The 576,716-nt window shown below is 36.8% G+C and overlaps 6 protein-coding genes and 5 long non-coding RNA genes across 20 annotated transcripts in view; 7 read left to right on the top strand and 4 right to left on the bottom strand.

The window, feature by feature from the left end:
• bsf (bicoid stability factor) overlaps positions 1-2,789 on the top strand; it is an 8,731-nt gene extending 5,942 nt beyond the window's left edge. The window contains exons 5-7 of the mRNA XM_073969709.1: positions 277-800; positions 867-2,034; positions 2,109-2,789. Of these exons, the coding sequence (XP_073825810.1) occupies positions 277-800; positions 867-2,034; positions 2,109-2,653 (2,237 nt within the window). The 3' untranslated portion in view covers positions 2,654-2,789. The remainder of the gene's footprint in view (positions 1-276; positions 801-866; positions 2,035-2,108) is intronic.
• Positions 2,790-7,065: 4,276 nt separating this feature from the next.
• On the top strand, positions 7,066-11,295 carry ncm (pre-mRNA-splicing factor nucampholin). The gene is made up of 2 exons (XM_073969710.1): positions 7,066-9,300; positions 9,371-11,295. Exons 1-2 carry the CDS (start codon positions 7,167-7,169, stop codon positions 11,134-11,136), a joined length of 3,900 nt encoding a protein of 1,299 aa, XP_073825811.1. The 5' UTR covers positions 7,066-7,166; the 3' UTR covers positions 11,137-11,295.
• Positions 11,296-22,497: 11,202 nt separating this feature from the next.
• Positions 22,498-30,810, bottom strand: LOC141393161 (EF-hand domain-containing family member B-like). Its single transcript, XM_073966119.1, has 3 exons — positions 30,208-30,810; positions 29,972-30,148; positions 22,498-23,459 (listed from the first exon to the last, which is right to left on the bottom strand). Exons 1-3 carry the CDS (start codon positions 30,693-30,695, stop codon positions 22,679-22,681), a joined length of 1,446 nt encoding a protein of 481 aa, XP_073822220.1. The 5' UTR covers positions 30,696-30,810; the 3' UTR covers positions 22,498-22,678.
• LOC141393162 (uncharacterized) lies at positions 29,191-29,635 on the top strand. Its single transcript, XR_012410013.1, has 3 exons — positions 29,191-29,242; positions 29,303-29,375; positions 29,439-29,635. It is a non-coding gene; the product is annotated as an uncharacterized lncRNA (long non-coding RNA).
• Positions 30,811-36,303: 5,493 nt separating the features above from the next.
• On the bottom strand, positions 36,304-37,521 carry LOC141394807 (uncharacterized). The gene is made up of 2 exons (XR_012410491.1): positions 37,265-37,521; positions 36,304-37,197 (listed from the first exon to the last, which is right to left on the bottom strand). It is a non-coding gene; the product is annotated as an uncharacterized lncRNA (long non-coding RNA).
• Positions 37,522-37,661: 140 nt separating this feature from the next.
• Positions 37,662-48,272, top strand: LOC141394806 (uncharacterized). The gene is made up of 7 exons (XR_012410490.1): positions 37,662-37,970; positions 38,039-38,407; positions 38,469-38,736; positions 38,798-39,066; positions 39,431-39,601; positions 47,696-47,793; positions 47,867-48,272. It is a non-coding gene; the product is annotated as an uncharacterized lncRNA (long non-coding RNA).
• A 12,809-nt stretch (positions 48,273-61,081) lies between these two features.
• Positions 61,082-85,432, top strand: Rab5 (RAS oncogene family member Rab5). 10 transcript variants are annotated; one of them, XM_073969706.1, is made up of 7 exons: positions 66,303-66,545; positions 66,637-66,789; positions 81,343-81,736; positions 81,798-81,918; positions 84,497-84,665; positions 84,748-84,867; positions 84,946-85,432. In XM_073969706.1, the coding sequence occupies exons 3-6, from the start codon at positions 81,468-81,470 to the stop codon at positions 84,852-84,854; spliced, it is 666 nt and encodes a 221-aa protein (XP_073825807.1). In that variant the 5' UTR covers positions 66,303-66,545; positions 66,637-66,789; positions 81,343-81,467; the 3' UTR covers positions 84,855-84,867; positions 84,946-85,432. The 10 variants fall into 10 exon arrangements, with proteins under 10 accessions (XP_073825799.1, XP_073825801.1, XP_073825806.1 ...); XM_073969698.1 differs by lacking the exons at positions 66,303-66,545; positions 66,637-66,789 and adding an exon at positions 61,082-61,344 and having other exon boundaries at positions 81,131-81,736; XM_073969700.1 differs by lacking the exons at positions 66,303-66,545; positions 66,637-66,789 and adding an exon at positions 61,117-61,390 and having other exon boundaries at positions 81,131-81,736.
• Positions 61,799-63,298, bottom strand: LOC141394805 (uncharacterized). Its single transcript, XR_012410489.1, has 3 exons — positions 63,163-63,298; positions 62,598-62,700; positions 61,799-62,542 (listed from the first exon to the last, which is right to left on the bottom strand). It is a non-coding gene; the product is annotated as an uncharacterized lncRNA (long non-coding RNA).
• Positions 85,433-116,629: 31,197 nt separating the features above from the next.
• LOC141394801 (protein eyes shut-like) lies at positions 116,630-540,490 on the bottom strand. The gene is given in 17 exon segments (XM_073969695.1): positions 116,630-117,380; positions 144,267-144,785; positions 147,003-147,245; positions 147,306-148,037; positions 152,730-152,893; positions 152,989-153,649; positions 154,076-154,368; positions 207,656-207,928; positions 241,522-241,874; positions 322,458-324,865; positions 328,155-328,307; positions 406,210-406,246; positions 406,248-406,359; positions 413,399-415,280; positions 468,375-468,419; positions 539,149-539,303; positions 540,062-540,490. Coding segments are annotated over 14 exon segments (7,197 nt in total). The 5' UTR covers positions 414,460-415,280; positions 468,375-468,419; positions 539,149-539,303; positions 540,062-540,490; the 3' UTR covers positions 116,630-117,192.
• On the top strand, positions 135,130-475,333 carry LOC141394803 (uncharacterized). Its single transcript, XR_012410488.1, has 5 exons — positions 135,130-136,096; positions 214,410-214,438; positions 309,834-309,850; positions 398,962-399,050; positions 470,560-475,333. It is a non-coding gene; the product is annotated as an uncharacterized lncRNA (long non-coding RNA).
• A 25,463-nt stretch (positions 540,491-565,953) lies between the features above and the next one.
• Positions 565,954-574,643, top strand: LOC141394802 (uncharacterized). Its single transcript, XM_073969696.1, is given in 4 exon segments — positions 565,954-566,712; positions 566,987-567,170; positions 573,977-574,169; positions 574,172-574,643. Coding segments are annotated over 4 exon segments (1,338 nt in total). The 5' UTR covers positions 565,954-566,089; the 3' UTR covers positions 574,510-574,643.
• The last annotated feature ends 2,073 nt before the right edge of the window (positions 574,644-576,716 follow it).

The following is a 576,716-nucleotide window of genomic DNA, read 5'->3' as shown; positions in this document are numbered from 1 at the left end:
AATCCACTTTTTCCTGGGTAAAAGTCCATCAAAAAATATTATTAAAAAATCCACGTTTACTTGGGTAAAAGTCCCCCAAAAATATTCTTTAAAAATTCACATTTCCTTTGGTGAAAGTCGCTCAAAAAATATTCTTTAAAAATTTCTTGGAAAAAGTCTGTGTACCATGGAAGACCCCCAAAAATGTTCATAAAAAATCAAGTGTCTCTTAGTCTATAAGTCCCCTAAAATTATTCTCAGAAAATCTAATTAGTGTTTTTCGTTTCTTGTCTTCAGAGCTTGAACGTTTCATAGCCAATTTGGAAGCCAAAGGTGAAAACACCAATAACGTTAAACGTCACCTCTTGAATGCCTGTTTCCGCAGCAAGAACCTCGAAAAGACATTGGAAGTTTTTGAACGTTTAGAAAAAGAAAACTATAGCTTGGGATCTGGTGTTCATGCCCAATTGATTGATTTGTACACCTATCATGAACGAGTCTCTGATGCTATTGCCACTCTTAACAAAGTCAAAGCCAAGGAACCAGAATTCCGTTTGGACAATGTCAAATCTGTTGGCATTGTTGAGGTTTTACTCAAGGAAGAACGTTTTGATGAGGCTTTGAAATTCTTGGAAGAGAACAAGAAACCCCAAGCTGTGACCGAAAACGAAAACAACTATAATAATGCATCCAAAGTGTGGCGCATCTTAAATGGTTTGGCCGAAACCGGTAATGCCGATAAGTTGCAGAAAATGTTTGATGCCTTTGTCAAGGGTAACTTTATCTTGCCCACAAATGTTATATTGGGACCATTAATTAAGGTAAGTTGATTCAAATTCCAGAAACGTGAAGAAATTAATTAATAAAATGGCTGTCTCCCGCTTTAGGTCCATTTAGTCAATGACAACATTCCCAAAGCCATGGAGACCTTTGAGAAGATTTGTGAAGAATACAAATCTACACCATGGAAAAATGAATTGGCTCGCCGCCTAATCCAAGCAGAAGATGCCGCCAATTTACAAAAGCTCACAGATCTTAGCACAAATATCCATGGTGAAATTAACAGCCTGTATGACTTGGTGTTCTCCTTTGTGGAATGTGGTCGTGTTAGACAAGCACGTAAAATTTTGGAAACACCCGGTTTGCGTACCAGACCCCATCGCATTGATACAGCCTGTGAACGTTACAAAAATGAGGGTATGGTAGAACCATTGGAAGGTTTGATTGAGGCCACTCGTGATCTGAATCACATTGATCGCAACAAGATTTACTATAGCCTATTGCAAAGTTACTGCAAGACCGAGGACACTGACAAAGCTTTGGGTCTATGGACAAAAATGCAAGAGGAAAATATTACACCCAATGATGAATTCCTCATCAAATTGGCTGAATTGTTGGAATCCAAGAATATCGCAGTACCATTTGTTGTAGAAACTAAACAGACAATACGTAAGTCGAAAATTGCTGCCGTTGCCAAAGCTGCCGAAGAATCTGTTAAGAAAACAGCAACACCCACAAAAGCAGCATCAGCACCTACACCTAAAGCTGCCGAAACAAGAACTCCCTCCAACATTTCCCTGCTACGTAAAGCATTGAAAAATAATGATTTGGAGGCTGCCCTAGAGGCCAAAAGTAAATTGAACCCCAATGAACAACCCTCATTTTTGGATGTTTCTCATTTGATTGAACAGCTTGTAAAGGCTGGACGTCTCAGCGAAGCCACCAAATATGTCAATGAAATGTTGGCTTCTAAATCCTATCCCCTACCCAAAGTTTTCAAATTCTATTTGAATCGCATTGCCAACAGTGGTGATTTGGAGACAATGCAAATGATTGGCCAGCAACTGACAGAGGAACAAAAACGCATCATCTCATTTGATAATCGTTATTGTCATGCCAATATTGTGGCCGGCAAGGGAGATCAATACTTCAAGAAATTAAGTGATGAACTTGCTGCTACCAAAACTCCTGAAGAAGTTGCCAAATTGGCAGAGACATTCCCACGTGGTGGTGCTTTGGGTATTTTAGAGAAACATCCCGAATTGGTGGATCAATGTAAGTTAACTTTACGACCTAAACAGTAGATATTAAACAAATAAACATATTGCCTTCTTTTCCCCCTCTCTCAGTCCAAAAATTAGCCGAAGACTATGCCAAACACAAACAATTGGGTCCCATGAATGTTCTATGGATTCATCACATTTCCAATGGCAATGAAGCTGTATCGAAAACAATTTGGGACAAATATCTTTCCAGTGCACCACGTCTAATGTTCCAACGTGTTCTACAAACAGCCCGTGATCAAAATGATGATAAATTGGCGGAAAGTGTCATCAGTCAATTGCGTGAATCAAAAATTTCCGAAGGAGCCATTGGTAATGCATATTCCTGTTTAATTGATATTCAAACAGCCAAAGGCAATTCCGACAAAGCTTTAGAAACACTAAAGACTGCAATAAAGGATGTTTGCTTGGAACACATCAATCGTACTGCTCTCTTGCGTCTCAAAACTGCATTGGAAGCCGACAAAAAAGAATTCCCCTACACCATACCTGATAAGAAAGCAAATACCAAGGGTCAGTCTTCATCATCGTCTTCGTCGAGCAGTGATGATGATGTATCACCAAAACGACCCGAAACTAGACCTACAAAACCATCTCAAAAAGATGCTTAAAAAAGAATTCGTAACTCTTAAGTTTTGTTTTTAAAAAGTAGTTGTTATTATACTAATTTTCTCCCCTATAACATTTTTATTATACATTATGTATAATTTATGCATTAAACAAAAAACAAACACACACACTCTGTAATTGCTAAGTATTGTTTTTTTTTTCTTTTTCTGTTAACGAAAAAATAAAATAATGATAAATAATTCTAAATTAAACAAAAAACCGAAAATTAGCACAAAGTGGTTTGGATTTTTCGGTAGATGAGCCATTGCAGTTCCTCTTTGAATTGAAGAACCAAAGGAAGTAACAGACCCTCGAAATATGTTGCCTGTCTGTAACTATACCTTTGATTAAATAATTAATTAAGGGGAAATTCAGACTTGCCCACTGTACCACCTAAACATTTAAGAAATTTTAGTGGTCCTCTCCTTGTATGGAAATGCAATAGGTATACATACATGGTGGATTCCGTTTTGCTTTGTAAATCGTGTTACTTGATAACACGATTTACTTGGAGTGTTATTAATTTTCTACGAACATAGCCGATTAAATATAGCAGAAATACTCAGTATATGGGCATATGGGCAAAAACGACAATAATTATGGGCAAAAAAAAACAATGAACGTGTTGATGATAATGTATCGGATTGACGATTTATAGTCAAGTTCTGTGATGTTATTTTGGTAGCGACCGACGACTTATAGATGAAACATTCGGCTGATGATATAAGCGCATATGTCGGGATGATTGCTCCGGATGGTTTTGTTCTGTGCAGGAACAGTTTGAATAGGTTATCAGTAGTGGGATTCTGTTACTCATTTTTGTTGTTACCGACAAAAATCGGTAAAATTAAATTGCAAAATTATGACTAAAACATAAAGAAAAGTTGGCATCACTGTTTATGTCGGTGGAGACACTCGACTACTTTTTATTCATCGTTAGTCCGTGTTTACACACACGGGAAAGTAAATTCAGTTTTTAGGCAATAGGGGGTAGGAAAGAGTATTGAGGAGCTCTTTCCTCTCCGCTCTCTCCCAAAAACTCAAATTACTTTCCCGAGAAATTTGTGTGTCTAAACACAGACTTACTTACCGAAAAATTTCGTTAATTATCGAAATTATAAGAATTTTAATTTTACTGACAATTATCGATAACAGCAAAAATGAGTTACAGAATCCCACTACAGTCGCTACTCAACATACATATGTATGTTGATGCTAGACTGCTTCTTCAAATCGATTCAACAACAAATCGCTTGTTGCGGTTAACTTTGTTTATTCTTTCTCGTTTGTTCTTTCCTACGTATTTCGGAATATTTGCAAATTGAGAAATAATTGAATTTATTAAAAATGAATGCGGACGGGGAACCGCCGCCACCTCCTAAACCACCCATATGGGATCCGAATAAAAGACGAGCTGGAATTTTGTTAAGTCAAAACAAAGCTTTTCTTAAAATTGATGGAAATCCAGTTAAAAACAATACCAATCCTCAAGATTCGAGTGACAATGTAGATGATGTTAACAATATAGAATACAATTTCAATGCACTCACCTCAAATGTTTTGTATCCAAAAAATCATCCTGGGCCATACTTTGTACTGGTTACAGCTGAAACCCAGATAAGCACAAGAAGAAAAAACTGTGAATTGCATTTGTATGCCATGCTTAAAAACATAAAAATTGCAGATAATTACATATGCAAAAACATCGGTTACAATACCTATCGGTTCACGTTCAATAATTCTGATGAGGCAAATGCCTTTGCACAAAACAATAATGGGTCGATTCCGTATTGCGAGGCGAGTCATGTCGTGTCGTCTATCGTCTCTGTGACAAAATTTTAAAAATGCACTACGTAAAGCGATAGAAAATAATCGTCGATAACAAGTTATTGGTGATGTAGCGGAGCGTTTTTTGTTTTGATTTCAATAAATTAGAAAAAATATCGGAACAAGTTATACACAAAAGTTATAGTTTTCTAAAATAATAAGCTCAGTGGAACTATGATGATAGTGAAGAAGATATAGTTAACGTAGCATCTATCAGACGACACTTAAGAGATAAATCTAATCCTTTAGAATTACCATCAGTATTGTGAGTTTGTTTGGTTTCTAACATTCATCAAAATAATTGTTAATTTTTTAGGTTTAAAGCCTATTTGTGGCTTCCAAAAGACGCTGTTGTTTATATAGTAGAAGCATTAAAAAATGACTTTAAAAAACTTACAGATCAACAGCAATACAGCCTTTCAAAAATCCCATGGAAGCTTTCAAAAATCCCATGGCAATGACTTTAACCTCGGGATGGCTCAACCCATATTGTCAAAGGTATTAAGTGAAGTTCTGGAGTTAATAGAGGAAAAACTGTGTAAAATATGGATTGTTTCCAAGTTAACAGAAGAGGAAAAGCGTCGAAATAAAAACTATTTTTATTCAAAAACAAATTTCCCGGGTGTTGTTGGATGCATGGGACCAAAGGAAGATGTTCGCCATTTCTAGCTTTGTTCCTTTACATTTTTAATGGTAAGGGTGGTAAAAGAAAATGTGTCAAAATTGCTCTATCATGAACATTTTTACCAGAAAAGTAAAGTAACGGAAAAATGGTAGATCTGGCAGCAATGTCAAAAAGAAACATAAAAAATCAATTTTCGTCTTTTATTTCACAGTTTTTAATTTAGTTTTATCAGCGTTCGACTTTTTCTCCTTTTTTCGTCCATTTTCTTCTTTATTGTGAAATAATCGTCAAACAAAAGTCGAAAAATCAGTTCTGCCATTTTTTACCTGCAGAAATTTTGCTGGTAGCCTGTGGTAGAAGAGAAAGCCATTTTCGCTCTCTCTCCACTCTCACTCACTTAAAAATTGCTTCCAGTTTTGCCACTTTTCGAGGTTATGGAACGCTTTGCAGGTTAAAAATGGTAACAAATGGTAAAAATGGTAACCTCAGGTAAGTAAAGGAACACAGCTTATATCTGAATAGAAAAGGATATTTTAGTTTAAACGTTTTGTTGGCAAGTACGTTATCAGTTTCTACTTCATTTTGAGTTTTTTTCATTTTCTACCTCAGCGGATTGTCCAATTTCACTGTTAAGCTGAAAACAGATACAACGTTTGATAAAAGTTTTGCGTTGGGCGTCGAGAAAAAAACAACAACAGCAGGGCGACGACGATACCAAAGTCCAGCGTTTATCTGTTTGTCGGCATATAATTCAAATGAATTTGAATTTTTCGGCATCATGCCCAACAGTGTAAAAACGGCCAAAACGACACAAAACTTTACCCAAACGTTGTATCTGTTTTCAGCTTTATTATCATCCCATGTCTCTTCAATTCCGTAGATCGCACCTGCAGGATTTGAAACCATATTAATTTGCAGTAAGTCTGCTACCCATCGACGACAAAGATGTTTCTTGTGGTGGTCCACCTCCTGTAGCTGTAATGTTCTTCTTATTTTGGCCTTTTTTCTTTAGTTTGGATTTAAAATGTGTCCACACACTGTGTCATTCATCTGGTGTACGGGTTGGTGGACCACAACTATTTAATTGCTCCGCAACATCCTCCCACACCTCATCAAAAGTGGCTTTAGTTTCGCCAAAAAGTCTGACTCCACGAGCTACGTTTGGGTGGGCTTCCATTTTTTCAACCAGCATTTCAAATAGCTGTCTTGTAGTAATTTTCATTATTATAAGTACTGAAACACCAAAAACGTATATAATATTAAATAAATTGACTTAAAACAAATAAAAATGTTACTTACGTTTCAATTTTTCGTTTTTATTCGTTAGTAAAAATGTACGGCGACAGCTAATTTGTTGTCGCCGGAAAATGAACATTACGGCGACAAAATTTGACGGCGTCAGGCGAATATTGCCGTACGGAATCGAAAAATTGCATTTGGCAACGCGACACGACTCGCCTCGCAATACGGAATCGACCCAGTAATTTCACTGTATTTTTGCTGGTGCGGACGCAGAAAGTAAATGGCGTACCGAAAATCCTCAATATTGCACACATTAGCGACTGTATAACTATGGAAAATTTCAGTTCATATGACATTGATGGCTTGTGTAAACACCTCTTAAGTTGTTGTACACTGAATTCAAAAAGCCTGTTTTGTTGTTTTTGTTTGGCGATGTATCTACCGGGTTAAACGCATTTTACACTTATAATTAAAACAGGTGTTTTAGGAATTTTTTAAAACATGTTAGACGTAAAAGAATTTACTTTGACGTATACGCAATGGAATTGACAATTCAAACCCAGTGGATTTATTAAATCCGGTTAAATGTAAACGTATTATAACGACATAATAGTACGACTTACGTTTTACGTACACATAATTCTTACGCAGTATTTAGTGCATCTTCTACAACAATTATTAAATTTGCAACTTGGCAACCCTAAATTGAAATGTCAAGCTATGTATTTTTTCATTCGGCATATGTTCTGTTGGCGGAGATAGTTTTGGACAATTAAACGTTTTGTGTGTAAATCATTAAAATACAAGGTGGAATATTGGCCATGACTGGTAGTCATTCTGAGAGTAACACCTCCACATCATCAAATTCTTCAGAGGATACAAATAATGAATCTCGTGAGGATAATGAGAAAAATGGTATAACTGGTGGCGGTGCAAACGAAGAAAATGTGGTAGAGACAAAAACAACATCAGACAACAAAAGCAAGGATGTGAAAGTGTCTGACATCGCTGGTGCAGAGGATGGTGGAAGCGAGAGCAAGGAAAAGTCGAAATCATCACCTAAAAATGAAGAAAAGAATTCAAGGAAGAAAAAGAAACACGAATCTAGTTCAGAATCATCATCATCCTCAGATTCCGATACATCGGACTCCTCAAGTAGTTCTAGTGATGATGGTGAAGTTTCCTCCAGTTCAGATTCATCATCAAGCAGCGAGAAGTCTAAAAGTAAAGTTAAGAAATCAAAGAAAGAAAAGCTTGTGAGTAAGAAACAAGTGGTAGAAAAACTAGAAAAACCAGCAGAAGATGTGTCCAAGGAGGCAGAGGAAACTGTAAAAGTTACTTCAAAGGAGGATTGTGGCGAAGAAACTGACTGCAAAGAGCCAGATGGAGATGCCACAAGGGAGGAACCCAAAAATCCACTGCCAGAAGACAACACAGCAGCAAATGATGCTGAGGAAGGCGAAATCACAGAAATCAAGGAGAAAACTCCAACTGATGTTCGTCGATCTCGATCAAATGAGAAAGAGCTTAGCACAAATAAAAGCCGTTCTAGAAGTTGCTCAATGGAGCGAAGAAGCCCATCAAGAGGCAAAGAAAGCCCTGCAAGAAATAACAGACGTCCATCAAGGGATAAACGCAGTTCCTCAACGGCCAAAAGAAGTCCTGCAAGAGATAGCAGAAGTCCATCTAGAGATAAGCGGAGTTCTTCACGGGCCAAAAGATGCCCCTCCAGGGACAAACGAAGCATTTCAAGAGAAAATAAAAAACTAAAACGAAGTTCTAGATCAAGATCTAGAAGTAGAAGCCGTAGTAGGTCGCGAAGTCGTTCTCGAAGACCAGAACGTAAACAGCGATCACGGTCTCCAAGACGTTCACGCTCTAGAGAAAGACGACATGAACGTCGACGTACCCCATCTTCTGAGTATGAGTCCAGAAGGCGTTCACGGCGCTCTGAGTCATTGGAAAGAAGGAGAGAAGAACGAAAGAGGCGCCATGCAGAACGTGACGAGAGAGAAAAGGCAAAACGTACAAGGCGTGATGAAGACGACTCTTCAAAGTCTTCAGCGGACAAAACGAACAAAGTATCGGAGGAAATGGAGAAGGATAAAGAAAATGATAATGCCACAGTCACAGATCCCAAAGCCAAGATTACTGAACGTCAAAGAAAGACAGTGGATATTCTAACATCACGGACTGGTGGTGCCTATATACCACCGGCTAAATTGCGTATGATGCAAGCAGAAATAACGGACAAAGCTTCCGCAGCATACCAACGTATAGCTTGGGAAGCCCTGAAAAAATCCATACATGGTTACATTAATAAAGTCAATGTTGATAATATTGCAATTATTACGCGAGAATTGCTCAAGGAGAACATAGTACGAGGTAGAGGTTTGCTTTGCCGTTCCATTATTCAAGCTCAAGCTGCATCGCCCACATTTACCCATGTTTATGCCGCATTGGTGGCCATTATTAATTCGAAATTCCCCAATATTGGAGAATTGCTGCTAAAACGTTTGGTTATTCAATTCAAAAGAGCCTTTCGGCGTAACGATAAGACTGTCTGTTTGTCATCTTCACGTTTCATTGCTCATTTGGTAAATCAGAGGGTGGCACATGAAATCTTGGCCTTGGAGATTCTTACGCTATTGGTTGAGTCACCCACAGATGATAGTGTTGAAGTTGCCATTGCATTTCTAAAGGAATGTGGTATGAAATTGACGGAAGTATCCTCAAAGGGTATTGGAGCTATTTTTGAAATGCTTAAAAACATCCTGCATGAGGGCAAATTGGATAAACGTGTACAATATATGATTGAGGTTGTCTTTCAAGTGCGCAAAGATGGTTTTAAAGATCATCAATCCGTTATTGAATCCCTGGAATTGGTGGAAGAAGACGATCAATTTACCCATTTGTTAATGTTGGATGATGCAACCTCACCAGAGGATGTGTTGAGTAAGTTTTAATAACATGCGGATGTACGTTAGAAATTGTATTCTAAAAGTTTTTTTTCTTTCCTTTTCAGATGCTTTTAAATTTGATGAGCAGTACGAGGCCAATGAGGAGAAATACAAAGGCCTAAGTAGAGAAATTTTGGGTAGTGATGCTTCAGACTCTGATGATTCTTCGGGTTCGGGTAGTGATTCAGATTCTGAATCATCTGACTCGGATGATGATAACAATGAGGATGGAGATAAGCCCACAGCTGGCGACATTATTGATAACACCGAAACAAATCTAATAGCTTTGAGACGAACCATCTATCTTACCATTAATTCCAGTTTAGATTATGAAGAATGTGCCCATAAGCTGATGAAAATGCAATTGAAGCCGGGTCAAGAAATAGAACTGTGCCACATGTTCTTGGATTGTTGTGCTGAACAAAGAACTTATGAGAAATTCTATGGTTTGTTAGCTCAAAGATTTTGTAATATTAACAAATCCTACATAGAACCATTCGAGGAAATTTTCAAGGATACCTACCAGACAACACATCGTTTAGACACAAATCGTTTGAGGAATGTGAGCAAATTCTTTGCTCATCTGCTTTTTACCGATGCCATTAGTTGGGATGTTTTAGATTGTATAAAACTAAATGAAGACGATACCACATCATCGAGCCGTATATTTATTAAGATTCTGTTTCAAGAATTGGCCGAATACATGGGCCTTGGTCAATTGAATAAAAAACTAAAGGATGAAGTTTTAGCTGAAAGTTTGACTGGATTATTTCCCAAGGATAATCCGCGAAATACCAGATTTTCCATTAACTTCTTCACCTCGATTGGTTTGGGCGGTCTAACAGATGAATTAAGGCAATTCCTAAAGAATGCTCCCAAATCGGTGCCTGCCATAAATGCTGAAATATTGGCAAACAAGCCAGTAAATGTCTCAAATTCTTCATCGTCTTCATCATCAAGTTCTTCATCATCGCCCTCAGAGTCTTCTTCATCATCTTCAAGTTCTAATGATTCATCATCCGATTCTTCAAGTGATTCAGAAGCCGACAAGAAAAAGCGTAAAAGTAAAAAAGGAAAATCCAAAAAGAAGAAATCCTCCAGTAAGAAGAAGAAGAACGACAAGTCTAAAAACAAAAAAGCCTCTAAGAAAAATTCTACGAAAAGGAAATCTAAGAAAGCTGACTCCTCCTCCGAAGATGATTCCTCCAAAAGCGAAAGCAGCAGTAGTAGTAGCAGTGAATCGAAATCATCATCAGATAGCTCAGATACCGAACAAAGTGATCGGGATAAACGGAAAAGCAAGAAAAAGTCAAAGTCCAAAAACAAGAATAAGAAGACTGTAAAATCCAAACAATCTGACTCGGAAGACACTGAAATTGAGCGGGAAGTTAAACGAAAAAAGAGAGAAGAAGATTATGAAAATGGTTCCCGTGAATCAAAGCAAAGAGGAGAAGAGAATTATTCCAGAGATGATATTGGGAAAGATCGTAGAAAAGATTATCGTGGAGATAAACGAGAAATTCCACAACGTCGTGACAGTGAAATTGAAAGACGTCGAGAGGAGAGGGAAAAACGACATCGTGAACGTGAGAGAAAACCATCACGTTCAAGGTCAAGATCTCGTGGTCGTGGACGGCGCGATATTGAAGATCGTGATCGTCGTGAAACGAATGGTCGTAACGATAGAAAAGAACGCGAACGTGACAGAGATTCTGATCGTCGTCGATATCGTAAAGATAATGATCGCAGTCGAAGTCGTGATCGTTATGAAAAACGTGAACGTGAATATTCACGTTCAAAGTTACGAAATACTTCTAAGGAACGTGGATAGCTATAAGGACTTCACAAATAAAGTAAAGTTTTGTTCTTTTTTTTAATATTTTTTGTTGTAAAAAATTAAATATCTTTATAATATTAACTTACAATATACATTATGTGTGCAAATATTTGTACAAAATATTAGTTCATAATAAATATATGAAAAAGTGTAGCGGTTGTTTTTTTTTTTCAAAAAATTATATGCGTAACGGAATTGGACAATAAGCTTAGGAGGACCCAAAGAAGACAATGGAAATGTATTCTTTTTACGTTTTTGCTAGTAACTGTAAATAATTAAGCTAGTAACTACCTTAACCAATAAACGCCTACTTAAGTCCAATTTACATATGCACATTAAATGATTTCGTTTTACGAAATCCTAGAATCAAATGAAGTGTATTTACATCTGGTTTTTTGCGTCATTTGCTTACGCACACAATCGCACATACACACTTACCCAGCCAACAATTTTTGCCGATGGCTCTGATATCAGATTTTTTTCCGAGATTTCGTAACCTTTCCGATTATTTTCCGAGTGCTCTGTACAATCTCGGAAGGGAAATTTTGATTTGTTTTCTTTCCGATTAGTTTCCGAGTACTCTGCACATAATCTGAAAGAATTTTTGATCTGTGTATTTTTCTCGCGAGCAAAAATCCCGTACTCTGGTTGAGAGTTGATTGTATACAAACAACGCCAGCGACAAGGGAAATTTCTTTGCTTTGTTTGCATGCTGTACCTTGTTTTTTAGTTATTTCACAGCAGTTAAGTGAGTAAGACGTAGCGGAACAAATTATTGTGTGTTTTAAAACAAATTAAAATTGGAAGTTTGCATAAACATTTTCAGCCCTATTCTGAACATTCCCATGGGAACTGTTTCCCATGGGAGCGAAATTTCCCATTCCCACGTTTTCCATATTCTAAACGACGTGGGAAGAGCAAACCATGGGAGCTGAAATTTCAAAATTCGAAATTAGTTACACCAAATTATTATAGCATACTTTTGGGAGCTGTAAATTTTGTTTTGTAATACAAAATGCCTATTTGCATTGAATTCGCGGTTTTTGAATTAGATTAGAAAAAGCACAACTCACTTAATTCAACAACCGTGCATTGATTTATGGATTTTTAAGTGAATGGAGTCAGCGATGTGTGATGTTGTTCTAGTAAGCACATTTTCTTCAGAATGTGCGAATTTGTGTAAGCATTTTTTTAATTAGTAGGCAAAAATAATTTTTGTGTATAAAGTAATCGGAACTTTTAAGTGTGTAACGAATTTAAAAATTTAACGAGTATATCGCTAGTTTTACTTATTCCTAATGATCACTAGAACTCGTATTTTGCATATTTAAAAAAAATTCAAAAAGATAAATTCGGACATTTTTCTCAATTATTACATATTTTTGCGTGTTAACATATCGTCACCATAAATTTCCGAAGAGGTATCTAAAAAAAAATAAATAAATAAAACACGTTTTTGATTGAATCTAAAACTAACTAAAACACGTGCCCTTGAAACATTTCAAGCTTATACGTTCAAAAATAACGATCCTATTCAAGAAAAGGCATTTCGGAAAATGGATTAGCATTGCAATAATTTGGCATATATGTATGTACGTTTGTGTGATCGTTGTCGTGTCGTTGAGGAGACTAACACGTTTTCAATAGAACGTTAGTCGTCTGATTTAAAAAACCAGAAGGTTATATTACGAAAATGAATAAAAGTTGTAAAGATTGTATATATTATGGCTATTTTCCAATATATTTTAATAATTATTGCCAAAAATTCTTTTGAAATTGATTTGTTTTTACTTGCTGTGCTGCGTTAACAGAATCAACCATGACTCTTTTTCTCGTATTTCAATACATATGGTCTGTTCCAGAACTGCAAAAATCTACTAATTTTTACTACTTTTTCGATTGTTCGATAACATAAAGGAAAATTTTTTTATCGGTGTAAAACAGTTAGTTTCTTGCAGGTTTTTGTATCATATAAGAATATGCAAAATCCGAAGTCTACTAATGACATATTTTACAGTACATTTTGTACGCTTTTATTAAGCAAACACATGGCGATTATAAATATTTGCAATAATTTTGTCGTGTAGATGTCTTAAAATATGAAATTTCATAAAAATATGAAATTTCTAGAAATTTTTTTTCAAACTCCCACACTGTTTGCTGGGGAGATTTTTCCCACAAAAAGACACAAAATTCTCCCACAATTCAAGATAGAGAATGTATACTTTTTTCCCATGGGAACAAATTCCCAATTCGAACTTCATTCAGAATGAGGGGAGATGGGAAATGGGAAAAAAACTCCCACAAAATTTTGTTCCGAATACGAAAATGTGGGAATGGGAAAAAATTCCCAACTCCCATGCGTTCAGAATAGGGCTGTTTGTAAAAAGCTGTTTATAATAACAAATATTGTTAATTCTATTTTAGATACGCAAAATAAAGAACAACATCGTGATGACACATGGAAACTTTATTAGGAATAGTTGTGTTTTATAATTTTGCAAACACACAATATTAGCGGGCAGCAGCAATGAATACTATTAAATCCAACTTGTGAAGATGATGAAATAAAGAATAAAAAAATTCGCATTAAACATTCGAACATTTTCCGAAATATAAATCACCGGAATTTTTTCCGATTTTTGGATAAAACCTTACGAAAATATTCAGATTTTTTCCATATATCGGATAAAATATCCGATAATCTTCCGATTTTTTTTCCGAATATCGGATCAAACATCCGATAATCTTCCGATTTTTTTTTCCGAATATCGGATCAAACATCCGATTTTTTTCCGAATATCGGATCAAACATCCGATAATCTTCCGATTTTTTTTTCGAATCCGATAAAACTTTCCGAATTCGTGGGCACCTTCACACAATTTTGTTCCGATTTCTGAACGAATTCGACATCAGAATCGCATACTTGTGCAGAGTTTCGTTCCGAATTCGGAAAAAAATCGGAAAAAATTGTTAGCTGGGTATACAATAACACAAACACACGCACACAATATATTTATTCAGAGAAATAGGAATTTCACAACACAAATGTGTATCGAATAACTTAATTTAATTCTAAAAACAAAAAAAAACATAATTTTTGCAAGTTTTTTAAACATTAAGTGTGTCTGCGTACTCGATAATTTGTAATAATTATTACAAATTATTACTGAATGTTGTCTTTTTACACAAATGTTCAGTAAAAGAGAATGAATTGAGAAACTTGTTTTGAAATTTTTATTACTGAGAAGTTATAATTTTTACTGAAGGAATTTTGTTCAGTAACATTTTGTAGCTTTAGGCAGTTGTCAAAAGTTTAAAATATTTAAATATCGTAAACGTAAATATTCACCCTTATTACGGTTGGCGTAGTCGTAGACGTTCAAGTGACGTAGACGTTGTCGTAGGCGTAGACGTTGGCGTAGTCGTAAGATACATTTTTATATGATGAAAAATTATATACAACGACATTTTTTGTCTTTTATAGCATTTTATGTCCTTAAAAAATCGAAAGAAATACATTTGTAATTGCCAGAACGCATTTCTTGGTTTAAATACAACATTTATTTTTTTGATACGACAAATCGGTATTACGTATGGCGTAACACGACAAATTGGTATTACGTATGGCGTTGAAATACGAGGAAAGAGTCGTGACCGATTTTGTAAACGACAGCATATAAAAATAAAAACAAATTAATTTCAAAAGAATTGTTTGGCAATGATTGTTAAAATATATTGGAAAATAACTATAATAAATACAAATTTTACTACTTTGATTCATTTGCGTAAGATAAATTTCGTGTCTTTATCAGATGACAAACTTTCTATTGAAAATTTGTTAGAGTACTCATATAACGATTGATGCAATGTAAATTTCTTAGTTCTTGCTCAAAAGATGATTTCAAACGAATTGTTCTACAATTAAAAAATATATATTTTTTAAATTTTGTATGAGAAAAAAATTGTCGTTGTCGTAAATGTTACGTGGTACCAAAAAATATCCCTACGCCAAACACTTATTTTGATTGTAAAAACTATAGGGTTAGTTTTTCTTCTGAATTAAATGTTTAAAAATGATCTACTAATAATTCTAATTATGTTTGTTACCAAAAGAATTCTTTAAAAAATGAAATTTTTGCTTTTTTGTTCAAAAACATACATAATACCAATTAGACGTTACGACACGTCAGCTTGTAATTTTGGATACGACAACGCCAACCGTAATAAGGGTGATTAATCAAATTGAAAACCTTTACTGAATGTTGTGTTTTTACTTTTTTAATTTTTTTCTTTGAAAGAGTTTAAAATGCTTTACTCTCTAAAAAGAAGTTACTGAGTAATATTTACTGAGAAAGTACAAGGACAAACCTATTTATTTTCACTTTTGTCATCGTTTGAGTGTTTTTGTTTTTCTACAACACACACAAACAAACAAAGACATCAAAAAACAGTTGAATTTTTTGGTAGTTTATGACAAAAAAACAGGGCTGCTTATAATAGTATGGTGTTTTCGTGCGTTGTTTAGAATAAATGACGCAGCTATCGTCATTTATTTTTGTATGGTAAATGACGCAAAATGTTGCCTGTTTTAGCAAATAAATGACGAAACAGCTCCAAATGACGAAAAAGTTGCTAATGTAAATTGGACATTAAGCTAGTAACTGCCGAGAGAAGGAATATTTAGAAAAAGTGTGAATGCGAAAACAACAACTAAGGCCATTTTTTTGTTTTGCCTTATTAAGGCGAAGGTCATTTTTTTAGAGTGATATTTGAATTAATTCTCTTTCGAGTTGAGCTATTTAGACCTAATAGGTACATAGAAAAATTAGGAATCCACCGAAGTCCCACACATTCAACCACTATGCTACGTTTCACGGGTGGTTAGACCGATCATCAGGCATATTGAATGGTGTTTTTTTTTAGTGGGTGGACGAAGGCTAAGCTTGGAGACTAGCATTTATATCACAAATCATTCGAAATTTGTATATTCGAATTATTTATTTATTTTAATGTTAGTCATTTAATTCCAAACCTTTCCTATAGTCCGACTTGGCTGGTAACCCTATTTTTCAATGCTTTATTACAAATACTAAGGCAGCTTTTTTCCACCTTTTATTTTATTTGTTCTTCTTTATCAGAAGATTTTGATCATCAATATTTGTCATCGGAATCTTTGACAAGTTGATGGTGGCTTAGAACGCTAAGACGCCTGCAACCGTGTCACTTGGTTGTTGGGGTCCCAGGTTCGAATCCCAGCCTGGCTCATGCTGAAATCATTTTTTTGTTTTGCCTTATTAAGGCGAAGGTCATTTTTTTAGAGTGATATTTGAATTAATTCTCTTTCGAGTTGAGCTATTTAGACCTAATAGGTACATTGAAAAATTAGGAATCCACCGAAGTCCCACACATTCAACCACTATGCTACGTTTCACGGGTGGTTAGACCGATCATCAGGCATATTGAATGGTGTTTTTTTTTTTTTTTTAGTGGGTGGACGAAGGCTAAGCTTGGAGACTAGCATTTATATCACAAATCATTCGAAATTTGTATATTCGAATTATTTATTTATTTTAATGTTAGTCATTTAATTCCAAACCTTTCCTATAGTCCGACTTGGCTGGTAACCCTATTTTTCAATGCTTTATTACAAATACTAAGGCAGCTTTTTTCCACCTTTTCATGTTTATATTATAGCCTTTTGCAGGGTTAACCTTCTTTATAAGGATTTGTTTGACGTATATGTAATGGAATTGACATTTAAAACCCAGTGGGTTTGTTAAATCCGGTTATATATAAACGTACTATAACATTCAGGGGCCTAATTACGACATTCGATTCGATCGAGTATTTACTCGTGAATGAAAAAATCGAACTATGGAAACCTATTCGCGTCACCAACTGTACATTTACTAAGGTAGATGCATTAGCAATCTGTTACAACAATGTCAACATGTTTTAGAAAAATAAATCATTTCGTACATTTTTCCGGCATAACTTCATTCCGAAATTATTACCCAAAATATTGTTCATCGAATTCCACAAATATTTACATTTTTCATTATTAATTTTTTTTCTAGTTTTTGCTTTAAAATAAACAAATTACCTTCTTAATGTTCTTTTAAAAACACATAGGTTTTCATAGTTCGATTTTTTTTCATTCACGAGCAAATACTCGATCGAATCGAATGCCGTAATTAGGCCCCAGTACTACAATAAATGTGATGATCAATAAAAATGGTGTTAACAAATTAATAGAAATACACTTCGTTTAGTGAATACATTCAAGGGGAAACAGAGTAGTTAGCTAGCTCATCTAGCTAGCTTAATCGCTCCTTGCTTATCATGTTTACAAAAAAAGCTTCGTTCCAGTACTTTTTTAATGGTAAAATGTTCAAAAGAGAAAACAGACAAAAATGAGTTCAACGCACACATTTTTCCAAAATGTACGGGAACGGAAAAATGGCAGAAACGTAAAAAAATCTGGAACAAATGTCAAAGTCGGCATGTCAGCCAATCGGAAGGCGACAAACATGTTGAACATTTTTGCTCGCTCAAATTTGTCGTGTAAAAAGTTTCTAAAGAGAAAGCTATTCAGCGCCATTTTTGTTCAAAGAGAAGTGAACATTTTGCAACTTTTTTGGTGTACGGGAACGCATTTCGAGTAAAAATGTGTTAAATGTGTAAAAACTTGTTAGTTCTGGAACGAAGCTGAAGTCTCACGCGGATATCAAGAAGTCCACGGCAAAAATACAAGATTGCAAAAAGGATTCAGCATCACGTCTACGTCATTTGCGTACTATATTAGGTAAATATGTAAAAGTATTACTTTTTTAATGGTAAGAGTGGTAAAAGAGAAAAGTGTCAATATTGCTCAAAATTGCTCTCTCATGAACATTTTTACCAGAAAAGTAAAGGAACGGAAAAATGGTAGATCTGGCAGCAATGTCAAAAAGAAACATACAAAAATCAATTTTCGTCTTTTATTTCACAGTTTTTAATTTAGTTTTGTCAGCGTTCGACTTTTTCTGTTTTTTCGTCCATTTTCTTCTTCATTGTGAAAAAATCGTCAAACAAAAGTCGAAAAATCAGTTCTGCCATTTTTTACCTGCAGAACTTTTGCTGGTAGCCTGTGGTAGAAGAGAAAGCCATTTTCGCTAACTCTCCTCTCTCACTCTCTTAAAAATTGCTTCCAGTTTTGCCTCTTTTCGGGGTTAAGGAACGCTTTGCAGGTTAATAATGGTAACAAATGGTAACCTCAGGTAAGTAAAGGTAAAAGTTGTAAAAGTCGTAAACGATTTTCATATAAATTTTGTGTACGGGAAAAATTGGTAAAAATTGTAAAAACTTTTTAGTTCTGGAACAGAGCTAATACAAAAATGTGCCGAGGGCAAAAAAAAAATTGTTGCCTAGCCAAATCTACATTATAAAAAATTTTTGTTCCATAGATTTTGGCTAAGGAATTTATGGTGGTATGGTAACATGTCCACTTCAGAAAGTACACATTTTAAAAAGTAGTAGCTGGTTTACATTACGACGAAATCCACTCGATTTTAACTGTCAATTCCATTGCTCAAACGTCAAAAAAAATCCAATTGTATTCAGTTGTGACAGTTGAAATACACTCGATTTCGTAAAGAAGCTATAAAGACTATGCTATCCAGTGAATTTTAGTTGTCATTTTCATACAATTTATGTCAAATAAATCGAGATAATATTCTTAATTATCGTTTAAGTGTATAGTCTAAACAAAGCTTTAGCACAATCGAGACAAACCAATCCGCCAACAACTAATGTCATGTTCACACGAGCGTTTCAATTACGTTGTTCGCCTGTCGAACGACGTACACGAATTAACCCGTTTCCACGACACCATTCGTAATTAACAGAAACATAAACAAAATTTCCTTCATTTTTGTTTCCTTGTTTTCACGAAAATTTGAACCGAAAACACATAAAATTTACATTAAATGAATAGGAAAAGCAATAGACTTTCCTTCAAATGTATCTTCTATATTTAACTACACACATTTCATTCATTTTTTCCATAAATTCTGAATAATTTTGTATTTTCAATATATTTTTATATGTTTCTATTTTCAAAATTAAAGAGAGAGAAAGACATGTCAAAACAATGTTTGTGTATACAGACTTTCAGTTATTTGTTTCCTTTTTGTTTCTGATTTTTTACGCGATTTTGAACTAATGGACAAGAAATGTGTGTGGAATTAAGAAGGAAACACAACCACCTACCTTCTGCATCTATATAAAATGTTTAGTTCATTAATATTCATTCATCTTTATCATGGTAGAACAAATACAAGGTAAAGTTAATACTACAACAAATACAACTCGAACAACAACCACAAAGGAATTTGTTTTTGTTTGTAAACCTTAGTGTCAACGTAAATGTAAACAAAACAAGGAAATGTCTATAAATTATTGGAATTTAAAAAACTAATATTTTTTCACATTTGATTGAATATTTTGGAAAACATGAATGAAAACTCGTTAGATTTTCAATTTGAATGTTTCCATATCATTCCACTAAATGCATAATTTCTCGCAGAAAGTAGAATACTTGCAAAAATGTTTCGGGTCGCTGGTAATTCATTGAAAAAAGAGAAGATGTTTCAATCATTTGCTTTTGAAAACAAAAAAGCACATGTTTATTAGGGCTTTATTCTTTTCAAGTTTAACAAAATACCACACATATTATCAAATATTGTACCGCCTCTATAAGCGATGTTTTAGTGTGCGGCATGTCGTTCGGACCTGGAGGAGGTTACATGTCAATGATATGAAGCCGTCTTTATGGGAAATAGTTTTTTTCTGATGAATAAATTTGTTCTTCAAAAATATATATCCCTAATATACATCGAACATAGAAATAAATACATAAAATGTCAAATGGAATTTGACATTAACACTACAACCCAGTTCAGTCAGCTGGGTATTGCTGCTACCTTTTCTTGTTCTACCATGCATCTTTATCCTTTTTTCTAAAATTTTTTGTGTTTATAACAAATTTTACAATTTTGAATTTAGACATGTCATAATTAATTTTTTCGATAAATTCTCTCATTTGTTAGGGATGGGACATACTTATTCGTCGTTCAGAGCGTATTTCTAATCGAACAACGTATAAAAATCGTCGTTCGTTCATAGAATTTTGTGTGGGGAAATAAGTAATTTATTCGTAGTTATGGGTCGAATAACGAATAGAGCACGAACGACGTACCGTGGAAACGGGCTATAAAAGCAACAAGCCGACGAAGTGAACTTGGTATTATTTCATTTTTGCAGCTTGGCTCTGACAAAAGCAACAAGAAAAGTAAAACAAACATAAAAGAAATCAACCTACCAAATCGATCGACGTTGTTTTGTGCTGTCAACCCAGCATCAAACCTATAGTCCAATTTACATATGCACGTTAAATGATTTCGTTTTACGAAATCCTAGAAACAAATGAAGTGTATTTACATTTTCTTTGCGTCATTGCTTACGCATACAATCGCACATACACACGGATACAATAACACATACACACGCACACAATAAAAAAAAAAAATAAGAATTTCACAACACTAATGTTTACCAAATAACTTGACTTAATTCAAAACTGAAAAAAATTTAATTTTTGCAAGTTTTTTAAACATTTATTTGCACTTTTGTCATCGTTTGAGTATTTTTGTTTTTCTACAACACACACAAACAAACAAAGACATCATAAAACAAACAAAGAATAAATGACGCAGCTATCGTCATTTAATTTTGTATGGTAAATGACGCAAAATGTTGCCTGTTTTAGCAAATAAATGACGAAACAGCTTTAAATGACGAAAAAGTTGCTAATGTAAATTGGACATATGCTGCTATAACAACCACAGATGCATTATTTGGTTTATCAGTCACTCCCAAATGGAATATGTGAAGAACATGGACGAATTTTATGTCATAAATTTGAGGTTTCTGAAAAAGTATTACTACTCGGACCATAACGTGATCATTTTTAAAATTTCTATGTTTGGCTTAGAACAGGAAAAAACGTTTTTTGCAATTTCAAAGCGATGATGGCAAAGGGATTGAGCTACAACCACGATCTGCTGTTAGTTGAAGAGGTCGTTGGAGCTGTGAATCCTCTAAACAAAAGTCTCCTGAGATGTTATGAGGACTCCAGTTCAATCGCCTACCTTTCGGATTAAGTCTGATTACATGCACTTGGAAAAAAGGCGGTCCTGCCAAAGCTGTCAAGTATGCAAATGTCACGTCCACAAAAAATATTCTTTAAACAATCCACGTCCCTAAAAAATATTCTTTAAACATGTCACGTCCCCAAAAATTTTCTTTAAACAATCCACGTCCCCAAAAAATATTCTTTAAAAATCAACGAATGCTAAGTTTACATTTACGAAATCCACTCGATTTCATCGGTCAATTCCATGGCTCAAACGTCAAATGAAATCTCATCCGAAATCCATTGGATTTCATTTGACGTTTAACCTATGGATTTGACAGATGAAATCGAGTGGATTTCGTAAATGTAAACATAGCAGAACCCAAAAATATTCTTAAAAAAATCAACGACCCCAAAAAATATTCTTAGAAAAATCCACCTCCCTAAAAATATTCTTTAAAAAATCCACGTTCCCAAAAACATTCCTAAAAAATCCAAGTCTCCAAAAAATATTCATAAAGAAATCCATGTCCCCAAAAATATTTTTAAAAACTCCATGTCCCCAAAAAAATGTTCCTTAAAAAATGTTCCTTAATGTTAATACACGTCCCCCAAAGGTGTTCTTTTAAAAATCAACGTCCCCCAAAGATGTTCTTTTAAAAATCCACGTCCCCCAAAGGTATTCTTAAAAAAATCCACGTCTAAAAAATATCTTTTAAAATATCAACGTGTGAAAAATATTCTATAAAATATCCACGTTCCCAAATAATATTCTTTAAAATATTCACGTACCCAAAAAATATTCTTTAATATATACACGTACCCAGCTGATAATTTGTTCCAAAGATCCACGTCCACAAAAAATATTCTTTATTTAGTTCTGATCAAGGCACTGCTTAATTTGCTTTGAATATGATCCTGGATTTCTTTTATATCTCCTGGTTCGTTTCCAAGCATCTAGGACGGCTTTTAGGCTTCGAGAATCATGACATATTGGACTTGCACAAGTATTAAACATTTCGTTTGTTACTTTTCGGAAGTCGGCCAGAATCTACCGGGCCTCCCCCTGACTACGTCGGTGCTATAAACTTTATGATAACCGGAACGCTATAAATCTGTTCGAAAAGGTTTTTAGTAGACCTCAGCACTCAATGTCTATGGAACAAATACCTATATAAAATCGTTTACATATGATTTTATTATATTCAAAATATTTAGTTGGTAATGACAATTAATAACATCAGTTTTTGCGAATAACAAGTTTAAGTTTGTGAAATAAATATATATTTATGTATGTTTATAACAATCTAGAATATAGGTACATATAACTTACGAATGTTCCACGTTCGGTAATATTTTCAATTTTGAAAAATAGGTTTTATAACTTGGATCAAATCATTCACACTCATTTTAGGACTATCATCACCATTGCATTTACTTGTAGCATTTTCCCAAATATCTTCAAAATTATCCTTTAACAAATTGCGAAATATTTGACGAAGTTCTTCCTTGGAACGAAGTAATTCGAAGTCTTGTTTGTTAAGTCCCGAACTAACAACTACATTCGGAGATATGCAATCAGCCACGGCTGATGTTTCTTTATGTTCATGATTAGCCATATTAAAATTCTCCGAGGAACAGCTGGCCTTCTGTCGATCTTGACAAAATATTCGATATACCGTATCTTTATTATTATAATTCAAAGGAAGATCTTGTTCCGCACTCGGCATTGTTGGCAGAGGATATTGAAGATGTAACATTTTCCAAAATAAATCTAAATTAACAAGTTCATTTCTTGTGCCTTCATTCTGAATAATTTTAAAATGTATCATTACATGGCGCATTAGCGCTTCATCCGTTCGAAATTGTAAAGTGCGCAAAACTTTGAATGTTGTTGGGATATCAAGAAATCCTTTGGAATGTTTGTCATATTTCTTCAGCAAACTTTTCAAGTCATCGATATGGAAATGTCTGTGATTGAATAATCTCCGTCGAAGATTTTTAACATATCCTATGGCTTCTATTATGGCATTTTTCTGGGGCGGGGATTCCAAACTTTCCAGCAAAGCACGAACGTTGAAACTATCGTTATTAAACTTAGGTTTAATTGGCGGCAAATTATGCTGCACAATATCACATCTGAAATTAAAAAAATACATATACAGCGTGATTACGAATGTAAACTCCCCGTGAGTTTTGTCTTTCTGCCGTTTCAACTCAAAGGAAAAAGTGAGAAAACTCACGGGGAGTTGATATTCATAATTGGGCTGATATTAGAAGGAATGTAGATCGGATCATAACCTGTTAGTCGAATGTCACACTAGGGTGGTTTCGTGACACAATTTGCATTGAATTAGGCGTTCTTATGTCAACATCCACTTTATGCCCGTAAATTCAACGCCTAGATAAACTGGTAGGTAACTACCTATTAGAGGTAGTTTACACTATCTATCAATGTCATATGGCACGAAATAAAAACATTCCATATCTACCCACGCAGGCAATGTGGAGACGTAATTTTATTACATTTTTGCTGGTGTGGACGCTAAAAGTAAATGGCGTAAGTCCGTGTTTAGACACACAAATTTCTCGGGAAAGTAAATTCAGTTTTTAGGCAATAGGGGGTAGGAAAGAGTATTGCGGAGCTCTTTCCTCTCCGCTCTCACCCAAAAAACTCAATTTACTTTCCCGAGAAATTTGTGTGTCTAAACACAGACTAAGGAAAATGCCCAATATTGCACATATTAGCGTCTATATAATGATTGAAAATTTCAGCTCTGTTCCTTTACGTGCAAGAATCTTCAAGTTTTACAACTTTTTACTCGAAAAGCGTTCCTTTACTTCAGACACAATACATTTCATATGGAAGCAGATTACAACTTTTGCTACTTTTGCCGGTTTTACCACTTTCAAAAGTAAAGGAACAGACCATTCATGTCATATGACATTTACATATAGTGTAAACTAGCCCTTAGTTATCTTTACCTAGTCCCGGGCCACACTAGAATAATTTCACTGAAATTTTAACATGAATTTATGAGACTCTAGATTGAGTTCCATAGTAGAGTAAAATTATGAAATTGCTGTAATGGGGAATTCAGCCTAAGAACACCTAATTTCATGAAATTTTTTAATGAAATTTACTCTAGTGTGGACCGGGACCTACGCGTTTGGTAATTTCTACGTGCCATTTACGAGGCATGTCTGTTTTGAAAACATGTGGTTACATTTATGATTTTCATTCATGATTTCGTAAAATCATTGCATTTTGTTAAAATAAAAAAAGAAATAATGTTGAAAAGAGATTATAAGGGAGAAACATTGTTGATTATACTATTCATCGGTAGTCTATAAAATAGTCAATATATCCCAGCGAAATAAATTGGAAGTAGTGTTTTGATGCAGTTCAAACGGAGTCGTGAAAAAATCACTCCGTTTGCTACATTTTATTAGCAGTTGTTAGAGATCCCTACATGTACATAAATCAGTTTGTACCAAGATCTATTTAACAGGTCACGTAAGTAGCACAAATACAACTCTGTTTTTGCCAAAAATTCTTCAATATGTCAAAACGTTTGTTTACGTTTTCATACAATTTATTCACAATAACAAAAAATTTGACAGATTGAAACCAATCATCTGGTAATTTTACGCCACCTTATTATTTCATCATGGTTTGTACATCTCTACAGGCAGCGGCATACATTTTCCAAAAAAGATAAGCGTGTTAATATTTCCAAAAATTTGTTAATATAAAATAAAAAATATTCGAACATTTTTTCGGTAAGAAAATTTCCCAATGGAGTGCTGTTGGAGTACATGTCAAAATCTTAATTGGTGATGGGAAGACAATATCAAACCCATTTAGCAGATGAAGCAAGAACAGTTCAGTTTGGATTAAATGGAGATCGAAAGAAACACGCATGGTTGCGATTGAATATAATGCTTGGTTTATATTTACGAAATCCACTCGATTTCAACTGTCAAATCGATAGGTTAAATGTTAAATGAAATCCAGATGAGATTTTATTTGACGTTTGAGCTATGGAAGTGACAGTTGAAATCGAGTGGATTTCGTAAATGTAAACTTAGCATAATGGAGAATTTTCATAATTTGTGTTAATGTAATAAAGTTCCTAATATTTCTGTTTTACACAAATAATAAATGCATTTTATATGTTCTGGGATATTTTGTAATGGCTTTCACACATTCCCGCAGAATCTATCAAAGCACGTGGTTTGGACTGCATCCTATTCTACCCCCAAAGGGTTAGTTAAAATGCCATGCCAAAGCGTCAGTTAAAATGCAGTGCCAGAGGGTCAGTTAAAATGCAGTGCCAAAGGGTCAGTTAAAATGCAGTGCAGTAGTCACGCTCTTGTAAAAATCATGAGTGAAAATGCATAATTTGATGCACTTCCAAACCACTTGTACATATGATTTCACTGCCTCTTTGGACGCAAACTTTTTGCTGGGTATTACTTGCCGCATTACCTGTAACTAGAGAATTGACATGATAGACAGGGACGCCCTTTTCCAGTGAGAAAAGCAAGCTATAGGCTATTTTGTGTACCATTTTTGGGTGTAAAGTAACTAGGGTCAATGAGTAACTAGTTACATAACTATGTCAAAGTAGACAATAGGCCTGTTCGATAACTTCGCAAGTAAAAAGTATTTGCAAGTTCTAGCAACTACTTACAAGTACTTCTCAGTTCTCTTTTACTGAACAAGTTTGTTATCGAACAGCATTTTATAAAAGTTTATATAAATTTGTACAAACTTTTGAGTTATCGTACAGACCTAATTGCTATTTATTGAACAATTAGGTATATAACCCTGCGTTTACACATGACAGGACAGTTGAGTACATGTATTGATTGTCAAAAACCCAAAACTTGCCTGTGTGACGTAGGCGTCCAGACAACTGCAAAAACCGTTGTAAAATTATGAATGAAAATCGTCGATTTCTTTTTGTTTTCCGTTCACATATTTTGTTTTTGTTCATGTTCTTTTGTTTTCAACACATTTCAATTATTAGATGTGTCTTTTTACTTACTAAATGTTGCTGAAACATTTTTTCAGCAACTTTTCCTTTATACAACTGTCAAAATCTGCAACATTAGTAATAATTATTACTAATTATCACGTAAAAAGACACTGCTATTATCTTACTAATTTTTACAAAAATGTCAAAAATTTTTTAACCCGACTGTCTGTGAAAATGTGATGGACAGCTGGGAGACAGCCGACAAATGTATGTATGTGTTAGTAAATCAGAGTTGTATTTGCAGACAGTCTGTCTTGTGTAAACGCCTAGTAATTGGGCCATGAACTCAATACACTTATAGCCCATTTAGATATGACTTCATTAGCCGGATTTAGCACATTATCAGGTTTTATTTGCTAAATCCAGCCAAAATCTACCAGATTTTCCATACAAAAATAAATCATCCTATTGAGTGGATTTGTTTTAAATCTGGTATAAATCCTCGTATACAACTCTTGGTCTGTTCCTTTACTTTTAAAAATGGTAACAGTGGCAGAAAATGGTAAAAGTGGTAAACTGCTATCATATAAATTGTATGCTATTAAAAGTAAGGGAACACTTTACAGGTTAAGTGCCATTATTACATGTGTTCTTTTACTATCTGATGGATTTGAAAATGCAAAATAAACTAATTTGGAGGCATTAAAAATATAATTTTCACATTGAACGTTAATGACTTGAAGCTCCTCCTTGAAAGTCAATCATCACTTTTAACTTTAAGTTACCCGGGACGCTATAAATCTGTTCGGTAAATCCAAAATATAACAAAAGAAGACTTATAATAATGGGGGTAAAAATGGTAAGAAATGGTACCCTCAGGCACGTAAAGGAACAGAGCATCTGTTTTTTGCAACATGTTGCTAGAAAATACAAAAAGTTGCAAGCTGGCACAAGAAACAAGGTAGATGCATCGGTGAATTGCTACACTAAAAATAATTTAAAATGTAAAACTTTGTAAACAAGGCGGAAAAATTAAATTTGTTTTGATGTACAAAGTTGGTTTTAATCAACCAAGACTAATATTTACGATGTCTAAACGATAAAATAATTCGTTTATTTATTTTAGATGGGCAAACTGCGATAAAATAATTCTTTAGTTAGCATTAGTAGCATAATGTGCTAACATTTTCAGTATTATTACAGTATTATTACAATAAATTTGTAATTTGACGTATGTTTTTTGAGACGAATTCAATTTACAAAAAATTCTTTTGACGATCAGATGGGCTGATGCATCTACCTTGGTAATTGTGCTATGAACAAAAATCAGCTGACTGCCATTTAAATCCTCCAAAATGTATATCTAAATGCAATGAGATTTGTACTGGATTAATTAAATCCAGATGAGGATTTATGGCTAGTCTAAATGGGCTATTACACCTTTTTACAATCACAATTATATTTTTCGAACTAGCAGCTCAGCTGGCAATGAAATGCTCTTGCCAGTGAGTAATGAAAATGCCTGGACGGAGAACAAAAAGAAATCGATGATTTTCGTTCATAATTTTACAACTGGCGCCTAATTACGACATTCGCATCGATCGAGTATTTGCTCGTAAATGAAAAAATCGAACTATGAAAACCTATGTGTTCTTCAAAGAACATTAAGACGGTAGATGGTAAAAAATATTGTTTATTTTAAAGCAAAAACTAAAAAACAAAATTAATATTGAAAATATGTAAATATTTGTTGAATTCGATTAACAATATTTTGGGTAATAATTTCGGAATGAAGTTGCGCTAGAAAAATGCATACTATACATCATGACACAATTACCCAGGTAGTGGTATCACACCAGCTGATCGAATATGAAAAGCCAAGTCCCTTTATAAAAAAATTATTTTCGTTGCAATTTCCCCAACAACTTAAGTTTTGACATAACATATTCAAAATTTTACGATGCCACTACCTGGGTAATTGTGCCATGATACATATTACATTCGAAACTTAAATTTTTTCGAACTGACATTTGCATTTGTAAACGTTCGGAAAAAATTGAAGTTACATTTAAAGCGCTTATGGGTACTTTACACGATATGTTTTTTACATATGAGTTGTCACTTTGCATATACATTTTGTATGGGAGAAGTGACAACTAATATGGAAAAAACATATCGTGATTACTGACAAGGAAATTTTATCGGCAGTGAGGTTGATAGTTGGTGTGGCAGTGAATATGTGTGAGTGTATTGGAATTTTTCGAACTGTCACTTGTATGTGTAACCCAATTATTACACATGCAAGTAACTTACAGACAGTTGTGTATACATATCATGGTGGAATAAGAAGGAGTTACATCAAATCATACGAAACGTCAAATTTGCTTACAATAACGCATTACTGTGAATTGCTTGTTTACATTTTGTATGTGATTTTATTCACAATAATGCATTTTGACAACTGGTATGAAGATCAGCTGTTTTTGCCGTTGTACCTGTATTATTGTGCCATGATACATATTATAGTCGAAACTTCAATTTTTTCGAACTGACGCTTGCATGCGTAAACGTTCGGAAAAATATTGAAGTTATGTACTTTCAAAGCACTTGCATTGATTACTGACAAGGAAATTTTGTCGGCAGTGAGGTTGTTACCCAATAGAAAATCGAGTCTTCGATGACATTTTCGTCGACGATTCGTTAACGAATATTCCGAAATTGTCATGTACGACAACTTGCATGACCATGTCTTTCATTGTGTCTTGGCAACAAACCGAAAAATTCTCAAAAGTGTGCTTTGAAACAATTGTACACATATTTATCCAAATATAAAATTTTTGATTTGTAATAAATGAAAAATTATAATGTCATAAAATTTGGAAACCGCGTTACTGATTGAACAATTTTATTTATACAAACTGCATTATGTAAAAAACGGTAAGCTAGAATAAATATATTAAAATGCTTTAAAATTAATTGTAGTTATTCTTTGAATAGGTGCATGTATGTTGATGTCATGGAGAACATTGAAAATTCCAGCGACTGTAAAATACAACGTCTGTGGTATAAGGTAAGATTATATAAAATTTAGTGGATATTCACAACATTCATTTAAAATCGTTTCTTTTTACAGAATCCAAAAATAAAGAGAGGTCAGGTGGGGTAAGACGTGTATGGCGTGGTAAAGCTGGAAGAAAATATTGGATTGCGGAACATACGGGAGCTAAGTATTATTAATTAATAAACTAATTTATTTTGTAAAAATAATATATCTTATAATTAAATAAAAATTTGACACACGACAACATAAACGAAAATGTCTTTAGTTGGGTCATCGATGACCAGTAGCAAGACAGGGTCGGTGAAGCAGTCGTCGACGAAATACGGGGATTTTAGTCATCTAGATCGTCGTCGACGACAACTTCGCTTACCCTGTCACCCAAGTTGTCGTGCATGAATACTGGGACACTTGTGTAAAAATGTCGTCAACGATACCAAAGGGCTGTCGGCAAAGAGTCCTCAACGAATTGAAAGTGTCGTGCACGAGTCATCAATGTTGTCTTGAAGACACTTTCTACTGGGTAGTTGGTGTGGCAGTGAATATGTGTGAGTGTATTAGTGTTTTTCGAACTGTCACTTGCATGTGTAAATGGGGGGTTGCTTTACCTTTTTGTAGTATTTCCCAGTTGTCCAACGGTGCGATCATTGAACTTTTTCTGGACTTCGTTGATTACAATCAAACCACTCGATCGCTGTTGCATGCATTCTCTAACCATTCGTCCTGACGTATCCATTTTCTTGCAAATACCAAATGTTTTGCTTGGATCAAAGTGTTCATTGTAACTATAAAAAAAAAAGGATTACAAATAATATATCAATAAGAACTGCATCAATTCCCTTACCTTCTATGAATTCTTTCTGCAGGAAAATAATGACCATGAGATATTACATATTTATCATGCCAATTGATATATTCCCGATTTATTTCTTCTGCCGATCTCTTGGGTAATATCAAATCATATAAATTTCCCGATTTTAAACTTTGAATGCCATATGTAAAGTTTTCATTTGTCAGACTGTCAGGTTTTGTTTGCAGAGGATATACTTTTCCTAATTTGGGTTTCTTAAAAAACATATCTTCGGAAAATTGTTCACGAAATTCTATAAAATGACTTTTCTTCGATTCCGGCGTCAATAGATCATGGACTTGTCCTTCGGGTAGTACTGGTGATGGTTTAATTAGGGAAACATTTTCTCTTGCTTTTTGTATTCCTTTACGACATTTTTCTTTTAAAATGTGTTCTGCAGCTTCTTCTAGCGCATCTCCAATTCTATCCTTCGACCCGAGAAGTTGTTCTCCTGGTGGAGGATGTACTTTTTTCGTTTCCATTTGAAAATTTGTCACAAGAAAATAATGAAAAATTTTAAGTTTTCTGTTTTGAAATGTAATGCAATGGAAACCAAGGTTAACCCGACAAAACCCTATAATATAAACAGCCTATATATGCGTGAATAATGCCCTAATTTCAACGTCTAGTGCCCGTAATTTCTAGCCATAGGTAACCGGGTAGGTAGATACCTATTAGTTATCTTTACCTACGCGTTTGGTAATTTCTACATGCCATTTACCGAGGCGTGTAAATTTTGAAAACTTGTGGTAACATTGGTGACTTTCATTCATGATTTTGTAAAAACATTGCCACATATAAGTGTTTTACAATTTTTAACACATTGGCAAGGATCAACCAGGTAAAATCCTTGGTGTAAGTAACACGGCCGTTTTCGACCCGGTAACGTTACCTATGGATTGAAATTATGAAATTTTGCTTACACGGGGGATATCTATGAACGCATAGATAACTACGCGTAGAAATTACGGGCATAGGTAACCGGGTAGGTAGATACCTATTAGTTATCTTTACCTACGCGTTTGGTAATTTCTAGGTGCCATTTACCGAAGGGTGTAATTTTTGAAATCATGTGGTAACATTGGTGATTTTCATTCATGATTTCGCAAAATCATTGCCACATAAAAGTGTTTTACATCTGTTAACACATTGGCAACGATCAACCAGGTAAAATCCTTGGTGTAAGTAACACGACCTTTTTTGGCCCGGTAACGTTACTTATGAGTTGAAATTATAAAATTTTGCTTACACGGTGGATATATATGAACTCATAGATAACTACGTGTAGAAATTACGGGCATAACGCAAACATAAGGCCGCCATCAGACCATCTGCTTTTTCACATGTATGACATCAGCTGTTCTGTAGTATTAGTACACCCAAAGTGACAACATACATGTGAAAAAGCATGTGGTCTGATGGCCGCCTAATGCCCGTAATTTCTAGCCCTAGGTAACCGGGTAGGTAGCTACCTATTAGTTATCTTTACCTACGCGTTTGGCAAATTCTACGTGCCATTTACCAAGTCATGTAAATTTTGAAAACATGTGGTAACATTGGTGATTTTCATTCATGATTTCGTAAAAACATTGCCACATATAAGTGTGTTACAATTTTTAACACATTGGCAACGATCAACCAGACAAAATCCTTGGTGTAAGTAACACGACCGTTTTCGACCCGGTAGCGTTACCTATGGATTGAAATTATGAAATTTTGCTCACACGGGGGATATCTACGAACTCATAGATAACTACGCGTAGAAATTAAGGGGATAAGCTCCTAAAGGTAGAAACACAATGAAATACGCCGCTTTTTCACGCTCAGTTTCATGTAAGGGCGAAACCTATAGCTCTGCGTGTTGCGTGTGCTGCGTTCAAAAATACAAAAACAAAATACATGTATTTGTTGTTCTCAATTTGAAATACATGTATTTTGTTTTTGTATTTTTGAACGCACACGCAGAGCTATAGGTTTCGCCCTAAAAGACTAAAGGCCAAGTACTACCTAATTCAAATGAATTAGGCAGCATTTCAATTAGGTAGTACTTGACATTTAGTCTTTTACATGAAACTGAGCTTGAAAAAGCGGTATATTTCATTGTGTTTCTACCTTAAGTCCCGATTTACATTAGGCGAGTTTACTTGCGGCAATTTTTCTCGTTCCTTCTTATGCCCTAAACACATCCAACGTTTGAGTAAAGTTTGGTGTAATTTCTGGTAGATGAATAAAAGACAAAGTGCTGCCATTTTTCAATTTGTCTTTATTCTTCTACCAGGAATGACACAAAACTTTACTCAAACGTTGGATGTGTTTTCAGCTTTAAACTTGTCTCTTACGTTTATAAAAGTCAATTCTGTTCCGACAAGTTTTGTTTTCAAAACAATGAAAATAATGTCCATGGTATAAGTAAAGAGGTAGATTTAAATGGAAAAAATCTATAGAACCCTTGTTTTTCCGGAATTCCTAAAACATCAAAATTTGTAAACACAAAAGCAACAAGTGGGTTTGTTTACAATACCAATGTTGAGAATTTTATAAAAAACACGAAAAATGAATGAAGGGCCAAGGTTTCTCCACATAATTGAGTTGTGGATATGATAAAATGTTTGTTTCAATGAAAAGCTGACAAATTTCTTCCATACAAATGTTCTAAAAACTATTATAAAAACCATTGAATTCGATTGCTTTTAAAATTGTTTGGCATATTATTCAAACAGCACACACACATACAAAGATTGTGTATATTGTTTTGACGTTTTAGAAACAGTCGAAAGAAAAAAATTAAATTGACAGGAAGCTTTAGCTAACCTTTCTTATGTCATGTTCACACGAGCGTTTCAATTACGTTGTTCGTCTGACGAACGACGTACACGAATTAACCCGTTTCCACGACACTATTCGTAATTAACAGAAACATAAACAAAATTTCCTTCATTTTTGTTTCCTTGTTTTTACGAAAATTTGAACCGAAAACACATAAAATATACATTAAATGAACAGGAAAAGCAATAGACTTTCCTTCAAATGTATCTTCTATATTTAATTACACACATTTCATCCATTTTTTCCATCAATTCCGAATAATTTTGTATTTTCAATGTATTTTTATATTTTTCTATTTTCCAAATTAAAGTGAGAGAGACATGTCAAAACAATGTTTGTGTATACAGACTTTCAGTTATTTGTTTCCTTTTTGTTTCTGATTTTTTACGCGATTTTGAACTAATGGACAAGAAATGTGTGTGGAATTAAGAAGGAAACACAACCATCTTCCTTCTGCTTCTTTATAAAATGTTTAGTTCATTAATTTTCATTCATCTTTTTCCTTTTTTCTAAAAATTTTGTGTTTTCAACAAATTTTTCAATTTTGAATTTAGACATGTCATAATTAATTTATTTCGATAAATGCTCTCATTTGTTAGAGATGGGACATATTTTATCGTTGTTCGGAGAGTATTTCTACTTGAACAACGTAGAAAAATCGTCGTTCGTTCTTAGAATTTTGTATGGGGAATCAAGTAATTTATTCGTATTTGAGGGTCGAACAAGGAATAGAGAACGAACGACGTACCGTGGAAACGGGCTATTATTAAACCATGTCAAATACGAAAAATATAAAAGGAATTGCATGAAAATTGCCGGTACGAGCAATTTTTCCCCTTTCCATTCTCCTTACGTGTCTCTCCTACAAACAGGGACTTGCCGCAAGTAAACTTGTCTAATTTAAATTGGGACTAACTTGAAAAGGAGTTAAAGAAGCATGGGATTCTTAAATAACTTAAGCCATTTCTGATAAAAGAATAATGGTGTCGGCACATAGAAGACTGGCTTTCTTGTCTACGTTCTTGTGAAAGATTGAAAGGCAAATGGCATCCTACTTCCAATTTGGCTTCACCGTTTTTATACCCTCCACCATAGTATGGAGGGTATATTAAGTTTGTTTTTCCGTTTGTAACGCATTGAAATACTCATTTGCGACCCTATAAAGTATATATATTCTTGATCAGGGTAAAATTCTAAGTCGATCTGAGCACGTCCGTCCGTCCGTCCGTCTGTGGTAATCACTCTAGCATCCACAAAAATGGAGATAGGACGCTGAAATTTTGGGAAAATGCGTCTTTTGTTTGCAGGCAGGTCAAGTTCGATGATGGGCTATATCGGTCCACGTTTTGGTATAGCCCCCATATAACGGTACCCCCCGATTTACGGTATTTTGACGTTTTTAGCTACATTTTCAGACCGATTTGGCTATAATTTGACATTTAGGGTTCTTAAGTGTCAATAAACATATATAACAAAACTTGTTGACATAGGTCCACGTTTTGGTATAGCCCCCATATAACGGTACCCCCCGATTTGCGGTATTTTGACGTTTTTAGCTACATTTTTAGACCGATTTAGCTATAATTTGACATTTAGGGTTCTTAAGTATCAAAAAACTTATATAACAAAAGTGGTGGACATAGGTCCACGTTTTGGTATAGCCCCCATATAACGGTACCCCCCGATATACGGTATTTTGACGGTTTTAGCTACATTTTCAGACCGATTTATCTATAATGTGACATTTAGGGCTCTTAAGTGTCAATAAACTTATATAAAAAAAGTTGTGGACATAGGTCCACGTTTTGGTATAGCCCCTATATAACGGTACCCCCCGATTTACGGTATTTTGACGGTTTTAGCTACATTTTCAGACCGACTTAGCTATATTTTGACATTTAGGGTTCTTTAGTGTCATTAAACTTATTTAACAAAACTTGTGGACATAGGTCCACGTCTTGGTATAGCCCCCATATAACGGTACCCCCCGATTTGCGGTATTTTGACGTTTTTAGCTAAATTTTTAGTCCGATTTAGCTATAATTTGACATTTAGGGTTCTTAAGTATCAAAAAACTTATATAACAAAAGTGGTGGACATAGGTCCAGGTTTTGGTATAGCCCCCATATAACGGTACCCCCCGATTTGCGGTATTTTGACGTTTGTAGCTACATTTTCAGACCGATTTAGCTCTAATTTGACATTTAGGGTTCTTAAGTGTCAATAAACTTATATAACAAAAGTTGTGGACATAGGTCCACGTTTTGGTATAGCCCCCATATAACGGTACCCCCCGATTTACGGTATTTTGACGGTTTTATCTACATTTTCAGACCGATTTAGCTATAATTTGACATTTAGGGTTCTTAGGTGTAACTAAACTTATATAACAAAAGTTGTGGACCTAGGTCCACGCTTTGGTATAGCCCCCATATAACGGTACCCCCGATTTACGGCATTTTGACATTTTCAGACCGATTTAGCTATCAATTGACATTTAGGGTTCTTAAATGTCAATAAACTTATATAACTAGTGGACATAAGTCCACGTTTTGGAATAGCCCCTATATAACGTTACCGCCCGATTTCAGGTATTTTGAGAATTTTACCAACAAGTTTTAACCGAATTATCTGTAATTTGAACATTTGACATTTGAAATTCTTAGTGTTCACCACACCTCTACACCAAAAATTGTCAAGAAAGCCCCCATATAACAGTACCTCCCGATTTTCAGTAATTTGCTGATTTTAGCTACAATACTAAACCGAACTAGCAGTAATTTGACATTTGAAGTTCTTAGTGGTCGCAACACCTCTCCATCAAAAATTGTCAACATAGGTCCATGTTCGGATATAGCTCCCATGTAACGGTACCTCCCAATTTTCAGTAATTTGGCAATTTTAGCTACAATTTGTTATGTTCCGCCTTATACGGCACTGTGGTGGGGGGAGTCCAGCTAGCTCATGGGAGCCCAATCTCAGGTCGGTCCCAACCCTGGCACCATCAGTCCAAGGGGAAGCACAATAAAAGGGAATAGTGGAACAAACATAAATCAACAAACAAACATTAACACAAACACTAAATGCACCAGCGACAAAGGTACTTGATGATAAAGGAACCCACACAAGAGCCCGCCCAACCTTGACCCTTAGATTCCAATCTTCATAATCATATTTTAAGGGCCCCTTTTTCCACACACACTTACCTCGCAATTACACCCTACCTTCCTCTTTTACAAAAAGTTTCAACAAGACATATTCAAATTTCAAAGTTCATACATAAAAATTTATTGACATTGTCGACATTTTTTTTGGCATCCCTGGGATTACCAATACCAACTAGAGAATTTAATGTGAGTCAATGACTCGGATTACCAAAGGAATTCACACTAGATTACTTCGCCAACTGAGGCCAATTATATATTTTACTCTTCTGCCTAAACGAGCTCGGTTAGATAGGTTTGGACTTCTCACTTACGGTCCATAAAAATAATCACCAATAAAAATCTAGCTGTAAAAATGAGGCAACCCTACACTCACGTTTTGTTCAAAAGAACATTGGTATTATTAATCCTCACAAATTTTAAACTTATGCACTAAATTAAATACTATAGGACAACACAACTTATATTATAACACAATAACATGCATAAAGAACAGTTAATAAATTTTTTTTTCTGTTATACGTTTAAAAATTTCATAAAAGTTTGCGTTAAATTTAATTTACGTTATCCAATATATTTTTCTATTTTCAGTGGGGCTCAAATATTTAATGATCATCGCGCTCATGCGCCATTTTGGCAATTTTTGGTCATCAATTTAAATAAATCACGGCAAGGATAATTTTTATATGGTGAGCATTCAAATTTCTCTTTGTTACCTGGACTATCCAAAATACTTAATAAGTTTCATTTCTGTCTTTCCAGGATAACCTCGGCATTTTCATCAATATATCAAATTACAACCTCTAAATGGGTCGGATTACAAGTCATCCATCATATCATCAATCTCTTCGGCTCCCATTAAGGCAAAAGGACTTTTATACGGATTTTTGAGGCTCAGAACCAATAATGCAGGACGGATCCTTAAAATTTAATCTGACCTCCCCCACTTGATGTCGAGAAGGCCAGTGTTGTGTCTCGCTGATTGATGTACTTTCTTTAAAAAAAATTGGGCACAATTGTAGTAAAGCCGAAACATCAACCCGTCAAAAATGTGCACTTACTTATTTGTTTAATACAATCAAACATAACAAATGTTAACACAAGAACCACAACTATTTTGACTTTTCAATAAAAATTAATTTAATGTCTTTATTTTGATTAACTTGAATATTGGTATTTTTAATAAATTGGGACACTAAGGACAGCCAGTTTTAAGAGCGCACCACTTTTCTTATAATGGCGATTTTGGTCGTTTAGCCCTTTATATATGGGAAAAAAGACGCCATCAGAAGATGTTCATTAATTTTCCCACATTTTTCCAACTTTATTTATTTACCTTTTGCCACCTGTTCTACTAAACCCTACAGTCACTACATGGTTGTATTTTTGCCAGACGTCCCTCTTTAAGTACCGTCCCTCAAAACTCAACCCTAACATGGCATCACCTTATCATGCCATACTGCATTTCCGTTTACTTTTTTGGTTGATCGTCTGGTGCTTCGGCTGTGTTTAATTTTCTGCTGGCTTTCTTTTTGTACAAAAAAATTTAAGCACTAGCATACACACGCAACAAAACATCACGATTTTCAAGTGCTTCGCCGAAAATTGTGATGTGCGTGGAATTTCTTTTTTTGTTAAATATTCGGTGAGCGTTCATAAAACAGCCTGTCTGTAGTTTAATGGAACATTTGTTGCCTACCCACGCCAAGCGAATTTTGTCTTTTGGCCTTCACATTGAATGAATAATCGTTGCGGCAAATCAAACCGGTAAGCATACCCAAAACCCTAAATTAATATTAATTTTACCTAACCCCCATTCCTTTTTTTATTTTCAGAAACCTCATTGACTTTTTTGCTGTGAAAGCATTTTTTGGCGGTGTCTCAATAATACGCATGATAAATGTATGTGTGTGTGTGTGCGTAACCACGTTTTCATCTAGCGAAACTCGGCGTTACATGAATACATAATTTCTCAAGTTTTGTGTGTACGTTTGTTCTAACGGAGTAGTTCACATACAAACACACACTTCATTCACATGAACGTGCCGCTGTCATCTCATTCACACTCATGCCTACCTGCAGTCGACTGCATTATTCCTCCCAAGTTAGAATATACACACACCACACATCACCTACTCTATTCAAGTAGAATGCAAAAGCCGCACTCTCCTAATCAATGGAAGACGGACTATTTTAAGGTTATGGTAAGTATTTTTTTGCAATAATTATGAATTATTGTTATTAATGATTTATTTTTATTTCCAGAGTGGATGGTGGTTACAATACTATGCATTTATCCAATTGCTATAGGATATTGGAGAGCGCAATGTCTTTGCTAATACGGATATGTCCAACATAACCCAACGCTGGAATAACTTGTTAAAAACACCACAGGGAATTAAGCCACAAGGATCACACATTTCACTCTGTCCGGTACCTGCCGTCTGTCCGCTTAATTTTGGGATTTACCAGTGATTTTGCCTCTCTGCTATTATGTGCCCTCTCAGATTTGGATCAATGGATTTTTACACAGGTATTTGTTCTCTTTTTTATACATTCCTACTATTTCTAACGTGTACATTTTTTTCTTTCAGGTACCAACCGGCATCCTGTCTATTTTCCTCTACAGCATATGACCAATATACACGAGTGATTCCAACTAAAAATGTGGTGTTATGTACCTGCTTGGTGTATTGAAAATCTTGTTGCTGTTTATCATCATCCGCAGGCCTGTGTTTATGAGCACACATAATCAATCCACGGTGTGTGGATAACGCCATGGAGTTTCCCTAACATTTCTTGCCGTGGAGAAGTATGGAATGATACCCACTGAATGGTGTGAAAGATTATGGATGGACAGGAGGTGAGTGTTAGTGATTTTAAAGCGATTTGTGTTTTTGTGAAAGATCATTGTGCGGTTCTACGTATAGAAATGAAAACTTCATATTCATATGGTCATTTGTATATGGTTCAGTTCAATCCATTTATACCTTTGTGTGTCGTCCAATCACGTACAACGAATTATACATTTTGGAGGAAAATTTGCATAGATTTGACAACAAAAGGTGGTTCAGCGAAAATTAGTAATTTTGTTAAATTTGATAAATGATCAGCCATGGGTACATTTAGTGAAGAAATTGTGTTGCCTTTCAAAACATAATTACAAAGAAAAAACTCATCGATTCTATGACCATTTTACTAATTTTTTTGTGTGTTTTTATTTACAGGTAGTTTGACATTCGTTATTGTCGCTGTATGATATGCAGTATATGCCGGTGAACTACATCAAGAACATTGTACGCAGATATGAAAATTGGCTGTAACACAAAAATGCATGGAGCAAGTGAATTTGATAGAAGGGGATTTGAACATTTAGTGGACGTGCTGAACCAATCCAGGTATGTTTGTTTTTATTTTTTTGTGTCCAGTGGTCCTTATTAGGTTGAGTGTGTGCTATAAAAGATGTGTGTTCAGCAAAGAAATAATTTGTGTGTTTATGCTTGCGCTAGGATATCATGAGGGGGAATGTGTGCTATATGTAAAAGATCTGCGTTCAGCAAAGAACGAATTTGTGTGTTTACGTTTGTGGGTGCTATGTCATTATGCGGTTGAGTGTGTGCTGTAGGTAAAAGATTCACGTTCAGCAAAGAATTAATTTGTGTGTTTATGCTTGCGGGAGCTAGGCTATCATGAGGTTGAGTGTGTGCTATATTTAAAAGATTCGCGTTCAGCAAGGAATTAATTTGCGTGTTTATGCTTGTGGGAGCTAGGCTACGTGCAAAGGTAGACACCAGTGGTATGCGACTTTTTCTCGCATGCGATTAAAATTACAGTAACCTATTCAAGTGTCGTGATAGTATGTGACAAATAGATTTGATTGAGTGATTACTTCATATGAGGTTGGAGGCTTTCATATAATAGTATTTAATACTGATTTAAGTAAAATCTAGTGGGCAATTATTACCAGATATGTATTTAAATTATCGCTACGGCTGATATTAATTAATATGATGTTATTTGGATTAGGATAATCACTGAAGATATCGGAGCATAGTTTTCACTAAATTTTATCGCATGCTATATTATTTTGGTTACAATACCAGACACACACTGTGCAAAAAAATTCCGTTCAACAGAAGAACAAGCAGTCGAATATTTTCTTCAACATGCTCAACCTCATATTGCTTTATCGTTTCTTTATAAATAATAATTTTATTTTATATTTGTTTTTACCTTATTAAGGCTATATACTTTTTATGCTATATATTTATATTTATTTATTTATACCATTTTCTTCATTTAACCATTTAATACTGAACTTATTGGATGATTTAATAAATTTGATTTGGACGGGAAACTGAAGCCATTTTAAATGGGTGTTATGTTTTCAAGGGGTATTGTGTTTTAAATGGGTATTGTGTTCTAAATGGGTATTGTGTTTTAAATGGGTTTGTTCCAACTTATCCCGATCATCCTTATAGTTTTCATGAAAGTGTACAACATAATTTCCTTCCTATTAAATAAAAAATAAGCTTTGTCTTATCTTTTAAATTTATTTGTATGTCGGATTCCTTTTTTAATCCCAACGTGGGGAACTCCCACGCCCTGTCGTCTCACAAGCCGGGCACTCATGAACATTTCTTACTCTAAACAGGTATAGCTATATATCAAGGCAGTCAATAATTTCTAATAATCATATAAAAATATAATTGCAAAATGTAAAAGAAAAACTGGACGTTCACAAACACTAATTTTTCTTAAACTATATTGCACTTACATTTCTATATCACAGAATTATTGCTGTTGTTTCGCAAACTTGATAAACAAAGAAATTTCCTAGCCTAGCAAAGTGTATAATCAAAAATATTAATAATTTGTAATAATAATCAAAATATAAATGCAAATGGGTAAAAGAAAAACAGGACGTTCACGAACACTAATTTTTCTTAACTCATATTGCACTTACATTTCTATATCACAGAATTATTGCCTTTATTATATTTTTATATCCTTTGCATGGAAATTTCCTAGTGGTTTACCTTGAGGTGTTTCTAAACTATACATGTTGTTCCCGATCGGTTTAACTATTCGGCATTTGAGGAATTTCTTACAAAATTTGGAATTAATATTATTTTTGAAATCGGATAGCATGTGATTCCTTCTGTATACCTCCTGTCCCGGTCGGAAATTTACAACTCTTGCTTTATGGTTATAACGTTTTGCGCTGTTTTGGTATGCGCGGTGCATGTTGTCCTTTATCTTTTCTCTCATCAATTCAAATTGTTCATTTTTATTCAATTGCACAATCTGGTGGTCGGTTAGGGATTTAAGTCGTTTTGCTAGTTTGTAATCTGCCCCGCTAGTAAACATATTATAGCCGAATAAGGCAAAAAAAGGATTTACCCCCGTAGCTGCATGCACTGAGGTTCGCAGGGCCTGTTCAATTTCTGAGAGGTACAGATCCCAGTCACGGTGATCTTTCTCCACATATGACCTTATCGCCGCCAGTACCGACTGGTTTACTCGCTCGGACGCATTGGATTGAGGAGAGTAGTAGGCTGTTGTCAGGTGGTTAATCTTATAGTTTTTGACCATTTCCTCGAATGATTTTGAAACGAATTGTTTGCCGTTGTCACTGTGTATTATTTCGGGCACGCCGAATGTGTGGAATACATGATTTTCTAAAAACTTTATAACATTTTGTGACGTCGCTTCCTTCATTGCGTGTAGGAATATAAATTTTGTAAAATGATCCATCACTATAAATATATACGCATTCCCTTTTTTTGATCTTGGGTATTTCCCAAGGAAATCTATATATAATTTCTGAAATGGTCTTTCAGTCACCACTTCATTGCCAATTTCAGGTCTCATATTTTGGTTCGCTGGTTTTGTTTCTTTGCAGGTTTGACAATTCCCAATGTATTGCCTCACCTGCGACACCATTTTGGGCCAATAGTAAAATGTTTTCAATCTTTGTAGGGTTTTGTTTATACCTTCATGAACCGATTCCGCATAGTTATGAGCTTTTTCAATCATTGCGCATGTTATTTCTTGTGGTATCCACAATTTCCACTCGAATTCGGTAGTTTCAGGATCGAATTGTTTTGCTCTTATATAAACTTTGCCATCTTGGATTTTTAGGTCTGGTAAAATTTCTTGGTTTTGGCTTATGGTGTCTCTTAGTTCCAAATACTCCTCACTTTCGAACGCTGTGGTTTCAAAACCCAAAATATCTTCCTCACTGATTTCTTCGATCACGATTTCGGAGTCGCTGGGCATCCTGGATAACGTATCCGCCACTATATTTTCCGAACCCTTACGATGTTCAATGGAAAAGTCAAACGCTTGGAGCTGTAAAGACCAGCGCGCCAGTCTCCCACTCAAATCCTTCAATGACATGAGCCATTTCAGGCTAGCGTGATCGGTGATTATAGTGAATTTCATCATCTCAACGTACGGTCGGAATCTCTTCACGGCCAGTACGGCTGCCAAACATTCTTTTTCGGTCACGGAATAATTCCGTTGACAGGCGTTCAATTTTTGTGAATAAAAGGCGATTGGGTTTTCCCCTCCACAATCGTCCTTTTGAAATAATACCGCGCCAATCCCATAATCCGATGCGTCGCATTGAATAAAAAATTCACGTTGGAAATCGGGGTGACGGAGGACTGGTGCTGACGTTAGCGCTTTCTTTAAAGTGGTGAATGATTCCATGGCTGCGGGGCTGATCGTGAATTTTTGTCCTTTTTTCAGGGTGTCTGTAAGTGCGGCTGATATTGACGCAAAGTTCTTGATGAACCGTCGGTACCAGCCGGCGGTTCCCAAAAAGCTTCTCACTTCTCTCGGGGTTTTTGGCACAGGTATCTTTTGGATTGCGCTGACTTTTTCTGGATCGGTTTTCAGGCATCCGTTTCCGATTATAAAGCCAAGGTATTTTAATTCCTTGAAGCAAAATAACGATTTTTTTAAACCAATGGTTAAGTTTGCCTTTTGTAGACACTCCGCTACCTCGTTTAACAAACGCAAATGTGTATCGAAATCTTCAGATATAATCAGGAGGTCATCCAAATATATAAAAACATTGGACTTAAGTCGTCCAGGTATGACTTTATCCATTAAGCGGCACAGACGTTGTGCCGCATTACATAGACCGAATGGCATGACGCGAAATTGGTAGAGCGGTCGACCTGGTACTGTAAAGGCAGTATATGGTCTGGCATCTTCTTCTAGCTCTATTTGCCAGAACGCATATTTCAGGTCGACGCTGCTAATATAGTGTGTTTGGTCAATTCGGCTAAGTATCCCATCTATGTTCTGTAAAGGATACGCATCCTTTACAGTCAGTGCGTTTAGTTTTCGTGCATCAAGGCAAAACCTGTTTTTGCCGGGTTTTCTGACAACAGTCGTACGGTTGCTCCAAGGTGAATCACTCTCCTCAATGACATTCAATGCGAGCATGTTGTCGATTTCTTTGTACACTATGTCCTGTACGGCCGGCGATAAGGGATAGTGTTTGTCTTTAACCGGGTTTGCACCTTCGACCAATTTTATAGCGTGTTTCTCAATCTTTGTGCATCCTAAACCATTCTGTTCAAACGTAGGGAATCTTTTCACAATATCTGCCAGCTTTTTCTTTTGGACTTCAGTCAATTCATGCATTTTCGGATTTTCGTTACTAGAGTTGCCATGGATTTTTATTTGGAGATCTAAATTTACTTCTTCCACGGGGAAAATTTCTGGGGCAATTCCGAATAATCTCCAGAAATCAGCTCCCAAGTAAAGTTCTTGTTGTAGATCGGGGCATAAATATAAACTTATTTCTTTAATTTGATCTTGATATTCTATGCTTACTATGATTTTGCCCAAGATTCTGTGTCTTTGTCCTGACGCGGTGCTAATGTTCGAGATGAAAGGTAGAATTTCCAGATCTAGTTCTTCTACTATCTCTCGGCACTGCTTTCCTAAAAGACTTACGGTAGCCCCCGAGTCTAAAAGTCCCTTTAGCTCCTTACCGTTTAATTTAATTGAAACATATGGTCTGGGATCTTTTATATCCTGGAATCGAGTAATAGCTTCGCATATAATTTTTTTGCGCATTCTATTTTCTTTTTGATTTTGTCTTATTTTGATTATTCTTTGTTTAGTTTTTTCTTCTTTCTTACTTATGTTTATGATCTTTTTGGGTTTCTGTAAACATTCATTTTCATACTTGCTGTTAAAAATTTTTGCTTTTACCATATCATAATTTTGCTGCCTCATATCCAAAGGTAGATAATGTCGTATGGAAGAGTAATCATTTTGTTTGATTTCCTCATTCCTTAATTTTTTGGCGGGTTCGCTACCTTCGGTTGTTCTTTGGAACGATGGTTCCCCGCTGCAACCCCGTTCTTTCGACCGTTTCCCGAGGCACACTTATCACACTTGGGTGTTATTGTGTTTGGTTTACCACACTTGAAACAGAAATAATTACGCTGAGAAGAAGTACATTCCCTAAAAATGTGTCCGGGTTGTTGGCAATTCCAGCAAACCATTGGACTATTTATTGCCGCTATTTCGACTACTTGGTCTGAATCTTCGAATCTGTTTAAATCTGAAACATCTTCTTCTTCTTGGAGTGCATTGACACGAATCTGTCTATTCATCGGTGGAGGTTGTGGTGCCGAATTCTCACGTCGGAAAAAAGTTCTCTCTATTTCTAGGCACTCAATTCTCAACTGTTCCAATGATCCTACTGGCATTGCATAGACTATACTCGACAAGTTTTTTCGCAAATTTTTCTTTACTAACGAAATCATTTCATAGTCTGAAACAGGTTTTTCTAATTTAGAGCGCATCAGATTCACATCCTGAAAGAAAGCATCTATTGATTCTCCAGGTTGTTGCTTACGTTCCAAAAGGTCTCTCATGGCCTCGAAGCACGTCCGTCTCGTCTTAAACCTCTCGGTCAGCCCATACTTCAAAGAGTCCCAGTCGGAGATGTTATTTTTTCTTTGTTCAAGCCAGAACCAGTCGTGTGCAGGTCCGGACAGTAAGATATGAAATTCATTCAAAATTTCCTCCCAAGATAACCTGTAGTGTTTTTGGAAGTATTCCAACCGGTAGATAAAATCTTCAACCTCTAAACTATTTGGTCTCCCGGAGAAATTTAGACCGAATCTTTCGATTTTAATTGGTTGAACATATCCTGTATAGTTAGATGCGACATTGTTATTTCGATTCCTATTAGTATTGTCTACCCTCTGGGCGCTTGGTGGTGGTGGCATAGGGATAGTTGTTGGAGGGGGTTGTGGCATAGGGTTAGTAGTTGGAGGTGGTTGTGTATTTGAGTTTCGATCAGTATTAGTTCGGTCCACTGCTAATCTGGCGATGGCCACATTCAGGGATTGAATTGCCGAATGAACTTTTGCCATTTCTTGAGTAACACTCTCCTGTACCAATGATCTAATACTGTTTCGAGCATCGCTTACACTTTCTTCGACCATATCTCTAACCAGTTGTTGATCTACATCGTGATATGAATAACCTGGTATTGGTTGGTTCTGAGCATCAATGGGTAGTCGGGCACTTGCACTTGTACTGGGATTAGGACCGTTTATGGTACCTGACAAGTCCCGAAAAGTGGTGTCTCCGTTCTCCATTGTTTCTCCCCTTCTTTTCTTCTTGTTCTTGGGTTTAGGCGTTGGTGAGAAAAACCTACTATTATCGAAAGCTAATAATCTTTTTCTTTTGCTATATCTTATCCCAGCCGAATATTCACTCATCAGATTATTGGTTAAAATAACCTACCAATCAATTTGCGAAGTCAATCAGAAATAAAATAAAATCGTATAACTTAAAAAAAATTTTGGTAAAAGATATCTTAGGATTTTACAAAAAATATTTATCTAACTAATAATTAAATTAACTCATAAAACAATAATTATAACAAACTGAATTGACACAAAGACATAAACTCAAACAATACAATGTATCAAAGAATTGTTAACGGTTTCCAATAACATAAATATTTCAGAGGATGTAGGATGTATTTCATTGCTTGGTGAGAACAAGTGTGTGGTTTTATTTATTAATTTTTTTATTTTGTTTTATTATCCAGAAATTCTGTGTCCTAGTAGGTTGTCACGGTGCATCGATAGATAGGAACTACAATAGTATTAGTGAACAAATACATACATTTAGAGTAAACACTACGGCAATTTTCTACTATATAACGAAGAAAATAGATCTCATATTCGGGTATTTCGTGTAATGCATTCTGCGATATTCATCATCGCGAAAGCTACTGCACATTTTCCCTATGTTCTCTAAAAAAAACTATTGACTCTACTTAAGACAAATATACATATAAAACATACACGGCACAGGTCATTAAACAATACAACATTTGTTACTTTAGACGAACAAGAGCTATTGCACTTGACCCTATGATAATATTGCAACAAATATCCTAATTTTTAATCTTAAAGCTAAATATTGCACATTAGACACATTTTCGATCAAGAAATTGTGGTTGCAACATTTGCATGATATAAAAATGCGATATTTGTTGTTTTATCTATTTTAATTTTGGTCTATTTCAATTATAGTGCTATGGTATTATTGCACATAAAATTAGAATTTTTAATCATTTTGATTTGGGCGCCATATTGTTATGTTCCGCCTTATACGGCACTGTGGTGGGGGGAGTCCAGCTAGCTCATGGGAGCCCAATCTCAGGTCGGTCCCAACCCTGGCACCATCAGTCCAAGGGGAAGCACAATAAAAGGGAATAGTGGAACAAACATAAATCAACAAACAAACATTAACACAAACACTAAATGCACCAGCGACAAAGGTACTTGATGATAAAGGTACCCACACAAGAGCCCGCCCAACCTTGACCCTTAGATTCCAATCTTCATAATCATATTTTAAGGGCCCCTTTTTCCACACACACTTACCTCGCAATTACACCCTACCTTCCTCTTTTACAAAAAGTTTCAACAAGACATATTCAAATTTCAAAGTTCATACATAAAAATTTATTGACATTGTCGACATTTTTTTTGGCATCCCTGGGATTACCAATACCAACTAGAGAATTTAATGTGAGTCAATGACTCGGATTACCAAAGGAATTCACACTAGATTACTTCGCCAACTGAGGCCAATTATATATTTTACTCTTCTGCCTAAACGAGCTCGGTTAGATAGGTTTGGACTTCTCACTTACGGTCCATAAAAATAATCACCAATAAAAATCTAGCTGTAAAAATGAGGCAACCCTACACTCACGTTTTGTTCAAAAGAACATTGGTATTATTAATCCTCACAAATTTTAAACTTATGCACTAAATTAAATACTATAGGACAACACAACTTATATTATAACACAATAACATGCATAAAGAACAGTTAATAAATTTTTTTTTCTGTTATACGTTTAAAAATTTCATAAAAGTTTGCGTTAAATTTAATTTACGTTATCCAATATATTTTTCTATTTTCAGTGGGGCTCAAATATTTAATGATCATCGCGCTCATGCGCCATTTTGGCAATTTTTGGTCATCAATTTAAATAAATCACGGCAAGGATAATTTTTATATGGTGAGCATTCAAATTTCTCTTTGTTACCTGGACTATCCAAAATACTTAATAAGTTTCATTTCTGTCTTTCCAGGATAACCTCGGCATTTTCATCAATATATCAAATTACAACCTCTAAATGGGTCGGATTACAAGTCATCCATCATATCATCAATCTCTTCGGCTCCCATTAAGGCAAAAGGACTTTTATACGGATTTTTGAGGCTCAGAACCAATAATGCAGGACGGATCCTTAAAATTTAATCTGACCTCCCCCACTTGATGTCGAGAAGGCCAGTGTTGTGTCTCGCTGATTGATGTACTTTCTTTAAAAAAAATTGGGCACAATTGTAGTAAAGCCGAAACATCAACCCGTCAAAAATGTGCACTTACTTATTTGTTTAATACAATCAAACATAACAAATGTTAACACAAGAACCACAACTATTTTGACTTTTCAATAAAAATTAATTTAATGTCTTTATTTTGATTAACTTGAATATTGGTATTTTTAATAAATTGGGACACTAAGGACAGCCAGTTTTAAGAGCGCACCACTTTTCTTATAATGGCGATTTTGGTCGTTTAGCCCTTTATATATGGGAAAAAAGACGCCATCAGAAGATGTTCATTAATTTTCCCACATTTTTCCAACTTTATTTATTTACCTTTTGCCACCTGTTCTACTAAACCCTACAGTCACTACATGGTTGTATTTTTGCCAGACGTCCCTCTTTAAGTACCGTCCCTCAAAACTCAACCCTAACATGGCATCACCTTATCATGCCATACTGCATTTCCGTTTACTTTTTTGGTTGATCGTCTGGTGCTTCGGCTGTGTTTAATTTTCTGCTGGCTTTCTTTTTGTACAAAAAAATTTAAGCACTAGCATACACACGCAACAAATTTTTAACAGAACTAACTGTAATTTGACATTTGAAGGTTGTAGTGGTCACCACACATCTGCATCAACAATTTTTAACATAGCCCCAATATACTTAAAATGTTTAACCGAACGTAGGTCCATGTTTTTGTATAGCCCCAAAACAAACCTCCCGATTTTCCGTACCTTAGCTTTATTTTTTGGACGAACTTTCTGTAATTTGAAAGTAAGAAGTCAACAAAAATTGTTCAATTAAGTTCATATTTTCGTATAGCCCACATACCTCCGAACTAGCTGTTAATGACATTTGAAGTTCCCATGTTATGTACAAATTTTCGGTATTTTGAGTATTCTAGCTGCAATTTTTAACCGAATTAGGAGTTATTTGACATTAAAGGCTCCCTTCAAAAACTGTCAACATAGGCCCATGTTTTATTATAACCCCTATATAACAGTATCTCCCAATTTCTAGCCCACCAAAAATTGTCAACAGTTAGATATAGGCACCATAAAAAAGGGCCTCCCGAATGAAGTACATGTACATGTACATTATCTGACATTTTAACGTACTCACTTAAAGTTGGGGACAGGAATGAATATTTTATGGTGGAGGGTATGAAAAGTTCGGCCCGGCCGAACTTAATGCTTTTTTACTTGTTTATTCTTTTATTGGTAGAAAGCCTGGCACAATTACCCAGGTAGTGGTATCACACCAGCTGTTCGAATATGAAAAGTCAAATCCCTTTATAAAAAAAATTATTTTTGTTGTATTTTCCCCAACAGCATAAAGAAAATGTTGACATAACATATTGAAAATTTACGATGCCACTACCTTGGTAATTGTATCATGGTAGAAAGACATTCTTGTTTATATCATCTATATATATAAATGAGCTTGGTGATAAGTAGACATCGGATTTTGCATATTTGCATATTTTTTAATATTAAAGATACGAAGATTCTGATTGGACCAAAATTCGTTTCAAAGAAATCTAAATTCAATGGCAGGGTCATATTTCGTATTTATTTTGCATATTTGCATATTTTGCATATGCACAAAATATGCAAAAAATATGCAAAATATGCAAAAAATATGCAAAATATGCAAAAAATATGCAAAATATGCAAAAAATATGCAAAATATGCAAAAAATATGCAAAATATGCAAAAAATATGCAGAATATGCAAAAAATATGTAAAATATGCAAACAGTTTTTGGCCGAAAATCGTCATAAAAGTCGTAAAATTGTCATTTAAAGTTGGAAAAACCATCAAAAAATACATAACAGTGTTCTAAACTAAGTCTGTTGACCGTATAACATCGTTTTTTTCAGCAGATTATTATGTTATTGAGACCATTTACGACAGTGTGGTGTAGGGTATAAAAATATGGTATCGTAATACCATTTTTTTATTATTAAACTATGTAAAAATATAAAATTTGATAAAATATCAAACGTGTTATGTAAAATTCAATATTTTCTTGTTTGTAGCATCTTAATTTAATTTGTAGCATTGGGCTGGTTTTAACTCAAAGGACCAAATCGATCTCGGATATTTTAGCCGGGGAGCCGCCTAAACCTTTTAGTATTATTAGATTTTAAGATTGCCAAAGTTTGAGCACAATTCGAATATGTTAACACGAGGTACTGGGGCCTCGAAGTTATGAAAATCTATTTTTTTGCTATTTGGCGACTTCGACGGCCTATATACATATGTGGAACGGTTAAAGCTACTTGCCCGTATTACGCATCTAATTAAAATCTATTCTGTTAACATTTCTTGCTGAACAACAATGTACGTAAGTGTTACTGAATTCGAATTATTAAACCCAATCTCCCGAAAAAGGACTTAGGGCAAAAATGGAGTCTATTAAAAAAAATAACTTTTTTCTTCCTATATTATCAAATTTTAGCGAATGAAAACGAATATATTTTACTTTATTTGAAAATGTTGCTTATTAGGGCAAAGATCTTTTTTAATATTAATTTTAATTCATTTCTCGTTGGAGTCGAGCTTAATGACCGATGATGTTTGCAAGTGAAAAAGGAAAGCCGAAGATTCGAACCCACACACATGGTTCGCCTTTTGTAGAGACTCATCAGACATATCGGCCGTGGAATGGCATCGCTATCCATCAAACATTTCCTTTTTTAAATGCAATTTTGTTTTTACAAAGATGGACATTTGTACATTCATTGTATGGCTTCAATGACAAACGCTTACATTTTGTTCATACATATTTTAACTTACTTATGCCCGTAATTTCAACGTCTGGGTATACGGGTACGCAGCTACATATTAGTTATCTTTGCCTACGAGTTTGAATTAAATATTGGTGATTTTCATTCATGATTTTGCAAAATTATTGCCACATAGAAGTGTTTTACAACTTTTAACACATTGGCAACGATTAACCAGGTAAAATCCTTGGTGTAAGTAACACGGCCGTTTTTCACTCAGTAATGTTACCTATGCGTTGAAAGTTCAAACAATGCCAGACCAATAAGTTCAGGACTAAGGTACCACATATGATTTATCATTTTGCTATTTCCTTTATCTGATATTTGTTTGTGAATGCCTTTCGTATTAAGTAAATCTTCAATGCGGCTTAGGTCTTGTTTTGGACCTAAAAATATTTCTGAATATCCTTTTCACTATTTTTTGTATTAAACTCAATCTATTGTCTCTATTTCTTTTTAACCTATTGATAATGTTTACCCAATATATCCTATATTATATCTATATAAACATGAACTTGTTCATTATACGTTATGTAAAATCAATAACCCAAACTCTCACTTATAACTCTCAGTTGTAGTCGTGTGGGATACCAAATAAATAAATAAAATAGAAAATATCATTCTGGGGGCGTCCAGTCTCGAACGATTTAAACCCAAGGTGCTTCTACGGCCTCTTGTTCTTGGGAAGTGGGCTGGGCAGTAGTTTTAAAACACTCTCGCCTACTTCGATCTTGGATTTGTTAATCGCAGACTACTCTTATAGAAATCGCTTGAATATGTTTGGTTGATGTCCGGATGTGCTTCCAAACTTGCAGTCAAAAATTCCTCTTAACAATTTTCTAACAAGTTTGTACGGTGGTAAAGAAGCTCTCTAATATCTGCTCGAGCTCGTGGATCCCGTGACTCCCATGAGCTACTGTCAGTTTCAGGAACGTATAGGAGTTGTTCTTTACCCCCATGTGATACCAGAACAGCAGCCTGTTTTTTCTTCTCTGTTTTGAGAATATCTGGTAATAGTTTTCCATGCCAGGGCACACAAATAGCCTCGTTCCTTGAAGCTGTTGAGTTTATTTTTCACGGTTTATTCTCCGCTGTTCACGGAAAAAGCTTCTAGAGATCTTATATTTGTAGGGATCCTCTCCGATAGCTTCTACTGTAGCCATAATGATACTAGTGACGTTCCTATACACCTTACAGGGGTCCAGCACCAATGACAATTGCATAGTTACGATTTTCATGAAGCCACGCTTGATTGTTTTCGGGACAGATGGTTCTTCAGATTCTACGATACGTTTAGCATAAAAACAAGAGCTAGACCTCATTGAAAATCTATTGAAATACGAAAACATAGACAAACAAGTATCAGAAAAAGGAAAAAGCAAAATAATAAATCATCTGTGGATCTTAGTCCTGAACTTGTTGGCTTGGCATTGTTTGATCCAACGGTGCAAAACGCCGTAAAGAGCCAAAAGGCAACAAAAATCTTAACAAAGCAAAGATTCAAATTTCTTCAGAAATATTCGATTCAAACTTCCAAAAGAGCAACTGCCGAAAATCCTAGAAAAAGATGTGGCATAATTCTTGTTGTTGAAGCGATTAAACATTAACTCCGAATTTCCAGGAGGCGCAAAGTATGCTAAACAACTTGAAAGTTGCGAACTACATAGCAGAGCGTTCTTCAAATAGTCAGCTGTACCCAGATAGCTCCAAAACCACATGATGTCTGACTTTTGAATAAATTTAATTTAGAACAAAATGTCAAAGACATTTGTTTTCATTCCAAAAGTTGATAAAAATGAAGAAAATGTTTTTAATAGTCTCCATTTTCGCACAAAGTCGTACCTAGTCACGTTTTCGGGACATTGCCTTTATTATCTCGAATTCTGTAATATTTACGTAGTTTGTTGTTCAGCAAGAAATGTTAAGAACAGAATGGTCTTTAATTTAATGCTTAATATGGACAAAAAGCTTTAACCATTCTAGAGAAATGGGTCGCCGAAATCGCTAAATAGCCAAAAAAAACGAGATTTTCATAACGTAAGGGCCCCAGTGGCACATGTTAACATATTCCAATTGTGCTCAAACTTTGACAGTCTTAAAATGTGACCCAACTAAAAACTTTATGCGGTTGCCGCCTTAAAAATTCCGACATCGATTTGTTCCCTTTGAACAATAGCCAGCCCAACGCTACAAATTATTACAAAGAAAGTATTGAATTTTACATAGAGCGTTTGATATTCTATCAAATTTTATACTTTTGCATAGATTAATAATAAAAAAATTGTATTACAATACCATACTTTTATACCCTACACCACACTGTCGTAAATGGTCTCAATATCATAATAATCTGCTGAAAAAAACGATGTTATACGGTCAACAGTCTTAGTTTAGAACACTGTTATGTATTTTTTGATGGTTTTTTCAACTTTAATTGACAATTTTTCGACTTTTATGACGATTTTCGGCCAAAAACTGTTTGCATATTTTGCATATTTTTTGCATATTCTGCATATTTTTTGCATATTTTGCATATTTTTTGCATATTTTGCATATTTTTTGCATATTTTGCATATTTTTTGCATATCTTTTGCATATTTTGCATATTTTTTGGCATATTTTTTGCATATTTTTTGCATATATTTTGCATATTTTTTGCATATTTTTTGCATGTTTTTGATATGACCCCAAATATCGAAAAATTGAACCTTAAAACGCCTAGATCCAAAATTTGAGTCCAATCGGATGAGAAATAAAAAACATGCAAAAATCCGATGTCTAGTGATAAGTCATGGTAGAACAAATACAAGGTAAAGTTAATACTACAACAAATACAACTATAACAACAACCACAAAGGAATTTGTTTTTGTTTGTAACGTTACTGCCAGTTGTATTTGTAAACAAAACAAGGAAATGTCTATAAATTATTGGAATTTAAAAAATTAATAATTTTTCAGATTTGGTTGAATATTTTGGAAAACATGAATGAAAATTCTTTACATTTTCAATTTTTATGTTTCCACATCATTCCACTAAATGCATAAATTCTCGCAGAAAGTAGAATTCTTGCAGAAAAGTTTGGGGTCGCTGGAAATTCATAGAAAAAGGAGAAGCTGTTTCAATGTTTTGTTTAAGAAATCAAAGAAGCACATGTTTATTAGGGCTTTATTTTTTTAAATTTTAACAAAATACCTCACATATTAACAAACGTTGTATCGCCTCTACAAGCGGGGATTTTCCCGCGCGGCTTATCGTTCGAACTTGGAGGAGGTTACATATCATTGATATGAAGAAGTCTTTCTGGGAAATGGTTTTTTCGAATGATATATTTTTTTTCTCAAAAAATATAAGTCCCTAATGTACATCGAAATAGAAATAAATGTATAAAATGTCATATGAAATTTGGCACTAACGTTACAACCCAGTTCAGTCAGCTGTGTATTGCTGCTACCTTTTCTTATTCTACCATGGTGATAAGTGATTGACTGACTGACTGACTCATCATCAACGCCCAGCCAAAACGGATAAAGCTAGGAGCTTGAAATTTTACCAGTGGGTCACTGTTGATGCAAATGTGCGAGATAAGGCCGGGTTTTAGAAAATTCGTCCTGGAACCACAAAAAATAACAACAACAAAAATCCTTATTTTTCATTACTATTACGTACTTATTCACTTAGTTGGCCCTCTGCAAGACATGTGTAAAATTAACAATGCCATAACTTCTTGATATCGTAAGAGATCACACATAATTTCAAATTTTGTAGTTTACTTCTAGGCGCACTTATTTTATCGTAAACCACTAAATAATAGAAAGACAAGACATTTGTTACCTTCCATTGCAACAGATGTCGCAGTTGGTGATAATGGTGTATAAACATCAATTACGCAAATGAACAAATGAGTTGCTGTTGAAGACAACATTAGGGGAATAAATTCAGAAATCGGCCAGAAAGAACAACAACTAAAAACTGTATGGACCTGACTTTTTGGTAATAACTAAATGTTTGCAAATCAATGAAAGTGCAATAGAATTGTGCATATTACCACGATTTATTTGCAATTAAGAATTTTATCGTATATGGAGATGTACAGTCATAACTATTCAATTTTCAATTTCAAAATCTGTAATTTGAATGAAATCAATAATAGGCCCCAGGAATGTAGGAATTTGGTATGGAAATCAAGGTTGGGAAGTGGTGCTTCTAAAAGGAAATGGTTTGAAAATTACCAATCATGTGTACGAAAAGTACTAAATTTAGTACAATTTAGATTTGGGTGAACGTAAAGAGCTGGAAACCTGAAATTTGGAATTGAGATTACTGTTGGAGTCACAGTTTATACAGTTGGCCATTCAGCCCAAACTAGTTAGCCCTGACTATTTAGTTTGCTGTCAAATACATAAAATACAAAGGAAATCAAATCACAATAATGAACAATCTATTATGTTTGTTGTCAAATGTTGTTAACAGAACTCTGAATGGCCAACTGTATAAACTGTGGTTGGAGTGTAGGATTGAAGAACTTTTGGAAATTCGTACTTATGTGTATGAAAAGTACTAAATGGTACTAAATTTGATACAATGGCGATTTGGGTGAACGGATCAAGGCAAATATAGAAGGTAGCCGATTCGGCGAATTGCTACAACAAAGCAATTTTTGCCGTAACATAATACGTCAAAATTTGTAAAGAGAATCAATTCGCCTTGGCGCTTAAATTTGCAGCGATTTAGCTTCAGCCAATCAGAACAAGATGTTTGTTTACATTTCACAATTACAACAATTTTATTTGACATTTCATATTCAATCAGCTGATACGAGTCGGCTACCTTCTTTAATGTGTCTTGGAACGGATAATAGCTGGAATCTCGAAATTTGGAATTGAGATTACTGGTGGGGTGTAGGATTGAGGTAGTTTTGAAAATTCGTACTTATGGGTACGAAAAGTACTAAATGGTGCTAAATTTAGTACAATTTGGATTTGAATGAACGGATAGAGCTGGAAACCTGAAATTTGGAATTAATATTACTGTTGAAGTGTAGGATTGAGATATGAAGGTGGTTTTGGAAATTAGTACTTATGTGTACGGAAAGTACTAAATGGAACTAAATTTTGTATAATGGGGATTTGGGTGAACGGATAGCGCTGGAATCTTTAAATTTGGAACTGAGATTACTGGTGGAGTTTAATATTGTGGAAGTTTTGGAAATTCGTACATAGGGTACGAAAAATACTAAATAGCACTAAATTTGGTACAGTTTCGATTTGGGTGAACGGATAGGGCTTGATTCCTCAAATTTGGACTGAGGATCACTGATGAAGAGTAAGAAAGATGCACAAAAGGGTTTTTGGATACTTGAGTGTACGAAAAGTAATAATTGGTACTAAATTTAGTACAATTTGGATTTGAGTGAACGGATAGAGCTGGATTCCTGAAATTTGGAATTGATATTACTGTTGGAGTGTAGGACTGGGGAAGTTTTGGAAATTCTTACTTATGTGAATGAAAAGTACTAAATGGTACTAAATTTGGGACAATGGGGATTTGGGTGAACGGATATAGTTGGAATCTCGAAATTTGGAATGGAGATTACTGGTGGGGTGTAGAATTGAGGTAGTTTTGAAAATTCGTACTTATGGGTACGAAAAGTACTAAATGGTACTAAATTTAGTACAATTTGGATTTGGGTGAACGTATGTATGTAGCTGGAAACCTGAAATTTGGAATTAAGATTACTGTGAAGTGTAGGACTGAGATATGAGGGTGGTTTTGGAAATTCGTACTTATGTGTTCGAAAAGTACTAAATTTGGTACAATAGGGATTCGAGTGAACGGACAGAGCTGGAATCCTGAAATTTGAAATTGAGATTACTGTTGGATCATAGGATTGGGAAAATTTTGGAAATTCGTATTTATGTGTACGAAAAGTACTAAATGGTACTAAATTTATTACAATTTGGATTTGGGTGAACGGATAGAACTGGAATCCTGAATTTTAAGTATCAAGGTTGGGAAATGGCATTGAAATAAGGAAATGGTTTTGGAAGTTCGTATTTATGATTACGAGCAGTACTAAATTTGGATTTGGGTGAACGGATAGAGCTGGAATCCTAAAGTTTTGAATTAAGATTACTGTAGGGGTGTAGGATTGAGATAGTTTTAGAAATTCGTACCTTTGAGTACGAAAAGTACTAAATGGTACTAAATTTGGTACAATTTGGATTTGGATGAACGGATAAAGCTGGAATTCTGAAATTTGGAACTAAGATTACTGTCGGACAGTAGAATTGAGGTAGTTTTGGAAATTCGTACTTATGGGTACAGAAAGCACTAAATTCGGTACAATTTGAATTTTAGTAAACGGATAGTGTTGGAATTAGGAATTAAGATTACTGTAGGAGTGTAGTATTGAGGAAATTTTGAAAAGTCGTACGTGAGCGTACGAGAAGTACTAAATGGTACTAAATATGGTACAATGTGGATTTGGGTGAACGGGTAGAGCTGGAATCCTGACATTTTTGTTTGGGAAAGAAATGGTACTAAATTTGATACAATTTGGATTCGGGTGAATTAATAGAGCTGGAATCCTGAAATTTGGAATTACGATTACAGTCGAAGAGTAGGATTCAGGTTGTTTTGAAAAAGCAAACTTATGGTTACGAAAAGCACTAAATGGTACTAAATTTAGTACAATTTGTATGTAGGTGAACGGATAGCGGTGGAATCCTGCAATTTGAAAGTGTGATTATTGTAGCCCTGTTGCGTTGAGGAAGTTTTGAAAATTGGTACGAAAATTCTAAATTGTTCTAAATTTAGTACAATTTTAATTTGGTTTAACGGATAGAGTTTGAATCCTGAAATTTGGAAGTAAGATTACTACTAAAGTGAAGGATTGAGGTAGTTTTGGAGAATCTTACTTATGGGTACGAAGAGTTCAACTTGATACTAAGTTTGGTACAATTTGGAATTGGACGAACGGATACAGCTGGAATCTTGAGATTTGGAATTACTGTAATTATTATGGAATTTACTGTAATTATTTTGTATTAATGTCCGTGTATGGCTGAGATATGTCGTCGAAATACGTACCATAAGTATACGAAAATTACTTAATGGTACTCAATTTGTTTTTGGGTGTAGGGACAGTGCTGGAATTTTTATTTTTTGGAGTTAGGGTGTGTATTGGTGTGCAACGTTGATCTCGCTGTTAATGTGTAAGGGTGAGATACTTCTGATCTTTTTTAAAAACGAACTTAAGGGGTACGTACAGTACTAAGATAAAAATAAATATTGATTAAAATTGGTATTAGTGCGACCAAATTTTCAGTGTTTGTCATTTCCATATTATATATTGTTTATTTGTTTTTTTTTATATCCTTTCCGCATACGAAGTAGCGGGCATTTTGCTAGTTTCTGATAAAAGAATAAAGTCCAATTTACATATGCATATTAAATGATTTCGTTTTACGAAATCCTAGAATCAAATGAAGTGTATTTACATCTGTATTTTTGCGTCATTTGCTTACGCACACAATCGCACATACACACTTATTTATTCAGAAAAATAGGAATTTCACAACACAAATGTGTATCAAATAACTTAAATTAATTCCAAAAACAAAAAACATAATTTTTGTAAGTTTTTTAACCATTTATTTTCACTTTTGTCATCGACATCATAAAACAGTTGCATTTTTTGGTAGTTTATGACGAAAAAGCAGGGTTGCATATAATAGTATGGTGTTTTCGTGCGTTGTTTAGAATAAATGACGCAGCTATCGTCATTTATTTTTGTATGGCAAATGACGCAAAATGTTGCCTGTTTTAGCAAATAAATAACGAATCAGCTCTAAATGACGAAAAAGTTGCTAATGTAAATTGGACATAATACTTCTTATTACCAAATAGATAAAAAAACGTCATTCTGATACAATTTTTATATGGTGTTTATATTAGAGCTTTTTGCAGGGTTAACCTTCTTTATAAGAATTTGTTTGAAATATAAGCAATGGAATTGACATTTAAAACCCAGTCGGTTTGTTAAATCCGGTTATATATAAACGGGGTATAACAATCGCCCCATAAAGCCTCATGGCCTAGGTACATAAGAAGCCTCGCCTGCTTGCTTCTGATAAAAGGATAAAAAGGGAAACCATTTCTGACATAATAAAAATAAAGAAGAAAAGGGCAACCTAGTTCGAAATTGGCTAGGCCTTCTTTATTCTTTTATTTTTGTAATAGTACGTTTATATATAACAGGATTTAACAAACCCACTGGGGTTTAAATGTCAATTCCATTACATATACGTCAAACAAATCCTCATAAAGAAGGTTAACCCTGCAAAAGGCTATAAAATAAACATGCCCTTATATCAGAAATGAAGGCCTGCGTACATAAGCTGCTCCGCCTGATTGCCTTGCTTTCCTGCTTCATTTTTGACATAATAAATATAAAAGAATAAAGGAGGCCGAGGAAATTTCGAACTGGGTTGCCCTTTTCTTTTTTATTCTTTTATCAGAAGTAAGCAAGGTAAGCAGGCAAGGCAGCTTATGTACGCAGGCCTTGAAGCAGGCAAGCAGGCGAGGCTTAAGGCATGTTTGCTTTGTTTTCCTACTTTTTTCTGACATAACAAAAATAAAAGAATAAAGAAAGCCGATCCAATTTCGAACTAGGTTGCCCTTTCCTTCCTTATTTTTTTTATTTTTATTATGTCAGAAATGAAGCAGGAAAACAAGGCAATCAGGCGAGGCAGCTTATGTACCCAGGCCTCGACACATAAGAAGCATGGCCTTCCTGCTGAAGTCATATCTGAAAAATACTAAAGACCAACGCTTTGTTCCCGTACTTTTTAATAGTAAAACTGGAAAAAGAGAGAAAAATTGTTCTCACACAAAAGTTTTTTCAAAACGTTCGGGAACGCAAAAATGGAAAAAGCGTCAAAAAGATGGAACAAATGTCAAAGTCGGTGTACCAGCCAATCAGACGCCGGCATCCATGTTACTATTTTTTATAGTGCGGTTACACTACAGTTTTTTGCCGGGTTAACCCACTTTATGAGGATTTATTGCTTAATCTGGTCAAATCTGACCAGATTTGCCATACAAAAATTAAATCCTCTCACGACTGGGTTTATTTTAAATCCGGCACAAATCCACCAAAAATACAGTGTTGTATTCGGTATTTGTGCAAAAAAATCCAACTCTACTCAAAAAGTACCAAAAGTTGCAACTGTTTTTGCAACAGAGTTTGTCGTGTTTTACACGTTTACGATTGGTTGCATGCGATTTTATGGAGTTAATAAATCTAAAGTTATTTGAAAATCATAAAATTATTTATTTTTTTACATTAGACACATTTTTAACAAAAAGTACGCTTGATACCATGATACAAAAATGTATCCCTGTGTGTAAGATATACCAATATGAGCAAAGAGGGGACGATATCTCATACGAGAAATTGCAAAAGTGTAAAACACGACTTTATTAGTTATTTTGTATGTATACGTAAACAAACATCAGCTGACAGTTTATATCCTCGAAAAGCTAAGTGTAACCAGCTAAGATTAACCCACTGGATCTATTAAACCCAGTGGGTTAACCTTCAATAGTGTAACCGGGGTATTACACGCTCAAATTTGTCGAGTAAAAAGTTTTTAACATGATGAAATAATAAGGTGGCGTAAAACGACCAGCTGATTGGTTTCAATCTGTCAATTTTTTGTTATTGTGAATTAATTGTATGAAAACGTAAACAAACATTTTGACAGATTGAAGAATTTTCGGTCAAATCAGAGTTGTACTTTTTCTCCTTACGTGACCTTATAAATAGATCTTGAGTTTTTAAAGAGAGCGCAATTTTTGTTTAAAGAGAAGTGAACATTTTACAACTTTTTTCTGTATGGGAATGGGTTTTCGGATAAAATGTGTAAAAGTCGTAAAAACTTGGTCTTTAGTCTTTTATCAGATATGACTTCAGCAAGAATGTCATGCTTCTTATCCTGGGCGCTGGGGTAAATTTTTATTATTGTAATGAAATTATAGCGAATAAATTAAATTAAAAAAAATGATTTATGCAAATATGTAATTTGGTATCTCCGCCTTTATTAGTCAAGAAATCAACAGTGTCGTTTATTTAACAAATCTGGCAACCTTAGCACATTTTTATACGTGGCATCACTGATTACTTTGGCAAACTCTCCCTACCGACTACCAACTGCATGAGTAGTCTTTCTGGTATCGTCCGTCATACTCATACATAAAATTGCAAAGTTTTTTGTAAGAGCCAAAAAACAAGGAAAATTCCAGCGATTTTTTTACATATCTCGGTGGAATAAAATATAATTGTAATTGGCGATTGAGAAAAAATAGAAAAAAGTACCGCAAGTGATAAAGCAATAACAAATCTCTGAGCAAATTAATAAAAAATAAAACGCAAAAAGAAAAAGGTGAATAAAGAAGATAATTTTTATGCAGTATCATCACATAAGAAAGGCAAGCAAGCAAAAAATCGAGACATGAAAAAAAAACATGGAAAATCGTTGGTGGTGTTGAAAAAAAAACAGGCGTAAATCTGTGCCCCCAAAAACAATAGATGAGTAAGAACTAAAAGTGTAGAATAAATGTGAAGAAAAACATAAGGAATTGTTTAAAGAGGAAATGAAGAAAGAACTTAAAAATTCGTTTTCTTTTTTGTTAATTGCATTTAGTTGTAAATAAGCAAAAAAATCTTCAAGACGAATGAAAGTTTTTTTTTTTTGTTTTTTCTCTTTGGGTGCGTATGTGAAAGAGACAAAAGGTTGGTTGATTAATGGAAATAAAAGTGCTGCCAAATTTGTAATTTGTTTTGCAAGTGTTTGTCGTCGTCTCCTCGATTTGTTTTGTGTTGTTGGTGGGTCAGTATTGTTTTTCATTTTGCTCTTTATTGATGGATGAGACGATAGAGAAGAATTGTGATTTCGGTTTTATGTCAAATTAGAAGAAAATAAAATACCTTTCTTTAAATTTTACACTTGTTAACAAATTAATAAAAATGAAAGGTAAAAAGTGAACAGTGTTTTGAAAATTAAATGCCCATCCTTTCTGTGTGCAGCTCGGGTACAATTTTAATAGAAATCTGTATGTGTTTTCGCTTTTAATTCAATTTGTGACTTTGTACATTGGTCTAAGCTTTCGTGTAAACGACGTTGTAAATCATTAAAAAAGCAAATTGTCGTCATCGCAATATTATTTCTTTGTTCGTTTGTTTATGAGTGTAAATGACTTTTGTTTGTTATCGTCGTCGTCGTTGTGTTTCCAGTCGTCAGCCAGTTACCAGTCAGTGGATTGATGCATATAATATTTTCCTGGTCTGACTGTGTGAGCCACAGTCAGTCAGGCTGCTGGTTGGTTGATGTGTTATTGTTGCCACTGCTTATCTTGTTTTTTGCCAGTGTTCATTTTCTCTACTGAATTTTTGTGATGTTATCTTCTCGTTCGTTTTGTGCAGAAGAAAGGAAAAACGGCTATCTACAGATATATGAAAAAATGCTGCCAAATTGTTGCACTTGTTGCCGTTATACACTTTGTCATTTGTCACAACACTTGCTCTCTTTATCACTGCTCTCGTTATTTTTCTCGCAAAGGACGTTATCACGTACAAAATTTCTAAAAATGAATTTGATTAATTGAAAGTAGGTTACAAAGAAAAATGTTATGTTACTGAGGAAGATGGTGGGATGCAATTGTTATCAAACAAGCATTTTAAAAATAGAAAACATATTCCATCGAATGTCATAAGGGGCGTTTATTTTTTGAAGGTTGAACTGATAAAGAGAACGATTAAAGCAAATGTTTAATGAAATGTAATTTTATAATATTAAAAAAATAATAAAATTCAACATTTCAAAGCAGGTGAAACATTTGGAGACTAGAATAGAAAATAAGGCTTAAGATGAGTTTAAGCATTAAGCTCGGATCGGGACCAAATTTTTTCCACAGGTAGGTCTCGTTGCCCTGATCACAAATATATATAACATTTATTGTGGAAGTCCATACTTCCCGAGATATGGGCCTCCGAAGATCCAAAAATTCCCTTGTTAACTGTCGGCTACTTAGAGCAAATTTTCAATTTAAAAGATATTTTGTTCCCGTGCCAAGATTTACACCATAGCAGAAAGTTTTAAATCCATGGCCGAAGTCCGGCTATATAGAAAAAAAATTATAATTTTATCCGAGCTTAATGCTTAAACTCAAATTGCTCCGAAAATAATAATAAATGTACCTACCTAGGTATATGAAATCAATGGATCGAAATCTGCAGTCTGGTTGATGGCTTTCTACTAGTGAAACGTTGAAATATCAAGCAAAGTCACTAAATGCAACTTATTGTGTCCATTGTCAGAACAGTCTGAAATCAAGCAGCTGTCAGGGTAATATGAAGTTTAGATTAAGTTCAGAAGAAGATAATAGCTCTGTTCCAGAATTAAAAAAGTTTTCACAATTTTTACCACATGCGTTCCCTTACACCAAAACAGAGCACATTTTATCTGGTAGTCGGTTACCACTTTTACGACTTTTGTGCTAGATACCCAAAGATTTTAAGAAACATAAAAAATACGTCTGTTTTGTAAAAAAAATGTTTGAAATTTCAAATGACTACGAAGCCGATTTTTTGTGTGCTTAAAGTGGCATTTTTTCTTTTCTCTGAGCCGTCCGAAGACGAACTGGAAGCAGATCAAAGCTACAATCTACTCTCAAAATCTTATCCGAAAATAGGAGTTGTTGTAGCAACCACCAAATGATGGATGTGGTATAAATGAATAAAGGTATACAAGGATAATTGGTATAGCTTGCTACTGCTAGAGAACCCGCTGCCGTGGGATTAATTAGTCTAATGATTGCCAGCTTTTGTAAATGACTATTTTTTCCTCCTATCCTCTGTTAGGATATGTCATGGTTGACAACTACTTCGCTTGGAGACCTTGTGGTCCTTTGGGTTCATCCTGATAAAGTGCTGAAAGAAGGAAAAAGATGTGCAAAAGAGATTTGAGAGAGATGTTGAAGATTTAGCTGTGGAGAAGAGAGAGTTTGCCATTTTATGGTACAACATCTTGTTCACCTCACCCATGATTTGTAGTCTCCGTTCCAATTGTCGCATGGCAGTTAGTTGACTCCTATCCATGCTTGACAGTATGATTATCCATATTTGTCAGTCATCCACGAATATTTCGGTTTTTGGAAAGTAAAAATCGATAAAAACGCATTTAAAACAGATCGTTTGTACGCCCTTAAGGGACGCTTTTTTAATTGGGCAACATTATTATCGCCGAGTCCGAACTAACATCTTACGACACCATTTCAGAGGATATTTGCACAGGTTCATGTCTGAAATACTAGAAATTGGGAAATAATGGGATTTAACCAACAGTTTAAGGATTAAAAATCAAAAGTTTAGCGGAGGACATACTAAAAGGAATGGATCGACATTTACCATTATGGAAGTGGATCTCCAGCCACTACACATAGTGCTATAGGAGGTTTTTACACCCTTCGGACTGTTTGCTCAAGAAGCATGGACTTGCCCCTGAAAAAAACTTTTAGCATCGTAATTGAGGCAGCGAATGCAAGTTGCTTCAACAAAAATCAAAGTGATTCGATAGCAGGTCTTAAAGTGAACTTATCCGAAATTTTGTGTGGGAGGTACCGGATGGAGTGGACAAATATAGTCCATATTTGAACCTGATCTATATCTAGTAGATATAGTATGGACCAATTCGTCCACTCCCTTCAAGAGTTACCGTACGAACAATTTTTCCGAACATTTTTGAACTCTTGTGGGGGAGGTTCCTGAAGGAGTCGACCGATATGGCTTACCTTCGAACTTAAACTATATTTGGACAAAATATTACTAAATTGTGGACCGAATCGGCAGATCCGTTCTAGAGTTATCTTGCCTTCCAACCACCTCACACGGAGTCATAGGGGTTTTTTTTGCAACTTTCATTATATTTTCTCAGGAAGTATGGACTTGCCGCTAATGAAACTTGTACCGTCGTACGGGGACAGTGAATACAAGTTGCTAAAACAAAAATCAAAACGATTCGAGAGATGGCCCTAAACTGAACTTTTCCGAGATTTTGTGTGGGAGGTACCCGAAGGAGTGGACCGATTGAGTCCACATTGAAACCTTATCTAAGTCTGGTACACATTTCACGATGTACAAAGTATGGACCAAATCAGTTACTCCCTTCAAGAGTTATCGTGCGCAAAATTTTCCGAACATTTTCGAGCTTTTGTGTGGGAGGAAGGAGTGGACCGATATAGCCCATCTTCGAACTTAAACTAAGTTTGGGCAAAATATTACGAAAGCCAAAATATGAACCGAATCGGTTCATCCCTTCGAGAGTTATCGTGCGCTCAAGCCAGACAGACAGACGGACGTTCCTCAATCGACTCTAAATTGTCTGAAACACATTTCGTCCAAACATACTTGGGGTCTAAAACTATTATTTCGATTGATGCACCTTTTGCCCGTATGAAAGTGTATATACCCTCGTTAGCATAAATGCTGAGGGTCACCATATGTACTTGCTGGTGCATACATAGATAAAGGTAGAAGATGGTACATATCGGTACCACCTCCCCCACTAAAATTCATAAATGTTCTCGTAACATGGTACCCGCGATAATTTAATACCCCGGTTACACATAACTGGATTAACCCAGTGGGTTTGGATTTGAAATGTCAATTCCATAGCGCAAACGTCAAATAAATCCTCTCGAAATGGGTTAACCCGGCAAAAAACTAGTGTAACCGCACTATTAGGATGTGTTGTAAGATATGGATTTTCCCCGACCCACTAATATTGTTGAATTATTTTCTTATCAATGTGTAGAATTTTATAAATAGAAAGTTGAAAAAAAACCATCGTGATATGGAACATTTCTAATAGCTACTAGTTGTTAAGACCTTAATGTGGGGTCAGGATACCAAGCATACATTATCCTTTTTGAGTATTGCTACAATCATATGTAGATACATATCATCGAGTTAACGAGATATGTACATATATAAGTCTGCACTTTTTTCTGCTTAGTTAGTATATTTTTTATCGAACGCGCAATTAGCACAATTTTTATCGTTCATGTTCCTTATCAAAACAATTCCATTGTATGGGTATTTAATATTATCTGAATTTAACCGGTTCTCTTCCCATAGTTCTCCTTTCGTTCACAAAATGTATTTTCTCAATGCAATTACGGCATCTCTGTTACTGAATGACATTAACTTTGTTGGTATCTCTCTCTCATTGTCATCCCATTGTTAGTGGCTACTACAAATATACTCTGAGATCAAACCTCAATTGTTATTATTGGCGCTTTCAGTCTTCTCCCCTGCTTGAGCTGGTGTCAGGTGTTGTCTTGTGCAGTTAAGTTTTTTTGTGCTTCTTCTGTTTATTTTGTGAATTATCGTTATTTTGCTTCATTTCAAGCTTAATATTTATTTGTATTTATTTGTTATTTTACTGCTTCTTTCGTCGAAATTGTCGAAGTCGATTTCAAGTAGAACGAAAAATAGATGACGCATCGTTTTGACGCTCCTAATAAAAATCAAACAAAAAAATATAAAAAAGAGAGGAAAATAAAACAATAACAATCAACAGCAGCAGTCAGTCATTTATTTTTTATCAGCTGTTTCTTCGTTGTTCTTTAACATTTAACACGCATTTAAATATTTCTTTTTCTCGTTTTCAACAAAGTGACAAAAGTTGGTAGACATAGAAAAGCAAAACAAGAAAAACAAGTGGATTTTCTTTTAATACGTCACGAATGTTTGTATTTTTTAACAAAGTGAAAGTTTGATTTTTGTTTTCTTTTTGCCCTCGCGGGGCTTTATTGTGTTGACAACGAGTGTGAGTGTGGTTGGTCTCTACTCGCCAACATATTTAAATTGATTATAATAGCTCTGTTCCTTTACGTGCAAGAATCTTCAAGTTTTACAACTTTTAACTCGAAAAGCGTTCCTTTACTTCAGACACCGTACAATTCATATGGAAGCAGTTTACAACATTTGCTACTTTTGCCGGTTTTACCACTTTCAAAAGTAAAGGAACAGACCAAATGTGTTATAGTGTGTTGTGGTTATTTTTTCTACAATAAATAAAAAGCGGTATGTCCAATCCACATCTTTCTGTTATGATGTTGGAGGGGTAGGCAATTAATGTTATTATACTCCCGTTTTTTTGCTTTATAGATTGCAAGCTATGTTCCATTTTGTGTCAAGTGCATTTTAAGTGCAGTGCAGTTGCTTTTATTCCTCCATATTTTATTGCCATTTAACTTAGCTCTCTCATTGTGCAATGATGTAGTATTTTGTTATTGTTATTGTTGTGTTGGTGTTTGTTGTTTTCATTTTCCATTATTTTTTTGTTTCACCTTTTTTCTTTATTGATTTGCTAAATATGTTAAGGTATGTATTTGATTTCAAAATCCAATATGCTTGGAAAAGTGTACGTTTTGCTGATTTTTCTTCATAAGAATATTCCTGAGACTATATTAAATTTACAAAAAAAAAATGCAAAAGCGAGCAATGGAGATATTTTATTGTAAAATAATTTTTCATCTTTGTTCCGTTTCTTATTATCTAACATATTTTTTAGTTTATTCTTAAATTGAAGTTTTGTTGTTTGTTTTCATAAAGATCACATGATTTTCTGCTACCTATTTTCATTCCATAATAACTATATTCCCATTATAGTGTTAATCAGGCATGACCAAAATGTTTTTCTACAACTTAAAGGGTAACCAGATTGGTTATATAGAACTTACATATGTATGTATGTAGAATGTGATAAAAATAAACCAAATAAGCATATTAACATTATTTAAATGTCGTTGAAGACTACGTGTCTGGATTAGGATGACTTTCACGGTAACACTCGAGTAAGTACTGCAACGAGAACATGCCATTGTATCGCCCTGCAGAAGGAGAAGGATCTTCTTTTGCTCATACAGATGATCCACTGGCCGTAGATTTAGTGGCTGATATTAGTCCTTGCGTGGAAAATGGTTTTAAGATCAGCCTTTCACAAATGACATGAGGGAAGGAAGGTACCTGGTCTGTAGGTGGTGGAATACAGGAGAGGTAGAGGTTAAACACCTTCGGGAACTCAATGTTTCACATAACGGGACTTGGACTTCTTCCGGAATTCCACGTATAACTGGCGTCCACACATACAAATCATATAATTGATTACCCAACGTTTCAAACTTGGCCGGATAGTAGTAAAGCCTTAAGAGTCTTTGTTACGGGTTACAAAACGAGACTGGTCTGTACGATTCAACTTTGCTGACATTCTTGCTTGGCTTCAGAAGCCCATGTGAGTGGTTAGCGACAGGTTGAGAACTTTGGTAAGATACTCGACTCAAGGCTCACCCAGCTGTTTCAGCATTACCATGAAGATACCATCAGGGCTTAACGCTTTGGATAACTTAGCGTTCCAGATGGTATTCCCAACATTGTAAATTGTGGAACTGTAGATTAAAATGACTTGCGCACCTCTTCGGATCAGTCTGCGTATAGTCGCCAAACGAGAGAGATTAAGGTCATATCTTCGTTCTTTCCAAAGTCCGAGAGTACCTTAACCGTTGCCCACAATACACTTATTCTGGCTCCAATGTAGCAATTCTTCAGATGATTTTGCCACTTGTTCCACTTATGCTTACCAACCAACCTGTTAACTTCCATCGTCAGCTCCTTGACGCTGTGGTCAATGGGGTTGGCTCGACGAAGCTCATCACACACATTTGCTGCTCTCGTCGCTTCTGCTGAAAAAATTGGTCTCAATTCGGGTATTTGACCAGCAGGCATAAAGCAGCGGGTTCTTTGATACCGGATTGACCCAGGAGCACAAAACACCCGTGTTCAGGCCAACTGCCACCTTAGTGTAAATATATATGTTTGTACATCCTTTGATTGTTGGTTTGTTATTTCTGCGTATCCATAACAGCGGAATTACCTACTAGGCGCACCCATCAAGGCTTCATCCTGCACTATCCTAAACAACTAAATATATAAGAGTGTCTAACAATTTTGGGTAATTCGCGGGTACTTTCATTTGTATAATTGCCCAGCTAAACCCACTCACCTTTCTCCGGATTCTTTATAGACGAAGCAGAATTTTTGAATCTGTACCCAAAGGAAATGGAACCAGACAACTGAAAGATACGCGAACGATCTCACTTGCGTTGTTTCAACAACAACTTCATTGGCATCAAGGTGGTCGAAACATACAAGATTTTCATTTATTACCAGAAGCAAGAGTGGTGGTCAGAGAACACCCCTTCCCCCCTGCGGTGTACCTCTGTTAAAAGTTTTTCTCAGGGAACTCTCTCTACTATGCGCGAATTGTCAATTCTGCACTTGACCATCTTATCAATCTATTCCATTAGGATGGAGAAAATGTCTGTGTTGCTGAGATCGTTATTGATGGATTGAACCTTTACATTATTAATTTTTCCTATTCAATCCAGCCACCTTATGTAAGGTGTTTACCCTTGATGTAAGCGTACTGAGGTCCACTGATTTTTTTCGAATCTAACTATGCCTTAATTTAAAGATTCCATCGTCTTCAATAGAAAGGAAGAAATACTAATTGGTCTATAATCTTTAGGTTATGTTTTACTCGGTCTCCCAGTTATGGGGATGTAGGTTACCTTCACCTCCTTCCATTGACCAGATGTGTGCGAGAAACACAGACAGTCCTTAAAAAACTCCGTCAAGATTGTTAAACCCGGCTTCGCTACATCTGAACCATAGCTCATATTATACCATCCGGTCCCGCCTATTTCAATAACTCGTTCTTTGAGATATAACTGGGGTTTCTCTCTGAACACACATATATATACATACCCATGCCTCTGAATAATAAACACGGTTAATATCTGGCCTGAGAATATTATTATTCGTGATATTTTAAATTAATTGAACTAATATGATCTAAGGATTTGTATTGAAAGATTATTTCTAGCGTAGTTGCACACTAGTCATGATGTTTAGTCATGTTAAAAATTAAGATTGCCAAAGTTTGAGCTCAATCAGAATATGCTAACACGTGCCACTGGAGCCTCAAAGTTTGCAAGGGCCCTTTATATAGCCAAAATTAAAATCTGACCCGATTTTCAAATTTTTTTTGTAGGATTACTTGTTTAGCCACTACAAAGAACTGGTGAACTGTTTGCATCGATTGGACAATAAATGTGGCCTCTAGAGTGATTTTGTGAAAAATTTCCTTTGGCGACATACAAATTTGTGTGGGACAAATTTGTATGTCGCCTTTGGCGAACTTCAAAGAAATCGCTCTATACACCACATTTACTGTCCAATCGATGCAGATTTAAGTGACTTAAGTGACAAGGATCGACTTTTGAAAACTTCTATTTATGCCAAGATTATTTCATATTTGTATTTGCAAAGTAAATTTAAACTTTTTTCTTCCAAGTTCACCTAGGGGGTTTGTTTCATTTTTGAAATAATTTTTCAGTTGTATCTCAAAACTTTTCTAATACCACAAAACTGATGTGGTTTATATAGGTTTGCGTTGTTTTATGTATAGTTTGAAATTTCTATTCATTTTCGCACTGCGATCAGTATGTATATCAATCAGTATAGTATATCAATAGTATATCAACATAGAATTTATGCTAAGGTTTCAGTAACATTTTTTTCATTTGCTTAACAAAAGTCGGCTCATTCCTCAAAAATGCAAACATTGCAGAATTTTCGAATCCATTACAAAACAATGGCAACTTATAATTCTGATTTTATGGGTTTATTAACTTTTGCTGGAATTTAAGAAATGAAGTAAACATTTATCATGAACAATTAGTCGGTTATCTCCGCCCACTATGCCATTTAAATTTCTCTGATCACCATGGTACACATTACTCACACACAACAACTGTATTATTAAATTTATAATTTCCAAATGATATGGTCATATAAATGCCATTTACTTGAATGGTGGTGAACAAATGAAGCGGGAAACTATGAAAATATCCAATGACATATAGCAGTTGTTATAGGACTAACACAAACAAATTCAAACTTCCTTTCATCACTCCTCTCTGAGATATTTTGATTCTATTTGTGGCAAGTGTTAATTTAATTGTGAAATGACAGCAAATGGAAGAGAACCAAACAAAATACACAATACCCCTTACTTGTTCCCTCGTCGTTTTCTCTTATCGGTCTTTCTCACATATGAACTTGAATTAATAAACACGAAGAGTTGTGTTGGGGACGGACGGGCGGGCATATCAAATGGAGAAATCGCAAACAAATATTTTTTTATTGAACGGTGGGAGTGTTGAGGGAGGAAGTAATTAGTATTGTTTTCTTGTTTTTCTTTTAAGCACAATAGTTAATTTAATATTTTACATAGAAAATGTATTTTTGAGATGTTTCGAATAGAGTTACAAGGGATTTTAAATGAATTTACAAAAAATATGAAGGGAAATTAAAGAGTAATATGATTTTCAGAAAAGGCTTTAAAGTATGTTTACATTGAAGCTCATTATCATAACAATAAGTGCTAGTGTAAATGTCATTTAATGTCTATTCTGAGGCTGCAAAGAAATCATTTAAACAAAGGCAATTTTCTTTGTCATGTCTTCTCAATTGTTATACTATTGTTTTACCCTAGGTGTAAAAAATAATTCCGTTGATAACAAACAATTTAACATACATTTTTGTTTACCATTCAATTAGAGTACATTCAGTCCATTGTGTTCTGTTTGTTTTAAAGTATAAGTCGTACTAGCAGATGAAGTCATGTGGTTGTTCCTCTGTTTGGGTTATCTTAAAATTATGTGATATTGTTGTTGTTGGTCGGTCGATTGTTGCATTCTGTTGTAATGCGAACAAATAATACGAAGACTTAAATCGTATAACCGCATATATGCGGCTAATTTGGTGTACGTACTTACGGAACTGAAGTTGAATCCCAGGGTTTCAGTTCCGTTGAAGAACTTGCGGCTGAATTATTACGTAGTCTGTGACACACAACATTTGTATTATATAAAAGCATAATCTTCAGAAGGTTGTTGTTGTTGTAGCAGCGTGAAACCTACGTAGAAGCATAGGTTTAATACTGGGTTGGCAGCCGCTGGCCGAAACACAATGGGTTCGGGTCAATCCGGTACGTAAGAACCCGCTGCCGTGGGATTGCTTCAGAAGGTTGGGGTTAGCTGTATGCATGATTTTAAAGATAATATGAGGAAACTGACGTTGACGAACTTGCGGCTGAATTTGGTGCCAACGTGGTGCAATGGTATGCACACCCGCCTTGCACGCTGAAGGTCGTGGGTTCGATTCCCCGGCCAGTCAAACATCATAATTTTCAACGTTGGCAAAATACCCCTCAGTAATGTTGGCGACACTTCCTGAGTATTTCAGCCATGTAAAACTTCTCTACAAGTGGTGTCTTAGGACACGCCGTTCGGACTCGGCGATAAACTGTAGGTCCCATATCATTGAGCTAATATGAATCGGGGTGCACTCATTGATATGAGAGAAGTCTCCCTTGTCCCTTCTGGGATGTTTGTGGAACAATTATTATTATAATCTGAGACACAAATCATCGGTATGATATAACAGCATCATCACCAGAAGTTCTAGAATATCCGGATACATGATTTATATATGGTCAACAGCGTTATATATGGTCAACAGGTTACTTTATCTGCAACCCAAGTGCTGCCGGCTTGTCGCAGATAACTGTGGCATGCGCGGACGACATGAACATGCTGTCGAATGTGACCCCTAGAATTTTGGGGTAGTTAGGTGGTCGGAATTCTGCAGCCATCGACCATGACATTCAACTCAATGCTCACCTCTGCAGTTCATATGGTGAACAAAATGGCTGTAGATTTAGTGGCGGATATTTGCATATTCTTCGCATGGAAAAATATGGTAAGATCAGTTAAATAAGAGTTCAGCCTTTCATAAATGACATCAGGGGAAGTACATGATGCCTAAATCGTACAATCATCCGCATACGTTACGATCTCAATGCCGTCTGGAGGGCGTGGAATACAGTAGATGTAGATGTTAAACAGTTCCAGAGATATCACCCCACTTTGGCGAACTCGCTCTTTCACTTCACGGGAACTTATTCCTGAATTCCACGTGCGGCTGTCGTTCACACACATACATATATAATGGATTATTCAACATTTCAAACTTGGCCGAAGGGTAGTCTGCTCGATGTCATCATACAGCGTGGAGTACATGACAGTATCAAAGGCTTTTGATAAGTCAAACGCCACCATCACTGTTGTACAAGTACCAAGCCGTGGCTCTGATTGAGTCTTCGACTAATATGTGTTGAGATGTTGTCGTTGTCGTGCTGTGCTTCTTACGGAATCCATGCTGATGATCGGCAACTGGATAGCTATTTCTGACGCTGGGGAGGATTAAAGCCTCAAGGGACTTTGTTACGGGTGACAAAAGCGAAATCGGTCTGTACGATTCATCTTTGCTGGCATCATTGTCTGACTTCAGTAGCGGGACCACTCTGCCGATTTTCCATACTTCAAAAACGATGTGGGTGGCTAGCGTCAAGTAGAGAAATTTAGGGATATACTCGACTCCCGGCACATCCAGCTATTTCAGCATTACCATCATCCAAATTGGATGATTTGGATGAAGGTAATGCTGGTGATTTAGCATCCCTGATGTTATTCGCAACATCATCCATTATAAATTGTGGTGATACATCCTCGACAGGAAGAGATCTAATCCGATGTAGTATTCCCTTCGCCCTGTCACTCCCGGTGTGCTCGACAAACTGTCGATTGAAATAACTTGCACACCTTTTTGGACCAGTCAGCGTAACGTTGCCAAACGTGACTGAGGTCTTACCTTCTTTCTTTCCAGGATTCGAGAGTGACCGTTGCCCAAAATTCAGTTAATCCGGCTCCAATGTTGCAACTCTTCAGATGATGTACCCACTTGTTCCGTTTATGCTCACCGACCAACCTGTTAACTTTCAGTGTAATCTCCCTAAATCGGGGGTCAAAGGGGTTGGCACGATTTGGTTCATAACGATCATCTGCTAATCCCGACGTCTCAACTGGGAAGTTTGGTTTCACTTCGGGTATTCGACCAGCAGGTATATGGCGAGCAGCTGCTGCCGTGATGTTGTCTCGGAACGTCCTTTCTGCTACCCGAGAATCAGAAGGGTTGGGCAGATCTCTAAAGCTGTGATTAGTGAACACTTTAAAACTCGGCCAAATAGTTTTCCCATGATTGATGAAAGTGCGGCGTTCAGAGGCAATGAAATCGGCATTAAGCATTTTAATTTTACTGATTTTTGTCGGTAACTCCAAAAATGTGTTAGAGAATCGCACTACAGGTGACACGATGGTTAGTCTGACGAACTGTGACACTCTCCGCAATTCTAATAGGAGCGTCCTCTGCTCAGCCAGCGGTATACCCCTTTGGTCATTTCCGAGTGCCGAATGCGGCAACTCATGATGAGCATTAAAGTCCCCCCAAGACCAAAAGGGGGCTAATGTTGGGCCTATAACATGGAGTACGTTTGAACGTTTCATTCCTCGGCAGTTCCACACCTGACTGCTACCCCCATTTGTCAACATTTATGGAGTTTCCTTTTGTGGTTCTACTAATCATCGATTCCTCTTATTTATAGCTCTACACACTTTGCTGAAAATTCAAAACTATGTTCCAACAAATTGCTCAAAATTGTTCTTGAAAAATTCTCGATTACATCTCTGATTATTCTCATCTCATATTTTCTTAATATGAGGAAACCTGACGTTGTCCTTATAAATATAAATAAAACAAATATGGGTCGTTTGGAAACAATAAACTCGTTTTCTGTTGTTGTTAAAGCGTTGTGAGAGTTATTTTGACTTTGTATGATTTTATTTTTATTGTTATATATAAAATGAGATAAATTTAACTTTGTTAAACTCAGGAAATGATTGTTGGGAATTTTTTGTGTACATACTTCCACTCCCCTCATTCCTTTTCTGTTTAATGCGGATCATTTGCTTGTTGCTTTTACGAGAATTTTTGAAAGCACGAAAACCCAATTTATATGTATTTCCCATATACTCATTCCCAGTTTTATTATATATTTAGCAAATAAGAGTTTAATATGCACTGGTGGTCATTCGCCCCTTTTTGATAAAATTTTATTATTATTTACAACATAAACAGTTTGAAAAACGCCCAACATAAAATTTGATAAAACTGCTTTATTTTGTACAAGGCAACTAACAACAAAAACTTATCAGACCGTCAAAGATTTTAAACTGAAGGTTAGATAAGTTGCGTTATAAGCACTTCCCATGTTTGTACCGCTATCATTCATTAATGGTCAAATATCTTATTTTTGAATTGTGATTTGGCATATCATTTTCATCGTCAAGTTTTGTTTCTTTTCACTAACTACTGTAATACGCAAACACTTATGATTCACCGAAAAAAAACAGAAAAATAATAGCACACATTACGGGACAATTGTTGAAAAAAGTCCACAAAATAGATTTAGACCTAAAACGTACTACAACAACGAAAATAATCACAAACGCCACAAAAAGCTAGATAAGATTGCGGGCCGGCAGTGTCACATTCACATAAATGACAAAACCTTAAAACAAGAACGACAACAACAACTCAACTAATGACGCAGCTTAGGTATAACTGACAGACAGACACCACTTGTTCTTTCAAAGCGAAATTCCAACAAAAAGCTTTCAAACATTTTTGCAGATATTGTCGTGTTGTGCGGCGGCGGAGGAGGAGGAGAAATTTTAAGCTGTACAAAATAGAATTATAATAAGTTCTACTTTAGTCATAAAGTAAACAGAAGCTTGGAAATATAACTTTGGATGCGACCTCATTCACAACAATTATATTGACGACTTACATTGTTCCAGATCATCAAGAAAATTGATTTTGAGAGGAAAGCTTCGTGCCAAGAATTGACAAAAAAATTTTTTTATTGAACTATCACTTTGTCACTATCCACACCTTCACGTTGTGGTTGCCATATGAATAGTCGGGTTTTGCATAGTTTTGCATAAGAAAATGGGAGTTTAGCAGGGGCCTGGGATGATGCACTTTTTTCTATCCAGCCAAAGGTTATCGCATTTTAATTCTGGACTATTTTTACGGGATGCGTAAGCAATGTCGCTCCAGACACTCAGCCGTAAGCCACCTTCACAGCTAGATTCTAATAATAATCTGGATAAAGTATTCCATAAACGCCACAAGTTCACATTTAATGAATCTGGTAAGAAATTGCCACCTGAAGATGAGCGGTTCCCACCCCGGTTGACGCACTTTGCCAGTCGTTCTTCCTGACATCGACCTCACATCGTTTTTTCCATATTCGATCGCGCCATCAATTTGGTCTCAATGCTTCTTTTGATCTTGGCTGAGTTAAATTGACCAAGTTTGCTTCGGTACCTGGCGTTATTCTGCAGTGATTGTTTCCGTTTATGGCGTGTACATATATTCGGTTTGATAGGTCCGTTCATTTAGCAGTTCACATTTGTCGGAATTCTGATACCATAGACCATGACATTCAGCTCAGTGCTCACCTCCGCAGTCCATGTGGTGAACAGATTGGCCGTAGATTTAGTTGAGGATATTTGCATATTCCTCATATGGAAAAGGTGGTAAGATCAGTGAAATAGGAGTTCAGCATTTCATAAATGACATTAGGGATCGAACAATCATGCACGTACGTAACAATCTCAATGCCGTCTGGAGGGTATGGAATACTGGAGAGATAGAGGTTATACAGTTCCGTTGATATAACCCCACCTTAGGTTAGGTTAGGTTTGGGGATGTGTAGTCAATATATATGTATATTGACTACGCCACTCGGAGACCTTTCGGTCCATTGTGATCATCCTTAAAGAAAAAAGAGGTTCAGAATTACCTGAAAAGAGAAGAGAAAAGAGAGAAGAATAAAGAAAAAAGGGGTGTGGTTTGGAAAGTAGTAATAAATGAATTATTAATAAGAAAGAATGAAGATATAATAAAGACAGAGAGGGTGGTTTATTTGGCGATGGTGGAAAAAACTGTCAGAGAAGTAGTTACGCTTATGGGTCGCGCCGTCCCAGCCAATTCAGATTTTTGATGATGTTGTTTATGATTGTTGGTTCCATGTTTGAGTAGATGGTTATGCTTGGAGGAAAGCGTATTCCTGTTAATCTATACCGCTTTCGAGTTAACATCGGGCAACGACATAAAATATGCTCGATCGTCTCCGTTTCCTCCTCATCTTCACAGAGCCTGCAATAGTCCACGCCATCATCCTGCCATTTGCCGATAAAAGCTCGGATGTTGCAATGGCCGGTAATGACTCCCGTCAATACCCTGATTTCTGATATACTCAAACTTAAAAGTGAAGTTGTTCTCTTTGTTGAAAGATTCGGCCAAATGGCCCTTGACACGTTGCACCTTGGTTCATTATGCCATAGTTCCTTGGCTTGTTCTTCAAAGAACGTCTCCACCTTCCGAAAAACGTGACATATGGGTGGTTTAATAGAATCAGTGATAGCTTGACTTGTTGATTGAGATCCATGTCTTGCCAGTTCATCTGCCTTCTCGTTTCCCACAATGTCACAGTGTCCCGGTACCCAGCAGAGTCGGACAGCGTTAGTGAGGTTCGCCAAAGCAGTTCTACACTCAAGAACGGCCTCAGACTTGATATTGGGGAATTTGATGGCTTTAAGAGCGGGCTGACTATCAACGAAGATAGTCACCGGTTCAAAGATTTCAGCATCCAGACTTTTTATCAACTCTGCGGCCATTTTGATCGCGAAGATTTCTGCTTGGAAAACGCTACAGTCGCTGTTCAACCTATATGAGTATTCGAGGCAAAGCTTCTCGCAGTAGACGCCAGCTCCGGTACCTTCTTCCATCTTGGAACCGTCTGTATAGAAAGCCAGACCGCCCAGAGGAGGGTTACTACGGATCCAGTCATTTCTACTAGGGATAACGACCTAAAAAACATTAAATCTATGGATTGGTGATAAGTAGTCGCTGAATTTCCCCTGCTGATTTAAGATATGGTTTGGCCCTAGCTCCCGAAGAATGCATGCATGACCATAGGTGCTGTCACGCCCACGATTCAATTCATGTAGCCTTAGGGCACTACGTGCTGCTTGACCTTTGATGCTAAGTCTCGTGGACAAGAGGTTTAGCATCGCGTTCAGAGCTGCTTGTGGTGTACTTCTAAAAGCTCCAGTTATCAGAATCGAGACGGCCCTTTGCACCTTGTCTATGTTGCCCCAGTTGCCCACCTTGAGGAAGTCCCTGTTTTACTCTAAATGGCTTCGACTTACCTTTACTTACTTGGATGGCTTTTATACTAAACAGAACGAAGGTGGTTTTGCTTTTAGAACTCTTTACTTAGACCAAAATAGCATCTGTTGGTCAATAATATTCTTCTCTTGATTTCATAACTGATGTTGTTAGCTTTATTTATGTCGGTGCCGAGGTAGATAAAGTCATTTACTACCTCAAAATTGTAAATCTGAACATCAACAGTTGGTCCGAGTCTACTGGACATCTTGAGTGTTGATATCATAAATTTGGTCTTATCGCCGTTGACTGCCAGACCCACTTTGACAGACTCTTTTTCAATATTCGCAAAGGCGCCTGTTACGGATCGAGTTGAATGGCTTCGACTTATTTTTTTCTTAATTCCACGTACGACTATCGTTCACATACAATTGACTATACAAACTTGGCCACAGGAGGATAGTCTGCTTGATGTCCTCAAACAACGTGCAGTGGTTGACAGTATCAAAGGCTTTTAGCAAGTCGAACGCAACCAACCAAGTCTTTGACTTATATGTGTAGAGATGGCGTGCAGCGCTGTTGGTGTGCTGTGCTGCTTACGGAACCAATGCTGACGATCAGCAAATGGATAACTATTTCTGATGCTGGAGAGGCCTAAAGAAAGCCTCAAGAGTCTTTTCTACGGCGACAAAAGCGAAATCGGTCTGTACGATTCACCTTTGCTGTGGCACCCTTGCATGCATTCAGTAGCGGGAACGCCCTGCCCATTTTCCAAACTTCGGAAACGATGTTGGTGGCTAGCGACAGGTTGAGAACTTTGGTGAGATACTCAACTCACGGTTCAATGATCCTCGGAAGACCGGTTACAACAAGCAACCAGTGACTTTCGTCGATTCTCCCGTCGGGGTCAGCTCGGTCAATGATTGTCAATCGAAAGTAGTCAACGGGCATCATTGGGGACGGTCTGGCGTTGGGCTTGTTGTACCCTTGTTCATGTGCCTTGAAGATCGCTTTCCCGTGTAGGTAGTTGCCTTCTCTATACTGTACTTGTTCATCTTGGGTCTCTGGGCAATGGCAGCTGCGTAGGAGGTCGATGGGTTGGGCGAGGGTAGGAAGCCTTCTGAAGATCGAACTCGTTTCACAGTTAAAAACTGTGAAGCTATGTCCGTCTTCTCAGAAGATAGTGGTTTCTCAGTTGCTTCAGCCACCTTGACTTCCTTGCAGCCTGTGGAGGTTCTTGGACCCGTTTTGTCATCCGTTTTAACCTTGCCCTCCGGTTTGGGGCGGGATTAAGTTAAGGTCACATTAGGCAAATATTTGCTCCAGCGACCGGAAGTATGCTCGTACTGAGAGCAAGTGAGCATAAATTTCAATGCATTTTTTACGCTCATTTGCTCTCAGAAAGCGGACACTACCGGTCGGTGAAGCAAATATTTGTCTAAGGTGACCTTACCTTTAGAGGCAAGTCTCTTCGCCAAACGTTCACTTTTTTGGAAGTCATTTGGTTTAGGTTCAATCCCTTTTGGGTTGAGGTCTGCTTCGGAGTAGAGATCGACTCCACTTTCTTGCATTGGGCAGCAGGCCACGTCACTTCTACTTTTTTTGCTTTCCACCGTAGCCTCCTTAAGGGGTTTTGATTTATATAAGGGGAGGTTCTCTCGAACTTAATGATGTACCTCAGCTTGCTTTTGATGAAGAACACCTCCGGTCCGGTCCATACTCTCTTTCTACATTTTACTCTCGTCTTCCCCAGTAGACTTGGCTGGGATCACCGTAGTGCCCAGATCGTCGTCAGTTTAGATCAACATGTCCTGCGGGAACGTGCGGATTTTGAGAGAGGGAGGAGTTATACATCTATTAGAGGTTACTCTCTCTTAGATGCAACTTTTCTAACCCCATCATACTGAAGATCTAGAGAACCCCAAGGTTGAATTGTCATCTTGGACCAGGTGTGTCGGAGGTTACCCTCAGACTTCTTCTTTTTCTTGATTTCGAGTTTCGGATGAGATCTACCGATTGTAAATCATAGTCGTTCTTAGCCGGGAAAGACAGACATATTATCCTTCTCTCCTCCCCTTGCTCTCGGTGTTTCTTTAGAGGTAACCAATGTCCTCGTCTGGTATGGAAGTCGTCCGAGAGTCTATAGCCACTTATCTTGTTGGCCTAATAATTGACCCAATCATTTACTATTTCACTGTCCGTCATGTTGAATTTCATGACCCCTCAACTTCACTATATTGGGCTCTAGATCATTACCCGACCCAGTGGGTTTGAAAGAGTGAAAAATAATGTCAATTGGGAGTCACTGTCCGCTTACCATTAGCCCTTATTAAACTGGTTCAGAATGAAAGAAACGCGGAGGAAGCAACCTCCAAAGGATTGGCCCAATTATTTATATTGTACTGTCCATCATGTGACAAGTTTTAGAATCATAAATGTTTTAAAATCAATTCGTCATGTCTTAAATGTGATACTATGACATAGATCTACTCTTCCACTTGCAATAACTTCTCAATATAAGTCAAATATCCTTTGTCGCGATCAAGTACAAACTATGTTAAGCTCGAAACGTGCGGCTCCCACCCTTTTTTATTTCTTATAAACCGATGGGGTGTGTATGAAATTCTGTAGCTGTCATTATGGTCTATCAATCTTGTTAATCAAATGAATAAATAAAATAAAAATAAATTGTGAAAACTTTAAAATAGGAATTTTACAGTACACGTACGTCTTGGGGTCCAAAGCCGCCCTTTGCTATTTTCAATTTTATTAAAAAACAAATTTTTGACGACGAAACAATACGTCTGTGTCTTGATTTTATTGCTTGAATTGCGTTTTCTTCCATCTAACAGTAAATAAAATTTCAAATCTAATCTTGTTTTTTAACTCTTCTCTTGTTATTCCAGATTATTCATCCGTTATATTATAACAAAGAAAGTGTGATCAACCGTCCTCTAAGGAATACTTACCACACCAGCATTAATTCGTTACATTCGCATATTTTTTTGTTTTTATATATTTCCAATTAATTAAATTCTTTGTTCGGAACAAACTAACCGCCTACTATATTTCCTGACTTCTTCTTCTTCTATATATCATTGATTGTGCATCGACGTAGTACATAAATCTAAAAAAAAAACAAGTGGTAAAGTAAAATTTTCCCCAAACTAACGCGGACGACGTTAGAAATTTAAGCAGTAAATCTCCCAAAAACAAAAAAAAAAAAAAAACAGAAACAAAACAATGGCAACAACACCACGTTCTGGTGGCTCTGCTGGTGGTGGTACAGCTCAACGTCCAAATGGTACATCGCAAAGTAAATCATGCCAATTCAAATTGGTATTATTGGGCGAATCGGCTGTTGGTAAATCATCATTGGTGTTGCGTTTCGTTAAGGGACAATTTCATGAATATCAAGAGAGTACGATAGGAGCAGCATTCCTAACACAGACCATCTGTATAGAAGATACAGTGGTGAAATTTGAAATTTGGGATACTGCAGGACAAGAAAGGTAAGTCAAGTTAAATACCCATTTGTATTGAAATGTAATTGTTGTTTCTTTGCAATTACAGATACCACAGCTTAGCTCCCATGTATTACAGAGGTGCGCAGGCCGCTATTGTTGTATATGATATCCAAAATCAAGACAGTTTTCAACGTGCAAAGACCTGGGTTAAGGAACTACATAAACAAGTAAGTATAAGCCAGCTATATTTAGGGATAAATTGCGTCCAGTTGGCAACTGACGAGTCATCACGACCTTAGCCATACCCATTACCCCCTTAAATGGATGGGGGGAACCATCAACAAACAAAAAACGTTGTGTTTATTAGATTATCATCGTGTTTTCCGACTGATTATTGTGTTTGTTTTCCTTCCTCTTTTGTATTATTCGCCATTCGTTGCAGTTTATTAAATTTATCAGTTATTTTAACAGCATTGTTTTTAGCTGGTTGCCTGCCTGCAATCATAAAGTTCATTGCCTCCAATGTGTATTGCGCAGAATTTTGATATTTTAATTTATTTTTTTCTGTCTGAACATTGCTTTGTTTTTTGCCGGAGTTTCTTACTTTGTAAGCTATTTTAGGATTAAAGGACGCGTAATTGTCTTAATTGGATGCTACTTCACACGGAGACCTTATCCTGGAAATTGTTAAAAGGAAAAAATAGCAAAGGATATTGTGGAAAGTAATAAAATAATAAAAGAATATTAGTATTAGGAAGACAAATTGTTGGCCACATAGCGTGGTGTGATAGATACTTCTCACTGTAACCGTTTCAGACCTTTGGCAAAAAGAAGCAGACTTTTCGGCTCGGCTTCGCAGAAGGTTGTGGACCATGTGTTCACTCATGATTCCTAGTGTCTTGATCTTGAGCTTTGTTCAGCGACATAGTAAATGCTTGCTCATCTTCGCATAGCCTGCAGTAGTCAGCATTATCATTTCCCCCCATTAGTAAGACATTGATCCAATTTTGCAGTGGCCGTTGTTGTTGTTGTAGCAACGTGTGTTTGGGGTGTGGTTCTGCGTTTGAAGAGGATTGACAGCTGCGATCGCTGTAGCAAATCTGGCTAGCTTTATCCCTTTCTTTAGCTGAATATTTTTCCACTTTTATTCATGACTGACGGCGCACAGCTTACCACAGACCGACCTATCACGACATATGTTGTCAACAAGGTATTTTTATCTGCATCTCAAGTGCTACCCTCTAGGGACTTGGGGACCTTGTTTCTCCATCTCAGCTTGTGGCAGATATCGGTGGTATGCGCGCACGAAGTGAACATGCTGACGAATGTGACTCCTAGAATCGTGGGGTAGTTAGTGGCCGGAATTCTGCTACCATAGACCATGACATTTAACACAGTGCTCACCTCTGTAGTCCATGTGGTGAACAGAGTGGCTGTAGAATAAGTGGCTGATATTTGCATATTCCTCACATGGAAAAAGGTGATAAGATTAGTCAAAAAGGAGTTCAGTCTTTCACAAATGACATCAGAGAAGGTACCCTCGCTAAGATCGTACAATCATTCGCATACGTTATGAACTTATTACCGTCTGGAGGGGATGTAAAGCAGGAGATGTAGAGGTTAAACATTTCACTCTACGGGGCTTGGACTTCTTGACCCTTTATTCCGTATACGACTGGCGTTCGTTTCAAACTTGGCCGGAGGGTAGTCCCCTCAATGTTCTGAAATACGGTGGAGTGATTTGTGCTTTGAGTCCTCGACTAATATGTAGGGAGATGGATGGCCCATGCTGATAATCGGCAAATAGATAGCTGGGGAGGAGTAAAGCCTCAAGAGACTTTGCTGCTAAGCATTCCATCAATCAATTTATCAGTGTAGATAGAGGTAACACCCAGTTTTTGAGGGAATTGTGGATGGATGCAAGAATGTACTTTATATTTCAAGATATACTGTTATCGTGTAGTTTGAGCCTTCCGTATTTCTCTCGTTAAACCTGACAACATCATTCAATAATGTTTCTACCGTTTTACCTTTGCTGTAGGCATATTGAAGATTGATTGAAAGCTTGGCGTGATATCAAGTTCCAGCCACGTCTCCAAGATTTTTAGCAAAAAGGAAGATATGTTGATCAGTCTATAGTCTTTTGAAAGTGTATGACTTGACTTCCCTGCCTTGGGGATGTATGTCACCGTGACTTTCCTTCATAGAGCCGAAATGAACGATAAACAACACAGACAGGCCCTGAAAATATTTTCCAGTTGTGGAATCAATACCTCTGATGCTATAGTGCTGCTGGTACGTCCATGCAGTTAGGGAAGTGGTGTGTTAGCTAAGAGATCCAGGGTCTCTAGATCAATGTTTGATGTGTCATCTTAACGGTTGATACTCCCGATATCATTAACTCTTTCTATCGACTCGTTGAGACAGATCCGAGATTAGTCTTCTTGATTTCGCTGTTGTACTTGTTGAAGGACACTTTATAGTTCTCCTAATCCGCGTACGCTTTATGCTAACGAGGTATATACACCTTGTCCATATCTACATTAGGCAATGTCCGTCCATCTCTCTGTCTGGCTGGCTGGGATCAACCGATTCGGTCCAATTTTTGACCATCGTAATATTTTGTCCAAACTTAGTATAAGTTCGAAGATGGGTCATATCGGTCCACTCCCTCGCATCATTTTTATTTAACTGCTTTAAGGTTCGTTCGAGGATGCTGAAAATGTGATGGAAAGTCGGAAATGAACATGTCTTTACCAAAAAAACTCTCTAAAGTAATCATTTTATATATTTATTTTTTTCCAGGCCTCTCCTAACATTGTTATTGCCTTGGCTGGTAATAAAGCAGATCTTTCAAATATCCGTGTTGTAGAATATGAGGAAGCTAAACAGTATGCTGAAGAAAATGGTTTGTTATTCATGGAGACCTCAGCAAAAACCGGCATGAATGTGAATGACATTTTCATGGCTATTGGTAGGTTGAATTTCTAGAGTCGAGACTTTTTAACAACTTTGTTCACACACTAATCTTTGAATGTTTTTTTCTCGTTCCTTAGCCAAGAAATTACCTAAAAACGATGGAGCTAATAATCAAGGGGCGGGTGCCGGTAGAAGGCTAAATGAAAATGAAAATAACCGACAGACGACCAATTGCTGCAAGTGATGTCTTTTTGTAGGTAAGACAATTTTCACCCAAAAAGTTTGCAATTATTGCGGAATCTTAAATAAAAATACTTTTTCTTTTTGCCTTTTAGAAAATAAAATTTCCAACGAGAGATTTGAAAAATTTATTATTATGCTGATAATTATAAATAAACAAATATTTAAAATTTAAATTTAATTAAAAAGAATGAAAATGTAAGAAGGAAAACAAAAACAAACCCAAAATCCATTTAAAAACAAAATCATAATGATGAGGATGCTGATGAATATGGAAAAAAACATAACGTGTATGGAAACCGATTTAGAACACTACTACAACAACAACATCAACCAGAACAACATCAAGTACATAGTTATACTACTACACAAGAACAACCGACAAAAAGAAAACCCCTCTTCTTTATATAACAGAAGAACGGAAAGAACGATAATAATAATATTAAATATAATTTAAACAAAAAATAAAATCAACAACCTACAACAACACATAATGAGTAAAAACAACCAGAAACATGATAAACAATTACCATAACTCTTTAATAGAAAATAAAGTCACTTTACGAAAAACCGAAACAAAAACAGCGATGATTTTATTTTGAAATAATTTAGGGGAAATCGATGTAATAAAAACATTTAGTGCGATAGAATTTTTGCGAAAGAACTTCACTACTAGTCGTGAAGTGAGGCTGGTCAGGCGTAGCTTCTCGAAGTGGATCTTCTATGCAAACAAAAACCTGTAGCTTGCAACGTTACATGCTTTTCATGTTTTGAGGAAAGAAACTTATTGCATTACTCTTTTCGATAGCTCGTTATTGACAACTGATCTCTATGACATAAAAATTACCCGATGATCGCAGAGATGTGGCTCTCTAAATCCAAAACTGCTGTAGGGATTATAGTGTCTAGTGAAATGATAGCAAAATTGACTAATTGTCACAGCTTAATGTTTATAAACAAAAATCTGTCAAGCGGTATTTTATGCACATAGCATGCAATTAATTAGGGATAACAATCTTCAAATTTCTTCAAATTAATATCTGGAAATCTGACCGAACCAATGACTATCCAAGTAGTGATCTACTTATCAAAGATCCTCTCATGCCGGGATGCTAGCCGACGCCACCATCCTTCGCTGTCTTAGTTTTGCAGTAGGATGAATTAAAATGGAGACTTGTTGATACCAAATCGACTCAACGAATTTAGAATTTATTGTTGTTGTATATGAACGTTTTTAATTAATTGTATTAATCGAGCTAACATGACCTAATGAGTTTGAAAAAGTGAATTCTAGCGAAGTCCCACACATCCAACCATTATGCTACGTTCGTTTCGCTGGTGGTTTAATTCAGCTCATCAGGCATATAGGATATGAATGGCTAGAAGAAAAAGGCTGAGTTTGATAACATCTATTTATACAGACATCATTGCAAATTTGCAGATGTGGGTGTGTGGGACATCGCTAGAATTCACTTTTTCAATACAAACTCCTTAGAGCTATTAGCTCGGTTAATTCAATTAATTAAAAACTCATAATTAATGACCTTCGTCCTAATAAGACAACAATAAATAAAAATTCACAGCAGAGCGCGGCAGCCCCGGCTGAAGTTTCAACTTGGGTCTCTCCAACAAACGGATAAAAAATTCCACCGCGGCCGGTTCATCAATCGTAATTTTTTTCAACCTAGTGCCCCAGAGTTAGGGAGATTATACAACCGGAACGAGTGCCAAGATCATTACCGTAACCCACTCTCAAAATCCGTCAATCACCTTTGACGATGTTACGGTGACAGATTGGAGAGGTGTGCAAGTTATTTTAATCTTTCCGAGAGTGAAATTACCACAATTTACATTAGATGATGTTGCAAATGCCATCAAAGTCGCTAAATCATCCAAAGCGTTGTGCCTTGATGGAATCTCCATGGTAAAGCTAAAACAGCTGGATCCTACGAAAGTTATCAATCTGTCGCTTGCCACCCACATCGTGCTCAAAGTCTGGGACAAGGAAAGGGTCGTCCGTTACTGAAGCCAGGCAAGAATGCCAGCAATGGTGAAGCGTACAGGCCGATTTCGCTTTTGTCGCCCGTAGCAAAATCTATGGGTCGATTCCGTATTGCGAGGCGAGTCATGTCGCGTCGTCTATCGTCTCTGTGACAAAATTTAAAAAATGCACTACGTAAAGCGATAGAAAATAATCGTCGATAACAATTATCGGTGATGTTAGTTATAGTTTTCTAAAATTATAAGCTCAGTGGAACTATTTTTTGATGATAGTGAAGAAGATATAGTTAACGTAGCATCTATCAGACGACACTTAAGAGATAAATCTAATCCTTTAGAATTGCCATCAGTATTGTGAGTTTGTTTGGTTTCCAACATTCATCAAAATAATTGTTATTTTTTTAGATAAACAGCAATACAGCCACTACTTAAAGTGTGTGCTGCTTTAAGTTTTTTTGCAGAAGGAAGCTTTCAAAAATCTCATGGCAATGACTTCAACCTCGGGATGGCTCAACCCACATTGTCAAAGGTATTAAGCGAAGTTCTGAAGTTAATAGAGGAAAAACTGTGTACAATTTGGATTGTTTCCAAATTAACAAAAGAGGAAAAGCGTCAAAATAAAAACTATTTTTATTAAAAACAAATTTCCCGGGCGTTGTCGGATGCATTGGGACCAAAGGAAGATGTTCGCCATTTATGTATATCTGAATAGAAAAGTTTTTAGTTTAAACGTTTAGTTTGCAAGTACGTTGTCAATTTCTACTTCATTTTGAGGTTTTTCATTTTCTACCTCAGCAGATTGTCCAATTTCTCTGTTATTATAATCCCATGTCTCTTCAATTCCGTAGATCGCACCTGCAGGATTTGAAACCATATTAATTTGCAGTAAGTCTGCTACCGCTTGCTCCATCGACGACAAATATATTTCTTGTGATAGTCCACCTCCTGTAGCTGTAATGTTCTTATTTTAAGAAATTTTTTTCTTTTGTTTGGATTTATAATGAGTCCATACTCTGTTACATTCATCTGGTGTACGCACACAACTATTTAATTACTCCACAACATCCTTCCACACCTCATTAAAAGTGGCTATAGTTTCGCCAAAAAGTCTGACTCCACGGGCTACGTTTCGGTGGGCTTCCATTTTTTCAAGCAGAATTTCAAATTGCTGTTTTGTAGTAATTTTTACCAATATAAGTACTGAAAAACCAAAAAACGTATATAATATTAAATAAATTCACTTAAAATAAATGAAAATGTGATCTACGTTTAATTTTTTCGTTTTTATTCGTTTGCAAAAATGCCCGGCGACAGCTAATTTGTTGTCGCCGGAAAATGAACTTTATGGCGACAGAATTTGACGTCGTCGGGCGACTTTTGCCATACGTAATGGAAAAATTACAACTGGCAACGCGACACGACTCGCGTCGCAATACGGAATCGACCCACTAATTTGGCTTTACTCTTACCAGCATCAGAAAAAGCTTTCCAATTGCCGATCATTAGCTCGGGTTTCGTAAGCTGCACGGCACTACAACAGCGCTGCACGCCATCTCTAGGCATATTAGTACATGTAACATTTTTTCCGAATTCTTTGCGAATTCGATCAGAATCTCTGCACAAGTTGCCGATTCTGATGCCGAATTCGGTACAAAAGTTGTACGGAATGAATTTTCTAAGAAAATTCTAACAAAATATTAGAGTTTCGCAACGAATTCGGAAAAAAATTCTGGAAAATTTAGATTTCTTGAAGAAAATCGGTCCGAATTCGGAAAGAATTTCTGGAAAAGTTCGAAGAAAAGATTAGATTTTCTGGAAAAATTCTGATGAAATTCTTGGCCGCTGACGCCTTTGATATTGACACAAAACACAGAACAAATCCCCAACTCAGGGACAATTTTCTTTTAATGCGCTATTTATGGATGATTCTAATTTCAAACGTCCTAATGATTTTCCCTGTTGTTATCATTTTGTGATTAATAGTAGAAGAATGTACACGAATATGTTGAAGCTATCAACACTAGCCTGAATTATTATAAGTTGCATTTATATTAAAACAGTTCAAAAACTGTATATGCGAATTTTATAAAAAATCACTTTGTTTTTCGACAACAATCGAACAAAAAGATCCCTTAGAAAATCTATTAGAAATCGGAACGAATTCGGAACGAGATTCTTACGATTCTTCAGAAAATGTGCAGAGATTCTTAAAAAAAGTTTTAGAAAATCGGTACAATATCTAGAAAAATATTAGAGAAATCGACAAATATTTAAAAAATATTCAGAAAATTTCGGAAAAAATCGGAAATCAGTTAGCTGTGCATGTCTCAACAAGCCATGCTTGACATTAATACTGTCAAGCACTCACGCTGCTTGAGGACATGGAGCAAATTACCATCCGGCCAAATAATAGGTATGTTCGTTTACTCAACAATTTGTACAAATTTGTAAAAGTCCAGTAACTTCTTGCAATCGACTAAGGTCTTTTGCATTGTACTGTAGAGTAAACGAACAGCATCCAGTAAAAATTCGTACAAATTTTGAGTAAACGAACACACATAATATTTGAATAGTTCAATAATAAATTACATGAGTACAGTGATATGTACCGAACTGTTTTACATACAAAATTCCTGTATTCCACTCTCTCTATAAGGCAACGTATGCGGATGATTTTGGGGTCGATCATCGATAACAATTATCGTTGAGTGGCGTTGCCAGTTGTCAAAATTGATCCACGTATGGCAACTCTCAACTGCAGTTGCGAATCTCAGTTGACGAAGCGGCTGTTTTTCAGCAACCACCAATTTTCAGTTGCAGTGAACATTAGGGTTATGACTTTTTGATATTTTTCCTCAAAAATGATTTCCTGTAGCAGGGATGAATGAACTTTTGCCTATTAATCACTATGCTATCGTTTATTCCATTGAAGAATAAAAAAAGTTCACGCACAAATCGATTTTAAAAAAATAATTTTTTGAAAAAATATATGAAATGAATAAAATTTTTTTTTTCAAAAAATTATTTTTTGTTGCACGAATGAATCAATATAATCCTACTAATAACTATAATTACGTTTATTTCATTCAAATATAAAAAAAAGTCGCGAAAAAAGTCACTTTGAAAAAATTTTATTTTTTTTTGGTTTTTGTTAAAAAATTATATTTTTGAATAAAAGCGTTTACGACATTTTTACGATTCTCAGAATTGAAGAAAAATAGTGAGAAATAAATTTTATGTCGTTTTAATTATCTCATGTGGCTATAAAGTTTATTTTCAATTATATGTCTGTTTTCAGTGACTTCAAAAAATTGTCCTTAATCTTAATAAATTCATATTTTAAAATCATTTTGTGCGTGAGGTTTTTTCACCGAATCACCTTATAATTAAGATTTTATGTAATCTTATGGCAAAACTCATCACGCTATGATACAGGGATATGAGGTTGTAAAAAAGTCATAACCCTAGTGAACATTCTCGAAGAAACAAGAAGTAAAATAGAAGGAAAAATAAACATGTTGTTAACAATTATTGATTCTTTGCACCATTAATTAATTTTGTGTATCAATATGGTGAAAATAACGACAAAGCAGCAGTTCGAAATATTAATTGATAAACTGAGTGAAAATCCAAACTTAGCCCGAGGAGTTCGGGAGTTTTGGTGAAACCAAAGCCACAGCGGATGAAGCGTGGAGGTCCATTTCGGACAGTTTAAACAGCCATGAACCTCCAATACGAACACCTGAAGAGTGACAGAGTCTGGATTCAATTTAAAGCAAAGTTGAAAAAGAAAATGCCTCAAAATAAAATAAACTTCAACGACACTGGTGATGCACAGTGGAAAAAAGTACCGATTTAGGGCGCCAAAAGTAAAAGTCTATGTTTTATTGTATGTTTGTCCATAAATTCGATATGAACAGCTATAAATCGACAATTTTACTTCATTTATTAATATATTTGGTAAATTTGTATTTTTACCGTAGAATGGTACCTATCGATTTTCGGTATTTTAATTATTTCTACCACATTATCCAACCGAAACGGCTAGGATTTGGTATTTAGTCTCCGTGGGGGTTATGCATACACTCCTATAAACATTTTCGGTATAGGACCATGTTTTCATATAGCCCCCATAGACCGGTACCACCGATTTCGGTAATTTTGGAAGTTTTAGCCATATTATCCAACCGATATAGCTGAAAGTTGACATTTAGTCTTCGTTGGTGGTATAAAATATTCCGACGGAGAATTTTCGGCACAGGTACACGCATTGATATGGCCCCCATAGAAAGGTACCGCTCTAATTTCAGCATTTTTACATAAAAAATGATATTAATAAAAATAGTAATAAAATAAAATGTTGCAGTTTGTTGCAGCTAAAATTTTACAAATTAGTTAAGAACTATGTGTACTAAAAATAAAATAAAAAATCTGCGCGCCATCCCGCGACACTCTTTAGTAATAGCTTTAATAAAGCGCTCAATTTGGAAAAAATTGGATGTCACATGTTTTAAGTGTAAAATCCGAGTTGCAATAAATAACATCTTATATTCAACATTTTTTAAATCACCTGCTTCACGAAATGTTAAATTCAATAAAGCTTTAAAATTACTTTGTAGGAAGAGTGCATGCGACGATCACAAATTTACTACTAAACTATATTATGAAAACTAGTTAAAAAAATGTCAACCAAAAACGGACCGTTATTCCGCTTAGACTGATGCAAAACAAATTATTTTAAATGCCGTTGCATTCTGTGGTCACCTTAGATTAATACTGCAACAATAATTTTTAAATTGGCGTATGTGATTTTTTTGATTTTTGGCGCGCTAGATCGGTATTTTTTCCACTGTGTGATGGTCCATCACAATAAGTGAATTTATCGCCTTTGGAGCGGACAGCAGCAAATCTTTTGCAAATGAATTTGGTGACAAATACAGTAGGTTCAGTTTAAGTACAAATGACGAACATCCTCCATCTATATAGCCAATTACACCAGGGAATTTCGTTTTTGAATAAAAATGGTTATTATTTTGCCTTTTTTCCTCCCCTGTCAACTTCGAAACGATCCAATTTTGGCACAATTTGTCCTCTATCAAGTGGACAACTTCCTTCAATACTCTCGACAATGTAGATTGAGCCACGCAATTGTTGAAATCATTGCCATGGGACTTTTGGAAACTTCCGTCCTCCAAGAATCGCAACGCTGCGCACACTTTTAAAAGTGGGGGTATTGCTGTTGATCTGTAACTTACTTTGAAGTCATCCTTTAACGTTTCCACAACGTAAACTACGGCATCCTTTGGCAATCGAAAATACGCCTTAAACCTGAAATAATTTACTGATTATACAGATCTTTCCACATGATCATCAGCTTACAGTGCAGATGGCAATTCCAATGGATTCGACTTGTCCCTCAAATTTCTTCTAATAGATGCAATGTCCTGTACATTTTCTTCATCATCAAAAAATAAATCCACCGAAGTTATCATTTTTTGGGACAGCAAATAAAACTTGACGATCCGAAGATTCGATGGGCGGGTTATATTCCAATCTTGGGTTGTTTTCCAAATTTGCTCGAAAACTCAGCCAAAATGTTAAAATATTGTCCAGAATACACAAAAGAGTTATCCAAAGCGCAATTATTTTTAAAAAGTTTTTTTTTTTTGCAAGAGACCCTGTAAGCCATCATGAATTAGCATTATATCTTTGTTTGTTGTTTTTGTAGAGCACTTAAGCAACAGTGAACAAAGATATAATGCTAATTCCTGATGGCCCACAGGGTCTCTAACAAAAATTTCATCACGCCATAACGCGGAAGTTCGAATCACGGCGCGTCTGTCCTCCGGGGTTTATAATATACTCACCAAGGTCTTCCTTCCCCAACAGGAATTTTCCGTGCCCCAGACTTTCACCTCAATTTTGTTGCACAGTGTTATCTAATCTAATCTAAAAAAATGGGTTCAGCTAGGTGAAAGGTACCACCTACGGGGCGGAAAAATTTATAGCTGCAGGGAACTTCAAGAGTCAAATTGAGGGTAGTTTCATCAAAACAATGTAGACCCTCAAAAATGGACCCATGTTGACGAATTTTAGTGAAGAAATTTCGTGACCACTGAAAATTCCCGAAAATCGTGAGGTACAGTTATATGGGGGATATACCAAAACATGGACCTATATTGACGATTATTTTTGAATAGACAAAATTGTAGCTAAAATTCTCAAAATACCGATCATTACAGCTAGTTCGGTTAAAAATTGCAGCTAAAATTCTCAAAATACCGAAAATCGGGAGATACCGTTATATGGGGGCTATACCAAAACATGGACCTATGTTGACGATGTTTCGTTGGAGATGTTTTATGACCACTGAGAACTTCAAATGTCAATGTACAGCTATTTCGGTAAAAACTGTAGCTAAAATTCTCAAAATGCCGAAAATTGGGAGGTACCGTTATACGGGGGCTATACCAAAACATGGACCTATGTTGACGATGTTTGGTGGGGATGTTTCATGACCACTGAGAACCTCAAATGGCAAATTACAGCTAGTTCGGTTAAAAATTGTAACTAAAATGCTCAAAATACCGAAAATCGGGGGGTACCGTTATATGGACCTATGTTGACGATGCTTGGTGGAGATATTTCATGACCACTGAGAACCTCAAATGGCAAATTACAGCTAGTTCGGTTAAAAATTGTAGCTAAAATTCTCAAAATACCGAAAATCGGGAGGTACCGTTATATGGGGACTATACCAAAACAGGGACCTATGTTGACGATGTTTGGTGGAGATATTTCATGACCACTGAGAACCTCAAATGTCAAATTGCAGATAGTTCGGTTACAAATTGTGGCTAAAATTCTCAAAATACCGAAAATCGGGAGGTACCGTTATATGGGGGCTATACCAAAACATGGACCTATGTTGACGATGCTTGGTGGAGATGTTTCATGACCACTGTGAACCTCAAATGTCAAATTGCAGATAGTTCGGTTGAAAATTGTGGCTAAAATTCTCAAAATACCGAAAATCGGGAGGTACCGTTATATGGGGACTATACCAAAACATGGACCTATTCCCATATCCTTTGAGATATAAGTTTGTTGATCACTAGGAACCCTAAGTGCCAAATTATAGCTAATTCGGTCTGCAAATGTGGCGAAGAACGTCAAAATACCTCAAATCCGGAGGTAGCGTTATATGGTGGCTATACCTATGCCTATGGAAAAAAGACCCTCGGGTGCAAAATTTCAGCACTCTATCTAAATTATTGCGGACGCTATAGTGATTACAACAGACGGACAGACGGACGGACAGACGGACATGGCTAGATCGTCTTAGAATTTTATCCTGATCAAGAATATATATACTTTATAGGGTCGCAAATGATTAGTTCGATGTGTTACAAACAGAATGACAAACTTAATATACCCTCCATACTATGGTGGAGGGTATAAAAATACCCAAAAACATCTTAAAATGCTTCTTGCATAGGGTCATGCAAAAGAGGTGATAAACATCTAAAATTGATTGCATCCTTGCTGCGCCATGACCTTGTAAAAATCATGACTTCTTTCACGTAAAAAGACATAGTCACTTGCACTCATGATTCAACTACTTTTTTTGGCTACAATCAAAGATGCAGTCTGACATTTCTTGCACCCATGATTATCTTTTTGGATACAAACATTAAAATACCATAAAATAAATTATTTCTTGTGTTCTTAAGAATTTTATGTGCAAAAAGTTATTATAAATGTAAACATTGCTAAAATGTGAAAATTTTATGAAATGGATTCAAATCGGACATTGTCAAAATGTGAAGAAGGGAATGCATTTTTCATGACTCTGCGTGGACTGCTTCTAAAAAAGCTATTCAATCACTACTTCACATAGAACAACTTCAAATAAATTTTGCTGGGTGTGCTCTTGAACCAACTTTGCTCCCCCTGAAAGGAGCTTGCACCTGGGAAGTTTTTGCGGATTCTGAAACGACAATGTTCATAGATGGAGCAATGTTGGTTCAAGAGCACCGTGTATATTAAACGACCTTGGTTCACTACCAAGTTTTTAGGAGGTGTCTCATAGTATCGATCATTAAAAATTATTTATGTGGCAGCTGTGTTGGCATCAGTGTAAAAAAATGGGTAATACTATGTTTACATTTACGAAATCCACTCGATTTTAACTGTCAATTCCATTGCTCAAACGTCAAATGAAATCGAATCGATTTCAGTTGAGTTTTCATTTGACGTATACGCAAAGGAATTGTCAGTTGAAATCGAGTGGATTTCGTAAATGTTAACATAGCTTAATAATGGTTTAAAGACAAAACGTTTTATTATCGGGTATGTGATGAAAACCGAATGGACTCGATTTGCAGAATCGAAATGGTATATAATCGGAGTGCCGTTGCTGATATATATAGTTTTGCTTCGCAAACGCCCCTTATTTGAAAAATACTTTTAAAATCCATTTTCAATTTTATTAAAATATTCACCAAAATTAGAGATATACGATTTCGATTTATGGCAAACGAGTCGAATCGTTCATGGGTTAAATGATACTAGTGTGTAATTTTCCGATATATCCACTGCATCCACCTAAAATTGATGATGACATTTTGAAGCCTGAATTTCGGTTTTCTTTTCAATTTTTTATAATCTTGATGATCGGGATTCTATGTCGTTTGATGTATTTAGTTTTTTACGTGTCTTGTCTAATGAGCCCTTGGCGTTCGAATCCAACTACTAAAACCGTGGATATAGATACTTTGAAAATAAGAAATTCAGCAAAAATAAATTTTGATAAAATCGCGTTCTCAACCGTAATTTTCTTTGTTTGAATAAATAGTATTCGATTTTCACAGGCAAAGTCTTTAAAAACAGTCTGTAACTTTCGCAATTTCGTTTCAAATGACCACATATTCTCCTGCCCGATAGGTATAATAAATATAAACATAAAATTCGCGAGTTTATAAGGAAAAAACAAAAATTGCAATATTTCATAACAAATGAGCGCGATTTTATAACAAATCAGCCCTTGGCGTTCGAATCCAACTACTAAAACCGTGGATATAGATACTTTGAAAATAACAAATTCAGCAAAAATAAGTTTTGATAAAATCGCGTTCTAAACCGCTATTTTCTTTGAATATTTTTCTATAAATGGAATCCTTAAACGCGATGTTAATACTTACGAAAAGGTGTGTGTGTTTTATCAAAATATAATGTAGAGGCACATCCGCGGTTATTGACGAATCTATTTGAAGACGGGCTATATCGGCCCACGATTTGATATAGCCCCTATATAACATAATATCCTGGGGCCTAATTAAGACATTCGATTCGATCGAGTGTTTGCTCGTGAATGAAAATGTCGTAATTAGGCCCATGATTTTCGGTACTTTGAGATTTTTTTGCCTGAACTACCCGTAATGTGTCATTTGGGGAAACTTCTCCACTAAAAAATTTCCACATATGTAGGTCCATGATTTGTTAAGCCTCCATATAACGGTACCGCCCTACTTCAAGTATTTTGAGGATTTTAGCTACATTTTTAACCGAACTTGCTGTATTTTGACATTTAAGATTCTTAGTGGTCACAACACTTCTCTGTCAAAAAATGTCTATATAGGTCCCTTTTTTTGTATAGGCCCCTATAACGGTACCTACCTATTTTCGGTATTTTGAGAAATTTAATTAATTTTGGACCGAACTACCTGTAATCTGACATTTAAGATTCCCAGTGGTCACAAAATTTCTTCACTAAAAACACAGTACAACAAAGTTGAACTTTTTTAAAATTACACGAAAATTATGAAAGAGGACCGAAAAAAGAAGACACGTGTATCGGCGTTTTGAAAGTTTACGTCGGGAAGTAACCTAAATAGGTGTGGCAAGTTCCGCCAATTTTTACAGATTTTTATATATTCGACATCAGATTCCTTGGAATCCTTGCATTTTAGATATAAAGTGTCTTTGGCAATATTACTGACAACAAAATTAACCCTCATGCGAGTCACAAAACGGGGTTTTTGGTCCCTTATTTCAAAAACCTTTAAAAACTCCTTTAATTTTACTGTAGATCCGCCAATACACCAAAACTCTAAAGGCCTGCGTACATAAGATGCCTTGCCTGCTTACCTTGCTTGCTTCCAAGGCGAATTTAACAAGGTGATCCAATAGTTGACGTTAGGTTGTAGTCTTCATTTGCTGTCAATTTTTTTTGCGCGAAATATCCACAAAATTTAGGAGAAAACGTTAAAATATTATTCGCGAAGGTTAAACAAAGATGTTGTACACAGATATTTTTTATAGAAGCGAAATATTTGGTATTTATTTTTGATTTAAAATATGTTTTGACAGCAAATGAAGACATCAGTTGGTATTATTGTATCACCTTCTTTCTTACACCATGCTTGCTTCTGATAAAAGAATAAAAAAGAAAAGGGCAACCCAGTTCGAAATTTGCTTGGCCTCCTTTATTCTTTTATTTTTATTATGTCAAAACTGAAGCAGGAAAGCAAGGCAACTAGGCAAAGAAGTTTATGTACCCAGGCCTTTAAATCGTACCTAAACGCCAGGAATCTGTCAAAAGTAAAATCACGTTTTTGGGGTTAATTTTGTACATTATCTGAGTTTATTAAGTTTTGTCCCACAAAACTTCATTATATATAGAAGACGTCAAAGACAAAAATATTCTCCATCAAATTTCAATGTAAGTCGCCGAATAAATGAAATATGTATTTACAATATATATCAAGAAACAAGTGAGCCAAGGCTATAGTCGGGTCGGGGCCGACTATGTAATACCCTACACCACTACCCCCGTTCATAAGATTTTGAATAATAAAATTCAAAATATTAAAATTTAGATAGCTTAGCGCCTTTGCTCTGAATGTCTTCATTAACACAGGTAAATTTTTTGAAACGCATTTAAGTGCATCGACAGTACAACCCAAATAAAAAATGGAAAAGTGGGATGTATGCCAACCATCAATAGGCTTCTTTCTCTGTTAGACCCCCATCAACCCCCAAAACTTCGTGAGGATCCGATCAAAATTTCGTAGTGTGATTGCACAAAAATGGAAAAAGGGATGCATTACCGACTATTGCGATATCTCTGCTGTTTGACCACCTATGAAAACCTACTTCACATCGTTGTAAAGTGATATTTTCTACCTTCCTTGCCAGGTTTTGCTTTCGATATACCTCCTACAGAAGGGAGATATTAACGTTGAAATAAAACGTTGGTATTTTTTCCAAATATTTTTTTCACATTCCGACCCCTGAATAATATCCGCCCATTATCAAAAATCAAAGGTTTTTTTTCCTCTGTGGGACACCCAATAACACCCAAAATTTCGTGACGATCCAATTAAAATTGCGACCTGTAGCGTGATTTCCAAAAAAAAGTGGAAATATGGATGTATTACCGACTATTGCGATATCTCCGTTATTTGGATACCTACGCCAACTTGCTTTACATCATCCCGGCAAAATAAATTGGAAGTAGTGCAATGTAGACTAGTTCTTTAACGGCATGTTTTTATGCAGTTCAAACGTAATCGTAAAAAAGGCACTCCATTCCTCACATTTTAACCGCATTTGGATGCAATCCAAAGAATCACATCCATTTGTCACATTTTAACAACATCCGGAGGCAGTTCAACGGAGTCGTGAAAAAGGCACTCCAATTCCTCACAATTTAACAGCATCCGGATGCAGTGCAAACGGAGTCGTGAAAAAGGCACTCCGTTCACTACATTTTATTAGCAGTTGTTAGAGATCCCTACATGTACATAAATCAGTTTGTACATCTCTACAGGCAGCGGAATACATTTCCAAAAAGAGATAATCGTGTTAACATTTCCAAACATTTGTTAATACAAACTAAATAATATTTAATTTGTGAACATTTTTCGGTAACTCATAAGAAGAAAATTTCCCAATGGAGTGCTTTTGGGGTACATGTCGAAATCTTAACTGGTGATGGGAAGACAATATCAAACCCATTTAGAAGATAAAGCAAAAGCACTTAAGCTTGGATTAAATGAAGAGCGGAGGAAACATACATGTTTGCTATTGAATTCAATAGAGAATTTTCATAATTTGTGTTAATTTAATAAAGTGATTAATATTTTTGTTTTACACAAATAATAAATGCATTTTATTTTGTTATTTAAAGCACGTGCTCTGGACTGCCTCCTATTCTACCCCAAAGGGTCAGTTAAAATGCAATGCCGAAGGGTCAGTTAAAATGTAGTGCCAAAGATTCAGTTAAAATGCAATGCCAAAGGGTCAGTTAAAATGCGGTGCAATGGAGTGCCTCTTTCCGGGGTCACTCCCTTTTAAAAATCATGAGTGAAAATGCATAATTTGATGCACTTCCAAATCACTTGTACATATAATTTAACTGCCTCTTTGGAGGCAAACTTTTCGCTGGGATTGTAATGATGGGATTTTTTACTTTCATTGTCAGACTTTGCATTTGGAAGGTCCCGAACCAAAGCTGTGATATTCGTCATTATTATTAAAATCGCAAAAATAAAAAGTTGGGTTCTATTAGCGGCTATTGCGATATCTTCGTTGTTTGACCACCTACGACATCCTACGTTGCAAAGGTGATATTTTCTACTTTCATTAGCATGTTTTGCTTTTGATATACCCCTTTTAGAAGCGGAGATATTCGCTTTGAAATAAAACGTTGACTTTTTCTCCAAATAAGTTTTTTCCCATTCCGACCCCTGAATATTATCCGACCATCACCAAAATCAATAGGCTTCTTTCTCTGTAGGATCCCCATTAACCCCCATTTTGCGACGATCCGATAAAAATTGCGACCTGTAGCGTGATTACAAAAAAATTAAAAAATGGGATGTATTGCCGATTATTGTGATATCTCCGTTATGTGGCCACCTACGCCAACCTACTTTGCATCACTGTAAATATGGGATTTTCTACTTTCATAGTCGGACTTTGTTTTTGGAAGATCCCCAACCGAAGCTGTGATATTCGTCATTATTATTAAAATCGCAAAAATAAAAAGTTGGGTTCTATTAGCGGCTATTGCGATATGTTCGTTGTTTGATCACCTACGAGAACCTACTTTACGTCATTAGAAAGACGATATTTTCTACTTTCATGGCCAGGTTCTGCTTTTGGTATACCCCATATTGAAGCTGAGATATTCGCTTAGAAAAAAACGTTGTCTTTTTCTCCAATAAGTTTTTTGCCCATTCCGACCCCTAAATATTATCCGACCATAACCAAAATCAATAGGCTTCTTCCCCTCCGGGACCCCCATCAACATCCAAAATTTCTTGACGATCCGATCAAAATTGCGACCTGTAGCGTGATTACAAGGTTTAGATGGACAGACGGACGAACGGACTGACGGACGGACACACATAGCCAGATCGACTCAGCTCGTGGAGACATTCATTTTGGTATATATAAGTATGGGTCTACGACCATTATTTCGATGCGTTACAAACTTTTTGGCCAAAACCAACTTATAATACCCTCCCCACATAGTGGTGTAGGGTATAAATATATACATATTTGCCAACAAAAAACCTTATTATTATACCCTACACCACTATGTGGAGAGGGTATTATAAGTTGGTTTTGGCCAAAAAGTTTGTAACGCATCGAAATAATGGTCGTAGACCCATACTTATATATACCAAAATGAATGTCGAGCTGAGTCGATCTGGCTATGTGTGTCCGTCCGTCAGTCCGTCCGTCAGTCCGTCCGTCAGTCCGTCCGTCTGTCCATCTAAACCTTGTAATCACGCTACAGGTCGCAATTTTGATCGGATCGTCACCAAATTTTAGATGTTGATGAGGGTCCCTGAGGGGAAGAAGCCTATTGATTTTGGTGATGGTCGGATAATATTTAGGGTGCCCATACCGACCTTTTTTGGAGAAAAAGTCAACGTTTTATTTCAAAGCGAATATCTCCGCGTCTATAATGGGTATATCAAAAGCAAAACCTGCTAATGAAAGTAGAAAATATCACCTTTTAAACGATGTATAGTAGGTTGTCGTAGGTGGTCAAACAAAGAAGAAATCGCAATAGCCGCTAATACAACCCATCTTTTTATACCCTCAGCCTTTAGGCTAAAGAGGGTATTTACACTTTGATACGACCAAAAATGTGCCTCATCGAAATAATGGTTTTAGACCCCAAGTATGTTTGTACGATATCCGTTTCAGACAATTTTGAGTAGATCTAGCAATGTCCGTCCGTCTGTCTGTCTGTCCGTCTGTCTGTTTGGATGGCTGGTGCGCACGATAACTCTCGAACGGATCAATCGATTCAGTTCAAATGTTGGGTATCGAAATATTTTGTCCAGATTCGATTAAAGTTCGAAGATGGGCCATATAGGTCCACTCCCTCAGGTACCTCCCCTACAAATGTTCAAAAATTGTCGCAAAACTTGTGCGCACGATAACTATGGACTCAATGTGTCCACTCCTTCGGGTACCTCCCAGACAAAATTTCGGAAAAGTTCAGTTTAGGACCTGGTCTCCAATCGCTTTGATTTTTGTTTACGCAAGTTGTATTCGCTGTCCTCTATACAACGCTGTAAGTTTCATTAGGGTAAGTCCATACTTCCTGAGAAAATGGGCCTGAAAGTTACAAAAAAACCCTATGACACCGTGTTAGTGGTTGGAGCGCAAGATAACTCTCGAACTGATCTGCCGATTCGGTCCAAAATTTGGCTTTCGGAATATTTTGTCCAAACTTACTTTAAGTTCGAAGATGGGCTATATCGGTCCACTCCTTCCGGTACTTCCCCCACAAAAGTTCGAAAATGTTTGGAAAATTTGAGCGCACGATAACTCTTGAAGGAAGTAACCGATTTGATCCATACTTTGCACATCGTGAAATTTCTACTAAACTTAGATGAAATTCCCACACAAAATTTCAGAAAAGTTCAGATTAGGACCTGCTCTCGAATCGCTTTGATTTTTGTTGCAACAACTTGTATTCGTTGCCCACCATACGGCGGTACAAGTTTCATCAGGGGCAAGTCCATTCTTTCTGAGAAAATAGCCTGAAAGATGCAAAAAACCCCTATAACACCGTGTGTAGTGGATGGAGCGCAATATAACTCTCGAACGGATGTGCCGATTCGGTCCAAATGTTGGCCTCCGTAATATTGTGTCCAAACATAGTTTAAATTGGAAGATAAGCCATATCGGTCCACTCCTTCAGGTACCTCCCCCACAAAAGTTCAAAAATGTTCGGAAAAATTGTGCGCACGATAACTCTTAAAGGGAGTGACCGATGTAATTCATACTTTGCACATCTTAATATATCTACCAGATATAGATAAGATTCGAATATGGTCTATATTTGTCTACTCCTTCTGGTACCTCTCACACACAATTTCGGATAAGTTCACTTTAATTTTTGTTGAAGCGATTTGCATTCGCTTCCTCCATTATGACGGTAAAAGTTTTTTTCAGGGGCATGTCCATATTTTTTAGGAAAACAGCCCGAAAGGTCACAAAAATCCCTATAACTCTCGAACTTTTCAACCGATTTGGTCCAACATTTGGTCTTCGTCATATTATATCCAAATTTAGTTTCATGGAGCAATACCGGTCCACAACTTCTAGGACGATATCACTTGAATGGGGCAAACAATTTGGTCTAAAATTTGGATCTCCTAATATGTTGTCAAAATTTAATTTAACTTCTAAAATGGCCCATATCGGCCCTACCTAAAGGTACCTCCCCCACAAAGGTTCAACATTTCTGTCATAGTGCAATTAACTAATAATCCACATTTTTGTCGGCAAGTTCAAATGTCGCAAAAGGGCCACAAAATTTTGAAGATACCTTAAATACATTCGATCTTTCCGTAGGTGAAAGTTTCACTTCACATTGGCTGAGGGTATGTATCTGTCGGCAAAGCCGACTGACTCTTTTTTACTTGTTATTTTTGCGATTTGAGTTATAATGACGAATATCACAGCTTTGGTTGGGGATCTTCCAAAAGCAAAGCCTGACTATGAAAGAAGAATATCCCACCTTTCAAAGCGGGTTGGCGTAGGTGGCCAAATAACGGAGATATAGCAATAGTCGGTAATACATCCCATTTTTCAATTATTTTCAAAATCGCGCTACAGGTCGCAATTTTGGTCGGATCGTCACGAAATTTTGGGAGTTAATGGGGGTCCCACAGAGGAAGAAGCCTATTGATTTTGATGATGGTCGGATAATAATCAGGGGTTGAAATGGGCAATAATTTATTTGGAGAAAAGGTCAACGTTTTATTTCAAAGCCAATAGCTCTGTTTTTTAAGAGGTATATCAAAAGCAAAACCTGTCAAGGAAAGTAGAAAATATCACATTATCAACGATGTACAGTAGGCTGTTGTAGGTGGTCAAACAACAGAGATATCGCAATAGTCGGTAATGCATCCCATTTTCCGATTTCCTTGTAATCACGCTACAGGTCGCAATTTTGATCGGATCGTCACGAAATTTTGGGAGTTAATGGGGGTCCCACAGACGAAGAAGCCTATTAAGTTTGGTGATGGTCGGATAATATTCAGGAGTCGGAATAAGCAAAAAGCTTACGTGGAGAAAAGTCAAAGTTTTTTTCTTATGCGAATATCTCCCCTTCCGGTAGGAGCATTCCAAAAAGAAAACCCGCCAATGGTAGAAGAAAATATCTCCTTTATATTGATGCAAAGTATGTTGGCGTAAGTGAGCAAACAACCGAGATATTGCAAAAGTCAGTAATAAATCCATTTTTTTCATTTTTTGTAATCACGCTACCGGTTGGAATTTTGATCGGATAGTCACTAGATTTTGGGGGTAGATGCTGGCCCCACAGAGGAAGAATCCTATTGATTCTAGTGATAGTCGGATAATATTTAGGGGTCGGAATGGGGAAAAACTACCTTTAAATTGGTGTAAAGTAGGTTGGCGAAGGTAGCCAAACAAGGGAGATACCACAATGCATCCAATTCTTAAATTTTTTGCAATCACGCAATTTGATCGGATGGTCACGAAATTTTGGTTGCTTATGGGTGTCCCGAGAGAAATAGGCATATTATGTTTGATGGTATTCGGATTATATTCCCTAAAAGAAATGTTTACCAGTGAAAAGCTTATGCACAGGGGTAGTGGTGTAGGGCAACGCATGGTCGGCCCCGTCCCGACTATAGACTTTGCTCACTTGTTTTTTGTTAAAAATGAAAAGATAGTTAAGCTCGAGGTCAAAATGTTGTTTGTTTATTATTCATCGATATTTCGCAATTACTTTGAATTGCAAATTTTAACCGATGTAGCTGAATTTTTACGATTCACCCATTTTGATGTGGTTACAACACTTCTCAGCCAAAAATTATGGACATAGGTCCACGTTTTCTTCTTCAGGTTTTCTTCTTCAGGAGATAATTTCACGATTTGGTTATATATTCTCGATCTAAATTGGCTGTATTTTAACTCTTAGGGTTCCCAGTGATCCAAAAACATCTGAACACAAAAATTGTAGACATATCCCAACGCATAACGGTATTTCTCGATTTCAAGTATTGTGAAGTTTTCTGACCGAATTAGCTATTACTTAGTATTTGGGGTTTCCAGTGGTCAAAAAACAAACGTCTACACCTAAAATAATGAACAAAGGACCGCACCGCCTTATTTCAGATATTTTGAAGTTTTAATCTACCTTGTCGGCCCCAGAAGAGCGACGCAAATATAAAAATCAAAATTACGAATTGTATCACAACATTAATAAGGAAATAAAAGGAAAAATCCGAATTGCCAAAAATAAACAACTAAATTTGCAGTGTCAAGAAATCGAAAAGCTTCAGAGTCTACACGACGACTTCAATTTACATAAAAAACTAAAGGAAGCAGCGAGAGTGTATAGAAAAAGACATCCAAATGTCTTATGCAATAGTAACGACAAACCAATATTATCAATAGAAGAGAAGAAGAAAGTTTGGAAAGAATATGTTCAACAACTGTTCACAGATAATAGCCGATCAGACAGCAGCGAAGAGGTGCAATTGCAACATTCTGGAAACCGTATAACGAGAAGTGAAATAGAGTCCGCTGTAGCATCACTTAAGGACAAAAAATCGCCGGGACCTGATCAGATTCCATCAGAAATATTAAAACTTATAGACTCTAACAATATTGAGCTAATAACAATACTTTTTAATACGATTTATGAAACAGGAATATATCCTCAAGATTGGCTAAAATCAACATTTGTAACCATACCCAAGAAAAGCTACGCCAAATCATGCAATGACTACAGACTAATAAGTCTAATGAGTCATGCTTTAAAAATATTTCTTAGGATAATACACAAGAGAATTTATCCAAAATGCGAAAAATACATGGGCATATCACAATTTGGGTTTAAAGAAGGTATGGGTACTCGTGAAGCCTTACTTTCCCTGCAAATTATAATTCAAAAATGCCGAGAAGTACAGAAAGATGTTTTCATATGCTTTGTCGACTATGAGAAAGCATTTGATACAGTGCAACACGACAAACTAATTGATATCCTTATCTCAATTGGGATTGACAGTAAAGAAGTCCGATGTATCAAAAATCTGTACTGGTATCAATCCGCACAAGTTACTATTGACGGAGACAACACAGAACCTATCCTAATATCAAGAGGCGTCAGACAAGGGTGTATATTGTCTCCTTTGCTGTTTAATATATACTCTGAAAAAATTTTCGAAGAATCAATCAATAAAACTTCAAAAGGTATACTCATTCGTGGTAGATACATCAATAACATTCGATACGCTGATGATACTACAATACTAGCTAATAGTATATCAAATCTGCAAGAATTAATGGACAAATTGGTGACATGCAGCAACCAATATGGACTAAATATAAACACAAGAAAAACAAAATATATGGTTGTGAGCAGGAAGAATAGCCACAGCAATATTTCCCTTAAAATACAAAATTTCTCAATCGAAAGAGTCCAAAACATTAAATATCTCGGAATAACTTTAAATGACGAATGGGATTGCTCCAAGGAAATAAGAAGGCGTATTGAAATTGCTAGAGATTCGTTTTTCAAATACAAGAGAGTTCTGTCCAGTCATGATATAAATCTTGAAACTAAATGCAGATTTATAAATGCATATATATGGTCAACCTTACTATACGCGGACAATAAAATCATTAGACGGGAAGAAATTAGAATCCTTCGAAATGTGGATCTACCGCCGAATTTTAAAAATACCATGGACTGCCTTAGTTTAAAACAATGAAGTGCTTCGAAAAATGAATCGAAATAGAGAGATTATGATAAACATCAAAAGACGAAAAACTGCCTACCTTGGACATATCATGAGGAATTCAAAATACAAGCTCTTGCTGGATATCATAAAATTAAGAATAGAAGGAAAAACTCCTAAAGGCCGAAAGGAGTTGAGTTGGATTGGAAAATTCTGCAGTCCAACAATAAAAAACGCCAACAACAATAATAGGCATCAGCACGGCCTTGTTGATCAATGCGTAATGCAAAAACAACAACTTTCTCGTTGTTTTACCCCCGCTTATTGAAGCAACACTCCTATGTTCGCATTCTTTGCAAAGCAAAGACGACATAAAAACAGTGGTGGATATAAAATTCTTTAGTTCGACTCAAATTGTAGGGTAATCAGTTTTAGGGCCATATAGCAAATTTCTCATTTTGTTTAATTTGCTGGATGGGCTTATTGACCTGTTTATCGATACAGAGTCGGCGGAAAAGGGAACTGATGAAGTTGTTTGGTGACAACTGAAACTATAGTATTTCCTACCCTCCGCCCGCAACTAATCAATTTCATATCCACTGCAAAACATTTTGTTGTTATTCAAATACTTGAATACAACAAAATATGGACTAAAGCTGAAATAAACACAAAGATGTAAAATTCTGCAGTCCAACAATAAAAAACGCCAACAACAATAATAGGCATCAGCACGGCCTTGTTGATCAATGCGTAATGCAAAAACAACAACTTTCTCGTTGTTTTACCCCCGCTTATTGAAGCAACACTCCTATGTTCGCATTCTTTGCAAAGCAAAGACGACATAAAAACAGTGGTGGATATAAAATTCTTTAGTTCGACTCAAATTGTAGGGTAATCAGTTTTAGGGCCATATAGCAAATTTCTCATTTTGTTTAATTTGCTGGATGGGCTTATTGACCTGTTTATCGATACAGAGTCGGCGGAAAAGGGAACTGATGAAGTTGTTTGGTGACAACTGAAACTATAGTATTTCCTACCCTCCGCCCGCAACTAATCAATTTCATATCCACTGCAAAACATTTTGTTGTTATTCAAATACTTGAATACAACAAAATATGGACTAAAGCTGAAATAAACACAAAGATGTAAAATTCTGCAGTCCAACAATAAAAAACGCCAACAACAATAATAGGCATCAGCACGGCCTTGTTGATCAATGCGTAATGCAAAAACAACAACTTTCTCGTTGTTTTACCCCCGCTTATTGAAGCAACACTCCTATGTTCGCATTCTTTGCAAAGCAAAGACGACATAAAAACAGTGGTGGATATAAAATTCTTTAGTTCGACTCAAATTGTAGGGTAATCAGTTTTAGGGCCATATATCAAATTTCTCATTTTGTTTAATTTGCTGGATGGGCTTATTGACCTGTTTATCGATACAGAGTCGGCGGAAATGGGAACTGATGAAGTTGTTTGGTGACAACTGAAACTATAGTATTTCCTACCCTCCGCCCGCAACTAATCAATTTCATATCCACTGTAAAACATTTTGTTGTTATTCAAATACTTGAATACAACAAAATATGGACTAAAGCTGAAATAAACACAAAGATGATTTTTTTTTATTTAAAATCCATTGTTTCTTTGTAATTGTAATGGTCGCCAACATTCGTATGACGAATAGGCAAATAAAGAAGAGTCGGCCCCAATTTGTTGTATTCGTCAGCTAAGATTCCCGGCGGTCAGAAAACTTTTTAATTAATTTTTAGATCATAACATTTAATGGTGGAGAGTATAAAAAGTTCGGCCCGGTCGAACTTAATGATTTTTCATACTTTACCTTAGTCCTTTCTTTTAGAAAATAACAATCGATTTTTTATTTTTAATTAATTTTTATTTCAAATAATATAACTAAGTTGCCTTTACACAAAATCAGAAATTATTTCTTTTTCGTTATAATATATATATTTTTATTTATAAATATAATTTGTATTATTATTATGTACCAATATTGTATAATATTGTATGCATGTTGTATCTTCACATTGTTTTGTTTTATTATTAATATTATTAAATTGTTTTATATTGTTATTCAATTTATTACAATCTAATATATGTTGAGTATTTTTTACATCATTTCCAAAATCATATGCGATATTGTGAAGGAAAAATAATTCAAAAATTGAAGGGGATAAAACAAAATAAAGAAAAACGACAAAATATTGGAAAAATGAAAAAATAAAAGAGTTTGTTTTGTATTCTAAATACTAGTTTTTATATTATTTAAAATTAAAAAATAAAAATTAAATACCAAAAATTGTCTAATTTCTTTTTGTGGTTATAAAAATGCAAATTCTGTATCAATAAGAATAACACATGGGCCGAAATAATTCGCAGTTTTGTAAGTCAATTTATATTGGCATGGAAAGAAGTAGGTGATTTCACTTATTGAATATTTTCTTTATTTCAACTATAACCTTAAATCTTCCAGCCCATGTGTTAATAATTTATAGGGTTTGTAATGGGTGTATATAGGTAAATATTAAGTTTGGATATTTTTCTTTTAATTTTCAAATTCCATGTAAGACAATATATGTATGTATATTTTTTTTTGTATAAGATAGTGTTTTTAATAATTATAATAATAATATTTTATAATATTCTGGCTACTAAAAGTCTAGTTTCATCTTCATTTTGCACAAAAGTATAGTTTGCAAAGTAGAGCTAGTTTGCAATTTAGTTTTTAATTTTGAAATTATTAATTTATTTTTTAAATAGTTTTCTTTTGTTTTGTTATTTATATAGCATATTTTTTGTTGTTGTAACGACTACAAACTACAAGGCAACTAAATGGCTTAGAATTATGAAATAAATTGTTTTTAAGTAAAATTATTGTTCATATAGAATGTATGTGTAAGTGTATTTATAATTAGATATCGGCATTCTAAACAAACAAAACAAAAATGAGAGACAAATTGTAAAAAAAATATTGGAATGAAGAAAATACAATTAATAGCCCGTCTTCAAAGGCTATTCAAAAATGTAAGCATAGGGTCATTTGCATTATACTCTTACAGGATCTTATAGTACGTTTACATTTACGAAATCGATTGGATTTCAACTGTCAATTCCTTTGCGTATATGTCAAATGAAATCTCGTCTGAAATCAATTGGATTCCATTTGACGTTTAAGCAATGGAATTGATAGTTGAAATCGAAGGATTTCGTAAATGTAAACCTAGCATTAGAATTGTTAACCGTCAACGTTGGATCCGTTCCCGTACAAATTTACAAAAATTGCTTAAACATACAAATTTATTGAAAAAGTAGGGTAAAAGTGGTAGAGATGACAAAAAATCTTGCAGAAATATCAAAATCAACGCATCAGTCAACCCATAATCCAAATTGTCATGTACGAGAAGAAATGCATACATATATGGGGAAGCATACCAGAAAAACAATTTCGAAAGCAAACGCTCAAGTGGGGATACGTAAAAGTTCATTTAGACTACGCTGGATTTAGCAATTATCTGGCTTGTTTTGACAAATGTTGTATGAAAATGACAACTTAAATCCACTGGATTTGCTAAATCCAGCATAGTCTAAATCAGGCGTAAGTCAACTTTCGCTTAACAGATTAGTCGATTTGAAATATCGAAAGAAAAAGTTTAAAGTCTAAAAGGACACTTTTTGGCGCCCTTTTTCGACAGTTATAGCTCAGTCTGGTTACTCGATATTTCATATTAACAATTAATTTATACCAGTAGGAGCGTTTAATTCGACCGAATATTTATATAAAAAGTCTTTAAATTGTCGCTTTAATCGACTTTGAGTTGGGATGAGTTCACCAATCAGCGCTTCAGAGAACTGCAAGTTGTTCTGATGTTCGTGAAGTAGAAATGATGTTCCGGAACATCATCACAGTTGCAGCCCCTTGCAATATACCTATTGATCGAAAACCCGAAGTGTGACCAAATTTTCCAGCAGAGAAAGCGGAACTAACAAATGGGCGTACACTTTCAGAGAGGCTAGTTAATTTGCATTAACTATCTTAATTCAAATTCGTGCATTATACACATTCTTAATGCACAAAATCGAACTGAATTTAAACTGAAAAAGAGAGCACATATTCATGAAATACCCCGGTTACATTTAACCGGATTAACCCAGTGGGTTAGGGTTTCCAATGTTAATTCCATAGCGCAAACATCAAATAAATCCTCATGAAGATGGTTAACTCGGAAAAACTCCATTGTAACCGTACTATAGCTCTGAGACACCATTTTTATTGCAAACAACAACAAAACAGTTGTTTACCAGCAATCAGCTGTTTCGTAAATTCAGAAACTGTCGTCTGTCAGGGTTAAATTAAATACAGATCTTAATGCAAATGAACGCTGCCATCTGTCTACTGTATAATGCATAACCTTTAAGTCGGAATTAGTGAATTGTGGCAACGGTTGAGTCACTCTCCAACCCTGGACAGAAGGAAGATAGTTTGGCGACTGATCAAAAGATGGATATGTAAAATCGATTTCGGTTAATCGATTATTAGCAGTCGACTATTGACTGTGCGAAAACCGGATAGTCGATTATTCTTAATCGACTTTCGAAAGACGGAGTCAACTATTAGGTGTGTTTTTTAACGTGATAATTTCTAATAATTATTACGAAACGTTACTAAATGCTGTCTTTTTACACAAAAGTTCAGTAAAAGAGAGCGAAATGAGAGAAAATTGTTGACAGTTGTTTGCTGAGAACTTGCTAAAGGTTGCTAAAAGAATTATTCCCAGCAACATTTAGCAAGTTCGATCAGCTGTTTTTTAATCATCTGCTAATGGTCAGTTGTTGTATGTTTATCTGATTTTTGTGGAAAAATACTTCAAATATTACGATTCAGCTATATTTATCGACTACTTTATTAATATATTAATTATTTTTTTATTTATTTTGCTTAAAATTGAGCAACTTTTTCATTACTTTGGAGTTAGTTTTTCTTTCACACATTGGCGCCAATGTTTTTGTTTTGGTTATCAACTCTTATCTTGCTAAAGTTTACTAAAGCTGTCTTTTTACTTTTTTCTCTATTTTCGTATCAAAGAGTAAAATCTCTCTTACTCTCTGAAAAGAAGTTACTGAATAATTATTACCGAAAAAGTAAAAATACACAACTATTATTATTCGTAGTCTACTATTAATCGTGGTCGACTATTAGACGTAGTTGGCTATCGCGTAATCGACGGTACTTTGTTATACATATATACATCACGGATCGCATCAAAGAAAATGGTCGATTATATTCGATTATAATCGGTTTTCGGTGGTTAACGAATAATCGAAAATCGACTTTTAGAACACTCTCAAATAATCGACTAACTGAAAATCGAGTTTTAAGTTTTTCACAAAAAACGAATAACTGAAAAAACGATTATAGCATTTCAAATGAGGCGAGCAAATCATTTTAATCCACAATTTGTCGAACACCCCGGAAGTGACAATGAGTACTGAATCGCATATGATCTCTCCCCGTAGCGAAGAAACCACCACAATTTGAAATGAATCCTGTTGCTAATGATATTAGGAACGCTGCTAAATCATCCAAAGCGTTAGGCCATGATGGTATCTCCATCGTAATTCTGAAACAGCTATATAAGCCGGGAGTTGAGTTAGTTTCTCACGAAAGTTTCAAAGCTGTCTCTGGCCACCCATATCGTCCCCAAAGTCTGAAAAATGGCCAAAGTGGTCCCGCTACAGAAATCAAGCAAGGATGCCAGCAAAGGTAAATCGTACAGACCGATTTCGCTTTTGTCACCAGTAGCAAAGACTCTTGAGGCTTTACTCCTCCCCAACGTCAGAAATGTCTACCCAGTTGCCGACCATCTGCATGGGTTCCGTAAGCAGCACGGCCCAACAACAGAGCTGTATGCCATTTCTACACATATTAATCGTGGACTTAATCAGAACAAGCCTTGGTGGCGCCCGACTTGTGAAATATCTTTAATACTGTCAAGCGTTTTACGCTGTTTGAGGATATCGAGCAGACTAGACTCCGGTCAACTTTGAAAGGCTGAATAAACAATAATACATATGGGTGGAAATCGAAGCTTCGTAGAGTGTAACAGGGAGTTTCCTGTGTGTACAGATGATTGTACGATCTTGGAGTCGTTGCCTTCTCTAATGTCATTTTTGAAATGCTGAACACCCATTTGATTGTTATTAGGAATTTTTACAGCACGAGGAATATGCAAATATCCGCTACTAAGTCTAGGACAATCGTAAGAGTGATGCGAATACGAATAAAACATTTGTTCACATAACCCATCCTCTTCAAACATCAACCTCACGCACTGTCTACTTGTGACTAGGTGTCCTTTGTTTCACGCAAACGAGGCTCTGGCGACTGATCATGGGCGGTATAAACCTAATCCGTTGCATGGAAGAAATACAGGCAGCACAACCAAAATATCTGTAAGTTCCAAGTCGAAGTATTTGGGAATAGGGTTTACAGATATCTGCGTTGTTATGGCGGACAAGGAAGGCAGTTGGGATTGCAGCGAATGCGTCCACATATGCCAACGATGGCGCACTCAGGCTTCCACGAGGTTTACGCTCGTGCTTAGATGTTTTCTGAAAACCAGCCTCTCTAAGCTTTCCCTTGTGCTCACAAGCAAAAAATAAATCTTGGCGAATTTTGTCACGAAAACATGAAAGATAGAACCGAAAAATCGAATCTCTCATAAGGTCACAGACATTTGCCAAATCCTCCAGCAACTGCGACAAACTACACGTGTCTGGGATGGAGCACTTCAGGTTTAGACAGTGTTTCATAGAGAGGTCCTATGCTCCTCAATGGGCTAAGCTGAAAAGAAGATGTCTACGAGCACTCTGTTCACCACATGCGGAGAATGTCCTGGTCGATGGCAACATAATTCCGTCCACTAACTACCGCAACATTCTAGTGGTAACCTTCGACAATATATTCATATCGTCCGCACATACACAGTTATCTGTGACAAATTGAAATGTAGGAACAAGGTCCTAAAGACCCTAACCGCCAGCACTTGGATAGCAGATAAAGAAACCTTGTTGACCACAAATAACGCGATAGGCCGGTCTGTGATAAGCTATGCGGCGCCAGTGTGGTATTCGAACATAAGTTTAACGCCATAGAACAATATTCAAACGTTTCAAAACGCCAGGTATCTTCATGATCTAGAGAGAGATCTAACGATATAAGAGCTAACCCCTAGATTTGGATAACACTCATAACAACTATCATGTGAATGCGGTCCTCGGAGTACCTCTCCGATCTATCGCAGCTGAAGAATGTCAGCTACCACGACAAACCCGAGTAGTTTTAGGTCAACTACGTTCGGAATGCGGCTGCACCATTCTATAGGAAAAGTACTGACGACACTGTGCAAAATATCTGCCCTGTATGCGGTACAGGCCCTGTATGCGGTAGGGACCCTTAACGTTGGGAGTATAAACTGAGTCACTGACCACGCTTTTTAACTTTCCCGCCTAACCAACTCAACTAATTCCAGTATCTTTGTGGTAACAACCCAAGGAAGCAGCCACATTTCTAGACCAGGAGATAGAGCCAGAACCGGATTAAGCAAATGCAACAACCATAGCGTGTTTTTCCAACACGAAACCAAAGAACGGATAGGTAATGGATAGCAATAATCGGCATTGTATCAAAGTGGCGCCCAACTTTTGAAGTTACCATAGTCTGAATGACAGTAAAGGAAACTGTCTTTACAAAAAAAAAAAAGCTCGACTTTCGACTTTTTCATAGCCGAAAATTTATTATAATCGATATAATTATAATCGATGTTCTTTTGAAATTGTAAAGCCGCCAAAACTGTAAAACCGTCAAGTCAAAAATAGGTGTGTCTTTTTACTTATTAAATGTAGCTGAAACATTTTTTAGCAACTTTTCCTTTATACAACTGTCAAAATCTGCAACATTAGTACTAATTATTACTAATTATCACGTAAAAAGACACAGCTAATACATATATGGGCAAACTCGAAAATCAATCACAAGATAATCGTTTATTTGTTTTTCCCTCCAGACGATGGCACAATAATACAGGTACAACGGCAGAAACAGCTGATTATCACACTAGTTGTCAAAATGTACTATTAGGTCTGTACGATAACCCAAAAATTTGTACAAATTTGTGCACATTTTTACTGAATGCTGTTCGATAACAAAATTATCCAGCAAAAGAGAGCGAGTTCGGAGAGATTTTTGGAGAGTTTTGTGATCGAGAACTTGCAAATTTTTGCTGGAAAAATTTGTCCCGTAAGAATTTGTAAGTTCGGTCAGCTAACTTTTATTCAGCTGTTCAATGTAAACAACTTGAAATGTTAAAATTTTTGACCAAGAAAATGTCACAATTTCACTTTTTTTTTTAGATTTTATGGCGTTGTGGATACGATTACGGCTTTAAATAAGTCAAATGCAATTTTAAAATTAATGTTTTTGTTCCATTTACTTTAAAATATCAAAAGAGACAAAACAATTTTCATACATTTTCGGAATCAGCTGACTTTCTTGCAAGTTTTTGCAAAATGTTCGATAACTTTCTGCAGTTGTTCTTGCTTGAGAGAGTAAAATTCACTGAGAGAGGTTGCTGGAACTGACTGAGTAATTATTGCTGGGAAAGTTATCGTACACACCTATTGTTAATAAAATTACATACAAAAAGTAAACAATTCACAGTAATGCGTTATTGTGAACAAATTTTAACGTTTGGTGTGGTAAATGGTCCGATTATTTTGACTGCAAAATCGAAAGTCGACTTACCTATCCCTAAACCAAAGTACCAACATGATTCTGTCCTGATCTCTCCTTAGTTGGTCATACGTATTTACATCTTTAAATTCCACATCATCCTTCAACGGGACATTGATAGATTAACTGTCAGAATTCCTGCCAACAAGGTCTCCAATGGTCCAGAAATGTGTAGGATTCCGGGATATTAGAGTTGGATGGTCTAAAAAACGTTATGGCAAATTTTGTTTCGCAAACTGTAAATTTCATCATAAGAACAATGGAACTTGACAGTTCACGAGCGCTTTGTTAGATAAACTCTTCGAATCCTTGCCAACTAGCTTTCCCATGGTTCAAAAAGTTGTGGGATTCCACAATTTAAAAGTTGGGTTGTCAATTATGACGATTTCGATGGGAAGATGGTCAGAAACAATATCAAATAATGAGTAATAAGGACACGTTCAAAACGTTGACCTCTTACTTTTCTCCTAAAGGCATTGGACTGGTACCCAAATGAATGCTGTGATAGGTTTCTCCGATAATTTACTAAGGTGACAAGTTGTTTCACAAAGCGGGAAGCGGTAAACTTTGGAAAACAGTAAACGCAATTTCCAATACTTGAGGAAGATGAGTCCTGCCAGTCACGCTGACAACGTTCAATAAGAGCTTAGAAGTAATGAGTACGTCTCCTGTAAGAGAATGGCGCCCAACTTACATCAGTTGATGAACTTATGTATGTCAACAAGGTTTTTCCATAGTTCAGAAAGGTGTGGGATTCCTGGAGTTTAGAGTTGGATGGATTATTACTGAAGATGGTGATGTGGTCAAAAACAAAACAAATGATGAGTTACAAGCACACATTCAAAACATTGACCTTCTACAAGAGAATGGCGCCCAACATATATACGTTGACGAACTTTTTCATTTAAGAAAGTTTTGTAACAATTAATTTTAATATTGGGAAAATTTTAAAAATGTTGTATAATCTTGTAGATTACAAGACTTTATTCCTCATTTGTCGCAATTTTCAATTCTAAAACATCTTCATAATTCATTTCATTATCATGAAGTTTAAGTGTAAGAAATATTTGTCTCCCATTTTCTCGTGTTAAAAATTAATAAAGATCTTTATAACTTATTTTAAATTTAATGATTGTTTATCTAAAGTTGTCTTAAAATTAATACAAAAAACACATTTTTAACATTAAATAATTAATGGCAGACTAGAAAGGCAGTTGATAAAAAACCGATTGAGGTTACGGAGAGAGAGAGAGAGCTGGGGAGATCATTCGTTATTTTATAAAATAGAATCATACATGAGGGGGATTTTGTAATAACCTATAATAACTTATTAAATTATTAGAATAACAAAAACACATAATTAACATAACATTTCGTTTTTTAACAAATAACAGAAAATAATAATAATAAAAATATTGAAATGTTTTAAAAATATATATTTAATAAGATTTATTGAACACAAATATATTTGAGTAGAATATTGATAAAAATCGTTTGGTTCTAAAATCATTTTCATAACAGAAGTTATTGTTTAATTATTATTAATTTATTTTCAGTTTACTATCACTTAGTTTTTCTTGTTGATCTTTTAGTTTTTCTTTTCTCTTATTATTGGTTTTGTTATTTGTATTATTTTTCTAAAAATGTTTGGTTTTTTTGTTTGGTTTCTTTTATGAAAAAATCTGTTTCTCTAAATTGTAAAATTTTTTTCTCTTAAACATTTTCTTTTTTTTTGTTTCAATTTATATTTCAGCACTTTTGTTTGAATATTATTATTTTGTCGTATGTCTTTTTAAATTACTTTCAATTGTTTCAAAAATGTCAAAATATCCAATTTTGGATTATTTCATAATTAAGTTAAAACTTAATTTAACACAAAATTATTTTCAATTTCATTCATTTGCATAATTTTGTCTTAAATTTCGTTTTAACTTCATCTTGGCGTAGTAGTTCATTTTTTGTGTTTATAAAATTTACAAAATTAGTTTTTCTTTTCCCCTTTTTTATGTTATTTCATTATAATTATGAATTTATGTATATTTATATGTATGTCGTTCTTAGTTTTAAGTTTTTCCTTTTTTTTCTCTGTAGTTCATGTTATTCTCTTGTCTTTGTTTTTTCTTTGTAGTTCATTTAGCAAGTTATGAAAACCATCTAAGTATTTTATTATAATTTTGTTTTATTTATTTCTCTTAAAATTCATATACTTTTCGTTTTCATTTTCTATGTATGTATATTTTATTATTTTGTTTTTTTTCTTATTTCTGTTTTTGTATAAAGTTTCTACACAACTATGGGTTCGTCGCCATGCAAATCACATGAGCCAATATTTTCACCTTGATATGCTGAGAAATCTTTTATCAATGCATTTGGCTCAGCTCCAAATTGTATATCCTGGAGACAACCTTTGAAGGGTTGATCATAACGTCCTTGGGTACGTTTACTCACCGATTCCAAGTTCGGGAAACCACCTATGGAAGAAAAAAAATAGTATATAGGTTATTTGTTTTTTTCTCTTTTTAATAAATAAAATATTTATTTGTATTTCTCGTCTATTGTTAATCCAAATCCTAAACACAAATCCTCGTTGAATGTTATAAAATCGTTTAACGAATAACACAACACGATTATTAGCTGTGTTCCAGAACTAAAAAGTTTTTACAATTTTTACGACTTTTACACATTTTACTCGAAAAAGCGTTCCCGTACACAAAAAAGATGTAAAATGTTCACTTCTCTTTAAACAAAAACGGCGCTGAATGACGCTCTCTTTAAAAACTTTTTACACGACAAATTTGGGCGAGTAAAAAAATAGTAACATGGTTGCCAGCGTCTGATTGGCTGATACGCCGACTTTGACATTTGTTCCAGTTTTTTTGACGTATTTTCCATTTTTCCGTTCCCGAACTATTTCAAAAAAGTTGTGTGTGAAAACAAATTTTTTGCAGTTCTCTCTTTTACGAGTTTTACTATTAAAAAGTACCGGAACGAAGCTATTGTTTTAGTTATTCAATTTTGATTTATGTCTTTGCTAAAATAGTGTTTACATCAACCATAAGGAAACCTACCACTTGTCAATAGTTGGCAACACTTTAGCAAGTCAGAGATGGAAGTTACAAATTAATGGTAAAAATGTTAATGGGTACAAAGCTGGACATGGCACAATAGGGGTGTCCTTTTACGTACTAAATGTTGCTGAAAAAAAAATTTCAGCAACTTTTCCTTTATTCAACTGTCAAAATCTGCAACATTAGTAATAATTATTACAAATTATCACGTAAATAGACACTCCTAATAATACAGTTACAACGGCAAAAACAGCTGATTATCACATTAATTGTCAAAATGCATTATTGTGAACAAAATTACATACAAAAGGTAAGCAAGCAATTCACAGCAATGCGATATTTTGACGTTTGGTGTGGTAAATGGCCCGATTATTGTTATGGATGTAACACCTTCTTATTCCGCCATGGATGGCCATTGATAGCTCCACATTTTGCCACAGCTCGGCAGACATTACCATTGTGGCGTCTGATAAATGACGAGTCCTTGTAAACTGTTATTTCCCTTGGCTCAGACCCTCTTCCTATCATCCTCTTAGTAAACAGACCACCCGACTTCATAACGTCTGACCGCCTTGCTTTTCTGAAGCATGGAAATACTGATTAGCAAGCGTTTAAAGAATTTACCAATCACCGCTTTAAAGAGCTGCCCATTCCCTCAGATCCTCGGGTAGCTGAGAGAATCTTCCGGGACATCATAACTGCTGCAGGCGTTCGCTAGATATCTGCGAATACCCGACATCAAAGCAAATTTCCCGGCAGACGCGACGGGACTAGCAAATGAGCGAGATGAGCTTCTTCGTGCGAACCCTGAAGTCTTACTCTTGAAGTCAACAATCTAGTAGGGGAACATTAGCGGAAAAAGTAGCTAGACCACCCAAATCAAAGCAACATTCGTACATCATTAAGTATGTTGTGGGTAACGGTTAAAACACTATCGAATCTGGGAAAGAAGGGTGATAGAACGGCTGTTATTTTCAACGGCGTGGCAGTAACAGATTCAAAGAGGTGGACGTGATATTTTTACCAGCAGTTTAAAGAACAACCCAAGAGTGATAGGGTGCAGAGGAGTGTGCTACGCCGTATAAAATTTCTCCCAGCCGAGGGGTACCATCACAATTTACGATAAGCGATAATGCAACAATCGTCCCTCCATATTGTACCAGATGCCTGTAACGTTGCCAGGTTGTCCCAGGTGAGGATGCCAGATGTGAATTGTATAGGCCGATCTCCCTCTTGTCACCAATATAAAAGAGTCCAGAGGCACTACTTCTCACCATGATGAGAAGCAGTTTCCCATTTGCCCAACACCAGCATGAATTCCGGAAAACACACAGCACCACAACAGCACTAGACGCCATATCCACACATATCGAATGCTAACGAATGCCTTCGTGACACACCAAGCTGTTGGAGGATATAGAGAAGACTTTCCTCCACCAGTGTTTCAAACGTTGAAAAATCAGCTATATGTGTGTGGACGCCGGTAGTTGGCGTAATTCAAATATTTGCAGTCTAAGACTTGTATAGTGAAAAAGGGAGTTCTCAAGATAGTCCACAAGATAACATTCGACAACATGTTTATGCAGTCCGCGCAGACCACAGTTATTTGTAACAAGATCAGAAGTAGTTGACCTCTTATAAAGCTATAGACCGGTCTGTGGTAAGCTAATTAGGCCTTCTAGAGCAGACTTAGCGCCGCTAAATCCAATGCCACACTGTTCACCATCTGCACGGCTAAAACGGAGCTTCCTCTGATTCCGACCACTAACACCACAAGATAACGTTTGACAACATGTTTATGTCGTCCGCGCAGACCACAGCTATTTGTGACAAGATCAGAAGTAGGAACAAGATTCTCAGCACTTAGGGTGCTGACAATGAAACCTTGTTGACCTCTTATAAAGCTATAGACCGGTCTGTGTAAGCTAATTAGGACTTCTAGAGCAGACGGTTGCCTTGAGTCTTAGTCAGGGTAGTGATTCTGCTGGCCGAGGACAGTTTACCTGATGACGAAGACCACTGTCGTTCCAGGGATAAATCCCAGCCCAGGAAAAGTAAGGGAGGAGAAAGCTAGGAAACCTGGCCGGCACCGATCGCTACACCTAAAAAACCAACGCTTATTCGCCAAAGACCACCGTGGAGAGAGTTAAGTGAACAGAGGAATAACACCCTAAGATTCAGAGATCCAAGAACCTTATAGTTAAGAGTGCTTATCGACTGAAGGAGTTAATTTAATCGATCAGCTCTGAATACGGTCACGCTGCGATTCCACGGCGATAAGCACTACTACGAAGCTCGATGGATATCAGTGATTACATATCACCACAAATGAACTTCAACCAATTTAACCTCCCGGGGAGGCCTGGAACCACAACTCTTTACCTCTAGACGGTATATATTATATTAAGGCTCTTGTATAAGGTGAACGAAGCGAAAATCTTTGCAATTAAAAAAACTGTAGAAGTGATAAGCTGCATGCATTTAGAACTTTAGGCTAAAGAGGGTGTATGCACTTTGATACTACCAAAAATGTACTTCAGCGAAATAATGGAATCAAAAAAATGTTTGGACGAAACCTTTTTCAGACAATTTGGAGTCAATTGTCCAATGTCCGTCCTTCTGTCTGGCGGGTGCGCACGGTAACTCTCGAACAAGGCAACCAATTGGGTCAAAAAGTTGGTATTCGTAATATTTTGTCCAAACTTGGTTTAAGTTCGAAGATGGGTACAGAAGAAAACTGTTTTATGTTGATCATTTGTAGACAACCTATGATGTTATGAAAAAAAAATAAGTTAGACTTTTTTAGTCGTGGGAACTCTTTCTACGAACTTATAATAATAATTAATTTATTGTTGTAAAATAATTACAGCTTAATCTCGGGTTTTGTTGTTTTTTAATTTTTTAAACAACAAATTTTATTTAAAGTGTGATGTAGTTAAAATTGATTTAATTTCGGTTAACATATGCGGCTACGAGATTTTTTAAATGTTTCTGATGAATTCGCATTTAAACGAGTTCATCGGTTACGTTTATTCTTAAGCTCTGGTCGTCATAAAATTGGGGAAGAGTTCTTTGTTTCAATACAAAGAACTAAGAGAACTGATGAGTCCAAGTGGCGTTGGACGAAACTAGTATTCTTTGCCTTTCCCGAAATTAAATCAATTTTAACTACATCCCACTTTAAATAAAACTTGTTGTTTTAAAAAATTAAAAACAACAAAACCCGAGATTAAGCTGAAATTTTTTTTCCACAATAAAGTAATACACATTCTTTTATATCACATCTGCAGGTTCAAGGCATATTTATTGTGTCACCTGCAGGTTGTTGCAATAATACAAAGAAAACGTTAACATCACTTTCTTTGAAACAGTAATTGAATGACAGATGTGGAGCAAATATAACGATAATAATTGTTATTTAATTCCATTTTGGTTCTTTCAGCTGATGCAAAATACGCTTTTTATACCCTACACCACTATGTGGGGAGGGTATTATAAGTTGGTTTTGGCCAAAAAGTTTGTAACGCATCGAAATAATGGTCGTAGACCCATACTTATATATATCAAAATGAATGTCTCGACGAGCTGAGTCGATCTGGCTATGTGTGTCCGTCCGTCCGTCCGTCTGTCCATCTAAACCTTGTAATCACGCTACAGGCCGCAATTTTGATCGGATCGTCACGAAATTTTGGATGTTGATGGGGGTCCGGGAGGGGAAGAAGCCTATTGATTTTGGTGATGGTCGGATAATATTTAGGGGTCGGAAAGGGCAAAAAACTTAGGTGGATAAAAAGACAACGTTTTTCCCAAAGCCAATATCTCAAACATCAAACAACGAAGATATCGCAATAGTAGCAAATAAAACCCCAATTTTCATTTTTGCGATTTTAATTATATTGACAAATATCACAGCTTTGGTTGAAAATTTTCCAAATGCAAAGCCTGACTATGAAAGTAGAAGATCCCTTCTTTACAATGATGTAACTAGGTAGGCGTAGGTAACCAAATAACGGAGATATCGCAATAGTCGGTAATACATCCCATTTTTCTATTTTTTTGGAAATCACGATACAGGTCGCAATATTGATCGGATCGTCACGAAAATTTCAGGGTTAATGGGGGTCTCACAGATGAAGAAGCATATTGATTTTGGTGATGGTCGGATAATATTTAGGGGTCGGAATGGGCAAACACTTATTTGGAGAAAATGTCAACGTTTTATTTCAAAGCCAATATCTCTGTTTCTTTAAGAGGTATATCAAAAGCAAAACCTGGCAAGGAAAGTAGAAAGTATCACCTTTACAACGATGTAAAGTAGGATGTCGTAGCTGCTCAAACAACAGAGATATCGCAATAGTCGGTAATGCATCCCATTTTCCGATTTGTTTGTAATCACGCTACAGGTCGCAATTTTAATCGGATCATCACGAATTTTTTGGGAGTTGATGAGGGTCCCACATAGGAAGAAGCCTATTGATTTTGGTGATAGCCGGATAATATTTAGGGGTCGGAATGGGGAAAAACTCATTTGGAGACAAATTCAAAGTTTTATTCTTTGTGAATATATTGGCTTCTAGTAGGGGTATTCCAACGATAAAGCCTGTCAATGGAAGAAGAAAATATTACCTTTACATTTGTGTAAAGCAGGTTGGCGAAGGTGGTCAAACAAGGGAGATACCACAATAGTCGGTAATGCATCCAATTCTTCCATTTTTTTGCAATCAAGCTACAGGTCGAAATTTTGATCGGATGGTCACGAAATTTTGATTGCTTATGGGGGTCCCAGAGACAAAGAGGCATATTATTTTTGGTGGTAGTCGGTTTATATTCCCTAAAAGAAATGTTTACCAGTGAAAAGCTTATGCACAGGGGTAGTGGTGTAGGGTATCACATGGTCGGCCCCGTCCCGACTATAGCCTTTGCTCACTTGTTGATTATATGTTTTTATTTTTTTACTATTCCTCTCCAAATAGTTTTCGGATATCAAGAAATCTGAAGCTAAATACTACATGAAGAGCTAATTCTTTGGCAGGTGAACGAATCGGATAACTGCCACTTTTTGGCAGCTAAAAATATTAAAGATAAGTGCGAAATTCGCTTTGCTGCAACAAAATGCGTGCAAAACTTGTTTTGGCAGCTAAGTCAAAACTACTGTACATCAAATCATACAAGATCTATTTAACAGGTCACGTAAGTAGCACAACAACAACTCTATTTTGGCCGAAAATTCTTCAATATGTCAAAATGTTTGTTTACGTTTTCATACAATTTATTCACAATAACAAAATATTTGCAGATTGAAACCAATCAGCTGGCCGTTTTACGCCACCTTATAATTTCATCATGAAATCATACCAAACGTCAAATTTGGTCACAATAATGCATTGCTGTGAATTGCTTGTTTACATTTTGTATGAGATTTATTCACAATAATGCATTTTGACAACTACTCGTAGTATGATGATCAGCTGTTTTTGGCGCTACACCTTCTTATTGCACCATGATTTCACCAAAGATAACTAATGTCATTGACAACACTGCTACTTGTAAGGCCAGCTGTTTGCATTGCAATGGTGGATGGATTCGTTAACCTAAGCCACAAAACAGGTTTAAGAGAGGGAAAGGAAGAGAGTGAGCGATTGTGTACCAGCAACAAATGTTACCCGTTAAGATGAACTGTCAAATTAAAAGTGTTTAATTTGAAAACAGCTGTTTTGCTTGAAGACTTGTTTTTAATGTTTGTCTCAAACTCAAAACTGGTTAAAAACAATCAAAACAATTGAAACGTGACGGTGTTATTAAGTGTGCGAACAGAGAATACAAACAAAAAAAATCAAATTAAATTGAAGATTAATGAAAAATCAAGTAAAACAAATCAAAATCATTAATGAAGTGTTAAGTGAAATGTGTTAAATACGTGAAAAAGAAGAAAATACAATATTAAAACAAAAACTAATTATCAAAGAAAATTATTATTTGTGCCCAAAGAGGACGGTAAAAAAAAAACAATTACAATTGTTGTACCGGTTTGTGAATGAGTGTGGAAAGACGATAGGTACGCGATCATTGTTCGAGTGTCAGTTTTTCTAGTGTGATGAACTTTTCTGTTTGAAAAAAAATCCAAAACAAAGCAGCTGTTTGGTGTCTTGAATTGAATATAAGATACATTTTCTCAGGTAATTTAATCTTAGCCATACACATTAATGTAACACCATAGTCACATTCGAAAGAACCTTAACGGGGCCATAAGCAGATGCAAACGCTAATGTAAATGTCTACCAACCATCTTCATAATAAACCATTTTAGTCATGCAACTCTTTTCAAGTATTTTCCTTCAATTCCGATTTGTTCTACCATTCTTATTGGATTTTGTTTAACATGTTTTTACTTGAGGATCATTTTGATGGTGCGTCGGAAGAGAGAGAAGGTTTTTTGTTTTGTTTTTAGGTCTTAAACAAAACTCTCTTCTCTCGTGATTCTTAAAGATAAATTGTAATTAATACGATCAATGTTGCCAACATGAGAAATTGTTAAAAACGACGTCCGAGTGTCAAGAGTTATCTTATGGTAAAACAATGTGGAGTTTTGGAATGATTTTTTATGCAAGAAATAAATCATTCATACATTTACACATGCATTAGTTTTGTTTGTATTCCTGACAAATTACAATAACATCTTTTGGGAGAATACGGCAAATTCCTGTGTAGAAAAGATAAGAGGAGGACAAAATCAAGCAGACAACAATTTATAATTTAGATCACAGGGACACAACCCCATTGTCTCCCAAAATTAATGCTGAATATACATATAGCGTTTAAAAGAAAGGCGTGGGAAAGTACCCCACCTCCTCTGATATTCATAGAGTATAAATTGTCACTGCAAACCTTGTGCATTTGCTGCAAATTTCATGGAAATCGTTTCAGCAGTTTTGGAGATATAACATATTTACAAAAATAAGCGTGGTCGGGTCTTTAGGTCCAAAAGAAGTACCTAGATTCTAGATAAATTCGTACATTTTCAAACCGATACATTCTGTATTATTGCAAAAGTAGTCGTTTTTTAAATATCAAACAAAATATGCAGCCTATTTTCACCGGGGGCCATCCCTATACATTCCCTGAAAATTGGTTCAGTAGTTTTGTAGAGCCATCCGAAATTCAACTAAATTTGTAGTCTATTTTTACTGGGGGCCATCACTGTACATTCCCTGACAATTTCTGGAAACTGACAGTCAACGTACTTTTAGGACAATTTTCCGGCAAATGACAACTTTTATTTAGCTAAAAGCGTTTGAAATACAATATTTACGGTATTATTTAGAGATTACAAAAGAAATTTTTCAGTTATTCACGAAATCGACCTCGATGACTGTCAGTTTTGCTTGTCAATGTGTACTGTACTTAAGTCGGGTTATGGCGAAAATTTCTCAAAAAGAATTATCCAAATCGGTACCGACGTTGCCGATGTCATTACCAACGAACGACATTTGATTTTTATTTATAAAGATAATACTTCCTTTAAAAGAGCTCATGTGGGCCCGTTCTAAGTGGGCAATATGAAGACGAGGGCCTATACCGATAAATTTGGTGTAAAGTTTTATACCCCCTACGAAGACTAAATACCAAATTTCAGCCGTTTCGTTGGGATATTGAGGGCACAACCTTAAGAATACCGAACATCGGGAGGTACGCTTCTATGAGGACATTTACTGATAATTCTCTTCAGGAATATTTTATACCCCCATGGAAGTCAAAATACCTATGAGAGCTATATGAAGGCATGAACATGTACCGACAAATTGCTGGTAGAAAGTTGCATACCTCCAACGAGGTTTAACTACCAACTTTCAGGCATTTCGGTGGGATATTGAGGTCACAACGTTTAAAGAAGATGGACCGATATAGCCCGTTTTCCATACCAAACATCCTAGTAGTAATAGAAACTTCTATACCAAATTACACTGCTCTATCTTAAATATTTATTTCAACAGACAGACGGACATTGTTATATCGACATATAGGGTCTCCGACGAATATTTTGTCGTGTTACAAACGAAAGGACCAGTATAATCATATCCTCCATATTATTGTGAAGGGTATAAAAAGTCCTAATATCTATCACAAAGGGGATCTTGCACTGAAAGAAAATTACGTTGTATCAATGAAATTTATCACTGATTTTGAACCAACGTAATGCCGGGCATACACTATGGGCATGCACGACAGCATTTGTAATAGTATTAGTAAATTTTGAAGTTTTTGTCAATGTATTTGGGAGTAGTTTTGGCAGGATTGAAATCAAAATAGTTTTGATTTTGTAAATGAACCCCTTTCAATCCGATGAATTTTGTTTATTTTCCAAGTAACCAACAAATAGTTTTTGAAAACAACAAATATTATTTGTGAGGAAATTAAAAAAATTGGAAAACTTCAACCCAACATCGAGTTTTGGAGGAAAATTCATCCTTTTTGGAATATGGATTGAAGGAATGCCACACACTATTCAATCACACACGTACACAAGGGTTCATTTGGCAGTGCAGTTTGGCAGTATAGTGTATGCCCCGCATAAGACTTCATTGTATTAATGAAGAACTTTCATTGAGTTTCATAAAATAACTTTCATTATTGTTTCATATTATTAATGTGAAAGTTTCATATCAATAATATAATTGTAACTCCTAACTACTTTATTGAATTAATAAAGAAGTATCATTGCATAATTGAGTAACTTTCATTGAAATAATGAAGAAACTCATTATTGTTATTTAATGAAACTTTTCATTTTTTTTTTTTTTCAATTAAACTCTACGTTGGTTCAAAATAAATGAAACATTTTTGTTTCAGAGTGACTTTGAGTCATGGTAGAATAAGAAAAGGTAGCAGCAATACACAGCTGACTGAACTGGGTTGTAACGTTAGTGTCAAATTTCATATGACATTTTATACATTTATTTCTATTTCGATGTACATTAGGGACATATATTTTTTGAAAAAAAAATATATCATTCGGAAAAACGATTTCCCAGAAAGACTTCTTCATATCAATGATATGTAACCTCCTCCAAGTTCGAACGATAAGCCGCGCAGTAAATCACCGCTTGTAGAGGCGATACAACGTTTGTTAATATGTGAGGTATTTTGTTAAAATTTAAAAAAATAAAGCCCTAATAAAAATGTGCTTCTTTGATTTCTAAAACAAAACATTGAAACAGCTTCTCCTTTTTCTATGAATTTCCAGCGACCCCAAACTTTTCTGCAAGAATTCTACTTTCTGCGAGAATTTATGCATTTAGTGGAATGATGTGGAAACATAAAAATTGAAAATGTAACGAATTTTCATTCATGTTTTCCAAAATATTCAACCAAATGTGAAAATTTATTAGTTTTTGAAATTCCAATAATTTATAGACATTTCCTTGTTTTGTTTACAAATACAACTGGCAGTAACGTTACAAACAAAAACAAATTCCTTTGTGGTTGTTGTTCGAGTTGTATTTGTTGTAGTATTAACTTTACCTTATATTTGTTCTACCATGACTTTGAGTTGACAAAAAATGAATGTTGATATATAAGTGATTTGTCAAAACCGAAAGTTCGAGAAGTCCACCTTGTAGTTGTAAACAAAAATCGAAGTAGCTAAGTGCTGACCATGGTACAATAATACAGGTAGCATTATCATGCCAGCTGATGGTAACATAATGTGTAAATTGCATTGAATTAATGTCAAATTTTGACATCTTATGTTGCCAACAATTGCCGATGCGGCTACCTGTGTATTTGTACCATGGTGCTGACTTTTGATTTCGATAACGCATTCCCAATAGTCTCTGGTAGTAATGTGTTGACTGGTGCTGATCCCCTTTTCAATATTAATTTGACAGATTTGGTTAAAAAAAAACAAATTCCTAAGCGAGGAGTTATCATGACCCTAAAAGTTAATGAAAGGGATTGTGATTTGTTCAAAAGCATCGTTTTCAGAAACATAGCCATAATCAAATTGTACTTAAAATTGATTTCTATAAGAGCTGTAACAAAGTTAGGTGAAAGTAAAATCAGACAGGCAAGAAAATGATTCCCTGCACAGAAGGGAGAAAACATACCCAAAGTGATATATATTTCTTTTGGAAGAGCTAAATCTAATGGCACTGATAAATTCATGACAATGCGCAACCTTCTGGACGGAGACATACAATCAAAGATGGTACAAACTGTTTAGTTGTCAAGAAGGCAGCACGGCTTTAGACCAGGGGCTGGATTCTTGTTCTATGAAAATTTGAAATGAAAAAAATTTCCTTTATAATTTTTTTCATTTGACAGTTTTCTCCTTTATAAAAGTTTTCATTTCATATTTTCATAGAAACAGAATTGAGCCCCAGGGCCATGATACAATAAGAAGGTAGCATTATCAGCCCAGCTGAAGCCCAGCTGATGGTAACATAATGTGTAAATTGCATTGAATTTATGTCAAATTTTGACATCTTATGTTACCAAAAACGGCAGTTGCTGCTACCTTCTTATTGTATCATGCCCAGGGCTAAGCACGCCTGTGTGACATAAGCAAGTTGTAGGGATTTTCTCTTAAATTAAAAAAGGAATAGGAAATAAATTAAATAGTTTTTGTAAAAATTTTTATTCTTCTCACACGAATTGTCAAATTCTGTAGATCAATTTACTCGTTTTAGCGCAAATGTAGAGCGCTGATTGAGATGAGATAAATGAGGAATCCTTAACGATATATGGAACGGGTATACGAAAAATTAAATGTGTATGTCATCTGGGGGCTGAGCTATGAATGCCTAAATTATTACGAATATAGACGAACGAACAAAAATAAGTTACAAAAACTGGGGGTAATTCTCCCTAATATTCTCTTTTATTATTTTGCTCAGCATTGTTTTAGACCTACCAGGGGCTGGATTCTTGTTCTATGAAAATTTGAAATGAAAAATATTTCCTTTATAATTTTTTTTTATTTGACAGTTTTCTCCTTTTTCATTTCATATTTTCATAGAAACAGAATTGAGCCCCAGTAGTGCGATTCTCTAACACATTTTTTGAGTTACCGACAAAAATCGGTAAAATTAAAACGCAACACTATGAATAAAAATTTCAAATAAAGGTTGACAACACTCTTGCTATCGGTAGAACGATTGTCTGCTTTTTATTCATCGCTAACCCTGCGTTTACACATGACAGGACAGTTGACTTCATGTATTGATTGTCAAAATCCCACAACTTGCCTGTGTGACGTAGGCGTCCAGACAACTGCAAAAACAGTTGTAAAATTTTTAATGAAAATCGTCGATTTCTTTTTGTTTTCCGTTCAAATATTTCGTTTATGTTCATGTTCTTTTGTTTTCAACACATTTCAATTACTATCTCACTTATTTTTACAAAAATGCCAAAAATTTGTCTTCCATACTGTCTGTGAAAACATGATGAACAGCTGGGAGACAAACGACAAATGTATGTATGTGTTAGTAAATCAGAGTTGTATTTGAAGACAAACTGTCTGGTGTAAACGCCTAGTAAAGCTGAAAACACATCCAACGTTTGATTAAAGTTTTGTGTGATTTCTGGTACAAGAATAAAGAAAAAATCGAAACTTGGCATCACTTGTCACAGTCTCGTAAATACCAGTTCTTGTCTTTACATCACTATTTCAGTCCAGTCAGGACCTCTGTTGACGATATGAGAGTTGCCTTTAAGACTTTTAAAGGTGTATACGGGTAAATTAGACTGTGCTACTTCCAGCGGTTCTCGTAATGGCGGCACGGTTTCACGCCGGCAATGTGATCTGTAGGTTCTCTGAGAGATGCTGTTAAACCCCTCTAAAGCTGGCGACCTCGTTTTTGCCAATATGCCCCTTGAGCCGATGACTTACCAGGCGAGCTGTTCAAGCCTGGAAGCGACACAATGACAAGGTGTATGCATCATCTAGTTAGCACCATCTGGCAGGAAGATTGCATACCCGATGATTGGAAGGTGAATATTCGATGTCCCGTCGGCAAGAAAGGAGATAATCCTGTGTACTGAAATTATAGGGACATAAGTCTGCTCCCCATTTTGCATATAAAATAGTGTCAGGGATATCGTGTGAACGACGACCTGAAAATCCACCATTGATCAGATATTTAATTTACGGCAAAACCTGGAAAAGATCCAAGAGATGCAGTGAGACTTTACAATATTTTTGTCTTTTATTATGAAGCGACCTTCGAGAGCCCTATACGTTCAAACATATTCCAAGCGATATCTGAATTTTGTATGTTTTGCAAAGCTCATTCGACTTTGTAAGATGACACTAACTGATACCAGGTCCTCAGTTAAAATAGGATAGTACCACTCCGAACCGTTTAGTACAAAAGTGGTTTCTGACAAGGAGACAGCCTTTTGTGTGATCTCTTTAACATTCTGCTGGAAAACAATTTACACTACCCTTGGGCATACCTAAGAACTATTTGGGCGCCACTGTAGTTCAGAGTTATCATTACGTAAAAGGCACCGGTGTCAGACTTATAAGATTACTGCACTTGCTAAAGTTCTTTTGAACAAGTCAAAAATACTTCAAAAAGCGCGTAGTTAGCATCACTTTACATTGGCATATGTATCTCAAAGTATCTAACCGCGATACAATTCTTTGAGCCGAGTCGAACGTTAAAACCACAAAATAAGAAATAAAGAATCGTCAAAGTTCAAAGAAAATAGATTCGTTTGAGAAAGGGAGAGAGACAAACAGATAGTGAGAGAGAGCAAAATAAACAACTTGTTGAATCGAGTTTTGTTATTGTTTATTGTTATTGGTAAGACAGATCGTTGAGAGCGGCTTTTTACACACACGGCTTAGTTGGTCTCGCTTGGTTTGTGATTTTGGGTTATTGCTTCGTGCTTCTGTTACGATGCATAATGGGGTATTTTGGTAAAAATGGTTGATTTTTAAAGAATATTTTTGGAGGGAGACTTTACCCAAGAAAACGTGGATTTTTAAAGAATATTTTTTGGGGAAGTGGATTTTTAAAGAATATTTTTTGAGGGACGTGGATTTTTAAAGAATATTTTTTGAGGGACTTGGGTTTTTAAAGAATAATTTTTAAGGGACGTGGATTTTTAAAGAATATTTTTTGAGCGACTTGGATTTTTAAAGAATAGTTTTTAAAGGACGTGGATTTTTAAAGAATATTTTTTGAGGGACTTGGATTTTTAAAGAATAGTTTTTAAGGGACTTGGATTTTTAAAGAATAGTTTTTAAGGGACTTGGATTTTTAAATAATATTTTTTGAGGGACTTGGATTTTTAAAGAATAGTTTTTAAGGGACTTGGATTTTTAAATAATATTTTTTGAGGGACTTTGATTTTGAAAGAATAGTTTTTAAGGGACGTGGTTTTTTAAAGAATATTTTTAATAGACGTGAATTTTTATATAGGACGTGGATTTTAAAAGAATATTTTTTAAGGGACGTGGATTTTTAAAGAATATTTTTTGCGACGTGGATTTTTAAAGAATATTTTTTAAAGCATTTGGATTTTTACAGGAAGGATTTTTAAAGAAAATTTTTAAGGGACGTGGATTTTTAAAGATTAATTTTTAAGGGACGTGGATTTTTAAAGAATATTTTTAAGGGACATGGATTTTTAAAGAATGTTTTTTAAGGGACGTGGATTTTTAAATAATATTTTTTAAGGGGCGTGGATTTTTAAAGAATATTTTTTAAGGGACGTGGATTTTTAAAGAATATTTTTTAAGGGACGTGGATTTTTAAAGAATATTTTTTAAGGGACGTGGATTTTTAAAGAATATTTTTTAAGGGACGTGGATTTTTAAAGAATATTTTTTAAGGGACCTGGATTTTTTTTTGGGTGCCACCGTGGTGCAATGGTATGCACGCCCGCCTTGCACGTAGAAGGTCGGGGGTTCGATTCCCGTCCAGGCAACATCAAACATTTTTCAACGGTGGCAAAATACCCCTCAGTAATGTTGGCGACATTTCCTGAGTATTTCAGCCTTGAAAAACTTCTCTACAAGTGGTGTCTTAGGACACGCCGTTCGGACTCGGCGATAAACAGTAGGTCACATATCGTTGAGCTAATATGAATCGGGGTGCACTCATTGATATGAGAGAAGTCCCCCTTGTCCCGTATGGGATGTTGTGGAACAATGTTGTTTTGTATGGATTTTTAAAGAATATATTTTAAGGGACCTGGATTTTTAAAGAATATTTTGTAAGGGACGTGGATTTTTAAAGAATATTTTTTTAAGGGACGTGGATTTTTAAAGAATATTTTTTAAGGGACGTGGATTTTTAAAGAATATTTTTTAAGGGACCTGGATTTTTAAAGAATATTTTTTAAGGGACGTGGATTTTTAAAGAATATTTTTTAAGGGACGTGGATTTTTAAAGAATATTTTTTAAGGGACGTGGATTTTTAAAGAATATTTTTTAAGGGACCTGGATTTTTAAAGAATATTTTTTAAGGGACCTGGATTTTTAAAGAATATTTTGTAAGGGACGTGGATTTTTAAAGAATATTTTTTTAAGGGACGTGGATTTTTAAAGAATATTTTTTAAGGGACGTGGATTTTTAAAGAATATTTTTTAAGGGACCTGGATTTTTAAAGAATATTTTTTAAGGGACGTGGATTTTTAAAGAATATTTTTTTAAGGGACGTAGATTTTTAAAGAATATTTTTTAAGAGACGTGGATTTTGAAAGAATATTTTTTTAAGGGACGTGGATTTTTAAAGAATTTTTTTTAAGGGACTTGGATTTTTAAAGAATTTTTTTTAAGGGACGTGGATTTTTAAAGAATTTTTTTTTAAGGGTCGTGGATTTTTAAAGAATATTTTTTTAAGGGACGTGGATTTTTAAAGATTTTTTAAGGGTCGTGGATTTTAAAAGAATATTTTTTAAGTGACCTGGATTTTTAAAGAATATTTTTTTAAGGGACGTGGATTTTTAAAGAATATTTTTTTAAGGGACGTGGATTTTTAAAGAATATTTTTTAAGGGACGTGGATTTTTAAAGAATATTTTTTTAAGGGACGTGGATTTTTAAAGAATATTTTTTAAGGGACGTGGATTTTTAAATAATATTTTTTAAGGGGCGTGGATTTTTAAAGAATATTTTTTAAGGGACGTGGATTTTTAAAGAATATTTTTTAAGGGACGTGGATTTTTAAAGAATATTTTTTAAGGGACGTGGATTTTTAAAGAATATTTTTTAAGGGACCTGGATTTTTAAAGAATATTTTTTAAGGGACCTGGATTCTTAAAGAATATTTTTAAGGGACTTGGACTTTTGAAGAATATTTTGTAAGGGACGTGGATTTTTAAAGAATATTTTTTTGAGGGACCTGGATTTTTAAAGAATATTTGTAAGGAACGTGGATTTTTAAAGAATATTTTTTAAGTGACGTGGATTTTTAAAGAAATTTTTTTAGGGACGTGGATTTTTAAATAATATTTTTTAAGGAACGTGAATACTAAATAATATTTTTTAAGGGACGTGGATACTAAAAAATATTTTTAAGGGACGTGGATTTTTAAAGAAATTATTTTTAGGGTCGTGGATTTTTAAAGAAATTTTTGAGGGAGATTTTACCCAAGAAAACGTGGATTTTTAAAGAATATTTTTGAGGGAGATTTTACCCAAGAAAAAGTGGATTTTTAAAGAATATCTTTTGAGGGAGATTTTACCCAAGAAAACGTGGATTTTTAAGGAATATTTTTGAGGGAGATTTTACCCAAGAAAACGTGGATTTTTAAAGAATATTTTTGAGGGAGATTTTACCCAAGAAAACGTGGATTTTTAAAGAAAATTTTTGAGGGAGATTTTACCCAAGAAATTGTGAAGTTTTAAAGAATATTTTTGGGGGAGATTTTGCCCAAGAAATTGCGAAGTTTTAAAGAATATTTTTTGAGCGAGATTTTGCCCAAGAAAACGTGGATTTTTAAAGAATATTTTTTAAGGGACGTGGATTTTTAAAGAATATTTTTTAAGGGACGTGGATTTTTAAAGAATATTTTTTAAGGGACGTGGATTTTTAAAGAATATTTTTTAAGGGACGTGGATTTTTAAAGAATATTTTTTAAGGGACGTGGATTTTTAAAGAATATTTTTTAAGGGACGTGGATTTTTAAAGAATATTTTTAAGGGACGTGGATTTTTAAAGAATATTTTTTAAGGGACGTGGATTTTTAAAGAATATTTTTTAAGGGACGTGGATTTTTAAAGAATATTTTTTAAGGGACGTGGATTTTTAAAGAATATTTTTAAAGGGACGTGGATTTTTAAAGAATATTTTTTAAGGGACGTGGATTTTTAAAGAATACTTTTTAAGGGACGTGGATTTTAAAAGAATATTTTTTTAAGGGAAGTGGATTTTTAAAGAATATTTTTTAAAGGGACGTGGATTTTTAAAGAATATTTTTTTTAAGGGACGTGGATTTTTAAGGAATATTTTTTTAAGGGACGTGGATTTTTAAAGAATATTTTTTAAGGGACGTGGATTTTTAAAGAATATTTTTTAAGGGACGTGGATTTTTAACGGATTTTTTTTAAGGGACGTGGATTTTTAACGGATATTTTTTAAGGGACGTGGATTTTTAAAGAATATTTTTTTAAGGGACGTGGATTTTTAAAGAATATTTTTTAAGGGACGTGGATTTTTAAAGAATATTTTTTTAAGGGACGTGGATTTTTAAAGAATATTTTTTTAAGGGACGTGGATTTTTAAAGAATATTTTTTTAAGGGACGTGGATTTTTAACGAATATTTTTTAAGGAACGTGGATTTTTAACGAGTATTTTTTAGGGGACGTGGATTTTTAACGAATATTTTTTAAGGAACGTGGATTTTTAAAGAGCATTTTTTAGGGAACGTGGATTTTTAAAGAGTATTTTTTAGGGGACTTGGATTTTTAAAGAAAATTTTTTAAGGGACGTGGATTTTTAAAGAATATTTTTGTGAGGTACGTACGTGAGATTTTTGAGGGAATTTTAACCCAAGAAAACGTGGATTTAAATAGTTTTTTTTACCCATTGTGCAACAGTTTATTTCCAATGTTTTTATTACTGTTGTTGTTGTTATTGTGGCTGTCATTGATTTGCTTGGCTTACTGGGCTGTATTGTGGCTTGTAGCTGAAACACAGATTGGTTTCAGAGTTCGCACAAGTTGAAGTTGGTCAACAACAACAGCAGACAGTCAGTCATTCGAAGCGTTCAAATGAGAAACAATCAACAAATCTCGAAAAAAAAACAACAATAAAAATTAACTCCCGGTTATTTTAATTACAAAATTGAGTGAATGTGATTAATGTGAATTTTTCCACAAATATACAAAGCGACGTTTGAGGAAAATAAATATTTAAAGAAAATCAAGTGATAATTAAAAAAAAAAAAAAACAGAAAAATTCCAAAGAAAACGAAGAAAACAGCAACTTAAATATCATCATCCGTTGAATTAACCATTCATCCCAAACATCTAAGAAAACAGAGGTGAAAATCCCGGTGTATCGTCGTTGAAAGAAGAAAAAAACAAAATCAATTCCAAACAACCGGAATCATTTATCTCCAATATCCATACCAACGTTTACCGGTCTTTCAATCGCTGAGTAACCGTCGTGTCACACTCTGATAATTTGCTGGTCATTAAATGTTACTATCTGTCGTCGTAGTCGTCGCCGGGCAAGTCGCAAAAAAGAACTAAGACAAAAAAATATCCAATTTTACCTATCATTAGCGCCAGTTCCCTTTGTTATACACTTCGTTGCTTTTTGTGTATCGTAAACAGTAGCCAGTCGTCGGATGGTGGTGTGGAGTACTTTCTAAAGTCTATGACCTCCCACTATTTCAGTCAAGCGTAAAAAGGTTTGGGGATTTTGCAGAAAAAAAAACGTAAATAACAAACAACAACAACGGGTCGGCAGCATCATCTATGTATCAGACAGCCGTATAAACTGAGAGCAAGTCATAAACTCAGATTTTTTTTTGTGTTATTAGTGGATTACCGAATACCATCCATCTATCCATCCATCCATCCATCCATTGGCTTGATTTTCATTCTCATTGGCTTCTTTTTATTATTACGTGAAAGTATTTCATTTTGGCCAACTAAAGGTAAGTGCTGTATAACTTTTCATACCTAAAAAAGTTCACATCGAAAAATTTTATATTTATACCCTACATTTCAGTGGGAGGATATTAACCGATTTCTATTATATATGAGACTTCAATATTATAGAAGTATAGTACGACTACGAGTATCTACTGAAGACCTTTGAAATGACTGCTTAAACTAGGCTTCAATGTATAGAAGATCCTTTAAAAGCCTTCTATATAAAAAAGAGGCCGCCGCTTCGACCACAGCCCTACTGGAATTAGTTGAGTAGGTTTGTCAGTTTCGTTGAGCGGGCCTGCGCCGCATGCTGGGTTGATGTCTTGCACGATGTCATCGATCAATGTCGATTAGACCACTGCACCATTCCGAGCGTAGTTGAGCCAAAACTACTCTGGTTTATCGTGACAGCTGGCACTCCTCAGTTGCGATAGATGTGGGGATATTCTCCGAGGACCGCATCCACACGATGACATCTGCGACTGCTATTTAAACCTGAATGAAAAGCTTGTTGATTTAGGGGTTGAACCTCTTCTTCTAGATCTTGAAGATCCCTCCTGATATGCCTTGTTTGGAGGGATCCTATCCACCATATGGTGATTGGGATGGCTCTCACAGTAATACCCAAGCGAGTACTGCAACAAGAACATGCCATTGTAATGCTGTCTCCTCATATAAATGGTCACTGAAGACATGAGGTGGCACTTTTTGCAGTTCTCAGGGCGTCATTCTGACAGGTTTGAATATTTTTCCATCGCATTGGTCTTATGTTCGCGGATCAAAATGGAGCCGCATAGCTTACCACACAGCGACTTATCACATCTGCACCCTAAGTGTTGCCGGGTAGGGACTTGACGACCTTGTTGCCACACCTCAGCTTCGACGTGTAAATGACGTTTGAATATTTGTTCATCGCGTTGTACTGGCGTCATAGAATCACACTGGCGTCGTATAGCTTACCTCAGACTAGCTTGTCGCAGATAACTGTGGTATGCGCGGAAGACGTGAATATGCTGTCGAATCTGACCCCTAGAATCTTGGGGTAGGTGGTGGTCGGAGGAATTCTGCTACCATCGATCATGACATTCAACTCAGTGCTCACCTCTGCAGTCCATGTGATGAACAGAGTGACCGGAGATTTTGTTGCGGATATTTTCATATTCCTTGCGTAGAATAAGCTGGTAAGCAGGTATGGCAGGTATGATCAGACGGCAATACCGCACAATCATCCGCATACGTTACGATCTTACTGCCGCCTGAAGTGAGTGGAATGCAGTAGAGGTAGAGATAAAACAGTTCTGGAGATATCACCTCACTCTTGGGAACTCCTTATTTTCACTCTACAAGACTTGGACTTCTTGTTCCTGAATTCTAATTGGTAATTCAACGTGTCCAACTTGACCAGAGGGTAGCCTGCTCAATGTCCTCAAACAACTTGGAGTGCTTGTCAGTATCAAAGGCTTTTGATAAGCCGAGCACCACCATCACTGCTCTATCGCACGCCTTGTCCTGGTTAAGTCCTAGACTAATATGTGTGGAGATGCCGTGCATCGCTGTAGTCGTGCTGTGCTGCTTACGGCACCCATGCAGTTGATTGACAGACGAATTGTTATCTGTGACGCTGGGGAGGACTAAAGGCTCAAGAGCCTTAGCTACGGGCGACAAAAGCGAAATCGGCATATACGATTCACCTTTGCTGGCATACTTACCTGTCTTCAGTGACTTAACCAAACTGGCTATTTTCTAGACTTTGTGAAAGATGCAACAAGTTGAGAGTGGGATGTTCGACTTCCGGCCCATCCATCTGTTTCAGCATTACCATGGAGATTCCATCAGGACTTAACGCTTTGGTTGATTTAGCGTTCCTGATCACATTCACAACATCGTTCATTTTTAATTGTGTTGGTTCCTCCTCGGCAGAAAGAGATCTAATCCGACGTAGTAGTTTTCTTTTCGCCTTTCAAATGCGAGGTCCTATCTTCCTTTTTTCCACTTATTTAATTTCCAATGTTGCAACCTATCAGCTGATTTAGGCAACTGTTCCGCTTACACTAACAGACCAACCTGGTTCCTCCTCGGCAGGAAGAGATCTAATACGACGTAGTAATCTTCTTTTCACCCCGTCACTCCCACGTGTGCATGGGAAATTGTCGATCAAAATCACTTATGTATCTCTTTATACAAGTCAGCGTAACTTCGCCAAACATGACCGAGGTTTTATCTTAATTCTATCCGGGGTTCGAGAGTAAATTAATTAAATTGAATTAACTTCCTGTTTCACTCCTAACACATACATGTATATAATTGATTATCCAAAACTTGGTCGGAGGGTAGTCTGCTCAATGTCCTCAAACAGCGTGGGGTGCTTGACAGTGTCAAAGCTTTTGGAAAATCGAGCGCCACCATCACTGTTCTATCGTACTGTTTGCTCTAGTTGAGTCCTTGACTAATATGTGAGGAGATGGCGTACAGCGGTGTTGTCGTGTTGTACTGCCTACGGAAACCATGCTGATGATCGGCAACTGGATAGCTAGTTCTGACGCTGGCGAGGAATAAAGCTCCAAGAGATTTTGTTACTGTCGACAATAGCGAGATGGGTCTGTACCATTCACCTTTGCTTAAGTAGCGGGACCGCCCTGCTCATTTTCCATACTTCGAGAACGATATGGGTGCCTAGCAACAGTTGTAAAACACGACTTCCGACTCAACCAACTGTTTCAGCATTACCATGGAACATTACCATCAGGTCCCAACGCTTTAGATTATTTATCGTTCCTGATGGTATTCGCAACATAATCCATTGTAAATGACTTGCGCACGTCTACAATCAGTCAGCGTAACGTACCATAACGTGACTGATGTCTTATCTTCCTTCTTTCCAGGTTTCGAGAGTGACATGAGCGTTGCCCAAAATTCACTTATTCCGGCTCCAATGTTGCAACTCTTCAAATGATCGACCAATCTTTTAACTTCCAGTGTCAGTTTCCTGACTCTAGTGTCACTAGTTTTGCCACGACGAAGCTCATCACGCTCATTTGCTAATCCTGTCGTCTCTGCTGGGAAATTTGCTCCAACTTCGCGTATTCGACCAGCAGGTATATCGCGGCGGCAGTAATTATGATGTCTCGGAACCTCCTTTCTGCTACCCGGTAATCAGAAGGGTTTGGCAGATCTCTGAAGCGGTGATCAGTGAACTTTCTGAAACTAGGCCAATTAGCCTTCCCATGATTGATGAAAGTGCGGAGTTCAGAAGTGATGAAATCGGGCGGTCTTCTGATGGATACAGATATGCCGTGATTAACATTGAGCAGGTTACGAGCGACCTACCAACGCCCCTTGCAGGGTAATGACGTACCAATTGTGTTAAAGAGTTTCGTCCTGTTCATCACCTTGATTTGGTGCGGAATCCATCTAAAATTCCTATTTTCTGTGGCTTAGACAGCCGTTTGCAATGGAACTCCACATTCAAGTCGGAGTCTCTTCCCGCGATTTAGGTATAACCACAACCACATCGATACTCCCACAAGGGGGCGTCCAGGTAACCAAGAAGACTACTACCAGTAGGTCCCCAAAGAGAGCTGGTCTGACCCAATACTTCCAATTTTAATTCAAGTATTACCTGGTAATATCGCACAGACAACCGTCTGTCGAAAGCTAAAGTGAGAAGGCTACGCGGCCTAGAGGGTTTGTTGGCAGGACCAACAAACACTATGATTGGATCCTGTGGGCAATCAGTCGTACATCTTCGTCTCCGAGAACCGAATGATGAGCATTAAAGGCTCCCAAGACCAGACGGTTATGACCTTCTAAAAACGGGCTATAACCTGGAGTAAAGTTATTTATCGACGGCATGTATACACTTAGCAACTCTACCTCGGTAATTCCATAATTGACTGCTACCTCCATACATCCCATGTACGGGTTATTAGAGCTAGACTCAAACGAGATATGTCTGTATTGAACAGACTGATGGAAAGCTAATTCCCTATTGTAACCATCACAACGCTGTAAGCTGCAGTTGTTATTGAGCTTGGTTTCCTGCACCACGGCGACCATGATATTCTCATAGTCCATTGCAATTAAATTGCAAAAAGGATGCAGTTTCAGGAATCGGAACGACAACGTCTGGTTTTAAGTGCGACGTATGGGGTTGCTGTTGGTGGGACTGCGGGGGAATCGCGTATTCTGATGACCACGGCGACTCTCTGGGGGCTGTGTTCACGCAGCATGCTGCAACATAGTCCCAGTTGTAATCCTGAGATGCACCCACTCCCGGCATTCATTACATCTCAAAAAAGTTTTAGTGTGAAAACTCATATTGTTCCTTGGTTTTCCTTCGTCCCGGCATGTACCAAAAGAATCCGAATCAGGCATTCCGTGATATACTGTTCCCAACACAGAAAAACATTAATAATACAAATTTGAAATGGAATTGACAACTAAAATTCCGAAATTTACTAAATCATAAAAACCTATTCGAGTTGCTTCTTGACTTTCCGTGAATGCCCATTGTATATAAAATTGTGCCATATTCGACTTTGGGTTCTTTGTAATAATATAGAGCTTCTCATGTTCATTCATGCCAACCGGTTTCTTTTGTTTTTTTCTGCAGCATCATCTTCAAATGCGAAAAACTAACCTACTCCCATCAACCCACCCACAAAACAAAAATAGTTGAATGCTCTTTGTGTTGTTGGTATTCCATTATGGGCTACATATTTTTTTATTGTTATTGGCTGCTAATGTTCGTGATACGCTATTATGCGCTGTCTACCCTTTGGCTTTTTATACTTTGGCATTTTCGGCAAGTTTCGATTTAAGTTTGTAACTACCATTTGTAAAGTATGCTCGATTTAAAGTTGCAAGACTTTTCGACGCTATTCTTCTCAACCTGATGCTCCCACTTGGCTTGCTTCTTAAGAAATTGACTTGATTTGATTTTGGGAGTGGGTTGTAATAGCAATACCATCGACATCACGTGCAACTTTAAAATGTGTGGCAAATCAATGAAGCGAAATATTTTTTTTTTTGATTTTGCAAACTCTGGGAAAATTGTTTGGAAATTCAGTTTTTTTTTTTGATTCAAATGAACTTCACGTGTATGAGTTATGTGAATAGATAATTTTTGATTAATTTGATTAGAAGGGGATGATGTGTCCGAAAAATGTTTGTCTAGTATATGATGATGGCGGAAGAGGAATTTGGGATATGTAAGGCAAAAATCGTTGTCGCAGTTTTATCAAAAAGTCTCTAAAATCGACCAGGAAGTCTATTTTTACTTGAAAATAAATAACAGAAAGAGAAAAGTCCTTAACTGTGCATTATGTTTTCCTAAGAGAATTTGGCGTTATTACAGCATTCTTAAATAAAAGCGACCCCTAACTGTGATAGCCCTACCTATAGTACGTATCACTGTCGACATAAGATTTGTGTCCTGGGTTAAGTGAACAAAATTATGAACGTAAGGTTCTTGTCGAGGAGGTGATAACCCCAGCAACATCTGGAGACAACGCCAAGAACTTTTTAAATGTTTTTTTTTTATGTTCTCTCATCCTATACCTCTGTCAGAAATTTAAATCCTGATTTATGCTACTACTTTAATATTACCAACGAGTTTCCACACTGGCAATAACTGTTTAATATTCGAAAGATAAATTAGGGATATGCAAGGCGAAAATCGTAGTCGATTTTTACCAAAAAGGTTCTAAAATCGACCAGGAAGTTTATTTTTACTTGAAAATAAATATCGTAAAGTTAGAAATCATCTTTTACTGTGGGTTATGTAAATGTGTGAAAATGCGGCGTTATTACACATTCTTAAATAAAAGCGACCCCTACCAGTGAATATTCGTCCCTCAAGTGAGTATCAATGCCGACATAAGAGTCGTGTCTTGGGTAAAGTGAACACAATTATTAACAAGAGGTTCTTGTGTAGGAGGAAACATCTCATCGTCATTTGCAGGCAACGACAGAAATTTTTTAAGTGTATTTTAGCATGGATGGATAGGATGAGAGCTAGACCTACTGTCAGAAATTTAAGTCCAGATTTATGCTACTACTTTAATATCACCAACGAGTTTACACACTGGCAATAACTGTTCGATATTCGAAAGAGACATTAGGGATATACAAGGTTAAAATCGTAGTGCATATTTACCAAAAAAGTTCTAAAATCGACCAGGAAGGAAGTCTTTTTTACTTGAAAATAAATATCGAAAAGTTAGAAATCCACTTTTACTGTGGATTATGTATTCTTAAGGAAATTCGACCTTTTTACACATTTTTTGATAAAAGCGACCCCTACCTGTGAATATTTGCCCCTAAAGTGAGTATCACTGTCGACATAAGAGTGGTGTCTTGGGTAAAGTGAACACAATTATGTATTAACATGAGGTTCTTGTCTAGGAGGTGATATCTCATCGCCATTTGCAGGCAACTCCAGTAACTTTTTAGAGTATTTTGTTATGTTCTCTCATTCTATACCTACTGTCAGAAATTTAAGTCCAGATTTATGCTACTACTTCAATATCATAAACGAGTTTCCACACTGGCAATAACTGTTCGATATTCGAAAGAGACATTAGGGATATGCAAGGTTAAAATTGTAGTCGATATTTACCAAAAAGGCTCTAATATCTACCAGAAAGAAGTCCATTTTTACTTGGAAGTAAATATCGAAAAATTAAAAGACCTCTTTTACTGTAGATTATGTATTCCTAGGAGAATTCGGCGTTTTCACGTTCTTAACTATAAAAGCGACCCCTGCCTGTGAATATCTCTACCTACAGTGAGTATCACTTTCCACATAAGATTTGTGCCTTGGGTATCGTTAATGTATTCCTAAGAGAATGTGGCTTTATTAAATATTCTTAAATAAAAGCGACCCATATCTGTGAATATCCGTCCCGAGAGTGAGTATCAAGGCCGATATAAGATTGGGGTCTTAGGTGCAGTAAACACCATCATCAACATGAGGTTCTTGTCTGATGGTGGTAATCTTAGCGCCACCTGGAGGAAACACCAGGAATATTTTAAGTGTATTTTGGCATGTTCTCTCACTCTATACCTACTGTGAGAAATTTGAATCCAGGTTCATACTACTGGCAATAAATGTTCTATATTCGAAAAACACATTAGGTATATGCAAGGCTAAAGTCGTAGTCGTTTTTATCAAAAAGATTCTAAAATCGGCTAAGAAGTATATTTTTCATAAATGTCCTCTTTTACTTTCCGTTATGTATTCTTAAGGGAATTGGACGTAATTATATATTCTTAACTATAAAAGCGACCCCTATCTGTGAATATCTCACCTAAGTGAGTATCACTGTCGACATAAGATTTGTGTCGTTGGTGTAGTAAAAACCATAATCGACATGTGGTTCTTGTCTAGGAGGTTGTAATCTTAGCGCCTCCTGGAGGCAACGATAGGACGTTTTTAAGTGTATTTTGTCATGTTCTCTCACCTTAGTGCCCCCTGTAGTTAACACTAGGAACTTTTTAAGTGTCAACATATGATTCATGTCTTGGGGTAGTTAAAACCATTATCGAGGTTCTTGTCTAGGAGGTGATAACCGTAACACCTCCGACAAGAACTTTTTAAATGTATTTTGTCATGCTCTCTCTTTTTATACCTACTGTCAGATATTTAAATCTAGATTAAAGCTACTAATTTAAAATCACCATTAAATTCCACACTGGCAATGATTGTTAGATATTTGAAAGAGACATTAAGGCCTAGGTATATAAGCTGCCTTGCATGCTTTTGATAAAAGAATAAAAAAAGAAAAGGGCAACCCAGTTCGAACTTTGCTCGGCCTTTTTTATTCTTTTATTTTTATTATGTCAGAAATGAAGCAGGAAAGCAAGGCAAGCAGGCGAGGCAGCATATGTAACCAGTCTGATATAATTGAGAATTATTTCACCACTGTGCCTTAAACATTTGTTTTTGTTTTTATAAAAAAATCCTCCGGCTAACTGAAAATGGGATATGTCTGAAAATGTATTTCTTTTGAATATACATTCTTCTGACTCCCTGAGAATTGCTGTCCATGGAAAAAAAGTTCTCATTTCACCTGAGGACATATCTTATTTTCCCCATATCTGATTTAATTTGTCGAATATTTTACTTATTATTTCTTTGTTGAAATAATCATAAAAATTCTCCCAACTTACCCAAATAGAATAGATCTTCATAGGTTATCGTTGGCTCCTTTCCTCTTCGGGCTAGCAATGAATTTCGTGATCTCGTTCGATGCGGTGATGTTGTGGTGCTTGATGATAGCTGCATTAATTCCTGTGGCGCCAATTTTTCTGTAAATATTACCTCACCATCCAACTGTAATTCAAGATGTGTACGATCAACAACAATTCTGGCCATGTGCCAGCTGCCGTCTGTTATGAAGCCACTTGATGGTGTTGAAACGGTATCATTGTCGGAACCCAACAGATTGCTTGCAATTTTCAAGTGACCATTTTCCAATCCCAAACCTAAGAATTTCTGACGATTATGTTCACTCCACAGCAATAGACCATCCGGTTCTATTGTGGAGAAATTCAATGAAATTTGTATAGCTTCACGTGGCCGCACAAACATCGATGGTCCCTTGCGTTTATCTTTCATGGGAATACGAGGTGGTGGTAAGATCAAATAACTGTTGCCACGGAAGCTTGGTGTTGTTGGTTTGCTTAGAGCTGGAATGAGAAGAAACAAAATAAAATGAGACAAAATGTAAATGTGGAATAAGAAATGAGAAGAAGATGGGAATAGGGAAAGAAAGGTGATACATTAGAGATGTTGTTTTTGTAGACTTGGAAGTAAAAGTAATCATTGGCTAAATTTATTGTTAAAATGATCGTCAACTACTTTGTTAAGTCGATTTTGATATACGAAATAAATTGCAGCGACATGAATGAAACGACCAATTAAGTAAATGTCCGGCAAAAAGGGGCACACGTGCCCTTGATGAGAATAACAACAGAACAACCACCACTCAGTCTTCGTTAAGAAGTCAATGAAGAAGGTTCTGTTGTCGGTTGTTTCAATGATTTTTAATTTTAGCAATGCATTAACGCACACGCTGTTTGTGGAGAGAGCGAGAGAGAGAGTCGTATGCGTGAGGCCGCAAACAATGCAATTGTATTGGTGCCGATACCTGAATTAAGTGACAACTTGAAATAGTTTGAAGTTTTAAACGCTCTTCCAAAACCTCTATTTTAAATTTATAATAGGCTTTGGTCAACAGGATGGGCCTAAGTGAATATATAAACTATTTTGAAGTAACCTAAAACTTGTTTGAAGTCTATTGGAGTAGTTTGTGGTAAAGTCAACGGATCCATGTTCATTTAAAAGATCCTGCTTTTGGTAACAAGAGACTCAGCTTGATGAGTAAGGTAAACTTAAATAGTTTGAGGCAACTTGTACAAGTTTGAAGCAATTTGAACAAGTTTGAAGCTGCTTGAATAAGTTTGAAGCAGCTTGAACACTATAAAACACTATAGTAAAACTATACTCGGATAAATCTAAGTCGATCTAGACATCTTAAGTAGTTTGAAGTAATCTGAAATTAGTCTGAAGTCACTTGGGCTAGTTTGAAGTAAACTCAACTGATGCATGTTCCTTTAAGATACTGTTTTTGGTAACAATAGACTCAGCTTGAGTAGTATAGGCCATTTTGATATTTGTTGAGGCTAACTGAATGAGTTTGAAGCAACACCAACTAGTTTGAAGCAACATCAACTAGTTTGAGGCAACATCAACTAGTTTGAAGCAACCTCATTTCGTTTGAGCACGGTTAATCATTGTGAATGTTCTTCCGAACCCCATATTTTCATTTATAGTCACTTTATATCAATAAGACGAGCCGTTTTGAACCCCTGAGTTAGTTTGAATTAACCTGAACTAGTTTAAAGTAAAATCAACTGATTCGTTATTTATTGTTGTCTTATTAGGGCGAAGGTCATTATTTATGTTCCTTTAAAATACACTATTTGGTAATTATAGATTCAGTTTGACGAGTATAGGCGAATTTGATATTCGTCAAAGCAAACTAAAATGGTTTGAACCAACTTGAACTAGTTTGAAGCAAACTCAACTCGTTTGAAAATTTTGAATCATTTAGAATGCTCTTCATAAACCAAAATGTTCATTTATAATCGAAAGCCGATCTAGGCATCTGAACTAATTTGAAGTAACCTAAAACCAGTTTGAAGCTACCTGAAATAGTTTGAAGTGAACTCAACGGATTCACGTTTCTTTGAGTTACTATTTGCTTTATCAATGGACTCAGTTTAACAAGTGTAGGTTCTTTTATTCGATCTGAAGCAACTTGAACTAGTTTGAAGCATCCTAAACTCTTTCGAATATCGTTAACTATTTTGAATGATCTCCCTAAAGCCCACCATTCATTTATTATCGGCTCAGCTCAACAATATGAGCCGGTCTGGACATCTGAACTAGGCGGTTTTGTTATTCGTCGAGGCAAACTAAAATAGTTTGAAGCAACTTGAAGTAGTTTGAAGCAACCTAAGCTCGTTTAACCCTCGTTAACCAACTACTTTTCATCTATAATCGCCTTAGATCGACAAGATAATCCGATTTGAACATCTGAACTTGTTCGAAGGAACTTGAACTGGTTTGAAGCAACCTACAGAAGTTCGAAGTAAACCCAACTGATTATTGTTGCTTTCCAGGACTTCTTATCTAATCTTAACATTCGTTAAGACAATCTAAAATGGTTTGAAATGAACTTGAACTAGTCTACTTAAACTCATTAAAATAATTTGAACTAGTTTTAAGTAATCTAAACTCGTGTACATGCTCTATAACAGTTTAAAACAAACTGAGCTGAATCAAATTTTAAGACTATGGTTGGAAAGCAATTTTTTGGAAACATAAATTCAAAAACTTACCTATTTCACAATAGAATCCACCCCAGCCATTGGGACAGGAACATCTGCCACTTCTCAAGCAGCGGCCATTGTTTTTGCATGGAATCAGCTTGCAAGTTTCCGAATATTCACAACGATCACCCTTGGCATATTCCGGACAAATGCAGTGGGGTTGGAGTTTCTCATCTAGCCAGCAGTGGCCACCCGCCTCACAGGAATCACCGCCACAAGCTGTGCCATCACAATCACGAATATTACGGGATTCTGGAAAAAACAAAGACAAATTTAGAAGCTCATTGGGAGACTTAATCCCCCCATACTTACCAATAATATTAGTTTCATTCAATACAATTCTTGTACCGCTCACCACCAAACCTCGGACACAGCCACGGAATGGTACAGGGAAACCAGAAATGGCATTATGTGGCAATTTCGATAAATCCTTGAGACCTCCCACATACAGCAATGCATCAGGTTCCACGAGGACTTCTGCACTAGGAGCCAAAGCGGATGAGGCACTACCCTCTACCCACAGTGTCAACCATCGACCACGTTGAGCCATTTTTATTTTATGCCATTCACCTATGGCCAGCATGCGTACGCTACGCACCACTGTAACATGATTACTGGGGCCGGATATACGGAATTCCACAACACCTCCTTGTAGCGACAACGATACAAAACCAATCTTCTTATCCATATTTTTATTTAAACTACCAAAATACAGTAGAAGTCCTCTTTCGGAGAGTGGCCGTAGTTGGAATTCAATAAAGAAGAATTGTACCCGATGATGTTCTTCAAACGATTTCGAACCCATTAATGGTACGGGAGAGAAATTTCTTTGCTTTTCAACTTCATTTAGTAGCTTCATAACGAAATGTTGATTTGACGAGGCAATGGGTTTTGGTGGCATTAACTTTTTCGTAAAATTACGATACGATATGATTTGTGAACGTTTGGCACCCATTTTATCGCTGTTGTCGTAGAGGTAAGGCCATCTCACGGCCAAATATGAACGCCGTCCGGTTAAACTAACGTCGCTGAGAGAGTGGATTTCTGTAATAAAGGGGGAGAGAGGGAGATAGAAAGCATAAGAGATTTGACCAGAGACGTTCAAAATATTTCTTGCATTAGTAGTGGCAAGAGGAAAGGAAAGACTTCCTTTGCTAAGCCACCGCAGATGAAAACACAGAGAGAATACGCGTGGTTGTTGGCAGGGCATTTGAAAAGGTGCTGTATGTCGTGCGAGGACAATCGGAAGAGTTATGCGAATAATATATTTGTTCACTTGATTGCCCATGAATATTTCCCTCGAATTATTTCCCGCGCGGAAATAAATAAAGAAACAAAATCCTAGAATCCCCTAATTATAGAAAATTCTCGCCTAATTGACAAAAATATGCCCTTTTTGGACATAAATACGGAAATAAAAAATTGTGAATTGGGGAAAGAGAACAAATCCTCTTCAAACTTCAACCTCACCCACTGTCTACTTGTGGCTTCTTGTCCTCTGTTCGTGCAAACGTGGCTCTGGCGACCGATCATGGGCGGTATAACCCTAACACGCTGCATGGAAGAAATATCAGGAGCACAACCAAAATATCTGTAAGATCTAACTCGAAGTACTTGGGAAATTGGGTCTACATATATCGGCGTTGTTATGGCGAACAATGCAGTAGGGATGACAGCTTATGAGTCCTTATAGGTCAACGGTGGCGACCACAGGCTTCCATGAAGTTTACGCTCGTGCTTAGACGTTGTTGAGTGTCAGGCTCTCTAAAATCTTCCTTGTGCTCACAAGCAAAGAAGAAATCCTGACGAATTTTGTCACCGAAACATGAAAGAATGAAAGAAAGAAAGAACCGAAAGAAATTTCAAGGCAACCTGTTGCAGTTATCAGGGCGGCATTCTGACAGTTTTGAATATTTTTTCTTCGTGTTGGGCTTATATACTGGTGCTGTAAAGCGTACCACAGACCGACCTATCGCGTTATATGTGTTAAATTAGATTTCTTTTTCTGCACCACAAGTTCTGCCGGCTATGGACTGGAGGGCCTTGTTCCTAAATCTCAGCTTGTCGCGATAGCTGTGGCATGCGTGGACGACGTGAATATGATGTCGAATGTGACCCCTAGAATCTTGGGGTAGTTGGTGGTCGGAATTTTGCTACCATCGACCATGACATTCAACTCAGTGCTCCCTTCTGCAGTCCATGCGGTGAACAGAGTGACCGTAGATTTAGTAGCGGATATTTGCATATTCCTCGCGTGGAAACATTTAGCGCTTTTTTAGCCCTTCACAAATGACACCAGGGAACGTACCTGACGCCAAGATCGTACACTTATCCGCATATGTTACGATCTGAATGCCGTCTGGAGGGGGTGGTATGTAGGAGAGGTAAAGGTTTTACAGTTCCAAAGATATCACCCCACCTTGTGAAACCCCCTGTTTCACTCTACGGGGCTTGGACTTATTGTTCCTGAATTCCTCGTCCGACTGGAGTCCACACATATAATTGATTATTCAACATTTCCAACTTGGCAGGAGGGTAGCCCGTTCAATGTCCTCAAACAGCATGGAGTGCTTGACAGTATCAAAGGCTTTTGATAAGTCGAGGACCGCCATCACTGTTCTATCGGACGCCCTTTTCTGGTTAAGTCCTAAACTAATATGTGTGGAGATGGCGTGCAGCACTGCTGTGCTGTGCTGCTTACGGAATCCATGCAGATGATCGACAGATGAATAGTTATCTCTGACGCTGGGGAGGAGTAAAGGCACAAGAGCCTTTGCTACGGGTGACAAAAGCGAAATCGGCCTGTTCGATTCACCTTTCCTGGCATCCTTATCTGGCTTTAGTAGCGGGACCAACCTGTCCATTTTCCAGACTTCGAGAACGATGTGGGTGGCTAGCAACAGGTTGAGAACTTAGTTGAGGTACTCGACTAATCCAGCTGTTTCAGCATTACCATGGAGATTCTACAGCATTACCATGGAGATTCAATACAATTCACTTATACCGGCTCGAATGTTACAGCTTTTCAGATGATTTAGCCAATAGTTCCGTCCGACCAACCTCTTAAATTCCATTGTCAGCACATTGACTATGGGGTCACTGAGTTGGCTCGACGAAGCTCGTTACGCTTATTTGTTATTCCCGTCGTCTATGTTGGGAAATTTAGTGTCATTTCGGGAATTCGATTATGATGATGCCTCGGAACGTTCTTTCTTCTACCCGAATATCAGAAGGGTTGGGAAGGAATGCAATGCGACATAGTAGTCTTCTTTTCACCCTGTCACTACCGGGGTGCTTGGCAAATTGTCGATTAAAAACACTCATGCATATCTTCAGATAAGTCAGCGTATGGTCGCTAAACGTGTCGTACATTCCTTTTTCGCGGTTTCGAGAGTGACAGCCGTTGTCCACAATTCACTTATACCGGCTCCAATGTTGCAACTCTTCACATTATTTAGCCACTTGTTCCGACCAACCTGTTAACTTTCAGTGTCACCTCTCTGACACTGGGGTTGGCACGACAAAGTTCATCACACTCATTTGCCAATGCCGTACCCTCTGCTGGAAAATTTGGCCTCACTTCTGATATTCGACCACCAGGTATATGGCAAGTTGATGTATCTGTGATGATGTCTCTCAGCGTCCTATCTGCTGCCCGAACATCAGAAGAGTCGGGCAGATTTCTGAAGCGCTGATTAGTGAACTCTCTGAAACTAGGCTAATTAGCTTTCCCATGATTGATGAAATTGCGGCGTTCGGAGGTGATGAAATCGGGCGGTCTGCTAATGTAAACAATAATGCGAAGATGGCCTGACCCAAGGGAAACGACAGGTTGCTAGGTGACACGTTGGTTGTATTTGGCGAACTGTGACACACTCCACTAATTCTGGTAGGGTGTCCTCATTGACCGTGCAAAACGCAGAGCTATTAATCTAATCAGCCAGCACTATACCTTTCTGGTTATTTCCGATGACCGAATGAGCATTAAAGCCCCCAACATCGGTTATTACCTTGGGCCTATAACCTGGACTACTGCTATTTATCGGCGGGATGTATACGTTAAGCAAATCTACCTTGGCAGTTCCACACCTGACTGCTACCTCCATACATTGCATAAACGGGTTATTAGAGCCAGGTTCAAGCGAAATTGGTCTGCATTGAACAGATTGGTGCAATAGGAAAGCTAATCCGCCATCTTCACTTAGTGCGTTGTAACCATGACAACGCTGTAAGCTGCAGTTGTTGTTGAGTTTGGTTCCAACTCATGAAATCCACTATTTCCTCGATCTCACCATGGCGTCCATCGAAAATAAATCGCAAAAATAATGCATTGTCAGGGATTGGAACAGCAATGGCTGGTAATAAGTGCTGCGTTTATGGCTGCTGTTATTGGGACTGCGGGGGAGTCTCATATTCTGTTGAGGACGACTCACTGGGGGCGGTGTTTACGCACCATGCAACAACTTAGTCCCTCACATGGACGTGTCCAGAGCATCTTTGAGATGCACCCACTACAGGTATCTATTACATCTCAGCAATATTTGAATGTGGTGGATGCGGATGTGAAAAAGTGACATCATCCATATTGGTCCTGGGGTTTCCTCTGTCTACAGCGCGGACCAAATGAATCCAGTGCGGGTATTCCGGGATATGCTGTTCCCAACACGGAAAACCGATACAAATACAAACATGTATATACTGACGGCTCTGCCGCTGGCCAGAACACGAATGCTGTCTGGTTATGGTTAAATCCGGTAGTGAAGAACCCGCCGCCGTGGGATTGGATTAGATCAATGCCGCAATACAGGAGATGTATAGGCTAAACAGTAACGGAGATATTACCCCACCCTGGGTAACTCTCTGCTTCACTTTACGGGGCTTGAAACACTTGTTCCTGATTTCCGTGTACGACTGGCGTCCACACATATAATTGATTATCCAACGTTTAATACCTAGTCGGAGGATAGTCTGCTCAATGTCCTTAAATAGAGTGGAGTGCATATCAGCATTAAAGGCTTTTGGTAATTCTAACGTCACCAACACCATTGTATAGCATAGCTTGCTCTGGTTGAGATGGCGTGCAGAGCTGTTTTCGTGCTGTGCTGCTTATTCGATGAGCGGCAAGTGGATAGCTATTTCTGATGCTGGGGAAGATACAGAAATTTTATTTTGCGAAAATTTTTTTATTGTCGGGACGAAAGATTTTGTTTGCTCATTATTTTCTGTTACAGTCTTGGGCGGCTAAGTCTACATAGCTTTGGTCTTCTTACTTGTTTTAAATTCATATTTTAGTTCAATTTTACATAGTTCTTTAATTGAAAAGGCCCTGAGTTTATTTATGTTCAACCACACCTACCTCAACTCCAGCCACATTCACAAAAACCCCAAATGACATCGGACTTATTGGCATTAATTTTTCAAATGCAATATAATGGCATTTTCCATAATTAATCTCATCACTAACCTGCATAACTTCTAAAGGCAGACATAAACACACGCACACCCTTCGGTTGAAATTTGAACAAATAAACTTCGTTATCCTCTGCTAATTTAGCCATGAAATGATACATATTCCCAATTAGCACTTTACACATTTTATATTCTTACAATCACATTTCATTAACCTCTTCTTATGGAGGGGGCACTTACCGGCTGAACGTACGTTTTGATGTACGGCAGACAGCAGTGCTGTCTTGTTATGGAATTTCATTTTGAATTGGATACTCGTACACTTACCTTCTTCACAATTTTTGCCCGTTTGACCCACCGGACAGTCACATTCATATCCGTTGACCAATGGCACGCATGTCGATTCATCGGAACATTTATTGTTAAACGAGTCACAAGGATTTGTGGGTTGGGCACACAATGGGCCATACCATCCTTCCTGGCATATGCAACTGTGTGTGCGGAAGATGGAAAGGAAAGAAGAAAGCAGAAACATTGAGGCATTAATTATTTGATCGCATTTCAGTGTTGTTGCAGTATTACTTACGTAAATGTGGCTCCATGCTGAAGACATGCACCATCATGCTGACATGCATGACGATGACATTCTCGTGTACCACACTGGCCCACACCACGACCTCTTACACCGCGTGTCTCCTGCAGCGGCACTGTAACTTGGCCAGCTTTAAGATGCACATCATAGATGCAGCCTTGGAATCCTGAATGCAGCGGCAAGTCATGCGGCAGTGTATTGAAATTGGCAATCTCATGGCCACCCAAATACAGAATGGGTAAAACATCCATGCGGCTAACACTGCCCGGTGAACGTCCTGTGATATTAAATTTACCATCAACGGATAGCCATGCTTGGCGCCCAATTCGTCCCACTTTAATTTCATACGGCACACGTGGTGCATCCAAACGAAAATCGATAGGTTTTTGGGTAAATATTCTTCTTGGTCCAGCACCCAAATTCCAGGTAAGCATAATATAGCCTTGGATAAAACTAATTGCCAAATGATCGCTCTTCTCATCGTGATAGCCAGGCTGGCCCAAAAAGGCCAACAAGGCAATCTGTGACATGGTTTGTGGTAAGATCTTGAAACTCAATTCCATGGAGTACTCCAAGGGTATGGGTACAGTGTAGGCCACAAACGAAGAGAGGCCATTGACACTGCCCGAGAATGAAGGCAGCGCCACTTCCAGGTCTGAAAAATTTGCATTTGCATCAAGGAATACTGACAAAGGAGGTAGGTAGGCTAGAGCATACAGAGCAACAACATTTTTTTCGGTGCATTAAGAGAGGGGAGAGGGAGGAGTAAACATTGGATATCGTAGCATGGAAAGGAATTTGGAATAGAAAGGATTTTTTCAAAATTTTAAAAAATAAAACAAAACAAATTGATTATTTCCTTTGGTTCAGTAGCATCATCCGAGATGATCTGCAAACAAAAATTCTTACCAAAAATCATAATTTTTTCAAAATAACTTTTTATGAAAATGGCGGCATTTTTTTAAATTATAAAGTTCAAGTTTTTTTTTAAATAAAAATTTCAAAACTGGGTATGGGGGTGCATCAATCACTACAATACTCTTCTCCTTGGTTTAGATTTCCTCGGAACAAAAAAACTTACTGTGTTCACAATAGTGTCCATGTTTACCCAAAGGACACAAACAAAGGTAACCACTGCCCGGAAATTGTACACAAGTTCCGCCATATTGGCATGGATTATCCTCACACACCGATATCTCACATGTGGGACCCATATAGCCGGTGGGACATTTACACTTCCATTTTTCCACTTTGTCACCATTTTCATCGACTTCATTGGTTTCGATTTTAATACAAGCGGCACCATTGCGGCAGGGGCTGGATAGGCAGGCCAGCGAACCACATTCGGTAATACCAAAACCATCCAAGGCGTCTCTGTAATAAGGAATGGGGAAATATTAATAAAAATGTTTTTGAACGGCAAATCATTTTACAAATAAAAAAAAAACAAACAAAACCATGTTCGATACCGGATTGACCTGGAATCACACAACATCCGTGTTCCGGTTCAGCGACTCCCACCTCAGTGTACATATGTTTGTATTGGTATCATTTTTCTGTGTTAGGAGCAGCATATCCCGGAATGCCTAATCCGAACTCTTTTGGTCCGGAGGAAACCACAGGATCAATATGAAAAAAAAAAACTATTCAGCACACCCAAACGTTGGAGCGATGCAAGAGATGCCGGATGCACATCTCAGGTGTTGCTGTACACTCTGGACCATGTGAGGGAGTACGACAGGGACTATGTTGCTGCGTGAACACAAGCTCCAGTGAGTCGTCGTTGTCGCCATCAGATTGCGAGACTCCGTCGCAGTCCCTCCAACCGCACATGCAGCACTTAACAACAGCCTTTGCTGTTCCAATCCCTGAAAATGCATCCGTTCTGCAATTTAATTGCAATGAAATCCGAGTTTAGAACGAGGAAATAGTGGGTTTTATGATCCGGAAGAATATCATGGTCGCGGCTCATGAACTACTGCAGATTACAGCGTTATGATGCTTATAACGTACTAAGGAAAGAACGCACCAGAAGAGGAGCAGAGGATTTGCTTTCATATTATAGAAGTCTGGTCAATATAGACCTACATATCTCGCCTGAGCCTGTGTATAATGACCCAATGATATGGAATGTATGAGGGTATCAGTCGGATGCGGAACTGTCAAGGTACAGTTGCTTGACGCATACACCCCTTCAATAAAAAGCTGCACTCCAGGTTATAGGCCCAACAATAGCTCGCTTTTGGAAGGCCATAACCAATTGTCTTAGGGGACTTTAATGCTCATCATCAGTTGGGCATTCGGTTTTCGGCAAGGACCAGAGAAGTATAGTGCCGGCTGAGCATATTGATAGCTGTACGTTTTACATGGCAAATCAGGACCTGAATTAGCGGAGATAGATTGTATATACCTATAGTGTCACCTCGTCTGACAAAAGACACCATCTAGCAACACGTCGTTTCTCTTGGGCTAGGCCGTCTCCTCACAATTGGTGCTTTAAAAGACCCTTTCTAAAATAATGGGTGCTTCTATAGACCCGTTCTGAAAGAAATGGTGCTTCTATAGACCCTTTCTGAAAAAAGGTGCTTCTATAGACCCTTTCTGAAAGAAAGGGTGCTCCTATAGACCCATTCTGAAAGAAAGTATGCCTCTATAAAACCTTTCTGAAAGAAAGGGTGCCTCTATAGACCCTTTCTAAAAGAAAGGGTGCCTCTATAGACCATTCCCGAAAGAAAGGGTGCCTCTATAGACCATTCCTGAAAGAGAGGGTGCCTCTATAAACCCTTTCTAAAAGAAAGGGTGCCTCTATAGACCATTCCCGAAAGAAAGGGTGCCTCTATAGACCATTCCCGAAAGAAAGGGCGCCTCTATAGACCATTCCTGAAAGAAAGGGTGCTTCTATAAACCCTTTCTCATAAATCTATCTCTATGGAGCCTTCTGAAAGAAATGGTGCTTCTATAGTCCATTTCTGAAAGAAAGGGTGCTTCTATAGACCCTTTCTGAAAGAAGGGTGCTTCTATAGACCCTTTCTGAAAGAAGGGTGCTTCTATAGACCCTTTCTGAAAGAAGGGTGCTTCTATAGACCCGTTCTGAAAGAAATTGCGCTTTTATAGACCCTATCTGGAAGAAAGTAGGCTTCTATAGACCCATTTTGAAAGAAAGGGTGCTTCTATATACCCTTTCTGAAAGAAAGGGTGCCTCTATAGACCCTTCCTGAAAGAAATGGTGCCTCTATAGACCCTTTATGAAAGAAAGGGTGCCTTTATAGACCATTCCTAAAAGAGAGGGTGTCTCTATAAACCCTTTCTAAAAGAAGGGGTGCCTCTATAGACCCTATTTGAAAGAAAGGGTGCCTATAGACCTTTTTTGAAAGAAAGGGTGTCTCTATAGACCTTTTCTGAAAGAAAGGGTGCATCTATAGACCATTTCTGAGAGAAAGGATGCTTCTATAGAACCTTTCTGAAAGAAAGGGTGCCTCTACAGACCCTTCCTCAAAGAAATGGTGCCTCTATAGACCCTTTCTGAAAGAAAGGGTGCCTCTATAAGACCTTTCTGAAAGAAAGGGTGCCTCTATAGACCCTTTCTAAGAGAAAGGGTGCCTCTATAGACCATTCCCGAAAGAAAGGGTGCCTCTATAGACCATTCCCGAAAGAAAGGGTGCCTCTATAGACCATTCCCGAAAGAAAGGGTGCCTCTATAGACCATTCCCGAAAGAAAGGGTGCCTCTATAGACCATTACTGAAAGAGAGGGTGCCTCTATAAACCCTTTCTAAAAGAAGGGGTGCCTCTATAGACCCTATCTGAAAGAAAGGGTGCCTATAGACCCGTTCTGAAAGAAATGGTGCTTCTATAGACCCTTTCTGAAAAAAGGTGCTTCTATAGACCCTTTCTGAAAGAAAGGGTGCTCCTATAGACCCATTCTGAAAAAAAGCATGCCTCTATAAAACCTTTCTGAAAGAAAGGGTGCCTCTATAGACCCTTTCTAAAAGAAAGGGTGCCTCTATAGACCATTCCCGAAAGAAAGGGTGCCTCTATCGACCATTACTGAAAGAGAGGGTGCCTCTATAAACCCTTTCTAAAAGAAAGGGTGCCTCTATAGACCATTCCCGAAAGAAAGGGTGCCTCTATAGACCATTCCCGAAAGAAAGGGTGCCTCTATAGACCATTCCTGAAAGAAAGGGTGCTTCTATAGACCCTTTCTGAAAGAAGGGTGCTTCTATAGACCCTTTCTGAAAGAAGGGTGCTTCTATAGACCCTTTCTGAAAGAAAGGGTGCTTCTATAGACCCGTTCTGAAAGAAAGGGTGCTCCTATAGACCCATTCTGAAAGAAAGTATGCCTCTATAAAACCTTTCTGAAAGAAAGGGTGCCTCTATAGACCATTCCCGAAAGAAAGGGTGCCTCTATAGACCATTCCCTAAAGAAAGGGTGCCTCTATAGACCATTACTGAAAGAGAGGGTGCCTCTATAAACCCTTTCTAAAAGAAGGGGTGCCTCTATAGACCCTTTCTGAAAGAAAGGGTGCTCCTATAGACCCATTCTGAAAAAAAGTATGCCTCTATAAAACCTTTCTGAAAGAAAGGGTGCCTCTATACACCCTTTCTAAAAGAAAGGGTGCCTCTATAGACCATTCCCGAAAGAAAGGGTGCCTCTATAGACCATTCCCGAAAGAAAGGGTGCCTCTATCGACCATTACTGAAAGAGAGGGTGCCTCTATAAACCCTTTCTAAAAGAAAGGGTACCTCTAAAGACCATTCCCGAAAGAAAGGGTGCCTCTATAGACCATTCCCGAAAGAAAGGGTGCCTCTATAGACCATTCCTGAAAGAAAGGGTGCTTCTATAAACCCTTTCTCATAAATCGGTGCTTCTATGGAGCCTTCTGAAAGAAATGGTGCTTCTATAGACCATTTCTGAAAGAAAGGGTGCTTCTATAGACCCTTTCTGAAAGAAGGGTGCTTCTATAGACCCTTTCTGAAAGAAGGGTGCTTCTATAGACCCGTTCTGAAAGAAATTGCGCTTTTATAGACCCGTTCTGAAAGAAATTGCGCTTTTATAGACCCAATCTGGAAGAAAGTAGGCTTCTATAGACCCATTTTGAAAGAAAGTGTGCTTCTATATACCCTTTCTGAAAGAAAGGGTGCCTCTATAGACCCTTCCTGAAAGAAATGGTGCCTCTATAGACCCTTTCTGAAAGAAAGGGTGCCTCTATAGACCATTCCTGAAAGAGAGGGTGTCTCTATAAACCCTTTCTAAAAGAAGGGGTGCCTCTATAGACCTTTTCTGAAAGAAAGGGTGTCTCTATAGGCCTTTTCTGAAAGAAAGGGTGCATCTATAGACCATTTCTGAGAGAAAGGATGCCTCTATAGAACCTTTCTGAAAGAAAGGGTGCCTCTATAGACCCTTTCTAAAAGAAAGGGTGCCTCTATAGACCATTCCTGAAAGAGAGGGTGCCTCTATAAACCCTTTCTAAAAGAAGGGGTGCTTCTATAGACACTTTCTGAAAGAAAGGGTGCCTCTATAGGCCCTTCCTCAAAGAAATGGTGCCTCTATAGACCCTTTCTGAAAGAAAGGGTGCCTCTATAGACCCTTTCTAAAAGAAAGGGTGCCTCTATAGACCCTTTCTAAAAGAAAGGGTGCCTCTATAGACCATTCCCGAAAGAAAGGGTGCCTCTATAGACCATTCCCGAAAGAAAGGTTGCCTCTATAGACCATTCCCGAAAGAAAGGGTGCCTCTATAGACCATTCCTGAAAGAGAGGGTGCCTCTATAAACCCTTTCTAAAAGAAGGGGTGCCTCTATAGACCATTCCTGAAAGAGAGGGTGCCTCTATAAACCCTTTCTAAAAGAAGGGGTGCCTCTATAGCTTTCTTTCAGAAAGGGTCTATAGAGGCACCCTTTCTTTCGGGAATGGTCTATAGAGGCATCCTTTCTTTCGGGTGCCTCTATAAAAACTTTTTGAAGGAAAGGGTGCCTCTATAGACCCTTTCTCAAAGAAAGGTGGCCTCTATAGACCATTTCTGAAAGAAAGGGTGTCTCTATAGACCATTTTTGAATAAAAGGGTGCCTCTATAAACCATTTCTAAAAGAAAGGGTGCCACTACAGACCCTCTATGAAAGAAAGGGTGCATCTATAGACCCTCTCTGAAATGAAGGGTGCCTCTATAGACACTTTCTGATAGAAATGGCGCCTCTATAGACCCTTTCTGAAAGAAAGGGTGCCTCTATAGACCTTTTCTGAAAGAAAGGGTGCCTGTATAGACCCTTTCTGAAGGAAAGGCGCCTCTATAGACCTTTTCTGAAAGAAAAGGTGCCTGTATAGACCCTTTCTAAAAGAAAGGGTGCCTCTATAGACCATTCCTGAAAGAGAGGGTGTCTCTATAAACCCTTTCTAAAAGAAGGGGTGCCTCTATAGACCCTATCTGAAAGAAAGGGTGCCTGTAGACCTTTTCTGAAAGAAAGGGTGTCTCTATAGACCTTTTCTGAAAGCAAGGGTGTCTCTATAGACCTTTTCTGAAAGAAAGGCTGTCTCTATAGACCTTTTCTGAAAGAAAGGGTGCCTCTATAGACCATTTCTGAAAGAAAGGGTTCCTCTATAGACCATTTCTGAGAGAAAGGGTGCCTCTATAGAACCTTTCTGAAAGAAAGGGTGCCTCTATAGAACCTTTCTGAAAGAAAGGGTGCCTCTATAGACCCTGTATAAAAGAAAGGGTACATCTATAGACCATTCCTGAAAGAGAGGGTGCCTCTATAAACCCTTTCTAAAAGAAAGGGTGCCTCTATAGACCCTTTCTGAAAGAAAGGGTGCCTCTATAAAACCTTTCTGAAAGAAAGGGTGCCTCTATAGACCTTTTCTGAAAGAAAGGGTGCCTGTATAGATCCTTTCTGAAGGAAAGGGCGCCTCCATAGACCCTCTCTGAAAGAAAGGGTGCCTCTATAGACACTTTCTGAAACAAATGGCGCCTCTATAGACCCTTTCTGAAAGAAATTGTGCCTCTATAGACCTTTTCTGAAAGAAAGGGTGCCTCTGTAGACCCTTTCTGAAAGAAAGGATGCCTCTATAGAGCCTTTCTGAAAGAAAGGGTGCCTCTTTAGACCCTTTCTGAAAAAGGGTGCTTCTATAGAACTTTTCTGAAAGAAAGGGTGCTTCTGTAGACCCTTGAGGCCTTACTCCTCCCATCCTTAAAAATAGCTTTCCAGTTGCGGACCATTAGCATGAGATCCGTATGGATCACAGCACGAAAACAGAGCTGCACGCCGTCTCCACATATATTTGTCGAGGACTCAACCAGGGTAGGCCGTGTGATAGAACGGTGATGATGGCGCTTGACTTATCAAAAGCCTTTGATACTGTTAAGCACTCCACGCTGTTTGAGGACACTGAGTAGACAACCGTCCGGCCAAGTTTGAAACTAAGGACAATGAATTATATGTTTGGACGCCAGTCGTACGAGGAACTCAGGAATAAGAAGTCCAAGCCCCGTAGAGTGAAATGGGGTGGTATCTCCGGAACCGTTTTATCTCTATCTCCCCTGTATTGCACCCCCTCCCAATGACATTGAGATCGTTATGCGTATAAATTGTACGATTTTGGCTTCAGGTACCTTCCCTGACTGTCATTTGTGAATCTTACCACATTTCTTCACCATGGTCAATGGTAGCAGAATTCCTAGCACCAACTGAGATTCTAGGGATCACATTCGACAGTATGTTCAGGTCGTCCGCGCATGCCACACCTATCTGCGACAAGCTGAGATGTAGGAACAAGGTCCTCAAGTTCCTTTTTGACCACATAAAACACGATAGGGCGGTCTGCAGTAAGGTATACGGCGTCTGTGTGGCCCTGTGCAAGGCAATGGAAAAATATTCAAACCTGTTAGAATGTTTCCCCGAGAACTGCAACAGCGTGCCTCCGCATGTCTTCAGTAGGCCATTTACATGGGGAGATTTGATCGGGTGTTTCGATGAGAGGAATCATAATCATCATATGGTGAATAAGACCCAGTCTGCAGTCGCAGATATCCCCATAAATAACCATGTGATCCTCGGAGTACATACACCATCCCACCGACGAAGCCAGGTTGCTGGGTTGTCTGTCAGCGGCTGGCAAATCCCCCGCGTCCACTTCTGGTGCGATCCTTCTTCGCTATAACCATAATCATGTTATAAGCTGCAGTTAAAATCCCCTATTAGCTCGATCAAACCTCCGCGTCGATTGCAATTAAATTTCAAAAAGGATGCTTTATCAAAAATTGGAGCAGTAACGGCTTATGTTAAGTGCTGCATTTCTGACTACGTTCCTGCTGTTACAACAACAGCAACAGCAATAGTTCCACACCACAATGACATTGTCTTTGGAAAAGTTTGAAAATCATTTGCAAAGTATTTGGATTACAATCTTAAATATTTCTTACAGTCGAATTGTTGATTAAAAACTCATTTTCAACTGTTTTATATTACAATTTTGAATACCCCCACAATGGTATTGACTTTCAAAAGCGTTGGGTCAATTCATTTTCCTAATTCATTTCATTACAAACAGCAAAATGTTGTGATTTTCACAGAAGAAAAATAAAATTGGCATCCAATTACATTTAAACTTTTTTCTCTGAACTTTTTGAACAACAAAATGTCATTGTTGTTATTTGTTGGAATAAAAGGACTTATTCCGCTTTTGACGTTACAAGTTTTTGGACGAATTAATTAATTTCGTATTTTTCTGTGTTCGAGAATTCCTCTCTTGCAGCAAATAAATTGGTTGGTCTCAATTTTTAGTTTTAACGAAAAATCCAATTAAGTAAATCCTTATAGTTTTTGAAATATGCACAATCAAACCCATAGATACAGACACAGACACACAATGTTGCACGCCAGCCACACACTTATACATTGAGTACCCTGTCAGCATTTTGAAGTGAGTTTTATCTTCTCTCAGCAATGAGTGACTTTTTAGTGACTCTTTTTCTGTAAAAAGCGATAATTGTCTAATATACAATAACAATTATATTGTTATCTCATTTGCATCGTCCCCAGTTACCATTTGGGGACTTGCATTTAGATAAAAATACGATTCCTATTGTTTTATTATTAACGATAACAATAACAATTCTATGACCATGTTACGATTAACTAATTTTCATCTTGTGTGCATGGAACTTTTTGCATATTGTTGCAGGCCAGCCACACACACACACTGTTCCAGGCCAGTCGCACACTTACATTGAATACCCTGCCAGCATTTTTAAGTGAGTTTTATCTTCTCTCAGCAATGCGTGACCTTTGTTCAGATGACAACATTAACATAAGCGACAATTCCTGAGTATTTTTAAAACCTTGATCAAAATAAGCATTAAATAATAAAAAACCTTAAGACAAAATAATCCAAACAAAGAATTAACTCTACAATAGGTCAACAAAATAACAAAACAAACCAAAAAAATAAATAAATAAAAAAGAAATTAAATAAAATAGAAAAAAAAATAATTTTGTTTTTTTTTTTTAATTTATTTTTTTTTAGTTACTAATTTTTGTATTATTATAATTATTATTTTATCAACGAACATATGTCTTTTAGTCTACATTAATTTTGTCATTTGAAAAGAGATGTCGACTGGCCTGGGAATCGAACCCGGGCACTCAGCTTGCAAAGCGAACATGCTTATCCATATTATCGTTTTAATAACTTTCTGCAGTGTCCAATGAGACACTCACTAAAAGTATCTAATGTGTGGAAAAGTTCTTCCCGATTCGTTCTTCGCATTCGTTGGTGCAATCGTATTCAAGTGACTTATTGGACAAGAAACAGATAGCAAATGTTTGCAGGGGTACATATAGCTACTATATCAATACATTCATTCATTGATTCATATCCTGTAAATGTTGCAACTTTTGTCCCAACTATAGTTTAATGAACAACAAAATGAAATGAAATGGATAAAGAGAAGAGATGCAAGATGAGTGGGGAATGTGGAATGGAAAAAAATTGAAAAATAAAATATAATAACGAGTGTTTTTATATAGAATTGACATATGTATGTATGTGTGTACATACGTACGTCCTATTGAACCCATTTAATTCATGGAAAATTGTGCAAGCAAGGACGAGTCAAAATGCTTGAATGAAAGACCGGCCAAATGGACATGGCTGCACAATAAATGACAACAGTGGAAGGTCTGGTGTTTGTAAAAATATTTTTCCAAGGTTTATGAGATCTATAATGTTTGTATGTTCCGTATAGACCCAAAAACGGCTGAACCGATTTTCTTGAAAATTTCAGAGAAAGTAAAGAGAACACCTGTGGTGAAAATAGACTATATATTTTGTTGAATTTACCTCCCCCACGCCCTACTTTTTTAAAAACTCTATGTTTACACCCCACCGTTGTGCAATGGTATGCACACCCGCCTTGCACGCAGAAGGTCGTGGGTTCGATTCCCCGGCCAGCCAACATCAAAACATTTTCAACGGTGGCAAAATACCCCTCAGTAATGTTGGCGCCATTTCCTGGGTATTTCAGTCATGTAAAACTTCTCTACAAGTGGTGTATTAAGACACGCCGTTCGGACTCGGCGATAAACAGTAGGTCCCATATCATTGAGCTAATATGAATCGGTGTGCACTCATTGATATGAGAGAAGTCTCCCTTGTCCCGTATGGGATGTTTGTGGAACAATTATTATATTATGTTAACACGCCCACTTTTTATATACTGAGCCGATTTTTATAAACATTTCAGTGAATGTACAGGGAGGACCCGTGGTGAAAATAGATTATATATTTTGTTGAATTTCGGATGGGGCGGGGTACCTCGCCTATACCCTATTTGTTAAAATGTTATTTTAGCAAAATTGACGAACGTATCGGTGAGACAATTAATTTCCGAGGCAATGGTGGTTGTGTCTCCGACCCTAGGTACTATATATAAGGGCTAAAGATCCGACCACGCCCACTTTTTAAATATGTTATATATCCAAAACTGCTTAAAAATAGGTTAATGCCCATGTCCTACTTTTTTAAAAGCGCTATTTTAGGACGTCCACTTTTTAAATATTGTATACATCCAAAACTACTGAACCGATTTCCCTCCACTAGGCCCTATTTTTTAAAAACGCTGTTTTTTAAACTTAGGAAGGTATCGGTTAGAAAATAAATTTTGCGAGGCAACGGTGGTCGAATATTCGATCTTATGTACTTATTTAGGGCCTAAAGACCCGACCACGCCCACTTTTTAAAATATGCTATATATTCAAAACTGTTTAACCGATTTTCTTTCAGAGAATGTATAGGGATAACCAATGGTGAAAATAGGTTAAATGTTTGATTAGAAAATAAATTTTGCGAGGCAACGGTGATCGAATATCCGACCTTAGGTACTTATTTAGGGCCCAAAAACTCGACCACGCCCACTTTTTTTAAATATGTTATATATTTGAAACTACTGAACCGATTTTCCTGAATATTTCAGAGATGACCCCTGGTGAAAATAGGCAATATATTTTGTTGAATTTCAGAGGGCCGTAGAACCTCCACCAGGCCATCTTTTTTAAAAACGCTATTTGTAAAAAATTTACGAAGGTATCGGTTAGAAAATAAATTTGCGAGGCAAAAGTGATCGAATATCCGACCTTAGGAACTTATTTAGGGCCTAAAGATCCGACCACGCCCACTTCTTTTAAATATGTTTTATCTCTGAACCTATTAAGTTGATTTTCCTGAAAATTGCAGCGAATTTACTGGAATGTCCCCTGGTGAAAATAGGCTGCATATTTTTTGTTTAATTTCGGAGGGGCCGGGGAACCTCCCCTAGGTCCTATTTTTTAAAAACGCTATTTCTGCAAAACTTACGAACGTATCGGTTAGAAAATTAATTTGTGAGGCAACGGAGGTTGAATCTCCGACCCTAAGTAGTTATTTGGTGGCTAAAGACCCGATCACGCCCACTTTTTTAAATATGTTCTATCTCTGAAACTACTTACTTACTTAGTTGGCCCATTACAGAACATTTGTTCCATAAACCGAACTAAGAAACGATCTCCATTCCTCTCTGTTTTTCGCTTGACTTTTTGGAATACCGCGCCTTTCCATTTCTTCATCCACTTGTTTGCTCCATCGAAGCTTAGGCCTGCCGATTCTGCGTGCACCGCCATGTGGCATGTATTCATACGCCTTTTTAGCGGGTTCATCATCGCTCATTCTCATGATATGGCCTAGCCAACGCAATCGTTGCGAATGTACCGGAATGTTCCCTGGTGAAAATAGGCAGCATATCTTTTTGAATTTTGGAGGGGGCGAGGTACCTCCCCTAAACCCTATTTTTTAAAAACACTATTTTTGAAAAACTTACGAAGATATCGGTTAGAAAATAAATTTGCGAGGCAACGGTGGTCAAATCTCTGACCTTAGGTATTTATTTAGGGCCTAAAGATCCGACCACGCCCTCTTTTTATACCCTCCACCATAGGATGGGGGTATATTAAGTTTGTCACTACGTTTGTAACTACTCGAAATAATCATTGTAGACCCCACAAAGTATATATATTCTTGATCAGCGTGCAATTCTACATCGATATAGCCATGTCCGTCCGTCTGTGGAAATCACTCTAGCGTCCGAACGGATTGACGTAGGTTGATGAAATTTTGGGAAAATATGTTATATTTACGTAGGACTTTTGGTATTGAAAGCGGGCTATGTAGGTCCACGCTTTCGTATAGCCCCCATACAAAATGACGCGTGACGCGTCGTCGTTTTAAGGAATTTTTAAGATATTTGGCCCATTTTGCCACCGAATTGGTTGTAATTTGGTACTTTGTGTCTCCAGAGCCCAAAAAATATTCCTACCAAAGTTGGGTTATATAGGTCCACGTTTTGGTATAGCCCCCATATAAGGCCCCATATAAAGTACGCGTCATTTTAATATATTTTGAATGTATTAGACCCATTTGACCACAGAATTGGTGGTAATTTGGTATTTTGTGTCTTCAGAGGCCAGAAAACATTCCTACCAAAGTTGGGTTATATAGGTCCACGTTTTGGTATAGCCCCCACATAAGGCCCCTTATAAAGTACGCGTCATTTGAATATATTTTGAATGTATTAGACCCATTTGACCAAAGAATCGGTTGTAACTTTGTATTTTGTGTTTCCAGAGGCTAAGAAACATTTCTACCATAAAATGTTTATATAGGACCACGTGTCGATATAGCCCCCCATAATACAATATCTCCCGATTTTCGATATTTTGAACGTTTTAGCCTCATTATCACACCGAGATGGCTGAAATTTGATATTTAGACTTCTTTAGGCGTATAAAACTTTCCCCCAGAAATTTTTAGGTATAGGTCCACGCCATCATATAGCCCCCATAGAACGGTACCTTCCGAATTTCGGTATTTTGAAGGTTGTGGCCACATTAATCCACCGAAATGGCTGAAATTTGTGGTGGAGGGTATAAAAAGTTCGGCCCGACCGAACTTAACGCTTTTCTTACTTGTTTAAATATGTTATATCTATGAAACTACTGAACCGATTTTCCTGAACATTTCATAGAATGTACAGGGATGACCCCTAGTGAAAATAGGCTGCATATTTTGTTGAATTTCGGGGGGCCGGGGTACCTCCACAAGGCCCTATTTTTTAAAAACGCTATTTGTAAAAAAAACTTACGAAGGTATCGGTTAGAAAATAAATTTGCGAGGCAAAAGTGGTCGAATATCCGACCTTAGTAACTTATTTAGGGCCTAATGACCCGACCACGCTCACTTTTTTAAATATGTTATATATCAGAAATTTCGATTTTCCTGAACATTTCAGAGAATATACAGGGCTGAACCCCGGCGAAAATAGGCAATATATTTTGTTGAATTTCGAAGGGGGCGGGGTACCTCCCCTAGGCCCTATTTATTTAAAAACGCTATTTTTGAAATCTTGCGGACGTATCGGTTTGAAAATGAATTTGCAATGGTGGCTGTGTCCCCCACCCTAGGTCCTTTTTTGGGACCTGAAGGCCCGACCATACTTTTTTTTAACATGTTAAGTTTCCAAAAATTCTGAACCGATTTTCGTGTAATTTTCGGTATAGCGGCATACATTTTCCAAAAATAGATAAGCATGTTAACATTTTCAAAAATTTGTAAATAAAAACAAGTGAGCAAAGGCTATAGTCGGGACGGGGCCGACCATGTGATACCCTACACCACTACCCCTGTGCATAAGCTTTTCACTGGTAAACATTTCTTTTAGGGAATATAAAGCGACTACCACCAAAAATAATATGCCTCTTTGTCTCTGGGGCCCCCATAAGCAACCAAAATTTCGTGACCATCCAATTAAAATTACGACCTGTAGCTTGATTGCAAAAAATGGAAGAATTGGATGCATTACCGACTATTGTGGTATCTACCTTGTTTGAAAACCTTCGCCGACCTGCTTTACACCAATGTAAAGGTAATATTTTCTTCTTCCATTGACAGGCTTTGGCGTTGGAATAACCCTACTAGAAGCCAATATATTCACAAAGAATAAAACTTTGAATTTGTCTCCAAATGAGTTTTTCCCCATTCCGACCCCTAAATATTATCCAACTATTACCAAAATCAATAGGCTTCTTCCTATGTGGAACCCGCATCAACTCCAAAAAAAAATCGTGACGATCCGATCAACATTGCGACCTGTAGCGTGATTACAAACATATCGGGAAATGGGATGCAGTACCGACTATTGCGATATCTCTGTTGTTTGAGCAGCTACGACAACCTCCTTTACATCGTTCTAAAGGTGATATTTTCTACTTTCCTTGCCAGGTTTTGCTTTTGATATACCTCTTAAAGAAACAGAGATATTGGCTTTGAAATAAAACGTGAATATTATCCGACCATCATTAAAATCAGTAGGCTTTTTCCTCTGTGGGACCCCCATTAACCCCTAAAATTTCGTGACGATCCGATCAAAATTGCGACCTGTGGCGTGATTACAAAAAAAAAATCGGAAAATTGGATGCATTATCGACTATTGTCATATGTCTGCCATTTGACTACCTATGGCAAGCTAATTTACATCGTTGTAAAGGTGATATTTTCTACTTTCCTGGCCAGATTTTGCTTTTGATATACCTCTTAAAGAAACAGAGATATTGGCTTTGAAATAAAACGTTGACCTTTCTCGAAATAAGTGTTTGCCCATTCCGACCCCTGAATATTATCCGACCATCATCAAAATCAATAGGCTTCTTTCTTTTTGGGACCCCCATTAACCCCCAAATTTTCGTGACCATCCGATCAAAATTGCGACCTGTAGCGTGATTACAAAAAAATCGGAAAATGGGATGCATTATCGACTATTGCCATAACATTGCTATTTGACCACCTACGACAACCTACCTTACATCGTTGTAAAGGTGATATTTTCTACTTTCCTTTCCAGGTTTTGCTTTTGATATACCTTTTAAAGAAAAAGAGATATTGGATTTGAAATAAAATGTTGACATTACTCCAAATAAGTGTTTGCCCATTCCGACCCCTAAATATTATCCGACCATCACCAAATTCAATGTGCTTCTGTGAGACTCCCATTAACCCTCGAATTTTCGTGACGATCCGATCAAAATTGCGACCAGTAGCGTGATTTCCAAAAAAATAGAAAAATGGGATGTATTACCGACTATTGCGATATCTCCGTTATTTCGTTACCTACGCCGACCTAGTTTGCATCATTGTAAAGACGGGATCTTCTACTTTCATAGTCAGCTTTGCTTTTGGAAAATTTTCAACCACAGCTGTGATATTTGTCAATATAATTAAAATCACAAAAATGAATATTGAGGTTTTATTTGCTACTATTGCGATATCTTCGTTGTTTGATCACCTACGTGTACGTACTTTACATCATTGGAAAGGTGATATTTTCTGCTTTCATTGTCAGCTTTTGGTATACCCCATATAGAAGCTGAGATATTGGCTTTGGAAAAAAAAACGTTGTTTTTTTATCTACCTAAGTTTTTTGCCCTTTCCGACCCCTAAATATTATCCGACCACCACCAAAATCAATAGGCTTCTTCCCCTCCGGGACCCCCATCAACATCCAAAATTTCGTGACGATCCGATCAAAATTGCGACCTGTAGCGTGATTACAAGGTTTAGATGGACAGACGGACAGACGGACGGACGGACGGACTGACGGACGGACACACATAGCCAGATCGACTCAGCTCGTCGAGACATTCACTTTGGTATATATAAGTATGGGTCTACGACCATTATTTCGATGCGTTACAAACTTTTTGGCCAAAACCAACTTATAATACCCTCCCCACATAGTGGTGTAGGGTATAAATATTTAATTTGCGAACATTTTTTCGGTAAGAAAATTTCCCAATGGAGTGCTGTTGGAGTACATATCGAAATCTTAACTGGTGATGAGAAGACAATATCAAACCCATTTAGCAGATGAAGCAAGAACAGTTCAGCTTGGATTAAATGGAGAGCGGAGGAAAGACGCATGGTTACGATTGAATTCAATGGAGAATTTTCATAATTTGTGGTTATGTAATAACGTTCTTAATATTTTTGTTTCACATAAATAATAAATACATTTTATTTGTTCTGGGATATTTTGTAATGGCTTGCACATATTTGGAAGAATGTATCAAAACACGTGCTTTGGACTGCATTCTATTCTACCCCCAAAGGGTTATTTAAAATGCAATGCCAAAGAGCCAGTTAAAATGCAGTGCCAAAGGGTCAGTTAAAATTCAGTGCCACAGGGTCAGTTAAAATGCAGTGCAATGGAGTGCCTCTTTCAGTAGTCACGCTCTTGTAAAAATCATGAGTGAAAATGCATAATTTGATGCACTTCCAGATCACTTGTAGGTATGCAGTCGTACAAAGTGATTGAGAATTACACCGCAGATGTCATCCTGTTTGGTGAGATACTCAACTAGGTGTTTTAGCATTACCATGGAGATTCCATCAGGACCTAACGATTTGGACGATTTAGCGTTCCTAATGGTTTTCGCAACATCATCCATTGTAAATTCTGGTGGTTTCTCCTCGGCAGGAAGAAATTTAATGCGACATAGTACTGTTCTCTTCGCTATGTCACTCCCGGGGGTGCTCGATGAACTGTCTATTTTAATAACTTCTGATCAGTCGACGTAACGTCCGACTGAGGTCCTATCTTCCAACTTCCTTCCGTTACTCACAATTCCGATATTCTGGCTTCAATGTTGTAACTCTTCAGATGATTTAGCCACTTGTTCAGGTTATGCTCACCGACCAACTTGTTAACTTGCAGTGTCAGCTCTCGGACTTTTGGGTCACTGGGGTTGGCTCGACGAAGCTCATCACGCTCGTTTGCTAATCCCGCCAACTCGGCTGCGAAATTTGGTCTTACATGGGAAATTCGACCAACAAGTATATGGCGAACGGCTGTAGCAGGGATGATGTCTCGGAGCATCTTCTCGGCTACCCGGAAATCAGAAGGATTGGGCAATTCCCTGAAACGGTGATTAATTAACTCTCTGAAACTAGGTTAATTATCTTTCCCATGATTGATGAAAGTACGGTGTTCGGAGGGGATGAAATCAGGTGGTCCGTTGATGGAGACAATTATGGAGATATGGTCTGACACCAAAGAAACGACGGGCTGTCATATAACGCCATTTTTGACCAGGTGACACGATGGTTATATCGGACGAACTGTGACACACTCCGCTAATTCTGGTATTTGTGTGCTTATTGACCGCGCAAAATGCAGAGCTATCACTCTGCCCAGCCACTACTATACCTCATTGCCGTGGACCTAATGCCACAACTCATGATGAACATTAAAGTCCCAAAGACAAGACGGTTATGACCTTCCAATAGCTGGCTAATGTTGGACCTATAACCTGGAGTACAGATATTTATCGAAGGGATGTATAAGTCAACACTATACCCCTCTGGTCATTACCGTGGACCTAATGCCACAACTCATGATGAGCATTATATTCCCCTAAGACCATACCTTCTAAAAGCGGGCTAATGTTGGGTCCTGGCTGTCTCCAGATCAAAGAACAAGTAATCAAATTGATCATGTTGTAATAGATGGATGACATTCATCCAGCGTGTTGGATGTACGATCGTTCCGAGGCGCAAACATTGATTCGGACCACTACCTTGTTGCAGCAAAGGTACGTACCCGTCTCAACGTTGCAAATAAAGAACGAACAGACTCAACGCGGAAGTTGGACATCGATAGGCTGCAAACACAACAGATAGCCACAGCATATTCCACTCAACTAGCCCAATTGCTTGACGCGAGCACTTCTTGTCCCGATAACATAACAACACAATGGCAACATATTGCCCACTCCATGCAAACAGCCGCAAAAACCATGCTTGGATTCCAGAGACCTCCACAAAGGAATTCATGGTATGACCAGGAGTGTCGTGCTGCTACCGAAGAGAAAAATGCGGCATATAGAGCTACTTTGCAATCAGTAGCAACGCGTAGCGCGCGAGAGAGATATCGGGAGAAAAGGAGAGAAGAGAAACGTCTTTTCCGCAAGAAAAAGAGAGAAATGGAAAAGCGGGAGTGTGAAAAAATCGAGATGTACAGGAGCCAGAATGAAGTCCGAAAATTCTACCAAAGAGTGAAACATCAAACAGATGGCTTTGGTACAGGCACATCCTCCTGTAGAGACCAGCAAGGTAATCTGGTAACAGATACAGGTAGCGTGCTCAGGATATGGAAGGAACATTTCTCCAATCTGCTGGTATCCAATAGTAGCGAAGACGATGATACCACAGATCCAATCCCAGAAGATGGTATAGAATGTATACCGCCCGGCCAAGATGAGGTAAAGACAGCAATAAATCGGCTGAAGAATAATAAAGCAGCAGGAGCCGATGGCTTACCAGCCGAGCTGTTTAAAACCGGAGGCGACGCGCTGATAAGTTGTATGCATCAGCTAGTTCGCACCATCTGGCAGGAAGAACGCGTACCCGACGATTGGAACCTGAGCATCCTATGTCCCGTCCACAAGAAAGGAGATAAGACTGTATGCTCAAACTATAGGGGCATAAGTCTTCTCCCTATTGCCTATAAGATAGTGTCAGGGATATTGTGCGAACGACTAAAGCCAATGGTCAACGAAATAATTGGACCATACCAATGTGGCTTTAGACCTGGCAAGTCCACCATTGACCAGATATTTACCCTGCGGCAAATCCTAGAGAAGACCCAAGAGATGCAGATCGACATATTTCACCCTTTTGTCGATTATAAAGCAGCATTCGACAGTCCCCTCCGATCAAAGGTATTCCACGCAATGTCTGAATTTGGTATCCCCGCAAAGCTCATCCGGCTTTGTAAGATGACTTTAACTGATACTAGGTCCTCAGTTAAAATTGGAAAGAACCTCTCCGAAGAATTTTGTACCAAAAGAGGTTTCAGACAAGGAGACAGCCTTTCGTGTGACCTATTCAACATTTTGCTGGAAAAGGTAATACGAGATGCAAATGTCAAAAGAAATGGCACAATTTACACCAATAGCCACATGTTACTTGCCTATGCTGATGACATAGACATCATGGGACGATCAGTAAAGGAAGTAACTGATACCTTTAGGAAAGTCGAAGCAGAATCTGCGAAAGTGGGTCTGGCGGTAAACGGCGAAAATACCAAATTGATGGTGTCGACGCGCAAAGCGTCCATAGAGCTCGGACCAACTGTGGAAGTTGGTACCTACAATTTTGAGGTAGTTAAAGACTTCGTCTACCTCGGCACTGCCATAAACACAACAAACAACATCAGTTGTAAAATAAGAAGAAGAATTGTATTGGCCAACAGATGCTACTATGGTCTAAGTAAGCAATTTAAAAACAAAGCCACATCTCGTCAAACAAAAATAACACTATACAAAACGCTGATACTACCCGTGCTAATGTATGGCTCCGAAGCATGGGTACTTGCGCAAGCAGATAAGGCAGTGCTTGGTGCGTTTGAGAGGAAAATTCTTCGAAAGATTTACGGGCGTTGCGTTGACGGTGAATATCGACGTCGTATGAACCACGAGCTATATCAGCTATACAAAGACATGAATATACTGAAACGTATCGAGATGCAACGATTGCGTTGGCTAGGCCATATCATGAGAATGAGCGATGATGAACCCGCTAAAAAGGCGTATGAATACATGCCCCATGGAGGTGCACGCAGAATCGGCAGGCCTAAGCTTCGATGGAGCAAACAAGTGGATGAAGAAATGGAAAGGCGCGGTATTCCAAAAAGTCAAGCGAAAAACAGAGAGGAATGGAGATCTTTTCTTAGTTCGGTCTATGGAACAAATGTTCTGTAATGGGCCAACTAAGTAAGTAAGTAACTCTGCCTCGACAGGTCCATACCTGACTGCTAACCCCATATATTCCATGATCAGGTCATTAGAGCTAGGCTCAAAGGAGATTGATCTGTATTGAATAGACTGGTGTAATTCGAAAGCTAATCCCCTACCTCCACTTCTGGTGGGATTCTTCCTCAGTATGTTGTAAGCATCACAACGCTGTAAGCTGCAGTTGTTGTTGTGTTTGGTTTCCGCAGCCGTGACATTTATATTCTTCCGACTCATAAAATCCTCTATTTGCTCGATATAATCTCAGAGTCCATTGCAAATTATTTACAAAAAGGATGTATTTCCACGGATTGGAACAGAAGCGGCTGGTGTTAAGTGCTGCGTGCCCGGCTGCTATTGGGTTGACTACGGAGGACGACGGCGACTCACTGAATGCTTTACGCAGTATGTCGCCTTAGTCCCTCACATGGACGAGTTCAGAGCAACCTCTAAGATGCATCCAATCACGGCATCTATTGCATCTCACCAAAGTTTGAGTGAGACGGTTGCGGAAGTGATAAACCGAGCACATTCTTATTCGTCCATGCTTTATCTCGGTGCCGGCGCGGACCTATAAAATCCGGAGCAGGCATTCCGGGATGTGCGATACAAAGAAAAACATATGCACACTGAAGTGACAGCCGCTGGCTGGAACACGTGGGTTCATCGTTAAATATATTCTGTTCAAAGTCTCCCACTGTGACAATACGGTCAAAGTAACAATATAAAGGGTGCAAGAGTGCGAACAATGTGAGAACAGTTAACATACATTCCCTGCCAATAATGTTCAATATTTTGTTATAGCGGAAAAAACAGGGACACACAACATGTTGTCATTTTTGTTCAGGACAATAGAAGACAGTTTTGTGTACATTCAAAACATTCTATTCTATGTTCATAGATGAACAGGACATGCAAACAAAAATTGAAACGACATGTTGATAGATGGACATTTAGATTTGTCATAGAATTGCAATATTGATTAAATTTCAATCTAACTTACATTTCCCACTATTCGTTTTGATAACAAATGAAAAAAAATTAAACATGGGATTCAAATGGAACTACAAACAGTCACCAAAGCACAAACCTTTCAAAATGCTTAAAAAGTTCCAAACCTCAATTTGTTTTTATTTTTCGCTTTCCTTTCATAATGTCAAAGTAAAAGGACGTGGATTTTTTTCACGGAGGATTTTTGCGGCGTCCATTTGAAATGTAAAGTTAACCCCAGATTTTTTTTCTATGCTCACAAATCCTTCTATGTGAATGTGATTTTACTTTCCATTTTAGTTCGTTTTTTAATATTTTGCTGGCCTAATGAGCATTGAAATTTAGGTCGTAACTCTGAGCCAAGAAATACAATGAATACCGGACTTAGTAAAAACGAAGAATAGAAGTAAAGCAAGAGAACAAGAGAAAGTGAAATGTAATGAAAAAAGGAAACGACAAAAAAACGAATCGGATTTCTATGAAATTGGGAACATTTCATTAAAATAAAAGCATCAACCAACCCTTGCAGATTTTTTGTTTTATTTCGTGCAGTGCAAGAGATAAAAAATAGCTGGCACTGACTTGCTTTTTTGGGGTTGATGGTCAAGTGTTATATTGTACACTCGAGAAAAAAAGCAATCGTTTGGTTGTTATTAGAACACGGTCTTGTGTGGATGTCCTGTTTAGCGATTATATTCGGGCATGTTCTGCAATTCACCGTGCATCCATTTCACATCACACATGCACTTCACCTGTGAAAGCAATTGCTGTTCTGTATTTCACGTGAAAAGAGCTTTCATATTTCATAAAAGAACTTTGGAAAGCTTTATTAAAGCTTTCAAACTATATCATGAAGCAATAAGTCTGTCTGGTTACTTTCCCAGCAAGAACTTTCTCAGAGAGTAAGGGGTTTTTATTCTCTTTTGATAGAAAATTGTAAAAAGTAAACAGACACCTTCCCAGCAAAAACCAGCAAGCAATCAGCTGACTTGCCAAAACAGAACAATTTGTCCGCCAACAATGGAAGCAAACACGTTGTGTTTTATTAAAAATAAAAAAGAAAATAAAACAAAAAAGTATTTTTCCACTTTACAAATTTGTTCTCCATAAAACAATACAATTAGACTATGTTATTTCCACAATAAAATTGTTTTTAATGTTCACAAACATAAATCAACAAAAAACTAAAAACGGCTGATTGATTGTTTTCAGGAAGAAGAAGAGCTTGCAAGTGTTTACTAGAAGAAATTTGTCCAGCAAGAATTTGCAAGCTCTCAGTGAAAGAACTGTCAAAATGTCTCTCTCGAATCGCTCTCTTTTGCTGGTTTTTTGTGTTAACAGACGACTTCCAGCAACAATTGGTACAAATTGTTACAAATTTTACGGTAACCAGACACAGCTAATGAAAAAATATCAGTCTGTGTTGGCGCATCAACGAATACACATGCGTGTGTGGGTATGTACGCTTTGTTCTTTTGATTGTTTACGTCGTAAACTTTACGAAACAGACGTAAACAAAGAAACGAACTCTTACAAGAGCGCGTACATGTTGAATTTAGTACTTCAAGAAAAAATACATTTTTAAATCATATTTTGTTAAGAAAATTAAATATTTCTTTAAATGCTCATTGAAAACAAATTAACTTTTAGTTCTATGCAGTTTTTGTAGAAATTTTCAATTATTTTCTTTAAAAAATAAGGATTCACTCAGCTCTCGCCATCAAAATTTCAGTGTGAGGAATACACCTCAACTAGGTGTAAAGTGTGTTGCAGAACAGCTTTAGGTGTGTTCGATACACGTGAGGTGCAGAGGTGAATGCCAGAACATGCCCGATTGTCATTGTAGTTTCCAATAGTGTTTGGGAATCTTGTTCATTGAACGTATCGTTCTTTTTCATCCCGTCCACCAATGGGAACCAGTTCGTTGGCTCAATTTCGTTCAAAATAAAAATTCAGTCTCTCGTTTTTTGTGAATACCGTTCGGGCTTCCTGTTCTCATCATCAATAGATCGTATATCAACTTTCCAATCACTATAGGGACATTTATTTTTATTTGAAGATAACATATTCTTTTTAACTAATATAAATTTAAAAAGCACTCCGATCGATACTCGGAATATTTGTAATTATTGAATGATGTTAACAAGAAACAAGTAAGAAAGTGTCAGTCAGCTGTGCCGGCAGAGATATACCCTCAGCCGGACCTACAGGAAGTATCAATCTTGTAACTTCGTAACTAGGGCCGCATACACAACATGTGTGCAAAAATTTAAAAACGATCACATACGAGTCCTTAAGCTTCACTCTTCCCAAACTTTGCGTGGGAGGTACACCAAAGATTGGTCCAATGTAGTCAATATTCTGATATATTCCGAGTCTGTAAGAAATAATACGATGTACAACATTTGGAAAAAATCGGTTTCTCCCTTCGAGGGTTATTTAACGTATTACACAATTTAGTTGGTGCCCGCAGGCTTTTTTTTTTGAGCTTTTGGGACTTTATCTCAGGAAGTATGGATTTGCCACGGGAAAAGTTGCACCGTCGTAACAGGGACGGAAGAAAGACTTGTTGCAAAACAATTTCAAAACGATCGGAGATGAGCTGTTTTCCCAAATTTTGTCTGGGGGGTACACAAAGGACGGAATCGGTATATAGCCCATATTCCATCCTGATACATGAATGGATGAAATAATACGATGTGCAAAGTTTGGACCAATCAGAAACTCCCTGCGATAATTATCTTGCGGATTTGCCATTTGGGTTGATTCCGTCAAGGTTTCTTGGAGCTTTTATGCCAATATCTCAGGAAGTATAAACTTGTGCAAGAAAAAAATTGTACCGTCGCAAAGAGAGCCGCAAGGACAACATATCGAAAAAAATAACAAAACTATCTGAGAGGAGCTCTTAAACTTCACTTTATCCGAATTTTGTGTGGGAGGTACCCGAAGGAGTTGACCGATATAGTCCATATTCGAACCCGATCTATATCTGGAAGGAATAATACGATGTTCAAAGTTTGGAGCAAATCGATAGCTCCAGAAAAATTTTGAACTTTTGCGGGGGAGTTGTACTGATATGAACCATCTTCGAACTTAAACTAAGTTTGGACATAATAGTACGATACCCAAAATTTGGTTAGAATCGGTTGATCCGTTCGAGAGTTATCGTGCGCACTAGCCAGGCAGACAGACGGACAGACAGACTTGACATGACATGATATGACAAAATCGACTCCAATTTTTAATTCCGAAGATGGGTCCAATCGGTCCACTCCTTCGGGTACCTCCCCCCAAAAATGTTCGCAGTAACCGATTTAGTCCATGCTTTGAACATCCTGAAACTTCTACCAGACTCAGATGATGTTCCAATATGGACTAAATCGGTTCACTCCTTCGGGTACCTCCCACACAAAATTTCGGAAAAGCTCAGTTTAGGGCCAGCTCTCGAATCGCTTTGATTTTTGTTGTAACAACTTGTATTCACTGCCTTCCATACGACGGTATAAGTTTCATCAGGGGCAAGTCCATACATCCTGAGAAAATAGACTAAAGGTTGCAAAAACAAAAAAAAAAAAACGTCTATGACACCGTATGTAGTGTATGGAGCGCAAGGATTTGCCAAGGATCGGTCCAAAATTTGGCCTTCGTATTATTTTGTCCAAACTTAGTTTAAGTTCGAAGATAAGCCATATCGGTCCACTCCTCCATGTACCTTCCCCACAAAAGTTCAAAAATGGTCGGAAAAATTGTGTGCACGTTAACTCTTGAAGGGAGTGACCGTTGTAGTTCATACTTTGCACATCCTAATATATCTACCAGATTTAGGACAGGTTCGAATATGGACTATATTTGTCCACTCCTTCGGATACATACCACACAGAATTTCGGAAAAGTTCACTTTAAGACCTGCTCTCGAATCACTTTGATTTTTGTTAAAGCAACTCGCATTCGCTGCCGCAATTACGTCGCTAAAAGTTTTTTCAGGGGCAAGTCCATACTTCTTGAGAAAACAGCCCTATGTCACCATTGTACCGACCGGAGAGCACAATAACTGTTCGACCGATTTGGTCCACCATTTGGCGTTTGTCATATTTTGTCCAAATTTAGTTTCATTTCCATGGTGGGCTATACCGGTCCACAACTTCCGTTGCTTCCCTCCCAATATTTAAAATATTATGTACGATATCTCTTGAACGGGATCTGAACTTTGGATCTGTTAATATTTTGTCCAAATTTAGTTTAACTTCTAAAATGGTCAATATCGGTCCTCCCTTAGGGTACAACCCGCACAAAAGTTCAACATTTGTGTCTAAGTGAAGTTTAGGGTCTGTTCGACGATTACTTGGAAATGTATACCGATTCTGTTCATTGAGATCCTATTTACACCGATATTATGTTTTCCGTGGACAAGTCCATGCTTTGTCTATCTGTAGAAAAGATATGACTCCCAAAATAAGATTCACTTCCATAATGGACTATGTCGGTCCATTACTTCAAGTACCTCCTCTTTGATTTTTGTTCAAGCTTTGATTTTTGTTCAAGCCACCCGCATTTGCTGCCGCAATTACGTCTGTAAAAGTTTTTTTCAGGGCAAGTCCGTACTTCTTGAGAAAACAGCCCTATGTCACCATTGTACCGGCCGGAAAGCACAATAACTGTTCGACCGATTTGGTCCAAAATTTGGCATTCGTCATATTTTATCCAAATTTAGTTTCATTTCGATGGTGGGCTATAGCGGTCCACAACTTCCGGTACTCCCCCCCCCCATATTTAAAATATTATGTACGATATCTCTTGAACGGGATCTGAACTTTGGATCTGTTAATATTTTGTCCAAATTTAGTTTAACTTCTAAAATGGCCCATATCGATCCTCACTTAGGGTACCTCCCGCACAAAAGTTCAACATTTGTGTCTAAGTGAAGTTTAGGGTCTGTTCGACGATTCCTGGGAAATGTATACCGATTCTGTTCATTGTGATCCTATTTACACCGATATTATGTTTTCCGTGGACAAGTCCATGCTTTGTGGTTATACGATGATCACTGAAATGATTAGTGGGCGTGATATCTGTAGAAAAGATATGACTCCCAATATAAGATTCACTTCCGTAATGGACTATGTCGGTCCATTCCTTCAAGTACCTCCTCCGCAACACTTTTGAACTTGAAACTTGAACGGCAAGTTAAAAGGTCCAAAAAGGGTCAAAAAATTCTGAAAAGATTCTTAATACATTCGATCTGTCCGTAGATGAAAGTTTCAATTCACATTGGCTGAGGGTATATCTCTGTCGGCAAAGCCGACTGATACTTTTTTATTTGTTTCCATAGCTTTTCCCATGTGAATTCTAACTTTTTCACAAAAATGGACATTTTTTAAATATATGAGTTTTTTATAAGAGTTTTATGAAAACCCACGCAGTCTTTTGTTCAATTTTGGAAAAAAATTTAAATTTTTTGAAAAAAAATGTTTGTATTTTTTTATTTTTTGTATTTTTATGGTGTTTTTAGGTTTTGACCTTTTCCAAAATGTTAGAACATATGAAAAAAATCAAAAACACTCACATTTTGATGCAAAATATGAAAAAAACTTACTTACTTACTTAGCTGGCCCATTACAGAACATTTGTTCTATAGGCCGAACTAAGAAGAGATCTCCATTCCTCTCTATTTGTTGCTTTGCACACTGGAATACCGCGCCTTGTCATCTCATCATCCACTTGTTTGCGCCATCTATTCCTTGGCCTGCCAATTCTGCGTGCACCGCCATGTGGCATGTATTCATACGCCTTTTTAGCGGGTTCATCATCGCTCATTCTTATGATATGGCCTAGCCAACGCAATCGCTGCATCTCGATACGTTTAACAATATTGATGTCGTTGTATAGCAGATACAGCTCGTGGTTCATGCGACGTCGATATTCACCGTCAACGCAGATTGGTCCGTAGATCTTTCGAAGAATTTTTCTCTCAAACACACCAAGCACTGCCATGTCTGCTTGCGCAAGTACCCAGGCTTCGGAGCCATACATCAGCACGGGTAGTATCAGTGTTTTGTAGAGCGTTATTTTTGTTTGACGAGATGTGGCTTTGTTTTTAAACTGCTTACTTAAACCAAAGTAGCATCTGTTGGCCAATACGATTCTTCTTTTTATTTCACAACTGATGTCGTTTGTTGTGTTTACGGAGGTGCCGAGGTAGACGAAGTCTTTTACTACCTCAATATTATAGGAACCAACTTCCACAGTCGGTCCGAGCTCAATGGACGCATTGCCCGTCGACACCATCAACTTGGTCTTTTCACCGTTTACCGCCAGACCCACTTTAGCAGATTCTCCTTCGACCTTCATAAAGGTATCAGTTACTTCTTTTACTGATCGGCCTATGATGTCTATATCATCAGCATAAGCAAGTAACATGTGACTATTGGTGTAGATTGTGCCACTTCTTTTGACGTTTGCCTCTCGTATAACCTTTTCCAGCAGGATGTTAAAGAGATCACACGAAAGGCTGTCTCCTTGTCTGAAACCTCTTTTGGTACCAAACTCTTCGGAGAGGTTCTTTCCTATTTTAACTGAGGACCTCGTGTCAGTTAAAGTCATTTTACAAAGCCGGATGAGCTTTGCGGGAATACCAAATTCAGACATGGCTTGGAATACCTTTGAGCGCAGCGGACTGTCGAAGGCTGCTTTATAATCGACAAAAAGGTGGTAGGTGTCGATCTGCATCTCTTGGGTCTTCTCCAGGATTTGCCGCAGGGTAAATATCTGGTCAATGGTGGACTTGCCAGGTCTAAAGCCGCATTGGTATGGTCCAATAATCTCGTTGACCATTGGCTTTAGTCGTTCGCACAATATCCCTGACACGATCTTGTAGGCAATAGGGAGTAGACTTATGCCCCTATAGTTAGAGCATACAGTCTTATCTCCCTTCTTGTGGACGGGGCACAGGATACTCAGGTTCCAATCGTCGGGTACTCGTTCTTCCTGCCAGATGGTGCTAACTAGCTGATGAATACACCTTATCAGCGTGTCGCCTCCGGTTTTGAACAGCTCGGCTGGTAAGCCATCGGCCCCTGCTGCCTTATTATTCTTCAGCCGATTTATTGCTTGGCTGGGCGGTATACATTCAATACCATCTTCTGGGATTGGGACTGTGGTATCTTCGTCGTCTTCGCTGCTATTGGATACCAACAGATTTGAAAAATGTTCTTTCCATATCCTGAGTACACTATCTGTATCAGTTACCAAATTACCTTGCTGGTCTCTACAGGAGGATGTGCCTGTACCAAAGCCATCAGTTTGATGCTTGACTCTTTGGTAGAATTTTCGGACTTCATTCTGGCTCCTGTACATCTCGATTTTTTCACACTCCCGCTTTTCCATCTCTCTCTTTTTCCTGCGGAAAAGACGTTTCTCCTCTCTCCTTTTCTCCCTGTATCTCTCTCGTGCGCTACACGTTGCTACGGATTGTAAAGTAGCCTTATATGCCGCATTTTTCTCTTCGGTGGCAGCACGACACTCCTGGTCATACCATGAATTCCTTTGTGGAGGTCTCTGGAATCCAAGTATGGATTTTGCGGCTGTTTGCATGGAGTGGGCAATATGTTGCCATTGTGTTGTTATGTTATCGGGACAAGGAGTGCTCGCATTAAGCAATTGGGCTAGTTGAGTGGAATATGCTGTGGCTATCTGTTGTGTTTGCAGCCTATCGATGACCAACTTCCGCGTTGTGTCTGTTCGTGCTTTATTTGCAACGTTTAGACGGGTACGTACCTTTGCTGCAACAAGGTAGTGGTTTGCGCCTCGGAACGAAAGTACGTCCAACACGCTCGATGAATGTCTTCCATCTATCACAACATGATCAGTTTGATTACTTGTTAATTGATTTGGAGACAGCCAGATGCCCTTATAAATATCGAGATGATTAAATCTGGTACTGCTAACTAACTAGGTTCTTGCAGCTGCAAAGTCTATCAGCCTCATACCATTGTCAGATGTTTCACTGTGGAGACTGAATTTCCCGACTGTTGGGCCAAAGATGTTCTCCTTTCCAATTTTGGCATTAAAATCGCCTAGAATGATTTTAATGTCATGGGCAGGACAACGGTAATATGTTTCTTCTTAGCGCTCGTAAAATATATCTTTGGTCTGTTCGTCATTTTCTTCAGTGGGAGCATGAGCGCAAATAAAGCTGATGTTGAAGAATTTAGCTTTTATTCGAATTGCAGCAAGTCTTTCATTCACTGGGGTGAAGTTGGATACCAGATGTTTTAGTCTCGGACTAACTACGAATCCGCAACCAAACTCATGCTTTACGTTATGGCAGCTATAATACAGTGCGTCACCTTTAGGTTTTGTTGTGACGCCTTTCCCAAGCCATCGTATTTCCTGTATGGCAGTAATATCGGTCTTGTACTTTTCAAGTACGTCTGCCAATGCGAAGACTGCACCTTCTCTATAAAGAGTGCCAACATTCCAGGTGCAGATTCGAAGATCATGGTCCTTAAAACATTTGCGGGGTTCGTCAACTTTAGAGGGGTATGTTTTTCTTTTCTTTCGTTTTTTCATAGTAGGCTCTTTTTTCTAGGGGAGGGTTACTAACCCGACGCCCAAACCCAAGTTTTTAACGTTCTTATGGGTGAAGGTGCGGCACATGTTAGCTCACTACCTTTAATGGATGTTAAAGGCAGTTCCCCAGGTGACACCACGGGGAGGTCAATGTCCACTTGAGATGAAAGAGGGACCAAGATAAATCCTGGGCTTTGCCATGTTAAAACCGGTCAGGACCGTTCCTTGTTATCTTCCATCCCCTACGTCACACAGATGGACAGACAGACATGACAAAATCGACTCCAATTTTTAATTTCGAAGATGGGTCCTATCGGTCCACTCCTTCGGGTACCTCCCCCCAAAAATTTTCGGAAAAGTTGTGCGCACGATAACTCTTGAAGGGAGTAACCGATTTAGTCCATGCTTTGAACATCCTGAATTTTCTACCAGACTTAGATGATGTTCCAATATGGACTAAATCGGTCCACTCCTTCGGGTACCTCCCACACAAAATTTCGGAAAAGCTCAGTTTGGGGCCAGCTCTCGAATCGCTTTGATTTTTGTTGTAACAACTTGTATTCACTGCCTCCCATACGACGGTATAAGTTTCATCAGGGCAAGTGAGAAAATAGCCTGAAAGTTGCAAAAAACGCCTATGACACCGTATGTAGTGGTTGGAGCGCAAGATAACTCTCGAACGGATCTGCCAATTTGGTCCAAAACTTGGCCTTCATATTATTTTGTCCAAACTTAGATTAAGTTCGAAGATAAGCCATATCGGTCCACTCCTTCAGGGACCTTCCCCAGAAAAGTTCAAAAATGGTCGGTTGTGCGCACGATAACTCTTGAAAGGAGCGATAACTCTTGTAGTTCATACTTTGCACAACCTAATATATCTACCAGATATAGACTAGGTTTGAATATGGACTATATTTGACCACTCCTTCGGATACCTCCCACACTGAATTTCGGAAAAGTTCACTTGAAGACCCGCTCTCTAATCACTTTGATTTTTGTTCAAGCAACTCGCATTTGCTGCCGCAATTACGTCGGTAAACGTTTTTCCATGGCAAATCCATACTTTTTGAGAAAACAGCCCTAACTGAGAGCACAATAACTGTTCGACCGATTTGGTCCAAAATTTGGCATTCGTCATATTTTGTCCAAAGTTTGTTTCATTTCGATGGTATAACCGGTCCACAACTTCCGGTACTTCTCCCCCCACCCCAAATTTTTAAAATATGTCACTATAATGTTATGCACCCTATCTCTTGAACGGGATCTGAATTTGTCGCAAGTTCAAAGGTCCAAAAAGGGTCACAAAATTCTGAAAAGAATTCAAAATACATTGGCAAAGCCGACTGATACGTTTTTACTTGTTTCTATACCTTTTCCCATAGAAATTATAGTTTTATACGAGTTATATGAAAACCCAAGCAGTTTTTTTCAATTTTGGAAAAAAAATTAATTTTTTTTGAAAAAAAAATTTTGAAAATTTTTTTTTCTAATTTTTTTTCTAATTTTTTTCTATTTTTTTAAATTTTTTTTTGTTTATGATTTTTTTTATTAGGTTTTGACCTTTTCCAAAACGTTAGAACATATGAAAAACTCAAAAACACTCATATTTGCATCAAAACAACTCAAATTTTTAATTTTGGCCTTGAATTCCTCTGCAACCGCTAGACCAAATTTAGTGGCTTTGAATGTTTTGGAAGACTGAAAGTGTTATCTCTCGAAAAAAATTAATTATGAAAATATCTCTGTCCGTTAAAAAGTCTTGACCAGAAAAAACCCGATTCTTAACCACTGTGCACCGCAACTGTTGATCCAAACTCATTTTCGAAAAAGTAAACTGCACCAAACATTCATACGTTATGAATGGTGAGGCTTCTCAAGAATAACTATTGGGGTTTCCGATCTCCAGATGCTACACTTTGGCTTGTTGGACCTCAACATGTGGAAATGGGCCTTAAGTTTAGCAAACTGTGGTCAAAAAGTAAATTTGGCAAATTTTATTTTTTTTGACATTGTCTGTGATTTATTATACACAATATTTTTTCCAGAGGTTATATAAATTAAACTGAGATTTTTCCCTCTGCCTTAAAAGAAAAGGGCCAGCATTTAGTAATGACAGTAGCAATGCCACCTTCAACTACGGACTACTGCAACCACTTAAAGTGTTAGCCTTGCATATTTTTTGTTATGTCCTATTTTCATCAGTAGAAGTTTTCGTTTTTCGCTGTGCGAATGAGTAGATTATTCTTTTTGTTTTCATTCATCTGTTTTTGTTGTTCATCTTCGTTTTTTGTTTTTATTTGAGGGGCCCACATTGACCAAAAAACCCCCAAAAGTACAAAAAGAATGAATTCAAAAGCGAATAAAAAAATCGCATACAAAGTTAGCTTTTAAAGGACTTGTAGGTTCTGGGGTTTTTTGCGGCAAACGACAACAAAATAAAATTACTCGACCCTTTTACGGACATCTCATGGTTAACTCAAGAAGAGGTTGTTTTCCCTCAAAAAACAACAGCAACGGAAACACCCACTCAAACCCAAGCACACATTTTCGTTTCGTTTTTTGTTTTGTTACATCCATCTGTGGCAAGGTGCATATAACAAAGAACCCCAAAATGCGATTGATACGTGGCGTAGCAAAAAGTGATATCCTTAATTCGTACAAAGCAAATCCGACCAAACAACACAAAAAAGTAAAACGTGCGTGATGTGTCTGTCACATGGTTCTTTTTTTCTTTTGTTTTTCTTTCCACATCAACCAAATGCTATTTAAGCATTCAGTGTCCGAACTACCTGTGTGGCCTCGCATGTATTTGGTTTAATGGACTTTCACATCCATATTGAACACCAATAACAGTTATTCCATCTGTTGGTGACACAAACAATGACATTCCTGCGTTTAGTTGTTTTTTTTTCTTTCGCCTGTGGTAGTTTGTTAATGTACTTCGAATTGGAATAAAAGTGAAATGAATTTTAGTGACGCAGTTGATTAAAGGAATGTGATCCTTAAATTTATTTTTTTATAAAATTTCCATTAAATTTGTGTCAAAAACATTAGAAATTGAAGCATTGAAATATGTAATTAAGTTCGAATAGGACACAACTTTTTCCTAAACCAACACAAGATATATTGAAATTACAGGTTGTTGTTTTATGGGAGAAAACAAGAAAGAAAGTAACAGTCAGATGTGCTGACGGAGATATACCCTCAGCCTATGTGAATTGAAACTTGCATATACGGACAGTTCGAATGTAGGATTAGGATTAAAGTTCATGTATAGCGATGCTATTGGTTGTGATCCTGTTTGCAGCGATATTATGTTTTTCGTGGACAACTCCATGCTTCCTGGCATACTGGCCAAAAATCATACGATGACCCACTGAAATGACTAGTGGACGCGATATCTATCGAAGAGATATGACTCCCAAAATAAGATCCACATTCCTTTAAGTACCTCCTCCGCAACATTTTGATCTTCGAACAGACCCTAAACTGCACCTAGACACAAATTTTGAACTTTTGTGGTGGAGGTACACTAATGAGAGGGCCGATAAGGGCCATTTTAGAAGTTAAACTAAATTTAGGAAAAATATTAGGAGATTCACAGTTTGAGCCAAATTGGTTGCCCCATTCAAGAGATATCGTTCATACCATTTTAGTAACATTTTTTAAATATTGGGGGGAAGTACCGGAATTTGTGGACCGATATTGCCCATCTTCGAACTGAAACTAAATTTTGGACCGGTTGATCAGTTCGACAGTTATCGTACCATAGGTACCATAGGGGTGTTTATACACCTTTCGGGCTATTTTCTCAAGAAGTATGGACTTGCTCCTGAAAAAACTTTTATCGTCGTAATTGAAACAGCGAATGCAAGTTCCTTCAAAACATTTTTTCGAACATTTTTGAACTTTTGTAGGGGAGGTACCTGAAGGAGTGGGCCGATATGGCTTTTCTTCGAATTTAAGCTAAGTTTGGACAAAATATTGCGAACACCAAATTTTGGACCCAATCGGCAGATCCGTTCAAGAATTATCTTGCGCTCCAACCACTGCACACGGTGTCAAGAGGTTTTTGCACCTTTCAGACCATTTTCTCAGGAAGTATGGAATTGCCTCTGAATACAAGTGCCTGCAACAAAAATCCAAGCGATTCGGGAGCAGGTACTGAACTGAACATTTCCGACATTTTGTGTGGGAGGTAGCCGAAGGAGTGGACAATTAGGTCTTCTTATAGTAGACCACAAAGTCTTCTTATAAAAGACCACAAGGTCTTCTTATAATAGACCACAAAGTCTTCGTATATAAGACCACATATTCTTCTTATATAAGATTACAAAGTCTTCTTATATAAGACCACAAAGTCTTCTTATAGAGTACCACAAGGTATTCTTATAGAAGACCACAAGGTGTTCTTGTTAAAGACTACAAGGTATTCTTATTGAATACTTCAAGGTCTTTTTATTGAAGACCGCAGAGTCTTCTTATAGAAGACCAAAATGTCTTCTGATAGAAGATCCAGTACATGGAATGTATGGGGGTAGCAGTAAAGTGTGGTAGTGCCGAGGTAGAGCTGGTTAATGTGTACATACCGCCGATGAATAGTTGTGCCTAGCGTTATATGTCCCACATTAGTTCACTATTGGAGGACTATTATCGCCTGGTGCCAGAGGACTTCAATGCCCATCATGAACTTCAGCATTCAGTCCTAGGTAATGACCAGGAGGGTACAGCGCTGGCCGAACAAATCAATAGCTCCAAATTGATAGCACGCTGAATGAAGACGCTCCCACGAGTTTAAGAGAATATTGCCATAGCTCGCCAGATATCACCATTGTGGCACCAGGTCTGATAAATGACGTATCCTGGCAACCTGCCATATACCTTGACTCAGGCCACCTTCCTATCATCGTCTCCATAAATAGAACACTCGACTGAATAAGCAGCAGCCGCTCGCTACCTACCTGCTGGTCGAATACCAGAAATCAGATCGAATTTGCCAGCAGAGGGGACGGGACTAGCAAATGAGCGTGATGAGCCTCGTCGAGCCAACCCCAGTGACCACAGAGTCAGGGAGCTGACACTGGAAGTTAACAGGCTGGTCGGCGAGCATTAGCGGAACAAGTGGGTAAATCATCGGAAGTGTTGCAACATTGGAGCCGGTATAAGTGAATTGTGGGCAACGGTTAAGTCACTCTCGTACCCCGGTAGGCGACGTTACGTTGATTGACCCGAAGAGGTGCGCAAATTATTTCAATCGACAGTTTGTCGAGCACCGCGGGGTAACAGGATGAAGAGAAGAATACTACGTCGCATCAGATCTCTTCCTGCCGAAGATGAAACACCCCAGTTTACAATGGATGATGTTGCGAATGTCATCAGGAACGCTAAATCACCCAAAAGATTGGGCTCTGATGGAATCTCCATGGTAATGCTGAAATAGCTGGATGTGCCGGGAGTAGAGTATCTCACTAAATTTCTCAACCTGTCCCTAGCCAACCACATAGTTTCCGAAGCCTGGAAAATGGGCAGAGTGGTTCGCTACTAGCAAAGGTGAATCGTACAGACAGATTTCGCTTTTGCCGCCTGTAGCAAATACCCTTTAGGTTTCAGTCCTCCTCAGCGTCAGAAAAAGCTATTCAGTTGCCGATCATCAGCATGAATTTCGTAAGCAGCACAGCACGACAACGTCCACACGTCCATCTCCACATATATTTGTCGAGGACTCAACGAGGATAGGCCGTGTGATAGAACGGTGATGGTGGCGCTTGACCTATCAAAAGCCCTTGATACTGTCAGGCACTCCACGCTGTTTGAGGACATTGAGCAGACAACCCTCCGGCCTAGTCTGAAACGTTGGATAATCAATTATATGTTTGGACCCCAGGCGTACGTGGAATTCATGAACAAGAAGTCCAAACCCCGTATAGTGAAACAGGAAGTTCCCCAAGGTGGGATGATATTTCCGGAACTGTTTAACCTCTACCTCTCCTGTATTCCGCCCCTTTCATACGGTATTGAGATCGTAACATATGTGGATGATTTTACGATCCTGGCGTACCTATCCTGATGACATCTGTGAGAAATTGAAGTCCTATTGCCACTAAATCTACTGACAGTCTGTTCACCACATGGACGGCTCAGTATAGAAGAGAGTTGAATGTCGTGATTGATGATAGAAGAATTCCGACCACAAACTTCCCCCTAAATTCTAGAGGTCACATTCGACACTACGTTCACTTCGTCCGCGTATGCCGCATCTATCTGCGACAAACTGAAATGCAGAAACAAGGTTCTCAAGTCTCTAGCCGGCAGCACTTTGGGTGTAGATAAAGAAACCTTGTTGACCACATATAACGCGATAGGTCGGTCTGTGGTTAGCTATGCGGCGCCAGTTTGATCCCCGAATTTAGTTGATACGCATTGGAAGGAGATTCAAACTTGTCAGAATGCCGCACTGAGAACAGCAACAGGGTACCTCCTCATGTCTTCAGTGGACCATCTACATGAGGAGACAAAAAATTTTCCAGTACAACAACACACTGAGATGCTTTCGTTGCACTACTTGCTCGGGTGCTACCGTGAGAGCCATCCCAATCACCATCTTCTGGCTAGGCCCGACACACCCAGGCATATCAGGAAAGATATTCATGCTCTAGAGAGGGGGGTCCAATAATATTGGAGAGAACCCCCCTAGATCAACAGGCATATCAGGCAGGTCTGAATAGCATTCACACGGACGCAGTTGCTAAGGCCATAAGCAAATACAGTGTGAATAAAGTTCTCGGAGTACATCCCCCTTCTATCACAGCTGAGTAGCGCCAACTGCATCGACAAACCAAAGTAGTTTTGGCTCAACTACGCTCGGGCTATTGCAGTAGCCTAAATTCTTATTGGGCGGATATTGGTCACGCCGTGCAAAACATCTGCTTAGTATGCGGCATCGGCCCACACGACCCACTGCACTTTTTCAGCTGTACTGCCAAACCTACTCATCTAACTCTACCTTTGAGCTGTCGTAGGTCTTCAATAACGTCAACCATGCCAAGCTGTTCAAGGATATGGAGACGAGTACTCTACAGCCGAGTTTGAAACGTTGGATAATCAACTATACGTGCGGACGCCAGTTCAAAACACGTCGAGTGAAACAGGAAGTTCCCATGGTGGGGTGATATCTCCGCAACTGTTTAACCTCTACCTTTCTGAACTTCCACACAGTATAGATCGTAATGTATGCTGATCTAGTGCACTTCTTCTATCTGAGGAATATGAAAATATCGGCCGCTAAATCTACTGTTCACCACTTCGACGGCTGAAATGACGGTCCTACTGAACACAGTGGAAGCCAAAGCTTTTTGCGATAGGATTAGAAGTAGGAACAAGGTCCTCAAGTTGCTGGCCGGCAGCAGTTGGGGTGTTGACAAAGAAATTATGTTGACCACTTACAAAGCAATAGGTCGGTCTGTGGTAAGATCTGTGGCGCCAGCGCCTAATCTTGGACCTATATTGAACATTTTTTGCAAGGAGATTTGTTTTTCTCTGAGAACTCAGATTGCACAATACAGCCAAATCGGTTGGAAAATTTGGCTAAAATCCTCAAAATACCGAATATCTGGAGGTACGTTTATATGGTTTTATACCTAAACTTGCACCTACATATATTGAATATTTTTTGCAATGATGTATGTTGTTCACTCAAAACTCAAAAATTACAGCCAAATCGATTGGAAAATTCGGCTAAATTCGTCAAAATACAAGAAATCGGGCGGTACCTCTATATTTTCGGCTCGTTATAAAACTATGTTTAAAATTTCGAGGCAGTAGCTCGATTATAACAATTTTTGGCACTCCTTTCCATACAAGTGGGACCACTGTTCGGTGTTTCAACACAACATGATGTTGTCGATGCAGTACCTTTTTGGTCGTTTTCGCAGTAAGCATCCTTGTCACGATTTAATGGACAAGCTTCCTCACCCAGGCATGTAAGGAGAGATCTTCATAATCTAGAGAGAGAGAGAGAGAGAGGTCCAAAGGTATAAACGAGAACCTCCAACGAAACTATCGGACAGGCTCGAAAAGCATTCATGCTGATGCAGTCGCACAGGTAGTACGGACATACATCCATCGCAGCAAAAGAACGCCCACTGCCAAGGCAAACACGAGTGATTTTAGACCAGTTAAGATCCGGACTATTCAGCCTCCTCAATTCTATCGGGCCAGAATTGATGCCACGATACCCAACACATACCCGGCATGTAGATTGGGACCACACGACACGCTGCATTTATTTAGCTGTCCATCCCACTCACCTGTCTCCTGATTCTTTATGGACGCAATCAGTCCATGTTGCAGAGTCTGGAGTCTGGATCCAGAGGAACCAGAACCTGATAACTGAAATAATACATATTTGCGTTGCTACAACACGAACAAAAGCTCCGAAAAAGCCCTACTGCCACAAATCAAAGCTTTCAGTTTAATTAACAAATTTTCAGAAAAACAGAATTTTGTTGGTTTAACCCAAAAATATTTTCATGTGTAAAAACTTATATTTGCAATATACTATTTTTCTCGGAATCGTTTTTAATTTTAATCTCCGCATTCATCTTCCAGTAATCTATCATTTCATCGCTTACCAGTTCACATGAAATTGCGATTATTCATGGAAAACATTCTTTTGATTAACTGCTGACCTTTTTGTGTGAACCAAAATAAAAACCAAAAATAAAGCCACTTTACAAGCACACAAATTGTGGCATGCCACACACGGGCACAAAAACACAGATACTGCCCCCAACCTACAAATGTAAATGCAGAAAAGGGTGAAAACCTCATTTTAACAATTTCCAACAGCAGCATTTTGACCAACTTTTGTCCATACGGACATGCACTCGTTCGCTCTCTACGCCGCTCATATTGACCCAAGGCCATACGAAAAAAGCATCATCATCATTACTTTAACCTTTTATAGGAGCAATGAAGAGGGTGGATAAGTAGAGAATTTAATAGCAAGTGCATGCGAAAAACCAACGCTTTTTTCACTGACCTACAACCGGGTAATGCATGTTAATAAATTTGCATGCAGGTTACTGTTGCTATTGCCGTTGTTAATTGTATTTGGCTTTGACATTAACATTTGATGACACTGACAGCCGGTTGTTTTGGTCAAGTGTGTTGTGACTTTGGTTTGGATTTAGTTTAATGTTTTTGGTGTTGTTGTTATTCTACACATTTTAGTGTGACATGTTTTGTTGGGAAATTATCACAAAAAAAATCGAGGATAAATGGCTTCCATTACGAACCAATTGATATGCCATTATCTGTGATGCGAGTTGCCTTTTGTGATGTTGTCGTCATTTTTATTTATGACAATTATTTTGACGTCTTTTTTCCTCTACGTTGTAGTTAGTTTTGTTGTATTTTTTGTTCTGTCTCGATTTTATGTTTTATTTCGTTTTCACTCTCAATTGATTTTAACAACGCATCATCATTATCGCCAGAGAGACATTATTTTTTGTTGCTGCCCTTTTTTGTTTCGTGTTCGGGTATTTCAAATTGTAATCTTTTCGTTATTATCGCATTTATTGTTTATTTGCAAGTGTTTGAGTCAAAATCAATTTTCGTAATGGTTTTCATTGTCGCCATTTGTGTTTTAATGGATTTCAATCAATTTTGAAATGTTATGTCGTTTTATAATGTAATTGTTTTCCATTGATTTCTGAACCGCTTTTATGGGAAGTGGTTCTTGTAATAGAAACGATGTAATGTAGTGCATATTTTTAGGAAATGAATTGAAATTTTAGTAAAATTAAAATACACATTAAAATGTGTGATGTAATTTAAGAAGAAGGTTAGGTTGAGTTGAGAAAAGGGTGCTACAAAATGGCCACAAATGCCCGTGTGGATATACCAGACTATATATCACCAATATTTTTGAAAATTTAACATAGCTGAAGCCAAGGTTTACCCTCTTAGAATAAGCGACTTGTGGTTCTATATTATACAAATGAAATATTTTTGGATAAAATGAAATGTTGTTGGACGTGGCAAAAAATATTGGCCTTAAAAGATAATTTGTGTGGGAGCTGTGGCTATATTTATGTTAAAAAATGGGTAAAAATGGGTTGAAGCCACCATGTCTTTTTTTGTTTTCTCTCGATTTGTGAGTAAACCACACTTCTCTCGATTTTCCTGTCAAAGTAAAAGTAGAAGCAAACTAAATAAGGATCATCTCACTTATGTATTACTTTTCAAAATTTGAACTGCTTCTACCATTAAATGATGCTGACATTTTGAAGCCAGATTTACAGTGTTTTTTGAAATTTTCTTCTAATTTCATCCCGCAAACAGTTTTTTCAAAAAATCATATATAGGATTGTAGTACTTGCGATTCTGAGTTATTTGATACGACTAATGTGAATGTAGTATTCACAGCTTCATAGAAATCTACATCCAAATGCGGAAATTTTGTGCGAACATTTTTGTAAAAAGCATATTTTTCGGGCCAAATTTTTACAATTGTCATTCGATTTCCTCGTACTTGATTGCACATTTTAGTTTTTTACGTTCCGGATCTAATAAATCATTCCCCGTGAAAATACATCCACTAAAACGCGAGTTACAAGAAAGTCCAAAGTAGAAAAATCACCTAAAATTGTTTTTGGAAATATCGCGTATTTTATCGCGTTTTCTGCCGTTCGTTTCCAGTGCAATGAAACAACTAGTACAACATCTTCGTTTTAGCGAAAAGAGAGATTTGAAAACTTCATTGATAAGGGAGCTAAATTCATTGTATCCCAAAAAATAGTGTGTGATGCTACATCCACGGATCTTTATTGATCGCCTTGAAATAGATATATATCGATGTAGATTTTCATGGTGGACATTGAAATCGGATGCGGACCAAAATTGTATGCACTTTGCGCATATTAGCGATAATTTATAGGTATTTTAATGCTATGATGCAGCTGATGCTACATCTTAGCCTCCAAATTAAATTTCGAAAACTATATACAAATTAACAGATATGGTCTTGCTGTACATAAAAATCACATGCGGACAAAATGATTTTGATAATTACGCGATTTACACGTATTTTAAAATGCATATAAATAAAAATGGATTATTTGACCTCTATTTCCATTTCAGAAGCTTTGACATATATCCTCATCAACCCAATTACCTTCCCTAATGGGAAAGCTTTAATATGAATGTCAATAAAGCAAAATCCGTTTATTTTGTTGGGAGATTTAAGCAAAATGAAGGAAGTATTCCTATACATTTTTACAACATTTTCTACTATATAATGCATGTGAAAAAAATATTTTTTCAAACAAAATATTATTTTTTGACCAATATATGTGCTTATTTTGGCTGTAACATCCAAACTATAACACCAATCTGTATGACTGCAGTCTCATTTGATTCGCCATGAAGTTTGGATACACAACAATTTTTTATGTAATTATATGAAGACTTAATGGGCCTTAATTTTGAAAAAAGTAGACTTATGTTCAATAATTTATGTACATTCCGCGAATTCTGTGTAACATTTTGCAGGTATTATGCAATCTACACGTTGAAATCACTTCGAGAGATCTTTTTTGTAACAATTGTGCTCATTAAAATAATTAGCGTTTTTATAATATTTTCTTTCTTAAAAAGCGAAATAAAAGCGCCATAACTTTTGTCCGCAACAACCAAAAATTGGCTCGCGACCAGATTCGTACTGGGAATCTTTTTCTTAACCTACATATCAAAAATCGTTGATGTAGCGCGAAAAAAATTTATCCTTTTTTTCTGAAATGGAATATGAAATAATTGACAATATTCCTGATATATTGTGCGCTCTAGTTCGTAGTCTGGGGGAGGTTTTATTAACTTATATAATTAACAAGTAAAAAAGTATCAGTCAGGGATATGCCCTCAGCCTGTGACAGAAGCAACCCCCAGTACGATTTTTTTCCAAAACAGTATTGTTGTATAAGAATCGGGTCCGCGTTGCTTGCCCTTTGTTTGTGCCTTTTGTAATTTACTATTCAAAAATAGGTATTTTCTACCTCATTACTTCGGGTCCATGTTGTTGCTGTTGTAACAGTGTTTGTATGTTCATTCTTCTGTTCAATCTGGCTCTGGGTCTATCTCCAGTGCCAGGAGTTAGATGAGTATGTTTGGCGGAGCAGTTGAAAAGGTGTTTTGTGTTGTGCGGGCCCATGCCGCATACTGGGCAGATGTCTTGCACTGCGCGATCGATTTCCGCCCAATAAAAGTTTAGGCGATGCAATATCCCGAGCGTAGTTGAGCCAAAACTACTCTGGTTTGTCGTGGGTGCTGACGCTCCTCAGCTGCGATAGATGGGAAATGTACTCCGAGGACTTTATTCACTATATTTGCTTATGGCCTTAGCCACTTCATCCGTGTGAATACTATTAAAACCTGCTTGATATGCCTGTTGATCTAGGGATTCTTTCCTGTATCGTTGGACCTCTCCCTCTAGAGCGTGGAAATCCTTCCTGATGTGCCTGAGTGAGTCGGGCCAAACCACCAGATGGTGTTTGGGATGGCTCTCACGGTAACACCCAAGCTAGTACTGCCACGAAAGCATCTCATTGTGTTGCTGTACTGGAAGAATCTTTGTCTCCTCATGTAGATGGTCCACTGAAGGCTTGAGAAGGCAACTTGTTGCTGTTTTCAGGGCGCCATTCTGACAAGTTTGAACCTCTTTCCAATGCGTATTAACTGAATTCGGGGACCAAACTGGAGCCGCATAGCTCACCACAGACCAACCTATCGCGTTATATGTGGTTTTCAAGGTTTTTTTTTATCTACGCGCTAAGTGCTGCCAACTAGGGATTTGAGGTCCTTCTTCCTACTTTTCAGTTTGTCGCAGATAGCTGTGGCGTTCGCGCACGACTTGAATGTAGTGTCGAATGTAACCCCTAAAATTGTTTGTTTTGCCTTAGTAAGGCGAAGATGACCTTAGATTGATATTTGAATTAATTGTCTTTCGAGTTGAGTTCTTATGACCCAAGAGGTACATTGAAAAATTGGGAATCCACCGAAGCCTCAGACATTCAACCATATGCTACGTTTCACGGGTGGTTAGACCGATCATCAGGCATATTAGAATGCTATTTTAGTGGGTGGACGAAGGCTAAACTTTTCGGGCCTGTTTATGTATGTCGATAAGAAAACGAATGCGCAAGAAAAACTACCAAATTTGAGTGTGCTTTTCAAATTTGTTTTTTGTTTTGAAGCAAAAAAAAAATGAAATAATATTTCAAAAACTAAAGTTTGGGTGTCTTTCATGCGCACACATTTTCGTTTCGAAATACATAAACTGGGGGTATTACCACAAATCATTCGAAAATTGTATATTCGAATTTTTTATTTATTTTTGATGTTAGTTATTCAATTCCAAACCTTTCTTATGGTCCGACTTGACTGGTAACCCTACGTTTCAACGCTTTATTACAAATACTAAGGTAGCTTTTTCCATCTTTATTTATATTTTTCCTTTTTTGGGGCAGTTTGTGCTCGGAATTCTGCTACCGTCGACCAAGACATTCAACTCTCTTCCAAACTGCGCTGTCCATGTGGTGAACAGTGTGGCTGTAGATTTTGTCGCGTGGAAAAAGGTGGTAAGATCAGGGAAGGTACCTGACGCCAGGATCGTGCAATCGTCCGCATTTGTTACGATCTCGGTGTCGTCTGGAGGGGGTGGAATGCAGGAGATGTAGAGGTTAAAAAGTTCCGGAGTTTTCACCCCACCTTGGGGAACTCCCTGTTTCACTCTACGAAGTTTGGACTTCTTGCTCCTGAATTGCACGTATGACAGGCGTCCACACATATAATTGACTATCCAACGTTTCAAGCTTGGCCGGAGGGTTGCCTGCTCAATATCCTCAAACAGCGTGTATCAAAGGCTTTTGATAAGTCAAGCGCCACCATCACTGTTCTATCACACGGCGGTCTCTGGTTGAGTCCTTGACAAATATATGTGGAGATGGCGTACAGCGCTGTTGTTGATCGGAAACATGATAGCTATATCCGACAAAAGCGAAGTCGGCCTGTACGATTCACTTTTGCTGGCATCTTTGCCTGGCTTCAGTAACGGGACCACATTGGCCATTTTCCAGACTTCGGGAACAATGAGGGTGGCTAACGACAGGTTGAGAACTTTAGTAAGATACTCCACTCACGCTCATCCAGTTGTTTCAGCATTACCATGGAGATTCCATCAGGGCCCAACTCTTTGAATGATTTAGCCTTCCTGATGGTATTCGAACATCATCCATTTTAAACTGTGGTGGTTCAAGTTCGGCAGGAAGAGATCTGATGCGACGTAATACTCTTCTCTTCGCCCTGTCACTCTCGGGGTGCTCGACAAATTGTCGATTGAAATAATTTGCGCAACTCTTCGGATCAGTCAACGTAACGTCGCCAAACGTGACTGAGGTCCTTTCTTCCCTTCTTCCAGGCTTCGAATATGACTTTACCGTTGCCTACAATTCACTTATACTGGCTCCAATTTTGCAACTCTTCCGATGATTTAACCACTTGTTCGCTTATGCTCGCCGAACAACCTGTTAACTTTCAGTGTTAGCTCCCTGACTCTGCATATTCCTCGTTGGGATTGGCTCGACGAAGCTCTTCACGCTCATTTGCTAATCCCGTCGCCTCTGCTGGGAAGTTTGGTCTTACTTCGGGTATTCGACCAGCAGGGATATGGCGAGAGGCTGCAGCAGTGATGATGTCTCGGAACGTCCTTTCCGCTACCAGAACATTAGAAGGACTGGGCAGTTCTTTGAAGCGGTGACTGGTGAACTCTCTGAAACTCGACCAATCAGCGTTCTTATGATTGACGAATGTGCGGCGTTCAGATGTGATGAAATCGGGTGGTCTGCTAATGGAGGCAATTATGGGGAGATGGTCTGATCCAAGGGAAATGACGGGTTGCCAGGTAACGTCATTTGTCAGACCAGGTGACACAATGGTTATGTCTGGTGAACTGTGACACTCTCCTCTAATGCTTGTAGGGGCATCCTCATTAACCGTGCAAAACGTAGAACTATCAATCTGCTCAGCCAGCGCTGTACCCCTTTGGTCGCTTCCGAGGGTCGAATGCCACATCAGATTATACGTATTAAAGTCCCCCAGGACCAGACGATTATGACCTTCCAAAAGCGGGCTAATGTCAGGCTAGTAATCTGAGATACAGCTATTTCTCGGCGGGATGTATACGTTCAGCAAATCCATCTTGGCAGTTCCACACCTAACTGCTACCCCCATACATTCCATGTACGGGTCATTAGAGACAGGCTCAAGCGAGATAGGTCTGTATTGGACAGACTGGTGACGATAGGAAAGCCAATAAGACAATCAACAATTTCTTCGGTGGAACTAGATTCCCTCATCGAGAAAACCATAAGTACACATGGGAATCACCAGACGGTGTAACCAGAAACCAAATAAACCACATATTGATTAGCAGAAAATTTTTAGGGTGCCTGTTAGACGTAATGACCATAAGGGGCGCTGATATATACTCTGACCACCAACTACTGGTCGGTATTATAACATGTCGGCCCATGGCGAACTATAAGCCGTATAATGTAAGGAAAAGGTACAATGTACATCGCCTACAATATCCTGCAACGGCAAATGAATTCAGCGCGGTATTGAATACCAAACTGAACCAGGCAGACCACCTCAATTGGAGATATATAAAAGACGCATGTATCAAAATGGCACATGAGACATTAGATGTTAGTAAACCCCACACCACACCGTGGATCAGAGACTCCACCTGTTTAAAAATTGAAGAACGAAAAAAAGCCAAAGCAGACCTTCTTGCAGCAAAATCTGTCGACCAAATCAGACAAATAAAAAACAACTACAACAATCTCGAAACACAGATTACAAAAACTGGTTCGCTCTGACTGTCGAGTATACCTACGAGATATTGCGAGACAGGCTGAGCTCTTGGCAAAACACGTGAATCCTATGTACCAATCAAAAAACTGAACAATACAGAGCTGACAATTATGCCAAGTATCAAAGACAGCAATAGTACTTCGATAACAAATACCGACCCAAAATTGGAAAAATGGAAAGAGTTCTTCGACACTTCCTCCACACCTAGTGGGGAATTTAGTCCGCTTTTGGTTCCAACAAGAAGAAATCCCAGTCGGAAGAAAGACGACCCGACAGAATGCCGTAATTGTAGAGGCATCACCCTTCTTAAAGCCATAGACAAAGTGATCGCATTGGTTTTACTGGACAGAATATCTCCAGCCATCGAGTCATCCCTTCGCAACGAAAAAAGCGGCTTTCGACCAAACCGTTCATGCATAGACCTCATAAACACCTTAAGGATAATTATAGAACAGTCATCCGAGTTTAATTCTTCACTTTTCCTACTCTTTGTTGATGTCGAGAGAGCATTTGACACTATAAACAGGCATGCCATCTGGTCAGCGCTACATAACATCGGCATTCCGACGCAGCTCCTTTATTAGCGATATAGCCGCTTTATTAGCGAAAGGAGCTATATCGTGGTGCACCATGCAAAGTCCGCTTCAAGGGACAATAGAACAAGCTATTCACTATAAGCGCCAGCGTAAGACAGGGCTGCACCCTCTCACCAAAAGCTTACAAACGAGGAAGCGTCATCAGGCATCCAATGGTATCTTAATCAAAGACTTCACAGTTTGGACGACGCCGACGACATCTGCTTAATGTCACACTCGCTCGAAGGCCTTTAGCGCAAACTGGACTGGTTGTATGAAAATGGTCGCAGAGTCGGCCGAAAAATAAATGCCTCAATGACAAAGTCTATGTGAATCAGAACGACGAACACATCTCCGTTAATTCTAAATGGGGCTGAAATTGCTGACGCCAATAGCTTTATATACCTTGGTATCAACATTTCAACTGACGGTGGAACGGATGCAGACGTAGCAATCCGTATAAACAAAGCACGTGGCGCATATGCTTCTCTTTGTAAAGTATGGAATTCATCGCAAATTTCGAAGCGGCGCAAAATGCAAATATTCAATTCAAGCCTTAAATATGTTCTTCTATGTGGTTGCGATTCATGGAAGATAACAAAGAAACTCCAAGTATTCGTAAACCAATGTATCAGAAAAATGAACAGAATATTATGATCCCACCGCATTACCAACAGTGATTTGCTTACGATAAGTAACCAGAGGCCAATAGCACAAGAAATTCGACAGCGGAAGTCGTCATGGATCGGACACACTCTACGTAAAAGTGTAGATGACATCTCTAAAACCAGTCTGCAATGGAACCCTCAAGGAAAACGGAATATTGGTAGACAAAAAAGCACTTGGCGCAGATCAGTGGAGGCTCGACGCCGAAACCGAGGTCTATCCTGGTCCCAAATACGGCACATGGCGCAGGATAGAGTCATTTTTTTGTAGATTCCTTATAATGAAGTACTAAAAAAAAATGTTAAGTCCCGAGACACAAACCACTCTGTTGCCATCTTAGTTAGCAGAGCGTTAACAGCGCACTAACAGAATATTAACAGAGGTATTTGCAAAATTGAAAAATTTTGCTACAAAACACCGACGTAGCCCGAAATGATTTTCGTTTCCATAGGATATTAGCTTATGTTACACATTTTTTTAATTTTTGAGTGAATTTTTAAACTGTTTTAAAATTTTCAAGAAATATGTAAAGTATTTGGAGGAAGTATTACAGAGAATTATTTAACTACATTTGGTATACTTATTGTCCAAAATATTTGAAAGTATAAAAATAATGAAAACTTTAGACTTTTTGAGCAATTTTCTGCAGAGTTGTTGTTAAGTTTTAAGGTATTGTTTAAGCGTTTAATTGTAATTTTAGGCTGACTGTAAGTTTTACTGAGTTCAGAACAATACGTTTTTTTGTATTTATTGAACGTTTATAGCATATTACGTCCAATACTTTAGCTTATAAACAACATCTAGAAAAAACATTCTTGCGATCTTTTGTTTTTGACACTTTTGAATAGAGCAATGAGTATATAGTCTCTAACACCTTTTTGTAATAAACTATTTTGATCATCATAACAATTATAAATTCTTTATTATGTTTGAAATTTGCAACGAATAAAACTATATCAATCATTTTTTATGATATATTTTCTATTCCACCGTTAAGATTATTTGAAACTCGTCTCTTCCTACAAATTAGTAAATGTCTATTGTACAATAAAGGATTTTTCTGTCGTATTTTATGTTTTGTTCGATCTTTCGAATGTTAACAAAATCAAGATTATTTTATTTTCGGCAAAGGACTTTATAACGACAAACGAAATCAAACAAAAAAAATTATCGAAAACAGATTCAGATTCGTCAAAATCTCAACAAGTATCAGTCGGCTTTGCGGATAGGAATATACCCTGAGCCTGTGTGACAATATATTACTAAAACCAAAGTTTGGTACATATATTTACATAATAATTTATTTATTTCATATTTTTAGTTATAACTAAATTATTAGCATAAAGGAAGTGAAGCCATGAATACTGAGGTCTTAAGCTTACACAGGTATATCTACTAATTATCTAGAGAGGTCTTAAACTATACTTCTCCGAAAAATTTCAAATACTCTGTGGAAGGTTATCGTAAGAGTGGATCGAATCGGTTGATCTGTTCGAGAATTATCGTGTTCTCCAGGCAGCCACCCAGACGGACGAACATAGCTAAGTCTACTCCAAATTTTCTGAAACAAGTTTCTTCCAAACACACTTTGGCCCTAAAACCATTATTTCAATGAGGCACATTTTGACTAAAGGCTGAGAGTATAAAATATGTAGATTGGGAAAAATTGTGTTCATGGATTTTTGCTATAAATCTGGGCGCCAAAATTTCATTTTAAAATTATTCAATATAAGAGTTTTCTTGTTTTCTGATCAATTTATGAGAAAATCCACAATAGGAAACAAGAATTTTTATAAGAGAAGTGCGACGATTGGACGCCAAAATAGTATATTGACAGATGCACGATTAGGCGACAGAATTTGTCAATACATACCCACGATTGGGTGCTAGAATTTCATCATGGATAGACTTACTGTTGCTCAGCATTAGTTCTCTATCAAGAAAACCACTATCAGCTTCAGAATTTCTTTGTGATAAGATCTACGATTGGACACCAAAATATCTTTAGGGAATAACTTCAATGGCAGTAACAGTAACAACGAGTGGACACCTGACTTTCCGAAATTGAAAAACTGACCATATTCTGACACCGGCGCGTGATAAAAGACAAGAAAAGAAGACACGTGTCTCGGAATTTTTTTCTTTTATTTATATAAAACAAGTAAAAAGTCGTTAAGTTCGGCCGGGCCGAACTTTTTATGCCCTCCACCATAAAATATTCTTAACTAAAATGGAATAATTAGTTTGCTTTCCTGTCGAACATTTTAGGTTCAAACATTTTTCGACCATGGATAACACAGATGCCTAAATTTTCTAATCTAATCTAAAACAAGTAAGAAAAGTCTATAGTCGGACGTAGCCGACCATGGGATACCCTATACCACTATCCCTGGACTATCGCTCTCCACGGAACTTCTTTTCAATGATTGTGAACATTTAATTATCAAATATCAGAGATGTAATGTATAACACTTATGACCAAAACCAAAAAGTTATGTAGCATGCGAAAGACATTTTTGTAGCAGGAAAGGAAAATTTAGTTCGCACAAACTAAAATGTAATGAAACCCACTTATGTAGTACTACTACTTCCGTTGTTTAACCGCTACGTTATTGAAATTTTTACCAATTTCACACAAAAGTTTCAGTCCATTTAACCCGCTGAGTATTATCTGATCTCCACGTTGGGTTGTACGCTTCTTCTTCATCATAAACGCAAACTTTGTTTAACATTTTGCGGGTTATTATTTTGACCTACAGAGCCGCTACAAAATTGGTTAAAATTTTGTTTTTGGTCCATTTCATCCCCTGAACATTTCAAGATCACCAAAAACTAATCATTTCTATTCTGGCCCGAACCCAAACTCCTTAAAAAATTCGTTACAATCTGTCCATAGTTGCGGTCTTAAGCTTGTTTATAATTTTTAATGGACGGACCCACATCGCTAAATCGCTTTATCTCGTCGAGATATGAATTTTGGCATACCAAATAAGGGGTCTAGGACGAATATTTCGTGGTGTTACATAAACTTTTGGAGAGACAATATGTAGCATGGGATAAAAATGTGGTTCTCTACACAGAACCCATTATATATTAGGCAGTAGGCCCGTTATCTAGCAAACACTTTATTGCAATTTACATCAGAGGAAAGTTCAGTAGTTTTTTCCATATGTAGGCTACTTTGCGAAATATATACATATGTCCTCAAGGAATTAAAATATCGACCGAAAATAAAAATTTTATATTTTTCATACAATTTTTCATACAAAAGTAATGGTCCATTTCACCCGCTAAAGAATATCAGATCATCATTCAAAATTGTAGGCATCTTTTTCGACCTATACTCTTACCCGGTGCAAAATTTCGTGACTATTGATGTATAGTTGCGACTTCTATCGAGTTTATTATTACACTACAAACAAATAACGGAATATATTAGGCTGTAACTCTGTTATCTGATCATGCACACCAACATAATTGGCATCAATTGAAAGGTCAAGCGTTCCACTTTCAAGTATATCTCACTTGTCCGGAATGTCACTTCCAGGAATTAAGATATAAGCTGTATATTAAAAATTTTCACAATTTTCACACAAAAGTTGTGGTCCATTTAACCCTCTTAATATTATCTGATCGCCATCTCAACTTGCAAGCTTCTTCTTTGTCATATACTCTACCCTTTTTTAAAATTTCGAGGCGATCGGACTATTATTGCGACCTACAGAGCAGCTACAAAATCGGATAAAAATTATGTTTTTGGTCCATTTCACCCGCTAAATATTTCACGATCATCACCAATTAAAATAGCGATCTATTCTGATGTGAAACCGACCTCCATACCAAATTTCGTGACGATCGGTCCATAATTGCGGCCTGGAGTTTGATTACAATTTATAATGGACAGACGGACACACGGACGGACGGACGGACACACATCTCAAAATCGCTTTATCTCGCCGAGATATGAAGATTGGTATACCACATTGGGGGTCTCCGACAAATATTTCGCGGTGTTACATGAATTTTTCCCAAAACAAACTTATAATACCCTTTCCACATAGTGGTGTAGGGTATAAATATTAGAGTTGCGTCGTTGATGAACGAACCGGCTCAAAGGAACGATTCCGTGAAAAGAACGAACGGATCCGTATCCAGCCCATTCTTTTATATCGTTCATTTAGATCCCCGATGGACGAGTCATTGCTGCTTACAAAATTAGCAGCATTGGTTTTGCAGTCAAACTCTAAACAAACGCTGCGTTAGCGCAAACAGCACAAATTTCCACACAAAACAAACAATAATTCAGAGAGCTACTCTCGCTCAGTAACTCACCTCGTTCAGTAGCACATCTCGGTCATATCTTTCTTTTGCATCATTCGTTCATCTGGTTCTTTCATGTCAAAACCACCAAAACAGAAAAAAAACCACCCCCATTAGCACACAAACAAGCAAGTAACACCCCAGCAAACCAATCGTACCGACATCGTAACGAAATCGGAACAAAATTCGGACGATACATCCGAAATCTGATCCGAAATCGTAACGATATCTTAACGAAAGTTGTATGAAGTGGTTGACATAATTTCGGAACGAAATGTCGGAGCGACATCGTATCGATTTCGATCCGATTTCGTAACGAAATCTGAAGAAAATCCTTGGGAAATTCGGAAAGGAAATTTCTTTCCGACATTCGTTCCGAAATCGGAATGAAATCGGTACAAAATCTGAAATATTTCCGCTCCGAAAAATCGTTTAGAAATCGGAACGAAATCTGAACGACGTTGCTTCCGAAATTGTTCAGACTTGTCGGACATCAGACATTTGGTTTGCTGGGACAACAGTTGTGTCATTCGTGAACGAACATTTTCAAAAGAACGATTCGGTGAAAAGAACGACAGAGTCATATGCAGCAGAGAACGAACGACTTCAAAAGAAAATAATAAAGTCAAATGTATTGTTGAACGAAAAAGATCCAACGAACGAATTAAACGACCCGGATCTTTTTGGTGAACGGAATGAAAAAGATCGATCCGCTCAATGAACGAGATTGCCCAACACTAATAAATATAAAAAATACTAGTGGATAACGCCATGATATCGAACGTTCCCTTTGCATAAATCAATTCTCTACTAATCCCATTTTCCTTCCATAAATTACTCAATAAAATTTGTGTGGAAAATTGAAGCCATGATTTTGAACTTTTGTGAAGTAGGAAACAAAGGAACACGGTGCTCTTGAAAAAATTTAAATGAAAGGTGCTTACACCTCTGAAGTTTTTTCCGATTCTGAAACTACAATGTTCATAGAAAAATCAAAAAACAAAAAATTGCCGGTGCGCTTTTTAAATAAATCGCGATTCAAGTTGACATTTTTAAGGGTTTTTAGGTTTTCACGATTTTGCTTGGAAACCGCTAGTATTATCGAAAATGTTGTAGCTATGAAAATTCTCTACATGATTGACTTTTATGTTATCTTCATAGCTTTTACCGTTATTGAGATATAAAAGTTCAAATTAGGACACTGGATTGACTGTACCGCCTCCTTATAAAACAATTTTATTGCTGCATTTTCTCAACTTAAACTTATATATCTCAAAAATGGTACAACCTAGGAAAAAGTTTCGAAAGCCAATCTTGTAGAGAATTTCTTTAGTCCCATTTCGAAAAGATTTGCAGTATTCAGGCTGAATCCAGAAGACCTAAGAAAAACATCTGAATGTTTGATCTGAACCTCTATATCTCAAAAATGTAAAGCCTAGGAAAAGATCAATCAGGCAATCTTGTACAGAATTTTCACTGCTACAACATTTTCTTTAGTCCGATTTCAATAGGACTTCCGGTTTCCAACCAAAATCGTGAAAACCTAAGAAACCCCCAAAAAAATTTGAACTTTGATCGCGATTTATTAAAAATCCATGCAGTGATTTTTCTGGTTTTTAGATTTTTCGCATCTATAAACATTGCAGTTTCAGAATCCGCAAAAATTTCGCTGGTGTAAGCGGTTTTCATTTAAAGTTAGTTAAGGTGCACTCTGCATAAGGAGGCGATACCGTCAATCTATTGTCCTAAGTTGAACTTCGATATCTCCATAACGGTAAAAACAACGAAGATGTCATAAAAGACAATCTTGTAGAGAATTTTCATATCTATAACATTTTCTCTGGTCACATTTCGATAGGACTTTTGGTTTCCAAGCAAAATCGTGAACACTTAAAAAATCCCTAAAAATGTCAACTTGAATCGCGATTTATTTAAAAAGCGGTCCGGCGATTTTTTTTGTTTTTTGATTTTTCTCATCTATGAACATTGTAGTTTCAAAATATGCAAAAACTTCCCAGTGTAAGAACCTACTATTTCAATTTGTTTCAAAAGCACCATGGGAAGGATTAAGATATTTCTAAGATTTTCCGATTTTATACTCTTTCTTTTGGTCTTACCGAAGTGATATCACTGAATTATATAACATTCACTGTAGTTGTGAGTTATTTGATAAATGATACATCCAAAAGTATACGCGATTATTAATATATCTATAGTTTGAACATATATTAACTCTGATATATTGTCAAGAAAGTTCTGAAAAAAGGGAAATTGGCCAAGAAGTCTTACGTAATTTTAATTAAAAAATAGTAATGACAATTATTTCATGAGTAATATAAGTATATAATAAGGTTTACATCATTACTAAATAAGAAATTTTCTTTTTCGTTGTGAAAAACATTACTCTCTGTAATAGAGAATAATAAATGAAGTTGAGCCAATGGGGGAATAGTCCACTCACACAATCGAAAATGAGATTGAACTTCAACAATAAACAAAACAAACAAAAAACAGCCGAGGCACGGGCGAATTGGAGCTTTGTTAAAAACAAAAAAACAAAATTCCAATAAACAACCTCACAGGCAACTGTGTTGGTGTTCTTTTCAACTCACAGAATTCGAAGAATTCTTAGTTGATACGTGCTGACATGTTGCAAAATATTTTGATTTTGGTGTTTCTTTGGAAAAGCCGAAAAGTGAGTGTGATTCTCGTTCATATGAGAATACTAGACACTTAAAGAGTTCGGTTTTTCGCTAAAAAGGCATCATTTCAAAAACTGAGAAGCCAATTGATAATTCCCTTCGCCGGGATGAAATCATGATATTGGTAGCGATCAGTAAAATTTTGCAACACTGTCAGTTCGTTTTGAAAAACATTACTCTCTGTAATAGAGAATAATAAATGAAGTTGAGCCAATGGGGGAATACTCCACTCACACAATCGAAAATAAGAAATTTTCGCTAACATGAACTTTCAAAATTTTGGTCAGGTGGGCCCCCCCCCGAAATGAAATCCTGGCTACGTCCCTGCTACAAAATCGAATTTATTTACTCAATTCAGACTAAAAAGGATCAAAAAGGACACTTTTTACTACTTTATATTGTTTACCAAGTAAGGCCGGTCAATGTAAACTAAATGTATTGTAATATTTGTGTTTGCTAGAAGCTCCATCTCTGGAGTAGCAACTAAAAAAAACAAAGCTGATGTTTTTACTTGTTATTTTTTCGTTTCTTTTCTTTTAAGTGTTACTTACCCGAATATCTCACGGCTATCCTCGTTGATTTTAAGTGAATGTAAACAGCCCGTGAAACCGGTACCACTCTGAGATGGTGGCAATTCGATAATCAAACCTATAGGGGCTTGTGGAGCACCACCCAAATGTAGCCAAGTATTTAGAATAGTTTCAGGGGTATGCATACGGGGTGGTAGCATCTTCAACCATGTTGGTTGATCGCCGGACATGGCCAGGGTGTCGTTGACCAAGAGTGATGCATTGCAGTGGGTATAATTGCGACTGAAATCCAATCTGAAAAAAAAAAAAACAAAAAGAATAGATACAAATATTAACACAAATGAACAAAATAATATTTACAAAATCTTAGGAAAAGGAGAATAAATTTTTGACACAATGATTGATAATTTCCCCAAATCCTACATTCCTCTTTATGTTACAAACATGTTAGGTATAAGCTGAGGCCTTTAGGATAAAGCCTTTGAACATTGGTGTTAATATGCCAAAAAGTATGGACATGATGGCTGTGAGAAAACCACCCAAACTGACCTTAAGGTTATATTATCACATTTAAGCTGTTTACTCTTGGCAAATATTCTATTCAACACTCGCACACATACACACACACACATACGTACATTAAGACACATCTATCCATGTAGCCAAGTCATTAATGTAAAGGTCTAGAAAAAGGGTTACAAATAACCCGTTTTATTTCCGGTAAAAAGGCCTTTGCAACTATGATGCTCAATAACCCCCCTAATAAATTACCAAAACATTTAAACACTGCAAACAGACATACTGTACAAACAATACACAGACATCCATCCCACACAAGTATCCTTTAAAGCTTTTAGTAAAATACAAAATATTTCACTTGTGTCTTATCTCACTCTCACATATAATGTTTGACCACAATACTTATACATATGCCACTCACACTCTGACACATGACACATTCTCACTGGTACATATACTGACGTTGACACTTAAGAGGACTACTATCATCAGCTGTAGTGGCATATTTGTATACTGGACTCATTCAAGTCATTTGGCTATTGTGTCCAAACACAAACACACACAAATTTTTTTCCCCACACATGAACTCATTTGTGTGTGTTTAGCAAAGTTTTGACGTATGTATGTGTGTGTGTGTGAGTTTTTGTTTAGTTTTTTGTGAATGGATGTCGGGATACATTAAGTGTCAAAATCCTAAACTAAAACACAAAACATTTTTGTTACTGCCATTGCCACTACCAACCACCTCCAGCATCACCACCAACCACCTCCAGCTTTGACCACATTTGCAAAAGTTTTGTCAACAGAAAAACTGACTGAAGAACCTTTAGAACAAATCATAGTTATGACCAAAAATCCTTTAACATTTTTGTCAGTTTAAGGACCACAAAAACGAAGAGATGGTCTGTGTAGTGGGGAAGATGGAGAGTGGCATATTTAAGGTGACATATTAATATACATGTGTACATAATCCCAACTAAGTTTTGTTAGCTTTATTGATCGCAGTTTAAGTTTTGTGAGGCTTAAACTAAGAATTTTGGGGAGGAATATATAAGTTCAGTCTATGGATTAAAAAAGCATGGACGACGTACATATATGCTGCGCTCAGCGCCAAAACTGCCTAAACCACATGCCCAAAAAAATTAAACTGATTATAAAGATTTAACCGGAACCTTTAGAAATAAATACTAAGAAACTCCATATTGCATTATTTTAGCAGGTGGTATAACAAAGTGTTATACAATGTAATATGGAGTTGTTTCAATAGTTATTTCCAAAGGTTTCGGTTAGATCTTTGTAGTCAGTTAGATTTTTTGGGCACGTGGGTTAGGTCGTTTTGCGCTGAGCGCCTCATATTAGGATAAATGTTCTACAGTGTCCCGCCAATGTTAAATAAGTCAGTATACAACTTGCCACCCTAGTGGTACGGTTAGCATATCCAACTTGTACACAAAAGGTCATCACACCTGCAGCCGCTAATTATATACCTGCTGGTCGAATACATAACGTAAAAACAATTTTCCCAGCAGAGGCGACGGGACTAGCGAATGAGTGCGATGAGCTTCATCGAGACAACTCCAGTGACCCCAAAGTCAGTAAGTTGCCACAGGAAGTTAATAGGCTGATAGGTGAGCACAAGCGGAGCAAGTGGTTCAATCATCAGAGTTGCAACATTGGAGTGAATTGTGGGCAACGGTTAAGTCATTCTCGAAACATGGGAAGAAGGAAGATATGAACTCGGTCACATTTGGCGGTATTACGCTGACGAATGCAATGAGATTAATTAATTAATTTAATGGACAATTTGCACAGTGTACACCGTATTAGATCCCTTTCTGCCGAGGAGGAACCACCACAATTTACAGTGACTGATGTTGCAAATGCCTTGGGAGCTTATGGAATTTCCATGGTAAGGCTGAAACAGATGAATGAGTCGGGAGTTGAGTATCTCATCAAAGTTCTCAACCTTTTTTCCGCTGGGAACACATACATTGAACCCGAAGTCTGGAAAATGAACAGGATGGTTCCGCTACTGAAGCCAGGCAAGGATGCGATTTCATTGTGCTGTCCATTTACTCCTCCCCAATTGCCGATCATCAACATGTGTTCCGTAAGCAGCACAGCACCACAACAGTGTTGCCATCCCCAGCTCTTATAAGTCGAGTACTCAACCAGAACAAAGGCTGTTATAGCTTAGTGATGGTGGTGCTGGACTTATCGAAAGTCTTTCATAATGTCAACCACTGAAGTTTGAGAACATGAAGCAGACTACCCTACCCCGCTTCTATAGGCCCTTTCCGAAAGAAAGGGTGCTTCTATAGACCATTTCCGAAAGAAAGGGTGCTTCTATATACCCTTTCCGAAAGAAAGGGTGCTTCTATAGACCCTTTCCGAAAGAAAGGGTGCTTCTATAGACCCTTTCCGAAAGAAAGGGTGCTTCTATAGACCCTTTCCGAAAGAAAGGGTGCTTCTATAGACCCTTTCCGAAAGAAAGGGTGCTTCTATAGACACTTTCCGAAAGAAAGGGTGCTTCTATAGACCCTTTCCAAAAGAAAGGGTGCTTCTATAGACCCTTTCCGAAAGAAAGGGTGCTTCTATAGACCCTTTCCGAAAAAAAGGGTGCTTCTATAGACCCTTTCCGAAAGAAAGGGTGCTTCTATAGACCCTTTCCGAAAGAAAGGGTTCTTCTATAGACCCTTTCCGAAAAAAAGGGTGCTTCTATAGACCCTTTCCGAAAGAAAGGGTGCTTCTATAGACCCTTTCCGAATGAAAGTGTGCTTCTATAGACCCTTTCCGAAAGAAAGGATGCTTCTATAGACCCTTTCCGAAAGAAAGGGTGCTTCTATAGACCCTTTCCGAAAGAAAGGGTGCTTCTATAGACCCTTTCCGAAAGAAAGAGTGCTTCTATAGACCCTTTCCGAAAGAAAGGGTGCTTCTATAGACCCTTTCCGACAGAAAGGGTGCTTCTATAGACCCTTTCCGAAAGAAAGGGTGCTTCTATAGACCCTTTCCCAAAGAAAGTGTGCATCTATAGCCCCTTTCCGAAAGAAAGGGTGCTTCTATAGACCCTTTCCGAAAGAAAGGATGCTTCTATATACCCTTTCCGAAAGACAGGGTGTTTCTATAGACCCTTTCCGAAAGACAGGGTGCTTCTATAGACCCTTTCCGAAAGAAAGGGTGCTTCTATAGACCCTTTCCGAAAGAAAGGGTGCTTCTTTAGACACTTTCTGAAAGAAAGGGTGCTCCTATAGACCCTTTCCGAAAGAAAGGGTGCTTCTTTAGACACTTTCTGAAAGAAAGGGTGCTTCTATAGACCCTTTCCGAAAGAAAGGGTGCTTCTATAAACCATTTCCGAAAGAAAGGGTGCTTCTATAGACCCTTTCCGAAAGAAAGGGTGCTTCTATAGACCCTTTCCGAAAGAAAGGGTGCTTCTATAGACCCTTTCCGAAAGAAAGGGTGCTTCTATAGACCCTTTCCGAAAGAAAGGGTGTTTCTATAGACCCTTTCCGAAAGAAAGGGTGCTTCTATAGACCCTTTCCGAAAGAAAGGGTGCTTCTATAGACCCTTTCCGAAAGAAAGGTGCTTCTATAGACCCTTTCCGAAAGAAAGGGTGCTTCTATAGACCCTTTCCGAAAGAAAGGGTGTTTCTATAGACCCTTTCCGAAAGAAAGGGTGCTTCTATAGACCCTTTCCGAAAGAAAGGGTGTTTCTATAGACCCTTTCCGAAAGAAAGGGTGCTTCTATAGACCCTTTCCGAAAGAAAGAGTGTTTCTATAGACCCTTTCCGAAAGAAAGGGTGCTTCTATAGACCCTTTCCGAAAGAAAGGGTGCTTCTATAGACCCTTTCCGAAAGAAAGGGTGCTTCTATAGACCCTTTTCGAAAGAAAGGGTGCTTCTATAGACCCTTTCCGAAAGAAAGAGTGCTTCTATAGACCCTTTCCGAAAGAAAGGGTGCTTCTATAGACCCTTTCCGAAAGAAAGAGTGCTTCTATAGACCCTTTCCGAAAGAAAGGGTGCTTCTATAGACCCTTTCCGAAAGAAAGGGTGCTTCTATAGACCCTTTCCGAAAGAAAGGGTGTTTCTATAGACCCTTTCCGAAAGAAAGGGTGCTTCTATAGACCCTTTCCGAAAGAAAGGGTGCTTCTATAGACCCTTTCCGAAAGAAAGGGTGCTTCTATAGACCCTTTCCGAAAGAAAGGGTGTTTCTATAGACCCTTTCCGAAAGAAAGGGTGCTTCTATAGACCCTTTCCGAAAGAAAGGGTGCTTCTTTAGACCCTTTCCGAAAGAAAGGGTGCTTCTATAGACCCTTTCCGAAAGAAAGAGTGCTTCTATAGACCCTTTCCGAAAGAAAGGGTGCTTATATAGACCCTTTATGCATGAAAGGGTGCTTCTTTAGACACTTTCTGAAAGAAAGGGTGCTTCTATAGACCCTTTCCGAAAGAAAGGGTGCTTCTATAAACCATTTCCGAAAGAAAGGGTGCTTCTATAGACCCTTTCCGAAAGAAAGGGTGCTTCTATAGAACCTTTCCGAAAGAAAGGGTGTTTCTATAGACCCTTTCCGAAAGAGAGGGTGCTTCTATAGACCCTTTCCGAAAGAAAGGGTGTTTCTATAGACCCTTTCCGAAAGAAAGGGTGCTTCTATAGACCCTTTCCGAAAGAAAGGGTGCTTCTATAGACCCTTTCCGAAAGAAAGGGTGCTTCTATAGACCCTTTCCGAAAGAAAGGGTGCTTCTATAGACCCTTTCCGAAAGAAAGGGTGCTTCTATAGACCCTTTCCGAAAGAAAGGGTGCTTCTATAGACCCTTTCCGAAAGAAAGGGTGCTTCTTTAGACCCTTTCCGAAAGAAAGGGTGCTTCTATAGACCCTTTCCGAATGAAAGGGTGCTTCTATAGACCCTTTTCGAAAGAAAGGGTGCTTCTATAGACCCTTTCCGAAAGAAAGAGTGCTTCTATAGACCCTTTCCGAAAGAAAGGGTGCTTCTATAGACCCTTTCCGAAAGAAAGAGTGCTTCTATAGTCCTTTTCTGGAAACAACGGTGCTTCTATAGACGCTTTTTGAAAAAAGGGTGCTTCTATAGACGCTTTTTGAAAAAAGGGTGCTTCTATAGACGCTTTTTGAAAAAAGGGTGCTTCTATAGACGCTTTTTGAAAAAAGGGTGCTTCTATAGACCCTTCTGAAAGAAAAGGTGATTCTATAGACCCTTTCCGAAAGAAAGGGTGCTTATATAGACGCTTTTTGAAAAAAGGGTGCTTCTATAGACCCTTCTGAAAGAAAAGGTGATTCTATAGACCCTTTCCGAAAGAAAGGCTGCTTCTATAGACCCTTTCCGAAAGAAAGGGTGCTTCTATAGACCCTTTCTGAATGAAAGGGTGCTTCTTCAGACCTTTTCTGAAAGAAAGGGCGCTTCTGTAGACACTTTCTGAAAGAAAGGGTGCTTCTGTATACACTTTCTGAAAGAAAGGGTGCTTCTGTATACACTTTCTGAAAGAAAGGGTGCTTCTGTAGACACTTTCTGAAAGAAAGGGTGCTTCTGTAGACACTTTCTGAAAGAAAGGGTGCTTCTGTAGACACTTTCTGAAAGAAAGGGTGCTTCTATAGTCCCTTTCTGAAAGAAAAGATGCTTCTATAGTCCCTTTCTGAAGGAAGGGATGCTTCTATAGACCCTTTCCGAAAGAAAGGGTGCTTCTATAGACCCTTTCCGAAAGAAAGGGTGCTTCTATAGACCCTTTCCGAAAGAAAGGGTGCTTCTATAGACCCTTTCCGAAAGAAAGGGTGCTTCTATAGACCCTTTCCTAAAGAAAGGGTGCTTCTATAGACCCTTTCCGAAAGAAAGGGTGCTTCTATAGACCCTTTCCGAAAGAGTTTATTTCTTATGTGTTCACTAAACTGATGCTCGAAGGCTGAATATTATGACCAAACGAACGAATGAATCAACACAAATAAACTCGTAAAACATGAATTGTAAACATTTGTTTTGTAGTCGGACCGCCGTCCTAAGTAATGAGTAAATTTTTAAAATTGTTTAAGAAATAATATATTTGTTTTGCCTACTGGTTATGCAAAAGGTAGCTTCTTACCATTCTTTTGTAATGGGTTATTCGTCTCATGTGGCTCCCACATTTTCTGGTGGGATACTCTTAAACAAAACTCCCATTGTTTACCTATTTCAATGAATATTAGTTTCTAAAATTAGCAACTGAGAAATTCTAGTATAATTAAAATAAATTTAAAAATAAATTTTAATTTTTATTTCAGGTTCATCAGTTGGATAGTATCGCGTAAAGGTAAGATTAATGACCCATAAGTTCAAATCTAACAAATATTCTTATATATTTTTGAGTCTCCGTCCTTTAGACGTGGACTGTCTGATACGGCATCCGTAGATCGGTGTTGTGAATTGCTAAGGTCTAATACCATATACATATCGTCACCATAAATGCCGGAAGACGTAACCGACATGGAAATGGAAATTCGTTTTTTGATGGAATCTGATATATTAAGCTAAAATACATGCTCTGGCAAAATTTCAAGCTTCTACGTTTAAAAATAACGATCCTATTCAAGAAATGCCAATAGACGTAACAGCATACTGTAATTTTCATAGAACACAAAAGGCGTAACCCACATTATTTCAAAACTAAACAGCAGTACAAACAATGTATTCTTTGATATTTGCAGCAATTATAATGCCAGAGGGAGGGCTTATTGAGTTAATGTATAATTTCCACGGGGCGGATTCGGTTAACCGGTTATTTGACCCGAAAGTCCAGGATCAAAACCGGGTTAGACCCAGTTCTACTGAACCGATTACTACAAAATGTGTAAGGTATGAAAGCTTATGGAAATACCTATCACATGGTGTAGTTACTTTAACAGTTTTGTCTTTTACTCGGCTTATTTCTCCATATGTGTAATTTGACTCTTAGGTTATCATATCTCAAGAATGGTAGCTTTTTTCAAAAATCACAAAGACCATTCTTTTAGTTAATTTTTAAGGCATAACTTTGACTTTAGACGGTTTTTACTGGTCTTACAGAAAAAATCCATAATTGAAATAATTGAAGATGATGACAGAAGACCTATGCCCTGATTTAAATAAACATCTAAAACGCACGTATGGAAAACAATATGTTAACCGGACAAAAGGAAGTGGTTATTCGGAAGGCAATGCTCGTCCCGATATTGTTCATTTTTCCAAGAGAAAGAACGAACGGAAATGTTCAAAATTTGAGACGTTGATACGAAAACGTGTAAATGGTCAAAATTCACGTCGTTCTAGTACAAAGATGTATTCTTTAAATACGGATACGATTAGGCTGTAAATTTGCAAAAGATGGTCTGGTCAACTAACCCATGGTTTAATAGAGATCAACTGATTGTAATAATCGAATAGGTCCAGACAAAAACGCAAATTTTCTGTATTGGTTTGGATTATACAAAAAGGCAGGAAATCCTACAGTCACTGCGAGCATTGGCTTTTGATCATAGCAGTATAATCTTTTTTAAACTTGATATCAAAGACGAGTAGCAGATTCTACCATAGAGAAGTCCGACAAATTTTGAGGCAGTGAATCCTCCTCAGATGTACACACAAAGGCTAAAAGTTTCAAGAAAGAAATTTCAACACCTGCAAGACTTAAAACGCTTAATTCCAAGTGATTGTCATTACTTTTATGACAACATTCCTTATGACAATTAAAAGTTACATTTAAACTGTTACAGATCACTTAATTTATATGAACTATATTCTGTCAATAAATTGACTTAAATACAACAATAAATATAATATTCCAGATTTAATATCGTCTAATACAATTGAAATTATAAGTAATTATAGTGATGATTGGAATAAACAGTTCACCTAATTGTGTTCCATTGAAATATCAACGTCAAGACTGGGAATTGAACCCAACACTGTCAGATGGCTAGTTTAAAGTTCGCTTAACCGCGTAGGCCAATAAACCAGTCCTAATTTGTTTATAATTTTTCATTTTTACTAGTTTCTTCAAATGTATACTCAATAAATTGTAGGTTACGTCTTTTAGTATTTCAGAAAAATACAATACCAAAAGACGTAACCCACACAGCTTCTAACATTCTGGAAAAAAATGTAATTTTTTTTCAAAAAATATATTTCTTTTCTGTCTTAAAACACGATACTAAAATTTTTCGTTATTTTATAACACCGTTTTAATTTTATAACGTTTTTTGCTTCTCCTGTAAAGTTTTATTTTTGTGGGTTACGTCTTCCGGCATTTATGGTGACGATATACTTTGGTATCGAAATGTACTTAAATCACTCTCCTGACGATAAATATAGACACATAACTTTTTTCCACAATTTAAAGCATCATTTTCTAATTCCCTAATAATTATCATACCAACCTCCATAATTGTATGGGAAGTAAACTATTCAATATGTATGGCACTTAAACATAAGTGCTGCAAAAATCTATGATTTACATAAGATTCCCAACCATAGATAAGGACACAATTTTAGAGTGCCGGTTTTAGTGGTGGCCAACAACGTTGAAAAGGTAGAGCCCAGCCAACAAAACCAAGATCTAAAGTGTAATAATAGTGGTTGTGTGGAAATATTTTGTAATACGAAGGACACTTAAAATATTGTGGGCTTGTGTATGTGTGTCGTTTTGGATCAAATGAAAGCTATTTGGATTTTGAAGAACATTAAGATGATGTAGTCGAATGATGATGATGATGACGACATTGAGGATAATGAAGTTGATAATAACATACACTTTCATTGCTCTTCTGAATGTCTTTTGGTCACGTTGTTGTCTGTTCTCCTAATGATAATGAAGACAACTTTTGAAAGGATGTAGTTTTGTAAAGTTATCCTGTTGAGGAGGAGGATTTTATAATTTCTTTAAACTACTTTTATGCTCATCGGCCTTTCGTGTAAGGTTTTTCAGGACAGTTTTAATGGATCAAATGAAAAAAGGGATAAGAGCTTGGTTGCCATTATAACTAATGGAATTTCTATGTACCAACAACTACAAATACAAACCGGCCAGAAATTGAAATGTTAGTTTTTATGTTCGATCCAAATATTTTGTTGAAATGCTTTAGAAATAGTTTAAAGAATATTTCTGGTAAACCATTTAACGGATTAGCAAGGTTTATGCACCAATCAAAACTATTTGTAAATGGTGGTGATGTCACCACTTTATATGGTCTCTTAAGTTCGAAACACAAACATTGAGGCAAGATGTAACCCCAAATTCATCCTAGGCAGGGCTTCTTTAACAACATATTAATGCCTATGTTTTGCCTCATAAAATTTTATTTCTTGGCCATGTTATATTTTTAATTTTTTCAACATTTTCTTTACAATACTCGTCTCTTTTGATATCCGAAATTTGTTATTGCTATCCGCAAAATTATGACCACCTTAAAGGAATACTGTTCAGAGGAGGACTTGTGTAATAAAAAGTTTATTTCTTTATGTGTTCACTAAACTGATGCTCGAGGGCTGAATAATACGACCACACGAACGAATGAATCAACACAAATAAACTCATAAAACATGAATTGTAAACATTAATAGGAGGAATTGAAAAATGTAAATAAAAAGGATGGTTGATATAGGATCAGTCACAGCGAATCAAAAACACTCTTCGCAAATAAGGTTGCTTTAGAAATGTTCCACGGTCTTTTTTAAAAGGAAAGACATGTTTGAAATCATCTTAAAGAATACATTGGGGATTCTATAAGAAGAAGACCTTGAGATTTTCTATAAAAAGAAAACCTTGAGATATTCTTTAAGAAAAAATAAGAAAATCTTGAGATCTTCTATAAGAAGAAAATCTTGAGGAGTTCTATAAGAAGAAGACCTTGAAGTCTTCGAGGCCTCCTAAAAGAAGAAGACCTTGAGGTCTTCTATAAGTAGAAAACCTTGAGGTTTTTATAACAAGAATACCTTGAGGTCTTCAATAATAAGAAGAACTTGAGCTATTCTGTAAAAGAAGACCTTGCGATCTTCTTTAAGAAGTAACCCTTGAGGACAACTATAAATAGACCTTGAGGTCTGTTATAAGAAAACTTTGAGGTCTTCTGTAAGAAGAATACCTTGAGATCTTTTTTAGAATAAAACTTGAGGACTTCTATAAGAAGAACACCTTGAGGTCTTCTATATGAGGAATATCTTGAAGTCTTCTATAAGACATTGATATCTTTTATAAGAAGAAGACCTTGTGGTCTTCTACAAGAAGTCTTTGAGATATATGAGATCGTTTATAAGGAGAAGACCTCGAGGTCTTCTATAAGAAGACCTTGAGATTTTCTACAAGAAGAAAACTTTGAGGTTTTCTATAAGAAGAATATCGTGAAGTCTTCTATAAGACCTTGAGATCTTTTATAAAAAATAAATTGAGGTCTTCTACAATAAGAAGAACAACTTGTGGTCTTCTATCAGAAGACCTTGTGGTCTTCTATAAGAAGTCCTTGAGATTTTCTATAAGAAGAAGACCTTGAGGTCTTTTATAAGAAGAACAACTTGAGGTCTTCTATAAGAAGAACAACTTGAGATCTTCTTTAAGAAGACGTTGATATATTTTATAAGGATAAGACCTTGAGGTATTCTATAAAAAGAAGACCTTTAGGTCTTTTATAAGTATTCCTTGAGATCTTCTATTAGACGAAGACCTTGAGGACAACTATAAATAAACCTTGAGGTCTGTTACAAGAAGAAGACCTTGAGGTCTTTTATAAGAAGAAGACCTTGGGATCTTCCTTTAGAAGAAAACATGAGGACTTCCATAAGAAGAATACCTTAAAGTATTCTGAAAGAATAACAACTTGAGGTCTTCTTTAAGAAGACCTTGAGATCTTTTATAAGGAGAAGACCTTGAGGTCTTCTATAAGTAGACATTGAAATCTTCTATAAGACGAAGACCTTGAGGTTATTTATAAGAAGAAGACCTTGTGGTCTTCTATAAGAAGTCCTTAAGACCTTCTATAAGAAGAAGACCTTCAGGTTTTCTATAAGAAGAACAACTTGAGGTCTTCTTTAAGAACACTTTGATATCTTTTATAAGAAGACCTTGAGTTCTTCTACAAAAATAAGACCTTTTGGTCTTCTATAAGAAGAAGATCTTGAGGTCTTCTATAAGAAGAACAACATGAGGTCTTCTTTAAGAAGACCTTGAGATCTCTTATAAGGAGAAGACCTTGAGATCTTCTGTAAGAAGAAGACCTTGAGGTCTACAAAAGAAGACCTTGAGGTCTTTTATAAGAAGAACACCTTGCAGTCTTGAGGTCTTCTCTAAGTAGACCTTGTGGTCTTCTGTAACAAGACCTTGTGGTCTTCTGTAAGAAGGCCTTGTGGTCTTATATAAGAAGACCTTGTGGTCTACTATAAGAAGACCTTGTGGTCTTCTATAAGAAGACCTTGAGATCTTCTATAAGAAGAATACCTTGAGATTTTCTATAAGAAGAAGGCCTTGAGGTCTTCTACAAAAAAAGACCTTGAGCTTTTTATAAGAAGAAGACATTGTGGTCTTCTATCAGAAGACCTTGTGGTCTCCTATAAGAAGAACAACCTGAGGTCTTTTGTAGGAAGAGCAACTTGAGGTCTTCTTTAAGAAGACCTTGAGGTCTTATATAAGGAGAAGACCTTGAGTTCTTCTACAAAAAAAGACCTTGAGTTCTTCTATAAAAAGAAGACCTTTTGGTCTTCAATAAGAAGAAGACCTTGAGGTCTTCTATAAGAAGAACAACATGAGGTCTTCTTTAAGAAGACCTTGAGATCTCTTATAAGGAGAAGACCTCGAGATCTTCTATAAGAAGAAGACCTTGAGGTCTTCTATAAAAAGTCCTTGAGGTCTACTATAAGAAGACCTTGAGATCTTCAATAAGAAGAAGACCTTGAGGTTTTCTACAAGAACAAGACCTTGAGGTCTGCTATAAGAAGAAGACCTTGAGGTCTTCTATAAAAAGTCCTTGAGGTCTACTATAAGAAGACCTTGAGATCTTCAATAAGAAGAAGACCTTGAGGTTTTCTACAAGAACAGGACCTTGAGGTCTTCTACAAGGAGAAGACCTTGAGGTTTTCTTCAAGAAGAAGACCTTGAGGACTTCTACAAGAAGAAGTCCTTGAGGTATTCTATAAGAAGACCTTGGGATCTTCTATAAGAAAACATTGAGATCTTCTATAAGAATACATTGTGGTCTTCTATAAAAAGGTCTATAAAAAGAACATTTGGTCTTTCATAACAAAGCCTTAGGGCCTTGTGCTCTTCTGTAAGAAGGCCTTGTGTTCATCCATTAGAAGATCTTGTGCTCTTCTATTAGATGACTTTGTGGTTTTCTATAAGAAGAACTTGTGGTCTACTATAAGACGCCCTTGTGGTCTTCTGTCACAAGACCTAGTGGCCTTCCATAGGAAGTATTTTTTATGAGAATGCCTTATGGTCTTCTATAAGAGGTCTTTGTAGTCTGTCGTAGGAAGACCTTGTGGTGTGCTATAAGAAGGTTTAGTGGTCATCTATTAAGAAGGCCTTTTTGACTGTTATAAGGTCTTCTATAAAAAGATCATGTCATCTTCTATAAAAAATATTTAGTCTGCCATAAGAAGATATTCTGGTTTTCTATAATAACAACGTGTTATCTTCCATAGGAACCCCTTGTGGAATTTGGTAAGAAGACTTTTGAGTCTTCTATGAGAAGACCTTGTGGTATTTTTTAAGATTAAATTTCCATAGACATCCATAATAATAAGACCTGTGGTCTTCTATAAGAAGACATTGCCATATTCCATAGGAATATCTACCTTTAAGAAGAACTTTTTGTCTTCTATGCGAAGACACTTTGTTGTCCTCTATAAGAAGACCTTGTTGTCTTCTATAGAAAAGCTTGGGGGCTTCTTTAGAAATAACTTGTTGTGTTCTATAGAAGAAGGTCTTGTGTTCTTCTAGGGAAAAGCTTGTGGCCTTCTTTACAAATACATTGTTTTCCTATGTAAGTAAATCTTGAGAAGACTTTGAAGTTGTGGTCTGCTATGGAAACTCCCTGTGCTTATCTATAAGAGGATCCCATGGTCTTCAAAAAGAAAACCGTTTGGTCTTCTATAAGAAGATCTATAAGTCTTCTGTAAGCATAACTTCTGGTCATCTTTAGAAGTACATCTGGTCTTGTTGAAATTAAACATACTAAATGACAATTGTGTTACCACCAATACATGCAGTAGAGGCCATAAAAACAACAGAAGATGAACACACAAAACCAATAGCAATAAATAAAATAAATATAAGTGAATTTTTTACAGGCGAAATATCTGTATGACCGTAAATACGGTCATGGCTGAAGCAAAAACATAAAAATATCAATGGCCGGCAGCGCAACAGAAGTTCAGCACAGGAGTAAAACCTAACTGCATACCGGCATACCGCCGCCCATTTAGCTATAAATGTTGTTTTGTAAACAACCAAAAACTTTAAAAATTTCTAAGCCAATATTGATGCTGTTGTTGTTGTTACTCTGGAAGTTATGTGAGGAGGATAAACATAGCTGTACCTATTTTACGAGCGCAATATAGACAAAAAATTTGAGAAAAACATTCTATGGCGCTAACAACAACAGGCTCTTGGCAAGTAAACAAGCTGTAGTTGCCTGCTTTATTTGGAATTTTAGGATTTTTGTCGATTTTTCGAGCAAAGAATTCAAAAAGGGGAAAGGAAAGTTAACGGCCTTTGAAGATATCTCAAGAATGAAAACAAACTTTGAAATCGTAAAAAAACGCACAAAATGAAACCAAGAAGATTTATTAATTCAATTGATGACCGAAAGACGTGAAGGAGGCGGGACGCCTGTAGCTGTTAAAGGCTTTAATTTCTTAGCTTGGCCTTGGGGTGTTTTTGACTATTTGTGAAGTTGATAATGGGTGGTGTTTGGAAGTGGGTGCTGTTGTTGTTTGTTGTTGTTTTTGTTGCCCCAAAACAATATCTATGACTAGCATCGAATGGCCAAATGTCCGCTTGTGCCTTCTCAAATAGCTATTTGAGGAAAATTATTGCGGTCATTTCCGCTTTGAAATGGTTAAATAGCTCATCATATGCCCCCTTGCCACGCATATTTTAAGCATTTCAAATTAAATCGTTTACCCAGTTTAATCTCATAAATTCTTTTTAATCTTGTTTATGGTTCGAGGGGTATAGACAAATAAAAACAAAGCAAATAAATAAGGGAAAACAAAAACAAAAGTTATGTGGCTTAGAGTAAAGTGGCTACGATTTGCTTCCAATATAAATGCCACTTAACATTAAACCAACTAGGAAGCGAAGTGTGTTAAATCTGATTTTAGGTTATAAGATGATGCATATACCTTTAGATGTCGGCTAATAATCTTTGAAAAGGTATTGGGAAAAGTGACCCTTAGGACAAATGTGTAAAATGAATCATGAGGATAAGTTCCATAAATGTTGCCATCGGTTTTTAATGCATAAAATGTTAAGTTGGCTATACATAGCATTGTCGTCCCACATCAGGATGACTTGGAAATCACTATTCATCATAAGAACCTGTAGCCAATCACCTTAAATGGCTTCTAATTAGGTCTTGTTGTTTTTATAGGTCTATAGTATTAATAATATTCGAGGCAGCATAGCAGATTCTAAGCAAGATCCTAAGCAAGATCCTGAAAGCAAGATCCTGAAAAAGTAAAAATGTGAATTTTGACCGCGATTTATTTAAATATTCTTCCGGCAATTTTTCTTGTTTTTCGATTTTTCTCATCTATGAACATTGCTGTTTCAAAATCCACAAAAACTTCCCAGGTGTAAGCACCTTCCATTTAAAGTTGGTTCAAGAGCACCGTCAGTGTTGTAGGAACTATGTAAAACCAGTAGGTGAACTATGTAAAACTATTATTCCAAAAAGGATATCCAAGGCAGACAGCGGCTGCTTCGTGTTGAAGCAGCATATCCCAGAATACCTGCTTCGCATTCTTTTGGTCCCGCCCTGGACGGAGGAAAACGCAGGTCCAGTATGAATGTCCTCGGTTTGTCACATCGGCATCCCAATTCCGTGAGACGCAATAGATACAGGCAGTGGGTTCATCTCCGGGGTTTCTCTGGTCTCGTCCATGTAAGGGATTACGACTGAGACTATCTTCCTGCATGCTGCGTGAACACGGTTCCCCAGTGGCTCCCCCGCAGTTCCTCCAACAGCCGTAGCTCTGCCAATATCTCAAAATGCATCCTTTTTGCAATTTAATTGCAATGGACTCCGAGGTATGATCTACAAAATAGTGGATTTTATAAGTCGAAGAATATCGTGCTCGGGACAGAGCGGGAAACCACGCTCAACAACAACTGCAGGTCACAACGTGGCGATGGTTACAACTTACTGAGGAGGGATCATACCAGAAGTGGATGTGGGACATTAGTTTTCCTATTGCACCAAATTTTTCAATACAGACCTATCTCGCTTAAACCTGACTCTAATGACCCGTACATGGAATGTATGGAGGTAGCAGTCAGGTATGGAACTACCGATGTACTCCACGTTATAGGCCCAACATTAGACCGTGTTTGGGAAATCATAACCGAGTGGCCTGGGGGGAATTTAATGCCTATCATGAGTTTCTGTCATTCGATCCTGCGCAATGGCCCGGTGGGTAACATTGCTGGCTGAGTAGATTGATAGCTCTACGTTTTGAACGGTTAATGAGGACGCCCCTAGCAGAATTAGCGGTGAGTGTTACAGTTCGCCGGATATAACTATCGTGTCACCTATCAGCCCGTCGTTTCTCGTGGGTCAGACCATCTTCCCGCAATTGTACCCATCAGCACACCGCTCGATTTAAACACCTCTGAACACCGCACTTTCATCAATCATGAGAATGCTAATTGGCTTAGTTTAAGAAAATTCACTAGACACCGCTTGAGAAATCTGTCCAACCTTTCTGATGTTTGGGTAGCAGAGAGGACATTCCGAGACATCATTACTGTTGCAGCCGAAGTGAGACCACATCCGAAGTGAGACCAAATTTCCAAGCATAGGTTACGGGCTTAGGAAATGAGTGTGATGAGCTTCATCAAGCCAACTCCAGTGACTCCAGACTCAGGGAGCTGGCACTGGAAGTTAACAGCTTGGTCGGTGACTATAAGTGGAACAAGTGGTTAAATCATCTGAAGTGTTACAACATTGGAGCCGGAATAAGTGAATTGTGGGCAACGAACCCTGGAAAGGAGGAATATAGGACCTCGGTCGCAATTGGTGACGTTACGCTGACTGACCAGAAGAGATGCGCAAATTATTTTAATCGACAGTTTGTCGAGCCCACCGAGTGACAGGGCGAAAAGAAAAGTACTAAGTCGCATTAAATCTCTTCCTGACGATAAGGTACAACCACAATTTGCAACTTATGATGCTGCGAATGCCATCAGCAACGGGAATTCGTCCAAATCGTTGTATCCTACTGGAATCTTCATGGTAATGCTGAAACTGCTAGATGAGCCGGGAGTTGAGTATCTCACCAAAGTTCACAACCTGTCGCTAGCCACTTACATCGTTCCCGAAGTCTGGAAAATGTGCATGGTGATCCCGCCACTGAAGTAAGGCAAGGATGCCAATAAAGGCCAATCGTACCGATCCATGTCGCTTTTGTCGCCCGTAGCAAAAACTCTTGAGGCTCCACTCCTCCTCGTCAGCGTCTGAAATAGCTACATATTTGCCGATCATCTGCATGAGTTCCGTAAGCATCTTAGCATTAAATCTCTTCCTGACGAGGAGGAACCACCATAGTTTACAATGGATGATGCTGTGAATGCCATCAGCAACGCGAATTCGTCCAAATCGTTGTTCCCTAATGGAATTTTCATGGTAATGCTGAAACAACTGGATGAGCCGCGAGTTGAGTATCTCACCAAAGTTCTTAATCTGTCACTAGCCACCCACATCGTTTCCGATATCTGGAAAATGGTCAGGGAGATACCGCCACTGAAGCCAGGCAAGGATGCCGGTAAAGCCGTAGCAAAGACTCTTGAGGCTGTACTCCTCCCCGCCAGCGTCAGAAATAGCTACTCAGTTGCCGATCATCAGCATGTGTTCCGTAAGAAGTACATCACTCTAAGAGCATTGCACGGCATCTCCACACATATTAGTCGAGGACTCAACCAGAACAGGCCTTTCAAGAGTATGGTGTTAGTGGCGCTCGACTTACCAAAGCCTTTGGTACTGTCAGCACTACACGCTGTTTGAGGTCAATAGGCAGACTGTCCTCCGACCTAGTTTGAAACCTTGGATAATCAATTAGACGTGAAGTCCAAGCCCCATCGAGTGAAATAGGGAGTTAAAGTTGGGCTAATGGGGTGCGGATGATTGTACGATCTTGCCATCAGGTACATTCAATGATGTAATTTTTGCCACGCGAGGAATATGCAAATATGCGCCACTAAATGTAGGTCCACCCTGTTCAGCACATGTACTGCAGAGATTAGCACTGTGTTGAAATTCATGATGATAGCAAAATTCGGACCAAAAACTACCTCAAAACAGCATGTTTTACCATGAGAGCCATCCATATCACCAAGACCGCATTCACACGATAATTATTTATTGCTTGCTTTTTAAAGGTTTCTCTCTTGTAACGTTGGACCTATGTTTCAAAATGATGAAGATACATGCTGAAATGCCCGGGTGGGGGAGTCCTATCCCTATGTATCTTCATCATTTTGAAACATAGGTCCAACGTTACAAGAGATAAACCTTTAAAAAGCAAGCAATAAATAATTATCGTGTGAATGCGGTCTTCAGACAGCATCACCCATCTACGAGTATTGCAGCGTAGGAGCGTGAGCTGCTACGACAAACTATAGTAGTTTTGGCTCCACTACGATCGGGATAGCGCAGGCGACTTAATTTTAATTTGTGTAGGGCAAAGATTGATTACACCGTGATAAACATCTGCCCAGCATGGACATCGGCCCGCACTTTTTCAACTGCCCTGCCAGACCTACTCAACTTACTACAGTATTATTTTTTTGTTGTAACCCATCAACTAACCGATTTGGTCCATGCTTTGCACATCGTAAAACTTCTACTTGACATAGATCATGTTCGAATATGGACTATATATGTCCACTTCTTCGAGTACCTCCCACACAAATGTTCGAAAAAGTGTATTTTAAGAGCTGCTTTCGAATCGCTTTGAGTTTTGTTGCAACAACTTGTATTCGCTGCCTCCATTACGACTGCACAAGTTGTTTAAGTGACAAGTCCATACTTCCTGAGAAAATGACCAAAGTCCTGTAAAAACCCCTATGGCACCATCCCATAGCTCTCGAACAGAAAATTTGGTCTTCGTAATATTTTGTTGTTCGAAAAAGGAATACACAAAAGTTTTTTTTAATGTATAATCTTGTGTCATTCCAAGAAATAACTGGGATTAAAATAGAGTATTCCAACGGAATGCACAGATTTGAAAATTGTAGCCATTTTCCCCAAACCCAAATGTCACATTGTTATTGCTTTCAATTCCCTGTCAATTTAGTCAATTTCAATAAACTGTCTGACATAGCAGCCAGCCTGCCTATACGAAGTGCTTATCTAATATTACGACAATCCAAATCCCTCAACCCCTCCTCGCCTATTACACATAACGGCACATTGCATACTTATAGACATCTAAAAATATGACCTCTAAATTTGGTTGTTGCCTTTTTGTCATTTTATTTAGAAAAGCCAGCATAAACATGGTCAATAACATGTCCCGACTGTGTACGTTAGCCAAGCGAGGCCACATTTAACGTTATTATCGCCTAATAACAGTGGCCCTGAGCTTGGGTTTACTTGGGTCATTTTGGCCATTTCATAGTTGCTGCCAATGGCTGCCAAAACGATAGCTAGCCCACCTCCAACAACAATGCCCACTGATGGCAGTGGTAATAGTGGTTCAATGATGATGACGACGATGGTAGTAATGTTGGTATTTGTGGTACCGGCGACAATGTTAGTCCTCCCTAAAGCCACCACATTATCAGTACTATTGACCAAACAACTGGCCATAATATTTTAAGTCTGTTTCGGTTCAGTTTGGCTTGGTTTGGTTGGGTTTAGGTTCGGGTAGTGGTGTTAATAGTGTTTGTGGCTGTTTGCCTTCAATAGCTCTTCACTGTTCTTTGCCACCAAGTATTGTTGTTGCTGTTGATTTTTGTTTGCTGTTTTGGCCAGTTGTTTGCATTGCCGCTTGATTCATTGGTTTGTTGTTTGGCATTTTTTTTTCGTTCTCTCAAAAATCATCCAACCATAACTGGAAACATTTCGAATCAACATTTGTCTGCTATTTGTCTCTGGGGGTTAATTGAAGACTTTCCGAAGGATACAGACAGTCAGTCTATTTGTCAATTTGAAAATATGTGTGTATTTCTTTGGAGGAATGGTGGAATGTACTGGGAAAATACATACCGAGGAATGTTGTGGAGATAAGTTGATGTGGAATCGTTGGGATTTAAAGATTCAACTCGATTACATTATTTTTGTTTTGCTTCTGTATTCATAAAAATAACAGAAGCTACCCCTGTTCCTTCTGCGCTGTTCATGGGAAAAACTTATTTAAATAAAATTCTATTATAACAATTTCATTTTTTCCATTAGTTCTTTGAGAAATATTCCGCATTTATTTCCCATTTATAGCAAAGCGTTTTATGTTGTTTATTCTATATCCACAAAGCATTTTGCCGTCCGGCAAAGTTCCACATTATTCACTTAGCCTTTAGCTAATCGTCGTCAGTAGTTCCTCTCTGTGTCTTTATCGTTTATTTATTTTTTTTTTTTCTATGAAAAGTAGGTCTTATCGTCTGTTGCTCTTAAATAAAATGAATAGACAATTGAAAGCCAGCCTGTAAGCGGCAGTGCGTCTAGATTCATTCACTCATTTGAAGGTGTTCTAAATTCATGAACAAAGGATAAGGGCAAATCAAAAGAAAAGGAAAGAAGGAAACATCAGAAACAAATGGCATAGAAATAGGGAATGTTTAGGATTCCAAGGACATTTAAAGACACAATATAATATCATCCCACCATCGCAGGCCAATGTTGACATTTATTTTTATCGCATTGCCTTTGGTTATTAAATAAATAATATTGATGCATTGCTCGGTAAGGGCAAGATTAAAAAAAAAAACAAGTAAGAAAAGCGTTAAGTTCGGTCGGGCCGAACTTTTTATACCCTCCACCATAAATTTCAGCCATTTCGGTGGATTAATGTGGCCACTACCTTCAAAATACCGAAATTCGGAAGGTATTGTTCTATGGGGGCTATATGATGGCGTGAACGTATACCTACAAATTTCTGGGGGAAAGTTTTATACGCCTAAAGAAGACTAAATACCAAATTTCAGCCATATCGGTGTGATAATGAGGCTAAAACGTTCGAAATATTGAAAATCGGGAGATATTGTATTATGGTGGCTATATCAACACGTGGACCTATATAAACATTTTATGGTAGAAATGTTTCTTAGCCTCTGGAAACACAAAATACAAAGTTACAACCGATTCTTTGGTCAAATGGGGGTAATACATTCAAAATATATTAAAATGACGCGTACTTTATAAGGGGTCTTATGTGGGGACTATACCAAAACGTGGACCTATATAACCCAACTTTGGTAGCAATGTTTTCTGGCCTCTGAAGACACAAAATACCAAATTACAACCAATTCTGTGGTCAAATGGGTCTAATACATTCAAAATATATTAAAATGACGCGTACTTTATATGGGGCCTTATATGGGGGCTATACCAAAACGTGGACCTATATAACCCAACTTTGGTAGGAATATTTTTTGGCCTCTGGAGACACAAAGTACCAAATTACAACCAATTCGGTGGTAAAATGGGCCAAATATCTTAAAAATTCCTTAAAACGACGACGCGTCACGCGTCATTTTGTATGGGGGCTATACGAAAGCGTGGACCTACATAGCCCGCTTTCAATACCAAAAGTCCTACGTAAATATAACATATTTTCCCAAAATTTCATCAACCTACGTCAATCCGTTCAGACGCTAGAGTGATTTCCACAGACGGACAGACAGACAGACGGACAGACGGACGGACATGGCTATATCGATGTAGAATTGCACGCTGATCAAGAATATATATACTTTGTGGGGTCTACAATGATTATTTCGAGTAGTTACAAACGTAGTGACAAACTTAATATACCCCCATCCTATGGTGGAGGGTATAAAAACAAGTAAAAAGGCGTTAAGTTCGGCCAGACTTTTTATATCGTCCACCATAAGATAGTCTTTATTAAAATGGAATATTTAGTTTCCTTTCACAATTTTAGGTGGAATATTTTATCGATCATGGATACCCCAAATGCCTAAAATATCTAATCTAAAAAATGTGTTCAGCCAGGTGAAAGGTACTACCTATGGGGCTATATCAAAGTGTAGACCTATCTTCACAATTTTTGGTGGAAACGTTTTCTAACTGCATGGAACCTCAAAAGTCAAATTATGGACAGTTTCATCAAACAATGTAGCTAACACCCTCAAAATACCGAAAATTGGGAGATACGGTTATATGAGATCTATGCCAAAACATGGACCTATGTTGACGATTTTTAGTGAAGAAATTTCGTGACCACTAAAAATTCAAATGTCAAATTACCGCTAGTTCAATTTTTGCTAAAAAAGATTCTTGACCACAAAGAACCTCAAATTTCAAATTACAGCTAGTTCGGTTGAAACTTGTACCTAAAATCCCCAAAATACCAAAAATCGGGATATACCGTTATATGGGGGCTATACCAAAACCTGAACCTATATTGACGATTTTTAGTAGAGTAGTTCCATGACCACTCAGAACCTCAAATGTCAAATTACAGCTAGTTCGTTAAAAAATTGTAGCTAAAATTCTCAAAATTCTGAAAATCGGGAGGTACCGTTATATGGGGGCTATACAAAAACATAGACCTATGTTGACGATTTTTGGTGGAGATGTTTCGTGACCACTGAGAACCTCAAATGTCAAATTACAGCTAGTTCGCATAAAAATTGTGGCGAAAATCCTCAAAATAAGGAAAATCGGGAGCTACCGTTATATGGGGGCTATACCAAAACGTAGACCGATATAGACACTTATCGAACTTGACCTGCCTGCAGACAAAAGACGCATCTTCCCAAAACTTCAGTGTCCTTTCTCCATACTTGTGGATGCTAAAGTGATTACCACAGACGGACGGACGGATGGACGGAAATGCCTAGATCGACTCAGATTTTTACCCTGATCATGAATATATTCTTTATAGGGTCGCAAATGATTATTTCAATGCGTTACAAACGGAAAAACAAACTTAATATACCCTCCATACTATGGTGAAGGGTATAAACAGTACGATACCCAAATAAAAGCAAGCAATTTCTAGGAATTGAAACTAATTTTTTCCCATAACAAATTATGTATTTATGGGGTTTACAGATGTTTGGACGTAGGAACTTGCCGACAAAACCATGGGTTTGGATTAAAGCTCAAAAGTGTTGCGGAAGAGGAGTTACCTTAAGGAATAAGCCGACAGAGTCCATTTTGGAAGTGGGCTTATATTGGGAGTCTTTCCTTTCGATAATTATTGCGCCCACCACTCATTTCAGTTGATCACCATATAGTTTATAATATCGCTGTAAACAGGACGACAAGGGGTACCTTCGGTAAAATTTTTCCCAAAGAGTTCTAAAATAGACCAAAGATGTAAATATTCTAAGATGGGGAAAAGTCAATTGTAAAAAATTAACTGTAGGTGGAGGTAAACTCTGTTGGTATGATATCATAACAACATTCTGTTAAAGGAAAACTGTTATTCATGGGAATAGTGACAAGAAACAAATAAAAACTCAAAACTGACGGCATTCACTTTTGTTTTTTTATTAAATCAAAACAAATTAAAGTAAAGAAACAAATTTTAGCCACATAATTTTAGAACTTCATGTAAGTTTGGAAAAAATATTACTAGGACCAAATTTTGGAGAAAATCGGTTGATCCATACGAGAGACGAGACGGACGGACAGAACTCGGAATTCCCTGAAATGAATTTCCTCAAAAATATGTGGCTTCTTAAAACCATCGATAAAACCATTGTATCCCATCAAAGTGTATCAAAGGCTAAGGGTATAACAAGTTCTAAAATCATTTATGATCCCGATTTTAATCAACTTATATGTAGTTGGCGGGAAATGTCGAAAGTCGATTTTTAACTGATCATCAAAAATATTTTTTTTAAATAAAGACAAAAATTGAAAAAATAAATGTCGACTAGTACTTTCATTACCTATCTATAGGTCAATCTTGGCTGGCGAATTCAAAGTAACATCGAATTTCCGCTGTAACAAGTGAGCCAAGGCTATAGTCGGGTCGGGACCGACTATGTGATACCCTACACCACTTCCCCTGTGCACAAGCTTTTGACTGGTGAAATTCTTCATTAATACAGGTCAATTTTATTGAAACGCAATTAAGTGCATCGTCAGAATAACTCAAATAAAAAATGGAAAAGTGGGATGTACGCCAACCATCAACCATCACATTCCGACCCCTGAATAATAACCGACCATTACCAAAATCAATCGATCCAATCAAAATTACGACGTGTAGCGTGATTACAAAAAGTTAAAAAATATGTAGGATGTATTACCGACTATTGCGATATCTCCGTTATTTGGCCACATACGCCAACATGCTTTACATCATTGTAAATATGGGATTTTCTACTTTCATCGTCAGACTTTGTTTTTAGAAGGTCCCCAACCAAAGCTGTCATATTCGTCATTATGATTAAAATCGCAAAAATGAAAAGTTGTGTTCTATTAGCGGCGTTGTTTCACCACCTTAAACAACCTACTTTACATCGTTGCAAAGGCGATATTTTCTACTTTCATTAACAGGTTGCTTTTGGCATACCCCCTATAGAAGCTGTGATATTCGGTTTGGAAAAAAACATTGTCTTTTTCTCCAAAAAAGTTTTTTGCCCATTCCGACCCCTAAATATTATCCGACCATCACCAAAATAAATAGGCTTCTTCCCCTCCGGGACCCCCATCAACACCCAAAATTTGGTGAAGATCCGATCAAAATTACGACCTGTAGCGTGATTTCTTTAAAAGTGGAAAAATGGGATGTATTACCGACTATTGTAATATCTTCGTTATTTGGCCACCTACGCTAATCTACTTTGCATCATTGTAAAGACAGGATTTTCTACTTTCATAACCAGGCTTTGTTTTTGGAAAGTCCCCAACCAAAGCTGTCATATTCGTCATTATTATTAAAATCGCAAAAATGAAAAGTTGTGTTCTATTAGCGGCTATTGCGATATCTGCGTTGTTTCACCACCTACAACAACCTTGCCTTTGATATACCCCTTATAGATACGGAGATATTCGCTTTGAAATAAAACGTTGACTTTTTCCCCAAATAAGTTTTTTGCCCATTCCGACCCCTGAATATTATCCGGCTTCTTCCCCTCCGAGACCCTCATCAACACCCAAAATTTCGTGACGAACCGATCAAAATTGCGACCTGTAGCGTGATTACCAGGTTTAGACACACATAGCCAGATCGACTCAGCTCGTCGAGACATTCATTTTGGTATATATATGTATGGGTTTACGACCAATTTTTCGATGCGTTACAAACTTTTTGGCCAAAAACAACATATAATACCCTCTCCACATAGTGGTGTAGGGTATAAAAAATGAAGAGAAAGACGACCTAATTCATATGGGAGAAAAAAATCTCTTCTAGTATGAAACATCTGTCAATTGGTCTAGCGAAATGGAATTTGTACAACTGAATTGATTGACTATGAAAGTAACAAGGGGAGTCATTCTCCCATATCAAAGTAAAACAAACTTATCATACACTTATACATAAGAGACCAGCCAAATAAGGTATAATCTCTACTTTTCAAAATAAATCTATAGTTAATGCGATTTCCCTAGTTGTATCTGAAATCCATTAAATAATTAATACACTCAGTTGATGGCATTGAAGCAAAAATCACTTTCTTCCTAATTCCCTAATTGATAAATAATTAAATAACAACAATAATAAGTTCAGATTCTCAAAAAAAAAAAAAAAAAAGAAAACCGAGTTGCCAAAAACTTTTTTCCCTTTGAACTTCACCTTTCCATCATTGGGATTGGTGAAGGGTAGAAGAGGCCGCAAAGAATTAGCAAACTTTGCACTTAACCACAAACAAAAAAGTAAACAAAAAGAAAAAACCTTTGACTTGAACTAATCATGAACTTCAACCTTTTGATTGATTTACTCTCTCCTCCCTACCAGACAGACCCTTAAAAATAAAAAAACACGAAGAAAAACTTTAGTTAAATTGCTGAAAAAATAACTAAAGCAAATATCAAAATCCTTTCTTATCGGCAAGTAACAAATACAAACAGAAGCTGAAGAAGAAGAAAACCGAACAGATAACTGGATTTAAGTAGCCACCAAACAAATTAACCAAATTAATTCAACCAACAAAATCTCATTGTGTTTTGCAAACTGTTTAGCCAATAATGTTCCTGATTCGAATGTGAAAGTTTGTCCTTGCCATCCACGATTCTATAAAAAGAGGGATGAAGTCGAGAAATAAAAAGTAGCTTTACAAAGGCAATATGATTTCATGGAGCAGAAAGAAGTACTCGAAGTTTGGCGATTTAGTCTATCAATGGAGCTAATTTTCCATGTCATCGCGAAGAACGCAATCCAGCAGGTGATGCTGAACTTTTGTGTGGGGGTGATCTTTATTTTTCGAACATTTGCTGCAGTCGAATTACAACCCCTGTCTTTTAGCCGGTATTCACGTTTGTTGTATCTGCAACAATCATCACACCTGATCCCCACATGTTGAACTCATCGTCTAACAAATTCTGGAGTCATTCTGCGATTGTTTGAGCTTTCTAATCTTTCAATTTGAGGGCAGCCAACATGATTTCTATAGATGTATTCTTCAGGACCACGGTCTGATATTCAGGGCTCTCAAGGTGTTTGTCGTCAAAGAGCATGATCCACTGCTCCACATAAAGGGTGCTTATCACAGACTTCACCTCAGCAGCTTCTTTGTAAATAGCCTTGTGGATTCCTTACTCGCATGGGGTTGGGATTTCAATGCCCTCAGCGAAAAGCTGGTGTGCACATTGTAGAACGACAGACTATAACAAAGCGTTTTGCCATTCCTGATGCTTCCTAATCCTGCAATGTCATTCTCATAATTATGTCGTTTGAGTTTGAGCTACTTTCGCAACACTGGTATGGACACAGTAGCTTAGGTTGCCTTGGATGGTATTGCACTAACAGGTTTGCCACTAGAGTAACCAACGCGGCATTTTATGTCAGTGTACAGTTTGTAGAGGTTCTTATCCCCTTTGCACATACATTCGTATTTTATCTTGTTAAGATCAAATAGTTGATTTAATGAATCAACGTTTTGTTTTTTTCTGCACCGCTGGTACTCTTAGAGAATTTTGGTTACTTTCAACAGATATACGAGGGGAACAAAAAAAGTTTCTGGCCTAGGTAATATGCAGAGTTGGCAGACTTCATTTTACATTTCCATTGAAAATTTTGACATTTTTTTGCATAACCGTTCTCAGTACCGTTGGACGTACGACCACGTGATGAGTTGTTTACAGTGACTTTGAAAAATCATTTTGCAAAAAAATGGAATTTACTTGTGAACATTTTCGTCCGATCATTTTTCACAACTTTCGACCTAGATAATCACGGCAAGAGTGCATCGATCAAATTAAATCTTTGTATGTTGATAAGGTACCATCCTATAGCACTATGAAAAACTGGTTTAATGAATTCAGTGGTGACCGAAAGTCGCTAAAAACGAAAGTTTTGAGGTAGTGCCAGAAAAAAATTAAGCCGTGTGTGAAAGGGTAATGCAAGATCACCATGTTATATACCGTGAGATAGAGGTATCCTTGGGCATTTATTTCACCAACTAACATGTGATATTGCATGAACACATATGAAAAGTCGTTTATAAGATGGATGCAGGTGACGTATCATGGAACTATGCCTATGAACCCGAAAAATACCAGCAATCGCCAGAAGATGCTGTGCGTAAAAAACATGTTTCAAAAAAAAAAAAAAAAAAAAAAAAAAAATGTTAAATGGTCAGAAACTTTTTTAGCTCCCCTCGTATGCGTTATTTAAGCTTTAACTAGGACTTTAAATAATGACCTATACGAATGCACACCACCGATTGATGGGGATGTACTCCAGGGACCGCAATCAAACGATAGTTGTGTATGAAAACCTGTCGATTAAAATAACTGCTACGGGACTGAGGTTTTATTTTCCTTCTTTCCATGGTTCGAGAGGGACTTAACCGTTGCCCACAATTTACTCATTGCGCCTCCAATGTTGCGCCTCCGCTTGTGCCCACCGAATAACTTATTGCCAACTTAGAGCGTCAGCTTCCTGCCTTTGGGATCATTGGGGTTGGCTCGACGAACCTCATCATTCTCATTTGCTAATCCCTCTGTCTCTGCTGGGAAATTGGGTCATACTTCGGTTGTTCGACCAACAGGTAGCTGTGATGATGTTCAGGAACATTCTGTCTGAAAGTTGGGGAGTTCTCTGAAGAAAAGTTGGGGAGTTCTCTGAAGCGAGGATTGGAAAACTCTCTGAAACTAGGACACCTAGTATTCCAATGGTTGATGAAAGTGCGGTGTTCAGAGTTGATGAATTCGAGCGGTCTGCTGATGGAGACAATTATGGGGAGATGATCTGACCCAAGAGAAATGACGGGTTGCCAGTTGACCATATTTGTTAGAACAGGTGACAAGATCGTAATATCAGGCGGACTGTAACACTCTCTGCTGATTCTGGTAGGGTCGTCCTCATTGACCATGCAAAACGTAGAGCTATCAATCTACTTATCCAGCACAATAACCCTCTATCATTGTCTATGCCCGAATGATGAAAATTAAAGTCTCCTAAGACTGGTTAGGACCTTCGGGCTAAGCGGGCTAATGTTGGGCCTATTACCTGGAGTATTGGTGGGATGTATACGTTAAGCAATTATAACTCGACGGTTCCACGCCTGTCTGCTACTAAATACATTCTATGTACGGGTCATTAGAGTCAGGCTCAAGCGAAATATGTATGCCTGTATAAAACCGACTGCGGTAATAAGAAAGCTAAAGCTCCACCTTGAATTCTGGTAAGATACTTCCTCAGTACCAGTGTAGCCCTCAAAACGCTGACGGGAAATCTCATATTCTGATGACGCCAATGACTCACTGAGGACTGTTTTTTCAAAGCATGCAGCAATATAGCCCCTGTTGTAGTTTCTCACAGGTCCAGAGTCCAAAGATGCAGCCACTCCCAACATATAATTCAGAAATGTCGCCATCATTTTCTATTGCACACTTTATGGGGGTCATTGTGTCAGTGCGTGCTTTTTTATTTGGTTGAATTGTGTGTGGAGAGAGAAGCGTTCACTGAGCGCACATGTGCGCCCAATTGTGCGAAGCTGATCTAATGCATCTCACCGAAGTTTGAGTGTGGTGAATGCGGATGTGACAAACTGAGCACATCCATATTGGTCCTGAGTTGTCCTTTGTCCCGGCACAGACCCAACACAGACAAACAATACAACACCGATGTAGCTCGGTTCCGCATCAATACGGTATCGAAGAATGGTAGCTCACGATTTTCGGTATTTTTAACGTTTTTGTTATTGTTACACCGAAGTGGCTGAAGCTTTGTATTTAATCATCGTTGGGGCTACTAAACTAAACTTTTCTCCTACAAATTTGTCGCTTTCCGTTTTTCGTTATTTTAAACTTTTAGCCTCTTTATATCACAGAAATGGCAGAAATTTGGTATGTAATCTTCGTTGGAGCTGCAAAGCTTTTCTCCAGAAATTTGTTGGTGTATGTCCAAGTTTTTATATAGCCCTCATTGAACGGTACCTATCCATTTTTAGTATTTTAAAGCTTTTGAGGCAATTATTCCACCTAAAAGGCTGTAATTTAATCTTGTAGGGGCTATAAAACTTTCTCCTAGAAATTTGTCGGCGCAGTTCCACGTTGTGATGTAGCCACCATGGAACGGTACCTCCCGATTCTCAGTATTATAGAGGGTTTAGCCTCATTTTCGCACTGAAATGGCGGAAATTTTTGTATTTGCTCTACGTTGGGACTACAAAACTTTCCTCTAGAAATGTGCCCTGTTCCGACATGTTTTGATATTGCCCCCATAGAACTGTACTTTCGGTATTTTAAAGATTTTAGCCTTAGTATCTTATGATACTGTGGTATTTGATATTCAATCTTCATTGGGGCGACAAAACTTTTCCTTAGAAATTTATCGGTGCAGGTCCACGTTTTGATATAGCCTCCATATAATGGTACCTCCCCCTTTCTGTGTTTTAAGGATATAACCAATCAGAATAGCTAAGATTTTGTATTTAGTTTTCATTGTATACGCAGAAAAAATATATGTTAGAAATATGTTTGGATCCAAACAAATATTTGTTTGGGCTGGTTGCAAATAAATATATGTTTGGATCCAAACATAGTTTGTTTGGGTCCAAACAAATATATTTTTGCAACATTTTGTAACATACGTATATCAATTTTATTTGTTGGGTACCAACACATTTTTTTATGTTAGAACAGATTTGTTTTGTGGGTGGGGAGAGGATTTTTGTCAAAGAACGTAACAACAGGGCCCTCACTTGTATTATAATAAAGAGCTATTTGTATGTTGCTATAGAAGGCGCAGAAGCGACAACGAGAGGGTAAGTACCAGCCAAAGCGAAGAGAAAAAGGAAATATGTAATCGGTTATTATTAGTTGTTCTGTTTGGTCGTTTTTGCGAGAAAGCAGGTTGATTTATTTTGGCAATTTCTTCGGGACTATTTTTCAGTGTGGGCTCTTTAGTAGGTAAAGTGAATAAATAAATCAGTGTTTTGTGATTTCTTAAAGTAATAGTGCTTTTTAGTAAATTAAAACCCAATACATTTTATAATTGGAAATTTTATAATTGAATCCAAAAAGGTGAATGGAAATATGATGTAAGACAAAGAAAAATCGCATTTAATATTGTTAATTGAAATATGGATGTACCTATTTATTACATTATATAATCATTTGATTCCGGATACCGATTTCCCGCTGATGATTTTAACTTTGACAGGAGAGTGTGTTTTATTTCACAACTAACGAGAAGTGTACAACGATGCACTATAGGTAACTTGGACAGGTTTTTAGGCAACAAGGCGATTTTTGCACTTTTAATAACGCGAGTTTTATAATTCGATTTGAAGAAAGACATATGAAATTATAGGTATATACAATTTGCTTTCAAAAATATTCAAAATTCGCGGTATAATTCGAAGTCAAAATTTCGAAGGCAAAATAAAAAATATTAAAAAAGATTAAAACTTAGAGCAGAATTTTAACTCAATTTGTTAGTTAATAATTTATATTGACATTGATATTTAGTGGAATGGTGACGGTGTGTACTTTCTGTTTAAGATATAATTTTCTTCAAAATGTTTGTTACCGCGGAAAAGATCCTTATATAGGATACAAACTAAGATTTTTTGTTACAAAATTATAGTTTTATATATTAGACTTTTACAAAATTGTCCAACTTTGTCTGAAATTCTGCCACCGGGAATATCTTGGGAAAAGGGTTCAGAATCAATTACATAATTTAACAAGTTGCGATTGGTTGCGTTTGAAGGTATCCTCCTTGCAGAAGAAATATTTCTTTTTTTAATTTTTGGTTTGGTGAAGAAAATATTAAACACAAAGGCATCCGATTTAAACTAACAAGATATTTTCTTTAAAGAAATATTGACCATGTGCTGTAAAAATATACAGACGTGTCGTGGTCAACATTTTTGTTAATTATAACTGTAATACGTTCTATCTTCGGATCATGATCGCGGGGTTTATTTGGTCCTATTTAAAAGAATAATATTTAAAAAGGTCTCTTGTCGAATCAGTATTTTGAACATATCAATGTTTTTTAAAATCTTTTGGCGGATCAATATTGTAATTAATTATAACCATGTTTTGTTTTAACCGCGTCCATTGGGTTGGAATGAATAAAATGGGTAAAATAAGAATATAAACATGTTCGCCTATAAAATTCTTATTAAAGCCTACTCTTCAATATTATATAATACTATATATATTAAGAAAAATTCTTTGGGAACACAAAACTTTGTTCGTTATAAACGTAGTTTCGTATAACTGATGTTCGCTATATCGAAATTCTACTGTGTAATTCTTTGTTTTAGCTTACTTCTGCATATAAGGCACTAAAATATATAAAAGGCCCATAAGTCCACCGCTTTTATTTTTTGCCTCAAAAACAGGCCAAATTACCTATAGTGCGATGTTTCTAATATTTTTGTTTTCTTCTTTTTAAAAGTGTGACACTACATTATTATTTAATTTTTATAAATTATTATATTCCGTTTTTCTTTCATTAAAGTCTGTTATGTATTTCTTGTGCGATGTGGAATTTTGTGTATGTATTTACGCGTCTGTTGTTGCTCTCCCAATATATTTATCGCAGAACCCCTTTGCCATTTTTCATATTTGGACGAGATAAAGCGAACTAACAATGTATGTCCGTCTGTCCATTAAACATTTTAATAAAATCCAGGCCTCAATTTTATGGACCGAACGTCACGAAATTTTGTGGGGAAGTCAGGTTCCGACCAGAAGAGGCCCCATTATTTGTTGGTGAGGATCGTAATATGTGAAATGGACTAAAAACTAAATTTTTGTCTTATTTTGCAGCGACTCTGGAGGTCGCAACTGTGGTTTGATCGGTACGAAATTTTAAGTAAAGTTTGGGGTAAATAATTTAATGATTAAGTATAAATTATCAGATTTTTATGCAAAAGTTAGGTCCTTTGGCTCCGCCAAATATCATTCGATTATCGTCCAAAGTTATAGGCTGCTTGTTTGCAATGTACCATAACCATGGATGACGTTTATCATTATATATGAACTACATTAGCTGTAGTATTCATTCAAAATATAACTTCTCCTGTGGGCTTACGTCCTTTTCTTACTCATATTTCCATATTTTGTGGACTTACGACATTTACCGACAGGGGCAAAACATATAAAAAAACGCGACATAATATCAATTTTTGTCTCATACTACGTGTTTTGACTTGTACTATCATACTCTAACAAAAACGCGATTTCCAAAAAAGTAGACTTACGATCTTTTCGTGCGTAGCAGACATAGCGCATATGTTAGAGAGGCCTTTTTTCCTCCGTGTAGGTAAAACAAATTACTGTAGAATCTATTGTCTATCGGAGCCACAATTATGCATTTCTTAACGTTTAGATCACAATGTGTTGTTGTTTCTGCAACGTTACAGCCCATTTCGCATAGCAATTGACCTTAATATCTGCTACTAACATAACCCTTGGCATACATATTTGCGGTCTAATGTCCTTGGTGGCCGACAAACATTAATAACTTGATTTTTTGTTGGTTGGCCAATAAACTTTCGGACAATTTATGTTCTTCACGTAACAGTGAAATTAATTTCTCAACGATAATTACATCGTTCGTTTTGCAAGTTTGTGGGTGGTGGGTGGCAAGCAAGGGGTATTCTATATCAAATGTAGCAACTCATGCTCGTTTATGTTGGTGGTCACATTTGGTTGGTACACGGTGCATTGTGCAATAACACTTTTCAACATCATTTAGTAAACGAACGGAATCCAGCATAGACACAAACACATGCTCAGCAGCAATCAGCCTTACACAAAACATGTTTTCTGGTCCTTTAGGACCAGCCAGTTGCATGAAGTGGGGGTGTAAAAACGACTGAGGTCTAAAGGGGTCTCTTTAACACTGCTGCTTGCTAAGCTCCGGCAACAAAAACAACAAACTTTTAAGGAAAAACTAAATTTATGATAGTCATTAGAGCTGAAGAAGTAAACGTGTTAATGTTGCAAATGTTCCAGGACATGGCCAATTTCATGATTAGACAGATTATGAAAAAGCAGCCAGCGACTACAGGTTATAAATGACACAGTGTAGTGAAGGATTTTTTTCTGGTTCAAATACGCATAAAAGAAGTTCCTTAAATTAGAAATGACACAAAAACTTGAAATTTTTTTTTCTTTTGGTATGCTACAAATTGCCGAATTTGTCAAAGCATAGACGAGGACAAACTTCTAACTGGGTGTGCATTTTTTGGTGAGCTGCTTTGCTTGCATTCATTCATCTATTCATTTATCCACTCACTCATTAGTTAGTGCTAAACACTACGGTGTTAGCTAAGCTCCCAAAAAATACTGTTGCATTTGTTTTTTTTTTTTCATTTCTACTTACTCAGCTCGTATGGTTATCTCGTGACCTGTATTCACCGGTGTCTCAAGTTCACTTAACAGCATCGTTTGTAGACCACATGAAAATTGGAATTGCAATAGACCCTTTTGCAAGAACAGAGCCATATAATGACCACCCTTGGTGCCCTGTGCAGCTGCTAACATGATTAGACCATTGGTGGCACGTGTTCGTACCTTTAGCTGAACGTGCATTGGCAGTACGGTATCCAAGGAGTCATGATGCTGTATGTCTTTGTGTATGCGATGCGAGACATATGAATCGCCAGAGAAAGCGGCATTTTTAATGATGATGGGCGTTTCACAGAGGGCACCTTGACGATCGAAACGACAGACACACTAAAAAATGTAGGAAAAGAAGAAGAAAGAAAAGTTTAGTAAATAAATGTGTTTGTTTGCAGAGCGCGTTTTTGCTTAAATGGTAAAATTAATTAAATTGGAGTTGCTTTTTAGAGTTAGTTGCCGAAAAAATGTAGGTTTTTGTTGAAAGGTAGCGTTTCTTGTTCTTTTTTTAAATATATGAGAGAATAAGTTAAACGATAAATGCTGCCTGTAGTTTTTGTTGTAGAATTTAAATTTAAATAATTCAAAAAGCACATGTCAATTTTGCTACAAATATACCCTCAGCCAGAAAGCAAATTTCGAATTCAGTTTACAATCCTGTCCTGGAACTTTTTTAAATTACACATCTCACTAAAGACTTCCATGCTTTCCCATAGAAAATCTCCAAGGGTTCTCATAGAAGACCACCAAGTCATCTCACAGAAGACGTTCAAGTCGTTTCATAGGAGACCTTTAAGTCTTCCTTTAGAAGACCACAAGGTCTTCTCATAGAAGATCCTGAGGTCTTCTCATAGAAGACCACATATCCTTCAAATAGATAACCACAAGGTCATCTTATAAAAGACCACATGATCTTCTCATTGAAGACCACTAGGTCTTTTCAAAGAAGACCTTAGGCCTTCTTCTCATAGAATACCTCCTTAAGACCTTAAAATCTTCTCATAAAAAACTTTTAAGTCTTCTCGTGGAAGACCAAAGCGTCTTCTCATAAAAGAAACTAAGGTATTCTCATATACGAACACAAATCCTTCTCGTAGATCGGCACAATGTCATCTTGCAGGAAAACCTAGAGGAGTTCTTATAGAATACCTCAAATTTTTCTCATGGAAGACTTTTAAGTCTTCTCATAGACAACCACAAGGTCTGCTCATGGAACACCACGTGGTCATCTAATGGATGTCAACAAAGCCTTCTCATAGAAGAACACATAGGGTTCTAGTAGATGACCTCTAAGTCATCCGATAGTAGACCACATGATCTTCTCACTGAAGACCACATCGTCTTCGCATCGAAGATCCTCATAGAATATATCCCATCCTTCCCATGGAAGACATTAAAGTATTCTTTCTTACGTTGAGTCTTCTCATAGCAGAATGCTAGGTAATCTCATAGAAGACCACATGGTATTCTCATAGATGTCCACAAGATCTTCTCACACGCTGCTTGCTGGGCCAGAACATTTCCTAGCGTGTCTCCAACTTCGTAACCGGATTCATCTTCTTCGCGGAATACGAGACACCATCGCAGTCTACTCAATAACAACAAACGCAGCAACTAAAACTACATGTTGTTGTTCACCACCCGAAATTGCACATTCCTGCAATTAAATTACTACGGGCATCGTAACAAAGTCAGCGAAATTGTAGACTTTATGTGTCCGATAAACATCACGAGCTTTGGCATTACGTCCTAGGCAATGGTCAGACGGGTACAGAGCTGTCCGAGCAAATTGATAGCTTCCCGCTTTGCATGGCGAACGAGGACGCTCCTACGAGCATAAGAGGAGATTACCACAGCTCTCTAGACATCAACATTATGGAACCCAGTCTGATGAATGACGTGTCCTAGCAACCCGTGATTTCTCTTGGCTGAGACCATATGTCCACTATCAGCTCCGTTAACAGACAACACGACATCATAAGCTCTGAACGCCGAATTTACAAATCACCGCGGCAGGATCTGTCCATTCCTGCAAATTCTCGGAAAGTTGAAAGAATTTTCCGAAATCAGACAAAATTTCCTATGGGTTACAGTTGGTACTGAAGACGCTCCTGAGAGGATAATAGGATATTCCCACAGCTCACCAGACATCAACATTGTGGCACCCGGTCTAATAAATGATGTGTCCTGGTAAACAATAATTTCCCTTGGCTCAGAAACCCGAGTTAAGTATTCTACAAGTGTCCTCAAAACTGTACCTGAAGCCTAGAAAGTTGACAGAGTGATCCCGCTACTGATGCCAACGTGCAAGGATGCCAGCAGATGTGAATCGTACAGACCGATATCCCTCTTAGTAAAGACTCAAGAGGCACTACTCCTCCGCACAATGAGAAGCAATTTCCCAGTTGCCCAAAATCAGCATGGATTACGTCACAGCCACATACATATGTACATATGTATATCAGTCGATGACTGAACCAGCAGAACGGGCCGTTGTCGCTTCGGCGATGTTGTGGGAACATATGTGTGGACGCCAGTCGTTTGTAGCATTCAGAAATAAGATGTCCAAGACCCATAGAGTGAATCAGAGAGTTCCCTATGGCAGGGAGATATCTTTGCCTTTGCCTTTCTGAAATTCCACACCTTACAGACGCCATAGAGATCGTAATGTATGCGGAAAATTATATGATCTTGTCGTCAGGTCCTATTGACGATGACATATGTGATAGGCTAAATATCTACATTGCTGATTAATATGAAAATATCCGCCGCTAAATCCATTGCCACACCGCTCACCACCTGGACGGTATTTTTAAGTCGTTCACGCAATCACGCAAGATCAGAAGTAGCAACAAGGTTCACAAGTCGTTGGCCGGCAGCACTTGAGGTGCTGACAGAGAAATCTTGTTGACCTCTAATCAAACAATAGGCCAGTCCGTGATAAACTACTACTCAGTGGAAGAATATTCAAGCCTGCCAGAATGCCACCCTGAGGACTGCATTAGGGTGCCTCCTCATGACATCAGTTTCCTGGCCGAAACCCAAATTTTTGTCACTGATTGTTAGTTTCAATATGCAACTAAGGAAGCCAAACAATTAGTTTAAAATATTGGAAAGCCGGGGCTTGACGTGCTCCTAAAGACGACCTTTTTTCGCAATTGTGGAAAATACATAATTTTTTTTGCAAATTTCTAGAGAAAGAAATAGCTGTTTCTCGGAAACTATAACAGGCTTCAATAGCATTCATACTGATGCAGTGGCGCAGGCACTAAAAAGGTACAGTGAGAATGATGTATTCTGAGACATCCCCCATCTATCTCTGCAGAAGAACGTCAACTTCCATGGCAAAGAGTAGTGATTGTAGCCCAGTTAATATCCGGAAGATGCAGCCGTCTCAATTTATATTAAGGCCGAATTGATGCACGTTTCCCAACACATGCTCTGCATGTAGGTTGCGACCGCACGACACGCTGCATTTGTTTAGCTGCCCAGCTAACCCCACTCACCTGTCTCCTGGATCCTTATGGATGTAACCGCAGCAGGTTGCAGAAGTTTTGAATCTGCTCACAAAGGAATCATAAACAGAAAACTGAATAATTTATACCAAAGAACATATCGCTCATTTACTCAAAAAGTGGCATAACTCAAAAAATGAGTTTTCGGAGTTAGAAAATTCTATTTGCTATATACATATCAGCAAAAATGTCTAAAATCGTCTTTTCCATTTCAAAAAAATCAAAAAAAAATTTTGATACTACATCTATGATTTTTGGTACATAGATTAAGAAAAAAATCGTCATTCCAAATCTGTTTTCGTTACCAACTTTGATTGTTGCGCGCAAAATATATGACCGTTTTAATTATGCTAATTAGAAAAAATTCTAAAAAAATCGCGGCTTAGTATAGTAAGCTGTTATATCCAATTGTCGTTAACTGAATTCGCACCCTTTGAGAATATGCAAAAAAAATTCAAAAAGTTTCAATGGATTCGCGAAAAATTAAATTTATTAAATAATTTCACGTATTTACAAACATATTTTTGAAACAATAGCGCTTATACTTACAAAAAAATATATAAAAAAATTATAGCAGCATCCAGATATTGTGAGGAATAAAATGAAACCTAAGTCGTGAAGTTTGGAGCTATAGTATTCGTGTTATTTGCAAAAATGCAATGAAAATGTGACGAAAAATATAAAAATTATGTTATTCTAATTTTATTTTTTTATGGTTTTATAGGAAATGTTGAAGAAAAAATGATTGAGTTCTTCGTCATTTTCGTCCAAATTTCACGCAATAAGGAAGATATTCCGTTGCAACAACTTTTTCACTAATAGTTTTCCTATTGGCGAATATTTTTAGAACATTATATTAAATCACAAGGAATTCCAATTGTGGCATAACATTAAAATAATGTTATATTGAATATTACAACATTTGAAACGCATATAAACCGCGTAATAGTGAAAATGGCATGATGCGCATCCGATTTTCCAATACAGCGAATCAATCCCTTTTATTTGATGTACAGTTTGTCAAATTCAATTTGGCGGCCACGATGTAGCATCTGCTGCATATTAGGGTGGAAAATACAGTAAAATGGTTATAATTTCCGCGAAGTTCATTTACATTTTATGCGCATCCGATTTCAATGATCACCATTAAAAAATACATCATCCTATGTCATTTCAATGCGATCCATCAAGAACCGTGGATGTAGCATCGCACTCAGTTTTTAGAAAAAATCTATTATATCTCCGGATTCGCGAACGTTTTTCAATATCTGTTTTCGCACATTTTAAATATGCGTTTCGCTCTATTTATCTAAGTAGGAATCACACATCTAAAACGCGTCTAAATACGCGATATTTTCAAAAATATTTTTTGCATATTTTCGAAATTTGAGGGGTATCATATCCGCCGATCTAGTGGATGGATTTCGACGCGCAAAGGCTTGTTAGATTCAGAACGTAAAAAAACTAAATTCACGCGGGTTTCCACTGAAATCGAAAGGCATTTGTAAGTATTGAATCCAAAAAACTGGTTTTTTAAAAAAAAAATACGCACAAAAATTTCGACTTTAAGCTGAGATTGATGTGAACCTTTGAAGGCTACACGCCCTATTTATACATCAAAAAATGCGTAATCGCGAGTACTACAAACACATAATCAGTTTTTAAACGAGTACAGTTGCGCGTTCCGATTAGAGCAAAAATTCAAAAAACCCAATTTTTCAGTCCTCAAAATGTCAGCATCCGTTTGAGATTGATGCGGTGGTTATATTAAAAAATCATACATTAGAAACTTCATCTCTGAAGTGTATTCTTTAACTTCTTTTTTGAACATTATACTCTACATTGTATTGTACAGCCTCTAATTGAAAACTGACTTAAAAAAACTCGTTTCCTTCAACGATTTTTTTCTATTTTTTTACATTAATATGACCACAGCTTCCGCTCAAATTATAATTTTAAGAAATCCATCGGTGAATCGTGCTAAAACAGTTTATTTTACCTAAATGCGTTCAAAAGTTATGCTATATTACAACAATTCGCGAGATACAATACCCCATACCTCAGTTTCAACAGAAGTAAATTTTCTACAAAAAGGCCGATATGTATATCTCTAAAACTCAACAAGTTAACAGCTAATTTACTAAGAGTTAGACATAAATAAAAAAAAATGAGTTTATGAACTACTAAAACAGTTCAAATCATGCTTGATCTTGTACAGAACATTAGCACTGATATCAGCTAGCTTTTTACAAAGAATGGTCCAAGTAGTTAGTTTAGTATTTGTGTAATAATCGGCAACTTAAAACGCGCTTTTCCCTAAACTCTGTTTTTTGAGATGTGTCACTCTTTGAGTAAATGATATTTGCGTTGATACAACAACAACAAAACGTTTTTGCAGCTTTAGTTCGATTTTTTATTAAAATTGTAAAAACACACCTTCGAACATAAAAAATATATGAATTGCTACATTAGTTTTTTAGATGCCATATAAACTCTTCCTTCAATACACCATTTATTACGAATTTTGTGTTCCCAATGAAAGCCATAAAGATGACTTTTAAAAGGAAAATCAATAATAAAAGAAACCATGAAATCACACACACTCGCACACACACAAATTGAAATCGAATTGGACAGCAAAGAATAAAAATTAAATTTTGCAATTTTCTTTTTTCACCAATAAAACATCAATACCACACTGAAGGAGAGAAGAATTCATCCAAAAGAAAACGAAACGAAATAAAACGAACAATCAGGTCAATAAGTGCGAATAAAAGCCAACTTCAATACAAGACCATACAATTTATGGCAATTGCAATAAAGCCATATGTGACCTTTGCCTCAATTCAAAGAGCAACGAAATGCAATAAATTGTTAACAAAAGCAACAAAAAAAGAAACGAAAAAAAAACAAGTAAGCAAAGGCTATAGTCGGACGGAGCCGACCATGGGATACCCTATACCACTATCCCTGGACAATCGCTTTCCACGGAACTTCTTTTCAATGATTGTGAAAATTTAATTATCAAATATCAGAGATGTAATGTATAATACTTATGACCAAAACCAAAAAGTTATCTAGCATGACAAAGACATTTTTGTAGCAGGAAAGGAAACTTTAGTTCACACAAACTAAAATGTAATGAAATCCACATATGCAGTACTACTACTTCCGTTGTTTAACCGCTACGTTATGAAATTTTTACCAATTTCGCACAAAAGTTTCAGTCCACTTAACCCGCTAAGTATTATCTGATATTCACGTTGGTTTGTACGCTTCTTCTTCATCATACACTCAAACTTTGTTTAAAATTTTGCGGGTTATTATTTTGACCTACAGAGCAGCTACAAAATTGGTTAAAATTTTGTTTTTGGTCCATTTCATTCCCTGAACATTTCACGAACATCCGCAAAAACTAATCATTTCTATTCTGGCCGAACCCAACCTCCTTAAAAAATTCGTTACAATCGGTCCATAATTGCGGCCTTAAGCTTGTTTACAATTTTTAATGGACGGACACACATCGCTAAATCGCTTTATCTCGTCGAGAATTTTGGCATACCAAATAAGGAGTCTATGACGAATATTTCGTGATGTTACATAAACTGTTGGAGAGACAATATGTAGCATGGGATAAAAATGTGGTTCCCTACACAGAACCCAATATATATTAGGCAGTAGGCCCGTTATATAGCAAACACTTTATTGCAATTTACATCAGAGGAAATGTCAGTAGTTTTTTTCCATATGTAGGCTACTTTGCGAAATATATATGTCCTCAAGGAATTAAAATATCGACCAAAATTTGTATATTTTTCATACAAAAGTAATGGTCCATTTCACCCGCTAAAGAATATCAGATCATCATTCAAAATTGTAGGCATCTTTTTCGACCTATACTCTTACCCGATGCAAAATTTCGTGACTATTGATGTATAATTGCGACTTCTAGCGAGTTTATTATTAAACTACAAACAAATAACGGAATATATTAGGCTGTAACTCTGTTATTTGATCATGCACACCAACATAATTAGCATCAATTGAAAGGTCAAGCGTTCCACTTTCAAGTATATCTCACTTGTCCGGAATGTCACTTCCAGGAATTATGATATAAGCTGTATATTAAAAATTTTCACAATTTTCACACAAAAGTTTTGGTTCATTTAACCCTCTAAATATTATCTGATCGCCATCTCAAATTGCAAGCTTCTCCTTTGTGATATACTCTTACCTTATTTAAAATTACGCGTTGATCGGACTATTATTGAGACCTACAGAGCCGCTAGAAAATTGGATAAATATTATGTTTTTGGTCCATTTTACCCGTTTAATATTTTACGATCATCACCAATAAGAATAGGGAACTATTCTGATCTGAACCCGACCTCCATACAAAATTTCGTGACGATCGGTCCATAATTGCGGCCTGGAGCGTGTTTACAATTTATAATGGACAGACGGACGGACGGACACACATCTCAAAATCGCTTTATCTCGTCGAGATATGAAGATTGGTATACCACATTGGGGGTCTCCGACGAATATTTCGCGGTGTTACATGAATTTTTACCAAAACAAACTTATAATACCCTTTTCCACATTGTGGTATAGGGTATAACAACAACAGCAACATGAAAAGAAACAACAATAAGAAGAAATAAGCAAGTAGCAAAAATGGAAAAGAAAATAATTGTACACAATTTCCACAATTTACACACATTTGGTAATTTTCCTTGCGGAAGTTGTCTGTTTGTTTACAACAACAATTAATTTTATTGGAGGATGAAGTCGAGAGGTTTACGGCTCTAGCCATCATGTACAATTTCACCGGGGATCTCGATACGTTACGTCGGCCAGAGCCTCGTTAGAATTACCCAGAGTACTCCTAGAGAGTTGTAAACATCCACAGAACCTTTAAGTCTATGCCGCAGGTATCAATTTGAAGATCCACTGCATGTGCTTCACTTCTCTTTTGATAGGGGGTTGAGGATTACCTTACACCTCTGCTGCTCTGTGGGTCACACCACCCGATTTGGTGAATATAAGTCCACCCCGAGCCAAAAATCTATCTGCAATTTGGGTCCAAACCGCGTTGGAACCCATTAATTGCTCCTTCTTAGTCAGACCAGATGCACAGATCTACGGTCAAATTGCCAAGGAGTTAATACGATTTGCTGATTCATCATAATTGGAATGGTATAAGTGGATGCATATTAGGGCCTCAACAAGTACTAATCTCATATTTTTATACCCTACAGCATAGTATGCAGGTTATATTAAATTTGTTTTTCTGTTTGTAACGCATTGAAGTAATCATTTGCGACCCTATAAAGTATACATATTCTTGATCAGGATAAAATTCTGAGTCGATATATTCCTGTCCGACCGGCTGTGGTAATCACTCTAGAGTCCACAAAATGGAGATAGGACGCTGACTTTTTGGGAAGAGGCGTCTTGCCTGACTTGTTGGGAATATGCGCCTTACCTGCCTGCAAAGGACAAGTTCGATGATGGGCTATATCGGTCCACGTTTTGGTATAGTCCCCATATAAAAGTACCATCCGATTTTTGGTATTTTGAAGTTTTAGTCACATTTTCAAACCGAATTAGCTATAATTTGACATCTTAGGGTTCTAATATTCCAAAAATTTTAGGGATAGGTCCATGCTTTGGTATATCGCCCTTATAACGGTACCTCCCGATTTTCGGTATGTTGAGAATTTAAGCTACAAGTTCTAGCCACCATATAACAGAACCTCCCGATTTTTGGTATTTTGAGGATTTTAGATACAATTTTTAACCGAACTAGCTGTAATTTGACATTTGAGGTATTTGAGGATTTTAGCTACAATTTTTAACCGAACTGGCTATAATTTGACATTTTAGGTTCTCTGTGGTCACGAAACTTCTCCACCGAAAGTCGTCAACATAGGTCCATGTTTTGATATAGCCCCCATGTAACAGAACCTTCCGATTGTTGGTATTTTGAGGATTTTAGCTGCAATTTTTAGCCGAACTAGCTGTAATTTGACATTTGGGGTTCTCAGTGGTCACGAAACTTCTCCACCAAAAATTGTCTAAATGGGTAAATGTTTTTATATAGCCGCCATATAAAGGAACCTCCCGATTTTTGGTGTTTTGAGGATTTTAGCTACAATTTTTAACCGAACCAGCTGTAATTTGACATTTGAGATAGGACGCTGAAATTTCGGTCAAGTTCGATGATGGGCTATACCGGCCCACGTGTTAGTATAGCCTCCATATAACGGTACCGCACGATTTGAGGTATTTTGACGTTTTTAGTTACATTTTCAAACCGTATTAGCTATAATTTGACTTCGTAGGGTTCTTATATCCCAAAAAGTATAGGCATAGGTCCGTGCTTTGGTATAGTTTCCATATAACATCATCTCCCGAATTTCGGTATTTTGAGAATTTTAGCTACAATTTTTAACCGAACTAGCTGTAAATCGACATTTGAGGTTGTGTGTGGTCACGAAACTTCTCCACCAAAAATCGTTAACATAGATCCATGTTTTGGTATAGCTCCCATATAACGTCACCTCCCGAATTTCGGTATTTTGAGGATCTTAGCCACAATTTTTAACCGAACTAGCTGTAATTTGACATTTGATGTTTTCTGTGGTCACGAAACTTCTTAACTAAAAATCGTTAACAAAGGTCCATGTTTTGGTGTAGTTCCCATATAACGTTACCTCCCGATTTTCGGTATTTTGAGGATTTTAGCTACAATTTCTTACCGAATTAGCTTTAATTAGGTTCTCAGTGGTCACGAAACTTCATAGCCAAAAATCGTCAACATAGGTCCATGTTTTGGAATAGTCCCCATATAACGATACCTTCCGATTTTCTGCATTTTGAGGATATTAGCTACAATTTTGAACCGAACCAGCTATAATTTGATATTTGACGTTCTCAATGGTCACGAAACTTCTCCACCAAAAATAGTCAACATAAGTCCATGTTTTGATATAGCCCCATTTAACAGAACCTCCCAATTTTTGGTATTTTGCGGATTTTAGCTACAATTTCTTACCGAATTAGTTGTAATTTGACATTTGAGGTTCGCAGGGGTCAAGAAACATCTCCACCAAAAATTGTCTACATAGGTCTATATTTTGATATAGCCCCAATATAAAGGAACCTCCCGATTTTTGGTATTTTAAAGATTTTAGCTACAATTTCTAACCGAACTAGTTGAATTTTAACATTTGAGGTTCGCAGTGGTCACGAAAATTTTCCAGCAAAAATCTTCAACATAGGTCCATGCTTTGATATAGCCCCCATATAACAGAACCTCCCGATGTTTTATATAGCCGCCATATAAAGGAACCTCCCGATTTTTGGTGTTTTGAGGATTTTAGCTACAATTTTTAACCGAACCAGCTGTAATTTGACATTTGAGATAGGACGCTGAAATTTCGTGAATATGCGTCTCTTGTTTGCAGGCAGGTCAAATTCGATGATGGGCTATACCGGCCCACGTGTTAGTATAGCCTCCATATAACGTTACCGCCCGATTTTAGGTATTTTGACGTTTTTAGTTACATTTTCAAACCGTATTAGCTATAATTTGACATCGTAGGGTTTTTTAAAGATTTTTGTATTTGTATTTTAAAGATTTTAGCTACAATTTCTAACCGAACGAGTTGAATTTTAACATTTGAGGTTCGCAGTGGTCACGAAAATTTTCCAGCAAAAATCTTCAACATAGGTCCATGCTTTGATATAGCCCCCATATAACAGAAACTCCCGATTTTCGGTAGGAATTTGAGGATTTTAGCTACAATTTCTAACTGAACAAGGTGTAATTTGAATTTGAGGTTCTCATTAGTCACGAAACTTCTTCGCCAAAAATCGTCAACATAGGTCTATGTTTTGGTATAGCTTCCATATAAGGTTACCTCCCGATTTTCGGTATTTTGAGGAGTTTAGCTACAATTTTAACCGAACCAGCTCTAATTTGATATTTTAGATTTTCAATGGTCACGAAAATTTCTACCAAAAATCGTCAACATAGGTCTATGTTTTGATATAGCCCCCAATAAACGGTTCCTCCCGATTTTTGGTATTTCGATGATTTTAGCTACAATTTGTAACCGTCCCCTGCAGTTATAAAAGTTTTCCACCAAAAATTGTAAATATACATAGGTCCACACTTTGATATAGCCCCGTTGGTGGTACCTTTCACCTGGCTGAACACATTTTTTAGATTAGATTAGATAATTTAGGCATTTGGGGTATCCGTGGTCGGAAATGTTTCCACCTAAATGGTGAAAGGAAACTAATTATTCCATTTTAAATAAGACAATTTTATGGTAGATGGTATAAAAAGTTGGGCCCGGACGAACTTAACAATTTTTACATGTTTTTTTTTGAACATGTCTTCTTGTTGGTTTGGAAATGGTGTTGCTACCATTATGATACTCTTTTAGTGGTCAATGAAGTAGTTGAAAAAAACCTAATACTGTGAATTTGAACTATACAATGTACATATGAAACGGTAAATTGTTTGTGAATGAAGCGATAAACTTATTAAATTGACTTAATTAAGCAATTAAATTTGCAGCACTTTAATGGAAATGCGATTATTTCCGCAACCAAATGGCTATGGAAGATATATTTGACGCTAAAACCCCTTTCACATCTACCTAGAATCATCTTCATCAGCAGATCGCCCGATTTCATCACCTCTGAACGCCGGATTTTTTATGAATAATGAAAAAGATAATAGACCTAGTTACAAAAAGTTCACCAAATACCGCTTCCGAGAACTCCGCAATCCTTCTAATGTGCGGCTAGCAAAATTATCACAACTGCAGCCTTCCTCTATATACGTACATGTTGGTCGAATACCCGAAACGAGAAAAAGTTAGCGGAATTAGCAAGTAAGCTTGTTAAGCTTCGTTCCGCCAACTCTAGTTATACCAGAGTTAGGGAGTTCACACTGAAAGTTAATAGGTTGATTGCTGAGCACAATCGAAAAGGGCGATAGATCAACATTCAAACCGACGTAGCAACATTGCAGCCGAAATAAGTGAATTGTGGACATCGGTTAAGTCACTCTCGAAACCTGGTCCGATTTAGCGACATTACGCTGACAGATCCGAGTCTGCAGTTTGTCGAACACCACGGAAGTGATATAGCGAATAGATGAATACTACTTTGCATTAGATCTCTTTCCGACGAAAAGGAATCATCACAATACATAATGGATGATGTTGCAAATGCCATTGGGAACCCTAAATCATACAAAGCGTTAGGCCCTGGTGGTATGGCAATATTATGGAGAATTCTGAAACAGCTGAAGTTGTGAACCTGTCGATAACCACCCACATCACTCCCGAAGTCTGGAAAATTTGCCACGGTGATACCCCTACTGAAGCCAGAAAATGATGTCAGCAAATGTGACCGATTTCCTTTTCATCGCATAGAGCAAAGATTCCTGAGGCTTTACTCCTCCCTAGCAACAGAAATATTGATCGTTCAGCATGGGTTCCGTAAGCAGCACAATACTAAAACAACGTTACACGCCATGTTCATAGATATTAGTCCAAAACTGCCACTGGACTTATCTAAAGCCTTCAATACAGTCTACGCTTTTTGAGGACATTGAGCAGACTACCCTCCGGCTAAATTTGAAACGTTGGGAAATCAATTATATATATGTGTGTGGATGCTAGTCGTACGTGGAAATCAGGAAGAATAAGTCGAAGCCACATTGAGTGAAACAGGGTGTTCCCCAAGGTGTGGTGATATCTCCGGAACTGTTAAACCTCTTCCTTTCCTGTATCCGCTCCATCTGGACGACATTGAGATCGTTGAAGTATTTGTTCGGGTGTTACCGTCAGTGTCATCCTGATCAGTGTTTGGAGAAATCTTCACGACCTGAAGAAAACGGTCCTAAGACCTCAGTGTGAATCCCTAGATCAGCAAATCGATCAAGCAGATTTGGAGAGCATTCACACAAATATGCAATACAAATCGTGTGAATTCCGCTCCTTGGAGTAATTTTGGCTTAACTTCACGTGCGATGGTGTAGCCGTCTAAATTCCTATAGGACAAGATTGATTGATGACACCGTGCAAAACATCTACCCAGCATGTGTTACATACATGCCCGCACTACAAACTGTATCATTTCTACTAAATCCGCCCTGAGAACTACAATCATCTATCTGTACATGAGAAGACGAATATTCTTCCAGTACGGCAACACAATGACATGCTCTCGTCACAGTACATCATCGGGTGTTATCGTGAAAGCCATCCTTATCGCCGCACAGTGGTTCGGAATCGTTTTTTCCTAGTGAAAACTCTGTAACTTTTGAACGGATAGACATATTTGCATAAGTCTTTTTTTGTTCGACAGATAACAGCATTCAGCTTTTTCGACTCAATAAATGACACCAAATCGGTCTAGCGGTTACGGAGGTTCAGGGTCAAAGTTATAAAATTGAGTTTTCTCATATTTTGCATCAAAATATAAGTGTTTTTAAGTTTTTCATATGTTCTAACTATTTAAAAAATGTCAGACGTCAATAAACAAACCAAATTGCTACAACAAAATTCAAAGCGATTCGAGAGCTGGTCCTAAACTGAACTTTTCCGAAATTTTGTGTGGGAGGTACTCGAAGGAGTGAATCGATTGAGTCCATATTTGAACCTCATTAAAATGTTCCGGACTTTTTCGAAATTTTGTGGGGGAGGTACCGGAAGGAGTGGACCGCTATAACCCATCTTCGAACTTAATCTAAATTTGGACAAAATATTACGAAAGCCAAATTTTGGACCGAATCGGCTGATCCGTTTGAGGGTTATCGTGGGCTCCAGCCAGCCAGACAGACAGACGGACATGACTAAATCGACTCCAAATTGTCTGAAACGAATTTCGTCCAAATATATTTGGGATCTGAAACCGTTATTTCGATGAGGCACATTTTTGGTCCTTTCAAGTGTATATAGCCTCGTTAGCATAAATGCTGAGGTTATAATGAAATCAAAAACACATCAAATAGAAATATCGACAACATCGAATGGCGCTTCTTATATACATAGTTCACCAACTTCAACATAGAACCAGGTGAGCAGGGATTGTTAAAAGAAGTTGTAAAACTAGTACCAAACGTTCAACATTTGCAATTTAAACTCTTATTGTACCCATTCACTCATTGTCACTTTTCCTTCTGTATGGCTTAAAATACGAGCCACGCAATGCTCCTAGGGAGACAGGTTTTAGTCAAAAGTGCCAAACAACTATGGCACCGACAAGGCACGTCACATGTGTAACTTTGGTATTTGTGACTTTGGAGGATTAGAAAACCAAGCTGAATATAAAAAACTTTTGCATTTAACACTTTTTTCTAGTTTTTCCAAATTCACCTACACTAAAACACGTTTATCCATCAACATAAACCTGGAGAGCGAGAGACAGAGAGTAGAAGGATGATGGAGGATGTGAAAAGTGTTCACAAAAAAAAAACTTGAATATATTGCTGCTATTTCGCACGTTTTAATTAAACTTTGCAAAAATCATATCATGAGAACAAGGCAGACACACAAACACACTTAAGACAAATGCTACATATTCACAGATGCAGTATGCAATACTTTCTGCCCTTTCTTTGCCCCACTGCTCATACTCATACACCAATCAACACCAACCCATTTACCAGTAAAGAGTGGTACCCAGGCTATGAAATGAATTGTTTGTTTGCATGCATTGGTCCTGTGCTCGCTCTGTGGCCCTTAGGGATCTTTCGGACTAAGGTGTAAATATTTTCAATGCTCACAACCATTCTAGTTTTTGGGCGTTCGAGGCGTAAACCAACAAACTCCATTTTAAATGTTTGGTTAACCTGAATGGCCAAACAGTTAGCAAACTAAACAAACAAGAACAACAGCACTAGCAACAACAACATACATTTTCATACAAACAAAGGTGGTGGCACTGGGAAAAGTTGGCGGAAGTAGTTGAAATGTTTTTTGCTCTTGTTGCTATTGTTGTTATTGTGCCTTCCATCTCCCGACGACCGAGAGACACACATACATACATGTATGTGGAGATAAATGCACAAATAGATGAATGTTTCAAAGGGAAACGGAAGTTCACATACACAATGTTGACTTATAGCCCATATATTTGGCTGGAATATGTATAAACATCTTAAGACGATTTTGGAATTTAAAATTTCATCGAATGGCTTATAAAATAATCTCAAAAAATATTTAATCAAAATATATCTTATAAGAAAAAGCCTCAGAGAGTTTTAAGGTTCCGATTATTTATTAGCTTGAATAAATAAATGTCTATTGAAAAGTCTTATGATATTTTCCCTAGAAAAATCCAATTCCATATTTCTTCGGATTTCTTTCTAAACATGATATTGTAAGTTTTTATACCCTTAGCCTTTAGGCTAGAAATGATATTTACACTTTGATAATGTCTGTCTGGCTGCGTAATATTTTCTCCAAACTTAGTTTAATTTCGAAGATGGGCCATATCGAACCACTCCTTCGGGTACCTCCCACACAAAAGTTTAAAAATTTTCTGCTAAATGGAAGCAATCGACTTGGTCCAAACATTGTACATCGTATTATTTCTTCCAGATATAGATCGGGTTCCAATATGGACTATTTCGGTCTACTCCTTCGGATAAAGTGAAGTTTAAGAGCTCCTCTCGGATCGTTTTGAAAATTTTTAGTAGGTTCTCCAAACCTACTTGATAAGCTTGCTGATCAAGGGGTTCTCTCTTTCAACGTTAGATATCTCTCTCGAGAGCTGGAAGATCGCCATCCACTGGCGATATGAGGACGCACCCTACTGCAGTTTTCAGCCGTCATTCTGAAGGGTTTGAATGTTGTTCCATTGTGTTATACTTATGACGCCGCATAGCTTACTGACCGACCTATCGCCTTATATGTGGCCAATAAGATACCTTTGTCTCCACTCCAAGTGCTGTTGCCTAGGGATTTGAGGACCGTGTTCCTACATCTCTGCTTGTCTCAGATAGCTGTGGCATGCGTGGAAGACGTAAACATGCTGTCTAATGTGTTAGTTTGTGGTCGTTCTGTGTTCATTGCGCGGAAAAAGGGCACCCCCTTTGGGCTGTAAGTTCGATCAAATAGAAAGATCAAATCAATATACCAAGATCGTCTAATCCTCCGGAGATATCACCCCAACTTGGGGAACTCCATGTTTCAACCAACAGGGCTTTGACTTCATGATGATCCTGAATTCCTCGTACGACTGGCGGCCACACACATATAGTTGGTTATCCATCCTTTCAAACTTGGCCGGAGGGTTGTATGCTCGATGCCTTGCAGTGCTTGACCAACGGCTTTTGATAAGTTGAGCGCCGCCAACATTGTCCTATCGCAAGACTTGTTCTGGTTGAGTCCTCTACTAATATGTGTGGAAATGGCGTGCAGTCCTGTTTTAGCGATGTGGTCCTCACGGAATCTGTGTGCTGCATTATGTATAGGTATTTCTGATGCTGTGGAGGATAAAGCCTAACATCAGTAGCGGGTCTACCCTGATCATTTTCCAAACTTCGGGAACGATGTGGGCGGCAAGGGGCAGGTTAAGAACTTTGTTGAGCTTCTCAACTCTTGGCTCATCCAGTTGTTTCAGTTTTATCATGGAGATAACATCAGGGCCTGACGCATTGGATGCTTATGCACTATAGCTTGCGGTGATTCCTCCTCGGAGGAAGAGATCTAATGCGACGTAGTACTCTACTCTTTGCTTTGTCACTCCCGGTGTGCTCCTCTACGAACCGGTCAGCATAACGTCGCCAAACGTGACAGAGGTCATATCTTTCTCTTTCCAGGGTTTTTTATTACTTCAGATTCAATGCTGCAACTCTTCGGATGATCTAACTTCCAGTGTCAGCTTCCTGACTCTTTGGTCACTGGGGTGTGCTTGACGAAGCTCATAACGCTCATTTTCTAATCTCGTCGCCTCTGCTTTGATGTTTGGTCTCACTTCGGGTATTCGACGAGCTGGTAGGTATATGGCGAGCGGTATGATGTCTCGGAACGTCATTTCTGCTACACGAACTTCAGAATGGTTGGGCAGACCTCTTAAGCGGTGATTAGTGAACTCTCTGAAACAAGGCCAATTAGATTTCCCATGAGTGGTGAAAGTATGGCGTTCAAAGGTGATGAAATCGGGCGGTCTGTTGATGCGGACAATTATAAGGAGATGTTCTGACCCAAGAAAAACGACGGGTTGCCATGTGACGTCATTTGTCAGAGCAGGTGACATGATGGTTTGACCGTGCCAAACGTAGAGCTATCAATCTATTCAGCCAGCACTATACCCATTTGGTCATTTCTGAGGACCGAAAACCACAACTCATGACCATCCAAAAGCGGGCTAATTTTGGGCCTTTACATACATTCCATGTCATTAGAGGTAGGTTCAAGCGAGATAGGTCTGTATTGAACAGGCTGGTGCTATAGGGTAGCTAATCCCCCACCTCCACTTCTGGTGCAATCCTTCCTCAGTATCTTGTAACCATCACAAAGCTGTAATTTATAGTTGTTGTTGAGCTTAGTTCCCTGCACCACCGCGAAAATTCCATTCTTGCTGTTAATGACATCCGCTATTTCTTCGATCTTTCCTCAAGCATGTCGCAACATGTCATTAGAGGTAGGTTCAAGAGAGATAGGTCTGTATTGAACAGGCTGGTGCTATAGGGTAGCTAATCCCCCACCTCCACTTCTGGTGCAATCCTTCCTCAGTATGTTGTAACCATCACAAAGCTGTAATTTCTAGTTGTTGTTGAGCTTAGTTCCCTGCACCACCGCGAAAATGAAATTCTTGCTGTTAATGACATCCGCTATTTCTTCGATCTTTCCTCAAGCATGTCGCAACAATGTTCTTGTTTTAGTCCCTCACTTGGACGAGTCCACAGCAACCCCTGAGAGTCAACAGCAACCGTATGAGAAAAACGGAACACACCCATATTGGTCCTGGTTTTCCTCCGACCTGGCACAGGCCAAAAGAATCCGGAACAGGAATTCCGGCATATGCTGCTTCCAGCATACAAACGATACAACTACAAACTTATTTACACTGTGGCCGGAACACGGGTGTTGTGTGGTTTCCTGTCAATCCGGTATCGAAGAACCTGCCGCCGTCGAATACTTACGGTTCTTATGGGTGAACTCAAAACGGACTAAAGTTGATGTTTTGTGAGTAAACTATACAAAAAAATGTCTTAAAACATGACCCATGATTGGTGAAAGTATGGCGTTCAGAGGTGATGAAATCGGGCGGTCTGTTGATGCGGACAATTATAAGGAGATGGTCTGACCCAAGAGAAACGACGGTTTGCCATGTGACGTCATTTGTCAGAGCAGGTAACATGATGGTTTGACCGTGCCAAACGTAGAGCTATCAATCTATTCAGCGAGCACTATACCCATTTGGTCATTTCTGAGGACCGAAAACCACAACTCATGAGGAGCATTGAAGCCCCCCAGACGGCTATGACCATCCAAAAGCGGGCTAATTTTGGGCCTTTAACGTGGATTACAGCAATTTATCGGCGGTATGCATACGATAAACTACCCTCGGCAGTTCCACAAATTACAGCTACCCCCATACATTCCATGTCATTAGAGGTAGGTTCAAGGGAGATAGGTCTGCATTGAACAAGCTGGTGCTATAGGGTAGCTAATCCCCCACCTCCACTTCTGGTGCAATCCTTCCTCAGTATGTTGTAACCATCACAAAGCTGTAATTTCTAGTTGTTGTTGAACATGGTTCCCTGCGCCGCCGCGAGTATGATATTCTCTGTAATAAGTCCGAACTTTAACATATGCAAAAATATATACAAGGATGTGTGGTCTAAATATCCCACCGAAATGGCTGAAATTTGGTATTAAGTCTTCGTTAGGGGTATTCAACTTTTCACCTGAAATTTGTCCACGTCTTCATATAGCCCCCATAGAACGGTACCTCCCGATTTCCCATATTTTGAAGGTTGTGGCCTCAACATCACACTGAAATGGCTGACATTTTGTATTAAGTCTTCGTTGGGAATATAAAACTTTCCACCTGAAATTTGTCAGTATAGGTCCACGTCTTTTTACAGCCGTCATAGAATGGTACCTCCCGATTTTCGGTATTTTGAAAGTTGTAGCCTCAATATCCCACAGAAATTACTGAAATTTGGCATATAAGTCTTCGTGGGGTGTATAAAACGTTTCACCTGAAATTTGTCGGTATAGGTCCACGTCTTCATTTAGCCCCCATAGAACGGTACCTCCAGATTTCCGGTATTTTGAAGGTTAAGGACTCAATATCCCACCAAAATGTCTGAAATTTGGCACTTAGGGTTCGTAAGGGGTATACAACTTTCCATCTGAAATTTGTAGGTATAGGTCCACGTCTTCATATAGCCCCCATAGAACGGTACCTCCGGATTTCAGGTGGCCTCAATTTCCCTCCAAAATGGCTGAAATTTGGTATTAAGTCTTCCTTGGTGGTAAAAAGCGTTCCACCTGAAATTCGTCGGTATAGGTCCACGTTTTCATATAGCCCCCATAGAACGGTACCTCCCGATTTCCGGTATTTTGAAGGTTGTGGGGTCAATACCCTGCCGAAATGGCTGACATTTTTTACCTTGCGGTTAAAAAAATGTCCACCTAAAATTCGTCGGTTTATGTTCAGGCCTTCATATAGCCCCTATAGAACTATATTTCCCGAATTTCTGTATTTTGAAGGTTGTAGCAGTGGTTATACATTTCTCTATTTTATTGACTTATCTGAAGAGAATTTTAAACAGAAAAATTGTACACACAAACATTTTTGTACCTATTATTGAAATATATGTAAAATATGTAAAATGCATAAATTTTGCATATGTCATATGTTTCGATTGCAAATTAATCAGAAGTCAGAAGCCAAAAATATGCCCAGTCCCAAAATTTGACTTGAATTGGACCAAAAATATTGCATAAAATTCCGCTGTCTACTCATGATAGAGGGTACTGAAAGTTCGTCCCTGTCGAACTTATTGCATTCTTATTTGTTATACTTATATTTTTCCTAATTCTTCAAAAAACATAAACGGATTTACCCATTATTTGTGTGTAAAACTAAAAATGTCAGGCTAGAGGAGTAGATAATTTTTTATTCGTCCCTTCTTTATGCTCCACATGCAATTCTAATGAAATTCTCCAAGCAACTTTATGTTGACCCAAATGCGGCGCAATTCAAATGTTCCTAAAAATGTCCAGATGATGTTTATACAACGTTTTTTGTTTTGTTATTTTTTTGTTCAATTTCCATATTTAGCTAACATCTTTATGTCAATTCAACGCTACATGTCAGTCAGTCAGTGAGTGGTGTTGTTTTTGTTGATGATCCGTTTTTTTTTCTCTGTGCAATACTTCAACACTACGGAGTAATTAAACAGACCCATCAGCTTGTTCTCTAGACAGGCATCATTCTCAGTTGGCATTTGTATTTGTGTTGTAGTTGTTTTGTTTTGGGATAACTTGGGAAATATGAATAACTACTGTGAAAGAAAAAAAAGCAACACCACACTCTAACAGGATCATATAATGGTGGAAATATTAAAACTACTCTCATGTGTCCAATGGGGAACAAAAATAACACGCACAAGCTCACACACACACTCACGTCGCATTAACATGAGGCGGAAAATGGAACCTAGGAAAAGTCATAAATCTTTCGTTGAGGAGGGGAAAAACCAAACACAACAAGACGAAACAAATACCACTCCACAGTTTTACACACTCTTCACAACTTTTGAAAGCTTTTCAAGTGTCGTAATGGTTTCTATTTATGGTGTTGTTGTGTTCAGTAGTAGAATAGCAACAACAACCACATAAGCTTCAACTCAAACAGAAACACACAAACTCAAGTTCTTTTTCTGCATTCATTCATTCATTGGGTAAGTTTTTCAGACTGCTGAAGCTAATAAAGCTAAAAATACATCAAAAGATAATACCCCACTTCTTTTGATAGTTTTAACGACCGCTCGACTGATGCGAAGAGCTACATATGCATTGGAAAACAACGCATATTTTTTATATCCGGCATCATCTACTCGAACAAAACTTGAAACGACTGCTTCTTTTTTTGTACCGTAAAGGTTTTTCTCCATTGACGTTTTTTTTCAACTTTAAATTGAATTGAAAACAAAAGGCCAAAGTTCTAAAGAGTTTTCATTTTGAAAAGGGGCGATTGCCGGAAATAAAATAAATAAGTTATCTATCTACATATTGTATTATTGAGTTAGGAGGGGATTTGTGTGAAAGTGGTGTTTAATTATTCGAAAAAGGGCAGTTATGGAACAAGCTTGGGAGGATATCGATAACCACAAAGTAAGGGACCAAAATTGAAAATAGAAATGTTTGTGAAATCTCTTTTAAGTTAAGTTATTTATGAGGTACCGTTCTATTGGGGCTATATGAAGACGTGGACCTATACCGACAAATTTCAGGTGGAAAGTTGTATACCCCCAACGAAGACAAGATGTCAAATTTCAGTCATTTCTGTGGGATTTTGAGGCTACAACCTTCAAAATACCGAAAATCGGGAGGTACCGTTCTATGGGGCTATATGAAAACGTGGATCCATAGCGACACACTTCAGGTAGAAAGTTGCATACCCCCAACGAAGACAAAATGCCAAATTTCAGTCATTTCGGTGGGATATTGAGGCCACAACCTTTAAAATACCGAAAATCGGGAGTTACCGTTCTAAGTGGGCTATATGAAGACGTGGACCTATACCGACAAATTTCAGGTGGAAATCTTTATACTCCCAACGAAGACTTAATACAAAATGTCAGCCAATTAAGTGTGATGTTGAGGCCACATCCTTCAAAATATCGGAAATCGGGAGGTACAGTTCTATGGAGGATATATGAAGACGTGGACCTATGCGTCCATATATTCCATCTGCTGCATTTTTCCGAAATTTTGTGTTAGAGGTAGCTGAAGGTGTTGACATATATAGTCCATATTTAAGCCCAATCGATGTCTCGTAGAAATATTACGATGTGCAAAGTATGGACAAAATCCGTAACTGCCTTCAGGGGTTATCGTGGGCACAAATTTTCCGAATAATTTCGAACTTTTATGGAAGAGGTACGTTAAGAAATGGACCGATATGGCTCACCTTCTGACTTAAACTAAATTCAGACAAAATATAACGATGTCAAAATTTAAGACCGAATCGGCACTACGCATTGTGCCATAAGGGATTTTTACAACTTTCTGGCTGTTTTCTCAGGAAGTACGGACTTGCCCTGAAAAACATGTACCTTCGTAATAGGAGCAACAAATACCAGTTGCTAAAACAAAAATCAAAACGATCCGAGAGCAGGTCCTATGCTGAACTTCTCCAAAATTTTGTGTGGGAGGTATCCGAAGGAGTGGACCGTTAGAGTCCATATTGGAACCTCATCTATGCCTGGTAGAAATTTCACGATGTGTAAATTGTGGACCAAATCGGTTGCTCTCTTCAAGAGTTATCGTGCGCAAACATTTTCTAAAATTTCTGAACTTTTGTTGGGGAGGTACTCGAGGGAGTGGAACGATATGGCCCATCTTCGAATTTAAACTAAGTTTATACAAAATATTACGAAGGCCAAAATTTGGGTCAAATCGGCTCATCCATTCGAGAGTTATCGTGCGCACCAGCCAGCCAGACAGACAGACGGACGGACATTGCTAAATCAACTCCAAATTGTCTGAAACACATTTCGTCCAAACATACTTGGGGTCCAAAACCATTATTTCGATGAGGCACATTTTGCCTGTATAAAAGTGTATATACCCTCGTTAGCATAAATGTGTTCAATCGGGCGGTACCTTTATATGTGGACTATATCAAAGTGTGGACAATTTTTGGTGGAGAAGTTTTGTAACTGCAGGGTGATGCTCCCTTTTGGTGGAGAAGGTTTGTTACTACAGGGTACTTCAAAGTACCGAAAATTGGGAGGTACCGTTATATGGAAGGTTAGATCTTCTTTGTCGATAAAAAACCTTTTAAGGTCTTCTATTGTCGATAGAAGACACGATAATGCCTTCTATTTTCGGTAAAAGACCTGCTAAGGCATTTTATTGTCGATAAGGGACCTGCTAAAGCCTTCAGTTGCCAATAGAAACTCTGCTACTGCCTTCTATTGTCGGTAGAAACCCTGCTAAGGCCTTCTAATATAGACCATAAGACTTGTTAAAACCTTCTATTTTCGATAGAAGACCTCCTAGAAGGCTAAAGCCTTCTGTAGCCAATAGAAGACCTGTTAAGGCCTTCTATTGTTGATAGAAGACCTGATAATGCCTTCTATTTTCGATGGAAGACCTGCTAAGGCTTTTTGTTGTCGATAAAAGACCTGCTAAAGCCTTCAGTTGCTAATAGAAACTATGCAACTGCCTTCTATTGTCGATAGAAAACCTGCTAATGTAGAAAAAAAACTAGTTACGCCCTTCTTTTTTTACAGAAGACTTACTAAGGCTTTTTATCTATAGAAGACCTGCTAAGGCCTTCTATTGTCGATAAAAGACCTGCTAAAGCCTTCAGTTGCTAATAGAAACTCTGCTACTGCCTTCTATTGTGGATAGAAAATCTGTTAAGGCCTTATATTAAAGACAGAAGACTTGTTAAAACCTTCTTTTTTGATAGAAGACCTACTAAGGCTTTTTATTTATAGAAGACCAGCTAAGGCCTTCTATTTCTTGACAATAGAAGATCTTCTAAGGTCTTCTGTTGTCGACAGAAGACCTACCTGTGCCTTCTATTGTCGATAGAATACCAACTAAGGCCCTCTGTTGCTAATAAAAGATCTGCTAAGGCCCTTTGTTGCCAATAGAAGACCTGTTAAAGCCTTCAGTTGCTTATACAAGTGTTGCTTCCGCCTTCTATTATCGATTAAAGACCTGTTGAGGTCTTCTGTTGTCGATAGAGGACCTGTTAAGGGCTTCTATAGGCAGTAAAGGTCCTACTAAGGCCTTCTACTGCCAATAACAGAACTGCTAAGGCTTTCTATTGTTGATAGAAGACCTGCTAAGGCCTTCAGTTGTCGATAGAAGATCTGCTAAGGCCCCTTGTTGCCAATAGAAGACCTGCTTAGGCCTTCTGTTGCCAATAAAAGACCTGCTAAGGCCTTCTGTTGTCAATAGAAGACCTTTTAAAGCCTTCAGTTGCTTGTATAAGTGTTGCTTCCGCCTTCTATTATCGATTAAAGGCCTATTAAGGCCTTCTATTGTCGATAGAAGACCTGCTTGGGCCTTCTATTGTCGATAGAATACCAGCTAAGGCCCTCTGTTGCTAATAAAAGACCTGCTGAGGCCTTCTGTTGCTAATAGACGACCTGCCAAGGCCTTCTGTTGTCGATAGAGGACCGGCTAAGGGCTTCTATAGGCGACCTGCTAAGGCCTTCTGTTGTCGATAGAGGACCTGCTAAGGGCTTCTATAGGCAGTAAAACACCTGCTAAGTCTTTCTATTGTTGATAGAAGACCTGTTAAGGCCTTCTGCTGTCGATAGAAGACCTGCTTGGGCCTTCTATTGTTGATAAAATACCAGCTAAGGCCCTCTGTTGCTAATAAAAGGCCTGCTAAGGCCTTCTGTTGCCAATAGACGACCTGCTAAGGGCTTCTTTAGGCAGTAAAGTACCTGCTAAGGCTTTCTATTGTTGGTAGAAGACCTGCTAAGGCCTTCTGTTGTCGATAGAAGACCTGCTAAGGCCTTCTATTGTCGACAGAAGACTTGCTAATACCTTATATTTTCGATAGAAAACCTGCTATTACCGTCTTTTGTCGATAGAAAACCTATTAAGGCTTTTTGTTGCCAATACAAGACTTGCTTGGCCTTCTTTTGTCAATAGAAGTCCTTCGAAGGCCATCTGTTCCCAACAGAAGACCTGCTAAGGCCTTCTGTTGCCAATAGAAGACCTGGCAAAGCCTTCAGTTGCTTATACAAGAATTGCTTCCGCCTTCTCTTATCGAAAAAAGATCTTCTAAGGCCTTCTATTGTCGATAGAGAACATGCTAAGGTCTTCTGTAGGCAGTAAAAGACCTACTAAGGCCTTCTATTGTCGATAAAAGACCTGATAAGGCTTTCTATTGTTGATAGAAGACCTGCTAAGGCCTTCTGTTGTCGAAAGAAGACCTGATTGGACCTTCTATTGTCGATAGAAGACCTGATAAGCTCTTATGTTGTCGAGAGAAGTTCTACTAAAACCTTCTGTCACCAATGTTCTGCCAAGCTTTCTGTTACCAATGCAATACCTGCTAGGCCTTCTTTTATTAATAGAAGTCATCCGTATGCCATCTGTTGCCAATAAAAGACCTGCTACGTGCCTTTGTTGTCAATAGAAATTCTTCCAAGGCCTTATGTTACCAATAGTTGTCCTGCTAAGGCCTCATTTTGCTAATAGAAGACCTAAGAATATCTTCTATTGCTAATAGAAGTCCTGATAATACGTTCTATTTAAGACTTGAAAAGGCTTTCTACTATCAATTGAAGAGCTGATAAGGCTTTCATTGCCAACAGAAGTCATGCTAAGACCTTATATTGTCAAAAAACGTCCTGCTAAAGCTAATAAAAGATCTGCTAAGTTCTTCTATTTTCAATAGAGGGCCTGCTTAGGCCATGTTTTGGCATTCTGTTGCCAATAGAAGCCCTTATATTGTCTATATTAAACTTCTTAAGGGGTCCTATTGTGAAGAGAATACTTGCTAAGTCCATATTTACATTATACAATTTTTCTTGCGGCAATTGTCAGTTTGATGGAGAGAGGGGTGAGGCATTTGGTAACCCTCTCAACACCCTCTCTCACCTACAAACTGACAATTGCCGCAAGGAAAATCGCCTAATGTAAATTTGGACTAAGGGTTTCTTCTATCAACGGAAGACCTAATAAGGCCTTCTATTGTCGAGAGAAGTTCTGCTAAGACCTTTTATTGCCAATAGAAGACGTGCTAAGGCCCTCCATTCGCAATAGAAAACATCCTTAATATTCTATGGTCAATAGGAAACTTTCTTAGGCCTTCTGTTACCAATCAAAAAACTGCTAAGGCCTCTCTTTGCCAATAGAAGATTTTCGAAGGCCATCTGTTGCCAATAAAACATCTGCTTGGGTCTTCTGTTGCCAATAGAAATCCTGCTAAGACCTTCTGATGCTAATATAAGACCTGCTACGAACTTCCATTGTCTTTAGACGTCCTGCTGAGGCTTTCTGTTGCTATTAGACGACCTGCGAAGGCCTTCTATTGTCGTGAGAACACTTGCTAAGGCCATCTATTGGGAGACCAGCTTAGGCTTTCTGTTGCAATGGAAAACCTCCTAAGACCTTCTGTTGTCAATCGAAGAAGAAGAGAAGACCCTCTGTAACTATTGGTGGATACATTTTTTGACCACTGGGAACCTCATACATATTTCACACAACAGGTAATTCGTTCAAAAATTGTAGCTAAAATCTTCAAAATACCTAAAATCGGAATATACACTGACTAGCAAAATGCCCGCTACTTCGTATGCGGAAAGAATATAAAAAAAACAAATAAACAATATATAATATGAAAATGGCAAATACTGAAATTTTTGTTGCACTAATACCAATTTTAATCAATATTTATTTTTATTTTAGTACTGTTTTAGTTCGATTTTTAAAAATATCAGCCGTATCTCACCCTTACACATTAACAGCGAAATCAACGTTGCACAGCCATAATCAGCACTGTCCCTACACCCAAAAAAAATTGAGTACCATTAAATACTTTTCGTATACTTATGGTACGTATTTCGACGACATATCTCAACCATACACTGACATAAATACAAAATAATTACAGTTATCGTAATTCCAAATCTCAAGATTCCAGATGTATCCGTTCGTCCAATTCCAAATTGTACCAAACTTAGTATCATTTCGTACTATTCGTACCAATAAGAAAGATTTTCCTAAACTACATCATTCTGCAAATACTGTTAAATCTTAATTCCAAATTTTAGGATTCCAGCTCTATCCGTTAAACCAAATCCAAATTGTACCAAATTTAGAACAATCCAAATTGTACTAAATTTAGTACCATTTAGTACTTTTCGTATCCATAAGTATGATTTTTTAAAACTACCTGAATCCTACTCTTCGACTGTAATCGTAATTCCAAATTTCAGGATTCCAGCGCTACTATTTCACCCTAATCCAAATTGTACCAAATGTAGTACTATTTAGTACTTTTTCGTACCCATAAGTACGACTTTCCGAAACTACCTGAATCCTACACTTATTCAATAATATTAATCCAAATTTCAGGATTCCAGCTCTATCCGTTCACCCAAATCCATATTGTACCATATTTAGTAACATTTAGTAATACTCGTACCGATAGTAATACTCGTACCGATACGTATGACAAAGTCTCCTCAATCCTACAATCCAACAGTAATCTTAGTTCTTAATTCCACCTCTATCCGTTTACTAAAATCCAAATTGTACCAAATTTAGTGCTTTCCGTACCCATAAGTACGAATTTCCAAAACGACCTCAATTCTACAGTCCACCAGTAATCTTAATTCCAAATTTCAGGATTTCAGCTCTATCCGTTCACCTAAATCCAAATTGTACCAAGTTTAGTACCATTTAGTACTTTTCGGATCCATAAATACGAATTTCCAAAACTATCTCAATCTTACACTCCTACAGTTAATCCTAATTCAAAACTTCACAATCCAGCTCTATCCGTTCACCCAAATCCAAATTTAGTACTGCTCGTACTCATAAATACGAACTTCCAAAACCATTTCTTTATTTCAACGCCACTTCCCAAGAACAAATTGTAGAATTTTAGCTCTACACCCGATACCAAATTTAAAAGGATTTAGTACTTTTCGTATATTTATGGTATGCACGTATTTTTTGAACCACCTCCATATACCAACGCTAGACATCAACACTCACCTTGACACCAATAACAAATTGAGTGTCGTTCGTAATATTCGTATACATATGGAATGTATTTCGACAACCACATATATTAACCCTACACTGGCATTAATACCAAATAATAAAAGTAATATTAATTTCAAATTTTTAGGATTCCACCTCTATCCGTTCATCCAATAACAAATTTTACCAAACTTAATACCAATAAGTACTCTTCGTACCCATTAGTACGATTTTCCAAAACTACCTCAATCCTTAAGTTCAACAGTAATCGTAATTCAAAATAACAGGATTCCAGCGCTACCCGTGCACTCAAATCCAAATTTAACCATTTAGTACTATTTGGTACATTTCGTACCCATAAGTACGAATTTCAAAAACTACCTCCATCTCAATTTTAAACTCCAACAGTAGTCTGACCAAATTCCAGCTCTATCCGTTCCCCCAAATCCAAATTGTACAAAAGATAGTACCATTTAGTACTTTTCGTACCCATAACTACGAATTTCCAAAACTACCTCAGTCCTACACTCCAACAGTAATCCTAATTTCAAATTTCAGGACTCATATTTAGTACCATTTAGTACTTTTTATATCCATAAATACGAATTTCCAAAACTACCTTAGTCCTACACTCCAACAGTAATATCAATTCCAAATTTCAGGATTCCAGCTCTATCCGTTCACCCAAATCCAAATTGTACTAAATTTTGTACTTTTCATACACTGATAGTTTCCTAAAACCCCTTTGGTATATCTTTCATAGTCTTCATCAGTGACCCTCAGTCCAAATTTGAGGAATCAAGCTCTATTCGTTCACCCAAATCCAAATTGTACTAAATTTAGTACTATCAAGTACTTTTCGTACCCATAAGTACGAATTTCCAAAACTTCCACAATCCTAAGCTCCACCAGTAATCTCAATTCCAAATTTCGAGATTCCAGCTCTATCCCATCCCCATTGTACAAAATTTAGTACCATTTAGTACTTTTCATACACATAAGTACGAATTTTCAAAACTACCCCAATCATACACTCCAACAGTAATCTCAATTCAAAATTTCAGGATCCCAGCTCTGTCCGTTCACCCAAATTTGTATTGTACCAAGTCCCTATTGTATCAATCCTACACTTCAACAGTAATCTTAATTTCAAATTTCAGGTTTCCAGCTCTATACGATCACCCAATTTCAAATTGTACTAAATTTAGTACTTTTCGTACCCATAAGTACGAATTTTCAAAACTACTTCAGTCCTATACTCCACCAGTAATCTCATTTCCAAATTTCGAGGTTTCAGCTCTATCCGTTCACCTAAATCCCCATTGTACCAAATTTAGTACCATTTAGTACTTTTCATACACATAAGTACAAACTTCCAAACCTATCTCAATCCTACACTCCAACAGTATCTTAATTCCAAATTTCAGGTTTCGAACTCTATCCGTTCACCCAAAACCAAGTTGTACAAAATTTAGTACCATTTAGTACTTTTCGTACACATAAGTACGAATTTCCAAAACCACTCCCATATCTCAATCCTATGCTCCGTCAGTAATCATAGTTCCAAATATCAGGTTTCCAGCTCTTTTCTTTTCGCCCAAATCCAAATTGTACTAAACTTAGTACCATTTAGTACTTGTCGTACACGTGAGTACGAATTTCCTAAATCATTTCCTTTTATAAACACAACTTTCCAACCTTCATTTACATACCAAATTCCAAGTTTCTGTCTAAATCCGTTCAAAATATACAGCTGGTACTAAATTTTGTAACTTTTAGTGCTTTTGGTACACTTAGAGGTCGAATTTCCAAAAACAATTTGGTACATCTTTCTAACTCTCTATTAGTTACCCTCATTCCAAATTTCAGAATTCTAGCTCTTCCCGTTTGCCTAATACAAAGGGTACCATATTTAGTACCTTTTAGCACTTTTCGTACCCTTCTTGTTCGAATTTCCAAAAACCCAGCCTTATCTCACCCCTACACACCAACAGCAACCCACAGTCAAAATTTCAGCTTTCTAGCTTCAGCGGTTTCGTCTGGGCGATGATATGCCAGTCAGTCACTCACTCACTCAGTCATCACTAAGCTCTTTTATATGTATAGATATGTCAAATGTTATATAGGAGCTATACCAAAAAATGGACCTATGTTGTCAATTTTCGATGGAGAAGTTGACAGCTAGTTCGTTGTAAAAATTGTAGTTAAAATCCTCAAAATGCTGAAAATCGGGAAGTACCGTTATATGGGCGTTATAGCAAAACATGGACCAATGTTGAAAAAATTTTGTGGAGAAGTTTTGAGGAATGGGAACCTCAAATATTAGATTACTGTACTTCTTTCGAAAATGTAGCTAAAATCCTCAAAATACCGAAAATCGGGTGGTACCGTTGTTATACCGTATGCACAAAAAAAATAAGTAAAAGGGGCGTTCAAGTCGGCCAGATTTCAGCCATTTCGGTTGTTGTAGCAACGAAAGTATGTCTGTTCATATATCTTATATCTTATCTGGTCCTGATTCCTCTGTGTCAAAATTAAAAAAAAAAAAAATTAACATGGGTGGCTGCTTCTATAAAGAATCCGGAGACAGGTAAGTGAGTTTAGCTGGGCAGCTAAACAAACGCGGCGTGTCGGGCGATCCTAAGCCACATGCAGGACATGTGTTGCAATACAGATGTGTATTAATTCGGGCGCACTACGAATTGAGGCTGCTGCTGCGACGACGATGAATCCGATAACGTAATAAAAGACACGCTGGAGATGTTCAGTTTAGGAATTTTGTAACTTTTGTCGATTAAAAAGTTGTTAAAATTTCTTTTGGTTTTTCTAACAACTACAAACCAAACAAATGAAATTGTTGTAAAATAAACAATGAGTAAAGTTGTTAAAAAGTTACTGAATAGGGGGGCTGGCGCAGCAAACGGCAAAATAACTCGCAGTGGTCTAAACAAGTACTCTCTTAATAGGGGTCGAGTACAAGTATGCAGATGTAAAAGGTTTAAAATCGCACATAACTTAAACTTTTGCAAGTAAAATATACAAAATATTTCCATTTTGGCTTCGTCCGTGATTTTAAGGATCAATTGCCTTTGTAAAACTGAACAAAAGCCATACCTGTCGCCCCCCTTGCATCGACACACATGTACCCTGAACACCCTCGAATATATTTCTTATTTAGTGTCTACCTTAAGGCCATGTTTTCTCCCTACGCAATGTCTCTAATATATCATAAGTTTGGCAAAGTTGTAACATAAAGGATACAAGTTTTATTTTATGATTTTGTTGTTGTTGATGCTGTTTGTTGTCCTTGCTAAATTGAGGGTAGTATTTTACACTGACTGAAGTCATGATAGCTAATTTGCTTTTGTTTATACCCAGCAATGAAATGATTTTTTTAGTTTTTACACCCTTTTCTTTTAACTTGACAAACGATTGAAACTTTTTTGTGTAACAAAGTCATACTTTGTTTTTGTCTGTCGGAGGAGAAGGAATTTATGCTCGATTTGTTTTCTTTAATCTGCAAAACTTGATCTTTGAGTTGGGTACTCTATCATGTGGTAGGAGTTATGTGTGAACTTAAATTTGTTAGGAAAAGTTAGAAATTAATTGGCTTGGGTTAAAGTTTGGTAACTCTGTTTGTTAACAAGGCATAAAGGAGATAGAGGGAGAAGAAAGGGTAAAAAGAAATGTGAAGTTTTCATAAAAAGGATAAATGTCCTTTTACTGAAATCAAAGGAAATTTCTAGATTCTAGAACATATTTATGGCTCAGAAAGGTGGTAAACAGGCGTTAGTTCATCATCATCAAACGTTTTTTAATTTCAGATCCTTTTCGATATATTAATCCTTTTTTTGGATTTTAAAATTGTGTAGTGGCATTATTTAAGAAATATTCTTTAAATTCTATTCATATAAACATTCTATTTGTGTAGAGTAGGGCTGCTCAATGAGCGCACTTCTGCTGCCGGCGTGTGTCAATTTGCTCACTCACACAATTGAAAAAGAGAGCTTTTGTTTTTGAAATGAAAATTTGCAATACACAGGACAACCCAACAAACCAACATTACTCGAACAAAACATCATATTTGAATTATAAATTCTTGTGTAGCCACTGGAGAATAAACGAAACTTGATTCTCTTGAAAATAATGAATGTGTATGCTAGTTATCAGCTTATCCGTGTAATTGTAGAATGTGTTTATATGAATTGTTTTTCGTAAATTTTATAAAATCAGACTGAATGGTAGAGTAGGGCCGCTCATACAAATAAAAAAATATTTTGTTATTGTGTTGGTTTTGAAACACAAACATTTTGATAGTTTCCCAACATACCGTTCAGTCTGATTTTATAAAATTTACGAAAAATAATTCATATAAATACATTCTACAATTACACGGATAAGCTGATAACTAGCATACACATTCATTATTTTCAAGAGAATCAAGTTTCGTTTATTCTCCAGTGGCTACACAAGAATTTATAATTCAAATATGATGTTTGGTTCGAGTAATGTTGGTTTGTTGGGTTGTCCTGTGTATTGCAAATTTTCATTTCAAAACCAAAAGATCTCTTTTTCAATTGTGTAAGTGAGCAAATTGACACACACCGACAGTAGAAGTGCGCCCATTGAGCAGCCCTACTCTACACAAATAGAATGTTTATATGAATAGAATTTAAAGAATATTTCTTATGGGGGCCCGGCCCCCCCGAAATTATTTGGTCGACTACAATTTTTTGAGCTACTTTAACAAATTATTACGTTTTTTCTCTAAAATAATTTTTATTTTTGGAATTTTGAAAACTAAAGTTAGATTGTTCTGAAGGTTATGTACTAAAAATGTACTGTATGAACAAGTTGTCTAAGAAATATTTAAAAAAATTTTTTTTGAATACTCTTTTTGAGATAAACTTCCAGTAAAATCTGAATTACTTCTTTATCTCATGTAATTTGATTATCAAATAATAAAGGGTCGAGGAATTCTATAATGAATATAAAGGTCTTGAGGCTTTAAACTCATTCTGTATTCAAAAAATTACGAGTTTATTATTGTGCGGATTGGAAGTGCATGAAATGACATGTTTACTAGACAAAATGTACGATATATCAAGTGTTTTCCGTGGAGTATATCTCTAAAACCAATTAGAAAATTGTTTTACTACCTTAATTTTTTATTATTTATTTAATGGAGAACAATTTATTGTTGTGCGTCATAAAGTGCTAATATCTGCTATAAGTACTCGTAGCATACCCATCTGAATTTTTTTCCTACCATTAACAAAGTTGTAGCTTAAAACAACCGTAAACGAAATTAATGCTCAAACATTGGTTAAATGGTATTAAAATCTGCTGAAATTTCGGCCTTTAGGCTAACGATAAAAATGTACCTCATCGAAATAATGACCTTTGACTTCTCATATCCAAAAGCCGCTTCAAATAATTTGGCGTTGCTAAAATGGTGCGCACAATAACTCTCGAAGGTCCAAATCGATTTCTTCGAGACATAGATTAGGTTCGAATATGGTTTATATCGGTTCACTCCTCAGGTACCTCGCACACAAAATTTCAATATCCGATTTCACCGAAACTTTGAACATCCTAAAATTACTTCCGGACGTACATATCGCTCATTTACTCAAAGAGTGCCACATTTCAAAAAATCGAGTTTCGAGAAAAATGCGTTTTAAGTTGGCGATTGAAATTTGACTTCCCAACTTAAAAAGAATATTACATAAAAAACAAAATAACTACCATACCATATTTTTCAAACACCATGGACCATATTTTTCAAACACCTAGCCAGATATCAGTGTTAAATTTCTGTGCAAGATCAAGCATGATTTGAAGTGTTTTATTGCTTCATAAACTCCAAAAACTTTTGTGTTGAACTATGCGAAACTCGTAGTAAATCAGCTGTAACTCGTCTAGTTTTAGAGATATCAGCATGAAAATTTGAAATTGCTAAATCAGAAAGTGAATTTTTTGAGTTATGCCACTCTTTGAGTAATTGAGCTATATGTATATCAAGTACCAAGAGGTTCTATATGCGACAACATCTTCGGATACCTCCCTCACAAAATTTCAACATAAGTGCAATTTATGGGCTGTTCGAGAATCCTTTGGACATTTTGACCAATGCTACTTTGCGGTCTTGGTTACAGCGATATTCTATTTTTCGTGGTAAGTCCATTCTTCCTGACATAACGGTTCAAAAGCTCTAAATCTTACCATGATCAACTAAAATAACGGCTTGACACCATAAATATCAAAACGAATGACTTCCAAAATTAGATCCACTTCCAAAATGGACCATTCTTTCAGGTATCTTCTCCACAAAAGTGCAAAATTTTTGCGCTCTTATCGAAGTCAAACTTATGAGCTCAGCATAAGCATTTAGTCCCAACACCCACAATCTTGAAGTTGTATACCCAAATGTTTCGATATTTTTGTCGGAAAGTTTATACGTCCAAAAAAAGCCACGAAATTCTGAAACTCCCTGACTACACAATTTATAGGACAAAGATTTTGGTTATGAAGCCCGTATTCGATCTGCCTATAGATAAAAGTCTCAACTTATACAGGCTGTTTGCAAACCCGACTGATATTTTTTACTTGTTTTCGAGAAAACAAAAGTTATGAATTTTCATAAGTTTACCTCCACTGTGCCGACAGAAGTCATAGTCCTTGGAAGGTTTTAAATGTCATCGAGTTCATAAACATCTAATCGTACAATTAAGATAGAAATAAGGCGGAACAACAACCATTGGGATATCAGTAGAGCGATTCTCTAACTCAATTTTTGAGTTACCGACAATTGTCGGTAAAATTAAAATACTTATAATTTCGGTAATTACCGATTTTTTCGGTAAGTTAGCGACGAATAAAAAGCAGTGTAAAGTTATACCGATAGTAAGACTGTTTACAATTTTTATTGAACTTTTCATATATAATTTTGGGTTTAAATTTTACCGATTTTTATCGGTTCGGTACAAGCCCAATCTGCACTCGCGGATTCGATTTATTCCTTTTTTGGAGTTATTGATTTCAATTAATTAATGGTATACAAATAACATTAATAGGTTTTTAGATAGATCTTCTTGTCAGAATCAGTCCTAGTGGTAAAAATGTGTTCAATTGATAACTTAATAAGGCAAAAATTAAACAAAACTTTTTTAATGGGACTGAAGTTAATGTGGGATATATGGATATGTACTTTAAAGAAGAAGAAATACTGAAAATCTTTGAAATAGAATCGAAAATGCCAAATAAGAGCTACTGTTAAAAATTCTGGGATACATTAAAACGTAAACCTATATGGGTAATGTTCATTTGAAAGATTTTTTAGTTATTGCGTCAATTGCGTTGGAGAATTTGGTTAAAATCTTCAAAATACCAGGCGGAATTTGTGTATGGGGACTATACTGAACATGTTATGATATGGTTAATTTCAATTCTAAACATCCAAAGACTAATTTATTATACTGTGTTCCAAATTTAAAAGTTATATCTAAAATATTGTAAACTCTCTCAATTGAAATTATATACTTTGTATCAATATTTCATAGAAAATCAACTAAAACCCCTTTAAAATAACTTTACGTAATTTCATAATTTTTGGTCACCTTTAATCCTAATCCATCTTTTGGTCGGCAAGTTCAAATGTCCAAAAGGAACCACAAAATTCTGTAGAGGAAAGTTTCGATTCACTTGTTACTTGTTATGTATAAAATCCATTTTTCAACAGGTTTTGCTATAAAAACCCTTCCCATGAAAGGCATTCTATAGCAAGGATACCGTGTTAGTCTGTGGAAGTCTTGACCAAGGTATTGTATATCAAGAACACTTGCCAAAGGTCTTCTGTCTCAAAGGTCTTCTCTCTAGGGGACCTATCTTGTGTCCCTAGAAGTTTTTCAAAGCTCTTCTGTCACCAGAAGATCTCTCAAAGCCGCCAATCTTTGAAGACTTGCCAAAAGTCTTCTCACTCCAGAAGACCTGTGTAAGCGTTTCCAACTCTGGTGGCTTTTCAAATATCTTCTGCCCCTAGAGGATCTGTCTAATGTCTTCTGTCTCGAGAATACATTTTGAAGGTATTCTGTCTATAGAGGACTTTTCATAGGTCCCCCGTCTCTAGAGGACATTTCTAAGGTAATCTGTGTTTAGAAGTTCTGTCAAAAAAACTCTGTTAAAGATATTTTGCCTCTGCAGAACTGTCAAAGGTCTTATTGTCAATGTACATTGTTAAAATAAGTAAAGTTTTTAAAACGTTACGAAGGAAGATTGAAAACACGGTATTTATCATTGACAATAAATTATAAGGATCCACCCCCCTGAACATCCCTCTCCCAACTTCCATCCTCAGAACCATCGCGAACCACCCCATTCCGAACTTCCAACCACCGAACAACACCCTCCGAACCACCCCACAAATCACTTATGCTTAACTCTATTACATAGTTTTTTATTTTATTTTATTTTCACTTTGTTTTTATTTTCATTTAATTTTTATTTTATTTTATTTTATTTTATTTTATTTTATTTTATTTTATTTTATTTTATTTTATTTTATTTTATTTTATTTTATTTTATTTTATTTTATTTTATTTTATTTTATTTGGAAAAGCCGAAAAGTGAGTGTGATTCTCATTCATATGAGAATACTAGACACTTAAAGAGTTCGGTTTTTCGCTAAAAAGGCATCATTTCAAAAACTGAGAAGCCAATTGATAATTCCCTTCGCCGGGATGAAATCATGATATTGGTAGCGATCAGTAAAATTTTGCAACACTGTCAGTTCGTTTTGAAAAACATTACTCTCTGTAATAGAGGGTAATAAATGAAGTTGAGCCAATGGGGGAATACTCCACTCAAGCAATCGAAAATGAGATTGAACTTCAACAATAAACAAAACAAACAAAAAACAGCCGAGGCACGGGCGAATGGAGCTTTGTTAAAAATAAAAAAACAAAATTCCAAAAACAACCTCACAGGCAACTGTGTTGGTGTTCTTTTCAACTCACAGAATTCGAAGAATTCTTAGTTGATACGTGCTGACATGTTGCAAAATATTTTAATTTTGGTGTTTCTTTGGAAAAGTCGAAAAGTGAGTGTGATTCTCATTCATATGAGAATACTAGACACTTAAAGAGTTCGGTTTTTCGCTAAAAAGGCATCATTTCAAAAACTGAGAAGCCAATTGATAATTCCCTTCGCCGGGATGAAATCATGATATTGGTAGCGATCAGTAAAATTTTGCAACACTGTCAGTTCGTTTTGAAAAACATTACTCTCTGTAATAGAGGGTAATACATGAAGTTGAGCCGATGGGGGAATACTCCACTCAAGCAATCGAAAATGAGATTGAACTTCATTTTCTTTTTATTTTATTTCATTTTATTTTATTTTATTTTATTTTATTTTATTTTATTTTATTTTATTTTATAACAATCTGGTTCAGATTTTTCAGGAAAATACAAGTGAGGATTGATGTATACTGCCGGACGGACAAATTGTCTCACTGTGATCTTATCTGATAGTTACCATAACGTGTTAGAATGGAGATCACCCCTTGTGATCTTATCTGATGGTTATGTAACGCGTTAGAATGTAGATCACAAACTGAGCGATTTTATTGAATTTTGTTCTAGTCTAAGTACTAATCGTGAGAAGAAATAGTAGGGCGTTAATAGTTTACAGTTGCATAAAATGGTATATCGAAAGTAGTAATTAATGGGTTGTTTTACAAGAGTAGTAGAATAAATTATTTACATAGTTGCATTCTGTCAGTTAACTTTAAAATACAATGAATCAATCACAATGGGAAATTGGAATATTTACAAACTCACAATGACAAAGGTACAAAACTATGAAAATTGTTACTATTGAAATGTAGAGGGCATGAAAGTGTAATTATTGAAATATGGATTGCTTCAATTTTATTTTATTTTATTTTATTTTATTTTATTTTATTTTATTTTATTTTATTTTATTTTATTTTATTTTATTTTATTTTATTTTTATGTTTTCATTTCATTATTTCATTTTATTTTTCTTTTATTTTTATTTTATTTATCTAATTTTTATATTTTTATTTTACTTTTAATTTATGTTCATTTTATTCTTATTTCATACGGGCAAAATGTGCCTCATCGAAATAATGGTTTTAGACCCCAAGTATGTTTGGACGAGATGTGTTTCACACAATTTGGAGTCGATTGAGCAATGTCCGTCCGTCTGTCTGTCTGGCTGGCTGGAGCGCACGATAACTCTCGAACGGATGAACCGATTCGGTTCAAATTTTGGCTTTCGTAATGTTTTGCCCAAACTTAGTTTAAGTTCGAAGATGGGCTATATCGGTCCACTCCTTTCGGTACCTCCCCCACAAAAGTTCGAAAATGTTCCGAAAATTTGTGCGAACGATAACTCATGAAGGGAGTAACCGATTTGGTCCAAACTTTGCCCATCGTGAAATGTGTACCAGACTTAGATAAGGTTTCCATATTGACTCAATCGGCCCACTCCTTCAGGTACCTCCCACACAAATTTTCGGAAATGTTCAGTTTAGTGCCATCTCTCGAATCGCTTTGATTTTTATTTTACCAACTTGTATTCACTGCCCCCCATACAACGGTACAAGTTCCATCAGGGGCAAGTCCATACTTCCTGAGATAATAGCCTGAATGTTGCAAAAAACCCCTATGACACCGTGTGAGGTGGTTGGAGCGCAAGATAACTCTCGAACGGATCTGCCGATATTGTCCAAAGTTTGCCCTTAGTAATATTTTGTCCAAACATTGTGTAAGTTCGAAGATAAGCCATATCGGTCTACTGCTTCAGGTACCTCCCCCTCAAAAGTTCAAAAATTTTCGGATAAATTGTTCGTACGGTAAATCTTGAAGGGAGCGGCCGAATTGGTCCATAATTTACACATCCTAATATATCTACTAGATATATCAGGTTCAAATATGGACTATATTTGTCCACTCCATCCGGTTCTACCACCCAAAATTTCGGATAAGTTAACTTTAAGATCTGACATCGAATCACTTTGATTTTTGTTGAAGCAATTTGCATTCGCTGCCTTAATTACGACGGCAAAAGTTTTTTAGGGGCAAGTCCATACTTCTTGAGCAAACAGCCCGGAGGGTGTAAAAATCCCCTATGGTACCATATATAGTGGCTGGAGATCAACTTTCATAATGGTCAATGTCGATCCATTATCTCCTCCGCAAAACTTCTTATCTTTAATCCTAATCAAAATTTTTAAAACCCCCTAAATACATACGTTTTTTGTTTCAATATACACAGGCTGAGGGTATATCTCTGTCGGCGAAGCCTACTGATACTTTTTTACTTGTTTTATTTATTTTTTTCATTACTCAATTTTAATAACACCAGTTTCTTTTCATTTTTCTTGTCGCGTCCCATTTTTACATGTCTTATTTATCATTGCCAAGTAGAAAATAATACAAAGATGATATAATGTTCTGTGGATCTTTGGAACAAATAGCATCCACACTTTGCAAGAGAACGGATAGACTTATCAAGATGGCGGAAAATTAAGCAAGAGAGCACAACCATTTTACTAAACAGAACAGTGATAGTCAAATTTGCTAAGTACAAAGAGAAACTGAAAAGTAATTTTGTGGAACAAACAAAATTATCACTTTTCAAAATAGCTTTTCAAATAGTTGTTTCGTGGAATAGGGCCCAGATTTACTGGGAAAAACCTTCGACCTCAACAATTCGATGTTTAAGCCCTCTGGTGGAAATTATTACAGCTTTGTAATGAAGATCTTGTACAATAATGTGCTTCCTTATGTATATTTACAATATTCTTAACCCATTGGTTTTGCCTTACTAAAACTAAAATCTACCTTAATCATATCTATACCCTTCAATTAGAGTTAATTTTAATCAAAAATTCCCACATTATTCACAGAAATAAATACTTAAATCTTATTTAATGGTTATCCAAAAAACTCCTAGATACCTAAATGTATCACAAACACATCTGTCTAAAACACAAGTCCCTCATAAATCTGTGTGTTCGAAAAAGCACATAGAGAGCAATATTTTGCATCACCATACATAGTTTTAGCTTTAGGACTATAGACAACAACATCGTTTATATTTGGCAGTTGGCAATATCAGTAGCAGCAACAGTCAGCCAGCCAGCCATCATTGTGAAAGGAGGTGTTGTTAATATGGCATAAAGCCAAGTTTAATAAGCGACTATAGATAGCTCAGAAGAAGATGAGAAAAAGCAACTGACACTGATGATGAAGATGCTTCTCATGTCGAAGAAAGAAGAGTTGTGTGCAAAAAAAGAACGTTTGTAGCTGTTTATCTATTCGAATGTGTTTTTGTCTGCGTTGCATAGACGAAGGAAAGCAATTTGCTTTTAAAACATACAGAAAAATAGAGAGTTTTTCATGGCTCATGGTGGTGGTTAAATCTGTGGGGAATTATGTTTAGAAGTAGCTCAAGTAGGAATGATTACTTACAACTTGTGTGGATAGACAAATGTGTGGCGGAGGAGAAACATACATACATGTTTCTATACAATACGCAATAACGCTGTATAAGAGCAACATATTTTGTTCATGTGTGGATAAGTGTCTGGGAAATTGAAAACATAATAACGTCAAATAGTTGTAGTTCAACGAAAGGTTTAAGTAATGATTATCCGGATGTCGTTGTAAAATATAATATAGAGTCGAAATCGCTTTTAATAATATAGTTTATAATAACATACCATATGTTGCCTTAGGGATAGTTTACACTATATGTAAATGTCATATGACATGAAATAAAAACATTCCATATCTACCCACGCAGGCAATTTGGAGACGTAATTTTATTACATTTTTGCTGGTGTGGACGTACAAAGTAAATGGCGTAAGGAAAATCCCCAATATTGCACATATTAGCGACTATATAATGATGGAAAATTTCATGTCATATGACATTTACATATAGTGTAAACTACCCCTAAGGGTCTCTCAAAACAATGACATAAAGTCAAGGGCACTTACGGAACTTTGAAGGTTCGTCTCTAGGAAATTAGGGACTTTCGCAACAACAAAATATATATCGTTGTAATCAGGGCCCAAGTGCTATAAACGATGCATATTTCAACGGGATTCGAGAGGCAGGACTTAAGCCAATTTTTCTCAAAAGTTTTATATCGACTATCAAGCATCTTTGGACGGTCTCTGTCGTATGAACAACAGTTTTAACACAGATAAGTTTGTTGCAGTGGTTTGTGTTATTATTATCTATTGGTCAGTTTTAACTAGATTCAGTGAAGAATATAAAAAAAACTTTTCTTATGCATACTTTTTGCCCAAATATTACTTAATCCCTTGATGTATGAATACCATTAATGTATTACTTTGAGCTGCTCATTAATATAACATCCATTAGGCTTAATTTTAATTTACTTTATGTGTGTGTGTAAAAGTTTTTTTTCGGCAAATGCTTCTACTCGCTTTATAACCTACATTTTAGCTGCCGCCTCCAACTAACTTTCGTTCTATGTACTCGTACTTACGTATGTATGTGTCAAAATAATTTCCAAACATCATCATCTGGGGACGGATGAGAAAAATAACTTTTGTCTCTTCATCTCGGCTTTGTCTTTAACTTTACTTTGTAAATTATTTACTTATATTTGCTTAAGTACATCATTAGTATAATGTTGTAGTTTTTTTTCTTTCTTTCTCTTAGTCCTCTGTGAGTTTTATTCTTCTTGCTTGCACTTTGCATTATTATTTTCTTACTAGTTATCATTCACTTGGTCTTTGTAGACATAGAGCCAAGCATATTCGCTTTGCTTTCATGTTTGGCTTCTTAACCTTAAAAGCTGAAGACTAGCTCAAGGTTCTTAACTGAGTTTTACGCATTTTGTCTGGTTATTTCCGTTGTTGTTGTTGTTTGAATATAGTTTGCATGTTGTTGGGGATTAAAGTTATGTCGTTAATATTAACTCAAAAAATTAGGGATGACGATGAGGAAAATTTGCTTCATATCGGCATTCTGTCCATAGAAGACACTATAAAAGTCTTCTGTCCAAAGAATACCTTATGAACGTCTTTTGTCCGTAGAAGACGTTACGAAAGTCTTCCAAACATAGAAGAGCATATAAAAGTCTTCTGTCTATGGAAGACCGCATGAAGGTAGTTTGTCCATAGAAGACCACATGAAAGTCTTCTTTCCTCTGCCTATGAAAGACATTGTAAAAAAATCTTCTCCTGCCTAAAGAGGACCTTATAATGGTCTTCTGTCTATAGAAGACCGTATAAAGGTCTTCTGTCTAAAGAAGACCGTATAAAGATCTTATGTCTATAGAAGATCGTATAAAGGTATTCTGTCTATAGAAGACCGTATAAAGGTCTTCTGTCTATAGAAGCCCGTACAAAGATCTTCTGTCTATAGAAGGCCGTATAAAGGTCTTCTGTCTATAGAAGACCGAAGAAGGCAGTATAAAGGTCTTCTGTCTATAGAAGACCGTATAAAGGTCTTCTGTCTATAGAAGCCCGTACAAAGATCTTCTGTCTATAGAAGGCCGTATAAAGGTCTTCTGTCTATAGAAGACCGAAGAAGGCAGTGCTAAGGTCTTCTGTCTATAGAAGACCGTATAAATGTCTTCTGTCTAAAGAAGCCCGTATAAAGATCTTATGTCTATAGAAGATCGTATAAAGGTCTTCTGTTTATAGAAGAGCGCATAAAAGTCTTCTGTCTATAGAAGCCCGCATAAAGATCTTCTGTCTATAGAAGACTGTATAAAGGTCTTCTGTCTATAGAAGACCGCATAAAGGTCTTCTGTCTATAGAAGACCGCATAAAGGTCTTCTGTCTATAGAAGACCGCATAAAGGTCTTCTGTTTATAGAAGACCGTAGACAGGTCTTCTGTCTAGAGAAGACCGTATAAAGGTCTTCTGTCTATAGAAGACCGTACAAAGGTCTTCTGTGTATAGAAGACCGTATAAAGGTCTTCTGTGTATAGAAGACCGTACACGGTGCTCTTGAAACAATTTTAAATGGAAGGTGCTTACACCTCGGAAGTTTTTGCGGATTCTGAAACTACAATGTTTATAGATGAGAACAATCAAAAAACAAAAAAATCGCCGGAGCGCTTTTTAAATAAATCGCGATTTAAGTTGACATTTTTAGGGGTTGTTTAGGTTTTCGCAATTTTGCTTAGAAACCGCAATTCCTATCAAAATGGGACTAAAACAAATGTTGTAGCTATGAACATTCTCTACAAGATTGGCCTTTATGATATTCTCGTCGGTTTTACCATTTTTGAGATATAGAAATTCAAATTGGGACAATTCAAATTCCATTCAATTCTGTATCGCCCCCTTATAAAACAATGTCATGACTGCAAATTCCCAACATACACTTATATATCAAAACAAATGTTACAACTTAGGATATGTTACTTAAGCCAGTCTTGTAGAGAATTTTCACAGCTTTAAGATTGTCTCAGGTCCCATGTCGATAAGACTTACCGTATTCAAGCAAAATCGCGAAACCCTAACAAAAAAACCTAATAATGTAAACTGACCTTCTTTATCTCAAAAATGGTACATGCTGGGAACAAATGATAAACGTCAATCCTCTAGAGAATTTTTACAGCTACAACATTTTCTTTAGCTCCATTTCGACTTGCGGTTTCCAAGCAAAATCGTGAAAACCTAAAAAACACCTAAAAATGTGAATTTTGACCGCGATTTATTTAAAAATCCCTACAGCGATTTTTTCTTGTTTTTGGATTTTTCTCATCTATGAACACTGCTGTTTCAGAATTCACAAAAACTTTCCCTGTGTAAGCGGTACAAAGGTCTTCTGTCTATAGAAGACCGAAGAAGGCAGTATAAAGGTCTTCTGTCTATAGAAGACCGTATAAAGGTCTTCTGTTTATAGAAGACCGTATAAAGGTCTTCTGTTTATAGAAGAGCGCATAAAAGTCTTCTGTCTATAGAAGACCGTATAAATGTCTTCTGTCTAAAGAAGCCCGTATAAAGATCTTATGTCTATAGAAGATCGTATAAAGGTCTACTGTCTGTAGAGGACCGTATCGAGGTCTTCTGTCTATAGAAGACCGTAAAAAGGTCTACTTTCTTTAGAAGGCTGTATAAAGGTCTTCTGTCTATAGAAGACCGTATAAAGGTTTTCTGTCTATAGCAGACCGTATAAAGGTTTTCTGTCTATAGAAGACCGTATAGAGGTCTTCTGTCTATAGAAGGCCGTATAAAGGTCGTCTGTCTATAGAAGACCGTATCAAGGTCTTCTGTCTATAGAAGACCGTAAAAAGGTCTACTGTCTTTAGAAGACCGTGTAAAGGTTTTCTGTCTATAGAAGACCGTATCAAGGTCTTCTGTTTATAGAAGACCGTATAAAGGTCTTCTGTTTATAGAAGAGCGCATAAAAGTCTTCTGTCTATAGAAGACCGTATAAATGTCTTCTGTCTAAAGAAGCCCGTATAAAGATCTTATGTCTATAGAAGATCGTATAAAGGTCTACTGTCTGTAGAGGACCGTATCGAGGTCTTCTGTCTATAGAAGACCGTAAAAAGGTCTACTTTCTTTAGAAGGCTGTATAAAGGTCTTCTGTCTATAGAAGACCGTATAAAGGTTTTCTGTCTATAGCAGACCGTATAAAGGTTTTCTGTCTATAGAAGACCGTATAGAGGTCTTCTGTCTATAGAAGGCGGCCGTATAAAGGTCGTCTGTCTAAAGAAGCCCGTATAAAGATCTTATGTCTATAGAAGATCGTATAAAGGTCTACTGTCTGTAGAGGACCGTATCGAGGTCTTCTGTCTATAGAAGACCGTAAAAAGGTCTACTTTCTTTAGAAGGCTGTATAAAGGTCTTCTGTCTATAGAAGACCGTATAAAGGTTTTCTGTCTATAGCAGAACGTATAAAGGTCGTCTGTCTATAGAAGACCGTATCAAGGTCTTCTGTCTATAGAAGACCGTAAAAAGGTCTACTGTCTTTAGAAGACCGTGTAAAGGTTTTCTGTCTATAGAAGACCGTATCAAGGTCTTCTGTCTATAGAGGACCGTAAAAAGGTCTACTGTCTTTAGAAGACCGTATAAAGGTCTTCTGTCTATAGAAGACCGTATAAAGGTCTTCTGTCTATAGAAGACCGTATAAAGGTTTTCTGTCTATAGAAGACCGTATAAAGGTTTTCTGTCTATTGAAGACCGTATAAATGTCTACTGTCTGTAGAGGACCGTATCGAGGTCTTCTGTCTATAGAAGACCGTAAAAAGGTCTACTTTCTTTAGAAGGCTGTATAAAGGTCTTCTGTCTATAGAAGACCGTATAAAGGTCTTCTGTCTAGAGAAGACCGTATAAAGGTCTTCTGTCTAGAGAAGACCGTAAAAACGTCTTCTGTCTATAGAAGACCGTAAAAAGGTCTTCTGTCTATAGAAGACCGTATAAAGGTTTTCTGTATATAGAATACCGTATAAATGTCTTCTGTCTATAGAAGACCGTATAAAGGTCTTCTGTCTATAGAAGACCGTATAAAGGTTTTCTGTCTATAGAAGACCGTATAAAGGTCTTCTGTCTATAGAAGACCGTATAAAGGTTTTCTGTCCATAGAAGACCGTATAAAGGTCTTCTGTCTGGAGAAGACCGTAAAAACGTCTTCTGTCTTTAGAAGACCGAAGAAATGTTTTTTGTCTATAGAAGGCCGTATAAAGGTCTTCTGTCTATAGAAGACCGTATAAAGGTCTTCTGTGTATAGAGGCCCGTATAAAGATCTTCTGTCTATAGAAGACCGTAGAAATGTCTTCTTTCTATAGAATATCGTACAAAGGTCATCTGTGTTTAGAAGACTGTATAAACGTTGTCTGTCTATAGAAGACTGTATAGAGGTCTTCTGTCGATAGAAGACCGTATAAAGGTCTTCTGTCTATAGAAGATCGTACAAAGGTCTTCTGTGTATAGAAGACCGTAAAAAGGTCTTCTGTCTATAGAAGACCGTAAAAAGGTCTTCTGTCTATAGAAGACCGTAAGAAGGTCTTCTGTCTATAGAAGACCGTATAAAGTTCTTCTGTCTATAGAAGACCGTATAAAGGCCTTCTGTCTATAGAAGAGCGTATAGAGGTCTTCTGTCTATATAAGGCCGTATAATGGTCTTCCGTATATAGAAGACTGCATAAAAGTCCTCTGCCGATAGAAGACCGTATAAAGGTCTTCTGTCTATAGAAGACCGTAGAAATGTCTTCACTCTATAGAAGACCGTAGAAGGCAGTATTAAGGTCTTCTGCCTATAGAAGTCCGTACAAATTTCTTCTGTATATAGAAGCCCGTATAAAGATCTTCTGTCTATAGAAGACCGTATAAAGGTCTACTGTCTGTAGAAGACCGTATCAAGGTCTTCTCTCTATAGAAGACCGTAAAAAGGTCTACTTTCTTTAGAAGAAGGTCTTCTGTCTATAGAAGACCGTATAAAGGTTTTCTGTCTATAGCAGACCGTATAAAGGTTTTCTTTCTATAGAAGACCGTAAAAAGGTCTACTGTCTTCAGAAGACCGTGTAAAGGTTTTCTGTCTATAGAAGACCGTAAAAAGGTCTACTGTCTTTAGAAGACCGTATAAAGGTCTTCTGTCTACAGAAGACCGTATAAAGGTCTTCTGTCTACAGAAGACCGTATAAAGGTCTTCTGTCTTTAGAAGACCGTATAAAGGTCTTCTTTCTATAGGAGACCGTATAAAGGTCTTCTGTCTATAGAAGACCGTATGGAGGTCTTCTGTCTATAGAAGACCGTATGAACGTCTTCTGTCTATAGAAGACCGTATCAAGGTCTTCTGTCTATAGAGGACCGCATAAAGGTCTTCTGTCTATAGAAGACCGTATGAAGGTCTTCTGTCTATAGAAGACCGTATAAAGGTCTTCTGTCTATAGAAGACCGTATAAAGGTCTTCTGTCTATAGAAGATCATATAAAGGCCTTCTGTCTATAGCAGACCGTATAAAGGTCTTTTGTCTATAGAATACCACATAAAAGTATTCTGTCTAGAGAAGACCGTAAAAACGTCTTCTGTCTATAGAAGACGGTAAAAAGGTCTTCTGTCTATAGAATACCGTATAAAGGTTTTCTGTATATAGAATACCGTATAAATGTCTTCTGTCTATAGAAGACCGTATGAAGGTCTTCTGTCTATAGCAGACCGTATAAAGGTCTTTTGTCTATAGAATACCACATAAAAGTATTCTGTCTATAGAAGACCGTATAAAGGTCTTCTGTCTATAGAAGACCGTATAAAGGTTTTCTGTCTATAGAAGACCTTATAAAGGTCTTCTGTCTATAGAAGACCGTATAAAGGTTTTCTGTCTATAGAAGACCGTATAAAGGTCTTCTGTCTAGAGAAGACCGTAAAAACGTCTTCTGTCTTTAGAAGACCGAAGAAATGTTTTTTGTCTATAGAAGGCCGTATAAAGGTCTTCTGTCTATAGAAGACCGTATAAAGGTCTTCTGTGTATAGAAGACCGTATAAAGATCTTCTGTGTATAGAGGCCCGTATAAAGATCTTCTGTCTATAGAAGACCGTAGGAATGTCTTCTTTCTTTAGAATATCGTACAAAGGTCATCTGTGTTTAGAAGACCGTATAAACGTTGTCTGTCTATAGAAGACTGTATAGAGGTCTTCTGTCGATAGAAGACCGTATAAAGGTCTTCTGTCTATAGAAGATCGTACAAAGGTCTTCTGTGTATAGAAGACCGTAAAAAGGTCTTCTGTCTATAGAAGACCGTAAGAAGGTCTTCTGTCTATAGAATACCGTATAAAGTTCTTCTGTCTATAGAAGACCGTATAAAGGCCTTCTGTCTATAGAAGAGCGTATAGAATTCTTCTGTCTATAGAAGCCCGTATAAAGATCTTCTGTCTATAGAAGCTCGTATAAAGACCTTCTGTCTATAGAAGAGCGTATAGAGGTCTTCTGTCTATATAAGGCCGTATCAGGGTCTTCCGTCTATAGAAGACCGTATAAAGGTCTTCCGTCTATAGAAGACCGTATAAAGGTCTTCTGTCTATAGAAGAACGTATAAAGGTCTTTCGTCTATAGAAGACCGTATAAAGGTCTTCCGTCTATAGAAGATCGTAAAAAGGTCTTCTGTCTATAGAATACCACATAAAGGTATTCTGTCTAGAGAAGACCGTATAAAGGTCTTCTGCCTATCGATGACCTTACTTTTGCCTGTAAAAGAACTTACGAGTTACTTCTGCCTGTAGAAGGCCTTATGAAGGTCTTCTTCCTATAGAAGGCTTTTTTAAAGTCTCCTGTTTATACAAGACTTTACAAAGGTCTGCTGTGAAGAGTAGATGTATAGAAGTCAGAAGATCTTATAAAGGTCTGCTGCTTATAGAAGTTCTTATAATGGGTTCTATAGAAATAGAATGTCTATTCTGCGGTTTTTAAAATGTCCCTGTACTTTGTTGTGTTAATTGATATTTTCTTTTAGGTATTCTATATATTAATCTCGTTTTTAATGCCTTTTTGTTCTGACAACCCTATCTTTCAACATCCCTACCCCAAACGCAATGATAGTCACATAAAGAGGACCAAGATTAACAATTTTTGCTGCAATGCATCCTCCAGCAAAGTAGATGTTTTCTACTTAGTTTTTTCAGCTCAACTCCAACACTAGGGACAACTGCAGAGAGGGGGTGGTGCAAAGCAATTGACATAAAAGAAGCAAGCAACTTTGAACTTGGCTGTTATGCTGCGACAGTAACAACTAACAAGGAACGAAAAAAAAATCTTTCATAATTTATGATTTTAATTTTTAGCTTCAACCTATTTGCCTTAACGCCTCTAAAGTTATTATTTTTATTATGAAATTACCAAAAAGTTTATGTTCAGATTTTCTTAATGCCATAAAATGTTCTTTTGAAGTAACAACTACAAGCGCAATGAGGGCTTTTCTATTTGCTGTGGCGTTTTTGCTTTGGGCGCCAAAAAATTGAGTTGCTTCTTCTAGCTGCAGATGATGAGGATGATGGTGATGGCTTTGGTTTAATGCGTTCGCTACTCATCTTATTTTTGGGTTTTTGTCTTTTTCTTTTAGAAAAATAACTACAACAACAAGTTGATCTTAATATTAATAAATGTTGTTTCTGTTTTGGAAAGTTAATGAACTGTGTTACATAATGTGTACACACAAAAGTTATTATTTCGTCGAAATTTATTTTGCATTTACAAGGATCAGAAGGAAATGACGTTGCTAATGTCATTCTTGGTTAGCTTGGTAATTTGTTTCGCTAAGTGAAACTTTCTCATACAAAGGAGGATTTGGAATGATGATAAAAAATGACTTGGTCACTAGGTTCGAGTTGGAGATGATGATGCTGCGCTGCTATGCACTTTACGAGTTGTTGGCTCATTTGTTTATGTCACTGTGTAAATTGCTTGGTATGCAAGTGCATTGGCACAGACATTTTTTTACTTGAAGAGGAAAGAATTATGTCATGAATGAAAATAAAGTGGAGTTACCCAAAAAGACATTAGAAAGGTCTTCTGTCGCTAGAAACCCTAATAACGATTTTTTGCATATATAAGAACTTTAGAGGTCTTCTGCATATATAAGACCTTACAAAGAGCTTACCAAAGTTACTAAAACCATTTTTTCGTGGATAGCATTTTAATGTGCCAAACTTAAGAATCCTATCTGTACGCTTTCTGCGTCGGCACTTTAACATGACTTTGACAGATTCTTTCTCAAATGTATATGTTACGGCTCACTATGTTTTACATCCCAGGAAAATTTTCGATGCCAAGGATGCTATTGAATCATGGGTGCAAGTGATCTGGCATGTCATCTTTTTAGCATTTTCACTCATGAATTTTATATGAGCGTGACCACCATAAGATGACATTCATTTTCGGATCTTAAGATGACATTCATTTTCGGATCCTAAGTATGTCATTTTGACCAATGCTTTGACATGTCATTTTCACCAACCCTTTGGCATGACATTTTCATGTCTTGTTTGGAAAATGGAAAATTCAGTATTGAAATATGATTTTCATGACAAACCAAAGTCTTTATTAATTCAAACTAATTCATGAAATAACTAGAACTAATTTATCAGCATAATGTTTACACCGAAAATTTCAATTTAATCACCGCCGCTGCACCGCAACATAGTTTACTTCGTCCACTCTCAGCCACTGATTTTGTTTCATCTTACAAAAGCTTTTCTATTATCTTCTCATCACCAATTCAGATTTCGTCATGGACTCCAACAGCACTCCTTTAAGAATTTCTAGTTCGTGAACCTACATTTAATTTGTAATTTTGTAATTTTATAAAAAAATATTTTGGAAATGTATACTCTTTTGTTTTGATGTCGCTACTTGTAGGGATGTACAAATCGACTTGTTTGTTTGTATAGTGATCTGTACAAATCAGGGACGTACGCAGGGGGGGGGGACAGGGGGCCCGGGCCCCCCCCGAAATGGTTCGGTCGAATAAAATTTGTTAAGCTACTGTAACTAGTTATTATATTTTTTCTCATAATGTTAAAAATGTTATTATGTTTGCAAATTTCAAATTAAAACTTATATTTTTTTAAGTTTCTGAACAGAAAATGTACATCATTAACAAGTTTTGTAAGAAAATATTTTACAATTTTTTGTTTGTATGCTGTTTTTGAGAGAAACGTCCAATGAAATCTGAATCACTTCTTCATGTTATATCATTCCACTATCAAATGCGAATTACTTAATGGATATACGCCAAGTTTATGTCATATATAGAGCTCTCGGGGCTTAAAACTCATCGTGTAACAACAAAAAAACGAGTTCAGTATTGTGGGAATGGAAGTATATGAAAAAATGTCTATTGGATAAAATGTATTGCATCGCCAAAATTTTGTTATTCTATTTTAGACAAATTTGCTGCTAAACAGTATGAGAAAATAATGAAGACAAATGTGCGTCACTTTGTTTTCCCTATCATCACCGAAGTATAATTGTAGCCCCAGACTTTAAGGTTACGAGATTATATACCCTAGGATACGATACAAATAGGTCTCATCAAAATAATAATTTTTGACTGCACATACATACATATGTTTGGACGATATTCGTTTCAGACAAGATGGAAGTACTTACCACCGTCCGTCCGTCTCTATCTCTGTTTGTCTGGCAGGTTGGAACTCATGAAAACTCTCGAACGGATCAACCGATTTTGTCCAAGTTATGGATCTTGTAATATTTTGTCCAAATTAAATTTAAGTCATATCGGTACCTCCGCCATAAAAGTTCAAAAATTTTCACTAAAATGGTCTAAGGGACTAACCGATTCGGTCTAAAATCGGACTTAATATGGACTATCTTCGTCCACTCGCAAAATTACTTCCAAAAGTACATCAGGTTCCAAGAGAATATGTTTGGACAACATCTTCAGGCCCCTCATAGAAGTCTAACATAATTGCAGTTTAAATACTGTTCGAGGATCCTTTGGACATTTTGTAGTCTTGTTTACAGCGATATCCTATTTTTCGTGGACAAGTTCATGCTTCCTGACAAAGCTCTTAATACGACGGTGACCAACTAAAATAACTTATGGGCGCGATAAATATCGAGAGGAGTGTCTCTCAAAATAAGATCCATTTCAAAAATTAATTAGCTTATTACACTATGCATTTTTGGGGGTTTAAAATTTCATTTGGACATGAAAGCCCTTAATGAGTATACTAAGAACCGAAAAGGAAATTTTCGCCATAGGTCAAGTTTCTGATATATTGCGCGATGAAGTTTTTGATTTTTAACATATAATACTTGGGAAAATAGCTCCATATCTCTGTTTGGCGTAGCTTCGTTTTGAGGTGAGATGCCTTCAGTCAAATCGATTGGCGAATCTTTTTGTAGAACATTTCATTCTTCTAACTCAATGCCTTTAATGTCCTTTTCGTCCTTTATTTCTGAACCGTAGTGAAAATACCACAAGGTGAGATTTTTCAGCACCAAATATTCTACAAAAATGTTCCTCAGAATATTTTAGGTACGGTTTTCTTTGGCAACTAATCGATTTTGTCCCGTTTTCATTGCCATTTTTGGCATTTATTCGGACTAGGTTCAGAATTAAACTATGTTTTGTTTTTCTGTATATTCGTTATTGGTTATGTATAGATACATATGTAGACATAACAATTGGTTATTGCTTATGTTGACATCTGGGGTGCTTTTAAAATATTTACCACAAATAGCTCTTGTAATGATGAACACGTTAATAAAAAATTTTCTTGTAGGATAGATCCGGTTATCTCAGTTTTTGAACCGGATATTCCGACATTAAATCCAGGACAGTTTTGTCATAGGTCAAACTTCTGAGTTATGGCGTGATAAAATTTCGCTAGGTTTTTTGTCATGTAGGTATGTATAGTTTGTCAAGAAAGTATTCATTGGTCTATAACTCAGAAGTTTGACCTATGACAAAACTGTCCTTCCGGGTTCATCATATTATCTTAATCGACATTCATCGCCAAAAAAGAATTTTTCACCCCCATCCTGTTGAACATTTTTAAGGTAATCTTGTGCAAACAATTTGAAGTGAGGATTTTGTGAAAGTACAGACCCAAAATATAACAGCCCTAGTTGCGTTTTGTTGAGTCAGATCCAGTTTGGATTTTATGGCCTCATCTAAACATTGTTAAATATTGACTTTTTAAGCAACTCGGGGCTATATCTCTGGAGAAATAATGAACTGGAAAAATTACATTTATTGCCTCAAATGTTATAATATATCTAAAAATTCCATAATTTGTATACATTTCGCACCATATCTCCAACTCTGTTAAATTTTTCTTAATGTGTTCATTTGGAAACATATCAACGACAATGACAGACGATATTCTTAAAAATTAAGCTAAGATCATCGAAATAATGAAAATCTTGCTATAGTAACGACAACGGCAATTCTTTGTGGTTGTAAAATTCTGCGAGAAACCATAACGTGGACCTGTATGATTAAAAACTTTACCAACGTGGCTCGATATTGCCTATTTTCAATTCTAAATATCCTACTCTGCAAATATTTGAAATTGTATCCTAAATATTATGAATTCATCCTATTGAATTTATATACTATGTATCAATATTTCATATAAAATTCGAAAAATCTAAATTTTGTTGGCTCATTTTAAAGTACATGTAGACTAGAATATGTGCCAAAATCTCCAGTCCATCGGACTGCATAGAACCTAAAAACGTATTTTCCTCGAAGATACACTTTTGAAAGCGGTGCTCGAAAACAGATGCTCCGGTCTTTATATGTTTTTGTGGGACTATTATACACATAAAGCATGTGATTAACCGAGAGAGTCCTTAAATAACTGCTGATGGAGTCCGACAACAATATCATTTTTTTACAGTTTTTTTTTTTTTTTTTTTTGTTAAAATCGAAATTTTGATTTTAACTGTTCAAAATGTTTAAAAATTTATTTTTTTAATTCCGTTTCGATAATGGACAAGATTATTAAGTTCGTAATGATCCCACAAAAAAATATGCTGATCGGTTTACTCTTTTTCAAACTACAGTGGGTACCGCAAACTGCTTAAGTAAAAACAGTGCTTTATACGTGGGTATTTGTCAGAAAGATTTTTCAAAAAAAAAAAAACAAAAAAAAAATAAAAATAGGAGGTAACTCAAGGTTTTATAGATTTCTTATAAAAACTGCATGAAAATTGCTTTTCTGATTCTTATAAGTGGCCATAACCCATTAAAATAGCTTTACGTAACGCTATACAACATTTGAATTTTTCATGATTTTTGGGCCCCCCCCGAAATGAAATCCTGCGTACGTCCCTGGTACAAATGATTCAAATGCTGATGAAAAGATCGGATCTTTCACGACTTCCTTTGCATGGGTTGAAATGCTAATGAAATGATCGGATCTTTCACGACTTGCTTTGAACCAATGCAAAATGTGCCATGAAATCACTTCATCGCATAGAACCCCTTCCTTCAAATTTTGCTGGGATATTATAGCGACATCATTTCCCTAGTCCATCAATAAAAATTTCATTGGTGTAAATTATATTATTTCTATCATTATCTGTACATACCTTAGTATCTCATTACTATTATGATGTTAAGTACCTTATCTCAATCCTTGTTGGGTATTAAACGACTCGGAAACGTTCTTTTTTATTTTAAATGTTCATCTGTATTAGTAGGAATTATCAATTTGCATTAGTGCCAAAATCAAGTCATGTGTGACGGGTCATCGTTGATCCAGAATTTGTTGCAAGTAAAGATCTATGCCCTATTCCACGAAATAACTTATCGCTTTTCACTTTGCACTTATCAAAAAGTAATTATTTTAAAAAGTGATATTTTATTTTGTTCCACAAAATTACATTTCAGTTTCTCTTTGTACTTAGCAAATTTTACTTTCGCAAAGTTGATGTGGTCTCTTTCTTCATTTTTCCGCCATCTTGATAAGCCTCTCCGTTCTCTTGCAAAGTGTGGATGCTATTTGTTCCACAGATATCATCTTTGCATCATTTTTTACTTGGCAATGATAAATAAGACACGTAAAAAGGGACGCGAAAACAAAATGAAAAAAAAAAAATAAAAGGAAAGGAAATAAAATAAAATAAAAAATTAAAATAAATATAAAATAAAAATAAAATAAAAGTAAAATAAAATAAAAGTAAAATAAAATGAAATAAAAATAAAATAAAACAAAACAAAAACAAAATAAAATATAAATAAAAATAAAAACGAAATAAAAATAAAATGAAAAACTCTGAAAGATAGTTTAGTCTAAGCGTAGAACCGAGAAACATCGATTTGTGGGGTGGTTCGGAGGGTAGAAGTTCGGAGGGGGTTGTTCGGTGGCTGGAAATGTGGAATGGGGTGGTTTGGAGGTTGAAAGTTCAGAATGGAGCTGTTCGTAGGCTGGAAGTTCTGAGGGCGATGGTTCTTAGGGCTGAAGTTCGGAGAGAGGAAGTTCAGAGGGGGTGGTTCGGAGGGTGGAAGTTCGGAAAAATTAATTCGATCCTTACAATTTTCTACTATCATTTCTTTCAATTATTCCTTACAAAATCTCCCGTCTAAAACCGTATTAATTTGACCCAATTATTATTTAGTTTGCACTAGGCTTTAGTCGTTCACCCAGTATTAAAAAGCCCTTAACAATAGTATAAGTGAATCCACAACATATAACTAGAAAAACTGCTTGAAAAGGTTCAACGTGTATGCGCACTAAGATAAATGGTTGATACCGAAATGTCTCAACGAAGCTATACCATGAAGCTAAAAAATCTATAGCCCGAAGTTCTTTTTAAAGTCTTTCATAGACAAAATACGTCTTCTTCTAAAGATTCTATATAGACTTAAACGCGATGGGGAAGAGACTTCGTAATTCGAGCACACAACCTTATAATCTTGACATTGAATTGAATGCTAAATTTTTACTCGTTGGGTACGTTTTCTCGGGTCCTGCAGTGGTGTTCCTGTGTAGGGCCAATTACCTTGGTAGTCGTTATTTCTACTTTCTTGTGGTGCTTTTCATTCCTCCTTTTCAAAGGATACCCCACTTATTTTCTACTTTTTGCTAGAGACGGCACGACACTTGTAGCACAAAAAGACATCCGATATGATTGATGAGCTGAATGAAATTACCAGCAAAACCGTCGTAGCATATTGGGTGGGTGTGTGGGACTTCTCTAGAATTCACTTTTTAATACAAAAGTCGTTAAGTCAGTTTTGCTCGATTAATTCAATTAATTAAAAACTGTTTTTTTTATAATTTGCTTTAGGCGAGTTTTACCGAACACGGTGACCCTAATCTAACTTTAAATTAAAAACGCGTTCACCTGAGAAGTCTTTGCGGATTCTAAAACAATTTCCATTAAAATAATTTGTGGTCAAAGTTCACATTTTTTTGGCTTTCAGGTTCTTGCTTGGAAACGGCAAGCCACTATCGAAATGAGAGTAAAGAAAATGTTGTAGATTATTTTCACAGCTATAATAGTTTCTTTAGTCCCCATAGTACCTGCGGTTTCCAAGCAAAATCGTGTAAACCTAAAAACCCCAAAATCGGATTAACATTTTGTTGTTGGTCCATTTCATCCCCTAAATATTTCACGATCTTTACCAATAACAATAGGTGTCTATTGTGGTCAGAACCCGACAACCGTACAAAACTTCGTAGCGATTGGTACATAATTGAGGCCTGCAGTTTGAATAATGATTATAATGGACAGACGGGCACACGGCGGGCGGACACGCATATCAAAATCGCTATATCTCATCAAAATATGAATTTTGGTATACCACGACGAATATTTTGCGGTGTTACCTGATTTTTTTTTTTTTTTAGAAACAAACTTGTAATACGCTTTCCACCTTGTGGTGTAGGGTATATTTAGAACTCTAACGAATACGTAAATTTACCTTTTAGATCATAATAGCTCCACCATTTTTGTTGGAGAAGTCAATGCCAATATAGACCGAAATGTAGTTAAGAACTTCAAAATACCTGAAGTTGGGGGTACCTTTATAGGACTATTTTTGGTTGAAAAATATTTCGATCGGCATAAACCCAAAATGTAAAATTTTAGCTAATTTGATCAGCAATTGTAGGTAAAAGCTTTAAAATACCAGAAAAAATGTGGTGTGATAAGTTGGAACACAAAATGTCAGTTTACATCTAATTTGGGCCGAAACGTCGATAACAATTTCTATTCGTACAGGTACTATATACCAATCCGAATACATCTTTTGGATCATCACAATGGACCAGAAGTCACACCAGTGGGTGGGTACTCATCCCCTAACCAAAGTAACTTTGGTACCCATATATCGGTAAATTTAACGATGTTTTGTTTAATTCAGCGTGGCTATTAAAAAATAAAACTTGCCATCCCAAATAAATATGCCAATCCTCAATTTTCCATTTTGGTCTATATTATGCGTTTATTTATATTTATTCTGAGAAATCTAGAATAAATGTGTACATGCTTTTGGTGTCGTTTTCAAGTGTCAACGTTCACATTTCAGTAGTAGAAGATTGATAGATGTCAATAACTTTTGACTTTTGGCCAACGAATTCGCAATAGGAACCATATTGTGCTGATGGCACGTGTGTTTATTTTTATACCCTCCACCATAACATGGTGGAGATACCGCAAGGGTATCTTCAGGAGAGGATAACGGGAGTAACGACCCCGCGGACCCTAGTTTTGGCAGGTGTGGAGAGCGTACTAAAATAGTGCAAGTGCTTTATGAAACCCTGTGTCGGGGCGAATGAATACCGCCCAAAATTATGTATTCCACCATAGGGGTACACCTCAAGAGAGGTTTGAAAAGGAGGTGACGACTCCGTGGTTTTCCCCAGTCAAACACCTATACAAGGAGAAACATGAAACCCTGCTGAAAAGCATCAAGATCAAGCCAGCACGATCTTGATTATGGCATTACTGGACTACGATTTGGAATTGATGAACCCTGGGCTGACGGCTGTGGTATTCTGGAACCTGAGTATGTCGGGGTGGAACCTTACAGAAATGGCTTTCAGGCTAATGCCACAGCTGCCTCCGTCCCGTTAAAACCTGGCAAGTCTCAAAGTACGTTCAATGCTCGTCCCATTAAGTTGGCAGTGTAGGTTCGGATGCACATTCCCGATTAACACGGATCTGGCTCTGAACGGGAGACCTCATAAGGGTCTCTCGTCAACCCTCGCATGGACCTAGAAATAGGGACCCATGGGATCATGACGTGACTACACTTTTTACGAGCGGAGATAGCGGCTTTGAGTTGGGACCAAGAAACATAAACATGACAGATATTCAAGAAACAAACAGAATAAACATTGGAGTTGATGAAACCCCATTGGGAAGCTGCTCGGAGTTAAGAGTGGAAAATCAACTACATGCAGGAGGTTTAGACTCCCCATTCAGAAGGAGTATCAGTACGATGAAATCATCGGGTGGTAATAAGCAAATTGGGCAGGAGCTAAATAGTAAGTCTCCCTTAGACGAAAGCATAAGAAAACTTGGATTGAAAATATCGCAGTTGGCTGATTTTGTAAAATCTAAGTCAAACATACATAAAGATATCACCTCAATGACGCGTGAGTTACAGGCTTTATTTGTCAAAGTAGCAGATGACTCAAATAAAGTACCTGCGAACTGCCAGAATGCACAGGTGGATAACAAGGAGACCCAAACGGAGGCCTGGATAAAACCTCAAAAAACTGGGAACACCTAGCACTCCAGCACTAAAAAGAGGCCCAAAAACTCAAAGCCCGAAGGAGAGTAAAACCAAGAAGAAGAAGGAAGCTACCCAAAAGAAAACAGAGGATAAGCCAGCAGAAGCATTCTCTGAAGATATACTCAAAAACACAGGGGATCAGGTTCACGAAGCAACGAAATATGACTGGAAGAAAGTACATCCGAAAGCTAAGCGGAGAATGAAACCAAGCAAACCGGATGCGCTGATAATAAAAACCTGTGGGGACTCGTCGTATACGGACATTCTTAAGCAGGTGAAGAGAGAACCAAAATTGGCAGTTGTTGGAGAAAATGTCAAAAACGTTCGAAAAACAGAAAAGGGTGAGTTGATACTGGAGCTCAATAAGCCGTCGCATCAGCATACAAACGAATTCCGCGATGCAATTAAGGAGGTGCTTGGAAGTACAGCAGAAGTTCGATCGCTGACACAAGAAGTGCTTTTAGAAATAAAAGACATAGATGAGGTGTCAAATAAACAGGATGTACTGGACGCAGTCAAAGCTGTCTCTGAGAAATTTAGTTCTGTGGAAGTATCTGCTATAAAGTCACTGAGGAAAGCATATGGAGGTACTCAAACTGCCACAATTGCCTTGAATTCAATACTAGCAAATATTATATTAGAAGGGCCGAAACTACGTATTGGATGGGCTGATTGCCGAACACGTCCAAAACTTATGCCAAAAAGATGCTACAGATGCCTGAACTTTGGTCACCCGGCTGCAAAATGCCAAGGTGAAAATGACAACTCAGGTTGTTGCTTCCGATGTGGGGAATCTGGCCATAAGATTGCTTCATGTACGAAGCCCCCATGTTGTATACTGTGTAAAAACACAAAAGCAAACCCGAAACATGTAACTGGGTCAAGGGTATGCCCCCAATACAAAAAGGCGCTGAGTCAACTCAAGACCTCAATATGAGATATATGCAGATAAATCTAAATCACTGTGAAGCTGCGCAAGATTTATTAAGGCAAACAACCCAGGAACTAAATATAGACCTGGCAATAATCAGCGAACAATATAGGAATATAAAGGCAGAAAGCTGGTCAAGCGATATCACTGGAACATCTGCAATTTGGTCTTTACAGAAGCCAATGCAAAACATATTAAAAGAGACAGGGTTTGTTCGCGCTACGGTCGCAGGAATAACAATATACAGCTGCTACATTCCACCGAGGTATGACATTGAGGAGTATGGGAGAATAGTGGATAAATTAACTAATGATGCTTCAAAATGGAAGCAAATCATTATAGCTGGCGACTTCAATGCGTGGGCAACAGAATGGGGGAGTCCAAGAACCAACGAGAGGGGTCGAATACTACTGGAATCACTTGCCCGACTTGATGTGCTGATAATGAACTCAGGAACCAGTCCAACATTTAACCGAAATGGCGGAAGTTCAATCATTGATGTTGCCTTTGCCAGTACTAGTATATGTAGTCGTCTTTCCTGGCAAATTTTAGATGTGTATACCCATAGCGACCACAATGCCATAATAATGGATCTAAGTGAACCTGCACCTGCAAGCACTCGCGACCAGAATCCAACAGGTTGGAAGAAAATTCCCTTCAACAGAGAGATATTCAAGCGATCAATTGAAGGCATCACATTAAATGGTTCCCCAGAGAGAATGGCGCAACAACTGATTACAAACATAACCCAATCGTGTAACGCTTCGATGAAAAAGAGAAAGCGAGGTGCAAATAAATCCCCAGTGTATTGGTGGAACCACGAAATAGCTGAACTACGGAAAGACTGTATCCGAGCCAGACGACGATTCATACGAACTCGTAATAGAGCAGATAATGATTTACATCACCAGACGCTCAAAGAGAAGAAGAAGGAGCTTAAAGCTGCAATACGCCGTAGCAAACGCAATTGTTTCCTGCGCATCTGCGATGAGATTGAAAATCAACCCTACGGACTAGCTTATAAACTAGTGACCAAAAAGCTGAAAATCTTCAAAAACAACGCACCCACAGAAGCTGCAACGTTGAAAAATATAGTAAACCATCTTTTTCCACGCCAAGAGGTAACACCCTGGGAAACATTCGACCCCGGTGGATGCTTTACATTCCCACCTGTTACTCTCACAGAGATAATGACAGCCGTCTCAAGATTCGAGGATTCAAAGGCACCTGGATTAGACAACATTTCTAATGCTGTTGTTAAAGAAGTTGTTGGATGCTGCGGCGATCAACTGCTACAGTTGTTCAATTCCTGTTTGCAATGTGGATCTTTCCCATCAATATGGAAAAGACAAAGGTTGGTACTATTACCAAAAGAAGGGAAGCCACTTGACACACCATCGTCATATCGGCCCCTATGTATGATCGATACATTTGGGAAGCTATTGGAGAGTGTTCTACGAAATAGACTGCAAGAACATGTCGAAGCTACAGAGGGCTTATCCGAAATACAATTCGGCTTCAGGAAGAATAGATCAACGGTGGAGGCCATAAAAACGGTCGTTGACATTGCAAGAACCGCAATAGATGGCAGGAGTTGGAAGAAGGGTACAAAAGAATACTGTGTGATCATAACCCTGGATGTTAAAAATGCCTTCAATACAGCAAACTGGGAAAACATCGTGAATGCCCTTATTCACCTTAACATACCACCTTACCTAGTAGCTATAATTAAAGACTACTTTCGACAAAGAGTCTTAATATATGAATCAGACGAAGGAGTCAAAGAACAAAAAATCACAGGAGGAGTTCCACAGGGGTCTGTCCTGGGACCGCTGCTATGGAACATTATGTATGATGGGGTTCTAAGATTAAAACTACCAGAAAAATCCAATATAATCGGTTTTGCGGACGATATAGCTTTGGCAATAGTAGCAAAGACTATAGGAGAGGCGAAAATAGTGTCAGAAGGCACCATCCACGTCGTTAAATCTTGGCTTAACTCAAGGGGATTGCAATTAGCAGAACACAAAACGGAAGCCATCCTAATAACAAGCCGCAAAAATGTGGAGTATCTTGAACTCCAAATAGGCGACTGTGTGATAAGAACTGCAGAAAGTTTAAAATATCTGGGAGTTATGATAGATAACCGTCTATCCTTCAAACAACATCTCGACTACATAAAACTGAAGTCGGGTAAAACATGTGCAGCGCTATGTCGAATCATGCCAAATACGAGGGGTCCTAAGTATCTGACCAGAAAGATGTTAGCAGGAGTAATCAAAAATATAATCCTTTATGCAGCACCAATATGGGCAAAATCGTTAAGATTCAAATCGTACTGTGAGAAGATAAATTCTGTGTATAGGCTTGTTGCACTTCGTGTGGGTTGTGCATACAGAACTGTATCCGATGATGCTGCGTTTGTTATTGCAGCAATGACGCCGATTGATCTGTTGGCAAAGCAAGCGGAACGCACGTTTGAGCTTCGTCGCTCAACTACAAATGCTGGTGACGTGGAGGCAGCCACAAGTCAAACCATGGAAGAGTGGCAGAGCAGATGGACGACGTCAACAAAAGGCAGGTGGACGCAAAAACTAATACCCAACGTTGACACTTGGTGTAACAGACAACACGGCGATTTAAATTTCTATCTAACCCAATTTCTAAGTGGGCACGGATGTTTTAGGTCGTATCTATTCCGCTTTGGACTCGATAACTCGCCCTTCTGCCCGAACTGCGCAGAAGATGTAGAGGATCCCAGCCATATCTTATTTGTGTGTCCTAGGTTTAATGAGGAAAGGATGAACTTGGAGTGGCAAATTGGAAGTACAATAAGTGTAGAAAACATAATCCAGTTAATGTTGGAGTCCCCACAAAACTGGACTTATGTATGTGAATGCATTAAATCCTTAATTTTGGAATTGAAGCGTCAAGATGAGATTCGGAGAACGATGTAATTACTAGCTGGGGTCACTAGTACCATTCCCACCCTACGAAGAAATGCTTTCTTACGGCGGTACCGTAGGGATTGTGGAACAGCGATATGGGGTTATTTTAGCGTGTTAAAGTCTCGCACACCTGGCATGCCGGGTTGCCAAAGTCTTTCGATGATTTTTTCCCCACGAAAAAAAAAAAAAAAAAAAAATAACATGGAGGGTATAATTAAATTTGTCATTCCGTTTGTAACATATCGAAATATTCATCGGAGACCCTATAAAGTAAATATATTCTTGATCAGGGTAAAAATCTAAGTCGATATAATTATGTCCGTCTGTAGAAATCAAGATACATCTCGCAATTTTTAAGATATAATAATAATTGTTCCACAAACATCCCATAAGGGACAAGGGAGACTTCTCTCATATCAATGAGTGCACCCCGATTCATATTAGCTCAATGATATGGGACCTACAGTTTATCGCCGAGTCCGAACGGCGTGTCTAAGACACCACTTTTGTAGAGAAGTTTTACATGGCTGAAATACGCAGAAAATGTCGCCAACATTACTGAGGGGTATTTTACCACCGTTGAAAAGTGTTTTGATGTTGCCTAGCCGGGGAATCGAACCCACGACCTTATGTGTGCAAGGCGGGTGTGCATAACATTGCATACCCAAATTTTTAAGATAGAGCTTTGTAATTTCGTATAGAAGTTTCGATTACTCCTAGATGTTTGGTTTGCAAATGGGCTATGTCGGTCCACGTTTTGATATGACCCCCATAGAACTGCACCACCCGATTTTCGGTATTTTGCAGGTTTTAGCCTCATTATCACACCGACATTGCTGAAATTTGGTACTTAGTCTTCTCTGGGGTATAAAACTTGTTTTCCATGCCTTTTTCTAGCCCCCATTGTACGGTACCTCCCGATTTTCGGTATTTTGAACGTTGTTGCCACAATAATCCACCGAAATGGCTGAAATTTGGTATTTAGTCTTCATATGGGGTATTAAAGTTTCCACATGAAATTTTTCGGTATAGGTCCACACCTTCATACAATATTCCTAGGAAATGGCTGAAACTTGGTACTTAGTCTTCGTTGGGGGTATTCAACTTTCCCCCTTAAATTTTTCGGTACAGGTCGACGCCTTCATATTGCCCCCATAGAACGGTACCTCCCGATTTTCTGTATTTTGAAGGTTGTGCCTCAATATTCCACAGAAATGGCTGCAATTTGGTATTTGGTCTTCATATATGGTACTAAAAGTTCCATATGAAATGTGTTGGTATAGGTCCATGCCTTCATATGGCTTCAATATTCCTCAGAAATGGCTGAAATTTGGTATTTGGTCTTCATTTGGGGTATAAAGCTTTCTCCCAGAAACTTGTCGGTACAGGTCCACGCCATAGTATAGCCCCCATAGAACGGTACCTCCCCATTTTCGGTATTTTGAAGGTTGTGGCCCAATATTCCACCGAAATGGCTGAAATTTGGTATTTGGTCTTCATTGAACGTTCCATATGAAATTTGTCGTTATAGGTCCACGCCTTCATAAAGCCCCTATAGAACGGTAGCACCCGATGTTCGGTATTTTGAAGATTTTAGCCTCATTATCACGAAATGGCTGAAATTTGTACTTAGTCTTCGTTAGTGGTATTAAACTTTCCCCTCATAAATTTATCGGTATATTTCCACGCCTTCATATCGCCCACACGGTACCTCCCATTTTTCGGTGTTCTGAAGGTTGTTGCCTCAGCAACCACCCGAAATGGCTGAAATGTGGTATTTAGTCTTTCTTGGAGGTAAAAGCCTTTCTGACTGAAATTCGTCGGTATAGGTACACGTTTCGATATAGCCCTCATAGAACGGTACCTCCCGATTTTCGTGATTCCGAAGGTTGTGATGTGAATATCCCACTGAAAGACTGAAATTTGTTATTTAGTCTTTCATGGTGTTATAAAATATTCCAGAAGACATTTATCAGTACGATCCGCAGGCTCCTATATTCCCCATAGAAGCGTATCTCTTGATTTTCGGTATTTTGAAGGTTTTACCGAAATATTGAGTCTTAAAAACTTCCCCCAGATCGACGTTTTGATATAGCCCCCATGGAACAGTACCTCCCGAATTTCGGTATTTTCGGTTAGCCACATTGTTTTACCGAAGTTGCTGAAATTTGGTATTTCATCTTCTTCATAAACGAAAGGAAACTAATTGCTCCATTTTACTTCAATACAACTCGTGGTGGAGGTTGTAAAGGGTTCGGCTTGGCCGAACTTAACGCCGCTCGATGGTTCAGAAATCGATTTTCCTGGCCAAAAATCAAAATTTTGTTTTGTCATTTAATTTATATAGGGGTTCGATAGTAAACATATCGAAACTAAGGAAACCAAAAAGATAGGTCAAAATATTGGATTGCGTGGGCGTGGGGTGCACCTAAAGACGAACATTTTCCCCATTTTTGGGAAATACATAATTTTTGCAAATATCTGGAGAAAGAATTAGCTATTTCTCGGAAACTATAACAGATATTGTGTTCATTGTTTTTTTGTTAGGTAGCACAGAGGGGAAATTTGTGTTAAAAGTTGATCAAAAGCCCTAGAAAGCTCATTTATAGTCGGATTGATATAAAATTTTGGACAAAGCATATCTTCTGTACAAGGATTAATCCTATATAAAATAATGAAAATCGGTCCAGATTTGGATGCAGCTTCCATATATTTTCGCATCTGATATGAGATAAAAATGCACCAAAATCACTGAAATTTGACACATGCAACCTGAACTAGCCTAAAAAAACATTGAGCCAATTTTCAAACAAATCGGTACAGATGTATATATAGTCCCATATACATATATTTCATTCCAAATTTTATTTTTTGAAACTTACTTAAATTAAATTTTTCTCAATTCACATGAGAAAAGCCGTGAATGTTTCTGAATAATGCAAACATATTTGATAGGTGTTGGCTTAGTCTGATAAATAGGAGCCCCGGTTATAAGGCAGAGCAAAATTTAGTGTAAGTAAACCTTGCAATTCCATATAAAAATATTTCATATATTAGTTGAGAAAAATTAGATTTTTTCGGAATGGCGCAAATATGCGCAATTTTTTATGATTGAATCTGATATTTGAGACTCAAGCGCATAAAACATTAGAAGAAACTATGGTCGGGAAACGACGGGGAAATAAACTTTTTCACTATTGAAATTGTAGTAATCTTAAAAATTATCATAAACAATTTTCATAAAGAGGATATGTATCACCAGTATTAAAGAGCAAAGATGTAAAATCAATCTGAAAATTTTAAATGCTAATCTTGTTCGGAGACTGTACAAAACAATAAATCTTGAAAAATATAAATTTTCGTGAAAATAATGTCATTTTAATGTTCACCTAATTTCTTAGTTTTCGAAAATTTACTTTTTGTTTTCAGTATGGCTGAGTTCAATCCATTGATGCTCAAAATAAGAAAGAGAGTAAAGTAGTGAGAGAATTACAAGAAAGTTTTATCAGCATTCAGTGGTTGCTAGACCTGTGACCAGTAAACATGTGGCGGATGTGTGCTGTTTTGTTCAGTGTCCCCACTAAAATTATGCGTATATCCATGCACATGTTTACTTGTCGGCTGCTCAGCGACGACTGATTGTTATTCTCACATACGTTAACGTATATGGATGATCTTGGCTGGTTCAATCGACTGCTGCATTGGATTGGTTAATCTTACAAGGTCGAGGATGGTTATAGCAAATGTAGAAAAGAGTCTGGTTGCCGTTTATCAACATTTTTATACCCTACACCACTATGTGGAAAGGGTATTATAAGTTTGTTTTGGTAAAAATTCATGTAACACCGCGAAATATTCGTCAGAGACCCCCAATGTGGTATACCAATCTTCATATCTCGGCGAGATAAAGCGATTTTGAGATGTGTGTCCGTCTGTCCATTATAAATTGTAATCAAACTCCAGACCGCAATTATGGACCGATCGTCACGAAATTTGGTATGGAGGTCGGTTTCACATCAGAATAGATCGCTATTTTAATTGGTGATGATCGTGAAATATTTAGCGGGTGAAATGGACCAAAAACATAATTTTTATCAGATTTTGTAGATGCTCTGTAGAACGCAATAATAGTCAGATCGCCTCGAAATTTTAAGTAAGGTAAGAGTATATGACGAAGAAGTTGCTTGCAATTTGAGATGGCGATCAGATAATATTTAGAGGGTTAAATGGACCAACACTTTTGTGTGAAAATTGTGAAAAATTTTAGTATAGAGCTTATATCTTTATTCTTGGAAGATACATTCCGGGCAAGTAAGCTATACTTGGAAGAGGAACGCTTGACCTTTCTATTGATGTCAATTGTGTTGTTGTGCATGATAAGATAACAGAGTTACAGCCTAATATACCCTGTTATTTGTTTGTAGTGTAATGATAAACACGCTAGAGGTCGCAATTATAGCCCAATAATCACGAAATTTTGCACGAGGTTGGGAGTTAAGTAGAGGAAGATGCCTATAATTTTGGATGATTATTTTATATTATTTAGCGGGTGAAATGGACCATTACTTTTGTATGAAAAATACAACAAAAATATTTTTGGTCTATATTTTATTTCCTGGAGGGCATATAACGGCAAAGTAGACTACATATGAAAATAGAACTACTGATCTTCCCACTGATGAAAATTGAAATAAAGCGAAACAATTATTAGGTTGGAAATTTTGATATGTGGAAAGGTAATTCCCAAGGGTAAAGGTGTAGGGTATTGCATGGTCGGCCCTGTCCGACTATAGCCTTGGCTTACTTGTTTCATAAAAAAACGATTTTCATATTTTGAGTTTTGAGCAACTTTAGGCCTATGTTTCTCCTCTGTGGGTAGGTAGGATGGTAGTTGGTCTTTAAAAATAGTTTAAACAAATTACCGTAGCGTTTACACAACATGAGCTATTTTACTTTTCCTCAGGTACCAAATTTTATGAAATTCCAAATTTAGTGGACTAGAACTTTTGTGGAACAACCTGGAACAATGTTCTGTTTTCACAGAAAAATACCTGAGAGTCTCCTCTTTCGGCCCATATACACTTTTGTACACGTACCGTTCCGTCCGTTTAACACTTTGTTTAAATTTTTTGAAATTACATGGGTAAAAACGTGTGTTTTTCCATACCGTTTTCCATATGAATTACAGCTTTTTTACACAAATGGACATTTTTGAGTATATGAGTTTTTATACGAGTTATATAAGTTCTATGAAAACCCAAGGAGTATTTTTTTTTAATTTTTGAAAATTGAAAACTGTTTTTAAAAAAAAAATTTTAAAATGTTGAAAAAAATGTTTCGATTTTTTAAAGTTTTTTTTTTTTTTTTGGTATTTTAATAGTTTATTTATTGGTGTTTGACCATCTTTAATATATATGAAGATATAAAAAACACAAAAACAGTCACATTTTGAAGAAAAATAGTAAAAGAACACAAAAGTTTAACTTGGCCTTAGATTTTTCTGCAACTACTAGCCCGAATTTTAGCGGTTATAATTCATCTGAAGGCTGATTGTGTTATCTGTCTAACAAAAGAGAATTTCGAAAATATCTCTATCCGTTCAAAAGTTATTGAAAAAACGATTTTGAACCACTGTGCGCCGTTCTATATATATTTGTTGATAGTTAATTTAATCCTTTTTTTCTTCTTTTAACAGATCTTCATCTGGTCTTGGTAAGTTCAATATTTTTGGTTGCGCCTAGTTTCCTATTGTTGTGATGGTGTAATGTAAAATGTTACTTACGTCACCATTAACTGATTGTTATACAGATTTTCTTTTGTTCATCCCACTAAAAAATACATTCTGCAGTCTAATTAATTATTTATGAATTATATTTATATATTGGCTGTTGTCCTTCCTTTTTCTACTTTCTTTCTTCGGGATGTGACACTTCCAGCTTTATGTGGTCCTACCTACCATGTGGTATTGTACTCTTGACAGACATATACGCAATATTGCTGTTGTGAAAACATTTTGTACGATTTTTTCTTTTGCCTCTGTTAATGTTCACCACAGAAAAAAATAATAATTTAATTCTCTTATTTGCATAAAAAATAAATAATCATGTTGCAATAAGAAAAATCACCAAATTCAAACCTAAAGTGACCCCAAGTGAGAGATTTAACGAAAATTTGTCGCATTAATGTTGAGCCATAGCAATCGCTACGTTAGCTTTCTTCTCAATTTAAGTTTGAATGTGAATTTGTTCCTTTTTTGGTTGGCGCAATCTTTTAATTGTGTTTCAACCAGTGACGGGTTGTCAAATACTACAATATATTTTTCATACTATATGAACATCACACGAATTTGTAATACTTTCCGTGTTTGTTAAACAAAAAGGGTAAGAAATATAAAAATAAATGTGTGGTGGTTTGCAAAATGTTTGATTTGCACAAAGAAACTTTTTTGAGATTTTTAAGGGGTCCCAATAGGAAAAATCACATTAATCCCATAATGCCATACTTAAAGTACGGACATAACTCCCAAAATTGATTCGGGATTTATGCCCGTTGGGAGTTATTTTACCTCACCGTTTAAGCGGGCTTATTTCTTCAATGAGTTCTAATTGATTTGTGTTATACCCAGCACAATTTTCTATTTCTGTGGATTTTTTAAATTGACTGTACGAAACCTCAACAATTTCTCACACTTCTCATTCCTGGCATCAGTTTTATTTTGTTTTGCCTGTTGTTGTATAATTCTTATTGAGCCACAATAAATTAAATTTAATTTGACACTTAAACATGCCGAAAAAACTACCTGCAGTATTGACCCCCCCTGCATGGTGTTATGCTTTTACCAATAAAAGTTTGTATGTTTTAATATGTCCATTTGCCTTCCATCCATATCGTGCATTTGTTACAGTTCTTCTTTATTTTTGTTTTACTGTCCTACAAAAGCCATGACCATATCCAATGAAAATGAGACCTGTGAATGTTAGCAGATGGAAATGTTAATCCCTTATGCGCAGGATATGGCATAACAAAACGAATGTATAAAACAGTCAGAAGCAGGGCAAAATAACGAGAGAGAAAAAATAAATAAAAACATCATAAACTGTGTCAACGCCAAAGTCAATATTTGTTAATGTCAGATTTATACACATACATACTCGTATGTATGTATGTAGGTAGCACTTAAAGAGAGAAATATTGTCGCTGACATTTTTTTGAAGGATCTTTAAACGGTTGCCTAGACGGTTAGAACTTAGACTTAGACAAAGGATTATGATTCAATCTGATGGCTGGGAGTTTTGTGGATGATCAGATAAAGGAGCATATGGAAACAGAAAGAGGGTCTATAGAAGCACCAATTCTTTCAGAAAGCGTTTATAGAAGCAGCCATTCTTTCAGAAAGGGTCTATAGAAGTACCTATTCTTTCAGAAAGTGTCTATAGAAGCACCCATTCTTTCAGAAAGGGTCTATAGAAGTACCTATTCTTTCATAAAGGTTCTATAGAAGCAGCCTTTCTTTCAGAAAGGGTCTATAGCAGCAGCCTGTCTTGCAGAAAGGTTCTATAGAAGCAGCCTTTCCTTCAGAAAGGGTCTAAGGAAGCATCGTTTTTTCCAGAAAGGTTCTATACAAGCAGACTTTCTTTCAGAAAGGGTCTATAGAAGCACCATTTTTCTTCAGGAAGGGTCTATAGAAGCAGCCTTTCTAGCAGAAAGGTTCTATAGAATCAGCCTTTCCTTAAGAAAGGTTCTAAGGAAGCATCGTTTCTTCCAGAAATGTTCTAAGGAAGCATCGTTTCTTCCAGAAAGGTTCTATAGAAGCACCCTTTCTTTCAGACAGGGTCTATAGAAGCACCCTTTCTTTCCGAAAGGCTATATAGAAGCAGCCTTTCCTTCAGAAAGGGTCTAAGAAAGCAACCTTTCTTTCAGAAATGATCTATTGAAGTAGCCTTTCTTTCAGAAAGGTTCTGTAGAAACAGCCTTTCTTTCAGAAAGGTACTATATAAGCACAACGTCTTTCAGAAAGAGTCTTTAGAATCAACCTTTCTATCAGAATGGGTCTTTAGAAGCACCCCGTCTTTCAGAAAGAGTCTATAGAAGCAGCCTTTCTTTCAGAAAGGTTCTGTAGAAACAGCCTTTCTTTCAGAAAGGTTCCGTAGAAACAGCCTTTCTTTCAGAAAGGTTCTGTAGAAACAGCCTTTCTTTCAGAAAGGTCCTATAGAAGCAGGATTTCTTTCAAGAAGGGTCGATAGAAGCACCATTTCTTTCAGAAAGGGTCCAAAAAAGCCTTTCTTTCATAAAGGTTCTATAGAAGCAAGGGTACATTGAAGCACTCTTTCTTTCAGAAAGGGCCTATAGAAGCAGCCTTTCTTTAAGTAAGGCTCTATAGAAGCAGCCTTTCTTTCAGAAAGGTTCTATAGAAGCAGCCTTTCTCTCAGAAAGGTTCTATAGAAGAACCCTTTCTTTCAGAAAGGTTCTATAGAAGCAGCCTCTCATTAAGTAAGGTTTTATAGAAGCAGCCTTTCTTTCAGAAAGGTTCTGTAGAAACAGCCTTTCTTTCAGAAAGGTCCTATAGAAGCACCACTTCTTTCAGAAAGGGTCTTTCAGAAAGAGTCTTTAGAAGCAACCTTTCTATCAGAATGGGTCTTTAGAAGCACCCCGTCTTTCAGAAAGAGTCTATAGAAGCAGCCTTTCTTTCAGAAAGGTTCTATAGAAACATCATTTCTTTCAGGAAGGGTGCATAGAAGCACCCTTCTTTTCAGAAAGGGCCTATAGAAGCAGCCTTTCATTAAGTAAGGTTCTATAGAAGCAGCCTTTCTTGCAGAAAGGTTCTATATAATCAGCCTTTCTTTCAGAAAGGTTCTATAGAAGCAGCCTTTCTTTCAGGAAGGTTTTATAGAAACAGCCTTTCTTTTAGAATGGTCCTATAGAAGCAGCATTTCTTTCCGAAAGGTTCTATAGAAGAAGTCGTTCCTTTAGAAAGGGTCTAAGGAAGCAGTCTTTCTTTCAGAAAGGGTCCATAGAAGCACACTTTCTTTCAGAAAGGGTCTATAGAAGCATTCTGTCTTTCAGAAAGGGTCTATAGAAGCAGTCTTTCTTGCAGAAAGGTTCTTTAGAAGCAGCCTTTCCTTCAGAAAGAGTATAAGGAAGGTTCTATAGAAGCAGCCTTTCTTTCAGAAAGGTTCTATAGAAGCAGCATTTCTTTCAGAAAAGTTCTATAGAAGCAGCCATTCTTTCAGAAGCACCTTTCTTTCCGAAAGGTTCTATAGAAGCAGCCTTTCCTTCAGAAAGGGTCTATTGATGCAGCCTTTCCTTTAGAAAGTGTCTATAGAAGCCCGCTTTCTTTCAGAAAGGTCTATAGAAGCACCCTTTCTTTCAGAAAGGTCTATAGAGGCCCCCCTTTTTAGAAAGGTCCTATAGAAGCACTCTTTCTTTCAGAAAGGGTCTATAGAAGCACCTTTCTTTCCGAAAGGGTCTATAGAAGCTCCTTGTATTTAGAAAGGGTCTATAGAAACATCCTTTCTTTCCGAAATGGTCTATAGAAGCACCGTTTCTTTCAGAAAGGGTCTATAGAAGCACCGTTTCTTTCAGAAAGGGTCTATAGAAGCACCCTCTCATTCAGAAAGTGTCTATAGAATCACCCTTTCTTTCAGGAAGAGTCTATAGAAGCACCCTTTTTTCATAAAAGGTCTATGGAAGCACGCTTTATTTCCGAAAGGGTCTATGGAAGTACCCTTTCTTTCATAAAGGGTCTATAGAAGCACGCTTTCTTTCAGAATGGATCTGTAGAAGCAACTTTCTTTCCGAAAGGGTCTATAAAAACACCTTTCTCTCAGAAAGGGTCTATAGAAGAACCTTTCTTTCCGAAAGGGTCTATGGAAGCACCGTTTTTATGAAAAAGGGTATATAGAAGCACTCTTTCCATCAGAAAGAACCTACAGAGACACCCTTTTTTCAGAAACGTCTATAGAAGCACCTTCTCTTTTAGAAAGGTCTATAGAAGGACCCTTTTTTAGAAAGGTCCTATAGAAGCACCGTTTCTTTCAGAAAGGTTCTACAGAAGCACCTTTCTTTCAGAAAGAGTCTATAGTAGCACCGTTTCTTTCAGAAAGGGTCTATAAAAGCACCCTCTCATTCAGAAAGTGTCTACAGAAGCACCCTTTCTTTCAGAATGGATCTGTAGAAGCACCTTTCTTTCAGAAAGGGTCTATAGAAGCACCCTTTCATTCAGAAAAAAATTTCAATAACTCATATATTTCAGAGTTAATATTTATACTCCACAGGCCATTGTGCAGTGTAAAACATTGCAATATTTGTTTGGTTGGACGCTATGTTTGCTGGTGCTACGCCTAAAATGCGCGTCCATCCATAACATTGTGACATAACAACACACACAAACATAGTATTCTCACTCATACACACTCAACAACAAAGTTAATTTCATTTACAAATTGGCCTATAAACTTTCAAATGTTGCAAAATATGCTGCGACAAAGAACACACCGCTAAATATACGACCCAAATTTTATTCGTTCATCCATCCGCATGCCGCGTTTCCGCGCACATTCTGAAATAACATCCGCAGCGTTAGCGTTACCAATGTTGTATGTATCCACCAAAAAAGTAAATGTTAAATATAAGTGTGTGTACCAGATTGCATAATTATACATTTGGGTACATTTTCCGATATGACCTGGTGCTGAAAAGAATGGTTGGCGGGCAGGCCGGCCGGCCGCCATCATAACGATAACAAATAAAATTTGACACACCAAATTTATTTCTGTTTAGCCAATTTGATGTTAAATGACGCTATGCTGCGATAAAACCATGGATACAATGCAAACAAGTCGAGAGAGCTAGGTAGGTAGGTAGCCAAAACAAACAACAACGTCAAGAGTTTTGGTTGGGTCCAAAAATAATTGTTGGCAAAATTTTGTAGCAATTAAATTATATTTAAAAGCTAATTTAAATACAATACAAAACAAAAATTAGGATTTCGAGTGTTCGTCCGTCAGTCCGTCGAGTTCGCCTAGTCAAATATTGCCGTATTATAACGTGACTGGGCACGTTTGTAAAGCGTAATTCATTCATGGTGAAATTTTCGAAAAGGGACTTAACTAAATTGTTGGGCAATTTAATAATTAAATAAATAAGCAACTTAAGAAGGACTTGGCAATTTGTTTATATCCTGCATCATGAGGGTAATTGTATTATTTGAATAAAAGGGGAACCTGCCATGCCTAAAACTAATGTCGAGCTTAGTGACCAATGATTTTTTGCAAGTGAAAAAGGAAAGCCGAAGATTGGAACCCAAACAAACAACGACCACTATGTGACATGACCACCACTATGTGGTAGAGGCTTATCAGACATATCAGCTGTGAAGCGGCTTCGCTATCATCTAACTTTTCCTCTTTCAAATGCAATTTGTTTTTTTTATAAAGCTGATTTACCAGAAGAAGTGTATCAACATTGAAGATGGGCCATCTCGGTCCTCTACATCCGGTACCTTCCCCACAAAAGTTCATTATACCCTACACCACTATGTGGGGAGGGTATTATAAGTTGGTTTTGGCCAAAAAGTTTGTAACGCATCGAAATAATGGTCCTAGGCCCATACTTATATATACCAAAATGAATGTCTCGACGAGCTGAGTCGATCTGGCTATGTGTGTCCGTCCGTCAGTCCGTCCGTCCGTCCGTCTGTCCGTCTGTCCGTCTGTCCATCTAAACCTTGTAATCACGCTACAGGTCGCAATTTTGATCGGATCGTCACCAAATTTTGGGTGTTGATGAGGGTCCCGGAGGCGAAGAAGCCTATTGATTTTGGTGATGGTCGGATAATATTCAGGGGTCGGAATGGGCAAAAAACTTATTTGGGGAAAAAGTCAAGGTTTTATTTCAAAGCGAATATCTCCGCATCTATAATGGATATATCAAAAGCAAAACCTGCTAATGAAAGTAGAAAATATCACCTTTTCAACGATGTACAGTAGGTTGTCGTAGGTGATCAAACAAAGAAGAAATCGTAATAGCCGCAAATACAACCCATCTTTTTATTTTTGTGATTTGAGTTATAATGACGAATATCACAGCTTTGGTTGGGGATCTTCCAGAAACAAAGCCTGACTATGAAAGAAGAATATCCCACTTTTACAATGATTCAAAGCGGGTTTGCGTAGGTGGCCAAATAACGGAGATATAGCAATAGTCTGTAATACATCCCATTTTTCAATTATTTTCAAAATCGCGCTACAGGTCGCAATTTTGATCGGATCGTCACGAAATTTAGGGAGTTAATGGGGGTCCTACAGAGGAAGAAGCCTATTGATTTTGGTGATGGTCGGATAATATTCAGGGGTCGAAATGGACAATAATTTATTTGGAGAAAAGGTCAACGTTTTATTTCAAAGCCAATAGCTCTGTTTCTTTAAGAGGTATATCAAAAGCAAAACATGGCAAGGAAAGTAGAAAATATCACCTTTACAACGATGTACAGTAGGCTGTCGTAGGTGGTCAAACAACAGAGATATCGCAATAGTTGGTAATACATCCCATTTTCCGATTTCCTTGTAATCACGCTACAGGTCGCAATTTTGATCGGATCGTCACGAATTTTTTGGGAGTTGATGCGAGTCCCACAGAGGAAGAAGCCTATTCAGTTTGGTGATGGTCGGATAATATTTAGGAGTCGGAATAAGCAAAAAGCTTATGTGGAGATAAGTCAAAGTTTTTTCTTATGCGAATATCTCCGCTTCTGGTAGGAGCATTCCAAAAAGAATACCCGCCAATGGTAGAAGAAAAGATCTCCTTTATATTGATGCAAAGTATGTTTGCGTAAGTGAGCAAACTACCGAGATATTGCTAAAGTCAGTAATATATCAATTTTTTTCACGCTACCGGTTGGAATTTTGATCGGATAGTCACTAGATTTTGGGGGTAGATGCGGGCCCCACAGAGGAAGAAGCCTATTAATTGTAGTGATAGTCGGATAATATTTAGGGGACGGAATGGGGAAAACTCATGTGGAGACAAATTCAAAGTTTTATTCTGTGTGAATATATCGGCTTCTAGTAGGGATTTCCAAAGGCTAAGCCTGTCAATAGAAGAAGACAATATTACCTTTAAATTGGTGTAAAGTAGGTTGGCGAAGGTGGCCAATTTTTTGCAATCACGCTACAGGTCGCAATTTTGCTCGGATGGTCACGAAATTTTGGTTGCTTATGGGGATCCAGAGGATATTATGTTTGATGGTATTCGGATTATATTCCCTAAAAGAAATGTTTACCAGTGAAAAGCTTATGCACAGGGGTAGTGGTGTAGGGTAACACATGGTCGGCCCCGTCCCGACTATAGCCTTTGCTCACTTGTTTTTTTGCTAATATGGTATGCACGGTAACTCTAGAACGAATGAACCTAATTTTCCTGGCCAAAGCCCCATTTGTTATCGTAACCGATTGTTAACTTCTAAATGGAATTCGATAGTAAACATGTTGAAACAAAGTAAACCTAAAGCTGGGTACACATTGTCAGTTTTGAATGTCGATATTTCGCAATTATCGATAACTGTCAAACCGTCCAGCAACCACAAAACATTTTGTGGTTGTATGATGAATGACAAAAATGAAAAATGAATGAAATGAAAATGAACACTAGCAAGCAACAACAAAGCTGTCATTCAAAACTGACAATGTGTACCCAGCTTAAAAATTAGGTCAAAATATTATAACGTGCGGGCGCGGTGAGCTCCTTGATACGACAATTTCCCCCATTTTGGAAAATTTCTGGAGAAAGAAATAGCTATATCTCGGAAACTATTGTGTCCATTCTTACTTTTGTTAGTATGTAGGTAGAATTGTGGCCTTTCTTCTTTTATTTTCCGTTTAACTCCTTGAGGAGTGTACTACCTTTAAGAAACGCTTTAATAAATTACCCAAGCGTTTATACAAAGTGGGTTATTTTATTGTTCCTCGGGTATTAAATTTTAGTGAATATATAACTTTAGTGGAGTAGAACTTTTCGATGGAAGGATGCCTGAGAATATCCTCTATCAGCCTGTATGGGAAATGTTGCCAATTTTATACCCTCAGCATTTATGCTAACGAGGCTATATAGACTTTCATACGTGCAGAATGTGCCTCATCAAAATAATAATTTTAGATCCCAAGTATGTTTGGACGAAATGTGTTTCAGACAATTTGGAGTCGATTTTGCAATGTCCGTCCGTCTGTCTGTCTGGCTGGCTGGTGCCCACGGCAGCTCTCGAACGGTCCACTCCTTCAGATACCTCCTCCACAAAAGTTCGAAAATTGTGCGCACGATAACTCTTGAAGCGAGTAACCATACTTTGCACATCGTGAAATTTCTATAAGACATAGATGAGATTACAATATGAATTCTATCGGCCCACTCCTTCGGGTACCTCCCACACAAAATTTCGGAAAAGTTTAGTTTAGGACTTGCTCTCGAATCGCTTTGATTTTTGTTGTAAGAAATTGTATTCACGGCCTCCCAGACGACGGTACAAGTTTCATCTGGGGCGAGTTCATACTTTTTGAGCAAATAACCTGAAAGGTGCAAAAAGCCCCTATGACATCGTGTGCAGTAGTTGGAGTGCAAGATAACTCTTGAACGGATCAACCGATTCGGTCCAAAAATTGGACTTAGAAATATGTTGTCCAATCTTAGTATATGTTCAAAGATAAGCCATATCGGTCCACTCTTTCAGGTACCTCCACCATAAAAGTTCAAGATAACTCTCGAACGATACTGTCAGTTCGGTCCAAAATTTGGACTTAGTAATATTTTATCCAAACTTAGTTTTACTATGAAGATAAGCCATATCGGTCAACTCCTTGTGCGCACGATAACTCTAGAAGGAGTGACCGATTTGATCCATACTTTACACATCCTAATATATCTACCAGATATAGATCAGGTTCGAATAAGGACTATATTTGTCCACTCCATCGGGTACCTCACACACAAGGTTTCGAATAAGTTCACTTTAAGACCTTCTCTCGAATCACTTTGATTATTGTTGAATCACTTTGATTTTTGCCTCAATTACGACGGTAAAAGTTTTTTTCTTGGGGAAAGTCCATACTTCTTGAGAAAACAGCCCAAAAGGTGTAAAAAAACCTATGGCACCATATGAACTTTTCTATAGGAAAAGTCATCGTCGATGAACTTTTCTACAGGAAAAGTCATCGTCGATGAACTTTTCTACAGCAAAAGTCATCGTCGATGAACTTTTCTATAGGAAAAGTCATCGTCGATGAACTTTTCTATAGGAAAAGTCATCGTCGATGAACTTTTCTATAGGAAAAGTCATCGTCGATGAACTTTTCTATAGGAAAAGTCATCGTCGATGAACTTTTCTATAGGAAAAGTCATCGTCGATGAACTTTTCTATAGGAAAAGTCATCATCGATGAACTTTTCTATAGGAAAAGTCATCGTCGATGAACTTTTCTATAGGAAAAGTCATCGTCGATGAACTTTTCTATAGGAAAAGTCATCGTCGATGAACTTTTCTATAGGAAAAGTCATCGTCGATGAACTTTTCTATAGGAAAAGTCATCGTCGATGAACTTTTCTATAGGAAAAGTCATCGTCGATGAACTTTTCTATAGGAAAAGTCATCGTCGATGAACTTTTCTATAGGAAAAGTCATCGTCGATGAACTTTTCTATAGGAAAAGTCATCGTCGATGAACTTTTCTATAGGAAAAGTCATCGTCGATGAACTTTTCTATAGGAAAAGTCATCGTCGATGAACTTTTCTATAGGAAAAGTCATCGTCGATGAACTTTTCTATAGGAAAAGTCATCGTCGATGAACTTTTCTATAGGAAAAGTCATCGTCGATGAACTTTTCTATAGGAAAAGTCATCGTCGATGAACTTTTCTATAGGAAAAGTCATCGTCGATTAACTTTTCTACAGAAAAAGTCATCGTCGATTAACTTTTCTATAGGAAAAGTCATCGTCGATTAACTTTTCTATAGGTCATCGTCGATGAACTTTTCTATAGGAAAAATCATCGTCGATTAACTTTTCTATAGGTCATCGTCGATGAACTTTTCTATAGGAAAAATCATCGTCGATGAACTTTCCTATGGGAAAAGTCATAGTCGATTAACTTTTCTGTAGGAAAAGTCATCGTCGATGAAAAAGTCATCGTCGATGAACTTTTCTATAGGAAAAGTCATCGTCGATGAACTTTTCTATAGGAAAAGTCTTCGTCGATGAACTTTTCTATAGGAAAAGTCTTCGTCGATGAACTTTTCTATAGGAAAAGTCTTCGTCGATGAACTTTTCTATAGGAAAAGTCATCGTCGATGAACTTTTCTATAGGAAAAATCATCGTCGATGAACTTTCCTATGGGAAAAGTCATAGTCGATTAACTTTTCTGTAGGAAAAGTCATCGTCGATGAAAAAGTCATCGTCGATGAACTTTTCTATAGGAAAAGTCATCGTCAATGAACTTTTCTATAGGAAAAGTCATCGTCAATGAACTTTTCTATAGGAAAAGTCATCGTCGATGAACTTTTCTATAGGAAAAGTTCATCGACGATGAACTTTTCTATAGGAAAAGTCATCGTCGATGAACTTTTCTATAGGAAAAGTCATCGTCGATGAACTTTTCTATAGGAAAAGTCATCGTCGATGAACTTTTCTATAGGAAAAGTCATCGTCGATGAACTTTTCTATAGGAAAAGTCATCGTCGATGAACTTTTCTATAGGAAAAGTCATCGTCGATGAACTTTTCTATAGGAAAAGTCATCGTCGATGAACTTTTCTATAGGAAAAGTCATCGTCGATGAACTTTTCTATAGGAAAAGTCATCGTCGATGAACTTTTCTATAGGAAAAGTCATCGTCGATGAACTTTTCTATAGGAAAAGTCATCGTCGATGAACTTTTCTATAGGAAAAGTCATCGTCGATGAACTTTTCTATAGGAAAAGTCATCGTCGATGAACTTTTCTATAGGAAAAGTCATCGTCGATGAACTTTTCTATAGGAAAAGTCATCGTCGATGAACTTTTCTATAGGAAAAGTCATCGTCGATGAACTTTTCTATAGGAAAAGTCATCGTCGATGAACTTTTCTATAGGAAAAGTCATCGTCGATGAACTTTTCTATAGGAAAAGTCATCGTCGATGAACTTTTCTATAGGAAAAGTCATCGTCGATGAACTTTTCTATAGGAAAAGTCATCGTCGATGAACTTTTCTATAGGAAAAGTCATCGTCGATGAACTTTTCTATAGGAAAAGTCATCGTCGATGAACTTTTCTATAGGAAAAGTCATCGTCGATGAACTTTTCTATAGGAAAAGTCATCGTCGATGAACTTTTCTATAGGAAAAGTCATCGTCGATGAACTTTTCTATAGGAAAAGTCATCGTCGATGAACTTTTCTATAGGAAAAGTCATCGTCGATGAACTTTTCTATAGGAAAAGTCATCGTCGATGAACTTTTCTATAGGAAAAGTCATCGTCGATGAACTTTTCTATAGGAAAAGTCATCGTCGATGAACTTTTCTATAGGAAAAGTCATCGTCGATGAACTTTTCTATAGGAAAAGTCATCGTCGATGAACTTTTCTATAGGAAAAGTCATCGTCGATGAACTTTTCTATAGGAAAAGTCATCGTCGATGAACTTTTCTATAGGAAAAGTCATCGTCGATGAACTTTTCTATAGGAAAAGTCATCGTCGATGAACTTTTCTATAGGAAAAGTCATCGTCGATGAACTTTTCTATAGGAAAAGTCATCGTCGATAAACTTTTCTATAGGAAAAGTCATCGTCGATGAACTTTTCTATAGGAAAAGTCATCGTCGATAAACTTTTCTATAGGAAAAGTCATCGTTGATTAACTTTTTATAGGAAAAGTCATCGTCGATGAACTTTTCTATGGGAAAAGTCATCGTCGATTAACTTTTTTATAGGAAAAGTCATCGTCGATTAACTTTTTTATAGGAAAAGTCATCGTCGATTAACTTTTTTATAGGAAAAGTCATCGTCGATGAACTTTTTATAGGAAATGTCATCGTCGATGAACTTTTCTATAGGAAAAGTCATCGTTGATGAACTTTTTTTCTATAGGAAAAGTTATCGTCGATGAATTTTTTTCTATAGGAAGAGTCATTGTCGATGAACTTTTCTATAGGAAAAGTCATCGTCGAAGAACTTTTCTACAGGAAAACGTTCTCTCTTGGATGATCAGTGTTTTTTATATCTATTGGCCCCTTGAAAATGTACATGTGTTCATGCCTAATTTTTTTTTTCTAATTTAAAGAAAATAAAAACTTTTGCAACTTACCCTTGATCCCTCAGAGGTGGTAACGCAAGTGCCTCCATTGTAGCAACCCGTTTTTATACAATCTGTGTGAGCTTCAATATCTGTACTGCCACCTGAGGCTGGTACACCCAAACCTGTACCCACCGTATTGGAACTCTCCTCTTCTTCACTGCTCGCCTCCGTAACGGGATATTTTGAAGAAACAACAGGAGTTTGTGTACCATACGCGGGTGCGGCTGATGTTGGTGAAGTTTCGCTGGGTACATGAGCCGATGCCGTTGGATACGGTGATGGTGGTGGCGCCGTTGTTGGTGGCATTGTTGTTGGCACTGAGACGGAAGGCGGAGATGTAGATGGTCTGTAGGTGGGCACCGAGTAAGTTGTTGGTGGCACATATGTTATAATTGGCTTGTACTCTGTGGTGGTTGCCACTCGAGGACCTTGCGTTGTGGCCATTCCCGCCTGACCTGATATGGACGCAGTTGTGGCGGTTGTTGTTGTTATTGGCACATCGGGCAAATGTTGGGAGGTTATGTGTGTTGCAGACGTTGTTGGTGAGGATGCTGGTGACATTGTTGTGCTACCATGGTAATGATGATCTTCCGTGTACAGAGAATGCCCTGTTGTTGTAGGCGCATCCGGATGATGGGGCAGGGGATGTAATGTTGGTGGTCCTTGGTAATGGGGTGTAGTCTCATAATCTGTTTTACTAACATATGTTGTTACCGGATGATATATGGATGTTGAGGGTGTTGTTGTTACCGGTGTGTATGGGTGATAAGTGCGATTTTCGGGTATGTGAACGGTAACGGATATTCCGGGAGACATTGTGGACATTTCAATAGTTTCATAGTCAAATGATGAACTTATTGTGGTCACAGTGTACGTGGGACCTCTTATGGGCGATTGTGTTGTGGAGGCATGTCCACCTGAGGGACTTAAATCCATGTATTTCGTCGTTACCACCACTTCGGGGTATTCGGTAAAGAACGGTGCAGCTGTGGTGGCTATTTCGGGCCTTATTACAAAACGTGGCGTTGTTGGTAGACGATCACTTCCAGCATCGAAATCATGATCTCCCTCTTCTTCTGAGGATGATTTTGTTTCGGTTCTATCGGTTGATGGCCGTATGTGGCTGTCTGTTTCTGGTTTGTATGTTACATGTGGGATTTCCAAAGTTGGATAATAGGTTGGCATACCGTAGGTATACTTAGGTGTGGAATATTCAATGCCTATACTTGTCTCCACTGTGGTATAGTGATGTTGTGTGTATATCGGTCTTGTGGGGTGGACATAAATTCCTGTTTGGTCTTCATCGCTTTGACTGGTAGCACCTTCACTACCACCCACAGATTCTCCGGAGAGAGCTATTGTGGTGTACTCATCTACTCCACGACCGGGCGTTATGGGTTTGGCGGTGGAGGATATTTCTTCACTGCCACTTGTCTCATCGTAATGTGTGGCTGTTGTAGCAGTAACCTCTCCGCTGTGATCGGATTCCTCGGAACCCCTGGTTTCGCCATGGCCTGGTAATTCAGAACTTGGCCTGTCATGACCGTAAGTTGTGGGGCTTTCAGTGGTACCCCCGGAGGAAGGATGCCCATCTTCGTCCTCATCTGATGCAGAAGTGGATCCATGTATACTATGGCTGCTGGTAGTGGTGGGTGTTACATCTTCATCTGTGCCACTGCCAATGGGTTTCGTAATTGGTTTCTCAGATGACCCTTCTTCATCTCCTCGACCTTTGGTTTTATCATGACCCTTCAAGTCGTCTTCATCCTCTTCTTCTGTTTCATCTTCGTGTGACTTTGATGTCGAATCGGATACATCCTCTCCACCATCTCCACCCGATAGGGTTGTTTCTTCCAATGGAATTTTCACAGTTGTCATTTCCGGTGTTGGTCTAGGTTTCATTGTGGGTGGCGCCGTTGTGGAGGGTGCCGTATAATTGCAATCCAAAGAATCTTCACCAATCATTAGACATTCACACAACATACCCGTCAGCAGTGGCGGACACGAGCATGAAAATGTATCAACACCATCAATACAAACACCACCATTCATACAGCGTGGACCCAACTGACATTCATCGTATTGATATTCACATTTCTCACCATGATAATCGGGTACACAATAACACGTCGGCACTCCTTCCTCCATCAGGCACAGAGCATTATTCTGGCAAGGATTATCAGCGCATATAAGGATTTCTTCTTCGCAATTTGTCCCCGTATAACCCATGGGACAGGCACATACATAACTGGCCAATTTGTCCACACACATGCCACCATTTTGGCAAGGTGATGAGTCGCATTCGTTGATTTCATCCTGACAAATGCGTCCATGCCAACCGGGCGGGCATTCACAATAGAATTCGAGACCAGGTCCTTCGAGACATTCACCACCATTTTGACAACGAGCTCCAGTGCCTGTGATGGTGATGGTTGTTGTTGCATCAGCATCGTAAGAGGGTCATCAAGCCAATGACATGATGTATGTGTGTGTGTTGAAAGATAATAAGAAAATATTGTTTTTGGTGAGAATATAAGTATGTTATGATTGTGATGGGTAAATATTTTAGGTATTGGTCGGTTGGTTGGTGGTCGTGTCAAAGGCGACAGTGGTTAGAAAGGTGAATAAGTTTTGTAATTTATTTGCAAAAGTTTTGGTTTCGGAATTGTAACTTGGAACCTAAACATGTGATAATGACTGCTTATTTGGTGTAAGCCTAAAAATATGCATCAGACATTGAAAATTAATCAATGAATGAGAGGCAATCATATGTGAAGAAATGGATTTTTAGGAATATCAAAGGAGTGGATTTTTTAAAATTATATTTCAAGAACTTTTAAGGCGTGGATTTTTATGAAATTATTTTTCAGGGACTTAAAAGGCTTGAATTTTTTTAAATTATTTTTCAAGGACTATCAATGGCGTGAATTTTTATGAAATTATTTTTCAGGGACTTAAAAGGCTTGAATTTTTTTAAATTATTTTTCAAGGACTATCAATGGCGTGAATTTTTATGAAATTATTTTTCAGGGACTATCAAAGGCGTGCATTTTTATAAAATTATTTTTCAAGGAATATCAAAGGCGTGGATTTTTATGAAATTATATTTCAAGGACTAACAAAGGCGTGGATTTTTATCAAATTATTTTTCAAGGACTATCAAAGGCGTGGATTTTTATCAAATTATTTTTCAAGGACTATCAAAGGCGTGGATTTTTATCAAATTATTTTTCAAGGGCTATCAAAGGCGTGGATTTTTATCAAATTATTTTTCAAGGACTATCAAAGGCGTGGATTTTTATCAAATTATTTTTCAAGGGCTATCAAAGGCGTGGATTTTTATCAAATTATTTTTCAAGGACTATTAAAGGCGTGGATTTTTATCAAATTATTTTTCAAGGACTATCAAAGGCGTGGATTTTTATCAAATTATGTTTCAAGGACTATGAAAGGCGTGGATTTTTATCAAATTATTTTTCAAGGACTATCAAAGGCGTGGATTTTTATCAAATTATTTTTCAAGGACTATCAAAGGCGTGGATTTTTATCAAATTATTTTTCAAGGACTATCAAAGGCGTGGATTTTTATCAAATTATTTTTCAAGGACTATCAAAGGCGTGGATTTGTATGAAATTATTTTTCAAGGACTATCAAAGGCGTGGATTTTTATGAAATTATATTTGAAGGACTATCAAAGGCGTGGATTTTTATGAAATTATATTTCAAGGACTATCAAAGGCTTGGATTTTTATGATATTATTTTTCAAAGACTATTAAAGGCTTGGATTTTTATGAAATTATTTTTCAAGGACTATCAAAGGCGTGGATTTTTTTGAAAGTATTTTTCAAGGACTATAAAAGGCGTGGATTTTTATGAAATTATTTTTTAAGGACTATCAAAGACGTGGATTTTTATGAAATTACTTTTCAAGGACAATCAAAGGCGTGAATTTTTATGAAATTATTTTTCAAAGACTATTAAAGGCTTGGATTTTTATGAAATTATTTTTCAAGGACTATCAAAGGCGTGGATTTTTTGAAAGTATTTTTCAAGGACTATAAAAGGCGTGGATTTTTATGAAATTATTTTTTAAGGACTATCAAAGGCTTGGGCTTTTATGACATAATTTTTCAAGGACTATCAAAGGCGTGGATTTTTATGAAATTATTTTTCAAGGACTATCAAAGGCGTGGATATTTATAAAATTATTTTTCAAGGACTATCAAAGACGTGGATTTTTATGAAATTACTTTTCAAGGACAATCAAAGGCGTGAATTTTTATGAAATTATTTTTCAAAGACTATTAAAGGCTTGGATTTTTATGAAATTATTTTTCAAGGACTATCAAAGGCGTGGATTTTTTTGAAAGTATTTTTCAAGGACTATAAAAGGCGTGGATTTTTATGAAATTATTTTTTAAGGACTATCAAAGGCTTGGGCTTTTATGACATAATTTTTCAAGGACTATCAAAGGCGTGGATTTTTATGAAATTATTTTTCAAGGACTATCAAAGGCGTGGATATTTATAAAATTATTTTTCAAGGACTATCAAAGACGTGGATTTTTATGAAATTACTTTTCAAGGACAATCAAAGGCGTGAATTTTTATGAAATTATTTTTCAAGGACTATCAAAGGCGTGAATTTTTATGAAATTATTTTTCAAGGACTATAAAAGGCGTGGATTTTTATGAAATTATTTTTCATGGACTATAAAAGGCGTGGATTTTTATGAAATTATTTTTTAAGGACTATCAAAGGCTTGGGCTTTTATGACATAATTTTTCAAGGACTATCAAAGGCGTGGATTTTTATGAAATTATTTTTCAAGGACTATCAAAGGCGTGGATTTTTATTGAATTATTTTTCAAGGACTATCAAAGGCGTGGATTTTTATGAAATTATTTTTCAAGGACTATCAAAGGCGTGGATTTTTATGAAATTATTTTTTAAGGACTATCAAAGGCTTGGGCTTTTATGACATAATTTTTCAAGGACTATCAAAGGCGTGGATTTTTATTGAATTATTTTTCAAGGACTATCAAAGGCGTGGATTTTTATGATATTATTTTTCAAGGACTATCAAAGGCGATTATTTTTATTGAATTATTTTTCAAGGACTATCAAACTCGTGAATTTTTATTAAATTATTTTTCAAGGGCTATCAAAGGCGTGCATTTGTATGAAATTATTTTTCAAGGACTATCAAAGGCGTGCATTTGTATGAAATTATTTTTCAAGGACTTTTAAAGGCGAGGATTTTTATTGAATTATTTTCCAACGACTATCAAAGGCGTGGATTTTTATGATATTATTTTTCAAGGACTATCAAAGGCGTGGATTTTTATAAAATTATTTTCAAGGACTATCAAAGGCGTGGATTTTTATGAAATTATTTTTCAAGGATTATCTAAGGCTTGAATTTTTATGAAATTATTTTTCAAGGATTATCAAAGCCGTGAATTTTTATCCAATTATTTTTTAAGGACTCTCAAAGGCGTGAATTTTCAAGGACTTTCAAACACTTGAATATTATTTTAATGACCACACCATTAAATCTCCTTTACCACTGTGCCTTAAGTAAAACCCTTGTGTGTTCTTTTCTTGTAGCCAAAAGAACTCTTTTCCATGTTTATTTTGAGTTTCTTTCGTACGTCAACGTCGTCGCCATTATTGTCGTCATTGCAGGTGCCCAGTACTTACCCGTTTCACAAACAGCCACATCTACTTCACAATGATCACCCAAATAGCCCGGTTGACATGTACATGTGTAACCGTTATTACGGTCACGACAATGTCCACCATTCTGGCATGGATTTGACATACACTCATCGACATTCTCCTCACAATTTGTACCTGAAAAAAGAAGAAAAAGTGGGATAAAAGGATAAGAACAATGTTAAAAAAGGAAGAAGAATATGTTGTTGTCTTTTTATTATTTTTTGTTGTTCTGTTTTAATGACAATAATTGTTTTCCCGCAGAGGGTTACCAGAATCAGAGACACAACGCATTCGGCAGTCAGTCAGCCAGCCAGACAAAGATAATGGTGTCGAACAAAAGGAAGAAAATTTCAGGAAAATTGACATCATAAAATATTAAAACACCTGAAATGAGATTTTTTCTTCGGTTGTTATTCGACTAGAGGGAGGCATACGCGGCGTGAGTTTGTTTTGTATTAAATTACACCTCTTTTAATCGTTGCATATTTGTTGCATATTTGGATTTGTATTGTCTCGTCACTGTTGTTTTGTTATTTAAGCAATTGAAATGTGATCTTTTGTAATTAAATTTAATTTAACAATTTATAACATTTATAGACGTGATATAAACGGTATATACGACAATATTGGACAATTGCTTGTTAGAGAATTTTCAATTTAAAATTAGTTTGGTAGTTAGAAAGTTTTCTTCTTTCTTTCTTTTTTAATGAGACGGAAGGTTAGGGTGAGTGTTAGGGAGGTGTCTGGGTACTATAGTAAGGTAAATAAAATCCTGTACTAAAGGCGATTTATACTTTGAGGATTTATATTGCTCACTTGAATATGGCACAGAAATTACTGTTTAGCCAGTGTCAACAAAAAATTGTGAAAGACGTCTAAGAACCTATAACAACCTATACGGCGCACCTGAACCAACTTTAAATGGAAGGTGCTTTTACTTGGGAAGGTTTTGCGGTTTCTGAAACTACAATGTTCATAGATGAGAAAAATCACAAAACAAAAACAAAAAAAAAAAAATAAATCGCGGTCAAAGTTCACATTTTTAGGTTTTTTAGGTCTTCATGATTTTGCTTGGAGACGGCAAGTCATATCGAAATGAGACTAAAGAAAATGTTGTAAAGAATTTGCTCTGCTACAACATCTTTAGCCTCATTTCGATAAGACTTGCCGTCTTCAAGAAAAATTATGAAAACACACAGGTGTACCTTGATCAAAATATTCATTATACATCAGGTGAATCCGAACCGCTGCTAGCCATTTTGATGTCCTTCCATGTTGCCATGACGGTAAACCTAACACAAGGCCGCGATTGATTTTAAGTTCCTTAAGGACGTCTTGGAATTGAAAACTGCCGCAGCCTAGATAGAGTAGAAGTTGAGTGATTTCCATACAGTGGATCTTGTAGTGGAGGACCTACTACAAGATCCATTGCATTGAAATCAAGTGATACATTGAGGAATTGTGGAATACTCTTCGTCTCACCGTTGATTAGGAATTGTGGAATATTCTTCGTCTCACGTAAATACGATGTATTGCTCGACGCATTCCACCACACCAAAGCTCCATAGGCAATAATTGAGCGTACGATGGTCGTAAAAATCCAATGACCTGTGGTCTCTGGTCAATCCCCTGCACTTGCCAATGGGTTATATCGGCTGACGAATTTTGTATAGCCCCCATATACATAACAATACCTCCCGATTTTGACGATTTTAGCTAAAATTTTTAGCCAAACTAGCTATAATTTGACATTTGAGGTTCTCACGAAACTTCTCCAACAAAAATCGTCGACATAGGTTCCCCATATAACGGAACCTCCGGATTTTCGGTATTATGAAGGTTGGGGCCTCAATATCCCACCGTAATGGCGGAAATTAGGTAATTAGTCTTCGTTCGCGGTATAAAACTTTCCACCTGAAATAAAAGCTTTCCACTTCCCGATTTTCGGTGTTTGTGGCCTCAATATCCCACCGAAACGACTAACAATTTGGTATTTAGTCTTCATTGGGGGTACAAAACTTTCTTCCTGCAATTTTTCGGCATTGCTCCACGTCTTTATATAGCCCCCATAGAACGGTCCCTCCCAATTTTCTGTATTTTGAAGAGTTTGAGTCCAACATCCCACCGAAATGGCTGAAATTTGGTATTTGGCCTTCGTTGAGGTTATACAAATTTCCACTAGAAGACATGTTCCAATGCCGATAGGGCCACGTCTTCATATAGCCCCCATAGAACAGTACGTTTGCAAGTATTTTTGAAAGTTTTAGCCACATTATTCAACGAAATAACTGAAATTTGGTATTTAGTCTTCGCTAACGGTACAAAACATTAGCCCTAATTAAAGGTTCCCCCCCCCATTTAAGCTTTTTTGAATATCTTAGTCACATTTTGTACGGAATTGGTTGTTGTGGGGGTACAAAACTTTCTACCTGCAATTTTTCGGCATGGCTCCACGTCTTCATATAACCCCTATAGAACGGTCCCTCCCAATTTTCTGCATTTTGAAGATTTTGAGTCCAATATTTCAACATTATTCAACGAAATAACTGAAATTTGGTATTTAGTCTTCGCTAAAGGTGCAAAACATTAGGCATGAATAAAAATTTTGCATGAATAAAAAGACAGACAAATATTTAAAATACTTAAGAAAAATGTGCTAGATATGTTTAACTACATGCAATTTATTCCCGAATTTTGGACGAAAATAGCTAATTGCCGTCCTTCTGTAACAATATTTGAAGTCTAATATGAAAATAAATGTTGTCAGCGTTTGGAAATGCAGAGGAACGTAAACCAGGTTTAGGTGAAGTAAACACATTTTTGATTTTTACTAGGTAAAAATCGTAAGTTTCGTTTTATATTTGACATAAAGTGTATAGAAGTTTTAGAATACGGTTTCGAAAATAATTTTATGTCGAAAACTGTGAGAAATTATGATGAAAAATGAAACTGTACAAGTTTTCATACTGTCTGCGTACGACTGAAATTCTACGCTAACTATGAACGAGGGTTATGGCTGCCAAATTGCAAAAATAATGGTTTTTACTTCTTGAAAATTATATTTCTTTACCGAAGGATGCAAAATGAGTACAAAAATGTCAAAAGAATGAAGTAAATTGTCCAGGAACGAACGTGTGGTAACCTTTTGAAGATAAGTTTTATTTTCGGGGAAATTTTCTTCCTTAAAAATTTATTATTCCTCGTAATTGCCGGTATGTCTTGACATAAAATGATTTTCAAAACCATATTCAAAAACTTCAATACATTTAAACAAATAATAAAAACAAAAAATGTGTTTACTTTTCAAAAGCCCGAATTACGTTTCTTTGCAATTCCAAACGCTGACGACATTTATTTTCATATTGGACCTCGAATATTGTTACAGAAGGACTGCTGTTAGCTATTTTCGTCCAAAATTCGGGAATAATTTGCAATAGTTAATCATATCTAGCACATTTTTCTTAAGTATTTCAAATATTCGTCCGACTATTTATTCATGCAAAATTTTTAATAAAACAAGTAAAAAAGTATCAGTCGGCTTTGTCGATAGAGATATACCCTCAGCCTGTGCAAATTGAAACACTTCTTTCACAAAAAACTTATGTATTTAGGGGGTTTCAAAATTTTGGTCTCGTATGAACCGACAAAAATGTTGATTAGGATTAAAGTTCAAAAATTTAGCTGAAAAGGTACTTAAAGGAATGGGCCGACATAGACCATGGGGGTGCCATAGGGGGTTTTTACTTACACCCTTCGGGCTGTTTTTTCAAGAAGTATGGACTTGCGCCTGAAACAACTTTTACCATCGTAATTGAGACAGCGAATGTAATTTGCTTCAACAAAAATCGAAGTGATTCAATAGCAGGTCTTAAAGTGAACTTATCCAAAATTTTGTGTGGGAGGTACGGGATGGAGTGGACAAATATAGTCCATATGCGAACCTGATCTATATCTGGTAGATATTATGAGAATGTGTAAAGTATGGACCAAATCGGTCACTCCCATCAAGAGTTATCGTGCCCACAATTTTTCCGAATATTTTTGAACTTTTGTGGGGTAGGTACCAGGGTTTCGGAGTCGGAGTCGGAGTCGGAGTCTACGAGTCGGAGTCGAGCAATTTTGCTGGAGTCGGAGTCGGAGTCTGAGTCGAAAAAAATAACTCGACTCCGACTCCGGGCAAATTTTTTTTCTACGTTATAGATATATAACCTTAAATTTGGAACAAGAACATTTCTTTAAAATGATTATTTATTTTAAAAGAAAGGTAAAAGAAAATATAAATGCAAATTATATAATATACTAAGTTAAAGGACAATTCACAGGTCATTTACTATCCTCTGAAGTGTAGTCTATTCATCCCTATTTTGTTGATCTAATTGATTCTTCACATTTTTGCAAACAATAGTGAAGTTCTCTCAATCGAATTAAGATTGGACCTTTAACCTCTTTCGTCAGAAGTCTTGCTGGTCTTCTCACAAAGGTCTATAGGTATTCTCATCTGGTTTTTTTATGAGAAGTCATCATTGTCTTCTATTAAAGACATTGTGGTCTCTATGGGAAATCTTACTGAATACACTGTGACACAAAGCGGAAGTTAAGATCTGGGGGAGGAAAATTCCTTTTGGGAATGAAAGCCCCAATTGAGAACCCCAAAGGATCCCATAGCTGAAATTTCTGAGTCATGACATAATGATTTTTTTGATTGACCCTCATCAATCATTGTTAAAATAGCTTTATATCTCTTTTTGGAGATATTGTTTCATCATTTTTAGATTACATGTTTTCAGTTAAATGGAATGACGAACCTTTATGTCAAAGATGCTGTCCTTCTAGCTTAGTTTCTTCCATGTCCTTTTTGTTCTTGAACTCATAAAGTAAAACAAAATGAAATTTTCTACAAAAATGCTCTACCGAAATATATATGTAGGTTTCCCATATCCAAGAAATCGATATTGTCACGTTTTAATTGTCCGTTATCAGTTTTACCCGTTACTTTCTCAAAAAAAAAAAAACGTATGTTTATGTATTTCGGTAAATTTCGCATAATGTATTAACTATATATCAAATTCGGATGGTTACGCTTCTGAATAAGGCATCATAAATTCTTTGTTGGTAAACAGAAGCCTCACAAACGGCGAATCTTTCATCTAGGATTCATTAAATACTCAATGAGGGCTTTAGATGTAGATATTCAAATAACCGAATCTGTCAGAGTTTTCTGCACATTCAATAGCATATACGAAATTCAATGAAATACATAATCGTATAGTTTTCATAAGAAAGGATCGGGTAAAAGTGATAAAGGACAACAAAAACATGACATGAAGCGACACTACATAAAATTTTCCTAGCAACATATTTGTAGTATATTTTCATGCACGAAATCTCATCGTTTGCTAATTTTTTCAGTTCCAGAAAACATCCATCTGCCTTCGTGCTAAGTATATATCTGAAATATTTCAATAAAATTATCCACTCCACACCAAAGTTCAAAATGTGAGCGCTGAATTTTAGTTTAAGGGGTGATCCCTATTTATAAATTTCAGAAAAAGGTAGAAAGTATAAATAGCATAGAATATGTGGTCAAATTTTTAAGTCGATCGGAACAATATTGCCTCAGTATGAGCGTTGGATGGGAACAATTTATTTTATTTTGTATGCAGCATATAAACCTTGTTTTTCTCGAAATCGCCGACAAAAATATATGACAATTGCTTTATTAGTTTTCGAGATAGAGTTGGCACCGCAAAATGTTTTAATGAAAACAAATTTTCGTAGACTACCTCAAACCTTCGTAATATTTTTCTCTTTCAGATGAAAAAAAAAAATTCTGCCAAAAAGTAACGTAGTTTTCTCGAAAAAAAATCATGAAAAATGGCTTTAATTTAAATTGCTTATAGTTTTTATTGCATGTAGTCCTTACGATTTGTATTGCCCCATCATTTTCAAATATTTTGAAGGCTTAAAGATTTTCTCACGCGGAAGATATCCGTCCAGAATATACTCGTGCAAAAAAATGAAAACCGACAAAAACTTTCTAACTTTGCTATTTTTCAATGTAAGATTCGGCAGAAGCAGTATTGATATGTTCGAATGTATTCGAACAAATGCCCTTTCTAATGAATAAGTAAGACAAAACTAACACATTAGCCTATATAGGCCAAAATATAGGAAAAAGTTAAAAATTTGTGCACATTTTATTAATTTTTAGTGGTATAGGAATTCACTCTCGGAGTCGACCCGGAGTCTGAGTCGGAGTCGGAGTCGTGAAAAAAAACTCGCCTGGAGTCGGAGTCGGAGTCGAGCCAAAAATACCTCGACTCCGAAACCCTGGTAGGTACCTGAAGGAGTGGACCGATATGGCTTATCTACGAACTTAAACTAAGTTTGGAAACAATATTACGAAGGCCAAATTTTGGTCGGAACCGGCATTTCCGTTCGAGAATTATCTTGCGCTTCCACCCATAAACATGGTGTCATAGGGTTTGTTTTTCAACTTTCAGGCTATTTTTTCAGGAAGTATGGACTTGCCCCTGTGGAAACTTGAACCTTCGTATAGGGGACAGTGAATACAAGATGTTACAACAAAAATCAAAGAGATTCGAGAGGTGGTCCTAAACTTAACTTATCCGAAATTTTGTATTTGAGGTACCCGAAGGGGTGGACCGATTGAGACAATTTTGGAACCTTATCTAAGTCTGGTAGACATTTCACGTTGTACAAAGTATGGACCAAATCGGTTACTCCCTTTAAGAGTTATCGTACGCACAAATTGTCCGAACATTTTTGAAGTTTTGTGGGGGAGGTACCGGAAGGAGTGGACCGATATAACCCATCTTCGAACTTATACTAAGTTTGGACAAAATATTACGAAAGCCAAATTTTTGACCGAATCGGTTTATCCGTTCGAGAGTGATCGTGCGCTCCAGCCAGCCAGACAGAGGGACGGACGGACATGGCTAAATCAACTCGCAATAGTCTGAAACGGATTTCGTCCAAACATATTTGGGGTCTAAAGCCATTATTTCGATGAGGCACATTTTGCCCGTATGAACGTGTATATAAACTCGTTAGCATAAATGCTGAGCTTATAAAAATTGTAAAAATTGATTTCAAAAAAATTATTTTTTTTTTAAATCTCATATAAAAACACTATAAAAACTAAATTCAAAAAATGTCCATTTGTGTAAAAATACTATATGTATTTAATATGCCCATGTAATTTCATTAATTTTAAAAAAGAGTCCTAGTGACCCCTTCCCCTAAATAAATTTCTGCATTCGTTTCTGCTCTTGGGCATCTTGCTGTGACAACATAACTGTTCCCTAAAAGTACTAGTCCACTAATGTTAGAATTTCACTAAAAGTAAGTACCTGAGGAAAAATAAAATAGCTCACTTCGTGTAAAGGCTACGTTAATTTATTGAAACGGTTCTTACAGGCAACAATCCTACCTACCTACCTAAAAACAATCAACACAATATTTGTTATAGTTTCCCCGAAAAAGCAATTTCTTTCCCCAGGAATTTCCGAAATTGAGAAAAATGTTCGTCTTTAGGAGCACAACCCGCCCACACCTTCCAATGTTTTGACCTAATTTGCTGGTTTACTTAGTTTCAATATGTTTACTATTGAATACCATATAGAAATTAACAATTGGCGACGTCCAAAAATTGGGGTGTTGACCAGGAAAATTGCTTTCTGAACAAAATGCGCCATTCTTACTTGTTCCTTTTTAAATACCTTCTAGGCGTATAATTAAACTTCCTGTCATTGTAATGTATACGCCAACAGTACATTTACCTTCAAAGCAAATGTGTGTAAATAGCCTCTATTATGAGCATAGTCGGATTCGCATTGTCTACTAATTTAATTGAATGCAATTTTCTGCAATCTAAAGATAATCGAAGGACAAGTCTAATCTTATTTGTCGCCACAAGGTATGGCCTCTTTTTCAAAGACATTTAGTGCCGTTGGTCAGCATAATCAGATTAACGCACAGCTGCAACTAATAGTGCTGGCTGGCCGGTGTTTAGTCAAAAGAAGCAAATTAAAATGCAAAGCAGACAATAGACAACCAATGACATTTCAAAGAATTATGCGAACTTTTTCAATACTTTTGTTAGAAATGTATTTTCTTTTGTTTTCGAGAAATTACATGGGAAATTAATTGGCAAACTAGGAAACGATTTGTGGTGGTTTAGTTTAGTTTAGTTAAGGAGCTATAATAGGAGACAGGAAACTACTAGAATCACCTAATTAAGGAATATTCTTGTCTAATCGTCAAAAATATTATCTTTTTGGACGTAAATACAGAAATAAAAAATTGTGAAATTGTTCACAATTGCCCTGATATTGACTCTTACTTCTTCTTTCGTATTTGAAATTTATAAAAGAAACCAATTCACCTTTGTCATTATTTGTCAATCAATTTCTATTTCTCTTTATTGAGTTTGACATCAACTATTTTCATTTTACACAATTTATTATGTATAAATCCTCTTTTTAAAAGTTAAGAATAGTTTGTCTTTTTTAGTGGATATCATTTAGCATAACTATGATTCCCATTAGTTTATTTGCAAATTTATTTTATTCTACAGCACTTTGACATTTTATATTAAGAATTATTTTTATTTTTTCAATTTAGCAATTTGAAAGCTTTGTTCAAATTCACTTAAATGTTATTTCTTCTTTTTGTTTTGTATGTTCAACAAAATGGTGAAAATTGAATTAAATTTAAATCAACCACTTGTCATGAGAGTGATTTTTAGTGTCAATTTTCATCAATAACCAAGCTAACATGACATTTAAAATGCCATTTTGTTAAAAAAGAAAAAAAAAAAAAAACAAAACAAAATAACAACAAAAACAATGAAAAGGGGTTCAGCCTGACATATTCTCGAAATAAATGTGTCCATTTTAATTAATTTACCATAAAAAAATTGTGCAATGTGAAAATTGGTTGAAGGCTAAAAATATTATTTTTTAAGTGCAAAAACAACAGCTACAACCACAACAACAAAAATAACAGTAATGAAAATCCAATTTATATTGCATATGGTTTAATGAAAACTATATTTGTTATGGTTTTAATGGAGATTTAAATTATATCTATAACATTTAGTTGAGTAAACTGAGGACACTTCATGAGAAATTTTTATAACTACGAAGGCAACTATATAAATTTCTGGCCTAGACAACACTACGTCACATGTTTACAGAGACACTTGTTTACAGAGACTTTAAAAATCAATCAATGTAAAATATGGAATTAAAATTTTTTATAAACTCTTCTCGCTTTAATACAAGCATTATATATGTATAATAACACTATGCAACACTGAAAATGCAAACAACTTCTAGTATGCATTTTTTGAAAGTACATATTTAGACTACAAAAACCCCAGTAGGGTTTTGTCCTGTCAGATCCAGTTCGGGTTTTATGGCCTCATCTAAACAGGGCTAAATCTACACTTTTTTGCATTTATTAGGCCTTTATCTCAGAAGCGAATAGGAATTTGGCCTTGCTGTCCTTAGCAATATTGTAGCTCTAAACTTGTAGAACTTATTTTTTGAAAAAAACCACATAAGAAAAGCTCCATCTAGGGCATCAAAAACTATAAAATATAGAAAATTTTACATAATTGCTGAAATTCTGGTCAGTACCGGCTGAACTATTGGGAGTTGAACCAAGTAACCTTTTGCAAAAATCTTCCAAATAAAGTTCTCAACAATTACTTAGAACATTCTGAAACTCTAAAATGCTTACTTCATGTTGTTTCAGTGGTATTTGCATTATATTTTTTACAACACGTATTTCAAACACAGTTCACACCAACAGTTTATTCTCGCATTTCGGATTTCACTACTTTATTGACATTTTTATTAAATCGTCGTTGAAAAATGCACTGAAAACAACGGGATAGAGGCATTTTACAGCAATGACATGTTCTGAAGAGTTGTGTATTACATTCCAGGGAATATTTTTCCAGCAGAAAATATTCAGAAGAAATTAACGGTTTTGGCGATACGATGCGAAATGTATAAAAATTGTGGCATTTTTGCATATATTTTGAAATTTGAGGCAATAAATGTAGTTTTTCAAGTTTATTATTTCTCCAAATATTTTATTCTTGTCCTAACCTACAAATTTGCTTCAGAGGTCAGAAGAAGATTCGCATTGGTTTCAGAGATATAGCCCCGAATTTCATTGGAAACTCAATATTTAACCATGTTTAGATGGGGCAATAAAATCCGAGCTGGATCTGACACAACAAAACCCAACTAGGGCTTCTTGTCGTTCGGGTCTGTACATTCAAAAAATCATCAGTTCGAATTGTTTGCACAAGATCACCTTAAAAATGTTGCACAGTTTAATCCCACAAAAACATATGAAGATCGGATCATCCGTTTTCGAGCTATAGTGGGCACCGCATTCAAAAATGCCAGTTCGAGAAAACTTTAAAACTTCTATGTTACATACAAATCACAATGAAATTTTATACCCTCAGCATTTATGGTAACGAGTGTATATATCAGGAAAAATGTCTAAAATTGTCTTTTCCATTTCAAAAAAATCAAAAAAAAAATTTTGATACTACATCAATGATTTTTGGTACATAGATTAAGAAAAAAATCTGCATTCCAAATCTGTTTTCGTTACTATGTTTGATCGTTGCGCGCAATATATATGACCGTTTTAATTATGATAATTAGAAAAAATTCTAAAAAAATCGAGGCTTAATATAGTTAGCTGTTATATCCTATTATCGTTAACTGAATTCGTAACCTTTGCGATGATGCAAAAAATAATCGCTAAGTCTCAATGGATTCGCGAAAAATCAAATTTGTTATATAATTTCACGTATTTACAAACATATTTTTGAAACAATAGCGCTCATACTTACGAAAAATATATAAAAAAATTATAACAACATCCAGACATTTTGAGGAATAAAATGAAACCTAAGTTGTGAAGGTTGGAGCTATAGTATTCATGTTATTTGCAAAAATACGAAGAAAATATTAGGAAAAAATTAAAATCATATTATTGTAATTTTATTTTTTTATGGTTTTATAGGAAAAGTTGGAGAAAAAATGTTTGAGTTCTTCGGCATTTTCGTGAAAATTTCACGCAATAATGATGATATTCCGTTGTAACAAATTGTTCGCTTATAGTTTTCCTATTGGATAATATTATTAGAACCTTATATTAAATCACAAGGAATTCCAATTGTGGCATAACGTTAAAATAATGTTATATTGAATATTACAACATTTGAGACGCACATAAACCGCGTAATTATGAAAATGACATGATGCGCATCCGATTTTCCAACACAGCGAATCAATCCCTTTTATTTGATGTACAGTTTGTCAAATTCTATTTGGCGGCCACGATGTAGCATCTGCTGCATATTAGGGTGCAAAATACAGTAAAATGGTCATAATTTCCGCGAAGTTTTTTTACATTTTATGCGCATCCGATTTCAATAATCACCATTAAAAAATACATCATTCTATGCCGTTTCAATGCGATCCATCAAGAACCGTGGATGTAGCATCGCACTAAATTTTTAGAAAAAATCTATTATATCTCTGGATTTACGAGAGTTTTTAAATATCTGTTTTCGCACAGTTTAAACACGCGTATCGATCTATTTATTTAAGTAGAACTGACACATCCAAAACGCGTTTTAATATGCGATATTTTCAAAATAATTTTTTGCAAATTTTCGAAATTTGAGGGGTATCATATCCGCCGATCTAGTGGGTGGATTTTTACGCGTCGTGGCTTGTTAGATTCAGAACGTAAAAAACTAAATTTACGCGGGCTTCCACGGAAATCGAATGACGTTTGACCAAAAAAATAGGTTTTTGAGAAAAATTTACGCACAAAAATTTCGTGTTTGGGCGCAGATTACTGTGATCCCGTGAGGGCTACACCCTCATGTTATACATTAAAAAATGCGAAATCGCGAGTACTACAATCAAATAATAAGCCTTTAGGGAAATCCAGCTGCGCGTCCCGATTAGAGCAAAAATTCAAAAAACCCCATTTTTCAGGTTTCACAATGTCAGCATCCGTTTGAGGTAGATACAGTGGATATATTAAAAAATCATACATTAGAAACTTCAACTCTGAAGTGCACTCTTTAACTTCTCCTTTGAGCATTAAGCTCTACATTGTGTTGTAAAACTACAATTTGGAAAATAACATAATGAAACTCGTTTAATTCAACGATTTTTTCCGATTTTTTTACATTAGTACGACTACAGCTTCCGCTCAAATTATTATTTTAAGAAACCCCTCGGTGAATCGGGCTAAAACTATTTATTTTACCGAAATGCGGTCAAAAGTTATGGTATAGTAAAACTGATCGCGAGTTACAATACCCCATACCTCAGTTTCAACATAAGTTAATTTTCTACAAAAAGCTTGATATGCACACTTTCATATGGGCAAAATGTGCCTCATCTTAATAATGGTTTTAGACCCTAAGTATGTTTGGACGAAATCCGCTTCAGACAATTTGGAGTTGATTTAGCCATGTCCGTCCGTCCGTCTGGCTGGCTGGCTGGTGCGCACGATAACTCTCGAAGGGTCAACCGATTCGGTCCATAATTTGGCTTTCGTAATATATTGTCCAAACTTAGTTTATGTTCGAAGATGGGTTATATCGGACCACTCCTTCCGGTACCTCCCCCACAAAGTTCGGAAATGTTCGGAAAATTTGTGCGCACGATAACTCTTGAAGGAAGTAACCGATTTGGTCCATACATTGTACATTGTTAAATTTCTACCAGACTAAAATGAGTTTCGGATATGGACTGAATCGGTCCACTCCTTCGGGTATCTCCCACACAAAATTTCGGAATAGTTCAGTTTAGGACCTGCTCTCGAATCGCTTTGAGTTTTGTAGTAACAGCTTGTATTCACTGCCCTCCATACTAGAGTACAAGTTTCATCAGAAGCAAGTCCATACTTCCTGAGAAAACAGCTTGAAAGGAACCCTTTGACAGCGTGTGTAGTGGTTGGATCGCAAGATAACTCTCGAACGGATTTGCCGATTCGGTCCAAACATAGTTTAAGTTCGAAGATAAGCCATAGCGGTCCGCTACTTCAGATAGTCCATAAAAGTTCAAAAATGTCCGGAAAAATTGTGCGCACGATAACTCTTGAAGGGAGTGACCGATTTGGTCCATACTTTACACATCCTAATATATCTACCAGATACAGATCAGGTTAGAATGTGGACTATATTTGTCCATCCCTTCTTGTGTCTCCCACACAAAGTTTCGGATAAGTACGCTTTAAGACCTGCTCTCGAACCACTTTGGTTTTTGTTGAAGCAACTTGCATTCTCTGACTCAGTTACGACAGTAAAATTTTTTCCATACTTCTTGTGAAAACAGCCCAAAGTTAAAAAAAAAACCCTATGGCACCATATGTAGTGGCCGGAGAGCTCGAACCGAATACTGCGTCCGTCCACACTTTAAATATTGTAATATTTCTTCGAATATTAGATAAAATTCGAAGGTGGTGCTTATAGGTCCACTCCTTCAGGTACCTCACACACAAACTTTCGGATAAGTTCACATTAAGACCTGCTCTCGAATCACTTTGATTTTGTTGAAGCAAATTGCATTCGCTGCCTCCATTACGACGGTAAAAGTTTTTTCAAGGGGTGGTCCATACTTCTTGAGAAACAGCCCGAAAGGGGTGTAATAAACCCTTTGGCACCATATGTAACGACTGGAGAACACGATAACACTCGCACTGATCAACCGATTTGGTTCAAAAATTTGGCCTTCATCATATTTTATCCAAACTTAGTTTCAGTTCGAAGATCGGCAATACGGGTCACAACTCCCGGTACCTCCCCCCAATATTTAAAAAATGTCACTAAAATGGTATGCACGATATCACTTGAACGGGGCAATCAATTAGGTCCAAACTTTGGATCTCCTTATATTTTGTCCAAATTGAGCTTAACTTCTAAAATTGCCCATACCGGTCCTCTCCTTAGGATACCTCCCCCATAAATGTTCAACATTTGTGTCCAAGTGCAGTTTAGGATCTGTTCGAAATCGTTTGGACATGTATACCGATGTTGTTCGTTGTGGCCCTTTTTACAGCGATATTATGTTATCCGTGGACAAGCCTCTGCTTTCTGGCATACTGGTCCAAAAGATATACAATCACCCACTGAAATGATATCTATATCTATCGAAAACATATGACTCCCAAAATTAAATCCACTTCCATAATCGACTATGTCGATCCATTCCTTTAAGTACCTCCTCCGCAACATTTTTGAACTTTAATCCTAATCCAACTTTTCGCAAAAAGGGCCAACATTTCTTGAAAAGACTAAATACATTCGATCTGTCCGTATGAAAGTTTCATTTCGGGTATATCTCTGTCGGCAGAGCCCGACTGATACTTTTTTACTTGTTTTATTTATTTTTTTATAAAATTATATAAATTTTATTAAATTATGATCTTTTTTCATTTCCAGAAATTTGTTGTAATAATAACAAAAACTTGTAGTCCCAAATATTCCTTAGTGCCGTGATAAAAACACCAACAAATTGAAAGGTTACTCTGCTGTCCAACATCCATTATATGGATCAATGCATTTATTCGTCCGTTTGTTTCATCCAAACCACCATCAATATTCAAATGAAAAACACCAACGGGGAGTCGGATGTCTGTGAATGTATTAAATAATAAATGATGTCGGTATGAATAAAAAAAAAACATTCCAATGACCACCGGTGTCGACTTTAGTAACGGTGTCAGATGCAGATAGAAAATTGATAGTGTTTCTAGGGGTTGGACAGAACAGTTCGTAATGTGTGTGGGGGGAATATTTGTGGGTGGTTGTAGTTGTGTTATCCTCTATATATATTTTGTTTATTTTTGTTTCCTTGTTAGTTTTACATTTTTTTTACAGCACTGAAGTGTTTGCGTCGTTCATATTGAACCCTCTTGAAATAAAGTTTATTATTTCACACCGGTTGCCAACTAATGGTCTGCTTAAAGTTTTACACTTCATTTGTTGGAAGTTTTTTGTATTCCTGTTGGGATTTGTTATAAATTAAGAAAAATAAGGTGGAAATGTATTCGCTCTGCTCTATAGAATATAGAGATTGTAATGAAAGGGTTCGTATCTTTAATCGTGGAGTATTGAGATATAATTATTGGAATTTTTACGAGGAATTGCTTGCTAATTAAGACAAATGTTGTCTAAACTAATTCAATATTGGGTCACATAGGAGATGAAAGATACCAAGCTAAGGTCCTGAGTGGCTTCAACATGGCATAGTGGACACTGACCTCACATGGTGTCACTTGGAGAACTGCCTTTAACACTCGTTTAAGTTAATGACTTAACAGTTGCCATGTTTTCCAACATGGCAATGATAAGAACTTGGGTTAGACGTCGGGTTTGCAACCCACCTTTACCACGCACTTGGAATGTTCGGAATCTTTTTAGAAAAGTGAAGATCATTTCTAGAGAAGTTTTTATGACTGAAATAATAATTACTTAATTTTCCACCTTAAATTTGTCAGTATGGGTATTTCAAAGAAGAATTATCAGTATGGATCCACGTTTTGATATATCCACCGTAGAACGGTACCTCCCGATTTTCGGTATTTTGAAGGTTGTGGCTTCAATATTTAACCGATATGGCTGAAATTTGGCATTTAGTCTTCGTTAGGGTTATTAAAGTTTCCACTTGAGATTTGTCGGTATAGGGCCACGTTACAAATTTTTCCTCCAGAAATTCTTCGGTACAGGTCGACGTTTTGATACAGCCCCCTGGTAATTTTCATCATTGTAGATATTCTACTCCTCTAAGGGAAGGAAGAGCTTAGTACTTTCATAAACGAATAGGAAAAATTACTATTTACTTCAATATAGTTCATGTTGGAGTCTATAAAAAGTTCGGCCCGTCCGAACTTACTGCCGTTCTTAATTGTTGGCTTTTATAAATCAGCCTTTTACAGCCATATACGTTTAAATGTATTCCAAGCCGTTTCTGAATTAACCCAGATTTAGAAACAATACACTGCTATGAAGGAACGAACAAAATGCGAATGAACACCCTTTAATGTTGATAACTTATATCACAGGTGTGCTTCCTAGTACAATGGTATAATTTCGTACACAGAATGTTCATATTTCCTTCTATAATGGACTGAAAAGTACAAAAACTAAGTCAATGGCGCTTTTGAATTTATTGTATTCAGTCTTCTTGACACCTACTCGACCAACACGACAACATATCCTGCGTTTTACATTTTTATAACATTGAATAGCTTACCATCGAGTAATCCCTTTTGCCGTTTCAGAAGAACACGTACCCTATGTTTGGAATACGATCATCCTATGTCCAGTCCATAAGAAAGTAAATAAGACTGTGTGCTTAAGCTCTAAGGACATACGTCTAATTCTATTGTATATAACATGGAAGGCATATAAGTTCTGAAATATTATGTGAACGACTAAGACCTATGGTCAATGAAATAATGGCGTCATATCAATGCGACTTTATACCTGGCAAATTCATCATTGACCAGATATTTACCTTGCGGAAAATCCTTATACGTTCAAAGGTATTCCAAGCCATGTTTGAATTTGGTATTCCCACAAAGCTTATTCGACGTTCACAGAACTCGGAGCAGTTGTGGTGTGTGTTGGGTATCGTGCCATCAATTCGGGTCCATCGATGCTGAGGTTGGACAACTGGGAGGGAAACTGCTTCTAACCATATGCTAATGTCTACATTTGGGAGCTTGGCTTGTAAGATTCGCCTAAGCTGGCATCCTTGCTTGGCTTCAGAAGCGGTACCACGCTGCTAACTTTGCAGGGGTGGATAACGATAGATTGAGGACACGGATAACGATAGATTGAGAACACCCTTTCTTTCATAAAGTGGCTAAAGAAGACCCTTTCTATCATAAAGGATCTATAGAACCACCCTTAATTTCATAAAGTGTCTATAGGAGCACCCTATCTTTCATAAAGTGTCTATAGGAGCACCCTATCTTTCATAATGGGTCTATAGAAACACTGTTTATTTCAGAAAGTGTCTATAGAATCACCCTTTCTTTCATAAAGGGTCTTTAGAAGCACCCTTTCTTTCATAAAGGGTCTATGGAAGCACCGCTTCGTTCAGAAAGGGTCTATAGAAGCACCCATTCTTCCAGAAAGGGTATATAGAAGCACCATTTCTTTCAGAAAGGGTCTATACAAACACCCCTTACTTTCATAAAGGGTCTATAGAAACACCCTTACTTTCATAAAAGGTCTATAGAAGCACCCATTATTTCAGAAAGGGTCTATAGAAACACCCTTACTTTCATAAAGGGTCTTTAGGAACACCCTTTCTTTCATAAATGATCTATAGAAGCACCCTTTCTTTCATAAAGGGTCTATGGAAGCACCGTTTCGTTCAGAAAGGTTCTATGGAAGCACCCTTTCTATCATAAAGGGTCTATAGAAGCACCTTTTCTTTCATAAAGGGTCTATAGAAGCACCCATTCTTTCAGAAAGCACCATTTCTTTCAGAAAGGGTCTATAGGAACACCCTTACTTTCATAAAGGGTCTATAGAAGCACCCATTCTTTTAGAAAGGGTATATAGAAGCACCGTTTCGATCAGAAAGGGTATATAGAAGCACCCTTTCTTTCACAAAGGGTCTATAGAAGCACCCATTCTTTCAGAAAGGGTCTATAGGAACACCCTTACTTTCATAAAGGGTCTATAGAAGCACCCATTCTTTCAGAAAGGGTATATAGAAGCACCGTTTCGATCAGAAAGGGTATATAGAAGCACCCTTTCTTTCACAAAGGGTCTATAGAAGCACCCATTCTTTCAGAAAGGGTCTATAGGAACACCCTTACTTTCATAAAGGGTCTATAGAAGCACCCATTCTTTCAGAAAGGGTATATAGAAGCACCGTTTCGATCAGAAAGGGTATATAGAAGCACCCTTTCTTTCACAAAGGGTCTATAGAAGCACCCATTCTTTCAGAAAGGGTCTATAGAAGCACCCTTTCTTTCAGAAAGGGTCTACGAAAGCACCCTTTTTTAGTAGGGGTCTATAGAAGCACCCTTTCTTTTAGAAAGGGTCTACGAAAGCACCCTTTTTTTAGAAGGGGTCTATAGAAGCACCCACCGTGGTGCAATACTATGCACACCCGCCTTGCACACAGAAGGTCGGGGGTTCGATTCCCCGGCCAGGCAACATCAAACATCAAACAGCGGTGGCAGAATACCCCTGAGTAATGTTGGCGACATTTCCAGAGTATTTCAGCCTTTAAAAACTTCTCCACAAGTGGTGTCTTAAGACACGCCGCACGGTGTTGCCTCAGTGGACAAAAATCCAAAAATGTGTTCTTGACTTTTTTATAATTTTATGGTTTTATTTTATTGAGAACACTTCAAATAGAACAAACTTCAAAGATGTTGTCGATATTTGGTGTTACTATAAAGTTATAGCTCGTTAAACATAGAAGATTTTTCGTATGTGACATTTACTAAAATGTATTTAAAAAAGAAACCCATGTTCATGGAATTTTTTTAAAGAAGTTATTGACATATTCCACAACTTTTGAATAGGGAATTAAAGAGTGGTCGATAGTCTTGCAATTTATGAAAAAAAAGTTTACATGTAATGTGTATACATAAAGTACCGTTATGTTGATTGAAACAGTAACGTGTTATACAAAACTCACGAATTTCGATTCTTTCATGGAGTGTATCTAAAAATTGCAGCAAATTGCAGTTTCGACCATTTGGTACATGAAACAGACATCCCTTTCGAATTAAAAAATGCAAAGTTTACATCCTATAAAATCCGATTCTCGGAGCCACAACCATATCATCATAAACAATCTGTACGAAAGGAGCAAGAATCCTTGTTTTGCCTCAGTGGATAAATTCACTTTTTTTTACTGCTTCGTTTTATTTTTGTTAAAACGCTTTTACGTTGGCGAAAACACGTCAAAAAGATCGATAATTTTGCCGATAGTAGATGTCACTGTTGGGATAGAAGTGGTTCAATTAAAATTGGCTGAGTTATAGCAAAATCGGGGAAATATATATATGTGGGGGCTATATCGAAATCTGATCCGATTTTTAACAAAATCGGTAAAACTGATCAGAGGCCCAGGCAAATATCGCATATTAAATTTGAAGGCGATTCAATTAAAATTGGCTGAGTTATATCAGAATCGGAGAAATATATATATATGGGGGATATATCCAAATCTGAACCGATATGGACCAAAATGGGAATTTTTCATTCCTATGCCCGCATAAGTACTTGTATAAAAATTCATCGACCTAGGTCAATTCCTTCTATTTTTGTCCACGTTTACAAGGAAGCGGCAACACTGTGCGCCGTTCGTATTCGGCGATAAACAGTATGTCCCATATCATTGAGCTAAACATGAATCGGGGTGCACTCATTGATATGAGAGAAGTCTCCCTTGTCCCGTATGGGATGTTGTGGAACAATGTTGTTGTTTTTGTCTATAGAAGCACCCTTTCTTTCAGAAAGTGTATATAGAAGCAGCGGGTGACGTAGGGGATGGAAGATACAAAGGAACGGTCCTGATCGGTTTTAACATGGCAAAGCCCAGGATTTATCTTGGTCCCTCTTTCATCTAAAGTGGACACTGACCTCCCCGTGGTGTCACCTGGCGCGTTCACCCATAAGAACGTTAAAAACTTGGGTTTGGGCGTCGGGCTAGTAACCCTCCCCTAGAAAAAACAGCCTACTATGAAAAAACGAAAGAAAAGAAAAACAAACCGCTCTAAAGTTGACGAACCCCGCAAACGTTTTAAGGACCATGATCTGCGAATCTGCACCTGGAATGTTCGCACTCTTTATAGAGAAGGTGCAGTCTTCGCATTGGCAGACGTACTTGAAAAGTACAAGGCCGATATTACTGCCATACAGGAAATACGATGGATTGGGAAAGGCGTCACAACAACACCTAAAGGTGACGCACTGTATTATAGCTGCCATGACGTAAAGCATGAGTTTGGTTGCGGATTCGTAGTTAGTCGGAGACTAAAACATCTGGTATCCAGCTTCACCCCAGTGAATGAAAGACTTGCTGCAATTCGAATAAAAGCTAAATTCTTCAACATCAACTTTATTTGCGCTCATGCTCCAACTGAAGAAAAGGACGAACAGACCAAAGATATATTTTAAGAGCGCTTAGAAGAAACTTATGACCGTTGCCCTGCCCATGACATTAAAATTATACTAGGCGATTTAAAATTGGAAAGGAGAATATCTTTGGCCCAGCAGTCGGGAAATTCAGTCTCCACAGTGAAACATCTGACAATGGTATGAGGCTGATAGACTTTGCAGCTGCAAAAAACATGGTAGTTAGCAGTACCAGATTTAATCATCGCGATATTCATAAGGGCACCTGGCTGTCTCCAGATCAAAGAACAAGTAATCAAATTGATCATGTTGTGATAGATGGAAGACATTCATCCAGCGTGTTGGATGTACGATCGTTCCGAGGCGCAAACATTGATTCGGACCACTACCCCGTTGCAGCAAAGGTACGTACCCGTCTAAACGTTGCAAATAAAGTACGAAAAGACACAACGCGGAAGTTGGACATCGATAGGCTGCAAACACAACAGATAGCCACAGCATATTCCACTCAACTAGCCCAATTGCTTAACGCGAGCACTCCTTGTCCCGATAACATAACAACACAATGGCAAAATATTGCCCACTCCATGCAAACAGCCGCAAAATCCATACTTGGATTCCAGAGACCTCCACAAAGGAATTCATGGTATGACCAGGAGTGTCGTGCTGCTACCGAAGAGAAAAATGCGGCATATAGAGCTACCTCACAATCAGTAGCAACGCGTAGCGCACGAGAGAGATATCGGGAGAAAAGGAGAGAAGAGAAACGTCTTTTCCGCAGGAAAAAGAGAGAAATGGAAAAGCGGGAGTGTGAAAAAATCGAGATGTACTGGAGCCAGAATGAAGTCCGAAAATTCTACCAAAAAGTGAAACATCAAACAGATGGCTTTGGTACAGGCACATCCTCCTGTAGAGACCAGCAAGGTAATCTGGTAACAGATACAGATAGCGTGCTCAGGATATGGAAGGAACATTTCTCCAATCTGCTGGTATCCAATAGTAGCGAAGACGATGATACCACAGATCCAATCCCAGAAGATGGTATATAATGTATACCGCCCGGCCAAGATGAGGTAAAAGCAGCAATCAACCGGCTGAAGAATAATAAAGCAACAGGTGCCGATGGCTTACCAGCCGAGCTGTTTAAACCCGGAGGCGACGCGCTGATAAGGTGTATGCATCAGCTAGTTAGCACCATCTGGCAGGAAGAACGCGTACCCGACGATTGGAACCTGAGCATCCTATGTCCCGTCCACAAGAAAGGAGATAATACTGTATGCTCCAACTATAGGGGCATAAGTCTTCTCCCTATTGCCTATAAGATAGTGTCAGGGATATTGTGCGAACGACTAAAGCCAATGGTCAACGAAATAATAGGACCATACCAATGTGGCTTTAGACCTGGCAAGTCCACCATTGACCAGATATTTACCCTGCGGCAAATCCTAGAGAAGACCCAAGAGATGCAGATCGACATATATCACCTTTTTGTCGATTATAAAGCAGCATTCGACAGTCCCCTCCTATCAAAGGTATTCCATGCAATGTCTGAATTTGTGTGAAATAAGAAGAAGAATTTTATTGGCCAACAGATGCTACTATGGTTTAAGTAAGCAATTTAAAACAAAGCCACATCTCGTCAAACAAAAATAACACTATACAAAACGCTGATACTACCCGTGCTAATGTATGGCTCCGAAGCATGGGTACTTGCGCAAGCAGATAAGGCAGTGCTTGGTGTGTTTGAGAGGAAAATTCTTCGAAAGTTCTACGGGCCGATCTGCGTTGACGGTGAATATCGACGTCGTATGAACCACGAGCTGTATCTGCTATACAACGACATCAATATAGTTAAACGTATCGAGATGCAGCGATTGCGTTGGCTAGGCCATATCATAAGAATGAGCGATGATGAACCCGCTAAAAAGGCGTATGAATACATGCCACATGGCGGTGCACGCAGAAACGGCAGGCCTAAGCTTCGATGGAGCATACAAGTGGATGAAGAAATGAAAAGGCGCGGTATTCCAAAAAGTCAAGCGAAAAACAGAGAGGAATGGAGATCTTTTCTTAGTTCGGTCTATGGAACAAATGTTCTGTAATGGGCCAACTAAGTAATTTCTTTCAGAAAGGGTCTATAGAAGCAACCTGTCTTTCACAAAGGGTCTATAGAAGCACACTTTCTTTCACAAAGGGTGTACAGAAACACCATTTCTTTCAGCAAGGGTCTATAGAAGTACACTTTTTTCCGGAAAGGGTCTATAGAAGTACACTTTTTTTCAGAAAGGGTCTATAGAAGTACACTTTTCTTCAGAAAGGGTCTATAGAAGCACCCTTTCTTTCAGAAGGGGTCTATAGAAGCACCCTTTCTTTCGGAAACGGTCTATTGAAGCAACCTTTCTTTCAGAAAGGGTCTATAAAAGCACCCTGTCTTTCAGAAACGGTCGACACACTCATTTGCTAATGCCATCGCCTCTGCTGTGAAATATGGTCTGATTTCGGTTATTCGACCAACAGGTATGTAGCGAGCAGCTGCTGCAGTGATGTTGTCCCGGAAAATTCTCTCAGCTGCCTGAAAGTTTTTCTGAAACCTTGCCAATCAGCTTTTCCAAAGAGTACGGCGTACAGATGTTATAAAGACGGATGATCTATTAACGGAGAAGGTGGTCTGGAAGGTGGTAAGGCAAGTTATGGGTCGTCATGCTATGTCATTTATCAAACCTGGTGCCACAATGGTTATATCTGGCGGATTTCGGCAATCGCCTCTTATCGTCGTAGAAGCGCCTTCATTCACCGTGCATAGTGTTGAGCTATCAATTTACTTGGCCAGCGCTGTACCCCTCTGGTCACGTCTTAGGACGGAATGCCAAAGCTCATGACGCGCATTGAAGTCCCCAAACTCCAAATGGTTATTGCGAACTAATGTCTGGCATATAACGCAAGACACAGCTATTTATCGGCGGTATATATGCACATATTCAGAAACTCTACATCAGCAGTCCCACACTTTACTGCTACCCCCATACATTCCATGTCAAGCTCAAGCGAGATAGTTCTATACTAGACAGACAGATGTATAAGGAAGGCAAGTCCTCCTCCTTCGCTTCTTGTATGATCCTTACGCAAAACGTTGTAACCATTGCAACGTTGCCAGCTACAGGTGACGTTGTGCTTTGTTTCCTGGATCGCGGCGACCATGATGTTCCTCCGACTCATGAAATTTATTATTTCACTGACTTTATTGCGGAGACAGTTGCAGTTGAATAACAGGAATGATGCATTTTCGGGTGCTGAGCAACAACTTGCTGTGTTAAAAGCTGCATTTGGTGTTTTTGGGAAGACTGCAGGAGTGTCTCTTATTCCGACGACGAAGTTGGTGATAAGCTGGGAGATGGTCTGGCGCATCAAGCAGCAACGTAACTTCTATTGCAGTAGCCGTGGAGACGACTAAAACCTAAGCAGCCTCTGAAGTGCACCCATTCTCTACACCCATTACATCTCACCGAAGTTGACATATGGTGGATACGGATCTGGCAAACGGAACAGATTCAAGAGCCGCGGTATTTCTCTGTCCCGGCACAGACCAAAAGAGCTCGCAGCAGGCATTTCGGAATAAAATTTAGCTTCCATGGTGAAAAAGTAAACGAACACAAATACAATTTTTGATGTGACGGCCCCTGTTCGAAGATTCGTCCGTGTCAAACCGGTCCATAGAACCGGCCGAGGTGGGATTGTGAAATAATTGTATTCAGTATTGTTGACATCATCAACGCCAAGAATATATCCTGCGATTTACATTATTATAACGTTGAATAGCGTGATACCTTTTCTTCTCCAATATTTACTTTATTTCCCTTTTTTCTCTCTCTCCTTGTTTTTCTGTATTACTCTTTATTCGATTCCCTTCATTTCATAAACAATAACTTCGTTGTGAAGTGGAAAGTCCTCTTTAGTATAGAAGAAAAAAAAACATTAATATGCAGATGACCATTATCGAAGTAAGGGTATATTACCTAGATCTTACTCCACTTGGCTATGTATCAATAGCCACGTGTAAAAAAACATTACCCGCAACACTAAGAGGGCCGAAAGACTAAGAAAATACAGAAAAGGGTACTGCAGTGATTTCCATATTTAGTGGAGCTACTTTACACCCTTTTTGAAGAAAAACACAAATTTGTTCCAAAGAACAGCAAATGGATGGTCTATTAAATTTCATATCTAACGGTAAGAATCTATTAAGACCAAAACTCCACGCTCCACCCACAACCAGCATATGAAAATGTGGTCAAGTGCTTTTTCATCGAATCTATGCCGGAAATGAATGAACGAACCATTGAACACGAAAGGTATTAAAAGAAAAACAATCATAAAACAAATCGTGAAAATTGATTTTTGTGTGTTTCTTTTTTGCCTCCAAGCGGTAAAGTTGGTTGGCTATTTTGGGGATTTTCATGAGTTACATAAAATTTGGATGTGAAAGAAATGTAACATTTCTTCCCTTCTTTGTTTTGCAATAATGAAATGGATGTTAGTTTTATTTCCTTTTTCCCGTTGGTGTTTCCCCCCTTTACTGTGGCCACGGGAAAGGTTGTGGTTATTGTTGATGGATTTATGAATAGGGTTAAATTATTATTGTTCGATGATTTGCTACTCTGGGAAATATCTAATGTTTGTGGTAATGGTTTGGTGGTTTGGGGGAGCCAAGGTAATTGGTCAATTGGGTATATGGAAGTAAGGAACGAACGAAAGGTATTGTTTGCATGCTTTTAAATGTTTATTTTATTTATAGCTTGTGGTTAAATAAACAAACAATTATAATGTAATTTTAATTAAGTTCCGTTGTAGGCAAGGGTAAAGTGTCACATTTCGGGTGGGGGTTTCCTTTAGAATGTCACAACCTTTGGTGATTTGATTTATTTATTGCCTTTTTTAGTTTTTTTTCCATTAAGATACTTGATCATAAATTGTGTATTTGATATACGTATCTGATGAATAACATCTTTGTCGGAAACGTCGAATACTTAATCAAAAATAACAAGTACGGCATTAAGTTCGGCCGGGCCGAACTTGTTACCAAATTTCAGCAATGTCGGTAAACCAATGTGGCTAACCTTCAAAATACAGAAATTCAGGAGGTACCGTTCTATGGAGGCTATATCACAACGTCGATCTATTCCGAAAACTTTCTGGCGGAAAGAAGACTAAACACCAAATTTCCGATATTTCGGTAGCATAATGTGGCTTAAACCTTCAAAATACCGAAAATTAAGAGGTACGTTTCTATGGGCCCTATATTGATAATTCTCTTCTGGAATATTTTATAACCCCATGGAAGACTAAATAATTAATTTCAATCATTTCGGTGGAATATTGACGTCAGAACCTTCAGAATTACGAAAATCGGGAGGTACCGTTCTGTGGTGGAATATTGAGGCCACAACCTTCAAAATTTCTATCGGGCTATAAGAAGGCGTAAACCTATACCAAAAAACTTCATATGGCGAAAATTGGGAGTTACCGTTCTATGGGGGCTATACGAAGGCGTGGACCTATACCTACAAATGTCAGGTGGAAAGTGTTATACCCGAGCGAAGGCTAGATACCAAATTTCAACCATTTCGGTGGAATATTGAGGCCATAACCTTCGAAATACCGAAAATTGGGAGTTGCCGTTCTATGGGGGTTATATAAAGGTGTAGACCTTTACCGACCTATACCGACAAAGAAGACTAAATACCATATTTCTGGTGGAAAGTTTTATACCCCGAACGAAGACTAGATACCAAATTTCAACCATTTCGGTGGAATATTAAGACCAAAAGCTTCAAAATACCGGGAATCGGGAGGTACCATTCTATGACGGCTATATGAAGGCGTGGACTTACACCAATAAATTTCATATGGAAATTGTTATACCCCCAACGAAGACTAAATACCAAACTTCAACCATTTCGGTGGAATATTAAGACCAAAAGCTTCAAAATACCGGGAATCGGGAGGTACCATTCTATGACGGCTATATGAAGGCGTGGACTTACACCGATAAATTTCATATGGAAATTGTTATACCCCCAACGAAGACTAAACTTCAGCAATTTCGGTGGAATATTGAGACCAAAACCCTCAAAATTCGGGTAATCGGGAGGTACCATTCTATGAGGGCTATATGAAGTCGTGGACCTATACCGATAAATTTCATATGGAAAGTTTTATACCCCCAATGAAGACTAAATACCAAACTTCAGCAATTTTCGGTGGAATATTGAGGCCAAAACCTTAAAAATACCGAAAATCGGGAGGTACCGTTCTATGGGTGCTATATGAAGGCGTGGACCTACACGTACCGATAAATTTCAGGTTGAAAGTTTTATACCCCCAGCGATTACTAAGTACCAAATTTCAGCCATTTCGGTGGAATGTTGAAGCCACAACGTTCGAAATACCAAAAATCGGAAGGTCACGTTCTATGGGGCCTACACGAAGGCATAGACCTATACCTACTAATTTAAGGTGGAGAGATTTATACCCCCATCTAAGACTAAATACCAATTTTCAGCCATTTCGGTGGGATGTGGAGGCCATAACCTTCAATATACCGAAAGTTGGGAGGTACGGTTCTATGGGGGCTCTATGAAGGCGTGGACCTATACCGACAAAGTTTCAGGGGAAAAGTTTTATACTCCCAACGAAGTCTAAGTACTTTATTTCAGCCCTTTCGGTGAGATAATGAGGCTAAACCCTTCTAAATACCGAAAATCGGGTGGTACCGTTCTATGGGTCGTGGAACTATACCGACAAATTTCAGATGGAAAGTTTTATACCCCCAACGATTACTAAGTACTAAATTTCAGCCATTTCGGTGGAATATTGAAGCCACAACCTTCAAAATACCGAAAATCTGGAGGTAACGTTCTATGGGGGCTATACGAAGGCGTGGACCTTTACCTACAAATTTAAAATCCTCAAATGCCGAAAAGCGGGAGGTACGGTTATATGAGGGCTATACCAAAACATAGACCTCTGTTGATAATTTTTCGTGGATTACTAAGTACCAAATTTCAGCCATTTCGGTGGAATGTTGAAGCCACAACGTTCGAAATACCAAAAATCGGAAGGTCACGTTCTATGGGGCCTACACGAAGGCATAGACCTATACCTACTAATTTAAGGTGGAGAGATTTATACCCCCATCTAAGACTAAATACCAATTTTCAGCCATTTCGGTGGGATGTGGAGGCCATAACCTTCAATATACCGAAAGTTGGGAGGTACGGTTCTATGGGGGCTCTATGAAGGCGTGGACCTATACCGACAAGTTTCAGGGGAAAAGTTTTATACTCCCAACGAAGTCTAAGTACTTTATTTCAGCCCTTTCGGTGAGATAATGAGGCTAAACCCTTCTAAATACCGAAAATCGGGTGGTACCGTTCTATGGGGCGTGGAACTATACCGACAATTTCAGATGGAAAGTTTTATACCCCCAACGATTACTAAGTACTAAATTTCAGCCATTTCGGTGGAATATTGAAGCCACAACCTTCAAAATACCGAAAATCTGGAGGTAACGTTCTATGGGGGCTATACGAAGGCGTGGACCTTTACCTACAAATTTAAAATCCTCAAAATGCCGAAAAGCGGGAGGTACGGTTATATGAGGGCTATACCAAAACATAGGCCTCTGTTGATAATTTTTCGTGGATAATTTGTGTGTCCGCTGGGATCTTCAATACAAAAAATTTAGCCAAAATCTTCAAAATACCGAAAGGTACCGTTATATGGGGGCTATACCAAAACATGGACCTATGTTGATAGTTTTTGTTGGAGAAGTTTTGAGACCTCTAGGAACCTTAAATGACAAATAACAACTAGTTTGATTAAAAATTGTAGCGAAAATCTGTAAAATACCGAAAATCGGAAGGTACTTAAAGTTCATAGGTTGATTGGTGTGCCAAAGCTAATCAAGTGGCGAGATCATCTGAAAATTTGCAGCAGTGGAACCGGGATTAGTAAATTGTGGGGAACGGTTACGTCACTATTGAACCCAGGAAACGAGAACCTCCGTAACGTTTGGTGAAGTTATGCTCATTAATCCGAGGATTAATCGAGCACACCCGGGAGTGAAAGGAACGCTTAATCATCCAAAGCATAGGGCCCTGATGATATCTCCGTTTACACCAAAGTTCTTAGTTCTGTCGCTAGCCACTCTTCGCGTATGCGAATTCTGGAAAAGGGGCATCGTGATCTCCCTACTGAAGCCAGGTATGGATGCCAGCAGAGGTAAATCGTACAGACCGATTTCGTATTGGTTTCCTGTTGCAAAGACTCTCGTGACTTTTTTCTCCTCCCCAGCATTAGAAATAGCTATCCAATTCCGATCATCAGCATGGGTTCCGTAAGCAGCACATCACTACAATGCAATCTCTATAGATATTAGTCAAGGAGTCGACCAAGACAAGCCGTGCGATATGACAGTGCTGCAGGCGCTCGACTTATCAAAAGCCTTTGATACTGCCAAGCACTTCACATTGTTTGAGGATCGAGCAGACTACCCTCCAGCCAAGTTTTAAGAGATGGGTAATCAATATATGTGGACACCAGTCGTACGTGAAAATCAGGTCGAAGCCCTGTATAGTCAAAGAGGGAGTTCTCCAAGGTGAGGTGATAATTCAGGAACTGTTTAACCTCTACCTTTAATATATTCCACCTTCTCTATACAGCATTGGAACTATCCCTAATGTCACTTGTAAAAGGCTGAACGTTCATTTGATCGACCTCTCCACGCTAGATATGTGCAAATATCCGCCACTAAGTCTTGAACACGGAGTTGAATGTCCTGAACGATGATATCTGAATTCTGACCATTGACCACCCCAAGATTCTAGGGTAACATTCGACAGCATGTTCAACTGCGACAAGCTGAGATGTATGAACAAAGTCCCTAGTCTCAAGCCGGCAGCACTTGGATGTATAAGTGCAACGCGATTGAACAATACTACAATATTTCCGAACGCCGCCCTAAGAAAAGCAACAGGTTGCCTCCTCATGGCATCAGTGGACCGTTTGCATGAGGAGTACTGCATGCTCTCGTTGCAGTAGTTGCTCAGGTGTTACCTTGAGAGTTGTTGTTGTAGCAGCTATTACATATAAGTGTATGTCTTCATTTCATTGATTCGGCTCTGCCTCCAGCTCCAAGTTCAGAAAGGACGTCACCTGAATAGGATTAGTCCAAAATGAGAATGGAGTTAGGTTATTCGGGTTGGCTGGACAGTTAAAAAGGTGCTGTGTAGTATGCGGACGGTGCCGCATGCTGGGCAGATATTCTGCGTGCCATCTGTCTTGGCCAAGTAAGAATTAAAGCAGCTGCATCAACTAGATCTTAGTTGTGCCAACACGACTCTAGTTTGTCTTGGCGGCTGTTGCTCTTTCGCAGCCACGGGTGATGGGTGATCTTCGAGGACGAAATTCGCACTATAGGTTTGTAAAGCTTCGGCAACCGCATAAGTTTGAATATCTCTCAAACCTGTCTTATAAGAACGTTGATTTGGGGTTCTCTTTTATATCTCTGGACCTCCCTTTCCAGATCAAGATAATCCTCCCTTTGAGGTTCGGGCATATCCACCAGATGGTGATTTGGGTGGTCTTGCCTATAGGATCCAATTACCCTATTTCTACCCAGTTCTAAAATGGCCCATTTCGGTCCTATTATGTTTTCCGTGGACACGTCCATGCTTCCTGGCACACTGGTCCAAAAGTTATACGAAATGACTAGTGGGCCCGATATCTATCGAAAAGATATGACTCCCAAAATAAGATCCACTTCTATAATGGACTATGTTGGTCCATTCCTTTAAGTACCGCCTTCGCAACACTTAATAATTAATTCTTATCCACATTTTGTTGGCAAGTTCAAATGTCAAAAAAGGGACACATAATTCGGAAAAAACCCTATATACATTCCATATATCCGTAGATGAACGTTTCAATTTACTTTTTTACTTGTTTCTTTAAGAATATTTATAGGGGTAATATTGAGTTCTTACTACTTCCAATGTCCTGAATACCATAATTCAAATTATGTGTGTATGTGTGTGTATGACATTCGAGTATAGCTTCCTTGCAAAGTTCATAATTTTGCAATCCATTAATACCATATGTTGCGATAACTTTCATTCACTAAACACCGAAAGCATTAATCATTAGGAAGTTTAATATTAGATGAACACACATTTATTCAATGACCATCACCACCATACCAACAAAGCTACATATTTTCATAATTTTCATTCTTCAAAATAACATTTATTAAGACAACCTTTAATAATTTCTTAATGTTGAAATAAGGAATTTATGGGCTTTTCCCAATTCTATTTTATTATTTTGACAGTTTCTACGGAAAAGGTAGGCATTCTCACAATTTTTGCAAAAAATACTTTGCTTCGGTTAGAAATTGAATGCTTGTCATGAGTTCCTTTTGTTGTTCAGAACATATTTGCTGTATCACCCAGCCACCTTCTTCTCCCATAGTTTTGGAACGCATACATAGGTTGTTAGTTATGTTAGTAGCTAGGCATGCGAAATGTAAAAGTTTTGTTTTATTGAAAGCTTTTATGAGTTTTTGTGTGTGTTAAAAGTCATTTGTTACATGTCATTTCTATAGAATTCTTTTGTCAAGACATTTATAATTGATTTTAGTCTTAACACTGGAATTCATTGCGGTTTGAGTTAAGCGGAACTAAGGTTTTTCCTTTCCGATGACAAGAAAGAAAGGTAAGTAAATGTAAGACAAAGAATCATCATTAATCATATCAATAAATGTTATTGTCATCACTACTATTGTGTGTAAGGAGGGGAGTGGAGTGGATGAAGGGTCTTTGTTTGTGAAATATTTGTGGTTGCCAGTGCGTATAATTTTTTTGGGTAATACTCTTTGCCGATGGGGTTAAAAATACATGCATACATACATACATATTTTTCTTGAAAAAATTCCAAAAATTGTTTAGGTTGAAGTTACAAAGAATTTCTGTTGTTACCTGCTGTGCCTTCTTATTGAAAGATTTTTTAATTAAAATTTAGAGAATTAGGAAAAATGTTGTTATTTTTGCAATTCATTTGAAAAGTGTGGTTGACGTTGAGGATATGGAATACTTTTTGGGAAGGATCGTAGAATGTGGACGAATAAATATTATTAAATAAGTAATTTGCCCAATGAAAGGTGTTAACATTATTATTGAATACTAGCAGACCCGGGTCCGAGTTGCTTGCGCGTCATATTGATTTTTAATGACGACTTTTAATGGACTTTATGCTTTACAATTCCAAGTAGATATTTTCTACATCATTTCTTCGGGTCCATTGTCAAGCCGACTTATTCATTGAGGATTTTAAATTTATCAATAGATTTTGTCTGTAACCTTGCCTTTCTCTAACGGAATTTGTCGGATTATGCTGTTTAGGATTTATCATAGTCCCTGTCCCGTATCTTAATCCTAACGCAATCTTATACTAAAAGTTAAAAAAATGGTTAAGTCGAATTCTCCCACTTATTGAGACTTATATGTTTTTAGTTATTCATGGCTGACGGACCGTTGAACCTCACCATTTAAGGTTCACCATCGTTTTTCTATCTTAATAGGGGAGATACCGAGCAACCTCCGAAATTCATGCCTACGTGTACCTAAAAGTGACCGTGGTCGGGACTTCGGGCCCCAAGTAAAAACATTTAATCGGGGGCGCAATCACCGTTGTTTTGAATATTAATTTGTAAGCCGATGCATTCATAAGTATAATAGACATAAATTCATCAACAAATATATAGTATTTTTCAACACGGGACATTCCTGAAAATTTTCTGATAATTTCAAGATAATTGGTTCAGTAGTTTTGTAGATATCACATATTTATATTTATATTTTAGGCTAAAGAGGGTATTTACACTTTGATACGACCAAAAATGTGCCTCATCGAAATAATGGTTTTAGACCCCCAAGTATGTTTGTACGATATCCGTTTCAGACAATTTTGAGTAGATCTAGCAATGTCCGTCCGTCTGTCTGTCTGTCTGTCGGTCTGTCTGGCTGGCTGGTGCGCACGATAACTCTTGAACGGATCAATCGATTTGGTTCAAATTTTGGGTATCGAAGGTACCTCCCCCACAAATGTTCAAAAATTGTCGCAAAACTTGTGCGCACTCTTGTAGGGAATAACCGATTTGGTCCATACTTTGCACATCGTGTAATTTGTACCAAACTTAGATTAAGTTCCAATATGGACTCAATCGGTCCACTCCTTCGGGTACCTCCCACACAAAATTTCGGAAAAGTTCAGTTTAGGACCTGGTCTCGAATCGCTTTGAGTTTTGTTTACGCAAGTTGTATTCGCTGTCCTCTATACGACGCTGTAAGTTACATTAGGGGCAAGTCCATACTTCCTGAGAAAAAAGCCTGAAAGTTACAAAAAACCCTAATGACACTGTGTGTAGTGGTTGGAGCGCAAGATAACTCTCGAACGGATCTGCCGATTCGGTCCAAATTTTGGCTTTCGTAATATTGTTTCAACTTAGTTTAAGTTCGTAGATAAGCCATATCGGTCCACTCCTTCAGGTACCTCCCCCACAGAAGTTCGAAAATGTTCGGAAAATTTGTGCGTACGATAACTCTTGAAGGGAGTAACCGATTTGGTCCATACTTTGCAAATTATGAAATTTCTACCAGACTTAGATGAGGTTCCAATATGGACTCAATCGGTAAACTCCTTCGAGTACCTCCCACACAAAATTTCGGAAAAGTTCAGTTTAGGACCTACTCTCGAATCGCCTTGGTTTTTGTTGTAACATCTTGTATTCACTGTCCCCTATACGAAGGTACAAGTTTCCTCAGGGGCAAGTCCATACTTCCTGAAAAAATGGCCTGAAAGTTGAAAAACAAACCCTATGATACCATGTTTATGGGTGGAAGCGCAAGATAATTCTCGAACAGAAATGCCGGTTCCGGCCAAAATTTGGCCTTCGTAATATTGTTTCAAACTTAGTTTAAGTTCGTAGATAAGCCATATCGGTCCACTCCTTCAGGTACCTACCCCACAAAAGTTCAAAAATATTCGGAAAAATTGTGGGCACGATAACTCTTGATGGGAGTGACCGATTTGGTCCATACTTTACACATTCTCATAATATCTACCAGATATAGATCAGATATAGATATATTCGTCCACTCCATCCCGTACCTCCCACACAAAATTTTGGATAAGTTCACTTTAAGACCTGCTATTGAATCACTTTGATTTTTGCTGAAGCAACTTACATTCGCTGCCTCAATTACGATGGTAAAAGTTGTTTCAGGGGCAAGTCCATACTTCTTGAGAAAACAGCCCGAAGGGTGTAAAAACCCCCTATGGCACCCCATGGTCTATGTCGGTCCATTCCTTTAAGTACCTTTTCAGCAAAATTTTTGAACTTTAATCCTAATCAACATTTTTGTCGGTTCATACTAGACCAAAATTTTGAAACCCCCTAAATACATAAGTTTTTTGTGAAAAAAAGTGTTTCAATTTGCACAGGCTGAGGGTATATCTCTGTCGGCAAAGCCGACTGATACTTTTTTACTTGTTAAAAGTAAAAAAGGATCAGTCGGCTTTGCCGACAGAAATATACCCTCCGCCTTTGTGAATTGAAACACTTTTTCCCGAAAAACTTATATATTTAAGGGGTTTTGAAAATTTTGGGCGTATGAACCGATAAAAGTATGGATTTGGATAGAAGCTCAACAAATTCTGGAATGGACCGATATCGCGACCACCTGTCGTTTCAGTTGGTCACCATATAATTCAGAGGTTTTGGACCATTATATCAGGAAGCATGTACTTGCCTACGAAAAACATGATATCGCTGTAAACAGGACGACTAGGTAAAAATGTTCAAGGGATCCTGGCACAGACCCTTAACCGGGTTGCTCTGTTTATGAGATATCGCGCGTACTATTTTAGCTAATATTTTCGAATTTTTGTTGGGGAGGTACGGGAAGGAGTGGACCTACAAGCACCACCTTCGAATTTCATCTAATATTCGAAGAAATATTACGATGTGCAAACCGTGGATCAACTCAGCCACTACATGGTGCCATAGAGTGTTTTTTACACTTTTCGGGCTGTTTTCTCAAGAAGTATGGACTTGCCCCAGAAAAAACTTTTACCTTTAACTTTTTAATTGAGACAGCGAATGAAAGTTGCTTCAACAAAATCAAAGTGATTCCCGAGCAGTTTTTAAAGTGAACTTATTCAAAATTTTGTGTGTGAGGTACTAGAAGGAGTGGACAAATATAATCAATATTCGAACCTGATATATATTTGATAGATATATTGGGATGTGTAAAGTATGGACCAAATCGGTTACTACCATCAAGAGTTATCATGCGCACAATTTTTCCGAACATTTTTGAACTCTTGGGGGGTACCTGAAGGAGTGGACTGATATGGCTTATCTTCGAACTTAAACTATGTTTGGACAAAATATTACGAAGGCCAAATTTTGGACAGAATCGGCATATCCGTTCAAGAGTTATCTTGCGCTCCAACCACTACGCACGGTGTCATAGGGGGTTTTTTGCACTTTTCAGGCAATTTTCTCAGGAAGTATGGACTTGCTCCTGATGAAACTTGTACTGTCGTATAGAGGACAGTGAAATTGCTACAACAAAAATCAAAGCGATTCGAGAGCAGGTCCTAAACTGAACTTTTTTGTGTGGAAGGTACGCGAAGGAGTGGACGGATTTGACTCCATATTAGAACCTCATCTAAGTCTAGTAGAAATTCCACGATGTGCAAAGTAGGGACCAAATCGGTTACTCCCTTCAAGAGTTATGGTGCGCACAAATTTTTCGAACATTTCCGAAGTTTTGTGGGGGAGGTTGATCCGTTCGAGTGTTATCGTGCGCTCCAGCCAACCTAAGTTGGGTTTTCCAATTGTGTTTGGACGAAATTCGTTTCAGACAATTTGGAGTCGATTAATCAATCTCCGTCCGTCTGTCTACTCTCGAACGGATAAACCGATTTTGTCCAAAATTTGGACTTTGTTGTAATTTTTTGTCCAAACTTAGTTTAAGTTCGAAGATGAGCCATATCGACTCACAACCTTCAGGTACCTCTTCCACAAAAGTTAAAAAAATGTTCGGAAAAATTGTGCGAATGATAACTCTTGAAGACCCATACTTGAATATCGTGGAATTTCTACCAGACATAGATAAGGTTCAGCACAAAATTTCAGAAAATTTCAGTTAAAGACCTGCTCTCGAATCGTAATATTTCGAATATCGACTATATCGGCCTACTCATTCGGGTACCTCCCACACACAATTTCGGAAAAATGTTGTTTAAGACCTGATCTCAAATGGCTTTAATTTTTGCAACAACTTGCCCGTGGACAAAAATCGAAAAAAAATTGTGGCAACAAATTTGATTGCTATTGAATAAATATTCTCTAAACATATCAAATTGCTAATATCCAGTACAATTTTTGCCAATTTACAGCGGTAATATGTCAAGTTAAGTCGAAAAAGTTGAAATTTGTATGTGGTTGTATGTGGTGCATTAAAAACCTAAAATACATCCGTAAAGCATTCACAGTTACTCATAAGCATTATAAAAAAATTAAAGAGGTAAATGTACAATTTATTTATTTGTTTCTATTTTCCATGTATATTAGGGATATTTTTTTTTGAGGAAAAATATATTATTCCGAAAAAAACTATTTCCCATAAAGACTTCTTCATATCGAGGACATGTAACCTAATAGTCCGAACGACGTGCCGCACACTAAAGCACCACTTGCAGAGGCGGTACAACATTCATTAATATGTGTGATATTTTGTTAAATTAAAAAAAAAATAAAGCCCTAATAAACATGTGCCTTTTGATTTCAAAAACAAAAAAATGAAACAGCTTCTCCTTTTTCTATGAATTTGCAGCGATCCTAAACATTTTTGCAACAATTCTATTTTCTGCGAGGAATTATCCATTTAGTGGAATAATATGGAAACAGTCAAATTGAAAATGTAACGAATTTTCATTGATGTTTTTCAAAATATTTAATGAAATGTGAAAAAATTTTAGTTTTTAAATTCCAATAATTTATACATATTTCCTTCTTTTGTTTACATATACAGGTGACACTAACATTACAAACAAAAACAAATTTCTATGTGATTGTTGTTGAGTTGTGTTTGTTGTAGTATTTACTTTACCTTGTTTGTTCTACCATGTATCAGTACTACATTATGTTGAGTTTTACTAATGTTGAGAGCATTTGGGAGACTCCATATATCGTCTGCTCCGTCGGAAAAGGTCGTAAGTCCACTTTTTTGGAAATCGCGTTTTTTGTTACAGGATGATAGTACAAGTCAAACACGTCGTATGATACAAAGAAAATGGTAGTATGTCGCGTTTTTCTATATGTTTTGCCCTTGTCGGAAAAGGTCGTAAGTCCACAAAACGTACAAATTTGAGTACGAAAAGGTCGTAAGTCCACAGGAAAATGTATACTTTAAAGAATGCTACATCTAATGTATTCAGATATAATGTTTAATGTCTTCCATGGTTGGGGTACAATGTAAAGACTAGCCTACACCTTTTTGATGATAATCGGATGATATTTGGCGGAGCCTGTGGACTAAACTTTTGAACAAAAATGTCATAATTTCTATATTGCAACGAAAATGTATGTGTGAACTCTATTTTCCCTATAAGCGAACTGATTATGAAAGATGGACTTCTGGCCCTTTTCATTGATACAACTTGGGATGCTGTATGTGTTCAAATACCTCATATATTGAAAAATTTGTAAAAAAAATCAAAATTTTTACTGTTTTTACTGTCGTATATCTTACTTAACTTTATCAACTGGTAATTTATGGTTTCTCTAGGGACATGTATTCACATAACGAAATAAGTTTTTATTCTGAATTAAATAAAGTAATACCTTCTAACGGACGTGTAAGTTCAATGTTTATGTTAATAAATGATTCTAAAATAATAATTGACTGAAATGTTATTAAACTAAGAACAGAGAGCAGTATGAATTGGAATGGAATTAGACGTCGGTGTCATGGGTCGAATTCCCTATGGTTTTCATAGCGATTCTGAAAGCTCTGATGATAAACTTCCTAAACACAGGAAGACATTACATGCTGAAGATTCTACATGGTTTGCAGACAAAAGCAAAAGATGCAGGAAGCTGGGGCAGAAATACTCGCTAAGACAAAAAAGGACACTATTTGGGATTACAATGTAGCTAAGAAACCACGTAAATTAACGGAATTAATCATGAAATTTAATTGAAGGAAAAGGTCGTAAGGCAAAAGTACAAGGTCGTAAGTACAACGTGTCATGTTTTATATTAAATATTAGCGGGACCGGTCCACGGTGCTGACCCTTGAAACAGTTTATGTTACCTTTTCTTATGTTAATTAAATTTGTTTGCATTGCAAATTAGTTGGGATATGCAAGTGAATATCAATAACAAGTAAGAACGTCCTTAAATTGGGCCAGGCCAAACTTGTTATACCCTCCACAATGTGGCTAACCTTCAAAATACCGAAATTCGAGAGGCACCGTTCTACGGGGCTATATGAAGGCGTGGACCTATATAGACAAATTTATGGGAGAAAGTTTTATACCCGAAACGAAGAAAAAATGCCAAATTTTAGCCATTTCGGAGGAATATTGAGGCCACACCTTCAAAATACCGGAAATCGGGAGGTACCGTACTATGGGCGCTATATGAAGGCGTCAATACCAAACATCCTAAAAGTAATATAAACTTCTATACCAAATCACGAAGATCTATCTTAAAAATTGCGAGCTGTATCTTAATTTCAAAAGACGGACAGGCGGTCATTGTTTTACCTACTTAGAATTTTACCCAGGATTAGGGAAACGGAATCGTTCGTAAGTTTTTTAAAAAATAGGGCACAGGTGTAACCCTCTCCTCCGAAATTCAACAAAATATATAGCCTATTTTCTCTGAAATTTTCAAAAAAAATCGGTTCAGCCGTTTTTGAGTCTATGCGGAACATACAAACATACACACATTGTATTTCATATATAAGATTTCACACAAAAGATTTGGTCCATTAAACCCGCTAATAATTATCTCACCACCATGTTAAATTGCAAGCTTATTCATTGTCTTAAACTCAAATCATTCTTAAAATTTCGCTACGATCGGAATATTACTGCGATCTACAGGACAACTACAAAGTCAGGTAAAAATTGTTGGTTTGGCCCATTTCACACCTTTCGATCATAACCAACATCTAATGGGATCACTTCTGGTCGGAACCCGACCTCCCCACAAAATTTCGTGACACACATAGCTAAATCGCTTTATCTCTCAAGATATGAAAAAATGGCAAGGGGAGGAGGTCTACGATGAATACTTCGCGTTGTTACACGAACATTGGACAAACAAACTTATAATACCCTTTCCACATTGTTTTGTAAAATATAAAATATTTTATTTTAAAAACGTCCGTAAATGGTAGGAAAGGTCGTAAGTCCCTACAAAAATACAATACTGTACAAGAAAAAAGGTCGTAAGTCCAAAGACATCCAATTATCTCCCAAACGCGACGGAACTTTATCAAACAAAGTACAGGTATTGAAGCGGAATAAATAAACGAAGAATACTACCTTTACCACCATAATAAAATCTTTAATACAGAAAGCGCTGGAATGTTTTTTCTTCCTCCTGAAAAATTTATTGAGAGGGACTTACGACCTTTTCCGACGGAGCAGACGATATATTTTTTTTTAATACAGGGGAAAGTCTCTATTTTACGGTAAAAAAGAAACATTTGCCTCCATCTGCCCCCAGTAAGTTTTTCATCTTATAACACGCCTGTAAAATCGTCAAAATTCCGAAAATCGGGAGGTGCGTTTATATGGGTGCTATACCTAAACTTGGACCTATATTCAACATTTTTACAATTTGGTAAACCTTGGTATTGGGTGAAAGGATAGAATTCGAATTCTGAAATTTGGAATGAGAGCACTATTGATGTGTCTGGTTTGGTAGTAGTTTGAATGAATTTGATTTCGAATCGTATTGCAGAAACCGGCCATAACAGAATGAAAAGAAATAACTGTATATCGTTAGTATTGGGAAGGTTAGGAATCGATTTATGTAATTTGAACAAAATTCTCAAATTTTACTTTATAAATTCTCTGTTTCTTTTTTCAAAATAATCTGACTTAATCCCACTCTTGTTGTTTTAATATTTAAAAACAACTAATTTATTAGGAAAATTTAGCATTGTTCGCAGGGAAGAATGGGGTCAATAAAAAATATGTTTGCAACCTCTTTTCTATAAATAAAAACTTATCGCTAACAAAGTAGCGGGCAAATGCTAGTTATCCATAAAATTTCTGGTATTACCATCTGGGATCTTCCACATGGAACTTCGTTAATGCTACAGCTTATTGGCTGTTCAAGAATCGTTTTAAAATATTTTCCAAATGTAGTCCTTTCTCATATAATGGCTCCAAGGTTCTACAAAATCCTGCGGTGACTTTCTAAAATGGCTACGATAAAATGGTAACGTTAAGTTTCGGAATGAGTGACTTCCACATTTAGATAAAGTTCCAAGATGACAATGTCGATGCAATTTGACTGAGGTACCAGTCTAACTCCATAAGTGTTAAATGCTCACACGATCAAGGCTATATTCGTAGAATATTCCTTTTCCCATTTTTCCATTTCACCCTATTTCAAATAGACTTATGTATAAATATACGTATAATAAAAAATATATGTGATTTTTCCAGCTGCCAATAACTCAAATATTCACATTATGTGCCAGTGGATGTGAATGATTGTTACTTCATATTTCCGTGTTATTTAAAACCCTTAAATCTGACCCAAAATCCCTCAGAATGTATAACGCATTACTGAATATTTATAGGTAAAATAAAATAATTCGATATTGTTGAGTGGGCACGTACATACATACAGGATGGTATTATGCAGCCAGGCATGCATGTACCCAGCGAACCAACTGTCGGATGTCCGACACGTATGAACAATTTCGGAAGCAACGTCGTTCAGATTTCGTTCCGATTTCTAAACGATTTTTCGGAGTGGAAATAGTTCAGATTTTTAAATCGGAAAGAAATTTCCTTTCCGAATTTTCGAAGGATTTTCTTCAGATTTCGTTACGAAATCGGATCGAAATCGATACGATGTCGCTCCGACATTTCGTTTCGAAATTATGTCAACCACCTTATACAACTTTCGTTAAGATATCGTTACGATTTCGGGTCAGACATCGGACGAATCGTCCGAATTTGTTCCGATTTCGTTAAGATGTCGGTACGATTGGTTTGCTGGGTATCCACTGAACTCAAAATAAACAAGAAATATTACTTTATTTGTTTATATAGTTGGAGCTTAATCGAAAACAAAACTCAATCTAGGACACAATAACAACAATAAAAACGACAATAATCAGTGCCATAGGCTATATTTAATGTTATGTTTATTGGGGGACGGGTGAAGAACATCAATAATAATACCGGTTTACTAAATGCTTTTAAGCTTTAACCAAATGTTGTCCATAATCGTTGGAGATTTCTTTTTTCATTCGCGGGTATGTGTGTGTGCGTTAAAAGCGGATATAGACTGAAACAAAATGTACAGATTTGCGATTTCAATACTTATGGGTGTGAATTTAGGGATACTAAGTTTAAATGTATTTATTATTATTAGTTTAAAGCTAAAAAATATATTTTTCCAGCAAAAAACATGTGCAAAATTCAGAGACTATTTTGCTGCTCCTTCAAGTGAACTTATTTTGATATTTCTCGTATAAGTGATATCAATTTTAATCAAAATTCATAATAAGTATACGTGCTGTTTCTTATTAATAGCAAAACACTATGCTGCTTCTCTAATGCGGTTTTTATGTTGCGGCGTATGTGTGTGTGTTAAGAAATGCTATTTTAAGTTTGCTTGTTATTAAAAAAGTTCATAATTTCTAAGGAGCATAACCAACATAAGTATGTTGAAGGCGTTCTTGTTGTTACTATTACATGCGAGTGTTGTTGTTGTCGCTGTTATTATCTACATCATGAAACTTATTCTCTTCAACATTGTCGTCGTTGTTGTTGTTTAATTATACATTTATTAAAATGTCATTGTGTATTTCTCATTTATAAAAAATACTATATGTAGTTTTTGGAGACTTTTTTCATGGGGAGCAATTTAAGTATACGTACGTAATCTTGTGAAAGTGCGTCGGAAGTAAATATATATGTACATGTCTGCATTGTTTATTTTGCCTGCTGTTTTTTTTTGTTTGGCATCCCCCTAAGTGTTTAAATTGTGCAATAACCTTGAAATGTTCCATTTGTTTCATGGTAAAGTTACGCAATTATTATTTGTTGGGGCCAGTTTTGGGGTTTAAGATGGAATTAAGGCTTGGATGAAAATAATTTTTATTTAATTTATTGGCTTAGTTCAGTCAAAATACTCATGCGTATAAGGTGGAAATAAAGAAAATTGCCATAGAGCAGAATTTTGGTAATGAAAGATACGGTAGGCTTAAAGTGGCTCAGGACTTATCTTGTTGGGGACACCTACACAAGGTATCACTTGGGAAACATAATTTAACACCCATCAAACATGTGTCAAGTACTCACCCATAAGAACGATAAACACTTGCTTTGGAGTTGTATTATTAACCCACCCTTATAAAAACATCCTACTATGAAACATATGAAAACGGTGTTAAGTTCGGCCGGTTGAACTTTTTATACTCTTCACCATAAATTATATTGGAACCAGATTTTAGCTATTTCCGTGGGCTTAAACATTCAAAATACCGAAAATTGGGATTTACTGTCCTATGGGGGCTATATCAAAACATGGACCTACATATATTTTTGGTAGAAAAGTTTTGTGACCACTGGAGACCTTAGTCAAACAAAATACCTTAAATCAGGAGCCTATACCAAAACAATTGGTGAAAATGTGTTTTGACCACTGGGAATCTAAAATACACTGTGTGTATTTCTTTGAGTCATGGTATACTAACCACATTCTGACACCGCAGCGTGATAGAAGTCCAAAAATAAGAAGACACGCGTACCGGCGTTTTTCTCTATCACTTCAACTTTTGCGGTTATGGCCCCCAAAGACTTGAGGCCTTGATATCAAAAGGGATCATTTTGTCAGGCTCATGTCTTCTAAACGGCTAGGAATTTGGATTCACTTGCTGAAGCAAAGTTGAAGCTGAAAGAATCATAATTGCGAACACAAAAAATCTATTCAACCTCATCATCACGGTGAAAACCATCAAGGCTAAATTTCCGTTATAAATTTTGCTCGGATTTTGGTCTACAGATATCAAACCGATCAAAATTGAAGCAAACAATCAACTACAAAAATTTACCTTATATCTCAATATTGAGATCTGGGGTACATTTTTGTAGTTGACTGTATCCTTAATTTTTGGGCGGTTCGGAATCTGTGGACCAGAATCTGAGAAAAAGTATAAAATCGAATATTTTTAAAAGGTTTAGCTATTTTCGTCTTTAAGAACCGTTCGTAGACAGTTCGTATGTTCCAGAAAGTTTTTTACTGATGTCTTCGCTACATTACTTAATTTTGAACCGTTTAGTGTCTATGGAGCAGAAGCCGAGAAAAGAGGATAAAAATCGCAATTGTTTTGCTATTTTGACCATAAAGAACCATTTCTACAGAGTTCGTAGAAAGATGTTTATTGAGATATAAGGTAAAATTTTAGTAGTTGATTGTTTGCTTCAATTTTGATCGATTTGATATCTGTATAACGGAAATTTGACCTTGATGATTTTCACCATGAAGATAAGGTTGAATGGATTTTATGTGTTTGCAATTATTATTCTTTAAGACGAGAGCTACAACTTTGCTGCAGCAAGTGGATCAAAATTTTTAGCGGTTTAGAAGACATGAGCCGGAACAAAATGATCCCTTTTGATATCAAGGCTTTCAGGTCTTTGGGGGCCCATAACCGCGAAAGTTGAAGTGATAGAGAAAAACGCCGGGACACGTGTCTTCTTATTTTGGTCTTCTATCACGCTGCGGTGTCAGAATGTGGTTAATAAGTTTCGTATCACATAGTGATATTAAATTGCAGTTAGTACGATCAGAAAATGTAGTAAACCCCTCAAAATACGTGGTGGGGATATCAAATGTCAAATTGCAGATAATTCTGTCAAAAAAGAAGCTTAAAATACCTTAAATAGGGACAATTTATAGTGGAGAAGTGTTGTGACTACTACGAACCTCAAATGGCAAAATACAGCTAGTTCGGTTAAAAATTGTAGCTAAATCCACAAAAATGCAAAAAACTGGAGTAACGGTATACCAAAAGATGAGCCTTTCTTGACAATTCTTGGTGGAGAAGTTTTGTGACCACTGGGTATCTCCAATGTCAAATTACAAGAAGTTCGTTGACAATTTTTGGAAGAGAAGTCTTGCGACAACTGGAATCTTCAAATGTTAAATTACAGGTAGTTCGGTCAAAAAATTTATGGAAACCTCTCAAAATACCTTAAATCGGGTGGTACCGGGTGTTATACTAAAATATCTACCTATGTTGATAACTTTTGTTGGAGAAATATAGCGTGAACCCTCAAAATAACTGAAATCGGGAGGTGCCTTTATATGGGGGCTAGCCTCAGTGTACCTCAAATGTCAAACTGCAATTAGTTCGACCAAAAAATGTAGCCTACTTCCTCAAAATACTTAAATCTTAAATGGAATTTACTTTTGAACACTTTAGTCCGATCATTTTTCACAACTTTCGACGTAGATAATCACGGGAAGAGTGCAGCGATCAAATTAAATATTTGTATGTCGATAAAGGACCATCCTATAGCGCTATGAAAAACCGGTTTAATGAATTCAATCGTGACCGGCATTCCATTCGTTAAAAAAACGAAGTTCGTGAGGGTCGTCCGAAAACGGCCGTTGTGCCAGAAAAAATTAAGCCGTTTGTGAACGGATAATGCAAGATCGCCATGTTATATACCGTGAGATAGAGACACCCTTGGGCATTTATTACACCAACCAACGCATGACATTACATTGGCGGTAAAAATGGGGTTTTCTCGTAGGATCCCGTTGATCCGTGCAAGAAACTTTGAAAAATACGATAACGGTACTTCAAAAGACGTTTATAAGATGGATCCAGGTGCGAATCATGCAACTATGCGTATGAAATCGAAAAATAGCAGCAATCGTCAGAAGATGCTGTAAAGGCGTTCAAAACCATGTTTTGGAGGTGTCTCAATCAAGCCACTGTAAATAACCCAACATGTGTCGTATGGCAAACTGTCCTGGGTACGCTCAGGCTAAAAAATGTCAAATGACGCCTGGCGACACTGCGTTTTGCCTGGGCTAGATAGTTTTCTAGTGACCCTTGTATAGGGGCTATAACAAAACATATACCCACATTGACAATTTTGACGGAGAAGTTTTGTGACCACTGGGAGCTTGGAATGTTAAATTATAGCCAGTTCGGACAAAGAATTCAGCTAAAATCCTAAAATCCTGCCGAAAATCGGAAGGTAACGTAAAATGGGGGCCATATATAAAACGTATAACAATATAGCCCATGTACAAACTTGATTTGCCTATGAAAAAATACACTCGGATGCAAATATATAGCGTCTAGCTCAGTTATTGGGGACTCTGCAGTGATTACAACAGACGTACATGACTACATCGACACAGAATTTTATCCTGATCAAGAATATTTATACTTTCTGGCGTCACAAATTATTATTTCCCTCCATACTATGGTGGAGGGTATAAAACGAAAGATAAGGAAAACAAACCGCTCTTCAGTTGAGGACCCCAGCGAATCTGCACATGGAATGTTCGCACTCTTTATAGAGAGGGTACAGTCTATGCACTGGCTGATATACAGTCCCTGGCATAATTATTTTGACAAAATCTACATTTGTCTTAGGGGTTTTTTTTGACCTCTCTTTGGCGACGCATTGTTTTACAGCTGTCATGACATAAAGCATGCGTTTGGTTGCGGATTTGAAATTAGTCTAGTGCCAGACTACAAATGGTGGGACGCTGACTAAAGCTGCCATAGAATAGGGTTTCTATGGATATATTAGCGTATAACTCTGTTATCTGACCACGTACATTAACATAATTGGCATCAGTGGCAAAATGAAGAAATCTTCTTCCGAATTTGCCTTACGTTGGCGGTACGTGCTTTCCAGAAAGAACGCTATAAGATCAATATTAAAAATTGTACCAATTTTCAGACAAAAATTTAGATTTTTTTAAATCTGCTAAATTGGTTGGATTTTATGTTGTTTTGGAGATTGTTTTGTTTTCCCAAGCCTATTTTTGCATCATAAGATAATCGGAACCTTTGTTCATATCATTTTGTATTAACAGCATAAAACAATTCTTACCGTATACCCCCACCAGAGGGGAAAGGAGGGGTGAATGTTACGCTCGTGGTTTCTTAAAACACTCTTCGTAGCAGCACAAAGCTGTAACCGGCGCATTGGCTTGATTTTTAGACGCTAAATATTTTTGGCCACTTTCTCCATACAAGTGGATCCACTGTGCTATGTGGGGAGGGTATTATAAGTTGGTTTTGGCCAAAAAGTTTGTAACGCATCGAAATAATAATAGACCCATACTTATATATACCAAAATTAATGTCTCGACGAGCTGAGTCGATCTGTCCGTCTGTCCATCTACACCTTGTAATCACGTTACAGGTCGCAATTTTGATCGGTTTATCACGAAATTTTGGGGGTTAATGGGGGTCCCACAGAGGAAGAAGCCTATTGATTTTGATGATGGTCGGATAATATTCAGGGGTAGGAAAGGGCAAAAACTTATTTGGAGAAAGGTCAACGTTTAACTTCAAAGCCAATATCTCTGTTTCTTTAAGAGGTATATCAAAACCTGGCAAGGAAAGTAGAAAATATCACCTTTACAACGATGTAAAGTAGGTTGTCGTAGGTGGTCAAACAGCAGAGATATCGCAATTTTTTGTAATCACGCTACAGGTCGCAATTTTGATTGGATCGTCACGAATTTTTTGGCAGTTGATGCGGGTCCTTCAGAGGAAGAAGCCTATTAAGTTTGGTGATAGTCGGATAATATTAAGGAGTCGGAATAAGCAAAAATCTTATGTGGAGAAAAGTCAACGTTTTTTTCCTAATATCTCCGCTTCTGGTAGGAGTATTCCAAAAGGAAGCCCGTCCATGGAAGAAGAAAAGATGTCCTTTATATTGATGCAAAGTATGTTGGCGTAAGTGGGCAAACAACCGAGATACTGCAAAATTTAGTAATATATCCACTTTTTGTAACCACGCTACAGGTTGGAATTTTGATCGGATAGTCACAACATTTTGGGGATAGATGGGAGCCCCACACAGGAAGAAGCATATTGATTGTGATAGACAGATAATGGGTAAAAACTCATGTGGAGACAAATTCAAAGTTTTATTCTTTGTGAATATATCGGCTTCTAGTAGGGGTATTCCATCGGCAAAGCCTGTTAATGGAAGAAGATAATATTACCTTTACATTGGTGTAAAGTAGGTTGGCGAAAATGGTCAAACAAGGGAGAAACCACATTAGTCGGTAATGCATACAATTCTTCAATTTTGTTCGGATGGTCACGAAATTTTGGTTGCTTATGGGGGTTCCAGAGAGAAAGGCATATTATGTTTGGTGGTATTCAGATTATATTTTCTAAAATAAATGTTTACCAGTACACAGGGTTAGTGGTGTAGGGTATCACATGGTCCCCGTCCCGACTATAGCCTTTACTCACTTGTTTTTATGTGGGGTTTTGTCTTGATATGCCAAACTGTTCAAAATTCAATGAAAAAAAAACTAACTAAAAAATCAATAAACTTCTTCTACATCTTCGCCCCAGGATGCAAAATTATCCCTTTTGACATCTAGGACCCTAATCTTTGAAAGCCCATAACTGCAAAAGTTCCACTTACAGACAATTATCTCTTCTTTTTATACCCTACACCACTATGTGGTAAGGGGTATTATGTGTTAGTGCATTTGTATGTAACATACAAAAGGAAGCGAGATAGACCCATAGTTCCTTCTAGGGATATACATAGAATCACTTTCTGAGTCGATTTATGCATGTCCGTCCGTCCGTCCGTCCGTTCGCAACATACAGGTCGCATTTGTTGACCGATTTCGCTGAAAATTGGGGAATACTATTTTTTTAGCCGTCGGAAGATCAAGTTCGAAGATGGGCTATATCGGTCCAAGTTTTGGTATAGCCCCCATATATATTTTCGGCCGATTTCACGTATTTTCTGTAACACACACGCTATATATGTCCGATTTCGATGAAATTTGGAATGTGTGACTGAATTTGGTCTAAAAATAAATGTGCCAAATTATATCGAAATCGGTTCAGATTTGGATATAGCTCCCATATATATGTTCGCCCGATTTCACGTATGCGATGTACCAATCACGCTATATACGTCCGATTTTAATGAAATTTGGAATGTTTGACTGAATTTGGTATAGAAATAAGTGTGCCAAATTATATAGAAATCGGTTCAGATTTGGACATAGCTCCCATATATATTTTCGGCCGATTTCACGTATTTTCTGTACCAAACACGCTATATATTTCCGATTTCGATGAAATTTCGAATGTGTGACTGAATTCAGTCTAGAAATAAATGTGCCAAATTATATCGAAATCGGTTCAGATTTGGATATAGCACCCATATATATTTTCGGCCGATTTCGCGTATTTGCTGCTCCAAACACGCTATATAAGTCGGATTTCAATGATATTTGGAATGTGTGACTGAATTCGGTCTGGAAATAAATGTGCCAAATTATATCAAAATCGGTTTAGATCTGGATATAGCTCCGATTTATATTTTACATATTCACAGTGGTGTAGGGTATCATATAGTCGGCCCCGCCCGACTTTGATCCTTTCCTTACTGGTTTTTGGTATATAAAGGTGGGTCAACGACCATTATTTCGATGTGCTACAAACTGCGGAGCCAAAACCATCTTATAATACTCTTTCCGCAAATTTGCGTAGCCTATTAACATTGGCCTTTGATCCCGAATAACTCTGTTGCACACATTTTGAGGATACAAAGTGGTGGCCAATAAATTTGCAACAAAATTGTACGTTTTAGAAAGTTTTCTAGAAAATATTTTTTGAAAGAAAATTTAGGTATTTTTTTGGAGTTATTTATAGTTCAATGCTTCAAGTATAGGGAAGTAAAAAGTTTTAATACGATATCCAACTAGAATTATGAAAAAATTTAAATTTACATAAAACGCCTTAAAATTTAATGGTCAAAACATATGCAGCTGAGCGAAATGAAAAGATCTTCAAAATTTTGTAAAATATCATTTTTAATATGATTCAAATTATTTTTGTTGTTGTTTTGGGAAGTTTAAAAGTGAGTAAAATTTAAAACTGGTATCAGTCATACGTACTTAGTCGGGTGAGTGGCGGGTCTAGGGGAGGGGCATGAGCATGGGTTCAAGAGTCGGAAACTTAGGAAATTATGCAAATTTCTTGATATTTATGTTTTGGATTTAACAATATTTAGAGTCCATAGTGCAGTTATAGCGTTTATTAGAAAAAGTTAGAAGTGTGGGTCTCGAAAAACATATGAGCGAAGGGATCGGACCATTTCCGGGAAGAGCACAGGCTTCCCAAGAAAATGTTTGCAACACATTTAGTACTCGTTAAAGCCCATTACATTATATAGTTATAATATAACTACCGTGTTTGGACTGGGATATGTTGTGGTTTTAATTTTCGATATTTCCTAAATCGAAAACACTGTTTTTGTAAAGTTGAGTTAATTATTTTGTCATTTGGTTTCATAAAAATAATTTTTTACTCTTCTGTCCCATTTAATATGATTTAAAATTCCAGAATTGACCCTATCGATTGTAAAGAAGTACCGATGTTACGCTTAATCGATCGTAGGATTTAATAAAAAATAAAAACATGTATTAGGATTAATTACACTGTGTGTAATTTTTTGAGTCATGTTTTATTAACCATATTCTGACTCCACAGTGTGATAGAACACCAAAAATGAGAAGACACGTGTCTCACCGTTTTTTCCTATCTCATCAACTTTTGCGGTTATAGTCCTCCAAAGGTTGGAGGCTTTGATGTAAATAGGGTCATTTAGTCAGGGCTATATCTTCCAAACCGTTAGGATATTTGAATTTATCTGAGAGGCAAAGTTGTAGCTCTTGTCTTAAAGAACAAAAATTGTGAACACATATAACCCATCAAACTTCATCTACAAGGTCAAAATCACCATGGTCAAATTTCTTTTAAAATTTTTCTCAAGTTTTGTTATACAGCTATCAAACCGATCAAATTTGAAGCAAACAGCCAACTACAAAAATGTACCCCAGATCTCAGTAAACATCTTTCTAGAATATACGAACTCTGTAGAAACGGATCTTAATGGTCAAAATAGCAAAACAATTGCGATTTTTATCCTCTTTTCTAGGATTCTGCTCCATAGATATTAAACCGTTCAAAATTCAAGAAAACAATCAACCACAATAGTGTAGAAAAGGCTTCAATAAACAACTTTCTGGAATATGCGAAATGTCTATGAACGGTTCTTAATGGTAAACATAGCAAAAATCTTTTGAAAATATCCAATTTTTATACTTTTTTTCTCCGACTCTGCTCTAAAGATACGCAACCGCCCAAAAATTAAGGATACAGTCAACTACAAAAATGTACCTTAGATTTCAACAAACAAGTTTCTAGGACAAATGAAGATTCTAGGAACGATTCTTCAAGCTCAAAATTCGATTATTTTAGATCATTCTTTCCGGCTCAGGTCCGTAAATAACAAACCTTTCAAATTTCCTTGTGTTTTTAACAGTTTGTTATTTCCAAACCTGAGCAGGGGGAATGTTAAAAAAATTTAATTGTTCGTGAATTTCAGCCCTACAAATCATTCCTAGAATCTTCATATGTTCTAAAAAGTTGTTTATTGAAATCTTATGTACATTTTTGTGGTTGGCGGTATCCTTAATTTTTGGGCGGTTGCCTATCTTTGGACCAGAGTCGGAGAACAAATATAAAAATTTGATATTTTCCAAAGATTTTTTCTATTTTTACCATTAAGAACCATTCATAGACATTTCGCATATTCCAGAAAGTTGTTTATTGAAGCCTTTGCTACACTATTGTGGTTGATTGTTTTCTTGAATTTTGAACGGTTTAATATCTATGGAGCCGAAACCGAGAAAAGAGGATAAAAATCGCAATTGTTTTGCTATTTTGACCATTAAGATCCGTTTCTACAGAGTTCGTATATTCTAGAAAGATGTTTATTGAGATGTAGGGTACATTTTTGTAGTTGGCTGTTTGATTCAAATTTGATCGGTTTGATAGCTGTATAACAAAACTTGAGAAAAATTTTAAAAGAAATCTGACCATGGCGATTTTGACCTTGTAGATGAAGTTTGATGGGTTATATGTGTTCACAATTTTTGTGCTTTAAGACAAGAGCTACAACTTTGCCTCTGAGATAAATTCAAATTTCCTAACGGTTTGGAAGATATAGTCCCGACTAAATGACCCTTTTTACATCAAAGCCTCAAACCTTTGGAGGCCTATAACCGCGAAAGTTGATGAGATAGGGAAAAACGGCGAGACACGTGTCTTCTCATTTTTGGTGTTCTATCTCAATGCGGTGTCAGAATATGGTTAATAATTTTCGTGTTGCACAGTGTTATATTAACAACTACTTTGTCTTTATAATTGCTGTACGACTTTTGGTTGGTGCTAAAATTCATAGTATTTTTGCTAATTGAATTCTTTAACAATGTAAACGGGGTTGATAATTTTCTTATATCGTGTTTTTAAATTGTCGTCTAAATGTACTAAAAGCTGCGTAAATACTTTCTTCATATCGCTTTTTGTGTCGGAGATATAAGTCAATTAAATAAATTTCATTAGGTGTACGACTTTCGCTTGGATCCACTGTATATTGAGAGTTTTTTGCATGGTTTTATACCCTCAGCCTTTAGGCTACACTTTGATACGGCCAAAAATGTGACTCATGGAAATAACGGTTTTAAACTCAAAGTGTGTTTGGACGAAATTCGTTTCAGACAATTTGGAGTCGGTTTAGTCATGTCCGTACGTCGGTCTGTCTGTCAGTCCGATAACTCGAACGGATTAACCGATTCGAACCAAATTTTCCACTTCGTAATATTTTGCAGGAGCATAGTTTAAAAGTTGGACCCTATCGGTCCATTTCTTCGGGTACCTCCCACACAAAGGATCAAAATTTTTCTGTAAAATGGTGTGAGTCATAACTCTCGAAGGGAGCAATCGATGTAGTCCACAATTTGCACATCGTAATATTTCTACAAAATGTAGATCGGGTTCGAATATGGACTATATCGGTCCACTCCTTCGGGTACTTCTAACACAAAATTTCGGAAAAGTGCTGTTTACAACCACCTCTCGAATCGTTATGTTTTTTGCTGTAACATGTTGTACTCCAGTCCTCCTTTACGACAGTAAAAATTGCCCGAACACTGTAAAAAACCCCTATGGCACCATATATAGTAGCTGGAGCGCACGAAAGGATTAGATGATTCGGTCCAAATTTCCCCACAAAAGTTCAAAATTTTCCCCTAAAATTGTGCGCATGATAACTCTCGAAGGCAGTTACCTATTTGGTCCATACTTGGCATATCGTGAAATTTCTACAAGACACAGATTAGGTTCGAATATTGACTATATATCCACTACTTCGTGTACGTCCTACACAAAACTTCGGAAAAGTGCAGTTTAAGAACTGTTCTCGAATACCGTTGATATTTATTGTATTAGCTGCCTTCATTACGAGGGTAGAAGTTTTTTAGGGGCAAGTCCATACTTCTTGAGAAAATAGCTCGAAAGCTGTAAAAAAAACAACATTAAGTAACGATAACTCTCGAACGGATAAGCCGATTCGCTCCAAAATTTGGCCTTCATAAGATTAATCACTAAGATTTGTTTCAAACTTTGGACTTCTTAATATTTTGTCCAAATGTAGTTAAACTGCGAAAATGGTCCATATCTGTCTTCTACTTAGGGTACCTCCCCAACAAAATTTCAACATTTTTGTTTAAGTCCTTTAGTATCTGTTCGAAGATCCTTTGGGAAATTGTACCGATGCAAGGAGTAGTTACAATGTTTACAGCGATATTATGTTTTTCGTGGACAAATCCATGCTTCCTGACATAGTGGCCAATACCTCTAAGTTTTACTGTGATCAGCTGAAATTAATGGAGGGCGTGCTATCTATCGAAAAGAAATGACTCCCAAAATAAAATCCACTTCCAAAATGGACTATGCCGATACATTCCTTTAGTTAACTTCTTAACACTTTTGAGCTTTAATCCAAACATACATATATTTGTGTCGGCAAGTTCTTAGCCACAAATTCTGAAAACCCCCTAACATAATTATTGGGAAAGAGGATTTTGGTTGCGTAGCCGGTATAAGAATCTATATTGTCTATAGATTAAAGATTCAATCCATAAAGGCTGAGGGTATATCTCTGTCGGCAAAACCGACTGATACTTTTTCAATTTTTTTTTTAATTTTGGTTACACACTATACCAATTTATAGCTTATTCGATTGGAAAATGTGGCTGATACCGTCAAAATACATAAAATTGGGGAGTGCCTCGCTTAGTTTTAAACGACATTCCCCTTGTGATATCTGTCATCTTCCTTCTATATAATTCATTTCACTTTCTTTGTTTTGTACTGGCTCTGCAGTAACATTACAAGGAAGAATTTTATATGCAGTTGCATTACTGCAGAGGAGCAGATAGAAGTGCTCCACTAGTTTTTACACTTGTTATATGTATTTTACCTTACAAGTATCTTACTCACACAATGATATAATATTCTCCGTAAAAAGTAACATATTTTACTTAACTGCAACACCAACAACTACAAAAAATCAGCGAACATAGAAAATATTTCTCTTTCATTTGTCGCCACATAAGGCCATAGAACAAAGAACCCCACAATTGTTTGTTTCTGCTACACAACAATGACTTCAACAATTGTACCGAAGAACTTTTCTCACTTTTTTCCTTTTACGAACAAATGAAAAAAGAAAAACACACACATACACAACTTTTTGTTTGAATTTTGCGACAACTAAAGATTAATTTGTCAACGTGCAATGAGGGTAAACAATGCCAAGAACCAGAACCAAAACTAAGAAACTTTTGTGAATGAAATGAAAGTAGAGAAGGAAAAGAAAGGGGAAAACTCACAAAGAAAAACACCAGAATACTTTTTTAATGAAGAAACCTTAAAGTAAGGTGATATAAAAGGTGGCGAAGTACTTAAAAATTAAAGTGTGCCATTTACAAAACTGATAGGTTACACGTCGTGCACTCATATGGTTGGAGATGTTCGTGAATAAAGAAATCATTCTTTGGGGAGTTCAATGGTGTCCTTGATAAAGACAGTTAATATGATAAAAAATACGAGGAACTCAGTTTAAGAAAAGCCACAACTTTTTTGTTATTGTTATTATGTCATAGAAATGGATAAAATATTTTCACCACAATGAGATAAGTGCATTTGAATTCTGAAGTTATATTTCAAGCCGTAAGAGGCTCATGTCCACATGGGCACTGAAAATCAATATGTGTACATCGGCTACGAAGTTTATATCATTGAAAAAAAAAACTATAAATAAATATACTACAAAAATAGACTACAAAAATGCATAGGAAATGTCACCTAAATTACGCTGAAGGAGTAAAATTAAGAAATAAATTTGGTAGCCAGGAAATCTGCTTAAAATGGTCGCAACCCGTGATATTTGCTTAATATGAATTCGTTTACTAATATGTCAGGTTATTATGTAGTAAACGTCCGATATAAATAATTTTAAGTTACAAAAATTATGTGTTTTTGTGACTACTCGGTATACCCGACAATTCGATAATCCGGACATCGCCGAAACATGTGGTGTCCGGATTATCGAGACTATACTGTATTTGATTTGGTTTAGGCCATTTTGACATACACATTTTTTGGGACTTTCCGTAGAGGAAAAACAGTTTTTAGCATGAAGTATAATCCAGGGTCATATTATGCAATAGGGCTTTTTAGTCTATATTTAAAAAGGTTCCGGTTCCATCAGCATAGTCAGTTTGATTTTTTTTTGAAAATGCGGGTTAAGCCGTTTCGGCGCTGAGCGCCTCATGTGTACGTTAAGATTTGCACAATATGACAAATATTTCAATCAATTTGGAACATGACATGGTGCCTAATAACTCTTGTGTCACATCGGGTTACTATTTTTAAGACTGTTTCTATTCGATATTCTTCATATAATCTGCAAGATTTGCTTGTTTCTCTCTTTTTGCATCTAGGAGCTCACGCCAAAAAATAAGTTTTGTTTCGCTTCCCAATAAATGGAAGCCGATTCCTCATTTTTTAAATGTCCAATTACTTGTCAGGCTTTCGATTAACATCTAAAACGTTTCAATAAAAAATCTTTAAATAATTACCTAATTATCAAAACAAAAACAATAAAATTATGTGGTCTAGACAGTAACAACTTGACACTTTACATTGGCGGCTTTAAAAGATTATCTAATTAACTTAAAATTCCACAGATCATTTACAAAGATATTTGAAAAGTTAACTTCTGAAAATCTATCCATGGCATGGCGTTGTCTCAAAATTTGTGCAAAAATGTCTAGGTAAAAAGATTACAAATTACGACAATTTTATTGTCCTAAAAATAAACTTTCACTGGCTCTGATAAAGTCTGTTATATTTCACTTTTTGCTCCTTTCTTTATTTTACTTTTTGTTTTGCTAAAATTTACGAAAATTTGATAATTAATCATTTAGTAAATCGTCCTTGATTTAGGTCATTTATAAAAGTCGACTGTTACAAATGACAATGACATCGACGGTTGTTTTTTTTGTCTTTTATTTCTTTTCTTGATTTTATTTTTGGCTTTCAATTTCCGTTGTAGAAAAAGAATAAACTTTTGTATTTTTGGCAAGGGCATTGGTGTGGTGACAATGGTTTTTTTTTTTTGCTTGTCATGAATACTTTTGGATTCTGTGGAATTTTTTGTTCATTTTTTTCATTCATTTTCATTTTTCTTTATTTGGTTGAGAAAACGAGAAAAAATTGTATATGAAATTGAATTCAATTACCATAAATGGTTTGGGGGAAAACAAATTGAAATGCTTATATGTATGGTATTGTCTTCTTCTTGGGTATTAGGGTGAAAAGGAAAGGATTTGTATAACATATTTTTATTTATTAGAATATATGTGGTTTTCTTTATACAGAATGTCGTGCTGTTTTTTTTCTTACAGATTACCATTGGGTCGTCGTACAGAATACCATTGAGTCGTCATATAGAAGACCATAGGGTTTTCATATAGAAGACAATTTGGTCTTCGTATAGAGAACCATTGGGTATTCATATAAAAGACCATTGGTTCTTTATAAAGAAAACCATTGGGTATTCATATAGAATACCATAGAGTCTTCATATGGAAGACCATTAGTCTTCATATATTAGACCATTGGGTCTTCATACAGAACACCATTTGGTCTTCATAAAGAAAGCCATTAGGTCTTTATATAGGATATTATTGGGTCTTCATATGGACGACCATGGGGTCTTCATTTAGAAGAACATAGGGTCTATATATAGAAGACCATTGGGGCTTTATATAGACGACCATTTGGTCCTCATAAAGAAAGTGTTTGATCTTTATATATAAGACCATTGGTTCTTCAAAACTAGGATCATTGTGTATTCGTAAAGAAGACCATTGGCTCTTCAAATAGATGAACGTCGAGTCTTCAAATAGAAGACCATTGGGTCTTCATATAGAAGACTAAAGGAAATTGTCCTCATACAGAAGACCATCTGGTCTTCATATTAGGACTTCATAAAAAAGTCATGGTGGAAAAATAAGTGAGATACACCATCTCATGCATACCACACAGCCTATGTCTTTTGACGGACAGTCTATGACACCAGCAGAGAAGGTGCTCGATTGTTTCAGTCTCAATGTTGTTGTTCTCCAACTGGTGACCAGTAATAAGCTCTTCATCGATTCTGATTTCTAATTTGCAAAGTGAGAGGAGGAATGCAGATCTACACCCTGAGATTGCCGGCCACATTTGATATCTTACACTCAGGTACGTGGTGCAACGTCCTTATGGTTTGTACTGCGTAGAGCTTAGTGAGTTTGTTGAGGGAGGTGCAAAGCGGTAGCTTGACACAGTCCTCCACCCGAAGGTCAAATGACTTGTAGCCCCATCTTGCCAGTTCATCAATTGTCTAATTTTTACCTCAATACCCTCAACAACAGTCTACCTCGTCGAAGTTATGATCTTCCTTAAACGACTTCCCAGAAAGTTTTTGAGGTGTTTATCCCGGGCTACTGCTGCAGGCCTTCTCAGGTTGAGCTCCTACAGCGATTCCGATTTACTTAGTGAGAGAAGGGACAAAGTTGAGGAAGAAGCAAAGCGGTTATGTGACACACCCCTCTACCCGAAAGTCAGAGGCCTGGAAGCCTCGTTATGTCAATTCATCAACTGTCTCATTTCTTTCAATACCCTCAACTAAAGTCCACCTCGTCTGAAGTTATGAGCTACCTCAGACAGGAATGTTTACAAAAAGTTTTGGAGATTTTTGGCCCGGGCTACCTTTGCAGGCCTTCTCAGGTTGAGTTCTATTTATTATCTGGAGAGCGGCTACCTTTGCGTACGAAGACGGTTGACTGCTCAACGAAGGTTCCACCATCCTCTTAGCAAATTTTTTTAATTCCAATTTTTCCATTTATAGTTCGAAATATTCAAATTGTATTTCGAATTTTTCCATTTTTGATTTGAATTTTTTCATTTGTAATTCTAATTATTTTTTATTCCCACCGAGTTTGCAAATATTTGTTTGCAAGATTTCTGGAAATTTGAAGCTCCGGCACCCTTCTATTCCCCCAGCAGCATTAGCAGCATTCACAGGTGGAGTTGTCACACTAGCTAAGGCCTTGGGTGGATGCTTCGTCTGTGCCTGCCCCTTCGGTTTTTCAGACTTCGATGCGGGAACCAGATCATGTCGTTAGGGCTAATGGTCTCAAGCTGTCCTCAAGGGATCCGGTCAGCTTGAGACCACCGGGTTTTTAACTTGATTGGCTGCGGTGTAGTTTAGGAACGAGCAGAGCGTGGTTTAGTTAAAGAATAATTTTCTAAGGCCCAACAGACCTTCGATTATTCATAGAATATTTTCCTAAAGCCCAACAGACCTTGGATTCCTTAAAGAATATTTTTCTTAGGCCCAACACACCTTGGTTTATTTAAAGAATATTTTTCTAAGGCCCAATAGACCTTGGATTATTTAAAGAATATTTTTCTAAGGCCCAAGCATATTTTACTAAGGCATAACAGACGTTCGTTTAATTAAAGAATATTTTTCTGAGGTCCAACAGACCTTGGTTTATTTAAAGAATATTTTCCTGCGGTCCAACAGACCTCGGATTATTTGAAAAATATTTTCCTAGGTTCCAATAGACCTTGGATTATTTAAAGAATATATTTCTAAAGCTCAACAGACATTGGATTAATATTTTCTTACGGCCCAACAGACCTTGGATTATTTAAAGTATATTTTTCTAAGACCCAACACACTTTCGATTATTTAAATATATTTCTAAGGCCCAACAGACATTGGAGTATTTAAAGAATATTTTTCTAAGGCCCAATAGACCTTGGATTATTTAAAGAATATTTTTCTAAGGCCCAACATACCTTGGTTTATTTAAAGCTTAAGCATAACAGACCTTCGTTTAATTAAAGAATATTTTTCTAAGGTCCAACAGACCTTGGTTTATTTAAAGAATATTTTCCTACGGTCAACAGACCTCGGATTATTTGAAAAATATTTTCCTAGGTTCCAATAGACCTTGGATTATTTAAAGAATATATTTCTAAAGCTCAACAGACATTGGATTAATATTTTCCTCCGGCCCAACAGACCTTGGATTATTTAAAGTATATTTTTCTAAGACCCAACACACCTTCGATTATTTAAAGAATATATTTCTAAGGCTCGACAGACATTGGATTATTTAAAGAATATTTTTCTAAGGCCCAACAGACCTTGGCTTATTTAAAGAATCTTTTTCTAAGGACCTAGACACCTTGGTTTATTTAAAGAATTTTTTCTAAGGCCCAACAAACTTTTTCTAAGGCTCAACAGAACTTGAATTATTTAAAGAATATTTTTCTAAGGCCCAACAGACCTTGAATTATTTAAAAAATATTTTTCTAAGGCCCAAAAGACCTTGGATTATGTAAAGACTATTTTGCTAGGTTCCAACAGTCTTTGGATTATTTAAAGAATTTTTTTCTAAGGCCCAGCACCTTGGTTTATTTAAAGAATATTTTTCTACGGTCCAACAGACCTTAAATTATTTAAAGAATATTTTCCTACGGCCCAACAGACATTGGATTATTTAAAGAATATTTTTCTAAGACCCAACAGACCTTGGATTATTATTTAAAGAATATTTTTCTAAGGCCCAACAGACCATGGTTTATTTAATGCATATTTGTCTAAGGCCTAGCAGACCTTGGTTTATTTAAAGAATATTTTTCTAAGACCCAACAAATCTTTTTCTAAGGCCAACAGTCCTTGGATTATTTAAAGAATATTTTCCTACGGTCTAACACACCTTGGGTTAATTAAAGAACATTTTCTAGGTTCCAATAGACCTTAAATTATTTAAAGAATATTTTTCTGAGGCCCAACAGACATTGGATTATTTAAAGAATAGTTTTCTAATGCCCAACAGACCTTGGATTATTAAAAGCATATTTTTCTAAGGCCCAACACACCTTGGTTTATTTAAAGAATAATTTTCTAAGTCCCAACAAACCTTTTTCTAAGGCCCAACATACCTTGAATTATTTAAAAAATATTTTTCTAAGGCCCAACAGACCTTGGATTATTTAAAGAATATTTTCTAAACCCCAACAGACCAACAAACCTTTTTCTAAGGCCCAACAGACCTTGAATTATTTAAAGAATATTTTTCTACGGTCCAACAGACCATGGTTTATTTAAAGAATATTTTTGTAAGGCCCAACAGTCCTTGGATTATTTAAAGAATATTTTCCTACGGTCCAACAGACCTTGGGTTATTTAAAGAATATTTTCTAGGTTCCAATAGACCTTACTTAAATAATTTAAAGAATAGGTTACTAATGCCCAATAGACCTTGGATTATTTAAAGAATATTTTTCTCCGGTCCAACAGACCCTGGCTTATTTAAAGAGTATTTTTCTAAGGCCTAACAGACCTTGGTTTATTTAAAGAATATTTTTCTAAGGCCCAACAGTCCTTGGATTATTTACGGTCCAACAGACCTTGTGTTATTTAAAGAATATTTTATAGATTCTAATAGACCTTAAATTATTTAACGAGTATTTTTCTGAGGCCCAGCAGACCTTGGATTATTTAAATAGTTTTCCAACACCCAACAGTCCTTGGATTATTTAAAGCATATTTTTCTTAGGCCTAACAGACCTTAAATTATTTAAAGAATCAATTTCCGAGGCCCAATAGACCTTGGATTATTTAAAGAATAGTTTTCTAAAGCCCAACAGACCCAGGATTATTTAAAGCGTATTTTTCTAAGACCTAACACACATTGGTTTATTTAAAGAATATTTTTCTAAGGCCCAACAGGTCTTGGATTATTTAAAGAATTTTTTCCTACGGCCCAACAGACCTTGGCTTATGTAATGAATATTTTCTAATACCCAACAGACCAACAAACCTTTTTCTAATGCCTAACACACCTTGGATTATTTAAAGAATATTTTCCTACGGTCCAACAGACCTTGGATTATTTAAAGAATATTTTTCTAGGTTCCAATAGACCTTGGATTATTTAAAGAATATTTTTCTAAGGCCCAACAGACCTGGGCTTATTTAAAGAATATTTTTCTAAGGCTCAACAGGCATTGGATTTTTTTTTTAAAGAGGAGCTTAATCCGTTCCATTTGTATGGAACGCTTTTCAATGTGAGGGTACTTCAAAAATCGAAGCTTCAACCTTATTTACCGGAGTTCATCCTGTGAGATTTCTCATGGGGATTTATCCACAAACTTGGAGCAATGATTCACAACTCTTCTTAACCGTGCTTGTCCCTTCTTTCTCCCGGATCTTACTACTCTTGGTGGTTAGGGATGTGAGAGAATGATCCATTTCTTCATTCATTGCCTCATCCTCCAGGGCGTCCTGCCTCGGAAGCACATTTCGCAGAAAATCGAACTTCCACACACTATTGTGTAGAAAATGGCATGATGATTTTTAAGAGAACCATGGATTTCTTCGGGTAGACGATAATTAATCCTTCTTCATATGGTGGATCATTTGAATATTTTTATATTTTTTCGAATAAAAGAAATTTGCTCTTCTTTATATAGTAGTTTTCCATTACACCCTATTATCTCACCATTTTTCATATGCACGAACATAATGTTGAGAAGATATTTATTTAATTTCCCTGTTCTTGAATGTTTAGATGGTTAGAAGTGTATGTAAAAAAATGATACCAGTGTATATTTCAATAGCTTTGCAGCCCCACTCACCCACATTCATTTGTCATGTGGAAACTGATGTTGAATCGCCTGCTGCTCTTTTCATTTGTAACCCAATCCCACCAATATGTGTGTAACTATGAACTATGATTCCGGTAGCAGAACAACCCAAAAATAGTGACAGCCCATATTCTATTTCTTGTAACACATTATTCTTTTATGTGCCGGAAGTTATCATTTCTTTTTTATTTCAGTTTTTTGTGAAATGAATAAAAAATCTTCCACAGGACATGAAGAATAGTTGGGAGCATTTTCCTAAATGATTTTGGTCGAATAAGGGTTTCACCTTAAAAATATAAAAGTGGAAGGGGAAAAAATAGAATGCTATGAGACCGAAAAAACTCCCCTTTTTCTTAAGTTCGGTGATGATGGATTTGAAATCTGAAATGAAAAGATTTCAGGAGGGATCTTCATGATCTTGAAAGAGACTGCAACGTCACAAGAGTAAACCTTAGATCAATAAGCCTGTGAAGCAGGTTTGAATAGAAATCCTTCTGCGACTGCATGATGTCATTAATAACTGCCGTGAGAATGCAGTGATCGGAAAACATTCCTCATTTATCACAGCTGAGGAGAGTCAGCTGCCACGACAAACCAGGGTAATTTTGGCTCAATTACGCTCGGGATGGGGCAGCCGTCTAAAACCCTGTAGAGGAAGGATCGATGACTGCGTGCAAAACATCTGACCAGCATGCGGCACAGGCCTGCACGGCACACTGGAACTGCGCTTTGTGGCTACAACCCATCGAAGCAGCCAAATTTCTAGAATTGGAGATAGACCCAGAACCGGATTCATTTTCTGACCTAATTTAGGCCTTTGGGGTATGCGTGGTTGAAAAACTTCTCCACCTAAAATTGTAGACAGGAAAGGAAACTAATTATTCTATTTTAGTTCGGAATACTTTATGGTGGAGGGTCTAAAAACGTTTTTTTTTTAAATTTTTGTTTGAATTATTCTATGTAATTTAATTTTCAAACTCCTTAGTTTCAATTTAAATTCAACAAATAACACTCTTTATCTCACATGCCATGCCAAATGTAATGTGCAACGCAAAACTTTGACCTACAGACAGACAGACAATATGGAAATAACTTTAGCAACAATAAGCATAAATTCAAATTGCAATCTGTAACAATAACGAAATTGCAATGAAAAAAGAAGAAAAATAGTAAAATATAACAAAAAAACTGTTTGCTCGTACAAATTTATGTAGTTCGTTTTGGTTTCCCGTTTGTAATCAAAAACGCTTCTAGGCAACCATTCATAGGAAAAAATAAAAATCATGAAAGAGAACAAAATGCAAAAAACAAAAAAGCAAAAATCTGCTCATATTTACATCCTGCATAAATGATGTAAAAGTTCAGCACTACGTACAAGAAATTTGGAATGATTATGAAGTCGTAAGAAACATTTTGATGTAATGATTTGGCTTCTTATTCTGTAGCCATGTTTTGGATTTATTGTTCTTGGAGTCATACTTTTCCGATGTTTGAATAATTATTTATTTATTTAATTATGACGCTGTTTAGAACTTACTACCTTTCTGTTTAAAATTTCCTCACCTAACCTAAATCAATATTAAGTACAAATTTAACTATAAGATATTTATCGTCACATATTTCCATTTAAATGAGAACTAGAAAAAAAAACGAAATTCATAATTTAGTTTCATTTCCCATTTGCAATGCAATTGATTGCGTAGTGCTCTCATCTATCCCTCTTATCGCAATAATACGGCAAAAAGTAATGCTAAAAAACAATCTGCTCGAAATGCATTCGAGTGTGAATACCTCGCGTTAAAAAATCAAAAAGATATGAGCATAAATCTACATAAATTCTAGGAAAAACGAAAAGCAAAAATAAAAATAGATTTAATGCGAAATTTTGCTATTCACAAACAAATCTTTTTTTTATTGTGCAGTCGCATATTTCACAATGTCAAACTAGATAAAGGCAAAATTGATGTTGAAATTAAGGGTCAAAAGTTGGAATTCAATCTATATTTAAATGTCATAACGCTTTTGATGTAATAGGCATAACATGGATTAATAAGGGGAAATATGGCAATAAGCAATGGTCCCAATTTAACATGAACCCGAATTATCCAGGTTATTTTCTAATTTAAATTGTGGGCCACATTTGGTAGCTATGTATAACTCCCACCAAGTGTTGCGGAACCGATATTGACCCACATGTCGAAAAATTTAATCTTCCAATAGAAATATCTTGAACATATTATCCACTCGAATATAAAATTTTACCAGTTTATTTCTGTGGCTATGGGCCTATGTTGAACATTTTTTATGTAGAGGTCAAATTACAGCTATTTAGGTAAAAACTGTAGGCAAATTCCTAAAAATACCCAAAATCGGGGTACAGCTATACCAAAACATGGACCTATGTAGAAAAATTTTGGCGTAATCACTGGGGACCTCAAATGTCAAATAGAAGTTCGGTAGCTGAAATCCTGAAAATACATAAAATCGGGAAGTACCGTTATATGGGGACTATAACAAGAAATGGACCTATGTTGAACATTTTTGGTGATGAAGTTTTGTGACCACGGGGAATCTCAAATGTCAATTAACAGGGAGTTCGGTAGCTAAAATCCACAAACTACCGGAAATCGCGCGGTACCTATGCTATACCAAAACATAAACATCACGGTGAGCCTTAACTAATTTTAAATGGAAGGTGCTTACACCTCGGAAGTTTTTGTGGTTCTGAAACTACAATGCTCATAGATGAGAAATATCATGAAACAAAAAAATCGCCGGAGGAATTTTAAAATAAATCGCGATTTAAGTTCACATTTTTAGGGGTTCTTTAGGTTTTCACGATTTTGCTTGGAAACCGCTAGTTCTATGTAAATGGCACTAAAGCAAATGTTGTAGCCGTGAAAATTTTCCACAAGATTGCTCTTCATGATATTTTCGTAGGTTTTATCGTTTTTGAGATATAGAAGTTCAAATTGAGACAATGCACTGACTGTATCGCCTCCTTATAAAACAATATCATGCTCAGTGCGCTTTAACCAACTTTTGATGAAAACCGCTTACACATGGGAAGATTTCGCGGGTTCTGAAACAGCAATGTTCATTGATATGAAAAATAAATAAAACAGAAAAAATCGCCGGAGGGATTTTTAAATAAATCGCGGCCAAAATACACAATTTTAGGGTTTTTTTAGGTTTTCACGATTTTGCTTGGAAACCGCGAGTCCTATGTAAAAGGGCCTAAAGAAAATGTTGTAGCTGTGATAATTCTCTATAAGACTGACCTTATGGTTGTTTCTTAGGTTTTACCATTTTTGAGATATAGAGGTTCAGTTCAAATTTAGGTTTTTATCTAAAGTCTTCAAGATTTTGCTTGGAAACCGCAAGTCATATGAAAATGGGACTAAAGAAAATGTTGAAGCTGTGAAAATTCTCTACAAGACTGGATGACTTATTTTTTCCTAGGTTGTACCATTTTCAAGATATATAAGTTTTATTTGGGAAATTGCAGTAATGACATTGTTTTATAAGGGGGCGATACAGTCAGTGCATTGTCCCAATTTGAACTTCCATATCGTAAAAACGGTAAAATATACGAAAATATCATAAAGACCAATCTAGTGGAGAATTTTCTCTGCTACAACATTTGCTTTAGTGCCATTTACATAGAACTAGCGGTTTCGAAGAAAAATCGTGAAAACCTAAAGAACCCCTAAAACTGTGAACTTAAATCGCGATTTATTTTAAAATCCCTCCGGCGATTTTTTTTTGCTTCATGATATTTCTCATCTATGAGCATTGTAGTTTCAGAATCAGCAAAAACTTCCGAGGTGTAAGCACCTTCCATTTAAAATTAGTTAAGGCTCACCGTGACATACGTTGGCAATTTTTGTTGGATAATTTTTGTAACTGCAATGAACCTCAAATAGATACCAAATAAAAGGTAGGAGTTATATCAAATAATTAATTAAACTCCTCAAAATACCTAAAATCGGGAGGTACCGTTATATGGAGGCTATACCAAAACATAGACCTATGTTGACAATTTTTTTTGTAAAGAAGTTTGGTGACTGCATGGTACCTCAACTGTCAAATTAGGGTAGTTCAGTCGTAAACTGTGCTGAAATCCTCAAAATACCTAAAATCGGGAGGTACCGCTATATAGAGAACATTTTGGGTGTATAAGTTTTTTGAGCACTGGAAACCTTAAATGTTATATAACAGGTAGTTGGTTCAAGAAAAGGTACCATTTACATATGATGTCAATTTTTGATGTAGAACCTCAAAAGTCAAATTGCATGTATTTCGGGCAAAAATATGCCTAAAACCCTAAAAATAGCGAAAATCGGGTGGTACCGTTATATAAGGGCTATATCAAAACATGGACCTAGGTTGACAATTTTTAGTGAAGAAGTTTTGTGAACACTGGGAACCTTAAATGTCAAATTACCCCTATTTCGGCAAAAAATTTAGCGAAAACCCTCAAATTACCTAAAATCGGGAGGTACCGTTTATGGGGCCTATACAAAAACATGGATCTATGTTGACAATTTGGAGAAATTTCGTGAATACGGGGAACCCCAAATGTCAAATAACGGGAAAATTCACTCAAAAACTTAGCTAAAACCCTCAAAATACCGAAAATCTGGAGGTAACCTCAACAAAACATGGACCTTTGTTGGCAATTTTTGACGGAAACGTTTTGTGACCAATGAGAACCTTAAATGTCAAGTAACATATAACATAGTTCGGTCAAAAATGTGGACAAAATCGGCAACATACCTAAACTAGGGAAATACTGTTATATGGGTCATATACCAAAACATGAATCTTTTGGTAGAGAAGTTTCATGACTGCAGGGACGTCAAATGTCAAATTATGGGTAGTTCAGTACCGTTATATGGGGCTATACCGAAACCTGGATCTATGTCCACAATTTGTAGTGGAAAAGTCTTTTGACCACTGGGAAGCCATAAGCCATACAGCCAAATTAGGATTGAAAAACTAGATAAGATTTGAAAATGCCTGAAGCTATACCAAAACATGTCCACAAAACTATGACCACATTTTTGGTGGACCAGTTTTTTGATCACTGGGAACTTTATGTGCCAAATTATAGCTAATTCGGTCTTAAATTATAGCTAAAAGCTTTAAAATATCTGACATCGGGTGGTGCCGTTCTAATGGGGCTATTCCCAAATGTGGCCCTATGTCCATAATATTTGTTGGAGAAAGACGTTTTTTGATCACTTCGACTCTTAAATGCCAATTCGGCCTAAAAATGTGCCTAAATCGACAAAATACCCCAAATCGGATGGTACCGTTATATGAGGGGTATAGCATACGTCCATAATTTTTGGTCAAGAAGTTTCTTGATTTGTTAGAAGTTTTAGAAGTAAACTAAATTTGGACAAAATATTAGGATATCCAAAATTTGGACCAAATTGGCTGCCCCGTTCAAGAGATCCATTTTAGTGAAATTTTTTTAAATATTAGGGGGAAGTACCTGAAGTTGTGGACAGGTATTGCCCATTTTCGAAATGAATCTAAGTTTGGACAAAATATGACGCAGGCCAAATTTTAGGCCAAATCTGTTGATCAGTTCGAGAGGAATCGTGCTCTCCAGTCATTACATATGGTGCCATAGGAGTTTTTTTACACCTTTCTGGCTGTTTTCTCAAGAAGTATGGACTTGTCCCTGAAAAAACTTTTACCGTCGCAATATGTCGCGAGTTCTTATTAACTGTGGCCAAAAATAGAAGTAGTTATCGTAGGTTCATCAATTTTGGTACACGTACTTATTATTGACTTACAATCTCCAGGACAAAAAACTGGGATAGTCGGTCCACGTTTTTTATAGCCCCGATTTTTAGTATTTTGTAAATGTTAGTCACAATGACTGAAATTTGGTGTTTAGTCTTCGGCAGAGGTATAAAACATTCCAACAGAGAATTATGGGTGTAGATCCACGTTTTGATATAGCCCCCATAGAACTGTACCTCCCGATTTTCGGTATTTTGAAGCTTTTAGCTTCATTATTACACCGAAATTGCTGAAATTTGGTATTTAGTCTTCGTGGGGGGTATAATACTTTCACCTTGAAATTTGTTTGCATAGGTCCACGCCTTCATATAGCCCCCCATAGGACGGTACCTCCCTATTTTCGGTATTTTGGAAGTTTTAGTCTGATTATCACACTGCAATGACTGAAAATTTGTATTAAGTCTTCGTTTGGGGCTTATAACGTTCTACCAGAAATCTGTCGGTACAGGTCCTCGTCTTCCTATAGCCCCCATAGAACCATGTCTCCTAATTTTCGGTACTTTGAATGTTGTGGCCTCAATATACACCCAAAATTACTGAAATTTGGTGTTTAGACTTCATATTTTTTGTCAGCTTATTGAATACATCAAACTCTTGTCTATATATATATATATATATATATATATATATATATATATATGAGAAATTTCCTCTAAAAACATTTTTGACCATTAACGGTCAAAAAACGGTCCATTTTTTGTAAAAAATCGAATTTTGAATTTCGCTGTTCACCATTTTTTTTACAAAATTGATATATGTAAAAGTCTCTCGTTTTAAAGCAAGACTATTAGGTACTTAGTAAGCCCACAAATACATATGATTATCGGTTCATTCGTTTTCACGCTGTAGCCAACACCGCAAAAGGCTTTGCTAAAAAAGGGGGTAACCCCTGAGTGAGGTGGTCTCTGAAAAAGAGAAATCACATGTTCGTCAGCAAACCTCTGCAGCTGGAACCTTTATAGGTTTGAAGGACTCATATTTAACAACTCAAACAGCAAATAATATCGATATACACTTTTATACAATTTTTCGCCACTCCACTAATTTTAAAATTTGGTTCACAAAATCGATTTGCTAAGTATGTACCACAGACTTGGGTAGCTGCAAACACCATATGATCACTATTTACTCCCAAACAAAATTAAATCTATGTTTATTACATTCAAAGCAATCATAAGAATTTATTTTAGAACGATAAATTACTTTAAATATTAAAATTTTGGAGCATAATACAAGTTATTAATTTAAGTAAAATAATGACAAAAATACACAGTTCCAACAATTATCGGATTTGAACCTTCACATGGACAAAACTACTTGACTAATCAATACCATAATTAAAATTCCTTCAAATTGAAATGTTTACTTTATATTCTCATCAATAAATTTGTATTCCGAAGTACTTGATTTTGACCATTTTTGGCCACGGTCGTGACACTGTGCGACGGGTTCGGGTATTAGTCTAGTTAGTCTAATTTCTACCATGCGCTACTGGTTTCTAACTACGAATCAGCTGACCCGAAGGCCTAGTGAAACAGCTGACCCGAAGGCCCTGAGGAACTGTTGACCCGAAGGCCTAGTGGAACAGCTGACACGAAGGCGCTGTGGAACAGCTGGCTCGAAAGCCCTGTGTATGTATTAGCCACCACAACTTAATGGGTAGCCCTCAAAAACTATTCCCAACGCTTTAACACCGGAGTGTAAGTTGGTGGATTTTAGAACAGTCTTTTTTCCAACCCGTGTAGCTAACCCCCCTGAAGTAGTAAGCTCCCCGTCCTCAACCATTTCTGAAATACTTTAGTGGCTTAGAGTATAAAGTGAATGAGAATTGGTTGCCGTAAGCGCTAACAACGACTATGGTAAATTTACACTGGAATCGAGTTTTCCATTGTGTTACATACTACTTCACTAAGGTTGAGGGGATGTAATGCAGTGACTGCTGCTTATTGAATGTCTGTTCAGTTTGACTGCAGTTTAGTGAGGGGTAGCCATATTATGTGTTGTTGTGCTATGTATGTACGTGATAGTATTGTCTTGTCATATACAAGATCACGTTGATGTCCCCCAAACAGAAAAACCAGAATCCGATATTGTTTCTCTTCCAGTGTCTTAGAGGTCCGATCTATAATTGTTCCACAAACATCCCAGATGGGACAAGGGAGACTTCTCTCATATCAATGAGTGCACGCCGATTCATATTAGCTCAATGATATGGGACCTACTTTTTATTGCCGAGTCCGAACGGCGTGTCTTACGACACCACTTGTAGAGAAGTTTTTCAAGGCTTAAATACTCAGGAAATGTCGCCAGCATTACTGAGGGGGAGTTTTGCCACCGTTGAAAATTTGATGTTGCTTGGCCTGGGATTCGAACCGCAGACCTTCTGAGTGCAAGGCGGACGTGCTAACCATTGCACCACGGTGGCCCCCGATCTACTCATGTGCAAATCCCTGCCAGCATTTTGAAGTGAGTTTCTCACTCGCTCGCCTAAGACGTTACTCCGGAGACACGCCAAGGAAGATGAAAAAACAATGCCTGTAACAATATTATGATTATCTTTTATCGCGTGTGCAGACACTTCTAAGTGACACCTGAGTCACTTAAAGGCGATTGTTTACATTTATTTAAGAAATCAACACATTTGAACAAATATGGGACATTTTTTCTATCTGATGATTATATGACTCGGTGGTGGAGTGGTAAGCTTGCTCGGTCCGGGTTCGATTCCCAAGCCAGACCACAAAACAAAAACACATTTTTAGAATGGCAAAATTTAACAAAAAAATAAATAATTAAAAAAATAAAATCGAAACATAAAAAATAAATAGAAAAAATTATTTTTTTATTATTTCCAAGAACTCTCGCGGAAATGATCTTCTAGAAGTGTCGTCTAGGTGACTTCCAAGAAGTGACGCGGGCGTGGTTCTTTTATTCACAACTGAGGTCACTTCAGGGTGACTTCCGCGACTGTTGTCATCGCCTAGGCGATACGCTTAAGTCACTTCTGCGATAGTTTTTGTTTGTGGGATATAGTATCGGACTATTTTCGTGTTAAAGCCAATGTTTGGACACTAGGCCGGGGCGATTTGTGTGGGGAAAAAAACCTTAATGGCCCTTCGCGTTTCTGATTCGTGGGATTGAACTGAGCAAGAAAAGTCCAAGGGACGGTGAAAATCGAACCTCCCGATTTTGACTTGACGTTTTTTGGATATTTTGGCCTATAACAGCCAACACATAGGCCAAAATTGTAGCCAACACAATACTTAAGAACTCTCTGGTACATTGCAAAATTATTGGAATGCTCCTTCAGGCAGTTTTGGCCTTGAGAAAGTGCAAATTTTTTGGAAAGTATCGATAAGTGACACTGTTATACAAAAGTTGACCAGAAAAAAATTCTATCGTGTTGGGGTCCATGGACAACGAAAATACCTTTGGTTCGTTTGGGTCACTTCGTTTTATTGTTTTATAAAGGTAAAAGCAGTGAAAATCTGGGTTTCTTACATTTTCAAATTTAAACGGGCATATCTTCTTTTTTCACAACGGATTTCTATTGATCCTTTTTACTTTTAAAGGGATGAATAATATCTTTCTAATAAGCTATTATTTTTTAAATCGGGTAACAAATGACTAAGCTATAGTAGTAAAAAACCGGACAAAAAAGGGAAAATTATTTTCCTCGTGAGCTAGGGTGCTTAGAAGATACCACACAGTATAATTATTTATTTTCACCAAAAAGGAAATTAAATTAGTTTCCGAAAACGGGAAAAACTAATAAAATTTGTAGCTATGCAATTAATTACAATTAACGTTTCATATACAATTTTTGGGTGAAATGGAAAATTATGGGGTAGTAAGTGTTGTTTTGTTGGGTCGCCCTAGCTACACATGCCTTGTGAACCTGTAGAAAAACGGAAGTGGCCTGTTCAATAAATTGTCTAAAACCTACATAATGATACTTCATTGTAAATCTACAGTATATTACACATTTTGAATAATTCCATTTTTTCTTTATTCTTTATTTCAGATTGAACTTTGATAGCCACTTTGACTGAAACATAAAAAACACAAACTATTCATAAATTATTTATGCGTGGATTTTATCAGCAGTGCAAGGTAAGTACATCATTAAAACGGAATATAATATGTAATGAACTACCATCCTTGTCCTAGTTCCTCTAATTCGATTTTCCACTTTGCAATTTCTATTTTAATTAATTTTTTGTATTTTTAATTAAAAAAGCGAGAATAATTTGTCCACTACTTAGGATGTACCAAACCTGACCACTTGGTTGGTTTGTCGCAATACTTTGGACGATAGTTGAAGCATTCTCCAAACTCTTTGTTGGACAAATGTTTAAATATGGCATAAATCATTTCCACACCCTCCTTCTCTCGCCAACTGTTTGAAGGCTTTAACAGCCGACAATGACGGTGAAAAACATTTCACTTTAATATTTCACCTGTCGATTGTTTTTTTACGTTTTCCACTCAAAGCATTCAGCCTCCCATTCAGTGGTTTTTTGGCTTGGTCGTTTGTTTCATTATGTGGCCGGCCAGAACAGAATTATTCAATGGCCGTGCATTACCGGGCATGATTTATATTTCATAAATCTCTAAAAATGCTGTTGTTCACAGAGTTTGGACAACAAAGTGAAGTGGTGGTTAAGAATACCGAGTACTACAAACAAAAAGAGAAAGACAAAAAATAAACTGAAATGTTGGCCAAAAAGTCATTGAACGTCAACAGAGAGAAAAACTCGACGTCAGCCAACAGGCCACAACAGAGGCTGGCGGTTTTCCATGTTATGACAGCGAATAAATGGAAAGTTGTTAATAACGCAACAACCATCAAACCAACCATCATTGCAGTCCAAAAACAAAGTTCTTTGCTTTCGATCGTCCACTCTTTCTTGGTATCTCGCTTGTATATAGATGTCGACTGTGAAAGCGACATAGCCGACCGTTCGACTGGGTCTACTCTTTGTAGTCGATGTCCAGGGGGGATGCATTGTGAATGTTTTCCAACTGTTTGTGTTGCTGCTGCTTGCCTTTCTTTGTCTGTATTTAATTTGTATGGTTTCTGTCGATGGAGAAGTTCATTTTTAATTCCCATTTATGGTCTTCTAGTTGTTGTTGTAGTTGTTGTTATAACAAAAGCTAGCAGTGGAAAATGCATATTAATTTTTAATAAATTCATTTTCTTCGTTTTTTAAGTGAATTATTTTTTATTGGAAATTCTTTGTACTTTGAGAGTTTGTGTGTTTATATCCTCAGACTTTGGGCTGTCTCAACGAAATAATTGCTTTAAACTACAAGTATATTTGGACGAAATCAGTTTCAGACAATTTGGAGCCGATTTAGTCCTGTCATTCCATTTTATAGAAAGAAATATTAAAATCAAACTAGTTTTTAACAGGTTTTCATTCATAATTAATTGGTTTTTTGCTTTTTTATATTAAAAAATGTAATAATTATTGACCTTCAATGAGGTTTAAAGAAAAATAATCTGAAAGAGAGGATTAAGGTTTAAAAAATGATTGTAAGAACCAGGGCCTAATGAAGTAGTTCACGATTGGCTGCCTGTGGAATTCTCAGTACCATGTCCATTACATAACAGGAACGTTTCAAATTTTACAGTTTTTTTGGTAAAATTTATTTATCTGCCTTACCAATTACCATAGGCTGTCAATTTTTTTCTCAAATATTTTTATATCACATGCAATTTTGGTGTTGAAAATGGGGGTTTTAAGTCCATGTAACCATATAACCGTAGGTATTCTTTATCTATTAACCATGCTGTAGAATCATATGGGGTGTAATTTTGCACAGTGAGTTCCCAATGTGTATAAAATAAAATATATCTGAAATCTGGTATTTAGAGTTCTTAGTGAACACAAAATATCCTTACCAAAAATTGTCAACGTTGGTCCATGTTTTGGGGTTATGACCATACCTTCCTATTTCTAGTATTTTGAAGATCTTAGCCGCCTTTTTAATTTGAAACTAATATGATTTTAATATTTCTTTCAATAAAAATAGAGGTTTCATTTAATTTGGAAAATGTTTCATTTAAATTGGAAATGGTTTCATTCTATTTCCATTTATAGTAAACATTTCTATTTGAGGGAATTTGAATTATGGTATTGATTTGTCAAGTAGGTTTACCCATGGGAAGGTTCAAATCCGATAATTGTTGGAAATATGTATTTTTGTCCTTATTTTACTAAAATTAATAACTTGTATTATGCTCCAAAATTTTAATATTTAAAGTAATTTATCGTTCTAAAATAAATTTTTAAGATTGCTTTGGATGTACTAAACATAGATTTAATTTTGTTTGGGAGTAAATAGTGATCATATGCTGTTTACAGCTACCCAAGTCTGTGGTGCTTAGTAAATCGATTTTGTGAACCAAATTTTAAAATTATGGGGTGGGAAAAATTGTATAAAAGTGTATATCGATATTATTTGCTGTTTGAGTTGCGAAAAATGAGTACTTCAAACGTATAAAGGTTGCAGCTGCAGAGGTTTGCAGACGAACATGTCATTTCTCTTCTTCAGCGACCACTTCAGTCAGAGGATACCCCATTTTTTAACAAAGCGTTTTGCGGTGTTGGATATAGCGCGTGGACCTATGCAGACAAATTTCAAGGTGAAAGTATTATGCCCCCATCGAAGACTAAATGCCATATTTCAGCAATTTCGGTCTAATAACATAACATATGTTCCCACAACATCCCCGAAGGGACAAGGGAGACTTCTCTCATATTAATGAGTGCACGCCGATTCATATTGGCTCAATGAAATGCCCAGTCCGAACGGCGTGTCTTACGACACCACTTGTAGAGAAGTTTTTCATGGCTGAAATACTCAGGAAATGTCGTCAGCATTACTGAGGGGGAATTTTGCCACAGTTGTAAATTTGATGTTGCTAGGCCTGGGATTCGAACCGCAGACCTTCAGAGTGCAAGGCGGACGTGCTAACCATTGCACCACGGTGGCCCCCTTTCGGTGTAATAATGAGGCTAAAATCTTCAAAATACGGATAATCGGGAGGTACGGTTCTATGGGGGCTATTTCAAAACGTGGACCTACACCCACAATTCTCTGTTGGAATTTTTGATACATTTGCCGACGACTAACCACCAAATTTGAATACTTTCGTTTGGTCATTGTATCTAAAACTTTCAAAATACCGAAAATCGGGAGGTACGGTTCTATGGGGGCTATATCAAAACGTGGACCGACCATGCCAATTTTTTGTCCTGAAGATTGTAAGTCAATAATAGGTACGTGTACCAAAATTGATGCACCTACGACAACTCCTTCTATTTTTGGTCACAGTTAATATCGACGCCTCCAAACAATAGTATGCTAAGTCGACTTAGCATGTTTTCAAGTTCTTTAGATGTTTATATTTAACGTCCTTTTACTTAAATTCTGTCAAATTTTGGTAATGATCGGACAATCCGAACAGAAGTTATAAACAAATATTTCCTTAGCATAGTACTGAAGGTCAAAGAAATTTCCAAACTTTAAGAGCTTGTCCTGCAAAACTCGCTTTTCAGAATTAGCAAACTACTATTTGGAGGTGTCGAACATAAATTCTGTCAAATTTTGGTAATGGTCGGTCAATCCGAACAGAAGTTATAAACAAATATTGACTTAGCATAGTACTGAAGTTCAAAAAAATTTCCACACTTTAAGAGCTTCTCCTGCAAAACTCACTTTTTAGACTTAGCATACTATTATTTGGAGGTGTCGATATGCTGTTTACAGCTACCCAAGTCTGTGGTGCTTAGTAAATCGATTTTGTGAACCAAATTTTAAAATTATGGGGTGGGAAAAATTTTATAAAAGTGTATATCGGTATTATTTGCTGTTTGAGTTGTGAAAAATGAGTACTTCAAACGTATAAAGGTTGCAGCTGCAGAGGTTTGCAGGCGAACATGTCATTTCTCTTCTTCAGCGACCACTTCAGTCAGAGGATACCCCCTTTTTTAACAAAGCGTTTTGCGGTGTTGGCTATAGCGCGAAAACGAATGAAGCAATCATCATATATTTTTGTGCGCTTATTAAGTACATAATAATTTTGCTTTAAAACGAGAGAATTTTATAATAAATATAAATTAAAAAAAAATCGTGAACAGCGAAAGTCAAAATTCGATTTTTTTTTTTAAAAATTGACCGTTTTAGACCACTAATCGGTCAAAAATGTTTTTAAAGGAAATTTCTCATATATAAATACAAGAGTTTGATATATTCAATATGCTCACAAACAATATGAAGACTAAGCACTAAATTTCAGTCATTTCGGGTGGATATTAAGGTCACAACACTCAAAATACAGAAAAAGAGGAGGCACGGTTCTATAGGGGCTATAGAAAGACGAGGAACTACACCGACAGATTTCTGGTAGAACGTTATAAGCCTCCTAACGAAGACTTAATAAACCAAATTTAGCCATTTGGGTGTGATAATCACGCTAAAACCTCCAAAATACCGAAAATCGGGAGGTACCGACCTATGGATGGGGGCTATATGAAGGCGTGGACCTATGCAGACAAATTTCAAGGTGAAAGTATTATGCCCCCATCGAAGAATAAATACCATATTTCAGCAACTTCGGTGTAATAACATAACATATGTTCCCACAACATCCCCGAAGGGACAAGGAAGACTTCTCTCATATCAATGAGTGCACGCCGATTCATATTGGCTCAATGAAATGGGACCTACTTTTTATCGCCCAGTCCGAACGGCGTGTCTTACGACACCACGTGTAGAGATGTTTTTCATGGCTGAAATACTCAGGAAATGTCGTCAGCATTACTGAGGGGGAATTTTGCCACAGTTGTAAATTTGATGTTGCTTGGCCTGGGATTCGAACCGCAGACCTTCAGAGTGCAAGGCGGACGTGCTAACCATTGCATATTTCAAAACGTGGACCTACACCCACAATTCTCTGTTGGAATTTTTGATACCTTTGCCGAAGACTAACCACCAAATTTGAATACTTTCGTTTGGTCATTGTATCTAAAACTTTCAAAATACCGAAAATCGGGGGGTACGGTTCTATGGGGGTTATATCAAAACGTGGACCGACCATCCCAATTTTTTGTTCTGAAGATTGTAAGTCAATAATAGGTACGTGTACCAAAATTGATGCATCTACGATAACTCCTTCTATTTTTGGTCACAGTTAATATGAACTCGCGACAGTGTGCGACGTACCTCCCCTATGCGGCATTTAAAAAAAACGCTATATTTGCAAAAATTACGCATGTATCGGTTTAAAAATTTACGAATTAATCGACAATGTAATATTTCTTTTGGGCCTAAAGACCCAAAATAACCAGATATTTCGCGCGACATGCCCTTGTTAAAATAATGGGTGGGAAAGGAGGTTTGTAATGAGGATTTTTGCTGGGTTTAAATTAATTGAGGCAATGATGGGAAATTTGTGTGGATATAGAACAAATCAACAAAAATGTCTCTATATTTTTATAGTCCAATAGATATTTCTCTAATTTTTTACAAATACATTCTATATACTAGTATCAATAACTCAAGTTAAAAATATAAATATTTTCTTAAGTAAGCTTAACGCAGTTGTGAACCCAAACATTAAAATTCGATTACCTCAAATCTGTAAAATGGCGTCTGGAACACTTAAGCATGACACCGATGATATGTATAAACCAAACTTATGATTATATCAGTTTAAGCATAAATTTTGGGAAGCAATGGGGTTGTGTGTACCCTAGGTACTTATTTGGAACCAAAATACCGGATCACGCCCACTTTTTTAAATATGTTATATCTTGAGAACTGATGAAAATGCTCACTCTTTTTAATACATTATTTTTCCAAAACTACTGAACCAAATTTCATGCAATTTTCAGAAAATGTTCAGGAATATCCCGTGGTCCAAAATGCTATATATTTGTAGACGAATTTCGGGAGCCTATTGTTTTATAATTGCTATACTTGCCAAACTTGTGAGTGCATCGGCTGGGAAATTAATTTTCGAGACAACGGTGGTTGCGCGGCCGTTGAACACAAACGATATATTTACAAATATCCTTACATGGTGAGGTTCAACGGTCCATCAGCCATGAAAAACTAAAACATTTACATAAGTCTCCAAATGCGGGATAATTCGACTTTTTCTTTTTACTTGCTTTTATTATTAGATCGCTTTAGTATAAAGACAGGGGACATGTTCGATAAATCCTAAATCTAAACAGCATCAATGGTAGAAAAAATCCGAAAATCCGTGACAAAATCTGTGGGTAAGTATAAAATTCTCCTCGTAAGAGAAAAGAACGGTTACTGACAAAATCTGTGGGTAAATTTGAAATTCTCCTCGGTTTGACAATGCACCTTAGTAGTGAGTTAGAAAATAACTATTTTTGAATTGTCAAGTCATTAAAACTCATTACGATGGGTCAGCAACGCGGGCCGGGGTCTGCTTGTTTCAAATAAAATTTTTAGTGTTTGTTTTCTTTTATTGGCTTTCCACATACGAAGTAGAGGGCACTTTGCTAGTAATACAATAATATAATTGTTCCACAAAACATCCCAGAAGGTACAAGGAAGACATCTCTCATTTCATTTTACTTGTTTTAATATTTTATTAAACAAAAGTTTATAAATTTTTGGAATAATATGTTCCAAAATTTACACACACACCCAATAAAGTTTTATTTGAAATGGTCAACAACTCGCCAATAACTTTTTATGTCATTCAATACCCAAGAGAGATGAAATTTTTCAAAATTTTTGTTTTGTAATTTGTTTTCTCTTACTTTCGTTCACCATTATCAATTCATTGCAAATAACTTAATAAATAAATGTTCCATGTTCCTCCAGTTATGTTTGACAATGATACAACAAACATCGAATATTTGTGTAGCTATGACACTATCATGTTTTACAATTCCCAAACAAACGAAGTAGGACACTCTCTCTCTCTATTTCAATTATGTACATATACATAAAAATCGATTTTTAGTAGAAAGTACCAGCATTTGCTTATTCGTTTATACTTCGAGTCATTTTGTTGAAAATGACCATAACCGGCATTTACGGAATTTTCAGAACAATTTTTATGATGGCATTTTTCCATGTTTGAAATACAGAAATTGTTTGGTGGTAAATATTTGTGTTTGAATTTTGTTCTGTTGGCTGACTGGTTGGCTGTTTGGAATGCCTTTCCATATTCCAAAAGTATTCGTTTAATTAAAACACCTAAAATTCTTATACTTACCGGAAAAACCATCTGGACATGTACAATTGTAGTAGGCCAACACCATCTACACAGGTACCACCATTTTGACAAGGACCCGACCAACATTCATCCCAATTCGTTTGGCACTGGATACCTGTATAACCATCAATGCAATAACATGAATAGGAGCTGTAAGGAAAAACAACAAAACAAAAGTGTTAGAAGAACAAATGAATTCATAATGAGTAACAAATTATGCAATTGTAGTGAAAGAGTTCATTATAATTTCTCTTTGAAATTAACTGCTGACTTTTTTGCAAAGCTCTAGGGGGAATATGTGTGTAGGAAAATACCTTCAATGGCAATAAAATAAAACTGTTTTTATTTAAAAAAAAATCTTCTTAACATTTCTTTAATATTTTGTGCAAGTAAGGGGTATGTTTTTGATCTTCCACCTCCATAATAGGAGTAGAGGGTACAGCAAGTAAAATGTAAGTAGCTTCGTAAAATGTAAGTAGCAAATGATCAAATTAGGCCACAGGGCTATTTTTAGTTCTTTTAAAAAGTATTCAAATGCAAAAGGCATTGATTTAATGAACTAACTAACTAAAGCCTTCAAAATACCGAAACTTCGGGAAAACATACTACTAGTCGTCCCTGCTTAAAAGTTAGTCTCTTTATGCCCCACAAACTTAATTGTTAACTTTATCCAATTAACTGGAAACACTAATTATCCTAATTAGGTTATCTTTATTAGTCACGCTTTGTTTTTTTAATACAAGCCCACAATATTCCTTTTCCCCTTTCACTCTGCCGCAACATAAAAATTCGAAAACACTAACTTTTTGTTTATTTTTATCATAATTTGAAAAAAAGTTTGCTTTTTCTTTCTACTACTGCTGCCGTTTGTACATTATAACCTTTCTTTGTTTTAGTAGTATCTTTGTTGACGGCATATTTGCCATACATTCATTCATTCCATGCCTCATCAGATTTATATTTTATTCAACTTTGACTGGAAATATGAACGAACGTAACCACTAAAGCAATTGGCAATTGCTTTTTGCAAAACACAACATCTGCATGATACCAAACGATATCTTTGCAATTCATGCCGAGGATATATTGTTTTTAACCAACACAAATCCAACATAAAGTTTCGCAATAAATATCCTCTAAAGATGGAAAATTATGAATGAGATTTGAAATATAGCAAAAAGTGAGATAGATTGCTAAGAACGACTACAGGCAGGCAGGCAAACAACTGCAATATGGTTGGCATTCAAGTGATATGAATTTCGAAACAAATAGACTTTAGACTTTATAATTGCTTATTTGCTTAATTTGCTGCTTTGTATTTGAAATAGAAGGCACAGTGATTTGGAAATTTCGATAATTAACTAAAATTGGAAGGGTAAAAGCAAAAGCTTTTCATAGACTGCTGTTTATCCTTGCAGGCCAAAAAAAAAAAAAAAACAAGTAAAAAAGCGTTAAGTTCGGCCGGGCCGAACTTTTCATACCCTCCACCATAAAATATTCTGAACTAAAATGGAATAATTAGTTTTCATACCTGTCCCCAACTTTAAGTGGGTACGTTAAAGTGTCAGATCATTTACATAAAATGCTTCATTCGGGAGGCCCTTCTTTATGGTGCCTATATCTAACTATCTATGTTGATAATTTTTGGTGGGCTAGAAATTGGGAGGTACCGTTATATAGGGGTTATAATAAAACATGGACCTATGTTGACAGTTTTTGATGGGAGCCTTTAATGTCAAATAACTCCTAATTCGGTTAAAAATTTCAGCTAGAATCCTCAAAATACCGAAAATCGGTACATAACGTTGGAACTTCAAATGTCATTAACAGCTAGGTCGGAGGTATGTGGCCTATACGAAAATATGAACGTAAATGAACAATTTTTGTTGCAGAATTTTTGTTGGCTTTTAAATTTAAAATTACAGAAAGTTCGTCCAAAAAATAAAGCTAAGGTACGGAAAATCGGGAGGTTTGTTTTGGGGCTATACCAAAATATGGACCTACGTTCGGTTAAACATTTTTAGTAAAATCCTCAAAGTACCGAAAATCGGGAAGTATAGTTATATTGGGGCTATGTTGAAAATTGTTGATGCAGATGTGTGGTGACCACTACAACCTTCAAATGTCAAATTACAGTTAGTTCGGTTAAAAATTGTAGCTAAAATTGCCAAATTACTAAAAATTGGGAGGTACCGTTATATGGGAGCTATGTATATCCGAATGTTGACAATTATTGATGGAGAGGTGTTGTGACCACTAAGAACTTCAAATGTCAAATTACTGCTAGTTCGGTTTAATATTGTAGCTAAAATCATCAAATTACTGAAAATCGGGAGGTACCGTTATATGGGGGCTTTATAAATACATCGACCTTTCTTCATAATTTTTGGTTGAGAGGTGTGGTGTCAAATGTTCAAATTACAGATAATTCGGTTAAAACTTATAGGTAAAATTCTCAAAATACCGAAAATCGGGAGGTACCGTTATATGGGGCTATACCAAAACATGGACCTATGTTCATAATTTTTTCGAATATAAGTTTTTTGGTCTCTAAGAACCCTAAATATCAAATTATAGCTGATTCGGTCTAGAAATGTGACATAAAACGTCAAAATACCGTAAATCCGGGGGTACCGTTATATGGGGGCTATACCAAAACGTGGACCTATGTCCACAACTTTTGTTATATAAATTTATTGACACTTAGGAACCCTAAATGTCAAATTATAGCTTAATCGGTCTGAAAATGTAGCTAAAAACGGCCAAATACCGTAAATCGGGGGTACCGTTATATGGGGGCTATACCAAAACGTGGACCGATATAGCCCATCATCGAACTTGACCTGCCTGCAAACAAAATACGCATTTTCCCAAAATTTTAGCTTTCTATCTCCATTTTTGTGGATGCTAGAGTGATTACCACAGACGGACGGACGTGCACAGATCGACTCAGAATTTTACCCTGATCAAGAATATATATACTTTATAGGGTCGAAAATGAGTATTTCAATGCGTTACAAACGGAAAAACAAACTTAATATACCCTCCATACTATGTGGAGGGTATAAAAAGAAAACACAAATTATACGACCAAAAACACTTCTCAGATTGTGGTGTAACTCAACTATCAAAACACAGAGAAGAATGAGAAAGAAGAAACAAATAAAAGAATCTCACGGTGCACATACACAAAAAAGAACAATGATAAGAGGAACTCATACAAACAAAACTCACCAACATTGTTTTTTCACCACGACATCGAATACCGAGAGAAGAGAATTACATTGTCGAAGATAAGAGAATGCTATTGTCCAGCAGACAAAAACTATTGTTGTACATGATAAAACAATTGTTGTAATTAACAAAAACAATTGTTGGACTCACAATACTACATGCGGAACCTAACAATATCTTTACAATACATATTTTGCCCTTCGAATGTTGTTGAATCAATCATATTTTTTTCTCTGCGTGTACGATATCTCCGTTGTTTAGCCACCTCCGTCTATCTACTTTGCAACAATATAAAGGAAATTTCCTTTTGAAATATGCCTACTAGAAGGGGAGATATAAGCTATAAAACGTCGAATGTTCTCCACATAATTCTCCCATCACCAAAAGCAGCAGTCTTCCCCCATTAACCACCAAAATTTCGTGAAGATTCGATGAAAATTGCTACCTGTCATCTACGCAAACCTACTTTGCATCATTCTAAAGATGGAATTTTCTACTTTCATAGTCAGACTTTGCCTGAAGGTCCCCTACCAAAGCTGTGATATTCGTCATTATAAGTAAAATCGCAAAAATGAAAAGTTGGGTTTTATTTGCGACTATTGTGATATCTTCGTTGTTTGACCACCTACGACAACAAAAGATGGTATTTTCTTCTTTCATTTACAGGTCTTGCTTTTGGTATACCCCTTATAGAAGCTGAGATATTGGCTTTGGAAAAACAACGTTGACTTTTTCTCCAAATAAGTTTTTTGTCCATTTCGACGCCCTAAATATTACCTGACTTCACCAAAATCTATAGGCTACTTCTCCTCCGGGATTCCCATCAAAACCCAAAATTTGGCGACGATCCGATGAAAATTGCGACCTGTAGCGTGATTACAAGGTTTCTATGGACAGACGGATTGACATACATAGCCAGATCGACTCAGCTCGTCGAGGCATTCATTTTGGTATAGATTAGTATAGGTCCACGACCATTATTTCGACGCGTTACAAACTTTTTGGTCAACCCAACTTATAACACCCTCCCCACACAGTGGTGTAGGTTATAATTACACTATGCAACACTGAAAATGCAAATAACTTCCTGTATGCATTTTTTGAAAGTACATATTGAGACAACAAAAACCCTAGTAGGGTTTTGTCCTGCCAGATCCAGTTCGGATTTTATGGCCTCATCTAAACCGGGCTAAACCTACAGTTTTTTTGCATTTATCGGGCCTTTATCTCAGAAACGATTAGGAATTTGGCTTTGCTGTATTTAGCAATGTTGTAGCCATGAGCTAGTAGAACTTACTTATCTTTTGAACAGACCACATAAGAAAAATTCCGTCTAGGGCATCAAAATCGATAAACTATAGAAAATTTTAAATAATTGCTGAATGAGCTAAACTATTAGGAGTTCAACCAAGTTACCTCTTGCAAAAATCTTCTAAAGAAAGTTCTCAGCAATTCTACGGAACATTCTGAAACTCTAAATTGCTTACTTCATGTTGTTTCAGCGGTATTTTGCATCATATCTTTTACAAGACGTATTTCAAACACAAATCACACCAACAGTTTATTCTCGCATTTCGGATTTCAACACATTATTGCCATATTTATTAAATGGTCGCTGAAAATATACTGAAAATAAACGTGATAAAAAGTCAATATTTAACCATGTTTATTAGGGTTATGACTTTTTGACATTTTTTCTTAAAAATGATTTCCTATAGTGGGAATGAGTGAACTTTTGCCTAAAATAGCATTCATTCCATTTTATTACAAAACAAGTAAAAAGTATCAGTCGGCTTTGCCGACAGAGATATACCCTCAGCCTGTGTGAATTAAAATACTTTTTTCTCGAAAAAACGTATGTATTTAGGGGGGTTTCAAAATTTTGGGCGTATGATCTTCCCGACAAAAATATGGACTAGGATAAAAGCTCAAAGCTTCGAGAGTTGCCATGCGCTCCAGCAACCACATATGGTGCCATATGGATTTTATATACCAATGAATGCAAGTTGCATCAACAAAAATCAAAGTGATTCGAGAGCAGGTATTAAAGTGAATTTATCCGAAATTTTGTGTGGGAGGTACCCGAAGGAGTGGACAAATACAGTCCATATTCGGACATGATCTATATCTGGTAGATATATTACGATGTGTAACGTATGGACCAAATCGGTCACTCCCTTCATGAGTTATAGTGCGCACAATTTTTCCGAACATTTTTGAACTTTTGTGGGGGAGGTACCTGAAGGAGTGGACCGATATGGCTTATCTTTGAAATTAACTATATTTTCACAAAATATTACGAAGGCCAAATTATGGACCGAATCGGCAGATCCTTTCGAGAGTTATCTTGAGCTTCAACAACTACACACGCCGTCACAGGGGTTTTGTTTGTACCTTTCAGGCTATTTTCTCTGGAAGAATGGACCTGCCCCTGATGAAACTGGTTCCACCGTATGGGGGGGGGCGTGAATACAAGTTGTTACAACAAAAATCCAAACGATTCGAGAGCAGGTCCTAAACTTAACTTTTCCGAAATTTTGTGTGAGAGGTACCCGAAGGACCGATTAAGCCCGTATTGGAACCTCACCAAGTCTGCTAGAAATTTCACGATGTGAAAAGTATGAACCATATCGGTTACTCCCTTCAAGAGTTATCGTGCGCACAAATTTTCCTTACTTTTGTGGGGGAGGTACTGGAAGGAGTGGCCCGATATAACCCATCTTCGAACTGAAACTAAGTTTGGACAAAATATTATGAAAGCGAAAATTTGAACCGAATCGGTACATCCCTTCCAGAGTTATCGTGCGCTCCAGCCAGACAGACAGACGGACGGACATTGCTTAATCTACTCCAAATTGTCTGAAACATATTTCGTCCAAACATACTTGGGGTCTAAAACCATTATTTCTATGAGGCACATTTTGCCCTCGTTATAATAAATGCTGAGGGTATAAAAAACGTTAACTTTTTCCCCAAATAAGTTTTTTGCCCATTCTGACTCCTAAATATTGTCCGACCATCACCAAAATCAATAGGCTTCTTCTCCTCCCCATCAACATCCAAAATTTGGTGATGATATGATCAAAATTGCGAACCGTAGCATGATTACAAGGTTTAAATGGACAGACGGACGGACACACATAGCCAGATCGACTCAGCTCATCGAGACATTCATTTTGGTATATATAAGTATAGGACTACGACCATTATTTCGATGCGTTACAAACTGTTTGGCCAAAACGAACTTACAATACCTTCCCCACATGTATGCAGTGTAAAATTATTTACCGACGGGGAGCGTTGAACACAACTCTCGGTTTTGTAGTCAGACACACATATTCTGTGCCACGGTACTCTTTGCATAGTAATGAGTAAATTAAATAGTTTAGCCTTTCGTGGTGGTAGTTTTAATTTGCCTGAACGAATTTAATGCCTTTCTTGTTTTTTTTTTTATTCATAAATGTCGGCTTTATTCGTCATATTTTTTAGTACAAAATGATGATTTTTCACTTCGCCCTCTTCCTTTCCTCAATTTTCTGAAACCACTGTGTAACAGCTGTGATGATTACAACATAAAAGTAATCAAGGATATAACCAATGTTTAACGAAGTATGCACAATTCAAAAACATACATATAGGAGAGCGTTAAGTATAGTCAGTCAACCAACCAACCAGCCTTAGGAATGGATTATTAACACTTCAATGATTCTCTTTTTCCTAGTTTTAATTTTGTTCTTCTTTTTTATTTGTGTGCAAATTCTACTTCTTTGCTTAACACACAAATAAATGCATAAATGTGTTATTGAGCGATAATAAGTTAAGTGAAATGTTGGCAGCAGCAGTTTTGTGGCAAATGTGAAACAACAAGAACAACGAGAATAAGACGAAAGCTAACACTTTAAAAGCAAATGGGAATGGGGTTAGTGTTTGTTGTACTACTTCTATCACTACTTACCTATTTAGACCATCGATACAAACGCCAAATACGCAAGGATTACTAAGGCAGGCAAAACCGGCATGGGCATAACCAACAAGGGAGGCCATGGTAAGTAAAACTAAAAGCTGGCTAACGAATTGTGTCGTGGTGGTGGTGTTGGTAGATGTTCTGGTTTTCCTAGTTGTTGTTGCTGCTGTTGCGGTTCCTGAAGGTTTTACTGGTGGTGCTGTTGCTGCTGTTGTTGATAATGCTCTTCTTTTGCTGCCACATAACATTTTAGTTTGCTTCAAGATGAAAGTGGCCAACGTATTATAAAAGGCTCCCAAATACAGTTCATTTACATTATTGTTGTTGTTGTCGTCGTCCTGGTTTTCATTTTCTCTAAAAATGTTCATAAAGGAAGTTGTCACTTCTTGTCTTGACGATGAGGAGGAGCAGTGGGAGTAAAAGGTGGTGAAGGATGTTGTGTTGGTTTTGGGAGAATTTCTATTTTTAGTCTCTTCTTGTAATTCGTTGTCCTGATTACAATTGTTGTTGTTTTGATAGCTGTTATGCAGGTTGTGTTGCCGTTGTTGTTGCTGATGGTTAAGGTGTTGCTGAGCATGATGTTCGTTGCTATCCTCACTAGTTGGTCTGACAGCTGGCATTGCAGTTAAAAGTTCCGACAATGCTGATGTTGATGATGACATTGTCATTGTTGCCGGCGGTGGTGGTGGTGGTGGTAGTGGTGTGATAACGTTGCTAACGGTGGATGTTGTCGCTTGTGTTGTTCTAGTTGCAGTTGCTGTTGTTATCGTGTTTTCGTCGTTTTCCATTTGTTGTTTACTCGGAAAGAAAAAGAAGGGTTTTTTATATTTTATTTTTACCATATTTATATTGAATTTAAAGGGGGTTATTTTTGGTTCTTCAATTCCCTTTAGTTGCTTTAGCTCTGCCAAATCATTGCATGTTTGCTTATTTCCATGGAAATCATGGATTGAATTTTGTAACTTTGTTAGCTCTTTTGATGTAGCTTTAGCTGTTGTTGTTGTGACTTTGATTGAAGTAAAATTTCGTTTATTTTCGCTGTTAGTTTTCATGTTTTTTTTTTCTTATTACTTCAGCTTTTGTTGTTGCTGTTAATGGTGCTGTTCTACTTTTATCTTCTTTAAAATTTCAATCAAGTGTTGAAAAATACATATGTTCGTTGCCGTTTGTTGTTGCTGTTTCATTGATTGATTATAAATTTTCTCGACAAGGACAACAACAGACAACACCAAGCAAAAAATGAAATCAAACAAAGGAAAAGAAAATAAAATCTCCGTACAAAAGGAAAATATTTTTCCAATTGTTAGCAAATGTTTCCTTTTTATGTTGGTCTTCTTTTGTTCACATACCCGCACACACACCCACATAAAATGAGCCTCAAGGACTTTAAAAATAAAGGAAGCAATATCGATGTTTTTAAAATCTTCCTTGTTGCCACATTGCTTTTAATGGTTAGTTGCCAGGACAGCACAGGGGTCGTGGTGGATGGCACATAAAATGTTGCGATTGAATGTTGCCTTAATCCATGAGCAACTGCTTTGCTCTTTTGATCCTTGAAATCCTCTTAAAAGCTTTACGACTAACGGCAATTTGAACCACCTTTTAGCCACGTCTTTAGGGTTATACAGGCGATATCGTTGGGTTTTGTTTTCTCCTTTCAGGATATTAATTGTTTATGTTGTTACTGCTGCAGTTGCTGTTGTCTTTGAAATTGCATCATTTACAACAGTCGATGAGACGCATATCAAAATCCCTCAAGCTCTCTCTCTCCCAATCCCGTCCTCTTTTTTTGAATTCCTTTATAAGTAGTTCGTCCTTTTTATTCGCCTTAAATATTTGATTTCTTTATTGTTGTTAAAACTTTAATTGGTTGCTGCAAAGATCGAAAGAAAAGAGAAATGGAAATCAGTGTGAAAATAAATTTAATTGCATGGAGGTATCAATAAAATTTTAAAGTTATACATAAAACATATGCTTTCTACCTCGCTCTGCAGCTGTGATCTCTTTGTGCCGCAGCTTAATTAAAATCTTTTTTTAAATTTTTTACCCAGCGAATTTTTGTTTTATCTACTGAATGGCCATTTTGCTTGTTTTTTATGTTGTCTCTTTTGTTGGCTGATAGTCAGTCGTCTGTCTGGTTGATGCCACAAAGAGCTTTTTTTGTTAACGATGCCATAAAAGCAACAGAGGGTAGTGTTGTTGTTGTTTTTATAGTTGTAAAGCAAAACTTCGCAGCCATTGATGTGTTGTCTTTATTTTTTCATATTTAAAAAAAAACTGAAATTAATTTATTTAGTTTTGTGAATTTCACTGTGTGTAATTTTTTGAGTCATGGTTTATTAACCATATTCTGACACCGCAGCGTAATAGAAGACCAAAAATAAGAAGTTACGTGTCCCGGCGTTTTTCCCTATCACTTCAACTTTCGCGGTTATGGGCCCCAAAGACCTGAGGTCTTGATGTCAATAGGGGTCATTTTGTCGGGCACATATCTTCTAAGCCGCTAAGAATTTGGGTTAACTAGTAGAAGAAAAGTTGTAGCTCTCGTCTTAAAGAAAAATAATTGTGAACACATTAAATCCATTCAACCTCACCTTCAAGGTCAAAATCGTCAAAGTCAAATTTCCCTTTTAATTTTTTCTCGGATTTTAGTCTCAAATATCAAACCGATCAAAATTGAAGCAAACAACCAAACTAGCAAACTAGACAAATGTACCTCAGATCTTAGTAAACAACTTTCTAGAACAAACGAACTCTGTAGAAACGGTTCTTAATGGTCAAACTAGCAAATCAAATGCGATTTTTATCCTCTTTTCTCGGTCCCTGCTCCATAGATACTAAACCGTTCAAAATTCAAGAAAACAATGAACCAAATAATGTAGCAAAGATATCAGCAAACAACTTTCTGGAACATTCGAAATGTCTATAACCGGTTCTTAAATGTTCAAAAACTTTTGAAAATATTCGATTTTTATATTTTTTTCTCCGATTCCGGTCCACAGATACCGAACCGCCCAAAAATTAAGGATACAGTCAACTACAAAAATGTACCTAAGATTTCAATAAACAACTGTCTAGAACATAATAACGGTTCATCAAGCTCAAAATTCACAACAAAATTAGATTATTTTAACGTTTCCCCCAACTCAGGTCTGGAAATACCATATTGTTCAAAACTCAAGAATTTACATCTTTGAATGCAGGCAGCGAATGCAGATGCTTCAACAAAAATCAAAGTTATTCGAGAGCAAGTCTTTGAGCGAACTTATCCGAAATTTCGTGTGGGAGATACACGAAGGAATGGACAAATATAATCCATATTCGAACCAGATCTATATATGGTAGATATATTAGGATGTGTAAAGTATGGACCAAATCGGCCAATCCCTCCAAAGTTGTCGTGCGCACAGATTTTTCGAACATTTTCGAACTTTTGTGGGGGAGGTACCTGAAAGAGAGGACCGATATGGCTTATTTTCGAACTTAAACTATGTTTGGACAAAATATTACGAAGGCGAAGTTTTGGATCTAATCGGCAGATACGTTCCATAGTTATCTTGCGCTCCGACCACTACACACGGTGTCATAGGGGTTTTTTTTTGCACCTTTCAGGCTATTTTCTCAGGAAGTGTGGACTTGCCTCTGATAAAACTTGTACCGTCGTATGAGGGGCAGTGAATTCATGTTGTTACAAAAAAATCAAAGCGATTCGAGAGTAGGTCCTAAACTGAACTTTTGCCAAATTTTGTATGGGAGTTACCCGAAGGAGTAGGCCGATTGAGTCCATATCGAAACCTCATCTAAGTCTGTTAGAAGTTTCACGATGTGCACAGTATGGACCAAATGGGTTACTTCCTTCAAAAGTTATCGTGCGCACAAATTTTCAAAACATTTTCGAACTTTTGTGGAGGAGCTACCGAAAGGAGTTGACCGATATAACCCATCTTCCAACTTATACTAAGTTTGGACAAAATATTACGAAGGCCAAATTTTGGACCGAATCGGTTGATCCGTTCGAGAGTTATCGTGCCCTCCAGCCAGACAGACAGACGGACGGACATGGCTAAATTAACTCTAAATTGTTTGAAACGGATTTCGTCCAAACATACTTGGGTCTAAAACCATTATGTCGATGAGGCACATTTTGCCCGTATGAAAGTGTATATACCCTCGTTAGCATAAATGCTTAGGGTATAAAAATTGTCAACATAGGACCATGTTTTGGTATAGCCCCCAAATAACGGTACCTCCCGGTGGTCCCAAAACTTCTTGGCCTAAAATTGTGTTTTCGTATATAATGTTATTTACCGATTTTGTGTATATTGATGATATTAGCTATATTTTTTGACCGAACTACCTGTTATTTACATTTGAGGTTTCCAGTGGTCACAAAACTTCTCCACCAATAGTTGTCAGCATAGGTCAATGTTTTGGTATAGTCCCCATATACCGTTACTTCCCTATTTTCGGTGTTTTGAGAATTTAAGCTACATTCCTGACTGAACAATCCGCAATTTGACATTTAAAGTTCTCAGTGGTGACAAAACTTGTTGACACAAAACTTCTCCACCAAAAGTGGCAGCATAGGTCCAGGCTTTGATATTGCCCTCATATAAAAGTACGGTCCGATTGAAGACATTTTCCGCCCATCTATAGGTACCATCAGATTGAATACATTTTCCGCCTAAACTGGTGGACAGGACAGAAAACTAATTATTCCATTGTAATTCAGAATATTTCATGGTGGATGGTATAAGACGTTCAATTGTACTTATTAATCCGGCTCTGGGTCTATCTCCATTTCTAGGAACGTAGCTGATTTGAGATTGGTTGTAACCACAAAGCTCTGGAGTTAGTTGAGTAGGTTGCGATATATGGGGGATGTTCTCTGAGGACCGCATTCACACGATAGTTGTTTATGGCTTCTGTGACTGGATCTGTGTGAATGATATTCAAACCTGGTTTTCTTCGCGATGTAATGGTTCTCTCTTGTAACGTTGGACCTCTCTTTCTAGATGATGAAGAACCCTCTTGACATACTATCGCTATATGGTGATTATGATGGCTCTCACGGTAACACAAGAGCAAGTATTGCAACCAGAGCATGCAGTTGTGTTGCTGTACTGGAAAAATCGTTGTCTTCTCATGTAGATTGTCCAGTTTTGTATATTGCACTTATGTGTGCGGACTATATTAGTGACACGCAACTTCTCACAGACCAACCTATATGTGATCAGCAAGTTTTATTATTGGCACCCCAAGTTTTGCCGGCTAGGGACTTGTGGACTTCATTTATACTTCTCATCTTGTCCTAGATAGCTGTGGCATGCGTGGTCGACGTGAACATGCTATCAAATGTGACTCCTTGCGGTTTTTGGCGGTCGGAATTCTGCTACATTGCAGTCCATGTAGTGAACAGAGTGGTCATAGCTTTAGTGGCAGATATTTCAATTTTGTTCGCTTGGGAAAAGGCATTATAATTAGTTAAGGAGTTCAGGCTTTTACAAATTCCATCAGGGAAGGTACCTGATGAACATTCATCCGCCTACGTTACAATCTTAATACCGAGTGGAGGGGGGTAATACGGGAGAAATAGAGGTTAAACCCCACCTTGGGGAACTCCCTGTTTCACTCTACGGGTCGGAGGGTACACTGTTCAATGCACTGAAACAACGTGGAGTGCTTGACAGTATCAAAGGCGTTTGATAATTCGAGCGGCACCAACTCTGCCATATCGCACAGCTTTCTATGGTTGGGTGGAGATGGCGTGCAAAGCTGTTGTCGTTCTGTGCTGCTTACGGAACCCATGCTTATGATCGGCCTGATGGTATTCGCAACATCATACATTGATAATTGTGGTGGCTCCTTCTCAGCAGGAAGAGGTCAAATGCGATGTAGTACTCTTCTCTTCGGCCTGTCACTCTCGGGGTGGTCGAAAACTGTCGATTTAAATAACTTGTGCACCTCTTCGGATCTGTCGCCAAACCTGGCTGAGGTCCTCTCTTCCTTCTTCCCGCGGCTCTAAAGTGACTTAAACGTTGTTAACACGTCAGTTATTCCGGCTACAGTTTTGCAACTCATCAGATGATGTAGTCACTTGTTCCGCTTAAGCTCACCGACAACTGAATTTGGCTCGACGTAGCTCGGTCATTTGCTTATCCGTGCTAGGAATTTTAGTCTAACTTATCAGAGAAGATAAAAGTTCGGCTTTCAGACGTAACGGAATCGGTTCTACTGATGGAGAAAATTATGTGGAGATGGCTTGTCGTTTGTAAGACCAGGTGACCCGATTTTTATATCTGGCGTATTGTGACACTCTCCGCTAATTCTTGTACGAGCGTCCTCATTGGCCGTGTAGAACGTAGAGCTATCAACCTACTCAACCAGCACTATACCCCTCTGGCCATTGCCGAGGGCCGAATGCAACAACTCATGATGAGCATATAATTCCCTCCAAGACCACCAAGACCGTTCAAAAGTGGACTATCGGCGGGATGTATACGTTAAGAAAGTCTACCTGGACAGTTCTACACCTGACTGCTAACCCCATACATTCCATGTACAAGTCATTATAGCCGGACTGAAATGAAATAAATCTGTATTGAACAGATTGGTGCAATAGGAAAGCTGACTCAATGGAAATGAAGACTTGGTAGGTGACGTGATTTGTCAGAACGTAGAACTTTTAATTTACTCAACTAGCACTATACCCCTCTGATCATTGCTGAGGACCGAATACTACAACTTACGATGAGCATTAAATTCCCCTAAGACCAGTCGGTTAGGACCTTCCTAAAGCGGGCTAATGTTAGTCCTATATCCTGGAATAATGATATGTATCGGAGGAATGTATACGTTAACCTGACTGCCATGTACGGTTCATTGGAGCCAGGTTAAAGGGAAATGGGTAGGTATTGAACAGACCCACCTCCACTTCTGGTGCGGTCCTTCCTCAGTATATTGTAACCAACACAACGCTGTAAGCTACAGTTAATATTGGGTTTGCTTTCCTTCACTGCCGCGAACATGATTTTCTTCCGACTCATAAAATGCACTATTTCCTCTATCCTACCTCGGAGTACACTGCAATTAAATTGTAATAAAATTATGCGTGTGTGACTGCTGTTGGAGACTGAGTATTCTAATGACTGCGGCTCACATGGACGAGGCCAGAGCAACCCCTGACATGCACCCACTGTGGTGGAAGCGGAATTTACAAACCGATCACTTCCATTTTGGTCCTGAGTTTTCCACCTTCCCGGCATGGACCAAAAGAATCCGGTGTAGACATTATGGGATACGCTGCTCACAACACAGAAAAACGATACAAATACAAGCATATGTACCCAGAGGTAGCAGCCTGGCCTGAGGTGGTAGCCGCTGGCCGGAACACGGGTGTTGTGTGGTTTCGGGTCAATCCTGTATCGATAAACCCGACGCAGTGTAGAGCTGACGAACTATCGATAGTCCAACTATCGTGTTGATCGCTGTCGTAAAGTTTTCTTCATATTGCATTCCAAATAATAATTCAATCAACATGTTTTGGTGGCCGACGTAACCTTTGTTTTACGAAAGCAATCAAAACGATATTCAGACTGTCGATAATTTGCCAGCCCTACCGCCCAGGGATTGATCTTCTCTACTGAGATTTGTAGCCGTAGAGTTAGTATTTATATCCCCTTATACAAAATGTTTGACAAAGGCCGAACTAAGAAAAGGTTTCATACCGTGCTCATCATGTCTTCAGATATCACCAATAACATTGTTATCAAGTCGGAGTTTTTGCTCTCCACTAAAACGGATAACGCCAACAGGCTGACATGATAATTCCTAGGAAACTATAAACGATATTTGTCGATGTCGTTATATAGCTGGCCCAGCTCCTGCTAAATACACCAAATATGTTTACAGTAAGTGAAAAGAGTTCAGCAATACCATACATAATCGAATCGCTCTCATTTTATCACAAAAACCTCCTTCTTTAACTTGGAAAGATAACTCAATTGGTGATAAACAAACAAATATGTAGCCGTTTAAGGTCTCCTTTCTTTTTTCTCTCAAACTATTCTAAAACAACATTAATTTATTAGCCCTACGAAATCCGCAAAAACCATATCCCCATTATTATATTTCCATTTTATTATCCACTCTCAGAAATAACATTTTATCCATTGGGACAAAAAAAAGAGAAACAAAATGAAATGAAAACAGCTTAATAAACGTAAAATACTAAATCACTTTGAGAATAAAAGTATAAGACAGGATAATGTACCAACAGCACAACACACAAACGGAAGAACTTTACAAAAGACCAACGAAAAAATAAGCAGAGCATGGAACAGCATCCTTAGAATGGCAAACAATAAGCCTATTGATTTTTGGTGGCCACGCAAATATCTTGTTATCATTAGTTAACAGGCGGACAATTTTATGTGCGCTGTGAGCTGCTGCAGTGCCATGTCACCAGGGGAATAACGGCAACAATATTCACACACCAGTGCTCACCCTTTTACTACTACCTACTATGTATGATGCTACTTTCATTGCCATTTTACTTTTTGTGTGTGCTTCTTTTAAAAATCCAAGAAAATTTGTTATTTTGGCTAATACTTGAGAAGAGAGGGAGAGAGAGGGAGAGAGCGGGAAAGATAACATGCTTTCAAAGTTTTCTTTTGGTATCGAAGAGCATCGCTATTAGTAGTCGTTATAATGACAACAACACCAGTGGTAGTAGCATCGTCACCATTCACTACTATTTTTGTTTGTGTCTGTGTCCCTACAGATTCGAAACTATAGGGTTTGGAAGCTTGTGTGGTTTTAGGGGTTTTTGCATATCAGATGAATGTCGTCTATGAGAAGAAGTAGCATGATTTACGGCTATGCCACAAATTTTCGGGTTACCGTCGTTTTTTTTTTTTGTTCTGCGTTCTGTGCTGTTGTCTTTTTCCTTGGTTTATTGTTCTTCTGTAAACACATCGTTGGAAATTTGAAGCAGACATGCTGGGGGAAAGGTCAGAAATGTTTTGAGGAGTGAGGTTTATTAAAGATGGTTATATTGATATTGATGATATTGATTTTCGTAATATAACAATACTATAATTTCATACTGATTATGAATATATATATAATTTATAGGGTTTTCGTCGAAAAATTTCGATACGTTTCATACGGACAAAGTTAATATATCTTCCATCTTATGGTGGAGCGTGATATAATTCAAGATAAATCGGTACCACCCATTCACTTAAACCTTTTTAATTTCTACCCTATCGCTGAGAATATATGGCTTTTAATTGCCAAAGTGAAGTGTTGCGTATACGTGCTGATAGTAAGTATATGAAAACGTAAAACCATTATAATTTTCGATAAATTATTTTCACCGATCATAACCAACTGAATACATCACCACCCGCTCATAACGATATTTCCTCCCCCCTTAACTATAAAAACAACAAAGAAAAATTACATACTTTGTGCAAAAATAAAGCAGTTCACATAAATTATTTGTCAAAAAGATGAAAAGAGAAAGGAACAACAACAACGCTAACAAAAACACAATACATTAAGGATCCAGCTGAGCATTGAGCTCTTGAAGTAAATGCTTCGTACCTTTGTTGTAGCTGTTCTTGCCAAAACTGCTGTTGTTATTATTGTGCAACTTTATTAATGTAAAACTCTAAACGTTTCAGTGACACTCTGTTGATATAAAGTAAAACGTAATAGCATCCGTAAAATAGCAAGGAGGGATTGTTGAGTAGTAGTAGAAACCTCCAGTTGCTTCATCATCTGACATTCCCCCACAGAATGTTCAAAGACAAGCTGTCAACGTGTTTTAATTCAAGAGGGTGCAAATGAAACTTGTACTCAAGGAAAATTTAATAAAACCGTATCAACATATTTTATAATGTAGATATACACAGTTTATATAGCTTATTGCATGCGAGCAGCGAGAACGTACTAAAAGTGCCCCATAAAAATGATAAATTTTAAAAGATTTACATGAGTAACATATATTTTTAGGGGATAAGTGTAGTATTTATGTACATTTATTCAAAAATTTTCAAAAAAAAAAACACACACTTATTTTGTTATATATTTAAGGCGGGTAAGTTGTACAAGTTCGAACCAGTGTTTCGGACTCGAACCAATTTTGGCGAGACTCCCATCAACTGATTCTCTATAGGATAAACTATTTGGCATCTTGTTGAGAAGACCCACTGGCCTACTTTAAAAAATACACGTTAAATGTTTTCTCTGGGTTCTCCTAAAAAATCTCTTAAAAAAAATCAATGATTATTGCATTCTTATGGTCCTGCTAAAAATTAAAAAAAAAACTTGAAAAATCCGCGCTTGATGCCGTTTTATGGTCCTGCTAAAATGCTTTAAAAAATCCACGCTGAATGCCTTTTTATGGTCCTGCTAAAATCTTTGAAAAATCCACGCTTCGTGCCTCTTTATGGTCCTGCTAAAAATCTTTGAAAAATCCACGCATAATGCCTTCTTATGGTCTTGCTAAAAATCTTTAAAAATCCGCCCTTAATGCCGTTTTATGGTCCTGCTAAAAATCTTTGAAAAATTCACGCTTAATGCCTTTTTATGGTCCTGATAAAAATCGTTGAAAACTCCACGCTTAATGCGTTTTTATGGTTCTGCTAAAAATCTTTGAAAAATCCGCGCTAAAAGCATTCTAAGGTCCCCCTAAAAATCTTTGAAAAATCCACGCTTAATGCCTTTTGATGGTCCTGCTAAAACTCTTTGAAAAATCCACGCTTTATGCCTTTTGATGGTCCTGCTAAAACTCTTTGAAAAATCCACGCTTAATGCCTTTTTATGGTCCTGCTAAAAATCTTTGAAAAATCCACGCTTAATGCCTTTTTATGGTCCTGCTAAAAATCTTTGAAAAATCCACGATTAATGCTTTTTAAGGTTCCCCTAAAAATCTTTGACAAATCCACGTTTAATGCATTTTTATGGTCCAGCTAAAAATCTTTGAAAAATCCACGCTTAATGCCTTTTTATGGTCCAGCTAAAAATCTTTGAAAAATCCACGCCTAATGCCTTCTTATGGTCCTGCTAAAAATCTTTAAAAAATCCACGCTTCATGCCTTTCTATGGTCCTGCTAAAAATCTTTGAAAAATTCACGTTTCATGCCTTTCTATGGTCCTGCTAAAAATCTTTGAAAAATCCACGCTTAATGCCTTTTTATGGTCCTGCTAAAAATCTTTGAAAAATCCACGATTAATGCTTTTTAAGGTTCCCCTAAAAATCTTTGACAAATCCACGTTTAATGCATTTTTATGGTCCAGCTAAAAATCTTTGAAAAATCCACGCTTAATGCCTTTTTATGGTCCAGCTAAAAATCTTTGAAAAATCCACGCCTAATGCCTTCTTATGGTCCTGCTAAAAATCTTTAAAAAATCCACGCTTCATGCCTTTCTATGGTCCTGCTAAAAATCTTTGAAAAATTCACGTTTCATGCCTTTCTATGGTCCTGCTAAAAATCTTTGAAAAATCCACGCTTAATGCCTTTTTATGCTCCTGCTAAAAATCGTTGAAAAATCCACGCGTAATGCCTTTTTATCGTCCTGCTAAAAATCTTTGAAAATTTCACGCTTAATGCCTTTTTATGGTCCGGCTAAAAATCTTTAAAAATTTCACGCTTAATTCATTTTTATGGTCCTGCTAAAAATCTTGAAAAAAAAATCCACGCTTAATGCATTTTATGGTCCTGCTGAAAATCTTGAAAAAAATCCAAGCTTAATGCATTTTTATGGTCCTGCTAAAAATATTAAACAAATCCGCGCTTAATGCATTCTAAGGTCCCCCTAAAAATCTTTGAAAAATCCACGCTTAATGCCTTTTTATGGTCCTGCTAAAAATCTTTGAAAAATCCACCCTTAATGCCTTTTTATGGTCCTGCTAAAAATCTTTGAAAAATCCACGCTTAGTGCCTTATGATGATCCTGCTAAAAATCATTGAAGAATCCACGCTTAGTGCCTTATGATGGTCCTGCTAAAAATCATTGAAAAATCCACGCTTAATGCCTTTTAATGATTCTGGTAAAAATCTTTGAAAAATCCACGCTTAATGCCTTTTTATGGTCCTGCTAAAAATCTTTGAAAAATCCACGATTAATGCTTTTTAAGGTTCCCCTAAAAATCTTTGACAAATCCACGTTTAATGCATTTTTATGGTCCAGCTAAAAATCTTTGAAAAATCCACGCTTAATGCCTTTTTATGGTCCAGCTAAAAATCTTTGAAAAATCCACGCCTAATGCCTTCTTATGGTCCTGCTAAAAATCTTTAAAAAATCCACGCTTCATGCCTTTCTATGGTCCTGCTAAAAATCTTTGAAAAATTCACGTTTCATGCCTTTCTATGGTCCTGCTAAAAATCTTTGAAAAATCCACGCTTAATGCCTTTTTATGGTCCTGCTAAAAATCTTTGAAAAATCCACGATTAATGCTTTTTAAGGTTCCCCTAAAAATCTTTGACAAATCCACGTTTAATGCATTTTTATGGTCCAGCTAAAAATCTTTGAAAAATCCACGCTTAATGCCTTTTTATGGTCCAGCTAAAAATCTTTGAAAAATCCACGCCTAATGCCTTCTTATGGTCCTGCTAAAAATCTTTAAAAAATCCACGCTTCATGCCTTTCTATGGTCCTGCTAAAAATCTTTGAAAAATTCACGTTTCATGCCTTTCTATGGTCCTGCTAAAAATCTTTGAAAAATCCACGCTTAATGCCTTTTTATGCTCCTGCTAAAAATCGTTGAAAAATCCACGCGTAATGCCTTTTTATCGTCCTGCTAAAAATCTTTGAAAATTTCACGCTTAATGCCTTTTTATGGTCCGGCTAAAAATCTTTAAAAATTTCACGCTTAATTCATTTTTATGGTCCTGCTAAAAATCTTGAAAAAAAAATCCACGCTTAATGCATTTTATGGTCCTGCTGAAAATCTTGAAAAAAATCCAAGCTTAATGCATTTTTATGGTCCTGCTAAAAATATTAAAAAAATCCGCGCTTAATGCATTCTAAGGTCCCCCTAAAAATCTTTGAAAAATCCACGCTTAATGCCTTTTTATGGTCCTGCTAAAAATCTTTGAAAAATCCACCCTTAATGCCTTTTTATGGTCCTGCTAAAAATCTTTGAAAAATCCACGCTTAGTGCCTTATGATGATCCTGCTAAAAATCATTGAAGAATCCACGCTTAGTGCCTTATGATGGTCCTGCTAAAAATCATTGAAAAATCCACGCTTAATGCCTTTTAATGATTCTGGTAAAAATCTTTGAAAAATCCACGCCTAAAGTCTTTTTATAGCCCTGCTATAAATCGTTTTCTTTATCAAATGCTGCCGGCTAGGGGACTAGAGGACGACGTGAACATGCTGTCGGCTGTGACACCTAGAATCTTGGGGTAGTTAGTGCTTGGAATTCTGCTACCATCGACCATGACATTCAATTCCACGTACGGCTGCCGTCCACACATATAATTTATTTATCCAATCTATCAAACTTGGCCGGAGGCTTGCCCCGGTTGAGTCCTCGACAAATAAGTGTGGATATGGCGTGCAGAGCTGTTGTCGTTATGTGCTGCTTACGGAACCCATGCTGATGATCAGCTATTTCTGATGCTGGAGAGGAGTGAATCCTCAAGATGCTTTTTTACGGGCGACAAAAGCAAAATCGGTTTCTACGATTTACCTTTTCGCTTCAATAGCGGGACCACCCTGCTCATTTTCCAGACTTCGGGAACGATGTGGGTGCCTAGCGACAGGTTGAGGGACTTTGGTAAGGTACTGCTCGAGCCCTCGACTAATATGTGTGCTGATGGCGCGCAGCGGTGTTGTAGTAGAACCCATACTGATGTTCGGCTACTGGATATCTCTTTCTGACGCTTAGGATGAGTAAAGCTTCGGAAGTCCTTGTAACGGGCTACAAAAGCGAAATCGGTTTGTACGATTTACCTTCGCTGGTATCCTTGCCTGGCTTCAGTAGCGGGACCACTCTGCCCATTTATCAAACTGCGGGAATGATGTGGGTCGGTTGGCTAGCGACAGGTTGAGAACTTTGGTACTATACTCTACTCCCGGCTCATCCAGTTGTTTTAGCATTACCATGTAGATTCCATAGGGGCACAACGCTTTGGATAATTTAGCGTTGCTGATGGCATTCCAAACATCAACCATTGTGAATCATGGCGATTCCTCTTCGGCGGGAAAATAGTACGTAGTCTCTTCGCCCTGTCACTCCCGCGGTGTTCGACAAATATAAATTTCGCCCCTCTTCGGATCAGTCGGCGTAACGTCTACAAATTGGACTGAGTTCTTGCGTTCTTTCTTTCCAGGGTTTGAGAGTGACTTAACCGTTGCTCCCAATTCACTTATTCCGACTCCAGTTTTGCAACTATTCACATGATTTAGTCACTTGTTCCGCTTATGCTCACCTACCAACCTGTTTACTTCCAGTGTCAGATCCCTGACTCTGAGGTCACTGGGGTTGGCTCGAAGAAGCTCATCAGCCTCAATTGCTCAATTGCTAATCCCGTCGCCTCTGTTGGGAAATTTAGTCTCAGTTCCGATATTCGACCAGAAGGTATATGGCGGACAGCCTGACATTAGAGCCAGGCTCAAGCGAGATAAGTCTTTATTGAACAGATGATACCCCACCTCCACTTCTGGTGCGATACTGCGAAAAAGGGTGCATTTCAGGGATTAGTACAGGAACAACTGGGGACTGTGTTCACACAGCACTACTTCTGGTTTTCTGCACGCCGCTGCCATTATATTCTTCCGACTAACGAATTCCACTATTTCCACGATATTACCTCGACTGGTGTTAACTGCTGTCCCTACTCCAGTGTCCTGTTTGGGGACTGCGGGGAGTAACTAACGATATTTTTCTGTAATTTAGCGACCAAAAAGAAGTGGTCTTAAAATTCCACCGATAGCAAGAGTGCTGCCAACTTTCATTTGAACTTTTCATTTAAAATTTTGGATTTTTCAAAATAGTCTGGCTTAATCCCATTGTTGTTGTTTTAATATTTAAAACATTTAGTTTATTAGTGGAGAACGTTTTGCATTTTAATTTTGCCGATTTTTGTCGGTAACTCAAAAAATGACTTAGAAAATCGGACTACAGAGCAACCCCTGAGAAATAACCGCTTTCTGCATCTATTGCATCTCACCGAGGTATGAGTGTGGTGGATGCGGATGTGACAAACCGAGCACATCTATATTGGTCCTGGGTTTTTCTCCATCCCGGAACGGATCAATAGAATTCGGAGAAGGCATTCCGGGATATGCTGCTGCGAACACAGAAAAACGATACAAATACAAAAATATAATATGAGGTAGCAGCCACTGGCTGAACATGGATCTTGCGTGATTCAGTGACAATCCGGTATCGAATACCCACCTAAGCCAGTAATTTTATTCAAAGTCAATTTTGTTCCCCATAGACTGTGTTGGATTTGCTCATTGATTCTAGGCTTCTAAAGAAATATTTAACTATCGGAATCGAAATTCGGCTGAAGTCGGATCCTAACCAAAAATGCCTCGACTTCACAGCCCTGGTATGCAATAACGTTCGGTTTTGTCGCAGAACCATTTATCCCTGAAGTGCAACCGAGCCATGTACAACATCGACATCGATCTTTGGTCCATACATTCTTGTGGGTGATCCGGCATGTTACTAAAGTACCTTCTTCTACGAATGCAATAACGTTCGGTTTTGTCGCAGAACCATTTATCCCTGAAGTGCAACCGAGCCATGTACAACATCGACATCGATCTTTGGTCCTTACATTCTTGTGGGTGATCCGGTATGTTACTAAAGTACCTTCTACGAATCACTACCCGTTTCTCTTAGGAAAATTGTTTATTGCTTCCGCAATAATGTAACAATTATCTCTTTATATTTAAACGCAACCATGGGGTAATTTGTTTATCATTCCCATTCCTCCTACTATACAGAACTATTAAATTTATTTTGATTAAAAAATTGCTTTGAGATTTTAATTAAATTCCATTAAAATTTGTTTTTCCTCCTCCCTCACTCTATCTCGCCCGTTTTTGTTCAAAAGACAACAACGATATGCTAAATATGTGTGCATTCTGCCTTTTCATATTTTGTTGCCTAACATGCAAAATGTGGTTTATGTTGGGAGTTTGTTTTTGCTGTTAAACAATAACAACAATATTTGTAGTGCATATCCTAAATGGTTTTTGTGGGTGGCTTAAAAGAAAAACAAGAGAAATGCAAGAACGAAGAATAAAAAAATTCTAAAAAAGTAAACCTCAGAACTGCAGAGTCTATTACACTGTGATACAAAAGTGGACAAAATTTTTTTGCAGGATATCTGATGCACAAATTCGGTTTTGTGGAAGTCCACAGAAGACGAAAATACCTTTGGTTTCTTTGGGTCACTTCGGGTTTTGATTTTATAACGGTAAATGTAGTGAAAAATGAGCTTTCTTGGATTTTCAACTTTAAACTGACATTACTTCTTTTTTCCACAACCGATTTGCACACAGTGCTTTTCATTATAAAGGGGAGAGTAATGCCTTTCGAACAAGCCATAGATTTTTAAAATCGGTTAACAAATGGCTAAGTAATAGTGGTTTAAATGTGACAAAAACGCATTAAAAAACAGTAAAATGTTTTTCCTTGTGCTCTAGCCTGCGTAAACGACACCTAACAGTACAATTATTTACTGTTAACAAGTAGGAAATTTAGTTGGCTTTCCAAAATGGGAAAAACCAACGAAATCGGTTGAAAAATGAATGCGTTATGGCATTTGTTGTGTTTCAACTTTTTGGCTTTTTTCATATTTTCCTTTATAAAAGATGCGTATCTTAGCATGTATGATTCTAATTGTGATTATCCTGCTTAAAAATTATGCACAAGGTACCAATCTTTTATAAAGGAAAATATGAAAAAAAACCAAAAAGTTGAAACACAAAAAATGCCATAACGCATTCATTTTTCAACGGATTTTGTTGGTTTTTCCCATTTTGGAAAGCCAACTAAATTTTCTACTTGCTAACTGTAAATAATTGTACTGTTAGGTGTCATTTACGCAGCCTAGAGCACAAGGAAAAACATTTTACTGTTTTTTAATGCGTTTTTGTCACACTTAAACCATTATTCCTTAGCCATTTGTTAACCGATTTTAAAAATCTATGGTTTGTTCGAAAGGCATTACTCTCCCCTTTATAATGAAAAACAGTGTGTGCAAATCGGTTGTGGAAAAAAGAAGCAATGTCCGTTTAAAGTTGAAAATTCAAGAAAGCCCATTTTTCACTACATTTACCGTTATAAAATGAAAAACCGAAGTGACCCAAAGAAACCAAAGGTATTTTCGTCTTCTGTGGACTCCCACAAAACCGAATTTATGCATTAGAACCCCTGCAAATTTTCACTGTAGCACAGTGTTATTATTACGCCATATATATTGTTATTTTTTGTCGTTTGCTTGTGTGTGTACTCGTATGTATGTATGTGCGTTAGTTGTTGTTGTTGCTTTTCTACTGCTGTTCTATTAAAATTGGAACAAATTTGTTTACTTGCATTGAAGTATAAAAAATAATACTGCTGCGTAGGTGTGGCAGCTTAAAACCCAAGAGAAGGTGTAGGAGATATTGCTATAACAGCAATTCGTTGCATTACTGGCTGGCTGGCCGGCCCTGTAGCCTAGCAAAAACTGTTAGCATGTGGCATATTGTTTTCTTAGCTACCGAAGCAAAACAAAACACAAAAAAATATCTTTGCAAACAATATGCATTATCAGCATGCTTAACATTGCAATGGGTTAAATCAACAGAGGATATGAGTTAGACCGAAAGATGTGGGAAGAGTTGGCTAGTAAAGGTGGATTTTTCTAGGTTCTGTAAGGATTATAATAGTGGATTTTTATACCCTCAGCATTTATGCTAACGAGGGTATATACACTTTCATACGGACAAAATCTGGCTCATCGAAATAATGGTTTTAGACCCCAAATATGTTTGGACGAAATGTGTTTCAGACAATTTGGGGACGATTTAGCCATGTCTGTCCGTCTGTTTATCTGACTGGCTGGTGCGTACGATAACTCGAACGGATTAACCGATTTGGTCCAAACTTGATGTCAGTAATATTTTATCCAAACTTAGTTTAAGTTCGAATATGAGCCATATCGGTCCAATGCTTCAGAGACCTCCCCCCAAAAGTTCGAAAATGTTCGGAAAAATTGTGCGCACGATAACTCTTGAAGCGAGTAACCGATTTGGTCGTGAAATTTCTACCAAACATAGATGAGGTTCCAATATGGACTCAATCGCTCCACTCCTTCGGGTATCTCCCACACAAAATTTCAGAAAAGTTCAGTTTAGGGCCAGCTCTCGAATCGCGAGGATTTTTATTATTATTATTTATTCGTTGTCCCCATTACGACGGTACAAGCTTTATCAGACTGCAAGTCCATACTTTGGTACTTTGTTCGCAACATGGGCTGCATACGTGAGCAGTGAGCTGAATGTCATGGTCGATGGTAGCAGAATTCCGACCACCACCTATTCCAAGATTCCGTAGGAACAAGGTCCTCAAGTCCCTAAACGGCAACATAAGGGAAATATTAACCACATACAACGCGATAGGTCGGTTTGAGATAAGCTATAATGCGCTTATGTGATCAGCGAATATAAGTGTAACGCGATGGAATAATATTTAAACCTGTCAGAATGCCGCCCTGGGAACTGCAATACAATAACGTTGCAGTACTTCTATGAGGAGTGTCAGACGCCACGACAAACCATAGTAGTTTTGTCTCAACTGCGCTCGGGATGGAGCAGCCGTCTAAATTCCTATTGGGTAAGGATTGATTACACCGTACAAAACATCTGACTAGCATGAAGCAGAGGCCAGCACGACACACTGCACATCTTCAACTTCCCTGCCAAACCTATTTAACTAACTCCCGTAGCTCTGTAGTTACAACCCATCGAAGCAGCCACATTATTAGAACTGGAGATAGACCCAGAGCCAAATTAATCAGAACAACAACTGGTTTGGGCAGTTCATTGCAATCAGGTTCTGGTATACACGGCTATCATGCAACCCATTGCAACAGCCACAGGAACTGCATCGTACAGCTTACCACAAACAGGTCTATTGCTTTGAAAGAGGTCAACAAGGTTTCGTCTCTGCCCTCAAGTGCAGCCGGCCAGCAACTTGAGGACATTGTCGCAACTAGCTGTGGCCTGCGCGGACGGTGTGGTTTGTGGTCGGACTCTGGACACCATCGACAAATATGTTCAAGGGAATTTTTCACGTTTCAAATGCGACTGGACCAAGTCTTATCTTTGCCCTCGAACAGAATCGCTAATGGTGACGGAAGATTGATCGGCCTATACGATTCGCCTCTGATGCCATCTTTGCTTCATTAGCGGAACCATCCTGACAACTTCAGGTACAATATGAGTGGCTAACGATGGGGTGCCACCATGCTGCAATGGTATGTACACACGCCTTGCATGCAGAAGGTCGTAGGTTCGATTCCCCGACCAGGCAACATCAAATTTTCTACGGTGGCAAAATACCCCTCAGTAATCAAATAGTCCTGGCAAATATCCTGTTTTTTAATAACTCTTTCCAAATATATCTCCTTAGAAAAAGTATTATAAAATAGCGCATACCTTTACATTCGTTCAAATTGTTTACTTTAACCTCTTACTTAAAATGATAGACTCAGGCTTTGTAAACTACATATGGATGTATATCGAACATTTAAACGAGCATATGTAAACCATATATTGAATCGACCACCCACAATTTCTTGTTCTGCGTTCGTATCGAACGAATGAATGTTGGCATAAAACTATATAACGTGTTGTATGTATGTATAGAGAATCGCATTGTAGGTGTTGTACAATTTGACTTTAACATAAACATAACCTAAAATAGAAGAAATTTTCTGGCATTTTTGCTGTTGTAGAGTGCCATTGTTGTTTTGCTCCCCAAAGTATGCCATGGAAAATTCTAAACTATTTTGTATTATTATACAGTTCAACAGAGTAAAGCAACACACACAAGCACGGGGGTGTTTGGTAGGGATGTTGGATATTTGTTTTGACTTGTTTCTTTGTATAGCCACGCACCACACCGCACCCTGCACACAGGTGGCCTTTGTTATATGTATTTTTTTAAGGAGGATAGTATATTTCGAATTGGAATTTTTATTAGAGAAGCAACTGGGTACTGAAGACTAACGAAGCAATAATCATGGAACATTGTGTCCTGGAAGGTCTATTTATGGAATAATTCTGCATTTCAACGTTATAGCTTGAAGTGCTGAAAAGTTTCAATATTCGAATATGTAATGTATATATAACCCGCTTTAAAGATGCATCTCCAACAATTATCATGAAATTGGGAAATCTAGAACAGCAAACATTATCCTTTATCCAATTTAACACACTACCCATGGAAAAGAATTTCTTTCTAACTTCTTATCACAATATTATTTCTGACTTTGATGCTGTGTCGAACAATAGCTATTGTTATTTTGTGCCATTATTTCTATTTACACAAGTGATAGACATACAACAGTGCAGAGTCAAAAAATGTGTGCCAACAGAATTTGTGTTGGTCACAGTAGGAGTTTTTAAAGCTACCATTATGTCAGGAAGTAAAGACTTCGTCAGGAGAAAATATAGTATTAAAGAAGACCACAAACAGTAAATTCACACGCAACGGGCCGGTTATTTGCACCCTTTTGACCCGATTTTCGACCAGGGACCGTCACCTCAGCAATTATTTGTTTGTGTTCGTATATTTTTTACCATAGTGGCGGCAATATATCCCAGAATGCCTGCTCTAAGCTGTTTTAGTCCATGTCGGGATAGAAACTTACTCCGGGCTATATATATGTTCCCTCTACTGGAAGCTCAGCTTCACATGTAGCTTACAACGTTGCGATGGTTACAACGTTTTGCAGAAGGACCGTACAAGAAGCGGAGGAGGAGGACAAAATATACAGGTTTGTAAAATAGGTAAAACAAACAAAAAGTGTCTAAAAAATGACCCGGGCCACCCCCCTGGCTACGTCGGTGGCTTTGACATTCTGTCCTAGACAATGACGAGAGGGATACAGCAGTGGTCGTGCAATGAATATTGCTCCAAATTTTCCACGGCGAAAGAATACGCTCCTACGCGGATAAGATGATATTGCCACAGCTTTCCAGACATCACCATTGCGGAATCAGGTCTGATAAACGACGTGTCCTCAGTAACGTGGTTTTGTCGTAGGCTGGGGTACACTTAATCTTGTCCAGGGTCGCCATAAGGGCCCACTAAACCTTACGGAATAATAAGACGAGTAATCTCCCTTTCCTGGGGGTTAAATCGGATATTTATTGATTTAAAACTAATTTATAATCTAATGATGTTTAAATACGAAAAGAAGGATAATTGGCTGGGGGATCGGCAACTTGGATTCAGTAAATGATTTGATGATGATTGGGAACCCGGTGATTCGCCGTGCGGTAGTAGGCGATTTGAAGATACTCGGGAATTCCATGATTCGCTGTTCGGTAGTAGGCGATCTGAAGATAATCGGGAACTCGGTGATTCGTGTTGTAGATGTTCGGCCACTCGGGATTCGTATGTGTTTGATCACTAGGTGATTCGGTTCTCGGGATTCGGCCACTCGGTGATTCGTGTTGTAGCTTTTGGGTCACTCGGTCTTCGTATGGTTGCTCGGGCCCTCGACTCTCGTGATGTAGGGGTTTGGCCATTAGGTGATTCAGCTCTTGGTTCGGAAGGTAGAGTGGAACAACACCCGGAGATGGAGTGGAACAACACCCGGAGATGGAGTGGAACAAGACCCGAAGGTGGAGTGAATGTATTAGCCACCGAACAAAGGGAATAGCTCTCAAAAATACTTCCCAACACTCTGTACACTCCCGTATAAGTTGGCGGACTACGAATACTTAGTTGTACTCAAGCCCCTGTGACTAGTTCCCTGCAATAGGAAGCCTCACCTTTCCCAACAAAGTGAAATATATGTATGTGTGTGCAGTTGCACAAAGTGATTGAGAATTATACCGCAGTCGTTATCCTGTCGATCATCTCCTCATGTACACCAAACAGTGTGTATTGGTTGACTGGCTGTGACGCTGTTGGGAAGTGGGGCGTTGCTGTTGTTGGTATTATGTACGTGATCATATTGTCACGTTACACCTGGCAACCCGTAATTTCCCTTGGCTCAGACCTTCCAGATCTTCCAATCATCGCCTCCGCAAACAGACCACTTTACTGTATAACCTCTCACCGCCGAACTTTTCCCCACTATGTAAAATCTGATTGGCAAGGGTTCAGAGAATTTACCAATCACCGATTCAGAGAACTACCCATTTCCTTAGATCCACGGATAGCTGAGAGAATTTTCCTGCGTGGCGAGAGAATCGACCTGCGACAGATCTAGAAAATGAGCGTGATGAGCTTCGTCGCACAAACTATGAGATCCCAAGATCTTAAAGTCAACAGGCTAGTAGATATACATAGGTTGAAACAGAGGCTAGACCAAGTGAAGGAATGCACAATTGTTACAGGATTAAGTAATTGTGACCAAAAGTTTTAATCCCTCTCGAATCCAGGAAAGAAGTTTGCGAAAACGGCTGTTACTTTCAACGACTTGACAATGACAGATGCAAAGATGTGCGTGTGCTATTTTAATCGGGAATATCCAGAGCACCCCGATAGTGAGCCCTACCGGCCACGGAGGTACCACCACAATTTACGATGAGCGATGTCATCCGAAAGGCGAAATCATCCAAAGCGTTGGACCCACACGCAGTCTCAATGGTAATGCTTAAGCAACTGGATGAACCCCGAGTCAAGTATTTGACAAGTATCCCCAATCAATCGTTAGCTACCCATATTGTACCAAAAGCCTGGAAAGATATGAAGGTGGTTTCGCTAATGGAGCAAGGATGCGAATCGTACAGGCCGATTTCCCACGCGAGGAATTGGTAGATATCCCCCACTAAATCGACGGCCACTCTGTTCACCACATGGACGGCACAGTATAGAAGAGAGTTTAATATCAGGGTCGATGGTAGCAGAATTCCGACCACAAACTGCCCCAAATTCCAAGGGTTACATTCGACACCACTTTCACGTCGTCCTCGCATGCCACAACTATCTGCGATAAACTGAAATGTAGGTCGGTCTGTGGTAAGCTATGCGGCGCCAATTTGGTCCCCGAATTTATGTGACACGCAGTGGGATAAAATTCAAATTTGTCAGAACACCGCCCTGAGAACAGCAACAGGGTGCCTCCTTAAATCTATCTATATGAGAAGGGAAAGATTCTTCCAGTACGGCTACATAATGAGATGCTATCGTTGCAGTACCTGCTCGGGTGTTACCGTGAGAGCTATCCCAATCACCATCTGCTGGCCACCGATACACCCAGGCATATCAAGAAGGATATTCATGCTCTAGAGACGGCGGTCCAACAATATAGGAGAGAACCACTAGATCAACAGGCATATAAGGCAGGTTTGACCAGCATTCACACGGACACAGTTGCTAAGACCATAAGCAATTATTGTGTGAATGCAGTCATCGGAGTACATTCCCCATCTATCGCAGCTGAAGAGCGTCAGCGTCAGTAATAACAGTTCAAAATCATAATAAAATATATTTAACTTGCCGTTACTAAATATAAGCGACCTAACCTAATACACCCATACGGAACATGTTTATTGTATGTATTTACCACCTAACCAGAGAAACAGACGTGAACATATGCCACAAAGTAGAGTAGAGCCAAAGTAAGGAGCACAACAATTGTTTCCTACTTTTTTTCTTTGGTTTTGAAATGACTTTTTCTTTATGTTTTCTTCTTCTCATCTTTACTTCCTTATGGGGGTTACATAAAATATGTACACTTAATACGTGTTGATGTTTGTATATACATATATACATACATATGTATGTGTGATTTGTTTTCTTATTTTATCATACTTTTTTTCCAAATGTATTTCCGTGATTTTGAAATAAATATGTTGTTACGTACATTGTTGTATTTTTTGCTAAATGTTTATGTGGTTTAAAAAAATACAAACGCACAAATATTTATGTATAAGTATTTTTTTATATAAGCATTGATTGTAATTTAATTCATTTTTATTATCGTAACATACAATGTTTTCATCATACCAGTTAAATCATACTAACAACCAAAAGGATTGCTGTAAAATGTGGTGGGAAGTGCTGGTAAACAAATTTCCGGAAATGTTGCAATGTGTATTAATTACAGTAATTAAGTATAACAAATCAGCCCGTTACGGGTTTGTCATTAAATAATAACAAGTATAAAGACGCTAAGTTCGGCAGGGCCGAACTTTTTATATCCTCCACCATAAAATATTCTGAACTAAAGCGGAATAATTATTTTCTTTCCTGTCCACAATTTTAGGCGGAGATATTTTGTGACTACTGATACCTAAATAAGGTAAAATAAAACTTAAAATAAGTTTTTAATCGGTCGGGAACCTTATATGGACCTATGTTTTGGATGGAGAAGTTTTCCGACCACTGGGAACCTCAAATGTCGAATTGCAGATACTTGGGTCAAAAACTGTAGGTAAAATCCAAAAAACCGAAAATCGGGAGGTACCGATGGACCTGTGTTGACCGTTTTTCGAATTACAGATAGTTCGGTCAAATATACCGAAAATGGCGAGGCACCGTTTTATGGGGGCTATACAAAAACATGGACCTATGTTTACAATTTATATAGGGGGCTATACAAAAACATGGACATATGTTGACAGTTTTTGGTGAAGATGTTGTGTGACTCCACGTCAACTTACAAATAGTTCTGTCGAAAATTGTGCTGAAACCTTCAAAATACCGAAAATCGAGAAGTACCGTTATATGAGGTCTGTACCAAAATATGGACTTACGTATATTGACAGTTTTTAGAGAAGATGTTTTGTGATCACTAGGAACCTCAACTGTCAAATTACAGGTAGTTCGGTCAAAAATTGTTTCTAAAATCTGCAAAATGCCGAAAATCGGGAGGAACAGTTATATGGGGACTATAAGAAAACATGGACCGATGTTGACGGTTTTTAGAGGTGATGTTTTATGACCTCTGGGAACCTCAAATGTTCAATTGTTTGGTCAAAATGTAGTTAAAATCCACAAAATACCGCAAATCGGGAGGTACCGTTATATGGGAGCTATACCAAAACATGGACCTATGTTGACAGTTTTTGGTGGAAATGTTTTGTGGTGACTAGGAACCTCAACTGTCAAATTACAGGTATTTCGGTCAAAAAATGTAGCTAAAATCGCCAAAATACCGAAAATCGGGAGGTATGGGGTAGGGTACGGTATGGGGGCTATACCAAAAAGTGGTCCGCTATAGCCCATCTTCGAACTTGACCTGCCTATGAAAAAGAGACACACGGGTGCAAAAACATAGAGCTCTAGATCAATTATTGCGATTACAACAGACGGACAGACGGACATGGCTAGATCGTCTTAGAATTGTATCCTGATCAAGAATATATATACTTTATGTGGTCGAAAATGAAAAACTTAATATACCCTCCATACTATGGTGGAGGGTATAAAAATGCATGTCACATAGTGGTGGTTGTGTTGGTTCGAATCTTCGGCTTTCCTTTTTCACTTGCAAAAATAAACGGTCATTAAGTTCGATCCAACTAGAAATATACCCTCAGCCTGTGCGAATTAAAATATTTTTTTCTCGAAAAAACGTATGTATGTACTCGTATTTAGGGGGGCTTCAAAATTTTGGGCGTATAAACTTCCCGACAAAAATATGGACTAGGATAAAAGCTCAAAGCTTCCAGAGTTGCCATGCGCTCCAGCCACTACACATGGTGTCATAGGGATTTTTTACACTTTTCGGGCTGTTTATCAAGAAGTATGGACTTGCTCCTGATAAAGATTTTACCGCCCTAATGGAGACAGTGAATGCAAGTTGTTTCAACAAAAATCAAAGGGATTCGAGAGCAGGTATTAAAGTGAATTTATCCAAAATTTTGTTTGGGAGGTACCCGAAGGAGTGGGCGAATACAGTCCATATTCGGACATGATCTATATCTGGTAGATACATATATTACGATGTGTAAGTATGGACCAAATCGGTCACTCCCTTCAAGAGTTATCGTGCGCACAATTTTCCGAACATTTTTGAACTTTTGTGGGGGAGGTACCTGAAGGAGTGGACCGATATGGCTTATTTTTGAACATAAAATATATTTTCACAAAATAATACGAAGTCCAAATTATGAACCGAATGGGTAGATCCTTTCGAGAGTTATCTTGAGCTTCAACAATACACACGGCGTCACAGTGGTTTTTGTACTTTTCAGGCTATTTTCTCAAATTGAAGTTTGTACCGTCGTATGGGGGGAAGTGAATACAAGTTGCTACAACAAAAAACGAAGCGATTCAAGAACAGGTCCTAAACTGAACTTCTCCGAAATTTTGTGTGGGAGGTACCCGAAGGAGTTAACCGATTGAGTCCATATTTTAACCTCATCTAATTCTAGTAAAAATTTCACGATGTCCAAAGTATGGTCCAAATCGGTTACTCTCTTCAAGAGTAATCGGGCGCACAAATTTTCCGAACATTTTCAAACATTTGTGGGGGAGGTACCGGAAGGAGTGGACCGATATAACCATCATCGAACTTAAACTAAGTTTGGACGAAATATTGCGAAAACCAAATTTTGGACCGAAGCGGTTGATCCGTTCGAGAGTTATCGTGCGCTCCAGCCAGCCAGACAGACAGACAGACGGACGGACATAGCTCATTCGACTCCAAATTGTCAAAAACACATTTCGTCCAAACATACTTGGGGTCTAAAACCATTATTTCGATGAGGCACATTTTGCCCGTATGAAAGTGTATGTACCCTCGTTAGCATAAATGCTGAGGGTATAAATAATAATAAAAATGATTTTCGCCCTAATAGGCAAAATTTTCAAATAAATAAAATCAGCTGAGCCAAGCTGGGGTTTGAACCCACGTCCTTGAAAAACAAAAGAACAAAATTTAATTAATTCTCTTTCGAGTTGAGCTGTAAGGCCTTTAGAGATACATTGAAAAATTAGGAGTCTACCGAAGTCCCACGCATCCAACCATTACACTACGTTTCACGGGTGGTAAAGCCGATCTTCAGGTGTATTAGGATGTTGTTGTTGTGGCAGACGAAGGCAACTTCGGTAGACTCCTAATTTTTCAATGTATCTCTAAAGGCTTTACAGCTCAACTCGATAGAGAATTAATTAAATATCACTATAAATGGCCTTCGCCTTAATAAGGCAAAAATAAAAAAAAAGAAAAAAAAATTGTCACGGCGTGTTAGCGTTCAGGGCCAAACTCATTACTTTCAAGGGCAGCGCTAAGCGTTGTCATGAAATACAACTAAATGGGCAAATACCCGTTGTTGTTGTAAAAAAAAACAAAAAATGTATTTGACAGAAGAAAAGTACGATTACAGAGAAGACACTCCACAAACGATATATCTGAAGAGCCTTTGCCAAAAGCGAAACATGCATGTCGCACAATTCTGTGGTTACCAACTAAAACTGACTTAACCAGTTTTGTGTCATGATTATGTAAATTTTGAGTTATTGGTGCTACGTAGTTGTACTGTTTGGGAGACTTCCATATCATTCCGTTTATTCCGAATTGCACCTCCTCTCATACACAAATTTAGCACCATTTAACATTTAATACTCGTACACATAAGTACGAATTTCCAAAACTATCTCCATATCTGAATCCTCCTCTCCAGCAGTAATCTTAATTCCACATTTTAGGATTCCACCTCTATCCATTCACCCAAATGCAAATTGTACTAAATTTAGTACCATTTAGTACTTTTCGTACACATACAGCAGCTCTAACATGAACAGCTCTATCTGTTCACCCAAAACCAAATTGTACCAAATTTAGTACCATTTAATACTTTTGTATGCAATAAGTACGAATTTCCAAAACTTCCTCAATCCTATACTCCAACATCAATTTTATTTCCAAATTTCAGGATTCCATTTAAGTACAAATTTTCAAAAATGTCTCCATATCTCAATCCTACACTCCAACAGTAATTTTATTTCCAAAATATAAGAATTCAAACCCCATCCGTTCTCCAAAATCAAAATTGTACCAAATTGTGTACCATCTAGTACTTTTCGTATACATAAATACGAATTTCCACAACCAGTTCCTTACATCAACCAACCATACCAAATTTCAAGATTCTAGCTTTTTCCGTTCAACATATAAAATCGGTACTAGATTTAGTACTTTTCGTACACTTTTAGGTTGAATTTTCAAAAACCCTTTGGTACATCTTTCTAACTCTCCATCCGTGACCCTCATTCCAATTTCAGAATGTTAGATCTTCCAGTTTGCCTAATATAAAGGGTGCCATATTTAGTACCTTTAAGTACTTTTCGCACAGTTCGAATTTCCAAAAACCCAGCCTTTTCTCACCCCTACAAAATTTCCGTTCCTCCAGCCGTTTCGTCTGAACGATGATATGTCAGTCCCTGAGTCATCACTAAGCTCTTTTATATATTAAGATATTGAATTATGTATAATACCGGCCACTATTTTTTTTGCAGAATAGCTAAGACAGCCAACTGAACTCTTCATACGAAATTGCGACAAATTTGCCTTAAAGGAAATTCCTATCAAAATCATGGTTATAAAATATATAAAACTCTAAACTTTTAATGTACATTTACTCATATACCAGTTCCCAATAGAACAATATTCTTGCGAACATATCCGAAAAGCACATACACAAGTTTGAACCACACGTCTTTAACAAAGACGTGTACATGAAAACTTTAAAACCAAACAAAATTTTACGAGGGCTGCACGAAAACTATCTGGCCTACGCAATACCGCATATTGCCAGGCGCCATTTGATATTTTTGTTGGACAGTTTGACAGTTTTTAGCCTAACGTACTCAGGACAGTTTATCATACGACCTTTTGTTGTGTCGTTTACAGTGACTTCAAAAAATCTCATTGCAAAAAAATAGAATTTACTTGTGAACATTTTCGTCCGATCATTTTTCACAACTTTCGACCTGGATTTTACGTTTATAAGATAGTCACAGACGACTAATCTTGGATCTATGCTTAGGAGCCCGAAACAAAACAGGAATCGGCCGTTTAGGTCTTCAAAAGCGAGCCAAATCCAACGAAAGTTGTTCATGTTGTTCATTGCAAAAAATGGAATTTACTTGTGAACATTTTCGTCCGATCATTTTTCACAACTTTCGACCTTGTTTTCACGTTTATAAGATAGTCACAGTCGACTAATTTTGGATATATGCTTAGGAACCCGAAACAAAACAGGAATCGACCGTTTTTAGGTCTTCGAAAGCGAGCCAAATCCAAGGAAAGTTGTTCATGTAAGAATCACTTCCAAACAAATGGTCGCCTGTTTCTTCGGCAAAGCTGATCGTGTGATGACTATATGCCTTCAGAAATGTAGGACGGTTAATTCTGAGTGGTACACTACAATTTGTTTGCCTGAAGTCTACTGTGAAATTCGAAAAACGTACAAGAGAAGACGAATCATTCAGCATCATGACAATGCGAGCTCTCACACATCAAACCAGCGCCTGTTTAATCGGACAAAACGTGGAATTGATGGTTCATCCGCCGTACAGCCCTGACTGGTGATCCAATGACTTTATTTGATTCCAGCATATGAAGAAAAAAGGCGTGGTCAACAATTTTCGTAGCCAGAAAATGCTGTAAAACCTTTCAAAAACCATATTTTGGAGGTGTCTAAATGGAAGTGGAAAAAGGTGTTCAACAATTGGTTTGAGCGCATGAAAAAGCGTATAAATCATGCCTCGCGTTCTCATTGTTAGGCCATATAGTTTTCATTCAGCCCTCGTAGTTTATGTTGCAGCACACAGTCACATACATTCATTCGCATTTGTATAAACATTCATTGCTCGCAATAGAAGTGGTTATTGAATAGAGTATGTCGCCCCTTCTTTCTTTGGCTAATATTCATGGCAATTATTTTTAATCACATTCAAAATCAAATATTTATAAAAATAATTTTTTCCATTCACATAAAGAACAATTCAAATTTGCTCTTCTCATATTCTAAACGCATTGTCCGTATCTATGTTAAATTCACTTTTCTTCATTCAATAACTGAATAGAAAACGAACTAGGAAAAAGAACTTGAAGCACGTACAGCACGTAAAATGTGAAAAAAAACTTATTTTGGTGCTGTTTCTACTAGCACTTCTTGTTCTCGTTCTTGTGTTTCAAATACACAAAAAGTAGTCCTTCCTAAGCAAAAGTAGAGAGGACAAATATAAATATACAAAAAAAAAGAAAACATAAAACCATGCTAGACAATTGTACTTGAATTTTGTTATTTTAGAATATTCAAAAGATGCAAAGGATGAATACCAAGAAGTAGGACAAAAACTGAGAAAAAAAAGAGGAGAAAGAACCAAAAGAAACAACAACTCTTAAATAGAATTTGTTTTTAAAGAACTAAGTGGTTTTTAGCAATGTTTGTTTGAATTGTTTTCTAGTTTCTATTTTTTACTTTGGTAAGCTGCAGTCAGCAGTAGCAGCAACCAGCTAACTAACCAACTAACCAACAAGTGATGAAAAAGGGACCCAACTGACTTGGCAACTAACTCATCATGGGGTTTTTTGTCACAAAGTTGAAAACAGTGGTTTTTATATGGTTTTTTGTGTTAATTATTTTAATTTAAAAGAGAAAATAATATACTGAATCTATTTTGGGCTTGTTAGATCTTGTAGAATAATCAACTGCAAAAATATAACAATATCTAACAACAGCTCTATAGCTGAGTGAATATATGCCTATATTAGGAAAAGTTAAAATATTTAAGTTTTCAAAAAAAAAAAAAAAAAAAAAAAATCAACTAAAAAAACGTTAAGTTCGGCCGGGCCGAACTTTTTATACCCTCCACCATAAAATGTTCTGAACTAAAGCGGAATAATTATTTTCTTTCCTGTCCACAATTTTAGCCGGAGATATTTTGTGACCACTGATACCCAAAAAAGGTGAAAAAATATAAAATATTTATTCAATTGTCGAATTACAGATACTTGGGTGAAAAACAGTAGGTAAAATAAAACAAAAACGAAAATCCGGATGTACCGATGGACCTATGTTGACAGTTTTTCGAATTACAGATGGTTCGGTCAAAAATACCGAAAATGAGGAGGCACCGTTTTTAAATTTATATAGGGGGCTATACAAAAACATGGAGATATGTTGACAGTTTTTGGTGGAGATGTTGTGTGACCACTGGGAACCTCAAATCTCGACGTACAAATAGTTCTGTCGAAAATTTTAGCTAAAACCTTCAAAATACCGAAAATGGAGACGTACCGTTTTATGGGGGCTATACCAAAGCATGGTCTTATATTGACAGTTTTTGGTGGACATGTTTTGTGACAACTGGGAACCTCAAGCGTCAAATTACAGATAGTTCGGTTACCGTTATATGGAGGAGATATTTTGTGACTATTGTAGCTAAAATCCGCAATCTACCGAAAATCGGCAGCTACCGCTATATGGGGCTATACCAGAGGAGATGTTTTGTGATCACTAGGAACCCCAACTGTCAAATCACAGGTAGTTCGGTTAAAATTGTAGCTAAAATCCCCAAACTATCGAAAATCGGCAGATACCGCTATATGAGGGCTATACCAAAATATGGACCTATGTTGACAGTATTAAGAGGAGATGTTTTGTGATCACTAGGAACCCCCATTGTCAAATTAGACGTAGTTCGGTCAAAAATTGTTGCTAAAATCTTGAAAATAGCGATGTACCAATATATGGGGGCTGTACCAAAACCATGGACCTATGTTGACGGTTTTTGGTGGAGATGTTTTGTGACCTCAAATGTTCAATTGCAGGTAGTTCGGTCAAAAATATTCATCTGAAATTCTCAAAATACCGTGAATCGGGAGGTACAGTTGTATGAGGGCTATCCCAAAACAAATACCTATTTTGACGGTTTTTAGTGATCTCCAAAATACCGAAAATCGGGAGGTACCGTCCGATATAGCCCATCTTCGAACTTGACTTGCCTATGGAAAAAGACACTCGGGTGCAAACATATAGCGCTCTAGCTCAATTATGGCGAACGCTAGAGTGATTACAACAGACGGAGAGACGGACATGGCTAGATCGTCTTAGAATTTTATCCTAATCAAGGATATATGTACTTTATGTTGTCGCAAACGATTAGTTCGATGTGTTACAAACAGAAAAACAACTTAATATACCCTCCATACTATGGTGGAAGGTATAAAAAAATAAAATTTGTTTGAAGCTACATGAAAAATTTTGTTAAATGAGTTGAGAAAAAATTCCCATTCTCAAATATTTGCGAAATACTAATTTTGGTTATTGCGCGAAAAAATTAAGGCAGTTTCAATTCTGATTATAAGAAAACAAGTATTTTTGTCGGCAAGTTCATACACCCAAAATTCTGAATCCCTCTAAATACATAATTTTTTTTGGAAAGAATGCTTCAATTCACACAGGCTAAGGGTATATCTCTGTCGGTCAAGTCGACTGATACTTACCCTCAGCATGTGTGAATTGAAACACTTTTTTTCCAAAAAATGTATGTACTTGCCGACAAAAATATGGATTTGAATTAAAGCTCAAAGGTTTTGCAGAGGAGGTACCTAAAGTAATGAACCGATGTAGTCAATTTTGAAAGTGGGTCTCATTTTGGGAGTCATTCCTCTTAATAGATATAGCGCCTACCAGTCATTTCAGTTGGTCACCACATATAATTTAGAGCTTTTGCAGCATTATATCAGGAAACATGGATTTGCCCACGAAAATACAATATCGCTGTAAACAGGGCCACTAAGAGTACCTTCTGTAAAAAAAATTCCAAAGGAACCCCGAACAGACCCTTAACCGTACAAAAATGTAGAAGATTTGTGTTGATTTTATCCCAAAGAGTGGACCGATAGAGCCACTTTTGAACATAAACTATTTTAATTTAATTTTGGACAAAATTTGTCGAGATCCAAAGTTTGGACCAAATAGGTTGATCCGTTTATGAGATATCGAGCGTGCTATTTTAACGAATATTTTCGAACATTTGTAGAGGAGGTACCGGAAAGGGTGGACCTATAAGCACCACTTTCTAATTTTATTTAATATTCGAAGAAATATTACGATATGCAAAGTGTGGACCAACCCAGTATTCGGTTCAAGAGCTGTCGTGCGTGTGGCTGGTGGTGAAATTCGAAGGTGCTACTTACACCTTTCGAGTTATTTTCGAGAATTGCCACTCAAAATCTTGTACCGTCGTAATAGGGGCCTTGAGTGCAACCTGTTGCAAGAAAAACCAAACTATTCGGGAGGAGGTCCTAAACTGCACTTTTCCGAAATTTTGTGCGGGAGTTACCCGAAGGAGTTGACATAGATAGTCCATATTCTGACCGGATCTCTGTCTCGTATAAATATTGCGCTAAGTATGCAGCAAATCGGTTGCTGCCTTCGAGAGTTATCGTGCGCTCCATTTGCACTAAAAGTTTTGAACTTTTGTATGGGGTTTCTACAACTTTCAGTCCATTTTCTTAGGAAGTATGGACTTGCACCTAAAACAACATGTACCGCCGTAATTTGGGCAGCAAATACAAGTTGTTACAACAAAAATCAAAACGATTCGAGAGAAGGTCTTAAACTGCACTTTTCCGGAATTTTGTGTGGAAGGTACCCGAAGGAGTAGACCGTAATATTACGATTTGCAAAGTATGGACTAAATAGAACTCTCGAACGGATCAACCAATTCGGTCCAAAATTTGGCTTTCGTAATATTTTATCCATACGTAGTTTAAGTCCGAAGATAGGTTATATCGGTCCACTCCTTCCGGTACATCCCCCACAAAAGTTCCAAAATGTTAGGAACATTTGTGGGCATAACAGCTCTTGAGAGTGTGGATAAATTCACTTTAAGACCTGCTCTCGAATCACTTTAATTTTTGTTGAATCAACTTGCTTTCGCTGCCTTAATTACAATGTTAAAATTTTTTTTTTCAGGGGCATGTCCTCACTTCTTAAGAAAATAGCAGAAAACACCTAAGGCACCATATGTTGTGGCTGGAGAGCACGAAGACGAGCAATACATGTCCACAACTTCCGGTATTTCACCCCAATATTTAAAAATGTCACTAAAATGTAATGCACGTTGTCTCTTGATACCTCCCACAAAAGTTCAACATTTGTATCTAAGTGACATTTAGGGGTCTGTTCGAAGATCCTTTGGAAATTTATACCGATACTGTTTTTTGTGGCCTGTTTACAGCAATATTATGTTTTCCGTGGAAAATTCCATGCTTCCTGGCATACTGGTCGAAAAGTTATACGATCACCCACCAAAATTACTAGTGGGTGCGATATCCATGGAAAAGATATGGCTCCCAAAATAAGATCCACTTTCATAATGGACTATGTCGGTCCATTCCTTCAAGTACCTTCTCCGCAACACTTTCGAACTTTAATCCAAAAGGGCCACAAAATTCTGAAAATACCCTGAATATATTCGATCTGTCAGTAGATAAAAGTTTCAATTCACATAGGCTCTGCTGGCAAAGCCGACTGATCCTTTTTACGACGTACTTTTATTCATTTACGCGGCCATAACTTCCACGACAATTAACTTTTTTATCCAAATTTTTGAGCTTTGTTCAAAAACACAGACGTATATAGCGTGTTTGGTGCAGCAAATACCTGAAATCGACCGAAAATATATAATGGAGCTATGTCCAAATCTGAACCGATTTTTACCAAAAACAATAGCGATCTTCCTATGGCTAAAAAAATCATATTCCCCATTTTCAGCTGAATCGGACAATAAATGCGACCTGTACGTTGCGAACGGACGGACATGCATAAATCGACTACGAGGGCGGTTCGGAAACTTCTTAGCCTATCAATGGAAGAGAATAGTTAGTTTTTCAAAAATATTTTAATTTTTCAATATAATCTCCTGAAAATTCAATACACTTAGTCCAACGCTTTTCTAGCAGTTCTATCCCTTGATTAAAATAGTTTTCCTCAAGGTCTTCAAAATAGTGGTTTACAACTGTAATTGCATCTTCATTTGAGGTAAAACGCTTGCCAGCAAGGATTTTTTTTAGATTTGGGAACAAGTAAAAGTCAGTGGGAGCTAAATCAGGTGAATAAGGTGGGTGGTCAAGCAACTCGTACTTTAATTCGTTGATTTTAGCCATTGTTAAAACACTCTTGTGCGATGGTGCGTTGTCTTGATGAAAAATTATTTTTTTTTGTGTTGTAAGCCAAAAGGTTGCAATAGTACTCTGAATTTATTGTTTTACCCTTTTGCAGATAGTCAATCATTAAAATACCTTTGAAGTCCCAAAAAACCGTTGCCATAACCTTACCTGCCGATTGAATTGTTTTTGCCTTCTTTGGAGCACTTCCTTCAGTCCATTGTTTGGATTGTTCTTTTGTCTCTGGAGTATAGTGGTGGATCCATGTCTCATCAACAGTTATGAAACGGCGCTTAAAATCCATTTTATTTCGCTTAAAACGATCCAAACAAGCTTGAGAAATGTTCATTCTTATGCGTTTTTGATCGACTGTTAACAAATGCGGCACCCATCTTGCAGAAAGCTTTTTCATCTGTAGTTCTTCATGAAAAATTAAATGGACTCGATCATTTGAGATGCCCATGATATTAGCAATTTCACGCACTTTTATTCGTCGATCATTTCATACCATATCATGCACTTTGGCTACAATTTCTGTTGTTGTTGCTGTTTTTGGGCGTCCACTACGTGGTTCATCTTCAATGCTTGTACGACCACGTTTAAATTCAGCAACCCAATTTTTTACTGTTGCATATGAAGGAGCACTTTCACCTAACACATTCACCATATCATTATGAATTTCTTGTCCCGATAAACCTTTTTTATGTAAATATTTAATGACAGCACGCATTTCTAATTTTTCCATTGTAAAAAAATTGCGGATGCGTCTTTTTTGAACACCTGTTCCTATATGAAGGAGTTGCCAGATCGAAACAAAATTTAACATGTGTTCATAACAGAGATGGAAGTTTCCAAAACACATAACTTTTTTCTGTTTATACCGCGCTTTTTGTGCTAGGCTATGTATATGCCTAGAAGGTATAACAAGTAAAAAAGATTCAGTCGGCTTTGCCGACAGAGATATACCCTCAGCCTGTGTATATTGAAACAATTTTTTTCCAAAAAACGCATGTATTTTGGGAGTTTTAAAAATTTTGGGCGTTTGAACTAACAAAAATGTTGATTAGGATTTAATATCAAAAGTTTTGCGGAGGAGATACTAAAACTACATATGGTACCATAGGGGTTTTTTAGAACTGCAGGGTATTTGCTCAAGAAGTATGAACTTGCCCCTGAAACAACTTTTACCATCGCAATTGAGTTGCTTCAACAAAAATCAAAGTGATTCGAAAGCAGGTCTTAAAGTGAACATGTATCCGAAATTTTGAGTGGGAGGTAGTGGACAAATATAGTCCATATTTGAACCTGATCTATATCTGGTAGATATATTAGGATGTGTAAAGTATGGACCAATTCGGCCACTCTCTTCAAGAGTTATCGTACGCACAATTTTCCGAACATTTTTGAACTTTTGTGGGGGAGGTACCTGAAGGAGTGGACCGATATGGCTTATCTTCGAACTTAAACTATGTTTGGACAAAATATTACTAAGGCCAAACTTTGGACCGAATCGGCAGACCTGTTCGAGAGTTATTTTGCCCTCCAACCTCCTCACACGGTGTCATAGGGGTTTTTTGCAACTTTCAGGCTATTTTCTCAGGAAGTATGGACTTGCCCCTGATGAAACTTATACCGTCGTATGGAGGGCAGTGAATACAAGTTGCTAAAGCAAAAATCAAAACGATTCGAGAGATGTTCCTAAACTGAACTTTTCCAAAATTTTGTGTGGGAGGTACCCGACGGAGTGGACCGATTGAGTCCATATTAAACCCTGATCTAAGTCTGGTACACGCTCAACGATGGGCAAAGTATGGACCAAATCGGTTACACCCTTCAAGAGTTATCGTGCGTACAAATTTTCTGAACATTTTCGAACTTTTGTGGGGGAGGTACCGGAAGGAGTGGACCGATATAGCTCATCTTCGAACTTAAACTAAGTTTGGACAAAATATTACGAAAGCCAAAATTTGAACCGAATCGGTTCATCCGTTCGAGAGTTATCGTGCGCTCCAGCCAGCCAGACAGCCAGACAGACAGACGGACGGACATTGCTCAATCGACTCCAAATTGTCTGAAACACATTTCGTCCAAACATACTTGGGGTCTAAAACCATTATTTTGATGAGGCACATTTTGCCCGTATGAAAGTGTATATATCCTTCATAGCCTAAAGGCTGAGGGTATAAAAAGCAAGGCTATTTTTTTTTCCCTTCGGGGAACCTGTAACCCCTATAGGGCGCGTCCCCAGGTGGCGGATAGGGGAATGCTTCCCAGATATGGGTGGTAGGACGGAAATCAAATACGTCCCGCGGACCAACAGGTAGCGGCGTCTGTCTTAAAGTAAGCGGCAGCAAACAGCGTCTGTACTCCAGTGGAGCGGCTGAATACGTAGAAGGAAAACAGTTAACCCTTCAGAAGGCAACGGGAAACCACTGAAGTATCTCTCCCTCGAAAACCATACAATCATGTTTGATGAAACAAATACACGGCCCTTAGTCTCCGGCAATACAAGGGTGCTAAGAATCCCCGGAGGTAAAAAACAACATTTAAACATTGCAACATGGAATATAAGGAGTCTCTATGAAGCAGGAAAACTAGCCAACACCATAGCGGAAATGAATAGATTAAACATCGATATACTCGGAATAAGTGAGACCTGGTGGCCACAAAACGGTGAATTCAGCTCCCAAAACGCGAAAATATACTTCTCTGGCAATTCTACCGAACATCACAGAAACGGTGTGGGATTTATAGTAAAAAGTAACATAGCGCAAAGCGTAACGGGTTCTATTTTTAAGTCGGATCGGACTATGCTGCTTAAAATTCAATGTAAACCAATTGATATAAACATAATCCAAGTATATGCACCTACTGCGGACAAAAGTAATCATGAAATTGAATCTTTTTACGAGGAAATCGACGACTTATTAAGAATGACAAAAAGCCACGAAATAACAATAATTCAAGGCGACTTCAACGCTAAAATAGGAGCAGAAAAGTGTCAAGGTATAACAGGAAAATACGGTCTTGGCGAAAGAAATGAAAGGGGTGATAGACTAATTCAGTTTTGTCAGGAACATAAAATGATGGTAACAAATACAATGTTCTGTCTTCCCCCAAGAAGACTATACACGTGGAAATCACCGCAAGATAGAAGGGACACTATTGTGAGAAATCAAATAGATTTTATATTAATTAATACCAGATACGGATCTTCGGTTATGAAATGTTCAACGTATCCAGGTGCCGATGTTCCTTCAGACCACAATCTTCTGATGATGAAGTTGCGCATAAAAATTGCCACGAGCAAAAAACGGAAGATTCGCCGTAAACTCGATGTGGCAAAGCTTGAAAATACCACATTCAAAACAAATTTCCGAGATAAAATAAATCAAGAACTGAGAAACATAAATACTGAAAACGTTGACGACTTATGGAACGCACTAAGGACTACGCTCAAGCCCCTAGCGGATAATACCCTTGGATACCACAAAATATCTAAACAGAAAGAGTGGATGACACAGGATATTCTCGACTTGATGGAAGAGAGACGAAAACATAAAAACATAAACTTTGAACGATATTGGGAACTAAATAGGGAAATCCAAACCGCTGTAAGAATAGCAAAAAACAACCACATAATTAAACAATGTCAGGAGATTGAAAGATTAAAAAGCCTTCACGACGATTTTAATCTCCATAGAAAGTTAAAAGAACTTGCTGGTGTATACCGCAAAACTCCCTCAAAAGTACTTTACAACAATAATAATGATCCTGTTTTTGACATAGAAGAAAAGAAAAATATCTGGAGAGATTATATAAAACAAATTTTTACAGATGAACATAGAACAACTTTTGAAGAACAGACGCAACATCCTCTTACAGGAACACCAATAAGTAGAAGAGAAGTTGAAACTGCTATAAACAGTCTGAGAGATAAGAAAGCTTGTGGGCCGGACGAGATTCCCTCGGAAATCCTAAAACTAATAGATGAAGAAAATATAGAAATTATAACAAAATTATTTAACCATGTATATGATACAGGCCGATTCCCGCAAGATTGGCTAAAATCAACATTTATTACCATTCCGAAGAAATGCCATGCAAAATATTGTAGCGAATACAGACTTATTAGCCTTATGAGCCATGCTCTAAAAATATTTCTGCGTATTATCCACTCCAGAATATACTCAAAATGTGAAAAAGCCATGGGAACATCCCAGTTTGGATTCAAGGAAGGTATGGGAACCCGAGAAGCACTTTTTTCAATACAAACATTGGTTCAGAAATGTAAAAACGCACAAAAAGACCTATTTCTATGCTTCATTGATTACGAAAAAGCTTTCGACACAGTGTTACACGATAAGTTGATTGACATCCTCATCTCCATTGGCCTAGATCAGAAAGAAGTACAATGTATTAAAAGTCTATATTGGAATCAAAATGCACAAATAGAAGTGAACGGGGAAATGACAAATAGTCTTGATATATCCAAGGGAGTCAGACAAGGGTGCATATTATCACCTTTGCTATTCAATATCTATTCAGAAAAAATTTTTGAAGAATCGATAAACAAAATTCCAATAGGCATTCCTTTAAATGGAACATTTCTGAACAACATACGATATGCTGATGATACAACTTTACTGTCGCATAGCATATCTGGTCTCCAGAATCTTGTGAATAAGCTCACAACACACAGCGAGAAATATGGTTTGAAAATTAACATCAGTAAAACAAAATTCATGGTTATAAGCAAAAAGAATGGCCACAATAATGCAACATTGAAAATTCACAACACCAATGTGGAGAGGGTTAAAAGTTTCAAATATCTAGGAATTACAATAACTGAACAGTGGGACTGTTCAAAAGAAATACGATGCAGAATTGAACTGGCCAGAGAAGCATTTTCAAAATACAGACGAGTGTTTACGAGTCATGACATTAATCTTGAAACAAAGATTCGTTTTATCAAAACCTATGTCTGGTCAGTGCTATTGTACGCAATGGAAGTATGGACCATAAAAACAGCTGATATAAGAAGACTTGAAGCTTTTGAAATGTGGATCTATAGGAGAGTTCTGAAAATTCCTTGGACAGCCCATGTGACAAATGCCGATGTTCTAAGAAGGATGCACTGCGAAAGAGAACTTATCTCAGTTATAAAAAGACGAAAGACAGCATATTTGGGACATATAATGCGAAATCAAAAATATAAATTACTGCAAATTGTAACCCGCACAAGGATAGAAGGAAGGCCTGCTAGAGGTAGAAAGGAGACAACATGGATCGATAACATCACAGAATGGACTGGCATCCGAGACATTACAATCCTATTGTTTAAGGCTAGAGATAGAGAGGCATTTGCAGATATACTAAGCAATCTATAAACAAAAAAAAATATTACAAATATTGTATCCATATGTATTTATAAAAAAATATTTGTATTGTATTGGTCGCTAACATTCGGAAAACGAATTAGCAAATAAAGAAGAAGAAGAGTTTTATTTTTAGATCAATGATATTAAACTTCACCAATCGTCAGGGCCAAATATTTAGGATGTCTAAAATAGTAAGACATGTGATACTCAAGAAACGTAGCTAACATTGAACCTAGATGTGTGAACTCAATTGATAATTTTATGTTGTCTTGTTGAAGTTTCGATCATACACATAATCGTGCCAACTCAAGACTTACTTTTTCCCCTTACTCACATACGTCTAAAAATATGATGCTATTTTCTTTGAATTTGCACCACTGTCTTTCCTTTAGAATATTCATCCATCAAATGGATTCTATGTGTCATAAAATAGAACTGTCAACGTTGCTCTACATGACACCAACACACAGGTGGCCAATTCACGCATGATTCACATCTGTTCCATCTACGTGGATTGCAAGTTTGTTTCAAAAAAGAAAAAAAAATTATTTTCTACTTTGTCGTCCATCAACTACTGCTTCGTGTTTTCAAGATAACCTACAACTTCACTAGTCAACAGAAAATGTGTACTCTTCCTCAGACATACTGATATATGTAGGTGGAAACAATAGATAGATATCGCGCCCACCAGTCATTTCAGTTGGTCACCGTATAACTTAAAGGTTTTAGACAACTATGTCAGGCAGCATGGACTTGCCTGCGAAAAGAACATAATATCGCTGTAAACAAGAGCACAAGAAGTACCTTCGGTGAAAAATTCCAAAGGATATGTCAAATTTAATTATGAGGTGGAGGGTATAAAAATGATGCACATAGGTCCATGTTTTGGCACATCCCGATTTTCGGTATTTTAGATACAATTTTTAACCGAACTATCTGTAATTTGACATTTCGTCAACATAGGTCCATGTTTTGGTATAGCCCCCATATAACGGTACCTTTCGAGTTTTGGTATTTTGAGAATTTTAGCTATAATTTTTAATTGAACTATCTGTTATTTGACATTTGAGGTTCTCAGTGACCACGAAACTGGGTCCATGTTTTGCTATACCCCCTATACAATGGTACCTCCCGATCTTCGGTATTTTGACGATTTTAGCTAACATTTTTAACCGATAACCTATCTATAATTTGGCATTTAAGGTTCTAGGTGGCCATGAAACTTCTCCACCAAAAGTCGTCAATATGGGTTCATGTTTTGGTATAGTCCCCATATAATGGTATCTCCCGATTTTCGGTGTTGTGAGGATTTTAGCTACAACTTTAAACTGAACTATCTGTAATTTTACATTTGAGGTTCTTAGGGGCTACGAAACATCTCCACCAAAAATCATCAAAATAGATCCATGTTTTAGTATACGAGTAGCTCCCATATAACGGTACCTCCCGAATTTTGAGCGTCTTAGCTACATTGTTTGACGAAACTACCCGTTATTTGACTTTTGAGATTCCCTGCAGTTATAAAACTTTACCACTAAAAATTGTAAAGATAAATCGACATTTTAATGTAGCCCTGTAGGTTTTACCTTTCACCTGGCTGAACACATTTTTTATATTAGATTAAATAATTTAGGCATGGTTGCACAATTTTTCTATCTAAAATTGTGAAAGGAAACTAATTATTCCATTTTTAATTAAGACCATTTTATGGTGGAGGGTATTTAAAGTTCGGCCCGGCCGAATTTAATTTTTTTTTTTTACTTGTTACTTGTGAAATTTGGCATAGTAGTCCGTAGATGGTTGGTGTTGCATATCGGTACACGTTTTGATCTAACTTCTATATAACTGTATTTTCCGCGTTTTAATATTTGAAATTGATTTGGCCGTAGTTTAGCACTTGAGGCTTTTATTTTTTGGGTTACTTCCATCTGTATAATTAGACTAAGCAACAGCCAATCTGAGGTGTGGGAAATTCCAAGTGGGTGTAATAGTATTCGGTTAGAAATATCAAAAGTGTAAATTAGTGTTAACACCATACATATACAATTGCATTTGGTACGTGTGTGAATACTAACAAATTTGAAGCTTTCCAATGTTCATTGCTGTTAAACCAACACACACAAATATATGAAAACTTTTTCACATATACATACATGCAAACAAATACGCATGCAAAGGAATTAAAGCGGCAAAAACTACAAAGACGAAACCAAACATTCAACTTTGAATAATGTTGTTGACGAAAAAAAGACACATTGGAGAATGGAAGAAATGAAAGAAGTTTTAACAAAAATATCTTCGTATCAGTGCCAGTTTGTTATAATGTGAATCTCAAATTTGTTGTGCTGTGATACTCCAACAACGCCATGCAACAAAATGTCATACATTAGCTATTCCCTTTTAGATTTTATTATTTTCTATTCGCACACACACTTATACACATGCACAAATACGTACTTAAACTTTGTATGAAGTGAGGTGGTGTTGTAGTACTCGTATAAAGAAGTATTCTCTTCTTTGTTTTAAACAAATTCGTATAATAGGTTTATGCTACATATGCTCTAGTTTTGAAGACACCAAAACATATATCGTCACCATAAATGCCCAAAGACGTAACCCACATGAAGACCGAAATTCGTTTTTGATGGAATTTGATACATAAAGCTAAAATACATGATCCGGCAAAATTTCAAGCTTCCACGTTCAAAAAAACGTTCCTATTCAAGAAATGGAATTTCAGAAAATGGGAAAACATTGCAGATTTTGTTGTAATGACGGATCCCAAAACCATTCGTACGTGAGTGATAATACCCCAAAACTCCCCCTCATAAGATTGATATTCTATAAAACAGTTTTTCATTTTTTAAAGTTGTTTGCTTCTCCTGTAAAGTTTTGTATTTGTGGGTTACGTCTTCGGGCATTTATGGTGACGATATGTTTGGCTTAGCTTTATATGGGCTTTTTGTCTTTGTCTTTCAAAACCAACCAGCCAACCATCTTCTAATGTTTGTTTTATTAAACATAAAAGAAGTTAACCTGCTTTTGTGTTCAATGAATATTACTATGTGGCTTTACATTAACACAATCACAAAGTGTCCTTTTGTTGCTACGTTCTTTTGAATAGAGAGATCATGTCAAGAAAGTGAAGGCTAATTCATTGGTTGCTTGGTTTCAGGGACATGCAAAGCTTATTTGAAATTTCAACTTTTGCTTTTAATATATTTTTAGAATTCTTAGAAAACATTGGTCATGTTAAGTGGGAGCTTCGACTATGTTTTCGAAAATCTTAATAATCCTGATTTCTTAAGGAGAGGTAGGTAATTGTTTCTGGGATATTACCGAAAAGTAGGCTAAAACATAAATTCACGTCTTTATAGAAAAGTAAAATGTTTTACCCTCAGCATTTAGGATAACCAAACTTAGAACAAGGATATAAGTTAGACCATATGGGTCTAGACCATAGGTCCTTGTATATGGGTCCACTTTCCCAAAAGTTCAAAAATTTTCGCTAAAATGGTGCGCACCAAAACTTTTGAAGGCGGGAATCGATTTCGTCCATACTTTACATATCGTAATTCTTCTTTCAAACATAAATCAGGTTAGAATATGGAAGTACTCTCTAGTCGCTTTGATGTTTTTTGCAACAACTTGTATTCGCTGCCTCCATTGCAAAGTTACATGTTCTTCAGGGGCAAGTCCATACGGGCCTGAGAAAATGGTCCGAAAGCTACAAAAAACCCCTACAGATACCAGGTTAGTGCTCACGACAACTTTCGAACTGGATACAGCGTTGGTCCAAAGTATACATATCGTAATATTTCTGTGAATCTAAAATATAATTCGAAGTTGGACATAGGTCCACGCCTTCCGGTACCCCCTAAATTAAAAAAAAGGACGCAAAGTTTATGCCTTTTTATACCCTCATACTTTTTGCTAGCGAGGGTATATAGTTGCTCATTGTAAAATTTCTTTCAAATGTACGTCAACCTCCCAAGGTCTAGATCGGACAACATTTACATTTGCAGATTAAGGACTGTCTGAAGATCTTTTTAAGATTTGTACCGAAGGTTCTCCTGGAGATCGTGTTTTCAGTGACGTAATGGTCGAATAGCTCTAATTCCTACGAGACCAACTAATAAGGTCCACGTTCATGTATCTATTCCGCAAAAGTTCGATACACTTGTGTGGCACCGTGGTGTACCGTCTTGCATACTGAATGCTTCGAGACGATTCTTACTTACTTACGTACTTACGTACGTACTGGCTTTTCACACAACATTTGTTCCATAATCCGAACTAAGGAAAGATTTCCAATCTTCTCTGTTTGCTGCTGTATTTTCCCAATCTGAGATATGTAGCTTTCTGATGTCTCGTTTCACTTGTTCACTCCAACGAAGCTTTGGTCTTCCAGATCTGCGTGAACCTCCATGCGGCCCGAATTTATACGCCTTTTTAGCGGGTACATCATCACTTATTCTTATGACATGGCCTAGCCCTCGCAATCGTTGTATCTCGATTCGTTCAACTATATTGATGTCGTTGTATAATTGATACAGCTCGTTGTTCATACAACGTCGATATTCGCCGTCAACGCAGATTGGTCCCTAGATCATACGAAGAATTTTTCTCTCGAACACACCAAGCACTGCCTTATCTGCTTGCACAAGCACCCATGCTTCGGAACCATACATTAGCACTGGCAGTATCAGTTTTTTGTAAAGCATTATTTTTGTTTAACGAGATGTGGTTTTATTCCTAAACTGCTTACTCAGCCCAAAGTAGCATCCGTTGGCCAACACAATTCTTCTTCGTATTTCACAACTAATGTTGTTTGTTGTGTTTATGGCGGTGCTGAGGTAGACGAAGTCCTTTACAACCTCAAAATTTTAGGTATTAGCATTCACAAATGGTGCGAGATCTGTGGACATATTACGTGTCGATACCATCAACTTGGTTTTTTTCGCCGTTTACTGCCAGACCGACTTTAGCAGATTTCCTTTCGACTTTTGCAAAGGGATCAGTTACTTCCTTTACCGACCGACCTATGATGTCAATGTCGTCGGTATAAGCAAGTAACATATGGCTGTTTGTGTATATTGTCCCACTTTTTTTGACCTTCGCGTCTCGTATGTCCTTTTCCAGCAGGATGTTGAACAGATCACACGACAGACCGTATCATTGTCTGAAACACTTTTGGTTATTAACTCTTCGGAGAGGTTTTTTCCTATTTTAACTGAGGACCGAGTATCAGTTAATGTCATCTTACAAAGCCGAATGAGCTTTGCGGAAATACCAAAATCAGAAATGGGTTGGAACACCCTTGAACGTATAGGGCTGCCGAAGGCTGTTTTATAATCGACAAAAAGATGGAAGATGTCGTTCTGCATTTCTTGGATCTTTTCCAGGATTTGTCTCGTCAATGGTAGATTTGCCCGGTTAAAAGCCGCACTGATAGGGTCCAATTATTTCATTGACTATAGGCTTTAGTCGCTCACACAATATACCACAATATACTATCTTATATGCAGCAGACTTATGCCCCTGTAATTGGAGCACACAGACTTGTCTCCCTTGTTGTGGACTGGAAACTGGATGCGCGTTCTTCCTGCCAGATGGTGCTAACTAGCTGATGCATACACCTTATCAACGTGTTGCCTCCGGATCGGCGTGAACTTCCATGCGGAAGTAGGCCATCGGCTCCTTATTATTTTACAGCCGGTTTATTGCATCTTGGCCGGGCGGTATACATTCATTACCATCTTCTGGTATTGGATATGTGATATCTTCGTTGTCTTCGTTTGTATTGGATACCAGCAGTTTTGAAAAACGTTCTTTCCATATCCCGAGCACAATATCTGTATCAGTTACCAAATTACCTTGCTGGTCTCTACAGGATGATGTACCTGTACCAAAGCCATCAGTTTGATGCTTCACTCTTTGGTAGAATTTTCGAACTTCATGCTGACTCCTGCACATCTCGATTTTTTCACACTCCCGCTTTTCCATTTCTCTTTTTTTCCTGCGTCGTGCTACGGATTGTAGAGCAGGCATGACCAAAAAGAGAACGGATAAAAAGTGAATGTATTCAAAATATTGGCAACTTATAACAGTGTGTTAGTAAGTTTGTATTCACGCAAGCTGTAAAACAATAACAAATCAAAACATTTGTTCTCTTTTGTACGCTCTTTCTGTGCATTCGGGTCGTATGCGTGTAAATTGCCGAAAATCATCGGCACCGCCGTGCCAAATGTGACCATGCTTGTTGTAGAGTAGCCCTATATGCCGCATTTTTTTCTTCGGTTGCAGCACGACACTTCTGGTCATACCATGCGTTCCTTGGTGGAGGTCTCTGGTATCCAAGTATGGATTTTGGGGCTGTTTACATGGGGTGGGCGATACTTTGCCATTGTGATGATATGTTATCGGGACGAGGAGTGTTTTCATTAAGCAATTGGGCCAGTTGAGTGGAATATGCTGTGGCCATCTGTTGTGTTTACAGCTTACCGATGTCCAACTTCCGTGTTGTGTCTGTTCGTGCTTTATTTGCAACGTTTAGACCTTGCTGCAAAAAGGTAGTGGTCCGAGTCTATGTTTGCTCCTCGGAACGATCGTACATCCAATACGATGAGTGTCTTCCATCTATCACAACGTAATCAATTTGATTTATTGTTCATTGATCTGGAGACACCAGGTGCCCCTATGAATATCGAGATGCTTAAATCTGGTACTGCAAGCTACCATGTTTTTTGCCGCTTCGAAGTCTATCAACCTCATTACATTGTCGGATGTTTCACTGTGGAGACTGAATTTCTCGACTGTTGTGCCAAAGATATTCTCCTTTCCAATTTTGGCATTAAATCGCCTAGAATAATTTTAATGACATGGACAGGTCATACATTTCTTCTAGGCGCTCATAGAATATATCTTTTGTCTGTTCGTCCTCGTCTTCGGTTTCAGGATGAGCGCAGATAAAGCTAATTTTAAAGAATTTTGTTTTTATCCGTATTGTAGCAAGTCTTTCATTCAAAGGGTTAAGCTAGAGACCAGATGTTTTAACCTCCGACCTACAAAACCGCAACCAAACTCATGTTTTGTGTCATGGCAGCTATAATACAGTGCGTCACCTTTAGGTGTTGTTGAGACGTTTTTCCCAATCCATCGTTTTTCCTGTATGGCAGTTATATCGGCCTATTACTTTTCAAGTATATCTGCAAGTGCTTAAACTGCACCTTCGGGACGATTCTTGGGCCATATAATTCAGCAGTGCCAAAAAACCATTTAGCGTAATGTAGGCGGCACTTCTTCAGTATTGCAGCTATGTAAAACATCTCTACAAGGGATGTCGTTATAAATCTTCTGTTTGGACTATGCGCTAAAAAGAAGATACCGTACCATTATAAAAATATCCGTCAAGATGCATTAAATGATATTGATGAATAAAGTCTCCCAAGTCCTCGCCTATGGCTATGGGGGACATTTTTGTTATTTTGACAGAAAGTTGATGTTTTCGTACAACTCATCCTATTAATACGAACTTCTAAGAGATCTGTATTCACGTAAAATGTTTCATCAGTCTCACCTTAGCGTTCGCTATCTGTCAATCACTTTAAACTCTAGTAATTCTGTGGTATATCTTAAATGGGTGAACAATTAAGAACACGCAGATGCATGGGAATTGTCATTTAAATGCCAACATAACGAAGCTATATAACTATGGACGTCTGTAGAGAATAACATTCCACCAACTTGTATCTGCATAATGAATGAGATTGGCCTGATTCATTGTTCTGTTTGGATTTGAATCTCATGTGTAGTGGAAAATGAGATTGCGTATTTTTTTTAATTTTGCATAAAATTGCTTTGGAATGATGTGTGACACCTAACCAGCATGCGATAGTTAATGCACCGTGACGAGAAAAGTATTGCCGTAGTTGGTACATGGCTAAGTTAAATTTTTTACTCGCATCCACCTATACATACCTACATACATACATTACAATGACATAGAACTGTAAAGACTGGAAAAGATGCATAATGCACAAATGTTTATGAAACAAAGTATATAAACATTTTACCAACAACAGGGGTATGTTAATGATAAAAACCCCATTAAAGCGAAAATCGGCTTATACAAATTGTAGGAAAGCAACAAAGTCGGACTCAGGATTGTATTCCATAGCAGTTTCCAGTTCATTGAATATGAACTTTGCGGTTAAAATCGCCTGAAATGGCTAACTACTTAACATAATGTTGTTATGATATCGTAACAACAGAGCTTAACTCCATCTATTGACAAATGTTAACAATTGAGTTTTCCTATCTTAATGTATTTACATCTTTGTACATTACAAAGATTTAAATACATAAAGATTGGAAAACTCAATTGTTAACATTTGTCAATAGATGGAGTTAAGTCCAACTTTCCTACAATTTGTATAAGCCGAATTGCGCTTTAATGGCGTTTTTATCAGTAACATACCCCTGTTGTTGGTAAAATGTTTATATACTTTGTTTCATAAACATTTTTGCATTATGCATCTTTTCCAGTCTTTACAGCCACATCGGAAGCTTTATTCAGGATAAGAAAAAAATTTTGAAAAAATACTATGAAACGAAAAAAAAAATCTCAGAAAATTATTTTCTGTTGCACGAATGAATGACCTTTTATTCCATTTATGTATTGAGAAAGGTCACGCACAAACGACTTTTAATTTTTATGATATATGAAATAATATTATATGTATATATGTAATGATATGAGGATAAAATTAGTGAGAAACCAACGGCTATGTCATCTTGGTTATGTTGTGTGCCCCTATACCTTGATTTTAGATAAATATCGGCTCACAGTGACTTCAAACATTTTTCCAAATTACCGTAGCATTTACACGAAGGGAGCTATTTAATTTCTCCACAGGTAGAAAATTTTAGTGAAATTCCAAGTTTATTGGACTAGAATTTTTAGGGAATAGCTTGGAACAAAGTTCCGTTTTCACAGAATGATGACCGAGAGTGTCTCTTTCAGCCCATATATACTTTTGTACCAGTCAAGTTCCGACCGTTAAACACTTTATTAAATTTATTAAAATTACATGGGTAAAAATCTGCGTTCTTTCCATACCGTTTCCCATATGAATTACAGCTTTTTTACACAAATTTTTTTGAGTGTATGAATTTTTAAACGAGTTATATACGTTTTATGAAAACCCAAGTATTATTTTTTTAATTTTTAATTTTTTTTTAATTTTTGAAAAAAATTTTGTTTGATTTTTTTAGTGTTTTGTTATTTTTATAATTTATTTGTTGGCTTTTGACCATCTTAAATATATAGGAAGATATAAAAAATCCAAAAACACTCATGAAAAATAGTAACAAAATTAAATTTTAATTTTGACCTTGAATTTCTCTGCAACTAACAGACCGAATTTGATCGCTTATAATGCATCTTATAACAAAAGTTACAGAATTTTGACCAGAAAAAACGATTCTGAACCACTGTGCGACGTCTCAGTGTTAAATAAAGCTGCATTACGAACAGTGATTCAGTGTTTGCTGAGGAATTTAAGGTCGAATTCCAATTTTAGATCATTTAAATGTAGCTTAAACATTTAAAATACCTAAAATTGGGACGATACCGTTATATGGGTATTATACCAAAACGTTGACCAATGACCACAGCCACTGTTAATCCAAAGTGTACATATTTAGCTAATTTGGTTGGAAATATAGGTTATTAAGCATCTAAAATATCTAAAATCGGGACGTTACTGTTATGTGAGGGCTATACCAAAACGGGGACTGTATAACCCAACTTCGAACTTGAACTGGCTGCAGACAAAAGAGGCATCTTTCCAAAATTTCAGCATCCTACCTTATTTTCTTTTTGGATGCTAGAATGATTACCACGGACGGACATGCATATTCCGAATAATTAACCTGATCAAGAATATATTTTATAGGGTCGCAACTTATTTTTTTTCAATGCGATACAGACGAAAAAGCAAGCCACAGCTGTCATTGACCATTTTTTTAGATATATAAGTTTAAGTTGGGAAATTGCAGTCATGACATTATTTTATAAGGAGACGATACTGAATTGAATTGAATTTGAATTGTCCCAATTTCAACTTCTATAACTCAAAAGTTGTAAAACCTACGAAAATATCATTAAGGTCAATCTTGTAGAGAATTTTAATAGCTACAACATTTTCTTTATTCCCGTTTTTATAGGACTTGCGGTTTCCAAGCAAAATTGCACAAACCTAAAAAACCCCTAAAAATGTCAACTTGAATCGCGATTAATTTAAAAAGCGCTCTGGCGATTTTTTTGTTTTTTGATTTTTCTCATCTATGAACATTGTAGTTTCAGAATCCGCAAAAACTTCACAGGTGTAATCACCTTCCATTTAAATTTGATTCGAGAGCACCGTGAATAATAATAATTGTTCCACAAACATCCCTGAAGGGACAAGAGAGACTTCTTTCATATCAACGAGTGCACCCCGATTCATATTAGCTCAATGATATGGGACCTACTGTTTATCGTCGAGTCCGAACGGCGTGTCTTAAGACACCACTTTGTAGAGAAGTTTTACATGGCTGAAATACTCAGGAAATGTCGCCAACATTATTTTTGCCGCCTCTGAAAAATGTTTTGATGGCCGGGAAATCGAACCCACGACCTTTAGCGTGCAAGGCGGGCGTGCATACCACTGCACCATGGTGGCACCCAATTTTCTCATAGTACTATCGGAAAAATGATCAGAAAATCATTTCGCGAAGAACAAAACAGAAAATTTTTCTGTGTTTGATATGGAACATTATCGACTTTAAATCCCTACAAGATTAAAAACGTAGATTCATTCGGTTTGGGATAAATAAGCTAACATTAACAAAATTTTAGGTGTTCTATTCTACTAACGTGGAGTGTGTTTTTGTCGGCAGACCGATTCACAGTGGGATGAGATCCCCAAAGGAAGTTAATTCAAGGGAAGATTTGATTGGTTTTGTATAGTTAAATTAGTATGATTGAATTTCAGTGTTGTTTTCCCTTTCGAGATGAGCTGAATGATCAGAAAATTTTGCAAAGCCATTATTGCAATGAGGCACACTTCTGTGCATGGCAAAGTGCATTTACCCTCTGTTGTCATAAGGCTGGGGGTATAAAAAGATTTCCCACAAAATTGGAATTGAAGGAGGCCATTAATAAAATACGGTTTCCTTTCTATAATGAGTTGTTGTTTGCACATACATAGTTGACACTACTTTGCCTTTACAAATATGTACATCCAACAAATATTAAAATTTGTAATTGCAGCCTCCCAATTAATATGCATTTATCACTACGCCACAGCCTATATTGCTAATGTTCTCAAATGGCATCCATATCTCATAATTAGCTCTCTGGAATAACCAAAAATGCAGTAGAAGCAGAAGCAGCAACCAAACTATCTAAAAATCCTTGGAAAATACATTTATCTAAATTAGAATTTGAAAAATTCGAAAGCAAAACCTATTCTCATCAGGATAGAAGATAATGGTCATAACCATAGGAAAAGTTTTAATTAAAATGCAAATTGTTAGTTGATGTTGTCGTTGTTGTGTTGTGGTATCTTCTGGATATTTTTCGACCATTAGGAGCAAAAACAAGGAGAATAGAGCGAAAGAATGATGGAGGGAAAGAAAAATCATTTGATAGAAATGAATCCTGTATCCGGCTACAAACATCATTGTCATAGCAATTCGTTAAAACTATTTGTGAACATTCCCAAAAAACGACAACAGATATGATGCAGACAGACAGTCAACTATCCGACTGCCTGGCCAGTAGATGTGATGGCATTTGTTGTAAGAGCAAATGGGTTTCAGGATGCAATTGCTTGAAATTAGCATCATAAGTGTAAAAACTTATACTCATTTCCATGTCAAAGAGATGGGTCAACCAGATGTGTTCTCTGTGTACAGATGTATCTGTATGCGTACGAGTTTTTGAGCTTATGACACCACACGCGTACTCGTATAGGTGTGAAGCTATGTACAATTATATGTTAGAATGTGTTCAGTTTTACCAGATAGCAATACCATTAACATGCCGTTTGCAATGACTTAACTTAATTATAAGCTTAACAAAAGTGTAAAAGTGAACTGAGATGGTAATGCTATTGACACATACTGACGTACATACGTATATGTGGACATGGAATGGATACGGACAAACATTTTAGCAAATTCAGATGCATAAACAAAGATAAGGCTATCGACATCAATGACTTTATGTGAACAATTAATGTAATGAGATGTGCATAGGATTTTAATGCTTGTGATTCATTTTATGGAATGTCATGATAAATTTATCACAGAAGATAGAAGATTTGCCACTAAAGATGGTAATCTTTAAACGGATTTTTAACATATAAAATACCTCTTCTATAAAAGAAGGCTTAGACTAGACTATTTATAGAGAGATATACTCTAGACCACCATTTAGAAAAAAATATTGTGGGAGAAAAATAGTGTATCGCAAATATGTAAAAAAAATATTGAAACAATGCGTATGATTGCTGCAACAATATGTATTGTGACATATTTACAATACCTTATTTAGGTGCCATAATATACCTCTGTCTCCAGAATGTCCTCTATGTATAGAATATATCCTGCTCATCCTCCAAACGATTTTCTATAGATAAACGAAATTTAAACGTCTGCTACATATAAAATATCTATCTGCTACAGAATATAATACGTTTAGGCAGTCTTCTACAGATAAAAGTAATTTAGCGGTCTTCTATATATAAACGAACACTAGGTGATCTTCTACAGACAGAAGATCTTTTGGCTGCCTTATAAAGTCCTTTAGGCGAACATGTACATATATACAGAAGAGTTTTAGTCTTCCTTTTATAGATAGAAGGCCTTTAGGTGACATTCTATAAATATGTATAGTACCTTCAGACGGGTCTGTGCAGTTCAATCTCATTCAGACCGTTGTATATAGAACTTTAGATGGTCTTCTATAGATAAAATGCCTTTAGTCAATGTTATATTTATACAAGTTCTTTGGACGGTATCCTATAGGTAGAAGGCCTTCAGGTGCTCTTCTACTCACTTAGATGCTCTTAAACTCTATAAATAGAAGATCATTGGGTGGTCCTCCGTAGATAGAATACCTTCAGACGGCTTGCTGTATATTGAAAAGCTTTAGACGGTATTCTAACGAGTGATCCAACTAGAGGTACTTTTTTCAAGCCGTCACGCTATTTTTGTTTAGTATTGTTTGGCATTTTATCGTGGGAACTGAACAATGTTTTCAAATCATTCAATTTTATTACGAAAATTTACTTTCTTAGAGGAGGGTGTTTCGAGCCAAATTTTGTTCAGCTATGAGGCCCATTTCTAGATTAATGGATATCTAAACAAGCAAGGAGAGATTCAAGAGGTGTCACTTCATCCAGAAAAAAACAACGGTTTCATGTGGTTTGTCCGCTGGTAGAATCATCAGCCCACATTTCTTCAAAAAATATGCCGGCGAGAACGTAACCGTCAATGACGACCATGATAGCCGACAAGTTGGTGCTTGAAAATGAAGTCGTGATCTCGGCTACATGTTGGTTTCAACAAGACGACGCTACTTCCTTACATGACACCATTCAATGGATTGATTAAGAGAACACTTCGATGAACAGACACTTCCACGTTTTGAGACGGTCGATTGACCACCAAGATCGTGGGATATCACACCAGAAAAAACAACGGTTTCATTTGGTTTGTCCGCTGGTAGAATCGTCAGCCCACATTTCTTCAAAAAATATGCCGGCGAGAACGTAACCGTCAATGGCAACCATGATAGCCGACAAGTTGGTGCTTGAAAATGAAGTCGAGATCTCGGCTACATGTTGGTTCCAACAAGACGACGCTATTTCCTCACATGACACCATTCAATGGATTGATTAAGAGAACACTTCGATGAGCAGACACTTCCAGGTTTTGAGACGGTCGATTGACCACCAAGATCGTGTGATATCGCACCGTGGTACTTTTTCCTGTGGGGATATGTAATGTGTTTATCTCTGTTTTTTTCTTTAAAAAAAAAGTTGGGAACCTCTAGTTGGATCACCCTTTATAAATACTTCCCCAAATTGTTTTCTGTTGAAAAAAGACCTCTTTAGAATGGTCCTCTGCAGATAGAGTACATCATCCGTTTTTCTATAGACAAAAAAAATTTAGTAGATTTTTAAATATCACACTTACCACTCTGTTTCAGGAGTTGCATTGGAATCGCATCAAATTTGTCAGCTAAAAATAGAAAAAAAATGTTTGAATGTAACTTCTATGATTGGGGTGTACATTTATAAAAAAAAGTGGAAAATCATGCTCGTAAATTATTGCTTGCATACAAGCCAATACATTTGCAACAAAATTTCACGTTTTACAAAATTTCATTTAAAATGTTTTTTTGAAAGTAAAATTATTTTTTTTGCAATTAATATTTTAAAATATAATATTATTGGTTCACATATGAAAAATTCTGGATTCTAAACATTTAACAGTTTTAGAAAGCTCATAAGATTCCAGAAAAAGGAAACGCCAATACCAAAAGGAAAATCTTTCAAAACTTTTCGTGCTCGTTAGAGCTTATTAACATTACATTATAACCGACCTCCATACAAAATTTCGTGACGATCGGTCCATAATTGCGGCCTGGAGCGTGTTTACAATTTATAATGGACAGACGGACGGACACACATCTCAAAATTGCTTTATCTCGTCGAGATATGAAGATTGGTATACCTCCCTTGTCCCGTCTGGGATGTTTGTGGAATAATTATTATACCACATTGGGGGTCTCCGACGAATATTTCGCGGTGTTAGAAAAGTCTAATTGTGTTAAATTATTTATCTTTTGGTACCGGCGTTTCCTTCTTGTGGAAGTGCCTATATAATCAATGTGTGTGTTTACCCTTTACCTTTACCACCCTTTATAACTTCAATAGATCAGTAACCATCATTCTGATACGGACCCAATTCCTACGATAATAAGTTTTTCGAGACCCAGACTTCTGACTTTTGCTAATAAATGATACAACTGCACTCTAAGCTTTGAATTTTATTAAATTGACAACTAAAACGTTAAGAAATTTCCATTACTTTTGCAGTTTTTGACCTTGGGCCCATGTCCATGCTATTCCCTAACGACCCGCCATTCCGCCACTACGTATGACTGATATCAGTTTCAAAACATGTATTCCCTTTTAAACTTCCTAATACAAAAACAAATCATTTGAATCATATAAAAATATATTTTAAAAACTAATGAATATTTTTACATGGGGTTTGGTACAGTTGCATATGTTTTGAGCATTATATTTTAAGGCGTGTTATGTATTTTCATATTTTTTCAACATTTTTACTGTATACGTGTCAAAACTTTTTATTCTCTTATATTTGAAGCAGGGATAGCCAAAAACACACATTTGCAGATTATAACTTGCGGAAAAGTAAGCAATGCATCAACCTAACGATCCATCCCTGATTTGAAGCAAGAAACTATAAATAATTGCAAAAAAACTTTATTTTACTTAAAAAAAAAAAATATTTTAAATTAAATTTTCTAAAACGTGCAAGGGTCTATTCCATTTCCAAAAAAAAAAAAAAAATATGCTACATCTTTTGGTTCATCGCGGTTTAATATAGTAAGCTGTTATAACCTATTACGGTTAACTAAATTTGCACCCTTTGCGATGAGCAAAAAAAAAAACAAATGCAAAAATTCGCGAAAAATCAAATTTGTTAAAAAAATTTTACGCTTATACTTAAAAAAAAATATATAAAAAACAATGAGCAAAGGCTATAGCCAGAATACCCTACACCACTACCCCTGTACACTACCCTTTTAACTTCTAAACATTTGTTTTAGGGAGAAATGAAGGGAAAAATGGAATGTACTAACGACTGCTGTGATATCTCCGTTATTTGGCCACCTAAGCCAAACTACTTTGCATCATTGTAAATATGGATTTTCTACTCAACCAAAGCTGTGATACTCGTTATTATAATTAAAATCGCAAAAATGAAAAGTTGTTTTATTTTTGACTATTGTGATATCTTCGTTGTTTGACCACCTACGGCAATCTACTTTACATCGTTAGAAAGGTGAATTTTCTAGTTTCTTTGCCAGGTTGGTGTTGTTGATAATGGAATGATAAGACGTAAGTAATTCAGACTTTGCCAGAAGTTTCCTTAAAAAAGTATTCAAACAAAAATTTTGAAAATAAAAAAAAGTTCATTTTTCAGTACAGAAACCTGCCCCACCCCCTTTTATGCACATCCCTGGTAGGAACCATATTTTAAGCATTTGTAAATATTTCAGACCCCTTTTATTAGTAAGATTTTCAAAAAAATATTATCCTAATTTTATTTTTTTTTCATATTTCAGATTTGAAATTAATTAACTTGGTGAGTAATAGAAAATTCAGTATAAGTCTTTACAGTGTATGCAGATTTTGAGTTGAAGAAATACAGTGTAGTCTCGATAATCCGGACACTCGTTAATCCGGACAATGCGGAAATCCGGACATTAGAATTTTTACATTGTAGACTCGATAAACCGGACATCACATATGCTTCTTACCTCGATAATCCGGACATCAATATTTTTTCCTATCTTCAGCATTAGATTCTTATTAACGTTTTCGTTCGTAACAATTGCAATAGGTGTATAAATAAGAAAATTTAAGTTTTTAAAGTTTTCGGTCCAAATCTCGACTTACTAGATAGCCACAGTCAACTCGGTTATACAGTCAATATGGAATTAACTATCTGAATCTGTCAAATAACTTTCCTATCGCTTAACCATTGATGACTCGCTATGATAAGCTACAGTATTTAAAACTTAGGGTTGTGTAGTCAATTTCCCTGAAAAAATTGATGTTGAGTGGTCCTTTCCTCTGATGGAATTAGGTCATTAGAACTCTGATTAGTAAGTAAGTCCCTTGGGGGCATGTAATGTATTCCAAGGATATTACACCTAGAAGTATATAAATCATTTAAAGCGTTGGGATTAATAGGTTAGGTTTCATGGGGATTTATATCTAAACGAGGAAACGAGTAGAGTCCTTATATAGGTATTTCAATGAATTTAAAACAAACGTACCTTTATTTCCTTTCTTTGACATTCAAAATCACCGGTAAATAAGGATTGTTGTATTGCATTCTAGTAATTATGCAACCAATAGATTTAAATTACATTATGTATTATTCGGTTTCGTCGGCGAGATGAAGTCATTTGGCGATGTTCATAGAAATCGCTTAATATTCTCCATAATGAGATGAGTGCATTTGAATTCTGAAGTTCTCTCGCGAATTATAAGAGGCTCATGTCCCATTCTTTTTACAAGAGCGTGGCCCCGGAAAGAGGCACTCCATTGGACTTCGTTTTAACTATCCTTTTGGCACGGCATTTTAACTGACCCTTTGGCACTGCATTTTAACTATCCCTTTTGCATTGCATTTTAACTAACCCTTTGGGGTAGAATTGGACGCAGTCCAAAGCATGTGTTTCGATACAGGCATTCTGCGGAATGTGTGCAAGCCATTGCAAAATATCCCAGAAGAAATAAAATGCGTTTATTATTTATGTAAAACAAAAATATTAAGAACTTTATTACATTAACACAAATCATGGTAGAACAAACCAGGGCACAGTGGACCCACCCATTGGCCAAAAATAAAAAAATGAATGTCAAAATTTTGTTACAACATCTGGCAACTCTGACAGTTATGACATGGACCTTTTTAAAAATATATTAGTTTTTTTTCATTCGAACGCGATCTTCTTAAGAATATCTTAAAAAGACGGAACATTTGAATACAATTTTTTGTTGTGAGTATACCCTATATTTTAAGTGCAAGTAAATATATTCAAAATATCGCGAAACTAATACATATAGCAAAATATTACAGTGGATTTTGAAGGAGGAGGAAATAGCTTAATTTTCATTAAAAAATAGCGTTTTAGCGTGTTGTGGGATTCTAGTTAGCTGCATATTTTCTTAGTGTATTTTGTAATTCCAATTCGATGATATATTTAAATTTGACCTAAGGTTTTAGTCATGATGACCACCAGTGCCCAGCTCGGGAATAATTTTCCAAAGTAGTTCATGGGCTTAAGATTATTCAGTTTAAAAATCAGCTGCCATCTAGTGCCAGACTATAAATGGTGGGTCGCTCACTAAAGCTGCCCTAGAATAGGGTATCTATGGATATATTAGCATATAATTCCGTTATCTGACCACGTACATTAACATAATTGGCATCAGTGGCAAGATGAAGAAATCATCTTCCAAATTTGTCTTACGTTGGCGGTACGTGCCTTCCAGGAAGAACGCTATAAGATCATTATTAAAAATTTTACCAATTTTCAGACAAAAATGTTGATTTTTTAATCCGCTAAATTGGTTGGATTTTATGTTGTTTTGGAGATTGTTTTGTTTTCCCAAGCCTTTTTTGCATCATAAGACAATCGGGACCTTTGTTCATGCCATTTTGTATTAACAGCATAAAACAATTCTTACCGTAAACCCCCTCCAGAGGGGAAAGAGGGGAGAATGTTACGCTCGTGGTTTCTTAAACCACTCTTCGCAGCAGCACAAAGCTGTAACTGGCGCATTGGCTTTATTATTACACTCTAAATATTTTTGGCCACTTTCTCCATACATGTGGATCCACTGTGCAGGGGCTCAATTCTTGTTTTATGAAAATTTTAAATGAATAGTTTTATAAATGAAAAAATATATCTCAAATGAAAAATTTTATAAGGCAAATATTTTTCATTTCAAGTTTTCATAGAACGAGAATCCAGCCCCTGGTAAAGTAAATACTACAACAAATACAACACAACAACAACCACATAGAAATTTGTTTTTGTTTGTAATGTCTGTAAATTATTGGAATTTATAAAACTAATATTTTTCACATTTGATTGAATATTTTGGAAAACATCAATGAAAACTTTTTAGATTTTTAATTTGAATGTTTCCATATCAATTCACCAAATGCCTAATTTCTCGCAGAAAGTAGAATTCTTGCAAAAATGTTTAGGGTTGCTGGAAAATCATTGAAAAAGGAGAAGGTGTTGAATCTTTCCCTTTTGAAATCAAAAAGCCCATGTTTATTAGGGCTTTAGTTTTTTTCAAATTTAACAGAATACCACACATATTAACAAATGTTATCGAGCCTCCAAAAGCGGTGTTTTGTGAGCGGCACGTTGTGGGGCCTGGAGGAGGTTACATGTCAATGAAGAAGTCTTGATGGGAAATAGTTTTTTTTCTGATGAATACATTTGTTCTTCAAAAAATATATATCCCTAATATACATTGAACATAGAAATAAATATATAAAACTAGCGGACCCGGCGAACTTCGTCTCGCTATTAAGGAATAAAATTTCATACAAAAACTCAATTGTCGATTTTTCCAATTTTCCGACTTTTCCAGACAGATTTTCCAAAATTCCGTAAAGACCTTCTCCTCGAAAATACGAATAACTGACAAAAATTTTTACAGAAATCGGCCTAGCCGTTCTCATTTTATGAATTACTATACATTTTTTACACCATTTTTATATATATAAGATGTCGTATGGAATTTGACACTAACATTACTGTCCAGATCAGTCAGCTGGGTATTGCATTTACCTTTTATTGGTCTACCATGAACACAAATTATGAAAATTCTCCATGGAATTCAATCGCAAACATGCATGTTTCCTCCGCTCTCCATTTAATCCAAGCTGAACTGTTTTTGCTTCATCTGCCAAATGGGTTTGATATTGTCTTCCTATCACCAGCTAAGTTTTCGACATGTATTCCAAGAGCACTCCATTGGGAAAATTTCTTATCGTGAGTTAACGCAAAAATGTTCGCTATAATTTTATTTTATAACAAAATTTTGGAAATGTTAAATTTTTTGGGAATTTTATGCCGCTGCCTGTAGAGATGTACAAAATGATTTATGTACTTGTATGGATCTCTAACAACTGCTAATTAAATTTTGCGAACGGAATGGCTCTTTCACGACTGCGTTTGGACTGCATCCGGATGCTTTTAAATTGTGATGAATTGAAGTGCCTTTTTCACGACTCCGTTGAACTGCATGCGGATGTTGTTAAAATGTGACATGGATGTGATTCTTTGGATTGCATCCAAATGCGGCTAAAATGTGAGGAATGGAGTGCCTTTTTCACGACCCCGTTTGAAGAACTGGTCCACATTTCACTACTTCCATTTTTTTCAGGGTATGTACAAAAATAGCACCGAGTAGAGCATGAACAACTACTATGAAATACGGTGTCATTTTTTCTTTATCGCGAAAAAGTTTCTGCACCAAATGCATTGAAAAATATAGAAAAAATATCAATAGGGCAAACAGCAACAAAATAATCCACAAATGTGACCTAAATTACGCTGGAGGAATATAAGACGTTAATTTGGTAGCCAGGGAAGCTGCTCTCGATCTTAAAATGGTCGCAACCCATAATATTTGCTTAATATACATTTGTTTACTTTATATGTCAGGTGATTATATAGTAAAAGTCCATTCCGTACAAAATTATATGTTTTTGTAATTACTCGGTAATTCGGATAATTCGATGGTGGTGTACGGATTCACCGCCAAAACATGTAGTATCCGGATTATCGAGATTATACTGTAGTGGAAAAGTTTCCATATAAAATAAACAATTCCAACACCAAAGGCTATCCAATCACTCACCTCAAAGGATGTTGTCACTAATAAACCGCCAAATCAAGTGTATAGTTAATCTAAATTGTGTTTACCTAATATTTTAAATCAAATAAAAATTGTTTATTCAATTCAGATCTGTGTCACCGAAGAGGATATTCAATTTATGATGCAAATTGAATTGTCCGTTTCAGTTTAATGAAATATTTCCGTTTTTTGGTTCTTTATTTATTATTGGCCATTGCTGAAAGGCATAAAGTGTGTGTTTTCAGTGACTCTCTGTTCTTGTCGTCTCTACAAAAGTATATATTTACCATTTCAGACTTAACATTTTTCCACCTTCTTTTTTCCTCAATTTTATTTATTTCATTTTGTTGAATTTCTTAAGAATAATCTCTTATGCAAAGACATGATACTTTGTTAAAATAAAACGAATGAAAAAACAAAAAAAAAAAAAACCGAAAAGAAAAATGAAGTCACAAGACTTCTTTTAAATATCATACCAAAAAGAACAGAGAAGAAGAGCTGTTGGTTGCCAGCACTAGGTGACGTTCCAGTGTCAGTGTTTAAATATGCCCAAGGAAAGAATGTACCGAGAAAATGAAAACGTTTTAATTTTTTTTTGGGAGAGTGGGTGATGGTCGGTTGTCTTCTGATTGTCTGGCAAAGATGGCTATGATGGTCTAAAGAATGAAAAAAATGAATGGAATATAAAATGAAAAGTCTAAAGCATGTTTGGTGCTGCTGTTGCTGGTGGGTGGAATATAAAATTTCAAGGAGCTAATGCCGACAATGAGGACATTGCTTGCTTGCTTGGTAAATGACATTACTAACCTAAATAAAGTTCCATTCCAGTTATTTGATATCTTTATGTATGTTGTAACATTTGTATATTGCAGATTAAGACAATGACAGACTGCAGCTAACCATTCATTCATTTTTTTGTCTACCATTTTTTAACCAACAACGAAACTTGCAATTCATTTTCTAGGGTCTCATTTGTAATATTACAACAACTTGTTGTGTAATTTTGTTTTGTTTTTCTTCTCTTTTTATTTCAGTTTCTTTTGTACAAACAAATGGTCTGTCAAGTATTTTTGATACTCTTAAGGGAAATTAATAAAGAAAAGTAATACTTGAATGTACAGCGTCGAAGGTATTGTCGTCATCTTTAGTTCAATTACTTACAACAACAATTGTTGTTGTTGTCTTGCCTTGGATTTACTCTTTTTCAATTGGTTTACTCCTCCCTTCCGTTCATAAAATTTTTCCTTGTTTTTTTGTTGTGTAAAACTCTTCACAAGTAAATCATAAAATTGATAAATTACCTCAGTTTTGATTTATGTCTCGGATCAAGTTTATGTCGAACTGTGATAAATTGCTATTTGTTAAGAATAATATCAGGGTTGGGGCACAGTAAGTAACGACAATAAAAAATAAAAATTTAAAAATAGTAAAATATTAAAATTGCTTATTGAGCTTAGCACTGAAAATTTCCCACAGCTAAAAAATATAAGAGCTTTTTTGGGACCAAATTATCCTAATAGATTTTGACCTATCGCCTCCAATCGATGGAACTCGATAAATTTGACTTTCTAAAAATCAGTAAATAACAGGTTTTTACGACACTGAATTTACCGTTTGGCATCGCACAATACTTTGCGCGGCGAGAGTTGAGCCACCAAAAAGTGACTACCCAAGACACAAATGCAATCCCGGCTGGTTCTCTGTACCGGGCTGACCCAAAGAAACATTTTTTGGGCCAGGACCCTCACTTCAGCAACTACATGTTCGTGTTCGTCTTTATTTTTATTTTGAGATATATACGTCCCGGAATGCATGATACGGATTCTTTTGAACCGTGCCGGGATTGAGAGTAACTCCGGACCATGGTTTTGCTCCGTTTGTCACCGTCTCATCCACCATAAGTCGGTGTCGGTGGGATGCAACGGATGCCGTGAATGGGTGCATTTCCAGTACAGACCAATCTGTCCAGTACAGACCTATCTCGCCTGAGATAGACTCTAAAGACCCATACTTGGGGTGTATGGGGGTAGCGGTGAGGTGTGGGACCGCCGAGATATAACTGCTGAATGTGTATATCCCGTGGATAAGTAGCTGTGCCGCGCGTTATTCGCCATACATCTGCCCACTGTTGGAAGGTGATAACCGGCTGATTCTAGGTGATTTTATTGCGAATCATTAGTGATGACATTTAGTTCTAGGGAATGGTCAGAGCAAATAGATAGCTCCACATTTTTCACCGTGAATGAGGACGCACTCACCAGGATTAGAGGAGACTGCCATAGTTCACCTGACTTATCCATGGTGTCACCTGGTCTGACTAATGACGTGACTTGGTGACCCTTCATATCCCATATTGGAACCGGTTGTAGAAAATTATTGACAACGGTTAAGGCGCTATCCAACCCAGGTAGGAGGAATGATATAGCGACCGGTCGAAGAGTAGGGTTTTGCATTGTTTACGATATCCTCCAGCCAAGGAGGAACCAGCACAAGTTACGATGTTGCAGATGCTATCCGAGGCGCATGACCAAAGCGTTTGGACCTGACGGAATTTCAATAGTGATGCTAAAACAGCTGGATAACCAGGGTGTCGAGTATTTAAGTAAGGTCCTCAACCTATGGGCAGGGTGGTCCCGATGCTGAAACCAGGCAAGGATGAATCATACTGGCCGATCTCACTTCTATTGCCAGTAGCAAAGATACTTGAGGCGTTACTCCTCTCCAGCATCAAAACGTGTCAGAAACACGGGTTCTGGAAGCAGCATAGTACCACAACAGCACCACACGCCATTTCCACATATATTGGCCGAGGACTCAACCAGAACAAACCGTGCCACAGAACAGTAATGCTAGCATTCGATCTCCGATAGGATGAGAAACAGGAACAAGGCAGCACTTGGGGTGCGGATAAAGAGACCTTGTTAACCACATACAATGCAATAGGTCGGTCTGTGGTAAGCTATGGGGCGCCAGCGTGGTTTGCTAACGTAAGCGATACGTGTCATGTCTTCATTGGACCATTTGAATGAGGAGACCATATTCCTGCCGTTGCATCGACACAACAAGATGTTGTCGATGCAATATTTGCTTGAATGTTATAGTCAAGACCATCCGAATCACCACCTGATGGATATGGCCGAGCCCCCAAGCAAGTTAGGGAGGATTTTAGTGATCTGGAGAGGGAGAACCAGAGATACAAAAGAACCCCTAAATCAACGTTCTTATCAAGCAGGTGTGAGATATATTCACACTGATGCTGCGGTCGCTGAGGCTTTAGGAGCCTATAGTGTGAATGTTGTCCTCGATGATCAACCACCATCCGTGGCAGCGGAGGAACAATAGCTGCCAAGGCAAACGAGAGTCGTGTTGGCGCAACTAAGACCTGGTTGTTGCAGCCGCCTTAAGTCTTACTGTGCCAGGATTGATAGTATGCAGAACATCTGCCCATCATGCGGCACAGGTCCGCATATTACGCAGCGCCTTTTTAACTGGCCAGTCAAGCCGACTCATCTAATTCAACTCTCACTTTGGACTAATCTTATCCATGTGGCGTCCTTTCTGAACTTTGAGTTGGAGACAGAGCCGAGTCAATGAAATGAAGACACACACATACATGTAGAAGCTGCTACAACAACAACCCAAGACATCTCTCCAACAGCTTTAATTTTTCTAATACCAACTACCAAAGCACGAATAAGCCGAAGGTACGTTCATATTTCCACTTTGACATTTATCACTTTATGTGATTCATAAACTACGGGATTCACCGCCTTACACCCAGAAGGTCTGCGGTTTAATAACTGACCAGAACATCAAACTTTTCGGCGGTTGTAAATCTCCTCAGTGCAATGCTGGCTTACATTTCCTGAGTATTTCAGCCACGAAAAGCTTCTCTACAAAATAAACAGAAGTTTCCATATCATTGAGCTAATATGAACCGGCGTGCGCTCATTGATATGAGAGAAGTCTCCCATGTCCCTTCAGGTATGTGGTGGGAATATATATTTATGTATGTATATTTACCGTTAACTCAGGTTCTCACGTAATTTTTTCCAAGAATTTTCTCCGCACAATTCAACCACTATCTTACGCATTCTTCGGATCCTTATACTATCAAAGCCTTATGACCCTCAAGGAGAACCAAATTAGACATAAATGAGCTACTTATTGTCGACAAAAATATAGTAGATATCGATAAGCCTCCCTTAACTCTTATCCAGAATTAGCCGAAGGTGGGGTTCTTGTCAAAGGAGGAGTTGGTAATGACGAATTAATGGGCTGACCCAGACATTTTGCTGCTTCCTTGACATTATTTGGTATACATTCAGTATATATTTTTTTTAAATTGGCTGTGTGACAACTTTACCATAGCTGCGGGATACCAGGAGCTTATAGCGTTGTGATGGTTACATCGTACTGTAGAAGGATCGCACCAGAAGTGGAGGTGTGGGATTAGCTATCGTATCAGCCTGTTCAATACATACTTATCTCACTTGAGTCTGGCTCTTATGACCGTGCGTGGTATGTCAGACAGGTGTGGAACTCTCAAGGTAGTTTCTTAACGTATATATCCCGTCGATAAATAACTGCACTTTAAATTATAGGCCCGCTTTTGGAAGTTCATAACCGACTGGTCTTGGGGGACTTTAATACTCATCATGAGTTGTGGCATTCGATCCTCTGCAATGACCAGAGCGATATGGTGATGGCTGAGCAGATTTATAACTCTACATTTTGCCAATCCTAAAATTTCGCCAGATATAACCATGGTGCCAGCCCTAAGTAGCATGCAACAACAGCCGTTGCTCTTCCAATCCCTGAAAATGCAGCCTTTTTGTAATTTAATTGCAATGCATTCCGAGGTAAGATCGAGGAAATAGTGGCTTTTTTTAGTCGTTTTGTCCTGTCAATGAGGACGCCCCTACCAGAATAAGCGCAGAGTTTCACAGTTCGCTAGATATAACCATCGTGTCACCTGGTTTGACAAATGACGTTACCTGGCAACGCGTCGTTTCTCTTGGGTCATTCCATCTCCTCATAATTGTCTACATCAGCAGACCGCCCGATTTCTCTCTGAACTCTGCATTTTCATCAATCAAAGAGTTCACTAAACGCCGCTTTAGAAATCTGACCAATTCTTCTGATGTTCGGATAGCAGAGAGGATGTTCCGAGACATAATTACTGCTGTATCCGCTTGTAAAATGCCTATTGGTCGAATACTCGAAGTGAAACAAAATTTCCAATTAGAGACGGCGGCAAATGAGTACGATGTGCCTCGTTGATCCAACCCCAGCCCAAGTGACCCCACAGTCAGGTAATTGACACTTGGAGTTAGCAGAGTTACTCTGACTAAACTGAAGAGGAGCGCAAGTTATTTTAAACTAGAATTAGTCGAGCTCCCCGGGAGTGACAAAACGAAGAAAAGAGTACTACATCCCATTTAATATTTTCCTGCCGAGGAGGAATCACCGCAATTTATGAATGCCATCAGCAACCCTAAAATATCGAAAGCGTTTACCCCTAATGGGAGTTGACTTTCCCACCAATGTTCTCAACCTGTACCAAGACATCCACAAGGTGCCCGAAGTCTTTGAAATGGGCAGGATGGTCCGGCTATTAAAGCTAGGCAAGTATGTCAGAAAAGGTGAGTCGTACAGAAGTCCCAGTCGCGTAGAGTGAAACAGGATGCTCCCCAATATCTGGAACTGTTTTACCTCTACCACTCCTGTATTCCACCCCCTCAAATGGTATTGAGATCGTTAAGTATGTGGATTATTGTACGATATTGGCGTCGGGTACCTTCCCTTTTGATACTTGTAAAAGGCTGAACTCCTATTTGACTGATCCAACTTGTTCCAAGCGAGGAGTATTTAAATATCCGTCACTAAATCTACGGACACTCTTTACAACACAAAGCGGTGGTCACTGAGCTAAGTGTCATTGTAGATGGTAGCAGAATTCCGATCACTAACTACCCTAAGATTCAAGGTGCCAAATTTGAGACCATGTTCATGCCGTTCACGCATGCCACCGCTATCTGCGACAGTCTGAGATGTTGGAACAAAGTCCTCATGTTACAAGTCGGCATCATTTGGGTTGCAGACAAAAAAACTGGTTGACAACACGTAACGCGAGGGGTCGGTCTGTGGTGAGCTATTCTGTGCCAGTGTGGTCTGCGAATATAAGTTCAACGCGATGGAAAAATATTCAAAACTGTAAGTATACCGCTCTGACATCTGAAAAAGCGTGCATCGTGTCTTCAGTGGACCATCGACATGAGGACACAACATAATTACATGCTTTCGTTGCAGTATTTGCTCGGGTTTTGCGTTAAAGCAATGCTAATCACAACATCGCTGCTTCTAGCGCCCACCAGCCATGTTTGTTAGTCACCGTATAATTTTTTTAAACCACTTTGTCGGAAAGCATAAACTTAAGCATAAACTTAAGCATATACCTTCGGTCAAAATTTCAAAACTATCAACAAAAACCTCTTAACTGCATTTAAGCGAATATTTGAACATTTGTGAGGAAGGTAACCGAAGGTTTTGTCCGATATAGAACTTCGAGGAACTTGATGTATGTTTGGAAGAAATTTTACGATGTGTAAAGTTTCGGCAAAATCGGCAAAATTGAAACACTTTTTTCTCCAAAACGTATGTATTTAGTTGGGTTTCAGACAAACGAAGTATTCGGTTCGAGAGTTGTCGTGTGGTGCGGTGGCTCGACCAGCCACTACACATGCTGGCCACAGGGTATTTTACAGGTCTTAAACTGCACTTCTCCGAAATTTTGTGTGGGAGGTACCCGAAGTCCATATTCGAACCTGATCTATACCTCGAAGAAATATTACGACGTGCAAAGTATGGATCAAATCAGTTACTACCTTCGAGAGTTATCGTGCGCACCATTTCAGCAAAAAATTCTGAACTTTTGTGGGGGAGGTACCCAAAGATGTGGACCGATAGGGCTCATATTTGGACTCGATTTAAATTTGCGAACGCCTTTCATAAAGCAAAAAAAAAAAAATACTGTTTTTTCTGAGAGATTGAAAAAAAAACAATTTTGACGAGTTGTTGTATTTGTTATTATTGGGATTAACAATCACCACACAACACCAACCAAACCAGAGAGAAATGTTGCTACTTTTATTAATTCTTTTATTTTGTATTATTGTAACTTACCGTTTCTTCTAATGATTTTCACTGTAGTTGTTATCGTCTTGTGAACATAGCAGAACAATACGAACCTTATGTACATACATATTGGGTCTATCACAGTGTTAATCACCACTGGGCTCGCGAGCCGTGTCTGTGTGAACACACACAATCTCAATTGTGGTGAGTTTGAACGTTACTCTCACCACCGATCATCTTCTTTGTTTTAGCAATGAATCAACGCACACGATGTTTATCTAGAGAGGGATAGATAATATCGTGTGTGTGCCCAACACAAACGCAGCTGTTAAGCACTAGGTTAAGACATTAGATCAGTATTAATCACCACTGGGCTCGCGAGCCGTGTCTGTGTGAACACACACACAATCTCAATTGTGGTGAGTTTGCACGTTACTCTCACCACCGATCATATTCTTTGTTTTAGCAATGAATCAACGCACAAGTTATGTATTTCAATAATAATTTGTTGTCAATTTTGTCATTCACTGTACTTTATTCAATGTTATCATAATTCATCAAATATTCTTTTTTATAACTTATTATTTATGTTGCTTTTAATTTCATTTATCATCATTACTTTCAATTATCTCTTTCACTACATTCCAAAACATATTTGTTTTTGTAATTAATCTCTCTTTATCTTAAAACCGCTATTCCTAGTTATAAGAAATTAGATTTAAGCATTGATCTTTCTCTCATCACAGTCAGTTCTAGTTTGGAGTTGAAATCGTCTGTTTGTAAAGTTTTAAGAAAAAAGAAATTTCAAATTGAATATTAAAAATATGAATGTGTTTTAATTTACATAACTCACACGATGTTTATCTTGAGCAAGGGTAGGCATTGTGACTCACAAGAGAGCCCATGTGCTCTAAGTGAGCGTAAATTTGTTATCGCTCACAGCCTGTGTAGATGCTAACACCTTGTGAACAACAACAAATTTACGCTCATTGAGAGCACAAGAGAGACCCAAAAATTTTCTCTGCCTCACTCTGATCTAGAGAGGGATAGATAGTCTCGTGTGTGTGCCCAACACAAACGGAGCGGTTGCATTTGTAGTTGTTGGTGAACACTGTATTGGATGCCGCACTTATATAGTAAAGAAATTAAACATTTGTAGTTGCGAACTATACAGCCAAACACTTTGTTTTTTCGACACCAAACGCACTGTAGTTGTTTGGTTTGTCAGTTAACTAACAACAAAATTGTTGCGACCTACAGTGGTTGCTGTTGTGGTGTGTGTGTGTATGGTGTGGTTTGGGGCACTTCCTCCAGCTTCAGTCCATTGTGTGGATTGTTCTTTTGTCTCTGGAGTATAGTGGTGGATCCATGTCTCATCAACAGTTATGAGACGACGCTTAAAATTCATTTTATTTCGCTTAAAACGATCCAAACAAGCTTGAGAAATTTTCATTCTTATGCGTTTTTGATCGACTGTTAACAAATGCGGCACCCATCTTGCAGAAAGATTTTTCATCTGTAGTTCTTCATGCAAAATTAAATAGACTCGATCATTTGAGATGCCCATGATATTAGCAATTTCACGCACTTTTATTCGTCGATCATTTAATACCATATCATGCACTTTGGCTACAGTTTCTATTGTTGTTGCTGTTTTTGGACGTCCACTACGTGGTTCATCTTCAATGCTTGTACGACCACGTTTAAATTCAGCAACCCAATTTTTTACTGTTGCATATGAAGGAGCACTTTCACGTAACACATTCACCATATCATTATGCATTTCTTGTCCCGATAAACCTTTTTTATGTAAATATTTAATGACAGCAGGCATTTCTAATTTTTCCATTGTAAAAAAATTGCGGATGCGTCTTTTTTGAACACCTGTTTCTATATGAAGGAGTTGCCAGATCGAAACAAAATTTAACATGTGTTCATAACAGAGATGGAAGTTTCCAAAACACTTAACTTTTTTCTGTTTATACCGCGCTTTTTGTGCTAGGCTAAGAAGTTTCCGAACTGCCCTCGTACACGAAAAAATCACTTTGCAAATAAATGAATTTACTGGTGAAAATTTTCTTCCGATGATTTTCACAAATTTCGACGTGGATAATCACGGCAAGAGTGGATCGATCAAATTAAATCTTAGTATGTTCATAAAGGACCATCCAGTAGAACCATGAAAAACTAGTTTAATAAATCCAATCGTGGTCGACACTATCTAAAAAAAACGAAGGTCGTAACTGTCGTCCAAAAACGGCCGTTGTGCCAAAAAACAAAAAAAATTAAGCGGTGCGTGAACGGATAATGCAATATCGCCACGTTTTATACCGTGAGATAGAGACATTCTTGGGTTTTTTTCCACCAACTAAAATTTGATATTGCATTAATACCTGGCCGGAACACTGGGGTTTTTTTCGTTAGATCCAGCTCCGTTTGGATCTTTGAATGCGAGCCAAATCTAACGAAATTTGTTTATTTAAGAAGCACTTCGTAGTAAATGGTCGCCTGTTTCTTCGGTAAAACTGAAACTGACGACTATACGGCTTGAGCAACGTAGGAGGTTAATTCGTAATACAAAAGGTTCCGGATGGATCTTTATAGCCTGTTTGATTTTTTAACATGTGGTTTATGCCGCTTTGGCGCTGAGCGCCTCATTTGTCCCTATTTACTTCAATACAGCTTGTTGTTGAGGGTGTAAAAAGTTACGATTAAAACCATTACGGTAGCTATATCCAAATCTGTACCGATTTCAATATAATTTGGTAAACTTATTTCTAGACCAAATTCCGTCAATCATTTCAATTTCATCAAAATCGTATATGCGTAGCGTGTTTGCTGGACCAAAGACAAAATCTGAACCAATTTTTGGCAAACTTATTTCTAGACCAAATTCCGTAACGCGTTTCAAGTTTTATCAAAATCTGACAGAAATTGCGTGTATGGTGAACCAAAGACTTCAAATCGGGTGAAAATATATATGGGAGATATGTATATTCAAATCTGAACCGATTTCAATATAATTTGGCAAATTTTTTTCTAGACCAAATTCCGTCAAACATTTCCAATTTCATCAAAATCGGACATACGTAGCGTGTTTGGTGAACCAAAGACCTTAAATCGGGTGAAAATATATATCAGGAATATTGTCAATTATTTCATATTCCATTTCAGAAAAAAAGGATATTTTTTTTTCGCGCTACATCAACGATTTTTGATATGTAGGTTAAGAAAAAAATTGCCAGTACGAATCGAGAGAAGTGTGGTTTACTCACAAATGGAGAGATGACAAAAAAAGGCATGGTGGCTTCAACCCATTTTCACCAATTTTTTAACATAAATATAGCCACAGCTTCCTCGCAAATTATCTTTTAAGGCCAATATTTTTTGCCACGTCCAAAAACATTTCATTTCATCCAAAAGTATTTAATTTGTATAATATACAATCACGAGTCGCGTGTTCTAAAAGGGTAAACCTTGGCTTCAGCTATGTTAAATTTTCAAAAATATTGGTGATATGCAGCTATGTATATCCATTCTGAGCCGATTTCAACATAATTTGGCAAACTTATTTCTAGACCAAATTCCGTCAAACAAATTTAATCAAAATCGGACATACGTAGTGTGTTTCGTGGACCAAAGACCTCAAATCGGGTGAAAATATATATGGGAGCTATACCCAAATCTGAACCGATTTCAATATAATTTGCAAACTTATTTCCCAAATCTGAACCGATTTCAATATAATTTGGCAAACTTATTTCCAGACCAAATTCCGTAGCCTCAAATCAGGTAAAATATATATAGAACCTATATCCAAATCAGAACCGATTTCAATATAATTTGGCAAACTTATTTCTAGACTAAATTCCGTCAATCATTTCAAATTTCATCAAAATCGGACATACGTAGCGTGTTTGGTGGACCAAAGACTTCAAATCGGGTGAAAATATATATGGGAGCTATTTCCAAATCTGAACCGATTTCAATATAATTTGGCATACTTATTTCCAGACCAAATTCCGCCAAAATCGTACAGAATTTGCGTGTATGTTGAATCAAAGACCTCAAATCGGGTGAAAATATATATGGGAGCTATATCCAAATCTGAACCGATTTCAATTATAATTTGGCAAAATTATTTCCAGACCAAATTCCGTAGCGCGTTTCAAGTTTCATCAAAATCTGACAGAATTTGCGTGTATGTTGAACCAAAGACTTCAAATCGGGTGAAAATATATATGGGAGCAACATATATCCAAATCTGAAGCGATTTCAATATAGTTTGGCAAACTTATTTCTAGACCAAATTCCGTCAAACATTTCAAATTTCATAAAAATCGGACATACGTAGCGTGTTTGGTGAACCAAAGACCTCAAATCGGGTGAAAATATATATGCAGCCATGTATATCCAAAACTAAACCGATTTCAACATAATTTGGCAAACTTATTTCTAGACCAAATTCCGTCAAACAAATTTCATCAAAATCGGACATACGTAGCGTGTTTGGTGGACCAAATACTTCAAATCGGGAGACAATATATATGGGAGCTATATTCAAACCAGGTTTTCGGAGTCGAGGTATTTTTGGGTCGACTCCGACTACAGACCAATTTTTTCACGACTCCGACTCCGGGTCGACTCCAAGTGTAAATGCCTGTGCTGCTGAAAACTAATAAAATGTGCACAAATTTTAACTTTTTCGTATATTTGGGCCCATATAGGCTAATCTATTGGTTTTTCCTAACATATTCTTTAGAAAAGACATCCGTTCGAATATAATACTTACAGGGTGTTTTTGTAAAAATGCTTGCCTGTCACACGAACCGTTCGTACTAAAACGTATACGTTAAAAATTTGGTTCTTGTAAAATTTTACGAACCATTAGTTTTTATCTGAAAGCTTTCGTCTATTTCATAAAAGCTTTTATATTTCAGGGTTTCCATTATACTTATTTTGTGAATTTTGCATACGCATCTGCACGTAAAATGTAACAAAAAATAAGAAAAAAATGTAATCAAATGTACATATACGCGTGTGCTTCTATGGAAATAAATAAAATTGCATTCCCTTCCAGTTTTCGTGTGTTTTGTGCCATTTATTACTCAAATTATTTAATTTTCATTCAAAACGATGGGTCTTTTCCATTCGTTTATTTTTGACGTATTCGTTCGTCTGAATTTTGTTACGAAAACCAAAAAATTACGAAAATAAAAAGCTTTCATTTGTTTGTCACACGAATACAAACGTCAACCGCTATGGAAACCAAATTGTGTCTTCGTTCATAAAATCGACGAACGAATGGGCAAAAACTTTTTACAAAAACACGCTGTTATCTTCAGAAGATAAATATGAAATAAAATCCATATCTATATTGTTTCTACTGAATCTTACATTGGAAAACAGCAACAAAATATTGGGGTGCCTACTCTAGCTAATAATTCGATTGTCATATATATATATATTTTGTGTGGGCTTAACAAGGACATCAAAATCTAGTCATTCATCGATCGAGTTTGTAAAAAAATATCAGATTTTACGGAAATGGTGGACAGAAAATGACAACATTTCAATTTATGGCTTTAATAAAATTACGGTTTTGGTCATAAAAGGACAACAAATATTTGAAAGTTAAGGGCTTATGGCCACTTATTGAGCACGAAAAATTACATTTTCTGATAGATCGCACTATCAGCTACTTTTGGATTTTTTTTGGAATATTGCACAGTGTCTTGACAAATGGCCGCCTTCGAAACACTGTTTTTTTACTAAAGCAGTTTGCGGTACCCACTGTAGCTCGAAAACGAATAAACCGATCAGCATACTTTTTTGTGGGATCATTAAGAACCAATAAATTTGTACTTAAGCGAAACAAAATTAAAAAATATCCACTTTCAAAAAAATTGTGATCTGTCAAAATCAACATTTAGATTTTAACTAAAAAAGTGTTAGTTTTTACGAATTTTTTTAAAAAGTCTCTCGCTTAAGTACAAACTTTTAATATGTATAATAATCCCACAAAAACATATGAAGATCGAATCATCCATTTTCGAGCTACAGTGGGCCCTACATTCCAAATAGTAATTTTGAGAAAACTGGGTTTCAAACTTCGATGATACATACAAATCAGAATGATTTTTTTTTTTAAATAAGCTAATAAAAATGTTCGATTTTGTAAAATTTTTAAGTGACCATAACCCCTTAAAATCGATCGATTTTGATGTCCTTACCAACATTTTCGGAGGAACATTTCTGTAGATATTTTTCATGAATAAAATCTGATCTTGTGTTCATTTTTCAGTTCAAGAACAAGAAGGACATGGAAGGAACTGAGCTAAAAGCACAAAATAATCTACAAAGGATTATTCATTCCATTTATCTGAAAACGTTTTATCTCAAAATAATGAAACAGTATCGCCAAACAAAGATATAAAGCTACTTACTCAAGCATTATTGGGGGTCAATAAAAAATCTTTACGTCATAACTCAGAAACTTCTTCTATGGGTCCTTTTGAGATTTTAATATATTTAATAGGCGCTTTCATTCCCAACATCAATTTTCTACCCCCAGACGTTGACTTCTATTTTATGTCAGTAAGATTTCCCATAGCGACCACAATGTCCTTCATGGGAGTCCAACAGGTCCTTTAATAGAAGACAAAGATGACATTTCACAAAAGACAAGATGAGGAGATCAGTAGATTTTTGTGAGAAGACCAGTATATCTTCTGAGAGAAGACTTGTATTTCTAGACCAAATTAAGTCACACGTTTTAAATTTCACCGAAATCGGACAGAATTTGTGTGTTTGGTGCACCAAATACCTCAAATCGGGCAGAAAGTTAATTTTGAATATATATTTTTTATGAAGACTAACGTGTGTGTACTTCATCATTGCTACGAAAAACATAAACGGTTTCTTTTATAACTTATTTTTATTCACCTGATCCCACTTTACCTCATGTTTGCACCACTTGTATCAATTGATACATTTTTCTCATTTTCTTCTTATGGGTCATTTATCCATTTACTTGGTGTATTGCAGATTATTTCCCCTGTGTCACGTTTAATCTGCATATGTCGTTGGTTGTGGTGGTACTTGAGTGGTTGCTTTTACCGTTTTCTGTCATTGAAGACTAAGAAGCCAAGACATGAAGACATTTCATAAGAAATGGAAGGAGAAAACATATGAATATGACACTTAAAACAAAATGGCATTTACTTAGGAAACATTTTACATACGAGTATTTCATTTTATCAATTTAAAATGATGCACCAAGTGCATTTGAAAATTACATAAATTTGTTTGGGAAGTATTGAAGATGAGATATATAGATGAGCATAACATAACGTAATAAGTCATGAGAACTTGCCACCTTTAGGGAGTTTTTCACCTGTGGAGGGTGTACATATTTATGTTTCCACATATTAAAGTTATCGCTTTGTACATCGTTTGTGTTTTCATGTGTTCGAAAATGAGTAAATTTGCTCTTTTATCGAATATTAAATAAATGCCAATATACCCTCGTTTTTTTTCTTAATATTGAACAATTTAAGGTCTCCTGAAAACTTATGAATTTACATTTTATTTCCAATTTACAAAAAATTGACAAATTCAGCTTTTGTATATTTTCGTTGTTTTTTCCGCATGCCTTTTTAGGAGGCGTGTGACAATATCCGAAGGTACTTGTCACTAATTTATTTATTCTAACACCAATTCCAATGAAATTTTGTCAAATCTCTTAAAAATAAATTCGTCATAAGCGCCCTACATAAAATCATGTTTTTTTCAAGCACTTCAAAACTTTCTCTCAAGAAGTTTGTATCAAAAAGTTTGGTTTTTTTTTGTTTCCGCACCATTTGTTATTTATAATTAGAAATATTAACATATCCCTGTTTTAAACATTAATTTGATTCATAACAATAAAACAACGACATAATGGAAAAAGAAATAACTAGCAAAAAAACGGAAGTCCAACTTTAAATTAAAAAGTTTTCATATTTTACGTTTTCCGTTTTGTCCTCAACATCCATACATACATACTAGTATATTTGAATTTTTCTTTCTCCCTAAATTAGTTTTAGGCCAAAGAAAATCTTCTAAAAGTTTTAGCTGAAATTTTGTTAAGAAATTTTGTGAAAAAACGAAAACAAAAAACATTAATTACTATGCGGAAAATACATTATATAATGTTTTAAGGTATAAAGGGCAACGACGACGACAATAGGGGAATTAATGGACTAAGAAAGAACCAACAAGACTGTAAAATGTGCATATTTTCATCAAAGACAGTGGTTTATGACCAGCGTATTTTTAAGACAAATAATTTGACACTATTGACACCGGAACTTTATTAATAACTTTTAATGTGTTTTACTGTAGCCGTCATGAACTGCTGCCCCTGCGTAGTAAATGTTTTTTCAACCGATTCGGCTGTAAAGTTGTATTTTGGGTTTCAAGCTCAGCAAATATTTTCTATCGCGTAAGGGTAATTCGCGATTCTCCAGGAAGATCAAATGAATCACGAAAGAGTGTGTCTAAAGATCTTCCACATAAAATGGTTTTCTTTGTTGTCTTTTTTTAGTTAAACATGGTAAAACCTGGACATGAGTTGTGTTTGCCAATACCCATAATATTATACGTGACATTTATGTTCGTCAAAGTTATGTAGGAAGTGTATATGAAAATAATATACAACCAAATCAAAAATTTCAGTAATAATGCCCTGTACAAAACAACAACAACAAAAACAAATACAACCCGCTAAAAGATTGCCGGAATGAATTCCAGAAGAATCTGATCAAACTTTCTGCCAACCATCTTCTAAATGTTAGCAGGTAGTTGATATAAATCTTGCGTACAATATATTGTGAATATAAGCTAGGGTTAGCCCCACTTGAGCGATACCTGCCGATATTACATACAGTGCTGTTCATAACATTTGCAACTCAGATGCCTATATCACACTTAGACTATTAAGCAGATCTCTCAGAGGTTATCAAAGGATGTTAAATAAAGGCTTTATATCGATAAATCTATACAAAACCCTCCGATACATAACATCGATAGGAAAGGAAAAAATCAACTTTTCATAAAAATTTTGCAAAAAAAAAAAAAAAATTGGAATTGATTTTGGTGTTCTAAAATCGAATATTTTTCGTCGACTTATATTACTTAAAACAATTAAAAAAGTATCAGTCGGCTTTGCCTGTGTGGATTTAAACACTTCTTCCCACAAAAACAAAAACTTGCTACTCAACTAATAGCGATACCAGATCACGTAATTTGGTGACTGTGTGGGTTCGAGCCCTTGGCTTTCCTTTTTCACTTGCAAAAAATTTTCGATCATCAAGCTTAACTCTAAAGCGAGACAATTAATAAAAAAACTTGTGTATTTAAGGTGGGTTTTAAAAATTTTGGGCGTATGAACCGACAGAAATAGGGATTTGATAAAAAAATTTGCGGGGGATATCGATAGATAAGGCATACCATACATGTCAACGATAAACATAATATCGCTGTAAACAGGGCCAATAGGAAAACCTTCGGAAAAAATTTCCAAAGAATCCACAAACAAACCCTTACCCACACAAAAATGTTGAACATTTGTGTGGGTCGTACCCCAAGGATTGGATCGATAGGGCTCACATTTGAACATAAACTAAGTTTGGAAAAATATTTAGAGATCCATAGTTTAGACCATATCGGTAGCTTCGTTTATGAGATATCGCGCTTACTATTTTAGCGAATATTGTCGGGAGGTAACGGAAGGAGTGGACCTATAAGCAACACCTTCGAATTTCATATAATATTCGAAGAAATATTACGATATCCAAATAGTCGATGACCGCATTATTCGGTTCGAGCTCTCTAGCCATTACATAAGGTGCCACAGGTGTTTTTACAACTATCGGGCTGTTTTACCAACAAGTATGGACTTGTCCATAAAAAAAACTTTACTGTCGTAATTGAGGCAACGAATGTAAGTTGCTTGAATAAAAATCAAAGTGATTCGAGAGCAGGTCTTAAAGCGAATTTATCCGAAATTTTGTGTGGGAGGTACCGAAGGAGTGGACACATATAGTCAATATTCGAACCTGATCTATATCTGGTAGATATATTAGGACGTGTTAAATATGTACCAAATCGGTCACTCCCTTCAAGAATTATTGTGCGCAAAATTTTTCTGAACATTTTTGAACTTTTGTGGGGGAGGTACCTGAAGAAGTGGACCGATATGGCTTATCTTCGAACTTAAACCAAGTTTGTACAAAATATTACGAAAGAAGTTATCTTGGGCTCCAACCACTACACACGGTATCATAGGAGTTTTTTGTACCTTTCAGGCTATTTTCTCAGGAAGTATAGACTTGCCCCTGATGAAACTTGTACCGTCGTATAGGGGACAGTGAATACAAGTTGTTGTCCAATTGATTTGAGTGCAGGTCCTAAACTGAACTTTTCCTAAATTTTGTGTGGGAGGTACCCGAAGGAGTGGACCAATTTCGTCAATATTGGAACCTCATTTAAGTCTGGTAGAAATTTCACGATGTGCAAGCATGGACCAAATCGGTTACTCCCTTCAAGAGTTATCGTGTGCACAAATTTTCCGAACATTTTCGAACTTTTGTGGGGGATGTACCGGAAGGCCGATATAGCCCATCTTCAAACTTAGACTAAGTTTGGGCAAAATATTGTGAGAGCCAAAATTTGAACCGAATCGGTTTATCCGTTCGAGGGTTATCGTGGGCTCCAGCCAGCCAGACAGACGGATGGACATGGCTAAATCAACTCCAAATTGTCTGAAACACATTTTGTCCAAACATAGTTGGGGTCTAAAACCATTATTTCGATGAGGCACATTTTGCTCGTATGAAAGTGTATAACCCTCGTTAGCATAAATGCTGAGGGTATACAAATGTACTTGATCGCCAGGTCGAATGATAATAGAATTTGTCCCCTTATACAAAAAGTTGACCCAAAACGAAGATGGTATTTTTTTGGACAGAGGTGGTACTGGAAGCATATGGTAGATATATTTATTGGATTTAAAAACTAACCAGACATATAATATGTCGAAGTCGCAGCACAGATGTCGTATAAAAGAGTGTTTTGGCATAATACCGCAAATATTTGTATACCCTCCACCATAGTATGGAGGGTATATTATTAAGTTTGTCATTCCGTTTGTAACACAACGAACTAATCATTTGCGACCCTATAAAGTACATCTAGATATTCTTGATCAGGATAAAATTCTAAGACGATCTAGCCATGTCCGTCCGTCCGTCTGTTGTAATCACTCTATTGTTCGCAATAACTGAGATAGAGTGCTGAAATTTTGCACCCGAAGGGCTTTTTTCCATAGGCAGGTCAAGTTCGAAGATGGGCTATATCGGTCCAATCTTTGGTATATCCCCCATATTACGGTACCTCCGGATTTGAGGTATTTTGACGTTCTTCGCCACATTTGCAGACCGAACTAGCTATAATTTGGCACTTGGACTTCCTGGAGGCCACGAAACATATCTGCAAAAAAGTATGTATATAGGTCCAAGTTTTGATATAGCCACCATATAACAGTACCTCCCGATTTGAGGTATTTTGAGTTTTTACGCCACATTTGCAGACCGAATTAGATATAAATTGGCATTTAGGATCTCTGTAGGTCAAAAAACATTTTATCAAAAATTCCACGTCCACGTTTTGGTATAGCCCCCATATAAAGATACCGCCCGTTTTCAGGTACTTTGAAGTTTTTATTAACTTTTTATACCCTCCACCATAGTATGGAGGGTATATTACGTTTGTCATTCCGTTTGTAACACATCGAACTAATCATTTGCGACCCTATAAAGTACATATATATATTCTTGATCAGGATAAAATTCTAAGACGATCCATCCATGTCCGTCTGTTGTAATCACTCTAGCGTCCGCAAAAATTGAGAGAAAATTTTGCACCGGAGTGTGTTTATACCCTCCATCATATGGAGGGTACAATTAAATTTGTCATTCCGTTTGTAACACATCGAAATATTCGTCGGAGACCCTATTAAGTATATATATTATTGATCAGCATAAAATTCTATGTCGATTTGACCATGTCCGTCTGTCCGTCCGTCTGTCTGTTGAAATCAAGATACAGCTCGCAATTTTAAATATAGATAGTCAAACTTTGGTACAGAAGTTTTTATTACTTGCAGGATAGTTAGTATTGAAAATGGGATATATCGGTACACACGGTGCTCTTGAAACAATTTTAAATGGAAGGTGCTTACACCTTAGAAGTTTTTGCGGATTCTGAAACTACAATGTTCGTAGATGAGAAAAATCAAAAAACAAAAAAATCGCCGGAGCGCTTTTTAAATAAATCGCGATTTAAGTTGACATTTGTAGGGGTTGTTTAGGTTATCACCATTTTGATAAGAAACCGCAAGTCCTATCAAAATGGGACTAAAGAAAATATTGTAGCTATGAAAATTCTCTACAAGATCGACCTTTACGGTGCTTTCTTAGCTTTTACCATTTTTGAGATATAGAAGTTTAAATTGGGACAATGCACTGACTGTATCGCCCCCTTATAAAACAATGTCATGAAGGGTGCGCCTTAACTAACTTTTGACGAAAACCTCTTACACAGGGAAAGTTTTTGTGAATTCTGAAAGAGCTGTATTCATAGATGAGAAAAATTCAAAAACAAGAAAAAATCGCTGTTGGGATTTTTAAATAAATCGCGGTCAAAATTCACATTTTTAGGTGTTTTTTAGGTTTTCACGATTTTGCTTGGAAACCGCAAGTCCAATCGAAATGGAGCTAAAGAAAATGTTGTAGCTGTGAAAATTTTCTAGAGGAATGATGTTTATAATTTGTTCCCAGCCTGTACCATTTTTGAGATAAAGAAGCTCAGTTTACATTTCTAGGTTTTTTTTGTTAGGGTTTCGCGATTTTACTTGAATACGGTAAGTCTTATCGATATGGGACCTGAGAAAATCTTAAAGTTGTGAAAATTCTCTACAAGACTGGCTTAAGTAACTTATCCTAAGTTGTAACAGTTTTTAGATATATAAGTTTAAGTTGGGAATTTGCAGTCATGACATTGTTTTATAAGGGGGCGATACAGAATTGAATTTGAATTGTCCCAATTTGAACTTCTATATCTCAATAACGGTAAAACCGACGAGAATGCCATAAAGGTCAATCATGTAGAGAATTTTTATAGCTACAACATTTGTTTTAGTCCCATTTTGATAGAACTTGCGGTTTCTAAGCAAAATAGCGAAAACCTAAACAACCACTAAAAATTTCAACTTAAATCGCGATTTATTTAAAAAGCGCTCCGGCGATTTTTTTTGTTTTTTGATTTTTCTCATCTATAAACATTGTAGTTTCAAAATCCGCAAAAACTTCCGAGGTGTAAGCACCTTCCATTTAAAATTATTTCAAGAGCACCGTGTACATGTTTTGATATACATACATAGAACGGCATCTCCCGATTTTCGGTATTTTTAAAGTTTAAACTTCATTATCCTACCAAAATGGCTGCAATTTGGTACGTAGTCTTCTTTATGGGTATAAAACTTTCCCCCAGAATTTTGTCGGTATCGGTCCACACCTTCATATAGCCCCCATGGAAAAGTACCTCCCGATTTTTCGTATTTTGAAGGTTGTGTCTTCAATATTCCACCAAAATGGCTGAAATTTGGTATTTAGTCTTCAATGTGATACAAAACTGTTCGCCAGAAATATGTCTGTACAGATCCACGCTTTCATATTGCCCCATTTCTGACTAAAATTCGTCGGTATAGGTCCACGTTTCGATATAGCCCCCATGGAACGGTACCTCCGGATTTTCGTAATGCTGAAGATTGTAACGTCAATATCCCACCGAAATGGCTGAAATTCATTATTTCGTCTTCCAAGAGTTATAAAATATTCCAGAAGAGTATTATCAGTATAGGTCCACGTCTTCCTATATCCCCATAGAAGCGTACTTCTTGATTTTCGGTATTTTGTAAGTTTTAGCCACATTCTCTTACCGAAATATAGGAAATTTGGTATTTAGTCTTCTTTGAGTCTAAAAACTTTCCATCAGAAATTTGTCGGTATAGATCGACGTTTTGAAATAGCCCCCATACAATGGTGCCTCACATTGTTTTACCGAAATTGCTGAAATTTAGTATTAAGTCTTCTTCATACACGAAAGGAAACTAAATATTCCATTTTACTTCAATACAAATTGTGGTGGAGGGTATAATAAGTTCGGCCCGGCCGAACTTAACGCCGATCTTACTTGTTTGTGTTCCTTTCTGACCCGGTCAGCTTAGGTGATCTAAATTCTTATAGGAGGTTCCGGGCCGACCATGTGATACCCTACACCGCTATCCCTGGGAATTAGCCTTCAGCACATCAAATAAACTTATTGCAAGAAATAACATTGTGGATTCTGCCACCTTATCACATCAAGATTTAATAATAATATAACAATTGTTCCACAAACATCCCAGAAGAAACAGAGAGTGAACCCCGATTCATATCAGCTCAATGATATGGAACCTACTGTTTAGAGCCGAGTCCGAACGGCGTGTCCTCAGACACCACATGTAGAGAAGTTTTACATGACTAATGTACTCATTAAAAGTCGCCAACATTACTTTTTTTTTCTTATTTATTTTATTGACTGCAACTAGTTCACTAAGACTAACAAGCAATTTTTATCGTGTTCTACATGTTATGGTATATAAGTATACATATGGTAAATAATAATAACAATATGTACAAATTAGGATCCTAAGAGATCATACGGCATCTTCCGGTTCAGTCTTCGTAGTACACCTTCTTGATTATTGAGGTTTACTGCTTCTGGATTCACATGAGCTCTGATTCTGGCGTCATGTTTTCTAGCAACGTGTTTAATTTCTTCAGATACTGTTCTTACCTGAAGGTCTTTGTGTAGATCGCTGTTCCTTACGTACCAAGGGGCGTTAACTATACTCCTTAGGACTTTATTTTGGAATGTTTGGATCTGATTTATATTATTCTTTTGGGTGCAACCCCAGAGTTGTATTCCATAGAGCCATATTGGTTTTAACTGTTGGTTGTATATTAATAATTTATTTTCTATTGATAAAGTAGACTTTCTGCCTAGTAGACCTTTTAATTTTGACCACTTAATATTGAGTCCCTCTGTTTTCTTCTTTACATGCTCCTTCCATTTTAACTTTGCATCTAGTGTCATTCCTAGATACTTTGCATTGTTTGAGCAAGGTATTTGCAATCCGTCTATGTACACCGGCATATTTTGCAGGCGTTTGTTTGTGAAGTTTGTATGTACTGATTTGTTATGGTTTAGTTTTATTCTCCATTCTCTTGTCCATGAGTTTATATTGTTAAGGGCTTGCTGCAGGTTGCAATTTGCTTCTCTTTCTGAATCTGCTATTGTTAGGATGTATCATCAGCGAAAGTAGCTACAATCGAATTTTGAGGCTCTGGTATATCTTTGGTATATAAAAGGTATAAAATAGGCCCAAGTATACTCCCTTGAGGCACTCCTGTGTTGATTTTTTTCAATTTGGAATATGAATCTTCCAGTTTAACTCGAAAAAATCTGTCTTCTAGGTATGATTTCAAAAACTGAATATAGTTCTCAGGTAAGAATTCACTTAGTTTGCATATTAATCCCGCATGCCACACCTTATCAAATGCTTGAGATACGTCGAGAAAAACTGCCGAACATATTTTTTTATTTTCAAGGGATTGTTCAATGACATTTGTTATACGATGAACTTGATCGATTGTTGAGTGGGAATTTCTAAATCCGAATTGGTGATTAGGAATAAGGTTATAATTTGTAATTATGAGGTTCAGTCGGTTTAAAAACACTTTCTCTAGTAATTTTGACATCATTGGTAAAAGAGATATCGGCCTATAAGAAGTAACTTCTGTTGCGGGTTTTCCAGGTTTTGGGATCATTAAAACTTCTGCTACTTTCCAAAGTTTCGGGACATAACTTAGTTTGAAACAGGCATTAAATAATTGGGTAATTTTTGTGAGACAGTTGTACGTAAGTTTTCTCAGTATTTCTGTTGTTATCAGATCGAAGCCTGGACACTTTTTCAGCTTCATGTTTTTGTTTATTTCATTGAGAACTTCACCGATTGTTACTGATGCAAATTCTCCATCCCAATGGTCATTCCTCTGTTCAATGAATTGTGGTTCAGCATTGCAATTCTCTGTAAATGTAGTTTGCAAATGATTTGAAAATAGATCAACCTTTTGATCATTTGTTTTGGCCCATTGTGTGTCGTTGATTCTTAATGGAGTCTTTGTTGTAACAGGTCGTGTTATATTTTTAGTTGCTTTCCATAGAGAAAAATCAGTATTTTTATCGCTTGTAAGTGTTTGAAGATGTTGATGAAACGTAGTATCCTTAAACTGTTTTATATCTGCGCTGAGTTCTTTTGTTAATTTGTTAAGAAGCGTTTTATACGATGGATGACGTGTTTGTTGCCATTTTTTCCGTAGTTTCCGTTTCTGTAGAATTTTTTCTCTTATATAAGCCGGGTATCTATTTTCCATGTGGAATGTAGTTCTACAGGGAGTACTCTGCCAAGCTGCATATTGAATTGTATCTGTAAGATTCTCAACTTCGTGTTCTAACTCATCTGTGGTAGATGGTTCTTCGTAATGAAAATCAGCATCCCAGAGGATAAACTGAAACTGTTGTCAATCGGTGAGGTTATTCGTTAGGTATGGCGGGGTGTGTTTTGGCATGATGTTTTCAAATAGTGTAAGGAAAACGGGAGAATGGTCTGAATTCAAATCATAGCCGCTTTCTACTTTTATTCGAGAAACTGGTATTTTCTTAACAAGAAAAAAGTCTATTAAGTCTGGAGTTTTGTTTACATCGGTTGGCCAATAAGTTGGGCTACCAGAACTGACAATTTTGCAATTTAAGTCTTTTGCTGCGCTTAATAACTATCGGCCTTTGGTGGTTGTTATTCGTGATCCCCAATTAGTGTGTTTTGCGTTAAAGTCGCCGCCAATTATAAATCTTGTATTATGTTTTTGTATCAGACATTTGTATTGATCGGATTTTATTTGATGTCTCGGTGGACTATACAGTGAGGTTATAAGTAAATTTTCCGTTTTTTTATATAATTTTATAGTTGTTCCTTGAAATTCTTCGGTTTGAAGTTTGTCTTCTTCAAAATGTTTCAAACCTTTCCTGACAATAACAGCGCTACCACCTCGTGCGGTGTTCGATGGGTGAATAGTGTGATAAGTTTCATAGTTGTTGAATTTTATGTGTGAATGTTTGGTAAAATGTGTTTCGGCAATTACACAAACATCTATTTTTTCGTTGTTCAAGACAACTTCAAGTTCTCTCTGGTGCTTCTGTAGCCCATTGGCATTCCATAGCATTATTTTTAATGAGTTTGACATTTTTATTGTTGTTTTGATATTTGTTCTAGATAGGTTAAACGGAGTTCAATATTTTTAAAAAACTCCTCTTGTTCACAAAGTCTCTGAAGTATTCGGGACAAAACATTATTGGATTCGTCAGGCAATACCGGCTTAGCTACACTCGAGTATGAGCGTTGAGAATTTGTAGGTGCTTTATCATAAGAAGGCATTTTAGGATTTGTATACGTTTTCTTCGGCAAATCTCTGGTTTTCAATTTTCTGTCTCTCAGTTTTTGGAGTTCTTTTGCAACTTCGCATCCTCGGTAAGATGCGGGGTGTTGTTTACCACAATTACAGCATTTTGGATGGGTTATTTCTGTGTCACATTCTACGGAGCTTTGCTTTCCAGCACATTTAACGCAGCGCGAAGGTTTGTTGCAATAATTTTTTGTATGTCCAAAACCTTGACATTTTTTACATTGGGGTATTATTTTTTGCTGTTTAATTTGTTCAATTTTTACAGATGTGTCACATATTTGACGGATTTTAAAAATTTTGGATATATCGTCTGATGATTCAAACGACACTATGAACATGTTCAATGGTTTTTTCGTTTTAAATTCTAATTTATTTATGACTTCAAGTACATTGTATCCTTGAGATTTCAAATCATCTTTGATTGAATCAACTTTGCATTTATGGTGCAGGTTTTTAACCATAACTTTATTTGGCCTAGTGCTCTTGTTTTCGTAGCTGTGCCAAGCAAGTCCGTTTGAAGATAGGTATTTTGTTAAATTCCTATAGTCTTCTGTGTTAAAAGTGTTCACTTTGTAAGATTCATTACTTAACATTTTTAAAAGGAAAGAGCTTTTTATTGCGTTTTTCAATTCTTCGTGGAATTTTAAATAATCACTCACCCCAGATACGATTACAGGAGGTGGTCTAAGTTTTTCATTGTTAATTTCATTGCTATCGCCATTATTTTTTTGAGGATTTTGCAGTAAATTATCTTTCTTGATACTTGGAGAGCTAGTCTCATAATTTTTATTACTTTTTTTGTTTTTCTTCTTGTTTCTTTTTAATATCCACTCCGTTTCCCGCGTTAGTTCATCTTCATCAGTTTGATACTGAATATTTTGAATATTTCTTTTGTTGTTTTCATGTTTGCTTAAAGGATCATTTGTATTTGATCCAATACTGGTATTAGGCATATCGACCGATTTTTTAAGACTCTCATTTTCCTCTATTAGTTGGACACAACGTTGTTCTAATGCATAAATTCGCTGCATAAGCTCTGCATTAACACGTTCTAATTCTTTCATTTTGTTCACCCGGAGTGTGGTAAGGCTGTTGCGTGGTGAATCAGCAAAAGGGAATTCACTAACGCTCATGTTTGGATTTAACCGACCGTTACTTTTTCAGTGTCGATAACACTGTTCGAAAAAGCAGCTGTCGATCAGCTGTCGTTAAATTTATGATATGGCAACACCGACGATTTGTCACCAGTATTTGCTAAACAAGAACAGCTGGTGCTGTTTTGTTTTAGTTTTTTCTTCCCTTTGATGAAATTTGATGAGTGAAAATTTGATGAGTAGAAAATCAAGGTCAAGCCACATCAAATTTTCAACGGTGGCAAAATACCCTCAGTAATTTTGGCGACATGTATTTCCTTCTCTAAAGGTGGTGTCTTAAGACACGTTTTTGGGACTCGGTGATAAACAGTAGAAGGTTCTTTTGTCCTTACTAGGATGTTTATGGAACAATTATATTTTGTACATTTCTAATGAATATTCCTAAATTGGAAAATTGACATTAATTAAATTTTCTTTGAACATCAGGTTTCTTTTTGGAATACACCTAATGTAAAAAAATATATTAGCCCGACATAGAAAGTCCAATTGGACAAATAATACGCATCAGCTGAAAAGGTCAGTAGTTCTTTTCCATTTCTATGCTACTTTGCTACTATTTATTTATTTATCTATCTATTTATTGCGAAGAACACAATTTCGGAGCTCATATCTAAGGAAGGATTGGATCACCCTACATACAAATTGTACTCTTGTAGTCACGATCGTGACACTAAGGGCCTGTTTATGTATGTCGATAAGAAAACGAATGCGGAAGAAAAACTACCAAAATTGAGTGTGTATTTCAAATTTGTTTTTTGTTTTGAAGCAAAAGCAAATGGAATAATATTTCAAAAACTAAAGTTTGGGTGTCTTTCATGCGCATACATTTTCGTTTCGAAATACATAAACTGGGGGTAAACAACAATTAAAGTGTTTAGTACTTAGTCGTCGCTAAAGTGTTTTGTTGATGTTGTTTAGTGTCACCATCGTGACGCGGTCTTCTCTAGTTTGGAAGATATGGCACCCACCAGCCACTTTGGTGGTCACAACTTATATCAATATTGGCCCATTCCTTCAGAATAATCATCCTTCAACACATTTTTCAATATGTTTACTATTATATTCTCCACATATTTCATAAACTGTGATGAAACAAATGGCGATTTTACCAGTGAAATCAAAGCAGCAGAAGACATTGTAGCATGGTGTGCCCTAACAACGAAATCGGTTAAACAGTTATTAGAAAAATTCACTGATATCAAAGCACTCGATAGGTCAAGTGTGGTTTCTGTCCTCTCAACTAAAGAGCTTGCTTTATAAACTAGCATATATTTTGAGGAGATTAATAACCAACAACATTTAATTAGTATTATTTAAAATATCGCATTACAATTACGGCAGATGGTACTTGTGTCCTGTCATTTATCGCAAGCGATTCTTAAGTGTTATTGTTGTTGTTTTAAAAATATTTACATTTTTGTGGTTGCAATAAATTGCTATAATGTCATAAACATTGATTTATAGCTTCATCACATGGGGCGGAATGAGAGTAAACAATTTTATTTGTGCCCTGTGACCACTGTAAGATATGTGCCGATGAGAATTTTACAAAAAAATTAAAAAAAGACGGTAACAACCGAAACATAATAACCTAAAAACGTATTTTACCATACCTCTAAAATATGTACATTTTTCCGCCTTGCAGCGTGAGCGAGCATACGACAAACAAGAGAAGTTTGTTGTGCAAAGTGTATCGTGTTAATTTGCTTCAGTGAACAAAAGTGGCACAAGAAGTAAGAGGAGAAAGAATGGAAAATAAAAAAAATTAAAAGAAATATAAAAATGGACAAAAGAAAATTACACAAAAAAACTGTAACGCGGAACAACATAACGGACGGACCCGACGTAAAGAAAGTGACAGCAACAGTAACAGCAACATCAAGAACAACAACAAGTACAATGTTGAATCTGTCCAACTAACCGTGCATAATTCATAATTTAATTAAAAACTTAACCAAGTTTAGGAGAATGGATAAATGCCCCCACTTTGTGTGCAAACAGGAAATAAATAGCAGCAGTCACAGTGTGACAACACAACATGACAAGGGTGGTGGTGATGATGATGGTGACGGCGAAGCAAAAGAAGAAGAAGACAGCAATTATGATGATATAAATAACATAGGGTTTTTCGCAAAATATCAAAGAAGAAAAGTGCAAATTAATAACAAAAATTTCTGGAAGAGTACGAGAGGTGCAGAAATCGCCACTAGAAACTGCAAATTGACAGCAAAGACCACGTTAGTTACTACAGCGGCAAACCTACAGGTGTCAATACCATCAACCCAATCAAGAGAAAATGGGCAATGGAAGTGACTGTGTCCACGCTTACCAGCTCATCAATACTTGTTTGTTCCGAAAGTAGCACCTACTTATCCGACAAATAGTACTGGGGAGGATAGCAAAGGTCGCATCAACGAGCAGAAGAAAGCTTAATCCAACAGGCATTGCAAGGCGTTTTGTTAAAAGCACTAACGGTGTGCCACCAGCTTTCTGTTGAAGGCATTGAAATCTCCATTGACGACAAAACCCTTGAAAACTCTGAATATCAGACCGTGGTCCTCAAGAATGAAGTGACTGTGTCCACGCTTACCAGCTCAGCAATACTTGTTTGTTCCGAAAGTAGCACCTACTTATCCGACAAATAGTATTGGGGAGGATAACAAAGGTCGCATCAACGAGCAGAAGAAAGCATAATCCAACAGGCATTGCAAGGCGTTTTGTTAAAAGCACTAACGGTGTGCCACCAGCTTTCTGCTGAAGGCATTGAAATCTCCATTGACGACAAAAACCTTGAAAACTCTGAATATCAGACCGTGGTCCTCAAGAATGAGTCTATAGAAATTAAGTTGGCTGCATTCAAATTGAAGGATGGGAAAGATCAAACAATAGCAGAAGGGCTTCATAATGTGTGTTAGATAAGTTAAACCTGTGGGGATCAATTTTTATGATTGTTGTCGACTAGCAAATGTTCGACGAGAAAGGTCACCTGAAACCCAGTTCAGCACAATGTGCTGGATCGCGTCCTTTGTGTCACCAATGCTAAAACTCCGATTAAGGCTCTTGTTTTCCGTCACTTTAGTTCCGCGTTAAAGATTTTGAAGAACTATATATAGCTGTGAATGACTACTAAAGAGCTCTAAAGTGATTGAAGACCCGCTGGAAAAAAGGTGAGCCCCCAATAAAAATTATCCGAAGTAATCAGTTCTGTGAGCGTGCGATCGAAATTATGCAAAACTCATGCCAAACGAGTGTATAGGCATTTTTAAGATTTTAGTTGCAGTAGTCACAAAACGTCTCCACAAAAAATTGTCAAAATTGGTCCATGTTCGGTATAGATCCAAATAACTTTGGCTCCCGATTTTAGGTATTTTATAGATATTACCTAAATTTTATAGAAATTATCTAAAAAAAACTTATCCACCAAAAACTTTCAACATAGCTTTAACGTATTTTAGCTATATTTCCATTCCCTGTGGCCATTAAACTTCTCTACCAAAAACTGGCAACATAGGTCCCGTTTCTTGTTTTTGCCTGAACTACCTCTTATTTAACATTTGAGATTCCCAAGGGTCAAAAAAAAATTCTCCACCAAAAATTATTAACATAGGTCCATGTTTTGGTATAGTCCCCATATACCGGTAACGCCGGATTTTAGTCCTTTTGAGGATTTCAGCTACACATTTTGACAGAAATACCTGTAATTTGAACGTTTGGGATTCCCAGTGGTAACAAAACATGTGAACCGAAAATTGTCAACATAAGTCCATGTTTTGGTATATCCCCTATATAACGGTACCTCCCGATTTTAGGTATTTTGAAGTTATTACCTACATGTTTTATTCGAACTACATGTTATTTGACATTTGCGGTTCCCACTGGTCACAAAACTTCTCCACCAAAAATCGTCAAAAGATGTCCATGTTATAGTATAGCAGCCATATAAGGGTACCTCCCGATTTTCAGTATTTTGATGATTCAGCTACAATTTTTAATAGAAGTACTTGTAATTTGACATTTGAGGTTCCAAGTGGTCACAAGATTTTTCCACTAAAAATTACCAACATATGTCCATGTTTTGGTATAGCCCCCATAAAACGGTACCTCCGGATTTTTTTTTTATTTTGAGGATTTTAGCTGCATTATTTGACCGAACAACTTGTAGTTTGACATTTGAGGTTCTTAGTTGTTATAAAACTTCTTTACCAACAATTGTCGACATAGGTCCATGTTTTAGTATGCGCCACATACAACGTTACCTCCGGATGTTAGCTATTTTGAGGGTTTTTGCTCCAGATTTTAGGTATATTTGCAACATTTTTTGCCCGAACTACATTGACATTTGAGGGTCCCAAACCTTATCCTTCAAAAATTTTCAACATAGGTCCATGCTTTGGTATAGCCCCCATATAACGGTACCTTCCGATTTTACGTAGTTTGAGGATTTTTACTACATTTCTTGACAGAACATTTGACATTTGAAGTTCCCATTGGTCACAAAACTTCTCCGCCAAAAATTGTCAACATAGGTCCATATTTTGGTATAACCCATATAAATATATATAAATGTACATCCTGATTTTAGATATTTTGAGGATTTTTGCTAAATTTGTTGACCGATATACCAGTACTTTGATATTTTACATTCCCAGTGGTGACAAAACCTCTCCAATAAATATTGTCAAAATAACTCCATGTTTTGGTATAGCCCAAATAAAGGTACCATATAAGGGTACCTCCGAAATTTTTTACCGAACTACCTGTAACTTAATATTTGAGGTTCACCAAGGTCACAAAACTTCTTCAATTAAACTTAAATTTAGCTAAATTGTGGTATTTGGTGTTCCAGTTGATCAAGAAACCTCTCCATCTAAAATTGTTGGCATTGGTACTTTGGTTACAGAAAGAAAGTTAATCCATATAAGTTCAGAATAGTTCAAGGTGGATGGTATAAAAAGTTCGGCCCGGACGAATTTAACTCTTTTTTAATTGTTTATGCTGAGGAGGAGTACAGTCTCAAGGGTGTAGTGTGACCACCCTACTCCTTTTTTCAAACATAGGGAACGATCAGGGTCTTTATCGACAAGTAAGAGACTTTGACTCTTGGCTCATCCACCTGTTTCAGCATTACAACTTTTTTGGGGCCCAACACTTTGGATGCTTTACAGCATTTGTGCTATCGAGGGTATATACACGTTCATACGGCCAAAATGCGCCTCACCGGAGTAATGGTCTTAGACCCCAAGTACGTTTGGACCCTCGGGTACCTCCCCTACAAAAATTTGGAAAAATGCAGTTTAAGACCTCCTCTCGAATCGTTTTTATTTTTCTTGGAACAACTTGTATTCGCCGCCCCTTTGCAACGGTACAAGTTTTTTCAAGGGCAAGTGCACTCTTCCTGAGAAAATGGCCCGAAAGCTGTAAAAACCCGCGTGCCAACCATGAGTAGTGGATGGAGCGCACGATAACTCTTTAACGGAATACTGCGTTGGTCCACACTTTGAATATCGTTACATTTCTTCGAATATTAAATGACATTCGAAGGTGGAGTTTATAGGTCCACTCCTTCCGGTACCTCCCCCACAAAACTTCAAAAATATTTTCTAAATTTGTACGCGCGATGAGTCATAACGGAGCAACCGATTAGTTCAAAAGTTCAAAAATGCTTGCTACAATGGTGTGCTAATACCTCTCGAAGGCTGTATCCGATTTGATCCATACTTTGGATATCGTAATATTTCTATGAGACATAAATCGGTTAAAATATGGACTATGTAATCCGGTTAAAATATGGACTATGTACTTTTTTGCGAAATTTCGGAAAAGTGCAGTTGCAACGTGTTGCACTCAATACCCCTTCTACAATGGTGCAACTTTGGAGTGGAAAGTCCATAGTGCTTGAGAAAATGACCCGAATGCTGTAAAAACCCCCTATGGCCAGCATGTGTAGTATCTGGTGCGCACGGCAACTCTCGAACCGAATATTGCGTTGGGCCACACTTTCCATATCGTAACATTTCTTCGAATATAAATGACATTCGAAGGTGGTGTTTATAGGTCCACTCCTTCCGGTACCACCCCCACAAAAGTTCAAAAATATTTGCTAAAATTGTACTCGCGATGTCTCATAAACGGAGCAACCGATTTGGTCCACACTTTGGATCTCGAAATATTTTGTCCAAACTTTAATTAGGTTCAAAAGTGGGCCATTTCGGTTCACTCCTTGGGGTACCACCTACACAAATGTTAAAAATGTTTGTGAGGTAAATGGTCTGTTCGAGGATCCTTTGAAAATTTTTTACCAAAGGCCCTGTTTACAACGATTTTTTTTTTTTTTTTTTTTGTATAATGGCCCAAAAGCTTAAATTATATGGTGACCAACGGAAATTACAGATGGTCCTGCTATCTATCGATTGGAATTACTCCCAAAATAAAACGCACTTCCAAAATGTCGGTCCATACCTTTAGGTACCTCCCCCGCAAAACTTTTGAGCTTTAATCCAAATCCATATTTTTGTCGGTAAGGTCATACCCCCAACATTTTTAAAACCCCCTAAATACATACGTTTTTTTGGGAAAAAGCGTTTTAATTCACACAGGCTTAGGGTATATCTCTGTCGGCAAAGCCGAGTGATATTTTTTAATTGTTCAGATGGTATTTGCAACATCATCCATCATAAACTTTGTTGGTGCCTCATCGGCTGGAAGATATCTTATGCAACGTAATACTCTTCGATTCGCCCTTTCACTATCGGTCGACATCGCCGAATCTGTTGACTTCCATTGTAAGTTCCCTGAATCTGGGCTAATTAGGATTGGTTCGACAAAGCTTAGTACACTCTATTTTGATTCTCTTCGACTCTGTTGTGAAGTTTGGTATTACATCGGGTATTCGAACAGTTGCTCTGCAGCAAGCGGCTGCAGCAATGATGATATTCCGGAAAATTCGAACTTTAAAAGACGTTGGACAGTTCTCCGAAGCGGGATACAATAACATTAAGATAACCTGAGTCAATAGAAATGACGGGTTGCTAATTGGCAAGATCGTTATGTCTGCAACACTATCCACTAATTCTAGCGGGGGCGACCACATTCACCGTGGAAAACGTAAAACTTTATTAAAAACATATTTCAAACATTTGCACAGTCCTGGCACTGACTAAAAGAATCTGAAGGAGGTACTTCGTGATACGCAGTTCCCAAATAGAAAAACCAATCGAAAATGAATATATACATGTATTGCAATCCATATGAATCAGATAAAAGGCATATTGTTCGACGCCGAAATTTACCGTCAACCCGTAGATCTTTGGAAAAACCTCTATTTACCGATATTTACAGTCAATGCAGAATGGCCCAAAGATTTTTAGGCGAATAATCTTCCCAAACACACCAAATACTGCCTCAACGTTGAATCCGCCATAATGCCCTTGTAAAACACATATTTTGATATTAAAAAATTTTAGCCGCTTTAAAGAAGCTTCATAAATAAAATACTTAACAAAGAAAATAATAAAATGTTCATATTATTGTGGTGGAACAAGCTCATACAACAACAACATCAAAAACATACCAAAACGCAGCAAGTAATAAAAATGTCCCAAAGGACGATCGTCGTCCAACATACATTTATTAATGCTTAGCCATAAAAACATTTGTGGAAAAAAACAGACGGGAAGGGAGAGATTTGGAGGAAACGAAAGGAGGTGAGCAACAACAAAAACGCTTTATGTTATCACCATTAACACGGCAGCAGTAGCGGCAGAAAAATAAACGAAACCAACCACGGAAGTAAATGGAACAAAACTCAAATAAAACGTACACAAAGGACCCTATTCAAAGTCCCAAAAAAACGAGAAACACTTTTTGTCGGTTTTTAAGTTAAATTTTTCAGGGAAACTGAGACATAAAATATTTAAACTTTTCAATAATGCAGATAACGACAGAAAACTGGGTTATTAGATAAGCAAATTTCATTTTTTCCTTCAAAAAAATTGTATGTGTCATACGTTACCTAATGCGGTATCTTTAACACGAAAAATGTAGTAACATTTCTTAATCTGATAAAATTTAGTTAATTTTATTTTTACTTATCTCTGCACTCAAATCTGTAGCCTTAATTGTTTAACCCTTAGGACACCTGCTCATAGCCTGCACCACAAATATTCACTCAACCCACCCCGAAATTCCTAACTAAGTGTACTTTTATGCGGTTTGAATGGAACGCACAAAACCTTGCGTCCTTTAAGCACACAACCAACCAACCACATAATAAGTGACAGGTGTGCGTGTGTGTGTTCTGTATAGCAAAAGATAAGTATGTGTTCATGTGTGAGTGTTTAAAATTCTATTCCATTGTTACCTTTACTAACTGTTATCCTTGTTACTGGAAGTTGTTCATGTCTTCTTGCTATCGCTGTTATATATCATTGGTGTACCCTACACCACTACATGATCCAGAAGTGTGTATGTTAATTTAGGAAGATATTAGATAATATAGACTTACTTAAGATATGTGAAAAACAATAATGTGGTTTTATTAAAAACAAGCAGACTTTTAATTACAGTTTATGGACTTTATGCTTGACAATTCAAAAATAGGTATTTTCTACCTCACTTCTTCGGTCCATTATCAAACCGAGGAGGAATTTAAATTCAACAACTGATTTTGTCTGTAACCTTTATTTTCTATTAGGATTTTGTCAGATTTTTTCCCCAATGATGCTGTTTAAGATTCATTATCGTACATGTCCCTGTCTTTATCCTAAAGCGATCTAATTATAAAATTTAAAAAAATGGTGAAGTCGAATTCTCCCGCTTACTGAGACTTAAATGTTTTAGTTTTTCATGGCTGTTGGACCGTTGAACTTTACCATTTAAGGAAATTTGTAAATATATCGTTTTTCTTGGTCGGAGGCGCAACCACCGTTGTCTCGACAATTATTTTGCAAGCCGATAAACTCATAAGTTTAGCTAATATAAAACAATAGGGTCCCGAAATTCGTCTACAAACACATACACATATAGCATTTTGGACTACGGACCTTCCTGAAGAGGGCAGGGTGCCCGAGCACCTCCGCAATGGTTTGGTCCGACACAATTTTTTGAGCTACTTTTACAAATTATTTGGTTTTTTCTCTAAAATAAATTTTGTTTTTGAAAATTGCAAAAGAAAACTTATATTGTTCTGAAGGTTCTGTACTGAAAATGTACTTTTTGTTGTTGTGCATCATAAAGTGATAAAATTTGCTAAAAATAGCATACCCATCTGAATTTTTTCCTATCAGTAACAAATTTGAAGCTAAAACTTCAGAAAACTATATTAATGCTTAAACATTGGTTATATGTTAATAAAATTTGTATTGTATATTGTAGCCTCAGCCGCACAGTGTCACGACCGTGGCCAAAAATGGTAAAAACTAAATACTTCGTTGAACAAATTTATTGATGGAGAGTGATAGAAAACATATTAGTTAAGAAGAATCTGAATTTTGGTACTAATAGGTGAAGTAGTTTTTGCTATATGAGGATTTAAATCCGACAATTTTAGTTAATACGTATTTTTGTGTTTTTTTCTTCTAAAATTAATAAATTATATTATGCGTTAATATTTAAAATTTAAAATTAACGGTCACTGCAAAAACGGTTCCTAAGTTCTCCTGGGATGTAATAAACTTGGCTATACTTTTGTTTGCATGTAAATATTAATCATATGGTGTTTACATTTACTCAAACATGTATTACTAAGTTTATTAATTTTCTGAAGCAAATTTTAAATTGAGTGGAGTGGGAAAAAATTGTATAAAAGTGTATATCGATATTTTTTGCTGTATGAGTAGTAAAAAGTGATTAATTCAAATATATAAAGGTCCCAGCTGCAGAGGTTTGCAGACGAATGTGTCATTTCTCTTTTTCAGCGACCACCTCACTGAGAGGATACACCCTTTTTTAACAAATCGTTTTGCGGTGTTGGCTATAGCGCGAAAACGAATGAACCGATCATCATATATTTTTGTGGGCTTATTAGGTACCTAATAATATTGCTTTTAAACGAGAGAATTTGAAAAAAACCAATTTTTAAAAAGATTGTGAGCAGCGAATATCAAAATTCGAATTTTTACAAAAAATTGACCGTTTTTTGACCAATAATCGGTCAAAAAAATTTTTTAAAGGAAATTTCTCATATATAAAGACAAGAGTTTGATATATTCAATATGCTCACAAACAATATGAAGACTAAACACCAAATTTCAGTCATATCGGGTGGATATTGAGGCCAAAACACTCAAAATACCGAAAATGAGAAGGCACGGTCCTATGGGGGCTATAGGAAGACGAGGACCTATACCGACATATTTCTAGTGTATGGTTATAAGTCCCCCAACGGAGACTTAATACCAATTTTCAGCCATTTCGGTGTGATAATCAAGCTAAAACCTCCAAAATACCGAAAATCGGGAGGTATCGTCCTATGGGGGCTATATGAAGGCGTGGACCTATGCAGACAAATTTCAAGGTGAAGGTATAATGCCCACTACGAAGACTAAATACCAAATTTCAGCAATTTCGGTGTAATAATGAGGCTAAAATCTTCAAAATACCGATAATCGGGAGGTACCGTTGTATGGGGGCTATATCAAAACGTGGACCTAAGCCCACAATTCTCTGTTGGAATGTTTGATACCTCTGCCGAAGGCTAACCACAAAATTTGAATACTTTCGGTTGGTCATTGTGTCTAAAAAATTCAAAATACCGAAAATCGGGAGGTACGGTTCTATGGGGGCTATATCAAAACGTGGACCGACCAACCCAATTTTTTGTCCTGAAGATTGCAGGTCAATAATAGGTACGTATACCAAAATTGATGCACCTACGACAACTCCTTCTATTTTTGGCCACAGTTAATATGAACTCGCGACATTGTGAGCCGTTAGGCTAGCGATAAAAATGTACATCACCGAAATCCGCTTCTGAATATGAGCTTTAAAGAAGAAAAGGCGTTATGTTCGGTCCGAACTGTTTATATCCTCCAAACACTGTATACCTCTATTCGATATATTCCCTGTATTCAAACGAAGATCTTTATTCACCACTTTTTGCATAGAGGTTCTTCCACCAAATATTTCCCTAATCCATATTTTTAGTAATTATTCCAATAGCCGCGAATTATAGAAAATCTTTCGAAATCAATTCTCTGCGGGATTTAGAACACAAAATGCCAAATAAGAGCTAATGTGGTTGAAAATTTTTCACCGGGGGCCATCCCTGTACATTCCATGACAATTTCAGGAAAATCAGTTCAGTGTTTTTTTTTTTAGAAAAGATTAAAATTGAAAGAAGTGGGCGTGGTCAAATTTTCTTTGTATACGAACTGAGTTGGGTTACGACGAACATTTCAAAAAAAAAAAAATATATATATATATCCAAATCGGTCTAGCCGTTGCTATTACCAACGAACGACATTTGATTTTTATTTATATTAGTCCGGTCAAAATAGACATGCTTATAAGGGGGAAATAGCAAAAATTCGCACAAAGCTGAATTTTGGTGGAGAGCTAGGCTTGGTCATTAGAAGCAACGTCCTAATCGATCCCATGTGTGCAAAACAAGTTATTCGGGGTCAAAGGTCATTTTTGGAGGGATTATTCAGTTTTTTTAATTTTTCTCAAAAACGGTAATACTTAGCAAAAGCCCGCTAAAGTAAAAGTTGTAGATTCAATAATTGTCTACAAGATTGGTCCTTATGATTCTTAAAAAAGACTTACCATTTTCGAGATATCTCGATCTAAAGGTCAAATAAAAAATTAGCCGCGTAAGTACATTATGAGGCGAACCGGTTAAAGTAACGACACTATGTGTTAGATACTTCCGTAAGCTTTCAAAGGATACCCACTTTGCAGTAATCGGTTCAGTAGAACCGGGTCTAACCCGGTTTTTAAATTTGGCCTTTCGGGTCGAATAACCGGCGAACCGGATCCGCAAATGACTCTAACATTGAATAACTCTACTAAACAGACTCCGATTTTGTTGGAATTTTTTTTAAAAGATAGCTATAATTTCGCTCTTCGAGTAAATATATATATTTTTGGATGACAGAACCGATTACATCGCTTATTTTAGCCGGTTCGTCTGAATATGTGCATATTTCCCTTATAAGTGCATAAAAATCATGTGTTTTTAAGAACAGCCATATCTCAACAATGGTTCCTTCTAACAAAAAAAATATAAGGGTCAAACTTGTAGATAATTTTTCTGTCTACAATATTTACTTTAGTCACTTTTTGATTGGATCAACCGCTTTCAAAAAATAAATCCGAAAACCTCAAAACCCTTAAATGTTGACCTTTGACCCCGAATAATTTTTTTTTTGCACAAATGGGATCGATGGGGACTTTTAGGACGTTGCTTCTAATGGCAAACCCTAGCTCTCCACCAAAATTCAGCTTTGTGGGAATTTTTGCTATTTCAATGTCTATTTTGACTGGGCTAATGTATATAAAAATCAAATGATCCGGTTCGACGGCTATTCGACCCGAAAGGCCAGATTTAAAAACCGGGTTAGACCCGGTTCTACTGAACCGATTAATGCAAAGTGGATATCGTTTGAAAGCTTATGGAAATACCTAACACATAATGTCGTTACTTTAACCGGTTCGTTTTATAATGTACTTACGCGGCAATTTTTTTCTTTGACCTTTAGATCGCGATATTTCGAAAATGGTAAGTCTTTTTTAAAAATCATAAAGACCACTCTTGTAGGCAATTATTAAATCTACAGCTTTTCCTTTAGCCGCCTTTTGTTAAGTCTTGCCGTTTTTGAGAAAAGTTAAAAAAAACTGAATAATGCCTCCAAAAATGACCTTTGACCCCGAAAAATTCCGTATGGAATTTTGAGCCTAGCTCTCCACCCAAAATCCACCTTTTTGGGAATTGCTGTTATTTCCCCCTTATACGCATGTCTATTTTGACTGGGCTATATAGATATGTTGAAATATTGTAATTGAAATGCATAACAGGGAGGATATGTCAGCTCTTGCACTATGGCGGCACCCACAGTGGGCATTACATCCTGTTTTATTTGATCTAAAAAAGGAAAATGACACAAAATAAGAATTTTACCTTCTTTACAAAACGGCATTATGACAGGTCGCTGAATCTACTCTATTAACACGAGTTGATATTGGATTTTTATACGCTCCACCGTAAGATGGAGGATATAATTGAACTTGTAATTTCGTTTGTAACGCATCGAAATATTCGCCAGTCCGTCCTTCTTTCTGTTGAAATCGAGATATAGTTTACAACATATACAATATTATATAGAGCTATATAATTTGGTGGGTGCCACCGTGGGTGTGGTATGTACACCCGCCTTGCCCACATAAGGTCGTGGGTTCGATTCCCCGGCCAGGCAATATCAAAACACTTTTTAACGGTGGCAAAATACCTTTCTGTAATGTTGGCGACATTTCCTGAGTATTTCAGCCATGTAAAACTTCTCTACAAAAGTGGTGTCTTAGACATGCCGTTCGGTCCCATATCATTGAGCTAATATGAATTGATATGAGAAATCTCTCCCTTGTCCCTTATGGGATGTTTGTGGAACAATTATTATTATATATAATTTGGTACAGAGTTTACTCCTAGGGTGTTTGGTATTGAAAATGGGCTATTTTGGTCAAGTTTTTGGTATATCCCCCATAAAACGGTTCCTCCCACTTTTCGTTATTTTGAAGGTCAATGAAATTGCTGGCATGTTGTACTTGGTCTTCGTTTATCCTTCCTGCAGAGAATTGTAGGTATAAGTCCACGTTTTTATATATCCCGCATAGAACAGTACTACCCGGGAATTGAGGAATTTTTAGAGTTTTGGTCGCATTGTCCAACGGAAATAGTTTAAAAAATGTATTTTGTCTTTGTTGCGGGTATATATATGTAGATCTAGGTGTGATTTCAAATATTTGGATATTTAACATCAAATTTCGAGATATTACCATTCACATGAACTTTCCATCTATGTTTTGTTTTATCCTTCTGCTAATATATTCACAAGTTCCCCTGCACTCCCTAGCTTTCTCTGCAGTCGAACTACAAGGATTACTGATTCGTTTTCGATTTATCTATCCTAATTTCTCATTAAAAAAATTATATTGTATATTTGGGTTTCAATTAGACGTTTGCACTTGCTTATCAAAGAATCCGCCCCCTTTACAACTAAAACCTTTGTTTACTCATTTTCATCATGAACTGACTTACAACACTTGAAATTATATGATATAGGTTAGCACACAGTCGTCATATGACCTGTTACTATTCTGACGTAAGTGTCCTTAAGTCTTAAATGTGTGCGTATATGTGTAGGTGTGCCTTTGTTGACTGTAGATAGAAAATGTGCGGTTTATATTTAGCTTGTTTGTGCCACATTTACGTGGTGAACAACACTAACCAATGCAGCTTTGCCTACAGGATAAACACAGATACACACATGTATACGCACTCTAAGTGCCAACAGCAAGTTATTCCGGGTTTTCCCTGGTTTGGTCTTTGTTGGCAACAAGAAGCTACATACAATTTGAATGTTTAAGGCGCTGTTCGTGTATGCGTGTGTTTCTATGGGGGTTTGTGGTGGAGATTCACCCAAACCTCCAAACGCCTTTATCGAAAGCATTTGTTAACGAAATGTATGCAGATTTTGCCCTAAATACAAAATGCCGCCAACTCTTGAGAATTTAAGCCGAAATTTCAGGTAAAATAATATTGAAAATTTACTGGACGGGCGGGCAATCATATAGTTTTTGTATTTTTATTAAATCTCCGAGATTGGTCATTTAATATGGAATTTATGTAATAATTGTGATGGTGGGTGGGGTAATAATAAAAACGGGAATATATGGTCTTATGAGATAATAAATTGAGGACTTTATTAAAATTTAGTAATGAAAAGAACGACAAAACCTTTCAGGTAAATTGGAATCCTTTAATACAAAAGGTCAATTCATTGACTTTTGTACTCCAATGTTAAATTCCAAATTGCTTATTCAGAAAATCTCCAAATCATAACATAATCACTGAAAAGGAATATCTTCAATTAGAAACAATTTAAAATAAAATCTCATGCAAACAACTTCATAATTGCCAAGCGATTCCTAGTTAGAAAACATTTGAAATAATTACTTATTTCGGCTTCAAAATTACGTTCTATCTGCAATTATGGTAAACTCATGTTACCTCTGTCTAAGCAATTAACCCATTACAGTTATAACGTTTCAGTAAAACGAAATGTTTATTTTAATTTGTTTGTTTATATTATGAACATACCTACATATATTTGTTCTTTTGATTTCCTCCTAATGATAAACAACGAAAGTCAATGAAGCCCCACACCAAAAACGCATAAAAAGGAATAACAAAAGTTAAGCAGATTCCACACACCTCCTTCTTATAAAGGAGGAGTAGAAACAAAAATTTAATACAATATATAAACAGACACGAGTAGGAAGTTTTTTGAACATCAATTTATTTATTTTAAGCACACACACACACATACCAATACACACAATGTTTACACACTCTACCCACAGCACGTGCTTTCATGGTTAACGCGTACGTGTATGCTACTAACTTTGGAGTGTGGATATGAAGGTCTCAAAAGGTGTCCACCTTTTCCTTTTGTTTTTTTTAGAAATGTAAAATAAAAACGTGTGTTTTACACTTTGTCATAGTCGTCTAGGTCATAATTTATTTGTTCCCTCGTCGTTACCACGTGCCACAAAAATTATACATTTCGAAAGAAATTGGATGATGCAGGGAATGGATATGTGTCAAGCAACGGTTCTGATTGACTACAATGTGGCTAAATCGAACTTATATTGAATTCCTCTTAGATACAGATTTTTGTGTTGTCATCTGGAGTGCTAACTTTAACAACCATGAAGCTAATGAGTTTCATTACTTGTTGCCCAAGATATTACCCACTAAGTATTATAACAAATTGTGTGTGACATACAGTGGATCCATGGAAAGTCGTACAGCTAATGAAATTTATTTAATTGACTTATATGTCCGACACCAAACGATATATGAAGAAAGTATTTACGCAGCTTTTTAGTGCATATGGTCGACAATTTAGAAACACGAAATAAGAAAATTATTAACCCGTTTACATTGTTAAAAAACTAAATGAACAAAATACTAAGAATTTTAGCACCAAATGACAGTCGTACATCAATTATAAAGGCAAAGTATTTGTTAATATTTTTAGTCTTAGTAAATGTTTTTGGTTTTTGTTAAATCCTAAGATCGATTTAGTGTAATATCAGTGCTTCTTTACAATTGATAGGATCAATTTTGGAAACTTGAATCAGATTATATGGGAAAGAAGCGTAAAAATAAAATATAAATTATTTTATGAAACCACATGAAAAAAAAAACAAGTAAAAAAGTATCAGTCGGCTTTGCTGAAAGAGATATACCCTCAGCATATGTGAATTGAAATGTTCATCTACGGTCAGATCGAATGCATTCATGGTCCTTTCAGAATTTTGTGGTCTTTTTTGGACATTTGAACTTGCCGACAAACATATGGATTAGGATTAAAGTTCAAAAGTGTTGCGGAGGAGGTACTTGAAGGAATGGACTGACATAGTCCATTATGGAAGTTGATCTTATTTTGGGAGTCATATCTTTTCGATATACATATATCGCACCCACTAGTCATTTCAGTGGGTCATCGTATGAATGTGGACCAGTATGCCTGGAAGCATGGACTTGTCCACGGAAAACATAATATTGCTGTAGACAGGACCACAACGAACAGCATCGGTATGCATTTCCAAAGGATCTTCGAACAAGCCCTATACTGCACTTAGACACAAATGTGGAAATTTTGTGGGGGAGGTACCCTAATAGTCCGGTCAAAATAGACATTGAAATAGCAAAAATTCCCACAAAGCTGAATTTTGGTGGAGAGCTAGGGTTTGCCATTAGAAGCAACGTCCTAAAAGTCCCCATCGATCCCATGTGTGCAAAAAAAATTATTCGGGGTCAAAGGTCAAAATTTAAGGGTTTTTAGGTTTTCGGATTTATTTTTTGAAAACGGTTGATCGAATCAGAAAGCGACTAAAGTAAATATTGTAGACAGAAAAATTATCTACAAGTTTGACCCTTATAATTTTTTTCTTAGAAGGAACCATTCTTGAGATATAGCTGTTCTAAAAAACACATGATTTTTATGCACTTATAAGGGAAATATGCACATATTCAGACCAACCGGCTAAAATAAGCGAAGTAATCGGGCCTGTCCCCCCAAAAAATATATATTTTCTTGAAGAGCGAAATTATAGCTATCTTCTAAAAAAAATTCCAACAAAATCGGAGTGTGTTTAGTAGAGTTATTCAATGTTAGAGTCATTTTATGCAAAAATAGCTCATTTAACCCACATGTATAATCGAAAGCCCAACGGGAACGACCCCAACGAAAGCTCTCCGATTTTTTTCAAGTTTTGTCCGAAGGTAGGGTTTGTTGCGCTGATTACGGAAATGTATAACTTTCAACGGTTGCGGATCCGTTTCGCCAGTTATTCGACCCGAAAGGCCAAATTTAAAAACCGGTTTAGACCCGGTTCTACTGAACCGATTACTGCAAAGTGGATATCGTTTGAAAGCTTACGCAAGTATCTAACACATAGTGTCGTTACTTTAACCGGTTCGCCTCATAATGTACTTACGCGGCTAATTCTTTATTTGACCTTTAGATCGCGATATCTCGAAAATGGAAAGTCTTTTTTAAGAATCATAAAGGCCACTCTTGTAGACAATTATTGAATCTACAACTTTTACTTTAGCCGGCTTTTGCTAAGTCTTACCGTTTTTGAGAAAAATTAAAAAAACTAAATAATGCCTCCAAAAATGACCTTTGACCCCGAATAACTTGTTTTGCACACATGGGATCGATGGGGACTTTTAGGACGTTGCTTCTAATGGCCAACCCTAGCTATCCACCAAAATTCAGCTTTGTGGGAATTTTTGCTATTTCCCCCTTATACGCATGTCTATTTTGACCGGACTATAAGGAGAGGACCGATATGACACATTTTAGAAGTTAAACTAAATTTGGACAAAATAATAGGAGATCCGAAGTTTGAACCAAACTGGTTGCCCCGTTCAGGAGATATTGTGTATATAATTTTTTTTAGTGACATTTTTTTTTAAATAAAGCGGTGTTCATTCCCCATCTTTGAACTGAAACTAAATTTGGACAAAATATGACGAATGCCAAATTTTGGACCAACTCGGTTGATCAGTTCGAGAGATATCGTGGTCTCCAGCCACTACATGTGGTGCCATAGGGGTTTTTACACCTTCTGAGTTGTTTTCTCAAAAAGTATGGACTTGCCCTGAAAAAAAAACTTTTACCGTCGTAATTGAGGCAGCGAATGCAAGTTGCTTCAACAAAAAATCAATGTGATTCGAGAGCAGGTCTTAAGGTGAACTTATCCGTAATTTTGTGTTATTGGTATCCGAAGGAGTGGACAAATATAGTGCATATTAAGATTATTAAGAGTTATCGTGCGCACAATTTTTCGAACATTTTTGAACTTTTGTGGGGGAGGTACCTAAAGGAGTGGACCGATTTGGCTTATCTTCGAACTTATATGTACTATGTTTGGACAAAATATTGCGAAGACCAAGTTTTGGACCAAATCTGTCTCGAACGGATCGAGAGCTATCTAGCGCTCCAACCACTACACACGGTGTCAATGGGGGTTTTTACACGTTTTAGGCTATTTTCTCATGAAGTATGGATTTGTCCCTGATAAAACTTGTACCATCGTATGGGAGGCAGTGAAAACAAGTTGTTACAAAAAATCAAAGAGATTCAAAAGCAGGTCCTAAACTGAACTTCTCCGAAATTTTGTGTGGGAGGTACCCAAAGGAGTGGACCGATAGATTTCATATTGGAACCTCATCTAAGTCTGGTAGAAATTTCACGACGTACAAAATATGAGCAAAATCGGTTACTCCCTTCAAGAGCTATCGTGCGCACAAGTTTTCCGAACATTTTCGAACTTTTGTTGGGGAGGTACCGAAAGGAGTGGACCGATATAACCCATCTTCGAACCTAAACTAAGTTTGAGCAAAATATTACGAAAGCCAAATTTTGGACCGAATCGGTTGATCCGTTCGTGAGTTATCGTGCGCTCCAGCCAGCCAAACAGACAGACAGACGAACTGACATGGCTAAGTCAACTCCAAATTGTCTGAAACACATTTCGTCCAAACATACTTGGGGTTTAAAACCATTAATTTGATGAAGCACATTTTGCCCGTATGAAAGTGTAAATCCCCTTAGCATCCCTTAGCATCAATGGTGAGGGTATAAAAAAAACTATTGTTTGCGTATAAAATTTGCAAGTGTCATTTAATTTCCACTGAACCCCGCGTGAATATAGTTTTTTACTCGCCGGATCTAATGAGCCCTTACGCCTTCGAATCCAACCACTAAAACGGTGGATATTTTACCTTGAAAATAGGAAAATCTTTAAAAATATATATTGACAAGTCCACGTACTAAACCGCAATTTTCTTTCAAATGTTTACATAAATGGAATCCTGGAATGGAATCTGTATCCAAAATCGGATGTGCATCAACAGATTTTCAATAATTCACGTATCGGCACTTCCTGATTTTCGGTATTTTAAGGATTTTAGCTACAATTTTAAACCGAACTAGCTGTATTTTGACATTTAAGGTTCTCAGTGGTCACGAAACTTATCCTCTAAAAATCGTTTCCATATATCCATATTGTATAGATATAGCCCCCACTGCCCGATTTTCGATATTTTGAGGAATTTAGCTACAAATTTTAACCGACCAAGCTGTAATTTGGCATTTAAGGTTCTCAGTGGTCACGAAACTTATCCACTTTAAAATCGGCAACAAAGGTCCATGTTTTAGTATAGCCCCCATATGGCGGTACCTCCCGATGTTCGATATTTTGAGGATTTTAGATACAACTTTTAACCGAACCAGCTGTGATTTGACATTTGAAGTTCTCAGTGCTCAGGGAACTGCTCCACTAAAAATTGTCAACATATGTACTTGTAGATCCATGTTTTGCTATAGCTTCCATATAACGCTACCTACCGATTTTCGGCATTTTGAGGGTTTTAGCTACAATTTTTAACCGATCAAGCTGTAATTTGACATTTGCTCACGAAACTTCTCCACTAAAAACCATCAACAAAGATCCATGTTTTCCTATAGCTCATCCACTAAAAATCGTTAACATAGATGTTTTGGTATAGCCCCAATATAACGGTACCAAACGATTTTCGTTATTTTGAGGGTTTTAGTTACATTTTTTGATTGAAATATTCGTAATTTGACGTTCCCTGCATTCACGAAACTTCTTCACCAAAAATTGTCGATACAGGTCCATGTTTTTATAGCACCCATATAACGGTAAATCCCGATTTTAGGTAATTTCAGTATTTTAGCTACATTTGTTGACCCAATTAAACTTCTCAAAAAATGGTCAGCATAGGTCAACTTTTTTGTATGGCCCTATAAAACGGTAGCACCGATATCAGGTTTTTTAGTTTTTATCTTCATTCTTTGGGCAAGATTGGATGTCCTTAGGTATATATGGTTCCAAGTGGTTATAAACTTCTCTATCAAAAATTGTGAACATTGGCCCACGTTATGGTATAACCCCCATATAACGGTACCGCCCAACTTTACCTGACCAAATTAGCTAAAATTTTTCTTTCGATCAGCTATATGAACCGTCTAGCGAAGTTTCATACACATCCATTCAATGTACCATCTGTTGATAAGCAGTTAACCAGGTATGTGAGATATGTTTTCTAGGAATTTATATTTATGAATAATTGTACGGGAAAAATAAATTGAAATGATTTATTTCCAGCTGAAGTTTGTCAATATTTTTAATTTAAATTAAAAATCAGCATTCATATTTATTTTATTGAAATTTATTTTATCTGTATGAGTTCCAGTTAAATAATCAAATATTCATAAGGAAATAAATGTAGATGTTCATGTGAAGTTTTAAATGTTAAACGAACAATGAAAAAATAACTACCCATCATCCATCCATGAACAAGTATAAAACCACAAATGTTCTTTTAGCACTTTTGCAGAAAAACGGTTGTACCAGAAAAAAAAACTTTTAATGTTAATGGGAAAATTAAAAATCCTCTTGTTTTTTTGTTGTTTGATGAAAATGTGGTATTACAAAAGCAGTGCCTTTGTCTTAAACCGCATATGTGTGTTAAACATCACGAAATAAAAAACATGTTTTTTTATCATTCTTCACTTAAACTCCTCTCACAGGGCATTAAAAACATACGCCCAATATACATATATACATACATACTTACTGCATGTGCAGTTAGTTGTTGTACAGCAAAAACAGTAGCAACATTAAATAGCAGGAATGTAAACATTTCAGTTTAAGACAAACATGCAGTTAAGGCGCCCACCCCACTCTATTTGTCTCTTGCACCACCCCATTTGTTGGTATGGGGTTCCAGTGGTAACGGATAAAAATGTTACAATGCGATAAGCAGAAGGATATTCAAACAAAGTCACATGCACCTACGTACACACATGGGGGTACTTAGTTAAACAGTGGCTTACTTCCATGCATACATTCAAAAGCCGCACACACACACAGACACTGAATTGAGTAAAAATTCAAACAATGATGATAGGGAGAACAAAACAAAACAAAAAGGAATTCGTTTAATTTTATTACATTCCTTATTTTTTGACATTTTACTTTTCCGCATTCTATATGAAAATTTTAACAGACAAATGGATGGTTCCATATAACCTGTAAATATGAAAGTAAGGTTAGAATTAAAACAAGTAAAAAAATTTCAGTCGGCTTTGCTGACAGAGATATACCCTCAGCCTATGCGAATTGAAACTTCCATATTTGTGGCTCTTTTTGGATATTTGGACAGGCCCGCACTACACACTACGCTTTTTCAAATGCCCTGCCAAACCTACTCAACTAACTTCAGTAGCTTTGTGGGTACAGCCTATCGAAGCAACCACTGGAAATAGACCCAGAGCTAGATTATGCAGAAAAATGAACTTACGAATATATCATTTATTGTTACAACAACAAACAAAAATTGTCATGATAGGTCTATGTTTCCGTATAGCCCCCATATAAAAGCACCTCCAAATTTTAGGTATTTTGAGGATTTTTGCTACATTTTTTGATCGAACTACCTTTAATTTTACATATGAGGTTCCCAGCTGTCTCAAAACTTTTCCATTAAAAATTTTCAACATAGGTAGGTCTATGTTTCGGTACAGCCCCCATATTTTTGACATCTGAGGTTCCCAGAGGTAACAAAACTTCTCTACCAAAAAGTGTCAACGTGGGTCCATGTTCTGGCATAGCCTCTATGCAACGGTACCTTCATAATCAAGGTATGTTGGGAATTTAGCTGCATTTTTTTCAGTGGTCACGAAATTTCTCCGCCAAAAACTGTCAGGATAGGTCCATGTTTCGGTGTAACCCCATATAAGGGTACCTCCGGATTTTAGGTATTTTGAGGATTTTTGATAAAGTTTTGACCTATAATTTTACATTTTAAGTTCCCAGTTGTCCGAAATCTTATCTTCCCCATATAACCGTACCTCCCGATTTTAGGTATTTTGACGATTTTTATTTTTTATACCCTCACCATTTAAGCTAACGGGGCAATATATACTTTCATACGGGCAAACGAGCATCGTCGAAATAATGGTTTTAGACCCCAAGTATGTTTGGACGAAATCCGTTTCACACAATTTGGAGTCGATTTAGCAATGTCCGTCCGTATGTCTGTCTGGCTGGCTAAAGCACACTATAACTCTCGAATGGATTAACCGATTTGGCTTTCGTAATATTTTGTCCAAACTTAGTTTAATTTCGAAGATGGAGCATATCGACCCACTCCCTCGGGTACTTCCCCATACTGTGCACATCGTAATATTTCTAGCAGACTTTAGAATATTGACTATATCGTTTCGAAAAATTCAGTTTAAGGCCTCCTCTCGAATCCTTCTGATTTTTGTTGTAACAACTTGTATTCGCTGCCACCCTTACGACGGTGCAATTTTTTCAGGGTGAAGTCCATACTTCATGAGAAAATGGCCTGAAAGCTGTAAAAACCCGCTATGGCACCATGTGTTGAGGATGGAGCGGTAACTCTCGAACGGATAAACCGATTCGATCCAAAATTTGGCAATCATTACATTTTGCTCAAAGTTAAATTAAGTATCAAGATGGGCCTTATAGGTCCACTCCTTTGGGTGCCTCCCCCAGAAAGGTTCAAAACTTTTCGCTAAAATGTTGCGCACGAAGGCAGTAACCGATTTCGTCCATACTTTGGCCATCGTAGTATTTCTACGAGACATATATCAGGTTAGAATATGGACTATATATGATAACTCCTTTGAATACATCCCACACCAAATTTCGGAAAATTGCAGGTTAGGACCTCCTCTGGAATCATTTTGATTTTTCTTGCAACAGATTGTCCCTCAGGATGGTACAAGTTTTTACATTGACAAGCCCATACTTCTTGACAAAATGACCTGAAAACTGTAAAAACAACCCTACGGCCAGCAAGTGTAGACAACTCCAGAACCGAATACTGCGTTGGTCCAGACTTTGCATTGTGTAACATTTCTTCGAATATTAGCTGAAATTCGAAGATGGTGTTTATAGATTCACAACATCCGGTACATCCTCCACAAAATTTCGAAACATTCGCTAAAATGGAAGGCGCAATATACCAATTTGGTCCAAACTTTGCATCTCGAAATATTTTCTCCAAACTTAGTTTATGTTCAAAAGTGAGCTATATCAATCCATTACTTAGGGTACCGCCCACACAAATGATTAACATTTTTGTTTAAGTGCGGTTTAGGGTCTGTGCGAAAATCCTTTGGAAATCATTACCGAAGCTACTACCAGTAGCCCTGTTTACCGCGATATGTTGTTTTTCGTGGGCAAGTCAATTTTTCCTGATATAATGGTCCTATCGCGAGGAATGACTCCCAAAATAAGACACACTTCGAAAATGGACTATTTTTGAGATTTTATCCTAATCCATATCTTTGTCGGGAAGTTCATACGCCCAAAATTATGAAGACATACTTTTTTGAGAAAAAAGTGTTTCAATTCACACAGGCTGAGGGTATACCTCTGTCGGTAAAGCCGACTAATACATTTTTACTCGTTTTTCTTATTTTTAAATATCACGGAAAGCCCTCCCCAACAAGTTTCATTTTTAAGTGGGGTGTATATTTAAATTTCATCACTTAAATATATTGACATACAACACAACACAGCTTATTTTACTTTTGACATTTTTCGTTCCCGCGGTTGTATTTGTGTTGTATGTGCGTTTTGTACCCATGTGTGCTTCTGTTGTGTATGTTTAAATGTTTTTGGTTTCTTTAGCTGTGTTGTTTTGTAAATTTAAATATTTTACCATTCATACAAGTGTTTTATACGTCGTTGTTATAGATTGCATGCGAATGCTGCCATTGTGTTATGTGGTAGACACGTACAGACGTACTTATGTACAAACACATCTGCAAGAATTTTATGTTTGCATACATTTGGAGGAATGTAGACATAGCTTGAATATTTGTATCATTCCTATATCACATATGACCCAGCCTCCTGTTCTCCTGTCTCGAAAACTAATACATACACAGACATGTAAATTATTTTACATACCCAAATTGTTGTTGTTGCTGCTGCTGGTAGTAGTCAACTTAACACACTTAAACATATTCATATTGTATAATGCACATGAATGACGGCAAGATACTACTGAATGTCTGTCTGTCTGTTTGTTTGTATGTATTTGAGACTCTTTGTGAATTCTAGTTATGACGGCGGTGGCGGCGATGGCGGCATTTCGAGTATTAATTCCAAAGGCAAGGGAACACAGATCACACGGGTCTGAAGGCCTTTTCCATTGGCCTTGGTATAATAATTTGAAGTGCTGCTCCAATTAACGCAACAAACGAACGACAGGCTTAGACGATTGTTTAACCGTTTCACATCTATCGTTTAATAAAACGCTGTGAAATGTCACTAACAATCGTTTTGTTTTGTTTATGGTTTTTATACAAGGTCAACGTTTTTTTCTGCATGCTTTTGCAAATGTCAATGGTTTAGAAATACATATCAAAGACTAATTACCTGAGTTTTTTTTCAACGCTTGGATATGAGTTTTCATATATGTATATTTTAGAAAAGGTCTGCAAATTACAATAATATACACGGTCTTAAAGTTGATTAATTCGGTGAAAAGGTTCCCGCGCCGAAATGATTTTTTCTAAAAAGCTTTTAATCACTGTATCCTACACCACTATATGGAGATTATAAGTTCCCAGCAAACCAAATGTCGGATGTCCCACATTTCGTTCCGATTTCAAAACGATTTTTCGGAGGGGAAATAGTTCAGATTTTGTAACGATTTCGTTCCGATATCGGAGAAAAATGTCAGAAATAAATTTTCCTTCCGAATTTCCCAAGGATTTTCTTCAGATTTTTCAGAAATTATGTCAACCACTTCACACTACTTTCGTTCAAATGTCGTTACGATTTCGGATCCGACATCGACATCAAAAAATGTGGACATATGTCCTCGTTTTGAAATAACGGTAACTCCAGATTTCAGGTATTTTGGAGTTTTTATCCTCATTTATTGACCGAATTAGCTATAATTTGGCATTTTGGGTTTTTGGTGGTCAGACATCCGCCCGACATCAGGTGTTTTGGAATTTTGATAGATGTTTTCGCCGTATTTAAAGTTTAAAGTTGTCACCAAACTTCTCCACCAAAAATTGTGGAATAATAATAACAATTGTTCCACAAAAATCCCCATAAGGGACAAGGGAGACTCTCTCATATCAATGAGAGCACCCCGATTCATATTAGCTCAATCATATGGGACCTACTGTTTATCGCCGAGTCCGATCGGCGTGTCTTAACACACCACTTATAGAAAAGTTTTAGATGGCTGAAATACTCAGGGAAATGTTGCCAACATTACTGAGGGGTATTTTCCCACCTTTGAAAAGTTTTGATGTTGACTGATCGGGGAATCGAACCCACGACCGTCAGGATGCAAGGCGGGTGTGCATCCCATTGCACCGCGGGGCAACCATTATGGTGGAATACATAACGGTAACCCCGATTTCAGGTATTTTGAAGTTTTTTTCCACAGTATTTGCCGCAAGTTGCAATAATTTTGCATTTTGGCTTTCCAGTGGACGGACAACTCCTTCACCTAAAATTGTGATAGGTGCACGTTTTAGAATAGCCACCAGAAAACAGTATAACACAGTTTTATCCACATATTGGATGTAATTTAGAATTTAGGATTTAAAATAGTAAAAAACATTCTTCAGCAAGAATTATGGACATTGGTCCACGGTTTGGAATATCCTCCATATAACGGTACCCCCCGACTTCAGGAATTTTTAAGTTTTTAACGATGTTATCGGCCAAATTAGATGTTATTTGTCATTTAAAGTTCAAAGTGATCATAATAGTTGTATACCCTCAGCCTTTAGGCTAAATAGTGAATGTTCATACACTTTTATACGACCAAAATTGTGCCTCATCAAAGTAATGGCTTTTTAGACCCCAAGTATGTTTGGATGAGTAGAGTTGATTTAGCCATGTCCGTCCATCTGTCTGTCTGACTGGTGCGCATGATAACTCTCAAACGTATACCGGCCCACCACTTCCGCTACTTCCCCCACAATAGTTCAAATATTTTCGCTAAAATGATGCGCACGATAACGCTCGAAGGGAGTGACCGAATTGGTCATAACTTTCCATATAGTAATATTACTTTAAGGTATACATAGATCAGTTTTGAATTAAAACTCCTTCGTGTACCTTCACAAAAAATGTGGAAAAAGTACAGTTTAACAGCTCGTCTCGGATCGGTTTTAATTTTTTTCAACAAGTTCTTGTTGAAACAGTCACCGTTACGACGGCGCAGTTTTTTTTCGAGGGCAATTGCATATTTCCTGAGAAAATGGCCCAGAAGCTCTAAAAAAGCCTGCCGGGACCAACAGGGTAGTTACTAAATAACCCTTGAAGGGAGAAACCGATTTGGTACAAACTTGTACATCGTATTATTTCTTACAAACTGGGATTATGTCCGAATATTTACTACATCGGACCATACTTTGGGATTAGAAGGAGTGCAGTTTAAGAACTCGTCTCGGGTCGTTTTTAAATTTTTAGCAACATATTGTGTATGCGGCATTAGTTACGACGGTACAATTTTTTTCGGGGCAAGTCCATAATTGCTGAGAAATTGGCCGAAAAACTGAAAAAACCCCTATAGACGTCAGCAGTATTGTGTTTACTTCTTTTCTTTAGGTTCGAGGCTGAGGATATATTTCTGTCGGCGCAGCTGACTTATACTTTCTTACCGTTATTTATGTTTTCGGCCCAAATTGGACGTAATTTTGCATTTGGAGTTCAAAGTGATCTGTGTACATATTTCCACGTTTTGGTAAAGTAACGTATTTCACACGATTTCAAGCATTTTGAAGTTTTTATTTGCATTTTTGGTCTTAATTGACTGGAAAAACGATGCTAATTTTAATATATTGTAATTATACCCTACACCACACTGTGGTAAGGGGTATAATGTCTTTGTGCATTTGTATGTAACACACAAAAGGAAACGAGATAGATCCATAGTTCCTTCTAAGCATATACATAGAATCACTTTTTGAGTCGATTTATGCATGTCCGTCCGTCTGTTCGCAACGTACAGGTCGCATTTATTGCCTGATTTAGCTGAAAATTGGGGAATATCATTTTTATAGCCATGGGAAGAACGCTATTGCTTTTGGTGACAATCGGTTCAGATTTGAATATAGCATCCACATATATTTTCGGGCGATTTCAGGTACTTGCTGCACCAAGAATGAAATTTGGAATTTGTGACTGAATTTGGTCTGGAAATAAATTTCCCAAATTATATCGAAATCGGTTCAGATTTAGATATAGCTCCCATATATATTTTCGGCCGATTTCACGTATTTGATGCACCAAGCACTTTATAGACGTCCGATTTTGATGAAATTTGGAATGTGTGACTGAATTCGGTCTATAAATAAATATGCCATGAATCGGTTCAGATTTGGATATAGCTCCTATATATATTTTCGACCATTTTCAAGTATTTTTTGCACAAAACTCGCTATAGACGTCCGATTTTGATGAAATTTGTAAGGTCTGACTGAATCCGATCTAGAAATAAATGTGCCACATTATATCGAAATCGGTTCAGATTTGGATATAGATCTCATATGCATTTTCGGCCGATTTCACGTATTTGCTACACCAAGCATATCTCCAGGCCATAGGTCATAAAGCTGGTATATGATGAATCTATTAATGCCTTTAGGCTAGAAAGGGTATATACACTTTGATACGACCAAAAATGTGCCTCACCGAAATAACGGTTTTAGAACACCCAAGTATGTTTGGACGAAATTCGTTTCAGACAATTTGGAGTCGATTTAGCCATGTCCGTGGCTGGTGCGCACGATTCGAACCAAATTTTGGGTATGATAATATTTTGTCCAAACTTAGTTTTAGTTCGAAAATGGGCCATATCGGTCCACTCCTTCTGGTACCTCCCCCATAAAAGTTAAAAATTTTCCTGTAAAATGGTGTGAACGATAACTCTCGAAGGGAGCACTTGATTTGGTCCAAATTTTGCACATCGTATTATTCCTTCCAGATATATATCGGGTTCAAATATGGAGTATATTGGTCCACTCCTTCGGGTACCTCCCACACAAAATTCGGATAAAGTGAAGTTTAAGAACTCCTCTCGGATCGTTCTGAAATTGTTTTCAGTAGGTTGTCCTTGCGGATTTCTTTGTGACGGTACAATTTTTTTGCGCAAGTCCATACTTCCTGATATATTGGCCTAAAAGCTCAAAGAAACCTTAACGGCACCAATCAAAATGGCAAAGGAGTGGACCGATATATCCACATTCCAACCTGGTGCATGACTAGAATATAGATTATATCGGTCCACTCCTTCGGGTACCTCCCTAGGCAAGAGTGAAGTTTAAGATCTCCTCTCGCATCGTTTTGATTCTTTTTTAGTAGGTTGTTCTAGCGGCCTCATTTACAAAGATACAATTTTTTCTGGAGTAAGTCAATACTTCCTGAGATAATGGTCCAAAAGCTTCAAAATCCCTGCCGGCACATACTAAAATGGCTATTGTGCAAGATAACTCTAAAACTAATTTAATATGTATTTCGAGTCCTTTATGAATAAGTTTGGTTAATAACAATGTGATTTGGTATAGCCCCACATGATTCAAAATCCATATATGGTAACATGGGGCGGCAACGCAAAATGCAAGTGCTAGAAAAAATCTGTTAATACGCCATGATAGGGCGTGATGGGTTAATGTTAGAAATTTGTCATGTTTAACTTAAATTCTTTATACCATAGATATACCACACTATAATGTGAAGTTAAAATCAAATATTATCCTAAACGTATCTTGTTTTAGTTATATTATGATTTGTGTACCTAAATTGAAGCAACCTACTTCAATTAACAGGTAGAATCGGTTACTTTTTGTGAATTTTAAAATCACTTTTTTAATAATTAATCAAAAACACGTATGAGAACATTTTAAACAAAAACGTGGCGAAGGCGCCCCTTGTTACCATATTTTACATATATGTATATGGCATAATGATTCTGTTTGGTTTGGTTTTGATTGGATTGGTTTGTCTTCTTTTTTGGTCAGTGGCTGAGGGTATATCTCCGTCACCACAGTATATTGATACTTTCTTACTTGTTAATATGTAATTCAGTGGTTGTTTTGATGGATCCTCACCCAACAGAAAATACTGCCCACCTTGTTAGCAACATCCAATGACCTTTTTTTTGGTTTCATTTACGAAATTATATACCCCTACGATGGTTTCTATTTTGCCGTGTTATTATTTCGTTTTAATAACCATTTAATAGAAATTACCAAATTTAAGGCGTTACGGTATTTTTTTTGGCAACTTTCATTCAAATGGTTATTACCACTTTACAAGTTTAGTAACACGACGCCCCTGAATCGGCCACATTATGTGATGATTACAAAAATTTGTTCTTGCCACAATTTTTTGTATAAATGCTATTTGTTCATACCTACAAAATATACATTAACATTATAATCATCCTAAGTCTTTTTGTTTTTTTTTCGCTTTTATGTTTGTCATATTTTAATGCTTTTATTTTACGTTCGTTCATGTGTTCTTTCATCTACTTAAAAAATAACAACCACACACAAAAAGATAATCGTTTTATTTTATTTAGTCAGAAAAATATTACCAAAGGGATAATTTGTTTTTGCATATAACTTAAGAAGAAAGTCGTGTAGAGTATTCTTAAATTTAATTTTAAAAATAAATGTACAAGATTATACATAATACTTTGTGCTATGCATTGTGGGTGGGTATTTATTAAAATAAATTGTATATTAAAAAAAAAGTAAAAGCAAATTATATTATGTTTTCGAAGAGCTTTTGTAGAAATATTTGTTGATTGTTATAAAATATGATTGTAACTTTATCAATTTGAATCTATATTCTAAATAAAGTGTGTCACTGAAATATTCCATTTTATGAAATTAAGAAAAACCATGCCACATAATATTGATATATCAGGAAAAATGTCTAAAATCGTCTTTTCCATTTCAACAAAATAAAAAAAAAAAATTGATACTACATCAATGATTTTTAGTACATAGATTAAGAAAAAATCGTCATTCCAAATCTGTTTTCGTTACCAACTTTGATCGCTGCGCGCAAAAGATATGACCGTTTTAATTATGATAATTAGAAAAAAAATCTAAAAAAATCACGGCTTAATATAGTAAGCTGTTATATCCTATTATCGTTAACTGATTTCGAAAATTTTGATTATATTTTACAAAAATAAATAAAAAAATATAACACCATCCAGACATTGTGAGGAATAAAATGAAACTTATGTCGTGAAGGTTGAAGCTATAATATTCATGTTATTTGCAAAAATTATTCAAAGTTTATTTTTTTATGGTTTTATAGGAAAAGTTGAAGAAAAAAATATAATTTAAATAAATTAGGTTTCAGTGTTTTATTTAGAAATGCATTAAAACTAGGAAATAATTTGTCGCTTAGCCTCAATAAATATATTGTTTCTCATGATGGAATCTCTCAAATAAAACGCTTGCCGTTTAATGTTGCCACCATTTATAATTTAAATGCTAGCGTTTTATTTGAGAGATTCCATCATGAGAAAGAATATATTTACTGAGGCTAAGCGACAACTTATTTTCTAGTTTTAAGTGCACTTCTAAACAAAACACTGAAACTTAATTTTTTTAAATTATATTTTATTTTTAACTTTTTAGTAAATACATTTTTTTGACCACTGAGAACAAAATTATATTCGATTTAGGCCGAAAATTTAGATAAAAACTTTAAAATGCCTGAAATCGTGTAGTACCGTTATATAAAGGCTATACCAAAACCTGGACTTATGTCCATAATTTTTGGTGGGGAAGTTTCTGTACCATAATAATAATTGTTCCACAAACATCCCATAAGGGACAGGGGAGACTTCTCTCATATCAATGAGTGCACCCCGATTCATATTATGACCTACAGCTTATCGCCGAATCCGAACGGCGTGTCTAAGACACCACTTTTGTAGACAAGTTTTTACATGGCTGAAATACTCAGGAAATGTCGCCAACATTACTGAGGGGTATTTTGCCACCGTTGAAAGTGTTTTGATGTTACCTGGCCGGGGAATCGAACCCACGACCTTATGTGTGCAAGGCGGGTGTGCATACCATTGCACCACGGTGGCACCCAGTTTCTGTACCATTGGGGACTCCAAATGCCAAGTTACAGCCAATTCTGGCTAAAAATGAAGATAACATCCTTAAAACACTACAAATCTGGTGGTATTACTATATGGGGGCTGTATCAAAATCTGGACCTATGTCAACAATGCCAATTCGGCCTTAAAATGAAGATAAAATCCTCATACTACTTGAAATCGGGTGGTACCGCTATGAGGGGGCTATAGCAAAACCTGGACCTATGTTCACAATTTTTGGTGGGGAAATATCTGTATCATTGGAAATGCCAAATGACAGCTAATTCGGTCAAAAATAAAATCCTCAAAATACATGAAATCGGGTGGCACCGCTATATGGGGGCTGTAGGAAAAATTTGGCCCATATTCATGTATTGTCATCCAAATCTGAAAAGTGTGCAAAGATTCAGTTCGATTGGTCAACTGCAACTGTGTGGAAAATGAGTTACCAGAGTTTAAATGCAAGTTAAATAAAACACCGTTAAAACACTGTAAAATGGACCAATTTTTGTTTTAATTTCATATTCATGTATTGCCATCCAAATCTGAAAATAGTGCAAAGTTTTAGTCCGATTGGTCAACTGCAACTGTGTCAAAATTGAGTTACCAGATTTGAAATGCAATTTAAATAAAACCCCGTAAAACACTGTACAAATTGTAAAAATGGACCAATATTGGTTTTGATTTCATATTCATGTATTGTCATCTACATCTGAAAAGTGTGCAAAGTTTTAGTCTGATTGGTCAACTGCAACTGTGTCAAAATTGAATTAACAGATTTGAAATGCAATTTGAATAAAACACCGATAAACACTGTAAAATGGACCAATCTTTGTTTTAATTTCATATTCATGTATTTTAATTCAAATCTGAAAAGTGTGCAAAGTTTTAGTCTGATTGGTCATCTGCAACTGTGTCAAAATTGAGTTACAAGATATGAAATGCAATTTAAATAAAACACCGTAAAAACACTGTAAAAATGGTAAAAATGGACCAATAGTGGTTTTGATTTCATATTTATGTATTGTCATCCAAATCTGAAAAGTGTGCAAAGTTTTAGTCTGATGGGTCAACTGTGTCAAAATTGAGTTACCAGATTTGAAATGCAAATTAAATAAAACACCGTTATAAAACTATAAGATGGACCAATATTGGTTTTGATTCCATATTCATGTATTGTCATCTAAATCTAAAAAGTGTGTAAAGTTTCAGTTCGATTGGTCAGCTGCAACTGTGTTAAAAATGAGTTACCAGATTTGAACTAAACGGACCAAAGCAAGTTAAATAAAACACTGTAAAAACCCCGAAATTCCGACTTCAAAATGTCAGCATCAATTCTAGGTGGATGCAGTGGATATATCGAAAAATCATACACTAGTATCATGTTGCCAATGGAGTATTCTGTGATTCTTTCTTTTGGCATAGGTCTATAAAATGAAAGGTTAATCCAGAAATCGGAGGGGAACATAAAAAAACTTGTTGGCTTCAACCCATTTTGACAAATTAATTAAATTAATTTCAATGGTCGACATTATGGGTTACCTCCTAAAACACTTGATTTTAAAAAAATTCAGTCATACTATGTAGAATATGTTAACAGTTCACGAGTTCTGAAAGGGTGAAACTCGGATTCATCGATTGTATAGCATTTTTGGTTTTTGCCATATACGCTTTCATACAGGCAAAAATGTGCCCCATCGAAATAATGGTTTTAGACTCTAAGCATGTTTGGACGAAATCGGTTTCAGACAATTTGGAGTTGATTTAGCGTCGTTCGTCCGTCTGTCTGTCTGGCTGGCAGGAGTGCACGATAACTCTCGAACGGATCAACCGATTGATTTCAAAATTTGGCTTTCGTAATATTTTGTCCAAACTTAGTTTAAGTTCGAAGATGGGTTATATCGGTCCAATTCGAAAATGTTCGGAAAATTTGAGCGCACGATAACTCTTGAAGAGACTAACCGATTTGGTCCATACTTTTCACATCGTGAGATTTCTACCAGACTTAGATGAGGTTCCAATATGGACTCAATCGGTCCACTCCTCCTTCGGCTAATTTCGAAAAAGTTCTGTTTAGAACCTGTTTTCGAATCGCGTTGATTTTTTTTGTAACAACTTGTATTCACTACCCCCCATACGACGGTACAAGTTTAATCTGGGGCAATTCCATACTTTCTGAGAAAATAGCCTGAAAGGTGCAAAAAAAACCCCTATGACACCGTGTGTAGTAGTTGGAGCACAAGATAACTCTCGAAAGGAATATTTTGTCCAAACTTAGTTTAAGTTCGAAGATAAGCCATATCGGTCCACTTCTTCAGCTACAAAAGTTAAAAAATGTTTGGAAAAATTTTACGCACGAGTGACCGATTTGGTCTATACTGTACACATCAAAATAGATCTACCAGATATAGATCAGGTTCGAATATGGACAATATTTGTCCACTCCTTTGGGTACCTCCCACACAAAATTTCGGATAAGTTCACTTTAAGACCTGCTCTCGAAACACTTTGATTTTTGTTGAAGCAACTTGCATTTGCCACTTCAATTACGACGGTAAAACTTTTTTCAGGGGCAAGTCAAAACTTCTTGAGAAAACAGCCCAACGGTGTAAAAAACCCTATGACACCATTTATAGTGGGTGGAGAGCACGATAACTCTCGAACTGATCAACCGATTTGTGTTCAAAATTCGCCATATTTTGTCCAAACTTAGTTTCTGTTCGAAGATGGTCAATACCGGTCAACAACTTCGTGGACTTCCCCCAATATTTAAAAGTGCCCGTAAAATGGTATGCACGATATGTTTTGGACGGGGCAACCAATTTAGTCCAAACTTTGGATCTCCTAATATTTTGTCCAAATTTAGTTTAACTTCTAAAATGGTCCATATCTGACCTCTCCTTAGGGTACCTCCCCCACAAAAGTTCAACATTTGTGTCTAAGTGCAGTTTAGGGTCTGTTCGAAGATGTATACCAATGCTGTTCGTTGTTGTCCTGTTTACAGCGATATTATGTTTTCCGTGGACAAGCCCATGCTTCCTGGCATACTAGTCCAAAAGTTATACGAGGACCCCCTGAAATGACTAGAGGGCGCGATATGTATCGAAAATATATGACTCCCAAATAAGATCCACTTCCATAATGGACTATGTAGGTCCATTCCTTCAACTACAACCTTCGCAATATTTTTGAACTTTAATAATAATTCACATTTTTGTCGGCACGTTCAAATGTCCAAAGAGAAAATTCTGAAAAGACCCTAAATACATTCGGTCTGTCTGTAGATGAAAGTTTCAATTCACATAGGCTGAGGATATATCTCTGTCGGCAAAGCCGACTGATACTTTCAAATTGTTTTATATTGTCTTCCCATCGCCAGTTAAAATTTCGAAATGCAATCCATTAAAAATTTTTCGTCTCATAAATTACCGCAAAAATGTTTACAAATTATTTTATTTTATATCGAACTTTTGGGAATGATAACACCCTTTTCTAATTTTGGAGGAATTGATGCCGGTGCGTTTGTAGGGAAGTGCAAATTGACTTATGTACTTGTACGGACCTCTAACAACTGCTAATAAAATGTAACGAACGGAGTGCCTTTTTCACGACTCCGTTTGAACTGCGTCCGGATGCTTTTAAAAGCTGAGAAATGGATGTCATTAGTCTACATTGCTCTACTTCCAATTAATTTTGCGGGGTATGAGAGAAGCTTCCCTTGTCCCATGCTGCATTTTAATTAACTAAGCTATCATGACTAAATAATGTGGTACGATCGTCGTTATTCAGTTCACTAGGCATATAAGGTATGATTGGCTAGATAAAGGCCGATTTTTGATACTTTAATTTATTCGAACTTATTGCAAGTTAGCAAATATGAAGCTTTTTCATTCCATACACATAATAACCGACGAAGAACGTTATCCTTCATGAATTGTGGTATGTCTACCAGTTAGGAAGAGGTTGTAGCGTAAGATTGTAACCTTTCAATTTTGTGTAAATTGGGGCAGTGATTTGTTCATAGCCAAATTAAGACAAGCATCAATGTGTGGCTATTTTAAGATATTGTCTTGAAGGTCTTTAATACCAGAAGTAATAATATATGTTTCAAATATATATAATTTTTTTGCAGTGTAATTTATCTTAAGCCTGATTCGTTACTACCTAATAAAATTTTCTTCTGGGAAAAGTACTCAGGATTTATTTATGATTTTTATCACAATATGAATCCAGCAAAGCGACTTTCTTCAGTCATTATTAGACAGTGGAATCTTATGCAACCCTATTTTTGGCCCAATTCATGTAAAATTTTGGGACTGGGTATATATTTGGCTTCTAATTAAATTGTAATCGAAAAATACGGCATATGCAACAAATATTTCATTAAAAGGTACGAAACTGTTTGTGTGTACCATTTTTCTGTTTAAAATTCTCTTCAGACAAGTCAATAAAATAGAAAAATGTATAACCTTTAAGATACCCAAAATCGGGAGGTATCGTTCTATGGGGGCTATATGGAGGCCTTGTCAAATTTCAGGCGGAATGATTTATATCCTCAAGGAAGATTTAATACCAAATTTCAGCCATTTCGGAGGGACAATCCGGCAATCTATATGAAGACATGGACCTATACCGATAAATTTCAGATGTAAGACTAAATACCCCAGAGAAGACAATTCGCTATTATAATGCGGCCACAACCTTCAAAATACCGAAAATCGGGAGGAACCGTTCTATGGAGGCTATATGAAGACGTGGTCCTATACCGACAAATTTCAGGTCGAAAGTTTTATACCCCCAACGAAGACTAAATACCAATTTTTAGTCATGTCGGTGGGATATTGAGGCCATAACCTTTATATTACCGAAAATCGGGAGGTACCGTTCTATGGGGGCTTTATGAAGATGTGGACTAGAGTGGTTTTAAAAAATGGATGTTGGATTTTTTTAAGCGGAACCCCCTTAATGTGTTTAATTTTGCTAGATTTTAAGATTGCCAAAGTTTGTGCACAATCGGAATATCTTAACACGTGCCACTGGGGCCTCAAAGTTTCCATGGGCCCTATATATAGTCAATATAAAAATGCGATCCGATTTTCAAATTTTTTTATATGATTAGTTTTTAGTCACAATAAAGAACTGGTAAATTTTTTTCATCGATTGGAAAATAAATGTGGTGTGTGGTGGGATTTTGTGAAAATTGACCTTTGGTCCCATACAAATTACTATGGAAATTTCAAGGTCCCAGTGGCACGTGTTAACATATTCCGATTGTTCTCAAACTTTGACAATCTTAAATTCTAACAAAACAAAACACTTCAGGGCGGTGCCGCTTAAAAAAAATCCGACATCGATTTTTTCCATTTTAGTTAAAAACCGTCTAATGTGGACCTATACCAACAAATTTAAGGTCGAAAGTTGTATACCCCAAACGAAGACTAAATAACAAATTTCACCCATTTCAGTGTTATATTGAGGCCACAACCTTAAAAATACCGAAAATCGGGAGGTACCGTTCTATGGGGGCTTTATGAAGACGTGGAGCTATGCAGACAAATTTCAGGTGTAAAGTTTCATACCCCCAACGAACACTTAATTCCAAATTTCAGCCATTTCGGTGGGATATTCAGGCCACAAATCCTTGCATATGGTTTTGCATATGTTCATTTTATGCAAATATGTAAAAATATGTCAAAATATGCAAACATTTCTGGGCCTAATTCGTTTTATTTTGTGATAAAACGAGTGTCTGTCTAATCAGATTTTCTCTACGACCATCCTAACCCTATATGCATTAGCATAGGATTACGCTGTCTAGTCATTATATACCGTTATCTTCCAAGTGATACTCGTCTTCTAACTGCGGAGAATTTTTTATTTTAACCGATAATTTTAAAGTCAATGTGTAATGATATTAATTTCTGATCTCTTTCAATATTTAAATTGTATGAATTTATTTTTGTTGCAGTCTTGTATCTAAAATTCCATTAGGTTTCATTTTTCCCTTTCATTGAGCATTTTTGCCATGTAAAATAATACGAAATCAATATTATATTTTTATGCACATATTCTTAAAATATTTATCCAGGGAAATAGAACATGTGTAAGGCATTTTTATGTTTTCGCCATAAAGAAAGAAAACATATAAAATGACACGAACAACTATGTAATATTTTTATTATATCATATTCATATGATCCTTTTTTTCTTTTCATTGTATCTCCAGTTAGAATATAAGGAAACTACCAAATGTAGTCATGTATGTGTGAACGTAAAATAAATTTTCATAAAACATGTGAATACTGTTTTTTTGTTGCCTTTGTGTTTACTTACCAAACATAATATTAGGTCATTATCCTTTGGTTATCCTTTTTTGAATATACATACATACATATGTATGTTTTGAAGTGTGTGTGTAAATGGTTTGGTTGGTGAATACAATAAAGTTTCAATATTGATATATTAACAATAGGGGTTTTTCGTTCTTTCTTTTTTGTTGTTGTTGTTGGTTGTTAAGTTACGTTGCCATGTAAACGTGAAAATAAATAAATGAGTTGTTCTATGAGTGTTTGGGGGAAGAGGAGAAGATTCGAAAGGAAAAACAAGGATATTCGATATGTTAGTAAAAGTATTTTTTATTTTCGTGGATTTGAAAAATAATTTCCAAAACACAATGAAAAATGATGCAAAAAAAATTGAAAAAAAAATCCTACACAAAGTTCTTCCACCCAAAACTCTTTAACCAAACCCCGTTACGAATTGCTTTACTCGTTTATTTAATTTAGTATATTTACTTAGTGGGTGCTTTGAAGATTGTCACGTTTGAATCCTTTGAATTAACAGACACAAGAAACACATAAAACGAAACCGACAAAACGAAGTAACAACTACAACTCTAAGGACCGTAAAACACACAGATATTTAAGCTCAGGGTAATAAAAAAAACTCCGGCACTTTTAAAAACACATTTCCAGAGTGAAATGATATCCTTTTGTGACAATCTCTTAAGAAGCTCAACAATTTTGTTAACAATGCTGTTTGAGGAGAATATCCTTACGATATGGGGATTAGTTTTGTCAACAAAATTGTTTATTAAAATAATTTGTTTTAGCGGTTGTTTAAGCACATATATTTCATTATAAGGATAACAATATCCTTTTTGAACTTATTATGTTTTACTTGATTATCCTTTTAACAACTTTTTTTATTAAATTTTAATTTATATTTTTATTTTGTTATCTTTTACCACAATTCTTTTTATAACTCCTGTCTTGGCTTTTGTAGCCAACAATCACCTTTACAAAAATTAGTTTAAATTTTAAACACCGTTTTTTCTGAGACACAAATTTTATTTCACTGTTTTATTAATCCAGTAATTTTCTCTAAAATATTTCTTTCTTTTTGCTTCACTTTGCACTTTTTTCCTTTTGGTTTTTATATTTTTTCTTTCTATTTTTTTTTTTTGTTTTTCAATAAAATTCCCCTTTAAAGGTGTTGTTGACAAATATCCATTCACAAGTTTTTGGGTTTAGGTTTGCCGCTTTAAGTTTCGAAACACGACCGTTTGCAACCAATGCTCGCCATTAACTATTGCGTCAAGGGTGCAACATTGTGTTAGTCAACCCCTGTTAACGGTATTTCTTCTTTGGGCCACGAATAATTGAATCGTTCTAACGGGGTTTTCCTCGCTTTCCATTCATTTATGTTAACCTTAATTTCTTAGCCATAACATGGTTATGTTATTCAAAGTACCACACACAACAGTTCACACTAACAGTATATTTTCACCACTAACATGCACGTATCCTTTTTTTCTCCCGCGCGTACTCTCTCACAATAGGTGAGTTTGCTCATAACGACTCCTGTCACAATTGTAAGTCAAATTTTACCGGTTTGTTTACATTTGTTGTGTGCGGTTTTTAATGCAAGGCGGTTGGCAAATGCCGGTATTGACATTTATGTTGCATTTTGTGACAAACAAAATGGGAGAATAGTGAGATAAAGTATTGTCACAAATGAGAAAATGGACTTTTCTGAGGAGAGGAGAACAGAGCAGAGAAACATGTTTTTAATTAAATTAAAATTATCTTATACGTTTGCATAGCTGTCACAATTTTTTCAACTGCCAATCAACTTTAGTGGCCAGAAGATGTATGTTTTATTAATTAGGTTTTTCACTTTCAGGTCTAATGTCCAACTTGTAATAAGTTTTGCCGCATCTGGAAACATTTCTATGGTATCATTATGAATTACTGATAGTATTTATAATTCTTAGTGCAACTGATGAAGAAACTTATTAATAATCTATATATATAAAAATGGTGTAAAAAGTGTATAGTAATTCATAAAATGAGAACGGCTAGGCCGATTTCTGTAAAATTTTTTGTCAGTTATTCGTATTTTCGAGGAGAAGGTCTTTATGGAAGAAAATTTTGGAAAATCTCTCTGGAAAAGTCGGAAAATTGGAAAAATCGAAAATTGAGTTTTTGTATGAAATTTTATTCCTTAATAGCGAGACGAAGTTCGCCGGGTCCGCTAGTGTATTATAAGTTTTGAATGTTTGAACAAACATTGCGAGAATAAATAATTAAATTAAACCGTTAAGAACATGTATGTCCCACAAAATGAAAATTAACAAGATAAAACCAGTAAGATCAAAGTCGGGCGGGGCCGACTATATGAGACCCTACACCACTGTGAATACGTAAAATATATATGGCAGATATATATAAATCTGAACTGATTTCAATAAAATATGGTACAGTTATTACTAGACCAAATTCCGTCACACATTCCAAATTTCATCAAAATTGGACAGATATAGGGTGTTTTGTGCAGCAACTACGTGAAATCAGGGGATATTATTTGTGGAAGTTATATCCAAATCTGAACCGATTTCGATATAATTTGGTACATTTATTTTTAGACCGAATTCAGTCACACATTCCAAATTTCATCAAAATCGGACTCATACAGCAGCAAATACGTGAAATCGGCCGAAAATATATTTGGAAACTATATCTAAATCTGAACCGATTTCGTTCAAGTTTGGCACATTTATGTCTAGACCGAATTCAGTAACACATTCGGACGTATATAGCGTGTTTGGTGCAGCAAATACCTGAAATCGGGCGAAAATATATATGGCAGCTATATCCAAATCTGAACCGATTTCGATAACATTTGGCACATTTATTTTTAGTCTGAATTCAGTAACACATACCAAATTTCATCAAAATAGGACGTATATAGCGTTTTTGGTGCAGCAAATACATAAATCGGCCGATTATATATATGGGAGCTATATTCAAATCTAAACCGATTTCGATCAAATTTGGCACATTTATTTTTAGCCCGAATTAAGTAACACATAACAAATTTCATCAAAATCGGACGTATATAGCGTATTTGGTGCAGCCAATAAATAAAATCTGGCGAAAATATATATGTGAGCTATATCCAAATCTAAACCGATTTCGATGAAATTTGGCACATTTATTTTAGGCCGAATTCATCAAAATTGGACGTATAGAGCGTAGTTGGTGCAGCAAATACGTATAATCGGCCGAAGATATATATGGGAGCTATATCCAAATCTGAACCGATTTGCAACAAAAGCAATAGCGTTCTTCCTATGGCTAAAAAATGTTATTCCCCAGTTTTCAGCTGAATGGGACAATAAATGCGACCTGTACGTTGCGAACAAAAATACATGGACAGACGGACGGACATGCATAAATCGATTCAGAGAGTGATTATATGTATATCGCCAAAAGGAACTAAGGGTCTATTTCGCTTCCTTCTGCATGTTACATACAAATGCGCAAAGACATAATACCCCTTACCACAGTGTGGTGTAGGATATAAAAACTTATGGTTAATCAGGCTGGTAATAAAAAAAAACAGACCTTTGTTCCCATTAGAGGATTGTAAAAAGTCAACATTGTACAGGTCTTTGTACAAGTTGCCTTTTATTGTTGTCCGTTACTAAAGTTCAGCGTCACAATTAAGTAAAAATTGAATCGTGTTGTTTTTATACCAATGCACAGTGTGGCCAAATTCAATATTTTGTGCCAAAAATTCAAATTTTTTGTTTTCAAAAATTTTACATGAAGGGATAGGAAATAGCTAAGAGAGAAAAATAAAAATTTCGTCCGTTAAATTTGAAGTAACGGTACCTATAACATGACCTTATTTTCGTTGAAACAAATACTCAAAAACGCAAGTAAATTCGTTGATTTTGTGTGGACCATATTGTTGCGAGTTATTGGAATTGTAGAACAACCGGATTTGTTTTGGAACCGTTTTCTTAAGTGTATATCTTAAATTAGTATTTTTCAGTAGGATATAACTAAAAAGTTCCACGGGGTTCCACTGTTGTAATGGTACAGAAACTTAGAGTAGCTCTCGAACTATTTATTTCAATTTCAATTGATTAATTGCGACCAACTGCGACGCCGGGAAATAGACCCCCTATAACCGTAACACCCGATTTTATGTATCTTCAGGATTTTATCTACAACAATAAACGGATTTAGCTTAAAATTGAAATATAACGTTTTCTACGAGATACAAATCTTCTTACAACAAATTTTCAATATAGGACCATGTTTTGATATTGCCCCATATAAACGGTACCCCCATTTTAAGGTTTTCTGCCCACAAATTGGCTGAAATTTTATATTTTGTATTTTTCTCATAAACGGAGCAACCGTGGATCACGTAATATATTGTCCAAGCTTTGTTTAAAATGGGTCATGTTTGTTTGAAAATGGAAATGGAAATGGAAATTTTTACCAATGATACTTCTTGCGGTCCTGTTTACAGGGATATTATGTTTTTCGTGGGCAAGACCATGATTCCAGATATAATAATCCAAAAGCTCAGAATTATACTGTACTGAAATGGCTGGAACTACTTCCAAAATGGACTATGTCGGTCCATTCCTATAGATACCTCCTCCGCATAGAGCTGGCAAACTATCGATATTACCAACATTAGATATTTTCGATATTTCATTTCAAAAAATCTATAGTTATCGATACTATCGTTAATTTGTCATCACCATTAATTTGGAAATAAAAATGGCGGAATTGTCTATGCTTTTGTTGATATTTTGCACAAGTACTTTACAAAAATATAAATTAGAAAAAAAACAGTTGCTTTAATCTAATAAAATCAGACAAAAATACGATTTACCTTTTCGAAAAATTTGTACGTGTGACGACGTACTCTACCTCCGCAACACCCTTAGCTTAAATTCAAGTCCATATTTTTGTCTGCAAGTTCATACGTCCAAAAATGTGGAAACCCTCTGAATACATAACTTTTTATGGAAGAAAGTGTTGCAATTCACACAGACTGAGGGTATATCTTTGTTGGCAAAACCGATTTTTACTTGTTTTTTGCAAGGTATCGCATTTTAAATCTCTTAAGAAAAAACGTTGACGTTAAAATATATACGTTGAATGGTTGAATGTTGAATGGTTCCTCGGGTTTTTTATGGTAGCTACTCGATTAATATTAAATTTGAGCGGTTTTTCAATTGGATATCTGTAAAGAAACCTTTAAGAATCCACAAGACTATCTACAACAGTATCGGCCACTATTAAGAATAAACATTGTGCTTGTATCATATTAAACATGCTCTTTGGCGGCAAACACCTTTGGAGCTTTGAATACACTGTGCGGCACGAACATTAATTAACAATATTCTGACACCGCGGCGTTTTTCCCCATCATTTACACTTCCGCGGTTATGGGTACTAGTGTGACCCAAAAAACATTTTTTTTTTGGATTTCCAACCCCCTAAATTTGTTCCATTTGATCCAAAAAACGTATATATGAAATTTTTTGGCGATCGTTTAGCGTTAACCCGTGCCAACCTAGCGCCAAAGGTGAATTTTCACGAAATTTATCTAAATGCCACAATTATGGTCCGATCGATGAAAAAACTATACCAATTCATTATTGAGACTAAAAAAAACTCAAAATTTTCTACAAAAAATACAAAAAATCGGATCGGATTTTGATATATCTTAAAATACCCAAAATCGGCCAAATATGCATAATAGGGCTATTTTCAAAATTTTTGTAAAAATCGTTTTTTTAGCTACAATAATGAACTGGTAAAGTTTTTCCATCGATCGAACTATAAATGCCCCATACAAATCGCTACGTTGACACGGTTTAACGTTAACCGATCGCCATAGTATTTTATATATAAGTATTTTATATATAAGTATTTTATATATAAGTATTTTATATGTAACGGGGTAGGAAATCCAACAAAAAAAAAAATAAATTTTGTTTTTTTTTTTTGGGTCGCCATAAGACTCGTGACATTGATGTCAGAAGGGATGATGTCAGGCTCATATCGTCTAAACCGCAAAGAATATCTGTTTACACTCGGAGGCGAAGTTGTAGTTCTTGTCAACTTGAACACACGACCACAGACTTCGAACTTAGACCAAACGAACTGGCTATGAACAGTTCTTAATGGCCAAAATAGCAAATAACTTTAGAAAATGTTCGATTTTTATACATCTTTCTCCGACTCTGGTCGATTTGCAGTAAGTTGTCCTATCGGCCTTTATTGCAACGGTAATTTTATGTCGGGGCCCAGCCCATACTTCCTGAAGTGATGGCCAAAAAGCTTTAACAATTGAAGCACGATAACTTATGAAATGAGTATGCAATGTTACAAAATCCGCAAAAATTCCCAGGTGTAAGCACCTTCCATTTAAAGTTGCTTGAAGACCACCGTGAGTATTTAGCTTAAGCGTACTCAGGACAGTTTAACATAGGACCATGTGTTGGGTTCTTTACATTGGCTTAATTGAGACACCTCCTAAACACTTCTGGTGACGAAAATCGTTTTTGATGTGCTGGAATCAAATAAAGTCATTGAATCCCCAGTCAGGGCTGTACGGCGCATGACCCATCAATCCCAACAGGCGCTGGTTTGAATCGATGTGTGAAAGCTCGCATTGTCATGATGCAGAACTATTCGTCTTCTTTTGTTCGTTTTTCGAATTCCTCGGAAGACTTCAGGGAAACAAATTACAGTGAACACTCAGAATTAACCGTCCTACATTTCCCAAGCCATATAGTCGCCAAACGGCCAGTTTTGCCTAAGAAGGTGCTTCGAAGGTGTTCTTCCATGAACAGCTTTCGTTGGATTTGTTTCGCTTTTGAAGAGCCAAACGACCGATTCTTGTCTTGTTTCGAGCTCCTATGACGATCTTGGGGTGCCAACGTGGTGCAATGGTAAGCACACCCGCCTTGCACGCTGAAGGTAGTGGGTTCGATTCCCCGGCCAGGCAAACATCAAAATTTTCAACGTTGGCGAAATACCCCTCAGTAATTTTGGCGACATTTTCAGAGTATTTCAGACATGTAAAACTTCTCTACAAGTGGTGTTTTAGGACACGCCGTTCGGACGCGGCGATAAACTGTAGGTCCCATATCATTGAGTAATATGAATCGGAGTGCACTCATTGATATGAGAAAAGTCTCCCTTGTCCCTTACGGGATGTTTGTGGAACAATTATATTATTATGACGATCTTTAAAAATGTCGTTTGATGCACCGAGATTGTTTTTATTCACAATTACTTTGCACTAATCCACAAGAACCTTTTTTGAACGGTTGGCCAATTTTGCTGGATCTAGCGAGGAAAATCCATTTTTGCGGCAGGTGCTTATGCAATATCAAATGTAAGTTGGTTGGTGGCTGGCACAACGGCCGATTTTGGTCGTTCCTCAAGACCTTCGTTTTTTGCGAGTATCGGCCACGATTGAATTCTTTAAACCAGTTTTTCATAGTGATATAGGATGCCCCTTTGTCGACATACAAAGATTTAATTTCATCTATGCACTCATGCTGTGATTATCCACGTCGAAAGTTTTAAAAAATTATCGGACGAAAATGTTCACAAGTAAATTCGATTTTTTGCAAAGTGATTTTTTCAAGTCACTGTAAACAATCCAATACATGGTCTTATGTTAAACTATCCTTAGTACGCTTAGGCTAAAAACTGTCAAACTTTCCAAAAAAATGTCAAATGACGACTGCCGACACTGCGTGTTGCCTAGGCCAGAAGGTTTTATAGTGCCCCTCGTATGGAGGGTATATTAAGTTTGTTTTTCCATTTGTAACGCATTGAAGTAATAACTTACGACCCTATAAAGTATATGTATTCTTGATCAGGATAAAATTCTGAGTCGATATAGCCATGTCCGTCTGAGGATTTTAGCTAACATTTTTAACCGAACTAGTTGTAATTTGAAATTTGAGGTTCTCTGTGGTCACGAAACTTCTCGTACGAACATGAACTTTGTCTTTGTTTTCTATAGGGTAATTTTGTGTGGTGATAGGTTATTTAATTTTTCAACCTCTAAAGTAACATCTATAGGTAGTCATTACTATGTACATTTTTATCTCAAAACGTGTGTTGTATACACACAATATTAATCTAAACAAAAGCTACATCAACTTTTTCTATTAAATTATGATTAAACAACTGGTGTTTCTGAAAATTTATAATGTCATGTTGTCCTATCTGTTCTTTACTGAATTATATATAGCTAATAAACCTACAAAGTTGCAAAGTTCTACTCAAAAACTCATAACTTTAGAGATAATTGGTTCTTAAATGCCTACTAATCTTTGCAAACTGTGTTTCAGTTTAAAATTGTCGATTTCCCCCCAAAAAATATGCAATGTCATAAAAAGTTTATAAAATCCTATCACAACGATGTCCTACTTACACGTGCTTGTTCAATCGAACTTATTTAGAATTCAAAATGCCACCGCATCAGGTTTTCGGAAATTGACCATATTGAAATGGTTGTTAGGTTGGCATGTTGTTGGGATTACAACAATCCCCCCCCCCCTTAAAAGTCAAAATCAAAATCTCATACGCACCACATGCCCAACCGCAAGATATTAACAACTTTGTCAGCTTTGCTGCTATGACACAGCACAGCATCAATAAACAGAGCTCAAAAAATTCCTAGCACTTTGCATACAAATGTCTCAATTTTAAATCAAACCTAATCAGCATTTGTTGCTGAATGTTTTGTAACTGTTCTACATGTTGCAGGTAATAACCATTTTCATGCTTAGTCGTTGAAAAAGTTTGGGAATAGTAGATGCGGTCACAGGCAAATTGATCATCATCATTGGCTTCAGGAACAAAAGAGTGAAAAGTACACAACAAGTCACATGGGATGTGTGTACCTTACATGGACCTGGGAACGGGCTGTGTATTATGAATTCCAGTATTGGGAAATGGTTGTTTTGTGAAAAAAAAAAAACACAGGAAAAAATAAGAAGAAAATAAAAAGATTCCAGATTCCTTGTTATTGGTAACAGCATCTGCATCTGGAATAAGTATTACTTTTCATTCTCTTCATGATGACATTGCAATTGTTGCAACTCAATACAGTTCTGTTTTTCAGTTATGGCTGATAGAATAATTTATCGGAAGATATTCTATTGGCGATAGTCCAAATGTCTTCTTCAGACAGAATTACGTTCCTCTTTCAAAAGAAATTGAGTGGCCGCCCTTCCGTGACGTAGGGGATGAATGATACCAAGCAACGGTGGATTTAACATGGCAAAGCCCAGGATCTATCTTGGTCCCTCTCTCATCTCAAGTGGACACTGACCTCCCCGTGGTATCACCTGGGGAGCTGCCTCTAACGCCCGTTAAAGGTAGTTAGCTAACATGTGCCGCGCGTTCGCCTATAAGAACGATAAAAAATTGTGTTGGGTGTTTTCATAGCCTACTATGAAAAAACAAAGAAAAAGAAGAACAAGTCAGAAAACGTTAAGTTCGGCCGGACCGAACTTTTTATACCCTCCACCAAAATTAAATTGAAAGAGAATGGAATAATTAGTTTCCTTTCATCTACGAAAGTACTTAGCTCCGCCTAATTACCAAATTTCAACCATTTTGGTGGGATAATGAAGCTAAAACCTTCAAAATACCGAATATCGGGAGGTACCGTTCTATTGGGGGCTATATGAAGGCGTGAACCTATACCAACAAATTTCAGGTGGAAAGTTCCATACGCCCAACGATAACTAAATACCAAATTTCAGCCATTTTGGTGGGATAGTGAAGCTAAAACCTCCAAAATACCGAATATCGGGAGGCACCGTTCTATTGGGGCTAAATGAATGGGTGGACTTATACCAACAAATTTCAGGTGGAAAGTTTTATACACCCAACGATAACTAAATACCAAATTTCAGCTATTTTGGTAGGATAATGAAGCTAAAACCTTAAAAATACCGAAAATCGGGAGGTACCGTTCTATGGGGGCTATATCAAAACGTGGACCGATATATCCCATTTTCAATACCAACTATCCTGCAAGTAATAAAAACTTCTGTACCAAATATTTACTCTCTATCTTTAAAATTGCGAGCTGTATCTTGATATCAACAGATGGACGGATGGAAGGACGGACGGACATGGTTAAAGCGACATAGAATTTTATGCTGATCAATAATATATATACTTTATGGGGTCTCCGACGAATATTTCGATGTGTTACAAAAGGAATGACAAATTTAATTATACCCTCCATATGGTGGAGGGTATAAAACAAACCCCTCTAATGTTGACAACCCCCGCAAACGTTTTAAGGACCAAGATCTGCGAATCTGCAATTTGCGCACTGGCGGATGTACTTGGTAAGTACAAAGCTGATATTATCGCCTTACAGGAAGTGCCATGAAATCGGACAGACGCAAAGACCACAAACGGGTACGCAATATATTATAGCTGCCATGAAACGAAACATGACCTAGGTGTCGGATTTAATGAGAGAATTTCCACAATCCGTATAAAAGCTAAGTTTTTTAACATCAGTCACATCTGCGCCCATGCCCCGACCGAAGAGAAAGATGAACATATCAAGGATGTTTTATACGAGCGCCAAGAGAGAGAATATTAAGAGTGTTCTAGGAGATTTCAATGCTAAAATTGGAAAGGAAAAGATCTTTGATCCCACGGTCGGCAAGTTAAGCCTTCATGAGGTAACTTCCGACAACGGAATGAGGCTTATCGATTTTGCAGCTGCAAAGAACATGGTAGTGAGCAGCAACACGTTCCAACACCTCGACATACACAAGGCTACGTGGATATCCCCTGATGGGAAAACAAGAAACCAGATTGATCATGTTGTAATAGACGGAAGGCACTTGTACAGTGTGTTAAATGTACGACCGATTCGAGGTGCGATCGGACTATTTCCTTGTAGCAGCCAAGGTACGCACTCGTCTTAATGTTACGACAAAAGTGTGATCTAACACAGGACGGAAGCTGGATGTTCAGAAGCTGCAAACGCAACAGATAGCACAAGCCAACTCCGCTCAACTGACCCGCATGCTGGAAGACGGCACTCCCTGTTCAGGTAATGTGGAAGCGCAGTGGCAAAGAATAGCCCACTCTCTCCAAACTGCCGCAAAATCTATACTAGGGTACCAAAAACCACCACCTAAAAATTTATGGTACGAGTGTCGTAAAGCTACTGAAGAGAGGAACGTGCATACAGAGCAACCGTGCAGTCAGTAGCAACACTAAGCGCGAATGAAAATTATCTGGAGAAGAGTAGAGAGGAGAAGCGTATTTTCAGGAGAAAAATGAGGAGCAAGAAAAGCGTGAGCGTGAGAAACTCGAGATGTTCAGGAGCCAGAATGAAGTCCGAAAATTTTACCAGAGTGTAAAACACCAGACTAAAGGATATGGTGCAGGCACATTATCCTGCATAGATGATGATACAAATAGCGTACAGAGGATTTGGAAAGAGCACTTTATGAAGATCTTAGTATCGAATCGCAAACGACGACGTTAAATATCTACCACCTAGCCAAACCGAGGTCATGACAGCAATTAATCGGCTGAAAAACATAAAAGCAGCATGAGCTGACGGGCTGCCCACCGAGCTGTTCAATACCGGTGGCGAAATGCTGATAAAGAGTATGCATCAATTAATTAGCGAAATTTGGCAGGAAGAAAGCATACCCAACAATTGGAACCTCAGCGTACTATGCACGGGCCCAAGAAAGGAGACATGACGGTTTGTGCAAATAACAGATGCATAAATTTGCTACCCATCGCATACAAAGTACAGTCGAAATAATCGGGTCATACCAATGCGGTTTTAGACCTGGTAAATCTACAATTGACCAAATTTTCACACTGCGCCAAATACTGGAAAAGAACCACGAAAGACAGATCGTCACATACCACCTGTTCGTCGACTGTAAGGCCGCCTTCGACAGCACAATTATAGCGAAGGTGTTCCAAGCCATGTCTGAGTTTGGCATCGTGGTGAAACTAAACTAAAACGAGATTTCAGACAAGGTGACAGTCTATCGTGAGACGTAGTTAACATTTTACTGGAAAAGATCATACGAGATGCGAATCTATATACGACCAGAGACAAAAAAAGAGATGTAATGTTGCTTGCATACGCAGATGACATACACAGAAAAAAATATTTCAAGAATTTTTACATATTTTCGTTCGTGATGTAGTTTTTCATACTGTACAGGTACCTCACATAAGATACATGTGCAGTTTCTTATTTCCATCCCAAAGCCACTATTTTTTCAAAAATATGTACGATTTTCATGAGATGCAAAATCACTTTCCTATTTTTCCCTATATTCCACTATTTGCTCTCATATTTCCTCTCTTGTTTGGTAAATGCTCTCAACTTTGTTCTCGTTTTCTCTTGAATGGTCTCGTCGTCTCACCATTGTATTGACAATGTATCAACAAACCACAACACATACCTAAACTATCACTGTAGGTCGCAACAAGTTTGTTGTTAGTTAACTGACAAACCAAACAACTACAGTGCGTTTGGTGTCGAAAAAAAAAAACAAAGTGTTTGGCTGTATAGTTCGCAACTCCAAATTTTTAATTTCTTTAATATAAAGGCAACATACCATATCTTAACCTAGTGCTGATAGACTCAACATGTATGTACATATTGTTCGTATTGTTCTGCTATGTTCACAAGACGATAACAACTACAGTGAAAATCCATTAGAAGAAACGATACATTACAATAAACAAAGTAAAAGCATTAATTAACAAAGGCAGCAAATTTTGACTCTGGTTTGGTTTGTGGTGTGTGGCGGTTGTTAGTCAATAATAACAAAAACAACAACTCGCCAAAATTGTTTTTTAATCTCTCAGAAAAAAACAGTATTTGTTTGCTTTATGAAATGCAGAAATTTGAACCTTGTCAAGTTTTTATGAACACTATTCCTGAAATTCAGTAATTATTTTTTTCTGTGTAGACATAATAAGTCGATCAACGCGAGACGTAACAGCCACCTTTTTAAAAATTTAACAAGTAAAAAAGTGTTAAGTTCGGCCGGGCCGAACTTTTCATACCCTCCACCATAAAATATTCTTAACTAAAATGGAATAATTAGTTTTTGTCCTGTCCCCAACATTAAGTGGGTACCTTAAAATGTCAGATAATGTATATAAAATGCTTCATTCGGGAGGCCTTTTTTATGGTGCCTATATCTAACTATGTATGTTGACAATTTTTGGTGGGCGAGAAATTGGGAGGTACCGTTATATAGGGGTTATAATAAAACATGGACCTATGTTGACAGTTTTTGATGGGAGCCTTTAATGTCAAATACCTCCTAATTCGGTTAAAAATTGTAGCTAGAATCCTCAAAATACCGAAAATCGGTACATAACGTGGGAACTTCAAATGTCATTAACAGCTAGTTCGGAGGTATGTGGGCTATACGAAAATATGAACATAAATGAACAATTTTTGTTGCAGAATTTTTGTTGGCTTTTAAATTTCAAATTAAAGAAACTTCGTCCAAAAAATAAAGCTAAGGTACGGAAATTCGGGAGGTTTGTTTTGGGGCTATACCAAAACATGGACCTACGTGGTTAAACATTTTAAGTAAAACCCTCAAAGTACCGAAAATCGGGAAGTATCGTTATATTGGGGCTATGTTGAAAATTGTTGATGCAGATGTGTAGTGACCACTACAACCTTCAAATGTCAAATTACAGTTAGTTCGGTTAAAAATTGTAGCTAAAATTGCCAATTACTGAAAGTATGGGAGCTATATCCGAACATGGACCTATGTTGACAATTTTTTATGGAGAGGTGTTGTGACCACTAAGAACTTCAAATGTCAAATTACTGCTAGTTCGGTTTAATATTGTAGCTAAAATCATCAAATTACTGAAAATCGGGAGGTACTTTTATATGGGAGCTTTATCAATACATTGACCTTTCACGACAATTTTGTTCAAATGTTCAAATTACAATGTCAAATGTTCAAACTACAGATAATTCGGTTAAAATTTGTAGGTAAAATTCCGAAAATCCGTTATACCGAGGTACCGTTATATGGGGCTATACCAAAACGTGGACCGATATAGCCCATCATCGAACTTGACCTGCCTGCAAACAAAAGACGCATTTTCCCAAAATTTTAGACAATTTTGGTGGAGAGGTGTGGTGACCTCTAAGAACTTCAAATGTCAAATGTTCAAATTACAGCTAATTCTGTTAAAACTTGTAGGTAAAAATCTCAAAATACCGAAAATCAGGAGGTACCGTTATATGGGGCTATACCAAAACATGTACCTATGTTCATCATTTGTTCGAATATAAGTTTTCTGGTCACTAAGAACCCTAAATATCAATTTATAGCTATATCGGTCTAGAAATGCGACTTAAATCGTCAAAATACCTGAAATCGGGCGGTAACGTTATATGGGGGCTATTCCAAAACATTGATCTACGTCCACTAGTTCTGTTATATAAGTTTACTGACACTTAAGAACCCTAAATGTCAAATTATAGCTAAATCGGTCTGAAAATGTAGCTAAAAACGTGAAAATACCATAAATCTAGGGGAAACGTTATATGGGTGCCATACCAAAACGTGGACCTTTGTCCACAAGTTTTGTTATATAAGTTTAGTGACGCTTAAGAGCCCTAAATGTCAAATTATAGCTAAATCGGTCTGAAAATGTAGCTAAAAACGTCAAAATACCGTAAATCGGGGGTACCGTTATATGGGGGCTATACCAAAAGGTGGACCTATGTCCACAACTTTTGTTATATAAGTTTATTGACACTTAAGAACCCTAAATATCAAATTATAGCTAAATCGGTCTGAAAATGTAGCTAAAAACGGCAAAATACCGTGAATAGGGGGGTACCGTTATATGGGGGTTATACCAAAACGTGGACCTATGTCCACAACTTTTGTTATATAAGTTTATTGACACTTAAGAACCCTAAATGTCAATATATAGCTACATCGGTCTGAAAATGTAGCTAAAAACGCCAAAATACCGTAAATCGGGGGGTACCGTTATATGGGGGCTATACCAAAACGTGGACCTATGTCCACAACTTTTGTTATATAAGTTTATTGACACTTAAGAACCCTATATGTCAAATTATAGCTAAATCGGTCTGAAAATGTAGCTAAAAACGGCAAAATACCGTAAATCGGGGGGTACCGTTATATGGGGGCTATACCAAAACGTGGACCTATGTCCACAACTGTTGTTATATAAGCTTATTGACATTTAGAACCCTAAATGTCAAATTATAGCTACATCGGTCTGAAAATGTATCTAAAAACGTCAAAATACCGTAAATCGGGGGGTACCGTTATATGGGGGCTATACCAAAACGTGGACCTATGTCCACAACTTTTGTTATATAAGTTTATTGACACTTAAGAACCCTAAATGTCAAATTATAGCTAAATCGGTCTGAAAATGTAGCTAAAAACGTCAAAATACCGTAAATCGGGGGGTACCGTTATATGGGGGCTATACCAAAACGTGGACCGATATAGCCCATCATCGAACTTGACCTGCCTGCAAATAAAAGACGCATTTTCCCAAAATTTCAGCGTTCTATCTCCATTTTTGTGGATGCTAGAGTGATTACCACAGACGGACGGACGGACGGACGGACGGACGGACGTGCTCAGATCGACTCAGAATTTTACCCTGATCAAGAATATATATACTTTATAGGGTCGCAAATGAGTATTTCAATGCGTTACAAACGGAAAAACAAACTTAATATACCCTCCATACTATGGTGGAGGGTATAAAAAGAGGATGCCAAAGTACTTCTGGCTGTCAACGGCGATAAGACAAAGTTTATGGTATAAACACGCAAGATGTCCAGTAGACTCGGACCAACTGTTGATGTTCAGAACTACAATTTTGAGCTAGCAAATGGCTTTATTTATCTCGGCACCGCCATAAATAAAACTAACAACATAAGTTTTGAAATCAAAAGAAGAATAATATTGGCCAAAGGGTTGCTACATTGGTCTAAGTAAACAGTTTAAAAGCAAAACAACCTCTCGTCATACAAAAATTACACTCTATTAGACACTGAGGGATCTGAAGCATGGATAATTGCTTAAACAGATGAGTCAGGAAAAATTCTTCGAAAGATTTATGGACCAATATGCGTTGACGGTGAATACCGACGTCGTAGGAACAGCAATACCAGCCGACCGACATCGATATAGTTAAACGTATCGAACTACAACGATTGCGTTGGCTGGACACTTGGATAATGCATTTGAATACGAGACACTCGACGGTATACGCCCATGAGAAGGCCAAAACTCCGATGGAAAGACCAAGTTGAAGAAGATATCACAAAACATGGCATCCAAATTGGAGAAGCAAACCAAACGACCGGTGCATTTAGAAATCTATTCTTAGTTCGGCTTGTGGAACAAGACGTTCTGTTTATTATAAAAGCCATCTAAGTAAGTAAGTCCTTCCAAAGCTGTTCCATTTTTAGAGAAAAAAATTTTGACATACATACCCTGTAGGAAGTGTGGGGTCATGTGTTGACATGTCGCCACTTTGTCTACTAATATGGTGACAAAGTCAATACTTTGTCACCAGGTTGTCAACTATTGATACCTTTACCTTAATAAGAAGAAGCATTGTGTATATTGACAGATGATAGCCCAACGAAGCATCTTTTTTTAATTTTCTTAATTGTTTGGCGTAAAATCAGTTTTGCGGTTGGTGAAAAAAGTGTTTTTGTAAAAATCAATAAAATATCGTGAAAACTTAAAGCATATATTTTCAATAACAAGTATGAGCAAAAGAAAATATAAAAGACATGTGAAAATTAAACAATTCTATAGCAAAGTACGAATTCTGAGGCGACATTTGTGGTGAAATTTCGACAATTAGACATTATGTGGAACCTTTAGAAAAGATTGTGGAGCCTTATGTATATATTGTCCCTTCTCGCTGGAAATGCTGAATGCAACTAAAAATAATAATGAATTACAATGTTGAAGAATTATTTGGCAGAAAATCGATTGTGAGATTTTTCCAATGTTATACAGCTGTAATAGGCAAGCAAATTTAAGGACATATTTTTTATTTATGTTTATTTATACATGTTTATTCTTTTCAATTCCTAGATGTTATATCAACATTCAGCGAATCGCTTGATAAAACGTTAAGTGCAACAGAAGAAGACTATTTTAAGCAGACAAGTCATTGGTGCGACTTGGCCAAGAAAATAAAACGAAAACGTTTTTTATTATTTATATGTTAAAATGTTTAAGCTGCCTTGAAAACATTGTCTTTATTTACTAATTTTTACTTATGTGGAATCTTTGGCTTAGCCATTTAAAAATATAAAAATACTGTAATACGCAATTTGTAAATTTTTAGCATTTTCAATATTATTTGTTTTATTCTTTAATGAAATAAAGTATTTAAACAAATGTGTAGCTTCATCTTCTTATTAAACGTACTATATAGCTGTTTTATCTATGAAAAGTTCCAAATAAGCTAAAAAATTTAGTATTGAAAATCTGGTACTATTGACTAACCTCCAATGTCTATACTGACTTACTACCTCCAATGTCTATACTGACTCACTACCTCCAATGTCAACACATGGTTCCTCAGGAACTACTGACTTACTATTGACTTACTAGTTCCATTGTCAGTACTGACTTTCGAATGACACGTTCATACAAAATGTCTATAGGAAATTACATTAGTTGTCTACAGTTTGTCAGTAGTACTGTTGACAATGTCAGCAGTAAGTCAGTATAGATTCACTATTGACATTTCCTACAGGGTACATATGTCTCTAATATTGCACTACAACACATAAAACCTTTCTTAACAACATTAAAAAAAAGCAAGACATGACTGATCAAGCCTCATTGTATTGAATATAGAAGAAACTAATAATACCAAAGAAAACTACAGCGCAAACAAAAAACAAAATACAAAATAAAGAAATTCAGACCAACCAGAAAAAAGAAAACGAAACCACTTTAGATGCTATTGAAGTTGTACACATTCGAATAAATGGCATGGTTATGGTGGACAAAACCACAGAAAAGTAAAACAGAAATTCAACAAAGGACAAAAGGTTTTTCTTTTTTAATGCTTTTAACGGCAACAACAATACAAGCATTAGTGGAGTAGCAAGAAATAAAAAAAAACAAAATATTTAAAAGCGATTGAAATGAAATATAAAGCAAATATCACTCTTTCGTGGTTATGGAGTAGGACTTTTATGGCATATTTAGTTTATGGCAATCTGTGTTGTGAAAGGGTGACGACATAGTTCAAAAGAATTTAGAAAGCGAGTGTTGAGATATTTTATAGGCCTGATCTGAAATATAGTCTTTTAATTAATAAAATTAGTTTTACAGAAATTATTAAAACAACGTTTCTGGAACTAAGTCTGATAATTAAACCAGAAAGGAAGGTATCAAAGTCGGACGGGGACGACTATATGATACCTTACACCACCACGATTTCAGTATAATTGGCGAAATTTTTTCTATCCATCCAAATTCTAAATCTGAACCGATTTCAATATAAATTGGCAGAGTTTTTTTAGTCCAAATTCGATGACATTTTCAATATTGAGTCCAAATTGGACCGACTTTGTGTGTTTGGTGCACCAAATGGCATCCAATTGGTCGAAAATATATGTATACTAGCAAAATGCCCGCTACTTCGTATGCGGAAAGGATATAAAAAAAAACAAATAAACAATATATAATATGGAAATGACAAACACTGAAAATTTGGTCGCACTTATACCAATTTTAATCAATATTTATTTTTATCTTAGTAATGTACGTACCCCTTAAGTTCGATTTTCAAACAGATCAGCCGTATCTCACCCTTACACATTAACAGCGAGATCAACGTTGCACACCAATACACACCTTAACTCCAAAAAATAAAAATTCCAGCACTGTCCCTACACCCAAAAACAAATTGAGTACCATTAAGTAATTTTCGTATACTTATGGTACGTATTTCGACGACATATCTCGGCCATACACGGACATTAATACAAAATAATTACAGTAAATTCCATAATAATTACAGTAATTCCAAATCTCAAGATTCCAGCTGTATCCGTTCGTCCAATTCCAAATTGTACCAAACTTAGAATCAAGTCGAACTCTTCGTACCCATAAGTAAGATTTTCCAAAACTACCTCAATCCTTCACTTTAGTAGTAATCTTACTTCCAAATTTCAGGATTCAAACTCTATCCGTTAAACCAAATTAAAATTGTACTAAATTTAGAACAATTTAGAATTTTCGTACCAATTTTCAAAACTTCCTCAACGCAACAGGGCTACAATAATCATACTTTCAAATTGCAGGATTCCACCGCTATCCGTTCACCTACATACAAATTGTACTAAATTTAGTACCATTTAGTGCTTTTCGTAACCATAAGTTTGCTTTTTCAAAACAACCTGAATCCTACTCTTCGACTGTAATCGTAATTCCAAATTTCAGGATTCCAGCTCTATTAATTCACCCGAATACAAATTGTATCAAATTTAGTACCATTTCTTTCCTAAACAAAAATTTTAGGATTCCAGCTCTACCCGTTTACCCAAATCCATATTGTACCATATTTAGTACCATTTAGTACTTCTCGTACCCATACGTACGACTTTTCAAAATTTCCTCAATACTACACTCCTACAGTAATCTTAATTCCTAATTCCAACACTATCCGTTTACTAAAATTCAAATTGTACCAAATTTAGTGCTTTCTGTACCCATAAGTACGAATTTCCAAAACTACCTCAATTCTACTGCCCGGCAGTAATCTTAGTTCCAAATTTCAGAATTCCAGCTCTATCCGTTCATCCAAATCCAAATTGTACCAACTATCTCAATCCTACACCCCTACAGTAATCATAATTCAAAACTTTAGGATTCCAGCTCTATCCGTTCACCCAAATCCAAATTTAGTACTGCTCGTAATCATATATACGAACTTCCAAAACCATTTCCTTATTTCAACGCCATTTCCCAACCTTGATTCCCATACCAAATTTGAAGATTCTAGCTTTATCCATTAAAAATATGCAATTGGTACCAAATTTAGAAACTTTTAGTACTTTTCGTACGCTTATAGTTCGAGTTTCAAAATACCCTTTGGTACATCTTCCTAACTCTCCATCAATGACCACTCGTTCAAAATTTCAGATTTCTAGCTCTTCGCGTTTGCCTAATACAATGGATTCCATATTTAGTACACTTTAGCACTTTACACATAAACAAATTGTACCAAATTCTGTACAATTCGATTTTCCAAAACAACCTTAATCCTTCACTTCAACAGTAACCATAATTCCAAATAACAGGATTCCAGCGCTATCCGTGCACTCAAATCCAAGTTGTACCATTTGGTACATTTCGTACCTATAAGTACGAATTTCAAAAACTACTTCCATCTCAATCCTATACTCCAACAGCAGTCTGATCAAATTCCAGGATTCCAGCTCTATCCGTTCTCCCAAATCCAAATTGTACCACAGGTAGTACCACTTAGTACTTTTCGTACCCTTACTACCTCAGTCCTACACTCCAATAGTAATCCTAATTTCAAATTTCAGGACTCAAACACTATCCGTCACCCAAATCCAAATTCTACCTCTATAGCCTACCGCGAACGGGTTGCAAATTCTAACTTTTTCCGTTTACTAAAATCCATACTTTAAATTAAAATAAATAAAATTAAAATACTTAAAATTCAGGATTCCTGTTCTATCCGTTCACCCAAATCCAAATTGTAATAAATTTAGTACCATTTAGTACTTTTCGTACACATAAATACGAATTTCCAAAATTTCCCCAATCCTATGCTCCAACAGTAATCTCAATTTCAAATTTCAGGATTCCAGCTCTGTCCGTTCACTCGAATCCCTATTGTACCAAATTTAGTACTTTTCGAACACATAAGTACGAATTTCCAAAACCACCCTCATATCTCAGTCCTACACTTCACAGTAATCTTAATTCCAAATTTCAGGTTTCCAGCTACATACATACGTTCACCCAAATCCAAATTGTACTAAATTTAGTACCATTTAGTACTTTTCGTACCCATAAGTACGAATTTTCAAAACTACCTCAATTCTACACCCCACCAGTAATCTCAATTCCAAATTTCGAGATTCCAACTATATCCGTTCACCCAAATCCCCATTGTCCCAAATTTAGTACCATTTAGTACTTTTCATTCACATAAGTAAGAATTTCCAAAACTTCCCCAGTCCTACACTCCAACAGTAATATCAATTCCAAATTTCAGGAATCCAGCTCTATCCGTTCACCCAAATCCAAACTGTACTAAATTTAGTACCATTTAGTACTTTTTGTACATTCAAGTTTCCAAAAACCCTTTGGTGCATCTTTCTTACTCTTCATCAGTGATCCTCAGTCCAAATTTGAGGAATCAAGCTCTATCCGTTCACCCAAATCGAAACTGTACCAAATTTAGTGCTATTTAGTATTTTTCGTACCCTATGTACGAATTTCCAAAACTTCCACAATACTAAACTCCACCAGTAATCTCAGTTCCAAATTTAGAGATTCCAGCGCTATCCGTTCACCCAAATAACCCATTATACAAAATTTAGTTCCATTTATTACTTTCCGTACACATAAGTACTAATTTCCAAAACCACCCTCATATCTCAATCCTACACTTCAACAGTAATATTAATTCCAAATTTCAGGTTTCCAGCTCTATCCGTTCATTCAAATCCAAATTGTACTAAATTTAGTACGATTTAGTACTTTTCGTACCCATAAGTACGAATATTCAAAACTACCTCAATCCTACACCCCACCAGTAATCTCAATTCCAAATTTCGAGATTCCAGTTATTATCCGTTCACCCAAATCCCCATTGTATCAAATTTAGTACCATTTAGTACTTTTCATACACATAAGTACGAATTTCCAAAAGTTCTTGAATCCTACACTCCAACAGTAACCTCAATTCCAAATATCAGGATTCCAGCTCTATCCGTTCACCCAAATCCCTATTGTACCAAATTTAGTACTATTTAGTACTTTTCGTACACATAAGCACGAATTTCCAAAACTACCCTCATATCTCAATCCTACACTACAACAGTAACCTTAATTCCAAATTCCAGGTTTCCAGCTCTTTACGTTCACCCAAATCTAAATTGTACTAAATTTAGTACCATTTAGTACTTTTCGTACACGATTGGTAATTTTCCAAACCATTTCCTTTTAGAAGCACCACTTCCAAACCTTGATTTCCATACCAAATTCCTATATTCCTATATTCCTGGGGCCTATTATTGATTTCATTAATTATTTAGCGATTTCTTCAAATTACAGATTTTGAAATTGAATAGTTATGACTGTACATATCAATATACGATAAAATTCTTAATTGCAAATAAATCGTGGTAATATGCACAATTTTATTGCACTTTCATTGATTTGCAAACATTTAGTTATTACCAAAAAGTGAGGTCCATACAGTTTTTAGTTGTTGTTATTTCTGGCCGATTTCTGAATTTATTCCCCTAATGTTGTCTTCAACAGCAACTCATTTGTTCAACAAACCCAACATCATTTATTGAAAGAATTTTTGTTTTAATTTTAAATTGAAAATCAAAATTTTTACAAATGCATCGTTTGTAATCATCTTTTCTAACTGTATTTTAACGAATGAAAATCTTTTGTGCGACACCTGTTATGTGAAAACTAAATCAGGATCGGTTTGTATTTTTCGCGTAATTTATGTTTAAACCATTATCACCAACTGCGACATCTGTTGCAATGGAAGATAACAAATGTCTTGTCTTTCTATTATTTAGTGGTTTACGATAAAATAAGTGCGCCTAGAAGTAAACTACAAAATTTGAAATTATGTGTGATCGTTTACGGTACCATGAAGTTATAGCATTGTTAATTTGACACATGTCTTGCAGAGGGCCAACTAAGTGAATAAGTACGTAATAGTAATGAAAAATAAGGATTTTTGTTGTTGTTATTTTTTGTGGTTCCAGGACGAATTTTCTAAAACCAGGCCTTATCTCGCACATTTGCATCAACAGTGACCCACTGGTAAAATTTCAAGCTCCTAGCTTTAGCCGTTTTGGCTGGGCGTTGATGATGAGTCAGTCAGTCAGTCAATCACTTATCACCAAGCTCATTTATATATATAGATGGGGCTACATCCAAATGTTAAGCGTTTATCACCAAAAGCAATATCGTTCTTCCTACGGCTTAAAAAATATCATCCCAAATTTTCAGCTGAATGGGACAATACTTGTGACCTGAAAACACGGACAGACGACGGACGGATGTGCATAAATCGACTCAGAAAGTGATTCTCTGTATATTCCTGAAAGAACTATGAGTCATCCTCGCTTCCTTTTGCATGTTACATACAAATGCACAATGAAATTATACCCCTTACCACAGTGTGGTGTAGGGTATAACAGATAAAAATCAGTGAGATTTTAACTGGCAGTATGATTATATATCAGAGAGCCCATAAAGCGCATCCCCTAAAAATATACCATCTGGTAGACTGTAAAGAAGAATATTGGGTTCAGTTGAGAAGTAGGTAAGCCATAGTAAGACTTTTATGCTCTCTAGGTTTTAAAAAAGGGAATCTGTAAAAAGATTGTTTGGAACTCTGTCACTAAAAATGTTTCGAATTGTGAGATTCTGATATCCTGTAGGTATACGCAAGTCTGGCTAACGAGGGTTATAACGAGTGGTGTTATCTAAGGCTGAGGTAAGGTCAGTCATCTCCAGGGTCAACTCAAGGACCCACAAACCTTAAGTGATAACACGAGTTTTATAAGTTCAATTTTTTATTTAACTCTTGGATGTTGATGTGGAATTTCAGATATGGTTGGATAGTTAGAGGTAATTCAAATATTTATATGCATATATATGTATGTAATTAAACAAATACGGAGGAAAATCAGACCCCCGATTCCTTTGCATCGGTATACGTTTGCGTTCGGGGAATTCGCACGGGTGCTGTTGACTTGTCTCGTTCTGATATAACAAGCGGTGAGCTGGGTGCGAGTCATGATCTGCTTAAGCTGGGTACACATTGTCAGTTTTAAATGAATTTTTGTCATTTATCATGCAACCATAAAATATTTTGTGTGGTTGTTGGAAGGTTGGACAGTTATTGATAATTGCGAATAATCGTCATTCAAAACTGACAATGTGTACTGTAATTTACGAACAAGCAGCCGTATACAAGCGTTGAGCGTCATTGAGCTTGATGTGAACGGAGAGATGGCTGCGAGCGAGTAGTTGGCTACGAGCGTTGCTAAGTGGTTGGCTAGATGCGAGCGATGGGCGGCTTACTAGCTAGTAGTTATCCACGAGCGTTGGGCGTTGCTGAGCAGTGAGATGACTGGCTACAAGCAAATAGTTGGGAGCGTTGTGGAGCGATGAGCTGCTTACGAGTGCGTAGCTGACTACGAGCGTTGCTGAGCTGTGAGCTGCTTATGAGCGTGTAACTAGCTACGAGCGTTACGGTGAGCTGGATGCGAGCGATGGGCTGGCTAGGAGCGTTGATCGTCGCTGAGCGTTCGGCTGGATCCATGTGAAATCAGGATTTCACTGGTTCTTTTGCATGAGTATAAATTAAGTCATTAAAGATCCGATATTTTTCATCGAATTTATGCTGATAGTGTATATATGGGGATTTCTGAGAGAAATCGGGAACTTTTACAAAAATGGGGTTTTGATTTCCTTTATTTTTTATCATGTTCTATGTTCTCTTCTCAGAAAAACATATCAGTACAAAAAATGGCAAGAAAATCAGAGTACAATCATTGATAAAAATTGATTTTAAATATTAAATCGCGAAAATTTCACCCAAGCCCACTCTGCATATCTTTTATATTGTTTTATTAGATATCTGATAAAAAAATATAAAAATATGATGTTTGTTTATTTGGACCAATATTAAAGAAGTTATGAGTATTTCTTTGCATACAGATTTTACAGAATTCGACTTTATCAATGCGCGATATCTCTGGACCCGTTAGTCAAAAAAATATGAAAATATACTTAAGTGTATTGCTGATGAGCAGCATTACCACAGCAAAAAATAAAGGAAATCAAAAACACTCCGATTTCACTCAGAAATTCCCATACATATATACTCCGACGAATAATTCGATGTGTTACAAACGGAATGACAATGTTATTTATACCCCCCCATATTAAGGTGGAGGGTATAAAATAATAATAAGGGACGCTGATATCGCCCTTGTTATATCCTCAGGGTATATACACTTTCATACGACCAAAATGTTCCTCAATAAAATAATTGTTTTAGACCGCAAGTATCTTTGGACGAAATCCGTTTCGAACAATTTGAAGTCTGGCTGGCTGATCAGCCGCTTCGGCTGACCAAAATGTTCCTCAATAAAATAATGGTTTTAGACCGCAAGTATCTTTGGACGAAATCCGTTTCGAACAATTTGAAGTCGATATAGCAATGTCCGCCCATCTGTCTGTTTGTCTGGCTGGCTGATCAGCCGCTTCGGAGAAAAAGTGAATTTTAACAGCTGCTGTCTGTTTTTGCAACCATGAACTCGCAATTCCATACTTCTTGGGAAAATGGTCCGATAGCTATAAAAACCCTATAGCACCATAGTGGTAGTGGCTGAGCGCACGATAACTCTCGAACGGGTTAACGGATTTCGTCCAAAATTTGGTCTTCATAATATTTTGTCCAAATTTAGTTTAAGATTGAAGATGAGATTGAAGATGGAGGGCGCGCTATCAATCGAAAAGAAATGACTTCCAAAATAAGATCCTCTTCCAAAATGGACTATGCCAATGCATTCCTGAACTTTTGAATTGTAATATAATCATTGGTGAGAAGGATTTCGGTTGCGTAACCGGTATATCTGAGGGCATATCTCTGTCTTCAAAGTCGACTGATACATTTTTACATGTTATATGGTAAATGAGTAAAATGTGGCCCTGTTTTATGTAATAAATGACGCAATAGCCCTAAAACCTGAATAATAAAAATAAAAATTGCAAATATTGAACTTACCCTGCAATCATTATCAGAAAGGGTTTCTTTAAATTTCTTAAAAATTCAAAAATAATCGATCCTTACAGATTCTGAAACAGAGCAGAGCAAAACCTATTGTCAAGATAATCGTGTAATTGTAACGCTCATTTTTTTAATTTAATTAAGTCCATTCCGCTGTGAACTTAACCTGAAATCACCATCAGAAAGGGTTTCTTTAAATTCGACTTGACACGACATAACCACTTTTGTGCTTACCGATACTTTCAAATGAAATTAAAACCACGTACATTCCATTTATTGAGCAAAGAATGCACACAAGAAAACCCAGAAAATGGATGAATGGGCGACACTTTTGTGTTGCATGAATGAAACCAAAGTTTCAAATAGAAATCCCAGAAACAATTGTCAAATGTTAATGTCAAACTAAAACTTACAAGATTCTTTTCGTTTTTTCTCCGTTTCATTGCAGTTTGTTGGATCAGCAGCATCACCACCAAGTGGAATTGAATGATAAAACACACACACATACATACGGCTGGCTGGCTCACTACCTCGATAAAGTTTTATCCTTTTTACCTCTCTCTAGTCGACCAACAGAAACAATTGCTGTGAAAGCAATAAAACTGATTCAATTTTCTGTGGTCAAAAAGAGGATTGCACAAACAAACAAGAACAACAACTACAGCAACAACAACAACAGCCCAAAGAATTGTTCATGTTAACATTGACGTTAACAAAGGTATAAACAACAACAACTGCTGTAAAACCAAAGCTTCTGGCCAAGTATCATCAACAGCAGAGCAGCATCATCGTTAACCACTCAAAGCATGACAACAAGAATCATGAGCAAAAGTATTTCATCTGCAGGTGCTGCTGCTGGTGGTAGTGGCCTAGGTGGAATTCCTTCAAACTCAATAGCACCACCACCAACAACAACAAAGGCAGCAGCAGCAACAACTTCAACGACCACAATTACCTCAGATCCGGGCATTTTATGCTTCCATCATTGCAATGTGAAAGTTTTCTGTTTTACATTGCCACACATTTGTCCACAATGTAAAACGGCATTGGACACACATCCCAATGGTGGTGGTAGCGGTAGTGTTGCAAACAAACGACACAAGAATAAGAAACGGACTCCAGCTACAAATAATGCCCAGACCATCTCCACTAGAGGACATTATGCCCACAGTCATGGTAATGTTAATAATGACAATAATCGTGATAATGATGATGATCAATGGAGGGATAATGAAAATGACCAACAATATCAGGCCACAATGGATCAGGACAATGGAGATGAAAATGACGATGACGACGACGATGATGATTCAGTTTGTCACATTATGGACAGCCGGCTCTTGCCATTTCGTTTACCCTATCCATTTGTACGAGCCAATCAATATCCTTGTGCTATAGTTTTACGTCCTACCACAGGTGATTTTCTCAAGTGAGTTGTTCGTTTCATTTTTTATTTGTTTCCCTATCCCCTACCATCCCGCCTCCTCTTTAAATCTATTGAATACGTTTTTCAATTTATTTCCTTTAGCTGGAAATCCATACTTAAATCAATTATATCCTTGAACTTAATTTATCTTCTTTTCCTCACACGCTCTTCCTCTCTCTGTTTCCCTTCTACTTTTCCATATATATCCTTTTGTATTGCAACCACTTCATGTGCATATGTGTGTTTGTGTCTGTATGTTTGTGGTTTCTCCTTTCAGTGATTATAATAATACCACGGATTTGCATATTGCTGTGACAACATCGACCGGTTGTGTTGTGGAATTTGATCGGCATGGCTTACGACGTCATCGTTCAGGCAATATGTCAGATTGGTGGCAATGTCTATTGGTTGGTGATGTTCCAGAGCCCTGGTATGATTATTGGGATCAAGTTTTATTTGAGGTAAGTGTAATGTGAAGATATTTTTCTGCAAAACTATTTGTAATGCAAGCTGACAAAGTGACTAGCGATAGCAATGTGAAGTATTCGATAAAGTTAAAAACTTATGCTGCATTTAATGTGGATACAAATCTCAATATTAAAAAAATATTCTTTAAAAAATCCACGTTTTTTGGTGTGATGGTCTAGTTAAAAATATTCTTTAAAAAATCCACGTTTATTGGTGTGATGGTCTAGTTCAAAATATTCTTTAAAAAATCCACGTTTATTGGTGTGATGGTCTAGTTAAAAATATTCTTTAAAAAATCCACGTTTATTGGTGTGATGGTCTAGTTAAAAATATTCTTTAAAAAATCCACGTTTATTGGTGTGATGGTCTAGTTAAAAATATTCTTTAAAAAATCCACGTTTATTGGTGTGATGGTCTAGTTAAAAATATTCTTTAAAAAATCCACGTTTATTGGTGTGATGGTCTAGTTCAAAATATTCTTTAAAAAATCCACGTTTATTGGTGTGATGGTCTAGTTAAAAATATTCTTTAAAAAATCCACGTTTATTGGTGTGATGGTCTAGTTAAAAATATTCTTTAAAAAATCCACGTTTATTGGTGTGATGGTCTAGTTAAAAATATTCTTTAAAAAGTCCACGTTTATTGGTGTGATGGTCTAGTTAAAAATATTCTTTAAAAAGTCCACGTTTATTGGTGTGATGGTCTAGTTAAAAATATTCTTTAAAAAATCCACGTTTATTGGTGTGATGGTCTAGTTAAAAATATTCTTTAAAAAATCCACGTTTATTGGTGTGATGGTCTAGTTAAAAATATGCTTTAAAAAATCCACGTTTATTGGTGTGATGGTCTAGTTAAAAATATTGTTTAAAAAATCCACGTTTATTGGTGTGATGGTCTAGTTAAAAATATTGTTTAAAAAATCCACGTTTATTAGTGTGATGGTCTAGTTAAAAATATTCTTTAAAAAATCCACGTTTATTGGTGTGATGGTCTAGTTAAAACTATTCTTTAAAAAATCCACGTTTATTGGTGTGATGGTCTAGTTAAAACTATTCTTTAAAAAATCCACGTTTATTGGTGTGATGGTCTAGTTAAAAATATTCTTTAAAAAATCCACGTTTATTGGTGTGATGGTCTAGTTAAAAATATTCTTTAAAAAATCCACGTTTATTGGTGTGATGGTCTAGTTAAAAATATTATTTAAAAAATCCACGTTTATTGGTGTGATGGTCTAGTTAAAACTATTCTTTAAAAAATCCACGTTTATTGGTGTGATGGTCTAGTTAAAAATATTCTTTAAAAAATCCACGTTTATTGGTGTGATGGTCTAGTTAAAAATATTCTTTAAAAAATTCACGTTTATTGGTGTGATGGTCTAGTTAAAAATATTCTTTAAAAAATCCACGTTTATTGGTGTGATGGTCTAGTTAAAAATATTCTTTAAAAAATCCACGTTTATTGGTGTGATGGTCTAGTTAAAAATATTCTTTAAAAAATCCACGTTTATTGGTGTGATGGTCTAGTTAAAAATATTATTTAAAAAATCCACGTTTATTGCTGTGATGGTCTATTTAAAACTATTCTTTAAAAAATCCACGTTTATTGCTGTGATGGTCTAGTTAAAACTATTCTTTAAAAAATCCACGTTTATTGGTGTGATGGTCTAGTTAAAAATATTCTTTAAAAAATCCACGTTTATTGGTGTGATGGTCTAGTTAAAAATATTCTTTAAAAAATTCACGTTTATTGGTGTGATGGTCTAGTTAAAAATATTCTTTAAAAAATTCACGTTTATTTGTGTGATGGTCTAGGAAAAATATTCTTTAAAAAATCCACGTTTATTGGTGTGATGGTCTAGTTACAAATATTCTTTAAAAAATCCACGTTTATTGGTGTGATAGTCTAGTTAAAAATATTCTTTAAAAATCCACGTTTATTTGTGTGATGGTCTAGGAAAAAATATTCTTTAAAAAATCCACGTTTATTGGTGTGATGGTCTAGGAAAAAATATTCTTTAAAAAATCCACGTTTATTGGTGTGATGGTCTAGGAAAAAATATTCTTTAAAAAATCCACGTTTATTGGTGTGATGGTCTAGGAAAAAATATTCTTTAAAAAATCCACGTTTATTGGTGTGATGGTCTAGGAAAAAATATTATTTAAAAAAATCCACGTTTATTGGTGTGATGGTCTAGGAAAAAATATTCTTTAAAAAATCCACGTTTATTGGTGTGATGGTCTAGGAAAAAATATTTTTTAAAAAATTCACGTTTATTTGTGTGATGGTCTAGGAAAAATATTCTTTAAAAAATCCACGTTTATTGGTGTGATGGTCTAGTTACAAATATTCTTTAAAAAATCCACGTTTATTGGTGTGATAGTCTAGTTAAAAATATTCTTTAAAAATCCACGTTTATTTGTGTGATGGTCTAGGAAAAAATATTCTTTAAAAAATCCACGTTTATTGGTGTGATGGTCTAGGAAAAAATATTCTTTAAAAAATCCACGTTTATAGGTGTGATGGTCTAGGAAAAAATATTCTTTAAAAAATCCACGTTTATTGGTGTGATGGTCTAGGAAAAAATATTCTTTAAAAAATCCACGTTTATTGGTGTGATGGTCTAGGAAAAAATATTATTTAAAAAAATCCACGTTTATTGGTGTGATGGTCTAGGAAAAAATATTCTTTAAAAAATCCACGTTTATTGGTGTGATGGTCTAGGAAAAAATATTCTTTAAAAAATCCACGTTTATTGGTGTGATGGTCTAGGAAAAAATATTCTTTAAAAAATCCACGTTTATTGGTGTGATGGTCTAGGAAAAAATATTCTTTAAAAAATCCACGTTTATTGGTGTGATGGTCTAGGAAAAAATATTCTTTAAAAAATCCACGTTTATTGGTGTGATGGTCTAGGAAAAAATATTCTTTAAAAAATCCACGTTTATTGGTCTGATGGACTAGTTAAAAATATGGTATTTAAAATATTCCTTAAAAAATCCACGTTTATGGTGGTCTGACTAAAAATAGTCTTTAAAAAATCCACGTTTATGGTGGTCTGACTAAAAATAGTCTTTAAAAAATCCACGTTTATGGTGGTCTGACTAAAAATAGTCTTTAAAAATCCACGTTTATTGGTGTGATGGTCTAGTTAAAAATATTCTTTAAAAAATCCACGTTTATTTGTGTGATGGTCTAGGAGAAAATATTCTTTAAAAAATCCACGTTTATTGGTGTGATGGTCTAGTTTAAAATATTCTTTAAAAAATCCACGTTTATTTGTGTGATGGTCTAGGAGAAAATATTCTTTAAAAAATCCACGTTTATTGGTGTGATGGTCTAGTTTAAAATATTCTTAAAAAATCCACGTTTATTTGTGTGATGGTCTAGGAGAAAATATTCTTTAAAAAATCCACGATTATTGGTGTGATGGTCTAGTTTAAAATATTCTTTAAAAAATCCACGTTTATTGGTGTGATGGTCTAGTTTAAAATATTCTTTAAAAAATCCACGTTTATTTGTGTGATGGTCTAGGAGAAAATATTCTTTAAAAAATCCACGTTTATTGGTGTGATGGTCTAGTTAAAAATATTGTTTAAAAAATCCACGTTTATTGGTGTGATGGTCTAGTTAAAAATATTGTTTAAAAAATCCACGTTTATTGGTGTGATGGTCTAGTTAAAAATATTCTTTAAAAAATCCACGTTTATTGGTGTGATGGTCTAGTTAAAAATATTCTTTAAAAAATCCACGTTTATTGGTGTGATGGTCTAGTTAAAAATATTGTTTAAAAAATCCACGTTTATTGGTGTGATGGTCTAGGAAAAAATATTGTTTAAAAAATCCACGTTTTTTGGTGTGATGGTCTAGGAAAAAATATTCTTTAAAAAATCCACGTTTATTGGTGTGATGGTCTAGGAAAAAATATTTTTAAAAAATCCACGTTTATTGCTGTGATGGTCTGGGAAAAATATTGTTTAAAAAATCCACGTTTATTGGTGTGATGGTCTAGGAAAAATATTGTTTAAAAAATCCACGTTTATTGGTGTGATGGTGTAGTTCAAAATATTCTTTAAAGAATCCACGTTTATGGGTGTGATGGTCTAGTTCAAAATATTCTTTAAAAAATCCACGTTTATTGGTGTGATGGTCTAGTTCAAAATATTCTTTAAAAAATCCACGTTTATTGGTGTGAGGGTCTAGTTCAAAATATTCTTTAAAAATCCAAGTTTATTGGTGTGATGGTCTAGTTCAAAATATTCTTTAAAAAATCCACGTTTATTGGTGTGATGGTCTAGTTAAAAATATTATTTAAAAAATCCACGTTTATTGGTGTGATGGTCTAGTTAAAAATATTATTTAAAAAATCCACGTTTATTGGTGTGATGGTCTAGTTAAAAATATTATTTAAAAAATCCACGTTTATTGGTGTGATGGTCTAGTTAAAAATATTATTTAAAAAATCCACGTTTATTGGTGTGATGGTCTAGTTAAAAATATTCTTTAAAAAATCCACGTTTATTGGTGTGATGGTCTAGTTAAAAATATTATTTAAAAAATCCACGTTTATTGGTGTGATGGTCTAGTTAAAAATATTATTTAAAAAATCCACGTTTATTGGTGTGATGGTCTAGTTAAAAATATTCTTTAAAAAATCCAAGTTTATTGGTGTGTTAGTCTAGGAAAAAATATTCTTTAAAAAATCCACGTTTATTGATGTTATGGTCTAGAAAAAAATATTCTTTAAAAAATCCACATTTATTGGTGTGATGGTCTAGGAAAAAGTATTCTTTAAAAAATCCACGTTTATTGGTGTGGTGGTCTAGTTCAAAATATTCTTTAAAAAATCCACGTTTATTGGTGTGATGGTCTAGTTAAAAATATTATTTAAAAAATCCACGTTTATTGGTGTGATGGTCTAGTTAAAACTATTCTTTAAAAAATCCACGTTTATTGGTGTGATGGTCTAGTTAAAAATATTCTTTAAAAAATCCACGTTTATTGGTGTGATGGTCTAGTTAAAAATATTCTTTAAAAAATCCACGTTTATTGGTGTGATAGTCTAGGTAAAAATATTTTGTAAAAAATCCACGTTTATTGGTGTGATGGTCTAGTTAAAAATATTATTTAAAAAATCCACGTTTATTGGTGTGATGGTCTAGTTAAAAATATTATTTAAAAAATCCACGTTTATTGGTGTGATGGTCTAGTTAAAAATATTATTTAAAAAATCCACGTTTATTGGTGTGATGGTCTAGTTAAAAATATTATTTAAAAAATCCACGTTTATTGGTGTGATGGTCTAGTTAAAAATATTATTTAAAAAATCCACGTTTATTGGTGTGATGGTCTAGTTAAAACTATTCTTTAAAAAATCCACGTTTATTGGTGTGATGGTCTAGTTAAAAATATTCTTTAAAAAATCCACGTTTATTGGTGTGATGGTCTAGTTAAAAATATTCTTTAAAAAATCCAAGTTTATTGGTGTGTTAGTCTAGGAAAAAATATTCTTTAAAAAATCCACGTTTATTGATGTTATGGTCTAGAAAAAAATATTCTTTAAAAAATCCACATTTATTGGTGTGGTGGTCTAGTTCAAAATATTCTTTAAAAAATCCACGTTTATTGGTGTGATGGTCTAGTTAAAAATATTCTTTAAAAAATCCACGTTTATTGGTGTGATGGTCTAGTTAAAAATATTATTTAAAAAATCCACGTTTATTGGTGTGATGGTCTAGTTAAAAATATTATTTAAAAAATCCACGTTTATTGGTGTGATGGTCTAGTTAAAAATATTATTTAAAAAATCCACGTTTATTGGTGTGATGGTCTAGTTAAAAATATTATTTAAAAAATCCACGTTTATTGGTGTGATGGTCTAGTTAAAAATATTCTTTAAAAAATCCACGTTTATTGGTGTGATGGTCTAGTTAAAAATATTATTTAAAAAATCCACGTTTATTGGTGTGATGGTCTAGTTAAAAATATTCTTTAAAAAATCCACGTTTATTGGTGTGATGGTCTAGTTAAAAATATTCTTTAAAAAATCCAAGTTTATTGGTGTGTTAGTCTAGGAAAAAATATTCTTTAAAAAATCCACGTTTATTGATGTTATGGTCTAGAAAAAAATATTCTTTAAAAAATCCACATTTATTGGTGTGATGGTCTAGGAAAAAGTATTCTTTAAAAAATCCACGTTTATTGGTGTGGTGGTCTAGTTCAACATATTCTTTAAAAAATCCACGTTTATTGGTGTGATGTAGGTAAAAATATTTTGTAAAAAATCCACGTTTATTGGTGTGATGGTCTAGGAAAAATATTCTTTAAAAAATCCACCTTTATTGGTGTGATGATCTAGGAAAAAATATTTTATTTTAAAAGGAAAAAATATTCTTTAAAAAATCCGCGTTCACTGGGGTGTTAGTCTAGGAAAAAATATTCTTTAAAAAATTAATGTATATTGGTGTGATGGTCTAGAAAAAAAATCTTTAAAAAATATATTTTAAATATTCTTTAAAAAATCCACATCTAGGAAAAATATTCTACCAAAAGATTGATGCTAATGAAGTATCTTAAATCGCCGCATGATAGTCTGACACTTTTTTCAATTTTTATTATCCTTATCCCTCTTGCTAGCCAATCTCCAACCATTTTGACGTCCATTGTTTTAATCACTTGATGTCATAGCGTTAATCCTCCTCCATGACATGATGAGGAGGAGCCAACACATGAACAACTGCATACATAATTCTGCATAAATTATAATCCTTCCTCTTTTCTCTTTCTCTTCTTTTCCAAAAAGGTATGCCAGCAGCCGGACAAGTGGACTGTGTCACATTATCATGAGGATAAACACAATTGCTACACTTTTGTATTGACCTTTCTGCAAGCTCTGACGTATGATAAGTTAAGCGAAGCGGCCAGCAGTAAAACGACATTCTGTGAAAAGTATATAGTTCCTAGGACCACAACAGCTGGCAAGTATATTTCATTGTACGGAAGTTGCGTGATACCGGTATTTATGTGCATCACACCAATTACAATAAGCTGCGTGGTAGTGGTGGTGGCAGCGCTAGTGGCAGTAGAAGTAAAACGGGCAAGCACCATCAACAACATTACCAACAGCAAGAGCATAAATTTAACAATGCTGGCACAACAAGCAACCAAACATCAACTACAACAAAGAGTTCCATGCTTTCCTCATCGAAAAACCAAAAACAACAGCAACAACAGCAGCATCATTCAAATCAGAATCACCACCAACAACAACAGCATCCTCACAACACCAGTATTATATCACGCCCGCATTCTAAACTCTGCACAATAGAAGAATAAATAGACCCTAGCTTAGAGCATTAACTTGGGTGCATGCATTCGTAAATACGTTGAATGGCATTGTTTGGTTTACTCTATGGCCTGCTAGGTATTTGTCTATGTCTATTTTGAAGCGTCTGTCCGCCAGACCACACCATCCTTCCACATATCCTTATTGAAGTAGCCAAAAACGGCAATATGCCTGTTGCCAGTTGTAATATGTTGTGTACAGTGGTTGAATAAAACTTTTATACCTACCTCTAGAACATGTTTTAAATTTGAAAACTATATAAATACTATATAATTTATCTATACTATTTTCTTAGATCAATAAAACCTATATATAAATATATTTTGTATGTGTGGTTGTCTGTGAGTTCCCCATAGCCTAAAGTACGACAAAACCAATGTTTTTCAAGTTTTCAGGAAATATAAGGTAATGTCCCAACTGGGAAGTATACTATGTGGTTGATGGCCCTATTATATCTCAGAAACTATTGAACACATTTACTTACTTAGGTGCCCTCTACAGAACATTTGATCTACAAGCCGACCTGAGAAAGGATTTCCACTCCTCTATTTGCATTTCCAAGCCCCTTTTAGTGGGTTCATCATTGATATTCTTATGACATGGCCTAGCCAACGCAATCGTTGTATCTCGATATGTGGTTCATACGACGAACAGTGGTTCAGAATCACTTTTTGGTCTGGTCTGGTCAAAATTCTGTAACTTTTGAACGGATCTTTATTTTTATACCCTCCACCATAGTATGGAGGGTATAATAAGTTTGTCATTCCGTTTGTAACACATCGAACTAATCATTTGCGACCCTATAAGGTATATATATTCTTGATCAGAATAAAATTCTAAGACGATCTAGCCATGTCCGTCTGTCCGTCTGTTGTAATCACTCTAGCGTCCGCAATAATTGAGATAGAGTGCTGAAATTTTGCACCCGAGGCTCTTTTTTCCATAGGCAGGTCAGGTTCGAAGATGTGCTATATCGGTCCACTCTTTGGTATATCCCCCATATAACGGTAACTCCGGATTTGAGGTATTTTGACGTTATTCGCCACATTTGAAGACCGAATTGGCTATAATTTGGCACTTAGGGTTCTTAGTGATCAACAAACTTATATTCCAAAAGATATGGACATAGGTCCATGCTTTGGTATAGTCCCAATATAACGGTACCTCCCGATTTTCGGTATTTTGAGAATGTTAGCCACAATTTTTTAACCGAATTAGATGTAATTTGCTTTGAGGTTCTCAGTGGTCATGAAACATCTCCACTAAACATCGTCGACATAGGTCCATGTTTTGGTATAGCCCCCATATAACCGTACCTCCCGATTTTCGGTATTTTGAGAATTTTAGCTAAAGTTTTTAACCGAAATAGCTGTAATTTGACATTTGAAGTTCTCAGTAGTCATAAAGCATCTCCAACGAAACATCGTCAACATAGGTGCATGTTTTGGTATAGCCCCCATATAATGGTATTTCCCGATTTTCGGTATTTTGAGAATTTTAGCTGCAATTTTTAACCGAACTAGCTGTAATGATCGGTATTTTGAGAATTTTAGGTGCAATTTTGTCTATTCAAAAACAATCGTCAATATACATAGGTCCATGTTTTGGTATATCCCCCCATATAACTGTACCTCCCGATTTTCGGGAATTTTCATTGGTCACGAAATTTCTTCACTAAAATTCGTCAACATGGGTCCATTTTTGAGGGTCTACATTGTTTTAATGAAACTACCCTCAATTTGACTATTGAAGTTCCCTGCAGCTATAAAACATTTCCGCCAAAAAATTTAAAGATCGGTTGACTTTCACCTAGCTGAACACATTTTTTTATATTAGATTAGATAACACTGTGCAACAAAATGGAGGTGAAAGTCTGGGGTACGGAAAATTCCTCTTGGGGAAGAAAGGCCTTAGTGAGTATATTATGAACCCCGAAGGATAGATGCGCCGTGAGTCGAACTTCCGCGTTATGGCGTGATGAAATTTTTTTTAGAGACCCTGTGGGCCATCAGGAATTAGCGTTATATCTTTGTTCACTGTTGCTTAAGTGCTCTACAAAAACAACAAACCAAGATATAATGCTAATTCATGATGGCTTACGGAGTCTCTTGCAAAAATTTCATCACGCCAGAATGCGGAAGTTTGACTCACGGTGCATCTGTCCTTCGGGGTTTTTAATATACACACACCAAGGGCT

The sequence above is a fragment of the Musca autumnalis genome, unplaced genomic scaffold, assembly GCF_047663935.1.
Source record: "Musca autumnalis isolate F117 unplaced genomic scaffold, ASM4766393v1 scaffold_2, whole genome shotgun sequence".
Lineage (NCBI taxonomy): Eukaryota > Metazoa > Arthropoda > Insecta > Diptera > Muscidae > Musca > Musca autumnalis.
Note: the sequence above shows the minus strand (reverse complement) of the source record. Positions and strands in the feature narration are given on the sequence as shown.

Excerpts from the sequence above, each read along its gene's own strand:
- ncm (XM_073969710.1), top strand. The coding sequence starts at position 7,167 with ATGACTGGTAGTCATTCTGAGAGTAACACCTCCACATCATCAAATTCT. Across the intron at positions 9,301-9,370 it reads CTCACCAGAGGATGTGTTGA|ATGCTTTTAAATTTGATGAG; the intron begins GTAAGTTTTAAT and ends TTTCCTTTTCAG.
- LOC141393161 (XM_073966119.1), bottom strand. The coding sequence starts at position 30,695 with ATGGAAACGAAAAAAGTACATCCTCCACCAGGAGAACAACTTCTCGGG. Across the intron at positions 30,149-30,207 it reads GCAGAAAGAATTCATAGAAG|TTACAATGAACACTTTGATC; the intron begins GTAAGGGAATTG and ends TTTTTTTTATAG. Across the intron at positions 23,460-29,971 it reads CTGGGAAATACTACAAAAAG|ATGTGATATTGTGCAGCATA; the intron begins GTAAAGCAACCC and ends TTTTAATTTCAG.
- Rab5 (XM_073969698.1), top strand. The coding sequence starts at position 81,468 with ATGGCAACAACACCACGTTCTGGTGGCTCTGCTGGTGGTGGTACAGCT. Across the intron at positions 81,737-81,797 it reads GATACTGCAGGACAAGAAAG|ATACCACAGCTTAGCTCCCA; the intron begins GTAAGTCAAGTT and ends TTGCAATTACAG. Across the intron at positions 81,919-84,496 it reads TTAAGGAACTACATAAACAA|GCCTCTCCTAACATTGTTAT; the intron begins GTAAGTATAAGC and ends ATTTTTTTCCAG.